At 45.8% G+C, this 576,716-nt stretch overlaps 1 protein-coding gene across 1 annotated transcript; it reads left to right on the forward strand.

Moving 5' to 3' along the window:
• Positions 1-396,386: 396,386 nt before the first annotated feature.
• Positions 396,387-398,649, forward strand: LOC109748146 (uncharacterized). Its single transcript, XM_020307189.3, has one exon. It carries the CDS (start codon positions 397,818-397,820, stop codon positions 398,370-398,372), a length of 555 nt encoding a protein of 184 aa, XP_020162778.1. The 5' UTR covers positions 396,387-397,817; the 3' UTR covers positions 398,373-398,649.
• Positions 398,650-576,716: the final 178,067 nt, after the last annotated feature.

Here is a 576,716-nt window from a genome sequence, read left to right on the forward strand (position 1 = left end):
CTCTCTGGCATGTTGAGCAGGGTACCAAGCAGACTCTCGCACACGTTCTTCGTGATGTGCATGACATCAAGGCTGTGAGGCACACGGTGGATCTTCCAGTACGGCAAGTCCCAGAAAACAGACCTCGTTTTCCATACCTTCAGCAGCGGCTCCGGCGCCTTTCGCTTCTTTCCCGGCTCTGGCGCCTTTTGCTTCTTTCCCGGCAGTGGGCAGTCTTTCCAATTTTTCAATAGCTCGTCTATTTCCTCGCTGCTCCTCGTACGCGGGCGTCCTCGGGGTTCGGTTTCACCATCGAATAGATCCTTGCGTTTTCTCCACGGGTCATCGTCGCGAAGCCACCTTCGATGTCCCATGAACACGGTTTTCGAAGACCCGGGATCTCTATCTAGCTGGCGATACGTTGTGTCATCCATGCACCTGACGCATCCAGAAAATCCGTGGACCACCTGCCCTGCGAGATATCCGTAACCGAGATAGTCGTGCACCGTCGTGAGCAGCGCGGCTCTCATAGGGAAATATTCTTTCTCTGCGGCGTCCCACGTATTGGCTGGCGTTTTCCACAGCGTGTCTAGCTCCTCTTTCAGCAGCCCCAGATATAGATTGATGTCGTTCCCTAGTTGTTTCGGTCCTTCGATTAGCATACTCATGTGAATGTACTTCCTCTTCATGCACAACCAGGGGGGAAGGTTGTACATCCACACAAACACAGGCCAGGTGCTATGTGTGCTTCTCTGGCTGCCAAACGGATTGACTCCATCGGTGCTCGCGCCCAGCACGATGTTCCTTGGATCGTTCCCAAATTCTAGGTCTTCGAAGTTCAACGCTTGCCACTGGCTCGCATCCTTAGGGTGACTCAGCATCTTGTCTTTTTTTATCTATCTCCGGATCATTTGCGTCATCTTCTCGCTTCTTCTCCTCCCTATCCGCGTGCCAACGCAGGAGCTTTGCAACCTTAGGGTCCGCGAAATACCGCTGCAGACGAGGAGTGATCGGAAAGTACCACACCACTTTTCGAGGAGCTTTCCTCCTCTTCTTGTATCGAGTGACGCCGCACACTGGACATATGGTAGACTCCGCGTGCTCGTCCCGATAAATGATGCAATTGTTCATGCACACATGGTATTTCACGTGCGGTAAATCCAGAGGACACACGATTTTCTTCGCCTCCTCCAAACTGGTCGGGCACTTGTTCCCCTTGGGAAGACGTTCGTGCCAGAATGACATGTTCTCGTCGAAGCATGCATGGTGACTGTGTACAGCATCACCGTCGTGATCATCTCCTGGGGATTCTTCGTCTTCTCGCCCGCCCGAGCCGCGGTGGTTGTCTTGCTGCCCTTCCTCATTTCTTGCCCGGCCCCCATGGACGACTTCGTAGTCATCTTCATCACCTTGCCACCGATAGCCATCCATGAAACCACGCAAGAGCAGGTGGTCCCGCACCTGCCAGGATTCCGGGTCCGCAATAAGGCTCTTCAGCTTGCATCTTCGACACGGACATCTTATCTCCGTCTCGTTCTTTTGAAGCATCTCGGCCTTCGCGGACCTCAAAAACCTATTCACGATGCCTTCGGTCATCATGCGGACCATGGTCGCCTGCGGGGTAGAGCAAAACGATATTTTAGAACCAAGAAAAAATTTGGCATGACTTTCCCTAAAAATAGGACCAAAAAGAATGCTTAATGCCAAAATTCTCGCCGAAACGGAAATGAATCAACATTCCGGCAAAATATTGGCAACTATTGCATTTCAAATACCGGTACACCTCCAAACACAAACACATATGCAACACCACAAACATATGCAACACCACGAACATACATAGATCTAGCTAGGCCATAAAAAGTGCATGTGCACATTGTTGTAGGGAGAACAACATAAATATAGCTTCCCCCCTTACTTACCTATCAAAACAAGGTAATTTAACCACTTAAATTGAATGAATCTATGGTGGAAATGAGGTGAAAAAGAGGAGGCACCCGAGACAAGGAGGAGGTGGAGAGAATGAAGTGGGGAGAAAGTGAGTGTGGGTAGGAGAGGCTGTCCAAAATATCTTGTTGCTGCCCACTTACTAATGGCGCACCAACTCTAGATGCGCCATTAGTATGTTTGTACAGGCGCAGTAGTAAAAAAAAACTTTTTATACTAATGGCGCACCCTGGGCCTGGTGCGCCATTACTAGTTACAACTAGTAATGGCGCACCGCGGGCAGGATGCGCCATTAGTATGTTTGGACAGGCGCACTAGTTAATTTTTTTTTGATACTAATGGCGCACCCTGGTCCAGGTGCGCCATTAGTAGTTTCAACTACTAATGGCGCACTGTCTCCGGATGCGCCATTAGTATGTTTGGACAGGCGCACTAGTTAAATTTTTTTTATACTAATGGCGCACCCCGGGACTGGTGCGCCATTAGTAGTTTCAACTACTAATGGCGCACTGTCTCTGGATGCACCATTAGTATGTTTGGACAGGCACACTAGTTAAATTTTTTTTCTTACATACTAATGGCGCACCCTGTGCATGGTGCGCCATTAGTAGTTTCAACTACTAATGGCGCACTTTGTCTGGATGCGCCATTAGTATGTTTGGACAGGCGCACTAGTTAATTTTTTTTTTGATACTAATGGCGCACCCTGGCCCAGGTGCGCCATTAGTAGTTTCATCTCTAATGGCGTGTCAGAAGGTGGTGCGCCATTAGTATATACTAATGGTGCACTGCTTGTGTGGTGCGCCATTAATGTCAATCCCATCTATAGCCCTTTTTCTAGTAGTGTAAAGCCTTCGAAGTCTTTGGAATTGTCAGCTTCCATGATCACAACACAACGATACTTGCCAAAGACAGCAACCATATCAAGATCGCAAAGCATTGAGACAGACATGAGGTTGTATCCTAAGGATTCGACAAGCATAACTTTGTCCATGTGTTGATCCTTTGAGATAGCAACCTTACCTAGACCCAATACCTGACTTTTTCCTTTGTCAGCGAAGATGATATGCTTCAGATGAGATGGAGCTAAGGGAGCATCCATCAATAGATTATTGTCACCAGTCATGTGATTTGTACATCCACTATCGAGGACCCACTCAGTGGCTTTGGGTTGATCATCCTGCAGATGAATTAGTGCAGCTTACGAACTCATATACTCCATCAGTGAAGAATATGACATCAATTCATCAGATCAATTTCATCAAGCAATAGAACAGATAAGCAGTATGAGGACGTGAGAAATGAAAGTTCATTTCTTCATGATTAGCCTGCGTCCTTTCAGGCAATTTCAGGTCTCCAGCAAATTCTTCAGATGTTTACGCATGTCTGGAGACCTGACCCTGCAGAAGAAATTAGTTCCTTTTCTTCACCACCCACATCTGAAGGGGTGGCAAAGAGTTCATCACTCTACGAGCTCCATACGAGAAAGGTGGCATAGAAGCCAGTCCATTTCGTTTCACATAAGAGGAGCTAGGATAAGCATATGAATAAGAAGAGAAATTCTTCGAGGACTTATGAACATAATGGTTAGAAGAATAATGCTCATATTCATAGCCCTTAGCTCTTCCCTGCGAAACAGAGTTGTTAGCACGATGATACTCATGTGAGTACTTTGATCCTTTTGAGGAATTTGATCCACGTGAGGAATTTGGTCCGTATGAGGACTTGGATCCATATGAAGAATTTGATCTGGGGTTCCTATTCTTCACAGGTGGTGTCATGAGGACATTCACCTGAAGACTTTCAAGGCACCTTTTGGGAACCCAGATTTTCTTCATAGGGGAACCGTTCCTGCAGTTAGTGCCAACATATGTAGCAAATACTTCACCATTCTGATTCTTGAACAGTTTATAGTTGGAGCCAAATGACTCATCAGAAGAATGATGAGATTCACATGTAAAGCCAGATAAATTGGATGTATCAACTGGAGGTCCCTTTGCAGGAACCCATGAGGTTTTGGGGTACTGCTCACGTTTCCAATATGTACCATCAGCATTGAGTTTCCTCTCAAAGGCAATACCCTCTTTCCTAGGGTTCATGTTGAGGATCTACTTTTTAAGCACATCACAAAGAGTCTGATGCCCTTTGAGGCTTTTGTACATGCCTGTCATGTACAATTCCCTCAGCCCTGCATCATCAGTGATACTAGCAATGTCCTCAGATGAGGAATTAGTAATAGCAGAGATAGTTGAAGAATTTGTAGCATTCGAAGCATTTGAACATTCAGGTGAAGAATTAGCACATTCATGTTCAATGCGTTTCAAACATGGAGGAACAAATTCTTCCTGAGATGCACCGATTTGTTGAGCAAGTAATGAATCACGCTCCTTCTGAAGATCTTCATAACTCACTCTTAGCTTTTCAAGATCTTGCTTTCTTTGAAGAAATTCATAAGAAAGCTTCTCAGATAAGAGAGTGTTATGATGACCTTGAAGGTTGTCAAACCTAGACTGAAGTCTCTGAAGATTTTCATTCAAGGTTTTAGTGCGATCCATTTCTTCACCCAACATGTCATCACTTTTGTCTAGCATGTTTTGAACCTTTTCAAAAGCCTTTTGTTGTTTCACAGCAATCTTAGCAAGTTTAGACTAGCTGGGCTTGAGGTTTTCATCAGATTCATTCTCACTTGATTCAGAGGAGGTATATTTGAGTACCTTGGCACCATTTTGTTGGGGAACGTAGCAGAAATTCAAAATTTTCTACGCATCACCAAGATCAATCTATGGAGTAATCTAGCAACGAGGGGAAGGGGAGTGCATCTACATACCCTTGTAGAGCGCGATGCGGAAGCGTTGCAAGAATGCGGATGAAGGAGTCGTACTCGTAGCGATTCAGATCGCGGTTGATTCCGATCTAAGCACCGAAGAACGGTGCCTCCGCGTTCAACACACGTGCAGCCCGGTGACGTCTCCCACGCCTTGATCCAGCAAGGAGAGAGGGAGAGGTTGGGGAAGACTCCATCCAGCAGCAGCACGACGGCGTGGTGGTGGTGGAGGAGCGTGGCAATCCTGCAGGGCTTCGCCAAGCACCGCGGGAGAGGAGGAGGACATGGAAGAGAGGAAGGGCTGCGCCAAGAAAAGAAGAACTTCGTGCGTTGGGCTGCCCCTTTGCCTCCACTATATATAGGGGGAGAGGGAGGGCTGCGCCCCCACCTAGGGTTCCCTCCCTAGGGGTGGCGGCAGCCCCAATCCCCATCTGGGGTGGCGGCCAAGTGGGGGGAGAGGGAGGCGCACCAGGCATGGGCCTTTAGGGCCCATCTGCCCTAGGGTTTGCCCAATCTTCTCTCTAGGCGCATGGGCCTTGGTGGGGAGGCGCCCCAGCCCAACCTAGGGGCTGGTCCCTTCTCACACTTGGCCCATGTATGCCTCCGGGGCCCGTGGCCCCTCCCGGTGGACCCCCGGACCCCTCCGGTGGTCCCGGTACACTACCGGTGATGCCCGGAACACTTCCGGTGGCCAAAACCATACTTCCTATATATAAATATTTACCTCCGGACCATTCCGGAACTCCTCGTGACATCCAGGATCTCATCCGGGACTCCGAACAACATTCGGTAACCACGTATATCTATTCCCTATAACCCAAGCGTCATCGAACCTTAAGTGTGTAGACCCTACGGGTTCGGGAACCATGCAGACATGACCGAGACGTTCTCTGGCCAATAACCAACAGCGGGATCTGGATACCCATGTTGGCTCCCACATGTTCCACGATGATCTCATCGGATGAACCACGATGTCGGGGATTCAATCAATCCCATATACAATTCCCTTTGTCAATCGGTATGCTACTTGCCCGAGATTCGATCGTCGGTATCCCGATACCTTGTTCAATCTCGTTACCGGCAAGTCTCTTTACTCGTTCCGTAACTCACATCATCCCGTGATCAACTCCTTGGTCACATTGTGCACATTATGATGATGTCCTACCGAGTGGGCCCAGAGATACCTCTCCGTTTACACGGAGTGACAAATCCCAGTCTCGATTCGTGCCAACCCAACAGACACTTTCGGAGATACCTGTAGTGCACCTTTATAGCCACCCAGTTACGTTGTGACGTTTGGTACACCCAAAGCATTCCTACGGTATCCGGGAGTTGCACAATCTCATGGTCTAAGGAAATGATACTTGACATTAGAAAAGCTCTGAGCAAACGAACTACACGATCTTGTGCTAGGCTTAGGATTGGGTCTTGTCCATCACATCATTCTCCTAATGATGTGATCCCGTTATCAACGACATCCAATGTCCATGGTCAGGAAACCGTAACCATCTATTGATCAACGAGCTAGTCAACTAGAGGCTTACTAGGGACATGGTGTTGTCTATGTATCCACACATGTATCTGAGTTTCCTATCAATACAATTCTAGCATGGATAATAAACGATTATCATGAACAAGGAAATATAATAATAACCAATTTATTATTGCCTCTAGGGAATATTTCCAACAGTCTCCCACTTGCACTAGAGTCAATAATCTAGTTCACATCACCATGTGATTAACACTCACAGGTCACATCACCATGTGACCAACATCCAAAGAGTTTACTAGAGTCAACAATCTAGTTCACATCACTATGTGATTACCACTCAATGAGTTCTGGTTTGATCATGTTATGCTTGTGAGAGAGGTTATTAGTCAACGGGTCTGAACCTTTCAGATCCGTGTGTGCTTTACGAATATCTATGTCATCTTGTGGATGCTACCACGTGCTACTTGGAGCCATTTCAAATAACTGCTCTACTATACGAATCCGGTCTACTACTCAGAGTCATCCGGATTAGTGTCAAAGTTCGCATCGACGTAACCCTTTACGACGAACTCCTTTTCACCTCCATAATCGAGAAAATTCCTTAGTCCACTAGACACTAAGGATAAGTTCGACCGCTGTCATGTGATCCATTCCCGGATCACTATTGTACCCCTTGACCAACTCATGGCAAGGCACACTTCATGTGCGGTACACATCATAGCATACTGTAGAGCCTACGTCTAAAGCATAGGGGACGACCTTCGTCCTTTCTCTCTCTTCTGCTGTGGTCAGGTCTTGAGTCTTACTCAATACTCACACCTTGCAAAACAGCCAAGAACTCCTTCTTTGCTGATCTATTTTGAACTCTTTCAAAATCATGTCAAGGTGTGCGTTCTTTGAAAGTATCATCAGGCGTCTTGATCTATCTCTATAGATCTTGATGCCCAATATGTAAGCAGCTTTATCCAGGTCTTCCTTTGAAAAACTCCTTTCAAACAACCCTTTATGCTTTCCAGAAATTTTACATCATTTCGGATCAACAATATGTCATTCACATATACTTATCAGAAATGTTGCAGCGCTCCCACTCACTTTATCGTAAATACAAGTTTCTAACAAACTTTGTATAAACCCAAAAACTTTGATCACTCCATCAAAGCGTATATTCTGACTCCGAGATGCTTGCTCTAGTCCACGGAAGGATCGCTGGAGCTAGCACACCTTTTAGCATCCTTAGGATCGACAAAACCTTTCTGATTGTATCACATACAACCTTTCCTTACGAAAACTGGTAAGGAAACTTGTTTTGACATCTATCTGCCAGATTTCATAAATGCAGCTAATGCTAACATGATTCCGACGGACTTAAGCATCGCTACAGATGGGAAAATCTCATCGTAGTCAACTCCTTGAACTTGTGGAAATACTCTTTGCCACAAGTCGAGCTTCATAGACGGTAACATTACCGTCCACGTCCGTCTTCTTCTCAAAGTTCCATTTATCTCGGATTTCATGGCTTCTAACCATTTGTCGGAATATGGGCCCACCATCGCTTCTCCATAGCTCGTAGGTTCAGTATTGTCCAACAACATGATATCTCAGACAGGATCACGTACCACTCTGAAGCAGCACACATCCTCGTTGTCCTACGAGGTTTGGTAGTGACTTGGTCCGAAGTTTCATGATCACTATCATAAGCTTCCACTTCAATTGGTGTAGGTGCCACAGGAACAACTTCCTGTGCCCTGCTACACACTAGTTGAAGTGACGGTTCAATGACCTTATCAAGTCTCCACCATCCTCCCACTCAATTCTTTCGAGAGAAACTTTTCCTCGAGAAAGGACCCGTTTCTAGAAGCAATTACTTTTGCTTCCAGATCTGAAAGAGGAGGTATACCCAACTGTTTTTGGGTATTATGTGAAGACGCATTTATCCGCTTTGGGTTCGAGCTTATCAGCCTGAAACTTTTTCACATAAGCATCGCAGCCCCAAACTTTTAAGAAACGACAACTTAGGTTTCCCTAAATGGTGTCGTCTCAACGGAATTGCGTGGTGCCCTTTTTAAAGTGAATGCGGTTGTCTCTAATGCCTAACCCATAAACGATAGTGGTAATTCGATAAGAGACATCATGGTATGCACCATATCCAATAGGGTGCAGTTATGATGTTCGGACACACCATCACACTATGGTGTTCCAGGCGGTATTAATTGTGAAACACTTTCCACAATGTCTTAATTGTGTGCCAAACTCGTAACTCAGATGCTCATCTCTATGATCATATCACAAACATTTTATCCTCTTGTCACGACGATCTTCAACTTCACTCTAAAATTACTTGAACCTTTCAATAATTCAGACTTGTGTTTCATCAAGTAAATACACTCAGCATCTACTCAAATCATCTGTGAAGTAAGAACATAACGATATCCACTGCATGCCTCAGCACTCATTGGACTGCATACATCAAAATGTATTACTTCCAATAAGTTGCTCTCTTGTTCCATCTTACTGAAAACGAGGCCTTTCAGTCATCTTGCCCATGTGGTATGATTTGCATGTCTCAAGTGATTCAAAATCAAGTGAGTCCAAATGATCCATCTGCATGGAGTTTCTTCATGCATATATACCAATAGACGTGGTTCACATGTCTCAATCTTTTCAAAAACGACTGAGTCCAAAGATCCATCTACATGGAGCTTCTTCATGCGTTCTATACCAATATGACTCAAATGGCAGCGCCACAAGTATGTGGAACTAGCATTACTATTTTATATCTTTTGGCACGAACATGTGTATCACTATGATCGAGATTCATTTTAGGTGCAAGACCATTGAAGGTATTATTCAAATAAACAGAGTAACCATTATTCTCCTTAAATGAATAACCGTATTGCGATAAACATAATCCAATCATGCTCAACGCAAACACCAAATCTCGATGGTAGAGGGAGCATGCGATGCTTGATCTCATCAACCTTGGAAACACATCCAACACATATCGTCATCTCACCTTTAGCTAGTCTCCCTTTATTCCGCAGCTTTTATTTTGAGTTACTAACACTTAGCAACCGAACCGGTATCTAATACCCTGGTGCTGCTAGGAGTACTAGTAAAGTACACATTCATATAACGTATATCCAATATACTTCTGTCGACCTTGCCTGCCTTCTCATCTACCAAGTATCTAGGGTAGTACTGCTTCAGTGACCGTTCCCCTCATTACAGAAGCACTTAGTCTCGGGTTTGGGTTCAACCTTGGGATTCTTCACTAGAGCAGCAAATGATTTGCTGTTTCATGAAGTATCCCTTTTGCCCTTGCCCTTCTAGAAACTAGTGGTTTTACTAACCATCAACAATTGATGCTCCTTCTTGATTTCTACTTTTGCGGTGTCAAACATCGCGAGTTGCTCAAGGATCATCATGTCTATCCCTGATATGTTATAGTTCATCATGAAGCTCTAATAGCTTGGTGGCAGTGACTAAGGAGAACCATCACTATCTCATCTGGAAGATTAACTCCCACTCGATTCAAGTGATTGTAGTACTCAGACAATCTGAGCACATGCTCAACGATTGAGCTTTTCTCCCTTAGTTTGCAGGCTTAAGAAACTTGTCAGAGGTCTGATACCTCTTGACGTGGGCACTAGTCCGAAATCCCAATTTCAGTCTTCGGAACATCTCATATGTTCTGCGACGTTTCAAAAAACCGTCTTTGGTGCCACAATTCTAAACCGTTAGCATTACTCACTGAACTATCACGTAGTCATCAAAACGTGTATGTTAGATGTTTCGCAACATCTGCAGACGACGCTGATGTTCAGCACACCGAGCGGTGCATTAAGGACATAAGCCTTCTGTGCAGCAATGAGGACAATCCTCAGTTTACGGACCCAGTCCGCATAATTGCTACTACCAACTTTCAACTAAATTTTCTCTAGGAACATATCTTAAACAGTAGAACTAAAGCGTATGACATAATTTGCAAAGACCTTTTGACTATGTTCATGATAATTAAGTTCATCTGATTAATGAACTCCCACTCAGATAGACATCCCTCTAGTCATCTAAGTGATACATGATCCGAGTCAAACTGGGCCGTGTCCGATCATCACGTGAAACGGACTAGTCATGATCGGTGAACATCTCCATGTTGACCGTATCTACTATACGACTCATGTTCGACCTTTCGGTCTCTTGTGTTCCGAGGCCATGTCTGTACATGCTAGGCTCGTCAAGTCAACCTAAGTGTTTCGCATGTGTTCCGAGGCCATGTCTGTACATGCTAGGCTCGTCAACACCCGTTGTATTCGAACGTTAGAATCTATCACACCCGATCATCACGTGGTGCTTCGAAACAACGAACCTTCGCAACGGTCCATAGTTAGGGGGAACACGTCTCTTGAAATTTTTAGTGAGGGATCATCTTATTTATGCTACCGTCGTTCTAAGCAAATAAGATGTAAACATGATAAACATCACATGCAATCAAATAGTGACATGATATGGCCAATATCATTTTGCTCCTTTGATCTCCATCTTCGGGGCACCATGATCATCTTTGTCACCGGCATGACACCATGATCTCCATCATCATGATCTCCATCATTGTGTCTTCATGAAGTTGTGACGCCAACGATTACTTCTACTTCTATGGCTAACGCGCTTAGCAATAAAGTAAAGTAATTTACATGGCGTTATTCAATGACACGCAGGTCATACAAAAATAAAGACAACTCCTATGGCTCCTGCCGGTTGTCATACTCATCGACATGCAAGTCGTGATTCCTATTACAAGAATATGATCAATCTCATACATCACATATATCATTCATCACATCTTCTGGCCATATCACATCACATAGCACATGCTGCAAAAACAAGTTAGACGTCCTCTAATTGTTGTTGCAAGTTTTTACGTGGCTTGTATAGGTTTCTAGCAAGAACGTTTCTTACCTACGTAAAACCACAACGTGATATGCCAATTTCTATTTACCCTTCATAAGGACCCTTTTCATCGAATCCGTTCCGACTAAAGTGGGAGAGACAGACACCCGCTAGCCACCTTATGCAACTAGTGCATGTCAGTCGGTGGAACCTATCTCACGTAAGCGTACGTGTAAGGTCGGTCCGGGCCGCTTCATCCCACAATGCCGCCAAAGCAAGATAAGACTAGTAGCGGCAAGAAGAATTGGCAACATCTACGCCCACAACTGCTTTGTGTTCTACTCGTGCATAGAAACTACGCATAGACCTAGCTCATGATGCCACTGTTGGGGAACGTAGCAGAAATTCAAAATTTTCTCCGCATCACCAAGATCAATCTATGGAGTAATCTAGCAACGAGGGGAAGGGGAGTGCATCTACATACCCTTGTAGATCGCGATGCGGAAGCGTTGCAAGAACGCGGATGAAGGAGTCGTACTCGTAGCGATTCAGATCGCGGTTGATTCCGATCTAAGCACCGAAGAACGGTGCCTCCGCGTTCAACACACGTGCAGCCCGGTGACGTCTCCCACGCCTTGATCCAGCAAGGAGAGAGGGAGAGGTTGGGAAAGACTCCGTCCAGCAGCAGCACGACGGCGTGGTGGTGGTGGAGGAGCGTGGCAATCCTGCAGGGCTTCGCCAAGCACCGCGGGAGAGGAGGAGGACATGGAAGAGAGGAAGGGTTGCGCCAAGAAAAGAAGAACTTCGTGCGTTGGGCTGCCCCTTTGCCTCCACTATATATAGGGGGAGAGGGAGGGCTGCGCCCCCACCTAGGGTTCCCTCCCTAGGGGTGGCGGCAGCCCCAATCCCCATCTGGGGTGGCGGCCAAGTGGGGGGAGAGGGAGGCGCACCAGGCATGGGCCTTTAGGGCCCATCTGCCCTAGGGTTTGCCCCCTCTTCTCTCTAGGTGCATGGGCCTTGGTGGGGAGGCGCCCCAGCCCACCTAGGGGCTGGTCCCTTCTCAAACATGGCCCATGTATGCCTCCGGGGCCCGTGGCCCCTCCCGGTGGACCTCCGGACCCCTCCGGTGGTCCCGGTACACTACCGGTGATGCCCGGAACACTTCCGGTGGCCAAAACCATACTTCCTATATATAAATATTTAACTCCGGACCATTCTGGAACTCCTCGTGACGTCCGGGATCTCATCCGGGACTCTGAACAACATTCAGTAACCACGTATATCTATTCCCTATAACCCAAGCGTCATCGAACCTTAAGTGTGTAGACCCTACGGGTTCGGGAACCATGCAGACATGACCGAGACGTTCTCCGGCCAATAACCAACAGCGGGATCTGGATACCCATGTTGGCTCCCACATGTTCCATGATGATCTCATCGGATGAACCACGATGTCGGGGATTTAATCAATCCCGTATACAATTCCCTTTGTCAATCGGTATGCTACTTGCCCGAGATTCGATCGTCGGTATCCCGATACCTTGTTCAATCTCGTTACCGGCAAGTCTCTTTACTCGTTCCGTAACTCACATCATCCCGTGATCAACTCCTTGGTCACATTGTGCACATTATGATGATGTCCTACCGAGTGGGCCCAAAGATACCTCTCCGTTTACACGGAGTGACAAATCCCAGTCTCGATTCGTGCCAACCCAACAGACACTTTCAGAGATACCTGTAGTGCACCTTTATAGCCACCCAGTTACGTTGTGACGTTTGGTACACCCAAAGCATTCCTACGGTATCCGGGAGTTGCACAATCTCATGGTCTAAGGAAATGATACTTGACATTAGAAAAGCTCTGAGCAAACGAACTACACGATCTTGTGCTAGGCTTAGGATTGGGTCTTGTCCATCACATCATTCTCCTAATGATGTGATCCCGTTATCATCGACATCCAATGTCCATGGTCAGGAAACCGTAACCATCTATTGATCAACGAGCTAGTCAACTAGAGGCTTACTAGGGACATGGTGTTGTCTATGTATCCACACATGTATCTGAGTTTCCTATCAATACAATTCTAGCATGGATAATAAACGGTTATCATGAACAAGGAAATATAATAATAACCAATTTATTATTGCCTCTAGGGCATATTTCCAACACCTTTGCCATGAAGCAATAGGTGGGAGGGTAGTGATCATTGCCTTCATCAGCCTTGTTGGTGAGCTCATTTTCTTCAGAGTTGAAGATAGTCTTGCTGTCGAATGCAGTAGTGAGGGCTAGGCTCGCCACACCGGACTCAGACTCCTCAGATGCCTCCTCTTCCTCATGTTCCTCAGATTCAGCCTCAGAGTCCATTTCCTTGCCAATGAATGCCCGAGCCTTCTTGGAGCTGCTTTTCTTGTGAGACGAAGACTTCGAGGATTTTGATGATGAAGATTTTGAGGATTTCTTCTTTTTCTTCGCATCATCAGAACTATAATCCTTGTATTTCTTCTTCTTTGATTCCTTTTCCCACTAAGGACAATCTTGAATGTAGTGTCCAGGTTTCTTGCATTTGTGGCAACGCCTCTTCTTGTAGTCACTGGATGAGGAATCATTGCTCCTTGAGGGTTTTCCAAAGCGACCACGTCTTGAGAACCTCTAGAATTTCTTCCCGAGCAGTGCTAGCTCATGGCTCAGTTCTTCAGGATCACCAAGGCTGCTACCAGAATCTTCATCTTCAGATTCAGAAACTGCCTTGGCCTTCAGTGCACGTGATCTGCCATAGCTCAAACCATAGAGATCTCTCTTCTCAGCAAGCTGGAACTCATGAGTATTTAGCCTCTCGAGGATATCAGCGGGATCAAGTGACTTGTAGTCAGCACGCTCTTGTATCATCAGTGCCAGAGTATCAAATGAGGAGTCAAGTGATCTCAGCAATTTCTTCACCACCTCATGGTCGGTGATGTCAGTGGCACCAAGTGCTTGAAGCTCATTTGAGATGTCAGTGAGGCGATCGAAGGTTTTTTGAACGTTTTCATTGTTGAGTCTTTTGAAACGGTTGAAGAGATTGTGAAGAACATCAACTCGAGAGTCACGCTGTGTTGAGACTCCTTCGTTGACCTTGGACAGCCTATCCCAGATAAGCTTAGCAGTTTCCAAAGCACTCACTCTTCCATACTGTCCTTAGCTCAGATGGCCACATATGATATTCTTCGCTTGAGAGTCGAGTTGCTTGAATCTCTTCACATCAGCAGCATTCAGAGAAGGTGTGACTGAGGGAACACCATTTTCCACAACATACCAGAGATCGTTATCAATTGCCTCAAGATGCATTCGCATCTTATTCTTCCAGTAGGGGTAGTCCGTTCCATCGAAGGTAGGACACCCAGCAGAGACCTTGATCATACCTATGGTCGACATAACTAAAACTAGGCGGTTAAACCAAAATCACACAGAACAAGGGAGTACCTTGCTCTGATACCAATTGAAAGTGCGTTATATCGACTAGAGGGGGGTGAATAGGCGATTTTTATGAATTCTTGACTGAGGAATTTGCGGGTGAGGAAATTCCTTAGCGAAGAACTACTAGCAGCGGAATAAGTACTCAAAAGTAAACATAACAGAACACAAGCATAGTCATCACGATGAAATGAAGAGAAGCACAGAGTACAGAAAGCGTAATCACAGGATAACACAGGATGAAGACAAACAGACTGAAGAAATTGAACTGAGGAAATTGAGAAAGTCTTCAGTCAAAGTCTTCAAACAGATATGAACAAGCACACAACAACTGTAATGAGGAAATGAAAGAGTTGAGGAAATGGAACCAGTAAGCTTGGTGAAGACAATGATTTGGTAGGCCAGTTCCAACTGCTGTCTCAGTTGTACATCTGGTTGGAGCGGCTAGGTATTTAAACCTGAGGACACATAGTCCTCACCGTATTCTCCTTGAGCTAAGGTCACACAGACCTCGCCCAATCACTCGTGGTAAGTCTTCAGGTGACTTCCGAACCTTCACAAACTCGGTCACTCGGCGATCCACAATTCCTCTTGGATGCTCTAGACCATGACGCCTAACCGTCTGGAAGAAGCACAGTCTTCAAAGGTAATAAGCGTCAGATCCATGCATGATCAATCTCTTCAGTGATGCTCAATCACTTTGGGTTTGTAGGTGTTTGGGTTTGGGTTTTCCGCACTTGATGATTTTCGCTCAAAGTCCTCGGAGGATGGGATGCTCTCAAATGACAAGTGTCAGTTTGTCACGGAGCAGCCAACAGCTAGTGGTTGTAGGGGGTGGCTATTTATAGCCTAGGGAGCAGCCCGACAAGATAAGACATAAATGCCCTTCAATGATATGACCGTTAGGTGGGTAGATATTTTGGGACAGCTGGCGCGTAGCACAGCAACGGTCAGAATTTCGAGTATCAAATACCTCAGGGCTATCATGTTCCTCACTGTGTAGGTAATCCGCACTGGCGAATTCCTAACTCCTTAGTCAGAACAAATTCCTCAGAGACCAGAAGACTTTCGTCTCTGTCACTGAAGAATATGACTGAACTGTATGAGATTTCCAATGGCTTCACTCGAAGGGATTGGTAGGTGTAGGATTTTGAGTTGAGCATCACATGTAAATTTTTCCTTAGTATTTCCTCGACCCCCTTTAACAGTACGGTGTTTCCTATGACTCAAGAAAGAGAAAATGAAACTACAAAAACAAAAGTCTTCACGCTTCATGTTCCTCAAATGAATTCCAAGTCTTCAAGGTCACACCAATTTCTTCACTTTCAAAGTCTTTAGAAAGTCTTCAGAAAACCAAAATCTTCAGTCGAAGATATTCATTTTTAGGGGCCGACTTTCTCTGTAAATATCAAACTCCTCATAGACTTATAGACCTATGTACACTCATAAACACATTAGTCCCTTAACCTATAAGTCTTCAATACACCAAAATCACTAAGGGGCACTAGATGCACTTACAACCATATCTAATAAAGTACGGTTACGACGTTCGGGCACACCTTACGCTGTGGTGTTCCAGGTGGCGTGAGTTGCGAAACTGTTTCACATTGTTTCAAATGAAGATCAAACTCATAACTCAAATATTCGCCTCCATGATCAGATCGTAGAAACTTTATTTTCTTGTTAGATGATTTTCCACTTCACTCTGAAATTCTTTGAACTTTTCAAATGTTTCAGACTTATGTTTCATCAAGTAGATATACCCATATCTGCTCAAATCATCTGTGAAGGTTAGAAAATAACGATACCTGCCGCGAGCCTCAACACTCATCGGACCACATACATCAGTATGTATTATTTCCAACATGTCCGTTGCTCGCTCCATTGTTCCGGAGAATGGAGGTTTAGTCATCTTGCCCATGAGGCTTGGTTCGCAAGCATCAAGTGATTCCAAAAGCCCATCAGCATGGAGTTTCTTCATGCGCTTTACACCAATATGACCTAAACGGCAGTGCCACAAAAAATGTTGCACTATCATTATCAACTTTGCATCTTTTGGAATCAATATTGTGAATATGTGTATCATTATGATCGAGATTCAGTAAACCATTTATATTAAGTGTATGACCATAGAAGGTTTTATTCATGTAAACAGAACAACAATTATTATTTGACTTAAATGAATAATCGTATTGAAATAAACATGATCCAATCATATTCATGCTCAACGCAAACACCAAATAACATTTATTTTGGTCCAGCACTAATCTCGAAGGTAGATGGAGTATGCGATGGTGATCTTATCAACCTTGGAATCATTTCCAACACATATTGTCACTTCGCCCATAACTAGTTTGTGTTCATTCTACAACTCCTGTTTTTAGTTACTACTCTTAGCAACTAAACCAGTATCAAATACTGAGGGGTTGCTATAAACACTAGTAAAGTACACATCAATAACATGTATTTCAAATATAATTTTGTTCACTTTGCCATCCTTCTTATCCGCCAAGTATCTAGGGCAGTTCCACTTCCAGTGACCATCTCCTTTGCAGTAGAAGCACTCAGTTCCAGGCTTGGGTCTAGCTTTGGGCTTCTTCATGGGAGCAGCAATTTGCTTGCTATTCTTCTTTGAAGTTCCTCTTTCTTTCCCTTTGCCGTTTTCTTGAAACTAATGGTCTTGTTAACCATCAACACTTGATGCTATTTCTTGATTTCTACCTTCGCCGATTTCAGCATCGCGAAGAGCTTGGGAATTACTTTCGTCATCCCTTTCATATTATAGTTCATCACTAAGTTCTAGTAACTTGGTGATAGTGACTAGAGAACTTTGTCAATTAATATCTTATCTGTAAGACTAACTCCCACTTGATTCAAGCAATTGTAGTACCCAGACAATCTGAGCACATGCTCACTGGTTGAGCTATTCTCCTCCATCTTGTAGGCAAAGTACTGTCAGAGGTCTCATACCTCTTGACACAGGCAAGAGTATGAAATACCAATTTCAACTCTTAGAACATCTTATATGCTCCGTGGCGTTCAAAACGTTTTTGAAGTCCCGGTTCTAAGCCGTAAAGCATGGTGCACTTAACTATTAAGTAGTCATCATACCGAGCTTTGTCAAACGTTCATAACATGTGCATCTGCTCCTGCAATAGGTCTGTCACCTAGCGGTGCATCAAGGACATAATTCTTCTATGCAGCAATGAGGATAATCCTCAGATCACGGACCAAGTCCGCATCATTGCTACTATCATCTTTCAAATTATTTTTCTCTAGGAACATATCAAAAATAAACTGGAAGCTACATTGCAAGTTATTGATCTACAACATAGATATGCAAATACTATCAGGACTAAGTTCATGATAAATTAAAGTTTAATTAATCATATTACTTAAGAACTCCCACTTAGATAGACATCCCTCGAGTTATCTAAATGATCACGTGATGCATATCAACTAAACCATGTCCGATCATCACGTGAGATGGAGCAACTTTCAATGGTGAACATCACTATGTTGATCATATCTACTATATGATTCATGCTCGACCTTTCGGTCACAGTGTTCCGAGGCCATATCTTCATATGCTAGGCTCGTCAAGTTTAACCCGAGTATTCTGCATGTGCAAAACTGCCTCGCACCAGTTGTATGTGAAAGTAGAGCTTATCACACCCAATCATCACGTGATGTCTCAGCACGAAGTACTGTAGCAACAGTGCATACTCAGGGAGAACACTTATACCTTGAAATTTAGTGAGGGATCATCTTATAATGCTACCGCCATACTAAGCAAAATAAGATGCATAAAGGATAAACATCACATGCAATCAAAATAAGTGATATGATATGGCCATCATCATCTTGTGGCTTTGATCTCCATCTCCAAAGCACCGTCATGATCACCATCGTCACCGGCTTGACACCTTGATCTCCATCGAAGCATCGTTTTTGTCTCACCAACTATTGCTTCTACGACTATCGCTACCGCTTAGTGATAAAGTAAAGCAATTACATGGCGATTGCGTTTCATACAATAAAGAGACAACCGTATGGCTCCTGCCAGTTGCCGATAACTGTTACAAAACATGATCATCTCATCAACAATTTATATATCATCCACTACTAGGGAAAACCCTATCAGTAGCGCGGGTATTTTGCCTATCAGTAGCGCGGGATGCCGCGCTACTGATAAGGTGCTACAACTAACATGTAGCAGTAGCGCGTGTCATCCAACGCTACTGCTATACATGGCTAGCAGTAGCGAGGTTTATTGCAGAGCGCTGCTGCTAATATCTGCAACGCTTTTTATTAGGAAGCGCTACTGGTATGGGAGCACTACTGCTAACTTTATCCCCCTCGCTACTGCTAGTTTTATTAGTTTCTGGTTTTTTCTGCATATTTGTTTTGTATTTGAACAGGCTTTATACAATAATCTTTAGCATATCATACACATACAAATGTAATCATAGCATATACATACAAATAGTCTCATCAAATCATGTCATCATCATAATCATCATCCAACACAAAGTGGTCTCTCCTCATCATCTCGAAAATAGCGATACAAGTCTCGATTACTTGCAACTACATCGTCATCCATCTAAACAATGATATACGCGAGAAGAGCTATCACTTTGAGTGAGAGCGAAACTATGCAGTACATGAGTTCGTATCCCTCTCTCGCATTAGCGTGAACCTAAACTAACTACTGGCTGTCGTTCAAAAACCGGAAACCGGTACACCTGGCCTGACATTCTGGCCACTCGTCGTATACTCCTGGCGTAGCACTTCTATGCCATCGATGATCTATACACCTGCATCGTCACATGAGTCGATGATATGCAACATATATAGTTGAGCAACAGAAAGAGACAGACTTGGCAAAAATAGAAGCAACATATCATAAGCATAAATAACAAAGTTCATCGTACCCAAAATGCCCTAACTAGAGTGATCTTCGCTAGTCGAGGAGGACGGTTTAATTACATCACAAATAAAGTTTCGTCGTGCATAACTCAAAGTTTCATCATACAGAAAGTATGGACTAAACGGCCACATTGTCATATGTCGACAATCACTCCAACATGTCGTGCCACCAATCCAAGTCAGGGAGATAGTCCCCGAGCTTAGTGAAAGGCTTCAGGTCGAGATGCTGTGCGGCTACGCATGTTCAGACGTCTTCCCGCGACATTTGTACTTCTTCATAGAACATCCCTGTTTTTTCGACGACCTCCTTCATGATGATTTGGGCAAGTTCGCGCTGGATGTGATAGAACTCAGCTCGAAGTTGATGATCCTTGATATCTCCTAAGTTCTTTGCCCATTGCAGAATATGGGCATCGCCGGATCTAGGTGACATGCAAAGTTTCTGGTGATCCCATCTGTACTCCAGCATGTGGTGTAGGACATAGAATCCATCATTAAGAGAATCACTCGGTTGCTGGATGCAGCAGAAGTCGGTCTTATGGCCGAAGGCGGGCCTGCCGTCCCTTTTCTTCTTATCCTTGACCTCTCCACCCCGTGCGCCGTAGTAAAACATAACACTGTCGAGAACAGACTTGATGTGGGTGTAATCCTTTTTGTTAATGTTCTTTGACGAGTCCAAGTAAAGAGCGTGGGAGTATCGGGGGTAGAGGATGATGAGGACGGCGCGCCCGCCGCTGCGCAAAATAAGTACACCTCAAATTAATTAGCCTCCACCATGCAAATGAATGATTGAAATCAAAGGAAGGATATCCGCGCGGATGACTTACAGGGGATGGTAAGGCACGAGAATCGCCTCCTTGTCCTTATTGGTGAGCATGAAATTGGCGATGTATTCCCTCGCGTAGTCACGATGCTCTACGCAGACTCCCAAGAAGCCCTCGTGCATGAAGTACGGGTCAGCGACACAGATATGAGGTATCTGCTCAACCCCAATGAGGTAGTTCATGTGCAAGGCATAAATGCGGACAAACGTAAAATCCAGCTTCTTCAAGTGAAATAAGTCGAAGATGTAATCGAATCGAAGGAAGAACTTCTCCGCGGGGAATGTGTCGACGTACGACAATTGCCGCGGCATGTGAACCACGTAGAGTGGGTATCCTGGATTTTTTGAGGCGATGAGGCCTTTCTCTATCCGCAACACATCATCATGAAGTCTCCTTAGATCGCCGAATCTGGCACCTAACGCTGCTTTAGGTAGGATTGGTTGACCGGGGATATGCCATTTTGCCGCACCGGGGATATCTATACGGTCTTGAACCCGAGGCTGCTGAGGCGGCTAGATCATAGAAGCAGCTTGGTTGCCTTTCCTCGCTCTCTTCCTAGGCTTCTTTGCTACCGGAAGGTCGTCTATAGTATGTTCAGCCTCTTGAGGCTGCAATTCAGGCACCGACTCATGACGCTCAAACCGTGAGTAGGCGCCAGTATTGAGATACTGCTGAGTGTCATCGTCATCATCATCCTCATCTATGGCGACGTCACCAGCGACTAATGGGGCCACTTCCTCACCCTTTCCGTTATCACCCAGCACGACAGCCGACGCTAATTGGGTAGGTGGGGTGTTGATGTTCATACCTAACTGCGTGCTCGTGGGTGTGCTCCCGGCCGCCTCGAGACGAAGCAGACTCTTTGGCCACAACAGGACCCACCCATTGCAATCACCAAGCCGCCGTGGGGTCTCGTCGTCATCCCCCTAGTACCAGAGGAGCCAAATTCTCGTGGCCCGGTTTGACACTGGCCACGGAAACCTTGAAGACGTCCGGGGGGTCGGCCAGCCGTGGAACAATGGTTCTTTCGGCTTCATTATCATCGCCTTCCCCACGTCCACCTTCTGGTCGCCGATGGTGTACAATATGGTGCACGGGGTTACGTCGGCCTGCAAAGACATGTCTGCGACGTGAGACATCAAAAAGGCAATGGAAACGGGAGATTATACATTGATTGAAGAGGGCCGGTGTGACAGATACCATGAGGACGTCGAGCTCAGCCAAAGACGAAGCACCGAAAAGCACGTCCGGTGCGGGAGCCGGTGCCGGAGCAGGTGCGGGAGTAGGTGCAGCTGCAGGTGCTGGTGCAACGCTAGTCGAGCTGCTCCCGAAGAAGTCAGCAATGGAAAAGTCCGCTGCATTTTTTTCTAGATTTTGCGTGCTCCAATTGAAAACGGCCGGAACCAAGAGAGTTGTCACGACCGGTTTTTCAATAAAATAATTATTGAGAGACCAATCCCTTTTATGGACCACCGAGGAAGAATTCATTCTCACTGGTAGACAATATCTTGGTCACAGAAGAAAAAATACCAGGAGTACTAAATATAATACAAGGTTGGGCAGAGACTGCCCAACAATTTATTACATGCACGCCGCTAAAACAATACGGCGGATAGGGTGGCAACTACTAACTCACGATAATAGCGGTGGTGGAAATATCACCGCGAAGCGAGTGATATGACTCCAGAAGACTACAGCTCTTCGAGCGTCGGAGTGAGGCTCGAGGAGACTTATTGCGGGTGGCGGAAGCGTATACAATACAAGTGACCAATATCCGGGATCGCGCAGGACTGACTGGGACTCCTCTAGGCATCGGACGCGCTATCAAACTCTTCATCCAAGAGATCGCCTTCGTCAACATCTGGCCAAATCAACAAGCCAGGTGAGTACTATGAAAGTACTCGCAAGACAGTTCGGACATAAGATATAACAAATGTAAACATGAAACATATGAAAAAGTTAACCAGTGCGATCAGACATAGAGATAATAAATACTGGGTGCCAAGCGAGGGTCTGAATGACGCCTCGAGCGGAAACTGCAGAATAGTAATACTGGTGCCAAACGAGTGTCTGAAAGACTCCTCGAGCGGAAAATGCGGAATAATAATACAGGTGCCAAACGAGTGTCTGAAAGACTCCTCGAGAGGAAAATGCAGAATAATAATGCGGGTGCCAAACGAGTGTCTGAAAGACTCCTCGAGAGGAAAATGCAGAATAATAATGCCACAGTCGGGCGTCGGGGCGACACCACATAAAGGGCTTATAACAGAAAATAAAGACAGTGCATGCCGCAGTCGGACGTCTGAGCGACGTCTCATAAAGGGCTTATATTGTAGCTCAATAATACAATAGTTCGGGAACATAATTTATCACAAGCATGAGACAAATATAACGTTAGTCCATCCACAGGAATAACAATAAATCTGAATTTACCACTGAGCTTGTTCACCGGGGACAAGTTTTTCACACGGATAGATATGGATATAATGTTTACACTACTTGATCATGGATGCGATGATTTGGAAAGAATTGACTCTGCAGAGTTTGTACTTAACCACAGCCAACGGATTTCATTAGTCACGGGGACTAGTTCCGTCTACGGTGTTTTGGAAGAAACACGTCTAACCAGTACACACCCAATTCAACCATCCGAAGCCAGGGATCACCCTCGGCAACGTTCAAGAAAAACCTTGAGACGGGGAGGCTACAACCTCGCGTAGCATGGGATCAAATTTCTATACGCGCGCTCTAAGGGGGTGCCCCCCCTCTCGGTCCCAACCGGAAACACCCATGCCCCCTGACCGGATGACTGGCTTTAATCCTGGGCCAAGGTACCATCATCCCGGCCTCTCTGTTTGGTGTGTACACGGAAAGAGGTTACCAACTTACTAAACCGCATCCTGGCAATGAGACATGTGGTAGCACGGAAAGGGGAAAGAACGGTAACGTGGCTCCAACCACGTTAACGTCGGAGGAAGTCAGATGACGCAAGGCTGGTATGCTACAACAGTACCACCTTGCTGCCCTTCATGTCACCACATGATTAGGCCATCTCTCATCAGAGATCATCGCAACTTTGGAACATGCGGGAAAAGAACGATAACGTAGCTCCAACCACGTTAACGTCGGAGAAAGTCGGATGACGCAAGGCTGGTATGCTACAACAGTACCACCTTGCTGCCCTTCATGTCACCACATGATTAGGCCATCTCTCATCAGAGATCATCGTGACTTTGGAACAACCGGGTCGTTGCCTTACAAGCAACGAGGTATTTACCGACACTCATATGCCACGCACAAACTCTCACGTGAACATGTAAAACACCTGTCATATCAAATGTTCAAAACATGCTTGCCTGGTTCGGAGAGTCGGAGTCTAGCTCGGCGAAGTTCGCGGCTCCGTCACCTCTTCCGGAACCTACGGCAATCACGAAACGGGTACTAACGTGAAAACCAATGGGTGCACAGAATCTTTTCCAAATATTTTTCAAATAAATCCCATAAAAAACTAGACAAAATTTGAAGATTGTCAGAAAAAGAATCACTCAAAAATTCCTTTTTATTAAAAAGTTATAAAGGTTTCTGTCCAGGGACTTATCTGTAATGAAACAGAAAAGTTCCAGGGTTTTAACCGAGAAAACAGAAAATGGTTCGATTGGGAATGCGCAAGCGCAACGGAGAAAACGTATTTGCCCGAAGGCATCAACATAAAACGGTTCGAGGTGGAATAAAACAGAGGCTGACACGCGGGGTCCACATGTCAGGTTTGAAAAGCTCGCCGGCGCCCGAAGACTGCGGTGGACGCCGGCGTCGAACCACGGCGAGTTAGGAGAAACGGAGGGTACCAAGAGCTTCAGCGTCCTCTTTCGCGTCGGTGGGTGGTGGACTCATCCAACGGGGAGCACCACGTCGACGGCGACACTTTCTCCGGCGGACGGCGGCTCGGGTGAGGATGGGGAACTCCGGTGGAGGGCTGCAAACTTCAAATTGAAGTGCGGGTTAGAAAGAGGGATGCATGGTGAAGCTACTGGTAAGAGAATGGAGGCGGAGGAGCACACACGGGGGCGAATCGGGCTGGATCCCGTGGCGGGTCGCGGCGGCCGGAGTCGAGGAAGGAGACCTCCTCGAGGCTCTACCAGTGGCTAGGGGTGCTCTAGGGGGAGTGCAGGGCTGGTGGGTGCTCGAGTTGAAGCTCGGGGCCTCTATTTATAGGCGGATCGACGGGGTGGCCGTGAACGGAGAATCTCCGGCGAGCAATTACGGCGGAGCAGTGGATTGGCAGGGGGTTTGAGCGGCCAGGCAGCATCAGTGGAGGTTACTGGAGTCGTTTTACAGCTAAACGGAGATGGTCTTGGCGTAATGGCGTCGGTCCATGGTGTGGTGACCGCACGGGCTCGACGGCGGCAGAGAGCGCGCTCCGCGCCCTGCGGTTCACGACGAGGGTGGTCAGCGCGTTCGGGGGAGTGGAAGGCCACGCAGCGAGCTTCGGTGGTTTGGGCGGCGCTGGGTGGCGTCGTCGGCGCCGTGTCTCCCGCTGGCGTCCGCAAAGCCGCCGCCGGCCTCGGTCACGGGCGGCGCACCTTCTGCTGCTCGTCGCCGACGCCCGCAAGGCGCCAGGTGTTCGTGCGGTGCAGGAACAAGGGGGAGGGGACGAGGAGCAAGGCGACGCAAAGGCACTGGCGAGATCGACGTCCTTCTCTGAAGAAAACGATAGCAGGCCACTGACTGAATCTCTGAACTTTCTGAACTTGACATGACCATGCACTGCAGGTGTTCGACAGAGAGATTTTGCAATGAGATGAATTTTTCTGGAGCTGTAACTTGGTGAGATGACCACTCAATGCACCCAGAGGCTGCCTGATTTTACTTGGAATTTTTGGAGAAGGTTTTGAATGAATTTCACCAAATTTGACAAATCTGGTCCAAACTTGCAGCAAGTGTAGTTTGAAAAATTTGAACTGAAGAGCAGTGGATCTTCATGGATCTTGGTTGAGGGTTCAAATGACTAGGGAGGAGAGTTGGTTTGGGGGCAAAAATCAAAACAGAAAATGGAGTTCCTTTGTAAATCTCCAAGTAGTAGGATAGAAGACAGAAACTTGTTTGAATAAGATTCAAATGGAAATGGTCACATGGGGAGGTCCAACTTGCTGGATTTGATGCAGATCAAGATCCAAAGGTGAGGGAGGGGTTAGGAGAGAGGATTTGCACTAAGGCCATGGCAAGAAGGAATTGTTGAAAGTGGCAAAGGAGTTTTCCAAAAGCCATAGTGCATTTCCAAAAAGATTTTTAAAAGTTGTTTTCCCCAAAAGAAAAACATTTGGTCTTGAGTCCAAATGAAAAGCAAGAACCCCCAAGACCAAAGACAGATCTTGGGTGAATCCAAATAAAACTTTTGCCATAAAAAAAATATTTGAGAGGGAGAGTTCTCTTAAAGGAAAAATTTAAATCACTCCCCTCAAGTCAAATAAAAAAATCTTTTGAAAAATCCAAATAAAAACTTGGGTGTCACAAGAGTAGACATATCTGCAACCATCTGTTTTGCGGCAGCTACCGCTGTTGCGACTGTCTTAGATAATTTCTTCTTAACCGCAATCTCAACATTCTTGTCGATGTTTTCTTCAGTTAACCTCAGTCTTTACTTTCTCTCCTCCGTGGTCTCATGGTAGTACTTCTTCCACGTGGCACCATCTCCGACACCGTGCACGCGTCCATACGACGGCCGAGTCTCCACCGGGAGTCCTTTCAATATGTTCAACACCCGGTTGAATGGAGTGTCCCACTTGGGCCTCGCCAACGCCTCAGACGGCGAGTCGCTTCCGGCCGCAATCCTGTGCAGCTCTCTCTACAAAAGGAACAAGGATCGTTTACAAATATGACTAACGTGCAGTCGAATTGATCAGAAACTAAAATTACCAGCAGTCTCATGAACTCCGTCGTGACCGGGTCCGTCTTGAAAACCTTCTTGACTGAGTCCCAATGGTGCCGTGCCCTGAGGACGTCACGCTCCTGCGTGACGGCGAAGTCCGCCAAGGGGTCTGGGATGCCCAGACTCTCGCGTTCTGCGTCCTCCTTGGCCCATATGGACCTCTTCCCGCCGTAACCACGGCTTCCGAGGTGGTGGCACCCCATGTTCCTCTGTTGAAGCCCTTCATGTACTTCGACTTTTTTTGGCAGCTTCGGCCTCGCAAACCGCCTTGAATATTTCAAAGTGCTCTTCCGTGATTGTCGGATTATCCTTTACAATCTCGGAGTAGGGTTCCTTTTTGTTGACGATCCGATGTTTCACCCTTGTTTTTCAAGCGGCCAACATGTCGCTAAACTTGGTCATGGCGTGTTTGTTTATCTTCTTCATTGCCGGGTCCTTATTTGGATCTTTATAATCCTTGTCATTCCGGCCCGGGAACAAGAATATCTGGTGCAGCTTCTTTAGGAGGGAGGGCCTCATATTATCTATCTTCTGTAGTTTCTCATCGTTGATGGTGGCGGTTGTCCGTACGATGCAGCCTATTTGATTGCCGTAGCACGATTGCACTTCCTCGGGCGCTATTGGCTCAAAAATGCCGTTGTCCATCTCCGTGACCACCAGTCTAGTAGTCATGAGCTGGTTTGGGCGCCGTGGCCTCTTTGCTTTCCGTTCTAGACCAGCTCCGCTAGTCTCGGCGCCGGTCTCAGTCTCATCACCGGTCTGCATGTCGGTATTAGTCCTCGGTGCGACAGGTGGGCCCAGCAACAACATTCGTTGATCGTCGGCAAGGCTCAAAAATTTGTCTGCCGCCAGGTAGACGTCGTTGCAATCACCAGAACCCTGTCCTTCATCGTTGCTAGCCATGTTTCCTACGGTTAAATCTAGTCAATTAATTCTAGACCTAATAAAATGAATAATGACATAAAAAGGCCTATGTTTTGCAGGAACATTGACTCCTTCCCGGTGCGACAAATCCTGGGCACTCGATATGTCCTAGTTTGTAGCACAAGTCATGCCGAAATTCACAGAAAATTTCAGCATGACCTTTGCTAAAAAGTGGACAAATCGAGCACCTGAAATTTGCCGGAACGGAAATGAATCAACATTCCGGCAAAACATAGGCCACTCGGCTTCATTCCCTGGAAACAGTGTTCAAATATCCATCTTCAACACCGCAGCACATGTCCAAATATACATGATCAACCACATGTCCAAATATACATGTCCAAATTTCACAAGCTAATTCAAAAACCAAGTGTAGAAGAAAATTCATTTAACTACTAATAGAACAAAATTCAGTTAACTTTAGTGCTCTATAATGATGAAAGGAAAAGAATTCAGTTAACTACTAATTTCATTCATTTAGGTTATTCATTTAACTTCACCTAATTAACCTACTGTACCACTACTACTAGCAGCACTACTAACCCAATTAACCTAGCAAAACCCTACTGCCCTAACTAAAAAACATCTAATTAACACCTACTAGTACCACTACTGCCCTAACCTAATTAACATCTACTAGTATCACTATATACTACAAGCAGCACTGCTACAACATTTTCTTCATTTTTTCTTTTAAAAAAACATCTATGAAAACAAAAACCCTAATTAAACCCTACTGCCCTAACTAACTTTTGCTGTAAACCAAATTTTTTGCTCTAAACTAATTTTTGCTCTAACATCTACTACTTAACATCTTTTGCTCAAACTAATTTTTTTGCTATAAACTAACTTTTGCTCTACTAATTTTGCTCTAAAATGCATAGAGAGAGAGAGGAGTGGTGGGGGGAGGGGTGGGGGGCTTACAGAGAGGGGAGAGACGGTGGCGGGGAGGTGCTCGGCGATGGAGGCAGGGGTGGGGAGGGCGGGCTCAGGCTCGGGCAACGGCGGTCCTGGGCGGGCTCGGGCGGCGGTGAGATCGAGGGCGGCCTCGGGTAGCGACGGTGAGGCTGAGGGCAGCCTTGGGCGGCGGCGGTGAGGATGAGGGCGGCCTCGGGGGGAGACGGTGCGGTTGCGGGCGTCCACGCTGGCTGGAGACGGCGACGAAGTGGGGCGACGGCGAATAGGGGAGACGGCGGCGAAGTGGGGCGAGGGATTTGGGGAATAAGTGGTGGCCGGGGGGAGGGAAACCGCTGGTTAAGTGAAACATAACGGTAGCGCGTTTCTGAAAACACGCTATAGCTAAGTTAGCTACAACGCGTTTTCAGAAACGCCCTACTGCTATGCCTTTCTCTTTTCCCCTTTTTTCATTTATTTTTCTTTACATTTTATTTTTTTCCTTTCTCCTTTTTCTATTTCTTTCATTTTCATTTACTTTTCTACTTGTTTTTCATTTCATTTTCATTAGCAGTAGCGCCTTACACCTAAACACGCTGCTACAACAATATTAGCGGTAGCGCTGTTTCTAAAAGACCGCTACTACTATGTGTAGCCTATCGGCTTAGCGGTGGGAATTTTAGTAGTAGCGCTTTTACCATGGGACGCACTACTGCTATATATGTATCTGCAGCACGGTTATTCTGCACGCGCGACTGCTGTGTAGCAGTAGCACGCTTTTTTAACAAGCGCTACTACTAAAGTTCTGTGTATAAGGTTTTCCCTAGTAGTGATGTCTTGACCATATCTCATCACAACAACCCCTGCAAAAACAAGTTAGACGTCCTCTACTTTGTTGTTGCAAGTTTTACGTGGCTGCTACAGGCTTAGCAAGAACCGTTCTTACCTACGCATCAAAACCACAACGATTTTTCATCAAGTGTGCTGTTTTAACCTTCAACAAAGACCGGGCGTAGTCAAACTCGATTCAACTAAATTTGGAGAAACAGACACCCACTAGCCACTTGTGTGTGAAGCATGACGGTAGAACCAGTCTCATGAACGCAGTCATGTAATGTCGGTCTGGGCCGCTTCATCCAATAATACCGCCCAATCAAAGTATGACATGCTGGTAAGCAGTATGACTATTATCGCCCACAACTCTTTTTGTTCTACTCGTGCATATAACATCTACGCATAAACCTGGCTCTGATACCACTGTTGGGGAACGTAGTATTGATATGTCCATTTTGCATCATGCTTTTATATCGATATTTATTGATTTATGGGTTGTTATTACACATTATGTCACAATACTTATGCCTATTCTCTCTTATTTTACAAGGTTTACATAAGGAGGGAGAATGCCGGCAGCTGGAATTCTGGGCTGGAAAAGGAGCAAATATTAGAGACCTATTCTGCACAACTCCAAAAGTCCTGAAACTCCACGAAATTTATTTTTGGAAATAATAAAAAATATTGAGTGGAAGAAATACGTCGGGGGGCCTCCACCCGGCCACGAGGGTGGGAGGCGCGCCCTACCCCCTGGGCGCGCCCCCTGCCTCATGGGCCCCCTGTTGGCCCTCCGGTGCCCATCTTCTGCTATATGAAGTCTTTCGTCCGAAGAAAAATCATAAGAAAGCTTTTGGGGATGAGACTCCGCCGCCACGAGGCGGAACCTTGGCGGAACCAATCTAGGGCTCCGGCAGAGCTGTTCTACCGGGGACACTTCCCTCCGGGAGGGGGAAACCATCGCCATCGTCATCACCAACGCTCCTCTCATCAGGAGAGGGAAATCTCCATCAACATCTTCACCAGCACCATCTCCTCTCAAACCCTAGTTCATCTCTTGTATCCAATTCTTGTCTCAGTCTGCGATTTGTACCTGTAGGTTGCTAGTAGTGTTGATTACTCCTTGTAGTTGATGCTAGTTGGTTTATTTGGTGGAAGATCATATGTTCAGATCCTTTATGCATATTAATACAACTCTGATTATGAACATGAATATGCTTTGTGAGTAGTTACGTTTGTTCCTGAGGACATGCGAGAAGTCTTGCTATTAGTAGTCATGAGAATTTGGTATTCGTTCGATATTTTGATGAGATGTATGTTGTCTATCCTCTAGTCGTGTTATGTGAACGTCGACTACATAACACTTCACCATTATTTGGGCCTAGAGGAAGGCATTGGGAAGTAATAAGTAGATGATGGGTTGCTAGAGTGACAGAAGCTTAAACCCTACTTTATGCGTTGCTTCGTAAGGGGCTGATTTGGATCCATATGTTTCATGCTATGGTTAGGTTTACCTTAATACTTTTGTTGTAGTTGCGGATGCTTGCAATAGAGGTTAATCATAAGTGGGATGCTTGTTCAAGTAAGGGCAGCACCCAAGCACCGGTCCACCCACATATCAAATTATCAAAGTACCGAACGCGAATCAAATGAACGTGATGAAAACTAGCTTGACGATAATTCCCATGTGTCCTCGGGAGCGCTTTTCTCTATATAAGAGTTTGTCCAGGCTTGTCCTTTGTTACAAAAAGGATTGGGCCACCTTGCTGCACTTTATTTACTTTTGTTACTTGTTGCTCGTTACAAATTATCTTATCACAAAACTATCTGTTACCTATAATTTCAGTGCTTGCAGAGAATACCTTGCTGAAAACCGCTTATCATTTCCTTCTGCTCCTCGTTGGGTTCGACACTCTTACTTATCGAAAGGACTACGATAGATCCCCTATACTTGTGGGTCATCAAGACTCTTTTCTGGCACCGTTGCCGGGGAGTGAAGCGCCTTTGGTAGGTGGAATTTGGTAAGGAAAAATTTATATAGTGTGCTGAAATTTACTGTCACTTGTTACTTTGGAAAGTAATCCTCTGAGGGGCTTGTTCCGGGTATCTTCACCCCGACCAGTAGAGAAAGAGTTGCTCCTCAACCTACTGAACCTACTGAAAATGAAAATGCCCACTTTCAGATTCCTTCGGGTATGTTAGAAAAACTGCTAGCTAATCCTTTTGCAGGAGACGGAACAAAGCATCCTGATGAGCACCTAATATATGTGGATGAAGTTTGTGGATTATTTAAGCTTGCAAGTATACCCGGTGATTATTTAAGTTTGTGGATGAAGTTTGTGGATTATTAAGAAGAAGATCTTCCCTTTATCTTTGAAGGGAGATGCATTGACATGGTATAGGCTATGTGATGATACGGGATCATGGAACTACAAACGATTGAAATTGGAATTTCATCAGAAATTTTATCCTATGCATCTTGTTCATCGTGGTCGCAATTATATATATAATTTTTGGCCTCACAAAGGAGAAAGCATCGCTCAAGCTTGGGGGAGGCTAAAATCAATGTTATATTCATGCCCCAATCATGAGCTCCCAAGAGAAATAATTATTCAAAAATTTTATGCTTGTCTTTCTGATAACAATCGCACCATGCTCGATACTTCTTGTGCTGGCTCTTTTATGATGAAGACTATTGAATTCAAATGGGATTTATTGGATAGAATTAAACGCAACTCTGAAGATTGGGATCTCGATGAAGGTAAGGAGTCAGGTATGACACCTAAGTTTGATTGTGTTAAATCTTTTATGGATACCGATGTTTTCCGTAAATTTAGCACTAAATATGGACTTGACTCTGAGATAGTAGCTTCTTTCTGTGAATCTTTTGCTGCTTATGTTGATCTCCCTAGGGAGAAGTGGTTTAAATATCATCCTCCCATAGAAGTAAAAGTAGCTGCACCTATTAAAGTTGAAGAAATGACTATCACTTATAATGATCCTATTGTTCCTACTTCTTATGTTGAGAAACCACCTTTCCGTGTTAGAATAAAGGATCATGCTAAAGCTTCAACTGTGGTTCGTAAAAGCAATATTAGAACTTATACACCTCCCGAGCAAATTAAAGTTGAACCGAATATTGCTATTGTTAAAGATCTCTTGTCTGATAATATTGATGGGCATGTTATTCATTTCCGTGATGAAACTGCTAGAATTGCCAAACCTTGTGCTAAAGATAAACATAGACCTGTGGTAGGCATGCCTGTTATTTCTGTTAAAATAGGAGATCATTGTTATCAAGGCTTATGTGATATGGGTGCCACTACTGGAATCAGCTAATTTGCCATCTGCCAGCTCTTTGCCGTCTGCTAGCTGACGGCAAAGAAGCTCTTTGCCATCAGCTACACATAGGCAGACGGCAAAGAAAAGGCTGACGGCAAAGAAGCTCTTTGCCATCAGCCAGCTCTTTGCCGTCTGCCCGCAGACGGCAAAGAATCTTTGCCGTCCGCTGGCAGACGGCAAAGAGTGTGGTGGCCCCCACCCCCCGCTCATTTGAAAAAATCTTAACGGCCCACCTCTTTGCCGTCCGCTAGCAGACGGCAAAGAGGCAAAAAGGCGGACGGCAAAGGCTGGCTGACGGCAAAGAGGGCACTTGACTAACGGCCGGTACCCCCCCGCCCGTTACTCACTTCGTCCTCGCCCTTCTCCTCCCACCCCGCCGCCGCCGCCCGCCGCCCCGTCGCCCCCGCCGCCCCGTTGCCCCACCGCCCCGGCTCCCCGCCGCCCCACCGCCCCGTCCCCCCGCCGCCCCGCGCCCCACCGCCGCCCCGGCCCACAGCCGCCCCGGCCCCCCGCCGCCCCGGCCCCCCGCCGCCCCGCGCCCCCCGCCGCCTCCTCCACCGCCCCGCCCCGGCCCCCCCGCCGCCCCGGCCCCCCGCCGCCTGGGCCCCCGCCGCCCCGCCTCCTCCCCCGCCCCGCCCCGGCCCCCCGCCACCCCGCCTCCTCCACCGCCCCGCCCCGGCCCCCCGTCGCCGGCCCCTCCCCGACCCGTCGCCGCCCCCCACAGTGAGCCCCTCCCATTTTTTTCTTTTGTTTTTTTTGTTTTTTTCTGTTTAGATAAGGTTTTTTAGTTTATGTTTTTTCAGTTTAGAATTAATTAGTTTAGGTTATTTAGTTTAATTAGTTTAGGTTTAATTAGTTTAAATAGTTTAGTTCTAATTAGTTTAGGTTTTTAGTTTAGGTTTAGGTTAAGTAGAAGGGGGGAGAAGAAGAAGGAGAAGAAGAAGAAGAAGAAGAAGAAGAAGAAGAAGAAGAAGAAGAAGAAGAGGAAGAGGAGGAGGAGGAGGAGGAGAAAGAAGAAGAAGAAGAAGAAGAAGAAGAAGAAGAAGAAGAAGAAGAAGAAGAAGAAGAAGAAGAAGAAGAAGAAGAGGAGGAGGAGGAGGAGGAGGAGGAGGAGGAGGAGGAGGAGGAGGAGAAAGAAGAAGAAGAAGAAGAAGAAGAAGAAGAGGAGGAGGAGGAGGAGGAGGAGAAAGAAGAAGAAGAAGAAGAAGAAGACGGGGGATGAGAAGAAGTAGAAGAATGAGAAGAAGTAGAAGTAGTAGAAGAATGAGAAGACCCCCTGACCCCCCAACCCCGACACCACACCCCGACACCCGACCCCGACTCCACCCCGACACCCGACCCCCTAATCCCCTGACCCCGACACGACACCCCGACCCCCCGACCCCCTAACCCCCTGACCCCGACACGACACCCCGACCCCGCGACCCCGAAACAGCACCCCGACCCCGACACGGCACCCCGACACCGACACGGCACCCCGACACCGACACGACACCCCGACCCCCGACACGACACCCCCGACACCCCGACCCCGAGACCCCGACCCCGACCCCGAGACCCCGACCCCGACCCCGACCCCGACCCCGACACCCCGACCCCGAGCCTGACCCGACACCCCGACCCCGACACCGACACGGCACCCCGACCCCGACCCGACACCCCGACCCCGAGATCCCGACCCCGACACGGCACCCCGAGACCGACACGACACCCCGACCCCCGACACCTCCCGAAAAGGTGTTCTTTGGCCTTCCAGAAGCCGACGGGGTCATATATTTGTGAATTATTAGTTAGGTCATATATCTTTCGATTTTGTTATGAAAAACATCATATATAATTGTGTTGATCGGGTAGTTTTAAATGTGCAGTTGTTTCATCGCTGCGAGGTTTGGTGTTCGACGACCTCGCCGTGCGTTTGACGAGCTCTGCCCCTTCGTTCGTGGGTGAGCACAAATGACATGTCCTCCTCCCCCATTAATTATTTGATCTATTCCGATGAAACTTGATAGCTAGATATATATGTGTCTTGAATCATCAGTATGCGTAACCAATATGTGTCTCCCGTTCGAAAGCGTCATAGTTATAAATATGCATGCATTTGCATATTGATAACCTTGATTCTTTCGAATTGTCCAACGCTATCCATGGACAGCCCGAGTATGTTTAGATTGGGTTCGTTTTCCCATATGCTTTGCTCCGGATCCGACGCATAAATTTCGTCAGTGCCTCCCCTGTTGTTCTCCGGGTACACATCCTCTCTGTTTATTGCAGAGACGTGTATCAGGAGAACAGCGGGGAGGTGCTGCCGAAATTTTGCGTAGGATCCGGGGCACAGCATGGGAAAATGAACCCAATCTAAACATACTCGGGTGGGATTAGGACCTATCATTACCTATTAGAGTGTAGGTTGCATGGACGTAATAAAATTGACAAAGTAGATCAACTGATGAATACATACATGGTGAATTATATATATATATTTGTTGTGTGTCTAGTAGCTCTGAAAGTCAAGATGAGTGATCGTGCGTGGATGTACACCGGTCACACTGGTCAGAACAAATGGAGCACTGAATGGTTCAAAACCAAGGGGTTTGTGCGAGCCGCATTTGAAAATGGCCAGAGGAAAACCTGGTGCCCCTGTTTACGGTGCGGCAATTGGGAAAAGAGGACAGACGCTGAAATGGGCAAACACCTACAGAAGAGTGGTTTTACGCCCGATTATACGGTGTGGTCATTTCATGGTGAGTCTGCCCAACGTGACCGAGCTGAGGTGGATCGTCGTCGCACCGACGAGCATGGTACCGGGATGGAAAACATGGTGCAAGACTTTGATGATGCTCGGGATTCGGAGGAGGAGATGGAGGAATCTGCAAAGGCCTTCAATGAAATGTTGGAGTCTTCAAAACGTCCGCTCCATGAGCACACTAAGCTTTGTCAGTTGGATGCCATCTCACAAGTAATGGCTCTGAAGGCTCAGTTCAACTTGGGCAGAGAATGCTACGATGCAATGATGACAGTATTTGGACGCTTTCTACCCAAAGGCCATGTAATGCCTGCAAACCTGTACCAGTCGGACAAAATCCTCCATGCACTGAAGATGCCCTATGATAAGATACATGCCTGTGAGAAAGGATGTGTCTTGTTTAGGCTTGACTATGCGGACTTGAACTATTGTCCCATTTGCAAGTCTTCCAGGTATGTTGTGGTAGACAACGGTATGGGTGAGAAGACACAGACCAAAATCCCCGTTAGTGTTCTTCGGTATATGCCAATCGTACCAAGACTTCAACGTCTTTTCATGGTCGAAGAGACGGCCAGACAGATGACATGGCACAAAACGGGCAAAAGAACCGAACTAGATGCAGATGGGAATCTGATGATTGTACACACATCGGATGGTGTTGCGTGGAAAAAGTTTGATGAATTACATGGTGACAAAGCGGCAGATCCGAGGCATCCTCGAGTCGGCATCAGCACGGATGGGTTCAGTGTGTTTGGTATGACGGCAGCCCAATACAGTTGTTGGCCCGTATTTGTCTTTCCACTCAATCTCCCCCCGGACAGATTATGCGAAAGAACATTTTCCTGACGTTGATAATTCCAGGGCCCAACTATCCGGGGAAAAATATGAATGTGTACATGCAACCGCTTAAGGACAAATTGCAAGAAGCCTGGGATAATGGGTTCAAGACATACGATGCCTATAGCAAACGGAACTTCATAATGCGTGTCTGGTACATGTACTCGACGCATGACTTGCCGGCGTATGCGCTATTCGTTGGCTGGTGTGTGCATGGAAGGTTCCCGTGCCCCACATGCAAGGGAGCTCTTGAGTTTCGTTGGCTTCAGGCCGGTCGCAAGTTTTCTTGCTTCGACATGCATAGACAGTTCCTGAATCCTCGCCATAAGTTCAGGAAAGACAAGAAGAACTTCATCAGAGGTAGAGTTGTCAAAAACTCTGCACCACATGCATTGACAGGCCAACAGACCCTGGATCAGTTAAACGCTCTCGAGCCAGATCCAGAGCGTCCAGGGTACTTCAAGGGGTATAATTCTAAGCACGCCTGGACTCACAAAACATGCTTATGGGATCTTCCTTACTTCAAAGACCTCCTTTGCCCACACAACATCGACGTGATGCACACTGAGAAGAATATCGCCGAGGCACTTTTTGGTACATTGTTCGGCATAGATGGGAAGTCAAAGGATAATACTAAGGCTAGAGTCGATCTGGAGGCGCTATGTGATAGGCCGTTACAAAACATGAAAGAACCGAAAGGAAAGCAGAACTGGACGAAGCCAAAGGCATGGTTCAATCTTGGAAGGCCAGCTATGAGGGAAATTATCTTGTGGGTGAAAATGCAGTTGATGTTCCCCGATGGGTTTGCAGCGAATCTACAGAGGGGAGCCAGTCTTGATAAATTGAAGATATTTGGTCTCAAGAGTCATGATTGGCACATATGGATTGAGCGGGTAATGCCGGTGATGTTGCGTGGCTTCATCCCTGAGGATGAATGGCTAGTACTGGCAGAACTCAGCTATTTCTTCCGTGTTCTTTGTGCGAAAGAACTATCGCCTGGCGTGCTAGAAGAAATGGAAGAGTTGGCGCCGGAGTTGATCTGCAAGTTAGAGAAGATCTTTCCACCGGGCTTCTTTAATCCAATGCAACATTTGATTTTGCATCTCCCGACCGAGGCAAGATTGGGGGGGCCCGTGCAAAATCGTTGGTGCTACCCAACTGAGAGGATGCAGAAGACGCTTCGACAAAAATGTAAAAATAAACGTAGAATTGAAGCATCGATGGCTGAGGCATTCATCACTGAGGAGGCGGCAAACTTCGTGACAGCACACTACAAAGCCAAAAATCGTCATTTGCATAATCCGAAGCCTCGGTACAATGCTGACGACCCTAAAAAGGGTGGATCCAACCTCAGCCTATTCAAAGGGAATCTCGCACCAGCCAGTGTTTCAAATCCAGTATCTTTGGATAACGAACAATGGCGGACCATTTCGTTGTATATCTTCAACAACCTGATAGAAGTGCGGCCGTACATCGAGTAAGTTCTCGGTACATAGTTTCGCAACTTCTATTTCCTTTGAACTGCTCTTATTCCTAGATATTTCATACAGTCGATACGTCGCCTTATTCTCGTATGGAGCGGTGCTCCAAAAGGATTCTGTCGAAGAGTATGAGCTTCTCACAAAGCAAGGAGGCGGCTATCCCGGTTTCATCTCTTGGTTCAAACAAACGGTAATTTCTATTAGACTTGTAGGCTAATTTGTAGGCGGCTATCCCGGTTTCATTCGCTAATTTGTGCGTAATGCAACAATCCTTTCATATTAAACTTGTAGGCTAATTCAGAGTCTATGGACGCCGAATTGAGACAAGTCGCTAATGGTTTTGACTATAAGGTCCGTTCATTTGACAAATACGACATCAACGGGTATCGCTTTCGTACCTATGGCAAAGAGCTATCTATGGCCGACCGAAAGTCTACAAATTGTTGTGTATCTGCTATCGGCGAAGGAGGTACTGAGTATTATGGGAGAGTTGAAGCAATTTATGAACTTCTATTCTATGGTGAAAACCCACCGAATGTCGTAGTCTTCAAATGTTATTGGTTTCAGCCGAAGGAGACTAGAAGGACTCATGAACATATAGGGCTAGTTGAAATCAACCAAAGCACCCATTTAGATGTTCCTGATGTCTATATTACGGCTCAACAGGCGACCCAAGTATTCTATCTACCGTGGGCCTGCCAAACTAATCCAAATCTGAAAGGTTGGGATGTCGTTTATGAAGTGCCGCCACGTGCTAGACTATCTCCCCCAAAGGAAGAGGATTATGAACCTCACATTAACCCAGACACATATGAAGGAGAATTCTTCCAAGAGACACGTCTTTCCAAAAAGCGTTTCAAGAACCGCTATACTTCACCCCAAAACATTGAAGTAGACAGCGACAGTGAATCCGACATCACCCCAGAGGAGGAACAAGAAGAGCCGGAACAAGAAGAGGTTACTGCTGCGGATGACCTGTCATTGCTTGACCGATTACGTCAAGGTGGCCTTGAACATGTTGATGCCACTGAACCCTATGAGCCCGTCATTGATTATAGTGATGATGATGATTATGCATTTATTGATGATACTGATCGAGATTATTAGTAGTGTCAGGTATTAAATTTTTTAATGTTGTACTTGATGATGATACACTTAAGTGATACACATATTATTATTCATGTCGGTCTTTTTTTTATGTTGTACTAATTTCGTTTACTGTTTGTCATGGCAGGTGTTGAAAGATGGTGGGCGCTGGTCGGGAGCGCGCCAAGGCCCCTTCTTCGTCGGCGCGTGGTCTGAGGTCTTCGATTCCAGACGTACCTCTCCGCCGAGCGTTGCTGGACAGTATGTCCACACCGCCGGGCCCTTCTTCGTCGACCGCGGTGCCCAGCAGGGGACGAGGTAGGAAGAGAGGAGGTGGGGCACGTGGTCGCGGGAGAGGAGGTAGGGTGACTGCTACGGCGCCTTCCTCGCCGCCACCCCCAGCTGTTTCACCCGAGCACGTGACTGCTAGGGTGGACTCGTCCGAGGAGGAGGCTACACGGACTCCGGTCCACGAGCCTCCGGTCCACGGGTCTTGGGCCCACGAGCCTCGGGTCGACTGGCCTTCGGCCCACGAGAGTTTGGCCCACGAGACCCCGGAGGAGCACACGTCCGGATGGGGTACCTGGCCGGATCAGCCCGAGGAGCCGAGTGGCCATGCTGATGATGGCGGGGGGCCGACTGATCTTGAGGAGGAGGGTGGCACCGTCTACCAGCGTGGTGCTACACGGCTCCCATCCGTGCCGGCGACCCGCGAGCAGAGGTGGTTGATCTTCCCTGATGGGGAGAGGTACGTAAGTGCATTTAATATTTTTGTACCTTCTGCATTCACGTTTCTTCAAATAACTAATGCGTTGGCCTTGTCATGCTGCAGGGGTTGGGACCACCATCATAGTGTCCGCCGGCCCAACTCCGTCCTTGGAGTTCTTTGCTGGCAAAACTTCCCGGGGTTTGTCACGTTGCCTGGTGAGGGTCGGCTTCCAGAGCTTGGGTTGAGCTGGGAGCACTACGTGGCTGCCCCGGCCCCGCCGGATGTCATTATCGACGGTGTCGTGTGCGACACGAGGGCAGACATGGTGATCAGGACGTTCTGGGTAATTTCTCCTTTACACATTTCAAAATCTTCAACTAGCTAGTTATTAATTGTACTAATCAATATTGTCTCATTTGATTGCAGACATTCTACAGGTGTGAGGAGGGATACGAGGAGGACAGCGCAAATGTTATCCAGAACGTCTGCAAGCGCCTACTCCAGAACTTACGGCACGAGGCTCGGGTGCAGGCTGTTCGAGACTACTACGCCTTGCGTGGTATCAAGAAGACCAAGCCGGCGTGCCGCGATAAGTTCCTAAGTAAGGAGCAGTACATGAAGGTAATTCTTAAGGCCTTCTACTTAACTTCCTTCATTTAGTAATTCTTAGCCGTAGCGCTCAAGTTTCTATTTGCTAACTTAGGCGCCTCCGAGATGGTGTGCGGATCGGATGGATTGTTGGGAGGTGTTGGTCGATGAGTGGTGCTCACAAGAATGGCTAGCCCTCCACAACCAGGCCAAGGACAAACGTGCCCAAATGGAAGGTGTGCCACACCATCAAGGCAGCTCCAACTTATATCAGTTCGGGCGCAACTGGGTATGTGGTTTGCTTCATGATTCATGCAATTCATTCATCATGCTAGCTTGAGCCCTTTAATTACTACTTTTCATTGTTTCTCTCTTTCAGGCACGCCACAATAAGGCGGATAAGGTGCCAGAGGTGTACGACCTGTATGCCATGGCCCACACTGGCTCTTTCAAGAAAGTCAAGGCTTTCTCTCAGTCTGACCTCGATGATGCAAACAACTTCACCAACATCTCCTCCCATAACAAGCTCGTGAGATATAGAGATGAGGGGAAGGCGAGGAAAGGGGAGGACTTTAACCCGAGCCAGGGACCCATTGATCCAGAGCTGGTGATGATATCTGGTGGTGGGAGGTCCCATGGCTCCATAGCCATTGGAGATGGACTTATCCGTTGTCCTAGCACTCTCCCGGAGATCAAGGCGCGCCAGTCGAGCTCCGCTCCTGAGATAAGGCCTCGTGAACGGCCAGTGCAACTCGCCATCAAGGTTAGTGATACGTACTCAGTTATCTTTCTCCATTACATTGTGTGCGCTTCCATCAATGATTACAAATGGTCATGTGAGTGGTGTTGCAGGCTGCTATACAGACTGAGAGAGATAGAACGGAGAAACTTCTGGCGGAGGTGGCGGAGAGGCAGCGGGAGATGGAGGAGAGGACGAGAAAGATGATGGAGGAGGAGAGGGCACGGAATGACATGCAGGCAAGGGCCATGTACGAGCTCCTTGTGGTAAGTTTCTTCTGCAGATTACTTGCTAGTCTTAACATTTGAGTCTCATTACTAACTAGTATGACTCTGTTCTGAAAACCAAATGTGCAGTCTGTGTGCGAGAAGTCCGGTCAGCCCGCTCCGCCGATGCCAGTGATTGCTCCTGGGAGCACGGTGAGTTTAGTTTGAATGGACATTACTTGGTAGTCTTAACATTTGTGTGTCGTAATGCTAACGAGACATTGGAAATGATCTTTGGTGCAGCTTAACTCCAGAAACGCATCGCACGATCCTTCTCCAGGTAGCGGCACTAGCCACCCCGCTCCTACACCTCCCTGATCACGGTAAGTTTCTCTAGTGTTTTGCTTAACAAATGCATAAAGACCTAGACTTAGCTTTATTTCCTCCAATATGCTTACCATAATGACCTAGAGTTAGCTTATTTTCCTCCAAAATGACCCATTTTACCTAGGTTAGCTTATAAATGATGCAGTTCATCCAAGTTAGCTCAAAAATGACCCATTTTACCTAGATTAGCTCCTAAATGATCCATTTTACCTACGTTAGCTTTAAAATGGCCCATTTCACCTAGGTTAACTCCAAAATGACCCATCTTACCTAGGTTATCTCATAAACGATCCATTTCAACTAATTTAGCTCATAAACGATCCATTTGACCTAAGTGAGCTAAAAAACGATCCATTTCACCTAAATTAGCTCTTAAATGATCCATTTCACCTAAGTTAGCTCAAAAAGATCCATTTCAACTAAATTAGCTCTAAAATGACCCATTTTATGTAGATGAGCTCCTAAATGATCCATTTTACCTACGTTAGCTTTAAAATGACCCATTTCACCTAGGTTAGCTCCAAAATGACCCATTTCACCTAGATTAGCTCCAAAATGACCCATTTCACCTGGGTTAGCTCCAAAATGACCCATTTCACCTTACTTAGCTCAAAAACGATGCCCTTCACCTTAGTTAGCTCATAAACGACCCATTTCAACTAAGTTAGCTCATAAATGATCCATTTCAACTAAGTTAGATCATAAACAACCCATTTCAACTTAGTTAGCTCATATATGATCCATTTCACCTAAGTTAGCTCATAAATGACATATACTTCTTGTTCTAGTCTTCTTCTTGTTCTAGTCACCTATTTCTAACTTTCTTATTTACCATTTTGCAGATTTCATTCACTTCATGGAAGCTAGCTTGCTATGATGGAGTGCTTGCTTTTCTTTGATGAAATTTTGCATTGTATCTAGCTTGTTATGATGGATGGAACTATGTGATATGGATCATTGCATCTAACTTGCTATGTTGATGAAACTTTGCATTGTAATATATATATGGATGGAACTATGTGTATGGATGGAACTTGCTTATGTATGAACAATGTGTATGGATGAAACTGATGTGATATGTGATATGAAACTTATGTGCTAGATATGTGATATGAAACTTATATATTTTTTGTGCAAATTGTGGGATTTAATAAAAAACAGAAAAAACAGACAATATGCAGGCTCTTTGCCGTCTGCCACCGATGGCAAAGAGCTTTTTGCCGTCCGCCGCGGACGGCAAAGAAGCCACGTGGCAGCCAACTGTGCTTCCTGGGAGCTGACCCATTTGGTCAGTTTGCCTACAGTGGCAGACGGCAAAGTCTTTGCCGTCCGTGGCAGACGGCAAAGAACCTGCACTTTGCCATCAGTGGCGGACGGCAAAGAACCTGCCATCTAGTGACGTGTAGATGACATCATAAGGCGGACGACAAAGACCAGAGAAATTTTGCCGTCCGCGGCGGACGGCAAAGGTCTGCCGTTAGCCACTTAATGGACTGGCAGTGCAATTATTGCCGTCCGCCCTCTTTGCCGTCCGCCGCAGACGGCAAAGAGCCTTTGCCGTCCGCCGCCAGGAAGCAGACGGCAAAGCAGCTGTTTACCGTAGCCTTCTTTGCCGGAGCCTTTTGCCGTCCGCGGCTGACGGCAAAGGTCTTTGCCGTCCGCCTGTCGAGCCTTTGCCGTCCGCCGTGGCAGACGACAAAGTAGCTGTTTCCTGTAGTGTGCTAGTGCTAGTGCAATACCTTTTGACTTATACAAAGAAATTATGCATGATATTGCGCTGCTGAGATAGAAGATATTGATGTCACAATTAAACTTGCCAGTAGAGATACTATTTCACCAATGGGAATTGTTAGAGATGTTGAAGTCTTGTGTGGGAAAACTAAATATCCTGCTGATTTTCTTGTTCTTGGCTCCCCACAAGATAGCTTTTGTCCCATTATTTTTGGTAGACCCTTCTTGAACACAGTTAGTGCTAGGATAGACTGCGAAAAGGATGTTGTTACTATTGGCTTGGGTGATATGTCTCATGAGTTTAATTTCTCTAAATTTAGTAGACAACACCGTGAAGAGGAATTGCCTAGTAAGGACGAAATTATTGGTCTTGCTTCTATTGCCGTACCTCCTAGTGATCCTTTAGAAGATTATTTGCTAGACCATGAAAATGATATGTTTATGAATGAAAGAAGGGAAATAGATGAAGTATTCTTTAAACAGGAACCTATCCTGAAACACAATTTTCCTGTTGAAATCCTAGGGGATCCTCCTCCACCCAAGGGTGATCCCGTGTTTGAGCTTAAACCGTTGCCTGATACTCTAAACTATGCTTATCTTGATGAGAAAAAGATATATCCTGTTATTATTAGTGCTAACCTTTCAGAGCATGAAGAAGAGAGATTATTGAAAACTCTGAAGAAGCACCGTGCTGCTATTGGATATACTCTTGATGATCTTAAGGGAATCAGTCCCACTCTATGTCAACATAAAATAAATTTGGAGAAAGATGCCAAACCAGTTCGTGATCATCAACGACGGCTGAATCCTAAAATGAAAGAAGTGGTAAGAAAGGAAATACTAAAGCTCCTTGAGGCAGGTATAATTTATCCCGTTGCTGATAGTCAGTGGGTAAGTCCTGTCCATTGTGTTCCTAAGAAGGGAGGTATTACTGTTGTTCCTAATGATAAAGATGAATTGATCCCGCAAAGAATTATTACAGGTTATAGGATGGTAATTGATTTCCGCAAATTAAATAAAGCTACTAAAAAGGATCATTACCCCTTACCTTTTATTGATCAAATGCTAGAAAGATTATCCAAACATACACATTTTTTCTTTCTAGATGGTTATTCTGGTTTCTCTCAAATACCTGTGCCAGCCGATGATCAATCAAAGACTACTTTTACTTGCCCTTTTGGTACTTTTGCTTATAGACGTATGCCTTTTGGTTTATGTAATGCGCCTGCTACCTTTCAAAGATGCATGATGGCTATATTCTCTGACTTTTGTGAAAAGATATGTGAGGTTTTCATGGACGATTTCTCCGTTTATGGATCCTCTTTTGATGATTGCTTGAGCAACCTTGATCGAGTTTTGCAGAGATGTGAAGAAACTAACCTTGTCTTGAATTGGGAAAAGTTCCACTTCATGGTTAATGAAGGTATTGTCTTGGGGCATAAGGTTTCTGAAAGAGGTATTGAAGTTGATAAAGCCAAGGTTGATGCTATTGAAAAGATGCCATGTCCCAAGGACATCAAAGGTATAAGAAGTTTCCTTGGTCACGCCGGTTTTTATAGGAGGTTCATTAAGGACTTCTAAAAAATTTCTCGGCCTCTGACTAATTTATTACAAAAAGATATATCATTTGTCTTTGATGATGATTGCATAGAAGAATTTGAAATACTTAAGAAAGCATTGATTTCTGCACCTATCGTTCAGCCACTTGATTGGAATTTACCCTTTGAAATTATGTGTGATGCTAGTGATTATGCTGTAGGTGCTGTTCTAGGGCAAAGAGTTGATAGGAAATTAAATGTTATCCAATATGCTAGCAAAACTCTAGACAATGCTCAAAGAAATTATGCTACTACTGAAAAAGAATTCATAGCAGTTGTATTTGCTTGTGATAAGTTCAGACCTTGTATTGTTGATTCTAAAGTAACTATTCACACTGACCATGCTGCTATTAAATATCTTATGGAAAAGAGAGATGCTAAACCTAGACTTATTAGATGGGTTCTCTTGCTACAAGAATTTGATTTGCATATTATTGATAGAAAGGGAGCTGAGAACCCCGTTGCAGACAACTTGTCTAGGTTAGAGAATGTTCTTGATGACCCACTACCTATTGATGATAGTTTTCCAGATGAACAATTAGCTGTCATAAATACTTCTCGTACTGCTCCATGGTATGCTGATTATGCCAATTACATTGTTGCTAAATTTATACCACCTAGTTTCACATACCAGCAAAAGAAAAAGTTTTTCTATGATTTGAGACATTACTTTTGGGATGGCCCACATCTTTATAAAGAAGGAGTAGACGGTGTTATTAGACGTTGTGTACCTGAGCATGAACAGGAGCAGATCCTACTCCTGTGTCACTCCAAGGCTTATGGAGGACACCACGCTGGAGACACAACTGCACATAAGGTATTGCTATCCGGTTTTTATTGGCCTACTCTCTTCAAGGATGCCCGTAAGTTTGTCTTGTGATGAATGTCAAAGAATTGGTAATATTAGTAGACGTCAAGAAATGCCTATGAATTATTCACTTGTTATTGAACCATTTGATGTTTGGGGCTTTGATTATATGGGACCTTTTCCTGCCTCTAATGGATACACACATATTTTAGTTGCTGTTGATTACGTTACTAGGTGGGTAGAAGCTATTCCAACTAGTAGTGCTGATCATAACACTTCTATTAAGATGCTCAAAGAAGTTATTTTTCCGAGGTTTGGAGTCCCTATATATTTAATGACTGATGGTGGTTCACACTTTATTCATGGTGCTTTCCGTAAAATGCTTGCTAAATATGATGTTAATCATAGAATTGCATCTCCCTATCACCCGCAGTCTAGTGGTCAAGTGGAATTGAGTAATAGAGAGCTCAAATTAATTTTGCAAAAGACTGTCAATAGATCTAGAAAGAATTGGTCCAAGAAACTTGATGATGCATTATGGGCCTACGGAACTTCATATAAAAATCCTATGGGTATGTCTCCGTATAAAATGGTTTATGGAAAAGCATGTCACTTACCTCTCGAACTAGAACATAAGGCTTATTGGGCTATTAAAGAGCTCAATTATGATTTCAAACTTGCCGGTGAGAAGAGGTTATTTGACATTAGCTCACTTGATGAATGGAGAACCCAAGCTTATGAGAATGCCAAGTTGTTTAAAGAAAAGGTTAAAAGATGGCATGACAAAAGAATACAAAAGTGTGAGTTTAATGTAGATGATTATGTATTGCTATACAACTCTCGTTTAAGATTTTTTGCAGGAAAACTTCTCTCTAAATGGGAAGGTCCCTACGTTATCGAGGAGTCTATCATTCCGGTGCCATAAAAATCAACAACTTCGAAGGCACAAATCCGAAGGTGGTGAACGGTCAAAGAATCAAACATTATATCTCAGGTAATCCCATAAATGTTGAAACCAATGTTCCTGAAACCGTAACCCCGGAGGAATACATAAGGGACACTTTCCGGAATGTTTCAGACTCCGAAAAGGAATAGGTATGTGGTACGGTAAGTAAACCGACTCCAAAATAGTTTTTATGGCAATATTTCTCCGTTTTGGAATATTTAGAAAAATAGAAAAATAAGAAGCAGTCCGGGAAGGACACGAGGGCTCCACGAGGGTGGAGGGCGCGCCCTACCCCCCCAGGGCGCGCCCCCTGCCTCGTGGGCACCTCGTGCGTTCTCCGGACTCCGTTTTCTTGCACGATACGTATTTTGGTCGGTAAAAATTCATTATATAATCTCCCGAATGTTTTGACTCCTGTATCACGCAATTGTCCTTTGTTCTTGTTTCGACCTGTTTTCTGTCAGGGTTGTCAAGGCCAGGCATCATGTCGCCCCCTCCTCCAACAATGGTGACAATGATGCTTGGCTATTGAAGATAGAGCTGAAGAGGGAAGAACCCGTGGAGATCAACAAGGATGAAGGGATCAAGAAGGCCACGGAGGACCAAGTTCCGGTAGCAGGAGACACCCTTCAACTTGATCACAATCTTCTTACCCCAACTGAGATCGAAGCTTTCGAGATGATTGAGTTAGCTCGTATACAAAACAAGTATCTCACACGTGAAAATATTTTATTGAAGGAGCATATTGTCGCACTCAAGGGCATTATTCGCAAGTTGGAGGATCTCTTACGCTCGATGTGCGATTACCCATCATCAACAACTCCACCTTCTTCACCAGCAAAGGAGACATAATCACATGGGTATGGGCACTCCCCTTGGTAACTGCCAAGCTAGGGGGAGATGCCCCGGTATCGTATCACCATCACACTCCTATTTTTACCGTTTTTCTTAGTTCGATCCTATTAGTAGTATCTTGATCTAGTAGAATAAAAGTTTTGGTATGATCTAGTTTTGAGTTTTGCTTTATGATCTCTCTTTGTAATCGAGTCCGTGAGCTATATATAATAAAGATTAGTGTTGAGTCAAGGGCTTGATTATCTTGCTATGATCTTGAGTGAATAAAAGAAAAGAGAAAAGAATAAAAAAAGAAACAAAGAGATCATATTGATCTTATGGAAAGTAATGACTTCACATAGAAAGAGTATGATGATTAAAAATTGTTGAGAGTTGACAAACATAGCTTTGGTCATCGTTGCAATTAATAGGAAGTAATAAAGAAAGAGAGTATTCACACATAAATATACTATCTTGGACATCTTTTATGATTGGGAGCACTCATTAAAATATGACATGCTAAAGAGTTGATGTTGGACAAGGAAGACAACGTAATGGGTTATGTTTTCTTATATCTGAGATAAAAGTATATTCTCATGGATCATCCAACATGTTGAGCTTGCCTTTCCCCCTCATGCTAGCCAAATTCTTTGCACCAAGTAGAGATACTACTTATGCTTCCAAAAACCCTTAAACCAGTTTTGCCATGAGAGTCCACCATACCTACCTATGGATTGAGTAAGATCCTTCAAGTAAGTTGTCATCGGTGCAAGCAATAAAAATTGCTCTCTAAATATGTATGATTGATTGGTGTGGAGGAAATAAGCTTTATACGATCTTGTGATGTGGAAGAAATAAAAGCGACAGACTGCATAATAAAGGTTCATATCACAAGTGGCAATATAAAGTGACGTTCTTTCGCATTAAGATTTCGTGCATCCAACCCTGAAAGCGCATAGCAACCTCTGCTTCCCTCTGCGAAGGGCCTATCTTTTATTATTATCTTCTACCTTATGCAAGAGTCATGGTGATCTTCACCTTTCCTTTTTACATTTTATCCTTTGGCAAGCACAGGATGTTGGAAAGATCCTGATATATATATCTAATTGGATGTGGGTTAGCATGAACTATTATTGTTGACATTACCCTTGAGGTAAAAGGTTGGGAGGCGAAACTATAAGCCCCTATCTTTCTCTGTGTCCGATTAAAACTCCGTAACCACAAGTATTGCGTGAGTGTTATCAATTATGAAAGACTAAATGATAGTTGAGTATGTGGACTTGCTAGAAAGCTCTGACATAGACTCTTTCTGATGTTATGATAAATTGCAATTGCTTCAATGACTGAGATTGTGAATGGATTATTACTTGAGCATAAGAAATCATATGACAATATCCTTATATGTTGCTGTTATGAGAATGATCATGATGCCCTCATGTCCGTATTTTATTTTATCGACACCTCTACCTCTAAACATGTGGACATATTTATCGTTATCGGCTTTCGCTTGAGGACAAGCGAGGTCTAAGCTTGGGGGAGTTGATACGTCCATTTTGCATCATGCTTTTATATCGATATTTATTGCATTATGGGCTGTTATTACACATTATGTCACAAGGTTTACTTTCGCTTATGCCTATTCTCTCTTATTTTACAAGGTTTACATAAGGAGGGAGAATGCCGGCAGCTGGAATTCTGGGCTGGAAAAGGAGCAAATATTAGAGACCTATTCTGCACAACTCCAAAAGTCCTGAAACTCCACGAAAGTTATTTTTGGAAATAATAAAAAATATTGAGTGGAAGAAATACGTCAGGGGGGCCTCCACCTGGCCACGAGGGTGGGGGGCGCGCCCCCTGCCTCATGGGCCCCCTGTTGGCCCTCCGGTGCCCATCTTCTGCTATATGAAGTCTTTCGTCCGAAGAAAAATCATAAGCAAGCTTTTGGGGACGAGACTCCGCCGCCACGAGGCGGAACTTTGGCGGAACCAATCTAGGGCTCCGGCAGAGCTGTTCTGCCGGGGACACTTCCCTCCGGGAGGGGGAAATCATCGCCATCGTCATCACCAACGCTCCTCTCATCGGGAGAGGGCAATATCCATCAACATCTTCACCAGCACCATCTCCTCTCAAACCCTAGTTCATCTCTTGTATCCAATTCTTGTCTCAGTCTGGGATTGGTACCTGTAGGTTGCTAGTAGTGTTGATTACTCCTTGTAGTTGATGCTAGTTGGTTTATTTGGTGGAAGGTCATATGTTCAGATCCTTTATGCATATTAATACTCCTCTGATTATGAACATGAATATGCTTTGTGAGTAGTTACGTTTGTTCCTGAGGACATGGGAGAAGTCTTGCTATTAGTAGTCATGTGAATTTGGTATTCGTTCGATATTTTGATGAGAAGTATGTTGTCTATCCTCTAGTGGTGTTATGTGAACGTCGACTACATAACACTTCACCATTATTTGGGCCTAGAGGAAGACATTGGGAAGTAATAAGTAGATGATGGGTTGCTAGAGTGACAGAAGCTTAAACCCTAGTTTATGCGTTGCTTCGTAAGGGGCTGATTTGGATCCATATGTTTCATGCTATGGTTAGGTTTACCTTAATACTTTTGTTGTAGTTGCGGATGCTTGCAATAGAGGTTAATCATAAGTGGGATGCTTGTTCAAGTAAGGGCAGCACCCAAGCACCGGTCCACCCACTTATCAAATTATCAAAGTATGGAACGCGAATCATATGAACGTGATGAAAACTAGCTTGACGATAATTCCCATGTGTCCTCGGGAGCGCTTTTCTCTATATAAGAGTTTGTCCAGGCTTGTCCTTTGTTACAAAAAGGATTGGGCCACCTTGCTGCAATTTATTTACTTTTGTTACTTTTTGCTCGTTACAAATTATCTTATCACAAAACTATCTATTACCTATAATTTCAGTGCTTGCAGAGAATACCTTGTTGAAAACCGCTTATCATTTCCTTCTGCTCCTCGTTGGGTTCGGCACTCTTACTTATCGAAAGGACTACGATAGATCCCCTATACTTGTGGGTCATCAAGTATTTCAAAATTTTCCTATGATCACGCAAGACCTATCTAGGAGAAGCATAGCAACGAGCGGGGAGTGTGTGTCCACGTACCCTCGTAGACCGAAAGCGAAAGCGTTTAGTAACGCGGTTGATGTAGTCGAACGTCTTCGCGATCCAACCGATCCAAGCACCGAACGTACGGCACCTCCGCGTTCTGCACATGTTCAGCTCGATGACGTCCCTCGAGCTCTTGATCCAGTTGAGGACGAGGGAGAGTTCCGTCAGCACGACGGCGTGGTGACGGTGATGATGAAGTTACCGGTGCAGGGCTTCGCCTAAGCACTACGACGGTACGACCGAGGTGTATAACTGTGGAGGGGGGCACCGCACACGGCTAAGAAAAATCTTGGAGTGCCTTTGGGGTGCCCCCCTGCCCACGTATATAAAGAACGGGGGAGGAGGAGGCCGGCCTAGGAGGGGCGCGCCTATAGGGGGAGTCCAACTAGGATTCCCAATCCTAGTTGGAGTCCCCTTCCTTTTCCAAGAGGGGAGAGAGGGAAGAAGTAGGAGAGGGAGAAGGAAAGAGGAGGGCGCCGCCGCCTCCCTAGTCCAATTCGGACCAGCCCATGGGGGGCGCGCGGCCTCCCCTTATGGCCCTTCTCTCCTTTCCACTAAGGCCCATGAAGGCCCAATACTTCCCCCGTCGAATTCCCGCAACTCTCCGGTACTCAGAAAAATACCCGAACCACTCAGAACCTTTCCAATATCCGAATATATCCTTCCAATATATCAATCTTTACGTCTCGACCATTTCGAGACTCCTCGTCATGTCCGCGATCTCATCTAGGACCCCGAACAACCTTCGGTACATCAAATCGCATAAACTCATAATACGAATCGTCATCGAACGTTAAGCGTGCGGACCCTACGGGTTCGAGAACTATGTAGACATGACCGAGACACATCTCCGGTCAATAACCAATAGCGGAACCTGGATTCTCATATTGGCTCCTACATATTCTACGAAGATCTTTATCGGTCAAACCGCACAACAACATACGTTGTTCCTTTTGTCATCGGTATGTTACTTGCCCGAGATTCGATTGTCGGTATCACCATACCTAGTTCAATCTCGTTACCGGCAAGTCTCTTTACTCGTTCCGTAATGCATCATCTCGCAACTAACTGATTAGTCACATTGCTTGCAAGGCTTATAGTGATGTGCATTACCGAGAGGGCCCAGAGATACCTCTCCAACAATCGGAGTGACAAATCCTAATCTCGATCTATGCCAACTCAACAAACACCATCGGAGACACCTGTAGAGCATCTTTATAATCACCCAGTTACGTTGTGACGTTTGATAGCACACTAAGTGTTCCTCCGGTATTCGGGAGTTGCATAATCTCATAGTCATATATAGGAACATGTGTAAGTCATGAAGAATGCAATAGCAATAAACTAAACGATCATAATGCTAAGCTAACGGATGGGTCTTGTCCATCACATCATTCTCTAATGATGTGATCCCGTTCATCAAATGACAACACATGTCTATGGTTAGGAAACTTAACCATCTTTGATTAACGAGCTAGTTCTAGTAGAGGCATACTAGGGACACTCTGTTTGTCTATGTATTCACACATGTACTAAGTTTCCGGTTAATACAATTCTAGCATGAATAATAAACATTTATCATGATATAAGGAAATAAATAATAACTTTATTATTGCCTCTAGGGCATATTTCCTTCAGAGAACACGTTCGACATGACCGTTTTGTTGGGATGTGTATGGACAGGTAAGGCGAAAGATGGTGCCATGAGTGGAGAGAAGATGTCAAATGGCGAGGTTATCAATTTTTTCCGTTATCGGTTTGAAGGTGAGCAATGGTGCGATGAAAGTGGGTGTTGACGTAAGCATAAAAGGAATGAAGAGTGGAGGCGACGTCGGATTTGCGGCGTAACAGAAAATTCCAAGTGAAGTGAGAAAAATCATCTAAAATCACAAGGTAATAAGATAAACCTGAATTACTAGGCACTGGAGATGTCCAAAAATCACAATGAATAGAATCAAAGGGAAAAGTAGCAATTGATGAAGATGAAGAAAACGACAGGCGAACGTGTTTTCCTATGCGGCAAGCATGACAAGTATGAGCCGCTGATTTATTACATGAAAAGGGAAAAGTGCTCAAAATTTTATGAAGAGCGTCGGCACCGGGATGACCAAGACGAGCGTGCCAAAGTGAAACGTCGGCATGAAGTGCAACCGGGCCGCCGCACGTAGAAGCACCGCATGGATAGAATCATCAGGAGAGTCACATCGGTGCAGAACCCTCTGGGAGCGAGCATCCTTGACAGAAAAACCGAGAGCGTCAAACTCAACAGTGACATGATTTTCACGAGTAAGAGTACGAACAGAACATAGGTTTTTGATTAAGGATGGTGAAACGAGCACATTATTGAGTGTTAAAGAAGAAGAAGGTAACGGGAGGGAGGACGAACCATGATGAGTGATGGGGAGAGAGCTCCCATCACCAACCATGATGCGAGAAGAGAAATGATAGGGGGAGGCACGAGAGAGGATACCGGGGCTAGAGGCCATGTGAGCAGCGGCACCGGTGTCCATGTACCAATCGCTGCCTCCGCTGTAGGTGCTCGGCGAGGGTGTAGCATGGAGAGCGGAGAGGAGCGCCGGGTCGTAGACCGGAGGGGTGCCACCATATGCGCCGTAGCCAGGAGGGCCGCCATACGCCAAGGGGCCGCCGTAGGCCGCATTGTTGCCGTATGCTGCGGGAACCGGCATGGTCAGCAGCGCCTGAGGAGGAGTCGGCCGTGGCCCAAGAATACCCGGAGCCGGTGGGCGGGGGACGGGCATAGAGTAGGCATGCACGACACCCGTCCAGGGATTGTACCCGAGAGCCAGGGCGGAGGAGGGGCAGCCACCGCGGGCGCGGGAGGGCGCGTCGCCATGTTGGAGTTGCGGCCCCGGCCCTCGCGACCCTTCTGCTTGCGGCCACCAGAGGGCGCGGGCGCGGCTGGCGGGGCGGGAGCAGGCGCGCGCGACCCTGGCAGGGTTGGAGGAGCACCATGGCCGGCGGCGAGGCCGACGTGAAGGGCGGCGTGGGTCGCATGCCGGGCAGAGTGGCGGAGGCGCTTCTCCTCCATACGAAGGTACGTGACCGCCTTCGCATACGTTGGCGTGACGAGGGAGAGGTTGGCGGCGGACTGGCCAAGGTCGGGGTGGAGGCCCCGAAGGAGGTTGGTGAGGAGGACAGAGTCGTCGATGGTCATGCCGACGTCGCGCAGCTCGTCGGCGAGAACCTTCAGCCGAGTGCAGTACTCATCGATCAAAAGATCGTTTTGCTGCATAGTGAAGAATTCCCCTTGGAGGAAGACACGACGTTGGAGCTGATTGTCGAGGAAGAGATCGCACAGCCGTGTCCACATGGCGTACGCCCAGGGGTCACGGGAGTTCACTATGTTGAAGAGACCTTAAGAGATGGTGAGGAAGAGCCACTTGACGATGCAGGCGTCCACGACAAGCCACTCGTTGTCGTCCTTCATCTCGCGGAAGTCGACGCTCCCATCAACGTGCTCAATGAGACGGTAGGAGCAGAACAAGAGGGCGAAGTAGGTGCGCCATGCATTGTAGGACGGCGAGTCGAGGTCGAGGATGATGGGCACATGATCCTTGATGTGGAGCTCATTGAGGCGATCCGAAGTGAACATGGCACCAGCGAAGGAACCGGTGTCGGAGGGGTCGGCCTTGGAGTGGGACATGGTGGGAGGGGAGCGCGGCGCAGTTAGGGTTTGGGAGGTGGTGGAGGGAGAAGACGGCAGCGGCATAAGGTGGCGGCTGCGTTGGAAGGGGAGGGAAGTGCGGCGGCTGCGAGGAGATGGCAGCGGCGATTAGGGTTTGGGAGGATGCGGCGGCGGCTGCGGGAGGGTAGCGGCGGCGGCGGTGTAGGGTTTGGTGAGTTGCAGTGGCGGCGGCGGCAGGAGAGAGGGCGCGGCGGCGACGGCCTAGGGTTGAGGGGGCGCGGCGGCGGCTACAGGGAGGTGCGGCGGCGGCGGTGCAGGGCGGAAGCGATGGAGATTGTAAGGTAAACTGTAGGATGCAACTTATTGTATTCTATGGGGTTGGTTACAATATATACACAGGATGTCTTGCGTGACAAGGAAACTAATCCTACCATACCTCTAGGAGTCAACTATACAAGGCTAGAGACGATAGGAATAGCAATACAAAATATGTCAGGTTCAACACGCATCACTACAAACACCAACATGTTACTCTTGACTTCCTCCTCTTCTTTGACCACTCCACACTATCTCCAAGAAAAAGGATGACGGCACATTCAATGCATCTCATACCATGGATAATGATGGAGTGGGAGACACAGGGGCTATTTGGATGATGCCCGCGTCCGCCTCGTCAAATCAGGGACGTGCCAATATTCTCACGAATGTTTCGCCTGCCCCTGTTTCACCCGTGCATGGGCGCATAATTGAACACAGCGACCAATTTCTTGGCATGGCTCCGATCATTGGGTCGAAACGATACCAATGCCACAAGTCAACGCCAAAATTTTGGCATGGCAACCACCGACCACGATCCAAACAGCCCCATACACACAATTCAGCAATATGCGCAAAAAAAAAAAAAAAAACACACAATTCAGCAACGGCATACCCACCTTGTAGCAAGCTGTGCCTCTGGCCACCACAAGTATTGAGATGCATCAATCGCCATCTTAGTATGGTCACGCAATGGGGAGAGGAGATTAAGCAACGAGGACGGTAGGAAATTGGGGAGAAGGATGGATTTGCCAACAATGGCAAGGGTGCATGATTCTATCCATGTCCGCAAAGTATGGAGGTGCTCTATCCAAAGCGCTTCACCTTTTCAGAAAAAAGAAGAGACAAGCACACATGAAGGCATTTCAAAAACCAAAATAGGTGAACATTCAGTTAAAAAAAAAGGAGCAGATTGATTCTCTCTTTTTTGTTTCTCCTTCTGTTTCATCTCCTCCCCCGATTCCCTACGGAACGGGAAACCCCCAGAGCCAGCACACATGCATGCATGCATGCACGCGCCCTAGATCCTCTTGGATCTGACGACGCCGAGCTCCAGTTCCCTGCGCTTGACCTTCACCAGGAGCCGGTGGTTCTCCAGCCGCGTCCTGTCGTTCTCCAGCCGCATGTTCTTCAGCTCCATCTCCTCCCTCAGATTCGCCTCGGCCCACTGCACGCGCTCCCGCTCCAGCTCCAGCATCGCGTCTTCGATCTCGATCTCCCGCTTCTTAATCTCCAGCTCCCGCTTCTTGCTGTCGAGCGAGTGCGCTCGGTGCGGATGCTGCTGCGGCGGCGAGCAGCTAACGCCGCCGGCGGTGGCGGGAAGAGGGTTGTCGAGGTCGCCGTCGTCCTGATGGGGCACCTTATTGATGTTGATGGCGAGATGCCTGCGCCGCTTCTGCTCGTTATCGCCGTCGCTGCCGTGGTCTTGAGCGTCGGCTACTACCTTTGCCTTGCCGGTGCTCTTGTTCGCTTGATGCCACGACGCCCCCTTGCTCCGGCCGCTGGGCCGCTCCTCGTGGTCGTCGCTCAGCGCCGAGCGCTTGATGCCAACGCCAGAGACGGGCGCCGTCGGATCTGCGGCCATAGGGAACATATTGTGACGGAACGGAACTGAGGTTTGCGAGTGGGTGCCTGAGGTTCTGGTGTGCCTGAGGATCTGGGTTGCCGGCAGTTAAATAGCACAAGGGGCTGGGTGCCCCTCACCTACTCCTCTGTTATTTCCTTCTTCATTTCAATCCTCAAATAGCAACCAGCCAAAACGTTTGAGCTAAGGATGGCCGAGACCGCAGCTTCTTTGGTTCCGTTTTACTAGCTAGCCTTCAATGCTTAGCTCATACCTGAGCTGGAATTAATTTGGTTTTACACCTGAATGGATGGCCGCGGAGGTCTGGAGGGCGCAGAGCAACACATCATGACAGACTGTTGCTGCTGCTGCTGCATGACGATTTATGTATCGATATATGTAATGCATTTCTGATATGTAAAACTGAAAAATTACATTAAATAAACAAAATCATGAAAAACACAAATTTGACGGACGACTGTAACATGTATAATATGCAAAACTACCTAAGAAAATTAAAAAAGTACGGAAGAGGCCAAACTGTATCCTAAATCAAAGAGTTGCCACCACAATCAGATAATGTGGGTGAGGAGGTGATCCGTCATTCTTTTTTTCGGATGATGCTGTGATGGTGCCGGAGGCAGGTGACCGGCTTTGGTGTCAAGCTCAGAGATGTTCTGCTATCATTTCAGTTTTGTCATGTCGGTCCTTACGTGACTTGTACTCTGTTCTTTATGATATGAATGAGACACGTATTACCATGCAAAAAAAAGAAGATAATCTGCTCTCTGATTTGATTAGATAAAAGAGGAAAAACAAGGACAATATATCTAAAGAGATATTGGTCATTGAGTGTTTCTACAAGAGGTAAACACAAGTGCAAACATGAATCTCACGTATACGCCAAATGTAACCTACACGTGCTTCCTTATTGCGAGTCACGACAAACACCGACATCTTACTCGGCCATTATCCTCTTTTTGGACCACTTCATACCATCCCGGACGAAACATGTGACGACATATTCAACGCCTCTCTTCCCATCGATAATGAAGGAGGAATCGGAGATGTGTAATGCGCCAATATGATTGGAACTACAAGCAATAAAAAATTGTATCCCGCACAATAAATCAAAGAGTTGTTTTCAATGCATTGCCCAACTACCAGCTTCCCAACCCCGAAGTTTAAAATATCGGCTCCAACTATCCCTCCTATTTTACAAGCACTTTATAACTTCAACACAACTGTGATAATGAAAATTCACCCTTTTCAACCAGTGTTTGCATTTCAAACATTAGACAGGAAATTTCTTCTTTCTTGCACGGCTATTTCCATGAAGGATTATACATCAGTTATGGATACAACAATCCACAAACCGGGAAATGAACATAGAGTAGCTCACATTTGAACAAAATATGTTTTCACCCGTGAATTATTGTTGAAGTATTGAACACACGTCTCAATGGTACACCAGCAAATAACCTCCCTTTCACTCCCCAAGTATACAAACTAGAAAATCCCAAACAGTATTAATCCAAAATGGTTTAATCCTTTTAGTGACATGGTGGCATCTTTTGTAGATGTGTAAGAATATGTGACATAGTTAACAAGTAATTAGTAAATTCTAAGTTTAGAAAATAAAATCGGAAAGTTTACAAACAAATATTGATAGTGTATAAATTTGTAAGGAAGATGAAAAGTAATCAAAATATTAAACATTTAAAAAATGGAAATATATTCTACATAAATCAAGAATATCCATGGAATGAAAAATATTATAGAAATTGATAAAATTCAACATTATTGTTTTTATTTGGCGTGATATCCTCAAACTTCATAGTCTTCTATATTTAATTTTTTTAAATATCTAATTATATGTTTATTTTTCCCTATATGCCAGCTAGACTACCATATGTAAGAAAACTACTCTAACATCATCGAAAACCACTTTGGCATGATACTATAATTAATTTGTCTGATTTTGGGCATTGGGTATAATTTCTCCAGTTTTAGAGGCGAATGGCCAAATTAGACTCGAAGTGAGTTAAAGTAGTGAAAATAGTTAATTTTCTTTTTAATCATGGAAGTAATGTTGTCATATTTTTCTAGATGCCCATGAACCAGTCAACCTACGACTTCCAACATCGAGATGCCTCACGTATTACATTGTCAATGTTATTTTTGCCTCATAGGCAACTTCATCAATCGACGTTGAGTCAAAACTATGAAGCTAGATTTAGCCTTCAATTATTGTGGGTATAGATTACAATTATATGGATCGAGCAAAGTTAAGATATTTTCTGTCATTTATTGTGCTATAGACTACATAAATGTAGATTGAGTAGATATTGGAATTTTATTGGGACCAGTTATCGCCATACATATTACAAATATGTAGATCAAGCAAATTTGAGAATTTTATTGCTACTAGTTATTGTGCCACGTATTACGAGTATGTAAATCAAACAGATTTAAGAATTTAATTTCCATCAGTTATTGTGGATATAGATTGCAAAGATGCAGATCGAGTAGATTTAGGAAATTTATTATCATCATTATTTTGGGTATAAATTACAAATATTTAGAACAAACATATTGAGGATTTATTATTAATCTTAAGTACTAAATATGATAAATGATATTGTTTTAAGTAGACTCTCATAGAGGCAGCTAGCAATGTCTACCCATCGTGTAAGAAAAACCAAAGGCCTGATGTTAACATGCAATATGTGGATACATAAATTGACAACGGGAGCAACAAATGATATGTCAAGTATGTAAAGACTCATTTTATAGAGCTGAAAACATATAAATCCATGCCAAAAGAACATGTTCATGCCAAAACAAGACAATTTTCAAAAAGTTAGAAACAATAGAATTCTCAAACAATATTAATTTTGCAGAGGTTTGCGTAGCAAAATAAAAATAATGAAAAATGTGAAAATTCAGAAAACTAGAAAGAAGGAAAAATATATTGTATATAAATAATGAAAATCAATAGAATATTCTTAATAGAAAATGAAAAATGGTCAATGTTTCGACGTGGTTATTTTGTAGTATTGATGATATCCTCTATTTTTCAAAAATTTCAAAATATTTTTAATTTTTACAAACTCAAAATTGTTTGTTTCTCATGTTTCTTCATTTTTGATGCTATAATTAGACTGCTATATGTAGGTAAATCTCTGCCACATTAGAGTATTTAGGAGAACTGCTGCCCCGTTAGAGTAATCTGCCTCGACGTAATCACGAAAGAGTGGTAATATGTGCAATTTTGAATGTTGAGCGTAATTTATCTTGTTTTGGAGGTGATAGGGCAAATTAGTGTGATGAATGTTAAAAACAAAAGATAAAAAATAGATTTACTTTAAGCCATGGGAGGGAGAGACAGATAGAGAGAGAGAATGATAGAATACTATAATAATATTAATTTTGTAGAAGTTTGCAAGAAATAGAAATGAAACAAACTTCAAAATTCAGAACACTAGAACAAATGATTTTTTTCTATAGGTATCATGAAAATCAATAGAATATTTTTTTAACAGAAAATGGAAAAGGTCAACGCTTCAACATGGTTGTTTTGTATTCTTAATGATATCCTCTACTTTCCAATAATCAATAAACATTAAGGTTATCCACTTAAGGGAAACTGAGTTGTAGATGGGCATGCAACTAAAATCAGGATGAATTACATGTGAAGAGTTGACGTGCAACTGAGCTGGCTACAAGTTCCGTGTTTAAAGCGGACATATAACTCTTGTTTCGATGCTCCAGCCCTAAAGCGTCTTGCTCTTCCAAGGTTAGATGTCACTCATCCGCGTTCGTTCGGTGCCGGAACAGCTCCACCACTACTGCCAGCCTACTCAGCCGGTGCTTCGTTGTGCTTGTTCGTCTCCGCGGACATTTCTCGGGATCCAATCACCAGGCTCGAGGAGATGCAAGATTCATCACGAATTGCCATGGTGATGGCATAGGTGAGCATGCAGGTGAAGGCCTCCCTTGAGCTCCTCTTGCGAGTCGCCCCGGAGGTCGACCTAGTAGGTGGGATGTGGCTGTGGGAGGCGGAAGGGGGGGAGTGATGGCACTATCCATCTCGGTGCCAACCTAGGAGATTATGCGATTTCACGGGGAAGCGGCAATGGTGTTCTTGGTCGCTATGATGGAAGCCATGGCATGTGAGGGAATCTGCTCTCCACGTATCCTGGAAATAGCGCGCCTGCTAGATTACCCACAGCCCCAGATCCTCATCAACTTCACTATTCGGTTTAGAAATGCTATGTTAGCAAATCTGCAAGCTCATTCGATGGGGTCCCCACATTGGGGGAATCGTCTTGGTCCCGTTAGTGGCATCACCAGGGTTGGTTTGGGTGATGGTCGTAGTCAGATGTTTCCCAAGACAACACCTTGAGTTGCACATATCGGTGAAAATCATACAAACACTACTGCAGGAATGCCTAGCAATGGCGGGTGCAAAAAGGCCAGCAGGGGCGGGCCAGGCTCCCAGACCCGCCTGCCACCGACCTTTCGCCATTGCTATAACCGCATCAATGGCGAGCTGTCGCCCGCCACCGGTAGATACTCGGCAGTGGCGGGCGCGCGCCGCTGCCCGCCACTGGTTGGTTTGGTATCTATGGCGGGCTTTTGTAGCGCCAGCCACTGAGTGTCAGTCACACAAATTTATATTTTCACAACGACGACAACATTTATGCTGCCATGGTTACATTTTTCATACAACACACATTAGAATACATTGATAATAATAAGAGAGGACGAAATATTGTTGAATACACTAAACACTTGTTCTAATCGTTGTCAATCCTGACTACAAATACCCCAACAAAATATTCATAGCTTGGTAGCAACCAACACATAGTACGCATAACATGACTGACTATACAAACACCCACCAGTTAATTAGTCCTGATAATGACAAAGGACTAGGAGCTACTCCTCTCTTTTAGGATAAATTCAAAAGAATAAGAATGCCCCTGCATCTCTGTGGTGGAGCACAGAGATCCACTGATCTCCAATTTCTGGTCTGCACTCATTCAATATTTGCTATGATTCATCAATTTTGAGGCGTCCATCTCGTGAGTTTGCAGTCGAGTAGGTGCCTTTGAAATTGGTCTTCTAATGGCAAATAATTGTCATCTCACCTTTCGCATCCATCATTGCAGGCACAACAACTCTTGGGAGCTTCTCTTGAAGATCAACATAGTAACATAGTAAGCAGTGTAGTTTATTTAAGATGGACTAGTGGCACAATAATAGTACAAAATCATACCATGAATTATTTATGAATGTTGGTATTGCTCAACTTGTGGACCAGCTCCGTAAGTGCCCTTAAACGACTCAACATCATGAACAGAGGAGACAAGATAATTCTTCTCCTCCCAAGTAAGCTCGGAGCCAGCAGTGTAATATGTCTCGTCTACTATATTTCATATTTTCCTTCGATATAGAAAATAAGATGTAGATTTTAATTAAAATGTTAAGTTAAGATGAATAACAGATATTAAAATTAGCAAGATAGATTACTTAACAAATTTGTTTAAGAAACTCACACGGAGGAAAAATAGGAATCATGTCTATTTCCACCGAAATGTCTTGATCAAAATGAGGAAAGGTGCATTGAAAGATGCCAATATCAAAGGTTATACTCACACTCTCCTCAAATCCGTAAGCCTTGCATAATCCTTTCCAATTTACACAATCAAAAAAATGTGTGATCCACTTCATTGTAGATCCTAGATTCGAGAACGAAACCATGTTACATCTTCAGGTAAATAGCCATTTCAGCAACGTCATCTTTGTCTTTGACATGCAGCTTCTCTAGAACAAAAAGCCTTGCATAGCAGGGGATGCACTAGTCAGATTGGAAAAAACCCAAAATTTACACGTTAAAACAAAAATCTTGAGACATGTTTAGTTAAGAAGGAAATATGTGCAAAAGTTACCGTATAATATGTGTAACCCTCTTTAAGCATTAGCGAGAAGTACCTATCATCCTCTAGATGAGGATCGTCGCACATACCCCCGTTGTCGCAACAGTAGGGGTACTCGGGGATGCCACCGAGCTCATCCTCATTCATTTGTTGTGTTCATAGATAGAAGATTAAAAATCAACAAAAAAAATTCATAACGGTAATATGTGCGATCACACATTACCAACACTGCCTTTGCCGTCGACTCGGCGAGGTCGGGCCACTGTATGCTGACCATGTTGGGGTTATGAATCAGGGGCACCCACTTTCTAGAAATTGAAGACAATATGAATCACAAACTAATGGAGTCGGCTCATATGTAAGCAAATTAAACATGCATATAGTAATCTTCATAGAAACATAAAAATTACGTTCAGAAGCATTGATCATAGCTAGAGATCACGTAAAGGCAGTGCAACACTAGTTCACAACATGAAATTAAGTTCAGCACCGTCATGACAACATGAAATTAAGTTCACACAGATCATATAGATCACATAAAGGAAGTGCAGCACTAGTTCACAAGCAAACGCTCCTCACAAGCATTGCTCAGCTCACAAGTAGACACGTCTTAGCTTCTCCATTTAATTCACATTAAAAAACTTGACATTTAGATAAACCACAATTTCATTGAAAGCAACTATATAACAAGATATAACAGTCGATGTGTTGTACGGAAAAATCGGCATGACCTTTTGCTAGTTTACCGGGGCGGAGGAGACGAACGCGGGGGGGGGGGGGGGGGGGGTTGAGGACGACGACATCAGACGTTGAGAGCGACAGTGACGGCGGGGACGTTTGAGGTGCCAGCGGATGGTGAGGACATTCGTTGCAGCGGCGAACGGCGAGGGCGATGGGGATGATGAGGACGATGGGGACGACGTCGACCTTGCAGGCGCCTGAGGGCGAGCGTGACAGTGGCGGTGTCGAAGGCTGCCACGATGATGGTGACGACGGCGACGGGTGAGAGAGACGAGGGTGAAAGATTTTTGAATAAGATGTGGGCGGCTGCGGGCGCGTGGGGCTTAGAAACCTAAACCATATGGTCTACGACCAATGACGGGTGCACCACAGCACCTGGCATGCTATTTTGAAGTGGCGGGTAGAGATAACTGCCTGCCATTGCTATTTTTGTAATTTTTGAACAACTACGGCGCGAGTTGCCGAAAGACATCTGTGGCAGGCTCTTCTTGCCCCTCGACATAGCTGTCTGATAGAGTTGTGGCGGGCAAATCGCGGCGCCTGCCACCAAAGGTTTTCACCAAGTAGGGATCTTGAAGACATGGCGGGTACGACGTAGTGCCCGCCACTGTTGTGACAAGAGGAGTGGCGGGTCCATTTTAGTACACGCCAGTGCTACTTCTCTAATGTAACAGTGGCAGGTGATATAGTGCGCCCGCCACTCATGTGAGTTCACCTAAGCCCTTTCCCAGTAGTGAAATACTGACGCTTATGCTGCAGCTTGTGACGATGGTGAGAGGAATGGAAATGCTACTAGAAAGGCAATGACACCAGCCTTTAAGGTGCCATGGACGCCATGAACTTCACATGCTGGAACTGCCGAGGGATAGGGAGGACCCTCAATAGTGACAAGATGCAATATCTTGCCTAGTGAAAACATAGCGCGCTATAGCATCGCTAATAGCATGCTATGGCATTCTGAGCAATGCCTCGCTAAATGAATTAGTGTACAATGCCTCTCTAATAGCACGCTATAGCATGCTAATAGCATAATGTCATCCACCAATGCCAAAGTATGCTTCAGATTTCAGAAACTCATAATTCTAGAATTAGTTCTCAGGATATAACTAATAGTTTCCTATCCATGATAGTTTTGTTTTTCCTGCGGAAGGCCAAGCTGGAGGCCTTTGGATCATGTGCATGGATGTCATCAAGTTACATATAATCCACTCGCGTCAGAATGTAGTCATAGCACCAGTTGTAAATACTAGTACTAGTTTTAGTTTCTCGTTGGTTTGCGTCTATGGTGATCCATATTATCGTAAGAACAAAGACTTATGGAAGTTAATTGAGCATTTTGTTGCTTCTCTAGGGATTTTAGTTTCTCATTGGGTTTGCGTCTATATTGTATGTGGATTTTAATGATATCATTAATTCCTTGCAGAAGAATAATAGTACTAGGTTGAACCATCATTGTATGACTTACAATCATGTTTAACCACGTGGGTTAACCGATATGGTTTATAATGGTCCTCCTTTTACTTGGTGCAACAAACATTTTACTTCCGCTCCTACTTATGAAAGTCTGGGCCACTTCTTTCTAATGTTGAATGGTGCAAAAAAATTCCTAATACCTCGGATAATTTGCCAATTTTTTACAGTGATCATGCACCCACTTTAACCATTTCTAAGCCTAGTATTGCTAAGACTAAAAGTTCCTTCAAATTTGTAAATTGGAGGCTTCTAGAATATGACTATCATGAAATGGCTAAGAATAGTTGGATCAATACTAATGATAAACCTTTCCATGTTAGAACATCCCTTCTTGCAGGTTCACTCAAGAGATGGAGTAAAATTAAGAGGCCTTCAAAACAACAACTGGATACTATTCACATCCAACTGTGAAATCTGCAGATTAAACCTATACATTTACAGGATCACAATGAGGAGGCTAGACTAATTGAGCTTTAAGATAAAATGATGATCAAACTAACATAATTTTACAGGTAGCGAGCTAAGAGACATTGGGCTATGAAAGGAGATAGGAATATAAGTAACTCTCATAAATCTATGCTCAAAAGGAGAAGGAAGAATATAATTAGTTCAATCCTTGATCAAAATAATAAATGTTGCAGAATCCTAAAGAGATAGCCGATTGTTTTATTAAGTCCTTTACAAATTTGTTCTCTTCTAGTAATCCCAACTGAAATAATCTTCCTTCTCCATTTAGTAATAGTGAAAATATGATGGATTGTCCTACCGTTCTAGATAAAGATGAAGTTTTACATGTACTTAAAGGAATGAATAGGAACACCGTCCTGGACGAGATGGGCTACCTTTCGAAATGGAAGTGGATAGGAGATGATATAACAAGACTTGTTCAAGATTTATACATAAGGGGTAATCTTCAGCCACTACTAAATAAAACTTTTATTACTCTCAATCCTAAGAAAGATAATGCCAAAACACCTCAAGAATTTAGGCCCACAAGTTTGTGTAATGTAGTCTATAAAGTCATTACTAAAACTTTAGACAATAAACTCAAAGATATACTTCCTGATCACATTCATGAGTCTCAACAAGCTTTTATTCAAGGTAGAAGAATTACTAGTAATATAACCATAGCTCGAGAAATCACTCACTCTTTTCTTCTTAACTCCTAGAAACATAAAGCTTTTATGCTCAAGATGGATTTAACAAAAGCCTTTCACATAGTTGAGTGGTGTTTTATCAGGAGGGCTTTACTACGTAAAGGGCTGCATGGTCTTTTTGTAAATTTAATCATGGAGTGCATCTCTTCTGCCACCTTTTTTGTTAACTTTAATGGTCAACCGTATGGGAACTTTAGGGGATCTTGACATGTCCCACAAGGTTGTCCTTTGTCGTTGTATCTTCTTATTCTCGTAGTTACTGAGTTGTCGCTTTCCATGCAAGAGGCTATAAATTCCAATCATTTGAGTAGTATTCAGTTAGGACGTAATTGTCCCCCTATTCACTCTCTGATGTCTGTTGACGATTTTATTGTAAATGGTAGGGTTGATAATGATGATGCTAATGTGGTAGAGCATCGATTATTAATAAATTTTGCGCGGTTTCTGGTCAACTCCTAATTGGAATAAAACTGCTATCCTTTTGACTAAGGGTACAGATGATAATCCAGAAAAATGAAGTAACAATATTTCCTTGCTCCCAATATGGATCTTAACACAACTCATCTTGGCCATCCTTTAATTCTTCCTGGGAAAAATAGACTTGCAGCCTACAGTTTTATCATTTATAATTCCAAACTAAGCTTAATTCATGTAAGGCTAACATGTTATCTCATGCAGGAAGACTCACTCTTATCAAATTTGTCTTTGCTTTTATCTGTGTTTATTATATGTCAAATGTCCTTTTAGAGATTTATATATGATGAATAAGTCCATGCTTACAAGGATGGCTTGGAGAATTATTAAGAACCCTGATTCTTCTCAAATCCAAGTACTTTCATAACTCTAATATTTGGAAACTCAATACTCACAATGGAAAGTCTGCTTTCTGCTCTTCTATTCTCAAAATTTTACCTTCCTTTCACAAGGCTAGTCAAACTCACATTGCTAATGTTAATTCCTAAATTTGGACTACTCCTTGATCCAAAGGTTTGGAAAATATTTATGATCATCTTAAGCATAATTTAAAAAGGCCTTGTCTAAAGGTGGTTAGCAATCTATGGAAACTTAATAGCAAAACCTAGGATGAAGATAAAACTAGCATATTCTTTGATGAGGTGTTTAAAAGCAATGTTTTAAATACTACTATCATTAATACTAGCATGGACGATTGATACGTCTCCAACGTATCTATAATTTTTGATTGTTCCATGCTATTATACATTCTGTTTTGGATGTTTAATGGGCTTTATTATACACTTTTAAATTATTTTTGGGACTAACCTACTAACCCAAGGCCCAGTGCAAATTGCTATTTTTTTTTGCCTATTTCAGTGTTTCGCAGAAAAGGAATATCAAACGGAATGAAACCTTCAGAAACGTGATTTTTGGAACAAACGTGATCCAGAGGACTTGGAGTGGACGTCAAGAAACAACCGAGGAGGCCACGAGGCAGGGAGGCGCGCCTGCCCCTGGGCGCGCCCCCACCCTCGTGGGCCCCTCATGGCTCCACCGACCTACTTCTTCCTCCTATATATACCTACGTACCCCAAAACCATCCAGGAGCACCACGAAACCCTATTTCCACCGCCGCAACCTTCTGTACCTGTGAGATCCCATCTTGGGGCCTTTTCCGGCGCTCCGCCGGAGGGGCCATCGATCACGGAGGGCTTCTACATCAACACCATAGCATCCCCGATGATGTGTGGGTAGTTTACCTCAGACCTTCGGGTCCATAGTTATTAGCTAGATGGCTTCTTCTCTCTCTTTGGATCTCAATACAAAGTTCTCCTCGATCTTCTTGGAGATCTATTCGATGTAACTCTTTTTGCGGTGTGTTTGTCGAGATCCGATGAATTATGGGTTTATGATCAAGATTATCTATGAACAATATTTGAATCTTCTCTGAATTCTTTTATGTATGATTGGTTATCTTTGCAAGTCTCTTCGAAATTATCAGTTTGGTTTGGCCTACTAGATTGATCTTTCTTGCAATGGGAGAAGTGCTTAGCTTTGGGTTCAATCTTGCGTTGCTCGATCCCGGTGACAGTAGGGGAAACGACACGTATTGTATTGTTGCCATCGAGGATAAATCATATTGCTTGAGTTTATCCCTACATCATGTCATCTTGCTTAATGCGTTACTCTATTCTTATGAACTTAATACTCTAGATGCATGCTGGATAGCAGTCGATGTGTGGAGTAATAGTAGTAGATCCAGGCAGGAGTCGGTCTACTTGTTGCGGACGTGATGCCTATATACATGATCATGCCTAGATATTCTCATAACTATGCTCAATTCTGTCAATTGCTCGACAGTAATTTATTCACCCACCGTGTACTACTTATGCTATCTTGAGAGAAGCCACTAGTGAAACCTATGGCCCACGGGTCTATTTTCCATCATATAAGTTTCCAATCTATTTTTACTTTGCAATCTTTATTTTTAATCTTTATCATAAAAATACCAAAAATATTATCATCTCTATCAGATCTCACTTTTGCAAGTGGCCGTGAAGGGATTGACAACCCCTTTATCGCGTTGGTTGCAAGGTTCTTCTTTGTTTGTGTAGGTACGAGGGACTTGCGTGTGGCCTCCTACTAGATTGATACCTTGGTTCTCAAAAACTGAGGGAAATACTTACGCTACTTTGCTGCATCACCCTTTCCTCTTCAAGGGAAAACGAACGCATGCTCAAGAGGTAAGCAAGAAGGATTTCTGGCGCCGTTGCCGGGGAGGCTTACGCAAAGTCAAGTCAAGATTTGATCTCCCGTCAACTAGCCAATTTCTGGCGCCGTTGCCGGGGAGTCTACGCACAAGTCAAGACATACCAAGTACCCATCACAAACTCTTCTCCCTCGCATTACATTATTTTCCATTTGCCTCTCGTTTTCCTCTCCCCCACTTCACCTTTGCTGTTTTATTCGCCCTTCTTCCGTTCGTCCTTTTGTTTGCTCGTGTTGCCATGTGCCTTCTATATGCTCGAACCTTCGTTTGCTGAAAATCTATTGATATGGATCCACTTAAAGTGTTCTACTTGGATCATCTTCGATCCTTATGCGCTCGTGCTCAAACCCCAACTAGCCTAGTTGATGGGAAATCTTTAGATGAGCATGCTCATTTTGTGCGTCACCTTTTGTCTGAAAAAGGGAGACTCTTATGGGATCAAATGAACAGATTGCTGTGTTATGCTTGGAATCTTTGTGAAATTTATGATTTTACTTGTTGCTCTAAGAACCCTAAAAAACACCTCCCCTACCTATGTGAGTTTAATGATAATGAAATCTTATCTTATGCAAAGGGTGTTCATAGTTACTACGATATCGAACAAATTGAAGAATTTGTTGCTTTTAAGGGTGCTTATGAAGTTGCTTCTTTGATTGAAAAGTATGATATTACTCTCTACGAATCTGAAAATTTAGACATACTTAAATATTGCTATGAAAACTATGCTCATAATGTCTATGTCAAAGAATTTATTGAAAGCACGACCGTTGCTTCTGAAGAAAATAATGATATGCATGAATCTATAGATAATTATGATTCTGATGATTTGATTGAAATATCCCTTGATGAACATGATGCTTGCTATTCTTGTGGCCATGATGCCAATATTTATGAAGATGAATTTGCTATAGTTCCTTATGTTAAACATGAGATCGTTGCTATTGCACCCATACTTGATAGTTCCTTCGATGAAAAGCATGATTGCAATGATGTTATTATGATTTCTCTTGATGTCAATTGTGCTAATAATATGCAAAACCCTAAGCTTGGGGATGCTAGTTTTGCTATGTCTACTACTTGTTGCAATGATCATGATTGGGGTGATTCTTCTTATGATCTTGAAAATTTATTTAAGCCCCATGATGAATATGAGATTGATAATAGTGTTTGCAATAATATTGAAAGTGGGTTTGGAAGAGTGTCAAATTTAGATCCCACATATTTTGAGAATATTCAATCTTATGGTATTTTTGATAAAAGTGGGTTTGGAGAGGTCATGACTTTAGTTAATGATATTCCCACTATTTTGGAAGAGTGTCAACTTTGCATACATGTGGATCGTGATAAGAATATGTTTTGTGATAGCTATATTGTTGAATTTTCTTATGATCCTACATGTAATTATTATGAGAGAGGAAAATATGGTTGTTGAAATTTTCATGTTACTAAATTACCTCTCGTTATGTTGAGATTGCTATTGTTTCTTTTCGCTTCCTTGCATATGCTAGTTTTTGCTTGCCTTGATAATTTGTTTGCTTATAAAATTCCTATGCATAGGAAGTATGTTAGACTTAAATGTGTTTGTCACATGTTTCATGATGCTTTCTTTGTGTTTGAATTATTATCTTTCGTGTGAGCATCGTTGAAATCTTATGCCTAGCTAGGGGCGTTAAACGATAGCGCTTGTTGGGAGGCAACCCAATTTTATTCTTGTTTCTTGCTGTTTGGTTCTGTTTAGTAATAAATAATTGATCTAGCCTCTGGTTAGATGTGGTTTTATGTTTTAATTGGTGTTTGTGCCAAGTAAAACCTATATGATCTTCTTGGATGATAGTTATTTGATCTTGCTGAAAAAGTCAGAAACTTTCTGCTCACGAAAACAATTTTTAAAAATCACCAGAAGGTGATAAAATACAGATTCCAATTGCAGTAGTTCAATAAACAAATTATCTAGGTCTTCCTATTTTGGTAGATTTTTCTGAGTTCCAGAAGTTTGCGTTAGATCCAGATTACTACACACTGTTCTGTTTTTGACAGATTCTGTTTTTCGTGTGTTGTTTGCTTATTTTGATGAATCTATGGCTAGTAATGGAGTTTATGAACCATAGAGAAGTTGGAATACAGTAGGTTTAACACCAATATAAATAAATAGTGAGTTCATTACAGTACCTCAAAGTGGTGTTTTGTTTTCTTTCGCTAACGGAGCTCCCAAGATTTTCTGTTAAGTTTTGTGTTGTGAAGTTTTCAAGTTTTGGGTAAAGATTTGATGGATTATGGAACAAGGAGTGGAAAGAGCCTAGGCTTGGGGATTCCCAAGGCACCCCGAGGTAAAATCGAAGGGCAACCAAAAAGCCTAAGCTTGGGGATGCCCCGGAAGGCATCCCCTCTTTCGTCTTCGTCCATCGGTAACTTTACTTGGAGCTATATATTTATTCACCACATGATATGTGTTTTGCTTGGAGCGTCTTGTATGATTTGAGTATTTGATTTTTAGTTTACCACAATCATCCTTGCTGTACACACCTTTTGAGAGAGACACACATGAATCGGAATTCATTAGAATACTCTATGTGTTTCACTTATATCTTTTGAGTTAGACAATTTTGCTTTAGTGCTTTGCTTATATCTTTTTAGAGCACGGCGGTGGTTTTATTTTATAGAAATAATTGATCTCTCATTCTTCACTTATATTATTTTGAGAGTCCTTTAGAACAGCATGGTAATTTGCTTTGGTTATAAAATTAGTCCTAATATGATAGGCATCCAAGATAAAGACTTTAAAGTGCAATGAATACTAAGAGAAGTTTGATAGTTGATAGTTGTTTTGAGATATAAAGGTGGTAATATTAGAGGTGTGCTAGTTGAGTAATTGTGAAATTGAGAAATACTTGTGTTGAAGTTTGCAAGTCCCGTAGCATGCACGTATGGTAAACGTTGTGTGACAAATTTGAAGCATGAGGTGTTCTTTGATTGCTTTCCTTATGAGTGGCGGTCGGGGACGAGCGATGGTCTTTTCCTACCAATCTATCCCCCTAGGAGCATGCGCGTAGTGCTTGGTTTTGATGACTTGTAGATTTTTGCAACAAGTATGTGAGTTCTTTATGACTAATGTTGAGTCCATGGATTATACGCACTCTCACCCTTCCATCATTGCTAGCCTCTTCGGTACCGTGCATTGCCCTTTCTCACCTTGAGAGTTGGTGCAAACTTCGCCGGTGCATCCAAACCCCGTGATATGATACGCTCTATCACACAAAGCCTCCTTATATCTTCCTCAAAACAGCCACCATACCAACCTATTATGGCATTTCCATAGCCATTCCGAGATATATTGTTGTCGGTGTACAAAAGTAGGGGCACCCCTTTGTACCCCTTTACTTGTGCACGGGCAGTCGGAGGCGCGCGCCATGGCCACACTAAGCAGAGCAGAGGAGGGAAGCCGGAGAGAAGCCAAAGCACAAGACGGCCAAGGCAACGCCAAGACCAAGAACACAAAGGACAGAAGGGCGAAGCAGATTTCCCCGACAAGACTCTTGCCGGGGCAACCTCGGCAGCCCCGGCAAGGGCCTTGCCGGGGCGGCACGCCCGACGCCAACAGAGTGAGCCATCCTTGAGCCCACGGGTTCCAACCAAACCAACTACATTGGAACTAGGGCTCGGGAGGCACCTCCGTGGTGGCATGCAGATCTTTGTCAAGACCATAGATATGTGAGATCAGATGAGAACCAGAAGACGGCGACCCTCGGCGGGATCCTTGCCGAGGAGATCCACAAGACCCCCAGCAAGCGCCTTGCCGGGGACGACTGCAACGCCACGGCGAGACCCTTGCCGGGCCCCCGGCAAGGCCCTTGCCGAGGGCGTCAGCGGGGCTACTGCCAGGCCCGCACCAGCCAAGACTCCACCGCCGTTCGCATGCAGCTGCCAGCCCAACCAGCTGGGCAGGCACCTACGTGGCGACGGGCGGCTTCCGAGCCAACTCGGCAAGCACCTGCGTGGTTGCATGCAGATCTTCGTGAAGACCCTACCACCACGCACCTCAGCTGCCTGCCTGCCTACATGGCGTCGCATGCATCGCTGGCCTGGGCGCGTGTCAAAGCAAGGCGAGGCGGCGACGGACGGGACGGGCCTCGTTCCCGCCCCCGATAAAGCTAAGGGACACCTATGCGTCTTGTCCTGTAACACGGGCGATAAGCTCGCACACTGTAGACCTTTCCACCTCCTGTGTGCCACTGTGGCAGCCCCTTTCGACTATAAAAGGAGGCCCATGGCGTACTGGAGGGGGATTCGGCTCTTTTGAACTACGCAGCCACCGTAGCTAGTTCGAGAGCTCAAGAACTCTATCAAATACACACCAAAGCAGGACTAGGGTATTACGCATCTTCGCGGCCCAAACCTGGGTAAAACGATCCTTGTTTTGACTGTTATTCCTGCTCTTCTCACAACCCCGCGCCCCGGCAACCGTAGTAGGGACTCTTGTGATCCCATAGGTGTCATTTTCCACCGATATCTTTGGCATGCCAGGTAGGGGGGCGCAGTTGTGAGAATCTGGTTTAGCAGCCGGCCTAGCAGTCTCTCGTGGCCGTGGCTTCCGGAGAAGAAGACGACCGAGAGGATGGCGCCGCCCGCATACGTGAAGGGCTCCAGTTCGGCGACAAGAAAGCTAAGTCATGCGAAACTTTAAGCAATTTCCTTTTTATATGTGAGGTTATTCCCCCCCCCCCCCCCCCCGCAATTGGCAACGCCCTTGTTCTGTTTCGAGTCCACTCAACAGCTCAAGCGGCTGCGTCGAGAGTGGCAGGGTAGCCTTCTGCAATTGGCAACGCTCTCGATTCTGACTCGAGTCAAGCTCGACAGTTCGGGCGGCCGCGCTAAGGGCGGTAAGGTGGTTCGCCCGGCAGCAAGCACACCCAGCAGGCCAGTGGGGATCCGTCCTCAAGACGCCGCCCTGAGTTTACGCGCCGGCGAGCCTACCCGGTTAACGTAGGGTGGACATACAAAGGAAAATCGAACAAGAAAATAACATGCGTTGTATCAAAAGTACTGCAGAGTCATATTACATCACTTGTTGCCATAGTTCTAACTAAAGATAAAAATCGTCTTGGTTGTGAACCTGCAGCAACGAAAAGAAACGGGGTGCCTAATCCGGCGCTGGCCCTCCACCCTCCGGATTCCGTCGATGCATCTTATGATGGGCTTGATACACTCCTTGATCGCTGCGATGTCCGCATCCTTCGGCAGGCTCTCCAGCGCAGCTTCGAAGTCGACGTCAGGATTCCAATGCGCCACCTTGGCGAGGACCTTGGTCATGGCACCCCAGTAGAGCCTCCGGGACTCATCGGCCAGAGAGGCCTCCCGGTTGGAGTGGAGCTGCTCCAGGGCCCCGAGGACACCCTCGAAGAACAGGGTCAGCTTGGCGTTGGTGGTCCCGCTGCGCTCTGGGGCGTACCTCACATTTGGCATCCCCATGGTAGCCAGCTGCGTGGTGATCCTGCCGGCGACGTCCTCGAGGCGGCTGATCTAGCGATTCTCGCCCTCCATGAAATCTTTGTGGCTGGCAGCTTCGTTCCTCCGCTGCAGCTTCTCGGCCTCCAGATCCTTGGCCAGGGTCTGCTCCCGAGCCTTGGCCTCTGAGAGCATCTCCTCAAGGCCCTCCAGCTTCAACTTCAGGTCTTTGATGTAGTTGTTGGCTTCGGAGAGCTCCCCGGCCCTGCTGACAGGCGCGCCTTGCGCCTCCGTCAGGGCGCCGTTGAGCGTGTCCCTCTCCTTGGACAGCTTCAGGGCCTGCCCCTTCAGCTCGTCCCGCTCCACCTCCAGCTCCTTCACCCTGCCGGCGTGAACCCGGGCCTGGGCATTGAGCGCCTCCCCATGCCTCTGCTCCAGCTCTTGGGTCCGCTGCACGACGAGCTTCTCCACCTCCTCATCCTTGCCACGGAGCATTGCGGCAAGCTTCTCCTCTCGCGCGGCAAGGTCTTCCCCATGGGAGTTCAGCGCGTCCTAGTGCTGGGTCCGAGCGGCCTCGGTTGCAGCGGCCAAGCTCTACGCCATCTCCTGGGCCTTCTCGATGTCGGCCAGCTTCATGGTGAGCTCCACGTCGTGCTTGGCCAGCTTGCCCTGGGCGGCCTTCAGCTCTTCACTAGCTTGTCGGAACCAAGTCTGCGCCTCGGCGACGCGCACCTTGAGGTCCGCCTCCGCCTTGTCCTCCATTGCCATCCTGGACTTGGCCTTGTCCAGGCGGGCGCGGTGGAGCGCCTGGAGCTTCCGGAAGTTGGCGCCCATGGCCTGGAGAAGCCGCTCCTCCTGAGAGCTGTCGCCACCGGCGGTCGGCTCATCGACGACCTCGAGCCTGGCGGCGGCAAGCACCTCTCCCTCGATGGGCGCCTTGGAGCTGGACGCCCCTGGAGGGTGGACGAAAAGGTCGTCACTCACCCTCAGATACCTGCCGGAGCCAGAGGCAGCTGAGGAGGAAGGCTGGTCATCGACCACCTCTGATACGTCTCCAACGCATCTATAATTTTTGATTGCTCCGTGCTATATTATCTTCGGTTTTGGACATTATTGGGCTTTATTATACACTTTTATATTATTTTTGGGACTAACCTATTAACCGGAGGCCCAGCCTAGAATTGCTGTTTTTTTGCCTATTTCAGAGTTTCGCAGAAAAAGAATATCAAACGGAGTCCAAACGGAATGAAACCTTCGGGAACGTGATTTTCGGAACGAACGTGATCCAGAGGACTTGGACCCTATGTCAAGAAAGCTACCATGAAGCCACGAGGTAGGGGGGCGCGCCCTCCACCCTCGTGGGCCCCACGTTGCTCCATCGACGTACTCCTTCCTCCTATATATACCTACGTATCCCCAAACTACCATATACGGAGAAAAAACCTAATTCCACCGCCGCAACCTTCTGTACCCGTGAGATCCCATCTTGGGGCCTGTTTCGGAGCTCCGCCGGAAGGGGCATCGATCATGGAGGGCCTCTACATCAACACCATAGCCTCTCCGATGAAGTGTGAGTAGTTTACCTCAGACCTTCGGGTCCATAGTTATTAGCTAGATGGCTTCCTCTCTCTTTTTGGATCTCAATACAATGTTCTCCCCCTCTCTCGTTGAGATCTATTTGATGTAATCTTCTTTTGCGGTGTGTTTGTTGAGACCGATGAATTGTGGGTTTATGATCAAGTTTATCTATGAACAATCTTTGAATCTTCTGAATTCTTTTATGTATGATTGGTTATCTTTGCAAGTCTCTTCGAATTATCAGTTTGGTTTGGCCTACTAGATTGATCTTTCTTGCAATGGGAGAAGTGCTTAGCTTTGGGTTCAATCTTGTGGTGTCCTTTCCCAGTGACAGTAGGGGCAGCAAGGCACGTATTGTATTGTTGCCATCGAGGATAACAAGATGGGGTTTATATCATATTGCATGAGTTTATCCCTCTACATCATGTCATCTTGCTTAAAGCGTTACTCTGTTCTTATGAACTTAATACTCTAGATGCATGCTGGATAGCGGTCGATGTGTGGAGTAATAGTAGTAGATGCAGGCAGGAGTCGGTCTACTTGTCTCGGACGTGATGCCTATATACATGATCATACCTAGATATTCTCATAACTATGCTCAATTCTGTCAATTGCTCAACAGTAATTTGTTCACCCACCGTAAATACTTATGGTCTCGAGAGAAGCCACTTGTGAAACCTATGGCCCCCGGGTCTATTTTCCATCATATTAATCTTCCAACACTTAGATATTTCCGTTGCCTTTTATTTTGCTTTGATTTTACTTTGCATCTTTATCACAAAAATACCAAAAATATTATCTTATCATATCTATCAGATCTCACTCTCGTAAGTGACCGTGTAGGGATTGACAACCCCTTATCGCGTTGGTTGCGAGGATTTATTTGTTTGTGTAGGTGCGAGGGACTCGTGTGTAGCCTCCTACTGGATTGATACATTGGTTCTCAAAAACTGAGGGAAATACTTACGCTACTTTGCTGCATCACCCTTTCCTCTTCAAAGGAAAACCAACGCAGTGCTCAAGAGGTAGCAAGAAGGATTACTGGCACCGTTGCCGGGGAGGTCTACGCAAAAGTCAACATACCCAGTACCCATCACAAACCCTTATCTCCCGCATTACATTATTTGCCATTTGCCTCTCGTTTTCCTCCCCCCCCCACTTCACCCTTGCCGTTTTATTCGCCGTTTTTTCGTTCATCTTTTCGTTTGCCTTGATGTCTTACTTGGCTCGTTTGCTCGAAATAGTTGAGTATTTATTCCTAAACAGAGAAGCTAAGATCTATGGATCCTCATCCGCTAGCCAATCTTTTTAAGAGATTCAATTATGATGAACCAATTCGTAGTGATTTGGGTGCACTAGATTATCTTTATAAGGTTTTGCTTGAAATCCGTGAATCTGAAAATTGTGATGAAGTGCTTTATGAAGTGATTCACGATAGATCTTTGAATAAAAAGCATGATTGCAATGATGCTATTATAAATTCTCTTAATGTCAATTGTGCTAATATTATGCAAAACCCTAAGCTTGGGGATGCTAGTTTTGCTATGTCTACTACTTGTTGCAATGATCATGATTGGGGTGATTCTTCTTATGATCTTGAAAATTTATTTAAGCCCCATGATCAATATGAGATTGATAATAGTGTTTGCAATAATATTTATAGTGGGTTTGGAAGAGTGTCAACTTTAGATCCCACATATTTGGAGTATGTTCAATCTTATGATATTTTTGATAAAAGTGGGTCTGGAGAGGTCATGACTTTAGTTAATGATAATCCCACTATTTTGGAAGAGTGTCAACTTCGCATGCATGTGGATCATGTTGAGAATATGTTATGTGATAGCTACTTTGTTGAATTTGCCTATGATCCTACATGTAATTATTATGAGAGAGGAAAATATGATTGTAGAAATTTTTATCTTACTAAATTACCTCTCGTCATGATGAGATTGCTATCGTCTCTTTGTTCTTCCTTACATATGCTAATTTTTGCTTGCTATGATTTGTTTGCTTATAAAATGCCTATGCGTAGGAAGTATGTTAGACTTAGATGTGTTTGTCATGTGTTTTATGATGCTCTTTTTGCGCTTCAATTCTTGTCTTTCATGTGAGCATCATTAAAATTATCCATGTCTAGCTAAAACGCTTTAAAGAAACGCGCTTGTTGGGAGACAACCCAATATTTATCCTTGCTGTTTAGCAATAAATTTTTATTCTAGCCTCTGGTTAGGTGTGTTTTTATGTTTTAATTAGTGTTTGTGCCAAGTTAAACCTATAGGATCTTCTTGGATGATAGTTATTTGATCTTGCAGAAAATTCCAGAAACTTTCTGTTCATGAAAATAATTGTTAAAAATCACCAGAACGTGATAAAATATTGATTCCAATTTCTGCTGATCAATAAACAAATTGTCTAGGTCGTCCTATTTTGGCTGATTTTTGGGAGCTCCAGAAGTTTGCGTTAGTTACAGATAACTACAGGCTGTTCTGTTTTTGACAGATTCTATTTTTCGTGTGTTGTTTGCTTATTTTGATGAATCTATGGCTAGTAAAATAGTTTATAAACCATAGAGAAGTTGGAATACAGTAGGTTTAACACCAATATAAATAAAGAATTAGTTCATTACAGTACCTTGAAGTGGTCTTTTGTTTTCTTTCGCTAACGGAGCTCACGAGATTTTCTGCTGAGTTTTGTCACTACAAAAAAAATACACTTCCGTGATGATACGTGTTTGTCACGGTAGGTCGCGTTTTTTGTCATGCATGTACATCCATGATTATGACAGAATCAAGATAGTCATACCTGTGCTGTCGTAGAAGTGTTCCATGACATTACCAAAATTATCATCACGGAAGTGTGCACTTCCATGACGATAAATCGCGCGTCACAGAAGTGCTTTTGTCAAGGGTGACCGACACGTGGCATCCACCGTAACGGAACGCCGTTAAGCTATCGGGCGGATTTTGGATCCGATAACCCGTTAACAGCCCCGACCAATGGCGATTTTCCACGTGTAAAATCATCATTCGCTGGAGGAAACACGTGTCAGCTCATCGTTGGGACAGATGTCATCCACTCATTGGACAGAAGGCGCCTATGATACGTCGACACGTGGCACGGCGCAACAGAGGCCCATTCCTGTGAAAAGGCCGGCCCGTTTGACTTGGTTAAAAGGTGGCAGGCCGGCCCATGGAAAGCCTGTTAACGGCCTGTTCGCATATAGCCCATTTACAGCCCGCTAACCCAAGGCCCGTTACGCCCTATCCGAATTAGGCCCAGTAGCGTCATCTGGGCCATCCAATAGGATTCCAGCCCGTTTTCACTTTTGGCCCATGTATGGCCCATGACGTCTTTCGGCCCATATGAGGCCCTATGTAACTCTTGGCCTATTAACGGCCCGTAGAAGGCCCGCTGTTTCTACGGCCCGTAGGAGGCCCAGTGTCACTACAGTAAATATTAGCCCATGGTTATTGTGGCCTAGTTTTAAAAAATAGGTTATTGCAGCCACTAGCAAACCGCGGAAAAAGAACTGCACTGACTACAAGCAAACAAATATACAAGACAACAAGGAAATAAATAAGCAAGCAACTTATGCTAGGCTATCACGGCTATTACACATATTACATCCACTGGGCATCAAAGTTCGCCACCAGTGCAAATATAGGGAACAAAGCAGCATATAAATGCTGCAGCAAAACAAGTCCAGAACTGAAACCACTTCAGAAGAGTTCAAGAAACAATATCCTGGGTACCCATAATGCTGGCAAGATGCTTAGCAAGCTTATTAACTTTCTCTTGTTTGGCGCTTAAATCCTCCAGCGCTTGTTGTTGCACAAGAAAGTACGCATCTGAATTCTGCAGGGACTTCCTCAGTCCTTCGGCTTCTTGCCGCAGCACAGCTGACTGATGCCTTTCAGCTTGTAGCTGAGACTGAAGAAGCCGAAGTGATTCAGGCAGCGAGTTCGTAGAGCTTGTGTCGGCGGTACTGGCCAGTAACTCGAACACTACATCGACGCAGGACTGTGGGGTTTTCTCACTGTCTACAAGATCGTTTTTATCACCTTTCTTGGAGACCAACAGGGTTGTCTCACTATCTTGAACCTTATCTGCATTACTTTCTCTACCATTGCATAGTGGGGTGCTCTTCTCCAATATTCTGTTTGCATACTACAAGAGAAACAAGCAGACACATCACATGTTTAGCTTGTAGTATACGAAACTCATTTTGGTAAACCGGTTCAGTAGTAAGGTGGACAGGATAACAGCATGAAACAAACATATATCTATGTACTATGGTCACTGTATTGTCCATATCATTCTAGTTTATGTTCCCTAATCAAGATAGAGACACAGTTCAACTCATATATTTTTAGGACACAGCAGCATAGACAGAATATAAGTGTGAGAAACTACACAGCATTGGCATCACTTGTAATGTGCATCACATGAGAACATAACTGTTTCTACAACTTAAACTAAAATCAACATAGAGCAAGAAGTTAGAACAGCAATCCAGTTAAAGAAATAGGTTTAAAACATACCTGTTGCATCACTGCAGTTTCAATTGGATCCTTCAAATTCGAAAGTAGTTGGTATGAGTAAATACAGTGATGCAACAGCAAAGGAGTATGGACCACAGCTACGGAATCTGACTTGAGAACAGTTGCTCTTCTGCTTTAAACGTGGAGTTTGGGTTAGCTGTGGTGGTGTTCGTGCTTTGGGCACTGCTGTAGCTTTACAAACTGCTCGTGTGGGGGTACTCTGTGGTGGACATGGTGCTTTGTCAACTATAAGTGGGTTACTATCCGCTGGGGTTGCGGTTAGATGGGTTGTAGCTGGTTCTCTGCCCAACGGTCCAAGTGTGCAATCTGGAAGAGTCTCGATTATGTGTGGTGGGGCTAGTTTGTGGGCCAGTACAACCATGGTTCTATCTGCATCGACGGGTAGCACTGTCTTTTGTGAAGAACGGGTTTTTGCTTCCTTAAATACTGCCATCACCCCCTCCAATTCGAATGGCTGATAAACAAGAAAAGAAATTGAACGTACAGACATTGTATGATAGACGGATGTGGTAATTCACATATATGTTGTCTAACCAAACAGGACAGCATGACACAATTTCACATATATGATGCCTAACTAAACAGGATAGTATGACACAGTTTCAGATATATGATGGATAACTTAACAGGATATAATGGCATAATTCAACATATGATGAGTACTTAAACAGGATGACATGAAAACACTATATGATGTCTTTCTAAAATAGGCTGGGATGAAATAATTCACATACATGTTGTCTAAGTATACAAGATGGCATGATATAATTGACATAATTGATTCATATACTAAGCAGCTGGCACTCGCATGTATGATCTCTAAACTAAGCAGATAGAATTCAATATTGTACATATGATGTCTAAACTAAGCAATGCAAGACACCATATGCATCATATGAGAAATATAAACATTGCAACTTAGAGCATACACCTCAGGTGGGATATAGGACTGGTCATCTGTCTCTGAATCCTCCTCTGAGGAGCTCCCTGTAACCATCGAGATATATGCTTCAACAGGTACCATTGCCTGCTCTGAAGACCTTGTTTTCACTCCAGATTTTTCCATAACCGGTTCAAATGGCTGATACACATGAAGAATAGTTCAATATACACAGATTGTCGACAAATGGAATACGTAATGAAAAAAAAGATGGCATGAGATAATTCACATATATGATGCCTGGCTCCATGGCGGTGCATAATTCAAATATATGATAACTAGCTGAAAAACATGGCATTGCATAATTCACATATCTGATATAGAAAGCAAACAGGAGGCATTCACACAAAGCATGTCTAATCTAAGCAGATGGCATGGCAATGCAAGACACATATGCATGATATGAGCAATATAATCCAGGCAAGTTAGAGCATGCACCTCGGGGGGGGGATACGACTGGTCATCTCTCTCTGAATCCTCCTCTGAGGAGCTATCTGTAACCAGCAAGAAATCTGCATCGACAGGTAGCACTGACTGCTCAGAAGACCTTGTTTTCACTCCAGATTTTCCCATGACCGACTCAAATGGCTGATGCACAGGAAGAGTAGATGAATGTATAAACATTGTTGACAAATGGAATACATTATGGAAAAAAAATATGGCACAATACAATTCACATATACGATGACTGGCTAAATAGGATGGCATTGCATGATTCACGTATATGATGCCTGGCTAAAGAAGATGGCATTGCATAATTCCCATATACTCCCTCCATTCCTAAATATTTGTCTTTTTAGAGATTTCAAATGGACTACCACATACGGATGTATATAGACATATTTTAGAGTGTAGATTCACTCATTTTGTTCCGTATGTAGTCACTTGTTGAAATCTCTAAAAAGACAAATATTTAGGAATGGTGGGAGTATGATATAGAAACCAAACAGGTGGTATTCACACAAAGCAAATCTAAACTAAGCTGATGACATATAAGATGTATAATGTAAGCAATGCAAGGCGCCATATGCATGATATGACCAACATCAGCATGCCAGGTTAGAGGAAACACCTCAGGTGGTAAACAGGCGTGGTCGGCTCCTTCTGAACCTCCATCTGAACAGTTATCTTCCTCTGGAATACAATCTGGAAATGCAGGAGGGGGGGGGGGCACTTCGCCCACCATGGAGCGGCATCTGCATGACATTATATTCGCATGCAACGGTCTTCTCTTTTTCTCAACATGTTCAGTACGATTGTGTACAATATCTGACATGCATAATAAAAAAAATAGTTAGATTTTGTAAGGCCTAAGGGGTACATGCAAAAATCAAGACTGATGGTAGCAAACGAGTGGATGGATCCAAAACTAATGATAGCAGGTAGATTATAGCTTCAGTTTAAAAAGATAGACAATGGATCATCTATTGTTTGTTGCCCACCCAACATGAACCACATAGAAGAAGCCAGATGAACCAGATAGTAGACAGATACTATTCGTTGCTGGCTCGATATGAGACCCATGGGCAATTCAAAACTCAAGATTGAACGAGAAAGTAGCAGGTAATAATAACCGATGTATAACGTAAGCAAACACGAAAGACTGCGACATCTCTTCCGGAACTGTGCAGTCCTCAGGTTCATCTGCTCAGTCGATGATGGTAATGTAGTTGGCGTGGCTGCCGGCAACGGGGAAGATGATCTAAGGCGGCGAAAGGAAGTCTGCAGGGGGGATCTCTGCTGCAGTGAACGCTTCTATCGATGGTGCACCTCAGGTGGGGTGGATGACGGCACGGCAGGAGCAGGACATAACACACAGAGTTTTCTTTGATGCCTATCTGAAAATGAAGTAAATCTGTAAGGGCTCCTTAGAATTGGAGGATTCTATTAACGCAGGGACAGGAAAAACACGGGAATAGGATAGGAATGCACGTGCAAAACAGAGCATTTGGAAACATAGGATTTCAGTCAACCTGGGTGTTTGGCTCACATGAATTGGAAGAACAGAGGAATGGAGAAACAAAGTGATGCGACGAGTGTAAAACCTCTTTGGCATAGCCTCGTGGACCTCAGCATCATTGGGTTGGACGTGGAGGATGGTGATGATGTTAGTGTGACTGTCGGAGGCGGGGAAGAAGATCCGAGGCCTCTGGAAACAGCGCCGAGGGTACTGCTCCGCTGTGATGGACGGTTCCGTCGTTGGAGCAGCTCCGCTAAGGTGTATGGCGATGAGGCTGAAGCATGACAAGACAGACAACGTTAATCTGAAGTGGGACTCTAATATCATCTGCAATAGATGATGTAAAATACATCACCAAAAAGTGCTAGATGTAAAACGCATCAGCCGCGCCACGGCCGCTCCGACAGATGCTGTAAGTACTGTTCACTCTGAACTTAACTGAAGAAAATGAACTTCACAGTCGAAACTGAATTTTACTGTCAAAACTGATTGAACTAGTAACAGAGCATTGAAATAGATGTTTAGAGCGTTCGAGCACTAGTAGCAGAGAAGCAGTGATCTAAATCAGCAGACGCTCGAGCAGGGAACGCACTAGCAGAGAGCAAGTCGTGCAGTAGCACCGCGAGCGAGTGCTAAAGCAGCAACTCCTGTAGCTGCCGGAGGTCGTGCAATAGCAGCAGCAGCGCAAGCAACAGCAAGAGCAGAGCAGCAGCACGAACGAAAGCAGGAGCAGTGCAGCAGCGCGACCGACAGCAAGAACAGAGCAGCAGCGCGAGCTAGAGCCGGAGCAGCTGCAACTAGTGCCGTTGTGGCAGTTGCCGCCGAGGAAGCAACGACATGGGGGAGAGACGGCGTGGATGATGTGGCCGGTGACGGCGCCGTCGATGGAGACACGCCAGGTCTGCTCGGTATCGAGCACCGGCAGCCCCGTGAGATCGAATAAAAGATAAAATGCAGCGGTGAGTGCAGAACCTCCTTGGTGGCGCCGAGTTGGCCTCGGCTTCATCGGAGGAATTGGTGAGGGTGCTGCGGTTCCGGTGGGGCAGGTCAAGACGGCGCTGTGGGGATTGAGGTGGCGCGATAGACGAGGTGAACGTCGGGCAGCTCCTTGGAGGTGGAGGACGGGGCGGCTGATCCGGCGGGACGACGAGATCGACAATGGATCCTCATCGGGTGCGGTGGATGAGGGACGGCGAGCTGTTGCGGTGGACGACGTAGTCGGGGAAGAGTCTCCGGCTGGGCGGCGGTCGGGAGGCTGACGGAGGAGCGTGGGGTTTCGCGGGGCGAAGGGGGAGGGGGAGCCAAGCTTAGGGACGCGGTTTTCCGAAATGTAGGGTAAGTTACCAGCATACCCCCACCGGTTTTGACACCGTGACGTGGAGCTTCATTTCCGGCTGAGGGGTAGAAGGGGGATTTCTCCTGTCTGGGCTGCGGGAGCGATTTCGGATGAGGAGGGAGTTCTCGCACGCGTCCAAATTTTGGGATAACAAGGCGCGGCGCGGGTTGAAGAAGCGGGAGTTTCAAAGCAGGTGAGATAGAAGATACTCGAGCTTGAAAATTTCGGGATAACAAGGTGTGGATTCCTTGTTCGGCAGAACAAACTTAACGTGTAAAAAAACAATTCATACAAGACACAAGAGAGTCATGTCCCCTTTTACTATATTGCTATAGATGCCACTGAAAAAACTACAAGAAAAATGTAAAAAAAAATCGGGAGAACAAGATTACCCTGCACAGTACCAAATCGATTCGCACTTCCCTCAACAACAACAAAAAGCAAATCAATTCCCACCAAAGAAAGAGTAATGTCCCTTTTTATATGATTACAGATGCCATGATCTGGAATTTCAATTTTTGAATCCACGTTATGTTGAATTCGAATATATCGTTAGGTGACCTTGCGGTTTATAATTGATGTAGTCGTACATTTTGATCTTCCATCATATATGAACATTTTACTCCACCATGTGAACATATATATTGTCGTCTACCATATGGACTAAATTTGAATTAATTTTCCTTATTTGAATACGATTGTTGTCAAGTTATGCAATAATTTAACTATTATCTTGATAACAAAAAACATACATATAGCAGTAATCATATTTCACTATGAACTACATGTACCATACGCTCTCCAATTCAAATATTTGTATCCATTTTATGTTGAATTCAAATCATAGTACATTATTGGTCTAGGTAGCGAGATGTTTGGGATAATCTAAACCCTGTTTCCATACGTATAATTTTTGGCTAAATTGGGACAAGTTTTGGTATAAGCCTCTTGCAAAACCGGAGATTCTCTCAACAAGCCTCGTAGTTCCGAGAGGGAATGTGTCACCTTTGTGTGCGAAACGATATACGCTGCCTCCCCCCTGATTTTATTTACAGAGGCAACATAGAACTATATGAGTGCCCTGTTAAATTTTGGAATTATTTCGGGTTCATTTGGCCGTTTTATACATTAATTGAGTTTCTGGACTTTTAATGTGCATAATCTAAATATGAATTGCATGCACATGCTCCGGTGCACCGAAGTGGGTTGAAAAATCACATGTGTGTCCTTGGTTGAATTTCTAGGTCCCATGGAAGAAATGAGAATGAAATTCAAACATCTGGGCGTCATGACTCGGCCGAGAACATCGAGAAACTTTGATTTTAAATTCATGTAAATGCAAAACTCGCCTGGAAATCATGAAACTTGGTATGGTGTCATGTCATGGCACTAACATGTTGTGGTAAAAAATTGGGCCGATTTGGAAGCTCGTGGTTCTAAGAGGGAACGTGCCACCTTTGAGTGTGAAACGATATACCCCGCCCCCCCTTGAGTTTCTTAACAAAGGCAACATAGAACTACATTAGTTCCCTGTTAAATTTTGGAATTATTCCGCGTTCGTTTGTCGTTTTTATACATTAATTGAGTTTCTGGTCATTTAATGTGCATAAGTCAAATTTGAACTACAAGCACATGCTCTCGTGCACCAAAGTTGGTTGAAAAATCACATTTGTGTCCTCGGGTGAATTTCTAGGTCCCATGCAAGAACTAAGAATAAAATTAAAACATCTGGGCATCGTGGCTCGGCCGAGAACATTGAGAAACTTGGTTTTAAAATTCTTGTAAATCCAAAACACGTCTGAAAATCATGAAACTTGGCATGGATGTCATGTCATGGTACTACCATGTTGTGGTAAAAAAATTGGCCGAATAGGAACAGATTTTGGTATAAGCTTCTTGCAAACCAAAGCTTCTCTCAAGAAGGCTCGTTGTTCTGAGAGGGAACGTGCCACCTTTGAGTGCGAAACGATATACGTTGTCCCCCTTGAGTTTATTTACAAAGGCAACATAGACCTACATGAGTGCCCTGTTAAATTTTGGAATTATTCTGGCTTTGTTTGGCCTTATTTACACATTAATTGAGTTTTTGGTCATTTAATGTGCATAATACAAATTTGAACTACAAGCACATGCTCCCGTGCACCAAAGTTGGTTGAAAAATCACATTTGTGTCCTCGGGTGAATTTCTACTCCCTCCTTCCATCTATATAGGTCCTAATGCGTTTTTCGAGGCTAACTTTGACCAAACGTTAGAGCAATAATATATGACATGCAACTTACACAAAGCATACCTTCAAATTTGTATGTCAAAGGAGCTTCCAATAATATAATTTTCATAGTATACATCTCATGTGCTATTAATCTTGTCAATAGTCAAAGGCTGTCTTGAAAAACACATTAGGCCCTATATAGATGGAAGGAGGGAGTAGGTCCGATGCAAAAAATGAGAATAAAATTCAAACATCTGGGCATCGTGGCTCGGTCGAGAACATTGAGAAACTTGGTTTTAAAATAATGAAACTTGGCATGGTGTCATGTCATGGTAGTACCATGCCGTGGTAAAAAAAATTGGCCAAATTGGAACAAATTTTGGTATAAGCTTCTTGCAAATCGGAGCTTCTCTCAAGAAGGCTCGTGGTTCTGGGAGGGAACGTGTCACCTTTGTGTGCATAATTCAAATTTGAAATACAAGCACATGTTCCAGTGCACCAAAGTTGGTTGAAAAATCACATGTGTATCCTCGGGTAAATTTCTAGGTTCCATGCAAGAAATGGGAATGAAATTCAAAATTCTGGGCGTCGTGGCTGGGTTGGAAACATTGAGAAACTTCGTTTTTAATTCCTGTAAATCCAAAACACGCATGAAAATAATGAAACTTGGCTTGGTGCCATGACATGGCACCAACATGCTGTGGTAAATTTGCAGTCAGATTTGCGAAGGCGCACACATTAACAATCAACAGTCATTTTGAAACAACTGCTGTCACGTTACAATCGGAAACACAAGTATTATTGAAACCGTGGGCGTTCTACTTACTAGTACCATTTACGTGCCGCCACACGTCCCCATTTTTTATTAGCTAGGAGGCGCCGGGCAGGGTAACTATTCGAGTACGAGAGGCGTGCGATCAGACCCCTGCGTGTGCTTATCGGGAGGAGAGCCCTTTGACCTCCATCTGCCGTCCACCTCTCTCCCAAGGTCTCCATTAATGGCGCCCGAGCCTTTGTTTAATGGCGTGGCTATGTCTCACTCGACTGAGATTTAAGAGAGAGAAAAGAAAATCTGAAAGCATGGATCTTGATGTAAGATCCAACGGACCTATATAGCATCTACTGCCACTTATAGCAAGACTGAAGAATATATAAGGACGATTAAATTTTTTTTTGATCAAAGAAGGGCTTGCCCCTTCCGATTTTCATTATTGAAAACCACCACAATTCACAAGAAGTTCAGCACAACTCCAGCCTAACGTGAAGGACTAAAAGCTACCAGATTGAAATCGCAACACCCCAAGAGGCCAACAAAGGCCAAACATCCGCGCTAGAACCCAACATTTCACAACCGACGACACAATCCACATCCTAAAAACGATTATTACATCAAAAGAAACCAGGAAACTGAAGGAAGCCCAACAGCAACTAGAAGAACAGCAACGCCAGGGTCGCCATAGCAAGAGTTTTCTTCATGCCAGCCTCACAACATTGATCTTCCACAGAAAGATAAGGACGATTAATTGTCTTACATAATTAGAAAGATAATTAAAAAATCCACATGCGGCTACGCCCGAAATACACAAGGGCAAAAGAAGAAGGAAGACAAGGATCTGGCTCGCTGATCTCTACTGTCTTGATGCGTTGCTGCAGGCCGCGGGAACTAGTCTCCGCGGCGAGCGGCGATGAGCTCTTTTGTGTCCTCAAGACGCTGCTTGAGAACATCCACGGATTCCTCCACCAGCCTTTGGCGCTCGTTGCGGAGCATGTCATTCTCGTCCATAAGTTTCTTGACGATGACGCCGGTCCTCTTTGACAAGGCACTGGTCTCCTCCTGCTGGTCTGCACTTCGGACGATCTTCTCCCTCAGCAGGTCGCGCTCGGCCCGGAGCCTCTCATTTCCCTCCCTTAGTTGCTGGATGACGCCGGTAGCCTGTTCAAACGAGGCTTTCATGTCATCCTGCAACCTCGCCCAGCCGGAGATCTGATCCATCTGGCTATGGACGATCGCATGCATGCGCCTGTAACAGTCGTCGCCTGCCCGCGAGAAATTTTCCCAGGCCGCCGAGGCGCGGCGGGACATCTCTGCTGCATTCGTGGCGTGGTGGGACATCTCTGCTGCTTCCGCGGCGCGGCCGGACCAGTCTGCTGCATCGACGGTGCGGCGGGACCTCTGCGCTGCTTCAGCGGCGTGGCGGGACCTCTGTGCTGCTACTTCCGCGCGGCGGGACATGTCGGCTGCTCTCGCAGCGAGGCGAGACATCTCTCGTGCTTCCGCTTCCATGCTCGCCTCTCCCTGGTGGCAATCGCTCGACCCAGAACTCACGCTGGCCATGGCAGACGCAAGGGAAGGATGATGAATGACTTGTTTGTTTTTGTGGATGAGGAGTTGAGGAGGAATGTGCAGTCATCTTGGCATACTAGTATTTATAACCGAGTACTAATACGCTCCTAAGTGGGAAACCGTTTAGGTTGTGATCGGTGTGAATAGGTTTGCAATTCAATATAGCGTGGTACTAATACGCTCCTAAGTGGGAAACCGTTTAGGTTGTGATCAGTGTGAACAGGTTTGCAATTCAATATAGCGTGGAGTAATTTGGAATGTGACGAGACGCAAGCTCAAAATTTATTGACGGTTCTAGTTTCGAAGTGCGGCACTATTCCCGAATGGAGTACTTCTTTTTCTACTCCCTCCTTTCCGGTTTTATAGGGCTTATCTCAAAATTTTAGTTTTTCCATTTTATAAGGCTCAATTTGGTTGTTCCCCAACACATGTTCAGATTCCAAGGTGCATTAAATCATTGCATGCAAGTATTAAGAGAAAATTGACCAATGCATGTACTTTATGCATGCATGCATTGCAATTAATGCATTGATAAACATAATTTTTTGAGAAAAACAAGAGCATTAATTAGGTGCTTTTGCAAACTACAAAAAATATTCCACCACTCACCATCTTGGTTGGTGAGATTTTTGAATTAAGCCCTATAAACCGGAAAGGAGGGAGTACTGCTGTGTACGTGCAATAACTGGCACCGTCGTATACATATCTTACGGTTAATGGGGCATTCGACAGGAATAGCCGCGTGGCGAGCTCTCACACACGCGTCTGTTTTTTCTCGAAAAGGAGGATGATGACCCCCGGCCTCTGCATCTCGGAGTCACACACGCATCTGTAGCTACGAATTGTAGTGTTCTCAACCATCCGATTGGCTCTATCATGGATGTACCTATATACTAAAACATGTCTAGATACATCTATATTTTGACAAATGGAAGGCATGTATTGTGGAACGGAGGGAGTGCTTGTCATCAAAATGGATAAAAAGGGACGTATCTAGAACTAAAATACGTCTACATACATCTCCTTTTATCCATTTTGATGACAAGTAGTACTTCTTACCCAAAGGAACTTTATATCCAACAGACACAAAATATCCGTTCGACTGTTGGAAATTACTGATCTGATGTCGAAGTAATTGCTGCATCGCCACCAAAACCCACCATTTCTTAAGCTAAAGTAGACCAAGGTAATCCCTATATTAGCATATTACTAAGATAAACAGAAGGCACTGTAGAAACATTTAGGACGTGAGCTTGTCAATCTGAATGTGGAGGGACACAAGCTTAGCCCCGGCCAGCAGCTTGGGCGGAACTGTCAAGAAGGTCAGCTCCAGCACGTTGACGTCGCCGGGATCCTTGTTGCTTGTCACCTCCATTTCCACCTTGACGGCGTCAGTCGTGCCTTTGGGCTCCCCCGGCGGGCCGTTCGCCCACAGCTTGGCCACGTAGTGCGGCAGTGGGGACGCCCCCGCTCTGATGCAGACGACCGACACGGCGATAGGCGCGCCGATGTCGAGCATGCCGCCGACCAAGAAAAACGCGCGGCGGTCCTCCTCCGCGAACAGCAAGAGCCGTGGCTCCGACAGTGGCACTTGCAGCTGGAGCACCTTGCCGTACTGGATCCTGTGCACGGGCATGGGATGCGCGGTGCTGATGTGGTGGTAGAGCGCCGGCGGCGGGCCTTCGTAGCCGCAGACGGGCACGGGGCATTTGCAGGGCGCGAGCGGACACACGCTCTGGTGATCGGCGAGCTTGTGGTAAGTGACGTAGAGCCCACAGCCTTCGTGCGGGCACTCCACCCTCACCGACGAAAGGACGGAGTCCACCGCCGTGTTCCGCACGCTGAAGCCACCACCGCGCTCGCACTTCTGGCACTGCCGCTGGTTCCCGGGGCACTCGACGTGGCAGTCCGCGCAGGCCAGGTGCCCTCCCTTGCACTGCAGAAATCAATCGAACATCACATCAATCAAGAAACCTGCACCTTGCTCAATCAGCCGAACGGACGAGGTGTATTCGAACCTCATACACTAGAGGCGTCAAGGGGCGGAGGCACAAGGGGCAGTGGAGCACGGTGAGGTCCATCGAGACCTTAGAGAGCTCCATCGTCGGGTCCTGTTCGGTCTGCATGATCTCGCCCTCCTCGTGCACAACCATCTCTCGACTTGGGCCGGGGTATTACAAAGCTTTACCGTCACATATTTTATACTACTTTAAGGTGCATTAAATCAACACATGCAAGTATCAAAAGGAGAGTCACGGCATGCATGCATGCGTTGTAATTAATGCATCGGTAAACGCAAATTATTGAAATATATCGAGTGCAGTGCTTTGATGTGTCGCGTCAACTCGTACATCAACGAGAAGTTTGATTATCCTCTCCCTCGCGGAGTTAACTGCACCTGCCTTTGGCTGTATGACAGGTTGGCCACACACCTGTCGGGCCCACCTGTCATACACGCAAAGGCATGAGCGTCCCTCCCTCGCCCATGAGCGTGGTGGCTGGCAAGACTAGGAGAAGCTTTCGCTACACGCTCTCCCTCCCGCACGCGGTGGACATGCAACAGTTCAATCGGTGTCAGATGGCCAGAAGCATACTGTAGTACTCCTCCAGTGCAGTAGTACTCCATCATTGTTCGACTTCCCGAAGAGGCGAAGAGCCAAGCGCAGCCCGGACGCTCGTGTGGGAGTTTCATGCGTAGAGTAGTCTAGGATAGCATGTACCGTGCCTGTAAGCTTAAAATCGTTGGGGTCGGCTCCATGCTATGTGGCTGTCTCGAAGTTTAAAAAAATTAAAATAGTCTTCTGGCCCTACCTAACACCCTGGTGATTGTAGTTTGCACGCTCATCTGGTCAAGACAGGAATATATATTTTAATTTGTTTTTTTCGAAAAGGGGGGACTCCCCGGCCTCTGCATCAGAACGATGCATACGGCCACATATATTTTAATTTGCGGTGGGTAAATGTTAGAGGTTGCAGCAAATATATTGTACACTGCGGGTCTTTCAGCCAAGTTTAGAGGCAAGCATGTGGGGCTAGTGCTATGATGTGTCGTGTCAACTCGTACAACGAGGAGAAGCTTGATTTTACTACACGCCTTCTCCCTCACCCATGCACGCGGTTGCTCGCAAACGAGGACAGGCTTTTGCTTAGTAGTACTTCTACAACAAGCTATCCGTCCCGCTCGCGGTGGACGGACATGCAGTAGTGGATTCGACACTGTAGAAGCAGTAGTACTAACATCATTGTTCATCTTCTCGAAGAGGCGAAGAGCCAAGCGCAAACCGAACGTTGCAGTTGCGAACATTGGAGCATGCATATAGCCAGGCTCTTGCATGAGACAAAATTGCTATGTGAGCCCACTATTGTACTAGTACGTACAACTACTTGCTAGTATAGCCCTGTAAACCAGAAAGGAGTATTTTCTCTTCTAGAGATTTCAACAAGTGACTAGACTACACCGAGACGGAGTACATATGGAGCAAAATGAGTGAATCTGCACCGTAAATAAATACGTACTAGTTCTATCATTTTCCTCTCCACTACTAGGAAAAGGCCTGCTAGTGGCGCACCTGTTTTGCCTACTAATGGCGCACTACAGGTGCGCCACTAGCATCACGCCATTAGAATTTTTTACTAATGGCGCACCACAGGTGCGCCATTAATATCTGGTATACTAATGGCGCACCAGGCAGTGCGCCATTAATACATCACACGGTGCGCCATTACTACCTGACTTAGTAATGGCACACCACATAGAAGTGCGCCATTACTAACATTTTTTTCAAAAAAAAATCAGATTTTTTTTTCAAATTTTGTTCAATATTTTTGTTTCGTTTTTTTCTTAATCTCGGGTCACTATGGCTTAATCTCGGGTCAATATGCTTAATCTCAAGTCAAATCACACTCCGTGGTCAAACTTCCTGACAGGTCACCCATCCTCACACTACTCCAGCCCAAGCACGCTTAACTTCAGAGTTCTATCCAACCCTAGCACCAGCTCACTTAACAGGCACTTGTTGATATATCTAGCATATCAATCGTATTAAACCTTGTTGATGTCTAGGTCTTTGTTCATGTTCATGAGTGTGATGAAATTTTGAAAAAATATTTCAAACTTCCGTTCATATTACGTCTCATATTTTGAACATTTTTTCCAAAAAAAATTAGAAACAATTTTTTCTGTTACTAGTGGCGCACCTAGCAAATGGTGCGCCACTAGTAAGTTTGAATTTTTTTTTCATTTTCCCCTTCTAGATCTTAAAAGCCCCGTATCTTTCGTTCTGTTAGGTTTTTGGGGAGTTTGAAGATGTTGAACATAGTTCCCCCGTTCAAATCGGATGTATCTTTTCGAGTAGATGATTTTTCATATAAAAAACTTTTTAATCCGAGTTCGTATGCAAAAGTTATGCCCATTTTACAAATTCCAGAGAGATTTTGCAAATAAAGTCGAAATTCATATTTGTAAATTTTCCCAACAACTAGACCACATATCACATGGCAAACTTATTTTATTTTATTTTTTTGACATTTCCATAATTTTCTTTTATTTTTTCTAAAACTGAAAAGGCGGTCCACCTGGGGGTGCATTCGGTGGAATTTTTGGGCAAAGTTAGTAATGGCGCACCGTGGGTGTGGTGCGCCATTACTAGTTTAACTAGTAATGGCGCACCACACCCACGGTGCGCCATTACTAACTTTGAAAAAAAATAAAAAAATATTTGTTAGTAGTGGCGCGCCGAGGGTGTGGTGCGCCATTACTAGTTTTGAAAAAAAATAAAAAAAAAATTTGTTAGTAGTGGCGCACCGAGGGTGTGGTGCGCCATTACTAGTTAAACTAGTAATGGCGCACTATCCCCTGGTGCGCCATTACTAGTTTTGAAAAAAAAATTGTTAGTAGTGGCGCACCGTGGATGTGGTGCGCCATTAGTATTTGGACACTAATGGCGTACCAGCACATGGTGCGCCATTAGTATATAGTAGTAGCGCACCACATGTGTGGTGCGCCATTACTGTCCATATTATCTATAGCCCTTTTCCTAGTAGTGCTCCGAGGTGCACAATATTGAGTATACTGACTAGTCTCCTTTTGACACGCATTTACTTTTTTTACACAGTACAGACGCAAGCGCTCATATACACGCGCATGCACTCACCCCTACGAACGCACACACGCACGACACTATCAACTTGAAATTTACGAAGTCACCATAGGCACCTCGTCGTCGACGGGTCCATAGGTGCTTGAATGCCAAGGAGGGAGAGGGTAGCGGTTCCAGAGACATTGAACGGTCAATGATGCATCCTCAATTACATGCAGAGAGAATTAATTGGAGAAGCAGAATAGAGCCAGCACGATGTGAATGCAACACAGTTTGGACTCTCATATAATAAAGGCACCCCACCACTCCAATCCATCTACTCCCAAGTCTCTGCGCAACACTGCTCACTCCAATCCAAGACCAAGTGACCAGAAGCCACAAGCACCTATGGAGGCGATGGACGCGAGCGGCAGTCGGCTGTGCCAAATCATCCGAGGCGCCGGCCTGCGGCCCCGCACCGCGCAGCATTTCCAGACGGTGCTGGCGACCGCAGGCATCGTAGCCCTCACCGACGCCGGCTTCGCCTCTCGCATGGACGACATGATGGTCAACTCCATCCGCAAGTTCACCGCCGTCAAGAAGCGCGCGGACGACCTTGCCGTACTGCTCCAGCCCACGCGCCGAGGCTCCTCATTGCCTGCCACCCTCATCGGCCTCCATGGTGACGAACTCTTTCAAGCCCTGGTGGCCCTGCAGGTGCCGGAGGTCGCGACGAAGAATGTGCACCTCGAGGGCGCGCTCGCCGCGCAGCGCCTCGCCATGCAAGAAACCGTCGACCTGCACATCCACGTCTACGAGGAAATCGTCTACATAGGCCACTACAAGGCAAGCGAGGACAGAAAGACGTTGGCCTTCTTTCAGCGGCTGGAATCTTTGGACGCCATTGTTCAGAAGCACGCGACCTGGCCACGAAAGCCACTGCTACTTAGGCGCCGTTCGGTGGGCCGGCGCCCTGAGTCGAGGAGGTGGACGTCGTCGATGGATGCATCTCTTCTTGCCTCCTGTAACCAGCACTGCATCGCCTCATGGCCTTAATGTTTTATTAGTATAGTACTCCCTCCGTTCCCAAATATAAGTCTTTTCTAAAGATTCCAGCAAGTGACTACTACATACGGAGCAAAATGAGTGAATCTACACTCCAAACTATGTCTACATACATCTGTATGCTATATTCCATTTGAAATAGTATCTAAAAAGGCTTATATTTATGAACGGAGGGAGTATATGGCATTTTTATTCCAGTCGTAACGTTTTCACTGTGAGGTGGGGCCGCAGTTGAGCAAACCCACCCCGCCCACCGGGCGTCGGCCGAGTTTAGAATTAGAAGAGAGAAACGAGGGAGGACAGCTAGCTATAGCACAGACGCTGTTGTTAGATGGGACTCGTGTTTATAGAATAGGAGTACTGAGCACTCGTGCCTCTTTTTTTTGAGGGAAAAATTAGTCGTATGTCTAGTACCACTAGTTGGGTGCGTGCAACCTATAGCTGTCATCACTTTAGGTCTCCTTTTCGAACCGCGGCTACGCTTCACAGTACATATTATTTCACGCATTTATCCTCCTATATGTACTCCTAGGCTATTTCCACGTGCTCCCATTCGCCTACATGTGGGACATAGAGCATCTGGGTCGTAGTGCATGCACGACTCGGAGCATATGCCGGGGTACTTTACATTTCAGACCTCACGAATTAAATGCAAACCCCCCACAGAAGAATAAACAAATAAATGAATTACTACATGAAACCGGATTATTTTCGTGGAAACCGGAGCACATTCATTAAATTTTGGACATAACACGTTTATAAAAAATGACCGGACCGAAACCAGTCTAAGGGCCTCTTTGATTTTTCCCGCAAAAAAAAGGGCCTCTTTGATTCGCAGGATACTGAAAACACAGGAATGGGGAAAGTATGATGGAGATGAACCGAGACGAGGAGAACTCTAACTCAGTTAGAGGTTAGAGTTAGATTCTAACCCTGAACTAACTCTAAACCAAAGAGGTGTATGGATGGCAGGGTTAGATTGACAATAAATGCTCTATCTCAATCATTTGACTACTTTAGACCCTATTTCCTGCCGGATTTGGAGGGTGCTTGGATACATTTTAGTTCCATGACTAAAAGTAGTGGGACTAAAACTTGCTAGCCTCACCCATGCTTGGATCCAAATACTAAAGAGACTAAAATCAAGTTAATGAGCATTTATTATCCTCCAAACCCTCCAATCCAGAACTCGCCTGTGTTAAAGGAGAGGAGTTAAATGAGGAGAGAGAGGACTAATCCACATTTTAGTAGGGGTACCCCTAACTAAAAATTTTTAGTCCCAAGACTAGTTTTAGCCCCTCTTTAGTGAGGGGTGCTTGGAACTTTAGCCTCTTAAAGAGACTATTTTTAGTCAGACTAAAATAAGTCCCTTGGATCCAAGCACCCTCTTGGTGTGGCCGGCTCTTTTGCGACCTCCTCCCACTCACAATTGACATAAACGAACCATCTATACAAATCAAGCATGCAAAACATGATAATTTTTACTTTGTCCATACAAATGAGATATCCCACTTAAACATACAAGTCGTCAATCAAGCTTCACAAAATAAAAAAACACTTCAGGAAACAAAAAAATGAGCTAACTCATCACGGAAGTCATTCACGATAGGGAGGGAGCCCGGAGCCCCTCACGCACCAAGGGAGGAGCTCGCCATCGTCGCACTGGAGGAAGGCTCTATAGAGCCCAAGCCCCGGGAACCCCTCCGACGCTGGCCCTTGCGAGTTGAGGTCGAGACCGGCATGGGTAGCAGGGCCGCTTGCCGCCGACTGGGAACTTAATCTTTGGGCCTCTAGAAATAATGCAAGCCTGTAACTAAAATACCTAGAAAGGTGAACTGAATCTTTGGGCCTCTAGAAATAATGCAAGCCTGAAACTGAAATACCTAGAAAGGTGAACTGAATCTTTGAGCCTCTAGAAATAATGCAAGCCTGAAAGTGAAATACCTAGAAAGGTGAACTGAATCTTTGGGCCTCTAGAAATAATGGAAGCCTGAAACTGAAATACCTAGAAAGGTGAACTGAATCTTTGGGCCTCTAGAAATAATGCAAGCCTGAAATTGAAATACCTAGAAAGGTGAACTGAATCTTTGGGCCTCTAGAAATAATGCAAGCCTGAAATTGAAATACCTAGAAAGGTGACCTGAATCTTTGGGCCTCTAGAAAGATTTATTACCTCCTCAAGCAGCATCAAACAATTCCATGCGTGCACCACAAATCTATACCAAGTTTGATCAGGATCTACTTTTCCAAATCAGAATTAGCGCTAGAGCAAGCAAGATCAATGATATGGCTGTGAGACAGAGAAGGAACGAACAAACTCACCCCTCTCGCGACCTCCCTGGTAGATGCGCCGCCGCCTCGCACGACAGAGGGAGAAAAACGACTGGTGAAGGGGGAGCGGGGCGACCTTCGAAGGCCGGAGGGAGAGGGCGGCCGGAGTAGGGCGGCAGAGGCCGGAAGGAGAGAGCGGCCGGAGGAGAGAGAGGGCAAGCGGCCCTATGGGGAACAGAGAGGAGTCATGCGAGAGGGGGGAGCGATCTGGTGCGGGCAGGGGCGATTTTTTAGTTCTCTTTTAGTGGGCCCGAGGATAACTAACCCAATTAGAACCTCTCCACCGGGCTAGTTTTTTTAGCTGGGTTAGAGCAAACTAGCTCAAACTAACCCCTCTTGTTTCGATAATTTGAGGCTATTTCAACCCAAACTAGCTCTAACTCAGGGATCCAAACAAAGAGGAGTGTTACTGTACATGCTACAGTGTGGACCGTAGCACATTGTTTTTTATGGCCATATCACCACATTGTTTTCTACTGCTGGTTCACTAGGCTACCGTGGTTCGCACTGCTGGTTCACTGGGCTGCCGTGGTTCGCACTCCTCCGACCTGAGTAGTACTCCCTCTGTTCCTAAATATAAGTCTTCGTAGATATTTCACTGTGGACCACATACGGATGTATATAGATGCATTTTATGTGTAGATTCACTCATTTTTCTCCGTATGTGGTCCATAGTGAAATCTCTCAAAAGACTTATATTTAGGAACAGAGGGAGTAGTATAGTACTAGTGTATACCGCATCATTCTTTGCTCCTTCTTACTACTCCGACATGTGGGAGAGCCAGCATCCGGGTCGACGTGTCATGCACCAGATTAGAGCGCGGAACGGAAGGGGGGCATCACCCCGGTCGGAGCACCAGTAATTCATGACTATAGTGAGTGGTCATATCACAAGTCTTTCCAGCAGTAACACGCCATCAAATCGCACAGCCCCAGTCGCTCACCCTCCTCGCCTCTCTGTCAAACCGCCTACCTGAAAACTGCTGCGCGAACTGCCCGGAAAAATCCCCGCCCTCAACTTTTAACTACGCGAAAATAGTTCGAGCTTGTTCGTTCTATATAAATACAGTACTTACTGTACGTTTATTCACCCGTGGGGTTGTTCAATGAATGGAGGGGCGGGGAGCACAAGTGAACAATACTGTAGTACTACTAGTAGTAAGTAGGAGTCGTACAGTAGTCACCTTAAATAGAGAGTTTCTTTTCTTTAATGCCACGTACACAAATTGAAACGCTTGTTGTGGAGAAAAAAGGATAATCACTCCACTATATATGGACGCAGGGGCCTGAGCGCTTGCTTTACTAGGGTTGCTCTCTTCATTCTCTCATCCTCTCCAGATATAAACAAGACAACGGTAGGGACATTTTCTCTCTGCTCACCGCTGGTCACAGATCCGGCCGGATCCCTTCGGCCGGTGTGTGTAGAGGACTAAAAGGTGCATCGTTCACGTGGTCATCGCCGCCGAGGGAGGAAACCCACAGCTGCCGGAGGGGCCCGATCCTCTGCCCGTGTCGTTCTCTCCGACACAGCGGCGGCTCGGGAGGTCCTCCGACCCTTCTTCCTCCCTGCCGTATTGTCCGCAGATCCGACCTGCCGCCGCCGACATCCCGGCGACCCTCAGGTATAAGTTCTTCGAAAGTGGCCTTGCTCTACTGCCCCAGCTCCCCACGTGTCTGCATGTGCATCTTTTTCTACTCACATCAGCTCTTCCAAAGCCACATAAATTTTTAGTATTATTAGAGGTAAAGCTACTTCATGCATTCAAATCTAGGGCTTTGTTCAAACAACGAAGAAAGGGGGGAAAGTTGTAGCATGAATCTAGGACTTGATTCAAAGAGGAAATAATATGGTGAAAGTAGTACAGACCGGATACCCAACTGGTCTCTTGGTTGAAAAGGGAAATAATGGGAAAACGCAGTACAAACTAGATAAGCAACAGATCTATTATTGGTTGAAAAAAGGATAGAATGTGGCGGCTGGTGGACAAGTCAACAGAGTATCTCGAGGATTAGATTTGCTGCCATCACATAGTAAAAGGTCTCCAGGATTAGATTTGCTGCCCTCACATAGTAAAAGGTCTCAGGATTAGATTTGCTGCCCTCACATAGTAAAAGGTCTCAGGATTAGATTTGCTGCCCTCACATAGTAAAAGGTCTCCAGGATTAGATTTGCTGCCCTCACATAGTAAAAGGTCTCCAGGATTAGATTTGCTGCCCTCACATAGTAAAAGGTCTCCAGGATTAGATTTGCTGCCCTCACATAGTACAAGGTCTCCAGGCTCCTGCCCTCACATAGCATGAACAAACTCGGCATCACCACTTTATGCCAGCTTGTAGGTACATTGTGCTGATGCGTCCACTGTCGCATGTCCTTATACCAACCTTTTACTGTTGTTAATGTAAGGGCGCATGTAAAATGAAGCGATCACACTGTTACCTTAGGGACATGTCTAACCAGTGTTATTGTTAATCTAATGCCTCCAGTGATAAGATGCAATTAAACTGTGTTACAAATGGCACTCCTGCTATTTTCCCCAGTATGATAAGTAAGTTGCTCCTTTACGCTGCTGAGTGTCCTGGTGTCCCCACGGTCCCATGCCCTTAAACCAACTCTTTAGCTGTTGTTGATTTACTGTGTCTCGTAAGAAGCAAGGCCACCATTAAAGTAATCCCATATTTGAGGAATCTCATTGTTGATCGTAATGCTTCTGGTAACATGAAGCATTGCTGACGTTTTAAAATTTCTACTGTCCTTGCATGATTGCCATGAACATAATTAAGATGCTTCTTTTCATTTTGTATATGTTTCGTATATTCTTATTGACCAGCAATTGTTTACTTTCTATCTTTTTGTGCAGATAGGGATATCCATTTCACCTTGTTGCTATTGTGACCTTTTGGTGAACTGCACAAAACACTTTTTTGGAATGAGTGTCTTGTGCAATTCAACTAAAATGTTACATGGGCAACATCTCTCAATTTTGGTGGAACTGCACAAAATGGTGATTGAAATTTCCAAAATCTCCGTCAAATTCTGCTGGTAATCTCGTGCAACATTTTATTAGCCTTTGCAAGATGAGCCGTAGCTGAATGATGCAATCTTTGCTTCATTTCAGGCGAACTGCAGAAAAAGTGGCATGAATTGAATCATCGAGTGGAGGTGCAGGTTGACTTCCACTAGTGCCAGTATTATAGTAATCATGCTGTTTATTATCTGCGCTGTGCAAACAGGAATACCCAACTACAGATGTTGTGACGGTCAAGAGCATTCGCCAAGTTCTTCGATTGTATGACATGGCTAGCCAAGATGGATTTAATCCCGATATTCACTTTATCAAAAGGCTCTAATGGGTTGGTTCTAAATCTTGCAAGCTAGGAATCAGTGAGATGTGTAGGCATCTTTGTTGTACTTATTATTTGAATCTTATTTGTTGGTTCTGAATCTTGCAAGCTGGGAATCAATGAGATGTGTAGGCATCTTTGTTGTACTTATTATTTGGATCTTATTTGTTGGTTCTGAATCTTGCAAGCTGGGAATCAATGAGATGTGTAGGCATCTTTGTTGTACTTATTATTTGGATCTTATTTGTTGGTTCTGAATCTTGCAAGCTGGGAAACACGGCATGATGATGCAGAGGACAACAACCATAACAAACAGTTCAAACTTGGTAGTATTATCTTTGTGAAAGTGCGACAAATGTGCTGATCGTGAGCGTCCTGAGAATAATAATTCTAATTGTTGTGCATGTTGATCCTGTGGCACTGATAGAACGAGCGAATGCATTGCTTGTTTTAAGTATAAATTTCTATTAAAGCTAATTAAATATAAGTAAAGTGACCACTAACTCCTGTTATTACAGTACCAATACAGACCCGCTCGTGAACCGACGTGTGGCCGAGGGTGCATCTTCTGCCGGGCGTGCAACGGACAAGGGAGGGGTAGTAACTGTTGTCGCCTGTACACACTCAGCTTACTATTGAATCCAGTTTCCCAAGAGCTGAAAAACGAACTGCTGCCGCCGCCTACACATCGTTCACTCGAAGAGACTCCAATGGCGATCCGAGGGGTGAGCCTGCTGGATATGGACTTCAGCAAGGAGTTCCCCTTTGAGTTTGCCGTTCAGTCCTATGGCTGCACCAAGTTGAATGTGATGTACACCAACGATACGGACACGGTGAAGCTCTGCCTCGCCTCAGTCCTATGGCTGCACCAGGTTCTGGAGCATTCGCCCGTTTCATCGGCAGCACCGACTGCACCTTCGCTACGGTGGAGAGAAGGAAGAACGCGACGATTCAGCCATCTGGTGCAACAAGCTTGTCGACAACCAGAAGCAATACAAGATCATCATCAACGGGCAGGAGAAGGACTCCGTGGTTGACCTCACTGAGACCATCATCGACCCCTGATATGCCAACATGAAAGAACACGACCTGAACACGTGGGAGGTACCTCTGAATCTAGCCTACATAACCTACGCGGCCAAGGACGCATACGCATGCTACGACATGTACAGGCAGATCTTGGACATGAGGGCGTGTCTGCTTCCCGTAATCGACGAGTACAAGGACAGCCGCAGCGTCATGATCAAGCGTGCCAGGAAGGTCTAGATGTTGTACTTTATCTGTTTATAAGCACCTTTATCATCTGAGTGTTTCATGCATTAGCCTATGTGTCGTAATTATCTGTTTTGTCCGAAATATTTCTTTTAAGAACCCATTAACCTGGTTGCTTTTTTTAGTGGCTATTTGCTTATGTATGTAAACTAGTTCACTTGTCCGTAAAAAAAACTAGTTCACTTGGCTGCCGTGCTTTGAATCTCCTTCCTCCCAACATATTCCCCTCCTCAGGTGGACCCAGCAGGTCTCTGAATTTTCTCCCACTTTCTTTTTCGATGTAAACTGAGTTTTCTCTCAGTACTTTCCCCTAGAACCAACTCAACTGTCCCATGTCTAGCCTAAAAAATAATAATACCCCACGTACTATTAACTCATCAAATTAAAATGATATTTTATTTCGTAAGTTGAAAGTTCTTACAAAATAATAATAATAATTGTTTATATATAACTTGGCAAGTTAACTCCTAGTGATTGCGTACTCGGCGCGGCGTGGTCAACATACGAGAGTCATCGGAAGAGGACTGTACGTGGAGAGCCTGACGGCTGGGACCCACGAGGTCCATGGTCGCACGCAAGGAAAGTTCCTCCTTATTACGCACTGTACATGCACTGTACGTGGGAAGGGCTTCTGTATTTCGCGAAAAAACGTTCCCCCCGCTGACAGGTCGGACCCACCAGCTATATCTTCGCACGCAAGGAAGTGCCTCCTTATTACGCACCAAAAAATGAATACCCCCTGCTAGCTGGGACCCACCATAGTGGGTGGCTGACTTGTGGGCCTACTAAGTTGACGAGGACGGAGGGCGTTGTCAACTTAGTCAATATGAACGATTCTAGCTCCAGTGACCGTACGCTGTCCATCCAACGGCCATAGTGCTTCTTCAACCTCTGGTCTTCTTGCTCCAGCCGCCCAAAGCAGCGCCGGTCGTGCTGCGTGCTCCTGCCTCTCGTGGCCGGCTGTGATGTCGCGGAGGCCTCACCGCCCCCTACTACTCCCACCGCTGGCCCAGGGTATCCCTCTACTCACCCACACCCCATGTTATTCTGCGGCGACGGCAGCCTCACGCCGCAGCCGAACCAGTGAACCCTCGTACTCCTCTCCGCGTGGGCATCCACTGCCGCATCTTCCCCGGCTCCGTGTCGTCCCCTTCCTAGGCCTCGCCGTCGTCCACCGCCTTGGTGCTCTCGGTGCGGCGTGGTCAATGTGGTCAACGACCGACTTCCATCGGAAGAGTACTGTACGTGGAGAGGCTGACAGCTGGGTCCATGACCACGGCCCAGTTTTTTTATGATTTGCCAAGTAAGTTGCTTTGTCAGGCCTGTTGGGCTCCTAATCTTTCAAGGCGAGGAGAGCTTCATTCAGCTGGCCGAGAAAATGGCCTATCAGTAATGAGAAATGGGCTGTACATTTTTAAAACACATCAAACCGGCAATTAGTTTCAAATATCTTTTTTTCATTTCGAGATTTTAAATTACATTAATTTTTATGCGTGGAGAATTTGTTGGATTTTATATTGATATACATTTATTTTTAAAATCAGTTTGAATGTGAGTCGAAATTTCGGGATTAAAAACAGTTCGGACCGCACCGAAATATGCAAAATTTCGTATAATTTTTTAACCGTGGCCACAATATGGGCTGTAATGCTAACAAAAAGAATATGGGCTCCAAAAAAAACCTTAAGAATTAGCAAATGGGCTGTAAATTATTAGAAATAATGGCAGATGGTTGTATGCTGTTTTCCACAGATTTGAGGTTTTCCTAAAAAAAGGTTGACGCACAAGTAGTGACTGTTGGATGTCCATCGAACGGCCGTCGTGCTTCTTCAATCTCTGCTCTTCCTGCTCCAGCCGCTCAAACAAGCGCCGGCGGGACTGCCTGCTCCCTCCTCCCCGCGGCCGGTGTGCTGCCGCGCAGGCCTCACCGCCCCACCGTTCTCCCATCGCTGGCCTAGCCATCCCTCTACTCACCCACACCTGCTGTTGTTCTCCGGCGACGGCAGACGAACTAGTAAACCCTCGTAAAGTCGTACTCCCCTCCACGTGGGAAACAACTGCCGAGTCTTCCCTGCCTCTGTGTCGTTCCCTTCCTAGGCCTCGCCGTCGTCCACCGCCCTGGTGCTCTCGGCGCGGCCTGGTCAACGTGGTCAACGACCGACATGCATCTGAAGTGGAATGTACGTGGAGAGGCCGACAGCTGGGTCCACGGCCGCACGCAAGGAAATGCCTCCTTATTACGCTCAAAATAATGATTCCTCCACCTGACATCAGGGACCCACCGAAAGGGCCTCTGTATTTCGCGAAAAAAATGTTACCGCCGCTGACAGCTCGGACCCACCAGCTATATCTTAGCACGCAAGGAAGTGCCTCCTTATTACGCACAAAAAAATGAATACTCCCCCTGTTAGCTGGGACCCAGTATAGTGGCAGGCTGACTTGTGGGCCTACTAAGTTGACGGGGACGGAGGGCTTTGTCAACTTAGTCAATATGCACGATTCTAGCTCCAGTGACCGTACGATGTCCATCCAACGGCCATAGTGCTTCTTCAACCTCTGGTCTTCTTGCTCCAGCTGCCCAAACCAGCGCTGGTCGTGCCTCGTGCTCCTGCCTCCCGTGGCCGGTTGCGATGCGGCGGAGGCCTCACCGCCCCTACTACTCCCACCACTGGCAGGCCATCCCTCCACTCACCCACACCCCTTGTTATTCTGCGGCACGGCAGCCTCACACCGCAGCGAACCAGTGAACCCCCGTACTCCTCCACGCGTGGGCATCCACTGCCGCGTCTTCCCCGGCTCCGTGTCATCCCCTTCCTAAGCCTCGCCGTCGTCCACCGCCCTGGTGCTCTCGGCGCGGCGTGGTCAACGTGGTCAAGGAACGACTTCCATCGGACGTGGACTGTACATGGAGAGGCTGACAGCTGGGTTAATGGCCGCAGCAAGGAAGTGCCTTCTTATTACGTGCAAAATAATTATTCCTCCACCTGACAGCTGGGACCCACCGGACGGGCCACCGTATTTTGCGAAAAAAACGTTTGCCCCTGAGTGCTGGGACCCACCAGCTACATCTTCGCACGCAAGGAAGTGCGTCCGGGCAAAAAAAACGATTCGCCGCCCTGACTGCTGGGACCCACCGGACGGGCCACCGTATTTCGCGAAAAAAACGTTTGCCCCTGAGTGCTGGGACCCACCAGCTACATCTTCGCACGCAAGGAAGTGCGTCCGGGCAAAAAAAACGATTCGCCGCCCTGACTGCTGGGACCCACCAGCTACATCTTCGCAGCCAAGGAAGTGCCTGACAGTCGGGACCCACCTGGTCAAAGCGTACGTACCGTTATCATTCTGGTCACGAACGTGTACGTACATATATACTGGTGGATGTAGAGGCGCGCACGTGTCGTAGTAGAGGCGCGTACTTGTCGTAGTAGAGGCGCGCACGTAGCATGTACACGTACGTACAGCGGCCAGGGTGCAAGAAAGAAAATACGGCCACGTATGTGTACATACGGGTGGGGTCTCGAATGCCTACTCGCGCATACGTATGGCCAGGGCTCGTGTACATGGCTGGGTCGGAACGGAGAAACAGCGTCGTCGCCGTGTTCATGGGGAGGCAACGGAATGCGTCGTGTTCATGGGGAGGCAACGGAATGCGTCGTGTTCATTGGGAGGCAACGGAACGCGTGGGAGCCAACCGGCTGGGTCAGAGCGGAATGCGTGGTCATGTTCATCGGGAGGGCTTGGACAGAACAGGCGATGGAAACGAGGCCTCGCGTACTGCACAACGGAGGAAACGGAGCTCCTACATTCGGAACGGGGTCCTGTTGATCGGGAGGGGTGTGGCGTACCGCAAAACGGAGGAAACGGACCTCCTATGGTCGAAACGGGGGTCCTGTTGATCGGGAGGGGTGTGGCGTACCGCAAAATGGAGGAAACAGACCTCCTACAGTCGAAACGGGGGTCCTGTTGATCGGGAGGGGTGTGGCGTACCGCAAAACGGACGAAACGGACCTCCTACGGTCGAAACGGGGGTCCTGCTGATCGGGAGGGGTGTGGCGTACCGCAAAACGGACGAAATGGACCTCCTACGTTCGAAACGGGGTCCTGTTCTTGGGAGGGGTGTGGCGTACCGCAAAACGGGACTCCACGGGATACTGTTCATCTCCACCGTCGACCTCCTCCAGCCTCCACGGGCTACCGTCGACCTCCTCTAGCCTCCACGGGCTCCTGTTCATCCAGCCTCCACCGTGCGCTACTCCACCGGCTACTGTTCAACCACCCCTCCACCGTCTACTGTTCATCCAGCCCTCCACACCACGGGGTCCTGTTCAACCACCCCTCCACGGGCACCCCTCCACCGTCTACTGTTCATCCAGCCCTCCACCACACCACGGGGTCCTGTTCATCCAGAGGCAACGCCACCGCTCACTGTTCATCCAAACCCCCCGCAATGCTCACTGTTCATCCCAGAGGCAGCATCGATCAGCTTCAGTTAGCAGCAGTAGCGAAGGAATTGCTCAATCAGGTTCAGTAAACAGCCATCGATCGATCGCTCGGGTTCAGTAACGCATAGCCTGCAGTGCAATCGCTCGGGTTCAGTTAGAGCCCAACGCCTCGCTCGGGTTCAGTTAGAGCCAACGCCTCGCACACACGCGCGTACGTGTACGAGAGAAACGCGCATCGCTCGGCCCCCGACCTCCCACCGTAACCGGGAACTCGCCGAAATTTTCCTCGCCCTCGCTTCTACCACGGTTTTTTCCGTCATGGACGGCCCAAAGAATGTCATGCAGCTGCGCCTCCGGCCCGCCCAGGAAGAAAAGCCCATTTTCTGTCATGATTTTTTGTCATAGAAGTAGGAGCCCACCACATCTATGATGATACCGGGTTTTTTCATAGTTATCGTCATAGAAGTGTCATATGTATGACAGAAAATAGTTCGTTCGGCCCAAAATGTCACGGATGTGTCTTTTTTTTGTAGTGTGTGTTGTGAAGTTTTCAAGATTTGGGTGAAAGATTTGATGGATTATGGAACAAGGAGTGGCAAGAGCATAAGCTTGGGGATGCCCATGGCACCGCCAAGATAATCTAAGGACACCTAAAAGTCAAAGCTTGGGGATGCCCTGGAAGGCATCCCCTCTTTCGTCTACTTCCATCGGTAACTTTACTTGGAGCTATATTTTTATTCACCACATGATATGTGTTTTGCTTGGAGCGTCTTGTATGATTTGAGTCTTTGCTTTTTAGTTTACCACAATCATCTTTGCTGTACACACCTTTTGAGAGAGACACACATGATTCGGAAATTATTAGAATACTCTATGTGCTTCACTTATATCTTTTGAGTTATATAGTTTTTGCTCTAGTACTTCACTTATATCTTTTAGAGCACGGTGGTGGATTTGTTTCATAGAAACTATTGATCTCTCATGCTTCACTTAGATTATTTTGGGAGTCTTAAATAGCATGGTAATTTGCTTTAAAAAATCCTAATATGCTAGGTATTCAAGGTTAATAAAAACTTTCTTATGCGTGCGTTGAATACTAAGAGAAGTTTGATGCTTGATGATTGTTTTGAGACATGGAGGTAGTAATATTAAAGTTGTGCTAGTTGAGTATTTGTGAATTTGAGAAATACTTGTGTTGAAGTTTGCAAGTCCCGTAGCATGCACGTATGGTAAACGTTATGTAACAAATTTGAAACATGAGGTGTTCTTTGATTGTCCTCCTTATGAGTGGCGGTCGGGGACGAGCGATGGTCTTTTCCTACAAATCTATCCCCCTAGGAGCATGCGCGTAGTGCTTGGTTTTTGATGACTTGTAGATTTTTGCAATAAGTATATGAGTTCTTTATGACTAATGTTGAGTCCATGGATTATACGCACTCTCTCCTTTCCACCATTGCTAGCCTCTTCAGTACCGTGCATTGCCCTTTCTCACATTGAGAGTTGGTGCAAACTTCGCCGGTGCATCCAAACCCCGTGATATGATACGCTCTTTCACACATAAACCTCCTTACATCTTCCTCAAAACAGCCACCATACCTACCTATTATGGCATTTCGATAGCCATTCCGAGATATATTGCCATGCAACTTTCCACCATTCCGTTTATCATGACACGTTCATCATTGTCATATTGCTTTGCATGATCATGTAGTTGATATAGTATTTGTGGCAAAGCCACCATTCATAATTCTTTCATACATGTCACTCTTGGTTCATTGCATATCCCGGTACACCGCCGGAGGCATTCATATAGAGTCATACTTTGTTCTAGTATCGAGTTGTAATCATTGAGTTGTAAGTAAATAGAAGTGTGATGATCATCATTTTCTAGAGCATTGTCCCAAGTGAGGAATAAAAAAAGAGAAAGGCCAAAAAAAGAGAAGGCCCAAAAAAGAAAAATGATAGAAAAAGAGAGAAGGGACAATGTTACTATCCTTTTACCACACTTGTGCTTCAAAGTAGCACCATGATCTTCATAATAAAGAGTCTCTTGTTTTGTCACTTTCATATACTAGTGGGAATTTTTCATTATAGAACTTGGCTTGTATATTCCAACAATGGGCCTCCTCAAGTGCCCTAGGTCTTCGTGAGCAAGCAAGTTGGATGCACACCCACTTAGTTTCTTTTGTTGAGCTTTCATACATTTATAGCTCTAGTGCATCCGCTGCATGGTAATCCCTACTCCTTGCATTAACATCAATCGATGGGCATCTCCATAGCTCATTGATTAGCCTCGTTGATGTGAGACTTTCTCCTTTTTTGTCTTCTCCACATAACCCCCATCATTATATTCTATTCCACCCATAGTGCTATATCCATGGCTCACGCTCATGTATTGCGTGAAAGTTGAAAAAGTTTGAGATTACTAAAGTATGAAACAATTTCTTGGCTTGTCATCGGGGTTGTGCATGATGAGAGCATTCTTGTGTGACGAAAATGGAGCATGACTAAACTATATGATTTGTAGGGATGAACTTTCTTTGGCCATGTTATTTTGCGAGGACATAATTGCTTAGTTAGTATGCTTGAAGTATTATTATTTTTATGTCAATATTGAACTTTTATCTTGAATCTTTTGGATCTGAATATTCATACCACAATTAAGAAGAATTACATTGAAACTATGCCAAGTAGCATTCCACATCGAAAATTCTGTTTTTATCATTTACCTACTCGAGGACGAGCATGAATTAAGCTTGGGGATGCTTGATACGTCCCCAACGTATCTATAATTTTTGATTGCTCCATGCTATATTATCTTCTGTTTTGGACATTATTGGGCTTTATTATACACTTTTATATTATTTTTGGGACTAACCTATTAACCGGAGGCCCAGCCCAGAATTGATGTTTTTTGCCTATATTAGAGTTTCGCAGAAAAAGAATATCAAACGGAGTCCAAACGGAATGAAACCTTCAGGACGTGATTTTTGGAACGAACGTGATCCAGAGGACTTGGACCCTACGTCAAGAAAGCTACCAGGAAGCCACGAGGTAGGGGGGCGCGCCCTCCACCCTCGTGGGCCCCACGTTGCTCCACCGACGTACTCCTTCCTCCTATATATACCTACGTACCCCCAAACTACCAGATACGGAGCCAAAAACCTAATTCCACCGCCGCAACCTTATGTACCTGTGAGATCCCATCTTGGGGCCTGTTCCGGAGCTCTGCCGGAGGGGGCATCGATCATGGAAGGCTTCTACATCAACACCATAGCCTCTCCGATGAAGTGTGAGTAGTTTACCTCAGACCTTCGGGTCCATAGTTATTAGGTAGATGCCTTCCTCTCTCTTTTTGGATCTCAAATACAATGTTCTCCCCCTCTCTTGTGGATATCTATTCGATGTAATCTTCTTTTGCGGTGTGTTTGTTGAGACCGATGAATTGTGGGTTTATGATCAAGTTTACCTATGAACAATATTTGAATCTTCTGAATTCTTTTATGTATGATTGGTTATCTTTGCAAGTCTCTTCGAATTATCAGTTTGGTTTGGCCTACTAGATTGATCTTTCTTGCAATGGGAGAAGTGCTTAGCTTTGGGTTCAGTCTTGCGGTGTCCTTTCCCAGTGTCAGTAGGGCAGCAAGGCACGTATTGTATTGTTGCCATCGAGGATAACAAGAAGGGGTTTATATCATATTGCATGAGTTTATCCCTCTACATCTTGTCATCTTGCTTAAAGTGTTACTCTGTTCTTATGAACTTAATACTCTAGATGCATGCTAGATAGCGGTCGATGTGTGGAGTAATAGTAGTAGATGCACGCAGGAGTTGGTCTAGTTGTCTCGGACGTGATGCTTATATACATGATCATACCTAGATATTCTCATAACTATGCTCAATTCTGTCAATTGCTCAACAGTAATTTGTTCACCCACCGTAAATACTTATGCTCTCGAGAGAAGCCACTAGTGAAACCTATGGCCCCCGGGTCTATTTTCCATCATATTAATCTTCCAACACTTAGATATTTCCGTTGCCTTTTATTTTGCTTTGATTTTACTTTGCATCTTTATCACAAAAATACCAAAAATATTATCTTATCATATCTATCAGATCTCACTCTCGTAAGTGACCGTGTAGGGATTGACAACCCCTTATCGCGTTGGTTGCGAGGATTTATTTGTTTGTGTAGGTGCGAGGGACTCGTGTGTAGCCTCCTACTGGATTGATACCTTGGTTCTCGAAAACTGAGGGAAATACTTACGCTACTTTTCTGCATCACCCTTTCCTCTTCAAGGGAAAACCAACGCAGTGCTCAAGAGGTAGCAACCTCCTCCTCGGCAGCGGCCTTGCGGGCCTCCTCGGCAGTGGCCTTGGCGGGCTCCCCGGTGGGCCCCTTGGCGGCGTCCTCAGCAGCGCCCTTGGCGGTCTCCTCAGCAGCAATCTTCTCGGCCTCCGCCGCGGTGTCCTTGGCGACATCCTCGATGACGGTGTCGACGTCCTCGGGGTCCACCGAGGGGAAATCTAGATACCGAGAAGGGGATGAGGCGAGGGCAAGATCAAGATTCAAAAAGAACAAAAAAAGAAGAACAGGGACGGAAGGCAAGTGCCTTACCCGTGCCGGGCTGGGAAGCGGAGGTTCCCTCCCCGCCAACATTTGGCGCTGAGGCAAAGCCACCAGCGCCCGAGTTCGTCTCCTCCTCCTCCATGTGCATGGGCTCGGGGCTCGGCGCCCTTGCCGGGGATGCCCCTCGGGGCGGCGTGGTCGATGGGGGCGGCGTGTTGGGGGTAGCCCTCTGTGGCTCCTCCTGCTACTGTCCCCCTCCTGCGATCGCGGCAAGGTTAGCACCAAGGGGCCCGTGCCCCCAACACACGTTGACGAGGGGCGAGTGATGGACTTACGCTAGGGAGTGTGCCGGGGGCTGCTGTCTGGACTGCTCAACACCACCAGCGGTGCGCCAGCAGCGCCTGCCGGGGGCTGGCCGCCCGCCGAAGCCTTGGCCCTCTTCACCCTCTGGGCCAGCGTCTCCGCGTCTCTGCAAAGATGAACACAAATCGAGATAAGTGGCACGGTCTGAGGGGGTGGAGATGACAGAAAGGAACAATACTTACTCATCCTCCACCTCCTCCTCTGCTGCTTTCCTCTTCCTCCTTGGTCTGGGGGACCCAAAGTCAAAGGTGACCCCTGCATCGTCGTCTGCCGGAGGAGGGGAAGCTGATGGAGTCCGAGGGTGTTTGGACGAAGAAGAGGCGGTCGCCCTCTTCTTCGCCACCGTGGCCTTCACCGACTTCTTCGCCGCCGCGGCCCTTGTCTGGCGCCCGGATCCCTCCTGGTCTTGCCACGGTTGAACGGCCCTGCCGGGCCGGTACCGGCTCGTCAGAGGTGGCCCGCCGCAGGACCCGCCCTCTCCCCGTGACCGGAGGATCGACAGCCTCAGCCTCCTCCGACGACGACTCGTCGACCATGTCCTCGACGAGAGGAGCCCGGTGCCGGCGCTGCTGGCCTCCCCAGCGGCCTCCGCCCACTGGGCGATCTCCGTCTCCTCCGCTTCTGCCGCGGCCTTGTCCTTCACGCCACCAGCGCTGCCGGCCTCCTCGGCAAGCTTCGCCTCCATCGCCCTGGCGGCGATGTAGTCTAGCTCCGCCTGGGTGGTGTCCTGGATCAGCCGCGGCTCGTCGGTGACGTACCCCTCATGTAAGGTGTTAAAGAACTCCTGCACTTGAATTTCCTCCGGCTCGACCCAGCTCGGGTCAAGGCCATGCGCGTTGAAGTCCGGCATCATGGTGATGCTGTCGGTCCGGCGCGAGTTGTTGATCAGCGGGACCACTCCTGCCGGCAGCTTGAACAAGGGCCCCTGGGCGACCTTGCCGGCCTTCGCGGCAGCCCTCGCGGCCTTGCCGGTCCGCTCGACCTCACCATCGCGGTTCACGTCGAGCTGGAAGAGGTGCTGGCAGAAGTGGGCGTGCCCCATCACCGTGAAGTTCTGGTCGAGGCCGGGGCGAAGCCTCATGATGTCGGCGGCGTTCGTGAAGAGCCAGGCCGGCCTCCCCTTGCTATGCAGTGGAGCGATACGGTGGCGGATGAAATCCGCCCCGATCATCTCAGGGGTGAGCCCGGCCTTGGTAAGGCGAAGGATCCTGGTGCTGGCGACAGCGAGCTTCGCATCGTCGGCGTCAATGTCGCTCCAGTCGCCCCGGCGAACCGGCGGCGCATCACGGACCCGGCAAAAGTTCGGCGGGCCCTTCTCTTCAATCCAGCACCACCGGCCTCGCCATTGTTCCCACCTCTCCTTCATGGAGCCCTCCGGGTATGCCCCCTTGGCCCGTGGGATCCAGGCGACACAACCGGAAATGGTGCCCCCTGGTTGGATCCGAGGGAAGAAGTAGTGGCGGAAGAGTGCCGTGTTGGGATGCACCCCGGCGAAGCCCTCGCAGAGGTGCGCGAAAAGAGCCATGCACACCACGGCATTAGGAGTAAAAATCCAAAAGGTGGAAGCCGTAGGTGTGCATGACATGATTGAGGAAATCGGAGAAGGGGGGACAGAGCCCGCAAGAGAAGTAGTCGACAAAGAAAGGGTACTGATTTGAGGCGGCCTCGGCGCAATTGGCGGGGATGACGCGCGTGGCTGGATGCCCCATCGTCTCTCCCCCCGTCTTCACCCCCCAAAGGGGTTTGAAGGCCTCCCGGAGCTTGAACACGTCGACCGTCGAGGGGAAGTAGGAGAGTTGCGTCCGCTGCGCCGCCAATGCACTCTCCGGCGGCTCCGTCGTTCCGGCGTCTTTGGCCACTCCCTTGCCCTTTGTGGATTTGGGCGCCATGGCGGCTGGCGGGAGCAAGAGATAGAAGACGGAGAAGACGCATCGGCGGCGAGCAAAGGCAAAAGCTCGAGAAGGAGGAAGAAAGGGGGCGGCGGCTCTGAGATTGGAGAAGACGCAGGAAAGGGGATAAAGTGAGCAGCGCGCCCGCGATTATTCCTTTTTACGGGGAAGGCACGGGCCGCCGCCTTTCCCATTAACTGCGATGTGACGCATGCGTGCGAGAACCGCCCCATGCATGCCGCCCACGTCACACACGACCCCCCACATCGCGCGTTCAACGCGGGTCGTGGGGAAGCGCAGCGGACGAAGAGTTACCGCAGTAAAAATCCGCCCCTCCTGCCCGCGCACCGTTTTGGGCCTGGCCCAACAACGTGTCGCGCTTAGGTGTGGCCCAGGCCCGGGGGCTCCTGTCAGTGTACAAAAGTACGGGCACCCCTTTGTACCCCTTTACTTGTGCACGGGCAGTCGGAGCCACGCGCCACGGCCACACTAAGCAGAGCAGAGGAGGGAAGCCGGAGAGAAGCCAAAGCACAAGATGGCCAAGGCAATGCCAAGACCATGAACACAAAGGATAGAAGGGCGAAGCAGGTTCCCCCGGCAAGACTCTTGCCGGGGCAACCTCGGTAGCCCCGGCAAGGGCCTTGCCGGGGCGGCACGCCTGATACCAATAGTGTGAGCCACCCTTGAGCCCACTGGTTCCCACCCAACCAACTACATTGGAACTAGGGCTTGGGAGGCACCTTCATGGTGGCATGCAGATCTTTGTCAAGACCATAGATATGTGAGATCAGATGAGAACCAGAAGGCGACCCTTGGCGGGATCCTTGCCGAGGAGATCCACAAGACCCCCGGCAAGCGCCTTGCCGGGGACGACTGCAACGCCACGGCGAGACCCTTGCCGAGGGCGTTAGCGGGGCTACTGCCAGGCCCGCACCAGCCAAGACTCCACCGCCGTTCGCATGCACCTGCCAGCCCAACCAGCTGGGCAGGCACCTACGTGGGGACGGGCGGCTTCCGAGCCAACTCGGCAAGAACATGCACGGTGGCATGCAGATCTTCGTGAAGACCCTACCACCGCGCCACCTCAGCTGCCTGCCTGCCTACATGGTGCTGCATGCATCGCTGTCCAGGGCGCGTGTCGAAGCAAGGCAAGGCAGTGACGGACGCGATGGGCCTCGTTCCCGCCCCCAATAAAGCTAAGGGACACCTAAGCTACGCATTAAATGCGTCTTGTCCTATAACACGGGCGATAAGCTCGCGCACTGTAGACCTTTCCACCTCCTGTGTGCCACTGTGGCAGCCCCTTTCGACTATAAAAGGAGGCCCATGGCGTACTGGAGGGGGATTTGGCTCTTTTGAACTACGCAGCCACCGTAGGTAGTTCGAGAGATCAAGAACTCTCTCAAATACACACCAAAGTAGGACTAGGGTATTACGCATCTTCGCGGCCCGAACCTGGGTAAAACAATCCTTGCGTACACTGTTAGTCCTGCTCTTCTCACAACCCCGCGCCCCGGCAACCGTAGTAGGGATTCTTGTGATCCCATAGGTGTCGTTTTCCACCGACAATTGCCATGCAACTTTCCACTATTCCGTTTATTATGACACGCATCATCATTGTCATATTGCCTTGCATGATCATGTAGATGACATCGTATTTGTGGCAAAGCCACCATGCTTAATTTTTCATACATGTCACTCTTGATTCATTGCATATCCCGGTTCACCCCCGGAGGCATTCACATAGAGTCATATTTTGTTCTAAGTATCGAGTTGTAATTCTTGAGTTGTAAGTAAATAGTGTGATGATCATCATTAGAGCATTGTCCCATGTGAGGAAAGGATGATGGAGACTATGATTCCCCCATAAGTCGGGATGAGACTCCGGACGAAAGAAAAAAAAAAAGAAAAAAAAGAGGCCAAAAAAAGAGAAGGCCCAAATAAAAAAAGAATAAAAAGAAAAAGAAAAAAATGAGAGAAAAAGAGAGAAGGGACAATGTTACTATCCTTTTTCCACACTTGTGCTTCAAAGTTGCACCATGATCTTCATGATAGAGAGTCTCTTATTTTGTCACTTTCATATACTAGTGGGAATTTTCATTATAGAACTTGGCTTGTATATTCCAATGATGGGCTTCCTCAAATGCCCTAGGTCTTCGTGAGCAAGCAAGTTGGATGCACACCCACTTAGTTTCTTTTGTTGAGCTTTCATATATTTATAGCTCTAGTGCATTCGTTGCATGGCAAACCCTACTCCTTGCATTGACATCAATCGGTGGGCATCTCCATAGCCCGTTGATTAGCCGCGTCAATGTGAGACTTTCTCCCTTTTTTGTCTCCTCACACAACCTCAATCATTATATTCTATTCCACCCATAGTGCTATGTCCATGGCTCGCGCTCATATATTGCGTAAAAGTTGAAAGAGTTTGAAAAGGCTAAGTATTAAACAATTTCTTGGCTTGTCATCGGGGTTGTCCATGATGAGAGCATTTTGTGTGACGAAAATGAAGCATGGCCAAACTATATGATTTTGTAGGGATAAGATTTCTTTGGCTATGTTATTTTGATAAGACATAATTGCTTGGTTAGCATGCTAGAAGTATTATTATTTTTATGTCAACATTAAACTTTTATCTTGAATCTTTCGGATCTGAATAATCATGCCACAATAAAGAAAATTACATTGAAGAATATGCTAGAAAGCATTCCACATCAAAAATTCTGTTTTTTTTATCATTTACCTACTCGAGGACGAGCAGGAATTAAGCTTGGGGATGCTTGATACCTCTCCAACGTATCTATAATTTTTGATTGTTCCATGCTATTATATATTCTATTTTGGATGTTTAATGGGCTTTATTATAAACTTTTATATTATTTTTGGGACTAACCTACTAACCCAAGGCCCAGTGCAAATTGTTGTTTTTTTGCCTATTTCAGTGTTTCACGGAAAAGGAATATCAAACGAAACCCAAACGGAATGAAACCTTCGGAAACGTGATTTTTGGAACGAACGTGATCCAGAGGACTTGGAGTGGACGTCAAGAAACAACCGAGGAGGCCACGAGGCATGGAGGCGCGCCTGCCCCCCCCCCCCCGGGCGCGCCCCCCACCCACGTGGGACCCTCGTGGCTCCACTGACCTACTTCTTCCTCCTATATATATACCTACGTACCCCGAAACCATCCAGGAGCACCACGAAACCCTATTTCCACCGCCGCAACCTTCTGTACCCGTGAGATCCCATCTTGGGGCCTTTTCCGGCGCTCAGCCGGAGGGGGCATCGATCACGGAGGGCTTCTACATCAACACCATAGCCTCCCCGATGATGTGTGGGTAGTGTACCACAGACCTTCGGGTCCATAGTTATTAGCCAGATGGCTTCTTATCTCTCTTTGGATCTCAATACAAAGTTCTCCTCGATCTTCTTGGAGATCTATTCGATGTAACTCTTTTTTTGGTGTGTTTGTCGAGATCCGATGAATTGTGGGTTTATGATCAAGATTATCTATGAACAATATTTGAATCTTCTCTGAATTCTTTTATGTATGATTGGTTATCTTTGCAAGTCTCTTCGAAATTATCAGTTTGGTTTGGCCTACTAGATTGATCTTTCTTGCAAATGGAGAAGTGCTTAGCTTTGGGTTCAATCTTGCATTGCTCGATCCCAGTGACAGTAGGGGAAACGACACGTATTGTATTCTTGCCATCGAGGATAAAAATATGGGGTTTATATCATATTGCTTGAGTTTATCCCTCTACATCATGCCATCTTGCTTAATGCATTACTCTGTTCTTATGAACTTAATACTCTGGATGCATGCCGGATAGCGGTCAATGTGTGGAGTAATAGTAGTAGATGAAGGCAGGAGTCGGTCTACTAGTTGCTGACGTGATGCCTATATACATGATCATTCCTAGATATTCTCATAACTATGCTCAATTCTATCAATTGCTCAACAGTAATTTGTTCACCCACCGTAATACTTATGCTATCTTGAGAGAAGCCACTAGTGAAACCTATGGCCCCCGGGTCTATTTTCCATCATATAAGTTTCCAATCTATTTTTACTTTGCAATCTTTACTTTTAATCTTTATCATAAAAATACCAAAAATATTATCATCTCTATCAGATCTCACTTTTGCAAGTGGTCGTGAAGGGATTGACAACCCCTTTATCGTGTTGGTTGCAAGGTTCTTATTTGTTTGTGTCGGTACGAGGGACTTGCGTGTGGCCTCCCACTGGATTGATACCTTGGTTCTCAAAAACTGAGGGAAATACTTACGCTACTTTGGTGCATCACCCTTTCCTCTTCAAGGGAAAACCAACGCATGCTCAAGAGGTAGCAACGATGTTTTATGTTGGACTCACACTCCTAATGTTATATGTACTACTAAACGTGCATATAAAGCTCTATTGCAGGAGGCTCAAGCTAGAAGTCAAGTTTCACATAATACTATCTCGAAGCCTGAAATCAATATCAGTAATCTGGTGTGGAAAATCAAGACTTCGGCTCCTAGAGTCTTAAGAAGGGCACTAGCTACATGACCGAGGGGATCCAGGTATTCATCTCATAATAAAAACGAATGTTGTAGAGGTGATGGTATTGAAATAGATCTACATATCTTTTTTCATTGCAATTTATCTAGAGCCATATGGTTTAAATTCGGTCTCAAGGTAAACGAGTTAAATCCTAATCTTTACTCCAGAAATGTGATACAGATGATCCTATCCTCTCACCCTGCTGAGTCAAACCCAGATATTATTTTGACATTGATGTGGAATATTGGGAAAGCTAGAAGTGAAATTCTTTTAACAAGATATGGAGTCCTTGATTAATTCCTTTAGTGATCCAGAAATGGAGTAGAAACTATTCTCACCTATTGCCCTAGAGGTGACCCTGAGTTATCGAACCCACGGGAGGAAGGCCCCCTTTAAGCTAGCATGTCTAGCAAGATTTCGTTAAAGAAACAATTCCAGCTTTCGACCGGATCAAAATAAAACAACCTTGAGTTGAACACTTATAATAAAAATAGGTACATGTATGAGGTCATAATGCTTACAACCATGTGTTTCTGCTAGGACCAAATACAATCTTAATTTGTGCACTGGAAGTCACCCATCGAGATGTGCTTGTTACGAACCGAAGTGGGGGATGTGTCCAAATTACATCTTGACCAGCACGCGTCCTGCATCAAGAATCAATTGTCCAACCAAAGGCCCTATCCGTCTCGCGGGGTTGCCTCGATAATTAAGGTTAAAATAATCAGATAAGAGCTTTGGGCGTTTAATGGCTACACCTCTTCAATCCCCAGATATAGGATTCGTGCTACCGTACTAAACCCTTCTGTCACTGGTGTTCATAATAACACTTCACAGTCTCCCTTCCCTTATCCTCTCCGTGGCTCGCCCTCTATGATCTGGGCTACTTGCAGGGATGAAGAACGCATACGAGGGAAGATACATCTATGGAAAAAATTTATTTCACACATATATGACATTAATTCAAAGTACTTCCATTGATCCCCACAACATAGAGGGCTATAAGGCTCTTGCTGAAGGAAATATGCCCTAGAGGCAATAATAAAGTTGTTATTTTATATTTCCTTATTCATGATAAAGGTTTATTACTCATGCTATAATTGTATTGATCGGAAACCTAGATACATGTGTGAATACATAAACAAACACCGTGTCCCTAGTGAGCCTCTACTTGACTAGCTCGTTGAACAAAGATGGTTAAGGTTTCCTAACCATAGACATGATTTGTCAATTGATAACGTGATCACATCATTAGGAGAATGATGTGATGGACAAGACCCATCCGTTAGCTTAGCATAATGATCGTTATGTTTTATTGCTATTGCTTTCTTCATGTCAAATACATATTCCTTCGACTATGAGATTATGCAACTCTCGGATACCGGAGGAATACCTTGTGTGCTATCAAACGTCACAACATAACTGGGTGATTATAAAGATGCTCTACAGGTATCTCCGAAGGTGTTTGTTGAGTTGGCATAAATCGAGATTAGGATTTGTCACTCCGAGTTTCAGAGAGGTATCTCTGGGCCCTCTCGGTAATACGCATCATAAGCTTGCAAGCAAACGACTAAGGAGTTAGTCACGAGATGATGTATTACAGAACGAGTAAAGAGACTTACCGGCAACAAGATTGAACTAGGTATGAAGATACGGACGATCGAATCTCGGGAAAGAAACATATTGATAAACAAACGGAAATATCTATGTTGTCATAACGATTCGACCGATAAAGATCTTCGCAGAATACGTAGGAGCCAATATGGGCATCCAGGTTCCGCTATTAGTTATTGACCGGAGAGGTGTCTCGGTCATGTCTACATAGTTCTCGAACCCGAAGGGTCCTCACGCTTAACGTTCGATGACGATATAGTATTATATGAGTTATGTGATCTGGTGACCGAATGTTGTTTGGAGTCCCGGATGAGATCACGGACATGATGAGGAGTCTCGAAATGGTCAAGAGGTAAAGATTGATATATAGGATGATGGTATTCGTGAAGGAAATATGCCCTAGAGGCACTAATAAAGTTGTTATTTATATTTCCTTATATCATGATAAATGTTTATTATTCATGCTAGAATTGTATTAACCGGAAACTTAGTACATGTGTGAATACATACACAAATAGAGTGTCCCTAGTATGCCTTTACTAGACTAGCTCGTTAATCAAAGTTGCTTAAGTTTCCTAGCCATAGACATGTGTTGTCATTTGATGAACGGGATCACATCATTAGAGAATGATGTGATGGACATGACCCATCCGTTAGCTTAGCACTATGATCATTTAGTTTATTGCTATTGCCTTCTCCATAACTTATACATGTTCCTATGACTATGAGATTATGCAACTCCCGAATACCGGAGGAACACTTATTGTGCTATCAAACGTCACAACGTAACTGGGAGATTATAAAGATGCTCTACAGGTGTCTCCGATGGTGTTTGTTGGGTTGGCGTAGATCAAGATTAGGATTTGTCACTCTGTGTTTCGGAGAGGCATCTCTGGGCCCTCTCGGTAATGCACATCACTATAAGCCTTGCAAGCAATGTGACTATTGAGTTAGTCACGAGATGATGCATTACGGAACGAGTAAAGAGACTTGCCAGTAACGAGATTGAACTAGGTATTGAGATACCGACGATCGAATCTCGGGCAAGTAACATACCGATGACAAAGGGAACAACGTATGTTGTTATGCGGTTTGACTGATAAAGATCTTCGTAGAATATGTGGGAGCCAATATGAGCATCCAGGTTCCGCTACTGGTTATTGACCGGAGACGTGTCTCGGTCATGTCTACATAGTTCTCGAACCCGTAGGGTCCGCACGCTTAACGTTCGATGACGATATAGTATTATATGAGTTATGTGATCTGGTGACCGAATGTTGTTCGGAGTCCCGGATGAGATCACGGACATGACGAGGAGTCTTGAAATGGTCAAGAGGTAAAGATTGATATATAGGACGATGGTATCCGTGAAGAAAATATGCCCTGGAGGTACTAATAAAGTTGTTATTAATATTTCCTTATATCATGATAAATGTTTATTGGGCCAATTCCATTTTTCCCCCTAACTTTGTCCCGACCTCATCTTTACCCCTAAATAAAAACAGTGCTCAACTTTGCCCCTCTTCCGTTAGGTGCGCTTATAGAAATGCCCTTCCGTACATTTTCCGTCCTGTCAAAGGCCTTTGACCGTTAGATTTTTCTACACGCACACTTAACGGTCAAAGGCCTTTGACTGGACGGAAAATGTTTGGAAGGGTATTTCTATAAGCGCACTTAACGGAAGAGGGGTAAAGTTGAGCACTGTTTTTATTTAGGGGTAAAGATGAGGTCAGGACAAAGTTAGGGGGGAAATGTAAATCTCCCATGTTTATTATTCATGCTAGAATTGTATTAACCGGAAACTTAGTACATGTGTGAATACATACACAAACAGAGTGTCCCTAGTATGCCTTTACTAGACTAGCTCGTTAATCAAAGATGGTTAAGTTTCCTAGCCATAGACATGTGTTGTCATTTGATGAACGGGATCACATCATTAGAGAATGATGTGATGGACATGACCCATCCGTTAGCTTAGCACTATGATCGTTTAGTTTATTGCTATTGCCTTCTTCATAACTTATACATGTTCCTATGACTATGAGATTATGCAACTCCCGAATACCGGAGGAACACTTAGTGTGCTATCAAACGTCACAACATAACTGGGTGATTATAAAGATGCTCTACAGGTGTCTCCGATGGTGTTTGTTGGGTTGGCGTAGATCAAGATTAGGATTTGTCACTCCGTGTTTCGGAGAGGCATCTCTGGGCCCTCTCGGTAATGCACATCACTATAAGCCTTGCAAGCAATGTGACTATTGAGTTAGTCACGAGATGATGCATTACGGAACGAGTAAAGAGACTTGCCAGTAACGAGATTGAACTAGGTATTGAGATACCGACGATCGAATCTCGGGCAAGTAACATACCGATGACAAAGGGAACAACGTATGTTGTTATGCGGTTTGACCGACAAAGATCTTCGTAGAATATGTGGGAGCCAATATGAGCATCCAGGTTCCGCTACTGGTTATTGACCGGAGACGTGTCTCGGTCATGTCTACATAGTTCTCGAACCCGTAGGGTCCGCACGCTTAACGTTCGATGACGATATAGTATTATATGAGTTATGTGATCTGGTGACCGAATGTTGTTCGGAGTCCCGGATGAGATCACGGACATGACGAGGAGTCTTGAAATGGTCAAGAGGTAAAGATTGATATATAGGACGATGGTATCCGTGAAGAAAATATGCCCTGGAGGTACTAATAAAGTTGTTATTAATATTTCCTTATATCATGATAAATGTTTATTGGGCCAATTCCATTTTTCCCCCTAACTTTGTCCCGACCTCATCTTTACCCCTAAATAAAAACAGTGCTCAACTTTGCCCCTCTTCCGTTAGGTGCGCTTATAGAAATGCCCTTCCGTACATTTTCCGTCCTGTCAAAGGCCTTTGACCGTTAGATTTTTCTACACGCGCACTTAAGGGTCAAAGGCCTTTGACTGGACGGAAAATGTTTGGAAGGGTATTTCTATAAGCGCACTTAACGGAAGAGGGGTAAAGTTGAGCACTGTTTTTATTTAGGGGTAAAGATGAGGTCAGGACAAAGTTAGGGGGGAAATGTAAATCTCCCATGTTTATTATTCATGCTAGAATTGTATTAACCGGAAACTTAGTACATGTGTGAATACATACACAAACAGAGTGTCCCTAGTATGCCTTTACTAGACTAGCTCGTTAATCAAAGATGGTTAAGTTTCCTAGCCATAGACATGTGTTGTCATTTGATGAACGGGATCACATCATTAGAGAATGATGTGATGGACATGACCCATCCGTTAGCTTAGCACTATGATCGTTTAGTTTATTGCTATTGCCTTCTTCATAACTTATACATGTTCCTATGACTATGAGATTATGCAACTCCCGAATACCGGAGGAACACTTAGTGTGCTATCAAACGTCACAACATAACTGGGTGATTATAAAGATGCTCTACAGGTGTCTCCGATGGTGTTTGTTGGGTTGGCGTAGATCAAGATTAGGATTTGTCACTCCGTGTTTCGGAGAGGCATCTCTGGGCCCTCTCGGTAATGCACATCACTATAAGCCTTGCAAGCAATGTGACTATTGAGTTAGTCACGAGATGATGCATTACGGAACGAGTAAAGAGACTTGCCAGTAACGAGATTGAACTAGGTATTGAGATACCGACGATCGAATCTCGGGCAAGTAACATACCGATGACAAAGGGAACAACGTATGTTGTTATGCGGTTTGACCGACAAAGATCTTCGTAGAATATGTGGGAGCCAATATGAGCATCCAGGTTCCGCTACTGGTTATTGACCGGAGACGTGTCTCGGTCATGTCTACATAGTTCTCGAACCCGTAGGGTCCGCACGCTTAACGTTCGATGACGATATAGTATTATATGAGTTATGTGATCTGGTGACCGAATGTTGTTCGGAGTCCCGGATGAGATCACGGACATGACGAGGAGTCTTGAAATGGTCAAGAGGTAAAGATTGATATATAGGACGATGGTATCCGTGAAGAAAATATGCCCTGGAGGTACTAATAAAGTTGTTATTAATATTTCCTTATATCATGATAAATGTTTATTGGGCCAATTCCATTTTTCCCCCTAACTTTGTCCCGACCTCATCTTTACCCCTAAATAAAAACAGTGCTCAACTTTGCCCCTCTTCCGTTAGGTGCGCTTATAGAAATGCCCTTCCGTACATTTTCCGTCCTGTCAAAGGCCTTTGACCGTTAGATTTTTCTACACGCGCACTTAACGGTCAAAGGCCTTTGACTGGACGGAAAATGTTTGGAAGGGTATTTCTATAAGCGCACTTAACGGAAGAGGGGTAAAGTTGAGCACTGTTTTTATTTAGGGGTAAAGATGAGGTCAGGACAAAGTTAGGGGGGAAATGTAAATCTCCCATGTTTATTATTCATGCTAGAATTGTATTAACCGGAAACTTAGTACATGTGTGAATACATACACAAACAGAGTGTCCCTAGTATGCCTTTACTAGACTAGCTCGTTAATCAAAGATGGTTAAGTTTCCTAGCCATAGACATGTGTTGTCATTTGATGAACGGGATCACATCATTAGAGAATGATGTGATGGACATGACCCATCCGTTAGCTTAGCACTATGATCGTTTAGTTTATTGCTATTGCCTTCTTCATAACTTATACATGTTCCTATGACTATGAGATTATGCAACTCCCGAATACCGGAGGAACACTTAGTGTGCTATCAAACGTCACAACATAACTGGGTGATTATAAAGATGCTCTACAGGTGTCTCCGATGGTGTTTGTTGGGTTGGCGTAGATCAAGATTAGGATTTGTCACTCCGTGTTTCGGAGAGGCATCTCTGGGCCCTCTCGGTAATGCACATCACTATAAGCCTTGCAAGCAATGTGACTATTGAGTTAGTCACGAGATGATGCATTACGGAACGAGTAAAGAGACTTGCCAGTAACGAGATTGAACTAGGTATTGAGATACCGACGATCGAATCTCGGGCAAGTAACATACCGATGACAAAGGGAACAACGTATGTTGTTATGCGGTTTGACCGACAAAGATCTTCGTAGAATATGTGGGAGCCAATATGAGCATCCAGGTTCCGCTACTGGTTATTGACCGGAGACGTGTCTCGGTCATGTCTACATAGTTCTCGAACCCGTAGGGTCCGCACGCTTAACGTTCGATGACGATATAGTATTATATGAGTTATGTGATCTGGTGACCGAATGTTGTTCGGAGTCCCGGATGAGATCACGGACATGACGAGGAGTCTTGAAATGGTCAAGAGGTAAAGATTGATATATAGGACGATGGTATCCGTGAAGAAAATATGCCCTGGAGGTACTAATAAAGTTGTTATTAATATTTCCTTATATCATGATAAATGTTTATTGGGCCAATTCCATTTTTCCCCCTAACTTTGTCCCGACCTCATCTTTACCCCTAAATAAAAACAGTGCTCAACTTTGCCCCTCTTCCGTTAGGTGCGCTTATAGAAATGCCCTTCCGTACATTTTCCGTCCTGTCAAAGGCCTTTGACCGTTAGATTTTTCTACACGCGCACTTAACGGTCAAAGGCCTTTGACTGGACGGAAAATGTTTGGAAGGGTATTTCTATAAGCGCACTTAACGGAAGAGGGGTAAAGTTGAGCACTGTTTTTATTTAGGGGTAAAGATGAGGTCAGGACAAAGTTAGGGGGGAAATGTAAATCTCCCATGTTTATTATTCATGCTAGAATTGTATTAACCGGAAACTTAGTACATGTGTGAATACATACACAAACAGAGTGTCCCTAGTATGCCTTTACTAGACTAGCTCGTTAATCAAAGATGGTTAAGTTTCCTAGCCATAGACATGTGTTGTCATTTGATGAACGGGATCACATCATTAGAGAATGATGTGATGGACATGACCCATCCGTTAGCTTAGCACTATGATCGTTTAGTTTATTGCTATTGCCTTCTTCATAACTTATACATGTTCCTATGACTATGAGATTATGCAACTCCCGAATACCGGAGGAACACTTAGTGTGCTATCAAACGTCACAACATAACTGGGTGATTATAAAGATGCTCTACAGGTGTCTCCGATGGTGTTTGTTGGGTTGGCGTAGATCAAGATTAGGATTTGTCACTCCGTGTTTCGGAGAGGCATCTCTGGGCCCTCTCGGTAATGCACATCACTATTAGCCTTGCAAACAATGTGACTAATGAGTTAGTCACGGGATGATGCATTACGGAACGAGTAAAGAGACTTGCCGGTAACGAGATTGAACTAGGTATTGAGATACCGACGATCGAATCTCGGGCAAGTAACATACCGATGACAAAGGGAACAACGTATGTTGTTATGCGGTTTGACCGATAAAGCTCTTCATAGAATATGTGGGAGCCAATATGAGCATCCAGGTTCCGCTACTGGTTATTGACCGGAGACGTGTCTAGGTCATGTCTACATAGTTCTCGAACCCGTAGGGTCCGCACGCTTAACGTTCGATGACGATATAGTATTATATGAGTTATGTGATCTGGTGACCGAATGTTGGTCGGAGTCCCGGATGAGATCACGGACATGATGAGGAGTCTCGAAATGGTCAAGAGGTAAAGATTGATATATAGGACGATGGTATTCGTGAAGGAAATATGCCCTGGAGGTACTAATAAAGTTGTTATTAATATTTCCTTATATCATGATAAATGTTTATTGGGCCAATTCCATTTTTCCCCCTAACTTTGTCCCGACCTCATCTTTACCCCTAAATAAAAATAGTGCTCAACTTTGCCCCTCTTCCGTTAGGTGCGCTTATAGAAATGCCCTTCCGTACATTTTCCGTCCAGTCAAAGGCCTTTGACCGTTAGATTTTTCTACACGCGCACTTAACGGTCAAAGGCCTTTGACTGGACGGAAAATGTATGGAAGGGTATTTCTATAAGCGCACTTAACGGAAGAGGGGTAAAGTTGAGCACTGTTTTTATTTAGGGGTAAAGATGAGGTCAGGACAAAGTTAGAGGGAAAATGTAAATCTCCTATGTTTATTATTCATGCTAGAATTGTATTAACCGGAACTTAGTACATGTGTGAATACATACACAAACAGAGTGTCCCTAGTATGCCTTTACTAGACTAGCTCGTTAATCAAAGATGGTTAAGTTTCCTAGCCATAGACATGTGTTTTCATTTGATGAACTGGATCACATCATTAGAGAATGATGTGATGGACATGACCCATCCGTTAGCTTAGCACTATGATCGTTTAGTTTATTGCTATTGCCGTCTTCATAACTTATACATGTTCCTATGACTATGAGATTATGCAACTCCCGAATACCGGAGGAACACTTATTGTGCTATCAAACGTCACAACGTAACTGGGAGATTATAAAGATGCTCTACAGGTGTCTCCGATGGTGTTTGTTGGGTTGGCGTAGATCAAGATTAGGATTTGTCACTCTGTGTTTCGGAGAGGCATCTCTGGGCCCTCTCGGTAATGCACATCACTATAAGCCTTGCAAGCAATGTGACTATTGAGTTAGTCACGGGATGATGCATTACGGAACGAGTAAAGAGACTTGCCAGTAACGAGATTGAACTAGGTATTGAGATACCGACGATCGAATCTCGGGCAAGTAACATACCGATGACAAAGGGAACAACGTATGTTGTTATGCGGTTTGACCGACAAAGATCTTCGTAGAATATGTGGGAGCCAATATGAGCATCCAGGTTCCGCTACTGGTTATTGACCGGAGACGTGTCTCGGTCATGTCTACATAGTTCTCGAACCCGTAGGGTCCGCACGCTTAACGTTCGATGACGATATAGTATTATATGAGTTATGTGATCTGGTGACCGAATGTTGTTCGGAGTCCCGGATGAGATCACGGACATGATGAGGAGTCTCGAAATGGTCAAGAGGTAAAGATTGATATATAGGACGATGGTATCCGTGAAGAAAATATGCCCTGGAGGTACTAATAAAGTTGTTATTAATATTTCCTTATATCATGATAAATGTTTATTGGGCCAATTCCATTTTTCCCCCTAACTTTGTCCCGACCTCATCTTTACCCCTAAATAAAAACAGTGCTCAACTTTGCCCCTCTTCCATTAGGTGCGCTTATAGAAATGCCCTTCCGTACATTTTCCGTCCTCTCAAAGGCCTTTGACCGTTAGATTTTTCTACACGCGCACTTAACGGTCAAAGGCCTTTGACTGGACGGAAAATGTTTGGAAGGGTATTTCTATAAGCGCACTTAACGGAAGAGGGGTAAAGTTGAGCACTGTTTTTATTTAGGGGTAAAGATGAGGTCAGGACAAAGTTAGGGGGAAAATGTAAATCTCCCATGTTTATTATTCATGCTAGAATTGTATTAACCGGAAACTTAGTACATGCGTGAATACATACACAAACAGAGTGTCCCTAGTATGCCTTTACTAGACTAGCTCGTTAATCAAAGATGGTTAAGTTTCCTAGCCATAGACATGTGTTGTCATTTGATGAACGGGATCACATCATTAGAGAATGATGTGGTGGACATGACCCATCCGTTAGCTTAGCACTATGATCGTTTAGTTTATTGCTATTGCCTTCTTCATAACTTATACATGTTCCTATGACTATGAGATTATGCAACTCCAGAATACCGGAGGAACACTTAGTGTGCTATCAAACGTCACAACGTAACTGGGTGATTATAAAGATGCTCTACAGGTGTCTCCGATGTTGTTTGTTGGGTTGGCGTAGATCAAGATTAGGATTTGTCACTCCGTGTTTCGGAGAGGCATCTCTGGGCCCTCTCGGTAATGCACATCACTATAAGCCTTGCAAGCAATGTGACTAATGAGTTAGTACGGGATGATGCATTACGGAACGAGTAAAGAGACTTGCCGGTAACAAGATTGAACTAGGTATTGAGATACCGTCGATCGAATCTCGGGCAAGTAACATATCGACGACAAATTGAACAACGCTACGTATGTTGTCATAACGCTTCGACCGATAAAGATATACATAGAATATGTGGGAGCCAATATGGGCATCCAGGTTCCGCTATTAGTTATTGACCGGAGAGGTGTCTCGGTCATGTCTACATAGTTCTCAAACCCAAAGGGTCCGCACGCTTAACGTTCGATGATGATATAGTATTATATGAGTTATGTGATCTGGTGACCGAATGTTGTTTGGAGTCCCGGATGAGATCACGGACATGATGAGGAGTCTCGAAATGGTCAAGAGGTAAAGATTGATATATAGGACGATGGTATTCGTGAAGGAAATATGCCCTAGAGGCACTAATAAAGTTGTTATTTATATTTCCTTATATCATGATAAATGTTTATTATTCATGCTAGACTTGTATTAACCGGAAATTAGTACATGTGTGAATACATACACAAACAGAGTGTCCCTAGTATGCCTTTACTAGACTAGCTCGTTAATCAAAGATGCTTAAGTTTCCTAGCCATAGACATGTGTTGTCATTTGATGAACGGGATCACATCATTAGAGAATGATGTGATGGACATGACCCATCCGTTAGCTTAGCACTATGATCGTTTAGTTTATTGATATTGCCTTCTTCATAACTTATACATGTTCCTATGACTATGAGATTATGCAACTCCCGAATACCGGAGGAACACTTAGTGTGCTATCAAACGTCACAACGTAACTGGGTGATTATAAAGATGCTCTACAGGTGTCTTCGATGGTGTTTGTTGGGTTGGCGTAGATCAAGATTAGGATTTGTCACTCCGTGTTTCGGAGAGGCATCTCTGGGCCCTCTCGGTAATGCACATCACTATAAGCCTCGCAAGCAATGTGACTAATGAGTTAGTCACGGGATGATGCATTACTGAACGAGTAAAGAGACTTGCCGGTAACGAGATTGAACTAGGTATTGAGATACCGACGATCGAATCTCGAGCAAGTAACATACCGATGACAAAGGGAACAACGTATGTTGTTATGCGGTTTGACCGATAAAGATCTTCGTAGAATATGTGGGAGCCAATATGAGCATTCAGGTTCCGCTACTGGTTATTGACCGGAGACGTGCCTCGGTCATGTCTACATAGTTCTCGAACCCGTAGGGTCCGCACGCTTAACGTTCGATGACGATATAGTATTATATGAGTTATGTGATCTGGTGACCGAATGTTGTTGGGAGTCCCGGATGAGATCATGGACATGATGAGGAGTCTCGAAATGGTCAAGAGATAAAGATTGATATATAGGACGATGGTATTCGTAAAGGAAATATGCCCTAGAGGCACTAATAAAGTTGTTATTTATATTTCCTTATATCATGATAAATGTTTATTATTCATGCTAGAATTGTATTAACCGGAAACAAAGTACATGTGTGAATACATACACCAACAGAGTGTCTCTAGTATGCCTTTACTAGACTAGCTCGTTATTCAAAGATGCTTAAGTTTCCTAGCCATAGACATGTGTTGTCATTTGATGAACGGGATCACATCATCAAGAGAGTGATGTGATGGACATGACCCATCCGTTAGCTTAGCACTATGATCGTTTAGTTTATTGCTATTGCCATCTTCATAACTTATACATGTTCCTATGACTATGAGATTATGCAACTCCCGAATACCGGAGGAACACTTAGTGTGCTATCAAACGTCACAACGTAACTGGGTGATTATAACGATGCTCTACAGGTGTCTCCGATGGTGTTTGTTGGGTTGGCGTAGATCAAGATTAGGATTTGTCACTCTGTGTTTCGGAGAGGCATCTCTGGGCCCTCTCGGTAATGCACATCACTATAAGCCTTGCAAGCAATGTGACTAATGAGTTAGTACGGGATGATGCATTACGGAACGAGTAAAGAGACTTGCCGGTAACAAGATTGCACTAGGTATTGAGATACCGACGATCGAATCTCGGGCAAGTAACATATCGATGACAAAGGGATCAACGCTACGTATGTTGTTATGCGGTTTGACCGATAAAGATATACATAGAATATGTGGGAGCCAATATGAGCATCCAGGTTCCGCTATTGGTTATTGACCGGAGACGTGTCTCGGTCTTGTCTACATAGTTCTCGAACCCGTAGGGTCCGCATGCTTAACGTTCGATGACGATATAGTATTATATGAGTTATGTGATCTGGTGACCGAATGTTGTTCGGAGTCCCGGAAGAGATCACGGACATGATGAGGAGTCTCGAAATGGTCAAGAGGTAAAGATTGATATATAGGACGATGGTATTCGTGAAGGAAATATGCCCTAGAGGCACAAATAAAGTTGTTATTTATATTTCCTTATATCATGATAAATGTTTATTATTCATGCTAGAATTGTATTAACCGGAAACAAAGTACATGTGTGAATACATACACCAACAGAGTGTCCCTAGTATGCCTTTACTAGACTAGCTCATTATTCAAAGATGCTTAAGTTTCCTAGCCATAGACATGTGTTGTCATTTGATGAACAGGATCACATCATCAAGAGAGTGATGTGATGGACATGACCCATCCGTTAGCTTAGCACTATGATCGTTTAGTTTATTGCTATTGCCTTCTTCATAACTTATACATGTTCCTATGACTATGAGATTATGCAACTCCCGAATACCGGAGGAACACTTAGTGTGCTATCAAACGTCACAACGTAACTGGGTGATTATAACGATGCTCTACAGGTGTCTCCGATGGTGTTTGTTGGGTTGGCGTAGATCAAGATTAGGATTTGTCACTCTGTGTTTCGGAGAGGCATCTCTGGGCCCTCTCGGTAATGCACATCACTATAAGCCTTGCAAGCAATGTGACTAATGAGTTAGTACGGGATGATGCATTACGGAACGAGTAAAGAGACTTGCCGGTAACAAGATTGCACTAGGTATTGCGATACCGACGATCGAATCTCGGGCAAGTAACATATCGATGACAATGGGAACAATGCTACGTATGTTGTTATGCGGTTTGACCGATAAAGAAATACATAGAATATGTGGGAGCCAATATGAGCATCCAGGTTCCGCTATTGGTTATTGACCGGAGACGTGTCTCGGTCATGTCTACATAGTTCTCGAACCCGTAGGGTCCGCACGCTTAACGTTCGATGACGATATAGTATTATATGAGTTATGTGATATGGTGACCGAATGTTGTTCGGAGTCCCGGAAGAGATCACGGACATGATGAGGAGTCTCGAAATGGTCAAGAGGTAAAGATTGATATATAGGACGATGGTATTCGTGAAGGAAATATGCCCTAGAGGCACTAATAAAGTTGTTATTTATATTTCCTTATATCATGATAAATGTTTATTATTCATGCTAGAATTGTATTAACCGGAAACTTAGTACATGTGTCAATACATACACAAACAGAGTGTCCCTAGTATGCCTTTACTAGACTAGCTCGTTAATCAAAGATGGTTAAGTTTCCTAGCCATAGACATGTGTTGTCATTTGATGAACGTGATCACATCATTAGAGAATGATGTGATGGACATGACCCGTCCGTTAGCTTAGCACTATGATCGTTTAGTTTATTGCTATTGCCTTCTTCATAACTTATACATGTTCCTATGACTATGAGATTATGCAACTCCCGAATACCGGAGGAACACTTAGTGTGCTATCAAACGTCACAACGTAACTGGGTGATTATAAAGATGCTCTACAGGTGTCTCCGATGGTGTTTGTTGGGTTGGCGTAGATCAAGATTAGGATTTGTCACTCCGTGTTTCGGAGAGGCATCTCTGGGCCCTATCGGTAATGCACATCACTATAAGCCTTGCAAGCAATGTGACTAATGAGTTAGTCATGGGATGATGCATTACGGAACGAGTAAAGAGACTTGCCGGTAACGAGATTGAACTAGGTATTGAGATACCGACGATCGAATCTCGAGCAAGTAACATACCGATGACAAAGGGAACAACGTATGTTGTTATGCGGTTTGACCGATAAAGATCTTCGTAGAATATGTGGGAGCCAATATGAGCATCCAGGTTCTGCTACTGGTTATTGACCGGAGACGTGTCTCGGTCATGTCTACATAGTTCTTGAACCCGTAGGGTCCGCACGCTTAACGTTCCATGACGATCGGTATTATGAGTTTCTGTGTTTTGATGTACCGAAGGTTGTTCGGAGTCCCGGATGTGATCACGGACATGACGAGGAGTCTCGAAATGGTCGAGATAAAGATCGATATGTTGGAAGGCTATGTTTGGACACCGGAATGGTTCCGGATGAGTTCGGGCATTTACCGGAGTACCGGGGGGTTACGGGAACCCCCTGGGGAGTCAATGGGCCTTATTGGGCCTTAGTGGAAGAGAGGAGGAAGCGGCCAAGGTGGGGGCGCGCCCCCCAAGCCAAATCCGAATTGGGAGGGGGGCCGGCCCCCCTTTCCTTCTCTCCCTCTCCCTCTTCCTTCTTCTCCTACTCCAACTAGGGAAGGGGGGAAACCTACTCCTACTGGGAGTAGGACTCCCCCCTTGGGCGCGCCATAGAGAGAGGGCCCGCCCTCCCCTCCTCCACTCCTTTATATACGGGGGAGGGGGCACCCCATAGATACACAAGTTGATTATTTAGCCGTGTGCGGTGCCCCCCTCCACATATTTCCACCTCGGTCATATCGTTGTAGTGCTTAGGCGAAGCCCTGCGTCGGTAACTTCATCAACACCGTCATCACGCCATCGTGCTGACAAAAATCTCCCTCAACCTCAGCTGGATCTAGAGTTCGTGGGACGTCACCGAGTTGAACGTGTGCAGATCGCAGAGGTGCCGTACGTTTGGTACTAGGATCGGTCGGATCGTGAAGACGTACGACTACATCAACCGCGTTGTCATAACACTTCCGCTTTCGGTCTACGAGGGTGCGTAGATAACACTCTCCCCTCTCGTTGCTATGCATCACATAGATAGATCTTGCGTGATCATAGGAAATTTTTTGAAATTACTGCGTTCCCCAATAGTGGTATCAAAGCCAGGACTATGCGTAGATGTTATATGCATGAGTAGAACACAAAGAGTTGTGGGAGATAATAGTCATACTGCTTACCAGCATGTCATACTTTGATTCGGCGGTATTGTTGGATGAAGCAGCTCAGACCGACATTACGCGTACGCTTACGCGAGACTGGTTCTACCGACGTGCTTCGCACACAGGTGGCTCGTGGGTGTATGTTTCTCCAACTTTAGTTGAATCGAGTGTGACTACGCCCGGTCCTTGTTGAAGGTTAAAACAGCAAACTTGACGAAAAATCGTTGTGGTTTTGATGCGTAGGTAATATCGGTTCTTGCTAAGCCCGTAGCAGCCACGTGAAATTTGCAACAACAATGTAGAGGATGTCTAACTTGTTTTTGCAGGGCTTGCTGTGATGTGATATGGTCAAGACGTGATGATATATAAATTGTTGTATGAGATGATCATGTTTTGTAACAGTTATCGGCAACTGGCAGGAGCCTTATTGTTGTCGCTTTATTGTATGAAATGCAATCGCCATGTAATTGCTTTACTTTATCACTAAGCGGTAGCGATAGTCGTAGAAGCAATAGTTGGCGAGACGACAGCGATGCTTCGATGGAGATCAAAGTGTCAAGCCGGTGACGATGGTGATCATGACGATGCTTTGGAGATGGAGATCAAAGGCACAAGATGATGATGGCCATGTCATATCACTTATTTGATTGCATGTGATGTTTATACTTTATGCATCTTATTTTGCTTAGTACGGCGGTAGAGTTATAAGATGATCTCTCACTAAATTTCAAGGTACAAGTGTTCTCCCTGAGTATGCACCGTTGCGATAGTTCGTCTGCCGAGACACCACATGATGATCGGGTGTGATAAGCTCTACGTTCACATACAACGGGTGCAAGCCAGTTTTACACACGCAGAATGCCCGGGTTAAACTTGACGAGCCTAGCATATGCAGATATGGCCTCGGAACACTGAGACCGAAAGGTCGAGCGTGAATCATATAGTCGATATGATCTACATAGTTATGCTCACCATAGAAAACTACTCCATCTCACGTGATGATCGGACATGGTTTAGTTGATATGGATCACGTGATCACTTAGATGATTAGAGGGATGTCTATCTAAGTGGGAGTTCTTAAGTAATATGATTAATTGAGCTTTAATTTATCATGAACTTAGTCCTAATAGTATTTGCATATCTATGTTGTAGATCAATTGCTTGCCATGTAGCTCCCCGTTTTTTTTTATATGTTCCTAGAGAAAAACTATGTTGAAAGATGATAGTAGCAATGATGCGGACTAGGTCCGTGATCTGAGGATTACCCTCATTGCTGCACAGAAGAATTCTGTCCTTGATGCACCACTAGGTGACAGACCTATTGCAGGAGCAGATGCAGATGTTATGAACGTTTGGAAAAGCTCGATATGATGACTACTTGATAGTTTAGTGCACCATGCTTTACGGCTTAGAACCGGGACTTCAAAAACATTTTGAATGCCACGGAGCATATAAGATGTTCCAAGAGCTGAAATTGGTATTTCAGACTCATATCCGAGTCGAGAGGTATGAGACCTCTAACAAGTACTTTGCCTACTAGATGAGGAGAATAGCTCAACAAGTGAGCATGTGCTCAGATTGTCTGAGTACTACAATCGCTTGAATCAAGTGGGAGTTAATCTACCAGATAAGATAGTGATTGACAGAGTTCTCTAGTCATTATCACCAAGTTACTAGAACTTCGTGATGAACTATAATATGTAAGGGATAAAGAAAACGATTCCCGAGCTCTTCGCGATGCTGAAATCAGCGAAGGTAGAAATCAAGAAAAGCATCAAGTGTTGATGGTTGACAAGACCACTAGTTTCAAGTAAAAGCGCAAGAAAAAGAAAGGGAACTTCAAGAAGAATGGCAAGAAAGTTGCCACTCCTATGAAGAAGCCCAAAGATTGACCCAAGCCTGAAATTGAGTGCTTCTACTGCAAAGGAAATGGTCACTGGAAGTGGAACTGCCCTAGATACTTGGCGGATAAGAAGGATGGCAAAGTGAACAAAGGTATATTTGATATACATGTTATTGATGTGTACTTTACTAGTATTTATAGCAACCCATCAGTACTTGATACTGGTTCAGTTGCTAAGAGTAGTAACTCAAAACGGCAGTTGCAAAATAAACAGAGACTAGTTAAGGGCGAGGTGATGATGTGAGTTGGAAGTGATTCCAAGGTTGATAAGATCACCATCGCACACTCCCTTTACCTTCGGTATTAGTATTGAACCTAAAATAAATGTTATTTGGTGTTTGCGTTGAGCATGAATATGATTGGATCATGTTTATTGCAATACGGTTATTCATTTAAAGTCAAAGAATAATTGTTGTTCTATTTACATGAATAAAACCATCTATGGTCATACACTCAATATCAATGGTTTACTGAATCTCGATCATAGTGATACACATATTCATAATATTGAAGCCAAAAGATGCAAAGTTAATAATGATAGTGCAACTTATATGTGGCACTGCCGTTTTGGTCATATTGGTGTAAAGCGCATGAAGAAACTCCATGCTGATGGACTTTTGGAATCACTTGATTATGAATCACTTGATGCTTGCGAACCATGCCTCATGGGCAAGATGACTAAGACTCTGTTCTCCGGAACAATGGAGCAAGCAACTGAGTTATTGGAAATAATACATACTGATGTATGCGGTCCGATGAGTGTTGAGGCTTACGGCGGGTATCGTTATTTTCTGACCTTCATAGATGATTTGAGCAGGTATGGGTATATCTGCTTGATGAAACATAAGTCTGAAACATTTGAAAAGTTCAAAGAATTTCAGAGTGAAGTGGAAAATCATCCTAACAAGAAAATAAGGTTTCTACGATATGATCGTGGAGGTGAATATTTGAGTTAAGAGTTTGGTCTTCATTTGAAACAATGTGGAATAGTTTCGCAACTCATGCCACCTGGAACACCACAGCGTAATGGCGTGTCCGAATGTCATAACCGTACTTTATTAGGTATGGTGCGATCTATGATGTCCCTTACCGATTTACCACTTGTTTTAGGGTTATGCATTAGAGACTGCTGCATTCACGTTAAATAGGGCACCATCTAAATCCGTTGAGACGACACCATATGAACTGTGGCTTGGCAAGAAACCCAAGTCGTCGTTTCTTAAAGTTTGGGGCTGCGATGCTTATGTGAAAAAGCTTCAACCTGATAAGCTCGAACCCAAATCGGAGAAATGTGTCTTCATAGGATACCCAAAGGAGACTGTTGGGTACACCTTCTATCACAGATCCGAAGGCAAGATATTCGTTGCTAAAAATGGATACTTTTCTAGAGAAGGAGTTTCTCTCAAAAGAAGTGAGTGGGAGGAAAGTAGAACTTGATGAGGTAATTGTACCTTCTCCCGAATTGGAAAGTAGTTCATCACAGAAATCAGTTCCAGTGATTCCTACACCAATTAATGAGGAAGCTAATGATGATGATCATGAAACTTCAGATCAAGTTACTACGGAACCTCGTAGGTCAACCAGAGTACGGTCCGCACTAGAGTGGTACGGTAATCCTGTTCTAGAAGACATGTTACTGGACCATGATGAACCTATGAACTATGAGGAAGCGATGATGAGCCCAGATTCGGCGAAATGGCTTGAGGCCATAAAATCTGAGATGGGATCCATGTATGAGAACAAAGTGAGGACTTTGGTTGACTTGCCCGATGATCGGCAAGCCATGGAGAATAAATGGATCTTCAAGAGGAAGACGGACGCTGATAGTAGTGTTACTATCTACAAAGCTCATATTGTCGCAAAAGGTTTTCGACAAGTTCAAGGTGTTGACTACAATGAGATTTTCTCACTCGTAGCGATGCTTAAGTCTGTCCGAATCATGTTAGCAATTGCCACGTTTTATGAAATCTGGCAAATGGATGTCAAAACTGCATTCCTTAATGGATTTCTTAAAGAATAGTTATATATGATGCAACAAGAAGTTTTTGTCAATCCTAAAGGTGCTAACAAAGTGTGCAAGCTCCAGCGATCCATCTATGTTCTGGTGCAAGCATCTCAGAGTTGGAATATACGCTGTGATAGTGTGATCAAAGCATATGGTTTTATACAGACTTTTTGAGAAGCCTGTATTTACAAGAAAGTGAGTGGGAGCACTACAACATTTCTGATAAGTATATGTGAATGACATATTGTTGATCGGAAATAATGTAGATTTTTTCTGGAAAGCATAAAGGAGTGTTTGAAATGAGTTTTTCAAAGAAAGACCTCGGTGAAGCTGCTTACGTATTGAGCATCAAGATCTATAGAGATAGAATAAGACGCTTGATAAGTTTTTTCAATGACTAGATACATTGACAAGATTTTGAAGTAGTTCAAAATGGAACAGTCAAAGAAGGAGTTCTTACATATGTTGCAAGGTGTGAAGTTGAGTAAAGACTCAAAACCCGACCACGACAGAAAATAGGAAGAGAATGATAATTCATTCCCTATGCCTCAGTCATAGGTTCTATGAAGTATGCTATGCTGTGTACAGACCTATTGTGAACCTCACCATGAGTTTGGCAAGAGGGTACAATAGTGATCCAGGAGTGGATCATTGGACAGCGGTCAAAATTATCTTAGTGGAATAAGGAGATATTTCTCGGTTATGGAGGTGATAAAGAGTTCGTCGTAAAGAGTTACGCCGATGCAAGCTTTGACACTGATCCGGATGACTCTAAGTCTCAATCCGGATACATATTGAAAGTGGGAGCAATTAGCTAGAGTAGCTCCATGCAGAGCATTGTAGACATAGAAATTTGCAAAATACACACGGCTCTGAATGTGACAGACCCATTGACTAAGCTTCTCTCACAAGCAAAACATGATAACACCTTAGTACTCTTTGGCTGTTAATCACATAGCGATGTGAACTAGATTCTTGACTCAAGTAAAACCCTTTGGGTATTAGTCACATGGCGATGTGAACTAATCACATGGTGATGTGAACTATTGGTGTTAAATCACATGGCGATGTGAACTAGATTATTGACTCTACTGCAAGTGGGAGACTGAAGGAAATATGCCCTAGAGGCAATAATAAAGTTGTTGTTTATAATTCCTTATATCATGATAAATGTTTATTATTCATGCTAGAATTGTATTAACCGGAAAATTAGTACATGTGTGAATACATAGACAAACAGAGTGTCCCTAGTATGCCTCTACTGGACTAGCTCGTTAATCAAAGATGGTTAAGTTTCCTAGCCATAGACATGTGTTGTCATTTGATGAACGGGATCACATCATTAGGGAATGATGTGATGGACATGACCCATCCATTAGCTTAGCACTATGATTGTTTAGTTTATTGCTATTGCTTTCTTCATAACTTATACATGTTCCTATGACTATGAGATTATGCAACTCCCGAATACCGGAGGAACACTTAGTGTGCTATCAAACGTCACAATGTAACTGGGTGATTATAAAGATGCTCTGCAGGTGTCTCTGATGGTGTTTGTTGGGCTGGCATAGATCAAGATTAGGATTTGTCACTCCGTGTTTCGGAGAGGTGTCTCTAGGCCCTCTCGGTAATGCACATCACTATAAGCCTTGCAAGCAATGTCAGTAATGAGTTAGTCACGGGATGATGCATTACGGAACGAGTAAAGAGACTTGCCGGTAACAAGATTGAACTAGGTATTGAGATACCGACGATCGAATCTCGGGCAAGTAACATACCGATGACAAAGGGAACAACGTATGTTGTTATGCGGTTTGACCGATAAAGATCTTCATAGAATATGTAGGAACCAATATGAGCATCCAGGTTCCGCTAGTGGTTATTGACTAGAGATGAGTCTCGGTCATGTCTACATAGTTCTCGAACCCGTATGGTCCGCACGCTTAACGTTCGATGACAATCGGTATTATGAGTTTATGTGTTTCGATGTACCGAAGGTTGTTCGGAGTCCCGGATGTGATCACGGACATGACGAGGAATCTCGAAATGGTCGAGACATAAAGATCGATATATTGGAAGGCTGTGTTTTGACACCAGAATGGTTCCGGATGAGTTCGGGCATCTACCGGAGTACGGGGGGTTACCGAAACCCCCCGGGGAGTCAATGGGCCTTATTTCGGCCAAGGTGGGGGCGCCCCCCCCCCCAGGCCCAATCCGAATTGGGAGGGGGGCCGGCCCCCCTTTCCTTCTCTCCCTCTCCCTCTTCCTTCTTCTCCTACTCCAACTAGGGAAGGGGGGAAACCTACTCCCACTGGGAGTAGGACTCCCCCCCTTGGGCGCGCCATAGAGAGGGCCGACCCTCCCCTCCTCCACTCCTTTATATACGGGGGAGGGGGCACCCCATAGACACACAAGTTGATTGTTTAGCCGTGTGCGGTGCCCCCCTCCACAGATTTCCACCTCGGTCATATTGTTGTAGTGCTTAGGCGAAGCCCTGCGTCGGTAACTTCATCAACACCGTCATCACGCTGTCGTGCTGACGAAACTCTCCCTCAACCCCAGCTGGATCTAGAGTTCGTGGGACGTCACCGAGCTGAACGTGCGCAGATCGCGGAGGTGCCATACGTTCGGTACTAGGATCGGTCGGATCGTAAAGACGTACGACTACATCAACCGCGTTGTCATAACGCTTCCGCTTTCGGTCTACGAGGGTACGTAGATAACACTCTCCCCTCAGGCTGCTATGCGTCACATAGATAGATCTTGCGTGATCGTAGAAATTTATTTGAAATTACTGCGTTCCCCAACAATTCGGACACCGGAAGTGTTTCGAGGGGGCGTACCGGGTACTTATCGGGTCACCGGAAGGGGTTCCGGGCACCCCCGACAAAATATATGGGCCTTATGGGCCAAGAGGGGAAACGCACCAGGCACAAGGGGCTGGTGCGCCCCCATATGGGCCGGCCTAGGAGGTGAAGGAAAGAGGGGAAGGGGAAGGGAAAGGGAGGAATAGGATTCTCCCTTCCTTCCCTCTCCCCCCTCTTTCCTTCCCCCTCCGACATATATGGCAGGGGGGCGCACGTCTTGGGAGGAGCCCAAGTAGGATTCAGTCCTACTTGGGGCGCCTCCTGGCCTCTCCCCTCCCCTCCCACCTATATATATATATATATATATATATATATATATATATATATATATATATATATACATCTGAGCTATTCTGCAACCCATTCCTGAATAAGCTATTCAGAAACCGTTCCTAACTGCACGAGAACAAACAGCTAACTGTGCGAACTATACTAGTTAACTGTCAGGCGGACTTTTTCTTGCATCGTTTTTTCGCACTGTTTTTGGGTCATAATTATTTAACCGCTAATCGGATTGATGCAACTGATATACTTTTGGACAGCTATTGAGAAGGAGCAAAAAACTTATTTTGGTCGTTTTCCCAAAATTGATCCGGTTTTTAACCAAAATTCAAAAAACTAAAAATCCATCAAATGAGTTTTCAATGTTTTTGTGAAAGGAATTTTCAAAGCTTTTGTCGGAATGATGCATATGATATACCGTTAGAAAGGTACCGATTAGCCCGAACTTTGGCATATATAACATGTTTTCGGATTTGCTACGGTTTAAGAGCAGTTTTCAAAAAACCAACAACATTTTTGACTTTTTTGCCCGAACTGCTACAGTACACACTAACTACTCGTGCGCAATAGCTAACTGACATATGCTGACAAGCTAACTGCTGGGACTGAAGAAAATTGTTTTTTTCTTCTATACTTTTATCGTCATGTCAAGCTAACTTTCGGGAGTGAAATAGCTAACTGCCAGGAATCGCAACAGTTAGCACCAAGTTAACAGTGGGACTGAAAATGTTTTTTTTGGTTGGGTCACACTAACTGCAGGTATGAAATACCTAACTGCACATGATGAGCAAGCTAACTGCAATGGCTGATAATACTTTTTTTGCTTCTTTTGTTTTTAATTCTTTTTTCTATTTTTTTCCCTGGTCAAGTTAACCGCCGGGACTGGAATAGCTAACTGTCGAGACTGCGATAGTTAACTGTCAGGATTGAAAATACTTTTTTTGTTTTTCTCGGTTCAAGCTAACGACCGGGAGTAAAATAGCTAACTGCCAGGGATTACGGCAGTTAACACCGAATTAACTGCCGGGATTAAAAATAGTTTTTTTACCTCATGCAAGCAGGTGCTTGGAAAACAAACTGAACCCTCTCGTTAGATTGCTATTTTTTGTACTCAGGCAAGCAGGGGCTTGGCAAAATCATAGTTGTGTACATCACTTAATTGTTTTGGACGCAAAGCCAGTCCCTGAAACTAACTGCTCCATGAAACTGAGCATTGGCAAACTGCGCATTGTGGATTGCGCCGCTGGCAGCAAGGGGGCAAGAGCTAATTGAGCAGTGGTCTTTGTTTCTTTTTTACATAACTATCAGTAAAGTAAACTACTCCTTGAAACTAAGCTAACTGTCAGGAATTGTGACAGTTAGCACCAAGTTAACTGTCGGGACTGAAAATGTTTTTCTTTTCTTTTTTGATTGGGTCACACTAACTGCGGGTATCAAATACCTAACTGCCCGGCGATGAGCAAGCTAACTCAAAGGGCTGATAACACTCTTTTTGCTTCTTTTGTTTTTTGTTCTTTTTATCTATTTTTTTACCTGGTCAAGTTAACCGTTGGGATTGAAATAGCTATCTGTCGTGGTTGTGGCAGTTAACACCAAGTTAACTGTGAGGATTAAAAAAAAATTCATTGTTTTTTTGCCCGGTTAAAGTTACCGCCGGGAGTGAAATAGTTAACTGCCGGGAATCGCGACAGTTAGCACCAAGTTAACTGCCGGGTTTAAAGATACTATTTTTTTTCTTTTTCATTCTTTTTCCTGGGTCACGCTAACTATTGGACTGATAGTGCTAACTGACGGGACTATGGCAGTTAACACCAAGTTAACTACCGGGACTGAAGGTATCAATTTTTTTCTTTTTTTCTTTTTTGCCTGGGTCACGCTGACTGCTGGGACTAAAATGGGTAACTACCCAAGACTGCTATAGTTAACATCGACTTAACTGCATGGACCAAAGGTACTAAATTTTTTGGCAAACTTTTTGTTTGCTTTTTTTTGCCTGAATAGCTGCGATCATCGTGGCTAACTGCTAGGGTAGTCGTAGTTAACTGCCACAATCGGGACGTCGAATTTGTTTTTCTTTCATCTTTCATATGATGAACATTTTTTTCCATTTGATCCATAGATTGGATCGGGTTCCACTATCATTCAGATAACGGAACACCAACAAAGAAAGCGCCCAGGCTCAAAAAGCAGTAAAAGATCCCTCCCTAAATGTTTTACCTCACTAGTTTATCATTTCTGTTATATTTTTTTATGAGCGGTACGACCATGGCTTCTCCTGAGTAAACTATTATAATAGGAAAAGTTAACTGCTACATCGGGACAAGTTAACTCCTGATGGATCCATACACAAAGTATACTTCTCGGACTAAAGCTCCACGCAAATTCCTCACATGCATGCACACACAGCTTGTATCAAAAATTCGCTGATGTTTTACTAAAACTGGAAGAAAGACATGAACGCATACAAGCTTTCAAAGTGAGAAGGTAACTGAAACCAGGGAAGTTAATTACTCTCTTTTTCCAGCTGATAATATCGACGAAAAGTTAGCTCTTCGCGACCTCCAGGAAGTTAACTGCATCTCCTCGAAGAGGAGCGTGGATGACCTTCCCATAGGCGACAACCTCCTCTGCTGTGTGTCACTCCACAACTGCTGAAAATAGGAAGCTAACTGAGCAGCGAACTAAATATAATAGGCCAAAATCAGGGTCGCGCAGGGGTGCACGATGTCAATGACGAGCGCCGGAGTTGGCTGGAGGTGTGGTCCTCACGTGGTAGCAAGGTTGGGGCTGAAGGACCATCTGTACTGCAAGGGTGAGCACCACCACACGCACTCCCGTGTCGCGCTCGAGCCGAGTCTTTAATCCCTGTCCTCCTCCTTCCATCGCACTACCATCTGACTGCAATAGACAAATACACACACATAGCTGCCGCAAAGTTGTAAGAGAGAAACCATCGCCTACTGCACTAAATAAAAAATCAAGCATCAGTTAACTTTGAAAAATAAGCAGTTAACAACAAAATTGTGCTAACTACAGAGGCCGTGCCGTGGTTGGGTGTGGCGATGCCATGCGGTGGCGCTTGGTTGGGTATGCCTTCCCTCAGTTAACTGCAGCAGGAATATGGAGGCGCGGTGAATGCCGAAGGGTACCTCGATTCCGTGCACCCCCGCCACGCTAGAAGTAGGTGGTCTGGATGTGACGGGTGGGGCTACCTGGCCGTTGGAGGTGGGGGAGGAGAGCATTTTGGTGGTATGGTGGCGTGCGGCGGGTCGCATCTCATCTGGCAGGGCCGCGTGGGCCGGCGACTACGAGCCAGTGCAGTCAGCGTGTGTGGTGCCGGGACGGAGCTGAGGTGGGTGCGGAGTTGGGGCAGGGACGCGCTGACTCGGTTGGAGACGGGGGCGTTCCACGGCGGGTGACGTCAGGGGCCGTGGTTTGTTGAAGAAGCAGGGCAGGAAGGGGGCGGTTAACTGCCAAGCACCTGGGGTGGATCCGTCACCAACGGGGAAGCGGGGACGTCGATGGCTAACTGCTGAGTGTCGGGAGGCTAACCTCCGAGCACCTAGGGTGAATCCGTTGGCCCTTGTGGTCCTCCTCCTCCTCGACGGGAAGCAGGATGACGATGGTGAGGCGTCGATGGGGTAGCCCATGGGCTGGATCCGTTCATTGTGGAGCAGAAAGGAGGTGAGCTCCTGGCAGCAGCCACCGCCATCGATCCAGAGCGCCCCCTTCCTCCAAATTTGTGCTTCTCGAGGAGCTTGCACTGGAGCACACGGCTAGCGTGGAGCGAAGACCCGCTACAGGCGACAACGTGTGGGGATTCCTGGCGGCGGTGGTGGGAGCCCGAGAGGCGCATGGCGGATGGAGGTAGATGGTCGAGAGGATTGGGGTAGGGACGCCGGGGTGGATGGGCGACGCGGCGGCGGGGCCCCAAATAGCGCGCGGCGCGCGGACGGAGGTAGATGGTCGGGAGGATTGGGGAAGGACGCCGAGGTGGAGAGGCGGCGCAACGGCGGGAGCCCAAGCAGCGCGCGTTGGCCAGAGGTAGAAGGTTGGACAGCAGTAGGGAAGGGACGCTAGGGTGGATGGACGGCGCGGTTGTGAGCCGGACCGGCGCGCGGCGGGCGGAGGTAGAAGGCCGGGAGGGAGCGGGGAGGAGGTTGCAGAATAAGGTATTTAGGAACTCTAGAGGGGGTTGCAGAATAGTCCCACCACACATATATATATATATATATATATATATATATATATATATATATATATATGGGCGCCTAGCACACACCAGATCAATTGTTAGCCGTGTGTGGCGCCCCCTTCACTGTTTACATCACCGGTCATATTTTCGTAGTGCTTAGGCGAAGACCTGCGGAGATCACTTCACCATCATCGTCACCATGCCATTGTGCTGACGGAACTCATCTACTACCTCGACGTCTTGGTGGATCAAGAAGGCGAGGAACGTCACCGAGCTGAACGTGTGCAGAACACGGAGGTGTCGTGCGTTCGGTACTTGATCAGTTGACGTAAGAAGAAGTTGGACTACATCAACCGCATTGTGAAACGCTTCCGCTTATGGTCTACGAGGGTACGTAGACACACTCTTTCCCTCGTTGCTATGCATCTCCATGGATAGATCATTGCGTGTGCGTACAATTTTTTTTTGTTTTCCATGCAACGATTCCCAACACTTTCCTCAACCCGTACCTTACCGAACTACTCACACATGGAGATCAAATCACACGAAGAACACATCATGTAGATTGATTGATTGGTAATATGTCTTACAATGAATGTTGTGTGTGATACATGATTACAAGTATGATCTAATTGAAGAAGAACTATGGTGGCAACGGTGGCTATGGAGATGGAAATGGCAGCGGCTTGGGTTGATGGAGATGGATGAGGATGACTCTGTTCTAGCTTCGCTCGCGGATCCTCTATTGACATTTCAGCGTTGACCCCTTTATAAAAGTTGTTTAGGTTGAAGAGAGGCCTCAGTTTTCATGCCATACGACCGCTCATGCGAGTGGTTGTAGTCGCATGGAAAGTCGTCTTTTGCTCTGTGGCTTCTGGTGCGCCTCCTCCAGATTTCTTAGGTCTCCTCCTTCACTCCTTTCCAAGTTCCCATTTGATTTCATCCATATGTAGCCCATTTCCTGTAGAAACACAATAAAGAGAGGATTTGTGGAATCATATGCATCCATTAGTAATTAGTGGCAAGATCGGAGCGAATATCTTGGTTTAATTGAAATATCACCAACCCATACTTTGGCTTTGCTATCCCTGCTTTTGCTCGAGTACCATTTCTTAAAGCAATTGGCAAGTCCTTTGAGTCAGATGAGCTTGCATTCTTGCCTGTTGCTCCCCCTGCATCTGTGTTGGCTGCTCCCCTACATCTGTGTTGGTTGCTCCCACTAGACATGCTGCTGTCATCTTGAATATACTTGAGGATTACTCTCCTCACTCACCTTCTTCCAACTATGACAAGCATCACCTTGCTTCCATGAATACACCTTTAGCTGCTCATCTTGCTCTGCCGTCCACCTTAGTACACAGCTGATCCGGGTGGGAGCACCGTATGCTTGACTCGGCACCCTAACGTGGCTTGAACTGCGTCGGTATTTCCCCAAAGAGGAAGGGATGATGCAGCACAGCGACGGTAAGTATTTCCCTCAGTGATGAGACCAAGGTTATCGAAACAGTAGGAGAACCACACAACACTGTGTAAACGGTACCTGCACAAAAAGAACAAATACTTGCAACCCGACGCGTAAGAGGGGTTGTCAATCCCTCCCGGGTAAAAGTTTGGTAAATAGGTAGGTGGATAGATGCAAATAGAACAACGACAAATAAAATTCAGCGAGGTATTTTTGGGTTTTTAATAATATAGATCTAAAAATAAAAGTTTCAAATAAAGGAAAAAGCAAATAGCAATGTAGATCTGAAAATATATGATAGGAAAATAGATTCGGGGGCCGTAGATTTCACTAGTGGCTTCTCTCGAGAAATAGCACATGGCGGGTAAACAAATTACTATTGAGCAATTGATAGAAAAGTGAATAGTTATGACGATATCCAAGACAATGATCATGTAGATAGGCATCACATCCAAGATTGGTAGACCGACTCCTGCCTGCATCTACTACTATTACTCCACACATCGACGGCTATCCAACATGCATCTAGTGTATTAAGTTCATCGAGAAATGGAGTAATGCAATAAGAGCGATGACATGATTTAGACAAGATCTATTCATGTAGGAATAGACCCCATCTTTTTATCCTTAATAGCAACGATACATGGGTGCTTTGCTACCCCTTCTGTCACTGGGAAAGGACACCGCAAGATCAAACCCATCACAGAGCACCTCTTCCCATTGCAAGATAAATAGATCAAGTTGGCCAAACAAAACCCAAATATCGGAGAAGAAATACGAGGCTGTAATAATCAAGTATGGATACTAAAGCAAAACAAATCTGATCATAAACTCACAATTCATCGGATCCCAACAAACACACCGCACAAAGTCATTACATCAAATAGATCTCCAAGAGAACTTTGTATTGAGAAACATAGAGAGAAAAAACCATCTAGCTACTGCCTACGGACCCGTAGGTCTGAAGTGAACTACTCACACATCATCGTAGAGGCACCAATGAGGATGATGTACCCCTCCGTGATGGTGTTAGATTGGATCTCGTGGTTTTGGAACTTGCGACTGCTGTAATTGTGTTTCGTCGGCTCCCCTAGGGTTTCTGGAATATTTGGGTATTTATAGGGTGAAGAGGCGGTGCGGGAGGCCATCGAGGTGGGCACAACCCACCTGGGCACGCCTGGGCCTCCAGGCGCGCCCTGGTGGGTTGTGCTCCCCTCGGAGCCCCTCTCTGGCACTTCTTTGGCCCAAATGGGTGTCTTCTAGTCCAGAAAAATTCTTCAAAAAGTTTCGCTGCGTTTGGACTCCGGTTGGTATTGTTTTTCTGCGAAGTAAAAAACAAGCAAAAAACATCAACTGGCACTGGGCACTATGTCAATAGGTTAGTCCCATAAAATGATAAAAGTTGCTACAAAATGATTGTGAAACATCCAAGAATGATAATATAACAGCAAGGAACAAAAAAAATTATAGATACGTTGGAGACGTATCACACCTCACCAGCCACAATCGGTCCTTCACTCTGTGGTGTTATCATTTTCTGGGGCTGATGCTCGCTTCGCTATACCGGAATATCACCCTCAATTGGTTGCTGCAGCACCAAATCGACACCAGAATCAGCACCGCCACCACTCTCCCCCTCTTGACCTGTCATACTAGACTGGGTATGGTCAAGACTTCCAAATAATCCACTAAGATCAGTTTTCTCACCATAAAATGGTTTGGATTCCCTGAAGGTGACATCCATGCTCACATAGCCCCCCCCACCCCAGTTCAGAAGGGCTCCAACACTTGTAGCCGCTCTTCTAGTGTCCACTGAAGATACACTTGACGGCCCTTGGATCCAACTTGCCCACAGATGGCCTAAGATCCCTGACAAAGCAGACGCAACCGAACAACTTGGGGGAACCACGAAATCATTCTTTCCTAGAAGTAACTCAGAAGGTGACTTCATACCAAGTACTCTCAGTGATGTGCGACCGATCCGGTGTGTCGCAGCCATCACAGGTTCACTCCACAAGAATTTTGGCACATTCATAGTAAACATCAGTGATCGAGCAACCTTCAGAATATGTCGACCCTTCCTTTCCGCCACTCCATTCCGAGGCGGAGTATCATCCCTTGCTTTGATAAGAAAGTCCCTAATACTTTGTTCACATACTCAGGGCCATTATCACTTCTTATCACTTGTACCGGAACATTGAAGTGATTTTTCACATAGGCACGGAGAGTATCGAAGCATTGGAAAGTTTCATCCTTGTGGCATGATACGTCCCCAATGTATCTAGAATTTTTTATTGTTTCATGCTATTACATTATCCATCTTGGATGTTTTATATGCACTATTATGCTATTTTTATCATTTTTTTGGGACTAACCTATTAACCTAGTGCCAGTTGATGCTTTTTCCTTGTTTTTGTCTTCTACAGAAAATCAATACCAAATGAAGTCCAAACGGAATGAAACAATTTGACAATTTTTCTCGGACAAGACACCCAGGAAGCTTCGGGAGGAGGCCAGAAGGCCCACGGGTGAGCCACAAGCTCACCAGGCATGCCCTAGGGGGGCACCTATGAGCTTGTGGGCCCCCATGGCTCTTCTAACCGTAATCTTCATTCTATAAATACCCAAATATTCCCCGAGGAGCAGATGGCACACCAAAAATACTTTTCCGCAGCCGCAAGTCTCTGACCTCATGAGATCCCATCTTGGGGCCTTTTCTGGTACTTTGTCGGAGGGGGATTCAATCACAGAGGGCCTCTACATCAACCTTGCCGCCCTTTCGATCATGTGTGAGTAGTTTACCACAGACCTACGGGTCCATATGTAGTAGCTAGATGGCTTCTTACTTCTCTTTAATCTTCAATACAATGTTATCCTCGATGTTCTTGGAGATCTAGTCGGTGCAATCTTCTTTTGCAGTGTGTTTGTTGAGATCCGATGAATGTGAGTTTATGATCAGATTATCTATGAATATTACTTGAGTCTTCTCTGAACTCTTTTTATGCATGATTAAGATAGCTTTGTATTTCTCTTCGATCTATTGATTTGGTTTGGCCAACTAGCTAGATTGATTTCTCTTGCAATGGGAGAGGTGCTCTGTGATGGGTTCAATCTTGTGGTCTCCTCACCCAGTGATAGAAGGGGTAGTGATGCACGTCTTTGTATAGTTGTCATTAAGGATACAAAGATGGGGTTTATTTCTTATTGATTGGATCTATCCCTCTACATCATGTCATCTTGCTTAAGGCGTTACTGCATTCTTGTTAACTTGAGACACTAGATGCATGCTGGATAGCGGTCGATGTGTGGAGTAATAGCAGTAGATGCAGGCAGGAGTCGGTCTACTTGTCACGGACGTGATGCCTATATTCATGATCATTGCCTTAGATATCATCATGATTATTCACTTTTCTATCAATTGCTCAACAGTAATTTGTTCACTCACCGTATGCGTTCTTTCAAGAGAGAAGCCAATAGTGAAAACTATGGCCCCCGGGTCTATCTTTATCATATTATTTTCATATCTTTAAAACCAAAAACCTAAAAATACCTCGGTGAGTTTTATTTACTTTTATTTGTTTTACATCTACCACTATCAGATCTCATCCTTGCAAGTAACCGTGAAGGATTGACAACCCCTTTATCGCGTTGGGTGCAAGTATTTGTTTATTTGTGCAGGTGCTACCATTGGAGACTTGTGTGTTTCTCCTACTAGATTGATACCTTGGTTCTTAACTAAGGGAAATACTTATCTCTACTTTGTTGCATCCCCCTTTCCTCTACAAGGGAAAAATCAACGCAAGCTCAAGAAGTAGCATGGCGCATCGGATAGATCCATGTCATACGTGTGTGGCAGTCAATAAAGGTCCAAAATACTTTGCACCCCTAACGGACACCACATGACTTGTCCAAAAATCTGAGTGAACAAGAATGAATGGGGATATATTCATGTATTTTGCAAACTAACACGCATAAGACGTCCCTTTCTCATGACGTCCTCGTGTGTTTTGCAAACTCACACGCATCACATTTCTGCTTGTTCTTTCTACTCCATGCATTACATCAGGAAAAAACTTGTACATTTTATCAAAGGATACATGCCCCATTCTGCAGTGATGTTTGCCACAAACTCTCTTTCTTCCACAATTGCCGCAAACACTCGGCTGCCCATCTGACCAAGCCCCTCACGGTCCAGTCCCCTACGCCTTATTCTAGTCCCCATCCTTCTTCCAGTCAGCCTGTCTCCAATCAAGCACATTTCTCTATCAACTGTTATCCTGCAGTCCACCTGGTCAATTAGAGCACTAAAAGACAACAGATTGACCGGGAAAGCTGGCACATGTAGGACTAAAGATAACTTAATATCAAGTGTACATTGAACTGTCCCAATGCCCTTAATAGGCCATAATATCTACTACGCAACTTTATTCTTGTAGACATGTGTTGGGCCTCCAAGCGCAGAGTTTTGTAGGACAGTAGCAATTTCCCTCAAGTGGGTGACCTAAGGTTTATCAATTCGTGAGAGGTGTAGGATGAAGATGGTCTCCTTCAAACGACCCTGCAACCAAATACAAGCAATCTCTTGTGTCCCCAACACACCCAATACAATGGCAAATTTTATAGGTGCACTAGTTTGGCGAAGAGATGGTGATAAAAGTGTAATATGGATAGTACATATTGGTTTTTGTAATCTGAAATTATAAAAACAGCAAGGTAACTAATAGTAAACAGGCACAAAAACGGTGTTGCAATGCTTAAAAACAAGGCCTAGGGTCCGTACTTTCGCTAGTGCAATCTCCCAACAGTGCTAACATAGTTGGATCATATGATTATCCCTCAAAGTACAACAAAGAATCACTCCCGAGTTCCTATTAGCGGAGAACAAAAGGTAGGAATTGTTTGTAGGGTGCGAAGCCACCTCAAAGCTATTCTTTCCGATCGATCTATTCAAGAGTTTGTACTAAAATAACACAAAGCTATTGTTTCCATTCGATCTACCCCAGAGTTCGTACTAGAATAACACCAAAACATATTCATATTCATAATACTCAATCCACACAAAGAACTATAAAGAGACCCCGCAGTTTCTACCGGAGAAAAACGTGCATCAACCCCTATGCATAGATTACCCCAATATCACGGCGGGAATCCGCGAGTTGAATGTCATAACATATATCAAGTGAATCAATAAGATAACCCAATTGTCACCTCAAGTATTCATACCGCAAGACATATATCATGTGTTCTCATCTCTGAATATTAAATCCGATATGAAAAAACTTCAAAGGGCAAAGATTCAATTCATCACAACAAGAGTATAGAGGGGAGAAACATCATATGATCCAACTATATTAACAAAGCCCATGATATAGATCAAGAGAGAGAGATAGATTAAACACATAGCTACTGGTACAAACCCACAGCCCCGAGGGTGGACTACTCCCTCCTCATCGTGGTGGTCGCCGGGATGATGAAGATGGCAATCGGAGATGATTCCCCCTTCCGGCAGGGTGCCGGAACGGGTCTAGATTGGTTTTCGGTGGCTACGGAGCTCTGCGGCGGCGGAATTTCTGATCTAGGTTAACCCCGAAGGGTTTCGGAATATTTGGGAATTTATAGTGCAAAGAGGGGGTGCGGGAGGCCACCGAGGTGGGCACAACTCACCTGGGCACGCCAGGGGGCCCTAGCACGCCCTGGTGGGATCTGCCCCCCTCGGGGCACCCCCAGGTGCTGCTCTGGCCCATCGGGAGTCTTCTGGTCCATAAAAAATCTCCAAAAAGTTTCGCGGTGTTTGGACTCCATTTGATATTGATTTCCTGCACTGTAAAAAACAAGCAAAAAAACAGCAACTGGCACTAGGCACTGGGTCAATAGGTTAGTCCCAAAAAATGATATAAAGTTGCTATAAAATGATTGTAAAACATCCTAGAATGATAAAATAACATCATGAATACTTCATAAATTATAGATACGTTGGAGACGTATCAGCATCCCCAAGCTTAATTTCTACTCGTCCTCGAGTACGTAAATGATAAAAGAAATAATTTATGAAGTGTGAATGCTAGCAAAGTGCATAAGTTTGATCAATGATAATTTCAATCACTTTTCCTAGCATCATAACAGCAATTCTTTCTCATAAAACTTCTCATGTCATAATGGCAACCAATTCACATGTTAAGGTTCAAACAATGAATTCTCTTGAAACTCAACAACCTATATTCTTAGTCACCAAGCAATTGCAATTCAACTTATTCAACAGAGTCTAAGTAAGAGCTCCACATACTCAACCATCATATAGTCTTCTATGATTGCTAACACTCACTGCATACACATGAGCAAAACGTTTCAACCGGACACCTAGAAAGATAGGGGCTTATAGTTTCGCCTCCCAACTTATTCACCTCAAGGGTGATGTCAACAATAATAACTCATGCTACCCATATTCAAATGGACATATGTGCCTAGATCTTTCCTCACGACATGATACTTGCCAAAGGAGAAAAATAAAAAGGAATAGAGAGAAAAACTTTGACTCTTGCATAAAAGTAAATACATAAAGTAAAAGATAGGCCCTTCGTAGAGGGAAGCAGACGTTGCCATGCGCTTATTTGTTTGTATTCTCAGCCCCTTAGTGCAAAAGAACGTCACGTTATATTGCCCCTTGTGATGGCAACCTTTATTATGCAGTCTATCGATTTTATTCTTTACCATCACAAGTTCGTACAACGCTCAATTTTCTCTTACACTAAATGATCTCACACTTTTAGAAGCAATTTTTATTGCCTTATTGCACCTATGACAACTTACTTGAAGATCTTGCTCAATCCTTAGGTAGGTATGGTGGACTCTTAAAGATAAGATTAGGGTTAAAGGGTTTTTGGATGCACAAGTAGTATCTCTACTTGGTGCGGAATTTTTGGCTAGCAAAGATAGGGGCAAGCACCACATGTTGAAGGATCTATGACAATATAACTTCTATGTGAATATGAACAAACATAAATCATTATGTTGTCTTCCTTGTCCAACGTCAACAATTTTGGCATATAATATTTTGTTGGAGGCTCACAATCACAAAAGATCTCCAAGATAGTGTATTTGGATGTGAAAGTTCTCTTCCTTCTACTAATCATTCGTGAATTGCTTGTATGACCAATATTGTGATTGTCAAGCCTCAAAAGATTCACTTTCTAAACCCAATGTGAAGCTACCACTAGGCATAATTTCAACTTCATGATATTCAATTCATTCAATGATTTACTCATAGGATATAAGTGAAGCACAAGAGTAAATGACAAACTACTCCAAAAAGATATAAGTGAAGATCATGCGAGTAGTTAAGTAAATAAATAGCTATGTGAGAACTCTCTCTTAGTTAAAAGTTTCAGATCTAAGTATTTTATTAAAACAGCAAGCAAAAACAAAATAAAATGACATTCCAAGAATAGCACACATCATGTGAAGAAGCAAAAATTTAGGTTCAACCGATACTAACCGAGAATTGTTGAAGAAGAAGGGTGGGATGCCTACCGGGGCATCCCCAAGCTTAGATGCTTGAGAATTCTTGGAATATTAACTTGGGGTGCCTTGGGCATCCCCAAGCTTGAGCTTTTGTGTCTCCTTAATTCCTCTCATATCACGGTTTTCCTAAATCTCAAAAACTTCATCCACATAAAACTCAACAAGAACTTGTGGCTTCTGGAACCTCTTCTGTTCTACTTAATGGAGTACCTGGGAAACAATTTGCTTCCAAGAAGGGGGTTAGGTAGGGTGACCCTCTTTCACCTCTTCTGTTTGCCATTGCTGCAGATCTGTTGCAGTCAGTTGTGAATGATATGCATCGTAAAGGGCTCTTACAGCTTCCTATTCCCTGCCATGATAAGGATTACCCAATTATCTAGTATGCTGATGACACCCTCATTATTTTGCCTGCTAAGGAATCTCAATTGCTTTCCTTGAAGAAAATGTTGCTTCTGTTCTCAAAGTCCACTGGGTTGCATGTCAACTATCATAAGTCATCTATGCTACCTATTAATGTGGATTCAGTGGAGATTGCTAGGCTGGCTGCAGTCTTTGGTTGTGTGGTTGGCACTCTTCCTTTTACTTATCTTGGGCTCCCTGTGGGAATTACCAAACCCAAGATCTTGGAATTAATGCCTCTGGTTGATAGTATGGAGAGGAAACTTTTTGTCAGCTCTTCTTTCCTTGCACATGGAGGAAGGCTGCAGTACTTGATCTCTGCCCTCTCTTCTGTGCCAATTTTTTTCCTGTGTAGCCTGGACTTGCCTCCTAGTATTTTAAAGCAGTTGGAGAGAATACAGATGCAGTGCCTTTGGAGGAAGTATGGGCAAGATTCTGGTCAGTCTCTGGCTGCTTGGGGTTTGGCTTGCCGGCCCAAAAACAAAGGTGGCTTGGGTATTTTGAATCTGAAGCTGCAGAATGAGGCTCTGCTTCTCAAACATGCTAGCAAATTTTACAATAAAGTTGATGTGCCCTGGGTCCAACTCATTTGGAATACTTACTACCATGGCAGAGTTCCTCATGCTACCATCATTTGTGGCTCCTTCTGGTGGAGGGATATATGCAAGTTAATGGATAAGTTCAGGATGGTCAGTGCAGTGTGTGTTAATAAGGGTGACAGTGTTTTGTTCTGGTCTGATTCTTGGTCCTCGGGGGACTCTAGTATCCCTCTTGAACAAAGGTTTGCCAGGCTTTTCTCATTTTCCATTGATCCTCTTATCTCTGCTGCTAAGGTTTTTGACTCGACTGAGCTCACTTCCTTATTTCATTTACCTCTCTCTGAGAGAGCTTTTGGAGACCTACAGTCTTTGCAAAACCTGCTTCTGCATTCAAAGCATAACCTTCAGTTGAATGATACGTGGGTATGGAAAGAGGATGGCAAGGGTTATTCTGCCAAGAAATACTACTCCTTCTTGCATAAGAACATTGTGTCCAACCCAATTTTATCTTGGATTTGGGCTAGTTGTTGCACTATGGATCGGCTGAACACTCAGGATATGCTGGAAAGAAGGCACTGGAATGTATCTGATTCAAACCTTTTTGTACTCTGTCCCACACACACCAAGGAGGATAGAGATCACCTATTCTTTCAATGTAACTTTAGTTGCAGGGTTTGGAATTATCTTCAAATCAATTGGATGGCTGGAGATGATATGATTGCCATTGCTTATCATGCTAGAAGGGATTTTGGCAAGCCTTCCTTCTCTGAAGTGGTTTTCCTGGCATGCTGGAACATCTGGAATGTTAGGAATGACAGGGTTTTCAGGAATATTAGGCCTTCTTTTCGTAGGTGGAGGTCTTCTTTTATTTTGGACATTTCCCTTTTGGTTCATAGGATTAAGCCTAAGTTCAAAGAGGAACTGCTTAGATGGATTTCCTTTTTGCCACCTTGAGGTTAGCTTGTTGTTTTTTCTCTTTTTCCTTTTTGGGTCTCTTGGACCTTGTAAGTTGTGTACATATGTAATCTTTTTATGGGAGGAATAAAATTGCTGTGGGGTCCATACCCTACAGTTTCAGGTCAAAAAAAACAAGAACTCGTGAGATAAGTTTGTATAAATCAATGCAAAAACCTTATCATTCTCTACTCTAGCAAATAAAAAAATTATTATTCAACATTGGATACTAAATGCCTCTGCATATTTAATACTCCTATCCTCAAATAGAATCATTAAACAAGCAAACATATGCAAACAATGCAAACATAACAGCAATCTGCCAAAACAGTACAGTCTGTAACGAATGCAAGATTCATCATACTTCCCTAACTCCAAAAATTCTGAAAATTTACCGCACTGTAGAAAATTTATCAGATCTTACTATGCAAAAAGTTTCAACATTTTATCATATTCTGACTTTTCTAGGGAATTTTTGCAACACCGATAAACTTTCTGTTTTCAAACAGCAACAAGTAGACTTGCAAAATAAGCATGGTAAAGGCTATCCTTGACATTTTTATTGAAAATAAAGATGCAAAATATTATTCTAAATAACAGAAAGCAAATCCTAACAAAATAAATTGACGCTCCAAGTAAAACATATATCATGTGACAAATAAAAATATAGCCTCAAGTAAGGTTACCGATATTGTTGGAGACGAAAGAGGGAATGCCTTCCGGGGCATCCCCAAGCTTAGTTGCTTGGATCTTCCTTGAATATTACCTTGGGGGTGCCTTGGGCATCCCCAAGGTTAGGGTCTTTTCACTCCTTATTCTCCTTATATTGACATCTCACCCAAAACTTGAAAACTTCAATCACACAAAACTTAACGGAACTTTGTGAGATAGGTTAGTATGATAAATAGCAAACCATTTCACTTTGGTACTGTCAAACACAAGATTCATAATTGTATCCACACAATGCCTACTGTATCATATCATTTCCACAATTTATATTGACCAATATAAGCCATAGAAACTAGAAAGCAAGCAAACTATGCATTGAAAACAGAATCTGTCAAAAATAGAACAGTCTTTAGCAATCTGTACTCCAACCATACTTCTGCTACTCAAAAACTTCTGAAAATTAGGAAAACGTAGAGAATTTCTATATCTATCACCTGTAAAAAATTCAGATCAAAATCACGTTCCAGTGAATTTTAAAATTTACTGGACTGAGCGCAAAAGTTTCTGTTTTTGCACAGATTCAAGTCAACTATCATCCACACTATCCCAAAGGCTTTACTTGGCACTTTATTGAAACAAAAACAATAAAAAACATGATTACTACAGTAGCATAATCATGTGAACACACAAAAACAGTAGGTAAAAGTGTTGGGTTGTCTCCCAACAAGCGCTTTTTTAATGCCTTTTAGCTAGGCATGATGATTTGAATGATGCTCGCATAGATAAGAATTGAAACATGAAGAGAGCATCATGAAACACATGTCAAACACATTTACATTTAACCCACTTCCTATGCATAGGGATTTTGTGAGCTAACAACTTATGGGAACAATAATCAACTAGCATAGGAAGGCAAAACAAGCATAACTTCAAAAAATTTAACACATCTACAAGCATAAGTTCCTCCCTCATAATAATTTTCAGTAGCATCATCAATGAATTCAACAATATAACTATCACATAAAGCATTCTTTTCATGATCCACAAGCATAGAAATTGTATTACTCTCCACATAATCAAATATATTCTCATGCATAGTAGTGGGAGCAAACTCAACAAAATAACTATCATGTGATTGGAAATTAAAATCATGATGACAAGTTTCATGGTTATCATTATTCAATATAGCATACATGTCATCACCATAATCATCATAGATAGGAACTTTGTTGTCATAATCAATTGAAACCTCTTCCAAAATAGTGGATTCATCACTAAATAAAGTCATGACCTCTCCAAATCCACTTTTTTCAATATTGTAACAAGACTCAACACCCTCCAAAATAGTGGGATCATTACCTAGATTTGACACTCTTACAAACCCACTTTCATCAATATAACCATCATAAATAGGAGGCATGCAATCATTATAACAAATTTGCACATCAAATCTTGGGGGACTAAAAATATCATCTTCATCAAATATAGCATCCCCAAGCTTATGGCCTTGCATATCGTTAGCATCATGGAATTTCAAAGAATTCATACTAACAACATTGCGATCATGCTCATCATTTATACCAAACATTCTATTGGATTCTTCTTCTATCAATTGAGCACAATTTTCCTTTCCATCATATTTTCACGAAATACATTATAAAGATGAGTAATATGATGCAACCTCAATTCCATTTTTTTTGTAGTTTTCTTTTTATAAACCAAACTAGTGATAAAACAAGAAACTAAAAGATTCAATGCAAGATCTAAAGATATACCTTCATGCACTCACCTCCCCGGCAACAGCGCCAGAAAAGAGCTTGATGTCTACTACGCAACTTTATTCTTGTAGAAATGTGTTGGGCCTCCAAGCGCAGAGTTTTGTAGGATAGTAGCAATTTCCCACAAGTGGATGACCTAAGGTTTATCAATCCGTGAGAGGTGTAGGATGAAGATGGTCTCCCTCAAACGACCCTGCAACCAAATACAAGAAATCTCTTGTGTCCCCAACACACCCAATACAATGGCAAATTGTATAGGTGCACTAGTTCGGCGAAGAGATGGTGATAAAAGTGTAATATGTATAGTAGATATTGGTTTTTGTAATCTGAAATTATAAAAACAGCAAGGTAACTAATAGTAAATGGGCACAAAAACGGTGTTGCAATGCTTAAAAACAAGGCCTAGGGTCCGTACTTTCGGTAGTGCAATCTCCCAACAGTGCTAACATAGTTGGATCATATGATTATGCCTCAAAGTACAGCAAAGAATCACTCCAGAGTTCCTATTAGCGGAGAACAAAAGGTAGGAATTGTTTGTAGGATCATATCATGTGTTCTCATATCTGAATATTCAATCCGATATGACAAAACTTCAAAGGGTAAAGATTCAATTCATCACAACAAGAGTATAGAGGGGAGAAACATCATATGATCCGACTATATTAACAAAGCCCATGATATAGATCACGAGAGAGAGAGAGAGAGAGAGAGAGATTAAACACGTAGCTACTGGTACAAACCCTCAGCCCCGAGGGTGGATGAGGGAGTCCTGGATGAAGGGGTCCTCGGGCGTCCGGCCTGTTATCCATGGGTCGGACTGATGGGCTACGAAGACATGAAGGCCGAAGACTGTACCCGTGTCCGGATTGGACTCTACTTGGCGTAGAAGGCAAGCTTGGCGAGTGAAGATTCCTTCTTATGTAACCGACTCCATGTAAACCCTAGATCCCCTCGGTGTCTATATAAACCAAAGGGGATAGTCCGGAAAGGATAGATATATTCATTACCATATACGCATAGGCTAGACTTCTAGGGTTAGGCCATTACGATCTCGTGGCAGATCAACTCTTTTAACACTCATATTCATCAAGATCAATCAAGCAGGAAGTATGGTATTACCTCCATAGAGAGGGCCCGAACCTGGGTAAACATCGTGTCCCCTGTCTCCTGTTACCATCGATCCTAGACGCACAGTTCGGGACCCCCTACCCGAGATCCGCCGGTTTTGCCACCGACATAGGGTAACGAAAGTACATAGTCACTGGGACTCAAACACTTCCTTCTCTATACCATCCAACTGGCGGTCTAACTTACAATCCTGTTGGGAATATTTGGCGGCCACCTCTACTTGGTCATACACTAAACTAACGGGAATTTCTTCCCCATTCGACCCTAGCGGTCCGACCCGAGCCATGTGATTAGGATCAAGCTTGGTATACTGAGTTTCCACCATGGCCCAAGCTTCTCGCGCACCCTCTCGACAGGCCGATATCTTCCATAATCGGATACGCCGCCGCGCTCCTTTGAACAGCTCTACAAGCTCTACCATACTTCCTGGAGGGGAGGCGGATGGCCATAAGGCCTTGGCAACACTCCGCATGGCCAGCCGAGCATGCTCGTGCACCCGCGACAGTCTTTGCAGTAGATCACCAGCTGATCCGGACACCTCCTCTTCAGGACGGCCCGTCAATATACCTGCAATCATAATTATATCAGTTCTATCTATCTCCGAACTACTTTAACAATAGTTCGGACACATACTGAATATGCCGCCCCGCAGCTTCTTGTTCTTCTTCACGGAATCGGCTAGCTGGGCCCGCACATCCTTCAGCTCTTCGCCTAGCTGGGTTTTGCAATCCTGGAGCTGGTTTTTCTCAACAATAGCCTGCTTCAGCACACGTTCGCCTGCAGCAGGTAGCCTCTTGGCTTCTTGTTCATGCTCTTGCGCGACTTCCAGCGCCTCTTTGAGTTCCTCTGACAATCATGTGATGATGTAGGTAGGACTGTTAGCATTAATGGCTTATGATTATATTTTCTCGATGGAGGGGAATATTACCAGGCGACGCCTTTTTGGACCTTTCCAGTTCGGGGGTAGCAGCATTTAGATGCGCCCGACACTGCTCCAGCTCTCGGGTTAGCAGGTTGTTCTTCTCTCTAAGAACCTGGTCATACAATGGTCCTCAAATCAGTTGTACCAACTGCTTTCAGTCCCGAGGCTACTGGCATATGGCCATCCTATTCGGACAAAGAAAACTTACCCGCACATCTGTTAAATGCTGCTTTGTGGCTCTACTAAGCCTGTTTCGAGCAGCTTGGATGAACGCATCAGCCAAGCTGAAGGCATCGAATGCCTCTTTCGAGAACTTAGGGTCTCGTAAAATAGCCATGCAGCGCCGATGATTCATGGCGCTCTCCACTTCCGAGTTGATAACGGACATATTCTCCGAACCCTCGGCCGAAGGACAGTCCGGCATTGTTCCCATATCTGCTCGCATCTCTCCGACGGGGTTTAAATCACGGGCGCCGGGAGTACGGCCGGCCGGACCCTCAGACTTAGTCCGGTGAACCTTTTTCCTGGTACCAGACAAACGTATAAGTTGCAGTTAGATGTGACTACTAAAGCACACCATCAAATCCTTACCTCTTTGGCGAGGGACCGGTCGTGTCTTCACCGACCTTCCTTTTAGAGGCCTTGCTCGGTGCTGGAGTCGCCCTCTTTGGAGCCGCTCCCGGAGTCGCGTGACGCGCTGAACGCCTCCCCTGTGTTGCACGATGCAGTGCGATGAGTGAGTCAGTGCGAGGAAGCTCTTTCGAGCGAGATTTTTTCTTGATAACTTAGGTGGGAAGCAGGAAGAAGACCAGGGTTATTGGCGATAATGGCCACTTCCGTGCCATCGTAGCTCGCCTGGTAAAACACCCCTTCCGCGAGTACCACGAATATATCCGGGTCTTCTTCAAACCCAGGATCCAGCTCCCGGTTGTGGTTCTCAGGCTGTGGGGCGGGGCTGTAAAACCCCTCGGAGATTTTTCGCCAATGCTGTTATAAGCAGATTAGAAATTTATCAAAGGTAATCTAGGAAGCAGAATAAGTAAAGCAGAAGGACTGAGGCTTACCCAACTGGGAGGATTATACATAGAATATCCATCCCTGCGATAGATGCGAAGAAATTCTTCCTCCTCCCCTTTGAACAGCTCGGCCAATATCTTGGCTAGGGCACCACAGCGGGAGGCATCGTCCTCTCCGTTGTAGTGCCACATTGGGATCCCTCTATACTGAAGCGGCTGAACTCCTCAGACTATGGAGGTCGCCATTACCTCAACCATTGTTAATCCGGACTGAGCGAGTGTCTTTATCTTGCCCAGGAGCCGACGAACCTCCGCACTGTCATCCTCTTCAAGACTCCGGGGGCGCCAACTGTGGTGTTTCTTTAGCGGAACGCTTGCAAATTCAGGGAGACCCTTTCGAACTGGGTCGGGAAGGGCAACGTCCTCGATGTAGAACCACTCGGAAGGCCACTATTTTGATGCCCTCCTTGGTGTGCCGGACAAGTATCCGGTATCGGCAATACTCCACACTTCGGCTCCGCCGCTTCAAATATTGAACCCTCATGGTTACGCGGGACAAGACAGAACAATTTTCTCCACAGTTCAAAGTGGGTTTCAACACCCAAAAATAACTCGCATAGAGCGACGTAACCTGTGATGTGCAGGATAGAGGCGGGAGTGAAGTTGTGCAGCTGAAGGCCATAATATTCCAGAAGCCCTTGATACGTCTCCAACGTATCTATAATTTTTGATTGCTCCATGCTATATTATCTTCTGTTTTGGACATTATTGGGCTTTATTATTCACTTTTATATTATTTTTGGGACTAACCTATTAACCGGAGGCCCAGCCCAGAATTGTTTTTTTTTTTGCCTATTTCAGAGTTTCGCAGAAAAAGAATATCAAACGGAGTCCAAACGGAATGAAATCTTCGGGAACGTGATTTTCGGAACGAACATGATCCAGGAGACTTGGACCCTACGTCAAGCAACCAGCAGGGAAGCCACAAGGTAGGGGGGCGCGCCTACCCCCCAGGCACGCCCTCCACCCTCGTGGGCCCCCTGTTGCTCCACCGACGTACTTCTTCCTCCTATATATACCTACGTACCCCCAAACGATCAGATACGGAGCCAAAAACCTAATTCCACCGCCGCAACCTTCTGTACCCACGAGATCCCATCTTGGGGCCTATTCCGGAGCTCCGCCGGAGGGGGCATCGATCACGGAGTGCTTCTACATCAACACCATAGCCTCTCCGATGAAGTGTGAGTAGTTTACCTTAGACCTTCGGGTCCATAGTTAGTAGATAGATGGCTTCCTCTCTCTTTTTGGATCTCAATACAATGTTCTCCCCCTCTCTCGTGGAGATCTATTCGATGTAATCTTGTTTTGCGGTGTGTTTGTTGAGACCGATGAATTGTGGGTTTATGATCAAGTTTATCTATGAATAATATTTGAATCTTCTCAGAATTCTTTTATGTATGATTTGTTATCTTTTCAAGTCTCTTCGAATTATCAGTTTGGTTTGGCCTACTAGATTGATCTTTCTTGCAATGGGAGAAGTGCTTAGCTTTGGGTTCAATCTTGCGGTGTCCTTTCCGAGTGATAGTAGGGGCAGCAAGGCACGTATTGTATTGTTGCCATCGAGGATAACAAGATGGGGTTTTTATCATATTGCATGAATTTATCCCTCTACATCATGTCATCTTGCTTAAAGCGTTACTCTGTTCTTATGAACTTAATACTCTAGATGCATGCTGGATAGCGGTCGATGTGTGGAGTAATAGTAGTAGATGCAGGCAGGAGTCGGTCTACTTGTCTCAGACATGATGCCTATATACATGATCATACCTAGATATTCTCATAACTATGCTCAATTCTGTCAATTGCTCAACAGTAATTTGTTCACCCACCGTAAAATACTTATGCTCTTGAGAGAAGCCTCTAGTGAAACCTATGGCCCCCAGGTCTATCTTCATCATATTAATCTTCCAACACTTCGTTATTTCCGTTGCTTTTTACTTTGCTTTTATTTTACTTTGCATCTTTATCATAAATATACCAAAAATATTATCTTATCATATCTATCAGATCTCACTCTCGTAAGTGACCGTGTAGGGATTGACAACCCCTTACCGCGTTGGTTGCGAGGATTTATTTGTTTTGTGTAGGTGCGAGGGACTCGCGCGTAGCCTCGTAATGGATTGATACCTTGGTTCTCAAAAACTGAGGGAAATACTTACGCTACTTTGCTGCATCACCCTTTCCTCTTCAAAGGAAAACCAATGCAGTGCTCAAGAGGTAGCAAGAAGGATTTCTGGCGCCGTTGCCGGGGAGGTCTACGCAAAAGCCAACATACCAAGTACCCATCACAAACCCTTATCTCCCGCATTACATTATTTGCCATTTGCCTCTCGTTTTCCTCTCCCCCACTTCACCCTTGCCGTTTTATTCGTCCTCTCTTTTCCGTTTGCCTCTTTTTGCTCGCCTCTTGTTTGCTCGTGTGTTGGGTTGCTTGCTTGTCACGATGGCTCAAGATAATACCAAATTATGTGACTTTACCAATACCAACAATAATGATTTCCTTAGCACTACGATTGCTCCTCTTACCGATACTGAATCTTGTGAAATCCATGCTGCTTTGTTGAATCTTGTCATGAAAGATCAATTCGCCGGCCTTCCTAGTGAAGATGCCGCTACTCATCTAAATAGCTTCGTTGATTTGTGTGATATGCAAAAGAAGAAATATGTAGATAATGATATTGTTAAACTGAAGCTATTTTCCTTTTTCGCTTAGAGATCGTGCTAAAGCTTGGTTTTCGTCTTTGCCTAAAAATAGTATTGATTCTTGGAATAAGTGCAAAGATGCTTTTATCTCTGAGTATTTTCATCCCGCTAAGATTATCTCTCTTAGAAACGATATTATGAATTTTAAGCAACTTGATCATGAACATGTTGCACAAGCTTGGGAGAGGATGAAATTAATGATACGTAATTGCCCTACACATGGTTTGAATTTGTGGATGATTATACAAAAATTTTATGCCGGATTGAATTTTGCTTCTAGAAATCTTTTAGATTCGGCCGCGGGAGGCACTTTTATGGAAATCACTTCAGGAGAAGCTAGTAAACTCCTAGATAATATTATGGTTAATTATTCTCAATGGCACACTGAAAGATCTACTAATAAAAAAGTGCATGCGATAGAAGAAATTAATGTTTTGAGTGGAAAGATGGATGAACTTATGAAATTATTTGCTACTAAGAGAGTTTTTTTCTGATCCTAATGATATGCCCTTGTCTACTTTGATTGAGAATAATAATGAATCTATGGATGTGAATTTTGTTGGTAGGAATAATTTTGGTAACAACGCGTATAGAGGAAACTTTAATCCTAGGCCTTATCCTAGCAATTCCTCTAATAATTATGGTAATTCCTACAACAATTCTCATGGAAATTTTAATAAGATGCCCTCTGAATTTGAGACTAGTGTTAAAGAGTTTATGAATTCGCAAAAGAATTTCAATGCTTTGCTTGAAGAAAAATTGCTTAAAGTTGATGAATTGCCTAGGAACGTTGATAGAATTTCTCTTGATGTTGATTCTTTGAAACTGAGATCTATTCCTCCTAAGCATGAAATCAATGAGTCTCTCAAAGCCATGAGAATTTCCATTGATGAGTGCAAGGAAAGAATCGCTAGGATGCGTGCTAAGAAAGATTGCTTTATGAAAGCGTGTTCTTCTAGTCCTTATGAAAACAAAGATGAAGATCTAAAAGTTATTGATGTGTCCCCTATTAAATCTTTTCTTTGCAATATGAATCTTGATAATGATGGGACTGAATATGATGCAAAATTCAGAGTTTTTAGATCTTGATGCTAAAATTGATAAAAGTGGGATTGAAGAGATCAAAACATTAGATGTTAATGAACCCACTATTTTGGATTTCAAGGAATTTAATTATGGTAATTGCTCTTTGATAGATTGTATTTCCTTGTTGCAATCCGTGCTAAATTCTCCTCATGCTTATAGTCAAAATAAAGCTTTTACCAAACATATCATTGATGCCTTGATGCAATCTTATGAAGAAAAGCTTGAGTTGGAAGTTTCTATCCCTAGAAAACTTTATGATGAGTGGGAACCTACTATTAAAATTAAGATTAAAGATCATGAATGCTATGCTTTGTGTGATTTGGGTGCTAGTGTTTCCACGATTCTAAAAACTTTGTGCGATTTGCTAGGTTTCCGTGATTTTGATGATTGCTCTTTAAACTTGCACCTTGCGGATTCCACTATTAATAAACCTATGGGAAGAATTAATGATGTTCTTATTGTTGCAAATAGGAACTATGTGCCCATAGATTTTATTGTTCTTGATATAGATTGCAATCCTTCATGTCCTATTATTCTTGGTAGACCTTTCCTTAGAACGATTGGTGCAATTATTGATATGAAGGAAGGGAATATTAGATTACAATTTCCATTAAATAAAGGCATGGAACACTTCCCTAGGAAGAAAATAAAATTACCATATGAATCTATTATGAGAGCCACTTATGGATTTCCTACCAAAGATGGCAATACCTAGATCTATCCTTCCTTTTATGCCTAGCTAGGGGCGTTAAACGATAGCGCTTGTTGGGAGGCAACCCAATTTTATTTTTAGTTTTTTGCTTTTTGCTTCTGTTTAGGAATAAATATTTGTTCTAGATTCTGGTTAGATGTGTTTTTATGTTTTAATTAGTGTTTGTGCCAAGTTAAACCTATAGGATCTTCTTGGATGATAGTTATTTGATCTTGCAGAAAATTTTCAGAAAATTTCTGTTCACGAAAACAATTTTTAAAAATCACCAGAACGTGATAAAATATTGATTCCAATTGCTGCTGATCAATAAAAAAAATTGTCTAGGTGGTCCTATTTTGGCTCTTTTTTTGGAGTTCCAGAAGTTTGCGCTAGTTACAGATTACTACAGACTGTTCTGTTTTTTGACAGATTCTGTTTTTCGTGTGTTGTTTGCTTATTTTGATGAATCTATGGCTAGTAAAAGAGTTTATAAACCATAGAGAAGTCGGAATACAGTAGGTTTAACACAAATATAAATAAATAATGAGTTCATTATAGTACCTTGAAGTGGTCTTTTGTTTTCTTTCGCTAACGGAGCTCACGAGATTTTCTGCTGAGTTTTGTGTTGTGAAGTTTTCAAGTTTTGGGTGAAAGATTTGTTGGATTATGGAACAAGGAGTGGCAAGAGCCTAAGCTTGGGGATGCCCATGGCACCCCCAAGATAATCTAAGGATACCAAAAAGCCAAAGCTTGGGGATGCCCCCGAAGGCATCCCCTCTTTCGTCTACTTCCATCGGTAACTTTACTTGGAGCTATATTTTTATTCACCACATGATATGTGTTTTGCTTGGAGCGTCTTGTATGATTTGAGTCTTTGCTTTTTAGTTTACCACAATCATCCTTGCTATACACACCTTTTGAGAGAGACACACATGATTCGAAAATTATTAGAATACTCTATGTGCTTCACTTATATCTTTTAAGTTATATAGTTTTTGCTCTAGTACTTCACTTATATCTTTTAGAGCATGGTGGTGATTTTGTTTTATAGAAACTATTGTTCTCTCATGCTTCACTTAGATTATTTTGAGAGTCCTACAAAACAGCATGGTAGTTTGCTTTAACAATAATAGGCATACAAGATTAGTAAAAGAAAAATTCTTATGAGTGTGTTGAATACTAAGAGAAGTTTGATGCTTGATAATTGTTTTGAGATATGAAGATGGTGATATTAGAGTCATGCTAGTTGAGTTGTTGTGAATTTGATAAATACTTGTGTTAAAGTTTGTGATTCCCGTAGCATGCACGTATGGTGAACTGTTATGTGATGAAGTCGGAGCATGATTTATTTATTGATTGTCTTCCTTATGAGTGGCGGTCGGGAACTAGCGATGGTCTTTTCCTACCAATCTATCCCCCTATGAGCATGCGCGTAATACTTTGCTTTGATAACTTGTAGATTTTTGCAATAAGTATATGAGTTCTTTATGACTAATGTTGAGTCCATGGATTACACTACTGGAATCAGGGATTTTGCCGTCTGCCAGTTCTTTGTCGTCCACTAGCAGACGGCAAAGAAGGTCTTTGCCATCAGCAACCAAAAAGCAGACGGCAAACAACTCGCAGACGGCAAAGAAGGTCTTTGCCATCTGTCACTTCTTTGCCGTCTGCTGGCTGACGGCAAAGAATCTTTGCCGTCAGCTGGCTGACGGCAAAGAGAGAGGTGGCCCCCACTAACGAACCGATTAGAAAAAACTTAACGGCCCCCCTCTTTGCCGTCTGCTAGCAAAGGCTTGGCGGACGGCAAAGGCTAACTAACCTAACCTAACTAACGGCCGATCGAGCCCCCCCCCCGCCCGTTACTCCTCTCTGTTTCTCTCCCTCTCTCCTCCCCGACGCCACGCCACCAGATCCACCCACCGCCACCCCCGCCCCCGCTTGCCCCGTCGCCCCACCACCCCTCCGTCCCCACCCCACCCGCCGACGCCCCGTCGCCCCACCATCCCGCCGCCCGGCGCCGCCCCCGCCGCCGCCCCCGCTTGCCCCGTCGCCCCACCACCCCGCCGCCCCCACCCCACCCACCGACGCCCCGTCGCTCCACCATCCCGGCGCGCCACCACGTCGCCGGCCCACCCGCCCCACTGCCCCGACCGTCCCATTGCCCCGGCGCGCCACCACATCGCCGACCCACCCGTCCCACTGCCTCAACCGTCCCATTGCTCCGGTGAGTTATTTTTTTCTTTTTTTTCTGTTTTTTCATTTTTTTTGCTGTTTAATTGTTAGTGATAGATTTAGTGCTAGATATGTGTTATATAGTGTTAGTGTTAGAAGAAAAGAAGTAGAAGAAAAAAGAATATGTAGAAGAAAAGAAGAAGAAGAAGTAGAAGAAGAAGAAAAGAAGAAAAGAAAAGAAGTAGAAAAAAGATGAAAAAGAAGAAGAAGAAAAGAAGTAGAAGAAGAAAAGAAGTAGAAGAAGAAGAAAGGAAGAAAAGAAAAGAAGTAGAAAAAAGATGAAAAAAGAAGAAGAAGAAAAGAAGTAGAAGAAGTAGAAGAAGAAGAAAAGAAGAAACGAAAAGAAGTAAAAGAAGTTGAAAAAAGATGAAAGAAGAAGAAGAAGAAGAAAGGAAAGAAGAAGAAGAGAAAGAAAGAAGAAGAAGGATAGAAGGAAACACCCCGACCCCCTGACCCCGACACCACACCCCGACACCCCGACCCCCTGACCCCGACACCCCGACCCCGACACCACACCCCGACACCCCGACCCCGACACCCGACCTCCTAACCCCGACACCCCGACCCCGACACCACACCCCGACACCCCGACCCCGACACGACACCCCGACACCCGACCCCCTGAACCCGACACCCCGACACCGACACCACACCCCGACCCCGACACGACACCCCGACCCCCTGACCCCGACCCCGACACCAGACCCCAACACCCCGACCCCGACACGACACCCCGACCCCGAAACAGCACCCCAACCCCGACACGGCACCTCGACAACGACACGACACCCCGACCCCCGACACCTCCCGAAAAGGTGCTCTTTGGCCTTCCAGAGGCCGACGGGGTCATATATTTGTGAATTATGAGTTAGGTCATATATTTTTCGATTTTGTTATGAAAAACATCATATATAATTGTGTTGATCGGGTAGATTTAAATGTGCAGTTGTTTCATCGCTGCGAGGTTTGGTGTTCGACGACCTCGCCGTGCGTTTGACGAGCTCTACCACCGCGGCCTCCCCACCGCTCCGGCGCCCCCTCCTCCACCCGGCCGCCCCGGCGCCCCTCTCCTCCACCACCGCGGCCGCCCCACCCCTTTGGCGCCCCCTCCTCCAACCGGTGAGACCTCTTGTATTAGTTTAGGTTTATTTTAGGTTTGGTTTAGTTTAGGTTTACTTTAGTTTAGGTTTAGAGCATAGATAGCCAGATTTCTCAACTCATTGGCATATAATGAATTATTATTGTTATATTATTAATAGATGATGGAACAAAAACTATTTCCCTTCAAAGTGAAAAATCTTTCAGTGAAGTAAATATTAGTGCACGAGTAAATTATACATTCTGATTTGCGGAAAGGCAAACTATACATTCTAATTTGCATACAAAGTAAATTGATTTTACGACACTACACCCTAGAGCCACCTAAAATATGGTGCAACTATGATTTGTTGCCACAAGTATTCCAATGTGATCACACCAGAAGGAACTTTAGGTTTAGTTTTGGTTAAGAAGAAAGAAGAAAGATGAAAAAAGAAGAAGATAAAGAGGAGAAAGAAGAAGTGTATTTTCCCCCTATTTTTACATTACTATGCTCTTTTTTTCAACATTTTCAGTTTTCTTTCACGTCTAAAGAAATCCCTAGTTTTGAAGGGTGCCAATTGCCATTGCCAACTAGCCTACCAAATTAACTAAGTGTTGTTGATGTTGTTGAGCACAAGTGCATTGCTTTTTTCTCTCAGTTTTCTTTCATGTCTAGAAACTTGGCTCTATGTTTATAGATATGCTTCTAGCTAGATACTAATTGGTCTCTTCTGCTGCTTATTAGAGATGGGGGGAGGCCATCACCGCAGGCTCCGCTCTGCCACACCGGAGTACGAGTTGGATGCTTTTGAGTTCTTCAGTATCATACTTGGGACTTCCTCCAAGAGGCAGGTATATAAAAGGATAGATCTCCCCTTCACCCATCTCATTATGATAACTCTGCTGTTTTCTACATCACTCCTTGTCCCAAACTGCAGAGGCTGCCTGACACTTTTATGAACATGCTGGGTGAAGATCCACCAAATAATGAGAAGCTGCAACAGGCCGGCAGCGGGTTTCGCAGGCTGTGGGACGTGGGGTTGGTGATCAAGGAGGGCAACATGTACCTGTGTCGTGGCTGGGAGAAGTTCTACCGTGCCTACAACCTGTGGCTGGGGTACTTCCTTCTCTTCAGGTACGACGACGACGCCACCATGCTCATCGTGAAGGTGTTCAACGCGACTATGTGTCGCATGCACTATGCTGAGGACGATGATGCCAGTACATTATGCCTCTTCTTATTCCTCTACATTTGGCTTTGTCTCGCATCCATTGTTAACAGTCATTAATTGTTGCATTTGGACAGGCAATGGGAGCAGCAGCAGCAACACTGGCTATAGCCAAAGCAGCAGCGATTCTGGCTGTAGCAAAAGCAACAGCGATTCTGGCTGTAGCAAAAGCAACAGCGATTCGGGCTGCAGCAAAGACAGAAGGAGGATGAACCGGACTGGAGTGGGGAAGAAGAGGAGCAGACTGGGCATCAGGCTGAGGATGACCTAGCGATGGTGGTGGCTGACCAAGGGCAAGAGATGGTGGTGGCGCACCATGGGCAAGAGATGGTGGTGGCTGAGGATGACCTAGCGATGGTCGTGCCTGTCCTGCCTGAAGATGGCCTCGCGATGGTGGTGGCGCCGGCGATCCCACAGCTAGGCGATATGACCACGCCAATTGTGGTAGAAGACTACATCCCACTGCCTCCACCGCCTCGCCGCTCTTGGCGCATCAGGCTGAGGAAGGAGAAGTAGAAGAACAATGAGAACTGAACTATGTCAGGTATGTCAGATCTCCAAAATGATCTATATATAGTTAGCTCTAATATGCTTAGTTACCTATGTTAGCTCTAATATGCTTAGTTACATATGTTAGCTCTAATATGCTAAGTTATCTCTACTATGCTTAGTTTCCTATAGGTTAGCTCCAAAATTACTTATGTTAGCACAAAATGACCAAGTTTACATAATAAGCTTATAGTCTTCTTCTTCTTCTTCTTCTCCAAAATGACATAAGTTAGCTATAAGTTAGCTCTAATATGCTTAGTTCACTCAAAGATGGCATAATTAGCTAGGTTGGTTCCATTTTACCTAAGTTGGCTCTAATATGCTAAGTTATCTCTACTATGCTTAGTTTCCTATAGCTTAGCTCCAAAATTACTTATGTTAGCACAAAATGACCAAGTTTACATAATAAGCTTATAGTCTTCTTCTTCTTCTCCAAAATGACATAAGTTAGCTATAAGTTAGCTCTAATATGCTTAGTTCACTCAAAGATGGCATAATTAGCTAGGTTGGCTCCATTTTACCTAAGTTGGCTCTAATATGCTAAGTTATCTCTAATATGCTTAGTTTCCTATAGGTTAACTCCAAAATTACTTATGTTAGCACAAAATGACCAAGTTTACATAATAAGCTTAATTATAGTCTTCTTCTTCTTCTTCTAGTATTCTTCTATTCTTCTTCTAGTATTCTTCTAGTCTTCTTCTTCTTCTCCTTCTTCATTTTCTTCTAGGTTAGCTCCATTTTACTTAAGTATGCTTACTTCTTATAGTCTTCTTCTTCATTTTCTTCTTCTTTTTCTAACATCTTGTTTATCATTTTGCAGATTTGATTTAATTCACGGAAGCTTGCATGGATGGAGTGCTTCTTTTCCATTTGTGCTTTTATAGATGGAGTGCTTGTTTGGATGAACTATGTTTCTTTTGTATCGATGAACTATGCATGTATGCTAGGATGACACTATTGTAATATGTATGGTTGGATGCATGTATGTGGAACTTGCTATGTATGGTTGATGGAACTATGCATGTGTGATGAAATTATATGTGTTGGATATCTCATATGTTTGCTGTGAACTTGCCATGTGAAAAATATATATGTATCATCTATTTTGCTGTGAAAATGGTAGGGTATAAGAAAAAACAGAAAAAATAGGCAATGCAGGCTCTTTGCCGTCTGCCACCGACGGCAACGGGCCCTTTGCCGTCCGCCGCGGACGGCAAAGAAGCCACATGGCAGCCACCTGTGCTTCCTGGCAGCTGACCCATTTGGTCAGTTTGCCTACAGTGGCAGACGGCAAAGGCTTGATGCTCTTTGCCGTCAGCCACGGACGGCAAACACTGCCGTTAGCCACCTAACGGACTAACATCACATTTATTGCCGTCGGCTTTCTTTGCCGTCAGCCGCTGATGGCAAAGGCCCCTTTGCCGTCCGCTTTAGAAAGCAGACGGCAAAGAAGCTCTTTACCGTAGCCTACTTTGCCGGAGCCTTTTGCCGTCCGCGGCAGACGGCAAAGGACTTTGCCGTCCGTCATCCTTTCCTTTGCCGTCTGCCGTGGCAGACGGCAAAGTAGCTGATTCCTGTAGTGTTATACGCACCTTCTTCCTTCCACCATTGCTAGCCTCTCTAATACCGCGCACTTTTCGCCAGTATCATACACCCACCATATACCTTCCTCAAAACAGCCACCATACCTACCTATCATGACATTTCCATAGCCATTCCGAGATATATTGACATGCAACTTACCACCGTTCCATTTACTATGACACGCTCCATCATTGTCATATTGCTTTGCATGATCATGTAGTTGACATTGTATTTGTGGCAAAGCCGCCGTTCATAATTCTTTCATACATGTGACTCTTGATTCATTGCATATCCCGGTACACCGCCGGAGGCATTCACATAGAGTCGTATTTTGTTCTAAGTATCGAGTTGTAATTGTTGAGTTGTAAGAAAATAAAAGTGTGATGATCATCATTTTTAGAGCATTGTCCCAAGTGAGGAAAGGATAATGGAGACTATGATTCCCCCACAAGTCGGGATGAGACTCCGGACGAAAAAAAGGCCATAAAAAAAAGAAGAAATGGCCCAAATAAAAAAATGATGAGAGAAAAAGAGAGAAGGGACAATGTTACTATCCTTTTACCACACTTGTGCTTCAAAGTAGCACCATGATCTTCATGATAGAGAGTCTCCTATGATATCACTTTCATATACTAGTGGGAATTTTTCATTACAGAACTTGGCTTGTATATTCCAATGATGGGCTTCCTCAAAATGCCCTAGGTCTTCGTGAGCAAGCGAGTTGGATGCACACCCACTTAGTTTCTTTTGTTGAGCTTTCATATACTTATAGCTCTAGTGCATCCGTTGCATGGCAATCCCTACTCACTCACATTGATATCTATTGATGGGCATTCCATAGCCCGTTGATACGCCTAGTTGATGTGAGACTATCTTCTCCTTTTTGTCTTCTCCACAACCACCATTCTATTCCACATATAGTGCTATGTCCATGGCTCACACTCATGTATTGCGTGAAGATTGAAAAAGTTTGAGAACGTCAAAAGTATGAAACAATTGCTTGGCTTGTCATCGGGGTTGTGCATGATTTAAATATTTTGTGTGGTGAAGATAGAGCATAGCCAGACTATATGATTTTGTAGGGATAACTTTCTTTGGCCATGTTATTTTGAGAAGACATAATTGCTTAGTTAGTATGCTTGAAGTATTATTATTTTTAAGTCAATATGAACTTTTGTCTTGAATCTTTCGGATCTGAATATTCATACCACAATTAAGAAGAATTACATTGAAATTATGCCAAGTAGCATTCCACATCAAAAATTATGTTTTTATCGTTTACCTACTCGAGGACGAGAAGGAATTAAGCTTGGGGATGCTTGATACGTCTCCAACGTATCTATAATTTTTTATTGCTCCATGCTATATTATCTTCTATTTTGGACATTATTGGGCTTTATTATTCACTTTTATATTATTTTTGGGACTAACCTATTAACCGGAGGCCCAGCCCAGAATTGCTGTTTTTTGCCTATTTCAGAGTTTCGCAGAAAAAGAATATCAAACGGAGTCCAAACGGAATGAAACCTTCGGGAACGTGATTTTCGGAACGAACATGATTCAGGAGACTTGGACCCTACGTCAAGCAACCAACAGGTAAGCCACGAGGTAGGGGGCGCGCCTACCCCTCCCAGGCGCGCCCTCCACCCTCGTGGGCCCCCTGTTGCTCCACCGACGTACTTCTTCCTCCTATATATACCTACGTACCCCCAAACGATCAGATACGGAGCCAAAAACCTAATTCCACTGGCGCAACCTTCTGTACCCACGAGATCCCATCTTGGAGCCTGTTCCGGAGCTCCGCCGGAGGGGGCATCGATCACGGAGGGCTTCTACATTAACACCATAGCCTCTCTGATAAAGTGTGAGTAGTTTACCTTAGACCTTCGGGTCCATAGTTAGTAGCTAGATGGCTTCCTCTCTCTTTTTGGATCTCAATACAATGTTTTCCCCCTCTCTCATGGAGATCTATTCGATGTAATCTTCTTTTGCGGTGTGTTTGTTGAGACCGATGAATTGTGGGTTTATGATCAAGTTTATCTATGAACAATATTTGAATCTTCTCTGAATTCTATTATGTATGATTGGTTATCTTTGAAAGTCTCTTCGAATTATCAGTTTGGTTTGGCCTACTAGATTGATCTTTCTTGCAATGGGAGAAGTGCTTAGCTTTGGGTTCAATCTTGGGGTGTCCTTTCCCAGTGACAGTAGGGACAGCAAGGCACATATTGTATTGTTGCCATCGAGGATAACAAGATGGGGTTTTTATCATATTGCATGAATTTATCCCTCTACATCATGTCATCTTGCTTAAAGCGTTACTCTGTTCTTATGAACTTAATACTCTAGATGCATGCTGGATAGCGGTCGATGTGTGAAGTAATAGTAGTAGATGCAGGCAGGAGTCGGTCTACTTGTCTCGGACGTGATGCCTATATACATGATCATACCTAGATATTCTCATAACTATGCTCAATTCTATCAATTGCTCAACAGTAATTTGTTCACCCACCGTAAAATACTTATGCTCTTGAGAGAAGCCACTAGTGAAACCTATGGTCACCGGGTCTATCTTCATCATATTAATCTTCCAACACTTAGTTATTTCCGTTGCTTTTTTACTTTGGTTTTATTTTACTTTGCATCTTTATCATAAAAATACCAAAAATATTATCTTATCATATCTATCAGATCTCACTCTCGTAAGTGACCATGTAGGGATTGACAACCCCTTATCGCGTTGGTTGCGAGGATTTATTTGTTTTGTGTAGGTGCGAGGGACTCGCGCATAGCCTCCTACTGGATTGATACCTTGGTTCTCAAAAACTGAGGGAAATACTTACGCTACTTTGCTGCATCACCCTTTCCTCTTCAAGGGAAAACCAACTCAGTGCTCAAGAGGTAGCAGCCCTCAGAGGAACGGATGGACTGGAAATCCGACGAATCTTAGCAGATAGGGGACGAAGCACACTCGCTCCCCCCGAATGGATTGGGGAAGTCCTCCGCCTGAGTCACGCCATTGAAGGAGGCCGACCCTGCTCGAACAGGGACCAGATCCGCGGGAGGAAGAAATCCCTGCGTTTGCAACTTTGCTAGTTGACTATGGGTCAGAGAACACTTCTCCCACTCGCTTCTCTTAGGGCTGGAGCGGGAGGAGGAGCTGGGAATGCTAGCCATGATGGAATGGTTTCTCCTGGCAGTCTCCGGGGATTTCATCGGCGCAGTGTAGCCTGGATCTAAGATCCAGTATCTTTAAATAGGCGCTCTGCCTTGCGTGGACGGGGTGTTATTCGCAAAAATACCCTGACTCTACGCATTCGCTCGACACGTGGAAGACGAAGTTATTAGCGCACAGGAGCCGAGGGGAGTGACATTGGATCAATGGCCGAATATACTGCTTGGAGAAGGAACCCGGCTTGCAACACCGAAGACAATTTGCACGCCGAACACCTCGTCGTTGAAGCCTGGTTCGGGGGCTACTTAGGGAGTCCTAGATTAAGGGGTCCTCGGGCATCCGGCCTGTTATCCATGGGCCGGACTGATGGGCTACGAAGACATGAAGGCCGAAGACTGTACCCGTGTCCGGATTGGACTCTACTTGGCGTGGAAGGCAAGCTAGGTGACCGAAGATTCCTTCTTATGTAACCGACTCCATGTAAACCCTAGATCCCCTCGGTGTCTATATAAACCGAAGGGGATAGTCCGGAAAGGACAGATATATTCATTACCATATACGCATAGGCTAGACTTCTAGGGTTAGGCCATTACGATCTCGTGGTAGATCAACTCTTGTAACACTCATATTCATCAAGATCAATCAAGCAGGAAGTAGGGTATTACCTCCATAGAGAGGGACCGAACCTGGGTAAACATCATGTCCCCCGTCTCCTGTTACCATCGATCCTAGACGCACAGTTCGGGACCCCCTACCCGAGATCCGCCGGTTTTGACAGCGACAGTGGACTACTCCCTCCTCATCGTGGTGGCCGCCGGGATGATGAAGATGGCCACCGGAGATGATTCTCCCCTCCGGGAGGGTGCCGAACGGGTCTAGATTGGTTTTCGGTGGCTACGGAGCCCTGTGGCGGTGGAACTTCTGATCCAGGTTAACCCTGAAGGGTTTCGGAATATTTGGGAATTTATAATGCAAAGAGGGGGTGCGGGAGGCCACCGAGGTGGGCACAACCCACCTGGGCGCGCCAGGGTCCCCTGGCGCGCCCTGGTGGGTTGTGCCCCCCTCGGGGCATCCCCAGGTGCTGCTTTGGCGCATCGGGAGTCTTCTGGTCCATAAAAAACCTCCAAAAAGTTTCGCGGTGTTTGGACTCCATTTGATATTGATTTCCTGCGATGTACTCCCTCCGTCCCAAAATAAGTGTCTCAACTTTGTACTAGCTCTAGTACAAATTTGTACTAAGCTCAAGACACTTATTTTGGGATGGAGGGAGTAAAAAACAAGCAAAAAAATAGCAACTGGCACTAGGCACTCGGCCAATAGGTTAGCCTCAAAAAATGATAATAAAGTTGCTATAAAATGATTGTAAAACATCCAAAAAGATAAAATAACAGCATAAATATTTCATAAATTATAGATACGTTGGAGACGTATCAGGCCACGAGGCCCCGTTGGCAGTACATGTCACATTACTTTGTGAGGAGTGAGCTGATCATATGAATCAAATTCCCTGAAGTCACCTGCAACATGTTTAGAAGCGCCAGAGTCTAGAACCCACTTTGGATCGGTCCTGTGAGCAGCAATTGTGGCCTTTTCAGTGCCATCTTCATTAATGTAGATAAAAATACGAACTTGTACTCACCTCAATGACCTCCGCCTCTTTGACATCCCTGATAATGGTTGTCGTGCTCCTCATGTGAGCCACCCTTGCCCATGTAGCATCAAAGGCCACTTCTGTGGATGCCAGATGTGCACGCAACACAACTTCCTCCTAGATGACGGCGAGCAGGGCATCCTCCAAGTCTCTGCTTGCCGAGGCACACACAGCTACATCTCCGCCCCTCTCAGCACTTCATCTCATACGTGCCTTCCTCCTTCCTCTACACCACACAAACAACCATCATCCGACGGCACTGACTCAATGACCCTGACCTCAACACCTATCATCTTCCTCCCTCAACTCTGTAAACAACAACAAGCAGCCTCCACAAGCTTCCTCTCGTCTGCAAACAACCACAACCGTACTAGCAGCCCTCACGTGCAAGCAGCAATAGTAAAAGATCAGCACCAGCCACCACACAACTGTCACCAACAACAGTAAGAGACCAAAACAACACCTTCTCCTCTAGCAGCAGCTCCAGCTCCCGGTCCCCTGCACACACAAACACATCAGCACAACTTTCTCTCTGATGCCCTTCTCCTGTTCTCCTCCTGCAGCACCACAGCCCGCGGAGACCAAACCGCTCCTCAGCTTCCTCCTCCTACCGCGCCGCACTAGCAGCTCCACCTCTCGCACACCCCCGCCGCTGCTCGCCTGAAGACTCGCGTCGCACGTGCACGCGTAAGACGTGCGCAGCTGCTGAATCCCCGCCGCCTCATCGACGCCCTTCTCCTCCGACCCTTCGCCGCCTCGCTGGCGACCTACCGACGTCCAGTACTGCCGCCCCAACTTGGTTCTGACACCTTGTTGGATTTGGAGGAGGAGCGTACCAGGAGCAGTAGCAGCAATGTCTCTCGTGTTGCTCCTCTCACTCAGCTCGACCCCCTTCATTCTCACTATGTCAGCCAGCCACATTGCTATATGGGCATGGGCCATATGGGCCACACATAGAACAATGTCATATGGCGTGTAATCAGAGTGGTCAGGAAGAATGGGATGCCTTGATAATTAAGCAATGTGCATTTGTGTAACGTGCTTTTTCACCATACAAGGCAGATTAGAAGAAAAGTGGATGGAGAGGATATCATGATATCTGTGGAAAGGTAATCATCTAGGGAGTCTAGTGATAGTGGGAAGACCAAAAACAGACCACACGACCTTTTTGCCTTCAAGGAAATTCTTTGGTAAATGCATTCATATTAATACACTATAGACTTGTTCCATCTACAAAAAAACTACTAAAGAACCGCAATTCTTCTACATCTAAATAGCTAGCACCTACTGAGTTACTTTAGAGCACATGCGGCTATGCCATCTCGCCATGATTGCCACCTCACCCGCATTTCGCTGTCGCAATTAATTAATTTCATGCATACATGCGTCGTACATACACAGTTTTCTCCTCCTTATATTGCAGGCATTTTTTCTAACCCACTTTTAACACTGAAGACACATATGATGCGATCAGATATATACAATCAACTCTCATGAAATATATTGCAATCAATTCTCGTAGCAACACGTCGGGTATCATCTAGTTAACATAACTTTTAAAAAGATATTAATGAGTTACTAATTTGTTTATGAAATAAACATTTTATCATGAGCAATTAATTGTCATAGTATACAAAAAGATCTTCATGAAAACATAGTAATGACATTAACTGAATATCTATACTGATATTGGTCAAAGAGACTTTCTAACACAAGAGAAAAACATGACATGTTCATATGCGTCAGATGTGTAGTTTTTTTTTACTGTGTGCCATGACAAATATAAACATGTTACTCCACCATGAAAAACAGTGAAGCATTCTAGCATGGCCAGAATCCCGTTTATGGAACTAATACGCCGTTTGCCACCAAAGAGAAATCTTCTCGTGACGTGGGCACTTCGAGCTTCACTAGCGTAGTGATGTAGGCAGAGCTAATAGAACCAAGAACTAGAACATCTTTATACATAACGGACACAAAGAGCAAACATGACGTGCACCTATGCGTCAGGTATGTGACGTGTGTGCGGTTTGTGATGCGTGATTGTGCATTGCATCACGACAAACACCGACATGTTACTCTGCCTTCCTCCTCTTTTTCGACCACTTCACACTATATCTCAAAGGGAAAGGATGATGACGCATTCAATGCCTCTCATACCATGGATAATGAAGGAGTGGGAGACACAGGGGCCGTTTGGTTGATACCCACGTCCGCCTCGCCAAACCAGGGGCGTGCCAATATTCTCGCGAAAGTATCGCCCGCCCCTGTTTTGCCCGTGCATGGGTGCATAATTGAACACATCGACTAATTTTTTGGTGTGGCTCCGATGATTGGGCTTCAATCCAAACGTTACCCTATGGCCTATGCCACATGTCAACACCAAAATTTTGGCATGGCAACCGCCGACCACGACCCAAACAGCCCCATACACACAATTCAGCAACGGCCAACCCACCTTGTCGCACGTTGTGCCTCTGGCTACCGCAAGGGTGGAGGTGCTCTACCTAAAGCGCTTCACCTTTTCGGAAAAAAAGAAGAGACAAGCACACATGAAGGCACTAATAGGTGAACATTCAGTAAAAAAAAGTAGATGCGCATTGATTCTCTTATTTGTTTCTCCTTCTGTTTCATCTCCTCCCCTACATGGAGCTAAAAAAAGGTGCACAATGAAGGCATGTTTTTTTTTCTTTTTCTGAAACACACTCTACGTTACATGACCTCTTATTTGTTTCTCCTTCTGTTTCATCTCCTTCCCTAATTTCCTGCGGCACGGTACACCCCCAGCTCCTCTTGGATCTGACGACGCTGAGCTCCAGTCCTCCAACCGCATCTTCTTCAGCTCCATTTCCTCCCTCAGGTTCGCGGCGGCCCACTTCACGCGCTGCCGCTCCAGCTCCAGCATCCTCACGCCGATCTCGATCTCCAGCGCCCGGTGCGGATGCTGCTGCGACGGCGAGCAGCTAACGCCGCCGGCGGTGGCGGGAAGAGGGCTGTCGAAGTCGCCGTCACCATCGTCGTCATGGGGCACCTTATTGGTGGCGACGATGAGATGTCTGCGCCGCCTCCGCTGGTTAGCGCCGTCGCTGCCGTGGTCTTGAGCGTTGGCTACTTCCTTTCCCTTGCCGTCGGTGCTCTTGTTCGCCTGATGCGACAACGCCCCCTTGCACTGGCCGCTCGGCCGCTCGTCGTGGTCGCCAGAGACGGGCGCCGTCGGATCTGCGGCCATGGGGAACATATTGTGACGGGACTGATGTTTGCGACTGGGTGCCTGAGGATGCCATGGGGTGCTGGCAGTTAAATAGCACGAGGGGCTGGGTGTCCCTCACCTACTCATTTGTTATTTTCTTCTTCATTTCACTCCTCAAATAGCAAGTAGCCAAAACTTCTGAGCTAAGTATGGCCGAGACAGCAGATTCTTTGGTTCCGTTTTACTAGCCTTCAATGTTTTGCTCATACCTGAGCAGGAATTAATTTGGTTTTACACATGAATGGATGGCCGTGGAGGTCTGGAGGGTGCAGAGCAATCAACAAAAGATGGGAAAAGTTCCAAAGGACACATCATGACAGACTGTTGCTGCTGCTGTTGCATGACGATTTATGTAAAGAAATTTAAAGAAAGCTGAGGATCGATATATGTAATGCATTTCTAATATGTAAAACGCAAATTTGACGGACGAATGCAACATGTATAGTATGCAAAAGTACATAACAAAATCAAAAAACTATGGAAGAGGCAAAACTGTATCCTAAATCAAAGAGTTGCCACCACAATCAGATAATGCGCTCTTTGATTCGATAAGAGAAAAGAGGAAAAACAAACACAGTATATCTATACAAATATTGGTCAACGAGTGTTTCTACAAGAGGTAAACACAAGTGACAAACATGAACCGCACGTATACGTCAAATGTAACATACGTGCGGTTTCTTATTGTGCATCGCAACAAACACCGACATCTTACTCGGACTTTCTTCGCTTTTTTGATCACTTCACACCATCATGGAGGAAACATATGACGACATATTCAACGTTAACACCTCTCTTCCCATCGATAATGAAGGAGAAACCGTAGATGTAGTGCGCCAATAGGATTGGAACTAACAAGCAGTAATAAGATATATGATTTTTTTATCTCACACAATAAATTAAAGAGTTGTCTTCAATGCCTTGCCCAACTACCAGCTTCCCAACCCTGAAGTTTAAAATATCATCTCCAACTATCCCTACTATTTTACAAGCACTTTATAACTTCAACACAAAACATAGTGTGATAATGAAAATTTACCCTTTTTAACCAGCGTTTGCCTTTCAAACATTAGAAATGAAATTTCTACTTTCTTGCACGGATATTTCCATGAAGGATTATACATCAGTTATGGATACAACAATCCACAAACCGTGAAATGAACCATAGAGTAGCTTACATTTGAACAAGATATGTTTTCACCCGTGAATTATTGTTGAAGTATTGAACACACATCTTAATGGTACACTAGCAATAACCCCCTTTCACACCCCCCCCCCCCCCCCGAGTATACAAACTAGAAAATCTCAAACAATATTAATCCAAAATGGTTTTCTCCTTTTAGTGACATGGTGGAATCTTTCGCAGATGTGCAAGGCTGGGCAACGTAGTCAACAAGTAAATAGTAAATTCTAAGTTTAGAAAATAAAATCCAAAAGTTTAGAAACAAATGTTGATATTGTATAAATTTTTAAGGAAGATGAAAAGCAATCAAAATATCTCTATATACTACTTAAAAAGAACATAAGATTCCATTTGACCTTTCTTCCCACCACCCCTTCGTCCAACCTTCCATGTATTTGATAATCAATCACCTTAATTTACTTCGCTTCTGAACCAATTTCACTTTAATTTACTTGCCAAACTTCTAATCCAAATATAAGGTAATTCACGATCAAAATTTGATGAACATTTATTTACACAATAACATTATTATTGATAGGTAAATCACAAGCTAACGTACTAGAAATATTTATATCTGTTGCAACGCACGGGCAATGTTCTAGTTAAACATATAAAAATGGAAAATATATTCTACATAAATCAAGAAAATCCTTATAGAAATCAATAAAATTCAACATTATTTTTTTATGTGGCGTGATATCCTCAAACTTCATAGTCTTCTATATTTTAAAATTTTAAAATATCTAATTCAATGTTTATTTTTTCCCTATCCGCCTGTTAGACTACCATATGTAATAACACCGCTCTAACATCATTGGAGACCATTTTGGCATGATACTAGAATTAATTTGTGCGATTTTGGGCGTTGGGTATAATTTGTCTAGTTTGAGAGGCGAACGGCCAAATTAGACTACAAGTGAGTTAAAGGAGTGAAAATAGTTATTTTTTAAAGCATGGAAGTAATGTTGTCATATTTTTTTGGTTGTCCATGAACTAGTCAACCTACGACTTCCAAGATCGAGATGCCTCACAGATTACAGTGTCAATATTATTTTTTTGCCTCATAGGCAACTTCATCAATCGACGCTGAGTCTAAACGATGAAGCTAGATTTAGCCTTCAATTATTGTGGGTATAGATTACAACCATATGGATTGAGCAAAGGTAAGATATTTCTCATCATTTATTGTGCTATAGACTACATAAATGTAGATTGAGAAGATATTGGAATTTTATTGCTATCAGTTATCGCGCTACATATTACAAATATGTAGATTAAGCAAATGCCAGAATTTTATTGCTACTAGTTATTGTGCTACGTATTACAAATATGTAGATTGAGCATATTTCAGAATTTTATTTCCATCAGTTATTGTGGATATAGATTACAAAGATGCAAATCAAGTAGATTTAGGAAATTTGTTATCATCATTATTTTGGTATAGATTACAGATATTTAGATCAAACATATTGAGGATTTATTGTCAATCTTAATTACTAAATATGATGAATGGTATTGTTTTAAATAGACTCTCATAGAGGCAGGTAGCAATGTCCACCCATCGTGTAAAAAAAATCGAAGGACTGATGTTAACATGCTATATGTGGCTACAAAAATTAACAACGAGAGCAAAAAATGATATGTCAAGTATGTAATGACTCATTTTAGTAGAGCTGAAAATTATAAATCCATGCACAAAAGAACATGTGCATGCTAAAACAAGATAATTTTCAGAAAATTAGAAACAATAGAATATTGAAACGATTTTAATTTTGCAGAAGCTTGCGAAGCAAAATAAAAATATAATGAAAAATGTCAAAATTCAGACAACTAGAAAGAAGGGGGAAATATATTCTATAGAAATAATGAAAATTGATAGAATTTTTTTTAATATAAAATGTAAAAAAAATCAATGTTTCGATGTGGTTGTTTTGTATTCTTAATGATATCCTATATTTTTCAAAAATTTCTAAATATTTTTAATATTCACAAACTTAAAATTGTTTGTTTCTTATTACGTTTCTTTGTTTTGTATGCTATTAGACCGCTATATGTGGGTAAATCGCTGCCACATTAGAGTATGTAGGAAAATCACTGCCAAATTAGAGTAAACTTCCTCGACGTACTCATCGAATGAGTGGTAATATATGTGATTTTGAATGTTGAGCATAATTTATCTTGTTTTAGATGTGATAGGGTAAATTTGAGTGGTGAAGTTAAAAATAAAAAGTAAAAATAGATTTTACTTTAAGCCAAGGGGAGAGAGATAGAGAGAGAGAGAACAATATAATACTAAAATAATATTAGTTTTGCAGAAGTTCGCAAGAAAAAAAAACTTCAAAATTTAGAACACTAGAAGAAACAATTTTTTCTATAGATATCATGAAAATCAATAGAATTTTTAATAGAAAATGCAAAAAAAAGTTGCATGTTTCAATGGGGTTGTTCTGTATTCTTAATGATATCCTCTGTATTCCAAAAATCAATTAACATTGAGGTCATCCACTTAAGGGAAACTGAGCGGGACAAATTACATTTTAAATGTAGACATGCAACTAGATTGATCGTGAGGCAAGTTGCATGTTTTTATATGGACATGCAACTAAATTCGGGACAAATTACATGTGAAGAGTGGACGTGCAACTGAACCGGACAAGTGTTGTGTTAAAAGTGGACATATAACTCTTGTTTGGATGCTCTCGCCCCAAAGCTTCTTGCTCTTCCAAGGCTAGATGCCGCTCATCCACGTTTGTTCGGTGCCGAAACAGCTCGACCGTTGTTGCCAGCCTACTCAACCGGTGCTTCGTCACACTCATTCATCTCTAGTTGACATTTCTTGGGATCCAATCGCCGGGCTCGAGGAGATGCAAGATCCATCACGAATTGTCGTGGTGATGGCACGGGGGAGCATGCAAGTGGAGGCCTCCCTTGAGCTCCTCTTGTGAGTCACCCTGGAGATCGACCTAGTAGTTGGGATGTGGCTATGGGAGGCGTGAGCAGGGGTGTTAGGTGCCGCTCCTTTTGGGACTGATGGCATTGTCCATCTCGGTGCCACCCCAGGAGATTATGTGATTCCTAGGGAAGCGACGATGGTGTTCTTGGTCTCTATGATGGAAGCCATGGCGTGGGAAGGAATCCGCTCCCCACGCATCCTTGAAGCAGCGCGCAAGCTAGATTACCCACAACCCCAGATCCTCATCAACTTCACTATTGGGTTTATAATACTATGTCAGCAAATCTGGGAGCTCACTCAATGGGGTATCCACACTAGGGGAATCGTCCTGCTCCGGTTAGTGGCATCACCATGATAGGTTTGGGTAATGGTGGTAGTCAGATGTTTACCTGGAAAACACCTTTTGATTCAGATATCGATGAAATCATACAAATATTGATGATGTAGATGACGGTGAGAGGAATGGCAATGCTACTGGAAAGGCAATGACGCTAGACTTTAAGGCACCACGGGCGCAATACTTCATATGCTGGAACTGTCGAGGGATAGGCAGGACCCTTGGTAGTAACAAGATGCAATATCTTGCCTAGTGAAAAAAAAACAGCTCGCTATAGCGTTTTGAGCAATGTCTCCCTAAATGAATTAGTGTACAATGCCTCGCTAATAGCATGTATTAAGGGCCTCGCTATTTTCTGATAGCATGCTATTTATTTCATATATTTTGCCAACCTAATTTCATCCACCAATGTCAATGTACGCTTCATATCAGAAACTCATAATTCTAGAATTAGTTCTCAAGATTTAACTAATAGATTTCCTATCCATGATAGTTTTGTTGTTCCTGCGGAAGGCCGAGCTGGAGGCCTTTGGATCATGTGGATGGATGACATCAAGTTAGATATAATCCAATCTCATCAGAATGTAGTCATAGGATCAGTTGTAAATACTAGTACTAGTTTTAGTTTCTCGTTGGTTTGCATCTATGGTGATCCGTATTATCGCAAGAACAAAGATTTATGGAAGTTAATCGAGTAGATTGTTGCTTCTTCTCGAGCAGTATGGGGGATTTTAGTGATATCCTTAATTCCCTGGAGAAGAATAATATTACTAGGTTGAAGTATCATTGTATGGCTTACAATCATGTTAAACCATGTGGGTTAATTGATATGGGTTATAATTGTCCTACTTTTACTTGGTGCAACAAATGTTTTACTTCTGCTCCTACTTATGGAAGACTGGACCATTGCTTTGCTAATGTTGAATGGTGCAAAGAATTTCCTAATACCTCAGTTTACAATTTGCCAATTTTTATAGTTATCATCCACCCATTTTAACAATTTCTAAGCTTAGTACTATTAATACTAAAAGTTCTTTCAAATTTAAAAATTGGTGGCTTATGGAATGTGGTGGTCATGAAATGGCTAAGAATAGTTGGATCAATACTAATGATAAACCTTTCCATGTTAGATCATCTCTTCTTGCAGATTCACTCAAGAGATGGAATAAAAGTAACATGCCTTTAAAATAACAACTGGATACTATTCACAACCAACTAGAAAGTTTGTAGATTAAACCTATACGTTTACAGGATCACAATGAGGAGGCTAGCCTAATTGAGATTTATGATAAAATGATGACCAAGCTAACGGAATTTTTAGGTAGCGAGCTAAGAAACATTGGTCTGAAAGGAAATAGGAATATAAGTTAATTTCATAACTTTGTGCTCAAAAGGAGAAGGAAGAATAGAATTAGTTCAATTCTTGATCAAAATGATAAAATGTTGCAGAATCCTGAAGAGATAGCCGATTGTTTTATTAAGTAATTTGCAAATTTGTTCTCTTCAAGTAATCCCTACTTAAATAATCTTCCTTATCAAGTTAGTAATAATGAAAATATGATGGATTGTCCTACTATTCCTGATAAAGATGAAGTTTTACATGTACTTCAAGGAATGAAGAGGAACACCGCCCCTAGACCAGATGGGGGCTGAATGTTGCCTTCTACCTTTCAGCATGGAAGTGGATAGGAGATGATATAACAAGACGTGTTCAGGATTTCTACATAAGGGTTATTCTTCATCCACAACTAAAATAAACTTGTATTACTCTCATTGCGGGTTTAATTCCCACTACCGGCTCCACACTCCTTCTTTATGATATATGCATGATATCTACATCATTCATTTGTATCTTGATTTTTTTGGTTTCCTGGAAGAGTTTTGTTCTAATAGTTTTTTATCGAAAGAAGACAAAAAATAAAATAAAGAATAAAATATAAAAGAAAAGCGTCTAGGAAAGATAATGCCAAAACTCCTTAAGAATTTAGGCCCATAAGCCTGTGTAATGTAGTCTATAAACTCATTGCCAAACCTTTAAACAATAGACTCAAAGATATGCTTCCTAATTACATGCATTCATGAGTCTCAGAAAGCTTTTATTCAAGGTATAAGAATTACTAACAATATAATTTAGCTAAAAAAATCACTCACTCTTTTCTTCTTAACTCCTGGAAACATCAAGCTTTATGCTCAAGATGGATTTAACCAAAGCCTTTGATAGAGTTAAGTGGTGTTTTATAAAGAGGGCTTTACTACGTAATGGGTTGCATGGTCATTTTGTAAATTTAATCATGGAGTGCATCTCTTCTGCCACCTTTTATATTAAAATTAATGGTCAACCATATGGTAGCTTTAGGGGATCCCAATGTATCCGACAAGGTTGTCCTTTATCGTTGTATCATTTTATTCTTGCAGTTAATGACTTGTCGTTTTCCATGGAGGAGGCTATAAATTTCAATCATTTGAGTAGTATTCATTTAGGACCTAATTGTCCCCCTATTCACTCTCTGATGTTTGCTGACGATCTTATTGTTTGTGGTAGGGCTGATAATGATGATGCTAATATGACATTCTCTATTATTAATGAATTTTGTGTGGTTTCTTGTCAACTCCTAATTGGAATAAATCTCCTATCCTTTTGAGTAAGCATACATATTTTAATCTAAAAAATTAAATTAAGAATATTTTTCCCTCTCCCAATATGGATTTTAACACAACTCATCTAGGTTATCCTTTAATTCTTCTTGGGTAAAATAGACCCGCGGCCTATAATTTTATTATTCACAAATTCAAAACTAAGCTTAAGGGCATGTTCGGTAGCTCGCCAGCTCCCGTAATTCCTTGAATCCCGCTTCTCATTTCCACTGCTAGCTTCCGATAGGAGCGCTAGCGATCAAAAATACGTTCGGCTCGTCCGCTCCAACTTCTAGTCGCTAGGCATGGTCTGACAACCCTTTCCAGTGGTATTCGGCCCTAGTGGGAGGTTTGGACAGGCCAAATAGAGGCCCAAGTAAGAGCAGCACTCAGCCACATGAGGCCCACTTTCCTAGTGGCTAGGAAAGGGAGCCAAAAGGCCATGCACTTATCATCCCAGTTCGCTGGGAGGCATCATTGTTGCCCCCTTTTTTCTACGTTTCTGAACTAAGGGCCTGTTCGGTAGCTTGCCAGCTCCCAGCTTCCACGAATCCATGAGCAGAGCTGGCCCGAACGACCCAACTCCAGGAAGCCTCCACAATCCATGAGCGGAGTTGACCCAATCATTGTAATCTGCACCTGCATCACTTGTGTGGTCTTCGGTCTCTTGTTTGTGTCACAAATGATCTTTTCGAGCCTCTTATTAACCTTTGGTGTAATAGGAGATGGAACTTGGGTATCCTCCAACAAATCAACATCTTCAATTTGCTCAAGATTGATGGCACTTGATATTAGAGTAGTAGAAGGAGGGGTGCCAAAACTCGGATTCCAATGATCCGAACCGTCACTTGTGATGTCTCCAAACATGAAGCGCAAGTTTTCTTCATTGCGAAGTCTATGAACTTGTAACAACCTGGAATGTCCTACAATACAACAAAGATAATATATTTTAACAACTAAGGAGAAGATATGGTATGCACAACGTAAGATTGAATTCACTATCTTTGCCTTGTTCCGCCACTCAGCATCTTGTTTCACAGTGTTGTGCTCAATGTCCCATCCTGCTCCCGTCTCCTTCAAATAAAGTTTCTTGAATACACTATAATCACTTCTGAGTTTTTCCCATTTGTTCTTCAATTGATTATACGTGTGCTCCAACCCTGTTCTTATTTTGAATTTTCTTCCCACTTCCTCATATGCATTGGCAGTCAAATGAGTATTTAGCCTAATTCCAGCTTTCACTTGCTCGGCAAATAACTCAGTGATAATCCTAGTATTTTTGATGGTCCATTCAGCAACCATATTTGACAATTCTATATAAAAGTTCATGTCACTTTTGTCTGTGCTAAAAAATATTGTACAAAAAGGTGTTGGTAATCGTAGCATAATTTAAAATTTTCCTACGCTCACCAAGATGCATCTATGGAGTCTACTAGCAACGAGGGGAAAGGAGTGCATCTACATACCCTTGTAGATCGCGAGCGGAAGCGTTCCAATGAACGTGGATGACGGAGTCGTACTCGCCGTGATCCAAATCACCGATGACCGAGTGCCGAACGGACGGCACCTCCGCGTTCAACACACGTACGGTGCAGCGACGTCTCCTCCTTCTTGATCCAGCAAGGGGGAAGGAGAGGTTGATGGAGATCCAGCAGCACGACGGCGTGGTGGTGGATGTAGCGGGTCTCCGGCAGGGCTTCGCCGAGCTTCTGCGAGAGAGAGAGAGGTGTTGCAGGGGAGGAGGGAGGCGGCCAAGGCTGTAGGTTGCTGCCCTCCCTCCCCCCTTTATATAGGCCCCTGGGGGGTGCGCCAGCCCTGGGAGATGGGATCTCCAAGGGGGGGGCGGCGGCCAAGGGGGGAAGGGGTTGCCTTGCCCCCCAAGGCAAGGGGGAAGCTCCCCCCCTAGGGTTCCCAACCCTAGGCGCATGGGGGGAGGCCCAAGGGGGGCGCCCCAGCCCACTAAGGGCTGGTTCCCTTCCACTTTCAGCCCACGGGGCCCTTCGGTACAGGTGGCCCCACCCGGTGGACCCCCGGGACCCTTCCGGTGGTCCCGGTACAATACCGGTAACCCCCGAAACTTTCCCGGTGGCCGAAACTTGACTTCCTATATATAATTCTTCACCTCCGGACCATTCCGGAACCTCTCGTGACGTCCGGGATCTCATCCGGGACTCCGAACAACTTTCGGGTTTCCGCATACATATATCTCTACAACCCTAGCGTCACCGAACCTTAAGTGTGTAGACCCTACGGGTTCGGGAGACATGCAGACATGACCGAGACGCCTCTCCGGTCAATAACCAACAGCGGGATCTGGATACCCATGTTGGCTCCCACATGTTCCACGATGATCTCATCGGATGAACCACGGTGTCGAGGATTCAATCAATCCGTATGCAATTCCCTTTGTCAATCGGTATGTTACTTGCCCGAGATTCGATCGTCGGTATCCCAATACCTTGTTCAATCTCGTTACCGGCAAGTCTCTTTACTCGTACCGCAATGCATGATCCCGTGACTAACACTTAGTCACATTGAGCTCATTATGATGATGCATTACCGAGTGGGCCCAGAGATACCTCTCCGTCACACGGAGTGACAAATCCCAGTCTCGATCCGTGCCAACCCAACAGACACTTTCGGAGATACCCGTAATGCACCTTTATAGTCACCCAGTTACGTTGTGACGTTTGGCACACCCAGAGCACTCTACGGTATCCGGGAGTTGCACGATCTCATGGTCTAAGGAAAAGATACTTGACATTGGAAAAGCTCTAGCAAACGAAACTACATGATCTTTTATGCTATGCTTAGGATTGGGTCTTGTCCATCACATCATTCTCCTAATGATGTGATCCCGTTATCAATGACATCCAATGTCCATAGTCAGGAAACCATGACTATCTGTTGATCAACGAGCTAGTCAACTAGAGGCTTACTAGGGACACGTTGTGGTCTATGTATTCACACATGTATTACGATTTCCGGACAATACAATTATAGCATGAATAATAGACAATTACCATGAACAAAGAAATATAATAATAACCATTTATTATTGCCTCTAGGGCATATTTCCAACAGTCTCCCACTTGCACTAGAGTCAATAATCTAGTTACATTGTGATGAATCGAACACCCATTGCGTCCTGGTGTTGATCATGTTTTGCCCTAGGGAGAGGTTTAGTCAACGGATCTGCTACATTCAGGTCCGTATGTACTTTACAAATATCTATGTCTCCATTTTGAACACTTTCACGAATGGAGTTGAAGCGACGCTTGATATGCCTGGTCTTCCTGTGAAACCTGGGCTCCTTCGCAAGGGCAATAGCTCCAGTGTTGTCACAGAAGAGAGTCATCGGGCCCGACGCATTGGGAATCACCCCTAGGTCGGTAATGAACTCCTTCATCCAGACTGCTTCCTGTGCTGCCTCCGAGGCTGCCATGTACTCCGCTTCACATGTAGATCCCGCCACGACGCTTTGCTTGCAACTGCACCAGCTTACTGCTCCTCCATTCAAAATATACATGTATCCGGTCTGTGACTTCGAGTCATCCAGATCTGTGTCGAAGCTAGCGTCGACGTAACCCTTTACGACGAGCTCTTCGTCACCTCCATAAACGAGAAACATATCCTTAGTCCTCTTCAGGTACTTCAGGATATTCTTGACCGCTGTCCAGTGTTCCTTGCCGGGATTACTTTGGTACCTTCCTACCAAACTTACGGCAAGGTTTACATCAGGTCTGGTACACAGCATGGCATACATAATAGACCCTATGGCCGAGGCATAGGGGATGACACTCATCTCTTCTATATCTTCTGCCGTGGTCGGGCATTGAGCCATGCTCAATTGCACACCTTGCAATACAGGCAAGAACCCCTTCTTGGACTGATCCATACTGAACTTCTTCAATATCTTGTCAAGGTATGTACTCTGTGAAAGACCAATGAGGCGTCTTGATCTATCTCTATAGATCTTGTTGCCTAATATATAAGCAGCTTCTCCAAGGTCCTTCATTGAAAAACACTTATTCAAATAGGCCTTTATACTTTCCAAGAATTCTATATCATTTCCCATCAATAGTATGTCATCCACATATAATATGAGAAATGCTACAGAGCTCCCACTCACTTTCTTGTAAACACAGGCTTCTCCATAAGTTTGTGTAAACCCAAACGCTTTGATCATCTCATCAAAGCGAATGTTCCAACTCCAAGATGCTTGCACCAGCCCATAGATTGAGCGCTGGAGCTTGCACACTTTGTTAGCATTCTTAGGATCGACAAAACCTTCCGGCTGCATCATATACAACTCTTCCTTAAGGAAGCCGTTAAGGAATGCCGTTTTGACGTCCATCTGCCATATCTCATAATCATAGTATGCGGCAATTGCTAACATGATTCGGACGGACTTCAGCTTCGCTACGGGTGAGAAAGTCTCATCGTAGTCAACCCCTTGAACTTGACGATAACCCTTAGCGACAAGTCGAGCTTTGTAGATGGTCACATTACCATCCGCGTCCGTCTTCTTCTTAAAGATCCATTTGTTTTCTATGGCTCGCCGCTCATCGGGCAAGTCAGTCAAAGTCCATACTTTGTTTTCATACATGGATTCTATCTCGGATATCATGGCTTCTAGCCATTTGTCGGAATCCGGGCCTGCCATCGCTTCTTCATAGTTCGAAGGTTCACCGTTGTCTAACAACATGATTTCCAGGACAGGGTTGCCGTACCACTCTGGTGCGGAACGTGTCCTTGTGGACCTACGAAGTTCAGTAACTTGATCCGAAGCTTCATGATCATCATCATTAACTTCCTCCCCAGTCGGTGTAGGCACCACAGGAACATTTTCCCGCGCTGCGCTACTTTCCGGTTCGGAAGGGGTGACTATCACCTCATCAAGTTCCACTTTCCTCCCACTCAATTCTTTCGAGAGAAACTCCTTCTCCAGAAAGGACCCGTTCTTGGCAACGAAGATCTTGCCCTCGGATCTGAGGTAGAAGGTATACCCAATAGTTTCCTTAGGGTATCCTATGAAGACGCATTTTTCCGACTTGGGTTCGAGCTTTTCAGGTTGAAGTTTCTTGACATAAGCATCGCATCCCCAAACTTTTAGAAACGACAGCTTAGGTTTCTTCCCAAACCATAATTCATACGGTGTCGTCTCAACGGATTTCGACGGAGCCCTATTTAAAGTGAATGCGGCAGTCTCTAAAGCATAGCCCCAAAATGAGAGCGGTAAATCGGTAAGAGACATCATAGATCGCACCATATCCAATAGAGTGCGATTACGACGTTCGGACACACCGTTTCTCTGAGGTGTTCCAGGCGGCGTGAGTTGTGAAACTATTCCACATTTCCTTAAGTGTGTACCAAATTCGTGACTTAAATATTCTCCACCATGATCTGATCGTAAGAATTTCATTTTCCTGTCACGTTGATTCTTGACTTCACTCTGAAATTCCTTGAACTTTTCAAAGGTTTCATACTTGTGTTTCATTAGGTAGACATACCCATATCTACTTAAATCATCAGTGAGAGTGAGAACATAACGATATCCTCCGCGAGCCTCAACACTCATTGGACCGCACACATCGGTATGTATGATTTCCAATAAGTTGGTTGCTCGCTCCATTGTTCCGGAGAACGGAGTCTTGGTCATCTTACCCATGAGGCATGGTTCGCACGTGTCAAATGATTCGTAATCAAGAGACTCCAAAAGTCCATCTGCATGGAGCTTCTTCATGCGCTTGACACCAATGTGACCAAGGCGGCAGTGCCACAAGTATGTGGGACTATCGTTATCAACTTTACATCTTTTGGTATTCACACTATGAACATGTGTAACATCACGTTCGAGATTCATCAAAAATAAACCATTGACCAGCGGGGAATGACCATAAAACATATCTCTCAAATAAATAGAACAACCATTATTCTCGGATTTAAATGAGTAGCCATCTCGAATTAAACGAGATCCAGACACAATGTTCATGCTCAAAGCTGGCACTAAATAACAATTATTGAGGTTTAAAACTAATCCCGTGGGTAGATGCAGAGGTAGCGTGCCGACGGCGATCACATCGACCTTGGAACCATTCCCGACGCGCATCGTCACCTCGTCCTTTGCCAGTCTCCGTTTATTCCGTAGTTCCTGCTTTGAGTTGCAAATATGAGCAACCGCACCGGTATCAAATACCCAGGAGCTACTACGAGTACTGGTAAGGTACACATCAATTACTTGTATATCACATATACCTTGGGTGTTGCCGGCCTTCTTCTTGTCCGCTAAATATTTGGGGCAGTTCCGTTTCCAGTGACCACTTCCCTTGCAATAAAAGCACTCAGTCCCGGGCTTGGGTCCATTCTTTGACTTCTTCCCGGTAACTGGTTTACCGGGCGCGGCAACTCCCTTGCCGTCCTTCTTGAAGTTCTTCTTACCCTTGCCCTTCTTGAACTTAGTGGTTTTATTCACCATCAACACTTGATGTTCTTTTCTGATCTCTACCTCAGCTGATTTCAGCATTGAATATACCTCAGGAATGGTCTTTTCCATCCCCTGCATATTGAAGTTCATCACAAAGCTCTTGTAGCTTGGTGGAAGCGACTGGAGGATTCTGTCAATGACCGCGTCATCCGGGAGATTGACTCCCAGCTGAGACAAGCGGTTATGCAACCCAGACATTCTGAGTATGTGCTCACTAACAGAACTGTTCTCCTCCATTTTACAGCTGAAGAACTTGTCGGAGACATCATATCTCTCGACCCGGGCATGAGCTTGAAAAACCAGTTTCAGCTCCTCGAACATCTCATATGCTCCATGTTTCTCAAAACGCTTTTGGAGACCCGGCTCTAAGCTGTAAAGCATGCCGCATTGAACGAGGGAGTAATCATCAGCACGTGATTGCCAAGCGTTCATAACGTCTTGGTTCTGTGGGATTGGTGCATCACCTAGCGGTGCTTCTAAGACATAATCTTTCTTGGCTACTATGAGGATGAGCCTCAGGTTCCGGACCCAGTCCGTATAGTTGCTGCCATCATCTTTCAGCTTGGTTTTCTCTAGGAACGCGTTGAAATTGAGGACAACGTTGGCCATTTGATCTACAAGACATAGTGTAAAGATTTTAGACTAAGTTCATGATAATTGAGTTCATCTAATCAAATTATTTAATGAACTCCCACTCAGATAGACATCCCTCTAGTCATCTAAGTGAAACATGATCCGAGTTTAACTAGGCCGTGTCCGATCATCACGTGAGACGGACTAGTCAAGATCGGTGAACATCTCCATGTTGATCGTATCTTCTATACGACTCATGCTCGACCTTTCGGTCCTCCGTGTTCCGAGGCCATGTCTGTACATGCTAGGCTCGTCAAGTCAACCTAAGTGTATTGCGTGTGTTCCGAGGCCATGTCTGTACATGCTAGGCTCGTCAACATCCGTTGTATTCGAACGTTAGAATCTATCACACCCGATCATCACGTGGTGCTTCGAAACAACGAACCTTCGCAACGGTGCACAGTTAGGGTGAACACTTTCTTGAAATTATTATAAGGGATCATCCTACTTGCTACCGTCGTTCTAAGCAAATAAGATGCAAAAACATGATAAACATCACATGCAATCAAATAGTGACATGATATGGCCAATATCATCATGCTCCTTTGATCTCCATCTTCGGGGCACCATGATCATCTTCGTCACCGGCATGACACCATGATCTCCATCATTGTGTCTTCATGAAGTCGTCACGCCAACGATTACTTCTACTTCTATGGCTAACGCGTTTAGCAACAAAGTAAAGTAATTTACATGGCGTTATTCAATGACACGCAGGTCATGCAAAATAATAAAGACAAATCCTATGGCTCCTGCCGGTTGTCATACTCATCGACATGCAAGTCGTGATTCCTATTACAAGAATATGATCAATCTCATACATCACATATATCATTCATCACATCTTCTGGCCATATCACATCACATAGCACTTGCTGCAAAAACAAGTTAGACGTCCTCTAATTGTTGTTGCAAGTTTTTACGTGGTTTGTAGGTTTCTAGCAAGAACGTTTTCTTACCTACGTATGACCACAACGTGATTTGCCAATTTCTATTTACCCTTCATAAGGACCCTTTTCATCGAATCCGTTCCGACTAAAGTAGGAGAGACAGACACCCGCTAGCCACCTTATGCAACTAGTGCATGTCAGTCGGTGGAACCTGTCTCACGTAAGCTTACGTGTAAGGTCGGTCCGGGCCGCTTCATCCTACAATACCGCCGAAACAAGAAACGACTAGTAGCGGCAAGAAGAATTGGCAACATCAACGCCCACAACTTCTTTGTGTTCTACTCGTGCATAGTAACTACGCATAGGCCTGGCTCATGATGCCACTGTTGGTAATCGTAGCATAATTTAAAATTTTCCTACGCTCACCAAGATGCATCTATGGAGTCTACTAGCAACGAGGGGAAAGGAGTGCATCTACATACCCTTGTAGATCGCGAGCGGAAGCGTTCCAATGAACGTGGATGACGGAGTCGTACTCGCCGTGATCCAAATCACCGATGACCGAGTGCCGAACGGACGGCACCTCCGCGTTCAACACACGTACGGTGCAGCGACGTCTCCTCCTTCTTGATCCAGCAAGGGGGAAGGAGAGGTTGATGGAGATCCAGCAGCACGACGGCGTGGTGGTGGATGTAGCGGGTCTCCGGCAGGGCTTCGCCGAGCTTCTGCGAGAGAGAGAGAGAGGTGTTGCAGGGGAGGAGGGAGGCGCCCAAGGCTGTAGGTTGCTGCCCTCCCTCCCCCCCTTTATATAGGCCCCTGGGGGGGTGCGCCAGCCCTGGGAGATGGGATCTCCAGGGGGCGGCGGCCAAGGGGGGAAGGGGTTGCCTTGCCCCCCAAGGCAAGAGGGAAGCTCCCCCCTAGGGTTCCCAACCCTAGGCGCATGGGGGGAGGCCCAAGGGGGGCGCCCCAGCCCACTAAGGGCTGGTTCCCTTCCACTTTCAGCCCACGGGGCCCTCCGGGACAGGTGGCCCCACCCGGTGGACCCCCGGGACCCTTCCGGTGGTCCCGGTACAATACCGGTAACCCCCGAAACTTTCCCGGTGGCCGAAACTTGACTTCCTATATATAATTCTTCACCTCCAGACCATTCCGGAACCTCTCGTGGTGTCCGGGATCTCATCCGGGACTCCGAACAACTTTCGGGTTTCCGCATACATATATCTCTACAACCCTAGCGTCACCGGACCTTAAGTGTGTAGACCCTACGGGTTCGGGAGACATGCAGACATGACCGAGACGCCTCTCCGGTCAATAACCAACAGCGGGATCTGGATACCCATGTTGGCTCCCACATGTTCCACGATGATCTCATCGGATGAACCACGGTGTCGATGATTCAATCAATCCGTATGCAATTCCCTTTGTCAATCGGTATGTTACTTGCCCGAGATTCGATCGTCGGTATCCCAATACCTTGTTCAATCTCGTTACCGGCAAGTCTCTTTACTCGTACCGCAATGCATGATCCCGTGACTAACGCCTTAGTCACATTGAGCTCATTATGATGATGCATTACCGAGTGGGCCCAGAGATACCTCTCCATCACACGGAGTGACAAATCCCAGTCTCGATCCGTGCCAACCCAACAGACACTTTTGGAGATACCCGTAATGCACCTTTATAGTCACCTAGTTACGTTGTGACGTTTGGCACACCCAAAGCACTCCTACGGTATCCGGGAGTTGCACGATCTCATGGTCTAAGGAAAAGATACTTGACATTGGAAAAGCTCTAGCAAACGAAACTACACGATCTTTTATGCTATGCTTAGGATTGGGTCTTGTCCATCACATCATTCTCCTAATGATGTGATCCCGTTATCAATGACATCCAATGTCCATAGTCAGGAAACCATGACTATCTGTTGATCAACGAGCTAGTCAACTAGAGGCTTACTAGGGACACGTTGTGGTCTATGTATTCACACATGTATTACGATTTCCGGACAATACAATTATAGCATGAATAATAGACAATTACCATGAACAAAGAAATATAATAATAACCATTTATTATTGCCTCTAGGGCATATTTCCAACAAAAGGTTGCATATTCATGTCACTTTTGTGTTGCGCTCAATTTAAAAAAAATCTATGTTGTACATGGACTATCATATTTATAAATCTGAACCAAATGGCTAAATCTGTAAGGCTTCACATGGACTATCTCATCTACAATTTTTTGGTAGCTCAAATCTATAAATCTGAACTACGATTAATCTACAAATGGTGTGAGACAGGACATCAAAAACTCAGAACTAAATAGCTGCATCTGGACATCCAAACATCTGAACAAAAGGGCCTATGACGTAAGCCAATTAAAATGAATGGAGAGGGATGGGGTTGCACATCTAGACTAGCTCACCTTGAGGTTCTGAAGTGGGGACGGCGGGGTAGAAGAGTAGTGTCGCCGGCGGCAAGGGTCGGCTGCTGGAAGGTTGAGGCGGCGGGGGAGAATGATGACTCGTAGTGTCACGGCTCGAGGACCAGACAATAGTCGGGGTGGTGACGAGGTCGCCGGACGAAGTTCACCGGCGACGAGAGATAGCGGCGTCGGGACGGTGTCGCTAGTGGCTAGGGTTGATGAGCGACGAGTGGCTGAAGACAGAGGATAATGGGGATCGGGATTATTTTGAGATTGTCCACCGAAAGAGGTAAGGGCACTTCGGGGTGGCATTTGATCATAAATAAGGCCAACTCCAGGAATCCCGATTTTGGTATCGACGAAATGGCCGCTCCAACTTTCTATACATGGATCCTGCTTCGATCTGGAAAGCCAGCTTCCTGGAGCCAGGCCATTCAGGCCAGCTCCGCTCACGGATTCGTGGAAGCTGGGAGCTGGCGAGCTACCGAAGATGCCCTAATTGTTAGAAGCCTAACAGGTTATCTCATGCAGGAAGACTCACTCTTCTCAATTTTTTCTTTGTTTCTATCCATGTTTATTATCTGCCAAATATGCTTTTAAACAAGTCCACTATTAACAAACTCACTTCTATTGTTAGGAAATTCTGCTGGACAGGTATGGATAATCGTAATGATTGATAACCTATTTGTTTTAGAGCTTCGGATGATATTTGTAAACCTATGCATAAAGGTGGGCTTGGCATAAGAGATTTATATATGATGAACAAGTCCATGCTTGCAAGGATGGCTTGGAGAATTATTAAGAACCCTGATTCCTTAATTACTAAAACTGTCAAATCCAAGTACTTCCATAACTCTACTATTTGGTCACTCAATACTCCTGTTCCAAAGTCTACTTTCTGGTCTTCTATTAATATTACCTTTCATTCACAAGGCTAATCAAACTCAGATTGCATGCTAATGGTAATTCCTGCATTTAGACTACTCCTTGGTGCAAAGGTTGGGAAAATATTTATGATCACCTTAAACCTAATTTAAATAGGCATTGTCCCAAGATGGTTAGCGATCTATGGAAACCTAATAGAAATCCTGGGATGGGGATAAAACTAGCACATTCTTTGATGAGGTTTCTAAAAAGCAATGGTTTAAATACTACTATCATTAATACTAGCATGGATGATGTTTTATGTTGGATTCGCACTCCTAATGTTGAATGTACTACTAAAAGTGCATGCATATAAACCTCTATTGGAGGAGGTTCAAGCTGGAAGTCAAGTTTGAAATAATACTATCTCGGAGCCTGTAATTAATATACTTAATCTAGTGTGGAAAATCAAGACTTTGGCTCCTAGGGTCAAGACTTTTGCTTGGAGAATATTAAGAAGGGCTCTGGCTACATGACTGAGGGGGTCCATGTATTCATCTCATATTAAAAAGAATGTTATAGAGGTGACAATTTTGAAATAGATCTACATCTCTTTTTTCATTGCAATTTCTCCAGAGCCATATAGTTTAAATTCGATCTCAAGGTAAACGAGTTAAATCCTAATCTTCACCCTACATATGTGATACAAATGATCCTATCCTCTCATCATGCTGAGTTAAACCTAGATATTATTTTTACATTGCTATGGAATATTTGGAAAGCTAGAAATGATATTCTTTTTATCAAGAAAATATGGAGTCTTATGCACGTAATCTATGCTACAAAAGCGATGTTAAATGCAGGAGTATTAGTAGAAAAGGAAGAGGTCAATACACAATTAATCAGTAATAATGTTTCTTCCTTTTTGGAGAAAAATTCCCAGACTCAAACTGCAGGTCCAACAATTTACACTGATGTTGCTCACAACCTAGACATGGATATGGATGACGCAGGGATTGTAATACTTCTGAAGGATGAGTTAATTAATCATACTATTTTTGTTCAAGCTTCTGCAAAAAACGTGTCCTTTGTTGTGCAGGTTGAAGCGCTTGGATTAGCTCTTGCAGCAAAAATAGTAAAAGCTTTGGGATGGAACTCTGCCACCTTTTTCTCCGAATGCAGGAACCTAGTTGAAGTGGTGAAGGAAAGGAACTTGTTGGAAAAGCCAGGGCATTCGAGAATCAGACCAGTTCTTGCGGAATTTCTTAATGACTCCTCTCAGCTAAGTTCATGCAGGATCAAGTGCGTTCCTAGAACAGGGAATGTCATTGCCCACTCACTAGCAAAGAAAGCTTATATACAGAGATCTTCTACAAGTTTTTCTGTCTTATATGCAAACAATCTGCCAATTGTAAGGCTAAACAAGCAGTGTAATCATGATGATTGTTGTACACTGTTTGGGTTGCTAATAAATAAAATCTAAAAGAGGGTTTTGTTTGCCAAAAAAAATCATGATGAAGAAATTGAGATGCCAGTGAGATGTTATTTACACGCTGTAGAGAAAGTCTTCCTCGCTGCTGCTCGATGGGTCAGCTTTTTTATGTTTTTTCGGTCGTCTTTTCTAGTGGTTTACTGTTTTAGAAAAACAATATCAGTTTTCTTCAGTTATAATTTTTAAAAACTGGTAAAAAGAGAAAAGACTCCATGATTTTGATAAAAGTTCGTTTTTTTAAATCACAAATAAAAAATGTTTCTGAATTTGAAAGAGTTTGTGAATTCATAAAAGGTCACCAACTCATAGAATAGATTGTATTAAAAAAATAGAAAATTCAAAAAAGTTAAAGAATAAAAAACATGAAAATTGGTTCACCAAATCGAAAATGGTGCAAGAATTGAAAAATTGTTTGCCATTTTTGAAAAAAATCATGGATTATTATTTTTCTTTTCCAAGAAAGTAATATGAAAGAAGGAAAAGATGAAAAAAGTAAATAAAAATAAAAAACAGCACAAAAAAAAGAAACTTGAGCAAAAGCTTCTAGAAGTTCACAAAACTGGCAGGAAGTTTTCACAAGCTTCCAATAGCCGCACGCGGCAAATAAATGCGGGAGCTCCTAGTCAGCGCCTTCGGCGCCCACGCTACCGTGCTGTTGGCCGGCCCAAAACGGGGGTTTGACTGAAAGGAATAAACTGGTAAAAATGGCATCGGCGACAGGATCCGAACCAGCGTCCTTTTGTTCGGCAGTAAATTGCGCTAAGCACCTGGCCAGTTAGCTAGATCTGATAGCTAACATCCTTTTCCTTCTTTTATTCATTCTTCTTTTCGTTTTTTGTTTTTCCATTTTTCGTTTTCTATTTCTTTTTTTCCCTTATATCATGATTATTTTTCTCAAATTAGTGAACTCTTCTCAAGTCGATGAAATTTATTCATTTTCCGATGAACTCTTTCCAAATTCGATAAAATTTGAAAAGAAGTTCATCGGATTTGGAAAAAGTTCATAAATTTTTCAAAAAAGTTCATCAGATTTGGAAAAAGTTCATTCGATTTAATAAAAAGTTACTCAAATTTGAAAAAAAGTTCATTGATTTAAAAAAAAGTTCATCAAACTTGAAAAGAGTTCATCGAATTTGTTAAAAAATTCATAAAAAATGGAAATAGTTCATCAAATATGAAAAAAAGTTCATCAAATTTGAAAAAGGTTCATCTATTTAAAAAAAAAACTTCATCAAACTTTAAAAAATTTATCGAATTTGATAAAAAATCAAAATAGGAAAAAGTTCATCAAATTAAAAAAAAGTTTATCCAATTTGAAAAATCTTCATCAAATTAGAAATAAGTTCATTGATTTTGAAAAAAGTTCAAAATTTGAAAACTTTTCATCGATTTTCATATAAAAAACGCAAAAATAGAGAACGATCAACTTAGAAAAAGAGAATTAAAAAATACGCATTTAAAAAGAACAAAAAAAGAAAACCCAACTACAAACCTCCCAGGCAGTGACCACGGACTGGGAAAAAACCCGGTTTTGGAAGCTTCTGGAAGCTTCCCAAAACAGGGGATTCCCGTGGCTGTAGAGAACAAAGAAAATAAAACGAGTTATATATCATTAGTATTTCAATGGCGTAATGGTTACTGTCATCGTAGAAGAAAGAATGATTCAACTCTAGATGGGCCGGCCCAGCGTGGGGGCGTTATTGGCGCCCGTTAGCAAATTGCCCTATAACTGGCGCCTGCAGCGCCTAATAGGGTTTGCCAATAAATGCACCTTGGCTGAAGGTGCCCTTCGCCAACGACACAGTCTGGGCCAGCCCACAGTCGGGTTTCGTTGTTTCTTCTCTTTTTCTCTCTCTCTTTTTTATTTTTTTCTTTTTCTTTTTTATTTGTGTTTCTATTTCTTTTCTTTCCTTTTATTTTAATTTTTCTTTTCTTTGTTTTCTTTCTCTCTCTTGTTTTGGGTATTATATAAAAGTGTGTGTATTACAAAAATGTTCATTGTATATTAAGAAAATGTTCATTATTTACTACCAAAAAGTTCATCATGCATTATAAAATTTTCATCAGATATTAAGATTTTTTTTTCAATTAACACTACAAATGTTCACCGTGTATTTATTTTCTTTCAGCGTATATATTAGAAAAATATTCAATATGTATTCACAAATTGTTCAACGTACATTACATAAATTTTCAATGCTATTAAAAAATCAATGTACTTACAAAGTGTTCAATGTGTATTCAAAATTTATTCAATGTACATTACATAATGTTTAATGCGTATTTGAAATTTGTTCAACGTATATATTCATATTTCCAAAATATTCGTAAATAAGAACCGAGCAAAAAAGTGAGCGCTGCATAAAGCGGGGCTACAATGTTTCTACATTCCGTTTTTTATGTTGCAAATTGGCTGGCCCAATTGAATGGCCCCTGTGCGAAACCAGAGCTTCTTGACGCACACGGGTGTCCTATACTTCCAAAACCGGGTACAAATTCGAACGTTATTGGGCCAACCCATTACTATCCTAACGATTGATAGGTGTGCACTTTGTAGGAAAATACATATTTCTGACATTATAAGCTATGATTAGGGTTTGCCACAATTTAACACTGAAGCCCAACATGCGTGAAAAAACAGCAGCCGAAAAGTGAACATGATACCCCAAAACAACAATGGCCCAATAACACAGGAGAACAGGCTATTGAGAAACAAGCACGCCGCACGAGCCAGTGCACAAAAAAAAATGTAATTTGTCTAGAAACACGAAAATACGAATCTTAAAGCTTTGATCGAACTGTGCTGGTGTTAGGTGAGAGATATCTAATTTTCATCTTGACGAGGATTAACAAATCTGACTTTTAATAATATCTAATAGACGGTGTCAATTCTCAGTTACTAGATGTAATAAAAAAGTTAATGCACTAGCATCATATCGATCTCAGCTTTCTTAGAGCATCTACAGCCGGACTTGGCAAATCCAGGCCCTCAAATGCCCGCGGACGCGCCTGGACGCGTCCGCGGACAGTGACCGGGCACTCTTCAAATCGCGCCGTCCACATCCGTGTCTCTCATATCCGAACCCTTACATCCATACTATAGCATGCAACATCGATCAAACTACGTAGATCAACTCCGGACATAGAAATTGATCAATAGTTCTCCAAAAGATCCACCAAAGGTCACACAAATGACGGACAACTATATACTCACTAGTGCAGAACCGGCCTTTATCACCGGTTCGTAAGGGCCTTTAGTGCCGGTTTTGCAACCGGCACTATAGAGTGGAGACTAAAGCCCCCCCCCCTTTAGTACCGGTTTGGCACGAACCGGCGCTAACGTGCCACCACGTGGCACGAGCCAGGCCCGGGTGCGTGTAGGACATTAGTACCGGTTGGTAACACCAACCGGTACTAAATGTTTGGGTGTGTTTTGGTTTTAATTTTTATTTTTCCTTTAGTTTTGTGTTTTCAATTTAATTTAGTGATTGTTTTACATTATAATGAGTTGTTAAATCATTAGGTGAAAGTACCGCAGATTAGTTTCGACTGGATGCATGTGGATCCTAGCTAAGTGATCAAGTATATGCCATATCCATATTACTTGATCACTTAGTGATCTTAAGTAATATGGATATGGCATATACTTGATCACTTAGTGATCTAAGTAATATGGATATGGCATATACTTGATCACTTAGCTAGGATCCATCCAGTTGAAACTAATATGCGGTTTCTTTCATAAATGATATAATAACTCATCATCATCATCATATTATAAGCGTTCATAACACCACAAAAGCAAATCACTCTTTGAGATTAAGTTCAGGACGAAGAACACGAACACGCATGAGAGGACAACAAGTACTAAGAGTATGATAACTAGCTAAATCACTCCTGCTGCTCTCTCTCAGGTAAAATAGCATAGAACATGTATAGCTCTCCTGATTCATCATATTGGAGCATGCAGATGAACTTGTCTCCTAATCGTGGGCTGCGGTTCTGATTGCTGCCCCCTAGTACTTCTCTGCGATCGTTAACAATTTTGCTCCAATCTTTCACTATTAAGCATTCATCGCTTTCAGAAATCCTGAATGCACCCATGTGCACTGTAGGATATCTTGGCCGTAAGCTAACAATTGACATGCGACCTTTAGTCTCGATCCACTGAGGCACAACTGTCATCAGGAGTCCCTGTTGAAGAACATCGTATAGTAATTAATATACTTAGCAATGAAAGTTTAGCTTAAAAAATAATGTATGCAAAAGATGCACTGAGGACTAATAGTAAAAATCTTACCATCTTTCCTAAATACATGTGACCGTAGTTCAATACGATCACTATTGGTCGCACGTTTTGAGTACTAAGATTTTCAAATTCAGGAAAATGATTTCTCTTAACAACATCAAGATCCTCAAGCCATGAAACATAATGACTTATCTCCTCGCAGTTTAGTTCAGCTCCGGGACAGTAGTAGGTCCTGTCTACCAAGCGCCGGACATGTTTGCTTGAATGGAAATAAGCTGTCAATAGAAATTAGTTGTGAACTATTTTTGAATAAATAATATCAAAGACATAAATATGGTTGAGAAACTCACATAATGGTAGAACTGGAGGCGTCTGCACATCGACCCAGATGTCTCTATAACCTTCAATATCATCTTCCGGACGAATATCAAAGGTGATAACCATATCAGGCTCAAATGCATAAGCCTTGCATAGTGCTTGCCAAGTTTCGCATTCAAAATAGGTGTACGTGTCTGCATTGTATAATTTGACGTTGAAAGTATAACCATGCTCGGTCTTCAGGTAAACTCTCTTTACCTCCATAGTTTCCATAGCACTGAAACCTATCTTATCCAAGACAAAAATTCTTGCATGGCAGGGGATGCCCTAGTAGAATAGTGAAAATTTAAAATTATAATTTAAAGCAAATGAAGCATATATAAGTCATGCTTAATTACGAAAAAAGACTTGTCGTTGTGACTTACTGTATCCACTTCAAAGGTCTCATCCAGCTTGATGCTGAAGCGCCTATCATCAACAAGGAAATTTCTGTCGCACAGGCCGTGCTGGTCTTCACAGAATTCGCACTTAATGAAATCTTTTTCGTCGTCAGACGACATTTCCTATGTTCATATAGGTGAAACATTAAACACTTACTAGTTCTATTAATTCAACTAATTCAACTAATTCAACTACTTCTATTAGTTCAACTAGTTCTATTAATTCAACTAATTCAATTAAGCATTTAACAAAAATAAACGTGTTATATTAATTTTCTTACTAAAATAAAGTAGCTAGTTCCATATAATAATATTTTAATTAGATCATCAAATCTCAGATATCTAAATTTTCTTACTAAAAATAAACTAGTTCTATTAATTCAACTAAGAATTTATTAAAAATAAACTAGTTCTATTAATTTTCTTACTAAAATATATAAAGTAGCTATATATATAGTAATATTTTAATTAGATCATCAAATCTCATATACCTAAATTTTCTTACTAAAAATAAACTAGTTCTACTAATTCAACTAGTTCAACTAAGCATTTACTAAAAATAAACTAGTTATATTAATTCAACTAGTTTAAATAATCTCATATACCTAAATTTTCTTACTAAAAATAAACTTGTTCTATTAATTTTCATACTAAAAATAAACTAGTTATATTAATTCAACTAGTTCAAATCTCATATATATACCTAATTAATATCTAGCTAATTCATCTAAAATTGACATTAATATTTAACATCTTTTCCATATAATTCATCTAACATTAACATTCTAACATTCTTATCTACGTAATTTATCTAACATTAATCTAAACAACAGAAAACAGAAAATAAGTAAAAACAATATGTGTGTGTGTGTGTGTATGTGTGTGTGTGTATGAGCGGGGGCCGGCGGCATACGGGCGGCGGCGCGAGACGGCGATGCGACGTGGACGGCGTGACGACGAGCGGCAGGCCGGGGGCGACGGCGCGATCGAGACGGCGACGTGGTACGGGGCGGCGGCGACGGGCGGCGGGGGCGACGGCGGTGACGGCGACGACGGGCGGTGAGGGCGACGGCGACGACGAGCGGCGGGGGCGACGGCGCGCGGCGGGGGCGGCGGCGATGTCGCGCGAAGTAGTTGGAGAAGAAGTGGTGGTCGATGAAACTGAATTTTTCGTAAGTGCCATATATATAGGAGGGGCCTTTAGTACCGGTTGGAGCCACCAACCAACCGGTACTAAAGTCCAATTTTCGCGAGGCCAAGGGGCGGGAAACTGCCCCTTTAGTACCGGTTCGTGGCTCCAACCGGTACTAAAGGGGCCCTCCTTTAGTACCGGTTGGAGCCACGACCCGGTACTAAAGGTGTGCGCTGGCGCAGGGGCGGTGCGGGCAAGTTTAGTCCCACCTCGCTAGCCGAGGGGCGCCCGCACCAGTTTAAAAGCGCCGGCGCGGCTGCTGTCTCGAACTCCTCTCTATAGCAGGCTTCTGGGCCTAACTCTGGTGCGCTGCCCGTTGAGCCTGCTGGCCCTTCTGGGCCTGTATTTGCAAACTCTAGGGTTGGCAGGCCCAGCGGGCAGCACCCCAAAATTTTTTATATAATTTTCTTCTATTTATTTCCGAGTAATTTTTTTTGCTGTATTTAGTTTCTTTGTGAATATAAAAAAATTATATAGTTTTTTTTCTTTTCTGCATTATTTATTTTCTTCTATTCATTTTGTAGTGATTTTCAATTTCACCATCATTTAGCTCTCTAAACAAATTGGTAAATGACTGAAAAACAGCAAATGATGTCAGAACATGTTGGAAATTGATGACGTCACTTTGAATGATGCATACTGAACGCAAAAATTGTCTGGAGTTCAAATAAGTTTAAAAAACATTAAAGTGCCCGTGTAACAGATGAGTTCTCGTCCGAAACCCTCATACTCCGAAAGAGATTGTCCAGTTTGTACACGAGGTGCGTCCAGTTTTCGCCGTGACCCTCTGTACTCTTTTGCACATGCTATGCGGGCGAAATGATGATACCATGCCAAGTTCCAACATTTTCAGAGTTTATTTTGTAGTGATTTTCAATTTCACCGTCATTTAGCTCCCTAAACAAATCGGTAAATGACTGAAAAACAGCAAATGATGTCAGAACGTGTTGGAAATTAATGACGTCGCTTTGAATGATGCATACTGAACGCAAAAATAGGCTGGAGTTCAAATAAGTTTAAAAAACATTGAAGTGCCCGTGTAACAGATGAGTTCTCGTCCGAAACCCTGATACTCCGAAAGAGATTGTCCAGTTTGTACACGAGGTGCGTCCAGTTTTCGCCGTGACTCTCTCTACTCTTTTGCACATGCTATGCGGGCGAAATGATGATACCATGCCAAGTTCCAACATTTTCAGAGTTCATTTTGTAGTGATTTTCAATTTCACCGTCATTTAGCTCTCTAAACAAATCGGTAAATGACTGAAAAACAGCAAATGATGTCAAAACGTGTTAGAAATTGATGACGTCGCTTTGAATGATGCATACTGAATGCAAAAATAGGCTGGAGTTCAAATAAGTTTAAAAAACATTGAAGTGCCCGTGTAACAGATGAGTTCTCGTCCGAAATCCTGACACTCCGAAAGAGATTGTCCAGTTTGTACACGAGGTGCGTCCAGTTTTCGCCGTGACCCTCTGTACTCTTTTGCACATGCTATGCGGGCGAAATGATGATACCACACCAAGTTCCAACATTTTCAGAGTTCATTTTGTAGTGATTTTCAATTTCACCGTCATTTAGCTGTCTAAACAAATCGGTAAATGACTGAAAAACAGCAAATGATGTCAGAACGTGTTGGAAATTGATGACGTCGCTTTGAATGATGCATACTGAATGCAAAAATAGGCTGGAGTTCAAATAAGTTTAAAAAACATTGAAGTGCCCGTGTAACGGATGAGTTCTCGTCCGAAACCCTCATACTCCGAAAGAGATTGTACAGTTTGTACACGAGGTGCGTCCAGTTTTCGCCGTGACCCTCTCTACTCTTTTGCACATGCTATGCGGGCAAAATGATGATACCATGCCAAGTTCCAACATTTTCGGAGTTCATTTTGTAGTGATTTTCAATTTCACTGTCATTTAGCTCTCTAAACAAATCGGTAAATGACTGAAAAACAGCAAATAATGTCAGAACGTGTTGGAAATTGATGACGTCGCTTTGAATGATGCATACTGAATGCAAAAATAGGCTGGAGTTCAAATAAGTTTAAAAAACATTGAAGTGCCCGTGTAACAGATGAGTTCTCGTCTGAAACCCTGATACTCCGAAAGAGATTGTCCAGTTTGTATACGAGGTGCGTCCAGTTTTCGCCGTGACCCTCTCTACTCTTTTGCACATGCTATGCGGGCAAAATGATGATACCATGCCAAGTTCCAACATTTTCAGAGTTCATTTTGTAGAGATTTTTAATTTCACCGTCATTTAGCTCTCTAAACAAATCGGTAAATGACTGAAAAACAGCAAATGATGTCAGAACATGTTGGAAATTGATGACGTCACTTTGAATGATGCATACTGAATGCAAAAATAGGCTGGAGTTCAAATAAGTTTAAAAAACATTGAAGTGCCCGTGTAACAGATGAGTTCTCGTCCGAAACCCTGATACTCCGAAAGAGATTGTCCAGTTTGTACACGAGGTGCGTCCAGTTTTCGCCGTGACCCTCTCTACTATTTTGCACATGCTATGCAGGCGAAATGATGATACCATGCCAAGTTCCAACATTTTTGGAGTTCATTTTGTAGTGATTTTCAATTTCACCGTCATTTAGCTCTCTAAACAAATCGGTAAATGACTGAAAAACAGCAAATGATGTCAGAACGTGTTGGAAATTGATGACGTCACTTTGAATGATGCATACTGAATGCAAAAATAGGCTGGAGTTCAAATGACTGAAAACAACAAATGATGTCAGAACGTGTTGGAAATTGATGACGTCGCTTTGAATGGTGTGTACGGAACGCAAAAAAGTCTGGAGTTGTAATAAGTTTAAAAAAATGAAGTGCCCATGTAACAGATGAGTTCTCGTCAGAAACCCTGATACTTCGAAAGAGATTGTCCAGTTTGTACACGAAGTGCGTCCAGTTTTTGGCGTAACACAAGAAGTCCGGAGTTGTAATAAGTTATTAAAGATAAAAAAGAGGCACAATGCTCGTTAATTAGCTTCAAGCCTTTCGGAATAGTGCAAACTGCACTGCACATAGCTCCGTGCAGTCTACACTATTCCTCAAGGCTTAAAGCTAAGCAACGTGCAGATGAGCATTGCGCCTCTCCTTCATCGTCTCTGCACTCAGGGCTTATAAACCGCTCCTAGTGCCTCTCTCTTCGCGAGGTGGGACTAAAAAACAGCTTACTAAGAAACTATAGTACCAGTTCATGGCACGAACCGGTACTAAAGGTGCCCGTGGGGCCCCAGCCTGACCACAGCCTGACGCAGCATCATTAGTACCGGTTCGTGACACGAACCGGTACAAAAGGTTGCTCACGAACCGGTACTAATGATCTCCGCCCGCCTAGCCGTTGGAACCGGCACTAATGGACACATTAGTGCCGGCTCAAAATCAAACCGGCACTAATGTGCTTCACATTTGACCCTTTTTCTACTAGTGACTACATCCAAAACTTGAAATTAAAATCAACTTCACCACTTCCGGGCCGGCCATTTCCCCTTCTGGTCGCCGGCGTGGCTGTACCCATCGTCAGCTGGTGGAGGATCGTCCGATTCATCGGAGGAGGAGCCGTCGTCGTCGGAGGAGGAGTCGACGATGATGAGGCCCTTGAGGCGCTGGGCGGCCCGGTCCTGCTGGCGCCTGAGCTTGGCCAGCCGAGCCGCCTCCTTTGCCTTCTCCACCGCCTCCAGCTCGGACTGCTCAATGACAAGCCGGAGAGCCTTGGCGTTCTTCAGGCGGAGCCGCCGAGCATCCGTCTTCACCGTCGTAAGCGACCGGCGGTAGACCCACACGAGGAGCCGCTGGTCCTCGTCAGGCTCTGCCGGTAATTCACTAGCGGTGGACAGAGCTCTCCACAGCCTCCGTCTCCCTTGCCCACTGCCTCTCACGGCGGACGGCGCGCGCCTCCGACTCCGGCTTGCGCGTTCGGGCCGGCGGGGCGGGCACAAGCATCGACCGCTGCCCATGAGGAGGAGCAGCAGCCGGCAGGGCGAAGGGACGGCATGGGGAAGCAGCAGCCGGCGGGGTGATGGGACGGTGTGGGGGAGGCGCCGATTGTGCTGGCCGCCTGTCGAAGCTGCCCATGGGCCGGGAGGGGCCAGCGCCGGCGTCCGAGATGCGCCGACGGGGAAGCGGCGGCGGCTGCAGCGAGGCTGGAGATCCGGAGCTGCCCTCGCTGTCCACCTTGGCCCGCTCCAAGGCGATGCGGAGGGCAAGCTCATACTCCGGATCCACCTCGTCGTCGGAGCGGCTTCCGAAGCTCGACATTGCGCCGAATTCGATCGGAATCAGTGAGGGAAGAGGAGAGGACGTGGCGAGAGAGGAGAGTGAGTGAGCTAGGGTTTCGGACCGATGAGGCCGATGGGGTTTTTTGTTGGACATCCGTGGGGTAGGTGGTGGCCCGGGCTTGTTACGCGGACGCGCCTGGACGTGCCCGGGCCACCCCATATCCGCCCCATATTTAGGCCGGATATGGATGGTGCCGGTCAGTCCGGACGTTTGAGACCCGTTTGAGATGTCTCCCTGGTCGAAAAAATCTGACCGGGTAGCTCGCCCGGACGTATGTGGCGGTTTTGAGAGGTCCGACTGTAGATGCTCTTACGAATTCTTGAAAATTCTGGATGCTTACACCGTCGTGCACACGGTCGGGTTCCACTGTTTCTTCTCTTCTTTTTTTTTTTTCTATTAGTGTTTCTATTTCTTTTATTTTATTTTATTTTTAATTTCCTTTCTCCTTTGTTTTCTTTCTCTATCTTTGTTTTGGGTATTATACAAAAGTGTATGTATTACACCCACAAAAAAAGTACGTGTATTACAAAAATGTTGATCATATATTCAGAAAATGTTCGTGGTATATTACCAAAAAGTTCATTCTATATTAAGAATTTTTCCAATGAATACTACAAATGTTCACCATGTATTTGATATTTTTCAGCGTATTCGAAAATTGTTCAACGTACATTACACAAATTTTCAATGCATATTCTGAAATTGTTCAACGTACATTGAAAAATGTTCAATGCGTATTTGAAATTTGTTCAACCTATACATTCATTTTTCCAAAATATTCGAAAATAAGAACCGTGCAAATAAGTGAGCGCTACAGTAAGTAGAGCTACAGTGCTTCTACATTTCGTTTTAGGTTGGACCGCAAATTGGCAGGCCCAGTTGAGGTACCCCTGTGCGAAACCAGAGCTTCTTGACGCACACGGGTGTCTTATAGGAACTCTTCCAAAACCGGGTACAAATTCAAACGTTATTGGGCCATCCCATTACTATCCTAGCGATTGATAGGTGTGCGCCATGTTGGAAAATACCTATTTATGACGTTATAAGCGTTTGCCAAAATTTAACACTGCAGCCCAACATGCGTGAAAAAACAACAGCCCAGAAATGAACATGATACCCCAAAACAACAACAGCCCAATAACACAGGAAAACAAGCTATTGAGAAACAAGCGCGCCGCATGAGCCAGTGCACACAAAAATGCGAATTTGTCTCAGAAAAAATCACAAAAATATGAATCTTAGAGCTTTGATCAAACCGTGCTGGTGTTAGATGAGAGATAACTAATTTTCATCTTGACAAGAATTAACAAATCTTGACAAGAATTAACAAACCGTGATGGTGTCAATTCTCAGTTACTGGATGTAATAAAAAAGTTAATGCACTAGCACTATACCGTCGTGCAGCAGCAGCAAGCTAGCAACAGTCTGTCACTGGCATGTCCTTTGGAACTTTCCATTTCTTGTCGATTGCACTGCATCGTCCATGGCCGTTCATTCTTGCAGAACCAGGAGTAGAAGGAGAAGGGAAACGTTCCACCTGTGCGTGACCCAAATATATTCCAGCTCATGTATGAACCGGCCATTAAAGGCTAATAAATCAGAACCAAAGAAGAGAGGTTTTGGTTGTTCAAGCTGGAACATAATGTAAGAACGTTTTTTATGGTGTCAAAAACGCTTTTACATTATGGGACGAAGAGAGTATTTAAGAACAAAAATGAGTGAGCAGCACCCAGCTGGCAGTTCGTCCCGAGCGCCTTGCCCCTTCTATTTAAGCGCCAGAACCCCAGAGCCTCAGGCATCCCTTGCAACGTCGCTTCTGTCACAACAAGTTTCCAATCACCGCAGATCGGATAGTGCCCGTTCCGTAGACAGATCCAACTCAGGCGTTGGCTACTTCCTTTCCCTTGCCGGTGCGCCGGCATGTGCAGCCCCCTTGCACTGGCAAGGGAAGGAAGTAGCCAACATCTTGGGCGGATCTAGAGCATGGGGGCCATGGCACCCACGACGAGTTTGCAATTTTTTCTTTACTACTATCCATTATACTCACTAGGTACAGTTGCAAGAAATCTTATACGAATGTGTTATATTATGCTCCCTCCGTCTTAAAATAAGTGCCTTAATTTTGTACTAACTTTAGTACAGAGTTGTACTAAGGTTGAGACACTTATTTTGGGACCGATGAGTGTTAAAAAAACATGCTAACCTTGATCTGTGTTGCCATGGAACAAAGCAACCATGTAAGCAAAAACCTGTATAACTCAAGTGCGAGATGCATTTAGTTTTAACTTTTGCATGTAAATCAGTTCTAATGTCTGGTTACTACAGATCTGCTTAACGCTGCAAGGCAGAAGGATTAGATGCAGATAATGGAAAACATCTGAAACCCTCGTATGACATTATACCTAGTACTGAACTGGCTTGCCGTTGTTTAATTGTGTTCATGAAGCAGCACTAGTGCAGGGATTACATCGCGCTGCTGGATGCAGTGCAGACCAAACCTTCTGGAACTCGTCAGCTCCCTGTAGTGCACAATCTAGAGGTACTAACTTTTTTTTCAGACGTTAGCGTTAGTCCGATTTTGGGGATTCTGTGATGAATTCAATCGGCCGTTGAATAGAATGGATTCGATCTGATAATGGGTTCTCAAAAAATAAATAAATGATTAATGGGTTACTTGTCTGCGTTGTGAGATTGGAATGACGGGAGGTATTCCAACGATGTTGGGGAGATGAACCGTGGCACCATCAGTCTTACATCGTTCCACCAGTTTCCAGCCTCACCAACAATGGCGGACGTCCGATCTGATTCAAGTTCTTTCGATGTGCCTCCTCCTCCGCTCTATTAGCTATTCAGCCATCGTGGATTGAAGTGTAGGCCTTGGGACTCGGATGCTGAGGAGATTCAGGAAGGGGACTGGCGAGAGGTTGTCACATTGATTTGGATCCATGTTCTCTTCGATGATTAGGACGAGATGCTAAGTTGTTTTTTCTTGGAATGTCTATTTTACATCCGCTTGAAAATGAATTCGCTTTCGGTCACTTTTTTCAGCCGACTAAAAGCATCTACATCCGGATTTTGCAAATCCGACCCCTCAAACGTCCGCGGACGCGCCCGGGCGGGTCCACGGACACTGACATAGCACTTCCTAAATTCACGCCTCCACACTCGCGTATCTCATATCCGGCTCCCTATATCCATACAAATTATAGTACGTAGATCACCGAACGATCAAAATCGACAGGCATATAAACCGATAGCAAACGGGCATAATCACATAAACATTATCAAATGGGCATAGATCACATAGTTCAACGATCCGACACATTCTAACTACATACTAGAACTAGATTATATAAAAAGGAGAGGGCGAGCTTGACGAAAAGGGGTTTTCCCGCTTTATATTATAAAGCAACCGCCAGAGCACAAAGTAACAAGGATCCACCGAACACTCACGACAACATCAAGTACACAAAAGTCTCACTGGGGGAGCAGCACAACAATCCCCAAAATAGAAAACAGCTAAGCGGCTAGTCCGGCTCCGGAGGGGGGCGACAGAAGCGGTGGAGAGAGTGGAGGTGCGAGTCTGGCGGCGGTGGAGGCAGGTCGGAGATCATCCTGTAGATGGCATTGCGATCATGCCGCTTGTTAAGCGGCCCCCAAAGCTGTAGAAAGCCACACATTTTGAAAATGGCGTTAGTCACACGAGAGGTGATGATGTGTTCAAAGGAGAGGCTGAGCTTCACCAGTTCCTCGCTGGCCCTTTGCCCTTCCGGGCGGCGGCGCTGTTGTAGGCGTCCGCAGCAGGAGGTGGGTCGACGTCGGAACCGTCGGAGTCGGACCGTCGGAGTAGGACGACGAGGAGGAGGAGATGACGATGTAGCCTTGCAAGCACCGGACGATACGGTCTTGCTTGCGCTTGAGCTTGGCCACCCTCACCGCCGCCTCCCGCTCGGATTGCTCAATGTCGAGCCAGAGCTGCTTGGCATTGATCCTCCAAAGCCGCTGGGCGTCTGTCTCAGCTGTTGTAAGTGAGCGACAGTACACCTATTGGAGAAGACGCTTCTCCTCATTGGGCACCGGCATCACGCGGCGGCGGCGGGCGGACTGCACAGTCTCGCGTCGGACCCGCCCCCATCTCCCTTGCCCTCTGCCTCTCGCGGCAGGTGATAACCCACAAGTATAGGGGATCAATTGTAGCCTCTTTTGATAAGTAAGAGTGTCGAACCCAACGAGGAGCTAAAGGTAGAACAAGTATTCCCTCAAGTTCTATCGACCACCGATACAACTCTACGCACGCTTGACGTTCGCTTTACCTAGAACAAGTAAGAAACTAGAAGTATTTTGTAGGTGTGATAGGATAGGTTTGTAAGAAAATAAAGAGCACGTAATAAAATCTAGGGGTTGTTTAGATAAAGGCACAACTAAGTTAGTTTTAGTAGAGAGATTTTGTCAACAAGAAAGTTATTTGTCCGTAGGCAATCGATAACAAGTACCGGTAATCATTCTTGTAATTTTATATGAGGGAGAGGCATGAGCTAACATACTTTCTCTACTTGGATCATATGCACTTATGATTGAACCCCTAACAAGCATCCACAACTACTAAAGATCATTAAGGTCGTGAAACCCAACAGTAGCATTAAGTATCAAGTCCTCTTTACTCTCATACGCCATAACCCACTTATCCGCGTTTGGGCTGCTGTCATCCCCCGCAACACTGACAATAAGTAAACCATGAACATATTGCAACACCCTATAGCAGGGGCCCCTCACGTTTGCGCGAGAACGGAGGGCACCGTAGGACAGCACCATAAATAAAATATACAATCATACCAACCAAGATCACGATTAACCCATAGGACAAAACGGATCTACTCAAACATCATAGGATAGCCATAAATCATTGGGAAATAATATATGGAGTTGAGAACCATGTTTAAGTAGAGATAACAGCGGGGGGAAGAGGTGTTACACCGCTGCATAGAGGGGGAGAGAGTTGGTGTTGATGGTAGCAAGATTGTTGATGTAGATCGTCGTCACGATCCTAGCCCCGGCGGCACTCCGGCGCCACCGGGAGAGAGGGGGAGAGAGCCCCCCTCCTTCTTCTTCTTCCTTGGCCTCCCTCCTAGATGGTAGGAGAGTTCCCCCTCTGGTCCATGGCCTCCATGGCCGCGGAGGGGTGGGATCCCCTCCGAGATTGGATCTCCCTCTCTGTTCTCTTCTGTTTCGCGTTCCCCAGATCTGGCCGAAAACCATTTCTTATATTCCCGGAGATCCCTAACTCTGATTGCGCTAAGATTTTAACACGATCTTTTTTACGATATAAGCTTCCTTGCACCCGAAGTAGAGCTCCAACCGACGTTCGAGGAGGGCACAACTCACCACGCCATGCCTGGCTTTGGGACCGCGCCCTGGTGGGTTGTGCCCAGCACGGGCCTCCGTTTGCGGTGATTCCAACTCCCAAAAATCACATATATTCCAAAATAATTCTCAGTGAAATTTTATTGCATTTGGACTTCGTTTGATACGGATACTCTGCGATACAAAAAACAGGAACTGGCACTGGGCACTGGATCAATAGGTTAGTTCAATAAATCATATAAAAAGTTGCCAAAAGTATGTAAAAGTTGTATAATATTGGCATGAAACAATAAAAAATTATAGATACGACGGAGCCGTATCAGCATCCCCAAGCTTAATTCCTGCTTGTCCTCGAGCAGGTAAATGATAAAAAAGATAATTTTTGATGTGGAATGCTACCTAACATAAACTTGATCAGATGTCTAATCATGGCATGAATATTAAGACATAAGTGATTCAAAGAAATAGTCTATAATTTGACATAAAGACGTCAATACTCAAGCATCCCAACAAACAATCATGTCTTTCAAAATATCAATGCTAAAGAAAGCTATCCCTACAAAATCATATAGTCTTGTCATGCTCTGTCTTCTTAACACAAAGTATTTATCATGCACAACCCTGATGACAAGCCGAGCAATTGGTTCATACTTTTTAACGCGCTTCAGCTTTTTCAACTCTCACACTATACATGAGCACAAGCCATGGATATAGCACTACGGGTGGAATAGAGTATGATGATAGGGGTAAACATAAAGAAGACAAAAAGTAAGAAAGTCTCACACCGATGCGGCTAACCAACGGGCTATGGAGATGCCCATCAATCGATATCAATGTGAGGAATAAGGATTGCCATGCAACGAATGCACTAAGAGCTATAAGTGTATGAAAGCTCAGTATGAAACTAAGTGGGTGTGCATCTAATCCTATAATGAAAAATTCCTACTAGTATATGAAAGTGACAATATAGGAGACTCTCCATATGAAAAAACATGGTGCTATTTTTAAGCACAAGTGTGATAAAGGATACTAACAATGCCCCTTCTCTCTTTGTTTATTTTTTCTTTTTCTTTTTTTTCTTTCTTTTTTTTTTCATTTTCATTTTTTATTTTTTTCTCTCATTGTCCGGAGTCTCATCCGACTTGTGGAGGAATCATAGTCTCCATCATCCTTTCCTCACTGGGGCACTGCTCTAAAAATGAATAATGATGATCATCACACTTCTATTTACTTATAACTCAAAAGAAATAAAAATTACAACTTGATGCCTATGACAAAATATGACTATATGAATGCCTCTGGCAATGTACCAGGATGTGCAATGATCTAGCGTAACATGTATGAAAAATGATGAACGGTGGCTGAGCCACAACTACTATGTCAGCTATATGATCATGCAAAGCAATATGACAATGAATGCTCAAGTCATCAAACGGAAGCGGTGGAAGTTGCATGGCAATATATCTCGGAATGGCCATGGAAAAGCCATAATAGGTAGGTATGGTGTCTGTTTTGAGGAAGATATAATAAGGCTTATGTGTGATAGAGCGTATCATATCACGGGGTTTGGATGCACCTGCAAAGTTTGCACCATGTCTCGATGCGAGAAAGGGCAATGCATGGTACCGTAGAGGCTAGCAAATTGTGAAAAGGTAAGAGTCCGTATAATCCATGGACTCACATTAGTCAAAAAGAACTCATATACTTATTGCAAAAGTTTACTAGCCCTCGAAGCGAAGTACTACTATGCATGCCCCTAGGGGGATAGATTGGTAGGAAAAGACCATCGCTCGTCCCCGACCGCCACTCATAAGGAAGGCAATCAATAATAAATCATGCTCCAACTTCATAGCATAACGAAATACTATACGTGCATGCTTCGGGAATCACAAACCTTAACACCAATATTCCTACTAAACACAACCATTTACTAGTACCTACCACATATTCCATCTCTATATCGCAAAACTATTGCAAGGAATCAAACATATCATATCCAGTGATCCATAAGTTTTATGTAAGATTTTATAACTAACCATGCAAATGACCAATTCCCATTGACTCTCTAAATAGATATAAGTGATGCATGAGAGTTTAATTCTTTCTACAAAAGATCATGCTCTAATAAATATAAGTGAAGCAAAAGAGCATTCTACAAACAACGGTTTTCTATGTGAAGAGAAACAGACAATCCAAACATCAAATGATATAAGTGAAGCACATGAAGCATTCTATAAGGCCATACTCAAACGATATAAGTGAAGTGCAATGAGCATTCTATAAATCAACCATGGACTATCTCATACCAACATGGTGCATAAAATAAAAATGAAAACTAAATGCAAAAGCCGCTCCAAGATTTTCACATATCATGTCAACGAAACGAAACCGAAAACATACCGATACTTGTTGAAGAAAGATGGGATGCCTTCCGGGGCATCCCCAAGCTTAGACACTTGAGTATCCTTGAATATTTACTTGGGGTGCCTTGGGCATCCCCAAGATTGACCTCTTGCCTCTCCTCCTTCTTCTCATATCGAAACCTCCTCGATCTTTGATCACTTCATCCACACAAAACTCAATAGAAAGTTCGGTAAGATCCGTTAGTATAATAAAGCAAATCACTACTCTAAGACTGTTGCAAACCAATTCATATTTTGTTTTTGCATTGTAGATACTGTAATATAACTTTTCCATGGCTTATACCACCGAAAAAAATCGATAGTTTCATCCAAACGAGCAAAACAATGCATCTAAAACAGAATATGTCTTAAACAGGACAGTCTGTAGTAATCTGAACATTCACCATACTTCTGGTACTCCAAATTTTTTGAAACAATTAGGAAAAATAAAAAATTTGTATATAAAGACAGTGCAAAAAGTTTCAGAACCGTTTGACGTTTTAGTAAAAAATGTAAAATCGCTCACTACAGCCAAAGTTTCTGTTTTGCACCGCACAAACCAACAAGCAATCTAATCATCCTAAAGGCAAACCTTGGCACATTATTTTTATAATAAAATGGAATTATACAAGGGGATAATTATTTTTTTTGAAAAGTTTCTGCAATTAAGATTCACAAAGTTTCCATGGGCATGAACAAAGTTCAAGGCATGCTCCCGCTTCCACGGTGCTCATCTATCTTACTTTCACTTTTCTTTTTGTGAAGTTTTAAGTTCCCCTCTATATTTTTTTGTTTTTAAACTTTATAAAAGCACTCAACAGAAATAAATGACTCTCTAAAACTTCCGAGTTGTCTCCCTGGCAGCGCTTTGTTTAAAGCCATTAAGCTAGGCACAAAGTGCTCAAGTAATGAATCCACCCGGATCCCAAGGTATATCAAAGCCAATGTTAATTAACAATGGTTTGGCATTTAGTAGTGAGCACAAAGCAACATATATCAAGCAATGATGAAGTCTAACTCTCTTCCTATGCATCGGCATGTCATACAAGAACAATTCATGAACATCAAGTAAAGGCCAATACATAGCATAAGCAGTTTCTTGCAATTTTTTCGTGTTGGAAACATAGAGTGGTGGAGATATAGTTACTCTCTCATAATAATTGCATGTAGGAGCAGCAAGCACATGCATATTATATTCATCAAAATCATCATGTGCAACGGTAAAAGGCAACCCATCAACGTAGTCCTTAATAAGTGCAAACTTCTCCGATATAGTGTAGTTTGGAGAATTCAAAAAGATAATAGGACTATCATGTGTGGGTGCAATAGCAACAATGCCATTATTAATATAAGGAAGTATAGCAAGTTCATCTCCATAAGCATAATTCATCTTGGCATCTTGGCCACAAGAATAGCAAGCATCAAGTTCATCAAAAAGGGATATTTCAAATGAATCAACGGGATCATAACAATTATCATAACATTCATCCTTCAGTAAGAACGAAGGGAAATTAAACAATGTATGAGTTGAAGAGTTACTCTCATTAGAAGGTGGGCATGGGTGATCAATCCGCTCTTCCTCCTTTTGTTCCTCGCTCTCCTCATCATCTTTTTCATCCAATGAGCTCACAGTTTCATCAATTCCTTCTTCCATAGACTCCTGCAAAATATCAGTCTTTTCTTGGACAACGGAGACTTTCTCAATAAATGCATCAATATCGGAATTGTATTTATAATTATCATAGCAATATATGAGGATAGCAAAATTTTCAGGTCTATAAACTGAATCATCAAAATATTCAAACTTTTCAAACAAAGATTCAATTTCATAAGCACCCTTAAAAGCAACAAATTCTTCTATTCGTTCCACATCATAGTAATCATATATACCTCTAGCATAAGAAGCCAAGGTTTCATTATCATTAAATTCACATGAAAAGGGAAGGTGTGGAACCTCAATCTTAGAGCAACAAGTATAATCATATCTCAAGCATAGATTCCAAGCATACCATTGCAACATTTCAATTTGATCCCATAAAAGTTTTCCCTTTTGAGTCAAGCGATAATCCCTAAAGTATTCGCGTTGATCCAACGTTACTCCCATTATCAAGTTGAATGGGGTTTTCTCAGGATTATCAAAGTAGTGCATAATATTTTTCACATAACGAGCATCGAGGGTTTTAGGAGGTTCCCCATCTCCATGAGTAGCAAGTACCACTAATTTTTTTGGTGTTTCGTGTTCCATATCCATAACTAAAGATAGAGAACAACTTAGAATAGGAAATAAAAACAACTTAGTGATAAAGCAAACAAGCACACACAAGAATATTCACCCCACGCTGTTGCTCCCCGGCAACGGCGCCAGAAAAAGGTCTTGATAACCAAGAAGTATAGGGATCAATTGTAGCCTCTTTTGATAAGTAAGAGTGCCGAACCCAACGAGGAGCTAAAGGTAGAACAAATATTTCCTCAAGTTCGATCGACCGCCGATACAACTCTACGCACGCTTGACGTTCGCTTTACCTAGAACAAGTAAGAAACTAGAAGTACTTTGTAGGTGTGATAGGATAGGTTTGCAGGAAAATAAAGAGAACGTAAATAAAATATAGGGGTTGTTTAGATAAAGATACAACTAAGTTAGTTTAAGTAGAGAGCTTTTGTCAACAAGAAAGTTATTTGTCCCTAGGTAATCGATAACAAGTACCGGTAATCATTCTTGTAATTTTATATGAGGGAGAGGCATGAGCTAACATACTTTCTCTACTTGGATCATATGCACTTATGATTGGACCCCTAGCAAGCATCGGCAACTACTAAAGATCATTAAGGTCATGAAACCCAACTATAGCATTAAGTATCAAGTCCTCTTTACTCCCATACGCCATAACCCACTTATCCGCGTTTGGGTGTCGGTGTCAAAACCGGCGGATCTCGGGTAGGGGGTCCCGAACTGTGCGTCTAAGGCGGATGGTAACAGGAGGTGGGGGACACGATGTTTACCGAGGTTCGGGCCCTCTCGATGGAGGTAATACCCTACTTCCTGCTTGATTGATCTTGATGATATGAGTATTACAAGAGTTGATCTACCACGAGATCGTAGAGGCTAAACCTAGAAGCTAGCCTATGGTATGATTGTTGTTGTCCTACGGACTAAACCCTCCGGTTTATATAGACACCGGAGGGGGCTAGGGTTACACAGAGTTGGTTACAAGGGAGGAGATCTACATATCCGTATTGCCAAGCTTGCCTTCCACGCCAAGGAGAGTCCCATCCGGACACGGGACGAAGTCTTCAATCTTGTATCTCCATAGTCCAACAGTCCGGCTAAAGTATATAGTCCGGCTGTCCGAGGACCCCCTAATCCAGGACTCCCTTAGTAGCCCCCGAACCAGGCTTCAATGACGATGAGTGCGGCGCGCAGATTGTCTTCGGCATTGCAAGGCGGGTTCTTCTCCAAATTCTGAGTACCTGTTGAGTAGTGTCCGGCTTCCCATAAATGTTTGCACTCCTTGGCTTCCGCGCCTAATAATGTCTATCTTCCACGTGTCGAGCGAATGCGAGAAGCCAGGGCATTTTTACATTTGCCACCCTAGCCATGCGAGTAAACTGTCTATTAAAGAGACGGGGATCCTTAGATCCAGATGACACCATCCTCCCATAGCGAGTATCCATCGGAGTGCGCCTGAAAAAATCCATTCCAACATGGCCGGCCATCGCAGCTCCTCCTCTCGCTCCCGTAGCCCTAAGCCCGGCGATTGGAAGAAGTGTTCCGTCCCTCACAACCAATTAGTAGAGTTGCAGACCCAGGGATCTCTCCCTCCAGCGTATATAGTCCCCGTTCGAGCCGGCTTGCCACCTACAATGGCGCGGAGCAAGCGGAGAGCTTCCCCAACCCATCCAGGGGGGAGCGGGTATGCCTTGTCCCTTACTTATTAAGGGGACTTGGATTTCCAATCCATCCGTTCCTCCGCGGGCTCCTGGAGTTCTACGGCCTCCAGTTGCATAACTTTACCCCCGCTTCCATATTACACATCGCTGGCTACGTCGCCCTTTGTGAACTGTTTCTGGGCTGCGAAGCTCATTTCGAGCTGTGGCAGAGGCTATTCTGCCTCGTGCCCCGTACACAGAAGGGGTCAATATATCAAGTGGGCGGAGCCGAAATATGGCACATCGCCGGGACCGGATACCTGTCCGGTACCCCAAAGAAGACGTCCGAAGACTGGCCTTCAGAGTGGTTTTATATGGAGGACGCCCCCCTTCCAGATCCTATTCGGATGGGCCTTCCTGAGTTCGATAATGCCCCTTTGAAGAAACGCCGCAGCTGGCGCCCTCGGAGCCCCCAGGAGGAAGATAACGCAGAAGTCCTTTACCTGATGGGCCGGATAGAGATGCTGGCCAAATCAGGATTGACAATAACCGGGGTTATGTCCATATGTATAATGTGGGGGGTGCAGCCACTTCAATATCGGGGACAACCCATGTGGCACTTCAATGGAGAAGACGATGCCACCCGCTGCGGTCGTAAAGGTCCGGACTCCGTCGCTGCCCTAGCGAAGATACTGTCCGATTTGTATAAAGGAGAAGAAGAGGAGTTCGCCTGTATTAAGCCACGGGATGGATTCTCCATGTACAACCCCCAAGCTGGGTGAGCTGCTACTTTCCACTCCAATCCTTTCTGCATTCTTTGTCATAAGTATTTACCTTGCTATTTCATAGCAGGAACTGCGAAAAGCTATGAGGGAGGTCCACAGCCCGTCTTCACAACCAGAGGACCCTGACCGGGCCCTCGACCCCGGACTCGAAGAAGATCCGGACACATTTGTGGAGCTCATCGACAGAACGTTCTATCAGTTGAGCTGCGACGGTACCTTGGTGGCCATCATAGCCGATTATCCTGGACTGCTCCCCGCATCGCATGTAAGTAAAATCGGAGCCCTAACTTCCAAGAAGGATCCCTTTTCTGCACTTCACCTACCGCACACATATGGTGCTTTACAGGGAAGGCCCTCGGGACGCCATGCCGAACCCGCAGTGACTCGCCAACAAGGGGCACCGAAGCCGGGTAGGCTTAAAGGGAAGGCAGTCAGGACTGAGATGCCGTCGTAGAGGTACGAAAGAGAACCCTGCTCCGTGGTGGTCGTCTTTGAAAAATAGCAACGCTCATGTTTCCTAGTAGGAAAAACGCTCGCCGGACTATATCCGGAGAGGTTGCCGGTCACGCCTCCACCAGTCGGGCTCCAGAGCCGGACATAGAGGCGGACGCTAACATGGGGCCAACGCCGGATGTTCCTCCTACAGAGGATGCGGATAGGCTATCCTCTACAAATTCTGAAGTGGAGAGCGCCATGAATCACAGGCGTCGCCGGGCCGTACTCCGTGACGCTTGTTTCTCCCAAGAGGCGTTCGATGCCTTCAACTCAGGAGACGCGTACATCCGAGCTGCTCAAAATGGTCTTGCCAGAGCCACGGACCAGTATGTAAAAGAAATACGGGTAAGGAAATCTAATAATTATGTATATCAGTAGCCCTTGAGACTTGAAACAGTTGGCACAACTGATTTAAGGATCATTGTTTGCATAGGTTCTTATGGAGAAGTATACCTAATTGTCTCTAGAGCTGGAGGAGTGCAAAGCCCAGCTTCAGGCCGCAGTTGCCGCGATGAAGGAGTCCGAGAAGGCCCCATCTGGTAACACTTGTTTTCAGTGCAAAGAATGTCATGTACCAGGTAGTATGCGGCATGCGTGCAAATCTAACAATAGATTATGTAGATGGTCCCGGAGTGAATCCGGATGAGCAACACGCTCAACGACAGCTAAAGGCTGGCGAGCGCGTGCTTACGCAAGTTAGGCGGGAGAAAAACAATCTCCAAGACGCCAAAACCCGGCTGAGCATTGAACTGAAAGATGTTCGGGCCCAGCTTGCTGACTCCGTAAAGGAGAATAAGCGGCTTCGACGCGGCATTTTCAGTAGGTGCTTGAACGAACTTTTAAAGAGTTTGGCGAAGAAGCCGGCTAACAGAGTTATGTCTGCAGGTATGCTGACGGGTCGTCCCGCGGAGGAGATGCCCGGGTCTGCGGGTGATCTTCTGCCAGAGCTCTCACAACTGCACGAACAAGTTCGGCAGGTGATGCAGGGTATTGCCCAAGCCTTGTGGCCATCCGACTCCCCGCCAGGAGACATGGGGGAGCTTATAGAGAAGCTCAAGGGAGCGCGGCGGCGCTTCTGATTATGGAAGATATGGGCCTGCCGACAAGGTGCGAGGGAAGCCTGGGCCATGGCGAAGACGCGATATACCAAGGCTGACCCGAACCACATGGCCGAGGTCGGACCTGTGGGGCCTGATGGGAAAGAGATCCCCGTCAGTTTGGTGTATGACCAAGTAGAATTAGCCGCGAAGTATTCCCAACAGGATTGTAGGTTAGACAGCCTGTTGGATGGTATAGAAGAAGAATTTAGTCAGTCTAAGTGACTGTGTACTTCAAATGACATATTTTGCCCCTAGCCGGATTATAAATCATTTGTCATGGCGGACCTTTTCGCTTCGACCTCCGGACCTGACAGTCCGGAGTGTATCCGAATACCCGCTCAGTTATGTAAAAACCGGGGTACGCGTGGAAACCAGGCGTAGGGGTCATAAGTGCTTGAACAGACAAGTACCCAACTAGCTATGTTATATTACATGGATAGTAAGAAACATCTTCCAGGGAGAATAGTTCCGTTAAGGGTTCCTTTCCCTGGGTACGCATGCATTAATGTGCATGTCCAAACTGCGAACAGAGACGCAGGATATAAACATCTGGGGGCATGTATTGCAATAAGTAAAAGTCATCTTTTGTTCACCGACCGAATATTCCCTTAAGAACGCTAGCTTTCGGCTTCACCTAGTCTGAGGTACACATCTAGCTGACCCGGCAGTAACAATCGCAGAGGTGCTCCCCTTATGCCCTAGCCGAATTAACGGGAACGTAGGGCATAAACACAAGAGCCAGGCAACCCAGCTTGGCCAAAACTTAAGTCATATCGATGCATATAATGGCGAAAAAGGTACATGTGGAAGAATAACACATGTGTGGGGCATAGAGCCCAGAAAATAGTTATATTAAGCTTCTATATTAGAAGCCCCCAGGTATAATGAGCGCGGCTAGCACGTCAAGATTGTGTAGTTAAGACACATCTTAGCCTTTTAAGGCCTTGAAGAAAAAAGGGGAAGAAAGAAAGAAAGAAAAGACAGATAACGCATATATAAAAAATTGACAGAGGTAAGGAGACGAACACCGAGTCCAGCGCTAGGCGTAGAACCTTCGGAGTCTGGCTGCGTTCCATGGGTTTGGCTCGAGTCGATTGTCCGATGCATCCCGCAGATGGTACGCTCCATCGGTCAGAACTTGGTCAATAACGAAGGGACCTTCCCATTTGGGCTTGAGCTTGTCCTTTTTCTTCTCTGGTAGGCGTAGAACGAGTTCGCCAACATTATAAGTTTTGGCCCATACTTCTCTGCTTTGATACCTTCGAGCCTGTTGCTGATAGAATGCGGAACAGGCTTTTGCCACGTCGCGCTCCTCTTCCAGGGCGTCCAAACTGTCCTGCCGATCAAGCTCGGCTTCTTTCTCTTCATACATGCGCACTCTAGGTGAGTCATGAATTATGTCGCAGGGCAATACCGCCTCTGCGCCGTACACCATAAAAACGGTGTGTATCCGATAGTGCGATTCGGCGTGGTCCACAGCCCCCATAGTACGGAGTCGAGCTCCTCTACCCAGTGCGTATCAGATTCCTTCAAGGATCGCACTAATCTGGGTTTAATGCCGCTCATGATAAGACCGTTTGCTCGTTCAACTTGACCGTTAGTTTGCGGGTGATAGACAGAAGCATAATCGAGCTTGATGCCCATGTTGCTGCACCAAAGTTTTACCTCGTCGGCTGTAAAGTTCGAGCCATTATCGGTGATGATGCTATGGGGGACGCCATAACGGTGTACAACCCCGGATATGAAGTCCATCACTGGTCTGGATTCGGCCGTTTTAACAGGTTTGGCTTCTATCCATTTGGTGAATTTGTCCACCATGACCAATAAGTATTTTTTCTTATGGCTTCCCCCTTTGAGGGGTCCGACCATATCAAGCCCCCAGACCGCAAAGGGCCAAGTAATGGGGATTGTTTGGAGAGCGGTAGGCGGCATATGGCTTTGGTTTGCAAAAAGCTGGCAACCGACGCAACGTTGAACGAGGTCCTATGCGTCTGCTCGGGCCGTCGGCCAGTAGAAACCTGTACGGAAGGCCTTACTTACAAGGGCCTGAGCTGCGGCATGGTGGCCGCCAAGTCCAGCATGAATTTCTGCCAAAAGTTGCCGCCCTTCCTCTTCGGAGATGCACCTTTGAAGGACCCCGGTAGCGCTTTTCTTATAAAGCTCTCCCTCGTGGACCTTGTAGGCTTTAGACCACCGCATAATGCACAGCGCCTCGTTTGGGTCCTCGGGTAGTTCCTGCCTAGGTAGGTAGGCCAGGAATGGTTCTGTCCATGGGGCGATGACAGCCATTATTACGTGGGCGGAAGGTGTTATTTCGGTGGCAAAGCCTCCGATTATGTCAGAGTGTTCGGTATCTGTTGTTGTGGCCGCGCCGGGTCCGTACTATTGTTACTGGTCTCCCCTTCCCATACCATAGATGGCTTAAACAGCCTTTCTGAGAAGATATTAGGTGGGACAGGGTCGCGCTTAGCGCCGATGCGGGCGAGGATATCCGCCGCCTGATTGTTTTCCCGGGCCACATGGTGGAATTCAAGCCCCTCGAACCGAGCTGACATTTTGAGGACGGCGTTGCGATAAGCCGCCATTTTTGGATCCTTGGCGTCGAATTCTCCATTTATTTGAGATATTGCGAGGTTCGAGTCCCCACGCACCTCCAGGCATTGAATACCCATGGATACTGCCATCCGGAGACCATGTAACAGGGCCTCATATTCTGCCGCGTTGTTGGATTCTGTGTATAGTATTTGGAGTACGTATTGGACTGTATCTCCAGTGGGGGACGTCAGGACGATGCCAGTCCCCAGACCAGCCAGCATTTTAGAGCCGTTAAAGTGCATAATCCAATTGGAGTACGCGCCGTACTCTTTAGGGAGTTCGGCTTCTGTCCATTCAGCGACGAAATCAGCCAGGACTTGTGACTTAATGGCTCGCTGTGGTTTGTATATTATGTCGAATGGGAGGAGCTCAATAGCCCATTTAGCAATCCGGCCTGTGGCCTCACGGTTGTTTATTATGTCGTTGAGTGGCACTTCAGAGGCCACCGTAATTGAACACTCTTGAAAGTAGTGTCGTAGTTTCCGGGATGCCATGAAGACCGCATATGCTATCTTTTGATAATGTGGGTACCGCGTACTCTTTAGGGAGTTCGGCTTCTGTCCATTCAGCGACGAAATCAGCCAGGACTTGTGACTTAATGGCTCGCTGTGGTTTGTATATTATGTCGAATGGGAGGAGCTCAATAGCCCATTTAGCAATCCGGCCTGTGGCCTCACGGTTGTTTATTATGTCGTTGAGTGGCACTTCAGAGGCCACCGTAATTGAACACTCTTGAAAGTAGTGTCGTAGTTTCCGGGATGCCATGAAGACCGCATATGCTATCTTTTGATAATGTGGGTACCGTGATTTGCATGGAGTGAGTATAGTGGATACATAGTATACTGGCTTTTGAAGCGGGAACTTATGTTCGTCCATCTCTCGTTCGACGACGAGCATTGCGCTTACAACTTGGTGTGTTGCCGCTATATATAGCAGCATTGGTTCACCGACGTTAGGTGCGGCCAAGATTGGGTTTGTGGCCAAAACGACCTTTATTTCTTCTAATCCGGCCGTGGCCGCATCCGTCCACTCGAAGTGTTCGGTGCGTCGCAGAAGGCGATAAAGAGGCAGTGCCTTTTCTCCTAATCGGGAGATGAAGCGGCTTAAGGCAGCCACGCATCCAGTTAGTTTCTGGATTTGCTTGAGGTCTGTTGGGATGGCCAACTGTGACAGAGCTCGGATTTTAACCTGATTTGCTTCGATTACTCTGTTGGAGACGATGAAGCCTAAGAGCTTTCCGGCGGGCACGCCGAAGACGCATATTTCCGGGTTGAGCTTAATGTCGTATGTTCGGAGATTGTCGAACATGAGCCTCAAGTCGTCTATTAAGGATTCGACGTGTCTGGTTTTAATGACCACATCGTCTACGTATGCCTCCACTATTTTGCCAATCCGTGTCCCCAAGCATGTCTGAATCATGCGTTGATAGGTTGCGCCGGCGTTTTTGTTCCCGAAAGGCATGGTGTTAAAACAGAAGGGGCCGTATGGAGTGATAAATGCCGTTGCGGCTTGATCGGACTCCGCCATCTTAATTTGATGGTATCCGGAGTATGCGTCGAGGAAACACAATGAGTCGTGTCCTGCGGTAGCATCGATAATTTGATCGATGCGAGGGAGGGGAAAGGGATCCTTTGGGCAAGCCTTATTAAGGTCCTTGAAGTCGACGCATAGGCGCCAGGATTTGTCCTTTTTTTGTACCGTCACCAGGTTTGCTAGCCAGTCCGGATGTTTTATTTCTCGAATGAATCCGGCCTCCAGTAACTTGGCTAGCTCCTCTCCCATGGCTTGTCGCTTAGGCTCAGAGAAGCGCGGAAGAGTTTGCCTGACCGGCTTGAATCCCTTTAGGATGTTAAGGCTATGCTCGGCCAGCCTGCGTGGGATTCCTGGCATGTCTGAAGGATGCCAGGCGAAGATGTCCCAATTCTCGCGCAAGAACTCCTGTAGTGCAGCGTCTACTATGGGGTTTAACTGTGCCCCGATGAATGTTGTTTTTGTAGGGTCCGTCTGATGGACTTGGAATTTGACTATTTCATCCGCTGGTTTAAAAGAGGTGGACTTGGATCTTTTGTCGAGTATCACGTCGTCCCTGTCCACTTTGGAGTGCAGCACAGCTAATTCCTCGGCCGCGAGGGCTTCGGATAACTCCTCGAGGGCCAGTGTGGCTGTTTTATTTTCAGCGCGGAGTTCTATGTCCGGATCACTAGCTAGAGTGATGATTCGATTGGGCCCGGGCATTTTGAGCTTCATGTACCCGTAATGGGGTATAGCTTGGAAGATCGTGAATGCCTCCCGCCCTAGAAGGGCGTGGTATCCGCTATTGAATGGGGCCACTTGGAAGGTGATTTCTTCGGACCTATAATTCTCCGGCGTGCCGAATACCACATCTAGTGTGATTTTGCCAGCACATCATGCCTCCCGACTAGGGATGATTCCTCTGAAGGTCGTGCTACTTTGCTCAATGCGGCTTCTGTCTATTTCCATTTTTCGGAGAGTCTCCTCATAGATGAGGTTTAATCCGCTGCCGCCTTCCATGAGCACTTTAGTAAGCCGGGAGCCATCCACAATTGCACTAAGGACCAAAGCGGCTGGTGCTCGGGCTCTTCGGAATTTAGGTTCGTCACTGGCATTGAAGGTGATAGCCGTATCACTCCATGGATTTATTGCTACTACTTGGCAGACTTCGGCAAGGCTGCGGAGTGCTCGCTTACGCCTATTATTTGAGGCGAAGGTCTTGAAGACTGGCAATACTGTATTATTGTTTTCCACGGGATGGTGCTCTGCGGTATTGTTGATGAGGATATCCTCACCGCTCTTGGCCACCTGCCGGAGTACCCAACATGCTCTAAGGCTGTGTGTTGGTATGGTATCCGCCGTACTGTGAATTTTGCATGGCCCGTTGAGCCATCCCTCCAATACGGTTCCATGCCCTGTAGTGGGCTTTTGTTTCTTTGTAATTGGATCGGGTGACTTATGAGAGTACACCCTTTTAGTTCGGACGGGGGTTTAGTGAGAGTCGGAGGATCCCAGAATTTTTTTTGGGTTTTCCAGGCGCTTTCCATCGCACGGTACTTCTGTACTATGGCCACCAAGTTAGCGAAGTGTGCTATGTCACGGCGACTTATGGCGTTGAGGATTCCCTTGTCCGTGCAATTTTTTGCAAAAGAATGCAATTGCGTCTTCCTCGCGACAGTCCTTGTCCTTGCTCAATACAAGGAGGAATCTGGCCCAATAGTGATGTACTGTCTCTTGGGGCTCTTGTCTAATGTGGGAAAAATCACTTATATCTGGGTGGGTGGGTAGATTTAGGTCCGAACCCTGACCCAATCTGAGACCCAGGAGCGGCGGAGTTTCCGATCTTGAAGGTTCGGGCTCCGGTTTGTTGCTCAATAGGTCTGGCCCGCTGTCTGATTCCAGGGTTAGAGCTTGGGCCATGTCCTCCCGTAGACGGGTATCCGGCTTAGAGAGCTCGGGAATCCGGACATAGCTTGTCCTCAAGATAGAGGAAGAATCGCTGCGTCGCTCCTCCACCACCGCTATCTGATGGGTGACCGGCGGAGAGTTAATCTCCCTTTGGTCGAGTTTAAGCCCGATCCGATCATAGTCCGTAGCGACTCCTAAGGCGGCGATGCGATCCAAGAGTTCGTTCAAAGAAGAGAGCTCCATTGGATCCATCTGCTCGGCGAATTCCGAGCTGACGTGGAGACTGTTTTTGATGACCCGAGAAGTCATCGTCGGCGCAGCGGCCGAACGGGCGGTCATGACGAAGCCGCCTAGTTGGAGAGTTTAGCCTAAAGCCAGGGCTCCCCCAGAGGTTATGTTGTCCTTGACAACGAGACGAGCCATCCAGCCTTATGATGACGACACAATGGAACTCTCAATGAAAGCACCAATGTCGGTGTCAAAACCGGCAGATCTCGGGTAGGGGGTCCCGAACTGTGCGTCTAAGGCGGATGGTAACAGGAGGCGGGGGACACGATGTTTACCCAGGTTCGGGCCCTCTCGATGGAGGTAATACCCTAGTTCCTGATTGATTGATCTTGATGATATGAGTATTACAAGAGTTGATCTACCACGAGATCGTAGAGGCTAAACCCTAGAAGCTAGCCTATGGTATGATTGTTGTTGTCCTACGGACTAAACCCTCCGGTTTATATAGACACCGGAGGGGGCTAGGGTTACACAGAGTCGGTTACAAGGGAGGAGATCTACATATCCGTATTGCCAAGCTTGCCTTCCACGCCAAGGAGAGTCCCATCCGGACACGGGACGAAGTCTTCAATCTTGTATCTCCATAGTCCAATAGTCCGGCTAAAGTATATAGTCCGGCTGTCCGAGGACCCCCTAATCCAGGACTCCCTCATTGGGCTGCTGTCATCCCCCGCAACACTGACAATAAGTAAACCATGAACATATTGCAACACCCTACAGCAGGGGCCCCTCATGTTTGCGCGAGAACGGAGGGCACCATAGGACAGCACCATAAATAAAATATACAATCATACCAACCAAGATCACGATTAACCCATAGGACAAAACGGATCTACTCAAACATCATAGGATAGCCATAAATCATTGGGAAATAATATATGGAGTTGAGAACCATGTTTAAGTAGAGATTACAGCGGGGGGAAGAGGTGTTACACCGCTGCATAGAGGGGGAGAGAGTTGGTGTTGATGGTAGCAAGATTGTTGATGTAGATCGTCGTCACGATCCTAGCCCTGGCGGCACTCAGGCGCCACCGGGAGAGAGGGGGAGAGAGCCCCCCTCCTTCTTCTTCTTCCTTGGCCTCCCTCCTAGATGGTAGGAGAGTTCCCCCTCTGGTCCATGGCCTCCATGGCCGCGGAGGGGTGGGAGCCCCTCCGAGATTGGATCTCCCTCTCTATTCTCTTCTGCTTCGCATTCCCCAGATCTGGCCGAAAACCGTTTCTTATATTCCCGGAGATCCGTAACTCCGATTGCGGTGATATTTTAACACGATTTTTTTTCCGGATATAAGCTTCCTTGCGCCCGAAGTAGAGCTCCGACCAACGTTCGAGGAGGGCACAACCCACCACACCATGCCTGGCTCCGGGATCACGCCCTGGTGGGTTGTGCCCTCCACGGGCCTCCGTTTGCGGTGATTCCAACTCCCAAAAATCACATATATTCCAAAATAATTCCCTGTGAAATTTTATTGCATTTGGACTTCGTTTGATATGGATACTCTGGGATACAAAATACAGGAATTGGCACTGGGCACTGGATCAATAGGTTAGTTCAATAAGTCATATAAAAAGTTTCCAAAAGTATGTAAAAGTTGTATAATATTGGCATGAAACAATCAAAAATTATAGATACGATGGAGACGTATCAGCAGGCGACGCGTGCCTCCAACCCTGTAGTCCGCATTTGCGGCGCCAGCGGAGCGGGCACTTGAACCCACCGCTGCCCGCGCGGACGAGCGGCCGGAGGTGGAGGAGGCCGTCGGGCAGGCGGAGTGACGACCCAAAAGTATAGGGGATCTCTCGTAGTCCTTTCGATAAGTAAGAGTGTCGAACCCAACGAGAAGCAGAAGGAAATGACAAGCGGTTTTCAGCAAGGTATTCTCTGCAAGCACTGAAATTATAGGTAACAGATAGTTTTGTGATAAGGTAATTTGTAACGGGCAACAAGTAACAAGTGTAAATAAAGTGCAGCAAGATGGCCCAATCCATTTTGTAGCAAAGGACAAGCCTGGACAAACTCTTATATAGAGAAAAGCGCTCCCGAGGACACATGGGAATTATCGTCAAGCTAGTTTTCATCACGCTCATATGATTCGCGTTCTGTACTTTGATAATTTGATATGTGGGTGGACCGGTGCTTGGGTGCTTTCCTTACTTGGACAAGCATCCCACTTATGATTAACCCCTATTGCAAGCATCCACAACTACAAAAGAAGTATTAAGGTAAACCTAACCATAGCATGAGACATATGGATCCAAATCAGCCCCTTACGAAGCAACACATAAACTAGGGTTTAAGCTTCTGTCACTCTAGCAACCCATCATCTACTCATTACTTCCCAATTCCTTCCTCTAGGCCCAAATAATGGTGAAGTGTCATGTAGTCGACGTTCACATAACACCACTAGAGGAGAGATAACATACATCTCATCAAAATATCGAACGAATACCAAATTCACATGACTACTAATAGCAAGACTTCTCCCATGTCCTCAGGAACAAACGTAACTACTCAAAAATCATATTCATATTCATAATCAGAGGGGTATTAATATGCATAATGGATCTGAACATATGATCTTCCACCAATTAAACCAACTAGCATCAATTGCAAGGAGTAATCAACACTACTAGCAACCCACAGGTACCAATCTGAGGCTTTGGGACAAAGATTGGATACAAGAGATGAACTAGGGTTTGAGAAGAGATGGTGCTGGTGAAGATGTTGATGAAGATTGACCCCCTCCCAATGAGAGGATCGTTGGTGATGATGATGGCGATGATTTCCCCCTCCCGGAGGGAAGTTTCCCCGGCAGAACAGCTCCGCCGGAGCCCTAGATTGGTTCCGCCTCGTGGCGGCGGAGTTTCGTCCTGAAAGCTTGCTTATGATTTTTTCTCGGACGAAAGACTTCATATAGCAGAAGATGGGCACCGGAGGGCCACTAGGGGGCGCACGAGGTAGGGGGCGCGCCCAGGGGGGTAGGGCGCGCCTCCCACCCTCGTGGCCAGGGTGTGGCCCCTCTGGTGTTTTCTCCGCTCAGTATTTTTTATTAATTTTCCAAAAATGACTTCCGTGAAGTTTCAGGACTTTTGGAGCTGTGCAGAATAGGTCTATAATATTTGCTCCTTTTCCAGCCCAGAATCCCAGCTGCCGGCATTCTCCCTCTTCATGTAAACCTTGTAAAATAAGAGAGAATAGGCATAAGTATTGTGACATAACGTGTAATAACAGCCCATAATGCGATAAATATCGATATAAAAGCATGATGCAAAATGGACGTATCAACTCCCCCAACCTTAGACCTCGCTTGTCCTCAAGCGGAAGCCGATAACAATAAATATGTCCACATGTTTAGAGATAGAGGTGTCGATAAAATAAAATACGGACATGAGGACATCATGATTATTCTTATAATAGCAACATATACGGATATTGTCATATGATTTCTTATGCTCAAGTAATAATCTATTCACAACGTCAAGTATGAATCAGAAACTTCATTGAGAACCAACAAACTATAATCTCAGTCATTGAGGCAATTGCAATTTATCATAACATCAGAAAGAGTCAATATAAGAGCTTTTCGGCAAGTACACATACTCAACTATCATTTAGTCTTTCACAATTGCTAACACTCATGCAATACTTGTGGTTACGGAGTTTTAATCGGACACAGAGAAAGATAGGGGCTTATAGTTTCACCTCCCAACCTTTTACCTCAAGGGTAATGTCAACAATAATAGTTCATGCCAACTTACATCCAATTGGATATATGTATCAGGATCTTTCCAACACAATGTGCTTGCCAAAGGATAAAATGTAAAAAGGAAAGGTGAAGATCACCATGACTCTTGCATAAGGTAAAAGATAAAAGTAAAAGATAGGCCCTTCACAGAGGGAAGCAGAGGTTGTCATGTGCTTTTGGTTGGATGCACGAAATCTTAATGCAAAAGAACGTCACTTTATATTGCCACTTGTGATGTGGACCTTTATTATGCAGTCCGTCGCTTTTATTTCTTCCACATCACTAGGTCGTATAAAGCTTATTTTCTCCACACTAATAAGTCATACATATTTAGAGAGCAATTTTTATTGCATGCAACATGACAACTTACTTGAAGTATCTTACTCAATCCATAGGTAGATATGGTGTACTCTCATGGCAAAACAGGGTTTAAGGGTATTGGAAGCACAAGTAGTGTCTCTACTTGGTGCAAAGAATTGGCTAGCATGAGGGAGAAAGGCAAGCTCGACATGTTGGATGATCCATGACAATATACTTTATTTCGGATATAAGAAAACATAACCCATTACGTTGTCTTCCTTGTCCAACATCAACTCTTTAGCATGTCATATTTTAGTGAGTGCTCACAATCATAAAAGATGTCCAAGATAGTATATTTATACGTGAAACCTCTCTTTCTTTATTACTTCCTATTAATTGCAACGATGACCAAAACTATGTTTGTCAACTCTCAACAACTTTTAATCATCATACTCTTTATATGTGCAGTCATTACTCTCCATAAGATCAATATGATCTCTTTGTTTCTTTTTATTCTATATTTTTCTTTTATTCACTCAAGATCATAGCAAGATAATCAAGCCCTTGACTCAACACTAATCTTTATTATATAGCTCACAGACTTGATTACATAGAGGGATCATAAAGGAAAATTCAAAACTCAAAGCTAAATCATACTAAAACTTTATTCTACTAGATCAGGATATTACCAAAATGATCGAACTAAGAAAAACGGTAAAGATAGGAGTATGATGGTGATACAATACTGGGGCACCTCCCCCAAGCTTGGCAGTTGCCAAGGGGAGTGCCCATACCCATGTGATTATGTCTCCTTCTTTGGGGGTGAAGATGTGATATTCTTGGCTATGATACCCCTCAGGATACGATTCTCCTCCTCGAGCTTGTTGACTTGCCGCTTAAGATCCATTATTTCCTTACGGAGCTTACCCGTGACGGCTAAAGCTCCTTGCACCCATGGATGCTGCATAGCTGCGGGAGAACAAGTAACACTCCTTTTCATATTTTCATAAGAGAGAAATTTAACATTGGAGGGGATGACCGAGTTTGGGATAGCTGAGCTCTGGAGTTCCCCTATCGTGAATCCTGCCCGGAAACGAGAAGTAACTTCTTGATCCTCCTCCATGGCATCTATCCTTTTCAAGTCAGCTTCCATCTCTTCCTCCGTTGAGGGTCGAAAGTGATAGGCCTCGCTGTTTTCCTCTGGGCCTGGTGTCGGATGAGACACCCGACAATCCCCGACCGACTCTTGAGAAGACATCTTGCTCTAATCCGCGGCAGAAACAACTCGAAACAAAAACAGAGGGTAATTGTGTGATACGGTGGTCAAAACCTTCGGGAGATTATATAATGAATTTTTACCGACCAAAAGAAGTATTGTGCAAGAAAATGGAGTCCGGAGAGCGCACGAGGTGCCCACGAGGTAGGGGGCGCGCCCAGGGGGGTAGGGCATGCCTCCCACCCTCGTGGAAGCCTCGTGTCCTTCCCGGACCGCTTCTTATTTTCCTATTTTCTTAAATATTCCAAAACGAAGAAAAATTGCCACTAGAACTATTTTGGAGTCGGTTTACTTACCGTACCATGTACCTATTCCTTTTCGGAGTCTGAAACGTTCTGGAAAGTGTCCCTTATGTATTCCTCCGGTGTTACGGTTTCAATAACATTAGTTTCAACATTTATAGGGTTACCTGAGATATAATGTTTGATTCTTTGACCGTTCACCACCTTCGGATTTGTGCCTTCAAAGTTGTTGATTTTTATGGCACCGAAACGATAGACCTCCTCGATAACGTAAGGACCTTCCCATTTAGAGAGAAGTTTTCCTGCAAAAAATCTTAAATGAGAGTTGAACAGCAACACATAATCACCTACATTAAACTCACGCTTTTGTATCCTTTTGTCATGCCATCTTTTAACTTTTTTTTAAAACAGTTTGGCATTCTCATAGGCTTGGGTTCTCCATTCATCAAGTGAGCTAATGTCAAATAGCCTCTTCTCACCGGCAAGTTTGAAATCATAATTGAGCTCTTTAATGGCCCAATATGCCTTATGTTCTAATTCGAGAGGTAAGTGACATGCTTTTCCATAAACCATTTTATACGGAGACATACCAATAGGATTTTTATATGCAGTTCTATAGGCCCATAATGCATCATCAAGTTTCTTGGACCAATTTTTTCTAGATCTATTAATAGTCTTTTGCAAAATTAATTTAAGCTCTCCATTACTCAATTCTACTTGACCACTAGACTGTGGGTGATATGGAGATGCAATTCTATGATTAACATCATACTTAGCAAGCATTTTACGGAAAGCACCATGAATAAAATGTGAACCACCATCAGTCATTAAGTATCTAGGGACTCCAAACCTCGGAAAAATAACTTCTTTCAACATTTTAATAGAGGTGTTATGATCAGCACTACTAGTTGGAATAGCTTCTACCCACTTAGTAACGTAATCAACATCAACTAAGATATGTGTATACCCATTAGAGGAAGGAAACGGTCCCATATAATCAAAGCCCCAAACATCGAATGGTTCAATAACAAGTGAATAATTCATAGGCATTTCCTGACGTCTACTAATATTACCAATCCTTTGACATTCATCACAAGATAAGACAAACTTACGAGCATCCTTGAAGAGAGTAGGCCAATAAAAACCGGATTGCAATACCTTATGCGCAGTTCTATCTCCAGTGTGGTGTCCTCCATAAGCTTCGGAGTGACACTTGCGTAGGATCTGTTCCTGTTCATGCTCAGGTATACAACGTCTAATAACACCATCTACTCCTTTATAAAGACGTGCGTCATCCCAAAAGTAATGCCTCAAATCATAAAAAAACTTGTTCTTTTACTGGTATGTGAAACTAGGTGGTATAAATTTAGCAACAATGTAATTAGCATAATCAGCATACCATGGAGCAGTACGAGAAGCATTTATGACATTTAGTTATTTATCAGGGAAGCTATCATCAATAGGTAGTGGGTCATCAAGAATATTCTCTAACCTAGACAAGTTGTCTGCAACGGGGTTCTCAGCTCCCTTTCTATCAATAATATGCAAATCAAATTCTTGTAGCAAGAGAACCCATCTAATAAGTCTAGGTTTAGCATCTTTCTTTTCCATAAGATATTTAATAGCAGCATGATCAGTGTGAATAGTTACTTTAGAATCAACAACATAAGGTCTGAACTTAACACAAGCAAATACAACTGCTATGAATTCTTTTTCAGTAGTAGCATAATTTCTCTGAGCATTGTCTAGAGTTTTACTAGCATATTGAATAACATTTAATTTCTTATCAACTCTTTGTCCTAGAACAGCACCTACGGCATAATCACTAGCATCACACATAATTTCAACGGGTAAATTCCAATCAGGTGGCTGAACAATAGGTGCAGAAATCAATGCTTTCTTAAGTATTTCAAATGCTTCTACACAATCATTATCAAAGACAAAAGGTATATCTTTTTGTAATAGATTAGTCAGAGGCCGAGAAATTTTTGAGAAGTCCTTAATGAACCTCCTATAAAAACTGGCATGACCAAGGAAACTTCTTATACCTTTGATGCCCTTGGGACACGGCATCTTTTCAATAGCATCAACTTTAGCTTTATCCACTTCAATACCTCTTTCAGAAATTTTATGCCCGAAGACAATACCTTCATTAACCATAAAGTGGCACTTTTCCCAGTTCAAGACAAGATTAGTTTCTTCACATCTCTGCAAAACTCGATCAAGGTTGCTCAAGCAATCATCAAAAGAGGATCCATAAACGGAGAAATCATCCATGAAAACCTGACAAATCTTTTAGCAAAAGTCAAAGAATATAGCCATCATGCATCTTTGAAAGGTAGCAGGTGCATTACATAAACCAAAAGGCATATGTCTATAAGCAAAGGTACCAAAAGGGCAAGTAAAAGTGGTCTTTGCTTGATCATTAGCTGACACAAGTATTTGAGAGAAACCAGAGTAACCATCTAGAAAGAAAAAATGTGTATGTTTGGATAATCTTTCTAGCATTTGATCAATGAAAGGCAAAGGGTAATGATCCTTTTTAGTAACTTTATTTAATTTGCGAAAATCAATTACCATCCTATAACCTGTAATAACTATTTGCGGGATCAATTCATCTTTATCATTAGGAACGACGGTAATACCTCCCTTCTTAGGGACACAATGGACAGGACTTACCCACTGACTATCAGCAACTGGATAAATTATACCTGCTTCAAGGAGCTTTAATATTTCCTTTCTTACCACTTCTTTCATCTTAGGATTTAACCGTCGTTGATGATCAATAACTGGTTTGGCGTCTTTCTCCAAATTTATTTTGTGTTGACATAGAGTGGGACTAATGCCCTTAAGATCATCAAGAGTATAACCAATAGCAGCACGGTGCTTCTTCAGAGTTTTCAATAATTTCTCTTCTTCATGCTTAGAAAGGTTAGCACTAATAATAAGAGGATATATCTTCTTTTCATCAAGATAAGCATATTTAAGAGTACCAGGTAATGGTTGAAGCTCAAACACAGGATCACCCTTGGGTGGAGGAGGATCCCATAGGATTTCAACAGGCAAGTTGTGTTTTAGAATAGGTCCCTGTTTAAAGAATGCTTCATATATTTCCCTTCTTGTATTCATAAACATATCATTTTCATGATCAAGCAAATATTGTTCTAAAGGATCATTAGGAGGCACGGCAATAGAAGCAAGACCAATAATTTCATCTTTACTAGGCAATTCTTCCTCACGGGGTTGTCTACTAAATTTAGCAAAATTAAACTCATGATACATATCACCCAAACCAATAGTAACAACATCCTTTTTGCAGTCTATCTTAGCATTACCAGTGTTCAAGAAGGGTCTACCAAATATAATGGGACAAAAGCTATCTTGTGGGGAACCAAGAACAAGAAAATCAGCAGGATATTTAACCTTCCCACACAAGACTTCAACATCTCTAACAATCCCAATCGGTGAAATAGTATCTCTATTGGCAAGTTTAATTGTAACATCTATATCTTCTATCTCAGCAGGTGCAATATCATGCATAATTTCTTTGTATAAGGTATGAGGCATTGCACTAGCACTAGCACCCATGTCACACAAGCCATGATAACAATGATCTCCTATTTTAACAGAAATAACAGGCATGCCTACCACAGGTCTATGTTTATCTTTAGCACCAGGTTTAGCAATTCTAGCAGTCTCATCATAGAAGTAAATAACATGCCCATCAATATTATCAGCCAAGAGATCTTTAACCATAGCAATATTAGGTTCAACTTTAACTTGCTCAGGGGGTTTGTATGTCCTAATATTACTTTTGTTGACTACAGTTGAAGCTTTAGCATGATCCTTTATTCTAACAGGGAAAGGTGGCTTCTCAACATAAGGAATAGGAACAATAGGATCATTATAAGTGATAGTCTTTTCTTCAACTTTAATAGGTGCAACTACTTTTACTTCTATGGGAGGATTATATTTAAACCACTTCTCCTTAGGGAGATCAACATGAGTAGCAAAGGATTCACAGAAAGAAGCTACTATCTCAGAGTCAAGTCCATATTTAGTGCTAAATTCACGGAAAGCATCGGTATCCATAAAAGAATTAACACAATCAAACTTAGGTGTTATACCTGACTCTTTACCTTCGTCGAGGTCCCAATCTTCAGAGTTGCGTTTAATTCTTTCAAATAAATCCCATTTGAATTCAATAGTCTTCATCATAAAAGAGCCAGTACAAGAAGTATCGAGCATGGAGCGATTATTGAGAGAAAGCCGAGCATAAAAATTTTGAATAATCATTTCTCCTGAGAGCTCATGATTGGGGCATGAATATAACATTGACTTAAGCCTCCCCCAAGCTTGAGCGATGCTTTCTCCTTTGCGAGGCCAAAAATTATATATATAATTACGGTCACGATGAACAAGATGCACAGGATAAAACTTCCGATGAAATTCCAATTTCAATCGTTTGTAGTTCCATGATCCCATATCATCACATAGCCTATACCATGTCAATGCCTCTCCCTTCAAAGATAAAGGGAAGACCTTCTTCTTGATAACATCATCGGGCATACCTGCAAGCTTAAATAATCCACAAACTTCATCGACATAGATTAGGTGTAAATCAGTTCCATCTCCTGCAAAAGGATTAGCTAGCAGTTTCTCTATCATACCCGAAGGAATTTCAAAGTAAACATTTTCAGTAGGTTCAGTAGGTTGAGGAGCAACTCTTTGCTCTACTGGTCGGGGTGAAGATACCCTGAACAAGCCCCTCAGAGGATTACTTTCCATAGTAACAAGTGACAGTAAATTTCAGCATACTATATAAATCTTTCCTTGCCAAATTCCACCTACCAAAGGCGCTTCACTCCCCGGCAACGGCGCCAGAAAAGAGTCTTGATGACCCACAAGTATAGGGATCTATCGTAGTCCTTTCGATAAGTAAGAGTGTCGAACCCAACGAGGAGCAGAAGGAAATGACAAGCGGTTTTCAGCAATGTATTCTCTGCAAGCACTGAAATTATAGGTAACAGATAGTTTTGTGATAAGGTAATTTCTAACGGGCAACAAGTGACGAGTGTAAATAAAGTGCAGCAAGATGGCCCAATCCTTTTTGTAGCAAAGGAAAAGCCTAGACAAACTCTTATATATAGAAAAGCGCTCCCGAGGACACATGGGAATTATCGTCAAGCTAGTTTTCATCACGCTCATATGATTTGCGTTCGGTAGTTTGATAATTTGATATGTGGGTGGACCGGTGCTTGGGTGCTGTCCTTACTTGGAGAAGAATCCCACTTATGATTAACCCCTATTGCAAGCATCCGCAACTACAAAAGAAGTATTAAGGTAAACCTAACCATAGCATGAAACATATGGATCCAAATCAGCCCCTTACGAAGCAACGCATAAACTAGGGTTTAAGCTTCTGTCACTCTAGCAACCCATCATCAACTTATTAGTTCCCAGTGCCTTCCTCTAGGCCCAAATAATGGTGAAGTGTCATGTAGTCGACGTTCACATAACACCACTAGAGGAGAGACAACATACATCTCATCAAAATATCGAACGAATACCAAATTCACATGACTACTAATAGCAAGACTTCTCCCATGTCCTCAGGAACAAATGTAACTACTCACAAATCATATTCATGTTCATAATCAGAGGGGTATTAATATGCATAATGGATCTGAACATATGATCTTCCACCAATTAAACCAACTAGCATCAGCTACAAGGAGTAATTAACACTACTAGCAACCCACAGGTACCAATCTGAGGCTTTGGGACAAAGATTGGATACAAGAAATGAACTAGGGTTTGAGAGGAGATGGTGCTGGTGAAGATGTTGATGGAGATTGACCCCCCCGATGAGAGGATCGTTGGTGATGACGCTGGCGATGATTTCCCCCTCCGGAGGGAAGTTTCCCTGGCAGAACTGCTCCACCGGAGCCCTAGATTGGTTCCGCCAAGGTTCCGCCTCGTGGCGGCGGAGTTTCGTCCCGAAAGCTTGCTTATGATTTTTTCTCGGACGAAAGACTTCATATAGCAGAAGATGGGCACCGGAAGGCCACCAGGGGGCCCACGAGGCAGGGGGGCGTGCCCAGGGGGTAGGGTGCGCCTCCCACCCTCGTGGCCAGGGTGTGGCCCCCCTCTGGTGTTTTCTCCGCTCAGTATTTTTTATTAGTTCCAAAAATGACTTCCGTGAAGTTTCAGGACTTTTGGAGCTGTGCAGAATAGGTCTCTAATATTTGCTCCTTTTCCAGCCCAGAATCCCACTTGCCGGCATTCTCCCTCTTCATGTAAACCTTGTAAAATAAAAGAGAATAGGCATAAGTATTGTGACATAACGTGTAATAACAGCCCATAATGCGATAACTATCGATATAAAAGCATGATGCAAAATGGACGTATCACGAAGCAGATTGGACAGTCCGCGCAGATCCTTGCGCGGGCCGGTGCCGGGGACGGCGCTACGGCGACGGTCGACAGGAGGCGTCACACCGGACCCGGAGCTGCCGCCCTGATGTCTACTACGCAACCTTCTTCTTGTAGACGTTGTTGGGCCTCCAAGTGCAGAGGTTTGTAGGACAGTAGCAAATTTCCCTCAAGTGGATGACCTAAGGTTTATCAATCCGTGGGAGGCGTAGGTTGAAGATGGTCTCTCTCAAACAACCCTGCAACCAAATAACAAAGAGTCTCTGGTGTCCCCAACACACCCAATACAATGGTAAGTTGTATAGGTGCACTAGTTCGGCGAAGAGATGGTGATACAAGTGCAATATGGATGGTAGATATAGGTTTTTGTAATCTGAAAATATAAAAACAGCAAGGTGGCAAGCGATAAAAGTGAGCGTAAATGGTATTGCAATGCTAGGAAACAAGGCCTAGGGTTCATACTTTCACTAGTGCAAGTTCTCTCAACAATAATAACATAACTGGATCATATAACTATCCCTCAACATGCAACAAAGAGTCACTCCAAAGTCACTAATAGCGAGAACAAACGAAGAGATTATGATAGGGTACGAAACCACCTCAAAGTTATTCTTTCTGCTCAATCTATTCAAGAGTCCGTAGTAAAATAACACGAAGCTATTCTTTCCGTTCAATCTATCATAGAGTTCATACTAGAATAACACCTTAAGACACAAATCCACCAAAACCCTAATGTCACCTAGATACTCCATTGTCACCTCAAGTATCCGTGGGTATGATTATACGATATGCGTCACACAATCTCAGATTCATCTATTCAACCAACACATAGAACCTCGAAGAGTGCCCCAAAGTTTCTAGCGGAGAGTCAAGACGAAAATGTGTGCCAACCGCTATGCATAGGTTCATGGGCAGAACCCTCAAGTTGATTACCAAAACATACATCAAGTGGATCACGTGATATCCCATTGTCACCAAAGATAAACACGGCAAGACATACATCAAGTGTTCTCAAATCCTTAAAGACTCAATCCGATAAGATAACTTCAATGGGAAACTCAATCCATTACAAGAGAGTAGAGGGGGAGAAACATCATAAGATCCAACTATAATAGCAAAGCTCGCAATACATAGAGATCATGCCAAATCAAGAACACCAGAGAGAGAGGGAGATCAAACACATAGCTACTGGTACATACCCTCAGCCCCGAGGGTGAACTACTCCCTCCTCGTCATGGACAACACCGGGATGATGAAGATGGCCACCGGTGAGGGATCCCCCCTCCGGCAGGGTGCCGGAACAGGGTCCCGATTGGTTTTTGGTGGCTTCAGAGGCTTGCGGCGGCGGAACTTTCGATCTATTCTATTCTCCGATGGTTTTAGGGTATATGGACATATATAGGCGAACAAAGTCGGACAGGGGAGCCACGAGGGGCCCACGAGGGTGGAGGGCGTGCCCAGGGGGTGGCGCGCCCCCTGCCTCGTGCCTTCCTCGTTGCTTCCCTTGCATACACTCTAAGTCTTCTGGATTGCTTCCGTTCGAAAAATAACTCTCCCGAAGGTTTCATTCCGTTTGGACTCCGTTTGATATTCCTTTTCTGCGAAACACTGAAACAAGGAGAAAAACAGAAAATGGCACTGGGCTCTGGGTTAATAAGTTAGTCCCAAAAATAATATAAAAGTGTTTAATAAAGCCCATAAACATCCAAAACAGATAATATAATAGCATGAATACTTCATAAATTATAGATACGTTGGAGACGTATCAGCATCCCCAATCTTAATTCCTGCTCGTCCTCGAGTAGGTAAATGATAAAAGAAATAATTTATGAAGTGTGAATGCTAGCAGGCGCACAAGTTTGATCAATGATAATTTCAATCACCTTTTCTAGCATCATCATATGTCGTAACAGTAGCTCAACTCATAAAACTTTTCATGATCAAGTAACAAGCTATTCACATGTTAAAGCATAGACCATCAACTTTCTTGAAAACTAACAAACTATGTTCTCAGTCATCAAACAATTGCAATTCATCTTATTTTCACGAAGGGTCTATGTAAGAGCTTTGATTTAGCAAATTCCACATACTCAACTATCATATAACCTTCCATGATTGCTACCACTCAAAGCATATTTTTAGAACAAATAGCATCCATCGAACATAGAGAAAGATAGGGGCTTAATGTTTCTCCTCCCAACTTATTTATCATATAGATAATTGTCAACAATAATATTCATGATCAAATATATTTGAATGGCCATATATGCTTAGATCTTTCTCCACCACATGATGCTTGCCAACTAAAAAGTAGGTTGGGATGAGAAGGAATACTACTGACTCTTGCATAAAAGTAAAAGATAGGCCCTTCACAGAGGGAAGCAGAGATTTGTAGAGGTGCTAGAGCTCGAAGCTAAAACAGAGATGAAAATAATTTTGAGAGGTATGCTTTCATTGTCAACATAACGACCAAGAGTTCCCAATATCTTCCATACTACATACATTATAGGCGGTTCCCAAACAGAAAGGTAAAGATTTTACTCCCCCTCCACCAACACTCACACTCCACGGCTTGTCCGAAACAACGGGTGCCGTCCAACTATCAACATTCCTGGGGGAGTATTGTTTAAATTATTTGCGAATTTATTTTTAATCTTTTGATCATAGGACTGGGCGTCCCAGTTACCAGCCATTTTCTCATGAATGATGAGCGGAGTCCACTCATCGTGAGAATAACCCACCTAGCATGGAAGATACTGACAGCCCCTAGTCGCTACATGAGCGATTCGGGCATACAAAACAGATTATTATTTGGCACATGCAAATTTACTTGGAACGGCAGGTAAATACCGCATATAGGTAGATATGGTGGACACTCATGGAAGAAACTTGGTTCAAGGAATTTGGATGCACAAGCAGTATTCCCGCTTAGTACAGATATTTTGGCTAGCAAAGGATTCTAAATAGCAAGCACCACATGTTAGAGGATCCATAACAATATAACTTCTATACAAATATACCCAAGCATAACTCATTATGTTGTCTTCCTTGTCCAACTTCAACTAATTTGCTCAGGTTTGAAAATAATTAATGGGGCTCACAATCATAGAAGATGTCCAAGATAGTATATTTATATGTGAAATCTCTCTTCCTTCAATATTCTTTCATGAATTGTTCAAGTGACCAATACAATGTTTGCTAACCTTCAAAAAATTTACCACCTCTACTTCTTATATGTGAAGGAATTACTCCCCATGGGAAAGGAATATGAAACATATATAATTTCAAATTTATGACATTCAAATCATTCAACCATTTACTCATAGGATATAAGTGAAGCACACGAGTAAATGACAAACTACTCCAAAAAGATATGAGTGAAGATCAATGAGTAGTTAAATAATTATGTAGCTATGTGAAGACTCTCTCTCATTTAAGAATTTCAGATCTTGGGGTATTATTCAAACAGCAAGCAAAACAAAATAAAATGACATGACGGTCCAAGCAAAACACATATCATGTGGTGAATAAAAATATAGCTCCAAGTAAAGTTACCGATGAACGAAGACAAAACAGGGGATGCCTTCCGGGGCATCCCCAAGCTTAGGCTCTTGGTTGTCCTTGAATATTACCTTGGCAAGGCATCCCCAAGCTTAGGCTCTTGCCGCTCCTTATTCCGTAGTCCATCTAATCTTTACCCAAGACTTGAAAACTTCACAACACAAAACTTAACAGAAAATCTCGTGAGCTCCGTTAGCGAAAGAAAACAAAACAACACTTCAAGGTACTGTAATGAACTCATTCTTTATTTGTATTGGTGTTAAATCGACTGTATTCCAACTTATCTATGGTTTATAAACTATTTTACTAGCCATAGATTCATCAAAATAAGCAAACAACACACGAAAAACAGAATCTGTCAAAAACAGAATAGTCTGTAGTAATCTGTAACTAACCCAAACTTCTGGAACTCAAAAAATTCTACCAAAATAGGACAACCTAGATAATTTGATTATTGATCTGCTGCAATAGGAATCAGTATTTTATCACGTTCTGGTGATTTTAAACAATTGTTTTCGTGAGCAGAAAGTTTCTGGAATTTTCAGCAAGATCAAATAACTATCATCGAAGAAGATCCTATAGGTCTTACTTGGTACAAACACTAATTAAAACATAAAACCACATCTAACCAGAGGCTAGATGTTTTATTTATTACTAAACAGAACCAAAAAGCAAGAAACTAAAATAAAATTGGGTTGCCTCCCAACAAGCGCTAACGTTTAACGCCCCTAGCTAGGCATGATGATTTCAATGATGCTCGCATAAAAGATAAGAATTGAAACATAAAGAGAGCATCGTGAAGAATATGACTAGCACATTTAAGTCTAACCCACTTCCTATGCATAGGGATTTTGTGAGCAAACAACTTATGGGAGCAATAATCAACTAGCATAGGAAGGCAAAACAAGCATAACTTCAAAACTTTAAGCACATAGAGAGGAAACTTGATATTATTGCAATTCCTACAAGCATATATTCCTCCCTCATAATAATTTTCAGTAGCATCATGAATGAATTCAACAATATAACCAGCACCTAAAGCATTCTTTTCATGATCTACTTGCATATAAATTTTATTACTCTCCACATAAGCAAAATTCTTCTCTTTCAGGATAGTGGGAGTATCATAAGAGACTTGAATACTATAAATTGTTTCCACATTAAAAGAGTAATGTTCAGAAAAAGGGTAATCATAATCATGACAAGTTTTATAAATATAATCATCACTACTCTTTATAGCATAAGTTTCATCACAATAATCATCATAAGTAGCAACTTTGTTCTCATCATAATCAATTGAAACCTCTTCCGAAATAGTGGATTCATCACTAAATAAAGTCATGACCTCTCCAAATCCACTTTCATAATTATCACAATAAGATTCAACATCCTCAAAAATAGTGGGATCACTACTTCCTAAAGTTGACACTCTTCCAAACCCACTTTCATCAATATAATCATCATAAGTAGGAGGCATGCTATCATCATTATAAATTTGCATATCAAAACTTGGGAGACTAAAAATATCATCTTCATTAAACGTAGCATCCCCAAGCTTGGGACAAACATTAATTGCAGCAAATATATTCTCAAAAACATCATCTTCATCAAACATAGCATCCCCAAGCTTGGGCCTTTTCATATCATAAGCATAATCACTCTCATCATTAATAGTATGGAGAGCACAATAGTATAGCAATTATCATCATCACGATGAGTAATAGGAGCAACATCATTTGGGGGAGATACCTTTATACATTTTTTCTCCATCTTTTCTTTTTCTTCTTCACATCATGTGTGGGTTGAATCCTCTTTTTGGGGCTCCTTATTAATGAGATTGGTTGAATAGAAAGCTCCTCCTCGTTACCTGATTCATCATAAGAAATAATAGGTGGATATTGGGAAGTCTCTTCCCTTTCATTAGTATTCTCTTCATCTTCTATTTTTTTTCTTTTCTTTATGTAATTGGCAATATAAGGATTTTCAATGCAATTCACCGCACAATACATATAAATTTCTTCTAGATCAATATCGAGGAATTTCTCGAGGTTATATTCTTGAATAAACTTAGTTTGACATTTCAATTCTTCATAACCCAAAAGCAGACTAATTTCATTACGATGTGCAAGGGAAATCAAGTCATCACAATTTTTGGACACGATTCGATCATGAAACAATTTGCATTTGATATTTAAATGACCATGTTCATTGCAAAGTTCGCAAGTATGGCTAAGATATTTTAAATTTTCAGCACTAACATTTAGCCTCTCTTGCAACCATTTAGTTTCTAAGTACTTGTGCCTCTTACAAAATCTATCTTCCCTTTTTGGTATGTATTCGCAAGCTCTATGCACTCCACAGAAATCGACATGCTTATAGGAAACATTTTCATCATGACTAGTGCAATCATCATTAGTACCATGGATATTCAAAGAGTTCATACTAACAACATTGAAATCATGCTCATCATTCAAAGATTTAGTGCCAAACATTTTATACACTTCTTCTTCTAGCACTTGAGCACAATTTTCTTTTCCATCATTCTCACGAAAGATATTAAAAAGATGAAGCGTATGAGGCAAACTCAATTCCATTTTTTTGTAGTTTTATTTTATAAACTAAACTAGTGATAAAACAAGAAACTAAAAGATTCGATTACAAGATCTAAAGATATACCTTTAAGCACTCACCTCCCCGGCAACGGCGCCAGAAACTGCTTGATGTCTACTACGCAACCTTCTTCTTGTAGACAGTAGCAAATTTCCCGTGTCCCCTATTCCTTGTTCTCTGTCCCGCAAATTCGATTTTAAAACAGGTCCAGACCCCCAACTTTTAACAGGTCCACATTCGAAACTATTCAAACACGCACAGATAACATCTGTAGTGCCCACTTACAAATGACTAAATTGAAACTAACAATACCACTAAGAATTATAGTGAAAAACACTAAAAATGCACTATAATTCCACTTCAGGGAAATTTGCTACTGTCTACAAGAAGAAGGTTGCTCAGTAGACATCAAGCAGTTTCTGGCGCCGTTGCCGGGGAGGTGAGTGCTTAAAGGTATATCTTTAGATCTTGTAATCGAATCTTTTAGTTTCTTGTTTTATCACTAGTTTAGTTTATAAAATAAAACTACAAAAAAAATGGAATTGAGTTTGCCTCATACGCTTCATCTTTTTAATATCTTTCGTGAGAATGATGGAAAAGAAAATTGTGCTCAAGTGCTAGAAGAAGAAGTGTATAAAATGTTTGGCACTAAATCTTTGAATGATGAGCATGATTGCAATGTTATTAGTATGGTATCTTTGAATATCCATAGTACTAATGATGATTGCACTAGTTATGATGAAAATATCTCTTATAAGCATGTCGATTTTTGTGGAGTGCATAGAGTTTGAAAGTACATACCAAATAGGGAAAATAGATTTTGCAAGAGGCATAAGTATTTGGAAACTAAATGGTTGCAAGAATGGCTAAAAGATAGTGCTGAAAATTTAAAATATCTTCACCATACTTGTGAACTTTGCAATGAACATGGTCATTTAAATATCAAATGCAAATTGTTTCATGATCGAATCATGTCCAAAAATTGTGATGACTTGATTTCCCTTGCACATCATAATGAACTTAGTTTGCTTTAGGGTTATGAAGAAATGAAATGTTCAACTGAGGGTATTCCAAAATTTAACCTTGAGAAATTCCTTGATATTGATCTAGAGGAAATTTATATGTATTATGCGGTGAATTGCATTGAAAATCCTTATATTGCCAATTACATAAAGAAAAGAAGACAAGTAGAGGATGAAGAGAATACTAATGAAAGGGAAGAGACTTCCCAATATCCTCCTATTATTTCTTATGATGAATCAGGTAACGAGGAGGAGCCTTCTATTCAACCAGTCTCATTAATAAGGAGCTCCAAAAAGAGGATTGAACCCACACATGATGTGAAGAAGAAAAAGAAAAGACGGAGAAGCAAAGGTAGAAAGGTATCTCTCCCAAATGATGTTGCTCCTATTACTCATTGTGATGATGATAATTGCTATACTATTGGTGCTATCCATACTATTAATGATGAGAGTGATTATGCTTATGATATGAAAAGGCCCAAGCTTCGGGATGCTATGTTTGATGAGAATGACATGTTTGAGAATATATTTGCTGCAATTAATGTTTGTCCCAAGCTTGTGGATGCTATGATTAATGAAGATGATATTTTTAGTCTCCCAAGTTTTGATATGCAAATTTATGATGATGATAGCATGCCTCCTACTTATGACGACTATATTGATGAAAGTGGGTTTGGAAGAGTGACAACTTTAGGAAGTAATGATCCCACTATTTTGGAGGATGTTGAATCTTATTGTGATAATTATGAAAGTGGATTTGGAGAGGTCATGACTTTATTTAGTAATGATTCCACTATCTTGGAAGAGGTTTCAATCGATTATGATGAGAACAAAGTTGCTACTTATGATGATTATTGTGATGACACTTATGCTATAAAAAGTAGTGATGATTATATTTATAAAACTTGTCATGATTATGATTACACTTTTTCTGAACATTACCCTTTTAATGTGGAAACAATTTATAGTATTCGAGTCTCTTATGATACTCCCACTATTCCGAAAGAGAAGAATTCTGCTTATGTGGAGAGTAACAAAATTTCTATGCTTGTGAATCATGAAAAGAATGCTTTAGGTGCTGGTTATATTGTTGAATTCATTCATGATGCTACCGAAAATTATTATGAGGGAGGAACATATGCTTGTAGGAATTGCAATAATATCAAGTTTCCTCTCTATGTGCTTAAAGTTTTAAAGTTATGCTTGTTTTGCCTTCCTATGCTAGTCGATTATTGTTCCCATAAGTTGTTTGCTCACAAAATCCCTATGCATAGGAAGTGGGTTAGACTTAAAAGTGCTAGTCATATTCTTCATGATGCTAGCTTTATGTTTCAATTCTTATCTTTTATGTGAGCATCATTGAAATCGTCATGCCTAGCTAGGGGCGTTAAACGTTAGCGCTTGTTGGGAGGCAACCCAACTTTATTTTTGTTTTTGTCTTTTTGCTCCTGTTTAGAAATAAATAATCTATCTAGCCTCTGGATAGATGTGGTTTTATGTTTTAATTAGTGTTTGTGCCAAGTTAAACCTATAGGATCTTCTTGGATAATAGTTATTTGATCTTGCTGAAAATTCAAGAAACTTTCTGTTCATGAAAACAATTGTTAAAAATTACCAGAACGTGATATGATACTGATTCCAATTGCAGAAGATCAATAGACAAATTATTTAGGTCTTCCTATTTTGGTATAATTTTTAGAGTTCCAGAAGTTTGCGTTAGTTACAGATTACTACAGACTGTTCTGTTTTTGACAGATTCTGTTTTTCGTGTGTTGTTTGCTTATTTTGATGAGTCTATGGCTAGTAAAAGAGTTTATAAACCATAGAGAAGATGGAATACAGTAAATTTAACACCAATATAAATAAAGAATGAGTTCAATACAGTACCTTGAAGTGGTGTTTTGTTTTCTTTCGCTAACGGAGCTTTCGAGTTTTCTGTTATGTTTTGTGTTGTGAAGTTTTCAAGTTTTGGGTAAAGATTTGATGGACTATGGAATAAGGAGTGGAAAGAGCCTAAGCTTGGGGATGCCCAAGGAACCCCAAGGTAATATTCAAGGATAACCAAGAGCCTAAGCTTGGGGATGCCCCGGAAGGCATCCCCTCTTTCGTCTTCGTTCATCGGTAACTTTACTTGGAGCTATATTTTTATTCACCACATGATATGTGTTTTGCTTGGAGCGTATTTTTTTTATTTTGTTTTGATTGCTGTTTGAATAAAGTATCAAGATCTGAAATTCTTAAAATGAGAGAGAGTCTTCACATAGCTACATAATTATTTAACTACTCATTAATCTTCACTTACATCTTTTTGAAGTAGTTTGTCATTTACTCGTGTACTTCACTTATATCCTATGAGTAAATGGTTGAATCAATTGAATATCATAAATCTGAAATTATATATGTTTCATATTCTTATCCCATGGGGAGTAATGACTTCACATATAAGAAGTAGAGGTGGTAAATTTATTGAAGGTTAGTAAACATTGTATTGGTCACTTGGACAATTCATGAAAGAATATTGAAGGAAGAGAGATTTCACATATAAATATACTATCTTGGAGATCTTTTGTAATTGTGAGCACTCATTAAAATATGACATGCTAAAAGGTTGATGTTGGACAAGGAAGACAATGTAATGGGTTATGTTTTCTTATATCTTAAATAAAGTATATTGTCATGGATCGCCCAACACGTTGAGCTTGCCTTTCCCCCTCATGCTAGCCAAATTATTTGCACCAAGCAGAGATACTACTTGTGCTTCGAAACATCCCTTATACTAGCATTGCCATGAGAGTCCACCATACCTACCTATGGATTGAGTAAGATCCTTCAAGTAAGTTGTCATCGGTGCATGCAATAAAAATTGCTCCCTAAATATGTATGATCTTTTAGTGTGGAGAAAATAAGCTTTATACGATCTTGTGATATGGAAGCAATAAAAGCGACCGACTGCATAATAAAGGTCCTTATCACAAGTGGCAATATAAAGTGACGTTCCCTCGCATTAAGATTTTGTGGATCCAACTATAAAAGCGCATGGCAACCTCTGCTTCCCTCTACGAAGGGCCTATCTTTTATTCTTGTCTTTTACCTTATGCACGAGTCATGGTGATCTTCACCTTTCCTTTTTATATTTTATCCTTTGGCAAGCACATTGTGTTGGAAAGATTCTGATATATATATCTAATTGGATGTAAGGCATCATGAACTATTATTGTTGACATTACCCTTGAGGTAAAAGGTTGGGAGGCGAATCTATAAGCCCCTATCTTTCTCTGTGTCTGATTAAAACTTTGAACCCATAAATATCGCGTGAGTGTTACCAATTGTGAAAGACTAAATGATAGTTGAGTATGTGGATTTTGCTAAATCAAAGCTCTGACATAGACTCTTCCTAAAAATAAGATGAATTGTAATTGTTTGATGACAAATAACACGATTTGTTAGTTTTCAAGAAAGTTTATGATCTATACTTTAACATGTGAATAGCTTATTACTTGATCATGAGAAGCTTTATGAGACGAGCTACTGTTATGATATATAAGCATGCTAGAAAAGGTGATTGAAATTATCATTGATCAAACTTGTGCACCTGCTAGCATTCACACTTCATAAATTATTTCTTTTATCATTTACCTACTTGAGGACGACCAGGAATTAAGCTTGGGGATGCTGATACGTCTCCAACGTATCTATAATTTATGAAGTATTCATGCTATTATGTTATCTGTTTCGGATGTTTGTGGGATTTATTAAACACTTTTATATTATTTTTGGGACTAACCTACTGACTCAGAGCCCAGTGCCAGTTTCTATTTTTTCCGTTGTTTCAGTGTTCCGCAGAAAAGGAATATCAATCGGAGTCCAAACGGAATGAAACCTTCGGGAGCGTGATTTTTGGAACGAACGTGATCCAGGAGACTTGGAGTTGAAGTCAAGGAAGCTTCGAGGTGGCCACGAGGCAGGGAGGCGCGCCTGCCACCCTAGGCGCGCCCCCACCCTCGTGGGCCCCTCGTGGCTCCCCTGACCGACTTATTTTGCCTATATATATCCATATACCCTAAAAACATCGGGGAACAGAATAGATCGGGAGTTCCGCCGCCACAAGCCTGTGTAGCCACCAAAAACCAATCGGGACCCTGTTCCGGCACCCTGCCGGAGGGGGAAACCCTCACCGGTGGCCATCTTCATCATCCCAGCGCCATGACGGGGAGGGAGTTGTTCACCCTCGGGGCTGAGGGTATGTACCAGTAGCTATGTGTTTGATCTCTCTCTCTCTCGTGTTCTTGAGGTGGTACGATCTTGATGTATCACGAGCTTTGCTATTATAGTTGGATCTTATGATGTTTCTCCCCCTCTACTCTCTTGTAATGGATTGAGTTTTCCCTTTGAAGGCATCTTATCGGATTGAGTCTTTAATGATTTGAGAACACTTGATGTATGTCTTGCCGTGCTTATCTATGGTGACAATGGGATATCACGTGATTCACTTGATGTATGTTTTGGTGATCAACTTGCGGGTTCCGTGACCTCGTGAACTTATGCATAGGGGTTGGCACACGTTTTCGTCTTGACTCTCCGGTAGAAACTTTGGGGCACTCTTTGAAGTACTTTGTGTTGGTTGAGTAGATGAATCTGAGATTGTGTGATGCATATCGTATAATCATACCCACGGATACTTGAGGTGACATTGGAGTATCTAGGTGACATTAAGGTTTTGGTTGATATGTGTCTTAAGGTGTTATTCTAGTATGAACTCCTGAATAGATTGATCCGAAAGAATAACTTTGAGGTGGTTTCATACCCTACAATAATCTCTTCGTTTGTTCTCCGCTATTAGTGGCTTTGGAGTGACTCTTTGTTGCATGTTGAGGGATAGTTATATGTTCCAATTATGTTATTATTGTTGAGAGAACTTGCACTAGTGAAAGTATGAACCCTAGGCCTTGTTTCCTAGCATTGCAATACCATTTACGCTCACCAAAAACCAATCGGGACCCTGTTCCGGCACCCTGCCGGAGGGGGGATCCCTCACCGGTGGCCATCTTCATCATCCCGGCGCTCTCCATGACGAGGAGGGAGTAGTTCACCCTCGGGGCTGAGGGTATGTACCAGTAGCTATGTGTTTGATCTCTCTCTCTCTCTCTCTCTCTCTCTCTCTCTCTCTCTCTCTCTCGTGTTCTTGGTTTGGCATGATCTTGATGTATCGCGAGCTTTCCTATTATAGTTGGATCTTATGATGTTTCTCCCCCTCTACTCTCTTGTAATGGATTGAGTTTTCCCTTTGAAGTTATCTTATCGGATTGAGTCTTTAACGATTTGAGAACACTTGATGTATGTCTTGCCGTGTTTATCTGTGGTGACAATGGGATATCACGTGATCCACTCGATGTATGTTTTGGTGATCAACTTGCGGGTTCTGCCCATGAACCTATGCATAGGGGTTGGCACACATTTTCGTCTTGACTCTCCGGTAGAAACTTTGGGGCACTCTGTGAGGTTCTATGTGTTGGTTGAATAGATGAATCTGAGATTGTGTGATGCATATCGTATAATCATACCCATGGATACTTGAGGTGACAATGGAGTATCTAGGTGACATTAGGGTTTTGGTTGATTTGTGTCTTAAGGTGTTATTCTAGTACGAACTCTATGATAGATCGAACGGAAAGAATAGTTACGTGTTATTTTACTACAGACTCTTGAATAGATTGATTAGAAAGGACAACTTTGAGGTGGTTTCGTACCCTACCATAATCTCTTTGTTTGTTCTCCGCTATTAGTGACTTTGGAGTGACTCTTTGTTGCATGTTGTGGGAGAGTTATATGATCCAACTATGTTATTATTGTTGAGAGAACTTGCACTAGTGAAAGTATGAACCCTAGGCCTTGTTTCCTAGCATTGCAATACCGTTTGTGCTCACTTTTATCATTAGTTACCTTGCTGTTTTTATATTTTCACATTACAAAAACCTATATCTACCATCCATATTGCACTTGTATCACCATCTCTTCACCGAACTAGTGCATCTATACAATTTACCATTGTATTGGGTGTGTTGGGGACACAAGAGAATCTTTGTTATTTGGTTGCAGGGTTGCTTGAGAGAGACCATCTTCATCCTACGCCTCGCATGGATTGATAAACCTTAGGTCATCCACTTGAGGGAAATTTGCTACTGTCCTACAAACCTCTGCACTTGGAGGCCCAACAACATCTACAAGAACTAGGTTGCGTAATACACATCAAGGAGAAACATAGGCATACTCGTGAGGACTGAATTAATAAGTATTAATCGGCCTCCATATGACATCAGCTTGCCCTTCCAGCAGCTGAGTTTCTTTTCAAATCGATCCTCAATGCACTTCCATTCTCTGTTGGTCAGCTTGCGGTGGTGGATTGGTATACCTAAATATGTGAAGGGTAAAACCCCCAACTCACACCCAAACAATTGTTTGTATGCCTCTTGGTCATCATTAGGTCTTCCAAAACAGAACAATTCGCTCTTATGGAAGTTAATCTTTAACCCGGTCAATTGTTCGAATAAGCATAACACCAGCTTCATGCTTCGCGCTTTTGCCAAGTCATGCTCCATGAAGATGATAGTATCATTAGCGTACTGTAGGATAGATACACCTCCGTCAACTAAGTGCGGAACGAGGCCACCTACCTGACCCGCATCCTTATCCCTTCCTATGAGAATTGTCAACATATCGACCACTATGTTGAATAGAATAGGTGACATCGGATCTCCTTGCCTCAGACCTTTGTGTGTTTGGAAGTAGTGACCTATGTCATCATTCACTTTAATCCCAACACTCCCTTTTTGCGTGAAAGATTCTACCTGGTGTCTCCAGGTCTGATCAAAACCTTTCATACACAGATCCTGTTGAAGGAAATGCCATTTGACCTTACCGTACGCTTTCTCAAAATCCACTTTGAAAACAACCCCATCTAGTTTTTTCGTGTGAATTTCATGGAGGATTTCATGTAGGACGACAACCCCTTCTAGGATGTTTCTGTCCGGCATGAAAGCCATCTGGGACGGTTGCACCACAGAATGTGCAATTTGCATGAGTCTATTGGTCCCGACTTTGGTGAAAATCTTGAAACTTACATTAAGAAGACATATAGGCCTGAACTGCTCAATACGAACGGCCTCTGTCTTCTTAGGCAGTAAGGTTATCGTTCCAAAATTTAGTTGAAACAACTGAAGCTGTCCAGAGAATAAATCATGGAACATCGCAAGCAAATCCCCTTTGATAATGGGCGAGCACTTTTTATAAAACTCCGCCAGAAAACCATCCGGCCCTGGAGCCTTATTGTTCTTCATTTGTGAAATGGCCTCAAACACCTCTTTCTCCATAAATGGGGCGGTCAAAATATCATTCTCATCCGCCGCAAGTTGAGGGACATCCTCAACCATGGACTCATCTAAGGATACGAAGTTATCCTCCGGAGGCCCAAACAACTGCTTGTAGTACTCTGTTATATAAACTTTTAGGTTTTCCTGTCCTAAAATTGTCCCCTCATCCTGCTCAAGCTGAAATATTCTCTTCTTTCGGTGTTTGCCATTTGCAATCATATGAAAGAATTGAGTGTTGTCATCCCCTTAGACTATTTTGTGAACCTTAGCTCGCAAAGCCCACTTCAATTCCTCCTCACGAAGGAGTTCTTTCAGTCTCAACTGCGCCTCCACTTTAGTCTCCAGCTCTGTGGTATCTAAAATGGTGGATTCCACTTTTAAATCTAGGGATTGAATGAGGCCAAGGAGCCTTTCCTTTTCAGCCTTATAAATCCCACGCATATGCTTAGCCCATCCACGAAGGAATCTTCGTAGATGCCTAATCTTATTCTGCCATCATTCAACAGGAGACTTCCCTCCTGAATCTTTAGCCCATTCTCTTGCTATCAGATCCAGGAACCATTCCCTTTCAAACCACGCTAATTCGAAAGAAAAAGAGTTCTTATTCTCCCACATTGGTGACCTCGCCAGAATCAACTAGCAACGGGGTGTGATCCGATATTGCGCGTGATAACGCTTGGACTGTTACCAGGGGAACTTCTGCTCCCATTCGATGCTAGCGAGGACACGGTCCAGCTTCTCAAATGTCGGCTTTGGCAACATATTAGCCCAAGTGAATTTCCTACCAGAAAGCTCTATCTATCTAAGATCCAGGATTTTGATTATGGTATTGAACATAAATGACCATCTGCCGTCAAAATTATCATTATTCTTTTCCCCCTCCTTCGAATAATGTTAAAATCGCCCCCAACGAGGATTGGGAGCTGCTCGCTACCACAAATACGGATCAGATCAGCCAAAAAATCAGGTTTGTGCTCTGGCTGCGCGGCACCATACACCACCACCAATGCCCAATTAAACCCATCGGCCTTTGATCCGACTCGGAATTTTACCGCAAAATCTCCCATGACCACACTCCGAACTTCCAACGACTCACATTTAACCCCAAGTAAGATCCCACTGGACCTTCCTCTTGGAGGTAGGCAATGCCAGTGGAAATCGACACCCCCCGATAAAGTACTAAGGAAATAGGGGGTAAAATTTTCCGTTCCAGTTTCGGAAAGGGCAATAAAATCCAACTGGTGCTCGATAGACGCATCCGCTAGAAACCTTCTTTTAGCCAAGTTTTTAAGACCTCTGCTATTCTAGAAAATGCCTCTCATATTTCATCATGGAATTTTGTTGATGTACGGATCCTAGCACTTCTATGCACAGCCGAAGCTGGATAAACCTTCCATTTCCACTTCCGCTTAGGCTTATTTTGATCCTACAACCGGGCTCTGTGGACCTAACATCAGGAATATCTACATGGATCGAGTCCCTACGGGAGGTGAGTCCCTAATCCTCCTCTGACTCACGAAGTGACGGGGCAAGGTCCGCACAAAAACTGTCAAGCACCCTGACTCCCAACGCATCAATGTCGAAATCGTTCATGGGTTTAACTGCTGCTAAGTTACGAATCATTTCCAAAGCGCGCTCCGCTTCAAGATCAAGAATATCATTAACTGATTTAGTGATTTCACTACCATTACTACCTAGTGAAACCCCTAATTGATTTGCGTTGTGAACAATCTCATCATTGGAAAAATGTAGAATTGAATTGGACGTGTTGACCGACATACCAGTAGTGACCTCAATGTCACGAAGCTTGGCCGCCCTCATAGCGCACCGTAGCTGCATGTCATCAACATCCGGCTGATCCTGAAGCCGACAGCTCATCCGTTGTCCTTCAGAAACAGGATCCGGTATCCGTCCAAAAGCGACGATCTCCTCCTGTGTGGCCCCGTTTGGGGTGGGGCCACCTGCCCAACCCCCAACAGAGCTCGACTGAACTGGGGCAGCCGATAGACCACCGAGAGACATCGAAACCTCTCATGGCAACGTCCGGTGACCGGATCCCGGAGACACCACAGGATCCCCACCAACCATAGGTGAGAGAAGTGGGAGTGGAGGCCACCTGCCTGCGCCCCCTCCTGACCTGGCCCCACCGCCAGAGTGAGGCGTGACCACCATTGGTCTTGCCACCCGAGGCGAAGCAGCAGCCGCGGACACCGCCGCAGCCGAGAACGCCTAGGGAGAAGCAGGGGCGGGTGTCGGTGTCAAAACCGGCGGATCTCGGGTAGGGGGTCCCGAATTGTGCGTCTAAGGCAGATGGTAACAGGAGGCGGGGGACACGATGTTTACCCAGGTTCGGGCCCTCTCGATGGAGGTAGTACCCTACTTCCTGCTTGATTGATCTTGATGATATGAGTATTACAAGTGTTGATCTACCACGAGATCATAGAGGCTAAACCCTACAAGCTAGCCTATGATTATGATTGTTGTTGTCCTACGGACTAAACCCTCCGGTTTATATAGACACCGGGGGGGGGGGGGGCTAGGGTTACACAGAGTCGGTTACAAAGGAGGAGATCTACATATCCGAATTGCCAAGCTTGCCTTCCACGCAAAGGAGAGACCCATCCGGACACGGGACAAAGTCTTCAATCTTGTATCTTCATAGTCCAACAGTTCGGCCAAAGTGTATAGTCCGGCTGTCCGAGTACCCCCTAATCCAAGACTCCCTCAGTAGCCCCTGAACCAGGCTTCAATGACGATGAGTCCGGCGCGCAAGTTGTCTTCGGCATTGCAAGGTGGGTTCTTCTCCAAATCCTGAGTACCTGTCGAGTAGTGTCCGGCTTCCCATGAATGTTGCACTCCTCGACTTCTGCGCCTAATAATGGCAATCTTCCACGTGTCGAGCGAATGCGAGAAGTCGGGGCATTTTTACACTTGCCACCCTAATCCTGTGAGCAAATAATTTATTTAAAGAGACAGGGATCCCCAGATCCAGATCACAGCGTCCTCCCACAGCGAGTATCCATCGGAGCGCGACCGGAAAAGCCCATCCCATCATGGCCGGCCATCGCAACTCCTCCTCTCGCTCCCGTAGCACTAAGCCGGGTAATTGGAAGAAGTGTTCTATCCCCCACAGCCAATTAGTAGAGTTACAGACCCAGGGGTTTCTCCCTCCAGCGTATATGGTCCCCGTCCGAGCCGGACTAGCCACTTACAATGGCGGGGAGCAAGCGGAGAGCTTTCCCAACCCATCCATGGGGGAACAGGTATGCCTTACCCCTTACTTATTAAGGGGACTTGGATTTCGAATCCATCCGTTCCTCAGCGGGCTCCTGGAGTTCTACGGCCTCCAGCTGCATAATTTTACTCCATCCTCCATATTACACATCGCGGGCTACGCCGCTCTTTGCGAGCTGTTTCTGGGCTGCGAAGCTCATTTCGAGTTATGGCAGAGGCTATTCTGCCTCGTACCCCGTACACAGGAGGGGTTAATATATCAAGTGGGCGGAGCTGAGATATGGCGCATCGCCGGGACCGGATACCTGTCCGGTACTCCGAAGAAGACATCCGAAGACTGGCCTTCGGAGTGGTTTTATATGGAGGACGTCCCCCTTCCGGACCCTATTCGGATGGGCCTTCTTGAGTTCAATAACGCCCCTTTGAAGAAACGCCGCAGTTGGCGCCCTCGGAGCCCCCAGGAGGAAGATAACAGAGAGGTCCCTTTCCTGATGGGCCGGATAAAAGCGCTGGCCAAATCAGGGTTGACCATAATTGAGGTCATGTCAATATGTATAATGCGGGGGCTGCAGCCACTTCAATATCGGGGACAACCCCATGTGGCATTTCCATGGAGAAGACGATGCCACCCGCTGCGGTCGTAAAGGTCCGTACTCCGCCGCTGCTCTAGCAAAAATACTGTCCGATTTGTACAAAGGAGAGGAAGAGGAGTTCATCCGCATTAAGCCACGGGATGGATTCTCCATGTACAACCCCCCAAACTGGGTGAGCTGCTACCTTTTACTCCAGACCTTCCCGCATCCTTCATCATAAATATTTACCTTGCTATTTCATAGCAGGAACTGTGAAAAGCTTTGAGGGAGATCCACAGCCCGTCTCCACAGCCAGAGGACCCTGACCGGGCCCTCGACCCCGGACTCGAAGAAGATCCGGACATATTTATGGAGCTCGTTGACAGGACGTTCTATTAGTTAAGCTGCGACGGTGCCTTGGTGGCCATCATAGCCGATTATCCTGGCCTGCTCCCTGCATCGCATGTAAGGAAAAATGGAGTCCTAACTTCCGAGAAGGATCCCTTCTTTGCACCTTACCCACCGCACACGTATTGCGTCTTACAGGGAAGGCCCTCGGGGCACCATGCCGAACCCGCGGTGTCTCATCAACAAGGGGCACCGAAGCCGGGTAGGCTTAAAAGGAAGGCAGTCAGGACTGAGACGCCGTCACAGAGGTATGAAAAAACCCTGCTCCGTGGTTGTCGTCTTTTAAATATAATAATGTCCGTGGTTCCTGGCAGAAAAAACGCTCGCCGGACCGTGTCCGGAGAGCCTGCCGGCCATGCCTCCACCTGCCGGACTCCAGAGCCGGACTTAGGGGAAGATGCTAACGTGGGGACAACACCGGATGTTCCTCCTACAGAGGATGCAGATAGGCTGTCCGCTACGAATTCTGAAGTGGAGAGCGCCATGAATCACAAGGGTCGCCGGGCCGTACTCCGCGACCCTGGTTTCTCCGAAGAGGCGTTCGATGCCTTCAACTCAGGGGACGCGTACATCCGAGCTGCTCAAAATGGTCTTGCCAGAGCCACGAACCAGTACGTAAAGGATATACGGGTAAGAAGATCTGATAATTATGTATATCAGTAGCCCCTGGGACTTGAAACAGTTGACACAACTGATTTAAGGATCATTACGTGCGCAGGTTCTTACGAAGAAGAATACCCAGTTGTCTCAAGAGCTGGAGGAGTGCAAAGCCCAGCTACGGCCCACAGTTGCCGCAATGAAGGAGTCCGAGAAGGCCCCATCTGGTAACACTTGTTTTTATCAAAAAGAATGAAATATGCCGGTGAGTATGCGGCATGCATGCAAATCTAACAATAGATTCTGCAGATGATCCCGGAGTGAATCCGGAGGTCGTGTGAGGTGATGAGCAACATGCTCAACGACAGCTAAAGGCTGGCGAGCGCGTGCTTACACAGGTTAGGCGGGAGAAAAATGATCTCCAAGATGCCAATACCCGGCTGGGCGTTGAACTGAAAGATGTTCGGGCCGAGCTTGCTGACTCCGTAAAGGAGAATAAGAGGCTTTGACGCGGCATTTTTAGTAAGTGCTTGAACGAACTTTTATAGAGTTCGGCGAAGAAACCGGCTAACAGAGTTATATCTGTAGGTATGCTGATGGGTCGTCCCGCAGAGGAGATGCCCGGGTCTGTGGGTGATCTTCTGCCAGAGCTCTCACAACTGCACGAACAAGTTCGGCAGGTGATGCAGGGCATTGCCCAGGCCTTGTGGCCATCCGCCTCCCTGCCAGGAAGCACAGGGGTGCTCGTAGAGATGCTCAAGGGAGCGCGGCGGCGCTTCCGATTATGGAAGATACCTGCCTGCCGACAAGGTGCAAGGGAAGCCTGGGCCATGGTGAAGACTCGATATACCAAGGCTGACCCGAACCATATGGCCGAAGTTGGACCTGTGGGGTCTGACGGGAAAGAGATCCCTGTCAGTTTGGTGTATGACCATGTGAAATTAGCCGCAAAGTATTCCCAACAGGATTGTAGGCTAGACAGCCTGTTGGATGGTATAGAAGAAGAATTTAGTCAGTCTAAGTGACTGTGTACTTCAAATGACATATTTTGTCCCTAGCCGGATTATAAATCATTTGTCATGGCGGACCTTTTCACTTCGACCTCCGGACCTGACAGTCCGGAGTGTATCCGAATACCCGCTCAGTTATGTAAAAACCGGGGTACGCGTGGAAACCAGGCGTAGGGGTCATAAGTGCTTGAACAGACAAGTACCCAACTAGCTATGTTATATTACATGGATAGTAAGAAACATCTTCCAGGGAGAATAGTTCCGTTAAGGGTTCCTTTCCCTGGGTACGCATGCATTAATGTGCATGTCCAAACTGCGAACAGAGACGCAGGATATAAACATCTGGGGGTATGTATTGCAATAAGTAAAAGTCATCTTTTGTTCACCGACCGAATATTCCCTTAAGAACGCTAGCTTTCGGCTTCACCTAGTCTGAGGTACACATCTGGCTGACCCGGCAGTAACAATCGCAGAGGTGCTCCCCTTATGCCCTAGCCGAATTAACGGGAACGTAGGGCATAAACACAAGAGCCAGGCAACCCAGCTTGGCCAAAACTTAAGTCATATCGATGCATATAATGGCGAAGAAAAGGTACATGTAGAAAAGTAACACGTGTGAGAGGGGCATAAAGCCCGGAGTATAATTATATTAAGCTTCTGTGTAAGAAGCCCCCAGGTATAATGAGCATGCACGGCGCGTCAAGATTGTGTAGTCAAGACACACTTTAAGCTTTTAAGGCCATGAAGAAAAAGGGAAGAAAGAAAGAAAGACAGATAGCGGATATATATGAAAAAAGGGTGGAGGTAAGGAGACGAACACAGAGTCCGGCACTAGGCGTAGAATCTTCGGAGTCTGGCCGCGTTCCATGGGTTTGGCTCGAGTCGATTGTCCGATGCATCACGCAGACGGTACGCCCTACCGGTGAGAACTTTATCAATGATGAAGGGACCTTCCCATTTGGGCTTGAGCTTGTCCTTTTTCTTCTCTGGTAGGTGTAGAACGAGTTCGCCAACGTTATAAGTTTTGACCCGTACTTCTCTGCTTTGATACCGTCGAGCCTGTTGCTGATAGAATGCGGAGCGGGCTTTTGCAACATCACGCTCCTCCTCCAGGGCATCTAAATTGTCCTGCCGATCCAAGCTCGGCTTCTTTCTCTTCGTACATGCGCACTCGAGGTGAGTCATGAATGATGTCGCAGGGTAGTACCGCCTCTGCGCCGTACACCATAAAAAACGGTGTGTATCTGGTAGTGCGATTCGGCGTGGTCCGCAGCCCCCATAGTACGGAGTCGAGCTCCTCAACCCAGTGCGTATCTGATTCCTTCAAGGATCGCACTAGTTCTGGGTTTAATGCTGCTCATAATAAGAGCATTTGCTCGTTCGACTTGACCATTTGTTTGGGGGTGATAGACGGAGGCATAATCGAGCTTAATGCCCATGTTGCGGCACCAAGTTTTTACCTCGTCAGCTGTGAAGTTCGAGCCATTATCGGTGATGATGCTGTGGGGGACGCCGTAACGGTGTACAACCCCGGATATGAAGTATATCACTGGTCCGGACTCGGCTGTTTTAACTGGTTTGGCTTCTATCCATTTGGTGAATTTATCCACCATGACCAATAGGTATTTTTTCTTATGGCTTCCCCCTTTAAGGGGTCCGACCATACCAAGCCCCCAGACCGCAAAGGGCCAAGTAATGGGGATTGTTCGGAGAGCAGTAGGTGGCAGATGGCTTTGGTTTGCAAAAAGCTGGCAACCGACGCAACGTTGGACGAGGTCCTGTGCGTCTGCTCGGGCCGTCGGCCAGTAAAAACCTGTACGGAAGGCCTTGCTTACAAGTGCCCGAGCTGCGGCATGGTGGCCACCGAGTCCAGCATGAATTTCCACCAAAAGTTGCCGTCCTTCCTCTTCGGAGATGCACCTTTGAAGTACTCCGGTAGAGCTTTTCTTATAAAGCTCTCCCTCGTGGACCTTGTAGGCTTTATATCACCGCACAATGCAACGTGCTTCGTTTGTGTCCTCAGGGAGTTCTTGCCTAGTTAGGTAGGCCAAGAAGGGTTCTGTCCACGGGGCGATGACATCCATAATCACGTGGGCCGAAGGTGTTATTTCGGTGGTAGAGCCGCCGATTACGTCAGAGTGTTCGGGATCGGGCGTTGTGGCCGGGTCCGGACTGTTGTTGCCGGTCTCCCCTTCCCACACCACGGATGGCTTAAACAGCCTTTCCAAGAAGATATTGGGTGGGACAGGGTCGCGCTTAGCGCCGATGCGGGCAAGGATATCCGCCGCTTGATTGTTTTCTCGGACCACATGGTGGAATTCGAGCCCCTCAAACCGAGCTGACATTTTGAGGACGGCGTTGCGGTAAGCCGCCATTTTTGGGTCCTTGGCATCAAAGTCTCCATTTATTTGAGATATTGCAAGGTTCGAATCCCCACGCACCTCTAGGCGTTGAATGCCCATGGAGACTGCCATCCGGAGACGATGCAACAAGGCCTCATATTCTGCTGCATTGTTGGAGTCTGTGTATAATATTTGGAGTACGTATTGGACTGTATCTCTGGTGGGGGAGGTCAGGACGATGCCTGCCCCCAGACCAGCCAGCATCTTAGAGCCGTCAAAGTGCATGATCCAATTGGAGTACGCGCCGTACTCTTTAGGGAGTTCGGCTTCTTTCCATTCGGCGACGAAATCAGCCAGTACTTGCGACTTAATGGCTCGCCGTGGTTTGTATGTTCTGTCGAACGGGAGGAGCTCAATAGCCCATTTAGCAATCCGGCCCGTGGCATCGCAGTTATTTATTATGTCGTTGAGTGGTACTTCAGAAGCCACCGTAATTGATCACTCTTGAAAGTAGTGTCGTAGTTTCCGGGATGCCATGAAGACCGCGTATGCTATCTTTTGATAATGTGGGTACCGTGATTTGCATGGAGTGAGGACAGTGGATACGTAGTATAACGGCTTTTGAAGCGGGAAGTTATGTCCATCCGTCTCTCGTTTGACGACGAGCACTGCGCTTACAACTTGGTGTGTTGCCGCTATATATAACAGCATTGGTTCGCCGATATTTGGCGTGGCCAAGATTGGGTTGCTGGCCAAGATGGCTTTTATTTCTTCCAATCCAGCCGTGGCCGCATCCGTCCATTCGAAGTGTTCGGTGCGTCGAAGAAGGCGATAAAGAGGTAGTGCCTTTTCTCCCAATCGGGAGATAAAGCGGCTTAAGGCAGCCACGCATCCAGTTAGTTTCTGGATTTGCTTGAGGTCTATTGGGATAGCCAACTGTGACAGAGCTCGGATTTTAGTCGGATTTGCTTCAATTCCTCTATTGGAAACGATGAAGCCCAAGAGCTTTCCGGCGGGCACGCCGAAAACGCATTTTTCCGAATTGAGCTTGATGTCATATGTTCGGAGATTGTCGAACGTGAGCCTCAAGTCGTCTATTAAGGATTCGACGTGTCTGGTTTTAATGACCACATCGTCTACGTATGCCTCCACTATTTTGCCGATTTGTGTTTCCAGGCATGTCTGAATCATGCATTGATAGGTTGCACCGGCATTTTTGAGCCCGAAAGGCATGGTGTTAAAACAGAAGGGGCCGTATGGAGTGATGAATGCCGTTGCGGCTTAATTGGACTCCGCCATCTTGATTTGATGGTATCCGGAGTATGCATTGAGGAAACACAACGAATCGTGTCCTGCGGTAGCGTCGATAATTTGAGCGATGCGGGGGAGGGGTAAGGGATCCTTGGGGCAAGCCTTGTTAAGGTCCTTGAAATCGACACTTAGGCGCCAGGATTTGTCCTTCTTTGGTACCATTACCAGGTTCGCTAGCCAGTACGGATGTTTTATTTCTCTAATGAATCCGGCCTCGAGTAAATTGGCTAGCTCCTCTCCCATGGCTTGTCGCTTAGGCTCTGAGAAACGCCGAAGAGTCTGCTTGACTGGCTTGTATCCCTTTAGAATGTTTAGGCTATGCTCGGCCAGCCTGCGTGGGATTCCTGGCATGTCTGAAGGATGCTAGGCGAAGATGTCCCAATTCTCGCGCAAGAACTCCCGCAGTGCGGCGTCTGTTGTGGGGTTCAGCTGTGCCCCGATGGATGCTGTTTTTGTAGGGTCCGTTGGGTGGACCTGGAATTTGACTATTTCACCCGCTGGTTTAAAAGAGGTGGACTTGGGTCTTTTGTCGAGTATCACGTCGTCCCTGTCCACTATGGAGCGCAGAGCAGTTAGTTCTTCGGCCGCAAGGGCTTCGGATAACGCCTCGAGGGCCAGTGCGGCGGTTTTATTTTCGGCGTGGAGTGCTATGTCCGGATCACTAGCTAGAGTGATCATTCCATTGGGCCCGGGCATCTTGAGCTTCATGTACCCGTAATGGGGTATAGCTTGGAAGATCGTGAATGTCTCCCGCCCTAAAAGGGCGTGGTATCCGCTACTGAACGGGGCCACTTGGAATGTGATTTATTCGGACCTATAATTCTCCGGCGTGCCGAATACCACATCTAGTGTGATTTTTCCCGCACATCGTGCCTCCCGACTAGGGATGATTCCTCTTAAGGTCGTGCTGCTCTGCTCAATGCGGCTCTTGTCTATTTCCATTTTGCTAAGAGTCTCCTCATAGATGAGGTTTAATCCGCTGCCACCGTCCATGAGCACTTTAGTAAGCCGGAAGTCGTCCACAATTGGACTAAGGACCAAAGCGGCTGGTGCTCGGACTGTTTGGAATTGAGGTTCGTCACTGGCATTGAAGGTTATGGCCGTATAGTTCCATGGATTTATTGCTGCAATGTGGCAGACTTTGGCGAGGCTGCGGAGTGCTCGCTTGCGCCTATTATTTGAGGCGAAAGTCTCGAAGACTGTCAATACTATATTGTTATTTTCCACGGGATGGTGCTCTGTGGTATTGTTGATGAGGAGATCCTCGCCGCTCTTGGCCACCTGCCGGAGTATCCAACATGCTCTAAGGCTGTGTGTTGGCATGGTATCCGGTGTACTATGAATTTTGCATGGCCCATTGAGCCATCCCTCCAATACAGTTCCGCGCCCTGTAGTGGGCTTTGGTTTCTTTGTAATTAGATCGGGTGACTTACGAGAGTACACCCTTTTAGTTTGGACGGGTGGTTTAGTGAGAGCCGGAGGATCCCAGAATTTTGTTTGGGTTTTCCAGGCGCTTTCCATCGCACAGTACTTCCGTACTATGGCCGCCAAGTCAGCGAAGTGTGCTATGTCACGGCAGCTTATGGCGTTGATGATGCCCTTGTCCGTGGAATTTATGCAAAATAATGAAATTGCGTCTTCCTCGCGACAGTCCTTGACCTTGCTCATTACAAGGAGGAATCTGCCCCAATAGTGATGTACTGTCTCTTGGGGCTCTTGTCTAATGTGGGAAAGATCACTTATGTCTGGGTGGGTGGGTAGATTTAGGTCCAAACCCTGACCCGATCTGTGACCCAGGGGCAGAGGAGTTTCCGAGCTTGGCAGTTCGGGCTTCGGGATGTTGCCCATTTTTTCTGGCCCGCTGTCCGATTCTAAGTTCGAAGCTTGGGCCATGTCCTCCCGTAGACGGGTATGCGGCTCGGAGAGCTCGGGAATCTAGACATAGTTCGTCCTCAAGATAGAGGAAGAATCGCTACGTTGCTCCTCCACCACCGCTATATGATGGGTTACCGGGGGAGAGTTAATCTCCCTTTGGTTAGGTTAAAGCCTGATCCGATCATAGTTCGTAGCGACTCCCAGGGCGGCGATGCGATCCAAGAGCTCGTTCAAGGAAGAGAGCTCCATTGGATCCATCTGCTCGGCAAATCCCGAGCCGACGTGGAGGCTGTTTTTGATGACCCGAGAAGTCATCGTCGGCGCGACGGCCGAACGGGCGGTCATGACGAAGCCGCCTAATCGGAGAGTTTGGCCTACAGCCAGGGCTCCTCCCGAGGTAATGTTGTCCTTGACAACAAGACGAGCCATCAAGCCTTATCGTGACGGCACAGTGGAACTGTCAATGAAAGCACCAATGTCGGTGTCAAAACCGGCGGATCTCGGGTAGGGGGTCCCGAACTGTGCGTCTAAGGCGGATGGTAACAGGAGGCGGGGGACACGATGTTTACCCAGGTTCGGGCCCTCTCGATGGAGGTAATACCCTACTTCCTCCTTGATTGATCTTGATGATATGAGTATTACAAGAGTTGATCTACCACGAGATCGTAGAGGCTAAACCCTAGAAGCTAGCCTATGAATATGATTGTTGTTGTCCTACGGACTAAACCCTCCGGTTTATATAGACACCGGGGGGCTAGGGTACACAGAGTCGGTTACAAAGGAGGAGATCTACATATCCGAATTGCCAAGCTTGCCTTCCACGCAAAGGAAAGTTCCATCCGGACAAGGGACGAAGTCTTCAATCTTGTATCTTCATAGTCCAACAGTTTGGCCAAAGTATATAGTCCGGCTATCCGAGTACCCCTAATCCAGGACTCCCTCAGCGGGGGCCTCCTGCCCGCGCCCCCTCCCGGTCCGGCCGCCGACGCCGAGCGCGCCAAAGGAGAGGCAGGAGCGAGGGCCTCCTGCCCGCGCCCCCCTCCCGGTCCAGCCGACGCCAAGTGCGCCAAGGGAGACGCAGGAGCGGGGGCCTCCTGCCCCCGCCCCCCTCCCAGTCCAGCCGACGCCAAGCGCGCCAAAGGAGAGGCAGGAGCGGGGGCCTCCTGCCCGCGCCGCCCACCCCGACCGGCCATCAAGGCCGAATACATCAAAGGAGAGGCAGGGCGGAGGCCTCCTGCCCGCACCCCCTCTCGGTCCGACCGCACCACCGGCCCACGGCACATCCACCTCTGCATCAGATCTCACCGGGCTCCTCGCTGGTGAAGGCTCCATCGAGGGTATCGCAGCAGCCTCATCATTCACAGATACCTCAGCAAAATCCAGGGGAGGGAGAGAGCGCTCAAGCAAATCATCACGCTCCACTCGATCGCTCCACAATCGAGGAGGAGCAAAGGCAGGCTCGAACGAACCAAAACGCAATGTGTTCATGGGTGCAGCCATCGAGGGTGAAGTCTCCTTCCCGGATGCCGGCCCATCGGAACCCGGGATGTTAGACGCCTCGTGACCACGTTCATCCTCTCGCACCTCCTTACATTATCAAATATGCTTTCTCTAACTAGTTTCTTGACAAATTACAGAGCGGACCATACTCTTATATCGAGCTACTACAGGTGCAAATGATGTACAAGGTATAAATGCATTGCATAGATCTCATATGCATCAGCTAATTGAAATAAACATTGTTCTGATATGCATCAGCTAATGAAATAGCATTGTTCTACTATGTGCACCAACAGTATGTGGAGCCTACGCCTGATATGCCAAACTACATGGAATGGTAGAGCACTGAGAAGAAAACTGAATTTAAGAATGCATAAACATCCAAACAACAACGAGGAAGAGAATGAAACATTAGGCAAACGAAACTTGCATAAACTGATTAGTGGGAACAGAACCTAGCAAATCAGCTGCAACAATTAAAGCAACGAATTGTGTTTTGCTTGCAGGCACAAAGAGATCCGAATATATTTGAAGCGGGTGCACAAGACCCATGGAATGTCATTCTATTTGACACAATGCAGCTCGATAAGGTACATACAAAAGTTAACAAAGAACATTGCATACATGACCAGAAAACACAAAAAATGAAAAATAAGATCATGTCTTTTGACTTGCTTACTGTTTTCTGGGTGATTGATTAGCAAGAACATCAACTAACATCCACATCATACACAGAGGAACGAATGATTGCACACCAAGAACCAGGACATGACCAACAGATTGACAACCTAAAGTCAGGAAAAGGACAAGAAGAGGAGGAATTCCTTAATGAAGATGACACTGAGAACTTCTTGGGAAATGAAGGAGAGGTTGGTAAAGAAGGGAACTTGAGGAACACTGACAACATTACAAAACCTGCTGTAGGAATGAAATTCAAGAGCAAAACCGTGGTGATAGAGAATACAGCGACCTGCCCTGCCCTGCCGAGGCCGCTATAAAAGCCGACCAGGGTGCCGTCGCTCGCAGCACCCTCGCCTCCCCCTGGCCTTCGTCGCTCCTCCCTCTCTCTCTCCCTTTGTCTTCGACGATGGCGCGCCCCAACCTGACCCTGGAGGATGCGAAGGAGCTCGCCCACTTCACCATCCCGGCCGTGCCCGGCGTGCGGCTACCGTCAGGGTGGCAGCTGAGCGTCGACGGGGTGCTAGTGGCGCCGGTGCCCGAGGTCGGCACTGATACGTCTCCGTCGTATCTATAATTTTTTATTGTTCCATGCCAATATTCTACAACTTTTACATACTTTTGTCAAGTTTTTATACTATTTTTGGGACTAACATATTGATCGAGTGCCTAGTGCCAGTTCCTGTTTATTGCATTTTTTTGTTTCGTAGAAAATCCATATCAAACGGAGTCCAAACGGGATAAAAACTGACGGAGATTATTTTTGGAATATTTGTGAATTTTGGGAAGTGGAATCAACGCCAGACGATGCCCGAGGGGCCCACGAGGGTGAGGGGCGCGCCCTGGGCCCTCGTGGCCACTCCATAAGGCGGTTGGTGCCCTTCTTTCGCCGCAAGAAATCCAATATCCGGATAATAATCGTGTCCAAATTTCAGCCCAATCGGAGTTACAGATCTCCAGGAATTTAAGAAACGGTGAAAGGGCAGAATCGGGGAGCGAAGAAACAGAATGAAACAGAGAGAGAAAGAGAGAGATCCAATCTCGGAGGGGCTCCAGCCCCTCCGCCGCCATGGAAGCCAAGGAACAGAGGGGAAACCCTTCTCCCATCTAGGGGGAAGGTCAAGGAAGAAGAATAAGAATAAGAAGGGGGGCTCTCTCCCCATCTCTCCCGGTGGCGCCGGAACGCAGTCGGGGCCATCATCGTCACCGCAATCTACACCAACAACTTCACGGCCGTCATCACCAACTCTTCCCCCCCTCTATGTAGTGGTGTAACCCCTCTTTTACCCACTGTAATCTCTACTTAAACATGGTGCTCAACGCTATATATTATTTCCCAATGATCCTATGATGTTTGAGTAGATCCGTTTTGTTCTATGGGTTAATTGATGATCGTGATTGGTTTGAGTTGCATGTTTTATTATTGGTACTGTCCTATAGTGCTCTCCGTGTCGCGCAAGCGTGAGGGATCCCCGCTGTAGGGTTTGCAATATGTTCATGATTTGCTTATGGTGGGTGGCGTGAGTGACAGAAGCACAGACCCGTGTAAGTAGGTTGTTTGCGTATTGGAGTAAAGAGGACTTGATGCCTTATAATGCTATGGTTTGGTTTTACCTTAATGATCTTTAGTAGTTGCGGATGCTTGCTAGAGTTCCAATCATAAGTGCATATGATCCAAGAAGAGAAAGTATGTTAGCTTATGCCTCTCCCTCATATAAAATTGCAATAATGGTTACCGCTCTAGTTATCGATTGCCTAGGGACCAATAACTCTCTTGTGACAAAAAGCTCTCTACTAAAACTAACTTAGTTGTTTCTTTATCTAAACAGCCCCTACTTTTTATTTACACGCTCTTTATTATCTTGCAAACCTATCCAACAACACCTACAAAGTACTTCTAGTTTCATACTTGTTCTAGGTAAAGCGAACGTTAAGCGTGCGTAGAGTTGTATCGATGGTCGATAGAACTTGTGGGAATATTTGTTCTACCTTTAGCTCCTCGTTGGTTTTGACACTCTTACTTATCGAAATAGGCTAGAATTGATCCCCTATACTTGTGGGTTATCAAGACCTTTTTCTGGCGCCGTTGCCGGGGAGCAATAGCATGGGGTGAATATTCTCGTGTGTGCTTGTTTGCTTTATCATTAAGTAGTTTTTATTTTATGTTCTAAGTTGTTTTCTATCTTTAGTTATGGGTAGGAAATGCAAAATACCAAAAAAATAGTTGTACCTACTAAACCAATGGTTGAAGAACCACCCAAAATCTATCATATTGCTGAAGCTTTCTACTTGGATCATCTTCGATCCCTACGTTCTCGTGCTGAAACCCCAACTAGCTTAGTTGAGGGAAAATCATTAGATGAGCATGCTTGTTATGTGTGACACCGCTTATCTCAAAAAGGGAAACTTTTACTGGATCAAATTCATCGTTTGCAATGATATTCTTGGAATTTATGTGAAATATATGATTTTACTTGTTGTTCTGAAGACCCTAAGAAACATCTTCCCTACCAATGTTTGTTTAGTGATAATGGAATCGTATCTTCGTATGCTAAGGGTGTTTATAATTACTATGATGTTCAACAAATTGAAGAATTTGTTGTTTTAAGGGTGCTTATGAAATTGCTTGTTTGATTGAAAAGTATGACGCTACTCTTTACAAATTTGAAATTTTTTCCATACTTAAATATTGTTATGATAATTATGCTTCTAATGCCTATGTTAAACCATGTATTGAGGACTCCTCCGCTGTCCAAGAAGAGACTAACATTTTGCAGGAGTCTATGGAAGAAAAATTGATGAAACTGTGAGCTCATTGGATGAAAGAGATGATGAGGAGAGCGAAGAACAAAAGGAGGAAGAGAGGATTAGCTACCCGTGCCCACCTTGTAATGAGAGTAACCCTCCAACTCATACATTGTTTAATGTCCCTTCGTTCTTACCGAAGGATGAATGCTATGATAATTGCTATGATCATGTTGATTCATTTGAAATATCCCTTTTTGATGAATTTGATGCTTGCCATTTTTGTGGCCAAGATGCCAATATGAGTTATGCTTATGGAGATGAACTTACTACTGTTCCTTATGTTAAACACGAAATTGTTGCTATTGCACCCACACATGATAGTCCTATTATCTTTTTGAATTCTCCAGACTACACTATATCGGAGAAGTTTGTGGTTATTAAGGATTATATTGTTGGATTGCCTTTTACCATTGCACATGATAATTTTGATGAATGTGATATGCATGTGCTTGCTGCTCCTACTTGCAATTATTACGAGAGAGGAACTACATCTCCACCTCTCTATGTTTCCAACACGATAAAATTGCAAGAAATTAATTATACTATGCATTGGTCTTTACTTTGTGTGCATGAATTGTTCTTTTATGACATGTCGATGCATAGGAAGAGAGTTAGACTTCGTCATTAAATGATATATGTTACTTTGTGCTCACTACTAAATTACAAATCATTGTTAATTAAAATTGGCTTTGATAGGGATCCGGGTGGATCCATTACTTGAGCACTTTATGCCTAGCTTAATGGCTTTAAAGAAAGCGCTGCGAGGGAGACAACCCGGAAGTTTGAGAGAGTCATTTATTTCTGTTGAGTGCTTTTATAAAGTTTAAAAACAAAAAAATATAGAGGGGAACCCAATACTTTTCAAAAAGGAAAGTGAAAGTGAGAGAGACAAGCATTGTTGAAGTGGGGGAGCTCCTTGAACTTTGTTCATGCTCACGGAAACTTTGTGAATCTTAATTACAGAAACTTTTCAACAAAAATAATTATCCCCTTGTACAATTCCATTGTATTATAAAAATAATGTGCCAAGATTTTCCTTTAGGACGTTTACATTGTTTGTTGGTTTGTGCGGTGCAAAACAGAAACATTGGCTGTAGTGCGCAATTTTACATATTTTACTGGAACATCAAACGGTTCAGAACCTTTTTGCACTTTATTTATATACAAAAATTTTATTTTTTCTAAATTGTTTCTGAATTTTTGGAGTACCAGAAGTATGGTGAATGTTCAGATTACTACAGACTGTCCTGTTTAAGACAGATTCTGTTTCTGATACATTGTTTTGCTTGTTTTGATGAAACTATTGATTTCTATTAGTGGATTAAGCCATGAAAAGGTTATATTAAAGTAGCTACAATGCAAAAACAAAATATGAATTGGTTTGCAACAGTACTTAGAGTAGTGATTTGCTTTATTATACTAAAGGATCTTACCGAACTTTCTGTTGAGTTTTGTGTGGATGAAGCGATCAAAGATCGAGGAGGTCTCGATGTGAGGAGATGGAGGAGAGGAAAGAGCTCAATATTAGGGATGACCAAGGCTCCCCAAGTAAATATTCAAGGAGACTCAAGTGTCTAATCTTGGGGATGCCCTGGAAGGCATCCCATCTTTCTTCAACAAGTATCGGTATGTTTTCGGTTTCGTTTCGTTCATGTGATATGTGCAAATATTGGAGCGTCTTTTGCATTTAGTTTCTCCCTTTTTCTTTGATGCACCATGCTGGTATGAGATAGTCCATGGTTGATTTATAGAATGCTCATTGCACTTCACTTATATCTTTTGATGTATGGCTTTATAGAATGCTTCATGTGCTTCACATATATCATTTGAAGGTCGGATTGCCTGTTTCCCTACATATAGAAAACCGCCATTTGTAGAATGCTCTTTTGCTTCACTTATATTTGTTAGAGTGTGGTCATATATTTTGTAGAAATAATTAAACTCTCTTTCTTCACTTATATCTATTTAGAGAGTTGACAGGAATTGGTCATTCACATGGTTAGTCATAAAATCCTACATAAAACTTGTAGATCACTGAATATGATATGTTTGATTCCTTGCAATAGTTTTGCGATATAAAGATGGTGATATTAGAGTCATGCTAGTGGGTAATTGGGGATTGTAGAAATAGTTGTGTTGAAGTCTGTGATTCCCATAGCATGCACGTATGGTGAACCGTTATGTAACGAAGTTGGAGCATGATTTATTTATTGATTGTCTTCCTTATGAGTGGCGGTCGGGGACGAGCGATGGTCTTTTCCTACCAATCTACCCCACTAGGAGCATGCGTTTAGTACTTTGTTTTGATGGCTTATAAATTTTTGCAATAAGTATGTGAGTTCTTTATGACTAATGTTCAGTCCATGGATTATACGCACTCTCACCCTTCCATAATTGCTAGCCTCTTCGGTACAGTGCATTGCCCTTTCTCACCTGGAGAGTTGGTGCAAACTTCGCCGGTGCATCCAAACCCCGTGATACGATACACTCTATCACACATAAGCCTCCTTATATCTTCCTCAAAACAGCCACCATACCTACCTATCATGGCATTTACATAGCCATTCCGAGATATATTGGCATGCGACTTCCATCATCTTCATATACATGGCTTGAGCATTCATTGTCATATTGCTTTGCATGATCGTAAGATAGCTAGCATGGTGTTTTCATAGCTTATCTGTTTTTTGATGTCATTGCTACGCTAGATCATCGCACATCCTGGTACACTGCCAGAGGCATTCATATAGAGTCATATTTTGTTCTAGTATCGAGTTGTAATATTGAGTTGTAAGTAAATAAAAGTGTGATGATCATCATTATTAGAGCATTGTCCCATGTGAGGAAAGGATGATGGAAGCTATGATTCCCTCACAAGTTGGGATGAGTTTCCGGACTTTACAAAAAAAGAGGCCAATGAAGCCCACAAAAAAAATAAAAGAGGCCAAAGAAGCCCACCAAAAAAAACAAAAAAATGAGAGAAAAAGAGAGAAGGGGCAATGCTACTATCCTTTTACCACACTTGTGCTTCAAAGTAGCACCATGTTCTTCATATAGAAAGTCTCTTGAGTTATCACTTTCATATAGTAGTGGGAATTTCCATTATAGAACTTGGCTTGTATATTCCGATGATGGGCTTCCTCAAATGCCCAAGGTCTTCATGAGCAAGCAAGTTGGATGCACACCCACTTAGTTTCCAGTTTGAGCTTTCATACACTTATAGCTCTTAGTGCATCTGTTGCATGGCAATCCCTACTCCTCACATTGACATCAATTGATGGGCATCTCCATAGCCCATTAATTTGCCTAGTTGATGTGAGACTTTCTCCCTTTTGGTCTTCTCCACACAACCTCCATCGTCATATTCTATTCCACCTATAGTGCTATATCCATGGCTCACGCTCATGTATTGCGTGAAAGTTGAAAAGGTTTGAGAACATCAAAAGTATGAAACAATTGCTTGGCTCCCATGGCCCACCTATAGTGCTATATCCATGGCTCCCGCCCCTCCGCCGCCATGGAAGCCAAGGACCAGAGGGGAAACCCTTCTCCCATCTAGGGGGAGGTCAAGGAAGAAGAATAAGAAGGGGGCTCTCTCTCCCCCTCTCTCCCGGTGGCGCCGGAACACCAACAACTTCACCGCCGTCATCACCAAATCTTCCCCCCTCTATGAAACAGTGTAACCCCTCTTTTACCTGCTATAATCTCTACTTAAACATGGTGCTCAATGCTATATATTATTTCCCAATGATGTATGGCTATCCTATGATGTTTGAGTAGATCCGCTTTGTCCTATGGGTTAATTGATGATCGTGATTGGTTTGAAGTGCATGTTTTATTATTGGTGTTGTCCTATGGTGCTCTCCGTGTCGGGCAAGCGTGAGGGATGCCCGCTGTAAGGTTTGCAATATGTTCATGATTTGCTTATGGTGGGTGGCGTGAGTGACAGAAGCACAGACCCGAGTAAGTAGGTTGTTTGCGTATGGGAGTAAAGAGGACTTGATGCCTTATAATGCTATGGTTGGGTTTTACCTTAATGATCTTTAGTAGTTTTTTTTGACTGGAAACTGTAGGGAGAACCCCCCACAACATTTAAGTTTTATTCAAAATAGATAATACAATGTACAAAGATTACAAGTGGTAATCAGAACATAAAAAAGAAAGAAGAAAGGGAACTAAGCTACTAGTAAAACAAAAAGAACCTCAAGGGGGTAAGAATGAAATCCACTTTAGCGGGTCCTCCTTGTATCTAGCCTTGACTTTGTGCTGCATGAGTGTAATATCATGGATAAATGCACTTCTCCATTTATTAAAGCACTGCCTCTCATGCCTGAACACTCTTGCATTCCTGATTATCCAGATGTTCCAGCAAGCAACAAAAACAACTTCAGTAAAAAAAGGCTGAGCAAAATCCTGTTTAGCTTGCATAACAATAGCACACACGTCATCCCCAGGTGACCATGTAATTTGCAGATAGTTCCATATACTCACACCGAAGTTACATTCAAAGAACGGGTGGTTTGTGGTCTCTCTAGTCCTCAAGGGACAAAGAAGGCAGTTAACCCCATCATTAAGATGCCAATGTCTTCTTTCCACCATATCCTTGGTATTGAGCCTGTCCAGGATTAACATCCAGGCAAACACTTTGATTTTCATTGTGCAGGAGGATTTCCATATCCAAAGAAGAAGAGGGTTAAAAGACATGTTAGAATGCATGAAAGAGTAGAACAGCTTGGGCTTGAATGCATTACATGTCCCCTGCCAGAACCAAGTGTCATTTTGCTCCACTTCTCTACTACAGGAGACCATACGATCTTGTACAGTCAAAAACTCCTGATATGCCTAAGCAGATAGAGGTAAATGGAACATATTAATCATATCCTGTGACTGGAAGGCCTCATAGACTATGATCCATGGATCTTTCACATAAGAGAAGAGCCTAGAGAACCTTAATTGCAAAGGTGCAACTGAATCCCCAATCTTCCACTTATCAGACCAAAACAGAGCAGAGTTCCCAGAGTTGACTTGAATCCAAGTTGTGTTCCTGTAATGATCCAACAACTTGCGGATATCCTTCCACCAAAAGGAAGCACAAATGTCAGTCCCCTAAGGAATAGAAGAGTGATACCATGTGTCCCAAATAAGAGAGACCCATGGTAGGTCAACTCTATTTTTAAATTTGTGCAAATGTTTGAGCAATAGAGCCATGTTCTGAACACCCAAATTCAAAATTCCCAGCCCACCTTTATTTTTAGGCCTACAAATGAGGTCCCAAGCTGCCAAGGATGGTGAAGGCTCATCCCTGTGCTTTCTCCATAGTCACTGCCTCTGAATTCTCTCCAATTGCTTTAATATTCCTGCAGGAGCAAGCAAGCTACCAAGATAAAAGATGGGCAAGGAAGACAGAGCAGAATTCAGGAAAGCCTTTCCCCTTGATTCAGAAAGGAAGAACTGGCTGTCATCCTTCTTTCCATACAGTCAAAAAGTGGCATAAAATGCACCATTTTAGGCCTGGTAGTACCAACAGGCAGGCCAAGATAAGTGAAGGGCATTTTACCCACTTGACAACCAAAAGCAGCAGCCAAACCAATGATAGAGTCCTCATCAACATTTATGGGCACCATAGAAGACTTGTGATAGTTGACAACTAACCCAGTTGATGTGGAAAACACTTGCAACATGTCTTTCAGAGCCAAAAGCTGATTTTTATCTGCAGGTAAGATGATTAGGGTATCATCAGCATATTGCACTATTGGATAGTCCTGATCATGGCATGGTATAGGCAGCTGTAAAATTCCCCTCCTGAACATATCATTTACCACTGACTGCAACAGATCAGCAGCAATAACAAAGAGTAAAGGTGAGAGACAGTCTCCTTGCCTAACCCCTTTCTTACAAAGAAACTGCCTACCAGGCACACCATTTAGAAGAACAGATGATGTCCCAGTAGAGAGCAACTGCTTGACCCAGGAAATCCATTTCTGATTGAAACCTTTGAACTTGAGGATCTACAAAATAGCTTCATGTTCAATTGAGTCAAAAGTCTTTTCAAAATCCAGTTTACGAATTATTATAGGCCTCTTGGATTGGTGACATTGATGCAAATACTCCAGAGACCAACCAATACAGTCTTGAATAGTCCTGCTCTTAATAAAACCATACTGATTCTTATGAATGCATGCCATGATGATCTTCTGGAACCTATTAGCAGCCATCTTAGATTAAAACTTAAGGCCCATCTCTATCAAAGAAATTGGCCTATAATCTCCAACCTCTTCAGGAGCCAGCTTCTTAGGGATCAAGGTGATATAGGAGCCATTAATATTTTCTAAATTTGCAGTTCCAGAAGGAAAAGACTCAGCCAACTCATAAAAGTCTTGACAGATAATGTGCTAGCACTTCTTAAAGAACAGTCCATTAAAACCATCAGGTCCAGGAGCTTTGTCAATGGGCATATGTTTGACTGTGTCATCCATTTCCTCCTTTGTGAAAGGCTCAGTAAGAAAATCCAACCCATCAACTGGTTTTAGCAAGTTACTGAGGTCAAAACCCATGACAATACTAGAAGAAACTCCCATTCTGTTCTTAAAACAATTCCAGATAATTCCCTCCATCTGAGAGTGTTGAGAAACCACTGACCCATCAGTATCTTTCAAAGATGCAATAGAGTTTCTTCTATGTCTCTCAGTGGCCATTGCATGAAAGAATTTTGTGTTCTCTCCTGCCAGTTTAATATACCTGATTGTACACCTTTTTTCCAATATACAAACTAAAGATGTAAAAGGTTTTCCACATGCAATTTTACCACCTTTCTGAAGTTGAATTCAGGTCTGAATAAAGGCCTTAGCTCCTCAAGACCATCAAGACACATTATGACCTCATTACATTTGGATATCAAAACTTTCAGCTTAGAAATATTCAGTTGCCACTTTTTAAGAGCTCCTCTTAAGCACTTAAATTTATCAGCAATCCTGGCAGTTATTTGAGATTTATTAGAGGGTTTCTGCCATGACTGTTGAACACATTCCATAAACCCCTCAAGCTCCACCCAATAATTTTCAAAACAAAATATTTTAGATTTGGGGATAGAGGTCTTCATTGTGACCACACATGGCACATGATCAGAAGCAGTTTTGGCCATGGGCAAAACTTCAGTCATAGGGTATGAAGTAATCCAATCAGCAGATGTGAAAAACAGTCCAACTCCTCTAATAATGGATTATCTTGCATATTAGATCATGTGTTAGATCGACCCTCAAGAGGCAGTTCCAGCAGTCCTAGGTGAGCAATGATTTCATTGAAAATAAAAATATCATTCAGATGCCCCCCAGGCAAATTCCTGTTATCAAGTGATCTTATGAAATTGAAATCACCCACCAGTAGCCAATTTCCCCCCAAAGGTATTTACAAATTATACAACCAACTGACAAAATTATCCCTGGCTTCCCCTTGACAAGGGCCATACACAGATATTAAGGACCATTTCTCATTATTCTGTTTGGAAATGAACTGAACTAGGATTGCAAATTGTTGTATCTCAATCACAGTGCCCCAGAGAACAGAGGAGTTCCAAACAACCAAAATTCCCCCAGAAGCTCCAACGGAGGGGGAGAAAGCAAAACTATCAAATCTTTTAGGGCAAAAAGATCTAATAGATCTAAAATCAAAAGAAGCACACTTGGTTTCTTGAAATCAAGCAATAGCACACTGACTCTCATCCAACTTCTGCCTGACAGCTCTTTGCCTTGCATCTGAATTCAATCCTCAAACATTCCAGCATAACACACTCCAGTTCTTACATGCATTACTCATTAAAACATATATCAGTAGAGAAAGAAGTCTGATGGCACTTACTGCCAGCAAATACAAAAGTAGCATAGGTCCAACATAACACAAATAAACCATTACAGGGCCCATGAAAAGACCATAACCCTGACAGTTGAAGACCAAAATAAAGCAGCTGCCACCCCCCACTAACTAAAAGGCTATTACAGATTTGCACCATTGTTAGGAGTAGCAGAGGGATCAGCCATAAGCTTCTCCATGGTAAGAAGATCATCTGCTATGCCAAGCTCATTTCAAATCTGCTGCAGTTTGCTAATCGGAGTTGGAGGTGGAAGATCATCAAGTTGTTCATCCTGCAGGTTGTCAGACACGGTTGCAGAGAAAGGCTTGGACTTGGGCTTCCTCTTCTTGGACTGCATGGGCAGCTCCTGAAAGACTGGCTTGAAACCATCTCTCTGTAGAGATCCTCTGGTACACCTCCTAACAGATGTCTCCACAATAGGAGTAGGCGCCAAGGTCTTCCTTGGCCTTCTGCTCTTTCTCTGTTCCTGTGGTGGTGTAGCATCAGACACTGTAGGAGAAACATGGTCAGACAGCATTACCTCTCTGTCAGAGGATTCTTCAGTCGATGGAAAGAGGGCCCTTGCCACAGGCCTATGCTCCTGTTCAGGTGCCTGATACGTCAGTCTTGGCACATCAAAAGCCAAATCCCAACTTCTCTTGGAAAGCACATTAGACTGAATAGGCAGCATGTCAATAGATCTGTTTAGCTGAAAACTAGCATCAGATTGCAGGAAAGTTTCAAAATTCCTTCTGAAAGCCAACTCTGGAGGCAGCTCAGGCCCAAAGAGAACTTTGTCTGCATCAAAAGTGGCAACAAAAGGCTCCTCAACAGCAGCAACTTCAACAGTGTTCTGAGCGGGAACAGGAGGTCTGTAGACCACTATGGCCCAATCTTCAGGGTTATAGGCAGGCTCCTCCACAACAGGTTGCTCCTCCATAACAGGTTGCTCAGCATTCTGCTCTACATCAAAAACCAGAACAAAATTTGGCTGAATGTTTTGCTCAACAGAGCCAGAGAAATCTTCAGAGAGATCTAGAACCATGGACTGTTGCTCAGCTTGGACATCATCTTGAACAATCTCATCTTCCTCACCCCAAATAGCATTGCTCCAGTTGTTGTCACCCATGTCTAGCTTCTCCGGAGGGGGAGGTGGCACATCATTCCAGCCCATAGCCGGGTAAGGGGGCAAGACGAAAGGAGGGAGCTCTGGAAAAGGCACACCAGGCAGAGGGTGCAGGTTTCCATTTATAGGCATCCAATCCTCGTCATGAGGCATTTGCTCAGCGAAGTTGGCACCCAGTATGTATATTGGTGCAGTCCATGACACTCGAGCCCCACCCCACGCAGCATAATCATGGAAAATCACATCCCGCGGAACAAGCGCATCTTCAGGAAAGGATGCAAACACAAGGGTTCTGACCAAATAAGGATCCTGACTATTCCAATGGTGAAACTTGCCAAAGGTATTGACTGCAGCTCTGATATTATCCGTGTTGCGCAGATCCAAAGGGATACCCAACATCATAATTAACCCTTGACGAAAACCCTGAGCTCGCGAAAACCCTCTCCCTCATCATGCTTCATAAAGCGAACAAAACGATCGTTTCCCAAGTGCTGAGGGGGCAGTTGGAGAAGAGAAAAACGCACCACCGGATCTCTAACTCTGAATAGACCGAACGCATTGATCCAGGGCTAGACAGAACGAACCTGATATCCATGGGCCTCCAGCCAGTCAGCCACTTCCTCACGAGCAGCTCCAATCTCGTTGGCCTCCGGTATTGGCATCACCTTTGCCAGCATATAGTCCTCATGGCGACGCACAATCAGAACATGCGGCGTGACAAACGTATGCGGCCAGCGCGCATCTCCAGCATCAATGATACGATGACTAGCTAGGACATACTGCATTGGGTCTAGTGGAAAGTTAGCCATGGTAGGCGGCAGCGATGGCGGCTCAGGGGGCGGAGGTGGTGTCACCGGTGGTGAGCCTAGAGGAGTCGAGGGGCCAAGGTGGATGGAATTGGGCGAAGAGGACGGTGCAATGAAAGCAGAGGAGTCCAAGTTTGGTAGATATCCTGTCAGAGAGATATTCCCGGCTTCTGTAGCTTGAACCTCGGAAACTGGAACGACAACGGGTTTGGATTTCCAAACTAACCCGAGACGCTGCGCAAAACGGGTGCAATCACGCCTCTACGACCGACCCGAGAACAACCCAAGCACTTTAAAGTTGATGTGCACGCAGAAGAAAAATGCCCTTGCTTAAAGCAAATCTGACACGTGACAATTTTATCTACCATATCATTAATCATTTGATCAAAAGAGGCCTCAGCTTGAGAAGAACGAGGCATAGATGGGCCGGGCAAGGATGGGCCTAAACTAGGCTGATTTGAAGATCCTGAATTCCCGCCCGAACCAGCCGGCGCAATATCCGAGCCATGACCCTCCAGAGATGAACGTTGTTGGATCACCGACGAGCTCACCGTGCCAAAAACAATCGGCGGTGAAGCCAAGGTCCAATTAAGGTTTTCTGGCGGTGGCGGATGAATAACCACACGCTCTCTATCAGGAAGCTCATAACCAGCACTTTCCGTGGCAGCAATGCAATCAGCAGACGCATGATATCTATACCCGTTGCATACATCATAATTTTGAAACGTAGCAAAAGATAAACGCTTCCGAACAGTGGATCCAGACTTAATGGCTGACTTAACAGGAGGATTATGCGTTGCAAGAAGTCCAAGGCCGCCCTACGTTTGGAGGGGCTAACCAAAACCCATTCAGCATCACTCTTTCTTCCAAATTTTGAACTCACGATACCAATTCGGACCCCCATTACCCCACAAATGAAAATAGCATTTGAATTGGGGGCAGGAATAGGATCTAGTATCAACAATGTGAAAACCAACATCCTTGCATGAAACATTAAAACTAAATACCTTGTCAGCAATGTATGAAACCCATAGATCAATGGCCGAACCACCCAACACAGATTCAAGAGCTGCGGCCACAGAATCCTCATTGAGCCTGAAATCATGCCTACTGAATGAAACCACGAGGGTGAAAGCCCCTCGATCAGCCTCAGGATGAACGGTGAGGCCAGAAGCCTTGTAGATCTCATCAGCAAAAACTCTACCCTTGGGGAAATCCAAGCCAAGGGTAGGTCCAGTCGAGGGATCCCTCTCCAAAGACATGAGGAGAGAGATCTTGGAGCGCCGAACAATATGAGTGGATTGGATCACCAAATTAGTGGTGAGAAGTGGAGATCGCCGGGGAGCTAGGGTTTAGGGGTGGGTGGGTGGAAGGGGCGCCATCTCAATAACCCATGATCTTTAGTAGTTGTGGATGCTTGCTAGAGTTCCAATCATAAGTGCGTATGATCCAAGAAGAGAAAGTATGTTAGCTTATGCCTCTCCCTCATATAAAATTGCAATAATGATTACCGGTCTAGTTATCGATTGCCTAGGGACAAATAACTCTCTTGTGACAAAAAGCTCTCTACTAAAACTAACTTAGTTGTTTCTTTATCTAAACAGCCCCTACTTTTTATTTACGCGCTCTTTATTATCTTGCAAACCTATCCAACAACACCTACAAAGTACTTCTAGTTTCATACTTGTTCTAGGTAAAGCGAACGTTAAGCGTGCGTAGAGTTGTATCAGTGGTCGATAGAACTTTAGGGAATATTTGTTCTACCTTAAGCTCCTCGTTGGGTTCGACACTCTTACTTATCGAAAGAGGCTACAATTGATCCCCTATACTTGTGGGTTATCAGGCACCCACCTGTTCGTGCGCGCTGTCGGCCTCTATCGCGCGCGGCTGTCGCCGGAGGAGCTCCAGGACCCCCAGTACGCCCCCAACAACCCAGCTAGGCGGACCGGCTCGCTGACGACCACGAGCAGTGCCTCCACGCCTACGCCGGCCCGTGGCCGCCCGTCAAGCACAACCGTACCCGGTGGCACCAGCTTTGGGACGGGCGCAGCTTCGAGGAGGTCGTCGCCCCGTACCGCGCGCAGGCGGCCACCGGCACCCTCCCCGCCCCGACGAGCGCCAGCTACGGGCTGTTCTGCTATGGCAAGGTGCAGTCCACCCGCGTGGTCCTCGACGCGCGCGCTCACCGTGCTGGCACAGGCGGTGACCGCGGCGACCGCGGCTCTGTCCGCCTCGGCAGCGGCGACCGCTGTTCTGTGGTGGCCCGAGGAGTGCCGAACGGCGCAGGGTCCAGTTGGAGCCGGAGCAGGAGCCAGAGCCGGCTCTGGTCGCCGAGTACAGGCGGCTGGCGGCGGAGGCCGATGACCTGGACGACATGTCGTGTTATCTGACGGCGATCCGGGAGTCGGAGAACGTGCCGATGCCGCCCCCGCTGGTCCAGGAGTACATGCAGCTCGCCCCGGTCGCCGTCCACCCGGAGGACCCGCCGGACTTCCTCGGGTACGAAACCGTGGTGGCGGACTCGATGGCTGCGCCGGCGGCGCCCCTGGTGGCCCTCGACGACAGCAGCAGCAGCAACGACGGCGACGGGCTTTGCGACAAGGCAGACTTCGACGGCGTCGAAGACGAGTAGTTTAGTTTAGTTTAGTTTCGGAATGTCGTTATGTTTTAATTATTTTTGTAATGTCATTTAGTTAAGTTTAATTTCTAGTATTATGTAAAATATTTTTGAAAAGAATGAAATATCGCTTGTTTGAATGGATGTCGCTAAATGATTGCTTAAATTGTTTGACCGTTATTTAAAATTGTCTTATTTTAAATAAGAATTGAAAAGTTGAAATGGCAAAAGATGAAAAAACACTAAAGATAGATTACATAAGAAATAAAATTTGAAAATTAGAAAAGTAAATAAAAAGGAAACCGAAGAAAAAAATTAAATAATATTCGAAAAAAACATCCCTCGGACGTGTAAAAATGTCTTTCAGCGTGGACAGACATACCATGCAACACTGATGCAGGTCATGATGTATCACTCCACAACGATTGTGGAGTGATAGAGTAGAACCTGCATAAGCATAGTGAGGTATGGCTGCCACGATAGAAGACTTGATGTTATATACGGATGCAGCTATTTAAACCCATATTCGTTGTCAAAACTAGCAATGTGGGACTAAAAATAGAGCACTCTGGGCGGTTGGCGCCCCTAGCGGCGCACAATTGGTGGCGCACATAGGAAGGCCCGCCCCACCATGGCCCGTGCGCGCCGTGGGCCACCGCACGCGCCTTTTATGGCTGGTATAGGCTAACATTGTTTTATAAATGATTTTAGTACCACATTGATTATGGAGAGTCATATGTAGTGGTTTAAATAGTCACATAAGATTGAAACGTCCAATTATTATTGCTTTATATTACATGTATACGGATCCAGATGGTTTAGGTGTTTCTCTGTATCAACAAGCAGAGACACACGTACATTGTCCCTTCTGAGTAAGTATACCCATGCTATGATGCAATAATTCTTTATTGTTTTCGTATACTTGTGAAATTGTGGGATAAAAACTGGAATGGGAGGATGCGTTGAAACGATCAGGGTATTAAATTTTCTGTCCGGGCTGAGTGGCGATGCTTTGCCGGCACTGCGGATTAGCTTTAATCATGAAATAAACAAACAATTGTTTTCGTAATATATAATTCACTATTTTAATTCAGTAGTACTATTATATACAAATGATGATGTCTTATTATACAAATTTATGAAAAAAATCAGATAAGATAACATTTAATATTGTCATGTCTACTTTATTTGATGTGATTTTACTGTCCGGCCAGCGGCGGCAGAGCGCTGCTCTGGCCGGACAAAACATTAATTGCGGTACGTGAGGAGGCCTCCGCACCCCTCCACCCCTCCTCTTAAACAATTCGAAAAAGCACCCCGCTGCTGCACACAGTGCTCCTCGCGGTCGCAATTCGTGGGAGCAGCGTCTCGCAGATCTGCAGCCGCGAAGCGCCGGCGAGCTAATAAGGCGGCGTCTCCCCAGCGACGTACCCGCAGCCCGTCTCTCTTCGCGCCCGCCTAGTTCTATTTCCTTCCAATCGCTGCCAGCTGTACATGGTTCCTCGTCCTTCCAATCGCTAATAACACCTCGCGGCTACCCGTAACCCCTAACCGACACATGTGGGTTCTACGACAACTACATGTGGACATGGACGTATGGCGGAGGTGCGGGGTACATCTTTTGGAATAAAACTGGAATGCCCGGATGCCTTGAGACGATCCGGGCATTAAATTTTCTGTCTGGGCTAAGCGGCGATGCTCTGCCGGCGCTACCCGGACGGTGTAAAGTCAAGTCATATAGATTAGACATGACATTTGACTATTCTGGAGCTGCGGATTGCTCTTCATATGATCCGAGCATTGCATTTGTAAATATCAACAAAAAACACATGATTAAAAAATCCTGTAGTGTGGACCGATTTACCTAAGAAGACTAATGTAAATTTTTGCTGTGACACTCCATGATTTTGGAGTGCTAGAGCATCACTTACAATAGCCTACTAAGGAAAGGCCGCCACACTAAAGGATTCAACATTGTACGTAGATGACGGTATTTAAACAGGTGAATAAGCGTGATCAGAAGCAATGTGGGACTAAACAATTAGCAGTTTGGGCGGTGGCCATCGTGGCTTTGCTACATGGTCCCTCCGGTGTGTGCCGCAAACGGCGCCCAAGTGGCCGCCGTGGATTGCCTTCATGGCCCTCCCGTGTGCGCGGCGCGTTGGCAGTTGAGAAAAAGGTAGAAAATCATTGGCAAACAAACAAATGTAGACCCTTTTTGTGTACTTTCATGGAGAAAATCGTATAAAATGAATGGAATGTCGAAACACGCCCAACTTTTGCATGCGCGTGTGAGTGACCTTCACCGGCCCCCACGCTAAATTTCAACGGAATCGGAGTACGAACGGACGCCGCGCCACGTCTGGAGACTGTTTTGTGTATTTTCACGGAGAAAATCGTAGTAAATGCATCGAGTGTCGAAACGCACCGATATTTTGGATGAGTGCTTGTGTTGCACACTGTAGCATGTGAAAAAATGGCGCCGTTTCATGACTTTGCGAAAGACAATACCTCGCAGCTGCCCGTCTCCCCTAACCGTACCTGTGGGTTGTATGGCAACTACATGTGGACATGGACGTACCGCACCCAACTTTTGCATGCGCGTGTGAGTGACCTCCACCGGCCTCCATGCCAAATTTCAACGGAATCGGAGTAGGAACAGACGTTGTGTCACGTCCGAGACCGTTTTTGTGTATTTTCATGGAGAAAATCGTAACAAATGCATCAAGTGTCGTAACGCACCGAAATTTTGCATGCATGCTTGTGTTGCACACCGTAGCATGTGAAAAAATGGTGCCATTTCATGACTTTGCGAAAGCGAACACCTCGTGGCTGCCCGTCCCCCTAACCGATACCTATGGACGTATCGTACCCAACTTTTGCATCCGCGTGTGAGTGACCTCTACCGGCCCCCATGCCAAATTTCAACGGAATCGGAGTACGAATGGACGTTGCACTACAAAAAAATACACTTCCGTGATGATACGTGTTTGTCACAGTAGGTCGCGTTTTTTGTCATGCATGTACATCCATGACAAATTTATGACAGAATCAAGATAGTCATACCTGTGCTGTCGTAGAAGTGTTCCATGACATTACCGAAATTATTATCACGGAAGTGTCCACTTCCATGACGATAAATCGCGCGTCACAGAAGTGCTTTCGTCAAGGGTGACCGACATGTGGCATCCACCGTAACGGAACACCGTTAAGTTATCGGGTCGGATTTTGGATCCGATAACCCGTTAACAGCCCTGACCAATGGGAAATTTCCACATGTAAAATTCTGATTGGCCGAAGGGAACACCTGTCAGCTCGTCAGTGGGCCAGATGTCGCCCGTCCATTGGAGGAGACATGCCTATGACACGTCGACACGTGGCTGGGCCCAACAGAGGCCCATATAGGTTAAAAAGGCCGGCCCAGTCAAAGGCCCGTAGAACTTAATCAGGTACTAGTGGGCCAGCCCAATAACGGCCTGCTTAATAAAGGCCCATTTATGGCCCGAAGCCAGATCTGGCCCGTTAATTGTTCGCCCAATATTTGGGCCCATTTACGGCCCGAAGCCAGATCTGGTCCGTTAATTGTTCGCCCAATATTTGGGCCCATTTGTGGCCCGAAGCCAGATCTGGCCCGTTAATTGTTCGCCGAATATTTGGGCCCAACTACAGCCCAGTGACTTTCGGCCTGTTAGAGGCCTGATGTAGACATGGGCCCATTTCAGCCCGGTGTGACTTTCGGCCTGGGAATGGCCCGTGCTGCCCATGGGCCATATATGGTCCGACGGGACATCGGGCCCACTAACGGCCCGTGCTAAAGGTGGCAACAGTTAAGCCCAACGTGACTTTGGGCCTGTTAAAGGCCTGTCGCGTAATTCGGCCCGTTGATGCATGTGCTAAGCTTTCGGCCTCTTAAAGGCCCATGATATCAGTGGGTCAACTAAGGCCCAAGATATGTTTCGGCCTGGTAATGGCCCGTGAGCTAACTGGGCCCAAAATGGCCCGGTCTACATTTCGGCCTGCTGAAGGCCCGTCGACGACTAGTGAAAATTGAGGCCCAACATGCATTTTGGCCTGCTAAAGGCCCGTGGTTTCATCTCGGCCGTAACAGGCCAGTACAATATTCAGCCAGTTAATGGCCCAACGCTACCTGGGCCAAACTAAGCGCTGGGTTGACAAAAGGCCCAACTAAAATATAGGCCGGTGTAAGCTTGGGCCTGGCGCAATGTGTGAAGGCCCCAATCATTCGGGCCCAAGAAAGACGCAGGCCGACCCAATTGTGGCCCGCTAAAAACCTGGCCTGTTAGAGTCGAATGTTTCGGTCTGGTCGACTACATCTGATTTTTTTTTCAGATAGCGAATGATGGCAGTAACTAGTAGGAATTAAGAACAAACCTACTCTATACAATAAACAAATTACGGCATAGTAACTAAGAATAAACCTACACTATACAATAAAGGATTTAAGGTATATTACATCCACTGGGCATCGAAGTTCGCCACCAGCGATCATAAAGCGCAACGAAGAAGCAGATAACAAAAACTGGGCACCATTGCAGCGTAACAAAATAATACTGAACCAAGACCACTTCCAAGACAGTTCAAGAAAGGTTAGCCTTGCGGGGGAACTGCTGCGCAAGCTGCTAAGCAAGGCTATGAGACCGGCCTAGCATGTCGGTCATAGCTTCCAGGTGTAGTTGTTTAGCGATGAGGTTCTCATTGGTGTTCTCCTCAATCTTTCTTAGAGATAGGACTTCAAGTCGAAGTTGAGTTGCAGAATGCCTTTCTGCTAGAACTTGGGACTGAAGAAGTCGAACTGATTCAGACAACGAATTCTGTGAGCTTGTCTGACTGTTAGTCTCAAGTAACTTGAACACTGCATCAAGACAAGACTTTGGGGGTGTCTCGCTATCTTCAAGATGTTTTGCCTTCTTTGTTGCAATATATGTTGGGTTTGTCTCACAGCCTTCAGCAGACTTGTGCATGCCATCAGGCATATCACCCTGAAACAAAGCAGAGAGATGATAGGTTTTGCACATGTATAAACAAAGATGATAACTGTTCTGTCAATTCTATCCAATATAAAATTAGAAAATAAAGAGTAAGTTCAAAATATCAATAGCATAATTTGGCATTGTTCATAATGCGGGGAGCTTCACCACACTACCGGATTACCATGTCAACATAACAAGCATAGATGAAGGGCAAAGAAAATCATTGTATCTATTTTGGATAATGTGCATGGCATGTTGTTCATATCGTCAGCCACATCAGTAAGATAAAACAGGAGATGACAAGGTGCAAACGTGGGTTGCTTCACCACACACTGGATTATAGATCCACAAAAACAAGCATACATATAGGGAGTTTTAAGTAATGTGCATGGTATGAATAAGGAATTTGGTTTTACAAGTAAAACTTAGAACTTACGGTTCTTACGAACATGCATTTTGGTAGAAACAGCAAACTAAACAGCAGTAAACGATAGGGAGTATGAGCAAATTAAACAGCAGTTGAGGATAAAGGCTTTAGAAGGACTGACTTACATTAACAGTTAACACCGGCTTTATAATGCCCTTCTCCATGTCAAGGAAAGGATAACTCAAGAATTTCAGCACAGAATCTTCTTCATAAGCATTGCCTGTACTCTACATTTTGTAGAGAGTAATTATAGATATGATAATACTGGAAGGGATAGAGGATAATGAAGATAAGATGCAGATTGATGCTACATAATCAACTACCAATCCCTGGAAGTACAAGCGTTACAGGACAAAATGTACTGACAAGAGCAATGGGCTACACTTCTGCACTGGCATTGTCTGTGTATTCTACTTGTTGGTAAAATTAAATATAGATCTGATCTTTTTTAGTAAATGGTGGGCGAGGGAGATAAGATGCAGAATGCTACAAAATGAACCAATCCCTCTTCCCATAATACAAGAGTGTTTTGAACACTGGTGTACTGTACAAAACGTTCTTATATTATGGGACGGAGGGAGTAGCTGTTAATGTAAGTACAGTGATAGACCACGTTCAGTCCTTACAAGAGGACTTCAAAGCTAAACCTCTTCAAAAGCATTGGGTTGATTTTAAATTTATGTAAGAGTCCATACGTATCTTATAATGTCCACCAAATGGACGATTACGAGGCTAACATGTGCAGTGATGCTACATAATCAAACAGCTATGAAAGTAAGTATGGTCATACAGGGCAAGAGGTACTCACAAGAGCAATGCAGTGGGCAGTATAGTTGTGAGATTCTGTCGTCCCTTGAGAATGAATGTTCTTTTGCTAACAGTTTTCGTACAAGTGAGACATTAAGGCAAATGCAGAAATGTAGTTCAAATTGTGATGTGATATCATAGACAATACCATACACTGCAGCCGAGACCAATGTGTAACAAGATTATTCCAGTCACCGTCGGATAAATGTAGCACCGGAGACTTTACAGAAATTTTTGCCATCGAAGTGCGCTTGCCTCAGGTAGGAACGATACTTCATCAACGAGTGCTTGAAAAGCGCAACCAACCCTTGCTCGTCATCACAATCCAGTTTGCTCCTCGCCTATTTAAAAGAATGAAATCTTGCGTCTTCTGTCAGCAGAAACATATGCAGTAATGACCATGAATAACATTAGTACATTACTTACGCGTAAGTTGCGGAGGAAGACTGGAAATTGTTCTGTGTCTGCAGTATAATCTTTCCATGAAGGAAAGATGCGCACAAAGTTCCTGACAACAACATAAGCTTCGTCTTCTAAACTAGGAAGAAATGGAACAGGGGTCCTATTTGCTGCAATTGGGGCTCTCTCTGGTTCAAAAAGGGATTTGGCAACTGGATTTGGTGTACTCTTTGCTGGAATGGGGGTTTTGCATCGTACAACTGGTGCTATGTCAACTGGCATAATCATACTGTTTGCTGCAGTTGGGGTCTGCTGAGTTGGGGCATCAGAAATGACCAGTGTAGTAGGGCTAGAGTCTGCTAGAGTTGGGGTATTTTGTGGATCAGGTGATATTGCAACTACACCTAATGGGCTATTTGATTTATCAGGTGCCACTACCTTTTCCAAATACTTTGCTTGTGCTCCTCCACGATCAGCAATCGCCCTCTTCCTTTTGAACGTCTGATACACAAGAACAACATTTGAATGGATAAATATGGTATGATGACAGATGGAATATGTACTGAAAATGGATAGGCAAGGCGTATTCACATACATGATGTGTAAACTAAGCTAATGGCAGTTCAACAAAGTAGAAGCAATGCAAAGCATCAGTTGCAAGATATGTGCGAGCAATGTAACTTTGGAAAGTTAGAGCAAGTACCTTGATGGGTGAATAAGATAGGGCATCTTCCTCTGACTCCTCCACTAGGGAGCTACATTGACTTAGGTCTCCCTCTAGCTTAGAATCACTGTTAGGATCATATTCTGAGCATGAATCTGTAGGTGGAGAGTGTTTGCATTGCATTGCATCCAGACTTGATTTCAGTCCCTTAATGCCAAGTTTGACAGCCATGGCATTGTTCTGCTTTATTCTTTTCATGCGCGCAAGCTCATAATCATTATGATGCTGTTCAAAATCTGAGATTCATGAAAACATAAAAAGTAGTCAGATTATCTATGGAATGCATTGCGGATTCAACTCGGAGAGTGTCTCCCTATAAACCCCTGCATATGCAAAGTTTACCTCCCCAACCGTGCTGACCAGACCACACACAGAAATACAAACCCCTTATGTCTCTATAACAGGCAGGCACACATTTCAAAACTAAAGTAGGAACATTAGAATCATATGAAATTCGTATTTGAACAAATAAACTAAGCAATTATGAGTGGCGTATTGTTTAGCTTCAAGGGTGGAGTGTTGGTAGTGTGACACAAAGAAAGTAGGCAGATTGTATTCATGTAAAAGATCGAAACCTATGTAAAAGCTGGAAATGACACTTTCTTTCTATACAATGCAGTGTTCGTTACCCACACATGATGGAAGAGATCACATAGAGAAATACTATTCACTCATGTCTACGGTTCCAGTATTTAGAAATAGGGTGGTCCACCCTAAAAGAATATTGACAACAAATATGACAAGGCAAGCATAGATGTAGTGAATCAATCATTTACTTGTGAGCTTACTAGGACAAGTATGCAGAATTGTAACTGCAGTAAGAGACCATCCAAAATCTGAATGAAGAAGTTTGTCTAGCACTTATTGTTTGCAAGTAATCGACGTGAATAATTGGATATTATATCGAATGAGTAAGAAAGACAAGTAAAATTGTCAACAAACCTGGCTTGCAGTAGTAATCTGGGTCAATGTCACTACGACCAACAATCCAAAATGACTAGTTTCTGTTCCGAGGGCCGGAATTTTGAAAAACCTGTGAACTTTAGAGGTACTAAAGATTACCGAAATACATCTGAACCATTAAGTGTAGGTAGCACTGAGCACACAACAAACCCTATTGACAGTCCTGCCTAATGAGTAATGAATCAATTATAAAATGGGTGATGAGGAGTGGCTGCTGAGTGTTGATGACGTATCTCAGGAACGGGTTGGCTTGGTGGACGCTGCACGCCTGAGCCCTAAACGGACTGGGAAGGTAGGCACGGCGGCACGCCCGGGCAGCGGTGACGCTGTTGGGCAAGCGGCTCCTGGCCTCCTGTTAGTCCGGCGTCTCCTCCTAGAGTCATGTCGTCCGGGGACGGCAAGTCGCCGACGAGGCAGGCGGCTGGGGGCGAGTAGAGATCGGAAGCGCGCAGCAGAACAGAGGGGAATCGGGGCCTGGGATGACCCAAAATCCCAGGGTGGGCCGGCCCACCGTGGGCACCCTGTAGAGATACACACCCGAGCGGCGAACATGCATTTTCGAAACTAATTTAGGAATATTTAGCTGACCAATTAAACAACTTTTTAATAATATCAGATTCGTATTTGAACAACTAAGCTTGTTTAGATTGATGGGTGGAGCAGTGTTATTATGACACGAAGCACGTATTCTGATCGTATAGTGATCATAAAAGGGGGAAACTCTAAGCATATTTTTGTTAGCAAAAGAGGGTTTCCCCTCCAATTTCTATTAAAGAAACCACCACGGAACCAACATGAATAATTAAACCCTAAGCATGATCAATTAAACTGTATTATGGCTGTGCCATGGCAGATTTGAAGCTGCAAACCGGAGAAATGATATTTAGCATCCATTGTTTGCTACGAACTAAGAACTAAATTCTAAGAGCTGAAAAGAAAGTAGAGTAACCAAGTTAAGATCTATTTTCTGGTTGAGATCAAAAAGTTGAGGAGATATGAAGTACCACCTCTCTTGCGGCGCCGTGTAGGCATCGGGGGTGCGATGGCTATCGGTGGCGTTGAAGCAGATCTACGACGGTAGACGGGTGCATCGGGGGACAAGTCCCGTTGCGGTGGAAGAGAAGGTCGTGTGAGTGGCCCCGACAAAGAGGACGACGGCACCGATGAAGCGAGAGGACGCGATGCAAGGCTATTGGTCCGTCGCCGTGGATGAGAAACGTCCATCTCTAGCAGTGGACGACGCGGTCTTGATAGGCGCTCCAACATGGTGGAGGACGGTGGAAATGGATGTGGTGGAGGACGGCGGCGATGGATGGGGTGGTGGACGGAGGCTGGTGTGGGGATGGGGTGTTCTAGCGCGGACGGTGTATGAGTGGGAAAATGGAGGGAGAGGTACGGGGAACCATGTTTTTGGGACGCGCCTGTCTGAAATATGGGAAAGTTACGAATTTAGCCCCCGTTTAAAATTTGGACGTCTCGTCGGTTGGGGATAGGACGGTAATCTCGCATCTCGCCAATATTTGCCCAGAGCGATTTCGGGCGAGGAGAGGGTGGTTGGCCCCCATGGTTGTCGCCCATGGTGTATGAATGGGGCTGACAGGTAGGGTGGTTGTTTCACGTCTGAGTGAAGTTACAAACCTGCCCCTATTAAAAATATTTGCCTACATCGATTTCGGCCGAGTCGAGTTTGTTTTGCCGCCCACCGTGTATGAATGGGGAATGGAGGGAGAAACAGAGGTCTTTCGGACGAGCTTGAATCAAATGAGTTTTGCCGCCCATGTTTGACGCCCACCGTGTCGGAATGGGCTCAGAGGCGGTCGTGTCACGTCTAATTGAAGTTACTAACCTACCCCTATTTAGAGCAGTGGAAATCGGGCCGATGGATTGTCCGTGTAACGGGTAGACAGTAATTTCCATCTCCCAAACACTTGGTTTCACGCAACTGATGTGGGAGTGGACATTTTGCTGCTTCTTTTGATTTTTGGGACAATAAGCATCCACATTTACCCTGGCAACTAAATTCGAATCCATTTTGTATTCCTATATGAATCTTTATAAATCATTCTATGTGTTTTTATATATCTTCAAAAGGACGACAAAGATGTATTCCACTATCATATATGAATATGGTTTACAAATGCCGATACTCAAATTCAGAAACTAGAATCCAGTTTAAGGTGAATTCGAATATTTGGAACACTTCATGTCCAACTCAAATGTCACACGCAACATAATGTGTACTCCCATTTAGATATGTACACAAGCGATGTTTCAAGATTCAAATACCGAGTCAATCAACCAAGAATGTACAGAACTAACACACATATAAACACTTATAGAGTATATGGATCAATAATATCAACTAACATACATAAGACAGGCCGCTGTACTTTTTTTTTGGCTACAACATCATCCTTTTTTCAGCTAGCATCTTGGCCCTTTCCGATGCGTGCCACTTATGGTCCATCTATACTACTACTATTGCTGAATGCACATTCATCCCGATTGGCATATTTGTAGGTCTGGCACAGCAATCCAAATGAAATGTCTCCGAGTCTTATCAATTAATACAGACATGTGCTCAAATAAAATTACAAACCAAAAAAAACAATTATTACATGATCTCTAAAACAAATGGTTTGAACAGACAACACAAAGGTTATTCAACTATGGAAAGAACATTTCACCTATGATTTACCAAGTAGGAATTTAATTTCCTTTTTTCCTTCAGGACCTTAACAATCTGGTCAGTCTCAGCTTGCTTCGTTTTGAAATCCACCAAATATTTAATGGTTGTCTTGTGTACTGCTTGTGATTGTGCTATTTGCTTCCTCAACATGTCAACTTCATCTCTAAGTGCAGAAGCAGAATCTCTTTCTACCACTAGTTTAGCCTCTAGAGCATCAGCAGTTGGCAATTCATAATGCACGATTGGGCCGGTGCCACTGCTGTGGGATGATGCAACGTCCATGGGGACCTCGCTCTTTGATCTTGGGCTAACTTGTTTTGCCATTAAAGTTCCGATTGGATTCAGAAAAGTTGAAGTTAGCAAAACATCTCAACTGGGAGTTATAACAGCAAACCAGTTAAACAAACAAGGAATTAAAGAGTTTCAATTGGATGCTGAAAAGTAGTTATTAACATCATTGTAACCCGCTGTTGCAGCAGCAAAGCAGTTAAACAAACAAGTAGATATTTAAGTTAAGGCAAACAGGTAATTCTTAACAGTAAGTATCAAACACATAGATAGGCGCAGTCTACAATATGATTAACAGGTTGTGCCATTATGTAATCAGTAGCAAACTAAATTAAGCCAAGCAACGTAATTGAACAATTTTGCAATAAGTGGCTAACTAAAATTCCGAGAAGCAGGTAACTGAACTTACGCTAGTTCTTTGTACAAGCACACTACAACTTCTTTTTCGCTTACAAGGTTGTACGAAGGAGTCCATGGCATCAATTGCTTGGATACGCAGTCCCAATACTTCTTTCTTCCCACACTGCACGGGTAAGTCGAATGGTTAATCTGGTAAGATGGTGCGTCCTTGATATGTTATATGAGGACGTGTAGTCAGACTAGTTGTAGCCAAACACATCACACCGGCTTTTACTGTATATTTCATGCTATTACTTTTGGCACATCGAGATCTAAGCAATCTACAATAGGATGAAAAGACTGGCATCCTTCACATTATTGGCGAACTCAATTCATAGAAACAAGCAATTCAACCATTCTGTGGGTAAATCAAAAGCGCCACTGGAATATTATTCACTATCCAATCATACACGCAAAAAGGGGCGACGCCACCATAGGGGCTGGTATGGACGGACGCCTCAGGTGGCTGGAAAGTGTGCACCTAGTTTGAGTCGTCCAGGTTGGCCCACGCTAGTTTTGTTCGTCCCAGCGCATGAGCAGGCAATGTAAAAAATGAAGAAAAATGTTTCAATTTGGATGGGCCAATAACATAAGTGCAAGGCAGGCCCTATAGCAGGCTCGTGGCCCAAACGAGCACCTCCCATATCGATCGACAGCAGGAAAAATCCCAATTCATTCGCTCCAGCCTCCAGTCTGGTTCGCTCCTAACCTAGCCGCCGCTGGACAGACCGACACAGCACTTCCTTGCGCCCTCGTTGGAGGGCGGTCGTCGGGCTTCAAGCGAACGGAAGGACAAGAAGATGAAGATCCAACCCTGGGTGTAGCCTGTGTGGGAGGCAGTGGCGGCAGCACAGGCATGGCATCGAGCTTTCGCAAACGGACAGTCGCAGCTTGCAAGAGTAGCATGCGCAATGAGCAGGTACATCACATCCCTGATTATATCTAATTCAACTCTTCAATTTCTGGCCAATAGTTAAACCTGACGGTGTTGTAAAACTGCTTGTATGTAGGGAATCTATGAGCAAATGAAACTAATTTCTACTTATTTTATAACTCCCCCAATCAATACTGAACTGACTGAATGTGATGTATCTAATCAAGTTTCCGGTGCAAACATACAAGCTCATGTTGTTATTGAGCCTAAAGTGTCTAATGAACAGACTGCTAATGAAGGATTTCATGCAAACATTTTACATGCTCCTGGTGATGAACATATAGTGTCTAATGAGGGATCTAATGCAAGCATTTTGCAAGCTCATTGAAGGATTTAGTGTCTAATGATGATCTACTATGTTGAGAGAGACAGAGATTTGCAGGCATTGATGACAAGCAAATTATAGTGCATTTTCATAGCTTGAGGAAACGTCGAGGCCATCTACCAGAAAGTCCCCGTATCATGACAACATAGCATAAATACTTTTCTAATCTGTTGTTTGAAACTATTGGCATACTTGTGCAGGATAGATATATTGATATGCAATTTGCGCACTGGTTATACGTGCAATTACACTTCGATATTTTTTGCCAGAGAACGAATAATTCAAGCAGGTACAGACCATGTTTGTAGTCCTTGTACACCATGTTGCATTTTGTGTTTTTTGGTGCTTGCATCATTTAGTGTTTATAATCTGAACTACTTTGGATCATTAGCTGGTTTTCAAAGTGCATGTAGCTTCACATTTCTCAAGTTATGTTGATTTCCGGAGTGCAAGTGCCTTCGTATTTTTTAAGTTAAATGTTCGCCCCTGGTAACTTGAATTCGTGGATCAGCCACTGCACACAAATCATACACGAATGCCAGTACGAATTAAATGAAATGCAGGGACTTACGCTAGCTCGTTGTACAGGCTCACTGCAGCTCTGCTTGCGCTTGGGATGTTCCATGTACAAGTCCATGTTACCACTTGCTTGGATGTGCAGGCCTTGTGCTCCTTGCATCCCCCTCTGCATTTTTGACACGGCAAATGGTTGATCAAATAAGAGGAATCGACCTTGATGTTGTACCTGAGGACAGATACTTACAAGGTTATACGGGTGTGCAGGATGTGTACCAGATCCCGTAGCGCCGTCATGCTTCGCTAAAAAATGGATTTTCTTGTTTCAGATGATATCTCCAGAATAAATAAGAGTTAAAGTCAGAGTTGCATAGGCGTGTAAGCTAAGAGAGCAGTGAAAGGATATCCAAACATCGTCGGAACAGTGCACAACGGAGTGATGTGTGGACACCTAGTTCGTGCCAGCGTTTGGGCATGCTCGCCTAGCTAGAGTGCGGGTCACTTCAGAGCCGTTGAGGGTGATGCGCTGGCGTTGGCTGGCCGCACACGGATGCAGATCTTGAGTGACAGCGGAGTGCTACGATGCGGTGGACGAGACCGTTGGTGAAGCCCCAACGACCTCGGGGGGCCGAGGAGCGATGATGTGCTCGGTGAAGTAGCCCCGGTGAGCTGGGAGACGACGTCGGTGAAGCGCACCTAATGCGGTGGAACTCGGTGTCTATGAGGCACGTCGGTTGCGGCAGCCGACGTTGTCGGTGGACCACCAGGTGCGGTGGACGAGGGCGTAGATGAGGTAGCTCCGGTGTGGTGGTGAAGCGCGACCGTCGTCTTCGTCTTCGTCGTCCGGCACAGAGGTGGGGAACGGTGGGCAAAGAGACGAGACGAGGGGTGATTCGAGGGTTGGCGGCGAATTAGGGATTTGAGCAATCTGGGCGCGGAAGGGGACGGTGGAGAAGAGAGATTTTGCAGGGCTGGAATTGGGGCCGCCAGATATTTCAATCCAAACGTGGAAGCGCGAACTTATATTGTCGTTGTCCTTTTTTTGGGGGGAGGGGGGTGGGTGGCTGGATGCTACGCGTCCGTCCGACACACGCGACCACCCCGACAGGACTATGCTTTGGTGCCTTAAGGCACCTGCCTTTGTGTCCATGACATGTGGGCCCAACAGGTGGCTGGCCCACATGTCAGTGACCCAAAGGCAGTTGCCTTTAAGGCACCGAAGCAGTGTCCACCCCGACACGACCCTGGTCTTCCTGGTGCGCCTACATTTGAGAATGCAAACGAATCTTCTTTCATTTGCGAACGAATTTGTATGTATTACCATGCCCATGTTTTCCATCCGTTCACTTTTGTAAGTCGTTTCAGACAACTTAAAATGAACTGTTTTGCACATTGTCTAAAATGTCTTCAAGGTCTTATAAAAGTGAACAGAGGGAGTACTATAGATTAATTAATAAGGAGTTATTTGAAAAAAAATCGAAACGGTACCCACGCTAACGTGGATTAGAGTGTGTGTCACGTAGTTAGTTATTTGAATTAGAGTGTGTGTCACGTAGTTAGTTATTTGAATTAGAGTGTGTGTCACGTAGCGATCTCCAATTCTAACGTGGATTTCGCATTTCACTGTATCCACGCTACTTTTTTAATACAAATTCATATGTATATGATGAACACCATGGTAGTGAGAAAACTTTTGGATGGATTCAAACATATGACCTACAAAATAGCACAACAAACCGAGTCAATTTCAACTTTTCGAAACTTAGTATGGCACGAATTCGAAATAATTACCCGTATGCCTGGTCCTCGGTTCAAATCTTACAATGTACACTGAATTGAAACATCGATATTAAGTCTCGTACTATGTACATTCAAATGTTGTTTTTAGCCCCCCCACCCCGCACAAACGCTACATACTTCCTGTATCGGTCAATCTTCCTCTCCTAACCACCTTAGGAAGCTATCGGTTTCCAACACACGTTCATTCTTTCTCTCCATGTTTCGACCTCTAAGTCTCTCAACTACACAACCCCTTTTTCCACTCTGTTACCAAATGTATTTACCTCACACACCCGCCATTGCACCCCATGCCGAGCTCTCTCTCTCCCCCCCTCTCCCTCTCACCCTCTCGCGCTAAATACATGCATTGCCTATCTAGCCCCCCAACCTCTCGTGCGCACGCACGCACGTTGTATATCTAGGTCACTCCCTCGAGACTGTCTCACTCTTTCTTCCGCACGGCAGGCCACACTCGCTCAATCTCGCTCTCTTTATCTGAGTCTCGTTTAACCTCATTTTCTTTCACACACAAATGATATATCTCCCTGTTCGGGCCTCGATCGACACACTCTATACTCTCTCACGCAGATTGTCTATCTAGATCAGTCCATCCAAGCCGCCGCCACTCTTTCGACCTCATGGTGGGCCACGCTCACTCAATCTCTCTCTCTCTCTCTCCGTATGTCTTGATTAACCTCGCTCTTTCTCGGACAAAAACGATATATCACCATGTTTGAGCCCAATTCGACCTATTCACATTGTATACTCTCTCACGCACATCGTCTATCTAGGTCACTCTCTCCAACCCATCTCACTCTTTCGATCGCACGGCGACCCTATGTGATCGGTTGACCTTGCTTCCTCCCACGCACAAAATATATCTACACGTCTATGACTGGATCATCTCTCAAGCTCTATCTTACAGCCCTCACCCTTGCCAAAAAGCTCAATCAGACAATATCTCTCTAGAGCATATATATTTGTTCAATGAATGTCGTACCACACTCACTTTGTCTCTCTATCTATATGTCTCTCGATTGACCTCGCTTTCTCACACCGTATCTTCCACGCGTTGAAGCTACTACCTCTCCATCCCTCGCAAAGCCAGAGCTATTTACATTGCGAGGGGCACTCCAACCTTGGATTAATTTGTGTAGGCATTTATTCCGGTCGGTTTAGATTATATTTTTGTAGCATTTGGCCCACAACTACTCCAAACACCGTTGCAACCCACGCAACTCCCCTAGTTGATTTCCCTCTGGCTCGGTCATCGCTCTTTCGCACGTCCTTTCTCGCCTTTAACGTCGCACCATGGTATTATTGAAAAAACTATGTTGTTCTCTTTAATTATTATAAATAAGCTACAAAACTACACACCGATAGTCCACTTGGAATGGAACAAATTTCGACCCACAAATTAAAGTGCTACAAACTACAAACCGAGGGGCCCACATGTCATGAAACAAATTTGGACCCATATACAAATTAAAAAAATAAAGGACGAGGATCGAACATGCGACCGGGCCTTCAAGCCGCACGTCAATAGGCAACATACATAGAATAGCAATGTTTGTTGTACCCCCTTTGTTCACATAATGTTTTTATATTACCACAGCCTAATTAATGGATAACATGTAATATTATTTTTAGTACTATTCACCTTCACTTACTGGTGGGTTCCATGTGTGCTCTCTCTCTCTCCTCCCCTTCTGCGTTTAGACGCACGGGCAAACAGGAAGAACTCGCGGGCGATGTTGCCGTTGACCATATCTGGACGCCTTCACAAGTCACGACACCAGTTTCACGTACTAGCAGCACTAGTCAGTGTGTACGTGCAATGCACGTTAATTTGGAAGTATATTAAGTGCATGCGGATATTAACTACTAGGATATTATTTGCGTGTTGTCATGTGATTAGCACTATTTTTGGCATGAAATTAACTGCACGCTAAACGTGTTGAGCGCTTGGCATTGAAGCAGTCTAGGTCGTTGGATGACAAGGAATACATGTGGCTTGATGACGTTTTATGTTTAATTTGATACGGCTCTAGCAGAACATTCAATCGATCAAACCATACATTTCGTTCAGTCTGACTCCGACTTTAAATTATACGACGATCGATATAAAATAAACGGAAATGATAAACATTTGGATTTTAAGCATGGCAATCCGAACGTTTTTCATGGCAAATTTAGATTACGCGGCGGCGGCGGGGGCGTCTCGCAGTGGGAAGCGGCTCCTCTGCCGTGCTCTGTGTATCGTCAGGCCACTGACCGACGGCGACGGCGGCGTATTGCGCCGTTGTTGGCGTACTCCTGGACGTTGGCCTAGCTTCAAGGAAGGCCAAAATGTTCTGGACTTCGGAGCGAGTGAACTGGCGGGAGGAGGCGACTGGCGTTGGTGCAAGGAAGCGGTCGACGGCGGCCATCCATGCCGCTGAGGGGGGCACTGGCACCCGCGCGGGGACAAGCACTGTCAACGGTGTGACAGAGACATTCGTGTGCACGGGCACCGGCACGGGCGCACACGTCAGTGCACGCGCAGGCGCATGCGCTGGCAGGTGCACGGGCACCGGCACGGGCGTGCGCGTCAGTGCACGCGCAGGCGCATGCGCTGGCAGGTGCACGGGCGCGTGAAAGTCGGCGGGGACCTCATGGAACTCCGTGGGATCAAGCTCGGTGACAATGTGCGGCTCCCAGCCCATCAATGCCACAGGGATGGGCGCTGGCATAGTCGGGGTGATGGGAGCCGGAACGGGAGCGGGGACAGGCGCGGCGTCTTCCCACAAGGCCAGTTCAAGCTCGTCCCAAAGCGCCTTATGTTCTTGAGACTCCGGCTGGGTGTCTTCCTCAGGAAACTGGAACACTAAGGGAAGACCATCGTGATGCGGCATGGCGTACGTTTAGGTCAGGCTAGTTGGAGGTAGACGACAGGAGAATCGGAGAGGAAGAGAGAGGATTGTAGCGATACTGGGTAGTGCGGGGTTGATTTTAAACTGCAGCGCCGGCGACATTAAAAGTGGGAGCAGTTGGGACGACGGTGGGCGGCGGAGCCTGGTCAAAGGGCTCGCCTCCCGGTGAGCCTGCACAGCGGTCTGCTCACACGCCTCCCTGACAGCCGGTGTAGCGGTCTGCTCGCACGCCTCCCGTCGACTCATACACTTGCTCGGACGGCACCTGCTGATGAGAAGCGGGGACTCGTGGCGGCACGTAAACGCCCACGGTTTCAATAGTGAAAGCGTTCGCCTTAACGTGACAAGTCTTTGTTCCAAAATACCTTGGCTCTTCATTTGTGCAACTTGTCATAAGCAGCTTGTCTCAAATTGAACAAAAAACTTACGAAGTAATATTTGTGCCATATCACGTGACCATGCTTAATTAGTTTCAAGAATTTATGCTCACTTTTGGATTTTCTAAAATTTAAGGTCCTGGATTCGAAACAATATCATAACATGCATCGTGCAATAAATTTTCAAGCCGTACATCTGTCATGTTGTATTTCTTAAGAAAGGATTTGGTCAAACATTTTGCTTAGTTAGACTTCAGACAAGTTATATATGCAGAGTAAAAGGATAATCCCTTCGTACCAGTGCATTGCCTGATATATTAACTCAAGTACTAGGCACGAACAAACGGGCTCAATTCTGTGCTCATCCTGGTGTAGTAGTAGTACTACTAGGCAATGGAGTTGACGGGTGACCTTGATGAGCGGCGACCGAGGGAATTGAACCGTGCTCGGCATGGTAGGTAACGTTGTCTAGTTACTAAAGCATTTGTTCATTGGTAGTCATTATGGCCGGGGACATGAGGGGAATTCCCTAGGGCTGGAATTCTGGCCGCCAGATATTTTGACTTGAAACGCCGAGGCTCGACTAGTTGGGGTTGCCTAATGTGCATACCACGCACGCCACCGAAGGACATGAGCCTGGTTTTTTTAGGATCAACACGAGCCAAGGTCTGGCTGGTAGCCGTTGGGTCCTACCATTCGAGAATACGAAAGGAACCTTTTAAATTGCCGAACGAATCTACGTGTATTAAAATACCCGTATTTTCCTTGCAAATACTAATCTCAACGTGGTAATTGATTTATGACGAGTTGTTGAATTAGAGTGAGTTTGTGATATAGTGATCTCAACGTGGATTTCACATTTCATGGTATCCCTAGTAAGTTTTCCAATGCAAATTCAAATTTAAAAGATGAACAATATGGAGGTGAGAAAACTTTGTATGTATCAGGCATATGACCACACACACACACACAGAGACACACACGCACGAACACAACAACAATCCAATAAGTATAGTGCATCTATTTTTCCAAACCATGCATGTATGACACGAATTCAAAAATACTCCTTCTATTCCTAAATATTAGTCTTTTAGAGAGTTCAACAAGTGACTACATACGGAGCAAAATGAGTTAATCTAGACTCTAAAATATGTCTATATACATCCGTATGTGCCAGTCCATTTGAAGCCTCTAAAAAGACTAATATTTAGGAATGAAGGGAGTAAAATGTAAGACATCCATGGTCCTCAGTTCAATATTTAAAATGAACATGAAACTGAAACATGAATATTAAGTCTAGTACTACAGTACATGCAAATGTTGTGTTTAGGCGGAGCTATGATTGTCGGGGGTCAACCCCTCGACCTTAGATAAAATTGTGGAGCTCTGTTTAGGGTTGTTTAGATTATATTTGTCCCCACCCTCCCAACCACCGATTGGTTGTGCACCCCCACCCCTCCTCCCCGGGAGAATATCATGTGCCCCCATACCTTAGATGCTATATGCCGATACGAGTTGCTTGGAGCTTGTAGATCTGAGATATAGCAGCTCACATTATGTGTCTTAATATTTTTGTAGGAAACCTTGATGAGTTTGAGAATTGCACACAATTTGTACAAAAACTACTTAGATGCCCTTTGATCCCATATCCAACGACCTCGAAGCTCGTATCACCGTAGCATCTAAGATGAAGGAGGACATCATATTCTCCTGTATGTAAGAATATCATGTGCTACCACACCTTAGATGCTTTGGTGATACAAGCTCTTCGGAGGCGTTGGATTTGTGACCCAACACCTCCTCGGTGGTTCGAATCGTTTTTTGCAGAAAAGCCCCAAAAGAGTTCGGCCACTGCTTACAAGCACAAAGACTGCTCAGATGCCATTGGATCTCAGATCAAACGACCTCCAAGCTCGTATCACCGTAGCATCCAAGCTGCGATAGCACCTTATGTTTTCTCGCACGGGAGAGTATGAGGTGCTCCCGCACTGTAGATTCTATGGTGATACGAGTTCACTGAGATCTAACGGCCCACAGTAGGAGGTTTGAATGTTTTTGCAATATACGGCTAATAGAGTTTGGGAAATGCGCAGAAAGTACAAGTACTACGCATGTGCCATCTGATCACTGATCATACGACTTAGATGCTCATATCACCGTAGCGGGTAATTAAGCTACGGGGAGCACCTAATATGAGCACCGGGAAGCCGTTGGATCGAAGATGCAGCGGCACACACAAGGCCTGAATGTTTTATTTGCAAAAAAAAAACCTTTGGAGAGTTTGAAAATTGCGCATAATTACAAAGACTACTCCCAAGCCATTGGATCTCACTTCCAACGGTGTAAAAACTCGTATCACCATAGTATCTAAGCTGCGGGGTGGATGTGATATTCTATGCCGCTGCCATTTTTGTTCGTAAACTTGCAAAATACATGTAACTCGTGTCGTTACTTGTCTAACCGCGCAAAGTGTTTGTTCAAAAAAACCATCCTACACTGAAATATCGGAACAACACACGGGGGTCCCACTTGTCATTAATCAAATTTGGAGCTAAAACTAACAAATCTGAAAGACGAGATTCGCTGGCAACCTGGACTACAAAGCGTAAGTCGATAGCCTGAAAAAACGAACGATTGTTGGCTTTGTCCCATAACTTGATTTTATACGGTACTTGCATTGAGTAGAGTAGAGGGAGTGCCTCGTCAACATGTGCATGACCGTTGTCTCACTTACTGGTGGGTCCCAGGTCTGTGATCTCAATCTCTCTTCTCTCCATCGTCTAACCTTTGCACGGGCACACACGAAGAGCGGCGCTAGCTTGCCGTGGTGTTATTACAACTAAAAAAAAGCTTGGAAAATAGAAGAATCGCCTAGAACAAGAGACGTTGTGGCTGGTCGAGACGGAGCTAACCACATCTATCCTCCGTGCCACGTTTGCATGATGAAGCTGTGTGGCTAGTGGGGCGTTTTCGACCGACTGGCTGGGTCCCGAGGTCGAACCATAGGTACTACCACTGGTAGGAAAAGGGGCTTTTACCCCGGTTTGTAAGGGCCTTTTGTCCCGGTTTTCGAACCGGGACTAAAGGGTCGTTACTAAAGCCCTAACCCTTTAGTCCCGGTTCTTACACGAACCGGGACAGAAGGTCCTCCACGTGGCCGCTGCTGCCAGCCCAGGCAGGGGGGCCTTTGGTCCCGGTTGGTGCCACCAACCGGGACCAATAGGCAGGGCCTTTTGTCCCGGTTGGTGTCACCAACCGGGACCAATAGGCATCCACGTGTCAGCATTTCAGGGGCTGGGGTTTTTGTTTTTTTGAAAGGGGGGGGGGGTTGGGGGTTAATTTAGGTGTTTCATATATTGTGTTAGCTAGCTAATTAATAGAGAGAAGTGTCCTCTCTTATCTCCGTGCTTGGTCGACGCTACGTACTATATACGTATGGAGAGGACTAGACACGCTAGCTAGTAATCAAATGAAGGAAACAGAAGATCGTCATGAACATATGCATACAGAGAGAAGTGATATCACCCACCTCTCCTTCTCCGAGAGATTGGTCGAACAACAAGTTCTCGTATATCTATCTGACACTACCGGCTACATATATACAATAATTATCTCTTACAATACAATCTCCTAATTAAATTGTAAGAACACAGGGTCCACATAGTATTCTCCGTTTTCAGCGATCACGTGGTCAAGGAAGAATGCCGCCAATTCCTCTTGAATTCCTCGCATGCGATCTGGTGCTAGGAGTTCATCCCGCTTCCGAAACATCTAATTTGAAGAAGGGGGTCAATACATATATATATATATATGAATAAATGAAACTCAACACAAATGATGGTAATAAAATAAAATTGTGAATATTATTGCTTACGCACTTCATATTGTTCTTCAGTGTAGCCCCGCTCACAGGTCATGTAGCGGATGGACTCGCAAACGTAGTATCCACAGTAATTATTCCCGGGTTCCTGCCACAACCACTTTACAAGAAATAGAGGTCAATCAAACTGATAAGCAAGCATGCTAAATGTTATTGATGAAACTAGCGCTTGAATCACTAGGAGATGCGCGGAACATGCTACTATAGTACTTACTTTCGGGTGTTTAAATTGCATCTTCTTCGGCAGTCCCGGAGCTTTTGTGGTGAATTTTCTCCAAACCCTGCCAGACAAAGAAAACAATTACTTGATATCAGGAAATGAACAAAGTTGCTGATATGGTGGATAATGATCGATTTAACTTACTTCTCGAGCATTTGAGTCATGTTCGCATAGTCCTGGGGATCTTTTCGTCTCGAGTCTAAGACAGTTACTACTCCCTACTCAAGCTTAATCTCTAGGAGAATATAGTGGAAGCTGCGCATGCATGCATAAGTCATCAATTACATTACCATAACCTGGACTAATAAGGGAAACCGAATATGCACAAGACAGTAACACTCACTTGAAGTTGTAAGGAAAGAGTATTATATCTTTGTTTTGATTTAATACCAACGATTGTAGCAAGTTGGCCTCGGCTTCTTTGGGATGTTTTTCAACCATATATGCATCTATGAGATTTGTGTTAATGAACCCAATATCACCGATTTGTCTTTTCTTCAATTCGGCGATCTTCAATCTACATAATATAGTGAGGATAATTATAAATACATGCAATGAAAGAGTTGACCTATATAGAGAGACTTAATGACAGAAGTAGTACTACTTACAGACAGTAGCAAGTGATCGTTGTTTTATCGAGGGCCTTTTGATTGTAAAACTGGAAGAAATCCTCAAATGGAACATTCAGCAGTTCAATTCCAACGAGGTCATGCTCTGGTTTAACTCTCAGCGTCAAAGTACTCGTCCCATCAGACTCTCTGCAGGTTTTCATGTACCAATCATGTAATCTTCGCATCATCGTTGTCAGAGATCTTTCATCTTTGACGAGAGGCTTCCCGTAATGGTATTTGTGTTCATCACCTCCATTATTTCATAATGTACATCGTCGGGCAGGTAATCTCCAAGATTGCTATAACCGGGCACCATCCTCGGATCATTAGCGACGATGTCTTTTGACACCTTGAGTGGGGGGCACGATTGGTTCGCTTGTTCGCCGAGCTGGGCAATTTTTTTCCCAGCTCGTCGTTCTTTTAACCTTTGATCACTGACAGTACTTCCCGACCGCTCCGCTTCGGCATATGTCTTTGCAAGAATGCGCTCATAGTTGCCTCTCGGCGGAGACTTTGGTGGTTTTGTCAGGGCAGCCAGAGTGCGCTTTGCTTTCACCGGATCTACCTTCTCCTCCGGAGGTGGATGTTTCTTTGCTTTCACCCCTTCAAAGAAGTTTTTCACTTCGGCTCGCACGATCTTCCTGGTTTCCTCCTCGGTCCTCTCGTATGGTAACTTCTCTGGAGTCTTCAGAGAAGGACCAAATCTGTATTGCCTCCCGCCTCTGGCAGCTATACTGCTAGATGCCGGCAGAGCAGACGGAGCGGCTGCGGCTGTCTTCTTTCCTTGCTTACGAGGCGGAGAAGAAGGACTACGACGCGCCAGAGCAGCCGCAGCAGCGGCAGGTCTCTTCCGGCCTTGCCGACGAGGCGGAGAAGGAGGAGGCTGGCTGCTCTGGCGCGCCGGTGCAGGCGGAGAAGGAGGCGGAGTGCCGCCACGTGCCGGAGAAGGAGGCTCGGTGCCCTGATCACTCGCCGGAGGAGGAGGCGGAGTGCCGCCACGCGCCGGAGAAGGAGGCTGAGTGCCCTGATCACTCGCCGGAGGAGGAGGCGGAGGAGGCGGACTGCCCTTACTCGCCGGAGCCGTCTAGTTCGGAAGGTTGATGAGCTCCTTCCACCATAGGCACGGAGTCTTCAGAGCTAAACCCAGCCGAGTCTCCCCTTCAACGGTAGGGTGGTCAAGCTGGAGGTCCTCAAATCCCTCCGTTATTTCATCCACCATCACCCTAGCATATCCTTCTGGAATCGGCCGGCAATGGTAGGTTGCGCCAGGTTCAGGAGGTAAAACAGAGCCAATAGCCGCCTTGAGTTTGAAGTTCTGCCATTTCGCCATAAGGTGGCAATGTTGAGACTCCATGATAGCATCCACGGGGTAGCTAGCAGGACCCGTCAAGACATGCTCCGGCTGAAGCAGCTCGGTGGAAGCCACGCTGCTTCTCCGCTGAGATGGCGGGGTAGCTTCGGGGGTAGTTTCGGCATGTCGATTGCTGTCTCGTTCCTCTAGCGCTTGAACCCTTTCGTGCAGCTTCTCAATTTGGGTCTGCTCCATTTTTTTCCTCCTCTCCTGGCTTTTGTAACCGCCTGCGTCCGGAAAACCAGCCTTCCACGGAACGGAGCCTGGCGTGCCTCGTGTCCGTCCAGGGTGCTCAGGATTCCCGAGGGCCATTGTGAGCTCGTCGTTCTCTCTGTCTGGAACGAACGTGCCTTCCTGCGCTGCATCGATATATTGCTGAATCTTCTTGACTGGTATTCTCAAAAGCTCGTTCGTCCAAACCCACCTCCCTGATACAGGGTCCAAGGTTCTGCCAGCCCCGAAGAACCAAGTCCAGCAACGGTCTTTCCAGTTCATTGTCTGTGGTTCGATCCCTTTTTCAAGCAGATCATTCTCAGCCTTGGCCCACTTAGGCCGGGCTTTGAGGTAGCCACCTGACCCTGTGCGATGGTGAAGCTTCTTCTTCGCAGCATTCTTCTTGTTTGTCGCTGACATCTTCTTACTCTTTTCCGATGTCTTGTGGGCCACAAATGCGGGCTAGTGATCTCTGATCTTCTCATACCGGCCGATGAATTCGGGTGTCTCTTCTTTGTCGACAAACATTTTCAGCTCATTCTTCCACCTCCTGAATAGGTCTGCCATCTTCTTAAGAGCATGAGACTTGATTAATTGCTCTTTAACTAGCTTCTCCGGATCCTCCTCTGGCGGTAGGGTGAAATTTGCCTTCAGCTCAGTCCAAAGATCATCTTTCTGCATATCATTAACATAAGACACCTCAGGGTCTTCCTTCTTAGGCTTATACCATTGGTGGATGCTGATCGGGATCTTGTCCCTAACTAGAACCCCGCACTGAGCAGCAAATGCATCCTTTGTCCGGATGGGTTCAATCGGTTAGCCGTCGCGCGCGATTGCTGTGATCTCAAACCTTTCATCCAAGTGCAACTTTCTCTTCGGGCCTCGTCTCTTTACCGCAGTTGTGCTCGATCCGGAGGGCTACAATAAAGAAGAAAGACGAGTGTTAATTAATATGTATACATACCAAAACAATGAATGCATCAATTAGCTAGTCAGCAAAGGCTTAACTAATATATTTACCTGGCCGGACTCTGTTCGGTCACCGGAGCCGTCACCACGGGCTCCTTGCACCAGCATTGGGTCACCGGAGCCATCATAATCATGTCTTTCCTCCTCCACTCTTCGATCACCGTAGCCTGCTTCTTCACCCTGTTCTTCCAGACCATCATTGTCGTTAAGATATGACAAGATATCACCTCCGGCTAAGATTATGTCCCCCAACACCTCTTCTGCTTGCTCGTCTCGTCCGTGCTCCATTGTTTCTGCAAATATTACAACATGGAAATTATTACACAAACATGACAGCAGGTGGTTAGTGCAAACGTAGACCTAGCTTATTCCGGGTTTGGGGTGGCCTCAACAACGCTTCAAGGGTAGGGGCGCGGCGGGAGGGGGTAGGAGACCGACATCGTTTTTTTCTATGGTTTGGGTGTGATCGAGAGTTTTGGTCGAGCGAGAGGGCCGGGGGGGTGCTCCCGTGGTATAAGTTATCACGGCCGAGAGGGGGTATAAATATCGACCGTCCATCATGTCGAAGTTATCTGGGAGGGAGTTATATATATCGACAACGACGACATAAATACATGGGAAAATAATGTTATCGGGGAGGGGGTATATCGACCCCCCCCCACGTGTTGAAGTTATCGGGAGGGGGTTATATCGACAACGACAATGAACGTACATGGGAAAATAATATTATCCGGGAGGGGGTATATCGACCCCCCCTCGTGTTGAAGTTATCGGGAGAGGGGTATATCGACGACGACAGACCCAATAAAACATAAGAAAACGAAGAAGAAACAAAAAGAGGAGAAGAAGAAAAGGAATAGAGGAGAAGATCAAAGAAAAAAAAGAAGAAAAATAAAGAGGAGAAGAAGAAAGGAATAGAGGAGAGAAGAAGAAAAAATAGAATTTTTTCTATTTTTTCTTCTTCTCTTCTATTCCTTTCTTCTTCTCCTCTTCTTTTTCTTCTTTTTTCCTCTTCTTATTTATTTCTCCTCTTCTTCCTCTCGTCTTCTTCTCCTTTCTTCCTCTTCTTATTTTCCTTTTTCCTCTCATTCATAAAAAAATGTTCAAATAGAAAATTTCGAAAAAAGTAAAGGTTTTGCCTAATGCATTGTTCATATGAATATACAAACATTTGCATATTCTACAATAATTAATATCACCAAAAAATCTATGAACAGAAAAAAATCCTAACTTTTCTAAAAATCTATCTTTTGCATATATACATGAACATATATATACACAGAGAACATATATACATACATATACACAGAGAAAATGCAAAAAAAGATCTAAAAAATGGACATATAAACAGATATACACACATACATATACTCATACATATACATATAATTAAGCATATAAATGTGCAGAAAAAACATGAAGGAATTAGGGGGCAGTGCCGGCCCTGTCCAAGGTGACGGCTGCGCGTCGGGGCAGGGGCAGAGGCGACGGCGGCGTGGTCGGGGCAGGGGTAGAGGCGTCGGCGGCGAAGGGCGGGGCAGGGCGACGGCGACGACGGGGACGGGCCGGGGCGGCGCTCGTCGGGGCAGGGGCACGGCTGACGGTGAGGGCGCGGGCAACGGCGATGGCGACGACGGGCACGGGCGACGGCGGGGGCGGCGGGCGGCGTCGGGGCAGCCTGGCGGCGTCGGGGCGTCGGGCGGCGTTGGGGCAGCCGCGCGGCGTCGACGTCGTCGGGGCGGCAACTGCTAGGTAACTCTGAAAATTTCCTAAGTGTGAACTTATATAGCAAAGCCTTTAGTCCCGGTTCATGGCACCAACCGGGACTAAAGGTAGGCATTAGTCCCGGTTGGTGCCACCAACCGGGACCAAAGCCCTCTTTTCAGCAGCGCAAAGGGCGGGAAGCGGCGGCCTTTGGTCCCGGTTGGTGGCACCAACCGGGACTAAAGGGGGGGCATTGGTCCCGGTTGGTGACACGAACAGGGACTAAAGGGGGGCATTGGTCCCGGTTGGTGCCACGAACCGGGACCAAAGCACCCCTTTAGTCCCGGTTGGTGGCACCAACCGGGACCAAAGGCCTCTTGCTGCCCGCGTCGAGGCCAAAAGTTTAGTCCCACCTCGCTAGCCGAGGGGGGCTCGGAGTGGTTTATAAGCCCCGCTGCGGCTGCTGTCTCGAACTCCTCTCTATAGCAGGCTTATGGGCCTAACTTTGGCGCGCTGCCCGTTGAGCCCTCTAGCCCTTCTGGCCCTGTATTTGCAAACCCGAGGGTTGGAGGGCCCAGCGGACAGCGCCCCAACAATTTTTTTTGCTGTATTTAGTTTTTTTGTTTTCTTTTTTGCTTTATTTATTTTGTTTTGTTTCTACTTACAACAAAAAACTTATTTATTTTATTTTGTTTTGTTTCTAATTACTTATTTATTTTACTTTATGATAATTCTTTTTGCTATTAAAGTTTCTATCAAAAAAAGTTCTTTATGAAAATTGTTTTTGCTGTATTTAGTTTTTTTCTTTTCTTTTTTGCTTTATTTATTTTGTTTTGTTTCTACTTACAACAAAAAACTTATTTATTTTCTTTTATTTTGTTTCTAATTACTTATTTATTTTACTTCATGATAATTCCTTTTGCTATTAAAGTTTCTATCAAAAAAAGTTCTTTATGAAAATTCTTTTTGCTTTTAATGATTTTGAATAGAAAATACTTCGATAATTTTAGTTGCATCAATTTTATATGATTTTAGTTTCAATCATACTAGAGGTTTCTTATAATGTTTTGAACAGAAAATACTTTGTTAATTTTAGTTTCATAAATTTTATTAAAGTTTGTTTTATTTTGTCGGAACACAAGAAGTCCGGACTTGTAATAAGTTATTAAATATAAAAAAGAGGCGCAATGCTCGTTGATTTGCTTCAAGCCTTTCGGAATAGTGTAGACTGCACTGCACGTAGCTCCATGCAGTCTACCTTATTCCTCAAGGCTTGAAGCTAAGCAACGTGAGCATTGCGCCTCTTCTTCATCGTCTCTGCACTCAGGGCTTATAAACCGCTCCTACTGCCTCTCAGCTAGCGAGGTGGGACTAAAAAACTTCTTAATAAGAAACTCTAGTACCGGTTCGTGCCACGAACCGGTACTAAAGGTGCTCGTGGGGCCACAGCCTCATTAGTACCGGTTCGTGGCACCAACCGGGACCAAAGGGTGGAATTGGTCCCGGTTCGTGCCACCAACCGGGACCAATGGCCTTGCACAGCGGCGTGGTGGTGGGAGTTTAGTCCCACCTCGCTAGCTGAGAGAGAGCCGCACCTGTTTATAAGGTGCGGTGCGCCTGAGGTGTCGAGCTTCTCTCTAAAGCAGGCTTACGGGCCTAACCTCTCTGTACATGCCTGTGGGCCTACTGGGCCTTCTGCGGGCCTGAATCCTGGCGCATGGATGGGTTTCTAATCGTATTCAGGCCGTGGTGGCCCAGTAGGTGGCATAATTTTTAATTTTTGGCCTGTTATTTTACATGCATTTACTAAATATTTTGAGCTATAAGACCCTAAAATTGAAAAGCATTTCAAATGAACTATGAAAAGGTTGAAAGTTGGCATGGTATCATCATTTCATCCACATAGCATGTGCAAGAAAGTTGAGAGGGTTACGGCAAAAACTATATGCACTTTGTGTACAAAACGGACAATGGTATCATACTCGTCTGTTACAAAGTTGGCATGGTATCATCATAATAGTTGCGGGAGAAAGTCTTCACTTTTTCTTCGCTTGTGTCATTTGCTTATTGCGCCGTAACCATGGATAATCTTCATCATTTATCAGGATGCTTGGGTCAGCCTTGACTTTGAAGGGAGGAATCTCATGAAACTTTTCATAATCTTCAGACATGTCTGTCTTGCCCTCCACTCCCACAATGTCCCTTTTTCTGAAAGAACTATGTGGCGCTTTGGATCATCGTATGATGTATTCGCTTCCTTATCTTTTCTTTTTCTTGGTCTGGTAGACATGTCCTTCACATAGATAACCTGTGCCACATCATTGGCTAGGACGAACGGTTCGTCAGTGTACCCAAGATTGTTCAGATTCACTGTTGTCATTCCGTACTGTGGGTCTACCTGTACCCCGCCTCCTGACAGATTGACCCATTTGCACTTAAACAAAGGGACCTTAAAATCATGTCCATAGTCAAGTTCCCATATGTCCATTATGTAACCATAATATGTGTCCTTTCCCCTCTCGGTTGCTGCATCAAAGCGGACACCGCTGTTTTGGTTGGTGCTCTTTTGATCTTGGGCGATTGTGTAAAATGTATTCCCATTTATCTCGTATCCTTTGTAAGTCAATACAGTCGAAGATGGTCCCCTTGACAACGAGTACAACTCATCACAAACAGTGGTGTCACCTCTGAGACGTGTTTCCAACCAACTGCTGAAAGTCCTGATGTGTTCACATGTAATCCAGTCGTCACACTGCTCCGGGTGTTTGGAGCGCAGACTATTCTTGTGTTCATCGACATACGGGGTCACCAAGGAAGAGTTCTGTAGAACTGTGTAGTGTGCTTGAGACCAAGAATATCCGTCCCTGCATATTATTGAGTCCCCTCCAAGCGTGCCTTTTCCAGTCAGTCTCCCCTCATACCGCGATTTAGGGAGACCTATCTTCTTAAGGCCAGGAATGAAGTCAACATAGAACCCAATGACATCCTCTGTTTGATGGCCCATGGAGATGCTTCCTTCTGGCCTAGCGTGGTTACGGACATATTTCTTTAGGACTCCCATGAACCTCTCAAAGGGGAACATATTGTGTAGAAATACGGGCCCTAGAATGACAATCTCGTCGACTAGATGAACTAGGACATGCGTCATGATATTGAAGAAGGATGGTGGGAACACCAGCTCGAAACTGACAAGACATTGCGCCACATCACTCCTTAGCCTTGGTATGATTTCTGGATCGATCACCTTCTGAGAGATTGCATTGAGGAATGCACATAGCTTCACAATTCCTAATCGGTCGTTTTCCGGTAGAAGCCCCCTCAATGCAACCGGAAGCAGTTGCGTCATAATCACGTGGCAGTCATGAGACTTTAGGTTCTGGAACTTTTTCTCTGGCATATTTATTATTCCCTTTATATTCGACAAGAAGCCAGTCGGGACCTTCATACTGAGCAGGCATTCAAAAAAGATTTCTTTCTCTTCTTTCGTAAGTTAGCTAGCAGGATCTTCATACTGCTTCGGAGGCATGCGTCTTTTTCGTGCAAACGTTGCAGGTCCTCCCGTGCCTCACGTGTATCTTTTGTCTTCCCATACACGCCCAAGAAGCCTAGCAGGTTCACGCAAAGGTTCTTCGTCACGTGCATCACGTTGATTGAAGAGCGGACCTCTAGCTCTTTCCAGTAGGGTAGGTCCCAAAATATAGATTTCTTCTTCCACATGGGTGCGTGTCCCTCGGCGTCATTCGGAACAGCTAGTCCGCCGGGACCCTTTCCAAAGATTACGTGTAAATCATTGACCATAGCAAGTACGTGATCACCGGTAGGGTAGGTCCCAAAATATAGATTTCTTCTTCCACATGGGTGCGTGTCCCTCGGCGTCATTCGGAACAGCTAGTCCGCCGGGACCCTTTCCAAAGATTACGTGTAAATCATTGACCATAGCAAGTACATGATCACCGGTACGCATGGCGGGCTTCTTCCAGTGATCTGCCTCGCATTTGAAATGCTTGCCTTTCTTTCGACATTGATGGTTGGTCGGAAGAAATCGATGATGGCCCAGGTACACATTCTTCCTGCATTTGTCCAGGTATATACTTTCAGTGTCATCTAAACAGTGCGTGCATGCGTGGTATCCCTTGTATGTCTGTCCTGAAAGGTTACTGAGAGCGGGCCAATCGTTGATGGTTACAAAGAGCAACGCGTGCAGGTTAAATTCCTCATGTTTGTGCTCATCCCACGTACGTACACCATTTCCATTCCAAAGCTGTAAAAGAGACACGGGCCAGGTGCTGTGATTGCTGCTCTGCTCCCCGAAAGGATTAATGCCATCCACGCTTAAACCAAACCATACGTTCCTTGGGTCAGCTGCAAACTCAGCCCAGTACTTTCTCTCGATTTTTCTCCACTGCGACCCGCCAGCGGGTGCTCTCAACTTCCCGTCTTTCTTACGGTCCTCACTGTGCCATCGCATCAACTTGGCATGCTCTTCGTTTCTAAACAGACGTTTCAACCGTGGTATTATAGGAGCATACCACATCACCTTCGCAGGAACCCTCTTCCTGGGGGGTCGCCGTCAACATCACCAGGGTCATCTCGTCTGATCTTATACCGCAATGCACCGCATACCGGGCATGCGTTCAGATCCTTGTACGCACCGCGGTAGAGGATGCAGTCATTAGGGCATGCATGTATCTTCTGCACCTCCAATCCTAGAGGGCATACGACCTTCTTTGCTGTGTATGTACTGTCGGGCAATTCGTTATCCTTTGGAAGCTTCTTCTTCAATATTTTCAATAGGTTCTCAAATCCTTTGTCAGGCACAACATTCTCTGCCTTCCACTGCAGCAATTCCAGTACGGTACCGAGCTTTGTGTTGCAATCTTCGCAATTGGGGTACAACCCTTTTTTGTGATCCTCTAACATGCGATCGAACTTCAGCTTCTCCTTTTGACTTTCGCATTGCGTCCTTGCATCGACAATGACCCGGCGGAGATCATCATCATCGGGCACTGGTTCCTCTTGATCTTCAGCAGCTTCCCCCCTTGCAGCATCATTGGGCACATCGTCTGGTTCCTCTTGATCTTCAGCAGCTTCCCCCGTTGCAGCATCACCGTATTCAGGGGGCACATGGTAGTCATCGTCCTCTTCTTCTTCGCCGTCTTCCATCATAACCCCTATTTCTCCGTGCCTCGTCCAAACATTATAGTGTGGCATGAAACCCTTGTAAAGTAGGTGGGTGTGAAGGATTTTCCGGTCAGAGTAAGACTTCGTATTCCCACATATAGGGCATGGACAACACATAAAACCATTCTGCTTGTTTGCCTCAGCCACTTCGAGAAAATCATGCACGCCCTTAATGTACTCGGAGGTGTGTCTGTCACCGTACATCCATTGCCGGTTCATCTGCGTGCATTATATATAATTAAGTGTGTCAAAAACCATTACAGAACATCATGAATAGATAATTAAGTGACCAAATTAATAGAAGTTCATCATCACATTAAAACCAAAGTACATACATAGTTCTCATCTAACAACATATATATAGCTCTCCAAAGCATCTAATTAATTAAACCATACATTGAAACTATGTAAAACATTTCAATGCAAAAACAAATGCGATCATAATCGCAACCAAGGTAACAATTGATCCAACGGCATAATGATACCAAGCCTCGGTATGAATGGCATATTTTCTAATCTTTCTATTCTTCAAGCGCATTGCATCCATCTTGATCTTGTGATCATCGACGACATCCGCAACATGCAACTCCAATATCATCTTCTCCTCCTCAATTTTTTTATTTTTTCCTTCAAGTAATTGTTTTCTTCTTCAACTAAATTTAACCTCTCGACAATAGGGTCGGTTAGAATTTCCGGTTCAACCACCTGTTGGAAATATGCCCTAGAGGCAATAATAAATTGGTTATTATTATATTTCCTTGTTCATAATAATCTTTTATTATCCATGCTAGAATTGTATTGATAGGAAACTCAGATACATGTGTGGATACATAGACAACACCATGTCCCTAGTAAGCCTCTAGTTGACTAGCTCGTTGATCAATAGATGGTTACGGTTTCCTGACCATGGATATTGGATGTCGTTGATAACGGGATCACATCATTAGGAGAATGATGTGATGGACAAGACCCAATCCTAAGCCTAGCACAAGATCGTGTAGTTCGTTTGCTAAGAGCTTTTCTAATGTCAAGTATCATTTCCTTAGACCATGAGATTGTGCAACTCCCGGATACCGTAGGAATGCTTTGGGTGTACCAAACGTCACAACGTAACTGGGTGGCCATAAAGGTGCACTACAGGTATCTCCGAAAGTGTCTGTTGGGTTGGCACGAATCGAGACTGGGATTTGTCACTCCGTGTAAACGGAGAGGTATCTCTGGGCCCACTCGGTAGGACATCATCATAATGTGCACAATGTGACCAAGGAGTTGATCACGGGATGATGTGTTACGGAACGAGTAAAGAGACTTGCCGGTAACAAGATTGAACAAGGTATCGGGATACTGACGATCGAATCTCGGGCAAGTATCATACCGATAGACAAAGGGAATTGTATACGTGATTGATTGAATCCTCGACATCGTGGTTCATCCGATGAGATCATCGAGGAGCATGTGGGAGCCAACATGGGTATCCAGATCCCGCTGTTGGTTATTGACCGGAGAGTCATCTCGGTCATGTCTGCATGTCTCCCGAACCCGTAGGGTCTACACACTTAAGGTTCGGTGACGCTAGGGTTATAGAGATATTAGTATGCGGTAACTGGAAAGTTGTTCGGAGTCCCGGATGAGATCCCGGACGTCACGAGGAGTTCTGGAATGGTCCGGAGGTAAAGATTTATATATGGGAAGTCTTATTTTGGTCGCCGGAAAAGTTTCGCACTTTATCGGTATTGTACCGGGAGTGCCGAAAGGGGTCCGGGGGTCCACCAGCCCCGGGGGGCCACATGGGCTGTAGGGGGTGCGCCTTGGCCTATATGGGCCAAGGGCACCAGCCCCAAGAGGCCCATGCGCCAAGAGATAAGGAAAAGGGAGAGTCCTAAATCGGGAAGGCACCTCTGAGGTGCCTTGGGGAGGAAGGACTCCTCCCTGGCCGCACCCTTCCTTGAAGGAAGGGACAAGGCTGCGCCCCCTCTCCCTTGGCCCTATATATAGTGGGGGGGAGGGAGGGCAGCAATACCTAAGCCCTGGCGCCTCCCTCTCCCTCCCGTGACACATCTCCCTCCTCCCGCAGCGCTTGGCGAAGCCCTGTTGGAATCCCGCTACTTCCACCACCACGCCGTCGTGCTGCTGGATCTCCATCAACCTCTCCTCCCCCCTTGCTGGATCAAGAAGGAGGAGACTTCCCTGCTCCGTATGTGTGTTGAACGCGGAGGTGCCGTCCGTTCGGCGCTAGGATCATCGGTGATTTGGATCACGACGAGTACGACTCCATCAACCCCGTTCTCTTGAACGCTTCCGCTCGCGATCTACAAGGGTATGTAGATGCACTCCTCTCTCTCGTTGCTAGATGACTCCATAGATTGATCTTGGTGATGCGTAGAAAATTTTGAATTTCTGCTACGTTACCCAACACCACCTCCTAGATAAATAAAATCTATGTCACGTTGGTCGGTATATTTGTCATAAACAATAAATGAACCAAATAGTTATAAAAATATAATATATATATATACCACATCCGAATGATAGACAGGACGAGGGCCGACGGGGGCGGATACCAAAACCATCGCACTTTGTAATAAGAAGGAATAATAAAAGTAACAAAATTAGACAAGTAACTATCTAAAGTAAGAATTTTTTCCTTTCAGAAAGAAGATAAGAACAAGAGGCTCACCACGGTGGTGCTAGCGACGAGATCGGCGCGGGCGATCGACGGCGGTGAAGACGGAGACGGGACGTGACGGACCGCTAAACCTAGACAAATCTCGGGGAAAATGGAGCTCGGAGGTCGAGTTTCGAGAGGAGAAAGATTAACTAGTGTGGCTCAGACATTTCATCGAACACCTCATGTGCATAGGAGGTGAGCTAGAGCACCCAAATGCCGTCCCCTCGCCGGCCAGAAAAAACAGAGCACTATGGAGTGCTCTGCTGTGGCGATGGGGTATATATAGGGAACTCTTTGGTCCCGGTTCGTGGCACCAACCGGGACTAAAGGCCTTTGGTCCCGGTTGGTGCCACGAACCGGGACCAATGCCCCCTTTAGTCCCGGTTGGTGGCACCAACCGGGACCAAAGGCCTTGTGCTGCCCCGCGTCAAAAGTTTAGTCCCACCTCGCTAGTTGAGAGGGTTCGAGAGTGGTTTATAAGCGCTGCTGCGCCCACCCTCTCGAGCTCCTCTCAACTGCACGCTTTCGGGCCTAACCGTTCTCTTTGCCTGTGGGGCCTACTGGGCCTTCTGCGGGCCCGAATCCTGGCCCACGGACGGGTTTCAAGTCGTATTCAGGCCGTGGTGGCCCAGTAGGTGGCATAATTTTTTTTCTCTTTTTTTGTTTTCTCTTTTGCTTTATTTGTTTTGTTTTGTTTCTACTTACAACAAAAAACTTATTTATTTTATTTCTAATTACTTATGTATTTTACTTTAATTATTTTATTTTTATTTATTTTACTGCTGCTTTTTGTATTTAATTTATTAAGGTTTATTTATTTTAGTTACTACAGTTTATTTTATTTTACTTTATTAAGGTTTATTTATTTTATTAAGGTTTATTTATTTTCTTTACTATAAAAAAATGAACATAGATGCGCTTATAGAGGAAATTCAACCTAAATTCATAATAAATTTCTATGAAATTTACTGTGAATTTAGGTCAAATTCCCTGTATAAGGGCATCTATTTTCACTTTAAGAGGAGCTCAACAAGGCAGAGAGGGACGGGCTTATAAACTGGTGTGAGCGCCCTTCGGTTGGCCAGGTGGGACTAAACACTGGCCGCAACTAGGACCAGCCCTTTAGTCCTGGTTTGTGGTACGAACCGGGACTAAAGGGTGGTGGGCTAGGAGCGTGGCCCATTGGTCCCGGTTTGTCCCACCAACCGGGACCAAAGGGTCCGGACGAACCGGGACCAATGCCCCCACGATGCCCGGCAGGCCCCTGGCCGCACGAACCGGGACTAATGTGAATATTGCCCTGTGACCAAAGCCTAGTTTTCTACTAGTGTACGTCTGATACAGTATATTTTTACACGCACATTTTTCCTTCGTGCCGAGACATGGCACACCCTACCGCGCGGTTTCGGGGTCCTCCCGGGTGGTGCGTGCATATATTCTTCCTGGCGTGGGACGCCCTACCGCGCGTTTTCTGGGTCCTCCTCGGTCGTAGCACCGAAGCAAGTAAATGAGTCGTCAAATCACGAAAGACCACCTTTCCCGCCGAGTACATCAGTGAAGCACGGTGGCTAGCTAGTTGGGCTAGTTCGACCGATTAGCTAGGCCGCCGCCACATTTATTTTTTCACCCCTTTTTTTATCTACTTGCCGGCAGGTAAATTTAAATATCCACCGCGGCGTTGCTCTGGTGTTTGGGTGCGGCAGGATTTTTAATGTTTCGATTGACGGGAGCAGGCGTGGCAGGATTTTTAATTTTTTGATTGACAGGAGCAGGCGCGGCAGCAATTAGTCACGATGACTCCGCCTGTAAAAACCCACTACTCCCTGATGTGAGAAGTCGTCGACTGGTGTTTTACCGTGGTGAAAACCAAAAGATTCCCCGCTCCCTCCGCCTTCCCGTAGATTACATTGCCTTTCAGCTGTTTTGCCCCCTTTGCTTCCTCTCCCCATTGCTTCTACCTGGTGCCATGGCGGCGTAGCAGATCACGGGGTCCGAGGTGAGGCGCCTGACACAGGAGCTCCATGCCAAGGATGAGGAGCTCAGGGCCAAGGACGTGGAGCTCCGTGAGCTCAAGGAGGAGAGGAGTGCCATGCTCCTCTGTTATGTGCGGGAGTTCACGGAGCTTCAAAAGCGGCAGACGTCCACCACAAAGATGCTCGAGGCGTCGGCGGCGTTGCTGCAGAAAGCAGGAGATACGATAGGCCGTCAGGGGAGCTGGCTGGAGCGCGAGCGGGCCGATCGTGACGAGGTCCAGGATCGCCTCAGCCACTTCGTGAACCAAGTTGCCATTCACGTGTTGCGGCTGCGCGATGCCTACCGTCGTGCCAGTGCGATGATGCCAGCCGTCGGGCTAAACCCGTTCGACCACCCGGTCGACTTCAACGAGTTGCGGCTTCCTGACCCGGTCGACTTCAAAAAGTACCATTGAAGTATATTATAGATAGACACTACTTCAGGAACGCTCTCAGGGCCGCCGGCCACTGACCTCACCCTGCTGCTATAACCGCACCAGTGGCAGGCGCCCGCCCTCCATTAATCATGTGCTAGCTTTGGCGGGCGGCTGCGTGCGCCTAGGGCTGGGCGTTCAGTTTACCCGAACCGTTCGGATCGGTTCCTCGGTCTATTTCAAATTTCGGTTTTGCCAAAATGTTGACCGATCGGTCAGTAGAAAATAAGCTAACCGAAGATTAGCTGCACCGAAATTTCGGTTCGGTCGTCGGTTCTACCGAACACCACCAAGATATATTAAAATAGCAGACGTAATCGCTGTCTCCATTCTGAATGTACAGTACCCGTACTAGCAGCAGGAACCTCCATAGTTTATTCTGGTGTATAGTGTGTGTAGCTCTGCGTACTACTCTACCTACTAGTACTAGTAAAGGCTAGCGTCCATGGGGCTACTCCCTCCTATTGATTATTGATTGTCCCGAAGCAAAACATTACTACGTAAAATTACTAGTAGTACTACTATACCGTGTGTAGCGACCAGACCTCAAACAGTCTGTGCTCTGTGCTTTAGTGTCATCCCTGGATCAGTAATGCTGACACGCACAGTACAAATGGAGTATTTATAACAGAGTAGCAATCACACACTTATTACAACGAGTATCTCAAAAGAGCAATAAGTATGACAAATATGGCTTAAGGCCATCTAAAACGATAACAGCGGAAGACTTGGAAGATAAGTGAGTCCATCAACTCCAACGGCATCACTGAGTATAAGACCACGACCTAAGGCACCTTACTCGTCGTCTGAAAAGTCTGCAACATGAAACGTTGCAGCCCGAAAACGGGTCAGCACATGGAATATGCTGGCAATGTAACACATAGAGAGTAATGAACAGAATAATTCTATACTACATGCATATATGGCTGGTAGAAGGCTCTATGGTTACAGTTTTTGCGAAAAGCCAATTTTTCCCTACTGCAAAAGAATAAATTTTATTTAACGATCATGGTGGTTGTTAAACATTGAGAATGGTTGACAGCATTCTCAATCCCAATTAAGTATCATCATCAAAACCCAACAAAATTAATTAAACTAACATGGTGAGATTCACATGATAATCCAAGTACTAGATACTCAAGATGTCCATAACCGGGGACACGGCTAACCATGATTAGTTTATACACTCTGCAGAGGTTTGCGCACTTTTCCCCACAAGACTCGATCGCCTCCGCTTGATTCTCACACTACATGATGTTTGAGAAACGGATGACCGAGACACAGTCTTCTATAAACAATAACTCTTTACTCCGGGTGGACAGTTACACCTACTTTCCCCTACATCTGCTAGCCCACCTCTTCAAGAGATCATGTAACCTACTCAACTATGCTAGAGCCCATAATAGCTTGTGGCTGCACACGGAAGTTTCTAGCATGAATAATCTCATGATCCCTTTGAGCCTGGGTGGCGGTCCTTAGAAAAACAGGCAACACTGGATTCCCCAGGTGCCTCAATCCACCCAGATGTGTGTTTTAGTTGCCACCTTAAGTAAACCATTAATTAACAATCTCACATCTGTCATGGATACACTCACCCAATCCACGTCTACTGGCATACAATAGCAATATAAGCAAACGTAGAAGTAACTCCCAAAGGTTTGATATTAAAACAGGGCAATAGGTACTACCTCATCTACTTCCCGATTCCCACAGTTTAAATCAGATCCTAACCATGCAATGTTTGAGGGTTGATCTAATGCAATAAAATTGGGTAGTAAAGAGGTATGATCAAAGTGTTACTTGCCTTGCCTATGATCCGTGAAACTTAGAGATTCGAAGTACCAAGCGGCGCACTCCGGGTACTCTATCGCAAACAAACAAGCATACAATAAGCACTCATCTAATGCACAGGTAAAACTCAAATAAAGATCTAACCAGAAAGTTCAACTTAAGAACTCCGGTTTGCAAAAAGAATCAAATCAAACGAAGCAACGAAAGTCAAACGGCGAAAGAAACAAGCTTCGTTTACTAATCTGGATCTAAGTCAAATTTTACAGTAGCAAAAACTTGTTTGAGTAGGTTAAACGGAAAGAGAATTTCGAGACGAAACTCTAGGCGCTTGAATCGCCTGATTCCGATAAACGAGCGAAAAGATAAACTAAAACGAAAATCAGATCAGAAATCACGATCTGGAATAATCACGGAAAATCCGAGAAAAATAAAACTGACGAACAGTTAAATGAACGGACGTTCGTTAACTGCGACTAACCGGCGAACACGTTCGTTAAAACGAATGGATCGGCGAACGTTCACTAACTAACTAAACCAAAAAAATAAACCGATCTAATAGGAATAAAACCTAGGGTTTCGGAAAAAAAAATAAACCGAAGCGGTTTAAAAAAAACCGGCACGGCGGCGGCGGCTTCGGTTATACCTCGGCGAGGTATTCCGGAGGGCGGGACGGGGCTCCGGCGAGGTCTTCGGGGTGCGGCGGGGCTCGGGGAGGCGAGGGGCGACGTCGAGGGGCGGCGTGCGGCGGCGTTCGGGGCTCCGGGCGGCGGCTCCTCTCGGCGGCGGGGTCGGGCGGCTCGGCTCCGGCTCCTGCGGCTTCCGCGTCGGGACGGGGTGAGGTGAGGGAGAGGGGCGGCGGGGCGGCGTATTTATGGGAGGGGGAGGGGGTGGGGTGCCGTGGGGGAGGGGGCAAGGGGAAAATGCCAAAACAAATTTTCACCAAATAATTAGAACGAGATGAACATTTTCTTGGCCCAAAATGCAGTTTTGAAAACGTGCAATTTTTCTAATACAAATAAAATTGCAAATAAAATCCGAATAAAATCAAATATTTGATTTTAATATTTTTCCTCCAATATTTCAATTAATTTGGAGAAGTCATATTTTCTCCTCTCATATATTTTAAGATGAAATATTTTTCAGAGAGAAAGATAAATTAAAACCAAAAATCCTCGTTTCATTATTTGATAAAAATCAAATATGAAAACCGTGAAAAATCCCCAACTCTCTCCGAGGGTCCTTGAGTTGCTTAGGGTTTTCGAGGATTTGCCAAAATGCAATAAAATATGCTATGCAATGATGATCTAATGTATAACATTCCAAATTGAAAATTTGGGATGTTACAAACCTACCCCCTTAAGATGAATCTCGCCCTCGAGATTCGGGTTGGCTAGAAAATAGGTGAAAGTGGTCCTTCCGTAGATCTTCCTCTCGCTCCCAGGTGGCTTCGTCCTCGGTATGGTGACTCCACTGAACTTTGCAAAACTTGATAACCTTGCTGCGGGTGACTCGGCTGGCATACTCAAGAATCTTAACTGGTTTCTCCTCATAGGTCAAGTCACTATCCAGCTGAATCGCTTCCAGTGGCACTGTATCTCTCAGTGGAATCTCAGCCATCTCTGCGTGGCACTTGTTCAACTGGGAAACATGAAATACATCATGAACTCCTGACAATCCTTCAGGCAATTCCATCTTGTAAGCAACTTCTCCCATACGCTCCAAAATTTTGTATGGTCCTACAAAACGTGGCGCTAACTTTCCCTTAACTCCAAAGCGCTTAACTCCTCGAAGTGGTGATACTCATAGGTAAACTCTGTCTTCGACTTCGTAAACTGTCTCCTTGCGTTTAGAATCCGCATAACTCTTCTGCCTGGACTGGGCTACCTTGAGCCTATCGCGAATCAATTTCACCTTCTGTTCTGATTCCTTAATCAAGTCTGGTCCAAACAATTGGCGGTCTCCAACTTCGTTCCACAACAAGGGTGTTCTACACCTCCTTCCGTACAAAGCTTCGAAAGGGGCCATCTTCAAACTGGATTGATAACTGTTGTTGTAAGAAAACTCTGCATACGGCAAATTGTCATCCCAACTAGATCCATAATCTAGCGCACAAGCTCTCAGCATATCTTCCAAAATCTGATTGACTCTCTCGGTCTGTCCGTCTGTCTGTGGATGAAAGGCTGTACTGAACTCTAGCCTGGTACCCAAAGTTTCATGTAACTGATTCCAAAACTTTGAAGTAAAGTGGGTTCCTCTATCTGATACAATGGTCCTCGGAACTCCATGCAAACATACGATCCTGGTCATGTATATCTTTGCCAACTTAGCACTGGTGTAAGTAGTCTTCACTCGGATGAAATGAGCTACTTTCGTCAAACGATCGACTACAACCCATATCGAGTCATAGCCTGAACGAGTCCTGGGCAATCCCGTGATAAAATCCATGCCTAGTTTATCCCACTTCCATTCGGGTATCGGCAATGGCTGTAGCAATCCTGCTGGCTTCTGATGCTCTGCCTTCACTCTCTGACATACATCACAAACTGCTACATACTCCGCAATATCCTTCTTCATTCCGGTCCACCAGAAAGTATCCCTCAAATCCAAATACATCTTGGTATTTCCTGGGTGAATCGAATGCGGTGAATCATGGGCCTCTTGCAAGATCAACTTCCTGATCTCCGGATCATTGGGCACATAAACGCGGTCCTCAAACCATAAGGTATCGTGCTCATCCTCACGAAATCCCTTGGCTTTTCCTTTACTCATTCTTTCCTTTATTTCTGCAATCTCCTTGTCTGTCTTCTGAGCTTCTCCGATCTTTTCCATCAAGGTAGACTGAATCTCCAACGTTGCTACATAGCCTCTCGGAACTATTTTCAAACGTAGTTCGCGAAGATCCTCGGCTAACTCGTGGGGTAACTCTCCTGTCATGAGGGTGTTAACATGGCTCTTGCGGCTCAACGCATCAGCTACTACGTTAGCCTTCCCTGGGTGATAATGCAATCTCATATCATAATCCTTAATGAGCTCCAACCATCTCCTTTGCCTGAGATTCAACTCCTTCTACGTGAAAATGTACTTCAAACTCTTGTGATCCGTGTACACCTCACAATGGTTTCCGATGAGAAAATGTCTCCATGTCTTCAACGCATGCACTACGGCTGCTAACTCCAAATCATGCGTGGCATAATTCTTCTCATGGGGTTTAAGTTGTCGTGAAGCATATGAAACAACTCTTCCCTCCTGCATTAGCATTGCTCCAAGTCCTCGACGTGAAGCATCACAATATACTTCATAATCCTTGCGTTGATCTAGCAGAATCAACACTGGTGATGTAACCAAACGTTTCTTCAACTCTTGGAAACTAGCTTCACATTCCTCAGTCCAATTGAACTTGGTGTCCTTCTTTAACAGCTCTGTCATGGGCATACCAATCCTCGAGAAATTCTCAATGAACCTCCGGTAGTATCCTGCAAGTCCAAGAAAACTCCGGATCTCTCCAACTGGCGTGGGTGATTACCAGCTTGTTACTGTGTCAACTTTGGTGGGGTCTACTGCTATTCCTTCTCCGGATATAACGTGTCCGAGGAATCCAACTTCCTTCAGCCAAAACTCACATTTGCTGAACTTGGCGTACAACTGATGTTCTCTGAGCTTCTCAAGTACCAAACGAAAATGTTCCTTATGCTCCTCTTCGTTCTTTGAGTAGAACAAAATGTCATCAATGAACACTACGACGAACTTATCCAAAAACTCCATAAACACTTTGTTCATCAGGTTCATGAAATAGGCAGGTGCGTTAGTCAGACCAAATGACATAACGGTATACTCATATAGCCCATACCTGGTGGTAAAAGCCGTCTTAGGTATATCCTGCTTTCGAATCTTTAACTGATGGTATCCTGATCGTAGATCAATCTTGGAAAATACCTTAGCTCCTTGTAATCGGTCAAACAAATCATTGATCATCGGCAGTGGGTACTTATTTTTGATGGTCACTTCATTCAATCCATGATAATCAACAACCATCCTCAATGATCCATCTTTCTTCTCCACTAGAAGTACGGGTGATCCCCAAGGTGAAGAACTTGGGCGAATATAGCCTTTATCCAGTAACTCCTTAATCTGCTTCTTAATTTCCTCCAAATCCTTAGCGGGCATCCTGTACGGTCTCTTAGATATTGGCCCTGTGCCTGGCAAAAGTTCAATAAAAAACTCAATGTCTCTATCCGGTGGCATGCCTGGCAACTCCTCTGGAAATACATCAGGGAAATCCTTCACCACTGGTACTTCCTATTGTACAACACCTGATAAGGAATTTACTTGAGTCCTCTTCGGCACATGCCGGGATACATACTTAATCCTTCTTCCTTCTGGGGTGGTAAGCAAAATCGTCTTACTGGCGCAATCGATGTTTCCTCCATACATCGATAGCCAATCCATACCCAATATTACGTCCAAACCTTGCGACTCCAAAACTATTAGGTCTGAGGGGAAAACATGCCTACCTATGGCCAATGGCATCTGAAAACATCCTTGGCTTGCCATATACTCTGCTCCTGGCGAGGTTACTAACATAGGTGTTCTGAGATCTTTGGTGGGCAACTTAAACTTATCCACAAATCCCCTTGATATGTATGAATGTGATGCACCAGTATCAAAAAGAACGATTGCAGTAAATGACTTAACCAAAAACTTACCTATTACTGAATCAGGCTGTGCTTCCACCTCCTCCACGTAAACGTGGTTCACTTGTCCTTTATTGAAAGGGTTAGGCTTCTTCCCAGAGCTTCCATTGCCATTTCCATTCTTAGCTTCCGGGCATTCAGTTCCATAATGTCCAGTCTTCTGGCACTTGAAACAAGTAACGTGGCTTAGATCCCTCTTGGCTGTGGTAGATGGGTTATTACGGTTCTGCCCGTTGCTTCCTCCATTCCCATTACCATTCTTGGGTCCACTATGGTTGTGCGAACCTCCTCCATGGGTATGCTGAAAAGGTCCTCCCGAATTTGGGGTAAAATGTGGCTTCTGGTGAGCTCTAGAATTGTACTTCTCTTGTCCATACTTCCTCTTGCGGCTTTCAATCTACTGCTGCTTCGCTTCAATCATGAGAGCTCTATCTACCAACTACTGGTAGTTGTTGAAGGTTGCTACCATCAGCTGCATGCTCAGCTCATCATTCAGTCCTTCCAGAAACTTCTCCTGCTTGGCTGCATCTGTAGCAACGTCATCTGGAGCATAACGTGCCAACTTACTAAAGTCCTCCACATACTGGCCTACGATGCGTCCTCCTTGGCATAGGTTGCGAAACTCACGCTTCTTCATAGCCATAGCTCCTGCTGAAACATGGGCAGTACGGAAAGCTTGCTGAAACTGGTCCCATGTGACAGTGTCAATAGGGTGTGTGGCTGTGTAATTCTCCCACCATGATGTTGCGGGTTCATCAAGCTGACGTGCGGCAAAACGCACTCTCTCCGCATCTGTGCATCCTGCAGTGGTCAACTCCCTTCCAACTTTGCGGAGCCAATCATCTGCAACAATCGGCTCAGTGCTGCTGGAAACCACCGGCGGATTTAGCCTCAAGAAACGATCTAAGTGATCAACAGGTGGTGGTGGTGGGTTGTTGTTGTTGTTGCCTTGGTTCTGTACTAACACTTGCATCAGGGCATTCTGCTACTGAATCAACTGAGTGATCTCCGGTGGGAAAACAAATCCGGTGTCGCGTCTCGGAGGCATCTGATAGGTTTAGAAAAGATGAGAATTTAGAATAGAATGAGGTCTAGAGGGAAAACACTACCCATATGCTCATGAGACAAACACAATCAATATCACTCAATCAATTCAAACAAGGCATACAGTCGATCTAACTATCGTTACAAAGTGCTCGGACTATACTATATGCATGGGGGAAATACTACTACTGATTATGGTGGTCCACTAGATATTTTTATCGGTCGAAGACTCCATGATATCTGCTCCAGCTTCATCAACAAAATCATCTTCACTGGGGTCCGAGTCGGTGTCGTCGATGATGATGTAGTTATTCGGGCAAGCGCAATCATCATCATCTCCTCCTGGTGCTGGGTCTCCCATGAATACTCCGATCTTCTTTATCAGGTCGTCATTCTTCTCCAACAACGTGGCGATCTCCTCCTCATATCCATCACGCGTAGACTTGAGTTCTTCCTCCAACTCCATGATCTTGGTCAATGCCTTCTTCAGATCTATCATGTCTGCGCACATCTGGTTCTCCTGGCGTCGAATGTGTTGGTTTTGCTCCTGGATGAAAGCTGCAATTGATCCATCCTTCTTGGTGCTGATCATCTCCCATTGCTCATCTCGGCGTCCACAAATCTGATAAATAGTATCCTTAAGCTCCCTGTGGTAGACTTCTCCAATGTGTCCCATAGTGATGTGGGCTGCCATGCTCTTCCCTAAACTCCAGGTTGGTGCATCAAAGGAAAACTCTATAGGCTCAGTGACTGGCGTAAACGTCCTTCCTGGAACTTGAACTTGAATCTTCCAGCGCTCCTCTTCGGGTAGTGTGGCGTTGTAGGTCCCGGTGAAGCTTGGTATTCCGATGTTCAGGTACTTAGTGACTTCCTTCAAGTGTCGTCCAAAATGTGTATCTTCATCCGGTTGCATGAACTTGTTCCTTGCATCCGCCATTCCTAAAAGAGTAGAAAGTGGAGAGGAGTCAGAAATGAGAAGAGAGTAGTGTTCTAGGGTTTAAGCTTAGTGGTCGTGTCCTACAGTCAGCGTGTGCTTTGATACCACCTTTGTAGCGACCAGACCTCAAACAGTCTGTGCTCTGTGCTTTAGTATCATCCCTGACACGCACAGTACAAATGGAGGATTTATAACAGAGTAGCAATCACACACTTATTACAACGAGTATCTCAAAAGAGAAATAAGTATGACAAATATGGCTTAAGGCCATCTAAAACGATAACAGCGGAAGACTTGGAAGATAAGTGAGTCCATCAACTCCAACGGCATCACTGAGTATAAGACCACGACCTAAGGCACCTTACTCGTCGTCTGAAAAGTCTACAACATGAAACGTTGCAGCCCGAAAACGGGTCAGCACATGGAATATGCTGGTAATGTAACACATAGAGAGTAATGAACAGAGTAATTCTATACTACATGCATATATGGCTGGTAGAAGGCTCTATGGTTACAGTTTTTGTGAAAAGCCAATTTTTCCCTACTGCAAAGGAATAAATTTTATTTAACTATCATGGTGGTTGTTAAACATTGAGAATGGTTGACAGCATTCTCAATCCCAATTAAGTATCATCATCAAAACCCACCAAAATTAATTAAAGTAATATGGTGAGATTCACATGATAATCCAAGTACTAGATACTCAAGATGTCCATAACCAGGGACACGGCTAACCATGATTAGTTTATACACTCTGCAGAGGTTTGCACACTTTTCCCCACAAGACTCGATCGCCTCCGCTTGATTCTCGCACTACATGATGTTTGAGAAACGGATGACCGAGACACAATCTTCTATAAACAATAACTCTTTACTCCGGGTGGACAGTTACACCTACTTTCCCCTACATCTGCTAGCCCACCTCTTCAAGAGATCATGTAACCTACTCAACTATGCTAGAGCCCATAATAGCTTGTGGCTGCACACGGAAGTTTCTAGCATGAATAATCTCATGATCCCTTTGAGCCTGGGTGGCGGTCCTTAGAAAAACAGGCAACACTGGATTCCCCAGGTGCCTCAATCCACCCAGATGTGTGTTTTAGTTGCCACCTTAAGTAAACCATTAATTAACAATCTCACATCTGTCATGGATAGACTAACCCAATCCACGTCTACTGGCATAGCATAGCAATATAAGCAAACGTAGAAGTAACTCCCAAAGGTTTGATATTAAAACAGGGCAATAGGTACTACCTCATCTACTTCCCGATTCCCACAGTTTAAATCAGATCCTAACCATGCAATGTTTGAGGGTTGATCTAATGCAATAAAACTGGGTGGTAAAGAGGTATGATCAAAGTGTTGCTTGCCTTGCTGATGATCCGTGAAACTTAGAGATTCGAAGTAGCAAGCGACGCACTCCGGGTACTCTATCGCAAACAAACAAGCATACAATAAGCACTCATCTAATGCACAGGTAAAACTCAAATAATGATCTAACCAGAAAGTTCAACTTAAGAACTCCGGTTTGCAAAAAGAATCAAATCAAACGAAGCAACGAAAGTCAAACGGCGAAAGAAACAAGCTTCGTTTACTAATCTGGATCTAAGTCAAAGTTTACAGTAGCAAAAACTTGTTCGAGTAGGTTAAACGGAAAGAGAATTTCGAGATGAAACTCTAGGCGCTTGAATCTCCTGATTCCGATAAACGAGCGAAAAGATAAACTAAAACGAAAATCAGATCAGAAATCGCGATCTGGAATAATCACGGAAAATCCGAGAAAAATAAAACTGACGAACAGTTAAACGAACGGACGTTCGTTAACTGCGAGTAACCGGCGAACATGTTCGTTAAAACGAATGGATCGGCGAACGTTCACTAACTAACTAAACCAAAAAAAAATAAACTGATCTAATAGGAATAAAACCTAGGGTTTCGGAAAAAGAAATAAACCGACGCGGTTTTAAAAAAAACCGGCACGGCGGCAGCGGCTTCGGTTATACCTCGGCGAGGTATTCCGGCGGGCGGGACGGGGCACCGGCGGGGTCTTCGTGGTGCGGCGAGGGGCGGCGGGGCTCGCGGAGGCGAGGGGCGACGTCGAGGGGCGGCGGGCAGCGGCGTTCGGGGCTCCGGGCGGCGGCGTTTGGGGCTCCGGGCGGCGGCTCCTCTCGGCGGCGTGGTCGGGCGGCTCGGCTCCGGCTCCTGCGGCTTCAGCATCGGGACGGGGTGAGGTGAGGGAGAGGGGCGGCGGGGCGGCGTATTTATGGGAGGGGGAGGGGGTGGGGTGCCGTGGGGTTGGGGGCAAGGGGCGGCGGCGACGAGCGGGACTCGGGCGGCGGTGGTCTCCAGGTCGGGGACGGCTCGGGCGGTGGGCTGGGCCGCTCGGCTGGGCTTCGGCCCAGTCGGGCGCTCGTGATCTTTTTTTTAAATTCCGCCGAACCTAAAAAAATCCTAGAAAAATAAATAAATATCCAAAAATGCCAAAACAAATTTTCACCGTCTAATTAAAATAATGAGAACGAGATGAACATTTTCTTGGCCCAAAATGCAGTTTTGAAAACGTGCAATTTTTCTAATGCAAATAAAATTGCAAATAAAATCCGAATAAAATCAAATATTTGATTTTAATATTTTTCCTCCAATATTTCAATTATTTTGGAGAACTCATATTTTCTCCTCTCATATATTTTAATATGAAATATTTTTCGGAGAGAAAAATAAATTAAAACCAAAAATCCTCGTTTCATTATTTGATAAAAATCAAATATGAAAACTGCGAAAAATCCCCAACTCTCTCCGAGGGTCCTTGAGTTGCTTAGGATTTTCGAGGATTTGCCAAAATGCAATAAAATATGCTATGCAATGATGATCTAATGTATAACATTCCAAATTGAAAGTTTGGGATGTTACACCGTGAGAAGCTACTTTGTTACACAAAATTTATAGCGATTATGGCTCACCGTGTCAGGTACTCTACTCATGTTCACCTCTTTCCGATGCGACGTGGGACTTGTGCCAAAAGCACTTGAGTAGCAACAGGCGGGACCTTTGTGTTTACTCGGTTCTCTGTCCATTCGGGTATCCGAGGGCTAAAACCGAATACACCGGACTAAGTTCGGTTTTCATCGAATGCAAACCAAACGTACAACCGAGGTTCTTGGTTTCGGTGAATTCGGCTTCGGTGCCAGTTAGTTCGGTTCGGGACATCGGTTTTCGGGTTATATGCCCAGCCCTAACTGTAGCACAAAGCGTGTGGGTGGGTTTGGTTGCATTCTCATCTCAATATAGTTGTTTCCTCTTCGTGTATTTTTGTCAACCTACTAGTGTGGACTCATGCACCCTTCATGCACTCTGCCAAACACCCAAAAGTGGGTCGAGAAGGGAACTTTTGCTCCCATCCCGTGCACCCTTCATACACCCTGCCTAACACTATTCGTGCTTCATATGGTTCATGTTTCGTGGAGTACTGTAGCACCGTACTCTCTGTGCGCTGTGGACCTAGTTCTGTTAACATTGATCTCACCGTTCATTCTCGACCGGACAGTCGAAAAAGTGGTACTATGTTACATATAGGAGTAGTTGACATGCGCACAACATCATTTGTTATCGTCATATCTTACTACACTAGCAACAAGATTGTTTAGTACTGACGTATGAACCACTGCACATGCCTAGTAGTAGGAGCACTGTGTATGTTCAAGTGGCTGCCGTGTTTCGCACTCCTCCGTCGTAAGAGTGGAAACGCTTGCTGTAATCATTTTTTTTTCAGAAAAATAGTGGACATGCTCTACCGTGCGGATCCTCCTCCAGCCATGCAGTAAATTACTGACTTTCGCCGACGTGTGGGACAGCCAGCACCTGGGTCCACCAGCCATGCACTAAATTACTCCATAGTAGAGTGATGGTAGACTACCCCGATCGAACCGCCGCAGTAATGCCCAATGAGCCGTCAAATCACAAAACCCCCTCCTTTCCAGCAGTAAGTTGGACGGACGAAGCAACCATCATTTCACTCTTCTCTCTCAGCTTCCTCTCTTGAAGAAAACCCCCACTCGCTTCGCTTCTCCCTCATCTCGTTCCTCCTTTCACTCTTCTCTCTCAGCTTCCTCTCTTGGATGGACGCCAGACCACCGGCCGACGTGATGTCTATGGCTGTGGCCAAAACCGTCGAGGCTCATGGTACGAAGAAGCACAAGCACCCCGCCGAGACTACCGCAGACAAGCTCAAAGCCATCGCCCTGTCCAAGCCTCCCTCTCCGGGATCCCTCATTAAGCAAGTCCAGGTAATGTCTCTTGTTGACGATCTTTTCCTCGATCTTGATCGTGTTTTTTCGTCTAACACGCAGTACTACTACTGGTAGTACAACTTTCTGGGTGATCTTGCATGTGATTTTAGTGTGCCAAATGACGGTTCTAAATTCCTCTTTTGACCAAAACATGCGAGAGGTTGACACTGATTTCTTATAGATTACTTTCAACTACTCCCTCTGTCCCAAATTTCTTGTCTTAGATTTGTCTAGATACGGATGTATCTAATACTAAAATGTGACTTGATACATCCGTATCTAGACAAATCTAAGACAAGAATTTTGGAACAGAGGGAGTACTTTATGAACACCAATGCTACCTTTTAAGAAGGTATATTTGCCTCAGTAACTTGTGTTATGGATATTGCATGTAATCCCTCTGCTCTCATGCCTTTGAAGACATGTTCTAGTGTCTTTGTTCACTCATTTCTGTGCGTATATGTAGTCATATATGGAGTATAATATCAAAAATCATCTTATATTTCTGAACGGAGGTAGTAATAAAATATGGTTTCTGTTTGAATTAGAACCAGGTCCGTGGTGGAGATGAAGTTCTCAAAGTCATGCCGTGTGAACTGGAAGACCTGATGATGAGTTCTAATGCTGAACTATCCAGCTGCTGTGTCCTTGTCGCCACGTGTCCTGAACTAGTGTTTTCCTGTAGCATTGTTGTCAGGCGTGTTCTCGAGGTTGTACTTGACCACAACAATTTCCTGGCTGTGCCTTCGATTACGAAGGGTGTGGTTCTTGTAAAGCTTCCCAACAAATCTAATGCGGCCTGTCTTCATCATCATATTTATGAGTGGAAAGACCACTCTCTTAGGTTCTCCAAGGTTGACAATATGGTGATGGTGCATGTAGACATCTCACACGAAGTCCATGGCCTAGTCAGTTATGCGGGGTTCATCCCATAGGTCGGTGGCAGGAAATAGTCTGCAGAGTTTAGTTAGTGCAACTTTGCTTGTCTGTAGTAAGTACTATTGTTCAGTACCTGATTTGTGTTTGTGAACCCTGTATTGTTTATTAGTACCGCCGCTTTTGGTGTGTGAACTGTCTATGTTAATGTCTATGTTAATGTCTGTCCACTCAATTCAGTCTGTATATTTTGAAGTATCCCGATCATTTTTTTGTGAGGACGGTTTATCAATTATGGTTACACTCCAATATCTGTATACATTGCAGGGTTTATCGCACCCACCAGGATTTCCAGTCCCATGGATGTTCGGTCCATACGATTTGTCACGACCTTTGGACTGTCCTGCATGTGGGAGTAGGCGGGGCCCCTGCATGCCACGCGTAGTTGAACGATCAATCTTCTGTTTAGTACTACAACATAGTGATTTCCTGGTAAGGATTCACTCGTGTCACATCAAGTAAATCTTATTGATTTACTGTCTAAATCTTATTGATTTAATGTCATGATTTTTTCTTTTCCTGCAATTTTACGATGCAGGTTTTGCCATGTGACATTCATCATAGAATAAACCGTTTGGTTTGCTCTATGATGGCTATTTTTGAAGGTTTCACTTCTTATGTCGTGTTAGTAATGAAGGCACTGTCCATCACTTATATTACTGGAAAAAATTGGATCAGTCTGTTGTCTGAGTACAAGCTGAATCCCTATGATGAACTGCAGTTTGGTTTAACAAAAACGCCACAATTAGTCCTTCTCGCGTTTAAAAGAAATGAAGAAAAAAATGGATCACGGTCACGGATCCTAGTCAAGTTAGAAAGTTGATCATAGCAGAGCAGACACGATCGCCGCTGTCTCGCACAGATCGAGCACCAGCAGTTGCTCTAGCACTGACAGCGGCAGCAGCTCAGTCTGATCCAGCTGAGGATTGGGCACCGACCGCGTCAGCGGATCAGTCTGATCTACCGGAGGATCGGGCATCGACACCGGCACCTGCTCCGACACTAGCACCAGCTCTACAAGGAGCACCATCTCCGGCAGCAGCAGTGGCTTCGGCACCTGCACCAACACTTGCACTTGCATCTGCTCCGGCCCGTGCAGTTGCACCGGCAACAGACTGGGCTGCAGTTCGCACTTCATATACCAAAGTCCTTACAAAAACCGACATGTCCACCTTCTTGGTAAGCATTGGCCGCCCAAGTGCTTCGTTCTTTTTTCTTTTCATGTTGTTTCACATGATTCACTGTGTTGATCTAACTGTTTGGGTATGTCTTCTTGTTTGCAAACAGAGAATTCCTAGAGCAACGAGGGAGTCGTTCAACAATCCGGGCGACCGCGGCCAAGTTTCTCTTACCATGCGCAGCCTTGGTGTGAATGAACCTGCTCAATATACCGTAAGTACAAAGGATGGTCGCATGATGATTGATGCTAAAGGATGGTCAAGGTTCAAATCTAAATCATATCTTGTGGTAGGGGATGATGTCAAAATCGAACTTTCTTGGCAAGGAGAGCTGGTCCAAATCAACTTTGAAATTCTTCAGTAGCAGCACGCAACTGCCGAACTGATCTATCCTCCAAGAGATTTTGATGTAATAATCTGGCATGGTGAAACAAGTGTCCTGTGTGTATACGTAGTACGACAGTATTATTTATCACATGGTATATCGTTGATAGAATTGCAACTCTGATTGCTGGTTAGGAACTGTCGTTCGATTTCATTCCAACAGCTGTCGTGCTTTATTCAATTTTGTGTATTCGCCTTGCGACAGCATCTAAAACCAGCGCCGTACCGATCGCTTGCAATATGAAAAGCGCTGAGGTAGAACACATGGGCCCCCAAACATGCAGGGTCGACCTGCGGCCCAAAGTCCAGAACCGTGAGCCTATCTGAGTATTATATTCTCATCTGAACCCCCATAAAAAAATCTGAACCCCCATAATGCCCGTGCGTTGCAGAGGGAGTATATTTCTCGGTAAGGTGAGCCTATGATATAAAAGATTTGTATATTTCTTTACAGAGGGAGTATCTCTCTGTCAAAAAATATATTTATGTGTAACTAGTTACTCATGTCTTTCGCTGATATGTGGGGCAACCGGCAACGGGGTCCACATGCCATATGCACAAGTTAGAGTGCACAACTTCACGGTAGACACACCCCGGTCTTAGCGCCGCAGTAATGCCCAATGAGCCGTCAAATCACAACCCCCCTCTCCAGCTTTAGCAGTAAGCTGGACGGACGAAGTGGCAATATTTCACTGGGCCTGAATCCCCTTCTCCCTCGTCTTCTTGTTCAGAGAAAACCCCCTCTCGGCGATTGCATAGGGTTTTCTCATGGAGAACCAGGTACGAATTCTTCATCCATCCCCGATAAATCCAAGTCCCTTGGTCGCATGTAATCCTAGGATGGCAGCCGCCGCCGTTCATGCATTTTTCTTCGTACTGAATCTAGTGTGTTTCATTTGCGGTGCCCAAAGTGCGAGTACCCTACAGGTTTCTGCGCCCTCGGCGAGACGCCACATTTGTTCCTTCTCATCCTAACACAGCATTTTGAAACGCGCACAGTATGTTCCTAGAATCCTCTTTTCTATCCGGGAGGGTGGGGGTTTTTTGAACATGCTGTGTTCTCATATTATTTTTCCTGCGATGTATTATTTGCTCTGCCAGAACACATGTACTCAAGATGCTCGGCCTTGCCATAACTGAATACACTAGTTTAATGGTCACAGTAAAGACAAGCCATGGATATAAGTTCCGAGTTGGGTTCATGAACCAGGAAGATCGCTGCTTTTTTATGGCCTAACTTGGATAAACTTTCTCAAGTGTTACGGACTGAAAGTTGGCGCACGAATGTTGATGGAAATAGCAGAACCTGGTCTCATCTTCACTGCGATCTTCCACCCCGACGTCGTTCCAATTGTTCATCCATGTTAGTTTTGTATCTGGTTCTTGCTTGTTGCCTCGATTACTTCTTAATCCACCTATTCTGTCTAACTAATCACAATTTAACTTTAGAAGTAGCAACGAATCTCTCATGAAGATGCTACTTCTAACTAATATTTTCTTGTAATTGGTGGCACATGTAGGTTTTTTCAGAGTTAAGCAGTCTGCTCGTTTGTTACTCTGTAATAACTCGGCTGTTACTAATGGCACTGAAGTTGACTGGATCGACATCCACAAGTTCCTACACTTTATTGACCGTCTTGAGGTCCTTGTGGGGCGTTTCAATGGTGGAAGGCCACGTGGGATATGTGTGCCACTGCTGCACTCATTGAACAGGTCCAACTGTGTCGAGAAGCTTATGGTACGAGCTGTTTTCTGTTATATATGTTGTTCATAAACTATTGCTTATACACAGTTTTACAGCTGTGATCTTCTTGAAATAGGAACTGCCGAGTTCTATTGTTCCTATACAGATGCCTGACCATGGTCGAGTCAGACTTGCGCTTGGTCACAACATGATGTTTATGTCGACCTACTCAATTCCCCTTGGAGGTGAAAAGATACTTATTCATGGGTGGTCTCAAATAATGAAGGCCCGTCCATCTTGGAGAATAGGACAGAAGATTATGTTCATGCTTTTCCATGGCTCTAAAGCGAATATCCTGTTTATTGACCATGTTGCGAGATGAAGCCGCTTTCAGAAGGTTGTGGATGCATGGGGTGGCGCCTGGGCCTTGTCCTGGGGCTTGGCGGCCTCACCCTTGGTTAACTGTAGGCAAAGTAGCACTGTTCGAGGCGTGCTTTGTACGGTTGAACCTGTATAAGTACTCATACTGCTTTCAGCTTTGGTTGTTAAGTGCCCCTGCTGGTTTCAGTTAAGGTTGTTAAGTACTCATGCTGCTTTTACAGTCTGTCGTGTTTCTTCAGTCCTGTCTTCCTCCAGCCGCCAAAACCAAACCAGCGTCGGCGGGGCCGCCTGCTTCCGCCTCCCACGGCTGGCTGCGCCTCAGCGCACGCATCGCCGCCCCACCGTCTCCTAAATCGTTAACGCCGACGTCCTCCACGCGCTTTGGTGCGCTCGCCGCGGTGCCGCCCTCTCGCGTTGTCAACATCGTCAACAAACAACAGGAATCGGCAGAAGTACGTGGAGAGGATGACAGTAGGGGCCCACCATGTCAGCATATGGAAAAATAAAATGCTTCCTCCTAGTGTTTTCCTAACATCTGGGACCCACGACATTGTGAGCGTATATAGTCAATAGACAAGAGAACAACACAAGATCGGCTGACACCTGGGACGTAGCTACTCGAGCAGTATTTTTTCTTGTTTGGTATTGTTGAGACGGAGCAGGGTTTGAACTGGGTTGTGGCCCGTCTAGCCCAGGCTTATATTTTATGTTCACCATGTGACCAGCCCAGCTATTTTTTCTTTGTGAAAATGAGCCCAGTTTATTTTTTCTGAAGAATACCCAATCCAGTCCTACTTATTTTTCTACGCCCTGATGGGCTGCAACTCTTTCAAGATGCCTGCAAATCTTGAAAGTAATATGAAATGGGTTGTAAATATAAAAACAGATGACAAATTGGCAATTATTTATAATTTCTGAATTTTTTCACATTTTCATATTCCTATTTCACCGGGCATTAACCTAATTTAAATATATCTTCAAAGTACTTTAAATCTGGCTCGACATTTCGGTATTAAAAATAGTTTGGAACCCACAGAAATATGCGAAATTGGCCCTGGCCCACCAAAAAAATGACTGCAATAAATTGCATAAGAAGTTGCCATGAGCTATATATAAATTATTAAAAAAAAGAGGGAGTGGTCTGACTTGTGGGCCTGTTTAGTTGACGCGTATGCAAGATTTTTTTAGTTATTATATATGTCAACAAACGATTCTAGCAGACGTAACCGTTGGATGTCAATCCAACGACCGTCGTGTTTCTTCAATCTCTGATCTTCTTGCTCCAGCCGCCAAAGCAGCGTCGGCGGGACCGCCTACTCCCGCCTCCCGTGGCCGGTTGTGCTGCCGTGCAGGCCTCAGCGCCCCCTACTACTCCCACAGCTGGCCAGGGCATCCCTCTGCTCACCCACACCCCCTGTTATTCTGCGGCGACGGCAGCCTCACACCGCAGCCGAACCGGTGAACCCTCGTACTCCTCTTCGCGCGGGCTTCCACTGCCGCGTCTTCCCCGGCTCCGCGTCCTCCCCTTCCTAGGCCTCGCCGTCGTCCACCGCCGTGGTGCTCTCGGCGCGGCGTGGTCAATGTGGTCAACGACCGACTTCCATCGGAAGAGTACTGTACGTGGAGAGGCTGACAGCTGGGTCCACGGCAGCCGCAAGGAAGTGCCTCCTTATTACGCGGAAAATAATTATTCCTCCACCTAACAGCAGGGACCCACCGGACGGGCCACCAGTATTTCGCAAAAAAAATGTTTCCCCCTGACTGCTGGGACCCACAGGACGGGCCACCGTATGTCGCGAAAAAACGTTCCCCCCGCTGTCAGCTCGGACCCACCGGAAGTGCCTCCTTATTACGCAGAAAAAAATGAATACCCCCTGCTAGCTGGGACCCACCTTGGTGGGAGGCTGACTTGTGGGCCTACTAAGTTGACTCGGACGGAGGCCTTTGTCAACTTTAGTCAATATATGAACAATTCTAGCTCCAGTGACCGTACGATGTCCATCCAACGGCCGTAGTGCTTCTTCAACCTCTGGTTTTCTTGCTCCAGCCGCCCAAAGCAGCGCCGGTCGTGCCGCCTGCTCCTGCCGCCCGTGGCCAGCTGTCATGCCGCGGAGGCCACACCGCCGCCTACTACTCCCACCGCTGGCTAGGCCATCCCTCTACGCACCCACACCCCCCTGTTATTCTGCGGCGACGGCAGCCTCAAACAGCAGCCGAACGAGTGAACCCTCATACTCCTCTATGCGTGGGCATCCACTGCCGCGTCTTCCCCGGCTCCGCGTCGTCCCCTTCCTAGGCCTCGCCGTCGTCCACTGCCCTGGTGCTCTAGGCACGGCGTGGTCAACGTGGTCAAGGAATGGCTTCCATCGGACGTGGACTGTACGTGGAGAGGCTGACAGCTGGGTCCACGGCCGCAGCAAGGAAGTGCCTCCTTATTACGCGCAAAATAATTATTCCTCCACCTGACAGCGGGGACCCACCGGACGGGCCACCGTATTTCGCGAAAAAAAACATTTCCCCCTGACTGCTGGGACCCGCCAGCTTCATCTTCGCATGCAAGGAAGTGCGTCCGAAAAAAACGATTCGCCCCCCTGACTGCTGGGGCCCACCAGCTACATCTTCGCACGCAATGAAGTGCGTCCGAAAAAAAAACAATTCGCCCCCCTGACTGCTGGGACCCACCAGCTACATCTTCCCACGCAAGGAAGTGCATCCGGGCAAAAAAACAAAACGATTCCCCCCTGACTGTTGGGACCCAACAGCTACACCTTCGCACGCAAGGAAGGGCGTCCGGGCAAAAAAAACAAAACGATTCGCCCCCCTGACTGCTGGGACCCACCAGCTACATCTTCGCAGGCAAGGAAGTGCCTGACAGTCGGGACCCACCTGGTCGAAGCGTACATAACATTGTCATTCTGCTCGCGAACGTGTACGTACATATATACTGGTCGATGTAGAGGCGCACACGTGTCGTAGTAGAGGCGCGTACGTGTCGTAGTAAAGGCGCGCACGTAGCATGTTCACGTACGTACAACGGCCAGGGTGCAAGAAAGAAAATACGGCCACGTACGTACATACGGGCAGGGTCTCGAACGCCTACTCGCGCATACGTACGGCCAGGGCTCGTGTACATGGCTGGGTCGGAACGGAGAAACAGCGTCGTCGTCGTGTTCATCGGGAGGCAACGGAATGCGTCGTGTTCATGGGGAGGCAACGGAATGCGTCGTGTTCATCGGGAGGCAACGGAACGCGTGGGAGCCAACCGGCTGGGTCGGAACAGAATGCGTAGTCGTGTTCATCGGGAGGGCTTGGACGGAACAGGCGATGGAAACGAGGCCTGGCATACCGCAAAACGGAGGAAATGGCCTTGTGTTCGAGCGGCCATGTTCGAAACGGGATCCTGTTCATCGGGAGGGGTCTGGCGTACCGCAAAACGGAGGAAACGGACCTCCTACGGTCGAAACGGGGGTCTTGTTGATTGGGAGGGGTGTGGCATACCGCAAAACGGAGGAAACGGACTTGTGTTGGAGCGCTACGGTCAAAACGGGGGTCCTGTTCATCGGGAGGGGTGTGGTGTACCGCAAAACGGGACTCCACGGGATACTGTTCATCGCCACCGCTGACCTCCTCCAGCCTCCACGGGCTACCGTCGACCTCCTCCAGCCTCCACGGGCTACCGCCGACCTCCTCCAGCCTCCACGGGCTTTTGTTCATCCAGCCTCCACCGCGCGCTACTCCACCGGCTACTGTTCAACCACCCCTCCACGGGCACCCCACCACCGTCTACTGTTCATCCAGCCCTCCACACCACGGGGTCCTGTTCAACCACCCCTCCACGGGCACCCCTCCACCGTCTACTGTTCATCCAGCCCTCCACACCACGGGGTCCTGTTCATCCAGAGGCAACGCCACCGCTCACCACTACTAGAAAAAGGCTTACTAGTGGCGCACCAGTTTTGCCTACTAATGGCGCACTACTGGTGCGCCACTAGCATCACGCCACTAGTAATTTTTACTAATGGCGCACCGCTGGTGCGCCATTAGTATCTGGTACTCTAATGGCGCACCGAGCAGTGCGCCATTAGTATAGGCCACGGTGCGCCATTAGTATGCCTCCCAGGGGGCCATATATACCCATGTGCTTTGCCATACTAATGGCGCACTACAGTGTGATGCGCCATTAGTATCCTTCGGCATACTAATGGCGCACTGCTGGGTGATGCGCCATTAGTAACCTCTGGCATACTAATGGCGCACTGCTCTGGGATGCGCCATTAGTATCCTTTGGCATACTAATGGCACACGTTGGCGTGATGCGCCATTAGTATGTATATTAGGGATTATTATTTTTTCTTTTCTGATTTTTGCACAGATTACAAAATATATTATTGGACAGAAAATAAGCAGCAGGACACAGCAACAGCAAATTCATCAAATACAATAGAAGATTAGTCTCCGAATACAATTCATCATATTAGTCTCTGAATTCATAAGACCGAACGAAGATAGAACATTACAAGTCTCGAGACCGCGAGTAGCGAGTTTGTCTTCACATTACAAGTCGATATCGATCATCTAAACTACCATCACATAGAAGAGAGATGAGGTCATCACGATGAGCATCATCGCGATGAAACTAGTCTTCATCCGGTTCCTCCAACGCTCCCTCCTCTCTCCCGCTAGATAGCGCGCGTATCTAGATTCCGCCTCCGCCCTAGTGGTGTACCCTTTGTAACTGTTACCACTGAAACGGTGAACCTGTCTCCGACACTCCTCCCAGTCGTCGTAGACTCCGGGAACCTTACCCTTGTACACGACATACGACGGCATCTCTATGCACAAGCCAAACAATAGACAATACATAAGCAATATATAAGTATGCAACAAAAGGAACGGAAGAGAAAAGCAAGACATCCATAGCACGATTCATGGTCCTACTAACAAATAGCATCGATTACATCTAAGTTGAACGACTGTCCAAACCAAAGAGACATACAAGTTCACTACAGTTTAATTACAACATGAGCTAATGAATGTTTCAGAACTACACATAGCATCACAACTTTCGACTCGACTCATGGGACCGGAGCGTGGATGAAGCCGCCGTCTGTCGTGATGGTCATGAAGTCGCGGGCGTTGTCAGCCTGCATTTGTAGCGTTGTGTCTATCTCGCTGTTGGATGGTTGAAAATTTGAGGTAGAACTGCCCCGAGGTACGAAGGACATCTTGATGGATGATTTCTGCAAACTCCGACTGGATGCGAAAGAATTCTTGTCGGATGTCCGCGTCCTGGATTGCCGCCAAGCTTGCGGCCCAATCTTTGAGATTATTTGGTAGCAGAAGGTGATTATGGTCCCGCACGATCGCCCGCATGTGACGGAGGGCGTAGTAGGCATCCTTCTGACCGCCAGGCGGCTGCTTGACGCAGGGGAACGTCGTATTGTGGGTGAACACGTGCCTGCCGTACCTACGAACTGGCCTCTTAAAGGTGCCTCCAGATGCGGCGTAGCCGGGGAGAGCATCATCAAGAACTTTCTTGATATTTGTGTAGTCTATCTTGGAGTCACGGTCCGGGTCGAGATACGTGGCCATGGAATATTTCGGGCTTAAGAGGATGAGTGTGCAATGTGTGTCACTGCACAGAACACGGAATGTTAGAAAAAAAAGAACGATCGAAATCTAAGAAATCATATGTTACGGGGCGGTTAGGAGATGACTTACTCAGGAAAGTAAGGCACGAGGAAGTTATCCTTATCTGGGTTTGCCAGAATGACGCCTTCGAGGTGTGAACTCGCGACTTGCCGGTCCCCAGTGCTGCCCAAGATCTTGGCACGCATGTAGAAGGGGTCGACTATCACAATGTCCGGGGTCTTGTCTCTAATGATCTGCATCTCCATACTCAGCGAAAACAGCCGAACGAAGGTGTAGTGCAGCGGATGAAGGTTAAGCATAGCAAAGATGTCATCAAATCGCAGGACGATCGTACCCCCGACGGCGCTATCCACAAAGCCCTCGACCTCTGGCACCTTGGCCACGAAACCGGGTATGCCACATCATTCTCTCTGAGACGCCGCTTCTCCAAAGAAAGAACACTGTCATGCAGACTCCGCATAGCACCGGTTGCAGCATTGAGCATATTTGTCGGTAGCATCGGCCTACCCACCACATGCACCCTCCTCAAGATATCCTTAGGTGAAGGTGGTCCGTCCTGAGCACGGATCGTACTCGGTGCCGGTTGGCTCGCACTGGCGCCCTTGTTAGTCTTTCGTTTCCGTCCCTTCTTCTTGATCTGCTGTAATGGGATCGAGTTCTGCTCACAGACCGCCTTCTTGAGCGTGTTGGGGCTGATAATATTTGGCACCTCAGCTATCTGAGGCTCGGTGAAGGCGGCAGCTGGAGGCGTCTCCTGAGAACTGAACGCCAGACGACGCATGTTGCAATTGGGTTTCTCCGCCGTACCAGCTAGATCGCGGTCGTCTTTTTGAGGGTTGGGTTCTTGAGAAGGAGGCCCGCAGAACTCGTCACCGTACCCATGCTCGGCAAAGTACTTATCGACGTTGGTAAATGTACCATCGTCGTTGTCGTCGTCGTCCGGATCCTGTGCCATATGCATGTTTGGATCCTGTGCCATAGGGATTTCCGGCAGGTCCGGTAGCGTTGCGGCGTTCTTGCCATGGCTTGGCGCTGGCACGACTGGCGGTCTTGTCTGTCGGGTGGTGTCCCCCGCCCCCAAACGAATCTGGCTCTTCGGCCAAAGCAGGGGCCAGCTTACACAGGCGCTGAGGGTCATCACATTATCTTCATCGGCCCCAGCGGGTCGAATCGGAGGTAACAACTCGTCGCAGCCTGGCAGTACCCGAACCAGTTCAACCCTATAGAAGGTGGGTGGTATCGGATTACCGTGGAACACGCGGTTGCCCGGTTGAACGATTCTGCCCTTGGCGACATCGACCAACTCGCCGCCCACGAAGTGCAGGAGAGTGCAAGGAACATCGGTGGCGCCCTGCGAAAACATGTAGGGCGTCAGGGATGCCCAGTCAAAGGGAAGGAGATGAAGTCATCGGCCGAGAGGCTTAGTTACCGTGATGCCGTCGATCTCGGCTAATGTCGAGGCACCGCCAACGGCCGGCGTGCGCGTGCAACTGACGGAGGGGCCGCTTGCTGGCGAGGTGCCGGCCGGCGTACACCCAGGTGCATTAAGCTCCAATGCCCGTGCCAGCGCCGGAGACACGAATACCGCCTCCGCCGGAGACACCAATGGCGCTGCCTATGCATTGTGCGAGTTGCTAGCCGTGAAGCTGGGAACCGGGGAGGCCCCTGTTGGCCGCCCACAATCCACGTCGTCAGCCCCTGAATCAAGGTAGGCACAATGGCGGTGAGCGTCGTTCCCAGTTGTCGTTGCACTTGCTCTTGGACAATCTCCGGAATCCGCGCCACTTGTGCCTTGAGTTCTTGAACCTCGTGCGACTGGCTTTCCGAGCTGGTCTTTTTCTCCTTTCGCCCACCAGCGGTATAGTATGACGACCATTTTGTGGACAAGCCTTTGCCGGCCACACGACCAGCTGACGACGGCTTACTAAGCTTATCCTTGTTTTTCATTACGTTCAACGCCCTATTTAAAGGGGTGTCAAAAGGGGAGCTCTGAGATGACCCCGCGCTACTGCTTTCAGCCTCCTGCGGAAGGAATGTGAACCATTTAGAAATTTGGCTTCATTAACTAGAATGCAACCATATATGTAGCTAATTACGCGGGGGTGTATTCCTTACCAGAACTTTCTCAAGCGCCTTGGTCTTCGGATCCGTGGTAAGCTCCTTTGTTACCGGGTCCTCCTTGTACCGGGCCCTGACAAAGTTCCTGGTCTGCTTGTCAGGGAATTTCTCGATGCGGGGCGGTAGGCCTTGCTCGGCACGCTCCGCGTCCTCCTTGTCCCATATAGGCTCCGCCACTCTATAACCGCCGGGACCGAGTTGGTGGACCCCTAAGTTCAACTGCCACATTTCTTTCCCCCACTGACTTGATTCGGAGGTTGCGCTGCTCTCGCACTTGATCTTGAACTCCTTGTAGTCATCTTCGCTCATCAAAGGATATTTCGCCTTGATCTTCTCATAACTATCACCTTTTTCAATCATTGCCTTCACCGTGCTTCTCCATGTAGACAGGGCCGTGCTCATCCTCGTGAGGGCGGCACTGTTCACTTTATTCCCTGAGAGGCGTGTGTTTGCAAACTCATTGGGGAACTTGTATCGTTCGTGCAGCTTCGTGAAGAGGAGGCAGCGCAAATTCCCTCGGTCCTTATGCCTTAGGTTCTCGGTGTTGATCGAGACGGTGCTCCGGAGAATGCACCCGAGCTGAACCGAGTACCCCTTGACTACATGTTTGGGCGCCGTTGGATGCCCGTCGGAGTTCACTTCAGTAAATTCCTCCTTGACGGTGCCGAGCATGTTCGGGCGCCGGTCCTTCCGTTGCCTCTTCGGTTGGCTGCCATCTGTGCGTGCGCCGCCATCATCAGTGGTGGCATCCTCGGCGGCACCATCAGTGGTGTCATCCCCGACCCCACTAGGGCTTGTGTAGTCAGGATCGGTGTCTTCCGCGGCATCGTCCCGATAGCGGTGAGGTTCTTCCTCCATCTCCTGGGACAGCTCCCAGAATTGCATGCCGCCCGAACCGCCGGCCTCATCGTTGTGGGCCATGTTTCGCTCTAAATAGGAAAAAAGTTTGGTCAAAAAGTTGGTTATTGTCAAGGAACAAGATCATGGTCTCATCATTTAGGGTTTGTCGACACCGAGGCATCCTAAAAGCTAATCTTTTATCATTTAGGGTTTGTCGACGCCGAGGCACCCTAAAAGCCTAAGTGTACATCATTTAGGTTCTCATCGACACCGAGGCACCCTATAGAAGCCAAGGTTTCATCATTTAGGGTTTGTCGACGCCGAGGCACCCTAAATGCTAAGTTAAGTTTTCATCATTTAGGGTTTATCGATGCCGAGGCACCCTAGGTTGGGGCTAATCACTTGGCACTAATCAGTTGGCTCTATTGCCACCTATGTTGGGTTTATCATCTAGGGTTTATCGATGCTAAGGAGAATTCTAAGTTGGGCGTAATCACTTGGCTCTATTGCCACCTATGGTTTAATGCAGCAAGAATGGCCTGGCAGTTGATCCTACTTAACTAAGTACTAAGATACCCCGGCCCATGCATTAGTCGCAAGTACCCCATATGTCCTATTTTTAGCAAAGTCATGCTAAATCTCATAGGGAAAATTTCAGCATGACCTTTGCTGAAAATAGGACATATGGAGTACCCGAATTTGCCGGAACGGAAGTTAATCGACATTCCAGCAAACTCAAGGGCCTCTCGGGGTACCTGCAAATTCATCACGACACAATGGTCGGAGACAAAACATGATGGGCAGGCCAAATACTCATGTCACAAGTAATTCAGAGGCATCACAATAAAGCAACACCCTGCACTAGCCTAAAAACAAGTGAAGTTTCACCCATATAAGAACAACTTTATAAAATATGAGAAGTTGCTAAATTTTTTGTATCCTTCATACACACTGGAGTACAATGCTTTATAATGTTCCATCATCATTACAGAAATCCAAGAAACACATGGTCTTGAGGATATTCTTTATGACTGATTGTTTCAGTTTTACATGCAGATTTTGACCAAAAAACACATGGTCTTTTTAACAGTTTTCAGTTTGGACAGAATACTGAAAACTACAGTTTGGACAGAATTCCTAACACTTTGGTCTTCTAGTTACAAAACAAAACTGACATAATTCTAGATGCCATAACTGAATTTTCCTTTGGCATTTAAAAACTGACATAATTTGGATAATTCTAGACCAACTGGCCTCTGTGAATGTCTAGTTCATTTTCCAACATATGAGATGAAGGTCTAAGTGCTCAGCTACTTGATAGTGTTATAGGATATGATATAAATGAAAATTAATTTTAAGACAGAAAAATAATAATTTCGGTGACCCCTGCCAATACAACTAAAGAATATGACAAGAAAATAACTAGAGTATAAGTTGGCAGTAATTTTGCTAAAAAAATTTGCATACAAACTAAAGAATATGACAAGAAAATAACAATATACACTTTTTGCTAAATTTGGAGTTACTTCCTATAACAGTGATGATGACAGAGTAGTGTAAAGTATATTCCCCTAGCAGTATGTTCCATCTTGTAAAAGAAAAGGAAAAAAAATGTTTTCTAGGCATAAAAAAGAGACCTTTTACAGTACAACAAGTTATTTTGGACCGTTTATTTTTTTGATCTAGTGACCCAGATTTGCTAATACTACACCAACAATTGTTTTCTAGGCTAATACTACATCAAGCAAGCAGAGTGTTGAATGATGGTGACAGAGCTCTAGAGTTCACATGACACTTCCATTAGTTCATAGCAGTAGCACAGAGGAAGGAGGAAGGAGGAGAGGTACCTGGTCGCCGGAGGGGTCGGGGTCGGGGTCGGGGCCGCGGTCGAAGGAGAGCAGGGGCCGGTGGCGGAGGACGACAGGGGCAGGAAGGATGGGCGCGTCGGGGCCGCGCTCGCCGGCTGCTGCAGGGGCCGGAGGATGCCCTCGCTCGTCGGAGGGAGGAGGAGAGGAGAGGAGCGGGCGGCGCGCGCTCGGCCGATCCCGTTCGGGGGGCGCGGGGGCGGCGGGGGTGGAGTCCCGCGGGGGTCGGGGCGGCGACGTTGAGGCAGCGCAAGAGCACAGCGGCGGATGGCGTGCAGGCGCGGCGGACGGAGGGGGCGGAGCAAGGGGGCGGCGGCGTACGGTTGGGGTCGAGGAGTGGGGGATCTGGCGAGCGAGGGAGGGAGGGAGGCGACAGTGCGAGGCCAGGGAACAAGTATGTCTATTCTAATGGCGCACCTCCCCCTGGTGCGCCATAAGTACGTCAACTCTAATGGCGCACCTCCCCCTGGTGCGCCATTAGAATTTGGTTTTACTTACTAGACCGACTGGTCAGGTTATATCCCACCTAACCCTATCTCCATCAGAACACACCCACTAGCCCGACTGTTCAGCACGCAGCACACACACTAGGAGGTCCTGGGTTCGATTCCCAGGCTCCCCAATTTTTATTTTTATGCATTTAAAATGCTGTTTGATATTTATTTGTGTTTAAATATGTTCAAACTTGTTTAAATCATAACAGTAATAATTTTTTATGCTTTTTTTTTGCAAATTTAGTTGCATTCATTTGTTACGGTGGAGTGGGCCTGGGAGGGTGCGGGGGGTCGTCGGCGACGGCCGGTGGAGCGGGGGAGTGTGCGGTGGGTCGTCGGCGACGGTGGAGTGGGGGAGGGTGCGGGCCGGGGGTCGGCGGCGGCGGCCGGTGGAGCGGGGGAGGGTGCGGGGGGTCGGCTACAATCGAGAAATACAATCGCGTGTCCATGAAATTTAAAAACATTCATGAGTTCAAAAAGTGCCCATGAAATACAATCGAGAAATGAAGGCTACAATTTAAATACAATCGATCTTAGCTAGCTAGCTATCTGTTCACAATCTTCTTGCCCTTATTTTTCGCAAATGGAGTTCTTCTCTTGAACGGACGTCCTTTAGGTAGGGTGGTCCTGCTTCTTCTTGTGGTGTATGCTAATACTTCATCGTCGTCGTCATGTTCCATCTTCGGGTCGCCGTACTTGTCGAAGTCTTGCTCATTGGCGACTCCATCCATTCCGATGATCTTCCTTTTGCCTCTCCTCACGACAACACGACTGGGCTTGATGGGTCGGTAATGAAGAAGCATTGGTCCACTTGGGAAGCCAGTACCCATGGCTCATTTTTCGCGGTGACGTTCGCGCCTGCGGTCTTGGATTTGGCTTCGGGTATAACCATGGTGGTGAAATACCGGTCTTCTTTTATGACGCTCTTGGCCCATCTGACACGGAACATCGGGACCTTCTCTCCAGCGTAGCTCAGCTCCCAGATCTCCTCGATCCTTCCGTAGTATCTATCCTTGTCGTTACCGGTGTAGGATTCCATCGTTACACCGAAGTTCTGATAACCATCGCTCTTCATGTCCTTGTCCTCGGTGTAGAATGTGTAGCCGTTGATATCGTACGCCTCATACGTCACCAGGTTGTGCTCGGCGCCCTGTGACAAGGCGAATATGAGTTGTTCTTCCGCGGAAGAATCCTCATGTAAAGGGTACGACAGAAGCTTCTGCTTGAACCAACGCGTGAAACATGAGTTGTGCTCTTTGATTATATCTCCGTCTGTCCTCTGTTGGCCTCGGTCATTGTACGTCTTCTCAATAAACGCTTTGTGCTCTACCACCCAAGGATCGACCACGTCTATGTGTTGTAGCGCGACTAGGTTTGCTCTTTCAAAGTCGGCGAGTCGACCATCGAAGTCGACATGCATTTCACGGTGACCCCATCCAGCGAGCCTGCCGAGGTGCCTGTTGACGGGCAGACCAACGGGGTTCTCGATGCCTAGATAATTCGTGCAGTAGGAGATGCACTCTTCGGTCAGAAAGCCCCTGGCTATGCTTCCCTCTGGACGTGACATGTTGCGAACGTATCCTTTGATGACACCATTCATCCTTTCGAACGGCATCGTGATGTGCAGGAACGTCGGCCCGAGTTGGATGATATCCTCCACGATATGGACCAGCAGATGCACCATAACGTCGAAGAATGCGGGAGGGAAGTACATCTGAAGCTCGCATAGTATCACCACGATCTCTTCAAGTAGGCTTCTGAGTTGCCTCACGCCAACCGACTTCCGAGAGATGACGTCGAAAAAGTTGCATAGGCCAAATAGCGTTTCACGGACGTGCGCGTCCATGATCCCACGGATTGCAACTGGAAGTATCTGCGTCATCAGCACGTGACAGTCGTGAGACTTCATCCCGCTGAACTTCTGCTTCACTGAGTCTAGGTATCTGCTTATCTTCTCCGCGTAACCGTAAGGAAGTTTTACTCCTACGAGGCAGGTGAAAAACTGATCGATCTCCTCCTGACTTAGAGTGAAGCACGCGGGAGGGAAGTCATTTCCGGTCTTCTTGGCCTTTTTGCCTTTGCAACGACTTTCCGTGTCCTGCTTCGCCTCATCATCATCATCATCATTAGCGTGAAGCTCCTCCCTGATGCCCATTGATTTCAAGTCTGCCCTTGCTTTCGGCCCATCTTTGGTCCTCTCTGGCATGTTGAGCAGGGTACCAAGCAGACTCTCGCACACGTTCTTCGTGATATGCATGACATCAAGGCTGTGAGGCACACGGTGGATCTTCCAGTACGGCAAGTCCCAGAAAACAGACCTCGTTTTCCATACCTTCAGCAGTGGCTCTGGGGCCTTTCGCTTCTTTCCCGGCTCTGGCGCCTTTTGCTTCTTTCCCGGCAGTGGGCAATCTTTCCAATTTTTCAACAGCCCGTCTATTTCCTCGCCGCTCCTCGTACGCGGGCATCTTCGGGGTTCGGTTTCACCATCGAACAGATCCTTGCGTTTCCTCCACGGGTCATCGTCGCGAAGCCACCTTCGATGTCCCATGAACACGGTTTTCGAAGACCCAGGATCTCTATCTAGCTGGCGATACGTTGTGTCATCCATGCACCTGACACATCTAGAAAATTCGTGGACCACCTGCCCCGCGAGATATCCGAAACCGAGATAGTCGTGCACTGTCGTGAGGAGTGCGGCTCTCATAGGGAAATATTCTTTCTCTGCGGCGTCCCACGTATTGGCTGGCATTTTCCACAGCGTGTCTAGCTCCTCTTCCAGCAGCCCCAGATACAGATTGATGTCGTTCCCTGGTTGTTTTGGCCCTTCAATTAGCATACTCATGTGAATGTACTTCCTCTTCATGCACAACCAGGGGGGGAGGTTGTACATCCACACAAACACAGGCCAGGTGCTATGTGTGCTTCTCTGGCTGACAAACGGATTGACTCCATCGGTGCTCGCGCCCAGCACGATGTTCCTTGGATCGTTCCCAAATTCTGGTTGTTCGAAGTTCAACGCTTGCCACTGGCTCCCATCCTTAGGGTGACTCAGCATCTTGTCTTTTTTATTTATCTCCGGATCATTTGCGTCATCTTCTCGCTTCTTCTCCTCCCTATCCGCGTGCCAACGCAGGAGCTTTGCTACCTTAGGGTCCGCGAAATACCGCTGCAGACGAGGAGTGATCGGAAAGTACCACACCACTTTTCGAGGAGCTTTGTTCCTCTTCTTGTATCGAGTGACGCCGCACACCGGACATATGGTAGACTCCGTGTGCTCGTCCCGATAAATGATGCAATTGTTCATGCACACATGGTATTTCATGTGCGATAAATCCAGAGGACACATGATTTTCTTCGCCTCCTCGAAACTGGTCGGGCACTTGTTCCCCTTGGGAAGACGTTCGTGCCAGAATGACATGTTCTCGTTGAAGCATGCGTCGGTCATTTTGTGCTTTACCTTCATCTCCAGAGCCATGAGCGTTACTTTCAGGCGGGTATCCTCGGGCCTGCATCCTTCATACAATGGAGTAACCGCGTCTATCTCCAGTTGATCCAGCTTGGCTTTCTCTCGGGCGGCAGCTCTTGCGTTATCCGTCTGCTTGAGAAGCAGCTCTTGAATATGAGGGTCCTGCACCCAGCCCATCGATGGTCCATCGTCGTCTGCTCCGCCGGCATCTTCATCTTCATGATCATGCCCTTCGTCTGCTACCGCATCTTCCTCATCATCATGTCCGGCATCTTCTACATGATGACTGTGTACAGCATCACCGTCGTGATCATGTCCTGGAGATTCTTCGTCTTCTCGCCCGCCCAAGCCGCGGTGGTTGTCTTGCTGCCCATCCTCATTTCTTGCCCGACCCCCATGGACGACTTCATAGTCATCTTCATCACCTTGCCACCGATAGCCATCCATGAAACCACGCAAGAGCAGGTGGTCCCGCACCTGCCCGGAATCCGGGTCCGCAATAAGGCTCTTCAGCTTGCATCTTCGACACGGACATCTTATCTCCGTCTCGTTCTTTTCAAGCATCTCGGCCTTCGCGGAGCTCAACAACCTATTCACGATGCCTTCGGTCATCGTGCGGACCATGGTCACCTGCGGGGTAGTGCAAAACGATATTTTAGAACCAAGAAAAAATTTGGCATGACTTTCCCTAAAAATAGGACCAAAAAGAATGCATAGTGCCAAAATTCTCGCCGAAACGGAAATGAATCAACATTCCGGCAAAATATTGGCAACTATCGCATTTCAAATACCGGTACCTGCAAACACAAACATATATGCAACACCACAAACATATGCAACACCACAAACATACATAGATCTAGCTAGGACATAAAAAGTGCATGTGCACGTTGTTGGAGGGAGAACAACATAAAGATAGCTTCCCCCTTACTTACCTATCAAAAAAAGGGGCTTTAACCACGTAATTTGGATGAATTTATGGTGCAAATGAGGTGAGGAGGAGGAGGCAGCCGAGACAAGCTTGGAGGAGGGAGGAGAGAATGAAGTGGGGAAAGTGAGTGGGTAGGTGTGGCTGTCCAAAATATCTAGCTCGTCCCAGGTTACTAATGGCGCACCACCACACAATGCGCCATTAGCAACCCTGGTTACTAATGGCGCACCTGCTGGTGGTGCGCCATTAGTAGTTTTGCAAAAAAACACTAATGGCGCACGGGGAGCAGTGCGCCATTACTAGCTTAAACTAGTAATGGCGCACTGCACCAGGTGCGCCATTAGTAGTTTTGCAAAAAAGTAAAAAATAAAAAAAATATTTTAGTGGCGCACTATGTTGCTGGTGCGCCATTACTAGTTACAACTAGTAATGGCGCACTATGTCCTGGTGCGCCATTAGTATGTCTGGCAAAATAAAAATAAAATTTGTTACTAATGGCGCACCGTTTGTCTGGTGCGCCATTAGTGTCTTTCACACTAATGGCGCACCAGCACATGGTGCGCCATTGCTATATAGCAATGGCGCACCACATGTCTGGTGCGCCATTAGTGGCCATTCCATCTATAGCCCTTTTCCTAGTAGTGCACTGTTCATCCAACCCCAGCCCCCCCCCCCCCCCCCCCGCAACGCTCACTGTTCATCCAATCGATCAGCTTCAGTTAGCAGCAGTAGTGAAGGAATTGCTCGATCGGGTTCAGTTAATAGCCATCGATCGATCGCTCGGCTTCAGTAACGCGTAGCCTGCAGTGCAATCGCTCGGGTTCAGTTAGAGCCCAACGCCTCGCTCGGGTTCAGTTAGAGCCAACGCCTCGAACACACGCGCGTACGTGTACGAGAGAAACGCGCATCGCTCGGCCCCCGACCTCCCACCATAACCGGGAACTCCCCGAAATTTTCCTCCCCCTCGCTTCTACCACGGTTTTTTCCATCATGGACGGCCCAAAGAATGTCATGCAGCTGCATCTCCGGCCCGCCCAGGACGAAAATCCCATTTTCGGTGATGATTTTTTGTCATAGAAGTAGGAGCCCACCACATCTATGATGATACCGGGTTTTGTCACAATTATCGTCATAGAAGTGTCATATGTATGACAGAAAAAAAATTCGTTCGACCCAAAATGTCACGGATGTGTCTTTTTTTTATAGTGTTGCATCACGTCCGGAGACCGTTTTGTGTATTTTCACGGAGAAAATCATAGTAAATGCATCGAGTTTTGAAACACATCGAATTTTGCATCCGTGCTTGTGTTACACAGTGTAGCATGTGAAAAAATGGTGCCGTTTCATGACTTTGCCAAAGAGAACACCTCGTGGCTGCACGTCCCCCCTAACTGATACCTTTGGGTTGTACGGCAACTTCATGTGGACATGGACGTATCGTACCCAACTTTTGCATGCGCGTGTGAGTGACCTCCACCGCCCCCACGCCAAATTTCAACGGAATCAGAGTACAAACGGATGTTGCGTCACGTCCTGAGACCGTTTTTGTGTATTTTCACGAAGAAAATCATACTAAATGCATCGAGTGTCGAAACGCATCGAAATTTTGCATGCGTGCTTGTGTTGCACACTGTAGCATGTGAAAAACAAATGGCGTCGTTTCATGACTTTGCGAAAGAGAACACCTCGTGGCTGGCCGGCCCCCCTAACCGATACCTGTGGGTTGTACGGCAACCACATGTGGACATGGACATACCGTACCCAACTTTTGCATGCGCGTGTGATTGACCTCCACTAGCCCCCACGCCAAATTTCAACGGAATCGGAGTACGAACGGATGTTGCGTCACGTCCAGAGACCGTTTTTGTGTATTTTCATGGAGAAAATCGTAGTAAATGCATCGACTGTCGAAACGCATCGAAATTTTGCATGCGTGCTTGTGTTGCACACTGTAGCATGTGAAAAACAAATGGCGCCATTTCATGACTTTGCGAAAGAGAACACCTCATGGATGCTTGTCCCCCCTAACCGATACATGTGGGTTGTACGGCAACTACATGTGGACATGGACGTACCATACCCAACTTTTGCATGTGCGTGTGAGTGACCTCCACCGGCCCCACGCCAAATTTCAACAAAATCGGAGTACGAACAGACGCTACGTAACGTTCGGAGACCGTTTTTGTGTATTTCATGAAGAAAATTATAGTAAATGCATCGTGTGTCGAAACGCATTGAAATTTTGCATGCGTGCTTGCATTGGACATTGTAGCATGAGAAAAAATGGCGCTGTTTCATGACTTTGCAAAAGACAACACCTCGTGGCTGCCCACTTTTACGTATTTTCACGTAGATAATCATAAGTGTGGGGCGGTCAATGCCCTGCTGGTGGGGCTGAATGGCATCGCGAGGGTGGGCGGTATCTGACCGACCCAGTCGGCGCCCAAGCCATTTTTTTCCTTTTTGTCGCCATATACCGCCACGCACGGCGAAACCCTACCCCCACTCGCCCCTCGTACGCCGCCCCATGGCCTTCGTTGCCCTACCCCCACTCGCCCCATGTACGATCATCGCCGTGCACCGCCTCACAGTTGCCGCAAAGCGGGTGCGTCCGATTGCCGTCAACGTCGTACGTCACCGCGCTTGGTGTCAGGACGCCCAATAGCCGTGGGCGCATCTTGCCAACATACGGCTGCCCACTTTCCCTCTGTCACAACCACTGCTCGCCGGCTGTCGCCCGGTTCAAGGTGACATTTTCCCACCCCGTACAGTTTCTGCTAGTGGCCTAGTATTGCATAGTTATATATATTAATGGGCAAAAAAATGACATGCAATATGGACATCGATGGTGTGATTCCATGTTCCATAAAGAAGTGGATAAGTCTCGTTCAGAGATTAACAACCGCTCAGCGATTTAGGTTCTACGAAACAACCTTGCAAGAGATGTTGGTCATTCCATCGGTACAAATGATAGTTTTTTCTACATTTTATGATTCAAGGTTTTAACACAAGCAGTAAAAAAATTCATGATACCAGAAGAAACTGGCAGTAAAGGTCTTATTTCACTTCGACCAGACGATGTGTTTTCAATATTTGGGTTTAAGAATGAAGTTGTGGATGTTTTTGGAGTTCTTGCCATGGAAGGAAAAACATTAATAAGAAAATTCCTATTCAATACGTTCACAAAAAAAGGTCAGATATTAATAGATGACTTGATCCAAAAAATTGTGAGGAATAAATCCGTCGACGATGAGTTTCTTCGGATGGTTGTTCTTGTTTTGTTGGGTTCTATTATTGCACCGATGTTGGATGTTTCCATATCAAAGGAGTACTACGCATTGGTGCATGACGTGAGGCGGATCAACACGTTGAACTTGAACACGTTCACTTTATGAACTTGTTGACCGAGATCGGTAAAGTTATGCAGGACGGGCGTGTGAGGCATTGGCCATGTGGCAACCTAGCCCTAATCCAGGTATGGTATTAATTAATGCTATTTAATATTCCTTCATGTTATGCGTTTGTAATTTATTTTGTCATTTGTTTTGTAGTGCTTATATTGGGAGAAGGTGCAGCCAACCACCGGCCCCAAATATGACACATTGTCATTGCAAAGTCCCCTAATGAAAAATTGGACAAAATCTAGAGCAGAGAAACGAGACAAGTACGACCTGGACAATGGTCGTGGTCATGGATTGGTAATATTCTAATGTATATTTAACTATATGTTGATGGTCCATTCAAATGGTTATGTACTCATTATTGCATTAAATACTGACTTTGCAGATAGATGACTGCATTACGAACGAGTATAGAATGAAAAAACTTGCAGATCAACATGCTGAAAGCAGTAAGAAACCTAGTAGCCGAAAGTCATCCGTCATGGGAAAGATAAAAGTGGATACTATGTCTGAGGTCCCCGCTAACCTAAAGCCTTTTATGGACCGGATTATGAATGATATGATGGAAATTCATAGGAATTGGTTCGTATGCCGGAGTTATGCGCACTTGTGACAATTGGGCAATTCTGGTATGCACTCTATTAAATTCGTGAACTTGACGAAAAGTTATAACAAGTTATTGCAGCAATTTTTAGAGAAAATGAAGAAAACAGGTGTGCGGTACAAACCAGGGACAATGGCAGAGGAGGAAGAAAATCTGTTTGGACAGAATAGTGAATCCACGTATAAAAACAAGTATCCTGATAAAGAATTTCCGTACGATGACATACAGACCTAATGGCCCAAATGGCAGTGGGAATTATGATTTGAATTCTGAAGGAGGGGATTCGTTCAAACTCGGTACTGGTCACTTGAGTAGCTATAAGGGTGACAAGGATGATCCTATAGATGTCCTAGAGCAGTCGGGAAAAAGAGAGGCATCATCTTTAAGAACAGATGAAATTGAATCAACGAGATGGGAAGTGGAACCAAAAGAGCAAGAAGTGTCACAGGGCATGTCAGATGATAATAGCGAGATAGAAGAGAAGAAGGAGGAGATTCTAGGGAAGCGAAGGCGGACTGTGTCAAAGTACCAGAAATCTCCTTATATTCAAAAGACTCTGAAAAACATGCGAAACGTTCCGCGAAAGTGAGTAAGTTAAACACGGTATGAATATTTCTTTCATAATTATATATTCGAAAAATTTACCATAACTTTATTGACTTGTGTTGTAGAACTATTTAATGAAACAAGCCCTCAGTTTGATCATTCTGTGGATGATGTGGTGCGTGCGGCTGTGCAGTACATGAAAGCATACGAGCACTCACCAAAACATAAGAACCATGAAATATTCAACAATGGTAAAGATGAAGGACTATCTGCGGCAAGAGCTTGCCAGATAATTAACCATGCATAGTTATCCGGTGATGTATGTACTTAAATTGTCATGGTTATTTCTATGTGTTAAATATAATGCATCCATGTTAAATTTACTCATCTATTTCAGGTAATAGACGCATATGCGACGTACATTTCGGATTCAGGTATCGCGAAGGACAGGTATCTTGTACCTACACATAGGTCTTACTGGTTACTGGCACATGCAAATGAACCTCTCAACAGATGCATGACAGATTATTTTGCAAAACCTAAGGTACCTTTTGCAATGCAGAATTGTTTTTACATGACTAGCATATGTGAAAGACGAGCTTACTAACAATATTTGAATTGTCAAACAGCTTATTTTTCTCTAAATAAGGATAATAACCATTGGATTACATGTGTTATGCACACTGTAAAGAAAGAGTTTCAACTTCTTGATTCATTGATGGGGGAAGAAATTTCTAAAGCTACCACGAAACACGTTGAAAATTTTGTAAGTTTTGTAATCATGTGTGTACAATTAAGCCTATCTTTTGTTTACCGTATGTACTTAACGTGTTTGTATCATTAGTTTTTTATTTTCAGAGAGAACAACTTGCAGGAGATATCCAAGATGCAAATGGTAGTGCAATTATGTTGTTCCCGGATGTGTCCGCATGGCCTATAGCCCCGTACGATATGCCTCAACAAGAAGATGGGTGAGTTACATGTTGCATGTGCTTTTGAAATACATTAATTGATTCAGTGCTGTCGTACGTAACATGCTTCGAAAATTGCACATGTTGTTTTCGAGCACAGGAACTCATGTGGGCTGTTCCTCCTTCGCTATTTTCAATACTGGGACGGAGAAAAATTTAGAAGCGTTTTTTCTCAGGTGGGTACATTTTGCGTATGAAAAAATATTACATCATACTATATGTAAGTGTTGAAATTAAAATCATATTCATTGTTTTTCAGGAACCTATTGATAGTTTGAGAGAAAGAATGATAGTTGGAATTATTTTTTCAACATAAAATAAGCTTACACAGGTGAAGAACAAAGTTATTCGACTTGCAAAGAAGAAAAAGAAATAAAAATCTCACGCCAGAGTACTACGCGGGCTTCAAATTTATTTGAATGCTTATGAAACATGATTGAATATTGTGTGTGGATGTTTTTTATTTTTATGTGAGTTATAAACATTTTTCACACGTCAAGATTAAGTCTGGTGACTGATTTATTTAACGTACATTCTAAACATTTGTAATTTACAAATTTATTTTACATTTTGCATTGAATGAGCGTTCACGCGAATGTACGAATTTGGAGCTTTAAAATACCGTGTTGTGATCGTGTTCTTCGAGTTGGAACGTCGGGATCCCGTGTCGGATATACTGTCAGCGGCAGAACATCCCGTGTCCCGTTGAACCGAATCAGGGCTGTGTCAGGAGGCGAGCGTCGCTCGCGCCGCATGTAGCGTGCTCGCCTGGAGATGGCCCGCGACTCTGGTTGGCCCACCTGGCGGTCAGCGAGAGGAGGCGATCGTCGCCCGCACCGCGCGACATGTGTTCGCCTGGTGATGGCCCACGATCTGGTTGGCCCACCTGGCGGTCAGCGAGATGAGGCGAGCGTCGCCCGTGCCGCGTGTCACGTGTTCGCCTCATGGGGCTGAACCTGCGCCACTTTCTTGCCACAAGATGGCCCGCAGGGGGCCGCGTCATCTGGCGAGCCGGCCCGCACCGTGCATCGCACCCGGGTTGGAGTTTGCGCCCTCGAGGTGGATTCGCCCCTGCCCACCTGCGCCCCCTGCGCCAGAGGGCACTACAGCCTTGGATCGCCATCTGCGGCGGTACCTGAATCATCTGTTGGGAAACGTAGTAATTTCAAAAATTTCCTACGCACACGCAAGATTATGGTGATGCATAGCAACGAGAGGGGAGAGTGTTATCCACGTACCCCCATAGACCGTAAGCGGAAGCGTTATGAGAACGTGGTTGATGTAGTTGTACGTCTTCACGATCCAACCGATCCAAGTACCGAACGCACGGCACCTCCGAGTTCAGCACACGTTCAGTTCGGTGACGTCCCACGAACTCCGATCCAGCAGAGCTTCGAGGGAGAGTTCCGTCAGCATGAGGGCATGATGACGGTGATGATGATAATACCGACGCAGGGCTTCGCCTAAGCACCGCTACGATATGACCGAGGTGGATTATGGTGGAGGGGGGCACCGCACACGGCTAAAAGATCAACTGATCAACTTGTGTGTCCATGGGCTGCCCCCCTCCCCCGTATATAAAGGAGTGGAGGAGGGGGAGGGCCGCCCCTCTACTATGGCGCGCCCTAGGGAGTCCTACTCCCACCGGGAGTAGGATTCCCCCCCGCCTTCCATGTAATAGGAGTAGTAGAGAACGAAAGGGAAAAGAGAGGAGAAGGAAGGAGGGTGCGCCACCCTCCCCCTAGTCCAATTCGGACTAGGCCTTGGGGGGTGTGCAGCCTCCCCTCTCTCTTTCCCCTAAAGCCCAATAAGGCCCATATACTCCCCGGCGAATTCCCGTAACTCTTCGGTACTCCGATAAATACCCGAATCACTTGGAACCTTTCCGATGTCCGAATATAGTCGTCCAATATATCGATCTTTACGTCTCGACCATTTCGAGACTCCTCTTCATGTCCCCGATCTCATCCGGGACTCCGAACTACGTTCGGTACATCAAAACACATAAACTCATAATACCGATCGTCACCGAACGTTAAGCGTGAGGACCCTACGGGTTCGAGAACTATGTAGACATGACTGAGACTCGTCTCTGGTCAATAACCAATAGCGGAACCTGGATGCTCATATTGGCTCCCACATATTCTACTAAGATCTTTATCGGTCAAACCGCATAACAACATACGTTGTTCCCTTTGTCATCGGTATGCTACTTGCCCAAGATTCGATCGTCGGTATCTCAATACCTAGTTCAATCTCGTTACCGGCAAGTCTATTTACTCGTTCCGTAATGCATCATCCCGCAACAAACTCATTAGTCACATTGCTTGCAAGGCTTATAGTGATGTGCATTACCGAGATGGGCCCAGAGATACCTCTCTGATACTCGGAGTGACAAATCCTAATCTCGATCTATGCCAACCCAACAAACACCTTCGGAGACACCTGTAGAGCATCTTTATAATCACCCAGTTACGTTGTGACGTTTGATAGCACACAAGGTGTTCCTCCGGTATTCGGGAGTTGCATAATCTCATAGTCATAGGAACATGTATAAGTCATGACGAAAGCAATAGCAACATACTAAACGATCAAATGCTAAGCTAACGGAATGGGTCAAGTCAATCACATCATTCTCTAATGATGTGATCTCGTTAATCAAATGACAACTCATGTCTATGGCTTGGAAACTTAACCATCTTTGATTCAACGAGCTAGCCAAGTAGAGGCATACTAGTGACACTCTGTTTGTCTATGTATTCACACGTGTATCAAGTTTCTGGTTAATACAATTCTAGCATGAATAATAAACATTTATCATGAAATAAGGAAATAAAAAATAACTTTATTATTGCCTCTAGGGCATATTTCCTTCAGTCTCCCACTTGCAATAGAGTCAATAATCTAGTTCACATCGCCATGTGATTTAACACTAATAGTTCACATCACCATGTGACTAACACCCATAGTTCACATCGTCATGTGACCAACACCCAAAGGGTTTACTAGAGTCAATAATCTAGTTCACATTGCTATGTGATTAACACCAAAAGAGTACTAAGATGTGATCATGTTTTGCTTGTGAGAGAAGTTTAGTCAACGGGGCTGCCACGTTCAGATCCGTATGTATTTTGCAAATTTCTATGTCAACAATGCTCTGCACAGAGCTACTCTAGCTAATTGCTCCCACTTTCAATATGCATCCAGATTGGGACTTAGAGTCATCTGGATCAGTGTCAAAACTTGCATCGACGTAACCCTTTACGACGAACCTTTTGTCACCTCCATAATCGAGAAACATATCCTTATTCAACTAAGGATAATTTTGACCGCTGTCCAGTGATCTACTCCTAGATCACTATTGTACTCCCTTGCCAAACTCAGTGTAGGGTATAAAATAGGTCTGGTACACAGCATGACATACTTTATAGAACCTATGGCTGAGGCATAGGGAATGACTTTCATTCTCTCTCTCCATCTTCTGTTGTGGTCGGGCTTTGAGTCTTACTCAACTTCACACCCTAAAAACTTGCAACACGGGCAAGAACTCCTTCTTTGACTATTCCATTTTGAACTACTTCAAAATTTTGTCAAGGTATGTACTCATTGAAAAAACTTATCGAGCGTCTTGATCTATCTCTATAGATCTTGATGCCCAATATGTAAGCAGCTTCACCGAGGTCTTTCTTTGAAAAACTCCTTTCAAATACTCCTTTATGCTTTCCAGAAAATTCTATTATTTCGATCAACAATATGTCATTCACATATACTTATCAGAAATGTTGTAGGGCTCCCACTCACTTTCTTGTAAATACAGGCTTCACCGCGGTCTGTATAAAACTATATGCCTTGATCAACTCATCAAAGCGTATATTCCAACTCCGAGATGCTTGCACCAGTCCATAGATGGATTGCTGGAGCTTGCACATTTTGTTAGCACCTTTAGGATCGACAAAACCTTCTGGTTGCATCATATACAACTCTTCTTTAAGAAATCCATTAAGGAATATAGTTTTGACATCCGTTTGCCATATTTCATAAAATGTGGCAATTTGCTAACATGATTCGGACAGACTTAAGCATCGCTACGAGTGAGAAAATCTCATCGTAGTCAACACCTTGAACTTTGTCAAAAACCTTTTTCGACAAGTCTAGCTTTGTAGATAGTAACACTACTATCAGCGTCCGTCTTCCTCTTGAAGATCCATTTATTTTCTATGGCTTGCCGATCATCGGGCAAATCAACCAAAGTCCACACTTTGTTCTCATACATGGATCCCATCTCAGATTTCATGGCCTCAAGCCATTTTGCGGAATCTGGGCTCATCATCGCTTCCTCATAGTTCGTAGGTTCGTCATGGTCTAGTAACATGACCTCTAGAATAGGATTACCGTACCACTCTGGTGCGGATCTTACTCTGGTTGACCTATGAGGTTCAGTAGTAACTTGATCTGAAGTTACATGATCATCATGATTAGCATCCTCACTAATTGTTGTAGGAGTCACAGGAATGGATTTCTGTGATGAACTACTTTCCAATAAGGGAGCAGGTATAGTTACCTCATCAAGTTCTACTTTCCTCTCACTCACTCCTTTCGAGAGAAACTCCTTCTCTAGAAAGGATCCATTCTTAGCAACGAATGTATTGCCTTCGGATCTGTGATAGAAGGTGTACCCAACTGTCTCCTTTGGGTATCCTATGAAGACACATTTCTACGATTTGGGTTAGAGCTTCTCAGGATGAAACTTTTTCACATAAGCATCGCAACCCCAAATTTTAAGAAACGAGAACTTTGGTTTCTTGCCAAACCACAGTTCATATGTTGTCATCTCCACGGATTTAGATGGTGCCCTATTTAATGTGAATGTAGCTGTCTCTAATGCATAACCCCAAAACGATAGTGGTAGATCGGTAAGAGACATCATAGATCGAACCATATCTAATAAAGTACGGTTACGATGTTCGGACACACCATTACACTATGGTGTTCCAGGTGGCGTGAGTAGTGAAACTATTTCACATTGTTTTAACTCAAGGCCAAACTCGTAACTCAAATATTTTAACTCTGCGATCATATCGTAGAAACTTTTATTTTCTTGTTATGATGATTCTCCACTTCACTCTGAAATTCTTTGAACTTTTGAAATGTTTCAGACTTGTGTTTCATCAAGTAGATATACCCATATCTGCTCAAATCATCTGTGAACGTCAGAAAAATAACGATACTTGCCGCGAGCCTTAACACTCATCAGACCGCATACATCAGTATGTATTATTTCCAATAAGTCAGTTGCTTGCTCCATTGTTCCGGAGAACGGAGTCTTAGTCATCTTGCCCATGAAGCATGGTTCACAAGCATCAAGTGGTTCCAAAAGTCCATCAGCATGGAGTTTCTTCATGCGCTTTACACCAATATGACCTAAACCAATCTAGACCCGTTTCGGCACCCTATCAGAGGGGGGAATCCCGCCGCCGCAAGCCTCTGTAGCCACCGATGGGGAGTTCCGCCGCCGCAAGCCTCTGTAGCCACCGAAAACCAATCTAGACCCATTTCGGCACCCTATCAGAGGGGGGAATCCCTCTCCGGTGGTCATCTTCATCATCCCGGCGCTCTCCATGACGAGGAGGGAGCAGTTCTCTCCTCCACCATGCCCTCCACCACCGAGCCCTCCACCGCCGAGCCTTCCACCACCGTGCCCTCCACCACCAAGCCCTTCCTCGCCGTCGATCATGGTGATCTCTAAGAGGTTCTCATGGATGGTCTATTGCACTGGGATTTTAATCCTGGCCTTGCAGTGGCTGAACAGGTTCGTCGTCGCTTCAAATCCACGGTTCATTTCTCTCCCTCTGCATATACTAAGGAATTCTTCTTGGTGGTCACTTTCTCCTCTGCCTCGTTCAAGCTCTCCGTTTCCTCGGTTAGTCTTGCGCTTCAATGCTGCATTGGTGGAATTGCGGATGGTTTCAATGTGGTTCATCTACATGATCGTGCCTATCGGTTTTCTGTGGCTTCGAATAAAGTTGGTCATTTCATTTATGGGCGTTGAGACCGCATCTGGCCGGATTTCATATGTCATTTCAATCTTTTTGGCCCTCAGCATCATTTCTGGTTGATGGTTGATCACAATTTCGATGGAGAGTTGGGTATTCCGTTGGCTCTTTCTCGTAGCCCTATCGCAGTCAGGACCAATCTAGATTTCCTACGTAATTCTGAGGCACCTATTGGTCATCAATCTTCTGAATTGCTTAAGTTTGGTTTGATTCAAGTTCTTGATCATGATGTTCATCCCGATCAGCCAAATATGGAAAGTGCTACGGAGAACACATATATGGATGTCTCCGCTGATAAAGGGATTATTTTTGGTCAATTTGCTCCGGTGACATCACAGGATATTTTGCCAATCAAGAAATTTGTGGGTATTAATTGTCCTTCCTAGTGTTGGGATTTGATTCCAGATAACACCCTTTATGATATTCTTGATTTTTGGCAAGCCAAGTATGAGAATGATGATATTATGGCAGCTTTGAATTTAGTGTCAGTGCCTAATCGGAAATATGTTATTGCCCGTTTGGGGCTATGCCATATTTGTTCTAGACTGGGCCACATCGCTGCTGATGGTAAGTTGCAGCTACGTAATTCTGTGAATTACTCTGGGAAGGTTCCTTCAGGCAGCATGAAAAATGTTGATACGCGCCGAGCTAGATGTGATTTGTGCAATAGTGTTTCTCATATTGTTGCCTGCTGCCCGTCTAAAATAATCTGTATACGTTGTGGGTTGCTGGGCCACCTGGGCCGCCATTGTGGAGCGGATAGCGCCTTATATCTCCGCTGGCAAGTTTCCTGCCAGGCCCACAAGCCGCGAGCGAGTATATCGAGGAGTCCCAAACCTTCCTTGGTCACACAGATTTGGGTACCCAAAAACAGGACTACTGGGGATTCTGTGCTACAGAAAGGTACTCTCTCGCCGTCTCCTCCGCTTCCGGCTCTTTCTCATTCGTCGAGTCTGCCACCCATCGCCCTATCATTGCAACCCCCCTGCTCCTCCACCCCTGACCGTCCCCAAGCTGCACACTGGGGTGGCAATGGCGAACTTCCCTGCCGTGCCTTTCTGTTTTGTGCCGGAGGGAGCTGCGCTCGAGCGGGGGCCGGACCACCGGCTGCAGAGGAACACCATAGTCGTGGATGACCCTCTGTTGAGCCACGATAGGTATGCTATTTTCACTGTTACCCCCGCAATTCCGGATCATCGCAAGGAGTTAGTGCTGCAAGATGTACTCAATATTCTTCGAGATGATTTTCATCTGAATATCCCCGATGCTTTTGTTTATCCGAATGGAGTTGGCATGGTTGCTTTTGAAGATGATTTTATCCGGGATCAGTATATTCGACAGAGCCCTCACCAACTGGATCCTGTGGATGAAAGCATGACATTTTCTCTTGTTCCGCATGATGAAGGGGCAAATATGCGGTTGTGTCCATTTCATTATGTGGCCTGGATACTATTTCTTGCTTTCCCCATGGACTATCAAACAGATCATTATATCAATAAAGCAGTATCCTGTTTTGGCAAACTTGAGCTTTTGCACAGACCTGGGCAGAGCAAAGGGAGAGTGTTGGTGCGTGCCATCGTCAGCGATATTGCTTTGGTTCCACATAGTCTGATTGTTAGGAGGTCCAGTCACCTGCCAGGGATGGGGCGCTCATGGTCGGTGCCAGTTTATATATTGAATGGTCATGACACGCTGCCTGGATTAGTTGGTAATGAGGATGCCCCCCCGCCTATGAATGCTTCGCCACACCCATACGAGCTGCCGTTCCTGTCTGCAGCTCAGCAGTGGCAACTTGACCATCAGCAATGGATTCAACAGCAGGTAGATGAAGCTTGGGCTCAGGGGCTTCCGCAGCAGCAGCATGAACAGTTGCAAGAAAATGGCTGGGGAGCTTGGCCTGTTGTACCACCCCCGTACCGAGGCTTTAGTTTCAGAACATATTTTCAGTACACTGGTAACTCTCTGATGGATGGCGTGGAGCATGACAGTAATTTTTCTGATGATCCGCAGGATGAATGGTCTATGTACTCAGATATTTCTGAGGCAGCAGATAACTTTGTGCGTGGTGTTGACACCCCAGGGATGCAGTTTGTCCGTGCTTCTGGCTCTGAGAGGTCTGTGGTTGTTGACCCTTTTGCTGCTCTGCTTGACATCTTTGGTCTCATTTACGCCGGTATTTGGACTCCTAGGCTCTGCAATGATAGCTCTCCACCCAGCTCTTTTGGTGCCTTTCAGTTCCCTATCAATCCGCTCAACTTGTTTGCGATTGTGGGCAATGCTATGGTTCATACCTAGACTCAACGCTGCAATGATCTCATGAGGGAGGACTGTATCTGGGCCAGACTCCCAAAAGCTCTCTTTTTGGAGAGTGGGACCTACACTATCTGCATTTCTGTTGAGCCTGCTGGGTCGGAGTATGTTCCACCTCCTGCGCTTTCTGGGATTGGGAGCAGTGGGACTGTTGGTTTGGTTTCTGCTGGAGATGCGGACAGTGGGTCTAACCGTTTTGGCAAAATGATTCTGGAGGAATCTGGTCATGTGGACACCACCCAACTACATCGCAGTACTCGCTCCACCCGTTATGATGGGTTTCGTGTCCCTCAGCCTTCTGATCTCAAAAGAGGAATGTCCAAGGTGAAACCTCGGAAAACTCCGGTTGTCACTCGCAACTTGTCTGCTACGGCCCCGTCTGGTCTTCCTGTTATTTTGGATGTCAGTTTGGAGTCTGTCCCTGCTCCTACACCAATCTCAGTTCTACAGGAGATTGGCATTGTCAGATGTGGAGTGTCGCCTGAAGATCTCACTACTGAGAAGCTGATGGTCGCTCCGTCAGCTTCACCCCCTCCCAATGATGCCGCAAACTAGGAGGTGGAATATCCTTTGCTGGAATGTTCGTGGGCTTAACGCGGACAAAAAACACCTTGCTATTCGTAATGCTATTGATATTAGTGGTTGTGATGTCTTATGTTTGCAAGAAACTAAGCGTGAGAACTTCGATAGGGCTTTTGTTAAAACTATTTGTCCCAAGCGACTTGATATGTTTGCTTTTATTCCCTCTAATGCGGCATCGGGTGGTCTGTTTACTGCTTGGAATTCGTCTGTTTTCTCTGGTATGGTTTTCCTTGAGGAGTCGTTTGCCCTTGGAACTAAATTCACTTCTTTACACTCCAATGTTGTATGGACTCTAATCAATGTTTATGGCCCATGTGATGGCATTGATCGCTCTACCTTTACGGCGTGGCTGTTCAGTATGAACATTCCAGTCTCTGAAGATTGGATCTTGGCAGGCAATTTTAATTACTGTCGAGCACGTGATAACAGAAGTAGGCCGGGTGGCAACGCCAATGATATGTTGATCTTCAATGATTTTATCCGCACCCAGTCCTTAGTGGAGCTCCCCATCAAGGGTAGGACGTACACGTGGAGTAATATGCAGAACGACCCTTTGCTGGTGCAGTTGGATTGGTTTTTCTCCACGGTGCACTGGACTTCTTCATATCCTAATACCACTGTCTCGCCCTTGGGTAAACCTGTCTCAGATCACGTCCCCTGCGTCATTGGCATAGATTAGTGTATCCCTAAGAGCAAAGTGTTTCGTTTCGAAAACTACTGGATACATCTTTCAGGGTTTCATGACACTGTGCAACGCTCTTGGAATCAACCCTGTTATGCGGCTAACTCCGCGGCTCTGATCTGTAGAAAACTGAAGAAGCTGCGTTACGCCTTAAAATCCTGGAGCAAGAAACTCTCAAGATTATCCATTCTCATTGATAATTCCAATGCGACTCTTCTGAATTTGGATACGTTAGAGGATAAACGACCTCTTACTACTCCAGAAACCAACTTCAGAATTATTCTCAAAGCGCACCTCCTCAAGTTACTGGAGTATAAACGCATGTATTGGCAGAAAAGATGTCCAATCTGGAGATTTCAAGTTGGGGATGGTAACACGAAATACTTTCATGCAGTGGCCACAGAGAGATATCGTAAGAACTCAATATCCACACTTAAACTTGATGATGGTACGCTGATTGAGGACCACATAGGTAAGGCGTCCTTGCTGTTTTCCTCCTATAAACAGCGTCTCGGCTCCTCTGACCCCCCAAACATGCGCTTTGACTTACATCACATCATTAAGAAAGTGGAGGGCCTTGATGATCTGACAGTTCCTTTCACCACTGATGAAATTGATCTAGTGGTCAAAGAGATGCCATTGGATAGAGCACCAGGGCCAGATGGATTTAACGGTTGCTTCATGAAGTCATGTTGGAATATTATAAAACAGGACTTTTATCAGCTTGTCATGGATTTCTATGAGGGGGGCCTAGACCTCGACAGCATTAATACTGGGTTCATTAATTTGATTCCTAAATGCCACTCCCCGGAAACAGTCAATGATTACCGCCCAATCACATTCTAAACTGTTGACTGAAGATCATTACCAAATTGCTTGCGAATCGTCTTCAGAGGGTCATCTTGCGCATTATCCATACAAACCAATTTGGGTTCCTCAAGAGCAGATCGATTCAGGACTACTTAGCTTGGGCGTTCGAGTACACTCATCAGTGTCAGGCATCGGGGAGAAAGGTCTTGCTGCTAAAACTAGACTTCGCCAAAGCGTTTGACACAATCGAGCATGCCCCTATGATAGAGATCATGAGAGCGATGGGGTTTAATGAGAAGTGGCTAAACTGGATTGCTTGTCTCTTTCAGTCAGGAAAATCTCCGGTCCTTCTTAATGGCACACCAGGAAGGCAGTTCATTTGCAAACGGGGAGTACGTCAAGGGGATCCTCTTTCACCGCTCATATTTGTCCTAGCGGCTGACCTGTTGCAATCTACAATCAACCATGCTTTCCGTGAGGACATACTTCAGAAACCAATCCCGTCAGCTGAGACAGACTACCCGGTAATCCAGTATGCGGATGATACGATTGTCTTTCTTCCAGCTGTGAAAGAGCAGGTTGAGGCTCTGAAAACACTCCTGGTAGACTATGCCGCGTCCATTGGGTTACGACTCAATTTTCAGAAATCAACCCTGATTCCGATTAATGTTACGCACGCGGAGGCACTGGATTTTGCGGACATGTTTGGTTGTGTTGTGGGGAAAATGCCATTCACCTATTTAGGGCTCCCGCTTGGGACTACTAAACCCACAATAATGGATTTCATGCCTCTTGTGACTTCCGTTGAGAGAAGAGTTTCTATGGCTGCTAACCTGCTAGACTATGGCTCGAAACTCACCTATGTTAATTCGGTGGTGTCACCGCTTATGGTATATGCCATGTGTTCACTCAGAATCCCTCCTAAGATAGTGGAACACCTGGATAAAATTCGTAGGCATTGCTTCTGGAGCAGGAAGACGGAGGATGGGACAAAAAGCACCTCTCTTGCCTCTTGGGAGCTCGTCTGCCGCCCCAAGGCTGTAGGGGGACTTGGGATTGTGGACCTTAAACTTCAGAATCAAGGCCTTTTGCTCAAACAGTTATACAAGTTTTACAATAAACTAGATGTGCCATGGGTGAACCTGATATGGAGTGCATACTACTCAGTCGTTGTACTGCATGCCTCGGAACCATGTGGCTCATTCTGGTGGTGGGATCTCATGCAGTTATCAGATATCTTCAGAGGAGTGACTAAGATCACATTTGGGGACGGTAGTACAGCCTTGTTCTGGAACGATCTTTGGAATGATCAACCACTGGAGACCGCATGCCCGAGGGCGTTTTCATTTGCGAGAGAAGAGGATGTGTCAATACAGACTTTGCTGAGATCTAGCACCATTGGAGAAGCTTTTCACATACCATTCTCTCCTCAGGCAAGAGCAGAAGTTGAAGAGGTTCAGGCATTAACTGTGGGGATCAATCCTGACAGTGACACAAATGACAAATGGTGTTGTGTCTGGGATGCTAGAGAGCTCGGAGCTTTCAAATCAAGTGACTACTATAAGTTCTGCTTTAAAGATGTCATTGTGGATGCAGTTTTTCCTTGGATCTGGAAATCCAAATGCACGAACAAATGGAAAGTTTTTGCTTGGCCACTGTTTGCTGACCGTCTGAATACTTGAAACATGTTGAGGAGGAGGCAATATAAACTGGAGGGTGATGTGTACACCTGTCTGCTTTGTGACACGCCCCAGGAGGAAACAGTGACCCACCTATTCTTCCAATGCCCATTTGCAACTGAATGTTGGACTGCGATTGGAATGCACTGGCATGATTTCCAATGCAGGCTGGATCTCATCCATGAGGGAAGAAGATCCTGGGGTGGTCCATTATTCATGGAAATCTTCATCATAGCAGCTTGGGGGGTGTGGAAAGAGAGAAATAATAAACATTTTAGAAATGTGATGCCATCAATGGAATCCCGGAGAGGCAGATTCAAAAATGATATGTCCATGATGGTACACCGCACCAGAAACTCTCTCCACCCCTTCATCAGAGGATTGGTGGGCGCTCTCTGATCTCCACCACCCCCTAGTTTGCTTCTTTTTAGTAGGTTTTGGTACCTCTTTGCTCTAACTAGTTTGTATTGTACTACTCATCTGTATACCTTGTAACAATGGGGCCACACCTCCCCTGATCCTGGTGTTGCATTAATTTAAAAGTCAGTAGGAGCCTCTCCTACTTTCAGAGTTTTCAAAAAAAATGACCTAAACGGCAGTGCCACAAATAAGTTGCACTATCATTATTAACTTTGCATCTTTTGGCTTCAATATTATGAATATGTGTATCACTACGATCGAGATCCAACAAAACATTTTTATTGGGTGTATGACCATAGAAGGTTTTATTCATGTAAACAGAACAACAATTATTCTCTAACTTAAATGAACAACCGTATTACAATAAACATGATCCAATCATATTCATGCTCAACGCAAACACCAAATAACATTTATTTTAGGTTCAACACTAATCCCGAAAGTATAGGGAGTGTGCGATGATGATCATGTCAATCTTGGAACCACTTCCGACACACATCGTCACTTCACCCTTAACTAGTCTCTGTTCATTCTGCAACTCCCGTTTCGAGTTACTAATCTTAGCAACTGAACTAGTATCAAATACTGAGGGGTTGCTATAAACACTAGTAAAGTACACATCAATAACATGTATATCCAATATACCTTTGTTCACTTTGCCGTCCTTCTTATCCGCCAAGTATCTAGGGCAGTTCCACTTCTAGTGACCATTTCCTTTGCAGTAGAAGCACTTAGTCTCAGGCTTATGTTCCAGACATGGGCTTCTTCACTTGAGCAGCAACTTGCTTTCCGTTCTTCTTGAAGTTTCCCTTCTTCCCTTTTGCCCTTTTCTTGAAACTAGTGGTCTTGTCAACCATCAACACTTGATGCTTTTCTTGATTTCTACCTTCGTTGATTTTAGCATCACGAAGAGCTTGGGAATTGTTTCCGTTATCCCTTGCATATTATAGTTCATCATGAAGTTCTGGTAACTTGGTGATAGTGACTAGAGAACTCTGTCAATCACTATCTTATCAGGAAGATTAACTCCCACTTGATTCAAGTGATTGTTGTACTCAGACATTCTGAGCACATGCTCACTAGCTGAGAAATTCTCTTCCATCTTGTAGGCAAAGTACATGTCTAAGGTCTCATACCTTTCGATATGGGCATGAGTCTAAAATACTAATTTGAACTCTTGGAACATCTCATATGCTCTATGGCGTTCAAAACATCTTTGAAGCCCCGATTCTTAGCCGTAAAGCATGGTGCACTAAACTATCAAGTAGTCATCATACCGAGCTTTGCCAAACATTCATAACGTCTGCATATCCTCCTGCAATAGGTCCATCACCTAGCGGTGCATCAAGGACATAATTCTTCTGTGCAGCAATGAGGATAATCCTCAGATCATGGAGCAAGTCCGCATCATTGCTACTAAAGTCTTTCAACATAGTTTTTCTCTAGGAACATATCAAAATAAACGGGGAGCAACATCGCGAGCTATTGATCAACAACATAGATATGCTAATACTACCAGGACTACGTTCATGATAAATTAAAGTTCAATTAATCATATTACTTAAGAACTCCCACTTAGATAGACATCCCTTTAATCATCTAAGTGATCACGTGACCATATCAACTAAACCATGTCCGATCATCACGTGAGATGGAGTAGTTTTCAATGGTGAACATCACTATGTTGATCATATCTTCTATATGATTCACGCTCGAGCTTTCGGTCTCCAGTGTTCCGAGGCCATATCTGCATATGCTAGGCTCGTCAAGTTTAACCCGAGTATTTCTGCGTGTGCAAAACTGGCTTGCACCCGTTGTATATGAACATAGAGCTTATCACACCCGATCATCACGTGGTGTCTCGGCACGACGAACTTTGGCAACGGTGCATACTCAGGGAGAACACTTGTACCTTGAAATTTAGTGAGAGATCATCTTATAATGCTACCGTCGATCTAAGCAAAATAAGATGCATAAAAGATAAACATCACATGCAATCAATATAAGTGATATGATATGGCCATCATCATCTTGTGCCTTTGATCTCCATCTCCAAAGCACCGTCATGATCACCATCATCACCGGCGCGACACCTTGATCTCCATCGTAGCATCGTTGTCGTCTCGCCAACTATTGCTTCTACGACTATCGCTACCGCTTAGTGATAAAGTAAACAATTACAGGGCGATTGCATGGCATACAATAAAGCGACAACCATATGGCTCCTGCCAGTTGCCGATAACTCCGTTACAAAACATGATCATCTCATACAATAAAATATAGCATCATGCCTTGACCATATAACATCACAACATGCCCTGCAAAAACAAGTTAGACGTCCTCTACTTTGTTGTTGCAAGTTTTACGTGGCTGCTATGGGCTGAGCAAGAACCGTTCTTACCTACGCATCAAAACCACAACGATATTTCGTCAAGTTAGTGTTGTTTTAACCTTCAACAAGGACCGGGCGTAGTCACACTCGGTTCAACTAAAGTTGGAGAAACTGACACCCGCCAGCCACCTGTGTGCAAAGCACGTCGGTAGAACCAGTCTCGCGTAAGCGTACACGTAATGTTGGTCCGGGCCGCTTCATCCAACAATACCGCCAAACCAAAGTATGACATGCTGGTAAGCAGTATGACTTGTATCGCCCACAACTCACTTGTGTTCTACTCGTGCATATAACATCTATGCATAAACCTGGCTCGGATGCCACTGTTGGGGAACGTAGTAATTTCAAAAATTTCCTACGCACACGCAAGATCATGGTGATGCATAGCAACAAGAGGGGAGAGTGTTGTCCACGTACCCTCGTAGACCGTAAGCGGAAGCGTTATGAGAATGTGGTTGATGTAGTCGTACGTCTTCACGATCCGATCGATCCAAGTACCGAACGCACGGCACCTCCAAGTTCAGCCCATGTTCAGTTCGGTGACGTCCCATGAACTCTGATCCAGCAGAGCTTCGAGGGAGAGTTCCGTCAGCACGAGGGCGTGATGACGGTGATGATGATGCTACCGACGCAGGGCTTCACCTAAGCACCGCTACGATATGACCGAGGTGGATTATGATGGAGGGGGGCACCGCACACGGCTAAAAGATCAACTGATCAACTTGTGTGTCCATGGGGTGCCCCCCTCCCCCGTATATAAAGGAGTGGAGGAGGGGGAGGGCCGGCTCTCTACTATGGCGCGCCCCGGGGAGTCCTACTCCCACCGGGAGTAGGATTCCCCCCTTCCATGTAATAGGAGTAGGAGAGAAGGAAAGGGAAAAGAGAAGAGAAGGAAGGAGGGGGCGCCGCCCCTCCCCCTAGTCCAATTCGGACTAGGCCTTGGGGGCGCGCAGCCTCCCCTCTCTCTTTCCCCTAAAGCCCAATAAGGCCCATATACTCCCCGGCGAATTCCCGTAACTCTCCGGTACTCCGATAAATACCCGAATCACTCGGAACCTTTCCGATGTCCGAATATAGTCGTCCAATATATCGATCTTTACGTCTCGACCATTTCGAGACTCCTCGTCATGTCCCTGATCTCATCCAGGACACCGTACTACCTTCGGTACATCAAAACACATAAACTCATAATACCGATCGTCATCGAACGTTAAGCGTGCGGACCCTACGGGTTCGAGAACTATGTAGACATGACCGAGACTCGTCTCCGATCAATAACCAATAGCGGAACCTGGATGCTCATATTGGCTCCCACATATTCTACAAAGATCTTTGTCGGTCAAACCGCATAACTACATACGTTGTTCCCTTTGTCATCGGTATGTTACTTGCCCGAGATTCGATCGTCGGTATCTCAATACCTAGTTCAATCTCGTTACCGGCAAGTCTCTTTACTCGTTCTGTAATGCATCATCCCGCAACAAACTCATTAGTCATATTGCTTGCAAGGCTTATAGTGATGTGCATTACCGAGATGGGCCCAGAGATACCTCTCCGATACTCGGAGTGACAAATCCTAATCTCGATCTATGCCAACCCAACAAACACCTTCGGAGACACCTGTAGAGCATCTTTATAATCACCTATTTACGTTGTGACATTTGATAGCACACAAGGTGTTCCTCCGGTATTCGGGAGTTGCATAATCTCATAGTCATAGGAACATGTATAAGTCATGAAGAAAGCAATAGCAACATACTAAACGATCAAATGCTAAGCTAACGGAATGGGTCAAGTCAATCACATCATTCTCTAATGATGTGATCCCGTTAATAAAATGACAACTCATGTCTATGGCTAGGAAACTTAACCATCTTTGATTCAACAAGCTAGTCAAGTAGAGGCATACTAGTGACACTCTGTTTGTCTATGTATTCACACGTGTATCAAGTTTTCGGTAATACAATTCTAGCATGAATAAGAAACATTTATTATGAAATAAGGAAATAAATAATAACTTTATTATTGTGTCTAGGGCATATTTCCTTCATCATCATCTTGTCTTGCGCCATTTTCGTCCTGTTCTTAAACGCCCCCTTACGCCTGCTGGCGCCACTGACGGCCCAGCGGCTGTTATTTAAAAAAATTGAAGCAACCGGCGGCCGTAAAACGCCTCCGATCACCCAACATGATCTATACATCAAATCATATATTCTAAACAAAAAATGTATATATCGCATATCATATTAAAAACAATGACGATAGTGCCAACAAATATATATTCTAAAGTAAAAAAATGTGCATATCGCATATCGTATTAAAAACAACGACTATAGTGCCAACAAATATGACATAAGTAAACACCTATTACAAGTCTCCCGTAGCGATGTGCCGGAAACAAATTTATAAGTAGAATTCTTTATTACAACCAAATAAATCATCAATTCTATTGAAGAACTTGTTCCACTTATTCAAACAATCCATGCTATCATCATGCCATGTTCCTGCATAGAAAGATCATAATATATGTCAAAAATTCGTAAACAATAAACTAAACAACAAAAGTACGTTAAAGAAACGTATACACATACTTAGGATTCGTAGGACAATTGTTCTTGAAATGACCTTTTGTTCTGCATAAACTGCATAGGCGTTCAGGAGGTTTCTCATTGAAACCTTCAGGTCTACCTTTTTAGTCACGCCAGGTTCCTTACCACGGCATTTGTTATTCTGCCCTTTGGGTGCTCCTTTCGTAGTGACTTTCTGTGGATCACCAACAAAAACATGATCTCGATCCGGCAAAAAAGCATCGTCATGCGCAACCCTATGCTGTCTCACATAATCTTTCTCCTCAACGTCCTTGTTTGCTATTACATCCTCTAGAGCAGCCTTCAGTTTGTCAAATAGAAATGGTCTATGACATGTCGCATGAGATGCTTCTGCAGACAAAATAGTCAACTCACTGTACTTAGTTCTCTCCTCAGTACCTGCCCATCCCCATGCAAAGAGATCGCTAGTGCGCTTCACGGGCAGTCCACCTTTAGCATTCTTGGTGAATCTTCGCAGCACTAAGCACTTAGGTAAGTCCTTCACGTTCAACCTGGCCAAAACATAAAGAACATGCTTGCATAGGAGACCTTTACGATTCATACTATCACAACAACACTTCATTGTTTCTTCTGAGTTAGTAGGTGTATAGTCCACTTTGAATCTCAGTTGGCTGTTATTTTTCCATGCCACTATGAATCCCTGACTGACGGCTCCACTAAGTCTATCTATGATCTCAAGATCCGCTGCCTTCTTCATTTCTTGCTGCAAGAGGTAAAAGTTCACCGTAGTGTAGTCACAGGCAGCGGCTTTCTCAATGTATTTGAACTCGTTAAGTACTACTACTCGGAGTGTCTGTGTGTCCATGCATTCGTCGTACGACTCGTTTTCACGGAGCCGAACAATGTAGTTCTCATAATGAACAACCATATCAACAATTGTCATACCAGAGTCAAGATGCACAAGAGTTCAGACTTTCTCTCCTCTGGTTACTATGCATACCAAGGAAGAACCCACTGATACGTCTCCAAAGTATCTATAATTTATGAAGTATTCATGCTATTATATTAACCTTCTAGGATGTTTTATATGCATTTATATGCTATTTTATATGTTTTTGGGACTAACCTATTAACCTAGAGCCCAGTGCCAGTTTCTGTTTTTTCCTTGTTTTTGAGTTTTACAGAAAATGAATACCTAACGGAGTCCAATTGACGTGCCAATTTTTGATGACTTTTTCTGGAACAAAAGAAGCCCCCGGAGTAAAAGAGTTGGGCCAGGAGAGTCCCGGGCTGCCCACGAGGGTGGGGGCGCGCCCACCCCCTGGGCGTGGGCCCCTGCCTCGTGGACAACCCGGAGACCCCCCTGATGTGAGACCTATGCCAAAAAATCATATAAATACTGAAAGCTCCAGAAAACAGAAGAGATCGGGAGTTCCGCCGCAACAAGCCTCTGTAGCCACCAAAAACCAATCGGGACCATGTTCGGGCACCCTGCCGGAGGGGGGATCCCTCACCGGTGGCCATCTTCATCATCCCGGCGCTCTCCATGATGAGGAGGGAGTAGTTCACCCTCGGGGCTGGGGGTATGTACCAGTAGCTATGTGTTTGATCTCTCTCTCTCTCTCTCGTGTTCTTGATTCGGCACGATCTTGATGTATCGCGAGCTTTGCTATTATAGTTGGATCTTATGATGTTTCTCCCCCTCTACTCTCTTGTAATGGATTGAGTTTTCCCTTTGAAGTTATCTTATCGGATTGAGTCTTTAAGGATTTGAGAACACTTGATGTATGTCTTGCCGTGTTTATCTGTGGTGATAATGGGATATCACGTGATCCACTTGATGTATGTTTTGGTGATCAACTTGCGGGTTCCGCCCATGAACCTATGCATAGGGGTTGGCAGACATTTTCGTCTTGACTCTCCGGTAGAAACTTTGGGCACTCTTTGAAGTACTTTGTGTTGGTTGAATAGATGAATATGAGATTGTGTCATGCATATCGTATAATCATGCCCACGGATACATGAGGTGACATTGGAGTTGTTGGAAATATGCCCTAGAGGCAATAATAAATGGTTATTATTATATTTCATTGTTCATGATAATTGTCTATTGTTCATGCTATCATTGTGTTATCCGGAAATCGTAATACATGTGTGAATACATAGACCATAACGTGTCCCTAGTAAGCCTCTAGTTGACTAGCTCGTTGATCAACAGATAGTCATGGTTTCCTGACTATGGACATTGTATGTCCTTGATAACGGGATCACATCATTAGGAGAATGATGTGATGGACAAGACCCAATCCTAAGCATAGCGCAAAGATCGTGTAGTTCGTTTGCTAGAGCTTTTCCAATGTCAAGTATCTTTTCCTTAGACCATGAGATCGTGTAATTCCCGGATGCCGTAGGAGTGCTTTGGGTGTGCCAAACGTCACAACGTAACTGGGTGACTATAAAGGTGCACTACGGGTATCTCCGAAAGTATCTGTTGGGTTGGCACGGATCGAGACTGGGATTTGTCACTCCGTATGACGGAGAGGTATCTCTGGGCCCACTCGGTAATGCATCATCATAATGAGCTCAATGTGTCTAAGGAGTTAGTCATGGGATCATGCATTACGGTATGAGTAAAGTGACTTGCCGGTAACGAGATTGAACAAGGTATTGGGATACCGATGATCGAATCTCGGGCAAGTAAGATACTGATTGACAAAGGGAATTGTATACGTGATTGATTGAATCCTCGACATCGTGGTTCATCCGATGAGATCATTGTGGAACATGTGGGAGCCAACATGGGTATCCAGATCCCGCTGTTGGTTATTGACCGGAGAGGCGTCTCGGTCATGTCTGCATGTCTCCCGAACCCGTAGGGTCTACACACTTAAGGTTCGGTGACGCTAGGGTTGTAGAGATATTAGTATGCGGAAACCCGAAAGTTGTTCGGAGTCCCGGATGAGATCTTGGATGTCACGAGGAGTTCCGGAATGGTCCGGAGGTGAAGAATTATATATAGGAAGTCCAGTTTCGGCCACCGGGAAAGTTTCGGGGGTTATCGGTATTGTACCGGGACCACCGGAAGGGTCCCGGGGGTCCACCGGATGGGGCCACCTATCCCGGAGGGCCCCATGGGCTGAAGTGGGAAGGGAACCAGCCCTTAGTGGGCTTGGGCGCACCCCTTGGGCCTCCCCCTGCGCCTAGGGTTGGAAACCCTAGGGGTGGGGGCGCCCCACTTGCCTTGGGGGGCAAGCTTCCCCCCTGGCCGCCGCCCCACCCCTTGTAGATGGGATCCAGGGCCGGCGCCCCCCTCCCAGGGGGCCTATATATAGTGGGGGGAGGGAGGGCAGCAGCACCATAGCCCCTAGCGCCTCCCTCTCCGCCTGCAACACCTCTCCCTCTCGCAGAAGCTTGGCGAAGCCCTGCCGAGATCCCCGCTACTTCCACCACCACGCCGTCGTGCTGCTGGATCTCCATCAACCTCTCCTTCCCCCTTGCTGGATCAAGAAGGAGGAGACGTCGCTGCTCCGTACGTGTGTTGAACGCGGAGGTGCCGTCCGTTCGGCACTCGGTCATCGGTGATTTGGATCACGGCGAGTACGACTCCATCAACCCCGTTCACTTGAACGCTTCCGCTCGCGGTCTACAAGGGTATGTAGCTGCACTTCTTTCCCCTCGTTGCTAGTATACTCCATAGATGGATCTTGGTGATGCGTAGGAAATTTTAAAATTCTGCTACGATTCCCAACAGTGGTATCAGAGCCAGGCCTATGCGTAGTTACTATGCACGAGTAGAACACAAAGCAGTTGTGGGCGTAGATGTTGTCAATTTTTCTTGCCACTACTAATCTTATCTTGTTTCGGCGGTATTGTGGGATGAAGCGGACTGGACCGACCTTACACGTACGCTTACGTGAGACAGGTTCCATCGACTGACATGCACTAGTTGCATAAGGTGGCTAGCGGGTGTCTGTCTCTCCCACTTTAGTCGGAACGGATTCGATGAAAAGGGTCCTTATGAAGGGTAAATAGAAATTGGCATATCACGTTGTGGTTTTACGTAGGTAAGAAACGTTCTTGCTAGAAACCTATAGAAGCCACGTAAAAAACTTGCAACAACAATTAGAGGACGTCTAACTTGTTTTTGCAGCATGTGCCTTGTGATGTGATATGGCCAGAAGATGTGATGAATGATATATGTGATGTATGAGATTGATCATATTCTTGTAATAGGAATCACGACTTGCATGTCGATGAGTATGACAACCGGCAGGAGCCATAGGAGTTGTCTTTATTATTTTGTATGACCTGCGTGTCATTGAATAATGCCATGTAAATTACTTTACTTTATTGCTAAACGGGTTAGCCATAGAAGTAGAAGTAATCGTTGGCGTGACAACTTCATGAAGACACGATGATGGAGATCATGGTGTCATGCCGGTGACGAAGATGATCATGGCGCCCTGAAGATGGAGATCAAAGGAGCAAAATGATATTGGCCATATCATGTCACTATTTGATTGCATGTGATGTTTATCATGTTTTGCATCTTATTTGCTTAGAACGACGGTAGTAAGTAAGATGATCCCTTATAATAATTTCAAGAAAGTGTTCCCCCTAACTGTGCACCGTTGCGAAGGTTCGTTGTTTCGAAGCACCACGTGATGATCGGGTGTGATAGATTCTAACGTTCGCATACAACGGGTGTTGACGAGCCTAGCATGTACAGACATGGCCTCGGAACACACGCAATACACTTAGGTTGACTTGACGAGCCTAGCATGTACAGACATGGCCTCGGAACACGGAAGACCGAAAGGTCGAGCATGAGTCGTATAGAAGATACGATCAACATGGAGATGTTCACCGATCTTGACTAGTCCGTCTCACGTGATGATCGGACACGGCCTAGTTAACTCGGATCATGTTTCACTTAGAGGACTAGAGGGATGTCTATCTGAGTGGGAGTTCATTGAATAATTTGATTAGATGAACTTAATTATCATGAACTTAGTCTAAAATCTTTACAATATGTCTTGTAGATCAAATGGCCCACGTTGTCCTCAACTTCAACGCGTTCCTAGAGAAAACCAAGCTGAAAGATGATGGCAGCAACTATACGGACTGGGTCCGGAACCTGAGGATCATCCTCATAGCTGCCAAGAAAGATTATGTCCTAGAAGCACCGCTAGGTGAAGCACCCATCCCAGAGAACCAAGACGTTATGAACGCTTGGCAATCATGTGCTGATGATTACTCCCTCGTTCAATGCGGCATGCTTTACAGCTTAGAACCGGGGCTCCAAAAGCGTTTTGAGAAACATGGAGCATATGAGATGTTCGAAGAGCTGAAAATGGTTTTCCAAGCTCATGCCCGGGTCGAGAGATATGAAGTCTCCGACAAGTTCTTCAGCTGTAAAATGGAGGAAAATAGTTCTGTTAGTGAGCACATACTCAGAATGTCTGGGTTACACAACCGCTTGTCTCAGCTGGGAGTTAATCTCCCGGATGACGCGGTCATTGACAGAATCCTTCAGTCGCATCCACCGAGCTACAAGAGCTTTGTGATGAACTTCAATATGATGGAAAAGACCATTCCTGAGGTATATTCAATGCTGAAATCAGCGGAGGTGGAGATCAGAAAGGAACATCAAGTGTTGATGGTGAATAAAACCACTAAGTTCAAGAAGGGCAAGGGTAAGAAGAACTTCAAGAAGGACGGCAAGGGAGTTGCCGCGCCCGGTAAGCCAGTTGCCGGGAAGAAGTCAAAGAATGGACCCAAGCCTGAGACTGAGTGCTTTTATTGCAAGGGAAGTGGTCACTGGAAGCGGAACTGCCCCAAATACTTAGCGGACAAGAAGGCCGGCAACACCAAAGGTATATGTGATATACATGTAATTGATGTGTACCTTACCAGTACTCGTAGTAGCTCCTGGGTATTTGATACCGGTGCGGTTGCTCATATTTGTAACTCAAAACAGGAGCTGCGGAATAAGCGGAGACTAGCGAAGGACGAGGTGACGATGCGCGTCGGGAATGGTTCCAAGGTCGATGTGATCGCCGTCGGCACGCTGCCTCTGCATTTACCTACGGGATTAGTTTTAAACCTCAATAATTGTTATTTAGTGCCAGCTTTGAGCATGAACATTGTATCTGGATCTCGTTTAATTCGAGATGGCTACTCATTTAAATCCGAGAATAATGGTTGTTGTATTTATATGAGAGATATGTTTTATGGTCATGCCCCGCTGGTCAATGGTTTATTCTTGATGAATCTCGAACGTGATGTTACACATATTCATAGTGTGAATACCAAAAGATGTAAAGTTGATAACGATAGTCCCACATACTTGTGGCACTGCCGCCTTGGTCACATTGGTGTCAAGCGCATGAAGAAGCTCCATGCAGATGGACTTTTGGAGTCTCTTGATTACGAATCATTTGACACGTGCGAACCATGCCTCATGGGTAAGATGACCAAGACTCCGTTCTGCGGAACAATGGAGCGAGCAACCAATTTATTGGAAATCATACATACCGATGTGTGCGGTCCAATGAGTGTTGAGGCTCGCGGAGGATATCGTTATGTTCTCACTCTCACTGATGACTTAAGTAGATATGGGTATGTCTACCTAATGAAACACAAGTCTGAAACCTTTGAAAAGTTCAAGGAATTTCAGAGTGAGGTTGAGAATCAACATGACAGGAAAATTAAGTTCGTACGATCAGATCGTGGTGGAGAATATTTAAGTCACGAATTTGGTACGCACTTAAAGAAATGTGGAATCGTTTCACAACTCACGCCGCCTGGAACACCTCAGCGAAATGGTGTGTCTGAACGTCATAATCGCACTCTATTGGATATGGTGCGGTCTATGATGTCTCTTACCGATCTACCGCTCTCATTTTGGGGCTATGCTTTAGAGACTGCCGCATTCACTTTAAATAGGGCTCCGTCAAAATCCGTTGAGACGACGCCATATGAATTATGGTTTGGGAAGAAACCTAAGCTGTCGTTTCTAAAAGTTTGGGGATGCGATGCTTATGTCAAGAAACTTCAACCTGAAAAGCTTGAACCCAAGTCGGAAAAATGCGTCTTCATAGGATACCCTAAGGAAACCATTGGGTATACCTTCTACCTCAGATCCGAAGGCAAAATCTTTGTTGCCAAGAACGGGTCCTTTCTGGAGAAAGAGTTTCTCTCGAAGGAAGTAAATGGGAGGAAAGTGGAACTTGATGAGGTGATAGTCACCCCTTCCGAACCGGAAAGTAGCGCAGCGCGGGAAGATATTCCTGTGGTGCCTACACCGACTGGGGAGGAAGTTAATGATGATGATCATGAAGCTTCGGATCAAGTTACTGCTGAACTTCGAAGGTCCACAAGGACACGTTCCGCACCAGAATGGTACGGCAACCCTATCCTGGAAATCATGTTGTTAGACAACGGTGAACCTTCGAACTATGAAGAAGCGATGGCGGGCCCGGATTCCGACAAATGGCTAGAAGCCATGAAATCCGAGATAGGATCCATGTATGAAAACGAAGTATGGACTTTGACTGACTTGCCCGATGATCGACGAGCCATAGAAAATAAATGGATCTTTAAGAAGAAGACAGACGTGGATGGTAATGTGACCATCTATAAGGCTCGACTTGTCGCTAAGGGTTATCGACAAGTTCAAGGGGTTGACTACGATGAGACTTTCTCACCCGTAGCGAAGCTGAAGTCCGTCCGAATCATGTTAGCAATTGCCGCATTCTATGATTATGAGATATGGCAAATGGACGTCAAAACGGCATTCCTTGACGGCTTCCTTAAGGAAGAATTGTATATGATGCAGCCAGAAGGTTTTGTCGATCCTAAGAATGCTAACAAAGTATGCAAGCTCCAGCGCTCAATCTATGGGCTGGTGCAAGCATCTCGGAGTTGGAACATTCGCTTTGATGAGATGATCAAAGCGTTTGGGTTTACACAGACTTACGGAGAAGCCTGTGTTTACAAGAAAGTGAGTGGGAGCTCTGTAGCATTTCTCATATTATATGTGGATGACATACTATTGATGGGGAATGATATAGAATTCTTGGAAAGTATAAAGGCCTATTTGAATAAGTGTTTTTCAATGAAGGACCTTGGAGAAGCTGCTTATATATTAGGCATCAAGATCTATAGAGATAGATCAAGACGCCTCATTGGTCTTTCACAGAGTACGTACCTTGACAAGATATTGAAGAAGTTCAATATGGATCAGTCCAAGAAGGGGTTCTTGCCTGTATTGCAAGGTGTGCAATTGAGCACGGCTCAATGCCCGACCACGGCAGAAGATAGAGAAAAGATGAGTGTCATCCCCTATGCCTCGGCCATAGGGTCTATTATGTATGCCATGCTGTGTACCAGACCTGATGTAAACCTTGCCGTAAGTTTGGTAGGAAGGTACCAAAGTAATCCCGACATGGAACACTGGACAGCGGTCAAGAATATCCTGAAGTACCTGAAGAGGACTAAGGATATGTTTCTCATTTATGGAGGTGACGAAGAGCTCGTCGTAAAGGGTTACGTCGACGCTAGCTTCGACACAGATCTGGATGACTCGAAGTCACAAACCGGATACATGTATATTTTGAATGGAGGGGCAGTAAGCTAGTGTAGTTGCAAGCAAATCGTCGTGGCGGGATCTACATGTGAAGCGGAGTACATGGCGGCCTCAGAGGCAGCACAGGAAGCAGTCTGGATAAAGGAGTTCATTACCGACCTAGGGGTGATTCCCAATGCGTCGGGCCCAATGACTCTCTTCTGTGACAACACTGGAGCTATTGCCCTTGCCAAGGAGCCCAGGTTTCACAGGAAGACCAGGCATATCAAGCGTCACTTCAACTCCATTCGTGAAAGTGTTCAGAATGGAGACATAGATATTTGTAAAGTACATACGGACCTGAATGTAGCAGATCCGTTGACTAAACCTCTCCCTAGAGCAAAACATGATCAACACCAGAACGCTATGGGTGTTCGATTCATCACAATGTAACTAGATTATTGACTCTAGTGCAAGTGGGAGACTATTGGAAATATGCCCTAGAGGCAATAATAAATGGTTATTATTATATTTCTTTGTTCATGATAATTGTCTATTGTTCATGCTATAATTGTGTTATCCGGAAATCGTAATACATGTGTGAATACATAGACCATAACGTATCCCTAGTAAGCCTCTAGTTGACTAGCTCGTTGATCAATAGATAGTCATGGTTTCCTGACTATGGACATTGGATGTCATTGATAACGGGATCACATCATTAGGAGAATGATGTGATGGACAAGACCCAATCCTAAGCACAGCGCAAAGATCGTGTAGTTCGTTTGCTAGAGCTTTTCCAATGTCAAGTATCTTTTCCTTAGACCATGAGATCGTGTAACTCCCGGATGCCGTAGGAGTGCTTTGGGTGTGCCAAACGTCACAACGTAACTGGGTGACTATAAAGGTGCACTACGGGTATCTCCGAAAGTATCTGTTGGGTTGGCACGGATCGAGACTGGGATTTGTCACTCCGTATGACGGAGAGGTATCTCTGGGCCCACTCGGTAATGCATCATCATAATGAGCTCAATGTGTCTAAGGAGTTAGTCATGGGATCATGCATTACGGTACGAGTAAAGTGACTTGCCGGTAACGAGATTGAACAAGGTATTGGGATACCGACGATCGAATCTCGGGCAAGTAACATACTGATTGACAAATGGAATTGTATACGGGATTGATTGAATCCTCGACATCGTGGTTCATCCGATGAGATCATCGTGGAACATGTGGGAGCCAACATGGGTATCCAGATCCCGCTGTTGGTTATTGACCGGAGAGGCGTCTCGGTCATGTCTGCATGTCTCCCGAACCCGTAGGGTCTACACACTTAAGGTTCGGTGACGCTAGGGTTGTAGTGATATTAGTATGCAGAAACCCGAAAGTTGTTTGGAGTCCCGGATGAGATCCCGAACGTCACGAGGAGTTCCGGAATGGTCCGGAGGTGAAGAATTATATATAGGAAGTCCAGTTTCGGCCACCGGGAAAGTTTCGGGGGTTATCGGTATTGTACCGGGACCACCGGAAGGGTCCCGGGGGTCCACCGGATGGGGCCACCTATCCCGGAGGGCCCCATGGGCTGAAGTGGGAAGGGAACCAGCCCTTAGTGGGCTGGGGCGCCCCCCTTGGGCCTCCCCCTGCGCCTAGGGTTGGAAACCCTAGGGGTGGGGGGCGCCCCACTTGCCTTGGGGGGCAAGCTTCCCCCCTGCCGCCGCCCCCCCTTGTAGATGGGATCCAGGGCCGGCGCCCCCCTCCCAGGGGGCCTATATATAGTGGGGGGGAGGGAGGGCAGCAGCACCACAGCCCCTGGCGCCTCCCTCTCCCCCTGCAACACCTCTCCCTCTCGCAGAAGCTTGGCGAAGCCCTGCCGACATCCCCGCTACTTCCACCACCACGCCGTCGTGCTGCTGGATCTCCATCAACCTCTCCTTCCCCCTTGCTGGATCAAGAAGGAGGAGACGTCGCTGCTCCGTACGTGTGTGGAACGCGGAGGTGCCGTCCGTTCGGCACTCGGTCATCGGTGATTTGGATCACGGCGAGTACGACTCCATCAACCCCGTTCACTTGAACGCTTCCGCTCGCGGTCTACAAGGGTATGTAGATGCACTTCTTTCCCCTTGTTGCTAGTATACTCCATAGATGGATCTTGGTGATGCGTAGGAAATTTTAAAATTCTGCTACGATTCCCAACAGGAGTATCTAGGTGACATTAGGGTTTTCGTTGATATGTGTCTTAAGGTCTTATTCTAGTACGAACTCTTGAATAGATCGATCCGAAAGAATAACTTTGAGGTGGTTTCGTACCCTACAATAATCTCTTCGTTTGTTCTCCGCTATTAGTGGCTTTGGAGTGACTCTTTGTTGCATGTTGAGGGATAGTTATATGATCCAATTATGTTATTATTGTTGAGAGAACTTGCACTAGCGAAAGTATGAACCCTAGGCCTTGTTTCAAAGCATTGCAATATCGTTTGTGCTCACATTTATCATTAGTTACCTTGCTGTTTTTATATTTTCAGATTACAAAAACCTATATCTACCATCCATATTGCACTTGTATCACCATCTCTTCGCCGAACTAGTGCACCTATACAATTTACTATTGTATTGGGTGTGTTGGGGACACAAGAGACTCTTTGTTATTTGGTTGCAGGGTTGCTTGAGAGTGACCATCTTCATCCTACGCCTCCCACGGATTGATAAACCTTAGGTCATCCACTTGAGGGAAATTTGCTACAGTCCTACAAACCTCTGCACTTGGAGGCCCAACAACGTCTACAAGAAGAAGGTTGTGTAGTAGACATCAAGCTCTTTTCTGGCGCCGTTGCCGGGGAGGCTAGGTAAGCGGCACTCACACCCCATCAACTAAGCTCTTTTCTGGCGTCGTTGCCGGGGAGGTGAGTGCTTGAAGGTATATCTTTAGATCTTGCAATCGAATCTTTTAGTTTCTTGTTTTATCACTAGTTTAGTCTATAAAGGAAAACTAAAAAAAAAGGAATTGAGGGTGCCTCATATGCTGCATCTTTTTAATGTCTTCCATGAAAATAAGGATTCCGATAATTGTGCTCAATTGCTAGAGGAAGAATGCATTAAAATGTTTGGCACAAAATCTTTGAATGATGAGCATGATTGCAATGTTGTTAGTATGAATTCTTTGAATACCCATGATGCTAATGATATGCAAAGCCACAAGCTTGGGGAAGCTATGTTTGATGAAGATGATATTTTTTGTCCCCCAAGCTTTGATGAGCAAATTTACTATGATGAAAGCATGCCTCCTATCTATGATGATTATGGTGATGACACGTATGCTATAAAGAATAAAGATAACCATGAAACTTGTCATCATGATTTTAATTTTCAATTGGATTATGCTTCACATGATAGTTATTTTGTTGAGTTTGCTCCCACTACTATTGGTGAGAATAAATTTGCTTATGTGGAGAGTAGTAAAAATTATATGCTTGTAGATCATGAAAAGAATGCTTTATGTGATAGTTATATTGTTGAATTCATTCATGATGCTACTGAAAATTATTATGAGGGAGGAACATATGCTTGTAGGAATTGCAATAATATCAAGTTTCCTCTCTATGTGCTTAAAGTTTTAAAGTTATGCTTGTTTTACCTTCCTATGCTAGTTGATTATGGTTCCCATAAGTTGTTTGCTCACAAAATCCATATGCATAGGAAGTGGGTTAGACTTAAATGTGCTAGTCATATTCTTCATGATGCTCTCTTTATGTTTCAACTCTTATCTTTTATGCGAGCATCATTGAAATCATCATGCCTAGCTAGGGGCGTTAAACGTTAGCGCTTGTTGGGAGGCAACCCAATTTTTATTTTTGTTCTTTCTTTTTGGTTCTGTTTAGTAATAAATATTTCATCTAGCCTCTGGTTAGATGTGGTTTTATGTTTTAATTAGTGTTTGTGCCAAGTAAGACCTATAGGATCTTCTTGGATGATAATTAGTTGATCTTGCTGAAAATTCCAGAAACTTTCTGTTCACGAAAACAATTGTTTAAAATCACCAGAACATGATAAAAATACTGATTCCAATTGCAGCAGATCAATAATCAAATTATCTAGGTCTTCCTATTTTGGTATATTTTTCTGAGTTCCAAAAGTTTTTGTTAGTTATAGATTACTACAGACTGTTCTGTTTTTGACAGATTCTGTTTTTCGTGTGTTGTTTCCTTATTTTGATGAATCTATGGCTAGTAAAATAGTTTATAAACCATAGCGAAGTTGGAATATAGTAGATTTAACACCAATACAAATAAATAATGAGTTCATTATAGTACCTTGAAGTGGTGTTTTGTTTTCTTTCGCTAACGGAGCTCACGAGATTTTCTGTTAAGTTTTGTGTTGTGAAGTTTTCAAGTTTTGGGTAAAGATTCGATGGACTATGGAATAAGGAGTGGCAAGAGCCTAAGCTTGGGGATGCCCAAGGAAATCCAAGGTAATATTCAAGGACAACCAAGAGCCTAAGCATGGGGATGCCCCGGAAGGCATTCCCTCTTTCGTCTTCGTTCATCGGTAACTTTACTTGGAGTTATATTTTTATTCACCACATAATATGTGTTTTGCTTGGAGCGTCAATTTATTTTTTTAGGATTTGCTTGATTTTATTTAGAATAATTTTTTGCATCTGTATTTTCAATAAAAATGTCAAGCATAGCCTTTACCATACTTATTTTCAATAACATGTTGCTGTTTCAAAACAGAAAGTTTACCGCTGTTGCGAAAATTCCCTAGAAAAGTCAGAATGTGATAAAATGTTGAAACCTTTTGCATATTAAGCTATGATAAGTTTACTACAGTGGGAATTTTCTTTAATAATTTTTGGAGCTAGGGAAGTATGGGTCTTGCTGCATTCTTTACAGACTGTCCTGTTTAGGCAGATTGCTGTTATGTCTGCATTGTTCGCATATGTTTGCTCCTTTAATGATTCTATTTGAGGATAGGACTATTAAATATGCAGGGCATTTAGTATGCAATGTTGAATAATAATTTTAGTTATTTGCTACAGTAGAGTATGATAAGGTTTTTGCATCGGTTTATACTAACTTATCTCACAAGTCCTTGTTGAGTTTTGTGTGGATGAAGCTTTTGAGATTTAGGGAGACCGTGATATGAGAGGAATCAAGGAGACACAAAAGCTCAAGATTGGGGATGCCCAAGGCACCCCAATATAGTATTTCAAGAAGTCTCAACCGTCTAAGCTTGGGGATGCCCCGGTTGGCATCCCACCTTTCTTCTTCGACAACTATCGGTTAGTATCGGTTGATCCTAAGTTTTTGCTTCTTCACATGATGAGTGCTATCCTTGAAATGTTGTTTTATTTTGTTTTGCTTGCTGTTTGAATAATATCCCAAGATCTGAAATTCTTAAATGAGAGAGAGTCTTCACAAAGCTACATAATTATTTAACTACTCATTAATCTTCACTTATATCTTTTTGGAGTAGTTTGTCATTTACTCGTGTGCTTCACTTATATCCTATGATTAAATAGTTGAATGATTTGAATATCATAAATCTGAAATTATATATGTTTCATATGCCCTTCCCATGGGGAGTAATGCCTTCACATAGAAGAAGTAGAGGTGGTAAATTTATTGAAGGTTAGCAAACATTGTATTGGTCACTTGAACAATTCATGAAAGAATATTGAAGGAAGAGAGATTTCACATATAAATATACTATCTTGGACATCTGCTATGATTGTGAGCCCCATTAATTATTTTCAAACCTGAGCAAATTATTTTCAAAAAGCATTAGAATTGCATCATATTGTGAAATGTAATATTGAAATAAGATAAATAACAGTAAGAAATAATAATGCAAATTGGGCGTATCGGCCGCCAGCCGGCCATGACTAACGTCGCCGCCACACGCACCACACGTTGATGCAGATCTCTTGTCGCACAGCCAGCCCCAACCACCCTTCCTCGCGTAGACCGGACAACCTCCTCGCTGCTAAACAACGCTGGTCTGCTTTCGCGCTGAGTAGAGCTCGATATTCACCTCCTAACCACTGTGTCGCTGGGTAATTTCTAATTATCTTTAGAGTAGTGGATTCTTGTTATCCATCGATTGAACTGAGCATGATTAATGCATTTAATTATCAATTCATATGTGGAAGTACAAGATACAGATTTTTTTCTTCTTGGTGAATCAGAGGGTTGTTTGTACCTAATGCGTATTTTTTTTGATAAGTGCATTTTACTTTAAGAAGATCACTGAAATAAGACATAATAAGGTAGATATTAGTTTCTTGCGAGTAACTTGTTTGTTAATATATAAGATAATAATTCAATGAGAACAAAAGGTACCGAGTAGCCAATAATGCCTAAAAAGTTTGTAACCTTCATTAGCCTAGCCCACCCAACTTTTCTGTGAAGCTCCACCACTGATTAAGAGTCATTTATTATTGAACTATGTCGTGCATTCTTATTGAAATCCTACATTTTATGGGCTATATATGTCATTTAAATAAAATGCGACTTCCTCCGTCCCATAATATACTAGTGTCAAAAACGCTCTTATATTATAAGATGAAGGGAGTATTTGAAATATAGCACGCCACAAAGCCGATACTTTTGGTGGGGATCTGGAACACCCTGCGGTCGGGCGGCGGCCGGATGGTGGGAGTCATGGACTCATGGGCGGGGCTCATGACTCAGGTGTTGGTCGGTGACCATGGCCGTGTGGGCGACATGAGATCTGGTGGTTGGCGTGCTATACCCATGGTGCGGCAGATGATGTTGGCCGCACCCAGGTCGGAGGAGGAGCATGTGTGCCGGGGTGAAAACCTCGTCTGTCTCTGGCTAGACCGATGATGGCGGCGTCTGTGGGTGTCGTCCCCCTTATTGAAGGCTTCGTCGCGGTTGCTCTTTTTCCTCCGTGGTGCTCTAGGTGAAAACCTTGATCCTTTGGATCGGGCGGTGGCGGCACTCTAGCGTCGTGCCCTTCATGAAGGTACCATCGTCAAGCTCATGGTACATGGGCGCTCAGACTCGTCTCTTCGCAGTGCTTGTCCACGACTGAGAGCTTCATCGTCTCCATAGTCATGCTTATTGTCCTTTTTTTCACTCGGAGTTGTATGGAGTGGTGTGTCTGAACCGAAACACCTTTGTATCTTACCTCGGTTGTGTGTGGCGTCGTGTTGTATGGATCGTTCGTATGGTTGTTGTTGCTTTATATATAAAGCGGGGCGAAAGCCTTTTGCAATATAGCATGTATAGCATTTGCAGTAGGCCCCGCTATTTCGCCTTACCATGGTATTTTTTTCGTTGGTATTGCCCCATCTGTCATGGAACTATTTGAATTTGTTGGCCTTTTCTTCGAACCACTCACTTTGTAATCCGGTGAAAGTACACCCAAACTAAAAGTCAGCTTGGGTAAATTGCTTTCCAATATTATGGAGATCCTTTAATGAAATACTGGGAACAGAGGAGAGACAGTAAATTTCTTTGATCGACCCAGCATTCTGGAGACTGATGTTCCCCTTGAGGATTTAGAGCACCCTTTCAGTAAAGAGAAAATTGATTCAATCGTAAAGGAAATGCCCTCAGATAAAGCCCCAGGACCAGATGGATTTAATGGGAATTTTATCAAAGCTTGTTTGGATATCCTTGCTGGAGATTTCTATGAACTTATTGAAGATTTTTATCATGGTAGAATCAATCTTCAATCAATCAACAACTCTTTCATCCCCCTCATTCCAAAAAGACACAATCCTATGTCTCCTAATGATTTAAAGCATATTTCTCTACTGAATTGCACAGTCAAAATTATCACCAAGCTTCTGGCCAATAGACTTCGAAAGGTGATTCTGAAGACTGTCCAGACTAATCAATATGGTTTTCTCAAATCAAGATCAATACAAGATTGCTTAGCTTGGGCTTCTGAATTCGTCCATCAGTGCAAACAATCAAAAATAGAGCTCATCATCCTAAAGCTTGATTTTGAAAAGGCTTTTGATCTTATTGAACACAATGCCATAATTAACATTCTGAAAGCTAGAGGCTTTGGAAAGAGATGGATAATGTGGATTAAAATGCTCCTGGATTTTGGATCTTCAGTGGTTTACTGAATGGCATTCTTGGTAAACAATTTCAATGCAAAAAATGGGTTAGACAAGATGATCCTCTATCTCCTTTGTTGTTTGTGTTGGCAGCTGATCTAATTCAAACAGTGCTAAACAAGACAATGCAAGCTAATATCATTCAAGCCCCTATTCCCTGTCAGACAAACCCATACTTCCCAGTCATCCAATATGCAAATGATACAGTGATGATTTTGCCTGCAGTGCCTAGTCAGATCAGACAAATCAACAACCTTTTGAAGCACTATGCTGCTCAGGCTGGGTTAAAATTTAATTATGGAAAATATGTGGTGATTCCTCTTAATGTGAACCCTCAAAATCTGGCTACAATACTTAATGATCTAGGATGTAAATAAGGAAGTTTTCCTTTTACTTATTTGGGTCTGCCTCTGAGTGACCACAGACCAAAACTAGAAGATCTCAATCCCATATGCCAACAAATTGAAAGAAGGTTGAGTGGCTACTCCAGCCTACTTTCTTATGATGGTAAGCTACTCCTAACTAAATTTGTGTTCTCTGCACTGCCTATTTTCTTCATGAGTACTTTGGCTCTTCCTGGAAGCACCATCGAGCAAATAAACAAATATTTGAGGCATTTCTTTTGGACAAAATTTGGCGAAGAACAACAGGGCCCAGCTCTTATTTCCTGAAAGAAGGTATGCCAGCCAAAGGGTCAGGGGGGATTAGGAATTCTGGATAATGCTTTCCATAACAAGCCACTCCCGATGAAGAATCTACACAAGTTTTTCAACAAAGATGATCTGCCATGGGTTAAATTAATCTGGAGCACTTATTATAATACACAGCTTCCAGGGCACAAGATGGAAGGCTCCAGCTGGTGGAAGAGCCATTTAAAGCTCGTTCCACTGTTCAAAGAAAATTACAAAGGTACAATGGGCAATGGACAAACCATCATATTATGGCATGACAAGTGGCTTGATACTACTCTTATCAGCAAATTCCCGGAATTGCATTCCTTTGTTAAAAATGATTTACAGACAGCAGCCACATGGATCTTAGAAGGAAACCCACATCAACTTCTCCACACTCCACTCTCAGAACTAGCATACAGGCAACCGAATGATCTCCAAGGACTAGTGAACATGCATTGGAGTGATCAAAGAAGGGATGAATGGAAGGGCTCTGGGCAAGGTCAACACTACTCTTCAATCAAAATGTATAAAGCTATCTGGCCCAAGAATGAAGGCAATTTCCTGTTCAAATGGATCTGGAAGACTTCTAATAGACTTAGGCATAAGATTTTCTTCTGGCTTCTACTCCATGATAGAGTCAACACCAGAAATTTGCTGAGGAGGAAACATATGCATCTGGACAACTATAATTGTGCCTACTGTAATAAGCAATCCGAAGAAACCTTGAGACATCTTTTCTGGGATTGTACCTTTGCACAAGAATGCTGGGAGTGCATTGTTCCAAACAGCAAACTAGGAATATCAAGCTTGGATGAGATCATGATACTGCACGTTGCACTTCCAAAAGAATTTGCTCTGGATATTATCATACAGGGATGCTGGAGAATTTGGACTCTGAGAAATGGAAAAATCTTTAGACAAGAGGTGCCTATAATTAACTGCTGGAAATATTGGATCAAAGAAGACTTGGCCCTATTGCAACATAGAATCAAAGCAAAGTTTTTGGAAAGTTTCAGGAAATGGAATGCTACATAGATGTTTGTGGAGGATAAATTAGATTTTTCATAACGTTATCATGTTCCCGAGGCTAGGAATTGGAGAAGTACTCCCTCTGCAAACTAATACAAGAGCGTTCAGATCACTAAAGTAGTTATCCAAACGCTCTTATATTAGTTTACGGAGGGAGTAGTTCTTAGTGTTTTATTTTTCTTTTCTTTGTAAATATTTTGTATTCTTGGAGTTAATTAATGGAAAAGTACCGTAGAACAGTTCTACGGTTTCGGCTTAAAAAATCTGTGCAGTATCGTTTACCATGGTAAGCTAGCAATTGCTAATGCATGGTCGGCGCCTGAAACTTGACCATAATTCAAAGTTTAATCCTATTTCGGGCGCCACGCAGCTACGGGCGGGCGGCTGCCGCGCTGTACTTCTCGAGCTCTCACACGCAGATCGACTATATATATTTCCCCACCGCCCGGGCGGAACACCTTCGCTGCCACAGCAAACAAAGACAGCCTGTGAAGCAGCCACACATACAAGCAAACGTTAGTGTGAGCATGCCTACTCTGAACGGCGGGGGCGGGTCCTGCTCACAGGGCGTCGTGGTGTCCCTCGTGTCGGCGCTCGTCTTCTGCGTCCTCGTCGCCACCGTCAGCGCCTGGAAGGCGTTCGCGTTCACAGGCCTGGCGCTGGCCGCCTTGGTCGCCCTCGAGTGCCTCGCGCCCGACAGTTGGCGCGACGGGCGGATGGGCGGCGCGGGCGCCGCCGCCGCCGAGGGCGTGGCTTGGGCCGCATCCCGGCTCGGCGGGCTCGGGAAGGCCGGGATCGAGTCGCTGCCCACGTTCGCGTACGCATCCCGTCGCCCCGTGGCCGGTGGCGACCTCGAGTGCGGGGGCGCCCAGGCCCAGACGTGCTCCGTGTGCCTGGAAGATCTCGGCGACGGCGAGATGGTGCGGCAGCTGCCGACGTGCAAGCACCTCTTCCATGTCGGGTGCATTGACATGTGGCTGCACTCGCACACCACTTGCCCTCTCTGCCGTTGCGACCTCTCGCCACAGCGGACGTGTAACGGCAAGGTGACAGCTGTAGGGATCGAACCGCCTGTTGCTTAGCCCCGTATACAGACAGGACAGTTTTGTGAACGTCAAATAAAGTTTGTTTAGGGCTCGTGTTTCAGGCTGCCCGCCGGTGGTAGGTGGTACTACTAACATGTTTTGTCCTGTTCATAAGTAGTGACAGATCCGACTCTTGAAATATAAGATGAGCCTTGCGCCGTCTAACAATTTCGGAGACTTTTAAGGGGTCATGTTGGTTAATTGACTAGGTGGTCAGAAGTTTAGTAACACCACAGATTTGAACGAAGAGTTGGACATGAGGGTGTCTCTTTCATATGCCTTGAGAAGAGAAGTGGTTACCACCCGCTCCTCCGATGCCAATCTCGCGCGTGTTGTGTTTCGTGAATGAGTCAAGTTGAGCTCAGACCTATGTCACTCGTGCGCTTACGATTAATATTTGCTGGTCAGGACTGGAGAGTCCTCAACAAATGAGCCACGGTATTAGACGTCACCTCACCTATATATTGGAGGCGTCGGCCAACACTAGCCTCCACGTGCACTGCCCACCATCGTTCCAATCCCTGTTGTTGTCTCCTATGCGACTGCTCGTCGCCGTTCGTCTATGTCCACTACATCATCTATGCCCGCGTGACCTCCGTCACCATCATGTCCATCGCCACGGAAGTCAACCGACTTGTTGCTGAGAAGGCCACTGCTGACAAGAAGTGTCACACCACGAGACCGACGTTCCACATGCCTTCCATTTATTTTTGTTGTTCCGTGTGTTTCATTTGTTTGTTGCATTCATCATCGCATCATTCACATTGCATTGGCACTACGTGTCATCTTCCTTTTCAAAACTTGCATTCATTCGCCGCTTCTCCCCGTTGCCCTCTGTTGGGGATATAACCCCGTGGTATACCGCCCTTATAGGGCCGGGTCAGATCATTGGCGACTTATGAAGCTGGGCCTCAGATATGCCAAGACGATCAAGACACAGGACCAGAAGGGGCAGCCCACAAGATGGGCCGGCTTACGGCCCGAAGTCAGAAGGCGGCCCAGAGGTGTAAGCCGCCATATGATGACTTATCTTATAAGGCAAGGCGACTTAGAGTAGGGTTCAGTCAAGGATCGTAACCCGACCCGGACTCTTGTAAGCTGGAGGTCTCGATATAAAGGCGAGTCCCTGGCACAGAATAGGACAGGTTACAATCAATCGATAGCTAGGTCAAGCGAATCCGCTCCCTTGTAATCGATACTCAAGTAATAAGCAACAAGAGCAGGAGTAGGCTTTTGCCTCCACCGTGAGGGGCCGAACCTGGGTAACTCATGTCTCTCATCCCGCTCAACCCTGACAAGTTAATCACCGTTGCCATGGCCTCGCGTTTAAGTCCTTTCACTAGGACATCTGTCGTGACAAAACCACGACAGTTGGCGCCCACCGTGGGGCCAGCGCACGGTGGTCTCGAGTTCTTGAAGGGATCTTTCCCAGGGATCGAGGGATACGCCTTTGGCAGGATGACCAAGAGTCGCCGCGGCAAGCTCTACATCGACGACGCTGGCTGGGGTCCCGAGGCCGACTCAATCAAGTACGGGTACCGGGTCCCCTTCGGCGGAATCCACGTCTTCATTGGCAAGATTGAAGGATCTGAGCCTGAGCCGGACATCTGCGCCGACCTCATTGAGCCGGCTCGGCGTGTGCAACCCGCCCGGGTCCAAGCCGACCGGAAGCACGTCTTCGTTGGTTTCACGCAAGGCGCGGAACTGGCGGAAAATTCTGTGTCTGGAGGGGAGACTCTCATCTACTCAGCTGATGAGTCCTCAACTGGTGAGACGGAGTCAATCTACCAGCTTCAAGACAGCGGGCTTGGGGGATGTTCCGATGGCGACATAATTCCGGACCCCTACGAGCCGCCATCTTTATGGCTGGGACGGCGCTGGTTCTCAATTCTTCAACGGCTACAGCTGTAACATCTGATTCGCCTACTATAGCGGCCGACTCAGCCAGGCCGCTAGCTCAGGTACTATCTGACCTCATGGGCACTTTGACGCCCCTGCTAGCGACGGAAGCCACCGCTGCAAATCAAGCGGAGCGCAATGCGGAGATTGCGAAAATTCGCAAGCAGATGACCAAGACCCAGGAGGATATCAATGCTGAGAACATCCAGATGGCTGCGCTGAAAGCTCAGTTGATGCAGAAGCGGAACGCCTGAAGGCAGAGGCTTGGCCTCTAAATCTGGACCAGAACGCATCTAATGCAATGTTCCGGAGAAGACACGAGAGTCGTTTACCATTGGTGTATGAACTGACGGGCCTATTTGACACGCCCGGAGCAGGGCTGAGTACTCCAGACCCACGGGTCATCCCTCGGTCAAACCCGGATGTGCTAGGGAACCGAGCGGCGACTCAACCCCGTTAGCCTGAGCAGATACGTAGGGAAGAACCAGGTCTTAACCCGCCCCCTGTTCAAACGCCGCCATAGTGTTTTGTGACACCGCCTGGGCATTTTTCCAACCCGGTGGATAACAAGGTAGCGGCGGCAACCCGGCTTGCAGCAATTCCTATCACTGGCGAATCACCAGCCGCGATGGAGACTCGGAATGCAGTTGAGCTCCTGCAAACAGCCATCGCGCAACAGGCTAACTATTCGTACAGTCGTGATCGTGTGCACTCAACTCCCCTTCCGAGCCGTAGTTACAGCCTGCGTATTGAGTCGCCCGCAGTCTCCAGCAGCGAGCGACGTCGTAACCCGCCCCATGTTGAACCGCCTCTTAATCCAAGGACTAAGGCTCAAGCGGTTGTGAATTGGGGGGGGGGCGCCGAGAGGCAGAGGCAGCAAACCAGGGGGCTTATGAGCCGCCCCCTGTGGTTCCCTCAGCTTCGATAGGAGCCCGGTTAAGTGCTAGAAGCATTGGAGTGCCGTGTTTAGTGCCGGCTTTACGTAATGAGCGCATGCCTAAGGATTTCAAAGGTCCCCGTAAGATACCCAATTACACAGAAGATCAGGAGCCTGCGGGTTGGATCGAGAGTTATGAGCTAGCCATGGATATGTTGGATGTTAGCGACGCAATGTGTGCCAAGTACTTCACCATGATGTTGGAAGGGCCGGCTCGCACATGGATGAAAAGCCTGCCTCCTAATTCTGTCAACTCATGGGCGGAGTTAAAGGTGCGTTTTATCAAAAACTTCCAAGGAACATGCAAGCAGCCAATGGCGATTATTGATTTGGATTATTGTATGCAACGTGAAGATGAGTCGGCCCAGCATTGGGTCCGGCGAGTATCCGCTATTATCCACTCATCGGATAACATTGCGGCGGCACAAACTGTTCTGATTTTAGAGAAGAGCTGTCATTTCTTGCCCCTTAAGCAGAAGCTCGGGCAGCTCAAGCGCAAGTGCCAGGACATGGGTGACCTCATGGGTGTTGTCACCAAATACGTGGATTCTGATAATACAAAGGACCCTAGTTCTGATGATGATAAGTCTAACGAGGGCAAGAAGAACGGCGGTGCTAAGGGCCAACAGCAGAACGTGGCAGGACACAATGTTAATAACCAGGGTAATGGTGGTAAGCGCAGACACCCCGAGGGCGGGTCAGATCTGGTAGCTAACACGAACACTGGGTATAAAAATCAACATTAGAATTGCAATGGCAAGCAACCCTTCAATGAAGGGAGATCTAGGAATCTTGAGGAAATGCTCAATGCTCCTTCTCTGAAGCACAATTATCCTAATAAAATTGTCACATCATGCTTGGATGGATTGTTATGTCATGCAAGATTTTAAAAACCAATCTTTTCAACATTGTGGTAATGATAATGGGCCGCCTGGCGGGTCAGGTTCAGGTGGCTTCCTAGGAGCCGGCTTTGGCGGAGGCGGCTCAAATTCCGGGTATCAGAACCAAGGAAATTATGGGGATCATAACCAACAGTCTTGTCAGGGCAATCAGCAGAATCACCAGTCTTGGTATCATAGTAATCCTAATAATTTAAATAGTGGCCAATATCATGTCTTCACTACAAGCATCCGCAAGCGTGATTAGAAAGTTCATAAACGGGCGATTCACATAGTAGAGCCGGCTGTTCCACAGTATTTAAGATGGTCAGAGCACACAATAACGTGGAGCAGGGCAGATCACCCGCCCCGGGTTGATAACCCGGGTCACCTAGCCCTTGTAGTGGCCCCCAGGTGGGTGGTTATAAATTCACCAAAGTGCTTATGGATGGTGGTAGAAACACCAGTATCTTGTATTATCGCACTTTCCGATGGATGAATCTCACAGAGAAAGATCTTAAGCCGTCATCTGTAGTCTTTCATGGCGTGGTGCCTGACAAGTCGGCTTATCCTGTTGGGAAGATTGCTTTGGAGGTAGTCTTTGGTGATGAATACAACTACAGTGCAGAGACTTTGTGGTTTGAGGTGGTCAAAATTAAGAGTCCATACCATGCCTTGTTTGGACGGCCGACTTACGCTCGATTTATGTCCCACCCTTGTTATATCTACTTACAGCTTAAGATGCCACGGCCAAAAGGGACAATTACGGTTCATGGTAATCGGAAAGTCGCTTTGGAGTGTGAAGAAGGTAATGCTGCTTATGTAGAGGCGGCTTGTGCTACTAAGGAGCTCAAATTCTATAAGGACAATGTTGACCCGGCTGACGTGACGCCCCTGAAGAAGCCCACTACTGAACATGACCCTCTGCTGAAGTTTAAGTCGGCTGATGATACAAAGCAAGTTGATTTTGTCCCTAGCGACTCTTCCCAGCAGTTCACTGTGGGTGCTGGGATGTATCCCAAATAGGAAATCACGTCATCAAGTTCATCCGTGTGAATCGGGACATCTTTGCATGGAAACCTTCTAACATGCCGGGTGTACCGAGAGAATTCGCTGAGCACCACCTTAATGTGGATCCCAAAGTTAAGCCGGTCAAACAGTTCCTTCGTTGTTTTAATGAAGAGCGACGTAAAGCTATTGGAGAAAAGGTAGCGCAGCTCTTGGCGGCCGGGTTTATCATTGAAGTTTTTACCCTGAGTGGTCGGCTAACCCTGTGCTCGTGCTTAAGAAAAATAGCACATGACCTATGTGTATTGATTACACAGACCTCAACAAGGCCTGTCTGGTTGATCCGTTTGCTCTCCCCTATAACGACCAGATTATTGATGCAATGGTGGGTTGTGAGAGTCTATGCTTCCTGGACGCTTATTCCGGTTATCATCAGATCAAGATGGCAGTTGAGGACCAAGAAAAAACAACTTTTGTCACACCCTTTGGAGCTTTTTTGCTATGTTTCTATGCCTATTGGGCTCAAGAGTGCCCAGGCGACTTACCAGCGTTGTGTTTAGAATTGTTTCCCTGGACAGATCGAGTGTAATGTTCATGCTTATGTGGATGACATTGTGGTTAAATCAATGAAGAAGGAGACCTTGCTAGATGATCTGAAGGAAACTTTTGATAATCTCCGGGCTTATAAGATGATGCTTAACCCGGCCAAGTGTGTTTTTGGTGTGCCTGGAGGAAAATTGCTAGCTTTTCTAGTTTCAGAGCGGGGCATCGAAGCTAACCCAGAGAAGATCAAGGACGTCACCTCCTTATCTAAGCCGGCCTGTATCAATGATGTTCAGCGCCTGGCGAGTCGTATTACAGCCTTGAGCCGGTTTATAAGCCTCCTGGGTGAGAAGGCAATTCCTTTGTACCAGATGATGAAAAAGACTGATCACTTTGTCTGGAGTGATGCTGCTAATGAGGCTTTGAGGTGCTTAAGAAGTAGCTGGCTGAGCCGCCCGTCTTGGCTACTCCGATTGAAAAAGAGTCTATGCTCCTGTACGTGGCGGCTATTAATAAAGCCGTTAGTGTGGCAGTTGTCATGGAGCGCAAGGAGGCAGGAAATGAATACCCAGTCCAATGGCCGGTTTATTATGTCAGCGAAGTTTTAACAGAGTCCAAGAAGAGATACCCATACTAGCAGAAACTAGTGTTTGGGGTTTTCATGGTGAGTCACAAGTTGAAGCATTATTTCCTTGGACATCCAATCACAGTTGTCAGTTTAGCCCCTTTGGGAGATATCGTACAAAATAGAGAACACTACAAAAAAAATACACTTCTGTGATGATACGTGTTTGTCATAGTAGGTCACGTTTTCTGTCATGCATGTACATCCATGACAAATTTATGACAGAATCAAGATAGTCATACCTGTGCTGTCGTAGAAGTGTTCCATGACATTACCAAAATTATCATCACGGAAGTGTTCACTTCCATGACGATAAATGCCGCGTCATGGAAGTGCTTTCGTCAAGGGTGACCGACACGTGGCATCCACCGTAACAGGTCGACGTTAAGCTATCGGGTCCGGTTTTGGATCCGATAACCCGCTAACAGCCCTGACCAATGACAATTTTCCACGTGTAAAATTCTCATTGGTCGACGGAACCACGTGCCCGCTCCGCGTTGGCATAGGTGTCACTCATCCAATGGGCGAGATGCGCCTATGATATGTTGACACGTGGACCGGCCCAAAAGTGGCCCATAAATATTAAATGGGCTGGCCCAACTAAAGGCCCACAGGATTTTGCGTATCACAATGGGTCGTCCCAGCTAAAGGCCCACGAGATTTCGCCAACCATATGGGCCGGCCCAGCTAAAGGCCACGATATTTCGCCGACCATAATGGGTCAGCCCAGCTAAAGGCCCACAAGATTTTGAGGACACTAATGGGCCGGCCCGTTAACAGGCTGACATGTTTTGGGCCAAATGCCGGCCCATATTTGATCCAGTCCATTAACAGCCTGCCACGTTCCGGGCCCAATAAAGGCCCATATGAGATCCCGCCCGTTAAAAGCCTACCACGTTTTTGTTGGGGAACGTAGCAGAAATTCAAAATTTTCTACGCATCACCAAGATCAATCTATGGAGTAATCTAGCAACGAGGGGAAGAAGAGTGCATCTACATACCCTTGTAGATCGCGAGCGGAAGCGTTCAAGAGAACGGGGTTGATGGAGTCGTACTCGTCGTGATCCAAATCACCGATGATCCTAGCGCCGAACGGACGGCACCTCCGCGTTCAACACACGTACGGAGCAGCGACGTCTCCTCCTTCTTGATCCAGCAAGGGGGGAGGAGAGGTTGATGGAGATCCAGCAGCACGATGGCGTGGTGGTGGAAGGAGCGGGATCCCGGCAGGGCTTCGCCAAGCGCAAGCGGGGAGGAAGAGGTGTCACGGGAGGGAGAGGGAGGCGCCAGGGCTTAGGTATTGCTGCCCTCCCTTCCCCCCACTATATATAGGGCCAAGGGAGAGGGGGGGCGCAGCCTTGGCCCTTCCTCCAAGGAAGGGTGTGGCCAGGGAGGAGTCCATCCTCCCCAAGGCACCTGAGAGGTGCCTTCCCCCTTTAGGACTCTTCCTTTCCCTTATCTCTTGGCGCATGGGCCTCTTGGGGCTGGTTCCCTTGGCCCATATAGGCCAAGGCGCACACCCCACAGCCCATGTGGCCCCCCCGGGGCTGGTGGACCCCCTTGGTGGACCCCCGGACCCCTTTCGGCACTCCCGGTACAATACCGATAAAGTGCGAAACTTTTCCGGCGACCAAAATAAGACTTCCCATATATAAATCTTTACCTCCGGACCATTCCGGAACTCCTCGTGATGTTCGGGATCTCATCCGGGACTCCGAACAACTTTCGGGTTACCGCATACTAATATCTCTATAACCCTAGCGTCACCGAACCTTAAGTGTGTAGACCCTACGGGTTCGGGAGACATGCAGACATGACCGAGACGACTCTCCGGTCAATAACCAACAGTGGGATCTGGATACCCATGTTGGCTCCCACATGCTCCTTGATGATCTCATCGGATGAACCACAATGTCGGGGATTCAATCAATCCCGTATGCAATTCCCTTTATCCATCGGTATGTTACTTGCCCGAGATTCGATCGTCGGTATCCCTATACCTTGTTCAATCTTGTTACTGGCAAGTCTCTTTACTCGTTCCGTAACTCACATCATCCCGTGATCAACTCCTTGGTCACATTGTGCACATTATGATGATGTCCTACCGAGTGGGCCCAGAGATACCTCTCCGTTTACACGGAGTGACAAATCCTAGTCTCGATTCGTGCCAACCCAACAGACCCTTTCGGAGATACCTGTAGTGCACCTTTATAGTCACCCAGTTACGTTGTGACGTTTGGTACACCCAAAGCATTCCTATGGTATCCGGGAGTTGCACAATCTCATGGTCTAAGGAAGTGATACTTGACATTAGAAAAGCTCTGAGCAAACGAACTACACGATCTTGTGCTAGGCTTAGGATTGGGTCTCGTCCATCACATCATTCTCCTAATGATGTGATCCCGTTATCAACGACATCCAATGTCCATGGTCAGGAAACCGTAACCATCTATTGATCAACGAGCTAGTCAACTAGAGGCTTACTAGGGACATGGTGTTGTCTATGTATCCACACATGTATCTGAGTTTCCTATCAATACAATTTTAGCATGGATAATAAACGATTATCATGAACAAGGAAATATAATAATAACCTATTTATTATTGCCTCTAGGGCATATTTCCAACAGTCTCCCACTTGCACTAGAGTCAATAATCTAGTTCACATCACCATGTGATTAACACTGACAGGTCACATCACCATGTGACCAACATCCAAAGAGTTTACTAGAGTCAACAATCTAGTTCACATCTGTGATTAACACTCAATGAGTTCTGGTTTGATCATGTTATGCTTGTGAGAGAGGTTATTAGTCAACGGGTCTGAACCTTTCAGATTCGTGTGTGCTTTACGAATATCTATGTCATCTTGTGGATGCTACCACGCGCTATTTGGAGCCATTTCAAATAATTGCTCTACTATACAAATCTGGTTTACTACTCAGAGTCATCCGGATTAGTGTCAAAGTTCGCATCGATGTAACCCTTTACGACGAACTCCTTTTCACCTCCATAATTGAGAAAACTCCTTAGTCTACTAGATACTAAGGATAAGTTCGACCGCTGTCATGTGATCCATACCGGATCACTATTGTACCCCTTGACCAACTCATGGCAAGGCACACTTCATGTGCGGTACACAGCATAGCATACTGTAGAGCCTACGTCTGAAGCATAGGGGACGACCTTCGTCCTTTCTCTTTCTTCTGCTGTGGTCAGGTCTTGAGTCTTACTCAATACTCACACCTTGTAACACAGCCAAGAACTCCTTCTTTGCTGATCTATTTTGAACTCTTTCAAAATCATGTGAAGGTGTGCGTTCTTTGAAAGTATCATCGGGCGTCTTGATCTATCTCTATAGATCTTGATGCCCAATATGTAAGCAGCTTTATCCAGGTCTTCCTTTGAAAAAACTCCTTTCAAACAACCCTTTATGCTTTCCAGAAATTCTACATCATTTCGGATCAACAATATGTCATTCACATATACTTATCAGAAATGTTGTAGCGCTCCCACTCACTTTATTGTAAATACAAGTCTCTAACAAACTTTGTATAAACACAAAAACTTTGATCACTCCATCAAAGCGTATATTCTGACTCCGAGATGCTTGCTCTAGTCCACGGAAGGATCGCTGGACCTAGCATACCTTTTAGCATCCTTAGGATCGACAAAACCTTTCTGATTGTATCACATACAACCTTTCCTTACGAAAACTGGTAAGGAAACATGTTTTGACATCCATCTGCCAGATTTCATAAATGCAGCTAATGCTAACATGATTCCGACGGACTTAAGCATCGCTACGGATGAGAAAATCTCATCGTAGTCAACTCCTTGAACTTGTGAAAATACTCTTTGCCACAAGTCGAGCTTCATAGACGGTAACATTACCGTCCATGTCCGTGTTCTTCTTAAAGATCCATTTATCTCAATGGCTTGCCGATCATCGGGCAAGTTCACCAAAGTCCATGCTTTGTTCTGATACATGGATCCTATCTCGGATTTCATGGCTTCTAACCATTTGTCGGAATATGGGCCCACCATCGCTTCTCCATAGCTCGTAGGTTCAGTATTGTCTAAAAACATGATATTTAAGACAGGATTACCGTACCACTCAGGAGTAGTACATATCCTTGTCGACCTACGAGGTTTGGTAGTGACTTCATCCGAAGTTTCATGATCACTATCATAAGCTTCCAGTTCAATTGGTGTAGGTGCCACAGGAACAACTTCCTGTGCCCTACTACACACTAGTTGAAGTGACGGTTCAATAACCTTATCAAGTCTCCACCATCCTCCCACTCAATTCTTTCGAGAGAAACTTTTCCTCGAGAAAGGACTCGTTTCTAGAAGCAATTACTTTTGCTTCCAGATCTGAAATAGGAGGTATACCCAACTGTTTTGGGTATTCTATGAAGATGCATTTATCCGCTTTGGGTTCGAGCTTATCAGCCTGAAACTTTTTCATAAGCATCGCAGCCCCAAACTTTTAAGAAACGACAACTTAGGTTTATCTAAACGGTCTCGTCTCAACGGAATTATGTGGTGCCCTATTTAAAGTGAATGCGGTTATCTCTAATGCCTAACCCATAAACGATAGTTGTAATTCGATAAGAGACATCATGGTATGCACCATATCCAATAGGGTGCAGTTATGATGTTCGGACACACCATCACACTATGGTGCTCCAAGCGGTATTAGTCGTGAAACAATTTCCACAATTTCTTAATTGTGTGCCAAACTTGTAACTCAGATATTTATCTTTGTGATCATATCACAGACATTTTATCCTCTTGTCACGACGATCTTCAACTTCACTCTGAAATTACTTGAACCTTTCAATAATTCAGACTTGTGTTTCATCAAGTAAATACACTCAGCATCTACTCAAATCATCTGTGAAGTAAGAACATAACGATATCCACTGCATGCCTCAGCACTCATTGGACTGCATACATCAAAATGTATTACTTCCTATAAGTTGCTCTCTTGTTCCATCTTACTGAAAACGAGGCCTTTCAGTCATCTTGCCCATGTGGTATGATTTGCATGTCTCAAGTGATTCAAAATCAAGTGAGTCCAAACGATCCATCTGCATGGAGTTTCTTCATGCATATATACCAATAGACATGGTTCGCATGTCTCAATCTTTTCAAAAACGACTGAGTCCAAAGATCCATCTACATGGAGCTTCTTCATGCGTTCTATACCAATATGACTCAAATGGCAGTGCCACAAGTATGTGGTACTATCATTACTATTTTATATCTTTTGGCACGAACATGTGTATCACTGCGATCGAGATTCATTTTAGGTGCAAGACCATTGAAGGTATTATTCAAATAAACAGAGTAACCATTATTCTCCTTAAATGAATAACCGTATAGAGATAAACATAATCCAATCATGTTTATGCTCAACGCAAACACCAATCTCGATGGTAGAGGGAGCATGCGATGCTTGATCACATCAACCTTGGAAACACTTCCAACACACATCGTCATCTCACCTTTAGCTAGTCTCCATTTATTCCGTAGCTTTTATTTCGAGTTACTAACACTTAGCAACCGAACCGGTATCTAATACCCTGGTGCTGCTAGGAGTACTAGTAAAGTACACATTCATACAATGTATATCCAATATACTTCTGTCGACCTTGCCTGCCTTCTCATCTACCAAGTATCTAGGGTAGTTCTGCTTCAGTGACCGTTCCCCTCATTACAGAAGCACTTAGTCTCGGGTTTGGGTTCAACCTTGGGATTCTTCACTAGAGCAGCAAATGATTTGCTGTTTCATGAAGTATCCCTTTTGCCTTTGCCCTTCTAGAAACTAGTGGTTTTACTAACCATCAACAATTGATGCTCCTATTTGATTTCTATTTTCACGGTGTCAAACATCGCGAATAGCTCAAGGATCATCATCTATCCCTGATATGTTATAGTTCATCACGAAGCTCTAATAGCTTGGTGGCAGTGACTATGGAGAACCATCACTATCTCATCTGGAAGATTAACTCCCACTCGATTCAAGTGATTGTAGTACTCAGACAATCTGAGCACATGCTCAACGATTGAGCTTTTCTCCCTTAGTCTGCAGGCTTAAGAAACTTGTCAGAGGTCTCATACCTCTTGACGTGGGCAGTAGTCTGAAATCCCAATATCAGTCTTCGGAACATCTCATATGTTCTGCGACGTTTCAAAACGTCTTTGGTGCCATAATTCTAAACCGTTAGCATTATGCACTGAACTATCACGTAGTCATCAAAACGTGTATGTCACATGTTCCGCAACATCTACAGACGACGCTGAGGTTCAGCACACTGAGCGGTGCATTAAGGACATAAGCCTTCTGTGCAGCAATGAGGACAATCCACAGTTTACGGACCCAGTCCGCATAATTGCTACTATCAACTTTCAACTAAATTTTCTCTAGGAACATATCTTAAACAGTAGAACTAAAGCGTAAGCTATGACATAATTTGCAAAGACCTTTTGACTATGTTCATGATAATTAAGTTCATCTGATTAATGAACTCCCACTCAGATAGACATCCCTCTAGTCATCTAAGTGATACATGATCCGAGTCAAACTAGGCCGTGTCCGATCATCACGTGAGACGGACTAGTCATCATCGGTGAACATCTCCATGTTGATCACATCTACTATACGACTCATGTTCGACCTTTCGATCTCTTGTGTTCCGAGGCCATGTCTATACATGATAGGCTCGTCAAGTCAACCTAAGTGTTTCGCATGTGTTCCGAGGCCATGTCTGTACATGCTAGGCTCGTCAACACCCGTTGTATTCGAACGTTAGAATCTATCACACCCGATCATCACGTGGTGCTTCGAAACAACGAACCTTCGCAACGGTGCACAGTTAGGGGGAACACGTCTCTTGAAATTTTAGTGAGGGATCATCTTATTTATGCTACCGTCGTTCTAAGCAAATAAGATGTAAACATGATAAACATCACATGCATATCATAAAGTGACGTGATATGGCCAATATCATCTTGCGCCTTTGATCTCCATCTTCGAGGCGCGGCATGATCACCTTCGTCACCGGCATGACACCATGATCTCCATCATCATGATCTCCATCATTGTGTCTTCATGAAGTTGTCTTGCCAACTATTACTTCTACCACTATGGCTAACGGTTAGCAATAAAGTAAAGTAATTACATGGCGTTTTCATTGACACGCAGGTCATACAAAAAATAAAGACAACTCCTATGGCTCCTGCCGGTTGTCATACTCATCGACATGCAAGTCGTGATTCCTATTACAAGAATATGATCAATCTCATACATCACATATATCATTCATCACATCTTCTGGCCATATCACATCACATAGCACATGCTGCAAAAACAAGTTAGACGTCCTCTAATTGTTGTTTGCAAGTTTTTACGTGGCTTGTATAGGTTTCTAGCAAGAACGTTTCTTACCTACGTAAAAGCACAACGTGATATGCCAATTTCTATTTACCCTTCATAAGGACCCTTTTCATCGAATCCGTTCCGACTAAAGTGGGAGAGACAGACACCCGCTAGCCACCTTATGCAACTAGTGCATGTCAGTCGGTGGAACCTGTCTCACGTAAGCGTACGTGTAAGGTCGGTCCGGGCCGCTTCATCCCACAATGCCGCCGAAACAAGATAAGACTAGTAGCGGCAAGAAGAATTGGCAACATCTACGCCGACAACTACTTTGTGTTCTACTCGTGCATAGAAACTACGCATACACCTAGCTCATGATGCCACTGTTGGGGAACGTAGCAGAAATTCAAAATTTTCTACGCATCACCAAGATCAATCTATGGAGTAATCTAGCAACGAGGGTAAGGGGAGTGCATCTACATACCCTTGTAGATCGCGAGCGGAAGCGTTCAAGAGAACGGGGTTGATGGACTCGTACTCGTCGTGATCCAAATCACCGATGATCCTAGCGCCGAACGGACGGCACCTCCGCGTTCAACACACGTACGGAGCAGCGACGTCTCCTCCTTCTTAATCCAGCAAGGGGGGAGGAGAGGTTGATGGAGATCCAGCAGCACGACGGCGTGGTGGTGGAAGGAGCGGGATCCCGGCAGGGCTTCGCCAAGCGCAATCGGGGAGGAAGAGGTGTCACGGGAGGGAGAGGGAGGCGCCAGGGCTTAGGTATTGCTGCCCTCCCTTCCCCCCCACTATATATAGGGCCAAGGGAGAGGGGGGGCGCAGCCTTGGCCCTTCCTCCAAGGAAGGGTGCGGCCAGGGAGGAGTCCATCCTCCCCAAGGCACCTCAGAGGTGCCTTCCCCCTTTAGGACTCTTCCTTTCCCTTATCTCTTGGCGCATGGGCCTCTTGGGGCTGGTTCCCTTGGCCCATATAGGCCAAGGCGCACACCCCACAGCCCATGTGGCCCCCCCGGGGCTGGTGGACCCCCTTGGTGGACCCCCGGACCCCTTTCGGCACTCCCGGTACAATACCGATAAAGTGCGAAACTTTTCCGGCGACCAAAATAAGACTTCCCATATATAAATCTTTACCTCCGGACCATTCCGGAACTCCTCGTGACGTCCGGGATCTCATCCGGTACTCCGAACAACTTTTGGGTTAACGCATACTAATATCTCTATAACCCTAGCGTCACCGAACCTTAAGTGTGTAGACCCTACGGGTTCGGGAGACATGCAGACATGACCGAGACGACTCTCCGGTCAATAACCAACAGCGGGATCTGGATACCCATGTTGGCTCCCACATGCTCCTCGATGATCTCATCGGATGAACCACGATGTCGGGGATTCAATCAATCCCGTATGCAATTCCCTTTGTCCATCGGTATGTTACTTGCCCGAGATTCGATCGTCGGTATCCCTATACCTTGTTCAATCTCGTTACTGGCAAGTCTCTTTACTCGTTCCGTAACTCACATCATCCCGTGATCAACTCCTTGGTCACATTGTGCACATTATGATGATGTCCTACCGAGTGGGCCCAGAGATACCTCTCCGTTTACACGGAGTGACAAATCCCAGTCTCGATTCGTGCCAACCCAACAGACCCTTTCGGAGATACCTGTAGTGCACCTTTATAGTCACCCAGTTACGTTGTGACGTTTGGTACACCCAAAGCATTCCTACGGTATCCGGGACTTGCACAATCTCATGGTCTAAGGAAGTGATACTTGACATTAGAAAAGCTCTGAGCAAACGAACTACACGATCTTGTGCTAGGCTTAGGATTGGGTCTCGTCCATCACATCATTCTCCTAATGATGTGATCCCGTTATCAACGACATCCAATGTCCATGGTCAGGAAACCATAACCATCTATTGATCAACGAGCTAGTCAACTAGAGGCTTACTAGGGACATGGTGTTGTCTATGTATCCACACATGTATCTGAGTTTCCTATCAATACAATTTTAGCATGGATAATAAACGATTATCATGAACAAGGAAATATAATAATAACCTATTTATTATTGCCTCTAGGGCATATTTCCAACAGTTTTAGGCCAAATTAGGCCCAGATCAGATCCGGCCCTTTAAGAGGCTTTGGGCTAAATTATGGCCCATATCAGATTTGGCCCGTCAACTGGATGCTATGCTTTTGGGCCCACTTGCTAAAGGCCCACTTAGTAATTCGGCCTGATATTAGTTTCAACCTGTTAAAGGCATGTTTAACATTTTGGCCCTATATTTATTTCGGCCTGTTAAAGGCCCGTCATATAGTTGGGCCTAACTTCAGCCCAGTTTGCATCCGGCCTGCTCACAACCGATAATCTGATTGGGCCAAACAAGGACCGAGACAATTTTGGCCTGTTAACGGCCCGTGATGTGATTGGCACAATCATGGGCTGGGGTCTATTTCGGCCTGCTGCCGGCCCGTGAGCTGTTTGGCACGTTTCAGGCCCAACCCACTTTTCAGCCTCCTAAAAGCCCATTGAGTTTTCTTGCGAAAATAGGGTTGGCGGTTTACTCGGCCTATTAGAGGCCCAAATCTACTACTGGGCCAGTTTACATTTAGGCCTGTTAAAGGACCAATTATGTAGTGATTTGCATGCCGGCCTGATTATGTACCGTAATTTTATGGTTTGTCCGGTTTACTACGAAGACAGGATATATATACACTAAAATAACTGCAGCATCGTGAATAAGAGAAAAGCTAGACTATACAATAAAGAAATTACAGCATATTACATCCACTGGGCATCAAAGTTCACCAGTATGATAATAAAGCAGAAGCAGACAGCAGATTACATACACTGGGCATCAAAGATTGCCACCAGTGCAAATAAACACGCCAACAAAATAATATACGAAACCGACAGCACTTCAATAGAGTTCAAGAAAGGTTAGCCCTGCTCGGGAGCTACAGTGCAAGCAGTTGAGCAAGCTGACGAGACTGCGCTTGTTTGATACTTATATCCTCCTCACTCTGAAAGATAAACAAGCAGACAGATGACAGGTTTTGCACATATAAGTATCAGTGCTGACAATTCATCACATTTCTTACTGACGAATAAAGTGACACAGTTTAAAATAGCATTAACACAATATGTTATTGTTCAGGTTAAGACATGGCAGGAAATGACATTGTGAAGGAGTTGGCAGCTTCACGACACCACTGGATTACAGATCATGAACTCATAAGTATGAATGGTTAGTGTGTTGTAAATTTATCCCATTTCAGATTGGCAAATAAAGAGACGGTTTAAATAATAGTAGAATGATATGACATTGTTCATAGTTATGACATTGCAGAATATGACATTGTGCTATAGTGGGTAGGTTCACCACACCACTGGATTACGGATCAAGAACAGAAGCATACATGCAGTGCAAAAGAAGATCACTTGCTCTGTATAGTTTAATTTGCATGGTATGGAGAATTAACTTGGTTGTATAACTGAAAACTTAAATTGAGAAGGTCAAACTTTCGTTTATGAACTACATAATAAACTTTAAACATGCAATTTGATGCAAACACCAAAAATAAGCAGCTATTGCAGTCATGCCTAACCAAATGTACACAACAAAGTTTGAAGGCTTGAGAAGGACAAACTTACATTATTGGTGAAGACAGGCTCTATAAAGCCCTTGTCCATGCTGATGGGGGGGGGATTCAAGAAGTTTACCACAGAATCTTCTTCATAAGCATTGCCTTTATTCTACATTTTGTTAAGAGTAAATATAGATGTGATAATATAAGAAAAAATGGAGAATATTTAAGATAAGATGAAGAGTGATGCTACATGACCAAGTAGCTATAAATGTAAGTACAACTATACAGGCAAAAGGTACAGCCAAGAGCAATGCAGAGCTAAACTTCTTCAGGACCATAGGTGTTATCCAACCTTATGGTAAGAGTAAATATAGATCTGATTCGTGGAAAATGGAGGGCAAAGGAAAATAAGCTGCAGAGTGATGGTACATGAACAACTACCTGTCAATATAAGTACACTGATAAAGGACAGCAGGTACTTACAAGAACAATGAAAAGCTAAAAAAAATTCATTGGCATTGGATATATTCTACACTAATGTAACCATCCATACAGATCAGATAATTTGGAGCGAACAATTGATAAGCAAGCTATCATGCATACTGCTGTCACATAATGAACCAGGTATGAATGCAAGTACAGTGATACAGGACAACAGGTACTAACAAGAGGAAAGCAGCGGGCAGCATATTTGCGATATCCTATCATTCTTTTCAAACCGGAATTCTTCTTCAAGCTGATTTCCTTGTTAAAAAGATACGTAAGGCACATGCGAAAAAGTAGAAGTTCAAATTGTCATGTGATATCATAGACAGTGCCTCATCCTGGGAACGAGACTAGTGCATAACAAGGTTTTTCCATTCAATGTCTTCTAAATTTAGCACAGGAGACTTCACCGGAAATTCATTTATAGACTTGCCATCAAAGTGTGGTTTCCTCAGGTAACACTGATACTGCTGCAATGCTTCCTTGAAAAGCGCAAGCAAGATTTGCTCGTCACGACTATCCAGATTGACCCTCACCTACTTACAACAATGTAATTTAAATCATTGATGTGTTCAATCAGCAGAAAACAGGAAAATAATCACCATGAATAATAGCACTTACACGTAAGTGGGACAGGAAGATGTGAAATGGTGTTTGTCTTCACTATAATCTTCCCATGATGGGAATATATGCACGTAGTCCCTAACAACATTGAAAGCATTGTCTTCAAAACTAGGAATAACTGGAATGGGGTTCCAATCTGTAGGAATTGGCCGTCTCTGCAGTTGGGATAGGTCTTTGGCCGGTGGACTTGCTGTACTTTTTGCTGGAGTGGGATTTTTCTGTGGTACGGCTAGTGCTATGGAAACTGCAATCGGCATACCTTTTGCTGGAGTGCATGTCCTGTGTGGTGGGCTAGTGGTGTGGCCAGTGAAGCATGGGTAAAGTCTGCTGAAGTCGGTCCTACGTTTTGTGTCACTGGTTGTACAGCCAATATAAGTGGGGTACTGTCTGATTTCTCCGGCACCACCACATTTTTCAAGGACTTTGCTGGTGCTCCTTCAGGTTCGGCAATCACCCTCTTGCCTTTTGATGTCTGATGCACAAGAACAGCATTTGAGTGGAAACACATGGTATGATGACAGATGGAATATGTATTGATAATGGATGGGCATGGCATCTTGACATATATGATGAGTAAAATAAGCAGATGGCGGTGCAACAAAGTAGAAGAAATGCAAGACAACATATGCAAGATACGCGCAATCAATAAAACCTTGCCAAATTAGAGCAGGCACCTTGATGGGTGAAGAGGACAGGCCATCTGGCTTTGACTCCTCGAGGTTAGAATAGTCATTAGGATCATATTCTGAACAAGAATCTACGGGTGGGGAGCGTATGAGTCTCATTGCATCCAGAATGGCACTCAATGCCTTGGTGCCCATTTTGTAAGTCGTTGCAGTGTTCCACAATATTCTTATGATGCGCGGATTCTGATATTCACTGTAATTACGTATAATATCTGAGAACCATGAAAACATAAATAGTAGTGATATTATCTTTGTAATGCAGAGGATTTTCTAATGTAGGGGCACCCTTGTAAACCCTTGTGTGCTATCACTGGATTCTGATGAGAGAGCTCATGTGTGCTGTAATATGGTGCGTGCATTAATATAATCTGGCACAAGTACACAAAAAATAGGTTCCAGAAGTAAGGATAGTTGGCAGATGATAGGTTCATAATATACTGTATAGAGAGTTTATTGCTGAACCATGATAACAAGAGCACATAGCAACTTGGCAGATCGTAGTGTACATAAATGGGGTACACCATAACCACGATATATAAATCGGGAAAGTGGAACTCGCTGGAAAATACGGTGTTGTATTGCCGCTACTAATTGAAAGCCTATCGATCACGGGCAGGCCAGCACTATCAGCTGTTGACTGTAGATGTCCCTGCTCCCCTTCCAGACAATGAACATACTGTACGTACTAAATATAGAATAACAAAAGAGGAACATGTTAAAGAACAAAAGAGGAAGCATATTCTTGAGGTTCCGTTGCATTGCATACAATGTTGGTTGCCCACTCATGATGAATCACAGCGCCCAAAGAAATGCAATTCCATGCTGTCTCTCTATATGTGGCCACATGCATTTGGAAAATAAAGTGGGAGCATTACCTGACCAATTAAGTGTGTGTCTATTAACTAATATCAGTATCATATCACAATTCGTATTTGAAGAAGTAAGCTTTGGACTTATGATTGGTGTGTTGTTTAGCTTCAAGACTGGACTGCTGCTAGTGCGACACATAGCAGCTACACAGATCATAGTGTAGAGATAATGGGAAAACCATAAGCATCAGTAGTAAAATCAGCAAAGTGGAACTTGCTAGAATATATGTGCTAGTATTGCCGGTACGACTAGAAAGGCTTCGGATACCAGCTCTCTTCAACTGAAGGTGCGGTACTGTTAATATCAGTGTAACTCTCAAAGGCGACATAGCTCCCCGCATTTCCTTGCTAATCTTATAGGATTCAAGTGGGCAGGCCACTACAAATCCTATCCCTATGTTTACAAAATCCTATGAATCAAAGAGGCCCGAAGAGTTCAAAGTGTCCATGACAACCGACCGTATAGACCTCTACACTACAAATGTCCCTGCTCATCTTCACTACAAGGAACATACTGTACTACTATTATAAGTCTTTGTAGAGATTTCCACTATGGATCACATACAGATGTATACAGATACATTTTAGAGTGTAGATTCACTCATTTTGCTCCATATGTAGTCCATGGTGGAATCTATACAAAGACTTGTATTAAGGAACGGAGAGAGTACTTATTAAAGAAGAACGGAAGAGGAACATGCTAAAGAAGAGCAAGCAGATTTTGGATAATAAAATGTTCTTTGCGCAGTGCCCATACATGATGAAGCAGAGCGCATTAAGAATGCAACTCCCTGCTGTCTCTCTATATGTGGTGCACGTGCTTTTTGAAAGTAAAGTAGGAGCATTAGCTGACCAATTAAACATTATCTGTTTTAGTAATATCAGCATCATATCAGATTCGTATTTGAGCAACAAGTTTGGAATTATGAGTGGCACGTTGTTTAGCTTGATGGATTCAGGAGCAGTGCTAAGTAGGTACGATGATGGTACTGAATATAAAGGCATGTCTACATGCAAGTCGTGTGACTTTTGTCATTTGGGTCAGTCGACCATTTCAGCCGGTTGGATGAAGATCCTACGTCTCCTAACCCTTCTTCTTCCTTGTCCCTGACTCTTCCCATACAGAATACCGCACGGGCCGCCGGCCGAACCACCGGCCCCGACCCCGCCGTCCCCTGAACCGCCCCCACCGCCTGTGTTCCTCCGCCACCCCCACCTCTACCCCCGCCCCCACCCGCGTCGAGTTTTCTTCATTCAGCGAGGCCCCACCACCGCCCCCCACAACCACCGTCCCCACACGAGCCCCTTCCTTCACACCGGCGAACTCCGGGGAGCTCTGAAAAATCGACTGACCCAATTTTGAAATTTAGTCTACTGTCATTTAACTAGTGTGGAATATAAAAGGGGAAAACCATAAGCATTGCGAGTATAGTGTTGAGCGTGCCATGGCGGATCTGAAGGTGCAAACCGGACAAAGGCAACTCCGCAACCAATGTTTGCTTTCAACTAGCAAGTAAGTGATGGACAAGAAATTAGAGTAAAGCAGTGGCGATCTATTTTCTTGCTGCGATAAATAAGTTGAGCAGATATGAAAGAGTACGGCCTCTGGTGTGCCGCCGTGTATGCATCTGCTGAGAATTTGACGGTGCTGCGGTAGCGGTGGCTGTCGGCGGCGTGGAAGCAGATCTAGGAGGGTAGACGGTGGCGGCGGGGCGCGGTGGACGAGACGGTCGTAGGAGCGGCGCCGGGAAGGTGGACGATGACGGGGATGAAGCGAGAGGACGGGATGCAAGGATCCTGGTCCGAAGCCGTGGATGAGAGAGGTCGATCTCTTGTAATGGACGATGGCGTCGGGGTATCAGCTCTGGCATGGTGGAGGAGGATAGCGGTGGATGGGGTGGCGGACGGAGGAGGCTAGGGTGGAGAGGCTGTTTTGGCGCCCACGGAGTACGAATGGGGAAATGGTGGGAGAGAGGAAGGGGGAACCATGTCTTCAGGGCGCGCTTGTCCCAAATGCGAGGAAATTTACAAACTTAGCCCCCGTTTGAAATTTCCTACACCACAGCAATATTAGTCGGTTGGGGATAGGACGGTAATCTCGCATACACCGAATATTTTCCGATGAGAGTTTCTTTTTGGCGTCCACCGTGTATGAATCAGGGAGGGAGTCGATTTCGGCTGAGGAGACACTGTGTTTTGGCGCCCACCATGTACGAATCCGGGTGAGAGGTGGTTATGTCACATTTGAGTGAAATTACAAACCTACCCCTATCGAAACCTATAGAAATCGAGCCGATAGGCTTGGCGTGTCAGGGATAGGCAGTAATTTCCATCTCGCGGATTTTGGTTTCGGGCGGTTACTGTGACTTTCCCCGCTTCGTTCAAATTTTTGCAGAGCAAGAGTGCACGTTTACCGTGCCAACTCAATTCGAATCCAGTTTGTATTCTATTTTTGTTCGGGCAGGATCCATTTGTGATTGGAATAAAATTCTATATACATCATTTTTTATATATACTTTCAAAAGCGCAACAAAGAATTCTGGTCCTTTATATGTATATAATATGATTTACAAATACAATGATCTCAAAATCATAAGGTTGAATTCAAAAAAAAAACCAAATTATGTTCGACTAAAATGTATGGATTAGTAATATCTACATATTAAATAACATAGATGTGCGTGAGTTCATATGAGTATGCATGTTTGATAGATCAATTTTGGTTCGAGTATGAATTACATGTATCATCATCTCGAATTCAAATATTTGAATTCCTTTTATGTTGACTCCTTTCACGCCCATCTCTCTGGCATGCTCCTTCATGTAGCTATCATTCTCTTTTCTCCAGAACACCCGCACGCTCAGTTCATGTTTCTCCTATCTTTGCAAACATGGTCTCTCGACGTCTTCCTTGAGAAGTGTCACACTCTCTCTATCATTATACATTACATGGTTTTCATTATCTCTCACGTCTCTACCGTTCTCTGGTATCACTAGGTACCTAAGCTTTCTTTTTGACTGCCACACACACAGTCTCACTCGTCTTTCACTTTGTCTTTCTCTCTATGCGGTTCTCTCACACACCCTATATGTCTCTAGATATGACTCATACCACTAAAATTACTCTCTCCTGCAGACACAACATTTGTTGCGGTCTCCTTTCCGTCTCCATCCCAGTTATAAACTGACATTATTCATTTGTTTACCAATCAGACAAACTCCCCCCCTCCCCGCTCTCTCTCTCTCACAAACACACAACTCCTGCTTCCACTCCACTCCCCTTCCCGACTATCGTCTCTCTCTCTCTCTCACACGAAACTCTCGCTTTCGCACCCCCGACTCGTATTTCTCTCACATCATTGATCGACTAGCCTCCAGATAGGTTTATACACCCGCACACTCGTGCTTCCACTATCGCGTACATGTCTCTCTCGCGCTCCCTGTATCTATGTAGATTTTTCGTCCCTTCTTGAGACACGCCCGCTCGGTCGTGCAAACACACACTATCGCCTCATTTTAAGCTGATACCTCTCGCACACACACTCTTTGTGTCTTTGTCACACATGCACTCCGTCCTCCTCCTCTCTCCCTCTCTCACACACACAACACACACACACATGGGCTTTTTGCAACAAGTAGCAAGATGCCCATGCGTTGCACGGAACATCAAGATGCATTTGTATGAGTAGTTTATCTTGTGGGAGAAAAGGATGAACAAGGGAAGGCCTTATTTCCAAATGTGGAGAGGGGTGTGGGTATCTTTTTGCAAAATTGCCATAGTTTCCTTCCTATCCGTCAGATATAAATCGGACGGCCTATATTGTAGGATGGCAGGCACACCATCATCACCAACTCTGTTTTTATCTCTACTTATAAAAAGCATAGTCGGTGATGATGGTGTGCCTGCCATCCTGCAACATAGGCCGTCCGATCTGTATCCAACGGATAGGAAGAAAACTATGGCAATTTACCCGCACTCCTCTCCACATTTGCAGATAAGGCCTTCCCTCGTTCATCCTTTTCTCCCACCAGATCTTGATGTTCCGTGCAACGCATGGGGATCTTGCTAGTAAGAATAGAAATTAGAGATATACCACTTCTCGAATCTTGAAACCAACAACATTCCTCCCTTATCTCATCAAAACCGCCAAAGGAATATATTTTGAGTGAAACATAAGATATTTTTAGTGATACACATATTTCAAAACTAGACTTTTTTTATCAAATCGGTGAATATGTATTAATCTACTTTGATCGTGTGGCAACGCATTGGCACATTGCTAGTAGTTATTACTACTATATATTTTTTTGGACATCAGACAAACAGTGGAGTACATATACGAAGAGAAGAGGCGCACGCACGCAGTCGGTCTCTCGCTGTCTCGCACACATGAGAGTTACGTAAAGACAACATTAACAAATAAACCCTAAAACCCTGGGTGCACGATTGCTGCATGCGCGGGTACCGGGTATGTGGTGGAGCGCACATTTGTAGGAATAGTTAGCTCGCATGATAATTTGATCCGTAGGAGTTGATGGTCGGGACCACAGGTGAACGACCTAGAGGCGGTGGCTCGCCAGTTGCCACAGATCGAGTAGCCACTTTTAAAATATCATTTTTTAGCGGGGTAAGAGTTCCGATTTTCAAGGGCGCGTTATAAGTACTTCAATAGTTTTTAGAACGATTGGTATGGAGCGAAAATGGAATTCATAACTACTACCTCCTTGGCGTATGGTTGTATGAGTTTATGTTGCGAGATGTTGAACCTGGTAGTTCTAGGGCAAATATTATGGTTTGGATGTTGGTTTTCAGTAATGAAAATCGGAAGGGGGAAACCCTTCTTTGACCAAAAAAAAGTAATACCTCTGTCCTTGTTTACTAGTCCCCATCGTATTTTGGGTCAAAGTTTGTCCACGAATTTTACTTGTAAAATGTGAATGGAAAACGAGATTTTGTTATACCCAAACAAAAAAGGACTGGAGGGAGTGATTGCTCTGACACAGACGCAACCTCTCATAGCGCAGGCATTGAATCGGCGCGCCGGCCAAGAGGGCCCCACTAGCTGCAGGCCAGGCTAAACACGCCTCCTCGCCACATGCAACCGGCTTCAGACTGCCCCGCCTGCCTCAATCGAATCCGCGCGTGTGCCGGCAACACGTCCTTCCGCGAGCCAGCTGGCATTTTAGAACACAACGTCGGCTGGCTCTTCTCGTCCGCTCGCTATTTAAATGAGGCCAGACGCCTGGCAAGAACCGCACCACACCGCTGCTCCCCATATCCTCCTTGCACCATTTTCTCCACACTCTCATAGCATCTGGTGATCAGGAAGACGAGTTCTCCGGCATAAAAGCCGGCGGGGTGCCCTGACAAGCCAGGCAACTCGCTGCCCCACCTCCCTCCCCGCCCCAGGCTGTCAGTTTGATGGGTGAGGCTGCAGGTGGGCAAGCGGAGGAGCAAGCCGCCGCTCCAAGCTGGCCCCTGGTGCATGAACTCGACGCTCCAAGCCTGCTCGCAGAGGAGTGGCCAGTTCCTGCACGCCGGCACATGGGGACCACGGCGTCCAGTGCACCGTGGTTGGCCGCGCCATCCGACGCAAACGTTGGCGGAACCGCGGCATGCTGGCGGAGGTGGCCAACAGGTTTGCGGCCATTGCCGACACCGAGGAATAGTAGACCATGGGAGCCGCCGCCGCTCTGAACCCATGAATGCTACGACCACCGCGTCGCCGACATAGACACCCGGTGTGTTGCCCGGTTTGGCTCAAAACATCGCGGCTGGCATTAGAAATTATACCTGCTTCCAGAAGTTATTCATGATTAGTCAAAGAATGATCAAAATATAATTAATTACGCATGGTCTTGACTTGTTGTGCTCGCACAGGTAGTAGGAACTAGAGGTTTTTCTTTATTTATAACTCTCGTCACATTTTTTTGTCTTTGAAGTGAATCATGGTTGTGGACATTATCTATGAATGTGCAGATATCTGTGAACATGCGTTTGATGTGGAAGTTGAACTTGGAATGTTGGGCTTGTGCGTGAACTATACCATGTCCAATGCTTCGTCTGTTATTGTTTGGAAAGTAATTGCTGTTATTACATGACCCGAAAATAATTTATTTTGTGCCACATCAGTAGATGCACGGACATCACAATAGGCATGCTGACTGGATAAACATTTGAACCTAGCTATTATGAAGGAAAATTTGTATTGACAACAGTTCTAGATAGCAGGAGACGCCTAGCCTGCTCTGCCTCTGCTAGCTTCTTTCTGGCTTCTTCCATCTCTTCTTTGGCTTGGGTGAAGAGAGCATCTGGTTGCTCTTTTCGCTTCTTCAGGAACTCAGCTACATTATCAAGGGCTGCTGCATGCTTTATTTCAGCCTTTACTAGAGCCACGAGGACACGAACAGTTGACGACTCCACCTGGCTTGTGTGTAATCCAGCATCATCTGGGAATTTGCACCTTGTGTCTAATCCAGCATCATTAGGGAACTGGCACCTTGTGTGTAATCCAGCCTCATTTTGGAAACATGATCTCGAGGTTGGCCATACTTCCCTCCTCGGAGGAACTACATCCTGACATGAAGTTACTTCTTTTTTAGATCAATACTCAGAGCAACCCAGATCCTTTTAGTAGAAGCCAGATAAACAGGACTCAGAGAAGTGAATTCAAAAGGAAAAATATAAAAACAGACTACAAGGTGAGAACACCCACTTCCTACATCAAGCTAAAAACGAAAGCACTAGGACGATTAAGACTCTTCTTATTACACATCGAAGAACACGAGGCTAAGAGAAACATAAACTACAACATATACACATCGAAGAACACGAGGCTAAACGAAAGTAATTGAAAGGGTGTTACTTACCAAAGCTCGTTTTACAGGTTCGGTGCAGCTCCTCTTTAACTTGTCATGCTCCTTGAAGATGTCCCCAATATCCCGTGTTTGGTATTCATTGCTCCTCTGCATGTTCGCACTCATGGTTTTAAAATCTCAACATGGCAAGAAAAATATACTAGTAATACTCACGCATCTTGTGGGAAACATTAAAGAATTCGTCTGCCATGTTAGAGCATCTCCAACAGAAGCGCAACGCACGGCGCTTTAAAAAGCGTTTACAGTGCTGAGATCGAGAAGTAGAGATAGAGAGTAGAGACTAGAGAGTAGAGACATAAATAGTTCTCAGCATAGATAGATAAAAAATTAGATAGTCAACTACTCCTCGTCGTCCGACTCCTCCTCAGTGATGTCCTCCTCCGACGTCTCATTGTAGGCTTGAAGATACCGATCGTCGTCGGATTCCCAGGGCGACGCTGCTCCTAGCCTCATGTTGAATTGAGCATGAGATTTCCGCGTACGCTTGTCCTCGCGATAGGCGGCTTGCTCCGCCCTCCTCTTCTCCCTCTCCGCCCAACTTTGCGCGTAGAACTCGCGCTCGTTGATGATGTCTTGCGGGAAGCGTTGGCGCCACAGCGCCATGGCTTCCTCATCCATCTTGGCGATGCCGAGACGGTGCTCCCGCCTCCGGTTATCGCGACGATCCTCGTCGGTGATAAGCCGTGGCAAAGGCGCGAGCTCCTGCGCCCGCTCCCGCGTCGGCATGTTGGGGAAGTTTAATGTTCTATGAGGCCACCGGAGGCGCCATGCCACCGCGTCATACGCCCGGGTGGCCTTGTTGGCGGTGTCAAAATTGCCGAGGCCGAGGCGCATCCCGCGGAACCGGATCTCGGCGGAGAAGCCGCCGGAGGGGCGCGCGCGGACGCCGCAGTATCCCCAAGTTTCCTGGCGATGTTGCGGCATGGTGGCGCGGCGGCGGCAGGCGAAAAAGAGCGGGGAGAGAGCAGTGGCGAGGCGCAGAGCAGGAAGAGAGTGGTGGCGAGGCACAGAGCGGGGAGAGAGCGGTGGCCAGGCACAGAGCGGTGGGAGGGTGTTGGATTTTATAAAGCGCGCCGGACGCCGCGCGCCAAAACTAGCGCGCACCCGGCCGCTTTTTCCCGCGCGCGCAATCCTTTCCCGACGTCCCTGCTATCTCTACTCTCTTCTCTACAGTTCTTTTTATTTTATATTTAATATTTATCTCTACTCTCTTCTCTACTGTTATATTTATTTTATATTTAATATTTATCTCTACTTCTCTACTCTCTACTCTTTTTTTCTACTTTTTTCTTTTAAAAAACAGACTTGGTGATGATGGTGTGCCTGCCATCCTGCAATATAGGCCGTCCGATTTATATCCAACGGATAGGAAGGAAACTATGGCAATTTTGCAGAAAGATACCCACACCCCTCTCCATATTTGCAAATAAGGCCTTCCCTCGTTCATCCTTTTCTCCTACAAGATAAACTACTCATACAAATGCCTCTTGATGTTCTGTGCAACGCATGGGCATCTTGCTAGTTCTAAAAAACTTTCCATTATTTGCCACACTACTAGTTGCAGATGAAGAACCTACCCAAGCACAGCGCGACACAGGAGCGACGCAGAATTACAAGCTGATATTCTGTTGGACAATGGAGGCTATAACCAATTACTTTTATGCGAACAATAGCAACCAGGAAATTTGAAGGGTAGGTATGAACAAAATTGGAACTGCATGTGTACTGTTAAGTGATTCAATACACACATTACCAATCGAGGAGGAGAACGATGGTCGCGGCGGCCTCTGTGCATCATGGTCGGCAATGGGAGTCAGTTCATTGTCCATGATGGTGGTGCTTCTGTGCTTGGCGTCGGCTTCCGGGAAGGAGATCCGAGACCGTGGAAGACAGTGCGGGGAAGATGCTCCGTGTACGACGACGATGGTAGACCGGCTCCAGTGCGGCGTACGAGGTCGTCAATGAGGCAGATGCGCTGCGGTGGACGAGTGCGCCGATGGAGAAGGGGAGGAGCACAAAGGCTGCGGTGCCGTGGAGAAGTCTATTTTGGTGTGGGGATAGAAAATGGGGAGTATTCAGGTGTACTACTCTGGGTGCCGGGGTGGGGTTGGCTGGGTAGGGTGAACCTGAAGTTACGAAAACATGCCCCTACCAAGTATAATCCGTAGACCTATTCTGAAGGTTATGATGATAACTTCGCACTGCTCGAATCAGGGTGGCGGGAGATTTTCCTGCGTACCTCAAAATTTTGTGACACTAAACTCCCTGTGTGGCGTGTTGGGTGATTGGGCTAAGCAACTAGCGAGTAGTACTAGTAACTACTAGTACTCCCTCCGATTTTATTAACTGCATATTAGGTTTGACTGAAGTCAAACTTCCTAAAGTTTGACCAAGTTTAAAGAAAAATATAAACATTTACCATAACAAATATGCATGATGTGAAAGTACACTCAATAATGAATCTAATGGCATTTATTTGTTATTGTATATGTTAATTGTTTTGTTATAAACTTTCTGAGAGTTTACAAAACTTGACTTTGACCAATGCTAATACGCGGACTTAAATAAAAACAGAGGGAGTACACATTTGTTTTCTTAGTTTGTAGTGAATTAATCATTTGTTGTAATTGTGAAATAAATATATTAGGCTACGGACTTCGAATGTAATGGTCTATACAATTCAATAGTTACAATCACTGTTGAATTCCAAGATGTATATGAGGTCTATAGTACTTCACAATATGCTCAAACTCACATAATCCCAATCAAATGAGAATCTAAAGGCATTTCATAGTTATTACTTTGTAGGATGCAACAAAACCAACCATAACTCTACATCATCCATTATAAAAGCACCATTTTGAACACATCCCAATGTGTGAATGAAACGTGTAGAGAGAGCTTGGGAAGATGGAGCAGATAGGGCGGTAAAGATTGTGTGTTTGTGTACAAGAGATTAGGAGACAAACCTAACGAGAGAGAGAGAGAGAGAGAGGAAGAAGTTAGGTCTGTGAGATAGATGGAGACATGTAATATACGTGAGATGTGTGTGCATCCGGACTCTGTAGACGTGGAAGGAGAAGTGACAACAAGTTTGATGAGAGAGCTCGAAGAAACATGAGCGAGGGGGGAAGGATCTCATGGGTTGAGGGATTGATAATTTTGTGCGGGAGAGAGAAGGATTGGTAATTTTGTGCGGGAGAGAGGGGGGGGGTAGGAGTCAGTCAGCCGTCGTCACATCATCCTGCTTCCAAATGGCCCCGCGTTCTTTAGTGCAGTGTGGTCGCCATCTTCGATCTCCTCGATGCTTTCTTTCAAGGTTGAGGTGTTGTGCATGCTGGGGTGCAGAGAAGCACAAGCGAGAGTAGTCGCCATATAGCCTTGGATGGGGATGAATTGTGTGCTCGGGTGAGGGGGAGTGTGTGTGCGGTGTGTGTGTGTGTCAGCTATTGAGAGAAATCAAACCTATGGAGAGAAATGTCTGTGTATGTGACGGAAAGCTACATGCTAAATAGGGTTTTCATGAAGAGATTGTGCGTGCGAGATAGAGAGCGATGTGCCGGCCTTGAGGTGGGCAGGGGCCGGGTGAGGGTGCCAAAATGTGTGCGTTGATGCATGTGTTACATGCGATCCTGTGAGGGACGGACGAATCGAGAGAGATGGTTGTTGTGTTACGGATGCTCCTCTCTCTCTCTCACACACACACACACAAGTACAAATAGAAGACCGTTCTCTCATGTATACACAACGTATTGGCATCTGTCTATGTCTCACTCATGCATGATCATTTGCACATTCACACCTCTCTATGTCTCTATCACACGCACACCGTCTCCACATTGCCCTTCCGCCACAATACACATACGAACACATACACACGTTCTCTCTCAGTCACACACACAAAATCAGTATTAAAAGAAAACTAGGGCGCACCTAAAACGTCCAAATCCAAATAAACACAAACTGGAGCTAAATTCAAATATATGGAAATATTGTAGCGTCAAGAACTTTTCCAGGAAAAAAGTTGAGTAATATTCGAGGATTGTTTTCACACACACAAAAAGGTTCGGTTGATGTCCTTCAAGCGCGACACGGTGACGCACCGTTTGATCGACCGCGCGGCTGCGGGTCACGCGCTTGCATAGGATTCCGTATCGTGGCTATGGTAACTAATATAAGCGCTGCCTCAGTCTAATGTTTACGTGTACTAGTACAGTTTTCTTTTAAGTTTGACCAACCCTATATAAAACTAAACTAAGCTCCCATACGCGCACGCATCAATATGCCGCCGCCGTTGCGCATGCCGACGCCCGCCTGCTCCGGCTAACCATTTCTCGCCTATCACCGCTGTGTCGCCGCCATCCCTGTACCATGAAGCCGAAGGCTCGCCCGCTCATGTCGTCTCCAGTCCCTCCTCGCGATGCCGCCGCGCTGCCAAGCATGCGAGCAGCTGATGGAGCTGCGTCTATGCACGTAGTGTACGAAGAGGAGGACGAGCGCGTGCTCCAGCACGCCAGCGAGGAGGAACTAGCGTGTCATTGTCGTCTCCGCCCGTGCGGAGGAGGCGCGCATGGTGGCTGTGACGGCGGAAGCCGGTCGCGCCCGCGCCGAGCCCGCAAACCGGGTGCGGACGCAGAATCTACCTTCGAGACCTTGAATGCCACGTGGATCCTGCAATTTGAAGGAGCAATTTGGGTCAGTCGACTCTTGTGAGTCGTTGGATGCAACATGGATGGCTAGAAGGGCTTCTTCAACCTCCGAAATTGATGCATTGTTCATCTTCTCAGCCCGCCGCACGCCTAACCGCATGCCGCCGCCGCCCCGCTCTCCCCTGAACCGCCAGCCACCGCCATGCTCCCCCCACCCCCGCCATCGGTTTAACCCCGGGCACGATCCATTTTTTCTGGCAAACTGCATTCCACACCCAACACTCATAAGATAGATCATGGGCACCCTGCCACCCTAATATAGATACTGGGGTAGCTTCTCTGCCGTCTTCTTCCTTTGCTCCGTCGAACTTCTTTCACAAATCGACTGACCCAAATTATTCTACCAGTACGAACGTATCAAGTACAATAGGAACACGAAGATACGAGCAGTAGTACCAACTGCAAGAGAACAGTAGTAATACATAGTACTAGTACTACTGTACGTACTAAAGAGTTCAAATAACGAGAAAGAACATAAAGTTCAAATAACGAGATAGAACATAAACATAGTTCTGCTGGGGGCTTAGCACAACACACCCCTAAAATAAAACTAAGCAACTAGTCCGCTTGACACTGTAGTAGAACCAGCATGAGCGACGGCACTGCCACCTTACTCGGAGTCCGAGTCCACGTCCTCGACTTCGTCCTCGTCCCTCTTCCTCTTCCTCTTCGCCGCCGCTTCTTCATCCAACCCTTGTAGATATTTAAACAAAGGTAGGCATCCATTGCTGCGTACAGGATGTGATCTTCATCTATTGTCTTCGACTCCCATGCATGATGAAACTCATGGTGAGGTTTCTTCAGTTTAGCGTACGAAGGATCAATCATGGCTGCTACCAGGGTCAGCATTGAAGGCTGACAGGAGGACACCAGGCTTGCCTTCTGGAGATCGAAGGGCTGGCCTACAACGAGGCCTATCTGACCCAGGACATCGCTGTCGTTCCTAAAGTCTACAGTAACGAATTTCTCTCTTTCGTCCTTGAGGAAGTTCTTAAAATCCTGGCACTCAACGTCGGCATGGCATATGTGGTAGACTAAGCACACGTTATGTACGCAAACCTGGATCACGGCGGGCTTCTTCTTCTCTGCCTCCTTTAGAATCTTCTCGCTTTCCAGGACTGTGGTGTACTCAAAATCTAGCCCAGCGACCCAGTCATCCTTTGAACTCTTGAACATGCGCAGGAAGCGAGCAAGGCATGCTTTCACCATCGTGGATCCACGGGTGTGGATGACGATGAACTCATCGCCGGTGATAGCTCTAACATGGTACTCAGCGGCGACCATGGAGATTTGGGAGGCCATGGATTTTGGTGGAGGTTAGGAGAAGTTGAACTGGTGTAATGTGAAAGGACGGGACGACTAGGAGCGAACTATTGTAAGGTAGAAGACGGGGACGAGTAGGGCGTGCGAACGGCGTGGGGTTGTTGGCTTGCCGGTGGATAAACGGCTGCAAGCCCCCAAAGAATTCTTGAGTACTTCGGGACCCACTAGATGTCATGTCTACTAGACCCATATCGTAGGCCTGACGGTATAGCTTCTGCCTGTTCGCACGCCATGCCGGCACGTGGATGTAACTTCACTTAATTTCCTCAACCGTCGCGCCTCTCACGACCTTCTCCTCCCTCGCGCGGTCGTGCCCTTTGAGACTTCGACCGGCTATAAATGAACAATTTTTTTGCCTACTCCGCATGCATGATACTCCCTCTGGTCCTTTTTACTTCCGTCAACCGTTTGCAAAGATTTTGACCAAATTTATACTAAAAATATCAATATCTACAATACTGATTATAATAAGTATTAAAACTATGTTTTATAATGAGTATAAAAATATTGATTTGACATTGTGAATGTTGATGTACATTTTTCTATAAGTTTGGTCAAAGTAGAGGTACATTGACTTCAGAGAAAACTTAAATGCACAATGCAGACTAGTTCCTCCGTCTAGGTGCGTGCCATGTCCTATCTAGTCATCACAATAAGGTTAGCTATTAGAGTACCACTACCTCCCTTCTAGTTTAAATGGCTCGATTAAAAAATTTCACCTACTCTTACCAAGATAGAGGCGGTGGAATAGTTCTTGTAGTGGTTTCTAGAGTCTGGACTCCATCTTCAGGAACATTCGCCGCTGCCGGCAAGAATGCAACGAGATGAACCAGAAAGGAAATGAGGCTGGAAAGAGTAGTTCCATATTTTATAGAGTGCAGAGGTGGGTAAATACATGCTATACAGTACCTCCGATGGCAAGGCCATGTCTCTATGCACACACATCTCAGCCGTTTGTTCCAGGTAGATCGAATGGCTCACGTTGTCCGGAGGCAGACATACCATCACCACCAACTGAGATTTTTATAAGAGTGTTCATGCATGCATCTGGTGTAATTAATGCATCGGTTTACACAAATTTTTGAGAAAAAAGAGTACAAATTAAGTACTTTTGCAAACTACAGAATTAATTCCACCATTCATCATCTACCTTGGTTGAAGAGATTTTCAAATTAAGCCCTATAAACCGGAAAGGAGGGAGTACCACATTACCACCACTATGGCCAGCCTTAATCATCGCATGCACTAATTTAGTGCACCTGGAAATCTGAACGCCTGCTTGACTATCCTTCTCCCTCCAGCAGTCCCACCACTCCACCCCGTGTGGAAAAAATCTGCATGCATGACTCTCCTCTCCCGCGCTCGTCCAATCCGTTGTGACCAGCAATATTTCCACCCCTTCCCTCACCCATAATTTACTCCAACAAATATGCCCACGTAGCTGCTTCAGTTACTTAACTATAGGTGCATTGGGTCACTGACGTGTGGGCCCAACAGGCATCTGGCCCACATGTCAGTGATGCAACTGGACCTGCAGTTAAGTCAGTGAAGCTCAATCCATATATTACGTAGGTGTGCCATTGCCCGCTATAAATAATGCGCCTCCCACGACATTCGGAAGAACGCTCACGTTCATCGCTATCTCCTCCCCCTCCCTCTCACGTCGACCACCATGGCATCCCCCTCCCAAGCCCTAGGCGCCCCTCGCTGCACCACATGGACGGTCACGCGTCGCCGTTTCGTTCCTCGCCGCCACTAGTCGAGGAGGACGCGTCGCCGTTCCGTTCCTCGCTGCCACTAGTTGAGGAGGATGCGTCGGCGTTTTACTCCTCGCCACGACACGTCGAGGTGGACGCGTCGGCGCTCCCAATCTCGCCAGCATGTGCGTCGGAGGACGCGTCGGCTCCCCGCTATGAGGAGAATGCCGCACCGCCCGCCGAGCCCCCCAGCCTTGAGGAGCTTCGGAAAGAAATGGATGTCGCCTTGTGGGATGCTTTGGCTCCGGAAGAGCGCACAAAAATAGAGGCAGAGAAGAAGGCCGAGGAAGAGAAGCGTGCCGCGGGGCAAGCTGCCTGGCAGGCCTATGTCACGTCCGAGAGAACCAGGTAATTGGCTCTTTGGCAGAAGGCTCGTGCAAGGGCCGTGAGGGTGGCGGAGGACGCCCGTGCCAAAGCCCTAAGTGCAGCTGGGCCCAAGCGCCTCATCTACACTTGGCGGTACATGGACCGGGTGCACGTTCCAACGAGGAGGAGTACTGTTGGCGCCGGATCACCACACCGGTGAGATCGCGCTCGCCTGCCGGCAAGCCGCCAATCAGCACCTCGCGAGTTGCGAGGCCGAGGAAGAGGCATTGTGTCGGCGCGGGGGGAAACGGCCGCACACAAGGGCACTCGTGGCGCGCCGCAAGAGATCCTGCGAGCGTCGTGGCTTTTATTAGGAATATAATTTAGTTTCGTAAGGCGATCTCATTAGTTTTTGTACACAAATGATAAATCATGAACGTTCGAGAATTATTAACGTCTTTAATTAGGTATGTAAAAGGAAAAGTCTGGAAACCTTGTGTATCCGTACGCATTTTGCAAGTACGTGCATATGTCACTTGCACTAACATTTTATCAGTTAAGTCTTCGGTCAAAATTTTGCACAAATTACAATGGTGAGGAATAAACCAGGACGGAGGTACTACTAGTACTACCTCTGTCCTGGTTTATTGGTCCCCAGTGTATATTGTGTCAAATTTTGACTATAGATTGAACTAACAAAACATTCGTGCATGTTACCAAAAATTATATCATTGAAAACTATGTTGAAATACAAATCCAACGATATAATTTTTTTGACATGCATTAACATCTTGTTAGCTAAATATTTGGTCAAAATTTGGCACGAACTACAAAGGTGACCTATAAACCAGGACGGAGGTAGTAGTAGTTTAGAAGCCCAAATAAATGAGTGAGGCGCCTTAATGTTACTCTCCACTGTGACTAGTCTTATGGGAAAAGCTGGGGAAGAGACGACTTATTTTTTAAGCTGCCAAAACAACTGGTCCTAGGAGTGGTAGCTATGGATACTAGGGATCGAGTGTGCGAGATGAACCGGAGAAAGTAAATGCAGAGAGATGAAATGCAAAAAAGACGGAGGGATGTGATGGTTGCTTGTCCGTTTATTTTACCAGGCCACTTATTACTGGGAGTGGTTGGGTTTTGTGATATGACGGCTTTACTGCCGCACCACGAGCAAGGTGAGACTCGCGTGCAGCGCCGCCCTCTACACTAGTACTACATCGGTCGTGGTTTATTAGTCCCCCATTGAATTAGATTGAAGATTTAACTGACAAAATGTTAGTGCATGTCAACAAAAACTATATCGTTGGATTCGTATTTGAACATAGTTTTCAATGATATAATTTTAGGTGACATGCATCAGCATTTATCGTACTATATATAATGTTAGTTCAATTTTTGTTCGTACTAATCTATAGTAAGGTGCTCGTGCGTTGCACGGAACAGTGAAGCATTGATCGGGGAGTTCTTTATTTTGACAAAGGATGTGGGGTTCATCTCATGTGTAACGGGTATCGATAGGTTTCTTCGGATATGATTTCATCTCTAGAGCTCACAAACATCCAGGTGAAATAGATAAAAAAGTATCTTTTGCAAACAAAAGCGTTCAACTGTTCAACCTGCATCCAAAACTTGTGAAGAAATAACACTTATTGTGCTTTGCAAGAAATGATCTTTAAGAATTAGTTTTTGAGTATCGATTGTTATACATGTTCGCTACAGATGACATGGAACTTTCTTATAGTCAACAGTTGGTATACTATTAAGTATTAACCATGATCTTATACACCTAGACGGAGGGATTAAATCAGGATGACTTGGAAGGGGGCACAGGAGATGTAAGAAATGGTTCATCATAAGTCTTTCACCAGTACTGTAGTAAAAATATCATACATGGAAGATTCTAGACTAAACCATAAATGGATACACTTTTATTCATGCGCGATACAACAATAGAGCAAGATCATGCATGGAAGTCTCCACATGCTTAGACAGCGGATTAGATTGAGCGAAGACTAATTATCAACATTTAACTTGGTAATGCATATGTCCAGGTGAACCTCCTTTGAGTCCCCGTGCACCACGTTGGGGGCCAAATCATACCAAGCGTCTTCCGTATCCACATCAGTGGGAAGGTCCCAGCTCGACATAGTCCTAGTCAGCTTGATGTAGCCAGTGTCGCCGCCCACGTACCTCTGAGGGGTAGTAACAGTGAGCACGAACCCGTACATCAGGCTCGTGTCAGTGTCAGCGTCAGCGGCATCGCCCCTGACGCACACTACAGAGATGAGGCGGCGGCCTGCGCGGGCCTCGCCAGTGCCCACGATCAAGAGGAAGACGCTGCCGTCCACCTCCGAGACTAGCAGGCGACGGTGATCCTCCAGCGACTCCGGCACGGTGAACGGGTAACACGTCTCGTACTTGATGTTCTCCGCCAAGGGCCAGTAGTGATCGCCGCACGCCTGTGTGAGGTGATGCACGATGTCCGCCGGCGAGCCCCAAAACGGCATCGGGCACTCATAGCTGTAGACGAAGGGATCCTTGGAGGCATTGACCAGGCCGTCCATGAAACGGGAGTGGCTGTAGGGGACGTTGCGCTAGTTGAATATATGAGCAAGTTACTACGAGATTTAGTCCGAATAAGCACAAAATAAATCATGACGGCTATAACAGAGATTAAACTAATCATGTGGACTAGCATAGTAGATGAACAAATTGAATCTAGGACATAGACTAGAAACATGAATTCTACCACGATTTCGAACAGGAAGGACAGAAACACATATGGTGCAATGGGAGCAGCACCGTTGGCGTTGAGGTTGTCGCCCATGTCATTGAGGAAGAGGTTGCCGAGGTCGGGGGAGAAGTCGTCGTCGCTGCCAGCAGTCGCGAGAGTGCGCTCCCCAAATTTCAACAGCGCCCGCCGAATGGAGCGCAGGAGGGAGTGGCTGTAGGGGACGTTGCCGCCGCCGAATGGAGCGCAGCAGTAGCACACGAAGCAGTAGATGGTGCTCCTCCCTAGTCTCTATCTCTACTCTTATCTCTATATGTACTACTCTTCTTCCTTTTTTATAATATACTAGTAGCTGTCAAATCGAATAGTACGGTGCCGCCCGCTGCACGCCCTGCTGAACATGCCTCCTTGCCTCCATTAAACCCCTCCGTTAAACCCGCATGCAAACCGAGAAACCTACTCCGACCCGCGGGAGGAAATTTGCCGGTTGCCGTTGGAGAATAATAGAGTCACGTCCAATCCATTTGAGTTAATTGCGTGTATGATTCTCCCTCTATAAAAAGTTAATTGCATCCTTAATCTTTTATTCTAAGTACTATGTGGGTTCCACTTTCAGTACAGTGTACATTACTTGCAGGCTGGCTACAGATTCATATAGAAAGTTAGAAATAAACGATTCCATCCTTAATCTTGTATTCTAAGTACTGTGTGGGTTCCACTCCCAGTACAGTTGTGAAAGAAGTATATATTAAAAAAGCTATAGTTTAGGACATAATTCGAACTCAGGCCATCGAGCTGCAAGGATCCGGCCCGGACCAGTACACCAGGTGTTCATTGCGGACGATTCAAGGGATAAACCCTTATAGCAATGAGCCCGTCCGTTGCAACGGATCCAAAGTAGAATAATACATATTCACAGATTTGAAAGAAAACAGTTTAGTTTTGATATGCATATCACTAAAAATATCTTATGCTTCACTCCAAATATATTCTTTGGGCTCTTTTGATGAGGTAAGGGAGGAATGTGGTTGGTTTCAAGATACTAAGGGGTTTTGTGTAAACTGGAGCATAGAAGTGGGAATTGTTGCAAAAGGCCACAACTTACATCACAGCCGTTAGATGCAGATCTAATGGTCAGAAATGGCGGATGTCATAGACACCATCATCACCAACTGAGTCTTTTATAGGAGTACTAGCAAGATGCCCGTGCGTTGCACGGAACATCAAGAAGCATTTATATGAGTAGTTTATCTTGTGGGAGATAAGGATGAACGAGGGAAGGCCTTATCTGCAAATGTGATGAGGGGTGTGGGTATCTTTCTGCAAAATTGCCATAGTTTCCTTCCTATCCGTCAGATATAGATCGAACGACCTATATTGCAGGATGGTAGGCACACCATCATCACCAACTCTGTTTTTATAAGAGTAGAGATAAGTATAAGCAATACTAGCATTTATACGAGCTGTTTATCTCGTGGGAGACGAAGATGAACGAGGGAAGTCCTTATCTGCAAATGTGGAGAGGGGTGCGGGTATCTTTTTGCAAAATTGTCATAGTTTGATTTCTATCCGTCAGATATAGATCGGACGGTCCATATTGCAGAATGGCAGGCACACCATCATCACCAACTCGGTTTTTTATACGAGTAGAGATAGGAGTAGGAGTAGAGAAAAAACCAAGTTAGTGATGATGGTGTGCCTGCCATCTTATAGTATAGACCGTCCGATCTATATCTGACGGATAGAAAGCAAACTATGACAATTTTACAAAAGATACTCGCACCTCTCTCCACATTTACAGATAAGGCCTTGCCTCATTCATCCTTATCTCCCACAACCTCATTGCCGAGCAATTAAGAAAGGAAGTCTCTAGAACAATCTGGCATGATGGCCGCTGCCGGCGCTGTCCATCCCCATGCCTCCGCCCAGTCCGACCACCAGTCACCACTACGCCCACTCCTCCTCACCTTATCTATCATCTTTCTCAAGATATCATTTTTTCAATGAAATGGTCGAGATACCATGTTTTTGATAAAATTCTCGTGATATCATTAGTTTTTACACATGGGATTACTCCTGCATGGGTCAATCACAACAGGTGGTTTGTAAATAAATGCATCTTGATGTTCCGTGCAATGCATGTGCATCTTTCTAGTTTTTTTCATATAATTCCAAACACCACGTAGACACGGTCTTTGACCATTTTACAACTATGTTAGTATCATTGTTAGTGGTCAGCCGGTGCAAGTTATAGTCCCGGGTGTTTTAACCTTTTTTAGTAATGATATCTGGCGATTGTTCGTCACGAGCTCAATCATGGCGAATCCCACGTAACCGTCAGATTTCCATCCGACGGTGGCCTGTTTTTAAGCCATAGTATTTGACAAAAACAGCACCCTCACACACGTACTGTAACTGCGTCGCGGGCGTTTGCAACTGCCATGTCTGCCAGCGATCGTTCGCTGGGGATTGGAGTTAGCACCGATGGTGGTTCGTAGTCGTTCCACGCTCGGGATTGAAGTTTGTAACTATTTTAGATTAGAATATACTAATCCTCTGGTGCTAGTAGTAGAGCAGAGTCCTACTCCACTACTACTCTCGTCAAGCAAGTTAGGGCATAGTAGGTACTGTAGGGAGTACCAGTACTGTGATCACTCAAGCAAGTTTTCTGGCATCGATATGACCCTATACTGCTGGTATGTGTCTCGTAAGTCAACCGGCGTGCTGTAGTCATCATCACCTATCCACTTCCCGCAGCACATATTCGCTTCTCCATCCTTGTCCGCACATAATCGTCCAATCTTCCATCCCCGCTAAGGCGCCTCGCCCCCTCTTCCGAAACCCAAGCACTAATAATGGCAGAACCGAGTAGCGTCCGCCGAAAGAGTGGCTGGAATTCGCTCCCCACAGAGGTAATCAAGCTCATTGTTTTGCGTGTGGACAATCTCAGTACCATGCCGCTCGCCGCGTGCTCGTCGGGGCTGTACCATTTACTCAAAGCCCTCAGGCCTGAGTGTCGTGGTGGGCGCACGACAGATGCCAAGGGATGGCTAAAGAGAGGAGGAGGCTCGAGGGCGCTGGTGGACTCCAGAGGCGAGGTTGGCATGAGCGGGCGCGGGACGCCGGACATACCCAGGTTCGGGGCTCTTAGGAGAGATAATACCCCTAGTCCTGCCGAGTGTAGTTGGATGATCGATAGTACAATGTTGCTCCTGGGGTTGTCTGGAGGAGGAAGGAAGCTGGCCAAGGCTTGGGCTGCTCCTTCTCTCCGGTGTTGCTGTTTTGTGGCTAGTCCTATGCTTACTTGCTTTTCTCTCGTATGTGTTTTCTGCTTGCCCTCTCGCTCGCCCCCCCGAATGATCGTGGGCTCCCGGGGGGTTTTATAGTCCACCCCCCACGGGTACAATGGTAATGTTACAAGTCGGTGGGTCCGTATTGTCGGTGTCCGAGGACCCGGGCTAGGTCCCGCTGAGGGCTTGTGGTTCGCCAGGTTCCCCTAGGTGCGGGCCCCGCAAGCCTAGGGGGACTGTGTGCCGTCTTGTCGATCGTCAGGGCGTGGTCGAGTCGAGTCGCGTACAGTGCTCTCCGTCAGGTTGCCGCTTGCTGTCGTCAGCGGTGAGGGCGGGGGCACTGTAGCCACGCCGGCCCTGGTCAGCGGGTAGGTGAGGGGCATTGTTGCCACGTTCCTGCTGACCAGAGGCATGGGCGGGGCACTGTTGCCTCGGTCATCGTTGATTGAAGTCTCGTCCCCATCATACGGCTTGGATGCGACGGGACTTGACCCGCGGCTGGATTGCGTAGCACGCCATGGGTGGCGCTGGCTTGTTGAGGAGGCTTTGGCCGTGCCGGGTTCGGCTGTCTTGCGCTAGTTGTTGAGGCCGAGTCGACGTGTCTTGCCGGGTCGGCTAGTCTGGCCGGCTTGCGGGGCTTGGCCGGGTCGAGCGACCCGGCCAAGCGCGTGCCGGTATTGAGGGGCGGTGCCAGCCCCGTTGTTTTTTGAAGAGGATCCGGGTTCCGTTGCCTGCCCGGGGTCCATCCCCCCGACAGTAGTCCCCCAAGCAGTGAAGGTCCGCCGTCTTCGGATGAGTGGGCCTTCGCAGTTTCCCCCTTAAGCAAGGTGGATTCTTCGAGCGCCGGGTCCGGCAACACCCACTGTGTTCCGGTTTTCTCGGAAACCAGATCGTGGCATCCTGGCCGTGGCGGGGACCGATAAGTCCACCGAATCTTGGGGCAATCCCTCGAGCTTTGCGCAGGCGCCACGTGGTGCCCGGAAGTCGGAGGGGCCTGACAGGCCACGCGCGTGACGGGACTGGGCGACGGGCTGGGGCCCACCGCCACGCGCCCTCAGCCCAAGCGCGCGGATTTATTGCCGCGTCCGGGGGGCGGTTGCTCTTCCCCGGTCAATTACTGCTCGTGTACGTGCACACTTATTGCGGGGTAGTGGAACGGGCGCGTGCAGACGATCCCACTTCCCCACTTCCACACATTCAAACCGAGGGTTATAAATCGGGGGGCAGGGGGGCGGCGGACATTATTCTCGCTCGCGCCCTCCTGTCCCATTGCTCTCGCTCCGCTCTTTGCAACTGACGCACTGCGGCGCCCGCTGCTCCGAGCAGAACTCCTTCGCCGTCCATCTTCCTTCTTCTTGCTTTGATCATGTAGCTGCCATCGGGCTCCTGGATGGGTTCGAATGTCACCTCCGAGGACATCACCCAACTCCGGGCGACGCGGCGCCTGCCGCGGGAGACGGACGTTGGCGTCTGCCTTCCGCACGGCAAGCAGAGGCCTCGGCCCGAGGGGTAGGAGCGCGTGGTCTTCCTCATGCACTTCGAGCGCGGGTTCGGGCTGCCGGCGAGCACCTTCTTCCGCGCGTTCCTGGAGTTCTTCAGGCTCCAGCCGCATCATCTTGGCGCCGGCGCCATCGTCCAGCTCTCCGGCTTCGTCACCCTCAGCGAGGGGTACCTGGGGGTCGAGCCTACGATCGACCTCTGGGCGCGCTTCTTCTCCTTGAAGTAGCAGGGCCCGTCGGCCGGCGAGTTCGCCGATTGCGGCGCCGCCGTCATCTCGAAGCTGTCGGGGGCGGATTTCCCCAAGATCCCGCTGGAGGATTCTGCCAAGAAGTGCCAGAACTCCTTCTTCTACGTCCGCAACCTTGGTGCGGATCGCATCAACCTTCCGGCCTTCGCCATCGCACCGCCGCGGGCGAAGACGAACTGGGGCTACTCGCCCAGGCGCTCATCGCAGGAGATCGTCAATCTTTGCGAGCGGGTGACGGTGATGAGGACGCAGGAGGGGCTCACCGGCACCGACCTCCTCGCCGCGTTCATCATGCACCGGGTCCTTCCGCTTCAGGGGCGCTCCTGCCTTATCGGCGAAATGGTCGGCCTTCAAGACCCCAATCGCATGGGGTCGACGCGGCTGTCCGCGGAGCAGATCGTGCGCACCGTGAATGACATCTACAAGGCCAACCTTGGGGAGGACTGGCGGTTCGGCAAGCCGCCGTATAGCCAGTCGAACCCGACGCCGCAGGTGAGTGTCTGGTCTTCTTACTTTGCTGTCGCGCACCTTCTCATCCGTCCTGACGCGACACGGGGTTACTTCTGAACGCGATTCGGCATCCTTACGCCCGGGCCCCGTCGCAGGTGGCGCTGGCGGCTCATGGCGGGGAGGAGGAGGCCGAGTCCGACGCCGGCGCTGGGCGTCGCGCGGGTAAGTCTCATGTTTTTTTTCATGTGTCTTGAATTGCTGACCGCGGCACGGAACGGTCGGTGCTGACGCCAGTTGTCGGTGTAGTGGCGTTGGGCGGGGGAGGCGGCGACGCGGGCGGAGCCGGGTCCTCGCACGGGGCGGCGCCGAGCCGCCTACATGGGAAAGACAACGTCGCGCCACGACCCCGGGCCCCGAAGCGCACGGCGGACCCGGCTGGGGCCGGGAGGCCGGCCAAGAGGAAGCGTGGCGGCGGGCACGGGAGGCCAACCCCGGTCCCGGTCTTGGCGGGGTAAGCTTCATCTCTCGTTTGCGCTCAGATTTTTTTTCTTGAGCTAGTCTAGTTTCTTTTCTGTCTTCTTCTCCAGGTCGCCAATCGCGCTGGCGAGGGCGGCGGCGGAAGCCGTGACCGCCGAAGGGGCCGCGTTCCGCAGGAGTCGGTCCGACCTCTCCAACCAGGCCGAGGTGGAGGGACGGGCCGACTCGGACCTCGGCCTGGATCCGAACGACGCCGAAGCCTTGGCCTGGCGGGACAGGAACCGGGCCGAGGCGGAGCTGGAGGCGGCGTCGGTCCATGCTTGGACCGACGCGGCGGCGGCATGGGCGCGAGCCGGCGCGGAGCCGGCCTGGCGCGAGATGCCGGAGGGCACGCTGGTGGCGGCGACGGCCTTTGAGCCGTCGTCGGTGAGGGAGCGCGGCCGTGGAGGCCGGGCTGAGGTGGTGATCCCCGACCGGGAGGTCGTGGAGGTGGCGGATTACACCCCGCCGCGGGCCGACGTCGTCGAGCGAGCGGGGACTAATGGTGGTGGAGGCGACATCATTTTGGAAGAGACGCTGCGGGCGGCGGTGTCAGAGGCGTCGCCGGTTTTGGAGGAGGCACCGCGGCCGGCGGTGCCGGAGGCCACCCCGGCAGCTAGGCCGGAGACGGCGACGTAGGGCGTCCCGGTCTCCGGGTCAGAGACGGCGACCCAGGGCGTCCCGGCGTCCGGGTCGTCGTCGGCGCTGGGAGGGGCGTCGGAGGAGGTGCTGGCCGCGTCGCGAGCGGCCAGCGGGGAGTACGCCTTGGTGCCCCGGCAGGGAGGGCGCCGAGCTGCCGTGCCGCAGCCGGCGCGGAGCGGGGGCATCATTGTCTTCGGACCTCAGACCCAGGAGGAGGCGGCGCTGGACGCCGTCAGTCGCCGCCTATGAGGCCGGACGGAACGGCTCGAGGCCTTTGCCCAGGCCGAGGTGGAGCGGACGCGCGATCTGGAGCGCGCCGTTCTGGTAAGTCTTCTTGTAATTTCTTCTTTGTGGGGGGCGCCAGCGCACCCACTGGGTGTAGGGCTCGAGGTTCGGGCCAACTACGTAGTAGTTGGGTCGAATCTTTAGAGTGTTGGCCTTGTTCTTATTTCTGCTTTCTCTAGCATCTCGACGCCTTCCGGGTCGCCGCCTACAATCGTCTCCTGGGCAAGCACCGGGAGCTCATGGAGCAGCTTGCCAGCAAGGAGGAGGAGCTCCGCGTCGCCGCAGGTATTCTTGTGCTCTTTCCTGGTGGGGGCGCGCTAGCGCACCCACTGGGTGTAGCCCCCGAGATTCGGGCCAACTGTGTAACAGTTGGGCCAAATCTTAAGTCTTGCTTTTTTCTTATACTGAGTCCTTCTTTTTCGCAGCCGAGGTGCTGTCCTGGCGGACTCGTCTGCTCCGGGCCGGTCATCACTACGACCGTCTCGTTGCCGACACCGGCCGTCTTGGCGTCGAGGCGGCGCAGGCGAGGGCGGAGGCGGCCCCGGCTCGGCGGTCTCTCGACGAGGCCAACCGGCTGCATGAGCAGCTGGCGGGTCACAAGAGCCGCCTCGAGGCTGAGGTGGAGCTCCTTAAGGCGGAAGCCGCCAAGGTGGCAGAGGCGCAGCAGGCCCTGGTGGAGGTGGACCAGCAGCGCGGCCAGCTGGCCGACGACAAGGGCCGACTCCAAGCGGAGGTGGATCGCCTGCGGGGGCAGGTCTCCACGGCTGAGGGGGCCCGTCAGGACGAGGCCCGTCGCCGCGAGGCGGCAGAGAAGGCGGCCGAAGACAAGGACGCCGAGCTGAAGGCGGCCCTTGCCAAGGCGGCCGATCTGGAGAAGGCGCTCGAGGAGCGCGACCGCGCCATCGAGCGGGAGCGGCGTGGTACGTTGCTTGAGGTGCAGCACCTGGAAGAGTCCTTCTCCAGTAAGTGATTTTTCTTGTCGTTTGCCGAGTCGGGATCCGGCCTTTCTTCCTTGTTGTTCATCTTCTAACTCGCTTCTTCCTTTGCGGCAGGGGCCTTCTTGGAGACACAACGGCTGTTGGAGGAAGCTGTCCACTATCAGCGCGACCCGACCGGCGTCGTTGGGTCCGGGACGGATCCGCGGGTGGCCTGGACCTTCCCGGAGATCATCGCCGCCGCTGAGGCCCGCCTGCAGGTCCTGGGAACGCAGTTGGGGAGGCTGTCCCAGGCCGGCACCGCAATGACGGCGGCCCTATGGCCGGACTCCGTCCAACCGAGCAGGTTCTCGCGCCTGGCGCGTTGGTTGGAGATGGGGCCAGACCGGCTTGGCGAGTGGCGCGTCTCCGCCGCTCGTGCCGGTGCTGAGATGGTGCTCTGGTTCACACTGTCCTGGCATCCGGACCTGCAGCTGGCCGCGTTGATGGGGCAGCGGGCCGGTTCGGAGCAGCTCTTGCAGGAGCAAGCCGGCCGGATCGCCTCCCAGGCCAGCTACATCGCCGAGTTCATCTTCCACGACGAGTTCCATCCGGAGCGGACGGAAGACAGCAGGGCCACGGACGGCGACGACTACGGCTTGCTCCTCCACGATCCGGAGGGGAGCTCGGAGGAGACGGGCGTCTACCGCGACGCGGGTGCGGAGGAGGACACCGGCGCCTCGCTGGACCAGGAGGCCGCCAGGGGAGAGCCGTCGACGTCGCGACGCGGCTTTGGAGATGCCTGAGACACTTTGTGTAAAATCTGTTAAATAGCAGGTCCACCCACCCACTGGGGGTTTTAGGGTGTAATGGGGCCGTGGGCCTTTTCTTAAATACTTGTGTAGATGTCGTGGGTGCTTTTGCTTTTTGCCTTCCGTTTTCTTGACCGATTTCATGCGCTTTTCCTTTCTCAAAACTCCCCCCGCGAGTCAGACGGCCGAGCCTCCGGTCCGTGACAAGGAGTCCGGTTCTTTGTGAGGAGCGCGCAGGACTTGGGTCCCTCGAAACATTGAGCGCGAGCGAAACACCCACTGGGCCAGTTGGAGGCAATCCGGCAAAGCCGGTTGGCGAGCAGCTGGTCGTGCGGCTGTTCATTTGATGAATGGTGGGCCGGGTTGATCGACCCGGCAGCCTTTGACTTAATGTATGAAGCGTAAAGGAGCTTTGGCCCGTTGTGCTTGCCAGCCGACAGCCAAAGCTGGATCCGTGGCTTTAGGGCGAAGTGGGGGACCGAGGCATCCTAACTTTATCAGGAATCACCAAGTAAGGCGGCGGGGCGGCGACCGAGCCGGCCAGCCCCCGAGCCCCCGGGTCGAGCGAGTTGGACCGGTAGCCGGGTTCAGTGGTATAGTGATGCAAGAAAATAGGGACACAACAAATTGGTCGACAAAAGGCAGCCCCCGAGTCTCGTTCGGGGACCCCATGGTTTCATGCGCTTACAAAAGGCGATGATACATACGCTCGTGCGGCTAACTGTAAAACGGGCCGAGGAGTTCCGCGTTCCACGGTCGGGTCGTTTCTTCACCGGCGGTGTCCTTCTTGCGCTTCCTTGACTTGCGTGCGTCGATGAGGTAGTAGGCGTTGCGGTCGCGCAAGGCCCTGCTCACGATGAATGGGCCCTCCCATGGAGGGGACAGCTTGTGCTGGCCTGCTTGCTCTTGGATGAGTCAGAGGACGAGGTCACCCTTGCGGAACGCAAGGGGCTTGATCTTCTTGCTGTGGTAGTGCCTCAGGCCTTGCTGTTAGATGGCCGAGCGACTGAGCGCCAGGAGGCGTGCTTCTTCGAGTAGTTCGACGCCATCTTCGCGGGCTTCTCTAGCTTCGGCTTCAGTGTACATCGCGACGCGCGGCGAGTCGAACTCGACGTCGGTCGGGATGACAGCTTCGGCTCCGTAGACGAGGAAGAACGGGGTGAACCAGGTCGACCTATTTGGCGTGGTGCGTAGACTCCAGAGAACGGCTGGCAACTGGTCAAGCCAGCTGCCGGGTGAACGGATGAGTGGCTCGACGAGTCGCGGCTTGACGCCGGACAGGATGAGTCCATTGGCCCGCTCGACCTGCCCGTTGGACTGTGGATGCGCAACGGAGGCCAGGTCGAGGCGGATGCCGGAGACGGAGCAGTATTGCTCGAGCGCGACCTTGGCGAAGTTGGTGCCGTTGTCGGTGACGATGTTGTTCGGCATGCCGTAGCACACCGCTATGTTCTTGATGAACCAGACGGCTGTTGGCCCGTCAGGTTTCTTGATTGGTCTTGCCTCGATCCACTTGGCGAATTTGTCCACTGCCACCAGCAAGTGCGTCATGCCACCTCGAGCGGTTTTGAAGGGTCCCACCATGTCGAGTCCCCAGACCGCGAAGGGCCAGGCGATCGGTATGGTGCGGAGTGCTGACGCCGGCTGGTGGCTGCGTTTGCTGAAGCACTGCCAGCCCTCACACTTGAGGACGAGCGACTCGGCATCTTGGAGGGCCGTGGGCCAGTAGAAACCGTGGCAGAACGCCTTGGCCACCAGGGATCGTGATGCGGCGTGGTGCCCACACTAGCCCTGATTTATGTCGACGAGGATGTCGATGCCCCGTTCCTGCTTGACGCAACGCTGGAACACGCCGGTGGAGCTGCGCTTGACGAGCTCGTTGTTGATGATGCTGTAGGCGGACGCCCGGCGCTGCACTTGCCGAGCTTCGGTCTCGTCCGTGCGGAGAACCCCGTTCTCCAAAAATTCTGATATTGGGAGGGCCCAAGATGGAGCCGTAACCACGGCGAAGACGGCCACCAGGGTGGGTTCCGAGTCGGCAGCCCCCGTGCCGGGTTGAGCAGCCCCCGGGTCAGGGATGGCGACGGCCGAGTCCGGGGCGATGGTGGCCGGGTCGAGCTGAGCAGCCCCTAGGTCGGGTTCAGCAGTCCCCTGGCCGGGTTGAGGTGCGTCCGGGTCGTCTGGAACATGGATGGACTCGGAGTCTGGCGATGGCTTGATGGACGGCTTGCGCAGGTGCTCGAGGGAGACGCCGGATGGGATGGCTTGTTGTGAGGATCGTGTCGGCTGCTTTGTTCTCCGCGCGCGGGACGTGGAGGAACTCGCAGCCCTCAAAGGATCCGGACAGCTTCTGGACGAGGAAGCGGTAGCTTGCCATGTTGGAGTCGCGGGCGTCCCATTCGCCGAAGCACTGCTGGACCACCAGGTCCGAGTCGCCGTAGCACAGGATGCGTCGGATGCCGAGTTCCTTGGCAAGCCGAAGGCCGTGCACAAGGGCTTCGTACTCGGCGACTTTGTTGGAGGCGGCGAAGTTGATCTGGAGTGCGTAGCGGAGCCGGTCGCCCTTCGGGGACGACAGTACAATGCCGACCCGCAAGCCAAGTCGCATCTTGGACCCGTCGAAGTGCATGTGCCAATGCGTCGAGTCGGGAGGTGGCGGCAAGTACTGGGTCTCGGTCCAGTCGACCAGAAAGTCGGCCAGGGCTTGAGACTTGATCGCGGTGCGGGGCTCGTAGAGTATAGTGTGGCCGGCTAGCTGGATCGCCCACTTGGCAACCCGGCCAGAGGCATCCCGACACCCGATGATTTCTCCGATAGGCGCCGTGCTGACCACGGTGACAACGTGCTCTTGGAAATACTTCTTCAGCTTCTTGGCGGTGAAGTACACGCCGTAACACATCTTCTGGTAGTGCGGGTAGTTCTGCTTGGAGATGGAGAGCACCTCGCTCAGGTAGTAGACTGGGCGCTGGACGGCTTGGATCATGCCCTTCTCTGGTCGCTCGACCACCAGCACCGTGCTGACCGCCCGCGAGGTCGCGGCTATGTAGAGCAACAGCGGCTCCTTGTCGGTCGGCGCGGCCAGGACTGGTGCGGTGGAGAGCATGCGCTTGAGGTCTTGGAACGCCTCGTCTGCCTTGCCGTTCCATTCGAACGGGCTCGTCTTCTTCATCAGCTGGTATAGGGGTAGCGCCCTCTCGCCCAGCCGGCTTAGAAACCGGCTGACCCAGGCCAAGCATCCGGTGAACTTCTGGACATCGCGCAGCCGAGCCGGCTTGCGCATGCGCTCGATGGCCTTGATCTTCTCCGGGTTCACCTCAATGCCGCGTTCCGAGACGAGGAAGCCGAGTAGCTTTCCGGCCGGGACGCCGAAGACGCATTTTTCCGGGTTAAGCTTGACCTTGTATTCGGGGAGGTTGGCGAATGTTTCCTTCAAATCATCGAGGAGCGTGAGGTGCTGCTTGGTCTTCACCATGATGTCGTCCACGTATACGTGGATATTGCGGCCGAGTTGTGGCAGCAGGCATTTCTGCATGCAGCGCTGGAAGGTGGCGTCGACGTTCTTCAAGCCGAACGACATGGTGATGTAGCAATACGCCCCAAAGGGCGTGATGAAGGACGTCTTCAGGACATCGGCCGGGTCCAGCTTGATCTGGTGGTAGCCGGAGTAAGCGTCCAGGAAGGACAGGAGATCACACCCGGCGGTCGAGTCGATGACTTGGTCGATCCGCGGGAGGGCGAACGGATCCTTGGGACGGGCCTTGTTGAGGCTGGTGTAGTCGATACACATGCGCCAGGTCTTGTTCTTCTTCAGGACGAGGACTGGATTGGCCAGCCACTCGGGGTGAAACACTTCCATTATGAAGCAGGCCGCCAAAAGCTTGGCGACCTCTTCACCAATGGTTCTTCTCTTCTCTTCGGAAAATCGTCGTAGAGGTTGACGGACAGGCTTGGCGTCCTTGCGGACATGAAGTTTGTGCTTGGCGTACTTCCTCGGGATACCTGGCATGTCCTTGGGGGTCCATGCGAAGATATCCCGATTCTCACGGAGGAAGTCGACGAGCTCGCCTTCCTATTTGCTGTCGAGGCGGGCGCCTATGAAAACGTACTTGCTGCAGCTGGGGTCTTCTGGGTTGAGCTTCACTTTCTTGGTCTCCTTGGAGGGCTTGAAGGCGGCCTCGTCGGCCAGGTCCGGGGTCGGGATCGACGCGGCGGAGGCCTCGCCTGCCAGGGCGACGATCCGGTCGAGCTGGCGCCGCTCCTCGGCAATGACCAGTGACTCGGCCAACTTGGCGCCGTCTCGGGCGCACTCCAGGGTCTTGCGGTAATCGCCGGTGATGGTGATGAGGCCCTTGGGACCCAGCATCTTCATCTTCAGGTACGCGTAGTGGGGAACCGCCATGAACTTGGCGAGCGCGGGCCGGCCCAGCAACGCGTGATACGCGCTGGACAGATGCACCACCTCGAACCAGATCGGTTCGCGCCGGAAGTGGCTGCTGTCACCGAACAAGACATCTAGCTGGACCCGGCCAATGGGGGAGCAGGAGAGGCCGGGCACGATGCCGTGGAAGATCGTTTGGGTTGGCTCCAGGTCCTCGGCCTTGAGGCCGAGCTTGGTCATCGTGTCGCGGTAGATGATGTTGATGCTGCTGCCGCCGTCGATGAGGACTCAGGAGAACTTGCATGTGCGCCGCGCGACGACGGTGGGGTTGAGGACGAGGGCGTAACCACCCGGGCTCGGCATGACTGCCGGGTGATCCTCCCGGGTCCAGGTGATCGGGCGATCCGACTATTGCATGAACTCCGGCTTGGCCGGGACGACGGTGTTCACCTCCTGCCGAAGGAGGCGCTCGCTGCGCTTGTCGTCGCCGAGGCTGGTGAAGACGATATAGGCCGCGTTCTGGTCCGGGTAGGCGTCGTCGTGCATCGCGCCGCCAGCTGGAGGCGGCGGTGGAGGAGGAGGTGGCTGTCCCACGCCTGGAGCCGGAGCCGGAGGGGGCGGGACGTCGCCCCTCATGATGCGCTTGGTGATGGCACACTACCGAAGCGTGTGCGTGGAGGGTCTTGCGCCGTTGTGGTGCTTGCAGGCGGTGTCGAGCATCTGCTCGAAGCTCATGGCGGGTTGCCATGCCGTCTTGCCGGTTTGCCGGCGTTTCGCCGCCGAGTCCGCCGCGGGCTCGGTGGCCGCGACGAGCCGGTTGTCGTGACGCAGCGCCGGCTGGTCGGCCTTGCGCTTGTTGTTCTGGTGATGCTGCTGCCGGCTGCTTTCGCCGGCCGGCTTCGGAGGGGGAACCGGCTTCGCCTTGCCGGCTTCATCCAGCGCCACCTGGATCTTCATGGCGGAGTCGGCGTTGGCGTACTTGTCCGTCGTCACCATGAGAGCGGCCATTGTGGCCGACTCGGAGCGTAAGAGCTTATGCTTGAGGAGGGTGCCGTCTCAGCACCCGCTGACGAAGTACTGGATCGCCTGGACTTCAAGGACGCCCTCGCAGCTGTTCCGGAGTTCGGTCCAGCGTGCGAGGTACTCGCGACCGGTCTCCGTAGGCCCTTGCACGCACATGGCGAGCTGGCTAGGGCGGCCGGGTCGCTTGTAGGTCCCCGTGAAGTTGCGGACGAAAGCTTCCTCGAAGTCCACCCACGTGTTGATGCTGCCCATCGGCAGGCTGTTCAACCACGTGCGGGCCGACCCTTGGAGCATTAGCAGTGCGTAGCGCACGGCGAGACGACGATTGGCACCGGGGATGCCAATGGTCGTGGTGTAGTCGGTGAGCCAATCTTCTGGCTTCACCGTCCCTTTGTACTTGGGGGTTTCGCGGGGGAGCATGAATCCTTTGGGGAAGGGCTCCTCCCGGATTCGCGGGCCGAAGCACGCCGGCCCGATAGCGCCGCTCTCCTCCACCTCCAGGGAGCGAGCGAGCTGATCGAGGCGGTGGCGAGCGCCGGCGTCGTCGATGGCGCGCGGGCCGAGTCGACTTGCGCCCAGGCCACGGGGGGCCGGGTCGGTTAGAGCCGGATGCCGGCCATGCTGGCCGGGTCCGCGCTGGATCTCTAGAACGGGCTCGTCGCCCAAACCGCCGGCGGCTGTAGCGGCCGGGTCGCGCCGAGTCCGGGCTCGGCCAGAGTGCGCCTCGCCGGGTGGCGAGGAAGCGGTGTGCAGAAGTTCACCGGGCCCGCCAAGGCGGGCGGAGCCGGATCCCGCCGGCTTGGCGAGCTGGTTGAGGCGGTCCTGCTGGGTGTTGGCGACGTGGAGGAGTTCACGCATCCGCCCGATGCGCTCTTTCAGCTCCTCACCCGCGAGCTGGTCCAGGCCGGCTGCGGCGGCCTGGGCAGCGCGCATGTTCTTCACTGGGGTCTCGTAGACGGTTGGGACGGCGCCGAGGGCCCGGCCAATCGCTCCTCCCCGGGAACACACATCGGCGACCCGGCTTGGCTCGGCCGCGGCGGGCGTGAATCCGTAGGCGGCATCGCGCTCCAGCTGAGCGGCGTCCAGGCGACGCTGAGTGGCGGCGAGCATCTTGGACAGGTCCAGCATCTGCTGGCGCCTTTCCTCGAGCTAGGTTCGGGCCTCCCCGACGTTGGTGGCGTCGACATCGGTGCCGATGGGGATGCGGAGGCTCTGCATCGTGGCGCGCAACGGATCGGACGGCTCGATCCGATCCGCTGCAGCCCTAGCTTCGGCAGCCTTCCTCGTCTTGCTTGACGAGGAGGAGGCGCCGTCGCCGGTGACGAAGACCTCCACATGGACGTCCATTGCCCCGGCGGAAACGCCGCCGCCGAGGGAGAGGGGAGAGTCGGAGTAGCTGAGCACCTCGCTAGGGTACTCGTCGGCCGCGAACGCATCGTAGATGCGCAGCATGGCGAAGGAGGCGACAAGCGCGCTGACGACGTCATCCGCCAGCGCGACGAACTCGTCGGTGTAGGAGAAGGGCCCCATCTGAAGCATGCTCCCAGCCAGCTCCTCGAGCTGCCCCAAGGTGGGCGCCAACTGTCGTGGTGGGCGCACGGCAGATGCCAAGGGATGGCTAAAGAGAGGAGGAGGCTCAAGGGCGCTGGTGGACTCCAGAGGCGAGGTTGGCATGAGCGGGCGCGGGACGCCGGACATACCCAGGTTCGGGGCTCTTCGGAGAGATAATACCCCTAGTCCTGCCGAGTGTAGTTGGATGATCGATAGTACAATGTTGCTCCTGGAGCTGTACGGAGGAGGAAGGAAGCTGGCCAAGGCTTGGGCTGCTCCTTCTTTCCGATGTTGCTGTTTTGTGGCTAGTCCTATGCTTACTTGCTTTATCTCGTATGTGTTTTCTGCTTGCCCTCTCGCTCGCCCCCCCGAATGATCGTCGGCTCCCGGGGGGTTTTATAGTCCAACCCCCCGGGGGTACAATGGTAATGTTACAAGTCGGTGTCCGGGGACCCGGGCTGGGTCCCGCTGAGGGCTTGTGGTTCGCCGGGTTCCCGTGGTGCGGGCCCCGCAAGCCTAGGGGGTTGTGCACCGTCTTGTCGATCGTCAGGGCGTGGCCGAGTCGAGTCGCGTACAGTGCTCTCTGTAAGGTTGCCGCTTGCTGTCGTCAGCGGTGAGGGCGGGGGCACTGTAGCCACGCCGGCCCTGGTCAGCGGGTAGGTGAGGGGCACTGTTGCCACGTTCCTGCTGACCAGAGGCATGGGCGGGGCACTGTTGCCTCGGTCATCGTTGATTGAAGTCTCGTCCCCATCATACGGCCTGGATTCGACGGGAGTTGACCCGCGGCTGGATTGCGTAGCACGCCATGGGTGGCGCTGCCTTGTTGAGGAGGCTTTGGCCGTGCCGGGTTCGGCTGTCTTGCGCTAGTTGTTGAGGCCGAGTCGACGTGTCCTGCCAGGTCAGCTAGTCTGGCCGGCTTGCGGGGCTTGGCCGGTATTGAGGGGCGGTGCCAGCCCTGTTGTTTTTTGAAGAGGGTCCAGGTTCCGTTGCCTGCTCGGGGTCCATCCCCCCGACACTGAGCTTTTTAAGCCAGCTCCTTGCTTGCTGACGCCGCCTGATCTTCAAAAACAGCATGTCACGCAGCATAACGATCGTAGGGTGGCGAGCATCAACCCTCTTGACTGCGATCCGATCCCCGTCACCCTCAACTACATTAACGGTATGTACTGGGTCGGCATGAACATGTCTTGGATGGTGCTCGTCGACGGTGGCGGCACCTCGATACTCACGGAGGTCTACACCCAGCGATTGATCCCCCTTCCTTCGATTAACAATACACTGCTTTGGCACCACGGCCCAGAATACTCGGAATCTTACGGTAGCCAACATGATACCAAGTTTGATTTGCTCAAGGTTGTAATGTGCCAACTTCCCACAAGATCTGCGAATTATAAAGACTTCAGGCTAATTGCGTTCTTCAACCATGGTCTCGCCTATCTGACAGGTCACTCCCGTAAGTGGATAAATCTGCACGTCCATCGCAGGATCATACATCCTCCATGGTTCTCTGATGCCATTGAACACGGGCTTCATTTACGCTGTCGACTCCTTCTATGGCTGGACGTATTGCTGACCTACTCCAGTCATCGCTACAAACGGCTGTTACAGCAGTATGTTACTTTCCTATGATATCATGATGGCTTGCTTATATTACTGTCAACATTTACTGAAAAATATTCATGCTCATAACATGCTGTTCTTAAGATTCATTACATTAAGAGCCCTTTTTTATTTGACTCCAACTTGATATGATGTTGTAGGCCGCCTGGTGTCCCTACCCTTCCTAATCCCAGAACCTTTCAAAGAAAAGCGGCATGGCAGTTGCAGGTGGTTCCTGGCTCGATCAGATGACGGCAAACGATTGATGATTGTTCGCACGTGCCGGATGTGTTGTTTCATGGAATACAATCACAGTCACTGCAAGGTCTTTGAGCAGGATCCCAGCTTCCCTGGGTCTTCAGGAATTTTTGATTGGAGGCTGGTAAGTAGCCTTGGTACACGCTCTCTGTTTCTCGTACTGAATTATCCGATTAACCAGGAGATAACCGACGGCAAGGATCATGATGGCAGCGCGGTTTCATTCATCAGGCAAAACTGTGTGTACACAATGTACCATGCGTCCCTGCATGCACCATACCCTGATATGCGCCACCATGCTCTGCAACCCAAAGTAGGAGAGAGGGTCGCAAGTTTCCCCCGTCAGGCACCCATCTGGTTCAAGCCGTCAGCCAATCTCCATAGCTTAATAAATAGTAACGTCTAACTGAGCCAGTTAGTTAGATGCATACACTTGGTGTAGTAGGATCTTTATTTAGTTTGATGCGTACACTTGTTCTTGTTTGGTTGCCCTTTTGTAATGATGGTTGATGTTTGGTTTGGAAGGGAGAGTTGCGTCTTTACTTTTCTGGCCTGCTTACTGCTTCTGTTGCACCCCCAGCCCTGGTTGCTGCTGCTGCTGTTTTCAATGTACAATTAGTAGTATATTTCCTCTGTTGGTTGAATAAATGTGTTGTTAGAACGACAAACACAATGTTTTGGAAGTCGTTGCACGGTCCAATCCTTTAGTGCCCTGTACAGTACGTAGCGCATACTATTTTTCGTATGGAACACATTTTCCACTTGTTGATAACATGCAACCCACTGATGAAGGCACACTAGAGGAGCGCATAATTAACTGGAAGGGAGGCTCTCACATGAATCCGGCCCAGGTACATGCTCATGGTCCCCTAAACATAAATAAGTAAATAAATAAAGCTAAATGCTCATGCACCAGTTCTTTAAATTCATGATTTAACTGGAGGATATTATTTCCTATGATAGTGTCGTTACATTCAGTCGATATAATTCATAGGCAAAGATAGCGACCAGTCTTCTTTCCCCCACCATTTTCTTCCTACAACTAGCGGACCCATGCAAATCGTAGTCAACGTCGTAAATAGTTCCGGTCCATTTTTATTTTTAATAAGAATGTCCAACCCAGCCTAGCACATTGGCGACATCACTTTATCCTCCGCCATGGTGTGCTCGCCATGGCGCCGCCGTCCGGCCCTGTCAACATAGTGAATCAGGAGAGGACTGTAGATGTGAGTATGACAGTACGGACCCACCAAGTCCACTACCGAACACAAGCAAAGCGCCTCTTTTACTACTCAGATGCACCCATCGTTTTTTTACTCTAATCCACCCTGCTGATATCTGGGACCCACATCATTTTCAACGTATAGTCAATTAACGACAAAATTGCACAATTTTTTTGAGGATTTGTTCGGAGGAGCAGGCTATAAACTGGGTTGTGCGGTCTCTGTGGCCCGTCTAACAACATGACCAGCCCAGCAGTCTTTTCTTTGGGAAAATAGGTAGGCCACTATTTATTTTTGAAGAATACCCAAGCTAGGCCTATTTGTTTTCTCCGACTTACTAGGCTGCAAATCTTTCAAGACGAGGAGGGATGCATTCCGGCCTGGCCAAAGAGTTTGGTCAGTATCTATTAAAAGTAAATGGGAAAATTATTTTCTTTTTTTGCTTTTGTTCTTCACTGATATTTTATACTTCATTGGATTTTAACATGACCTAGTACTAATTTATTTTTAAATTTGTTTTAGTATGGCTAATTATTTTTGTATTAGGAATATTTTGTTCTCCAGAAAAAATTGCGAATTTTCAAAATTTCGCACATTTTTAGTTCAATTTTTTAACCCTGGTACTGACCAGAAAATGGGCAGCAATTCTAAAATGGAAAATGGGCTGCAATAAATTCCATGTGAATTAGAAAATGAGTAAAAATTATAAAAATAATAGCAAATGGGCTGTACACGCCACAAATTTCGAGGCTAACTTGTTTACACAAGGCTTTGTTAGTCAACACACGATTCTAGCAGCAGTGACTATTGGATGTCCATCCAACAGCCGACGTGCTTCTTCAATCTCTGATCTTCCTACTCCAGCCGCCTAAACCAGCGCCCGCGGGACTGCCTGCTCCCTCCTCTTGTGGCCCGTTGTCATGCCGCGCAGGCTTCACCGGCCCACCCTACTCCCTCCGCTGGCCTGGCCGCACGCAATCAACTGCCTCCTTATTACGTGAAAATAATAATTCCTCCCACTGGTATCTGGGGTGCACCGGTTCGGAGGCTGACCTGTGTGCCTACTAATTTGACGCGTATGCAGGGCTTTGTCAACTTAGTCAACAAACGATTCTAGCAGTAGTGACCGTTGGATTTGAATCGAACGGTCCTGTTGTTTCTTCAATCGCTGCTCTTGTTGCACCATCCGCCTAAACCAGCGCCGACGAGACCGCCTGCTCCTGCCTCCAGTGGCCGGCTGTGCTGCCGTTGAGGCCTCACCGCCCCCTACTACTCCCACTGCTGGCCAGTCCCTACAGCGATGGAAGGCTCACACCAAAGGCGAACCGGTGAACCCTCGTACTCCTCTCCGCGTGGGCTTCCACTGCCGCGTCTTCCCTGGCTCCATGTCGTCCCCTTCCTAGGCCTCGCTGTTGTCCACCGCCCTGGTGCTCTCACCGCGGCGTGGTCAACGTGGACAAGGAACGACTTCCATCAGAAGAGTACTGTACATCGAGAGGCTGACAACTCGGTCCACGGCCGCAGCAAGGAAGTGCCTCCTTATTACGCAGAAAATAATGATTCCTCCACCTTACAGTAGGGACCGACCGGACGGGCCACCGTATTTCACAAAAAAACGTTTCCCCCTGATTGCTGGGACCCACCAGCTACATCTTCACACGCAAGGAAGTGCATCCATATTACGGGCAAAAAAAAAACGTTTCCCCCCTGACTGCTGGGACCCACCAGCTACATCTTCGCACGCAAGGAAGTGCCTGACAGTCGGGACCCACCCGGTCGAAGCGTACGCAGCGTTGTCATTCTGGTCGCGAACGTGTACGTATATACGGGTCGATCGGTCTGTCTGCAGGATGCAGCGATGAACCGTGCCCGTGTAAGGAAGGGCACGTGTCGTAGTAGAGGCGTGCACGTAGCTTGTAACGTAGTCCCGTTAATATCGTGCACATGTACGTACAGCGGCCAGGGTGCAAGAAAGTAAATACGGCCACGTACGTACATACGGGCGGGGTCTCGAACGCCTACTCGCCCATATGTACGGCAAGGGCTCGTGTACATGGGTGGGTCGGAACGGAGAAACTGCGTCGTCGTCGTGTTCATGGGGAGGCAACGCAACGCGTGCTGTTCATCGGGAGGCAACACAACGCGTGCTGTTCATCGGGAGCCAACCGGCTTGGACGGAACAGCCGATGGAAACAAGGCCTGGCGTACCGTAGACCAGAGGAAACGGCCTTGTGTTCGACCGGCCACGGTCGAAACGGGATCCTATTCATCGGGAGGGGTCTGGCGTACCGCAAAACGGAGGAAACGGACTTCCTACGGTTGAAACGGGGTCCTGTTGATCGGGAGGGGTGTGGCGTACCGCAAAATGGAGGAAACAGACTTGTGTTGGAGCGCTACGGTCGAAACGAGGGTCCTGTTCATCGGGAGGGGTGTGGCCTACTGCAAAACGGGACTCCATGGGATACTGTTCATCTCCACCGTCGACTGCCTCCACGAGCTACTGTTCATCCACCGTCGACCTCCTCCAGCCTCCACCTGTGACTGTTCATCCACGGGCTCCTGTTCATCTAGCCTCCACCGCACGCTCCTCCACCGGCTATTGTTCAACCAGCCCTCTCCACGGGGTCATGTTCAACCACCCCTCCACGGGCTACTGTTCAACCAGCCCTCCACCAGCCACTGTTCAACCAGCCCTCCTTGGGGTCCTGTTCATCCAGCCCTCCATGGGGTCCTGTTCATCCACCGGCTCGATCGATCGGGGTCCTGTTCATCCAGCGGCAACGGCCTCTACTACGACGTGGTCCTGTTCATCCAACCCCCGCCGGGAACTGTTCATCCAAACCACCCAATAATGCTCACTGTTCATCGAAAGGCAGCATCGATCGGCTTCAGTTAGCAGCATTAGCGAAGGAATCACTCAGGTTCAGTTAACAGCAAGGGATCGATCAATCGCTCGGGTTCAGTAACGCGTAGCCTGCAGTGCAATCGCTCGGGTTCAGTTAGAGCCCAACGCCTCGCTCGGGTTCAGTTAGAGCATAATGCCTCGCACACACGCGTGTACGTACGAGAGAAACGCGCATCACTCAGCCCCCGACCACCCACCATAACCGGGAACTCCCCCGATATTTTCCTCGCCCTCGCTTCTACCACGGTTTTCTCCATCATGGATGGCCCAAAGAATGTCATGCAGCTGCGTCTCCGGCCTGCCCAGGACGAAAAGCCCATTTTCTGTCATGATTTTTTGTCATAGAAGTAGGAGCCCACCACATCTATGATGATACCGGGTTTTGTCACAATTATCATCATAGAAGTGTCATAAGCATGACATAATTTTTTTTGTTCGGGCCCAAATGTCATGGATGTGTCTTTTTTGGTAGTGGAAGCTACTGGCTGGGTGGCTAAGTGGGCAATTGAACTCGGGCCACATCATCTTATATATGTGCCCAGGACAACCATCAAGTCTCAGGCTTTGGTGATTTTCATTAATGATTGGACAGAGCTGCAAGCACCTAAGAAGAAGCTGAATAACACATACTGGACGATACATTTTGATGGTTCCAGGCAATTGGAAGGCTCAGGGGCTGGAGTTATTTTGTCTTCCCCGCGAGGTGACAAGTTCTACTATGTTTTAAGGCTAATGTTTCCTTGTTCGAATAACACAGCTAAGTACGAGGCTTTGCTACATGGGCTCCCCATGGCCAAGGAAATGAACTTGAGTCGGGTTAGGTTTTTCGGCGACTCAGACCTCATTGCACAGCAGGTTTCAGGGAAGTTGGATTCTAAAGACCTCCTCATGGCGGCTTATTGTCAGGCAATCACCAACATCGCTGGTCACTTTAAAGGTTATCAAGTGGACCACATCGACCAACAGCAGAATGAGGCGGCTGATGCTTTAACTCGGCTTCTATCTTAGCGTAAGCCGGTTTCCCCTAATGTGTTCCTAGATGTGCTGCATAACCCGTCTATCAGGTTACCTTCAGAGGAAGACCTCGCTATTCCTGACCCGGAGGGGCGGCTGGTGGCGGCTTTACGTGCTATTCCAGACTAGACTCTGCCTTATTTGAATTATTTATCGAGAGGCAGTTACCAGACGATGAGCTCTTGGCACGACAAATCATCCAACGATCTAAATCCATGACAATCGTCAATGGCGAGTTACATAGGTGCAGCGTAACTGACGTGTTTCAATGCTATGTTTCCCCTGAGGAAGGCCTTGATATGCTCCAAGAAATTCATGCCGGGGACTGTGGTCATCATGCCGGGTCAAGATCGCTAGTGGCTAAAGCTTTCAGACATGGGTTTTTCTGGTTGAGGGCTCATGCTGATGCTGAAGATATTGTGAGAAAGTGTCATGGTTGCCAGAAATTTGCAAGATAGGCTCATGTGCCGGCTCAAGAGTTGTGGATGATGGCGCTCCCACCCACCCATCCCTAAACCCTAGCCCGCTGGCGATCTTCACACTCCTCCAGTGACTTGGTGATTGGCCCCGATCATCTTCTTCGGCGTCCTCTGATCTTTTCTCCCATACCCTTTGTTATGGGTTCTTCTTGTGGATCTACTCTTGGCTTGGATTTCTCCAAGGGTAGAGTTCTTGCTGATGAGATCTACAATGCCTTGGGTGTTGGAAATATGCCCTACAGGCAATAATAAATTGGTTATTATTATATTTCCTAGTTCATGATAATCGTTTATTATCCATGCTAGAATTGTATTGATAGGAAACTCAGATACATGTGTGGATACATAGACAACACCATGTCCCTAGTAAGCCTCTAGTTGACTAGCTCGTTGATCAATAGATGGTTACGGTTTCTTGACCATGGACATTGGATGTCGCTGATAACGGGATCACATCATTAGGAGAATGATGTGATGGACAAGACCCAATCCTAAGCCTAGCACAAGATCGTGTAGTTCGTTTGCTCAGAGCTTTTCTAATGTCAAGTATCATTTCCTTAGACCATGAGATTGTGCAACTCCCGGATACCGTAGGAGTGCTTTGGGTGTACCAAACGTCACAACGTAACTGGGTGGCTATAAAGGTGCACTAGAGGTATCTCCGAAAGTGTCTGTTGGGTTGGCACGAATCGAGACTGGGATTTGTCACTCCGTGTAAACGGATAGGTATCTCTGGGCCCACTCGGTAGGACATCATCATAATGTGCACAATGTGACCAAGGAGTTGATCACGGGATGATGTGTTACGGAACGAGTAAAGAGACTTGCCGGTAACGAGATTGAACAAGGTATCGGGATGCCGACGATCGAATCTTGGGCAAGTAACATACCGATAGACAAAGGGAATTGTATACGGGATTGATTGAATCCCCGACATCATGGTTCATCCGATGAGATCATCGTGGAACATGTGGGAGCCAACATGGGTATCCAGATCCCGCTGTTGGTTATTGACCGGAGAGAACGTCTCGGTCATGTCTGCATGGTTCCCGAACCCATAGGGTCTACACACTTAAGGTTCGATGACGCTAGGGTTATAGGGAATAGATATACGTGGTTACCGAATGTTGTTCGGAGTCCCGGATGAGATCCCGGATGTCACGAGGAGTTCCGGAATGGTCCGGAGGTAAAGATTTATATATGGGAAGTCCTGTTTTGGTCACCGGAAAAGTTTCGGGTGCTATCGGTAATGTACCGGGACCACCGGGAGGGTCCCGGGGGTCCACCAGGTGGGGCCTCCGGCCCCAGAGGGCTGCGTGGGCCAAGTGTGGGAAGGGACCAGCCCCCAGGTGGGCTGGTGCGCCTCCCACAAGGGGCCCAGGGCGCAGGAAGGGGGGGAAGGGGGAAATCCTAGGCTCAGATGGGCCTTAGGCCCATCTAGTGGGGCGCCCCCCTCTCTCTCTCCCCCCTTGGCCGCCCCCAAGTACCATCTAGGGTTGGCCGCACCTCTTGGGGGTGGGAACCCTAGATGGGGGCGCACCCCCTCCCCCTCCCCTATATATATTGGGGGTTTTGGGGCTGCCATACACACGAGAACACCTCTCTCTTGGCGCAGCCCTACCCCTCTCCCTTCTCCTCTCCCGCGGTGCTTGGCGAAGCCCTGCAGGATTGCCACGCTCCTCCACCACCACCACGCCGTCGTGCTGCTGCTAGACGGAGTCTTCCCCAACCACTCCCTCTCTCCTTGCTGGATCAAGGCGTGTGAGACGTCACCGGGTTGCACGTGTGTTGAACACGGAGGCACCGTTCTTCAGTGCTTAGATCGGAACCAACCGCGATCTGAATCGCTACGAGTACGACTCCTTCATCCACGTTCTTGCAACGCTTCCGCATCGCGATCTACAATGGTATGTAGATGCACTCCCCTTCCCCTCGTTGCTAGATTACTCCATAGATTGATCTTGGTGATGCGTAGAAAATTTTGAATTTCTGCTACGTAACCCAATAGTGGCATCATGAGCTAGGTCTATGCGTAGTTTCTATGCACGAGTAGAACACAAAGCAGTTGTGGGCGTAGATGTTGCCAATTCTTCTTGCCGCTACTAGTCTTATCTTGTTTCGGCGGTATTGTGGGATGAAGCGGCCCGGACCGACCTTACACGTACGCTTACGTGAGACAGGTTCCACCGACTGACATGCACTAGTTGCATAAGGTGGCTAGCGGGTGTCTGTCTCTCCCACTTTAGTCGGAACGGATTCGATGAAAAGGGTCCTTATGAAGGGTAAATAGAAATTGGCATATCACGTTGTGGTCTTACGTAGGTAAGAAACGTTCTTGCTAGAAACCTATACAAGCCACGTAAAAACTTGCAACAACAATTAGAGGACGTCTAACTTGTTTTTGCAGCATGTGCCTTGTGATGTGATATGGCCTGAAGATGTGATGAATGATATATGTGATGTATGAGATTGATCATATTCTTGTAATAGGAACCACGACTTGCATGTTGATGAGTATGACAACCGGCAGGATCCATAGGAGTTGTCTTAATTTATTGTATGACCTGCGTGTCAATGAAAACGCCATGTAATTACTTTACTTTATTGCTAACCGTTAGCCATAGTAGTAGAAGTAATAGTTGGCGAGACAACTTCAAGAAGACACGATGATGGAGATCATGATGATGGAGATCATGGTGTCATGCCGGTGACAAAGGTGATCATGCCGCGCCTCGAAGATGGAGATCAAAAGGCGCAAGATGATATTGGCCATATCATGTCACTTTATGATTTGCATGTGATGTTTGTCATGTTTACATCTTATTTGCTTAGAACGACGGTAGCATAAATAAGATGATCCCTCACTAAAATTTCAAGAGAAGTGTTCCCCCTAACTGTGCACCGTTGCGAAGGTTCGTTGTTTTGAAGCACCACGTGATGATCGGGTGTGATAGATTCTAACGTTCGAATACAACGGGTGTTGACAAGCCTAGCTTGTACAGACATGGCCACGGAACACATGCGAAACACTTAGGTTGACTTGACGAGCCTAGCATGTACAGACATGGCCTCGGAACACAAGAGACCGAAAGGTCGAACATGAGTCGTATAGTAGATACGATCAACATGGAGATGTTCACCGATAATGACTAGTCCGTCTCACGTGATGATCGGACACGGCCTAGTTTGACTCGGATCATGTATCACTTAGATGACTAGAGGGATGTCTATCTGAGTGGGAGTTCATTAAATGATCAGATGAACTTCATTATCATGAACATAGTCAAAAGGACTTTGCAAATTATGTCATAGCTTGCGCTTTGGTTCTACTGTTTAAGATATGTTCCTAGAGAAAATTTAGTTGAAAGTTGATAGTAGCAATTATGCGGACTGGGTCCGTGAACTGAGGATTGTCCTCATTGCTGCACAGAAGGCTTATGTCCTTAATGCACCGCTCGGTGTGCCGAACCTCAGCTTCGTCTATCGATGTTGCGAAACATCTGACATACACTTTTTTGATGACTACGTGATAGTTCAGTGCGTAATGCTAACGGTTTAGAATTGTGGCACCAAAGACGTTTTGAAATGTCGCAGAACATATGAGATGTTCCGAAGACTGAAATTGGGATTTCAGACTAGTGCCCACGTCAAGAGGTATGAGACCTCTGACAAGTTTCTTAAGCCTGCAAACTAAGGGAGAAAAGCTCAATCGTTGAGCATGTGCTCAGATTATCTGAGTACTACAATCACTTGAATCGAGTGGGAGTTAATCTTCGAGATGAGATAGTGATGGTTCTCCATAGTCACTGCCATCAAGCTATTAGAGCTTCGTGATGAACTATAACATATCAGGGATAGACATGATGATCCTTGAGCAACTCGCGATGTTTGACACCACGAAAGTAGAAATCAAGAAGGAGCATCAATTGTTGATGGTTAGTAAAACCACTAGTTTCTAGAAGGGCAAGGGCAAAAGGGATACCTCATGAAATAGCAAATCATTTGCTACTCTAGTGGAGAATCCCAAGGTTGAACCCAAACCCGAGACTAAGTGCTTCTGCAAATGAGGGGAACGGTCACTGAAGCAGAGCTACCCTAGATACTTGGTAGATGAGAAGGCAGGCAAGGTCGACAGAAGTATATTGGATATAGATTATATGAATGTGTACTTTACTAGTACTCCTAGCAGCACCAGGGTATTAGATACCGGTTCGGTTGCTAAGTGTTAGTAACTCGAAATAAAAGTTGCAGAATAAACGGAGACTAGCTAAAGGTGAGATGACGATAAGTGTTGGAAGTGTTTCCAAGGTTGATGTGATCAAGCATCGCATGCTCCCTCTACCATCGAGATTTGGTGTTTGCGTTGAGCATAAACATGATTGGATTGTGTTTATCGCAATACGGATATTCATTTAAGGAGAATAATGGTTACTCTGTTTATTTGAATAATACCTTCAATGGTCTTGCACCTAAAATGAATCTCGATCGTAGTGATACACATGTTCATGCCAAAAGTAATGATAGTACCACATACTTGTGGCACTGCTATTTGAGTCATATTGGGATAAAACGCATGAAGAAGCTCCACGTAGATGGATCTTTGGACTCACTCATTTTTTTGAAAAGATTGAGACATGCGAACCATGTCTATTGGTATATATATGCATGAAGAAACTCCATGCAGATGGATCGTTCGGACTCACTTGATTTTGAATCACTTGAGACATGCAAATCATACCACATGGGCAAGATGACTGAAAAGCCTCGTTTTCAGTAAGATGGAACAAGAGAGCAACTTGTTGGAAGTAATACATTTTGATGTATGCAGTCCAATGAGTGCTGAGGCATGCAGTGGATATCGTTATGTTCTTACTTCACAGATGATTTGAGTAGATGCTGAGAATATTTACTTGATGAAACACAAGTCTGAATTATTGAAAGGTTCAAGTAATTTCAGAGTGAAGTTGAAAGATCGTCGTGACAAGAGGATAAAATGTCTATGATATGATCATAGAGATATCTGAGTTACGAATTTGGCACACAATTAAGACATTGTGGAAAGTGTTTCACAATTAATACCGCCTGGAACACCACAGTGTGATGGTGTGTCCGAACATCATAACTGCACCCTATTGGATATGGTGCATACCATGATGTCTCTTATCGAATTACCACTATCGTTCATGGGTTAGGCATTAGAGACAACCGCATTCACTTTAAATAGGGCACCGCGCAATTCCGTTGAGACGACACCGTTTAGAGAAACCTAAGTTGTCGTTTCTTAAAAGTTTGGGGCTGCGATGCTTATGTGAAAAAGTTTCAGGCTGATAAGCTCGAACCCAAAGCGGATAAATGCATCTTCATAGAATACCCAAAACAGTTGGGTATACCTCCTGTTTCAGATCTTGAAGCAAAAGTAATTGCTTCTAGAAACGGTTCCTTTCTCGAGGAAAAGTTTCTCTCGAAAGAATTGAGCAGGAGGATGGTGGAGACTTGATAAGGTTATTGAACCGTCACTTCAACTAGTGTGTAGCAGGGCACAAGAAGTTGTTCCTGTGGCACCTACACCAATTGAAGTGGAAGCTCATGATAGTGATCATGAAACTTCGGATCAAGTCACTACCAAACCTCGTAGGACGACGAGGATGCGTACTGCTTTAGAGGGGTACGTGATCCTGTCTTGGAAGTCATGTTGCTAGATAACAATGAACCTACGAGCTATGGAGAAGCGATGGTGGGCCCATATTCCGACGAATGGCTCGAGGCCATAAAATTCGAGAGAGGATCCATGTACTTGATGGTCGTAAGGCTGTTGGGTGCAGATGGATTTAAAAGGAAGACAGACAATAATGGTAAGTGTCACCATTAAGAAAGCTCGGCTTGTCGTTAAGATGTTTTCCGACAAGTTCAAGGAGTTGACTACGATGAGACTTTCTCACTCATAGCGATTCTAAGAGTCTGTTGGAATTGTATTAGCAGTCTTGCAGATAGGATGTCAAAACATTGTTTCCTCGAAGATTTTCTTGAGGAAAGGTTGTATGTGATACAACCAGAAGGTTTTTGTCAATCCTGAAAGATGCTAACAAGTGTGCAAAGCTCCAGCAATCCTTCTAAGGACTGGAGTAAGCATCTCGGAGTTGGAATGTACGCTTTGATGAGATGATCAAAGATTTTGGGTTTATACAAAGTTTATGAGAAACTTGTATTTCCAAAGAAGTGAGTGGGAGCACTACAACATTTCTGATAAGTATATGTGAATGACATATTGTTGATCCGAAATGGTCTAAAATTTCTGGAAAGCATAAAGGGTTGTTTGAAAGGAGTTTTTCAAAGGAAGACCTAGATAAAGCTGCTTAGATATTGGGCATCAAGATCTATAGAGATAGATCAAGACACCTGATGATACTTTCAAAGAACGCACACCTTGACATGATTTTGAAAGAGTTCAAAATAGATCAGCAAAGAAGGAGTTCTTGGCTGTGTTACAAGGTGTGAGTATTGAGTAAGACTCAAGACCTGACCACAGCAGAAGAGAGAGAAAGGACGAAGGTCGTCCCCTATGCTTTAGACGTAGCCTCTACAGTATGCTATGCTGTGTACCGCACATGAAGTGTGCCTTGCCATGAATTGGTCAAGGGGTACAATAGTGATCCGGGAATGGATCACGTGACAGCGGTCGAACTTATCCTTAGTATCTAGTGGACTAAGGAATTTTCTCGATTATGGAGGTGAAAATGAGTTCGTCGTAAAGAGTTACGTCGATGCGAACTTTGACACTAATCCGGTTGACTCTGAGTAGTAAACCGGATTCGTATAGTAGAGCAGTTATTTGAAATGGCTCCAAATAGCGCGTGGTAGCATCCACAAGATGACATAGATATTCATAAAGCACACACGGATTTGAAAGGTTCAGACCCGTTGACTAATAACCTCTCTCACATGCATAACACGATCAAACCAGAACTCATTGAGTGTTAATCACATAGTGATGTGAACTAGATTGTTGACTCTAGTAAACTCTTTAGATGTTGGTCACATGGTGATGTGACCTGTGAGTGTTAATCACATGGTGATGTGAACTAGATTATTGACTCTAGTGCAAGGGGGAGACTATTGGAAATATGCCCTAGAGGCAATAATAAATTGGTTATTACTATATTTCCTAGTTCATGATAATCCTTTATTATCCATGCTAGAATTGTATTGATAGGAATCTCAGATACATGTGTGGATACATGGACAACACCATGTCCCTAGTAAGCCTCTAGTTGACTAGCTCGTTGATCAATAGATGGTTACGGTTTCCTGACCATGGACATTGGATGTCGTTGATAACAGGATCACATCATTAGGAGAATGATGTGATGGACAAGACCCAATCCTAAGCCTAGCACAAGATCGTGTAGTTCGTTTGCTCAGAGCTTTTCTAATGTCAAGTATCATTTCCTTAGACCATGAGATTGTGCAACTCCCAGATACCGTAGGAGTGCTTTGGGTGTACCAAACGTCACAACGTAACTAGGTGGCTATAAAGGTGCACTACAGGTATCTCCGAAAGTGTCTGTTGGGTTGGCACGAATCGAGACTGGGATTTTTCACTCCGTGTAAACGGAGAGGTATCTCTGGGCCCACTCGGTAGGACATCATCATAATGTGCACAATGTGACCAAGGAGTTGATCACGGGATGATGTGTTACGGAACGAGTAAAGAGACTTGCCGGTAACGAGATTGAACAAGGTATCGGGATGCCGATGATCGAATCTCGGGCAAGTAACATACCGATAGACAAAGGGAATTGTATACGGGATTGATTGAATCCCTGACATCGTGGTTCATCCGATGAGATCATCGTGGAACATGTGGGAGCCAACATGGGTATCCAGATCCCACTGTTGGTTATTGACGGGAGAACATCTCGGTCATGTCTGCATGGTTCCCGAACCCGTAGGGTCTACACACTTAAGGTTCGATGACGCTAGGGTTATAGGGAATAGATATACGTGGTTACCGAATGTTGTTCGGAGTCCTGGATGAGATCCCGGACGTCACGAGGAGTTCCGGAATGGTCCGGAGGTAAAGATTTATATATGGGATGTCCTGTTTTGGTCACCGGAAAAGTTTCGGGTGCTATCGGTAATGTACCGGGACCACCGGGAGGGTCCCGGGGGTCCACCAGGTGGGGCCACCGGCCCCAGAGGGCTGCGTGGGCCAAGTGTGGGAAGGGACCAGCCCCTAGGTGGGCTGGTGCGCCTCCCACAAGGGGCCCAGGGCGCAGGAAGGGGGGAAGGGGGAAACCCTAGGCTCAGATGGGCCTTAGGCCCATCTAGTGGGGCGCCCCCCTCTCTCTCCCCCCTTGGCCGCCCCCCAAGTCCCATCTAGGGCTGGCCGCACCCCTTGGGGGGGGGGGAACCCTAGATGGGGGCGCACCCCCTCCCCCTCCCCTATATATATTGGGGGTTTTGGGGCTGCCATACACACGAGAACACCTCTCTCTTGGCGCAGCCCTACCCCTCTCCCTTCTCCTCTCCCGCGGTGCTTGGCGAAGCCCTGCAGGATTGCCACGCTCCTCCACCACCACCACGCCATCGTGCTGCTGCTGGACGGAGTCTTCCCCAACCTCTCCCTCTCTCCTTGCTGGATCAAGGCGTGGGAGACGTCACCGGGCTGCACGTGTGTTGAACGCGGAGGCACCGTTCTTCGGTGCTTAGATCGGAACCAACCGCGATCTGAATCGCTACGAGTACGACTCCTTCATCCGTGTTCTTGCAACGCTTCCGCATCGCGATCTACAATGGTATGTAGATGCACTCCCCTTCCCCTCGTTGCTAGATTACTCCATAGATTGATCTTGGTGATGCGTAGAAAATTTTGAATTTCTGCTACGTGACCCAACATTGGGCCTCACAGTTCATCCTATGGAGAATATGGGATCTTTCACCCTAGTGGATTCATTCAGTAGGCATGATTTTCGCCCCGCGGAAGATTCTGTGGCCACAGATCTTGAATCTACGTTGGGACTTCTGCCATTGATTTCTTGGTCTCAACCATTGGTGATAGGGTATTCAGTTTTAATGTTTCTTGTAAGGATGTTGGATTTCACAACGTGGACACACGATCTTTCTCCTGCCCTCAATTCAAATGCTATTTTTATCTATGGGGCAATGGGGGAAAAATTGGGTTCGTGAGTTCAAAATTTGGAAGGACTGTGATGTAGAGTGGATTTTAGTTAGCCCTTCCAAGCGCAGGGCAGCTTTGGGTCTCTTAGCTATGCATAATCCTCCTGCCAAGTCAGCTCTTAAATCTGGTCCTTCTGTTCGTAAGAAATTATCTTTTGCTACATTTCAAAACTACAATGTTTGCAAAGGCAATCGTTATCATGCTTCGGCTGAATGCATCACCGCCACTGAGTTTGCTGGTTATCATATTCCTGTCACGGAACGTGTGGTTATTCATCCACCTCAGCCCATTGATCTACAATGGACAGTAGCTTCGCCTCTGATCGTCTTTGGATCGGTGGACTCGTCGATGATTCAACAGCGCTGTAATCTACATGATCTCCGAGGTCATTCTCCTGTTTCTTCGGAACGTACCGTGCATGGGACGTGTGATCCTTCTTTGAATTGTCATGCTGGCCCCTCTGCTCCTAGGCCCATTTTTCCTATTACGGATCGCTCAAATGTTCTGATTGGGCCGAGTCCAGCTATCTCTCCTCAGGAAGTTCCAGAATCTCAGGATGCTCACATTGCTTTTGAATCAATGATTGATAATATGGTTGAGGAAATATTGACTTGCCCAAAGTGTTCTTTATCTAGTCATTTTGAAAAGTATTGCCCCCTCAATATCGTGTGTTTGGCATGCTCACCTGTGGGCCACAGTAAGCGGGATTGTGAAAAGATTGCAACTGAACAGGGTTTATTTCTGAGGCCAAAATATTAGTCGGCTCCTCCGGTTCCCAATACCGGTCTCATGTCTACCTCCACCTCCTCTGTCAGGGCCGTCCCGTCTAGTCCATGAACCTCTCCACCCAAAAACCCTACAACTAGCCCTTTGATGATATAGTTATTAGTATGACGCGCCCAGCAGGGGCCGGGTTATACTTATGACGACTCATGAAGCCCACGACGACTCCTGGAGATGGCGGGTTAGTTAAGGGCCCAAGGCCCAAAGGGTGACTTAAGGCCCATAGCGATAAACCGCCATATGTGTGTAACTTGTATTATAAGGCAAGAATAACTAGTCACTGAGCCGAACACTATTTATAAGCCGGTCGGGACTCTGTAAGCTGCAGGGCGTCAACCCTGTATATAAGGGGACGACCCAGCGGTGGCTTAGGGCAAGTAACATCAAATCGAGAGCTAGGTCAAGCGGACTCGCTCCATGGTTATCGAGACATACGCAATCCCACTCAAAACTGGATCGTAGGCTTTTACCTTCACCGTAAGGGGCCGAACCAGTAGAAACCTTGTGTCCTTTGTCCCGATTAACCCCTTCTTGCTTCCTAGTTGCGATGGCTCCACGACTAAGTCCTTTCACTAGGACATCTGCCGTGACAATTCCACGACAGTTGGCGCCCACCGTGGGGCCAGCGCACGGTGGATTTGAGTTCTTGAAGGGCAGCTTCGAAGGGCTCAAGGGATACGCTGTGGGCCGGATGACCAAGAATCGTCGCGGCAAGCTCTACATCGACGACGCAGGCCGGGGCCACGACGCCGGCTCAGTTGAGTACGGGTACCGGGTCCCCTTCGGCGGAATTCACGTCTTCATCGGCCGGATCGGCGAGCCGGGCCCTGAGCCGGACATCTGCACCGACATCGTCGAGACGGCTCAGCGTGCGAGATCCGCCCGGGCTCCGCCCGCCATGAAGCGTGCCTTCGTGGGATGCATCCATGGAGGGGAACTTCCTGAAGGATCCATGTCTGACGGTGAGACGGCCATCTATTCGGACGGTGAGTCGTCCATGGGTCAGACGGATTCATTGTATCAATTGCAAGATGGCGGGCTTGGGGGCTGCTCCGATGGCAGCAGTATTCCGGACCCCTTTGAGCCGCCGAACAGAGTAGGGATCTTCATGGCTGGCACTCAACCCGGTCAAAACTCTACGGCTGCGGCAACAATAACTTCTGGGTCAGCGGTAGCCGGGGCAGGAGGCCCTGTGCGCCCGCCGGCTCAGGTGCTGATAGATCTCATGGAGAGGCTGACAACCATGTTAACAGCCACGGTTAATCCGGCAGATCAGGCTGAACATGATGCAGAAGTGACACGGTTACGTGAGGAAGTAACACGAGCCAAAGAAAACCTAGCAGCTGAGGACACCAGATTGGCCACAGAGCGGGCGGCTTTGGATGCTCTTGCTCTGCAGCTTCAATCAGAAGTGTTCCAGCTTACGATGGATTTAAATGCATCGAACGAGGTCATGAGGAGAAGGCACCAAAAGTCCCAATCCCGTCTGCTTTCAATTTATGATCCTAGAAACCTCTTCCGTACACCCGGTGCAGGCCCCAGTAATCCGCCGGAGGTAAACCCGGCTGCGACGCCCGGAGCTGGGATGCCGGTTCAACCACAGGTGATGGAACCTCCTCGAGTGAACACAGCTCCGCCTCAATATGTACCAACACCACCGGGTCATTATTCTAACCCGTTGGAGAACAGGATCGCTGCGGCGGCACCATTGGCGGCTCTCCCGACGGAGGGCGACTCTCCGACGGCGATTGAAACATGAAGGGTCAGAGAACTTCTTCAGATGGCTCTGGCACAGCAGGAGGCATATTCTTACAGTCGAGACAGGATTCATTCGACCCCTCGCCCAAGCCGGAGCCCGAGTTATAGCAGGCATATGGACTCGGCGGCGGTTTCAAGCAACGCCCGGCGCCGCGACCTACCGTGCGGACGTGACCCGGCGCGTGATGGAGCCCCTAACTTGGTTGATCAGGACAAGATACGCCAAGTGGCTGAGCGGGCGGCTCAGCAGGCGATTGAGCAGGCGGCTCAGTGGGCGGCTTACCAGTCTTTTCCGGTTTATCCGACGACTTCCATTGAGGCAGGCACGACCACGAGAACGGGAGGTGTCCCTTGCTTAGTACCAGCACTGCGTAATGAGCGTTTGCCCAAGGATTTTAAGGGGCCTCAAAAGGTGCCTAACTATACGGCTGACTTACAGTCCGGGGCGTAGATTGAAAGTTATGAGATGGCCATGGAGTTGCCACTATAGGAAACAACTACTTTGCCGTCTGCCACGGTGGATGGCAAAGGCTCGAAAGGCGGACGGCAAAGACCTTTGCCGTCAGCCGCGGACGGCAAAAGGCTCTGGCAAAGAAGGCTACGGTAAACAGCTGCTTTGCCGTCTGCTTCCTGGCGGTGGACGGCAAAGGTTCTTTGCCGTCTGCGGCGGACGGCAAAGAGGGCGGACGGCAATAATTGCGCTGTCAGTCCGTTAAGTGGCTAACGGCAGACCTTTGCCGTCCGCCGCTGACGGCAAAATTTCTCTGGTCTTTGCCGTCTGCCACTGATGGCAAAGTGCAGGTTCTTTGCCGTCTGCCACAGAGGGCAAAGTGAAGGTTCTTTGCCGTCTGCCACAGATGGCAAAGTCTTTGCCGTCTGCCACTGTAGGCAAATTGACCAAATGGGTCAGCTCCCAGGAAGCACAGTTGGCTGCCACGTGGCTTCTTTGCCGTCTGCCACAGACGGCAAAGAGCTCTTTGCCGTCAGTGGCAGACGGCAAAGAGCCTGCATATTGGCTGTTTTTTCTGTTTTTTATTAAATCCCACAATTTGCACAGAAAATATATATGACATATATAGATATATTTCCATATCACATATCCAGCACATAAGTTTCATATCACATATCACATCTGTTTCATCCATACACATTGTTCATACATAAGCAAGTTCCATCCATACACATTGTTCCATCCATATATATATTATAATGCCAAGTTTCATCAAGATAGCAAGTTCCATCATAGCAAGCTAGATACAATGCAAAGTTTCATCAAAGGAAAAGCAAGCACTCCATCATAGCAAGCTAGCTTCCATGAAGTGAATGAAATCTGCAAAATGGTAAATAAGAAAGTTAGAAATAGGTGACTAGAACAAGAAGAAGACTAGAACAAGAAGTATATGTCATTTATGAGCTAACTTAGGTGAAATGGATCATATATGAGCTAACTAAGTTGAAATGGGTTGTTTATGAGCTAACTTAGTTGAAATGGATCATTTATGAGCTAACTTAGTTGAAATGGGTCGTTTATGAGCTAACTAAGGTGAAGGGCATCATTTTTGAGCTAAGTAAGGTGAAATGTGTCATTTTGGAGCTAACCTAGGTGAAATGGGTCATTTTGGAGCTAACCTAGGTCAAATGGGTCATTTTGGAGCTAACCTAGGTGAAATGGGTCATTTTAAAGCTAACGTAGGTAAAATGGATCATTTAGGAGCTCATCTACGTAAAATGGGTCATTTTAGAGCTAATTTAGTTGAAATGGATCTTTTTGAGCTAACTTAGGTGAAATGGATCATTTAAGAGCTAATTTAGGTGAAATGGATCGTTTTTTAGCTCACTTAGGTCAAATGGATCGTTTATGAGCTAAATTAGTTGAAATGGATCGTTTATGAGATAACCTAGGTAAGATGGGTCATTTTGGAGTTAACCTAGGTGAAATGGGCCATTTTAAAGCTAACGTAGGTAAAATGGATCATTTAGGAGCTAATCTAGGTAAAATGGGTCATTTTTGAGCTAACTTGGATGAACTGCATCATTTATAAGCTAACCTAGGTAAAATGGGTCATTTTGGAGGAAAATAAGCTAACTCTAGGTCATTATGGTAAGCATATTGGAGGAAATAAAGCTAAGTCTAGGTCTTTATGCATTTGTTAAGCAAAACACTAGAGAAACTTACCGTGATCAGGGAGGTGTAGGAGCGGGGTGGCTAGTGCCGCTACCTGGAGAAGGATCGTGCGATGCGTTTCTGGAGTTAAGCTGCACCAAAGATCATTTCCAATGTCTCGTTAGCATTACGACACTCAAATGTTAAGACTACCAAGTAATGTCCATTCAAACTAAACTCACCGTGCTCCCAGGAGCAATCACTGGCATCGGCGGAGCGGGCTGACCGGACTTCTCGCACACAGACTGCACATTTGGTTTTCAGAACAGAGTCATACTAGTTAGTAATGAGACTCAAATGTTAAGACTAGCAAGTAATCTGCAGAAGAAACTTACCACAAGGAGCTCGTACATGGCCCTTGCCTGCATGTCATTCCGTGCCCTCTCCTCCTCCATCATCTTTCTCGTCCTCTCCTCCATCTCCCGCTGCCTCTCCGCCGCCTCCGCCAAAAGTTTCTCCATTCTATCTCTCTCAGTCTGTATAGCATCCTGCAACACCACTCACATGACCATTTGTAATCATTGATGGAAGCGCACACAATGTAATGGAGAAAGATAACTGAGTACGTATCACTAACCTTGATGGCGAGTTGCACTGGCCGTTCACGAGGCCTTATCTCAGGAGCGGAGCTCGACTGGCGCGCCTTGATCTCCGGGAGAGTGCTAGGACAACGGATAAGTCCATCTCCAATGGCTATGGAGCCATGGGACCTCCCGCCACCAGATATCATCACCAGCTCTGGATCAATGGGATCCTGGCTCGGGTTAAAGTCCTCCCCTTTCCTCGCCTTCCCCTCATCTCTATATCTCACGAGCTTGTTGTGGGAGGAGATGTTGGTGAAGTTGTTTGCATCATCGAGGTCAGACTGAGAGAAAGCATTGACTTTCTTGAAAGAGCCAGTGTGGGCCATGGCATACAGGTCGTACACCTCTGGCACCTTACCCGCCTTATTGTAGCGTGCCTGAAAGAGAGAAACAATGAAAATTAGTAATTAAAGGGCTCAAGCTAGCATGATGAATGAATTGCATGAATCATGAAGCAAACCACATACCCAGGTGCGCCCGAACTGATATAAGTTGGAGCTGCCTTGATGGTGTGGCACACCTTCCATTTGGGCACGTTTGTCCTTGGCCTGGTTGTGGAGGGCTAGCCATTCTTGTGAGCACCACTCATCGACCAACACCTCCCAACAATCCATCCGATCCGCACACCATCTCGGAGGCGCCTAAGTTAGCAAATAGAAACTTGAGCGCTACGGCTAAGAATTACTAAATGAAGGAACTTAAGTAGAAGGCCTTAAGAATTACCTTCATGTACTGCTCCTTACTCAGGAACTTATCGCGGCACGCCGGCTTGGTCTTCTTGATACCATGCAAGGCGTAGTAGTCTCGAACAGCCTGCACCCGAGCCTCGTGCCGTAAGTTCTGGAGTAGGCGCTTGTAGACGTTCTGGATAACATTTGCGCTGTCCTCCTCGTATCCCTCCTCACACCTGTAGAATGTCTGCAATCAAATGACACAATATTGATTAGTACAATTAATAACTAGCTAGTTGAAGATTTTGAAATGTGTAAAGGAGAAATTACCCAGAACGTCCTGATCACCATGTCTGCCCTCGTGTCGCACACGACACCGTCGATAATGACATCCGGCGGGGCCGGGGCAGCCACGTAGTGCTCCCAGCTCAACCCAAGCTCTGGAAGCCGACCCTCACCAGGCAACGTGACAAACCCCGGGAAGTTTTGCCGGCAAAGAACTCCAAGGACGGAGTTGGGCCGGCGGACACTATGATGGTGGTCCCAACCCCTGCAGCATGACAAGGCCAACGCATTAGTTATTTGAAGAAACGTGAATGCAGAAGGTACAAAAATATTAAATGCACTTACGTACCTCTCCCCATCAGGGAAGATCAACCACCTCTGCTCGCGGGTCGCCGGCACGGACGGGAGCCGTGTAGCACCACGCTGGTAGATGGTGCCACCCTCCTCCTCAAGATCAGTCGGCTCCCCGCCATCATCAGCATGGCCACTCGGCTCCTCGGGCTGATCCGGCCAGGTACCCCATCCGGACGTGTGCTCCTCCGGGGTCTCGTGGGCCGAACTCTCGTGGGCCGAAGGCCAGTCGACCCGAGGCTCGCGGGCCCAAGACCCGTGGACCGGAGGCTCGTGGACCGGAGTCCGTGTAGCCTCCTCCTCGGACGAGTCCACCCTAGCAGTCACGTGCTCGGGTGAAACAGCTAGGGGTGGCGGCGAGGAAGGCGCCGTAGCAGTCACCCTACCTCCTCTCCCGCGACCACGTGTCCCACCTCCTCTCTTCCTATCTCGTCCCGTGCTGGGCACCGCGGTCGACGAAGAAGGGCCCGGCGGTGTGGACATACTGTCCAGCAACGCTCGGCGGAGAGGTACGTCTGGAATCGAAGACTTCAGACCATGCGCCGACGAAGAAGGGGCCTTGGCGCGCTCCCGACCAGCGCCCACCATCTTTCAACACCTGCCATGACAAACAGTAAACGAAATTAGTACAACATAAAAAAAGACCGACATGAATAATAATATGTGTATCACTTAAGTGTATCATCATCAAGTACAACATTAAAAAATTTAATACCTGACACTACTAATAATCTCGATCAGTATCATCAATAAATGCATAATCATCATCATAAATAATAAATGACGGGCTCATAGGGTTCAGTGGCATCAACATGTGCAAGGCCACCTTGACGTAATCGGTCAAGCAATGATAGGTCATCCGCAGCAGTAACCTCTTCTTGTTCCGGCTCTTCTTGTTCCTCCTCTGGGGTGATGTCGGATTCACTGTCGCTGTCTACTTCAATGTTTTGGGGTGAAGTATAGTGGTTCTTGAAACGCTTTTTGGAAAGACGTGTCTCTTGGAAGAATTCTCCTTCATATGTGTCTGGGTTAATGTGAGGTTCATAATCCTCTTCCTTTGGGGGAGATAGTCTAGCACGTGGCGGCACTTCATAAACGACATCCCAACCTTTCAGATTTGGATTAGTTTGGCAGGCCCACGGTAGATAGAATACTTGGGTCGCCTGTTGAGCCGTAATATAGACATCAGGAACATCTAAATGGGTGCTTTGGTTGATTTCAACTAGCCCTATATGTTCATGAGTCCTTCTAGTCTCCTTCGGCTGAAACCAATAACATTTGAAGACTACGACATTCGGTGGGTTTTCACCATAGAATAGAAGTTCATAAATTGCTTCAACTCTCCCATAATACTCGGTACCTCCTTCGCCGATAGCAGATACACAACAATTTGTATACTTTTGGTCGGCCATAGATAGCTCTTTGCCATAGGTACGAAAGCGATACCCGTTGATGTCGTATTTGTCAAATGAACGGACCTTATAGTCAAAACCATTAGCGACTTGTCTCAATTCAGCGTCCATAGACTCTGAATTAGCCTACAAGTTTAATATGAAAGGATTGTTGCATTACGCACAAATTAGCGAATGAAACCGGGATAGCCGCCTACAAATTAGCCTACAAGTCTAATAGAAATTACCGTTTGTTTGAACCAAGAGATGAAACCGGGATAGCCGCCTCCTTGCTTTGCGAGAAGCTCATACTCTTCGACAGAATCCTTTTGGATCACCGCTCCATACGAGAATAAGGCGACGTATCGACTGTATGAAATATCCAGGAATAAGAGCAGTTCAAAGGAAATAGAAGTTGCGAAACTATGTACCGAGAACTTACTCGATGTACGGCCGCACTTCTATCAGGTTGTTGAAGATATACAACGAAATGGTCTGCCATTGTTCGTTATCCAAAGATACTGGATTTGAAACACTGGCTGGTGCGAGATTCCCTTTGAATAGGCTGAGGTTGGATCCACCCTTTTTAGGGTCGTCAGCATTGTACCGAGGCTTCGGATTATGCAAATGACGATTTTTGGCTTCATAGTGTGCTGTGACGAAGTTTGCCGCCTCCTCAGTGATGAATGCCTCAGCCATCGATGCTTCAATTCTACGTTTATTTTTACATTTTTGTCGAAGCGTCTTCTGCATCCTCTCAGTTGGGTAGCACCAACGATTTTGCACGGGCCCCCCCAATCTTGCCTCGGTCGGGAGATGCAAAATCAAATGTTGCATTGGATTAAAGAAGCCCGGTGGAAAGATCTTCTCTAACTTGCAGATCAACTCCGGCGCCAACTCTTCCATTTCTTCTAGCACGCCAGGCGATAGTTCTTTCGCACAAAGAACACGGAAGAAATAGCTGAGTTCTGCCAGTACTAGCCATTCATCCTCAGGGATGAAGCCACGCAACATCACCGGCATTACCCGCTCAATCCATATGTGCCAATCATGACTCTTGAGACCAAATATCTTCAATTTATCAAGACTGGCTCCCCTCTGTAGATTCGCTGCTTACCCATCGGGGAACATCAACTGCATTTTCACCCACAAGATAATTTCCCTCATAGCTGGCCTTCCAAGATTGAACCATGCCTTTGGCTTCGTCCAGTTCTGCTTTCCTTTCGGTTCTTTCATGTTTTGTAACGGCCTATCACATAGCGCCTCCAGATCGACTCTAGCCTTAGTATTATCCTTTGACTTCCCATCTATGCCAAACAATGTACCAAAAAGTGCCTCGGCGATATTCTTCTCAGTGTGCATCACGTCGATGTTGTGTGGGCAAAGGAGGTCTTTGAAGTAAGGCAGATCCCATAAGCATGTTTTGTGAGTCCAGGCGTGCTTAGAATTATACCCCTTGAAGTACCCTGGACGCTCTGGATCTGGCTCGAGAGCGTTTAACTGATCCAGGGTCTGTTGGCCTGTCAATGCATGTGGTGCAGAGTTTTTGACAACTCTACCTCTCATGAAGTTCTTCTTGTCATTCCTGAACTTATGGCGAGGATTCAGGAACTGTCTATGCATGTCGAAGCAAGAAAACTTGCGACCGGCCTGAAGCCAACGAAACTCAAGAGCTCCCTTGCATGTGGGGCACGGGAACCTTCCATGCACACACCAGCCAACGAATAGCGCATACGCCGGCAAGTCATGCGTCGAGTACATGTACCAGACACGCATTATGAAGTTCCGTTTGCTATAGGCATTGTATGTATTGAACCCATTATCCCAGGCTTCTTGCAATTCGTCCTTAAGCAGTTGCATGTACACATTCATATTTTTCCCTGGATAGTTGGGCCCTGGAATTATCAACGTCAGGAAAATGTTCTTTCTTTGCATAATCTGTCCGGGGGGGAGATTGAGTGGAAAGACAAATACGGGCCAACAACTGTATTGGGCTGCCGTCATACCAAACACACTGAACCCATCCGTGCTGATGCCGACTCGAGGATGCCTCGGATCTGCCGCTTTGTCACCATGTAATTCATCAAACTTTTTCCACGCAACACCATCCGATGTGTGTACAATCATCAGATTCCCATCTGCATCTAGTTCGGTTCTTTTGCCCGTTTTGTGCCATGTCATCTGTCTGGCCGTCTCTTCGACCATGAAAAGACGTTGAAGTCTTGGTACGATTGGCATATACCGAAGAACACTAACGGGGATTTTGGTCTGTGTCTTCTCACCCATACCGTTGTCTACCACAACATACCTGGAAGACTTGCAAATGGGACAATAGTTCAAGTCCGCATAGTCAAGCCTAAACAAGACACATCCTTTCTCACAGGCATGTATCTTATCATAGGGCATCTTCAGTGCACGGAGGATTTTGTCCGACTGGTACAGGTTTGCAGGCATTACATGGCCTTTGGGTAGAAAGCGTCCAAATACTGTCATCATTGCATCGTAGCATTCTCTGCCCAAGTTGAACTGAGCCTTCAGAGCCATTACTTGTGAGATGGCATCCAACTGACAAAGCTCAGTGTGCTCATGGAGCGGACGTTTTGAAGACTCCAACATTTCATTGAAGGCCTTTGCAGATTCCTCCATCTCCTCGTCCGAATCCCGAGCATCATCAAAGTCTTGCACCATGTTTTCCATCCCGGTACCATGCTCGTCGGTGCGACGACGATCCACCTCAGCTCGGTCACGTTGGGCAGACTCACCATGAAATGTCCACACCGTATAATCGGGCGTAAAACCACTCTTCTGCAGGTGTTTGCCCATTTCAGCCTCTGTCCTCTTTTCCCAATTGCCGCACCGTAAACAGGGGCACTAGGTTTTCCTCTGGCCATTTGCAAATGCGGCTCGCACAAACCCCTTGGTTTTTGTGAACCATTTAGTGCTCCATTTGTTCTGACCAGTGTGACCGGTGTACATCCACGCACGATCACTCATCTTGACTTTCAGAGCTACTAGACACACAACAAATATATATATATATATAATTCAACATGTATGTATTCATCAGTTGATCTACTTTGTCAATTTTATTACGTCCATGCAACCTACACTCTAATAGGTAATGATAGGTCCTAATCCCACCCGAGTATGTTTAGATTGGGTTCATTTTCCCATGCTATGCACCGGATCCTACGCAAAATTTCGGCAGCACCTCCCCGCTGTTCTCCTGATACACATCTCTGCAATAAACAGAGAGGATGTGTACCCGAAGAACAACAGGGGAGGCACTGACGAAATTTATGCGTCGGATCCGGAGCAAAGCATATGGGAAAACGAACCCAATCTAAACATACTCAGGCTGTCCATGGATAGCGTTGGACAATTCGAAAGAATCAAGGTTATAAATATGCAAATGCATGCATATTTATAACTATGACGCTTTCGAACGGGAGACACATATTGGTTACGCATACTGATGATTCAAGACACATATATATCTAGCTATCAAGTTTCATCGGAATAGATCAAATAATTAATGGGGGAGGAGGACATGTCATTTGTGCTCACCCACGAACGAAGGGGCAGAGCTCGTCAAACGCACGGCGAGGTCGTCGAACACCAAACCTCGCAGCGATGAAACAACTGCACATTTAAAACTACCCGATCAACACAATTATATATGATGTTTTTCATAACAAAATCGAAAGATATATGACCTAACTAATAATTCACATATATATGACCCCGTCGGCTTCTGGAAGGCCAAAGAACACCTTTTCGGGAGGTGTCGGGGGTCGGGGTGTCGTGTCGGTCTCGGGGTGTCGTGTCGGGGTCGGGGTCTCGAGGTCGGGGTGTCGGGTCAGGGTGCCGGGTCGGGGTCGGGGTGCCGTGTCGGTGTCGGGGTCGGGGTGTCGGGTCAGGCCCGGGGTCGGGGTGTCGGGGTCGGGGTCGGGGTCGGGGTCGGGGTCGGGGTCTCGGGGTCGGGGTGTCGGGGTGTCGGGGGTGCCGTGTCGGGGGTCGGGGTGCCGTGTCGGTGTCGGGGTGCCGTGTCGGTGTCGGGGTGCCGTGTCGGGGTCGGGGTGCTGTTTCGGGGTCGGGGGGTCGGTGTGTCGTGTCGGGGTCAGGGGGTCGGGGGGTCGGGGTGTCGTGTCGGGGTCAGGGGGTTAGGGGGTCGGGTGTCGGGGTGGAGTCGGGGTCGGGTGTGGGGGTGTGGTGTCGGGGTTGGGGGGTCAGGGGGTCAGGGGGTCTTCTCATTCTTCTACTACTTCTACTTCTTCTCATTCTTCTACTTCTTCTCATCCCCCGTCTTCTTCTTCTTCTTTCTCCTCCTCCTCCTCCTCCTCTTCTTCTTCTTCTTCTTCTTCTTCTTCTTCTTCTTCTTCTTCTTCTTCTTCTTCTTCTTCTTCTTCTTCTTCTTCTTCTTTCTCCTCCTCCTCCTCCTCCTCCTCTTCTTCTTCTTCTTCTTCTTCTTCTTCTTCTTCTTCTTTCTCCTCCTCCTCCTCCTCCTCCTCTTCTTCTTCTTCTTCTTCTTCTTCTTCTTCTTCTTCTTCTTCTCCCCCTTCTACTTAACCTAAACCTAAACTAAAAACCTAAACTAATTAAAACTAAACTATTTAAACTAATTAAACCTAAACTAATTAAACTAAATAACCTAAACTAATTAATTCTAAACTGAAAAAACTTAAACTAAAAAACCTTATCTAAACAGAAAAGAAAAACAAAAAAACAGAAAAAAATGGGAGGGGCTCACTGTGGGGGGCGGCGACGGGTCGGGGAGGGGCTGACGACGGGGGGCCGGGACGGGGCAGTGGAGGAGGCGGGGCGGCGGGGGGCCGGGGCGGCGGGGGGGCGGGGCGGGGCGGTGGAGGAGGCGGGGCGGCGGGGGGCCGGGGCGGCGGGGGGGGGGCGGGCGGCGGGGGGCCGGGGCGGGGCGGTGGAGGAGGCGGCCTGGGGCGGCCTGGGGTGGCGGGGGGCGGCGGGGGGCCATGGCGGCGGGGGGCCGGGGCGGCGGTGGGGCGCGGGGCGGTGGGGGGCCGGGGCGGGGGGGCGACGGGGCGGTGGGGCGGCGGGGGCGACGGGGCGGCGGCGTGCGGCGGGCGGCGGCGGGGGGGTGGGAGGAGAAGGGCGAGGAGGAAGTGAGTAACGGGCGGGGGGGTACCTGCCGTTAGTAAAGTGCCCTCTTTGCCGTCCGCCTTTTTGCCTCTTTGCCGTCTGCTAGCGGACGGCAAAGAGGTGGGCCGTTAAGATTTTTTCAAACGAGCGGGGGGTGGGGGCCACCACACTCTTTGCCGTCTGCCAGCGGACGGCAAAGTTTCTTTGCCGTCTGCTGGCAGATGGCAAAGAGCTGGCAGATGGCAAAGAGCTTCTTTGCCGTCTGCCTTTTCTTTGCCGTCTGCTTCTGGGTAGCTGATGGCAAAGAGCTTCTTTGCCGTCAGCTAGCAGACGGCAAAGAGCTGGCAGATGGCAAATTAGCTGATTCCAGTAGTGTGCTGGAGGTCAGTGACGTGGCAATGGCCAAGTACTTCACTATGATGCTGGATGGAACGGCCCGCACTTGGTTAAATGGACTGCCACCTAATTCCATTGGTTCCTGGGCCGAGTTAAAAGCCCGGTTTATTCAGAACTTCAAGGACACATGCAAGCAGCCCATGTCGATGTGGACTTGACTAATTGTAAACAAGAGGAAGGTGAGTCCACGACCCATTGGGTGCGCCGGGTGAAGGAAATAATACATTCATCTGATAAGATGGATGCCATCTCTGCAGTCTTAATGTTGGAGAAAAATTGCCGTTTTGAACCTCTCAAGTAGAAGCTGGGGCGGCTCAAACGCGATTGCAATGACATGGGCCAGCTAATGGCAGCTCTAGTCAAATACGCCGACTCTGATAGTACCAAGGATCCCGCGTCTGATGAAGAGAAGACAGGGAAGGGAAAGAAGAACGACAACGCTAAGGGTCTTCAGCATAACCCGACGAGTCAGGGAGGTAATGATAAACGTAAGGCTGACGGTAGCTCAGAGTTTGTGGCTAATGCACAGGGTAATAATCAGCGACGTAACGGGAGGCCACCTCCTCAGTCTGGCGGGTCAGGTCCCACCCTTGAGCAATTGTTAAATGAGCCCTGTCCAAGACACGGCACGCGGGAGAAGCCAGCCACGCACCTGTGGAAAGACTGTACGATCATGAGGGCTTTCAAGAATTCTGACATGTTTGACGGCAGTCATGGACCCGGCGGCGGTTCAGGCGGCGACGGTTTTCATGGCCCGGGTGGCGGCTCAAATTCCAACTTCCAAGGTCCTCAAGGCAACCAAGGTAGTTATAATCTGCAGTCTGGCCAAGCAGGTCAGCAGCAGCAGCAATCCGGGTATCAGAGTAACCCTAAGCAGCTGAATAGTGGGCAATATCATGTGTTCACCACCAGTTTGTGCAAAAGGGACCAAAAACTTCATAAGAGGGTTGTGAACACTGTTGAGCCGGCGGTCCCTCATTATCTGAGATGGTCTGAGCAGCCTATTATATGGAGTAGGGAGGATCACCCTCCCCGGGTTGACAATCCGGGTCACTTGGTCTTAGTGGTGGCACCTCAAGTTGGTGGATACAAATTCACAAAAGTGCTCATGGATGGAGGCAGCAGCATCAACATCCTCTATTATGAGACCTTTCGTCGCATGGGATTGACTGATAAAAATCTCAAGACGTCCAACACTGTTTTTCATGGAGTAGTGCCCGGTAAGTCGGCGTACCTAGTGGGTAGGATTGAGCTGGAAGTAGCCTTTTGGGATGAGCATGATTCCAGGGCTGAGAAGTTAACCTTTGAGGTGGTCAAAATGCGGAGCCCATATCACACACTGTTTGGGCGGCCGGCTTATGCAAAGTTCATGGCACGACCGTGTTATGTTTACCTGCAGCTCAAGATGTCGGGTCACAAGGGCACCATCACAGTGCATGGGAGTCGGAAGATAGCTTTGGAATGCGAGGAAGGCGACGCTACTTATGTTGAATCTGTTTGTGCAACAGAGGAGTTGAAGTTCTATAAGGACAATGTTGACCCGGCGGACATGACGTCTTTGAAGAAGCCAACCACGGAACACGAGCCGGTAACGAAATTTAAGTCGGCCGATGACACTAAGCTTGTTGATTTTGTTCCAGGCGATTCATCTAAGTAGTTCAGTATCAGTGCCAATCTGGATCCCAAATAGGAAAGCGCGCTCATCGAGATCATCCGTGAGAACTGGGACATCTTTGCATGGACACCTTCTGACATGCCGGGTGTATCGAGAGAACTCGCTGAGCACACTCTTAATATTGATCCAAAATTTAAGCCAGTCAGGCAGTTTCTTCGGCGGTTTAATGAGGAGAGGCGTAAAGCTATTGGTGAGGAGGTGCCTTGCTCTTGGCGACCGGGTTTATTGTTGAGGTTTTTCACCCAGAGTGGTTGGCTAACCCGGTGCTTGTATGCAAGAAGAATGACACCTGGCGTATGTGTGTGGACTACACGGATTTAAACAAAGCATGCCCGGCTGATCCTTTCGCTCTCCCTCGTATTGATCAAATCATTGATGCTATGGTGGGTTGTGAGCGTTTGATCTTTTTGGATGCTTATTCTGGTTATCATCAGATCAAGATGGCAGTTAAGGACCAGGAGAAGACGGCATTCATTACTCCGTTTGGAGCCTTCTGCTATGTATCTATGCCTTTTGGGCTTAAAAGTGCCCAGGCGACTTATCCGCGATGTGTGCAGAACTGTCTCCACAATCAGATTGGGCGTAATGTTCATGCTTCTGTGGATGATATCATGGTGAAGTCCAGACAGAAGGAGACCTTGATAGATGATCTGAAGGAAACCTTTGATAATCTCCGGGTCTACAAGATGATGCTTAACCCGGCCAAATGCATTTTTGGAGTGCCAGCAGGCAAGCTTTTGGGTTTTCTGGTTTCTAACAGGGGCATTGAGGCTAACCCGGAGAAGATCAAGGCAATTACCTCTTTGGCTAAACCGGCATGTATCAATGATGTTCAGCGTCTGGCGGGTCGTATTGCTGCCTTGAGCCGGTTCATAAGCTGGTTAGGTGGGAAGGCCATACCACTGTATCAGATGATGAAGAAGACGGACGACTTTGTCTGGAGTGATGCTGCTAACGCTGCCTTTGAAGATTTGAAGAGACAGTTAGCTGAGCCGCCGGTCCTTGCTGCTCCCATTGATAAGGAGCCCTTATTGCTCTATGTGGCTGCTAACACACGTGCCGTCAGTGTTGCCATTGTAGTAGAGCGCAAGGAGGCTGGCAAGGAACATCCGGTTCAACGGCCGGTTTACTACATCAGTGAGGTGCTTATTGAGTCCAAGCAAAGATATCCACATTGGCAGAAGCTTGTTTATGGGGTGTTCATGGCAAGCCGGAAGCTTAAGCAATACTTCCAGAGTCACCCCATCACTTTGGTTAGTTCTGCTCCTTTGGGAGATATCATTCAAAATAGAGAATCCACAGGGCGAGTTGCCAAGTGGGCCATTGAACTTGGGCCTCATGGCTTAAAATATGTACCATGAACTGCTATTAAGTCTCAAGCACTGGTGGACTTCATCAACGATTGAATGGAGATGCATATGCCTGAAGAAAAGCCGGACAACACATATTAGACTATTCATTTTGATGGGTCCAGGCAATTGGAAGGCTCGGGGGCTGGAGTTGTCTTAGCTTCCCCTCGAGGTGAAAAATTTTGGTACGTGCTCCGGTTGATGTTTCCCTGTACTAACAATGCAGCTGAGTATGAGGCCTTGCTCCATGGTCTTCGGATGGCTAAGGAGATGAACTTAAGCCGGGTAAGGTGCTTTGGCGACTCAGATTTGGTGGCTCAACAAGTATCAGGCAAGTGGGATTCTAAGGATCCTCTCATGGCGGCCTATCACCGTGAAGTTGATGCCATTGCTGGACACTTCAAGGGTTACCAGGTGGAAAAAATTGATCGCAGAAAGAACGAGGCAGCCGATGCTTTAAGCCAACTGGGATCTCAGCGTAAGCCGGTGCCACCTAACACTTTTTTGGATGTTTTGCATAACCCTTCTGTCAAGTTGCCTACAGAGGAAGACTTGGCTGTTCCTGACCCGGAAGCACAACTGGTGGCGGCTCTTCACGTTATCCCAAATTGGACAGTGCCGTATTTGGCTTACATGACCCGGGGCGAGTTGCCTGAGGACGAAACCTTGGCTAGACAGATAACCCGGCGGTCTAAGTCAATGACGATTGTTCATGGGGAGTTACATCATCGCAGTGTCACTGGAGCGTTTCAGCGTTGTGTCTCTCCTGAGGAAGGTCAAGAAATTCTTCGTGAGATTCATGAAGGAGATTGTGGCCATCATGCCGGTTCAAAATGCCTCGTGGCCAAGGCTTTTCGTCATGGATTTTATTGGATGATGGCTCATGCTGACGTGGAAGATCTAGTCAGTAAATGTGACGGTTGTCAGAAATACTCACGGCGGGCTCATGTACCGGCTCAGGAATTGAGGATGATTCCAATTACTTGGCCGTTTGCGGTCTGGGGACTTGACATGGTTGGGCCTTTCAAAAGGTCCAAAGATAAAAAGACCCACCTCTTGGTGGCGGTTGACAAATTCACAAAGTGGGTTGAGGCCGAACCAGTCAGTAAGTGTGATGCAGCCACGGCGGTTCAATTAATGAAAAAGGTGATTTTTCGTTTTGGTTTTCCACACAACATTATAACTGACAATGGTACCAATCTGTCCAAGGGTGCCATGGAGGAGTTCTGTCAACGTGAGCATATCCGGCTTGATGTTTCATCAGTAGCTCACCCCCAATCCAATGGGCAAGCTGAGAGAGCCAATCAGGAAATCTTGAAAGGCATCAGGCCCTGGCTTATGGTTCCTTTGCAACGGACGCCAGGTTGTTGGGTAGAAGAGTTACCTTCTGTGATATGCAGCATCAATACTACCCCCAACAGGTCTACGGGTTACACGCCTTTCTTCCTGGTTTATGGCCCAGAGGCGGTTCTACCTAGTGACATCCGTCATGACTCACCCCGCGTGGCGGCTGTAACACCCCGGATGTAACTTTCCATATTTGTAACTCCAACTCTTGCCATTTTCGGCTAGGTGTTATGATATTCCCTTCGTGGTCGGGTTTTTGTCTTTCGTTTTGCTTTTTGTCATCATGTGCATTGCATTTGCATACGTGTTCGTCTCATGCATCCGAGCATTTTCCCCGTTGTCCGTTTTACAATCCGGCACTCCCACCTCCTCCGGCGCACCCCTTTTGTTTTCGTTTCGTGAGCGGGTGTTGAACGTTCTCGGAATGGACCGAGTCTTGTCAAGTGGCCTTGGTATACCACCGGTAGACCACCGGTCAAGTTTCGTTCCATTTGGAGGTCGTTTGGTACTCCAACGGTTAACCGGGTAACCGCAAAGTCCTTTTATGTGTTGCAGCAAAACCCCCCCTCCAAACAGCCCAAAACTCCTCTAAGTCATCTTCATGCTCTAGGTCGTTCGATCACGATCGTGTGGGCGAAAACCGCACTCCATTTGGAGTTTCCTAGCTGCCCCTAGCTATATATATGCATCCCTCCCGAAATACGTTCGCAGTCCAAACCCTAGCCATCTCCCTCTCCGTGGCCGGACGCGTCCGCCGCCGCCGGACGTTTCTCCACCGCAGCGCCCGGCCAATCCCGTGCTGCCACGTGGCCGAGCCCGCCGCCCATACGCCGCGCGCGCCCGCCTGCCCGCCGCGGGCCCTCCCGTGCCCCGACCCGGGCCGCGCCCCGCGCGCCTCCCCGCCGCCGCCCTCGCGCCCTCGCCGCCGCCGTCGCCGCGCCACCGCGTCGGCTCCACCCCGCGCCGCCGCCTCCTCCTCTGCCATCCGCCGGCGCCGCCTCTTCCCCGCCGCCCGAGGCCTCCCTCCGCGGCCGCCGCCGCACGCCTCGCCTCCACCCACGAATCCACCGCCCTTCGCCGCCCGTCGCCGCCCGGCGCCTCCTCCTCCGCCGCCGCGCCCGGCCCCGCCTTCTTCCTCCCCTTCGACCGGCTCCTTCCTCGCCGCCTCCTCTTTCCCCTCCGTCGCCGGCCGCCATCTCCGGCAGCAACCCCGGCAACTCCACCGGCCCGATCCGATCTGAGAAAACCACAAGGTTGACTTTTCTCCTCTCCCCGAAATCCTAAGTCCTTTGTATTTTACAATATCTTGCTATGTTCAGTGCATCATAACACTCTGCATATCGCTTCGTTTCGTGCGTATAATATATCAAAATGTTCGTCTCGTGATGCTCTTCGTTTTGTTCCATTGCACCATGTTCATTTGAGCACATCTTGATGCCCAAATATCTGGTGCAAGAGTGCTAGTTGCTGTGATCTGCTGTTACTTATCAGAACATGAGGATTTGTTATTTTTGTTGCTTTTAATCTGTGCATCTTATGGGCATGAGCTCTATATGTGTTTTGATGTATGCCATGCCATCCTTACATAGGTGTATGCGATGTATTTTTGTGATCTCTGTGGTGACCAGCACAAGCATGCAAACTAGGCCTCGTGATGTTTCTGATTTCAGGGACTTGGTGATTTCTTCAAGTCTTTGTCTGCTGTTATTTTGTTGCTATGTAAACTTGATGCTACAGAGAGATCCATGCATATTTTGGAGATGTTCAGTAAGGATGTTTTGTAGCTATTGTTGTCATTGATCCATTCATGCTCTCGTTTGCAATTATGGAGTGACATAGCATGACTCAATCTTACTCTACTTTTGCTATAAAATATTTCTGGCAGATTGTTTACGTGTTATTCAATATTGCCAAGCTTGTTGTAGTAGTTTCATACATTGTATGTATTTGATCTTGCCATGGATAGCTTCATAAACATTCCATCTTGCTGTAGGTATGCTTGTTTTGTCATGCATTGCTTTTTGGTGAGTGCATCAAGCTCACCAAGATGCCTTCATATTATTGTTTCTGCCATGCTCTGTTTTCTGCCAAGTCTGAAAACTGTTAACGAAACTTGCTATGTTTACATGGTTGCCATCATATCTTCTGGACCTTTTTGGCTTATGGTCAGTAAGGGACTTTTGTTACATGCATTTGTTAGAATACTTCCATGCCTTGTTTTGCCATGTTAAGTTCCTGTAGCATGTTGATTTCGTGCTCTGAACATTGCTACCTGATGCTGTTTCAGTCATGTCCAGTAATTTCACCAAGTCTGTGAACCTGTTATCTTTTGCACTTTTGCCATGCTTGTTTGAGCTTGTTATGTTGTGATCTAGCCGTAGCTCAGTGTTCATCTTTTGTCAAGCATCTCCTGTAGATTACTGCCATATGCTTTGTTGCTATGTTGGAGTGCTGTAGCATAGTTTCTTGATGTATTCTAAGTGCTATCTTGCTGTTTATCGCAGATTCGTGTCGTTCTTGTTTTGCTTGCCATTTGCAAACCGTGCATCCGTTTCCGGTGATCTTTATATCGATTTCGACCAAAATCATCTCATCTTTCCAGTGGCATGCTTGGTTTTCCAAGTTACTGCCTTGTTCATCATTTTCCTTCCGGAGCACGCATATGCCTTGTTCATCATTTTCCTTCATGTATTGCATCATGTTGCTTGTGCATTTTCCGTGATTGATTGTGGTTCCGTTGCTTGTGTTCTTGTTTTGAGTAGAGCCGGGAGACGAGTTCGTGAACGAGGAACCTGTTGAGTACGCTTACGAGGATCAAGCTTTCGACAACTCTGAGAACCTTGCAAGCAAGATGACCATACCCTCGAAATCACTTCTATCTTTGCTTTGCTAGTTGTTCGTTCTATTGCCATGCTGCGCTACCTACCACTTGTTATATCATGCCTCCCATATTGCCATGTTAGCCTCTAACCATCCTTTTCCTAGCAAACCGTTGTTTGGCTAAGTTACCGCTTTTGCTCAGCCCTTCTTATAGCGTTGCTAGTTGCAGGTGAAGTTGAATTTGGTTCCATGTTGGAACATGGATATGTTGGGATATCACAATATCTCTTATTTAATTAATGCATCTATATATTTGGTAAAGGGTGGAAGGCTCGGCCTTATGCCTGGTGTTTTGTTCCACTCTTGCCCCCCTAGTTTCCGTCATACCGGGATTATGTTCCTTGAGTTTGCGTTCCTTACGCGGTTGGGTGATTTATGGGACCCCCTTGACAGTTCGCCTTGAATAAAACTCCTCCAGCAAGGCCCAACCTTGGTTTTACCATTTGCCACCTAAGCCTTTTCCCCCGGGTTTTCGCGAGCCCGAGGGTCATCTTTATTTAAACCCCCGGGCCAGTGTTCCTCTGAGTCCTGGTCCAAACTAGAGCCACTTGCAGCGCCACCTTGGGGAAACTCGAGGATTGGTTTTAGTTGTACGTAGTGTTCATCCGGTGTGCCCTGAGAACGAGATATGTGCAGCTCCTATCGGGATTTGTCGGCACATTCGGGCGGCTTTGCTGGTCTTGTTTTACCATTGTCGAAATGTCTTGTAAACCGGGATTCCTAGACTGATCGGGTCTTTCCGGGAGAAGGTTTATCCTTCGTTGACCGTGAGAGCTTATGATGGGCTAAGTTGGGACACCTCTGCAGGGTATTATCTTTCGAAAGCCGTGCCCGCGGTTATGAGGCAGATGGGAATTTGTTAATGTCCCGTTGTAGAGAACTTGTCACTTGACTTAAATAAAATACATCAACTGTGTGTGTAGCCGTGATGGTCTCGTCTCGGCGGAGTCCGGGAAGTGAACACGGTTTGAGTTATGCATGAACGTAAGTAGTTTTAGGATCACTTCTTGATCATTTCTAGCTTCGCGACCGTTGCGTTGCTTCTCTTCTCGCTCTCATTTGCGTATGTTAGCCACCATATATGCTTAGTGCCTGCTGCAGCTCCACGTCATTACACCATCCTTTCCTATTAGCTTAAATAGTCTTGATCTCGCGGGTGTGAGATTGCTGAGTCCTCGTGACTCACAGATTCTACCAAAACATTTGCAGGTACCGATGATGCTAGTGCAGTTGATGAGATCGACCTCAAGTGGGAATTCGACGAGGAACGTGGTCGTTACTATGTGTCTTTTCCTGATGATCAGTAGTGGAGCCCAGTTGGGACGATCGGGGATCTAGCATTTGGGGTTATCTTATTTTCATTTGGATGTTGACCGTAGTCGGTCTATGTGTGTATTTTGGATGATGTATGAATTATATTTATGTATTGTGTGAAGTGGCGATTGTAAGCCAACTCTCGTTATCCCATTCTTGTTCATTACATGGGATTGTGTGAAGATGACCCTTCTTGCGACAAAACCACAATGCGGTTATGCCTCTAAGTCGTGCCTCGACACATGGGAGATATAGCCGCATCGTGGGCGTTACAAGTTGGTAATCAGAGCCATCCCCGACTTAGGAGCCCCCTGCTTGATCGAATCGCTGGCGTTGTTGAGTCTAGAACAAAAATGTTTTCAGTCTTAGGATTATATATATCGGAGAGTAGGATTCTTTTTACTCCTCAGTCCCTTCGTCGCTCTGGTGAGGTCTCCTGACGTAGAAGTTTTGACTCTTCTCTCCTCAAATTTCACTAAAAAAAATTTAGGATCACGCGGGTATCTTAGAATCGTTCCGATGGTTTTGTGATGAGAACATTGTTCTTGGTGCCTCCTGACATTTAGGGGTTGTGGCAGTGTCCCGGGGAATTGAGCTCCGAAGTGTTGTCGTCACAATTTTATCGTTGCAGTTCTGGAATACCTGAGTTTCGCCGACATCGAACTCTCTTTTATGCAGTTGTTGGTGAGATCACCTCGACGCCACCCAGTACTGGGGCAGGAGTTCGGGAGTATTGCCATAACTCATATAACGGATGTTTTTCGAAGGTTGAGGTACACGATTTCCGAAGGTTTCTGTCACGACCGGTTTTTCAATAAAATAATTATTGAGAGACCAATCCCTTTTACGGACCAGTAAGGAAGAATTCCTTCCCAGTGGTAGACAATATCTTGGTCACAGAAGAAAAATACCAGGAGTACTGAGATATAATACAAGGTTGAGCGGAGACTGCCCAACAATTTATTACATGCACGCCGATAAAACAAGACGGCGGATTGGGTGGCATAACTACTAACTCACGATAATCACGGTGGTGGAAATATCACCGCGAAGCGAGTGAATTGACTCCTGAAGACTACAGCTCTCCGAGCGTCGAAGTGAGGCTCGAGGAGACTTATTGCGGGTGGCAGAAGCGTATATAATACAAGTGACCAATATCCGGGATCGCGCAGGACTGACTAGGACTCCTCTAGGCGTCGGACGCGCTATCAAACTCTTCATCCAAGAGATCGCCTTCGTCAACATCTGGCCAAATCAACAAGCCAGGTGAGTACTATGAAAGTACTCGCAAGACAGTTTGGACATAAGATATAACAAATGTAAACATGAAGCGTATAAACAAGTTAACCAATGCGTTCAGACATAGAGATAGTACAAACTGGGTGCCAAACGAGGGTCCGAATGACTCCTCGAGAGGAAACTGCAAGAATAATAATACGGGTGCCAAACGAGTGACTGAATGACTCCTCGAGAGGAAACTGCAGAATAATAATGTTGGTGCCAAACGAGTGTCTGAATGACTCCTCGGGAGGAAACTGCAGAATAATAATGTTGGTGCCAAACGAGTGTCTGAATGACTCCTCGAGAGGAAACTACAAGAGTAATGATGCCACAGTCGGGCGTCGGGGCGACACCACATAAAGGGCTTATAACAGAAAATAAAGGCAATGCGTGCCACAGTCGGACGTCTGAGCGACATCACATAAAGGGCTTATATTTAAAGTAAGAAACAAAAAACACGCCACAGTCGGACGTCTGAGCGACGTCACATAAAGGGCTTATATTGTAGCTCAATAATTCAGTAGCTCGAGAGTATAAATTATTACAAGTACGAGACAAATATAAGGTTAGTCCATCCACAGAAAGAATAATTAAACTGGGTTTACCACTTGAGGTTGTTCACCGGGGACAAGTTTTCCACGCGGATAGATATGGATATATTGATTTCACTACTTGATCATGGATACGATGACTTGGAAGAATTTGACTCTGCAGAGTTTGTACTTAACCACAGCCAACGGATTTCAGTAGTCACGGGGACTAGTTCCGTTTACGGTGTTTTGGAAGAAACACGTCTAACCAGTACACACCCTTTCAATCTTCCGAAGCCAGGGATCACCCTCGGCAACGTTCAAGAAAAACCTTGAGATGGGGAGGCTACAACCTCGCGTAGCATGGGATCAAATTTCTATACGCGCGTTCTAAGGGGGTGCCCCCCTCTCGGTCCCAACCGGAAACACCCATGCCCCCTGACCGGATGACTGGCTTTAATCCTGGGCCAAGGTACCATCATCCCGGCCCCTCTGTTTGGTGTGTACACGGAAGGAGGTTACCAACTTACTAAACCGCATCCTGGCAAAAGAAAACATGTGGTAGCACGGAAGGGAAAAGAACGATAACGTGGCTCCGTCCACGTTAACGTCGGGATTTGTCGGATGACGCAAGGCTGGTATGCTATAACAGTACCACCTTGCTGCCCTTCATGTCACCACATGATTAGGCCATCTCTCACCAGAGATCATCGCAACTTTGGAACATACGGGTAGTTGCCTCGCAAGCAACGGGGAACTCAACGATACTCATATGCCACGCACAAACTTTCACGCAAACATGCAAAACACCTATCATATCAAAGGTTCAAACATGCTTGCCTGGTTCGGAGAAGTCGGAGTCTAGCTCGGCGAAGTTCGCGGCATCATCACCTCTTCCGGAACCTACGGCAATACGAAAACGGGTACTAACGTGAAAACCAACGCGTGCACAGAAACGTCTCCAAAAAATTTCCAAATAAATCCCATAAAAAACTAGACAAAATTTTAAGACTGTCAAAAAAAGAATCACTCAAAAATCTCTTTTTATTAAAAATTTATAGAGGTTTCTGTCCAGGGACCCATCTGTAATGAAACAGAAAAGTTCTAGGGTTTTAACTGAGAAAACAGAAAACGGTTCGATTGGAAATGCGCAAGCTCAAGAGGGAAAGCGTATTTGCCCGAAGGAGCCAACAGAAAACGTTTCGCGTGGGGAAACAGAAGAGAGGCTGACAGGGGGGTCCCACATGTCAGGTTTAAAAAGCTCGCCAGCGCCCGAAGACTGCGGTGGACGCCGGCGTCGAACCACAGCGAGTCAGGAAGATCGGAGGGTACCAAGAGCTTTAGCGTGTTCTTCCGCGTCAGTGGGTGGTGGACTCGACCAACGGGGAGCACCACGTCGACGGCGACACTTTCTCCGGCGGGCGGCGGCTCGGGTGATGGTGGAGAACTCCAGTGAAGGGCTGCAAACTTCGAATTGAAGCGCGGGTCAGAAGGAGGGATGCATAGTGAAGCTACTGGCAAGAGATGGGAGGCAGAGGCGCACGCACGGGAGCGAATCGAGCTAGATCCCGTGGCGTGTCGCGGCGGCCGGAGTCGAGGAAGGAGACCTCCTCGGGGCTCTTCCAGTGGCTAGGCGTGCTCTAGGTGGAGTGCAGGGATGGTGTGGGTTCGAGTTGAAGCTCGGGGCCTCTATTTATAGGCGGATCGACGGGGTGGCCGTGAAAGGAGAATCTCCGGTGAGCAATTACGGCGATGCAGTGGATTGGCAGGAGGTTTGAGTGGCCAGGCAGCATCAGTGGAGGTTACTGGTGTCGTTCCCCCGCTAATCTCGGTTGGTCTTGGCGTAACGGCGCCGGCCCACGGTGGGGTGGCCGCACGGGCACGACGGCGGTAGAGAGCGCGATCCGCGCCCTGTGGTTCACGACGAGAGTGGCAGCGCGTTCGGGGGAGTGGAAGGCCACGCGGCGCGCTCCGGTGGCTTGGGCGGCGCTGGGTGGCGCCGTCGGCGCTGCGCCTCTCTCTGGCGGCCGCAAAGCCGCCGCTGGCGTCGGTCACGGGGCGGCGCACCTTCTGCTGCTCGTCGCCAACGTCCGCAAGGTGCCAGACGCTCGTGCGGTGCAGAGGACAAGGGGGAGGGGACAGGGAACACGGTGACACAGCGGCACTGGCGAGATCGACGTCGGGTTCTGAAGAAAACGACAGTGCACTGAAATGTTCTCTAAACTTTACTGAACCTGATTTTGACAATGCACTGCAGGTGTTCGACGGAATGATTTGGCAATGAGAAAAAATTTCCTGGGGCTGGGACTTGCTGAGGTGACCACTCAATGCACCGAGGGGCTGCCTGATTTTACTTGGAATTTTATGAGAAAGATTTGAATGAATTTCACCAAATTTGACAAATCTGGTCCAAACTTGCAGGAAGTGTAGTTTGAAAATTTTGAACTGAAGGCCAGTGGATCTTCATGGATCTTGGTTGAGGGTCCAAAGGACTAGGGAGGGGAGTTGGTTTGGGGGCAAAAATCAAAACAGAAAGTGGAGTTCCTTTGTAAATCACCAATGGCTAGAATAGAGACAGAAATTTATTTGATAAGATTTAAATGGAAAAATAATCATATGGGGAGGTTCAACTTGCTGGATTTGATGCAAATCACGATCCAAAGGTGAGGGGAGGTTTAGGAGAGTGGATTTGCACTAAGGCCATGGCAAGAGAGAAATGTTGAAAGTGGCAAAGGATTTATCCAAAAGCCATAGTGCATTTTCAAAGAGATTTTCAAAAGGCATTTTTCTCAAGTGAAAAGTATTTTGTCTTGAGTTCAAATAAAAAGGCAAGGACCTCCAAGACCAAAAGCAATTCATGGGTGAATCCAAATAAAACTCTTGTCATGAGAAAAATATTTGAAAGGGAGGGTCCTTTGAAGAAATTTTTTAATTCACCTCCCTCAAGTCAAATAAAATCTTTTGAAAAATCCAAATGAAATTTGGGTGTCACAACACCTACCCCCTTAGGAAAAATCTCGTCCTCGAGATTTCTGCTGATCCTCAAATAGATATGGATATTCTTCCTGAAGAAAATCTTCCCTTTCCCATGTGGCTTCATCCTCAGTGTGGTTGCTCCACTGAACTCTGAAAAACTTTGTCGTTTTCTGACGGGTCCTCCGTTCAGACTCTTCTAAAATCTTTACTGGCCTCTCTCTGTAGGTGGGGTCTGGTTGCACATCAATGCTTTCATGGGGTACATGCTTCTCCGGGTTACTCACACATTTTCTCAATTGTGAGACGTGGAATACGTCATGGACGTCTGATAGCTCCTTGGGTAGGTCTAGTTGGTAGGCTACCGTGCCTCTTCGTGCCTTTACACAAAATGGTCCAATAAAGCTTGGGGCTAGCTTCCCCTTAATTTTGAACCGTTGTAGACCCCTCATAGGAGATACTCGGAGGTATACGGAATCACTGGGTTCAAAGCTGACCTCACGATGCTTCTGATCATAGTAGCTCTTTTGTCGGCTCTGCGCTGTCTTCAGTCTGTCCCTGATCTGCTTAACTTTCTCCTCGGCCTCTTTAAGCATGTCTGGGCTGAAGATACGGCTGTCACCTGTTTCTGACCAATTCAGTGGGGTACGACACCTCCGTCCGTACAATGCTTCAAAGGGTGCCATTTGCAAGCTGGCTTGGTAACTGTTGTTGTAAGCAAATTCGGCATACGGTAGACTCTCTTCCCAACTGGATCCATAGGTGAGCACACAGGCTCTTAGCATATCTTCTAGGATTTGGTTTACACGTTCCGTTTGTCCATCAGTCTGAGGGTGGTACGTTGTACTGAAAGCTAGTTGCGTGCCCAGAGCTTGTTGTAGGTGATCCCAAAATTTGGAGACAAATTGTGTGCCTCGGTCGGATATTATAGTCTTTGGGACTCCATGCAAACAAACTATACGGGAGAGATAAAGTTTGGCCAGTCTTTGTGTGGAGTAGGTAGTCTTCACGGGAATGAAATGAGCAACCTTGGTTAGTCGGTCTGTGATGACCCATATGGCGTCATTTCCGCGTTGTGATCGGGGTAACCCGACAATGAAGTCCATTCCTATTTCATCCCATTTCCACTCCGGTATCCTGTTTGGCTGGAGTAGCCCTGCTGGCTTTTGATGCTCGGCCTTGATGCGCTGACATGAATCGCAACAAGCAATAAATGTGGCTATATCTCTTTTCATACCGTGCCACCAAAATCTTTCCTGAATGTCCTTGTACATTTTGGTTCCTCCAGGATGGATCGAGTATGGGGCGGTGTGGCTTTCGGTTAAGATTTGTTGCTTGAGTTCCTCAATGTTAGGTACGCAAAGCCTGTCTCCGTACCATAATGTTCCTTCACTGTCTGTGACGAACTCTGAAGCCTTACCAAGGTCCATTTTATTCTTTATACCTTCGATGCTGGGATGTCCCTGTTGAGCCTTCTTAGTTTGTTCCACCAGGGTGGGTTGTATCTCCAGATTTGATACGGTGCCCTCAGAGACTAACATCATGTTGAGCCTAGCGAACTCTTGCTGAAACTCAGGCCTCATGTTTTGCGGACCATCATTGTCCGGGCTGGGGTTTCGACTAAGGGCATCGGCCACTACATTTGCTTTCCCCGGATGGTAGTGAATACCGACACCATAGTCCTTGACCAGTTCCAACCAGCGTCGTTGGCGTAAATTTAGCTCCGGCTGTGTGAAAATATATTTGAGGCTCTTATGGTCTGTATATATTTTACAGCGATTCCCCAACAGGAAGTGCCTCCACTCCTTAAGTGCATGTATAACTGCTGCTAGCTCCAAGTCATGTGTTGGGTAATTTTCCTCATGTTTTCGCAGCTACCTGGAGGCATATGCGACAACTTTGCCATCCTGCATTAGTACACATCCGAGACCTTTTCGGGATGCGCCACAATACACTTCAAAACTCTTGTGTATGTCTGGCACAGTTAAGACTGGTGCGGTTGTCAGCTTCTTCTTGAGTTCTTGGAAGCTTTTCTCGCATGCTTCCGTCCATACAAATTTCTTGTCTTTCTTGAGCAACTGTGTTATGGGTTTTGCCACAGTGGAGAATCCTTCAATAAATCTTCTGTAATATTCGGCCATTCCTAGGAAACTCCGCACATCTGTAATGTTGGCGGGCGGCTTCCAGTCAAGTATGGCTTTGACTTTTTCTGGGTCTACGGCCACGCCTTCTTGGTTCAATATATGGCCTAAGAAACCAACTTGTCTTAGCCAAAATTCGCACTTGCTAAATTTGGCGTACAACTGATGTTTCCTCAATTCTCCCAAAACAATTCGGAGATGCTCAGCATGCTCTTCTGGTGTCCTTGAGTATACCAGAATATCGTCGATGAATACCACAACAAACTTGTCCATGAATTTCATGAACACCTTGTTCATGAGGTGGACGAAATATGCGGGGGCGTTTGTTAGACCAAAAGGCATCACTGTGAACTCATATAATCCGTATCTGGAAGTGAATGCTGTCTTGGGGATATCTTCTGTCCGTACTTTCAGTTGATGATATCCCGATCTCAAATCAATTTTTGAGAATACCTTGGCTTGTGCGAGCTGGTCAAACAAATCATTTATCCGTGGCATCGGATATTTGTTTTTGATGGTGACCATATTGAGGGCTCGATAGTCTATACACAGTCTCAGTGTCCCATCCTTTTTCTTGGCGAACAACACTGGCGAACCCCAAGGTGAGGAGCTGGCTCGAATAAATCCTTTATCCAATAATTCCTTTATTTGCTTCTTCAACTCCACCAATTCTAAGGGTGCCATTCTATAAGGCTTCTTATAGATGGGAGTGGTGCCAGGTGCTAGTTCGATGCTGAACTCTATCTCAGTGTCCCATCCTTTTTCTTGGCGAACAACACTGGCGAACCCCAAGGTGAGGAGCTGGCTCGAATAAATCCTTTGTCCAATAATTCCTTTATTTGCTTCTTCAACTCCACCAATTCTAAGGGTGCCATTCTATAAGGCTTCTTATAGATGGGAGTGGTGCCAGGTGCTAGTTCGATGCTGAACTCTATCTCTCGGTCTGGTGGCATGCCTGGCAGTTCTTCGGGGAACACATCAGGAAACTCGCATACCACTGGAACTTTTCTCAGTTCAGAAATGTCCACTTTGTTCAGTTTTGGTTGCTGTGACCGTGGTCTTTCTTGAGCTGTAACCTTTATTGTCTTGCCACGATGGTGGGTGAGAATCACGGTCCGATTGAAACAGTCAATGAATCCTTTGTTGGTGGTCAACCAGTCCATTCCTAAAATGACATCCAGTCCTTTACTCTCCAACACGATGAGATTTGCTTGGAAATGTAGTCCTTCGAACTCAATGACCACTCCTTGGCAGTAACCCTGAGAGATTTGCTTATTTCAAGGGGACTTGATGATCATAGATTTTTCCAAGGGAAGTATCGGAAAATCATGTTGTAAAACAAAACTCTTCGAAACGAACGAATGGGAAGCTCCAGAATCAAACAAAACCGTGGCAGGTACTGTGTTGACAGGGAACGTACCGAGCACGATGTCTGGGGCATTCTGCGCCTCTTCCCTGGTCACATGGTTCAGGTGACCCTTCTTGTGGTTGTTGTTGGGATTGAAATTGTTGCGCTTGGGGGCTGGATTGTTTCCACCATTGTTTGGCTTGGGGGCCGCGTTCCTCGGCTTTGGGCATTGTTTAGCATAGTGCCCTTCTTCCCCACAAGCATAGCATGTGACCCCTGGACGGTACGTGAACTCTTTGTCCCTGGCATGAAACTGCCTGACGGGCCTTGGATCGGTAGTCGTGGATCTCCTTGCTTCTGTCCTTGGAACTTCAGTCTTGCTTCGGTTGTTGCGAGCAAGAGTCGTCTTGTCCCTCGTTCGCTTAAGGATATCTTCCAGACTACGGCGCTCATTCTCCAAGGTAATGGCCTTGTCCACCAGAGTTTTAAAGTCCGGAAAGGTGTGTACAATCAGTTGGCATCTTAGTGCTGGTGCCAGGCCGTCCAGGAATTTTTCCATCTTCTTGTTTTCTATCATGTGCTCGTCGTAGGCATAACGAGATAGCTGGGTAAACTGACCATTGTATTCTGTCACTGACATGCCTCTCTGCTTCAGGTCATCAAACTCTCTCTTCTTGATCTTTATGATGCTCGTGGGGATGTGTGCCCCACGGAAGCCTTCCTTGAACTCTTCCCAGGTGATGTTGTGTTCACTGGGATGCATGTGTAGGAAGTTTTCCCACCATGCTGCAGCTGCTCCAGTGAGGTAGTGTGGTGCATAAAGCACCTTCTCATGATCTGAACACTGAGCAATAATTAGTTTCCTTTCAATGTCACGAAGCCAATCATCAGCTTCCAGCGGCCTATCGGTGTGAGCAAAAGTTGAGGGGCGAGTCTTCTGTAACTCAGATAACTTGGAATGTGGTTGATAGGGTTCACGGTGGTTCCCCATATTGATGACATGGTTCATCATCTCTTGGTGCTGTTGCTGGCTTTGTTCGAAGAGACGGCAGACTTGAGACAGGGCTGCTTCGCTGTCCTGTTGACTGGACGGACCCTGAGTGAAATTGTTGCTAGTCTGTGTCCCATAAACCTCTTCTGGCTGATTTGGCATGGAGCGAGTCCACGGACGAGACATTTTTCCAGTCTGGGGTATTATTTTGCAAAACCCATGAGAAAACAGTGTAGCACAAGGAAAACTTTGCAAAGGCAACAATTTAAAAGACCTCAAGGTTTTTAAGGAAAACGTAAGCGGTTTTGCATGCAGAAAAGACTGCTTAACAAAAATCTTACACGCGAAATACAAACACACGATACAACACTCAGGATGCGCGTACACATTCCTGACATGTTATTTAGACTAGCGTACTCCTCCGGAAGGCAGCAAACACACCAATACAAACTAGCGTACAGAGAAAACACATCATACAAGCAGACATAACGCGCGGCTACTCGGCGCTCTCAGTCGGAGATGGTGAAGATTTCCTTCCCCTTGCCGATGGCAAGACTCAGCGGTCCAGGAGAATCAACCTCCACCTCCTCTCTAGCTGGCTCCTGGCGCGTAACGCTGCGCTGCGGTGATGGCGCGGGAGCGACAGGTGGTAGAGCGGGTGCGGCAGGCGGTGCAGCTCTGACTGGAGTAGGAGCGATGACTCGGTCGAACTCCTCAATGGTAGGCAGACGGCGAGCGGTGGCCAAAATGGCCGGTGCATAAGAGGCTGAAGACGAGACGAAAGTCAGAGGCGGTGCCGTGTGGAGAAGCTCCTTCCTGCTGGCAGGACCGCCCCGGACTAAGTCCATGCGGGCAGCCACAAGATCGTCTATGAGGTTGTCGAAAGACTCCTCCAGAGCCTTGAGATACTCCACAACCATCTCGATGGCTTCATCTCTCTCTCCCCGATGGCAGGCGAATGCATAGTGACTGGTGTATGGCACATGGCATGGGAGGTAGCGGTAGCGACGAGTCTTCATCGTAGGAAGGATGTCCCGAAGACGAGCTATCGCCTCACGGGCAGCCATCTGCATGGCATGCCTCTCCGTAGGCATGGCCCTTCCCACAAAACAGAAGTGGCGAGCTGCAGAACGTCCTCCCTTGAATTGCACCACAGCTTGGTGCATAGACACGTCGTCGCTGAGCTTGTGCTGATAGAGCGTGAACTCCGGGCGGGCTGCTGGCCCGATCGCGAGCTTGGTGATGGAGACGAGGAGCTTGACAAACCCCTCGGGCACGTTCGTGAACACTCGATTCTCACAGCTACTACCAGCCATCTACAAAAGTAGGCAAAAATTCTGAGTAGTCATGTCATAAATTTATGATGACCAACAGAAAATAGCTACAATTTGAAAAATGCTGAAAAAGCACAAAAGACGCTAATAACCGATTAGCGATCGCACCTAGTGGCTTCCTACAGTCAGCCTGGCTCTGGTACCAAGCTTGTCACGACCGGTTTTTCAATAAAATAATTATTGAGAGACCAATCCCTTTTACGGACCAGTAAGGAAGAATTCCTTCCCACTGGTAGACAATATCTTGGTCACAGAAGAAAAATACCAGGAGTACTGAGATATAATACAAGGTTGAGCAGAGACTGCCCAACAATTTATTACATGCACTCGGATAAAACAAGACGGCGGATAGGGTGGCATAACTACTAACTCACGATAATCACGGTGGTGGAAATATCACCGCGAAGCGAGTGAATTGACTCCTGAAGACTACAGCTCTCCGAGCGTCGAAGTGAGGCTCGAGGAGACTTATTGCGGGTGGCGGAAGCGTATATAATACAAGTGACCAATATCCGGGATCGCGCAGGACTGACTGGGACTCCTCTAGGCGTGGGACGCGCTATCAAACTCTTCATCCAAGAGATCGCCTTCGTCAACATCTGGCCAAATCAACAAGCCAGGTGAGTACTATGAAAGTACTCGCAAGACAGTTTGGACATAAGATATAACCAATGTAAACATGAAGCATATAAACAAGTTAACCAATGCGTTCAGACATAGAGATAGTACAAACTGGGTGCCAAACGAGGGTCTGAATGACTCCTCGAGAGGAAACTGCAAGAATAATAATACGGGTGCCAAACGAGTGTCTGAATGACTCCTCGAGAGGAAACTGCAGAATAATAATGCTGGTGCCAAACGAGTGTCTGAATGACTCCTCGAGAGGAAACTGCAGAATAATAATGCTGGTGCCAAAGAGTGTCTGAATGACTCCTCGAGAGGAAACTGCAAGAGTAATGATGCCACAGTCGGGCGTCGGGGCGACACCACATAAAGGGCTTATAACAGAAAATAAAGGCAATGCGTGCCACAGTTGGACGTCTGAGCGACATCACATAAAGGGCTTATATTTAAAGTAAGAAACAAAAAACACGCCACAGTCGGACATCTGAGCGACGTCACATAAAGGGCTTATATTGTAGCTCAATAATTCAGTAGCTCGAGAGTATAAATTATTACAAGTACGAGACAAATATAAGGTTAGTCCATCCACAGAAAGAATAATTAAACTGGGTTTACCACTTGAGCTTGTTCACCGGGGACAAGTTTTCCACGCGGATAGATATGGATATATTGATTTCACTACTTGATCATGGATACGATGACTTGGAAGAATTTGACTCTGCAGAGTTTGTACTTAACCACAGCCAACGGATTTCAGTAGTCACGGGGACTAGTTCCGTTTACGGTGTTTTGGAAGAAACACGTCTAACCAGTACACACCCTTTCAATCTTCCGAAGCCAGGGATCACCCTCGGCAACGTTCAAGAAAAACCTTGAGATGGGGAGGCTACAACCTCGCGTAGCATGGGATCAAATTTCTATACGCGCGTTCTAAGGGGGTGCCCCCCTCTCGGTCCCAACCGGAAACACCCATGCCCCCTGACCGGATGACTGGCTTTAATCCTGGGCCAAGGTACCATCATCCCGGCCCCTCTGTTTGGTGTGTACACGGAAGGAGGTTACCAACTTACTAAACCGCATCCTGGCAAAAGAAAACATGTGGTAGCACGGAAGGGAAAAGAACGATAACGTGGCTCCGTCCACGTTAACGTCGGGATTTGTCGGATGACGCAAGGCTGGTATGCTATAACAGTACCACCTTGCTGCCCTTCATGTCACCACATGATTAGGCCATCTCTCACCAGAGATCATCGCAACTTTGGAACATACGGGTAGTTGCCTCGCAAGCAACGGGGAACTCAACGATACTCATATGCCACGCACAAACTTTCACGCAAACATGCAAAACACCTATCATATCAAAGGTTCAAACATGCTTGCCTGGTTCGGAGAAGTCGGAGTCTAGCTCGGCGAAGTTCGCGGCTTCGTCACCTCTTCCGGAACCTACGGCAATACGAAAACGGGTACTAACGTGAAAACCAACGCGTGCACAGAAACGTCTCCAAAAATTTTCCAAATAAATCCCATAAAAAACTAGACAAAATTTTAAGACTGTCAGAAAAAGAATCACTCAAAAATCTCTTTTTATTAAAAAATTATAGAGGTTTCTGTCTAGGGACCCATCTGTAATGAAACAGAAAAGTTCCAGGGTTTTAACTGAGAAAACAGAAAACGGTTCCATTGGAAATGCGCAAGCTCAAGAGGGAAAGCGTATTTGCCCGAAGGCGCCAACTGAAAATGTTTCGCGTGGGGAAACAGAAGAGAGGCTGACAGGGGGGGTCCCACATGTCAGGTTTAAAAAGCTCGCCGGCGGCCAAAGACTGCGGTGGACGCCGGCGTTGAACCACGGCGAGTCAGGAAGATCGGAGGGTACCAAGAGCTTCAGCGTGTTCTTCCGCGTCGGTGGGTGGTGGACTCGACCAACGGGGAGCACCACGTCGACGGCGACACTTTCTCCGGCGGGCGGCGGCTCGGGTGATGGTGGAGAACTCCGGTGAAGAGCTGCAAACTTCGAATTGAAGCGCGGGTCAGAAGGAGGGATGCATAGTGAAGCTACTGGCAAGAGATGGGAGGCAGAGGTGCACGCATGGGAGCGAATCGAGCTGGATCCCGTGGCGTGTCGCGGCGGCCGGAGTCGAGGAAGGAGACCTCCTCGGGGCTCTTCCAGTGGCTAGGTGTGCTCTAGGTGGAGTGCAGGGATGGTGTGGGTTCGAGTTGAAGCTCGGGGCCTCTATTTATAGGCGGATCGACGGGGTGGCCGTGAACGGAGAATCTCCGGCGAGCAATTACGGCGATGCAGTGGATTGGCAGGAGGTTTGAGTGGCCAGGCAGCATCAGTGGAGGTTACTGGTGTCGTTCCCCCGCTAATCTCGGTTGGTCTTGGCGTAACGGCGCCGGTCCACGGTGGGGTGGCCGCACGGGCACGACGGCGGTAGAGAGCGCGCTCCGCGCCCTGTGGTTCATGACGAGAGTGGCAGCGCGTTCGGGGGAGCGGAAGGCCACGCGGCGCGCTCCGGTGGCTTGGGCGGCGCTGGGTGGCGCCGTCGGCGCTGCGCCTCTCTCTGGTGGCCGCAAAGCCGCCGCTGGCGTCGGTCACGGGCGGCGCACCTTCTGCTGCTCGTCGCCGACATCCGCAAGGTGCCAGACGCTCGTGCGGTGCAGAGGACAAGGGGGAGGGGACAGGGAACACGGCGACACAGCGGCACTGGCGAGATCGACGTCGGGTTCTGAAGAAAACGACAGTGCACTGAAATGTTCAATGAACTTTACTGAACCTGATTTTGACAATGCACTGCAGGTGTTTGACAGAATGATTTGGCAATGAGAAAAAATTTCCTGGGGCTGGGACTTGGTGAGGTGACCACTCAATGCACCCAGGGGCTGCCTGATTTTACTTGGAATTTTTGGAGAAAGATTTGAATGAATTTCACCAAATTTGACAAATCTGGTCCAAACTTGCAGCAAGTGTAGTTTGAAAATTTTGAACTGAAGGCCAGTGGATCTTCATGGATCTTGGTTGAGGGTCCAAAGGACTAGGGAGGGGAGTTGGTTTGGGGGCAAAAATCAAAACAGAAAGTGGAGTTCCTTTGTAAATCACCAATGGCTAGAATAGAAGACAGAAATTTATTTGATAAGATTTAAATGGAAAAATAATCATATGGGGAGGTTCAACTTGCTGGATTTGATGCAAATCATGATCCAAAGGTGAGGGGAGGTTTAGGAGAGTGGATTTGCACTAAGGCCATGGCAAGATAGAAATGTTGAAAGTGGCAAAGGATTTATCCAAAAGCCATAGTGCATTTTCAAAGAGATTTTCAAAAGGCATTTTTCTCAAGTGAAAAGTATTTTGTCTTGAGTTCAAATAAAAAGGCAAGGACCTCCAAGACCAAAAGCAAGTCTTGTGTGAATCCAAATAAAACTCTTTTCATGAGAAAAAAATTTGAAAGGGAGGGTCCTTTGAAGAAATTTTTTAATTCACCTCCCTCAAGTCAAATAAAATCTTTTGAAAAATCCAAATGAAATTTGGGTGTCACAGTTTCTTGGTTATGTGTTGACAGATGGATACAGCTGGATCTAGGGATTGCTAGTTTGGGTGATATATTTTGTGTCCCATGTATCCCCAACACCAGATTGCATAACCAGATAGTTTCGGGAGTTTATAAGTGGGAATTCAAGTAGCTCTTAGGATATCTTTCCGACAGACGCATGATATGAGATTGGGGTTCGACGTCTAGTGGTCCGCCTTTCACGATTGGTTTGACAGTGGTCTCGTAGTGTCTTAAAGAGTCCTTGGCTATGCCGACTCGGGGACGCTTCGTATGTCATGTGCACTGCCTTGTACATGATGGTGCTGTACGGTCGAGCCCGTGTGGGCCCCACCACAAAAACTTCGGACGAAGTCTCTATCATATGTTTGTTCCGGCTTATTCTGCAAGCCAATACTTTGTTTTGTTTTGAATTGTGGTATTCGAGCTGCTTCGAAATCAAATGTTGATTTCATACCTTTTTCTAAGTGGCTTCTCACCTTATTGGAAGTGTGATGATTTACTATGGAATTCATTCGTTCATCCTCGTTCGAATGTTTATTGTGAAGACTATATGTTGCAATTTCTATCCATTGATTCTACTTGTCTATTTGTCTATCAAGATGCTAACGGATGTCACCCTCTTCAGGATGGCTCCGCCAACGCGTCAGAATCCGGAACGCAATGATGGGAGTCAAGCGAACCCTCCGCCACCACCTCCGCCTCCGGAGGCATGGCAAGCTATCATTGCAGCCACCAACGCCAATGCTCAGATGATTCTGCAACCCTTGCAAGAACGCACCCAAGGGCAAGGCAGTCAAGGAAATCAAGGCCAAGGCAACAATCAGTCTCACTTCGCTACCCTCAACCAGTTTCTCACAAATCAGCCGAAGTCTTTCAGCTACTGTGCCGAGGCCACAGATGCCGATGATTGGCTCGTGGACATCAACAAGCATTTTGAATGTAGCAATGTCAGGCCTGAGGACTTTGTCAAGTTCGCTTCTTTTCAGCTCAAGGACCAAGCTGCTGATTGGTATCAACAATACAAAGATTCCAGAGGAGGTCGTGTGATCACTTGGTCTGACTTCTGTCGGGAGTTCAAAGCGCACCACATTCCACAAAGTGTTGTTGAGAGCAAGCGTGAGGAGTTCCGCAATCTCAAGCAAGGCAACATGTCTGTGTATCAATTCAACATCCAGTTTCAGAAACTTGCTCGCTTCGCTAAACAAGACGTTCCTGATGAAAAGAGCATGATCTATCACTTCAGAGGTGGCCTTAGAGAGGATCTGCAGTTAGCTCTCGTTCTTGTTGAGCCTACTCAGTTTGATCAATTCTATAACATGGCACTGAAGCAAGAGGCTGCTCAGCTCAAGTGTGAGGCTTCTAAGAAGAGAGTCAGGGACGCAGTTCAGTCTTCTTCTTCCTCACTTGTAGCTGCTAAGCAACAGAAGTTCTGGTTGCCTCCTCCTCCGTTTCGTCAGCCTTACCAGCAGAAGAACAAAGGTGGCCATGGATCTTCCCACTCTTCCAACTCTGGCTATCAGAACAAGTCTCAGAATCAAGCTCCAAAGTCAAATACGGCTTATCATCGTCCACTCTCAGAGGTGACTTGCAACAAGTGTCAGCAGAAAGGTCACTATGCTAACAAGTGCTTCAACCAAAGGCGCCTTCCGCCTCCTCCTCCTGTGAGATCTTCCAGCAATGCAGTGGTCAAGCATAATCCCAAGTCTGCAAAGGTGAACATGATGAATGCAGCTCAAGCGGAGGAATCTACTGATGTGATAATGGGTAATCTCTCAGTTAATGATATTCCTGCAAAAGTTCTTTTTGATACTGGTGCATCTCTTTCTTTCATTTCGAGACCTTTTGTTACCAAGCATGAGTTTGTGACGGAAAAGATTCCTACCCCGTTGAAGATTGTGTCTCCGGGCAAGCAAATGACATCTAATAATTGTGTCCCGGATGTTTCTATCAAGATGGGGAACTATAAATTTCTGTCTTCTCCAATTGTTCTTGGTGACTCGGATATTGATCTAATTCTCGGGATGGACTGGCTTTCTAAGCACGAGGCTCAACTTGATTGTGCTGCCAGGGAAATTCAATTGACACACTCTTCTGAGGATGTGATTATTTTTGCCGCTCGTGATGAAACCATTCGGTTATTTTCTCTCAATGAGAAGGGCGAATTGAATGCCATCTCTCAAATTCCAGTCGTTTGTGAGTATCAAGATGTCTTTCCAGAAGAGCTTCCGGGTATGCCTCCTCACCGGCCAGTTGAGTTCGTTATCGATCTTGAGCCCGGCACTGAACCCGTTTGCAAGCGTCCTTACAAGCGTGGACCCAAAGGAGCTGAAGGAATTGAAGAAACAGCTCGATGAACAAGAGCGTCTGGGTTTGATCAGACCGAGTTCATCTCCATGGGGTTGTGGTGTTCTTTTTGTCCAGAAGAAGGATGGCACGGACCGGCTTTGTATCGACTACCGTCCATTGAACAAGAAGACAATCAAGAACAAGTATCCACTTCCCAACATCAATGAGCTATTCGAGCAACTCAAAGGTGCTAAAGTATTCTCCAAGCTTGATCTTCGTATGGGTTATCATCAGATTCGCATTCGTGAAGAAGATATTCCCAAGACAGCATTCAGAACAAGCTTTGGTTCTTATGAATATACTGTCATGTCTTTCGGCCTTGTCAATGCTCCTCCAACATTCTCTCGGATGATGAATTTCATCTTCAACCCCTATACCAATGAATTCATCCTGGTGTTCTCGATGATATCTTGGTCTTCTCCAAGAATACGAAGGATCATGCCAAACATTTGCGATTGGTGCTCGAAAAGCTCAGAGAGTATCAATTCTATGCGAAGTTCTCCAAATGTGAGTTTTGGCTCGATGAAGTTCTTTACCTTGGTCACATCATCTCTGCCAAGGGCATCGCTGTTAATCCCGAGAAGGTATCCGCAATTGTGAATTGGGAACCTCCTCAGAATGTCAAGCAGCTCCGCAGTTTTCTTGGTCTCGTTGAGAATTTCTCTAAGATTGCAAAGCCTCTTTCCAACCTCCTCCAGAAGCATGTGAAGTATGTCTGGTCTCCTGAGTGTGACATTGCTTTCAACACTCTCAAATAGAAACTCGTCACAGCTCCTGTCTTAACTCCTCCTGACGAATCCAAGCCATTTGAAGTTTTCTGTGATGCTTCTCTTCAAGGTCTCGGTGTTGTGTTAATGCAAGAGAAGAAAGTTGTGGCCTATACCTCTCGTCAGTTGAAGCCCAATGAAAAGAACTACCCCACTCACGATCTTGAGTTGGCGGCAGTTGTCCATGCATTAATAACATGGAGACATCTCTTGTTGGGAACAAAAGTGGACATATTCACCGATCACAAGAGTCTCAAGTACATCTTCACTCAGCCCAACCTCAATCTTAGGCAGACTCGATGGGTCGAAATGATTCAAGAGTACAATCCGAGTATTGAATATACTCCAGGCAAAGCCAATGTCATTGCAGATGCTTTGAGCAGGAAGGCTTATTGCAACAGCTTAATTCTCAAGCCATTCCAACCGGATCTTTGTGTAGCTTTCCGCAAGCTGAATCTCCAAGTTGTTCCTCAAGGCTTTCTTGCCAACCTCATAGCCTCTCCTACTTTGGAAGATCAAATTCGTGAGGCACAACTCCTGGATACCATGGTGAAGAAGGTGAAATGTGGTATCGACAAGGGTCTTTCCAAATACAAGTGCTATCGCATTGGTGACAGAGACACTTTGTTCTTCGAGGACCGGATTGTGGTTCCTAAAGGTGATCTAAAGAAAGTCATAATGAACGAGGCGCACAATTCTCTTCTTTCCATTCATCCTGGAAGTACGAAGATGTACCATGACCTCAAGCAGTCGTATTGGTGGACTCGAATGAAGCGAGAAATCGCTCAATTCGTGAATGAATGTGATGTCTGTCGAAGAGTGAAAGTAGAACACCAACGACCAGCTGGTCTCCTCCAACCTCTTGCTATCCCAGAATGGAAGTTTGATCATATTGAAATGGACTTCGTGACTGGATTTCCCAAGTCCAAGCGCGGAAATGATGCTATCTTCGTTGTCATCGACAAGCTTTCTAAAGTGGCTCATTTCCTTCCAATCAAAGAATCTATCACAACAGCTCAGTTGGCAGAGCTTTACACCTCCAGGATTGTCTCCTTGCACAACATTCCACAATTGATTTCTTCAGATCGTGGAAGCATCTTTACTTCTAAGTTCTGGGACTCCTTCCAGAAGGCTATGGGCACCAACATTCGCTTCAGCACAGCTTTCCATCCTCAAACTAGTGGCCAAGTCGAGCGAGTCAATCAAATTCTTGAAGATATGCTCAGGGCTTGTGTCATTTCCTTTGGCATGAAATGGGAAGATTGTCTTCCATATGCCGAATTCTCCTACAACAACAGCTTCCAAGCGAGTTCGGGCAAGGCCCCATTCGAGATTCTCTATGGCAGAAAGTGTCGTACTCCTCTCAATTGGTCAGAGACTGATGAACGCCAACTTCTTGGCAATGACTTAATCACAGAGGCTGAAGAAATGTGTAAAGTCATCCGTGATAATCTCAAAGCCGCGCAATCGCGCCAGAAGAGTTACTATGATAGTAAGCACCGTGATGTGGCTTTCGAGATCGGAGACCATGTCTACCTCCACGTCTCTCCAATGAAAGGCACTCGTCGCTTCGGTATCAAAGGGAAGCTTGCCCCTAGATACCTGGGACCTTTCAAGATCATCGGCAAAAGAGGCGACCTCGCCTATCAACTTGAGCTTCCTTCCAACTTCGTGAATGTGCACGATGTGTTCCACGTGTCACAGCTTCGCAAGTGCTTCAGGACTCCGGAGCGCACCATCAACTTCGAAGAGATTGACATCCAAGAAGATCTGTCTTACCATGAGCACCCCGTTGCTATTCTTGAAGAAACTGAGCGCAAGACTCGCAACAAGTCAATCAAATTCCTGAAAGTGAAATGGTCGCACCATTTCGACCGGGAAGCCACCTGGGAATGTGAGGACCACCTCCGTTCCGAATATCCAGAGTTCTTTCAGTCCTAGATCTCGGGACGAGATCCTCTCGTAGTGGTGGAGTGTTGTAACACCCCGGATGTAACTTTCCATATTTGTAACTCCAACTCTTGCCATTTTCGGCTAGGTGTTATGATATTCCCTTCGTGGTCGGGTTTTTGTCTTTCGTTTTGCTTTTTGTTCATGTCATGCATCTCATATCATGTCATCATGTGCATTGCATTTGCATACGTGTTCGTCTCATGCATCCGAGCATTTTCCCCGTTGTCCGTTTTGCAATCCGGCACTCCCACCTCCTCCGGCGCACCCCTTTTGTTTTCGTTTCGTGAGCGGGTGTTGAACGTTCTCGGAATGGACCGAGTCTTGTCAAGTGGCCTTGGTATAACACCGGTAGACCACCGGTCAAGTTTCGTTCCATTTGGAGGTCGTTTGGTACTGCAACGGTTAACCGGGTAACCGCAAAGTCCTTTTGTGTGTTGCAGCAAAACCCCCCTCCAAACAGCCCAAAACTCCTGTAAGTCATCTCCATGCTCTAGGTCGTTCGATCACGATCGTGTGGGTGAAAACCGCACTCTATTTGGAGTCTCCTAGCTCCCCCTAGCTATATATATGCATCCCTCCCGAAATAAGTTCGCAATCCAAACCCTAGCCATCTCCCTCTCCTCGGCCGGACGCGTCCGCCGCCGCCGGACGTTTCTCCACCGCCGCGCCCGGCCAATCCCGTGCTGCCACGTGGCCGAGCCCGCCGCCCGTACGCCGCGCGCGCCCGCCGGTGCGCCGAAGCCCGCCGCGGGCCCTCCCGTGCCCCGACCCGGGCCGCGCCCCGCCGCCCTCGCGTCCTCGCCGCCGCGCCACCGCGTCGGCTCCCCCCCGCGCCGCCGCCTCCTCCTCCGCCGTCCGCCGGTGCCGCCTCTTCCCCGCCGCCCGACGCCTCCTCCCTCCGCGGCCGCCGCCGCGCGCCTCGCCTCCACCCGCGGATCCGCCGCCCTTCGCAGCCGTCACCGCCGCGGCACGCCGCCGCTGCCCGACCCGGCGCCCCGCCGCCCGGCGCCTCCTCCTCTGCCGCCGCGCCCGGCCCCGCCTTCTTCCTCCCCTCTGACCGGCTCCTTCCTCGCCGCCTCCTCTTTCCCCTCCGTCCCCGGCCGCCATCTCCGGCAGCAACCCCGGGAACTCCACCGGCCCGATCCGATCTGAGAAAGCCACAAGGTTGACTTTTCTCCTCTCCCCGAAATACTAAGTCCTTTGCATTTTACAATATCTTGCTATGTTCAGTGCATCATAACTCTCTGCATATAGCTTCGTTTCTTGCGTGTAATATATAGAAATGTTCGCCTCGTGATGCTCTTCATTTTGTTCCATTGCACCATGTTCATTTGAGCCCATCTTGATGCCCAAATCTCTGGTGCAAGAGTGCTAGTTGCTGTGATCTGCTGTTACTTATCAGAACTTGAGGATTTGTTTTTTCTGTTGCTTTTAATCTGTGCATCTTATGGGCATGAGCTCTACATGTGTTTTGATATATGCCATGCCATATTTACATAGGTGTATGCCATGTATTTTTGTGATCTCTGTGGTGACCAGCACAAGCATGCAAACTAGGCCTCGTGATGTTTCTGATTTCAGGGACTGATTTCTCCAAGTCTTTGTCTGCTGTTATTTTGTTGCCATGTAAACTTGATGCTACAGAGAGATCCATGCATATTTTGGAGATGTTCAGTAAGGATGTTTTGTAGATATTGTTGTCATTGATCCATTCCTGCCCTTTTTTGCAATTATGGGGTGCCATAGTATGACTCAATCTTGCTCTACTTTTGCTATAAAATATTTCTGGCAGATTGTTTACGTGTTATTCCATTTTGCCAAGCTTGTTGTAGTTGTTTCATACATTCTATGCATTTGATCTTGCCATGGATAACTTCATAAACATGCCGTCTTGCTGTAAGTATGCTCGTTTTGTCATGTATTGCTTTGTGGTGAGTGCATCAAGCTCACCAAGATGCCTTCCTATTATTGTTTCTGCCATGCTCTGTTTTCTGCTAAGTCTGAAAACTGTTAACGAAACTTGCTATGTTTACATGGTTGCCATCATATCTTCTGGACCTTTTTGGCTTATGGTCAGTAAGGGACTTTTGTTACATGCATTTGTTAGAATACTTCCATGCCTTGTTTTGCCATGTTAAGTTCCTGTAGCATGTTGATTTCGTGCTCTGAACATTGCTACCTGATGCTGTTTCAGTCATGTCCAGTAATTTCACCAAGTCTGTGAACCTGTTATCTTTTGCACTTTTGCCATGCTTGTTTGAGCTTGTTATGTTGTGATCTATCCGTAGCTCAGTGTTCATCTTTTGTCAAGCATCTCCTGTAGATTACTGCCATATGCTTTGTTGCTATGTTGGAGTGCCGTAGCATAGTTTCTTGATGTATTCTAAGTGCTATCTTGCTGTTTATCGCAGCTTCGTGTCGTTCTTGTTTTGCTTGCCATTTGCAAACCGTGCATCCGTTTCCGGTGATCTTTATATCGATTTCAACCGAAATCATCTCATCTTTCCAGTGGCATGCTTGGTTTGCCAAGTTACTGCCTTGTTCATCATTTTCCTTCCGGAGCACGCATATGCCTTGTTCATCATTTTCCTTCATGTATTGCATCATGTTGCTTGTGCATTTTCCGTGATTGATTGTGGTTCCGTTGCTTGTGTTCTTGTTTTGGGTAGAGACGGGAGACGAGTTCGTGAACGAGGAACCTGTTGAGTACGCTTACGAGGATCAAGCTTTCGACAACTCTGAGAACCTTGCAAGCAAGATGACCATACCCTCGAAATCACTTCTATCTTTGCTTTGCTAGTTGTTCGTTCTATTGCCATGCTGCGCTACCTACCACTTGTTATATCATGCCTCCCGTATTTCCATGTCAGCCTCTAACCATCCTTTTCCTAGCAAACCGTTGTTTGCCTAAGTTGCCGCTTCTGCTCAGCCCTTCTTATAGCGTTGCTAGTTGCAGGTGAAGTTGAAGTTGGTTCCATGTTGGAACATGGATATGTTGGGATATCACAATATCTCTTATTTAATTAATGCATCTATATATTTGGTAAAGGGTGGAAGGCTCGGCCTTATGCCTGGTGTTTTGTTCCACTCTTGCCCCCCTAGTTTCCGTCATACCGGGATTATGTTCCTTGAGTTTGCGTTCCTTACGCGGTTGGGTGATTTATGGGACCCCCTTGATAGTTCGCCTTGAATAAAACTCCTCCAGCAAAGGCCCAACCTTGGTTTTACCATTTGCCACCTAAGCCTTTTCCCTCGGGTTTTCGCGAGCCCGAGGGTCATCTTTATTTAAACCCCCGGGCCAGTGTTCCTCTGAGTGCTGGTCCAAACTAGAGCCACTTGCAGCGCCACCTTGGGGAAACTCGAGGATTGGTTTTAGTTGTACGCAGTGTTCATCCGGTGTGCCCTGAGAATGAGATATGTGCAGCTCCTATCGGGATTTGTCGGCACATTCGGGCGGCTTTGCTGGTCTTGTTTTACCAATGTCGAAATGTCTTGTAAACCGGGATTCCGAGACTGATCGGGTCTTTCCGGGAGAAGGTTTATCCTTCGTTGACCGTGAGAGCTTATGATGGGCTAAGTTGGGACACCCCTGCAGGGTATTATCTTTCGAAAGCCGTGCCCGCGGTTAATGTCCGGTTGTAGAGAACTTGTCACTTGACTTAAATAAAATACATCATCCGTGTGTGTAGCCGTGATGGTCTCTTCTCGGCGGAGTCCGGGAAGTGAACACGGTTTGAGTTATGCATGAACGTAAGTAGTTTCAGGATCACTTCTTGATCATTTCTAGCTTCGCGACCATTGCGTTGCTTCTCTTCTCGCTCTCATTTGCGTATGTTAGCCACCATATATGCTTAGTGCCTGCTGCAGCTCCACCTCATTACACCATCCTTTCCTATTAGCTTAAATAGTCTTGATCTCGCGGGTGTGAGATTGCTGAGTCCTCGTGACTCACAGATTCTACCAAAACAGTTGTAGGTGCCGACGATGCCAGTGCAGTTGATGAGATTGACCTCAAGTGGGAATTCGACGAGGAACGTGGTCGTTACTATGTGTGTTTTCCTGATGATCAGTAGTGGAGCCCAGTTGGGACGATCGGGGATCTAGCATTTTGGGTTATCTTATTTTCATTTGGATTTTGACCGTAGTCGGTCTATGTGTGTATTTTGGATGATGTATGAATTATATTTATGTATTGTGTGAAGTGGCGATTGTAAGCCAACTCTCGTTATCCCATTCTTGTTCATTACATGGGATTTTGTGAAGATGACCCTTCTTGCGACAAAACCATAATGCGGTTATGCCTCTAAGTCGTGCCTCGACACGTGGGAGATATAGCCGCATCGTGGGTGTTACAACGGCTTACGTTGAAGCTACTAATGAACAAGCCCGTCAGGATGCACTTGACCTGTTAGATGAGAAGCGCGATTTAGCAGCAACCCGCTCGGTGATTTACCAACAGGACTTGCGCCGTTATCACAGCCACCAGGTTAAATCCAGAACCTTTGAAGAAGGTGACTTGGTGCTCCGGCTCATCCAGGATCAGTCTGATGCGCACAAGCTATCCCCGCCTTGGGAAGGACCCTTTGTGGTCAGCAAGAACTTGAACAACGGGTCATACTACCTTATCGATGTTCAAGAGCACAAAGACTCACGTAAGTCGGAGGAGGAGACCCACCGGCCGTGGAATATTGCTCATCTTCGGCCTTACTACACTTAAGCCCCAGGCTCTCATGATGTACATATTTTGACGATGTATATATTATGATAAGTAATAAAGCAGGACCTCTGTCCTTTTCATCCTCCATGATCATATGTCTTTATTATTATGTCTTTAAAACGACCAACAGAGGGCTGATCATATTTGAATCTGGCTTTTCTTTTGATCCGGCTCATGATCGTATTGGAACCTAGCTGTTAAAACATCGTGATCACTAGGGGGCTTCCTGTTCAAACATAGGTTGTATTCAAACCAAAGAGAACATAGCTGTCGGTACCCTTTTTATCGGCACACTGCCAAACTCACTAGGGGGCTTCTTGATCGTATCCGAATCACAGCTCAACCCCTTTGGGTCCGACGTTGGTCGTATTCGAATCAACGTCGTTAAAAAACTCTCAAGGTCATTAGGGGGCTTCCTGTTCAAACATAGGTCGTATTCGAACCAAACAGAACATAGCTGTCGGTACCCTCTTGATCGGCGCAACGCCAAAGCCACTGGGGGCTACATGATCGTATTCGAATCCTAGCTTAACCCCTTTAGAATGGTTTACTGATCGTATTCGAATCAGAAGCCTGGAAATTCTTCTTGTTTGCCTTAAGATTTTTTGAACACACTCTTTGATTTTGTCTTGAGATTTTTTCTTGATTCAGACCTAAGTATAAGTGTGGTGTAAAGCTAACTCATCTTGGGTTTTGGGACAATAAGTCGCCAGCAGACAACAAGCATCATGTATTTAGAAGTCAGCCGCTTCTAAAGATTGGGTTACCACCCTTCCTGTTCGGGTCACATAAACCGGCAGTACAAGTCAAAGGATCACAGGTATGATATTATAGTTGTATTTTAAAAGCTGTAATTCATCACAGGCTTATCTATGACTATTTTTCATATTCTGGATTTTATGTAAGATATATGACCCGCCTTGCGACAAACCGCCAAGGGTCTCGTGATTTATTTCTGTATGCAGGACAGTTCAAATTTTTTCTTAAGCATAAGGAAAACATATGATAAGTATAATACGGGTGAATATAACATGGCGGCTTAAACAGTGTTGAGCACCAAACACATGCACGATGGCACGACAAAACCAAGTTTCTTTCTACCCTATTACATGACTCCCCGAGTCCAAATGATTAACATTGTTTTTTCAGCAAAACATAAATATGAGCTGCCCGACGGATCAATTGTGTTGTTGGCCTGAAGCTTCCGGATCATCCCTTTCCGCTCCTCCATCTTGTTCCCTATCCTGGAAGGTTGATGATGACCAGTCAATGCCATTCAAAGCTTCAAATTCAGCTTCGTCATCAATTAATCCGGCCGGATCAACTTCAGGGGCGAAGGTATGCTTATGAATTGGAGGGATCAGACTGATCACTTCATAATGCGGCGTTGGAATCCTCCGATTTTCAGCGTCATAACCCGGATGATACTTAGTAAGATCCGTGTCATCAGCAATCAGGGTGGCCACAGGGCATATTTCCTTAACACAAGTGGTGAAGTCCTCCTGTCCAAAAGGTGTGCCGTCCTCCTTTAGGCTTGGATACCCAATGGCGATGTCGGCCGGGTCTAGCTCCGGCAGCCACGCCTTGGCCCGGCTTAAGGCAGCTATGGCTCCGGCTCTCGCAGAAGATCACCTTAATTCATTAAACCGCTGAGGTAGCACAGCAAGCCGCTTTAATACATCCGACAGGAGGGTGGGAACTTCATTCGACAGGGCCACTTCGGCTAAGGCACGCTGAGACCCGGTGTAGAGTTGCTCCACCAGCGTATAAACTGCCTTCAGCTTTATCATCATGCTTTGGTTAAGATTGGAACTCCTGGGGACTGCATTGCAATGTCAAGTGAGCTGATGACAATATTATGCTTATTTGAAAGATTCAAATATTTAACACTTGTAAGGTGACTTACCAAAGACTGGTGAGACCATTTGAGATATATGGCGCTTTACGCCGGATAATTCGGCAGTTGCTTCTGCAAGAGCCCCCTCTGCCTTCTCAGCCCGGTTGATCAAGGCGATCTTTTCATCAGCCCAGGCCTTCTTCTCCATTTCAAAGCCTTTTTTTAGTTTTTCTTGTTCAGGTACGCTGAACTCGAATTTGGAGTTGGCTTTTTGGGTTTCAATCTCCCGTGCTTCCAGGCGATTCTTCAAGTCAGATATTTCCGATTCAAATTGACTATTGGTGGCCTGTACAATACCGGGTCAAAATCAAGATTATCATGATGCATTATTAAGTCCCAAGCATTTTGCAAGCAAAGATACTTGGCACTTGGGGGCTAATGTATACTGAAGAATTTTGCTTACAGTGGCGGTTCATGACACTAAGTCCCAAGCACTTTGCAAGCAAAGATACTTGGCACTTGGGGGACTAATGCATATTGCTGTTACAAGTAATTTTTTGATTCAAACATGATAAGGACCGGTTCAAACATGCTGCTTAAGCCGGCCCTTGGGGGCTACAGGATAAGCCGGATTTCTTACATATATTACTAAACTGGTTTTTAAGTCTACATCATATTTCATCATAAGCAATAGACTTGGGGGCTGGCATAGTAAGGATAATTAAGTACAGAGAAAGGATTGTACCTCAAATTCCTGGTGCATGTGTTTCACCATGTCAATTCCTATGTCACGGCTGCTGTGTACTTGGCTCATATAGCTAGAAAAGATTTCTCCAATACTCATGTGAGTATAATCAGCAACATCAAGCCTAGTTCTTCGACGTTCCAGAAGTTCCTCCTTGGCAGAACACTTGGCCAGCGCAGTTGGCCTCCCCGGCTCAACAAAGCCGGTCTTGGTGATTTCGACATCAAGATCTTGAGGATCATCCGTCTTGGCTGGGCTAGGGAATTCCGGGTTTTCAGAACCATCAACGGCTTGTTTGACCGGGTCAGTAGTGGGCGTTGGTATATCATGGGCTGGCTCAGGTGGCGGCTCATGAGTGGAGGCTTCAGGCGCGGCCGTTCCAAGTTCTGGCTCATTTAAGATCGGCTCTTCGGCCGGCATGTTCTTCTTTGCCCTTTTGCTGGGCTTTGCTTGTCCGCTGCGTAAGATCAAAAGGTCAGTACAAATACAACAAATTGAAATGAACACAGGTTCAGCAGGTTATCATTACCCTGGAGCGGTTTTAAAAGCCGGCAAATTGGACTGCATTGACTCATCGGAGGAAGGTGAAGTTTCCTGATAATTTGAGTCAGAAGAATTGAGTGGTTGACGAGTGAGACCCGCCAAAGGATAAAAGGGATATAAATTGAAGGTGACCTCGTTCTGATGCTTTTTTGGTGCATTGGGTAAGGCGGAGGAGAGTTCCACATCTTTGCTGGTCCGGGTCTGCCTCCGGCTCTCATGCATCTATTGCTTCAAAAGAAATTGAGGACCTTGGTAAGCTAAAGGATGTGAAAGTCTTACTTTCCGTGTTAATCTTCGGACTTTCGGTCTTGGCAAAGGCTCGGAGTCGGAGGAAATAATAGTTACCTCTTCAACCACTGCATGACTCGCTCCTGTATCCTCCTGATGATAATCAGTGTCAATAAGATAGTTAAAAAAGGAGCCTAGAGAATCAAGAGCTACCTATGACTTAGAGGTGTCCTCTAGTCGAAGCAACTCTGAGGCGCTGGGTTTATTTCCTTTCTTCTTGGAGGCGGCTTTCCTGGCGGCTTTCTTAGCTTTTCTGGCCCTCTTTGCAGCTTCATGATCATATTTGGCCTTCCAAAATTCATCAGTGGCCTGTGAATTTCAATAAGAGTTTTTGAGTAAAGGTAAAACCTCAAAGGTGAGAGTAAAATGCTTAAATTAGTAGCTTACCGCTGGAGCCGGGTTAGTTTTGCAGAAAGGACTTAAACCTACTTTGCCACAATCTATCAGGATCTCATTCAGCAGTGACTTTGTCATATCATCAATGGCGTCGTCAGGTAAATCGTTAGGGCTGTGCCGCAGAGGATCATTCTTCTGGCCTGTGTAGTCACACATCAAACCAGGGTGGCGACTCAATGGAATAACCCGCCAGGCAAGCCAAACCCGGACCAAATCAATGCCATTTAAGCCATTCCCCAAAAGAGCCTTGACTTTACTCATGGTGGGGGCAAGTTTCTGGCATTCAGCAGGAGACAACTTATCTGGTAGAGGATGAGTGGACTCAAGGCGCAGGGCGCGAAAGCCGGGTAGAGGGTTCTCACCAGCCAAATAAGTATCTTGACAATAGAACCATGTCTGGTTCCAGTGTTTGGGGTGACTCGGTGGATCGGCATACGGAAAAATGCAGTATCTTCGTCGCTGGATTGAGATCCCACCAAGTTGGCACATTCATTCTGGCGGTTCAAATAAAATAATTCTTTGAAGAGCAGCAAGTTGGGTTCTACTCCAAGGTACACCTCATGGAACACTTGGAAATTGCAAATATTAGATACAGAGTTGGGCTCGATATCTTGAGGTTGGAGGTCAAAAAAGTGTAGGACATCTCTAAAAAACTTTGAGCCAGGTGGAGAAAAGCTCTGGTTCATGTGATCAGTAAAGACGATGGCTTCCCCTTCTTTGGGTTGAGGCTTTTCCTCTGTTGGATCAGGTGCACAGTAGGACATGACTTCCTGCTTTGGCAGATAGCCAGTCTTTACAAAATCATTAAGTGTGCTATCTGTGACGATGGATTTGACCCAGTTGCATGTAACGGGTGCTTTGGGTGCCTTGGGAGGCATTGTGAAGATAGAAGCCTAAGACGGAGTAAAATTCCTGGTTCAAATTTAAGCCCGATAGAAATATTTCAATGCATATTCTAAATGGCGGCTTACAAAGGGGCCTAATGGCATATGGCTAATTATGTCAGATTATTTAAGCCGGCATGAGCAGTTAAATTATTTGAGCCACCATGTGTGGTTGAGGTTATCTATTGAGCATTGCAATTTAAAGCCGGTGGTGTGAGCCACCATGGCTAGGTGGATCTATCAAGGTACAGCCATTGACTAAGTGTTATAAAAACAGGTTTCACAGATTGCAATCATTATTTTGGATCAACGGATGTTCAGAAAAGGAAAAATATTCCAGACCTAAAAACTAGTACAGGGGAGTCCATCAGTTCTAAAAAGGCCTTTGTACAAGAAAAGGGGATCTACTAGCATCTGAAATGGATGCGAAGCAGCTTCTGCATGAGTTTTATACTTCTTTTAGATCAAAAGAGGGTGCGGTGGAGAAACCACGAAGAATCCGTGATGAACAGCGAAGAACACAGAAGAACTCGCAAACCCTATTGTGGATCTAAGGTGCGGAAAAGCAGAGACTTACGGATGCAGATCTACTGCGGAGGGTCGCCGCCGTTCTCTGGACAAGCTCAGGTTGATGCAGCGGCCGGGGTCGAGGAAGACGAAGCGCGCTGCGGCGGTGGTGGAGGTCGAGCAGCAGTAGGGTCGCGAGAGGAAGAAGACGATGGAAAGGGGGAGAATGAAGAAAGACCAGTCGTGCCTATTTATAAGGAAAAGACTGATAAGTGGGCACGAAAAACGAGGAGGCCGAAAATTATGGATATCCAGTTTGTCAGGACGCCTCGATTCTAGGGATGGTTATTAAAGATAAGGATCCGTTGAGATATATTGGATAAAGTATGAATTAATGACAGATGACATCATGGAAGGTTATTACGAATCCAGAAGATGACGTCATGGCGGGTTACAAACTCTCGCGCAGGTGGAAAGCAGAAGATTTTTTCTAAGTGTTGAAGATTGACATGAACCAGTTCAAATCAATCTGGAGCCTAATGTTGGGGATATAGTTATTAGTATGACCCGCCCAGGAGGGTCCGGGTTATACTTATGATGACTCATGAAGCCCACGACGACTCCTGGAGATGGCTTGTTAGTTAAGGGCCCAAGGCCCAAAGGGTGACTTAAGGCCCGTAGAGATAAACCGCCATATGTGTGTAACTTGTATTATAAGGCAAGAATAACTAGTCACCGAGCCAGACACTGTTTATAAGCCGGCCGGGTCTCTGTAAGCCGCAGGCCGTCAACCCGTGTATATAAGCGGGCGACCCAGCGGCGGCTTAGGGCATGTAACATCAAATCGAGAGCAAGGTCAAGCGGACTCACTCCCTGGTTATCGAGACATACGCAATCCCACTCAAAACTGGATCGTAGGCTTTTACCTTCACCGTAAGGGGCCGAACCAGTATAAACCTCGTGTCCTTTGTCCCGATTAACCCCTTCTTGCTTCCTAGTTGCGATGGCTCCATGACTAAGTCCTTTCACTAGGACATCTGCCGTGATAATTCCACGACAGATAATATGGTTGAGGAAATATTGACTTGCCCAAAGTGTTCTTTATCTGGTCATTTTGAAAAGTATTGCCCCCTCAATATCATGTGTTTGGCATGCTCACGTGTGGGCCATAGTAAGCGGGATTGTGAAAAGATTGCAACTGAACAGGGTTTATTTCTGAGGCCAAAATATTAGCCGGCTCCTCCGGTTCCCAATACCGGTCTCGTGTCTACCGCCACCTCCTCTGTCAGGGCCGTCCCGTCTAGTCCATTAACCTCTCCACCAAAAAACCCTGCAACCAGCCCTCCGGCGACTCCTCCACCACCATCTTCTTCTCCGGCATCGGCTTGATGTCAACTGGGCTTGATGTCAATTACCATAATTCTTCTACTGGGCTTGATGTCAATTACCATATATCTTCTATGGTCCCAATTAATGTTTCCCAGGAGGAAACTGAGAGATTAGCCTCCATTTTTGGTTGTCAATTGGGAAAGATGCCTTTTACATATTTGGGATTGCCTGTGGGAACTACCAGACCTACAATTTCTGATTTGTTGCCTCTGGTAACTTGCATGGAGAGGAGAATGACAGTTAGTTCATCTTTTCTAGGTCAGGGGGCAGACTGCAATATCTTAACTCTGCTTTATCATCCTTGCCAATTTTCTTTCTTTGTAGTTTGTTCATCCCTGCTGGTATTCTGAAGCAACTACAGAGAATTCAAAGGCAATGTCTGTGGAGGAAAAACAGGCAAGAACCTGCTCCATCTTTGGCTGCTTGGGATTTGATTTGTAGACCCAAGAAGAAATGAGGGCTTGGCATCCTTGAACTTGGTTTTCAAAATGTGGCTTTCCTCTTGAAACATGTCAACAAGTTCCTCAACAAAGCTGATATTCCCTGGGTCCAACTCATTTGGAATTCTTATTACCATGAGCTTGTACCTCAAGGAACAACACCATGTGGGTCTTTTTGGTGGAAGGATATTCTTAAACTGCTAGATTAATTCAGAGAAGTCTCTTGGGTTGATGTCAATGAAGGTGATACTGCTCTTTTTTGGGAGGACAAATGGCAGGTTGGTAATTCTATTTTGCCTCTGCAACACAGATTCCCAAGGTTGTTTTCCTATGCCAAAGATACTCTAGTTTTAGTGAAGGATGGTTTCAATAATCCAAACCTGCTGTCATGGTTTCACTTGCCTCTTTCTGGGCAAGCCCATCGAGAGCTTCAGGTCATGCAAAATCTGCTATAGAGTCATGAGAGAAATCCTGAGTTAAATGATGTCTGGTCCTGGCATGGTTCTAATAAACCATACACTCCTAAGCAGTTTTACATTTCCAGGTTTACCAACCATACCTTCAATCCTCTGCTGCTATGGATTTGGAAATGTTGCTGCACCATGAAAATAAAAGTTTTGGCCCGGATGCTCATTATGGATAGACTCAACACCAGGCATTGGCGTATTGATAAAGGAGTTAATTGTGTGCTCTGCCCCCACACACACCAGGGAAGATAGAGATCATCTCTTTTTCAATTGCAACTTCAGCCAGAGGGTCTGGAACTTCTTGCGGATTGATTGGGAGGCTGGTAATGACATGGGTCAGGTTACCCTTAATGCTAAGAGGAATTTTGTGCATCCTTTCTTTGCTGAGGTGGTCTTCACAGCTTGCTGGAACATTTGGATCATCAGAAATGGGAAAGTCTTTAGAAAAGAAAGGCCTAGTTTTAACATATTGAGAGGGGCTTTTGTTCATGATATGTACCTGCTTTCTCATAGGATTAAGGTGAGACATACAGAGGACTTGGTTAGATGGGTCTCCTTTCTCCCTCCATAATTGTACTTTTCTCTCTTTGTAGTTGTGCATAGTTAGATCTTTCTTTCTTTGGTTGCTCCTGGTAGCCCTTGTAATATTTGTACTCCTTTATTTAATAAAAGGCTGTGAGGGTTTTCCCTACAGTGTTGAGTCAAAAAAAAGAGTTGTGGATGATCCGAATAATTTGCCGTTTGCGGTCTGGGGGCTTGATATGGTTGGACCCTTTAAGAGATCTAAGGACAAGAAAACTCACATACTGGTTGCAGTTGATAAATTTACCAAGTGGGTTGAAGCAGAGCCAGTGAGTAACTGTGAGGCTGTGATTGTTGGTGTCAAAACCGACATATCTTGGGTAGGGGGGCCAAGCTGTGAGTCTAAGGATCGATGGTAACGAGAGACAGTAGGGACACGATGTTTACCCAGGTTCAAGCCCTCTTAAAGGAGGTAAAACCCTACGTCCCGCTTGATTGTATTCGATGAGTATAGGGGTTACAAGAGTTGATCTACCTCGAGATCGTAATGGCCAAACCCTAGCTGTCTAGCCTATGATTATTTTGATGGCTTATACAGACTAAACCCTCCAATTTATATACACACCGGTGGGGCCTAGGGTTGTACATAGTCGGTTTGCAGAAGAAGGAAATAGTACATCCGGACACCAAACTTGCCGTCCACGCATATAGGAGTCCTACCCGGACACGGGGGATAGTCTTTTGTTTTATCTTCACGGCCCATTAGTCTGGCGCATATCGAATAGACCAGACACCCGAGGACCCCCTAATTCAGGACTCCCTCAGTAGCCCCCAAAACTTGCCTTCAATGACGATGTAGTCTCCGGCTTATGTCTTCGGCTTTGCAAGGCGGGTTCTTCAAAATACTCCTGATTGGCAACAGTCCGGTTTTGATTCTTCATGCTCTGCCTTTATGATTCCTTCCTATCATCGCCTCGATTTCCATGTGCTAAGAGAATGCGAGCGGTCAATAATAATCTTTTACAAATAAGCCCCTTATCATGCAAGGGTGGCGTCTATATAAGGAGGTCAGATCCCCACATGCCATCCACATCGCGCAAAGATCATCAGAGCCAGCCACGAAAAACTTCAAATCATGGCCGACACTCCTAGCTCTTCTTCGCGTCCTCATGGCCCTCAAGCAGGTGATTGGCAAAGTTGCTCAGTGTCTCACATCCAGCTGAATTGACTTCAGACGCAGGGGTATCTCCCTCCCGCAGATCTAGTCTCCGTGTGGGTAGGATTGGCCTCGATTGGCAATGATGTGCTAGCAGAGAATTTCCCTAACCCCAACAAGGAGGAGAGGGTGTGCTTTGTGTCGTTTCTTCTGAGGGGCTTAGGATTCCCGATCCACCCCTTCCTCATAGGTCTATTGGAATTCTACGGGATCCAGCTGCACAACCTCACACCAGGTTCCATCTTGCATATTTCAAGTTTTGTTGCTCTCTGTGAACTTTTCTTAGGCTGCGAGGCTCATTTTGAACTATGGAGAAAGTTCTTTTGCCTCGTCCCTCGTCATCAAGGGGGTTCTATATTTGAAGTGAGCGGCGCCGAAGTATGGTGCATAGCCGGATCATGTTTCCTCGTCAGAACTCCCAAAAAGGGATCCGAGGAATGGAGTTCGAATGGTTTTATATCGAAGATCTTCCCCTTCCGGACCCAGTCCGACTTGGACTTTCCAAATTCTCCAGTGCTCCTTTGAAGAAATGCTTCAATTGGTGACCCCCGGAGCCCCAAGCAAGAAGATAGTGTGGAAGTATAGAGGTTGGTCACCAAAGTCAGGTTACTTGGCCATTCCGGACTCTCGATAATCGAAGTCATGGACATCGCGATAAAGCGATGCACCTAGCCCCTCCAGTCTAGAGTGACCCCTTTATGGTGTTACAACGGAGAGGACGACACATCTCGTTATAAGTGCAGGGGCCCGATACCCCAGCCGCTCTGGCCGCCAGTCTGGCAGATCTATATAAGGGAGACAAAGAAGAATTCACCCTTTTAAATTATCAGGAAGGTTTTTCCATGTACAACCCCATCAAATGGGTAAGTTTTTGATTACCAGCATTGCCATACCCCATTATCGAGGTGCGCTAATCAAATTGTTCTTGGTCATCTTAAAACAGACATGGAGGAAGGTGGTCGAAAATATTCATTGCCCTTACCCACAGCCTGAGGACCATGTTCGCAACAAAGACCTCGGCTTCCGCGAGGATCCGGATATATTTATAGAATTTGATGATGGAGTCTTTTATCAAGCGAGCTTTGACGGCTCGGAAGTGTCTATTGTAGCCGACTACCCCGATATTCTCCCTTTCTCCATTGTAAGTACTCGGAAATCGTCCTTAAAAAAGGAGCCCTCCACTTGCATCTCACCTATCACACTGAATCGTGCTTCATAGGATCGGCGCTCAGCGAGCCGCACTCCATCGAGGGCGGCCTCTAGGAAGGCAGCATCTAGGCAAGGAGAGCCTTCAAAACGAAAGGAAACCGGGAGCGTCGTCGAGCCTCCTCCTTCATCGAAGAGGTATGACCTTTAATATGTGCCTAGGCAAAAGACCAGATTGTCATATTTCTCCTCCCATCTTATTCCAGGAGGGGCACATGGTGAACCGTGTCCAAATGCCCAATTAGCCGATCATCAGCTAATCCGGCTCCGGACTCATCAACCAAGACGAGAGCCAATACAGATGCAGCGCCAAAGCATCCACCTCTTGAGGATTCGGATGACGTATCCGTCACAAATTCCGTAGTGGAGAGCGTGATGAATCATCGACGACTAAAAGAGATCATGTGTCCTCCAGTTTTTTATTGAGCATGAATTTACTGCCCTCAGCACCATGGATGCTTATATCCGAGCCGCCCGTGACAGGCTTGCTGGAGTTGCTAACCTGTTTTCAAATGATATACATGTAATGGTTTGTGTAAATTGAATAGATATATGCCAGTAGCCCCCGAGACTTGAAGTAGTTAGACTAACCGATTTAAGGATCGTTATGACCACATGTTCTTAAAGATAGGAACAACGCGCTATCCCAGGAGCTTGAAACGAGCCGGACAAAGCTAAATGCCGCCACCACAGAGCTAGAGGAAATGAAGAAAGTCACGATGACTAGTGATCAAAAGAGCAAACTGGAGGAGGAAAAGGATAGGCAAACCGAAGAGATAAAGAGCTTAAAGGCTCAGTTATCGGTCGCACAAAAAGAGAATAAAATGTCGAAATGCGGCGTATTCGGTATGACCTTTGAACCATCCCGGGGACTCATGTTATCCCGTAATTCAGAGTGATATAATGCTGGTCTTGCAGGTCTGTTAACCGGGCGTCGCAAAGAAGAAGTGTCCGGATTCCGAGGCGACGTTCTAAAAGAGCTGTCCGGAGTACATGAGCGGGCCCAGAAAGCCATGAAGAGTATGGCCAAAGCCTTATGGCCATCTGATGCCCCTCCAGAAACTACGGAGGAGTTGGCGAATCTGTTCAAAGGTGCCCGACACCACTTTGAGCTATGGAAGGTGTCAGCATGCCGGGAAGGTGCACGAGAGGCCTGGGCGATGGTGAAAACATGCTACACCGGGCTCGATCCGAATTGTATGGCTCGAGTTGGACCTCAGGGACTGGACGGAAAAGCGATTCCCGTGAATTTGGTATATGACCAAGTGATGATAGCTGCGAAATATTAGCAAGAAGACTGTAGCTTAAATAGTTTTATAGATGGCATAGGTAAACAGTAGGCGTTCGATTCGATGTATCAATATACTTTACCATTGAACTTATCTCCAGCCGAATATGTAAAAATTTGTCATCGCAGGCTTTCGGCTTCGACCTTCGAACCAAGAAGTTGGAGTGTTTTCGGATACCATGTTTGAATGTAATAAACATTCATTATGTCCGGAAACTAGGCAATCCGGTCATATTGCTCAAGTAGACAAAATTTGTTTGGGGAGTTACGTTATATTACTATTTAACGCAAGAAACATCTTCTAGGGAAAATAGTTCCGTTAAGGATTCCTTTCCTTGGGTCGGCAAGCTTAATTATACATGCCCAACTTTTATCCGAATTACGGGCAGCCTATCCCGTATTTGTTAGAAGAATTACATAAACATGAACAATCTGTCGTTGCTTTCCGACCAATTATTCCCTTAAGAATGCTAGCTTTTGGCTTCACCCGTCTGAGGTACAGATCAGATTACCCGGTTGTAACAATCACAGAGGTACTCCCTTTACACCCTAGCCGAACAATCGGGAACGTAGGGTATAAACATAGGAACGAGGCAACCTAGTCTTGGCAAAAACTTAAGTCATAGAGGTGCATATAATGGCAAAAGATGTATAGACCAAATGACGTAAACAATGGAAGCAACAAGCTTTTAGTAATAAGCTTCGTCAAAGAAGCCCCCAGTTATAGTGGGGTGTATACATTTAAATATGTGTACCCCTAACAGTTCGGTAGATCCAAACACATCCTAGGATATTAAAAAAATAGAGGAGAAAAAGGAACCTAGTCAAAAATAATAATAATCATAAGGTGCTACCGAACTATCCGTAGAATCGTCGGAGACGAGCAGCATTCCATGGATTCGGCTCAAGGCGATTATCCGATGCATTACGAAGGCGATAGGCTCCTCCTATGAGAATTTCATCGACAATGAAGGTGCCCTCCCATCGTGGTTTGAGCTTATTCTTTTTCTTCTCTGGGAGACGCAAGACAAGATCGCCAACATTATATGTCCTGGCCCACACTTCTCTGCTTTGGTATCGCGTGGCCCGTTGTTGGTAAAACGCGGAACAAGCTTGTGCGATATCGCGCTCCTCTTCGAGGCCGTCTAGGTCATCCTGCCGAACGAGCTCGGCTTCTCTCTCTTCATACATGCGCACTCGAGGTGAGTCATGAATAATGTCGCAGGGCAGGACAGCTTCTGCGTCGTACACCATGAAGAAAGGTGTGTATCTGGTTGTTCGGTGAGGTGTAGTTTGCAGCCCCCGGAGCACGGAATCGAGTTCCTCAACCCAGTGCTTGTCTGATTCTCGTAGGGAGTGTACCAGTCGGGGTTTAATGCCGCTCATAATCAGGCCATTGGTCCGTTCAACCTGACCGTTTGTTTGAGGATGGTAGACGGATGCGTAGTCGAGCTTAATGCCCAATTTAGCACACTAGTTTTTTACCTCATCGGCCGTAAAGTTGGAGCTATTATCAGTGATGATGCTGTGTGGGACACCGTAGCCGTGTACTACGCCGGATATAAAATCAATCACTAGTCCTGCTTCAGCCGTGCTTACTGGTTTGGCCTCTATCCACTTGGTGAATTTGTCCACTATAACCAGTAAATATTTCTTTTTATGGCTTCCCCCTTTAAGGGGTCCGACCATATCGAGCCCCCAGACCGCAAAGGGCCAAGTGATGGGGATTGTTCTTAATGCGGTGGGAGGGATGTGACTTTGATTGGCGAAAAGCTGACAACCAACACAATGTTGGACAAGGGCTTGTGCGTCTGCTCGGGGTGTTGGCCAGAAAAAGCCTGCCCAGAAGGCCTTGATTACGAGGGCCCGAGATGCGGCGTGACGGTCGCCCAGACCAGCATGTATTTCATCCAAGAGTTGCCATCCCTCCTCTTTGGAGATGCACCTTTGGAGAACTCCGGTAGTGCTTTTCTTGTACAACTCCCCTTTGTGAGATCTGTAGGCTTTAGAACGCCGAATTATGTGTTGGGCCTCATTTTGATCATCAGGAAGCTCCTGCATATTAAGGTAGGCCAGGAAGGGTTCAGTCCATGGAGCAATACCTGCCATGATCTCATGAGCAGAGGGTGTTATTTCAGTATCCGAACCCCGATCATATCTGTATTGTGTTCGGTTGCCGGGGGCGTGATCAGGTCCGTACTGGCGTCTCTACTCTCATCCTGCCATACCACGGATGGCTTGAAGAGACTTTCCACAAAGGTATTAGGCGGGATGGGATCGTGCTTGGCGCCCATTCGAGCGAGTATGTCAACTGCCTGGTTACTGTCTCGAGCGACGTGATGAAATTCAAGCCCCTCGAGCCGAGACGATATTTTTAAAACGGCATTCCGATATGCCGCCATCTTTGGATCCTTTGCATCGAACTCTCCATTTACCTGAGATATCGCGAGGTTTGAGTCGCCGCGCACCTATAGGTGTTGTATACCCATGGAGATAGCCATGCGGGTACCATGTAGAAGTGCCTCGTATTCGGCTACATTATTGGAGTCTGTATACATGATTTGCAATATGTAGCCGATTGTGTCCCCCGTAGGGGATGTCAAAATGACGCCGGCCCCCAGTCCGGCTAGCATTTTAGAGCCATCAAAGTACATTATCCAGTTGGAGTAGGAACTGTACTCTTTACGGAGTTCCGCTTCCATCCATTTTGCAACAAAGTCGGCAACACCTGAGATTTAATAGCTCGGCGAGGCTTGTATGTTATCTTGAACGGTAGGAGTTCGATGGCCCATTTAGCTATGCGGACGGTGGCGTCCCTGTTATTTATAATGTTGTTGAGTGGTACCTCAGATGCCACCGTGATCGAACACTCTCGAAAATAGTGCCGGAGTTTTCAGGATGCCATAAAGACCGCGTAAGCTATCTTTTGGTAATGGGGGTATCAGGATTTGCATGGTGTAAGGACCTCCGATACGTAATAGACTATATTTTGGATGGGGAATTTATGTCCCTCGTCCCCTCGCTCGACGACGACTACGCGCTCACTACCTGGTGAGTCGTGGAGATGTAAAGCAACATAGGCTCACCAACACCTAGGGCGGCTAGGATTGGGTTGCCTGCTAATAAGGTTTTGATTTCTTCCAATCTGGCGGTGGTCGCTTTTATCCATTCAAACATGTCGGTGCGTCTAAGCAGTCTATAAAGTGGTAATGCTTTCTCCCCTAATCTGGAGATGAAGCAGCTCAAAGACGCTACGCACCCTGCTAGCTTTTGGACCTGCTTTAGGCCTGTTGGTGTAGCCAATTGTGACAAAGCTCGGATTTTAGCTGGGTTTCTTCTATGGGAGACGATGAACCCTAGCAGCTTTCCGGCTGGAATGCCGAAGACACATTTTTCCTGATTGAGCCGTATGTCGTATGTTCGGAGGTTGTCAAATGTGAGGCGGAGATCATCCACCAATTATTCCACGTGTTTAGTCTTGATGACTACATCGTCCACATATGCTTCAACTGTCTTGCCAATTTGTTTTTCCAAGCATGTTTGAATCATGCGTTGGTAAGTAGCACCAGCGTTTTTAAGCCCAAAAGGCATAGTGTTGAAACAGAAAGGTCCGTACGGGGTAATGAACGTTGTTGCGGCCTGGTCAGACTCCTTCATTTTAATCTGATGGTATCTGGAGTAAGCATCGAGGAAACACAGTGAGTCGTGTCTTGCGGTTGCATCGATGATTTGGTTAATGCGGGGAAACGAAAAAGGGTCTTTAGGGCAAGGCTTATTGAGGTCTTTGAAATCGACACAAGGACGCCAAGACTTATCCTTCTTCGGCACCATGACCAAGTTGGCTAGCCAATCTGGGTGTTTGATTTCCCTGATGAACCCGGCCTGAAGGACTTTGGCTAGCTCCTCTCCCATAGCTTGTCGTTTGGGTTTAGAAAATCGCCGCAACGTTTGCTTGACTGGATTGAATCCTTTGATTATATTGAGGCTGTGTTTGGCCAGTCTGCGTGGGATCCCGAGCATGTCCGAAGGGTGCCAGGCAAAAATATCCCAATTTTCACGTAGGAATACGCATAAGGCGGCATCTACCGTTGGATCCAGCTATGCTCCGATGGATGTTGTTTATTAGGATCCGTCGGGTGCACTTGAAATTTGACTATTTCATCGGCTGGCTTGAAACAGGTGGATTTAGGTCTCTTGTCGAGAATCACATCATCCTTGTCCACCGTAGATTGTAGGGTGGTTAGTTCTTCGGCCACAAAGGCTTCGGATAGTGACTCAAGAGCCAAGGATCCTGTTTTGTTTTCGGCCCGGAGTGCTTTATCCGGATTACTCGTAACTGTGATTATAACGTTGGGCCCTGGCATTTTAAGCTTCATGTACCCATAATGGGGTATGGCTTGGAAGCCTGAGAAAGCTTCCCGCCCTAGAAGGGCGTGATATCCACTATTGAAGGGAACAACATGGAAGAGCAACTCTTTGGACCTGTAATTTTCAGGCGTGCTGAATACTACATCATGTTTGATTTTCCCTGAACATCGTGCTTCTTGACTGGGGATGATGCCTCGAAAGGTGGTATTACTTTGCTCGATGCGTGCTCTATCAATCTGCATTTTGTCGAGCATGTCCTCGTAAATGAGGTTTAGCCCACTGCCGCCGTCCATGAGCACTTTGGTAAGTCGAAAGCCGTCCACAATGGGGTTTAGTACTAAGGCGGCAGGTGCTCGGACTGATCGGGCCCTTGGTTCGTCGTCAGCGGTAAAGGTTATTGTTGCGTCGCTCCATGGGCTCGTTGCGGCTATTTGGTGGACTTTGGCGAGTTCGCGAAGTACCCTCTTACGCCGATTATTTGAAGAGACAGTCTCGAAGACCGTAAGGACGTTGAAATCGTCATTCTCCAGAGAGTGCTTGTCTGGAGTGGCGGTGGTGAGGATGGCCTCCCCACCTTTTGCTACTTGCCGGAGTACCCAACATTCTCGAAGGATCTTAGTTGAGTCTGTGCTTGGCGTCGCATGTATCGGACAGGGCTTGTCAAGAAGTTCGTCAAGAACGGACCTGTATCCTGAAAAATGTTTGTTTTTCTTGCCGACGTTGTGAGGATGTATCCGTTTTGCCCGAGCCGCGCACTGCATAAAGGCAGCAGGTTCTAATTGGGTTTTCTGGGCCTTCCATGTGCTTTCCATCGCACGGTACTTCCGTACCATGTGCGATAGTTCCGCGAAAGTTTGTATGCGATGGCGGTCGAGGGCATTCCGAATTCCCTCGTCGGTACAATTGCGATGAAAGACCAGGACTGCATCATCGTCGCAATAATCTTTAATCTTGTTTTTAACAAGTAGGAACCTTGCCCAATAGTGATGGACCGTTTCCTGAGGTTGCTGTCGTACATGCATCATGTCATATATGTATGGAGGGCCTGAATTACTTGGAGAGTATGGATTGTGGTGGGTGGGTGGGCTAAAACTCGAATCCCGTCCCACAATTGTGTTCGGAGCTTGTAAAATCTCCGAGGTCACTAGTTCGGTTCCAGGAAGATCCAAGTGCTCCCCAGACTCCATGTCCGACCCTAAGTTCTGGCGGCGCGGAGTCCCACCCATAGGAAGGGTATCTGACTCAAGGGATTCGGAGATCCGAACATAGCTGGTCCTTAATTTAGGAGAAGAAGTGTTTTTGGCTCGTTCCTCAACGACCGCTACTAGGTGAGTGATCGGTGGGAGATTGATTTCCCTCGGGTCGGGTTTAAGCCCGATCCGATCATAGGCCGTTGAAAGCCCCAAGGCGGCGATGTGATCTAGCAGCTCGTTTAAGGACGAGATATCCGCCGGATACATCTTTTTGGAGTATTCAAGACCAATGCAGGGGTGGTGTTTGGCGGCCTCGGGGGATGCTGTCGGCTTGATGGCCACGCGGGCACCCATGGTGAAACCGCCGCGCTGGAGGACCTATCCTGAAGTCAAGCTCCTTCCAGAGGTGATATTGTCATTAATGGCAAGGCGAGCCATAGATCGCTTTTCGTGACTACACAACGAAGCTCTCAATGAAAGCACCATTGTCGGTGTCAAGACCGGCAGATCTCGGGTAGGGGGGCCCAAGCTGTGAGTCTAAGGATCGATGGTAACGAGAGACAATAGGGACATGATGTTTACCCAGGTTTGGGCAAAGGAGGTAAAACCCTACGTCCTGCTTCATTGTATTCGATGAGTATTGGGGTTACAAGAGTTGATCTACCTAGATATCACAAACCCTAGCTGTCTAGCCTATGATTATTCTGATGGCCTCTACGGACTAAACCCTCCGGTTTATATACACACTGGTGGGGCCTAGGGTTGTATAAAGTCGGTTTCCAGAAGAAGGAAATAGTACATCCGGACACCAAACTTGTTGTCCACGCATATAGGAGTCCTACCCGTACACAGGGGATAGTCTTCTGTTTTATCTTCACGGCCCATCAGTCCGACCCATATCGAATAGACCAGACACCCGAGGAGCCCCTAATCCAGGACTCCCTCAGCGAGTCCTGTTCAGTTTGTGAAAAGGTTGATCTTCCGTTTTGGTTATCCTGATAGTATCATCACTAATAACGGAACAAATTTATCTAAGGGTGCTATGAAAGAGTTCTATCAGCGAGAGCATATATATCCGGCTTGATGTGTCATCAGTGGCTCATCCACAGTCTAATGGCCAAGCTGAGCATGCTAACCAGGAGATACTAAAGGGGATAAAACCCCGGCTCATGGTGCCTTTGGAGCGTGCTCCAGATTGTTGGGTTGAAAAGCTTCCTGCAGTCCTTCGGGGCATTAGGACTACCCCTAACAGATCAATAGGCTACACGCCCTTCTTCATGGTCTACGCCGCAGAGGCGGTTCTTCCAAGTGATATTCGTCAGGACTCGCCTAGGGCGGCGGCTTATGTTGAAGCAGATAGTGAAAAGGCGCGTCAAGATGCCCTGAATGCTCTGGAAGAAGAACGTGATCTTGCGGCGGCTTGCTCGGTGATTTACCAACAAGACCTGTATCACTATCATAGCTGCAGAGTTCAAAGACGGACATTCCAGTAAGGCGACTTAGTGCTCTGTTTGATTCAGGACCATCCATGCATGCATAAGCTTTCCCCTCCTTGGGAAGGACCTTTTGTGGTTAACAAGAACCTTAACAACGGGTCATATTATCTCATCGGCATACGTGAGCACATCAAGTCACGTACCTCTGAGGAGGAGACCAACCGGCCGTGGAAAATTGTTCATCTTCGGCCTGATACGTCTCCAACGTATCTATAATTTTTGATTGTTCCATGCTGTTATATTATCATTCTTGGATGTTTTACAATCATTTTATAGCTACTTTATATCATTTTTCTAGACTAACCTATTGACATACTGCCCAGTGCCAGTTGTAGTTTTTTGCTTGTTTTTACTTCACAGAAAATCAATACCAAACGGAGTCCAAACGCAGCGAAACTTTTTGATGATTTTTTCTGGACCAGAAGACACCTGTTGGGCCAAATAAGTACTAGAGGGGGCTCCGAGGGGAGCACAACCCACCTTGGCGCGCCTGGGGGCCTAGGCGCGCCACCATCTCTTTGCTCTATGAATACCCCAATATTCCATAAATCCTAGGGGAGTCAATGAAAAACAATTCCATCCGCCGCAAGTTCCAGTAACCACAGATCCAATCTAGACACCATTACAGAGGGGTTCATCATCCTCATTGGTGCCTCTCCAATGATGCGTGAGTAGTTCATTGTAGACCTACGGGTCCGTAGTTAGTAGCTAGATGGCTTCCTCTCTCTCTTTTGATTCTCAATACAATGGTCTCTTGGAGATCTATTTGATGTAACTCTTTTTGCGGTGTGTTTGTTGGGATCCGATGAACTTTGAGTTTATGATCAGATCTATGTTTTATCCATGAATGTTATTTGAGTCTTTTGATCTCTTATATGCGTGATTACTTATAGCCTCGTATTTCTTCTTCGAATCTTTTGTTTAGTTAGGCCAACTAGATCGATTTTTCTTGCCATGGGAAGAGGTGCTTTGTGATGGGTTCGATCTTACGGTGCTCAATCCCAGTAAAAGAAGGGGAAATAACATGTACGTATCATTGCTATTAAGGGTAACAAGATGGGGTATATTCCTACATGAATAGATCTTGTCTACATCATGTCATCGTTGTTATTGCATTACTCCGTTTCTCCATGAACTTAATACACTAGATGCATGCTGGATAGCGGTCGATGTGTGGAGTAGTAGTAGTAGATGCAGGCAGGAGTCAGTCTACTAATCTTGGACATGATGCCTATATAATGATCATTGCCTTGATATCATCATAATTATTTGAAGTTCTATCAATTGCCCAACAGTAATTTTTTTACCCATCATATGCTATTTTCCTCTAGAGAAGCCACTAGTCAAATCTATGGCCCCCGGGTCTATTTTCTCATCATATATTTTTAGGTCTATTTTGCTATTTTCCTTTTTCTTTATTTGCAACTCTTATTTTCAGATCTATTTTATCAAAAACCCAAAAATACCTCACTGAATTTTATTTGCATCTATCAATCTATTATAATTTTAACCCATCCACTTGACAATTTCTGGCACCGTTACCCGAAAGGGATTGACAACCCGTCGGGTTGCAAGTATTTGTTCTTTGTGTGAAGGTACCATTTACGTAGTGTTGCGTGGTTCTCCTACTGGTTCGATAACCTTGGTCTCATCACTGAGGGAAATACCTACCGTTGATGTGCTGCATCATCCCTTCCTACTTGGGGAAATACCAACGTAGTTCAAGCCGCATCAAAAGGAATTTCTGGCACCATTGCCGGGGAGACATCATCAACACCTATCAGGTTCCTAATCAAAAATCTCATCTCATTGCAATTTACATTATTTGCCATTTTCCTCTCGTTTTCACCTCCCCCACTTCACAAAAATTTTCCGTTTTATTCGCCCTCTTTTTCGTTTGCCTTTTTCTCGTCAGATCTCATGTTTGCTTGTGTTGCCATGTGCCTTATATTTGCTTGCATCTTACCTTGCTAAAAATTTATGGATATGGATCCTCATCCACTTGCTAATCTTTTCAAAAGATCCAATTACGATGAACCAATTGCTAGAAATTGAGTTCACTAGATTATCTTTACGAAGTTTTGGTTGAGCTTTATGAATCTGAAAATTGTGATGAAGTGTTAAACGAAGGAATTTATAAAGTGATTCATGATAGCTCCTTGAATGAAAAGCAAGATTGCAATGATGTTATTACAAATTCTATTAATGTCAATTGTGCTAATAATATGCAAAGCCCCAAGCTTGCGGATGCTAATATTGTTGTGTCCACTACTTATTTCAATGATCATGATTGGGGTGATAATGATTGTTATGATCTTGAAAATTTATTTAAACCTCATGATGAACATGCTTGCGATAATATTAAAAGTGGGTTTCGAAGAGTGTCAACTTTAGCTAAAAATAAGCCCACATATTTGGATAGTGTTCAATCTTATGAAATGTTTCGATAAAAGTGGGCTTGGAGAGGTCATGGCTTTATTTGATGATAATTCCACTATTTTGGAAGAGTGTCAACTTTGCATGCACGTGGATCATGAAGAGAATATTTTATGTGATAGTTATATTGTTGAATTTGATTATGATCCTACATGTAATTATTATGAGAGAGGAAAATATGGTTGTAGAAATTTTCATGTTACTAAATTACCTCTCGTTATGATGATATCGTCAATGTTTTATTCCTCTTCTTTGCATCTGTTAGATGTTTCTTGTATGGATAATTTGTTTGCTTATAAAATTCCTATGCATAGGAAGTATGTTAGACTTAAATGTGTTTGCCACATGTTGCATGATGCTCTCTTTATGCTTCAATTCTTGTGTTTCATCTGAGCATCAATAAAATTTTATGCCTACCTAGGGGCATAAAACGATAGCGCTTGTTGGGAGGCAACCCAATCTTTATATTTTTGATTTTTGTTTTCTTGTTGTTTTGCAATAAATATATAATTATTCCTCTGTTATGATTGTGTTTTTTATGTTTTAATTAGTGTTTGTGCCAAGCAAAGCCTTTGGGATCATGTTAGGTGATAGTTGATTTGATCTTGTTGAAAAACAGAAACTTTTGCGCTCAGAAGAATAATTTTCATAAATCACAAAAACGTGGTTTTTCTCTGAATTTTTTTACACAAGATTGATATAAAAATTTCCCGCGTTGTCGTAATTTCCAAATTTTTTGAGTTACAGAAGTATACGAAGTTCCCTAATTACTACAAACTGTTGTGTTTTTTGACAAATTCTGTTTTCTTTGCGTTGTGTGCTTTTTTCGATGAATCTATGGTTTGTATTGGAGGGTATAAGCTATAGTAAAGTTGGAATACAGTAGATATGATGAAAAAATAAAATATGAATGGGTTTTCAATAGTACTTAGAGTAGTGATTTGCTTTGTTATACTAACGGATCGCACAAAGGTTTTGTTGAGTCTTGTGTGATTGAAGTTTTCAAGTTTTGGGTGAGATCACGATGGATGTAGGAATAAGGAGTAAGAAGAACCTAAGCTTGGGGATGCCCCATGGCATCCCAAGCTATTATCTAAAAGAGAATCAAGCAACTAAGCTTGGGGATGCACAAGTGGCATCCCCTCTTTCTTCTAACGACCATCGGTATTTTACTTGGAGCTATATTTTTATTCGTCACATATCATGAGTTCTGCTTGGAGCGTCTTGTATTATATGAGTCTTTGCTTGTTTTGCTTTTTATTTTGTGTCATCTATCCTTGCTGGACACACCTATTTGAGAGAGCCAAAATTAAGCTATGACTTGTTAGAATTGCTCTCTATGCTTCACTTAAATCTTTATGAGCTATGGAATTGCTCTAGTGCTTCATTTATATCTTTTTGAGCACGGTGTGCTTTAGTATTTTTGAAGAAATGCTCTCATGATTCACTTAGATTTATATGAGAGTTAGTAATTTTTTTAAGAAATTCTCTCTTGCTTCACTTAAATTATTTTGAGAGAAGAACTTTTGTATGCTCATGTTCTCCACTTAGATTTGTTTGAGCCATCAAAAGCAACATATGAAATTAGTCCCAAAGTGAGAGATATTCAAGAGGGATATAATAAAAACTTTCATGAAGATCATTGGACAAAATAAACTTGATTCTTTGTAATTGTTTTGTGATATGATGATATAATATGTGAGTCATGTTGATGAGTAATTTTTGCTTTAGTAAGAATATTGGTGTTAAGGTTTGTGATTCCCTATGCAAGCACGAAAGTCAATAGTTATGCAATGAAATTACATCCTACTTATGGTGCATTATTTGGTGTTAGTTATGCTTAATGCTCGCTTATGAGATTTTCCGTTTCTTGGTTGGATGCTTGTCAATCTTTTGCTATCCTTCACTTGCACTAAGTATGATCACTACTTGTGCATCCAAAATCCTTAAACCCAGTTTTGCCATATGAGTCCACTATACCTGCCTATATGCGGTATTTTCATGCCGTTCTAAGCAAATTTGTATGTGCCATCACTAATTTCAAAATAAATTTCCTTTTTCTGTGCTCGTACCACTCATGAAAAGGTAGGGGGTGGCTGATATTTTTCCATGCTAGATGTGTTATTCTGAAGATGAGTGTTTATTCACTTGTCATTGCACGGGAGTGTAGCAAAGGTATTAGGGATGCCCAGTACCGAAATTAAAAATGAATTTACTTTATGTTGTCAAATAAGAAATTCCTTGGAAAGTGTTGGTATGGACGACACCCATGGATTCGGCTAGCCGTGGAACGTGAAAGTATGGTGGAAAAAGGAATAAACTTTATTTTCTTTTTGGGAACCGCCTATGATATATCTAGCATGGAAAGTATTGGGAACTACTCGATCATTTTCGTTGACAGGAAAAGCATGCCACCCAAAATGTCTTATCTCTATCTTCTTCGCTTTGAGCTCTGGCAGCTCTACAAATCCCTACTTCCCTCTGTTAAGGGCCTTTCTATTTAATTTATTCAATTTTATTTTTATTTTGAGTCTCCATCTTCTCTTATAAAGCACCAACTAAGGGGCACTATCATCGTACTTGAGCATTGGGTGTAGCTAATATGCGAGTGTGTTTCATGAATGGATCAATGATTGAGCATAATGGGCTAGGGATAACTTACTTTAGTATTGATATTTTGAACGGCATGGTTGCTTGTTGATATGCTTGAGTATTGAAATCTTCATGTCAAAACTAGACTATTGCTTTGAATCATATAAAATTCCAAATGTCCATGCTACAAAGAAAAGAACATGTGATGAACATGTTAGGCAACATCCAAATCAAAAATTCTGTTTTTATCATTTACCTACTCGAGGACGAGCAGGAATTACGCTCGGGTATGCTGATACGTCTCCAACGTATCTATTATTTTTTATTGTTCCATGTTGTTATACTATCATTCTTGGATGTCTTACAATCATTTTGTAGCAGCTTTATATCATTTCTTGGGACTAACCTATTGACATAGTGCCCAGTGCCAGTTGCCGTTTTCTGCTTGTTTTTTACTTCGCGGAAAATCAATACCAAACGGAGTCCAAACGCAGTGAACTTTTTGGTGATTTTTTCTAGACCAGAAGACACCTGTTGGGCCAAAGAAGTACCAGAGGGGGGCTCCGAGGGGAGCACAACCCACCTGGGCGCGCCTGGGGGCCCAGGCACGCCCTGGTGGGTTGTGCCCACCTCGGTCGCCTCCCACACCGCCTCTTTGCTCTATGAATACCCCAATATTCCAGAAACCCTAGGGGAGTCGACAAAAAACAATTCCAGCCGCTGCAAGTTCCAGAAACCACAGATCCAATCTAGGCACCATCACAGAGGGGTTCATCGTCCTCATTGGTGCCTCTCCGATGATGCGTGAGTAGTTCATTGTATACCTACGGGTCCGTAGTTAGTAGCTAGATGGATTCCTCTCTCTCTTTTGATTCTCAATACAATGATCTCTTGGAGATCTATTTGATGTAACTCTTTTTGTGGTGTGTTTGTTGGGATCCGATGAACTTTGAGTTTATGATCATATCTATGTTTTTATCCATGAAAGTTATTTGAGTCTTTTGATCTCTTATATGCATGATTACTTGCCTACAACACTTTGAAGATGCCAGGGCCGATAGGCGTCATTTCTATTCCGTCGAACAAGAAGGACGCGCTCATGTGCGTAGATCAGATGTACCGGGAGGCAGTCACTGCCGAGGCTGTGGAAGTTACTGCTCCCGCCAAGGAAAATAAGTGAAAGAAGTGAACTACCAAGGGCTCCGGTGGGGAATCCCGGAAATGCACCCCTTCGGAGAGTGTTGCGCCCATTGATGACTTGCCAGAGAGTCCAAATAGCAAGAGATCCAAGGATACCGCACTGCAGGGCTAGCTAGCGCTGATGGTACCTTTACTATCAGTGCCACCCTTGATGACAAATAGGAAAGCACGCTCGTTACCTTTCCGCGGGCGAATGTTGATGTGTTTGCATGGCAACCATCTGACATCCCCGGTGTTCCCAGGGAGGTAATCGAGCACCACCATGCTATCTGTCCACATGCCAGGCCCGTCAAGCAGAAGGTCCGAAAGCAAGCTTTGGAGTGGCAGCAATTCATTGCCGAGGAGATCAAGAAACATGAGGCAGCTAGTCTGGTCAGAGGAGTACGACATCCAACTTTGTTAGCAAATAATGTGGTACTCCGCAAGGCTAATGGGAAATGTAGGCTTTGCATTGACTTTACGGATCTGAACTAGGCATGCCCGAAGACCCATTTCCCTTGCCACGCATCGACCAGATTGTGGATTCCACCTCCTGGTGTGACCTGCTTTCTTTTCTGAATGCTTACTCCAGGTACCACCAGATCTTTATGTGCAAGGAGGACGAAGAGAAGACTACATTCATAACTCCATGCGGCATGTACTGTTTCGTACGGATGCCCTTCGGGTCGAAGAGTGCCGGGTGCACTTTTGCAAGGGCTGTCCAGATTGTCTTTGAACCCCAGCTGCACAGGAACATTGAAGCTTACATGGATGATATTGTGGTCCATACCAAGGACAGATCAACCCTCATCTAGGATTTGGAAGAAACCTTTGCTAATCTGCGCAAGATCAACTTGAAGCTGAACTCGGAGAAGTGTGTGTTTGGCATACCTTCCAGCAAGCTACTTTCCTTCTTTGTGTCCCATCAAGGGATAGAGGCCAACCCCGACAAGATCAAGGCTATCGAGCAGATCCAAGCACCTTGGACAATGAAGGACGTGAGGCGTTTCACGGGATGTGTTGCCGCGCTAAGCAGGTTCATTTCCAAGTCTGCCGAGCGTGCCTTACCATTTTTCAAAATCTTGAAGAAGGCAGGACCTATGAAGTGGACCTCGGAGGCGGATGTTGCGCTCCAAGATTTGAAGATCTATCTTTCCTCTGTGCCCACTTTGGTCGCTCCCAAACCAGAAGAGTTGTTGCTGCTGTACTTAGTAGTAATGAATCAAGTGGTCAGGGCAGCACTACTGGCGCAGCGGGAAGTGGATGAAGCGGCAGCCACAGCTACCGCACCCTGTGGAGAGAAAAGAGAGCCTGTCCCGGCAAGGTCAGATGCAGTTCAAGACAAGGAAGAGCATGGCAGTGGACACAGTCCAAGGTCACAGCAAGGAAGAAAGTGGTGCAGTGCCCAATGTACTTCGTCAGCTCCCTGATGTAGGGGGCTAGGTCAAGGTACTCTGGTGTGCAAAAGTTGATTTTTGGCCTGGTCATGGCCTCAAGAAAAGTGCAGCATTACTTCCAAGCCCATGAGATCACGGTTGTCACCCGCTTCCCTTTGCAACGCATACTCAGAAACCCCGAGGCCACCGGCAGGATAGTGGAGTGGGCCTTGGGGTTGTCCAGCTTTGATCTAAAGTTTGAGAGCACATCAACCATTGAGAGTAGAGCAGTAGCAGAGTTCATTGTAGAGTGGACACCAACCCCTGATGAAGAAGTGTTGGGAATAATTATCCCCGGCAAGGAAGCACCCCAAGAATGGATTATGTATTTCGATGGTGCATTCTCCCTACAAGGTGCAGGGGCTGGCGTGCTTCTCGTTGCTCCCACTAAGGAGCACCTTAAGTACGTCGTCTAGATGCATTTTCCCTGGGAGGAGGCCACCAACAATACTGCAGAGTATGAAGGACTCCTTGTCAGGCTTAGGATTGCAACAGAACCGGGAATCAGTAAACTGATCATCCGCGGAGATTCACCACTTACGGTTAGACAAGTCAACAAGGATTACCAAAGCCCATTGATGGAGGCATACGTCGAGGAAGTGAGGAAGTTGGAGGAGCGCTTTGACAGGTTGCAAACAGAGCACGTGCCCCGTGCGGAAAACAGCATTGCTGATCATCTGTCAAAGTGCGCTGCGCAGAAGCTCCCCGTGGAACCAGGAACTTTTGTTCTCCATCTGACTCAGCCCTTCGTATCCCTAGCAACAATGGCTAGAAAGAGGAGGAAGCTGGACTCCGGCAAGCCTCTCCAGACAGAGATTCCCAAAGCCCCTGGCAGAGAGCTTGACGGGAACAGCTTCCCTTCGATCGGTGAACTGCACCCTCCCGCCAGACCACTGGCCCCTATGCTCGAGGAGCACGCTCCCACGAACGAGGAGGTGCCGCTTGTCCTCCTTACCGAGCCCCTGGCTCCAACTTGGACGTGACACATAGTCCATTTCCTCCAAACTGGAGAACTTCCCCAAGAGCAAGAAGAAGCTGAAAGAGTAGCCCGGAGGGCCAGCACGTATGAGTTTGTCTATGACGCACTATACAGAAGAAGACCCAATGGTGTGAAATTGAAGTGCATTTGCCGGGAAGAAGGAAATGAACTACTGGTTGAGATACACAAAGGCATGTGCGGCTCCCATAGTGGATCAAGGGCTCCAGTTGGAAAAGCCTTCCGGCAAGGATTTTACTGGCCCACAGCCCTCCAAGATGACATCGAGCTAGTCACCAAGTGTGAAGCCTACCAGTTCCATTCCAAGAATATCCACCTCCCTGCCCAAGCTCTTCAGACAATCCCTTTGTCATGGCCATTTTCGGTCTGGAGGCTCGACATCTTTGTCCCTTTCCCCCGAGCTGCCGGGGGCTTTGAATTCTTGTTCGTTGCAATCGACAAGTTTACAAAGTGGCCGGAAGTAGAGCCTATGAGAAAGGTGAGTGCGCTGTCAGCTGTCAAGTTCTTGAAAGGATTGGTATGCAGTTTCGGGGTCCCTGTCCGGATCATCACCGACAATGGCACCTAGTTCATGAGTCGCGCCTTCATGCAATACGTTCACGCCCTCGGAATCAAGATCTCATTTGCCTCCGTGGCCCGTCCCAGGAGCAACGGACAAGCTGAGAGGGCGAACGCTGAAGTGCCGCGAGGCCTCAAGACAAGAACATTTGACAAGCTGCAGAAGCACGGCAGGCAGTGGATCGATGAGCTGCCGGTGGTTCTCTGGTCCCTCAGAACGACACCAAATTGAGCTACCGGATAGACTCCCTTCTCCCTAGTCTATGGGCAGAAGAAGTTAACCCCACGGAACTCATTTACGGGTCACCTCGAGTGCTTGCCTATGATGAAGTGGCGCAAGAACAGCACCGGCTGACGATGCTGTGCTACTTGTGGAGAACCGACATAGGGCTGCTACGCGTGCTGCACGCTACCAGCAAGCCCTGTGTCGCTATCACAGCCGCAGGGTTCATCCTCGGAGTTTTGAGGAAGGCAACCTTATCCTTAGGCGCATTCAGTCCGCCAAGGGTATAAACAAGTTGACGCCAAAGTGGAAAGGCCCTTACCGGGTAGCACGAGTCACCAGACCTGGCGCAGTCCATCTAGAGACCTGAGATGGCATTCAGTTGCAAACCTCATGGAACATTGAGCATCTCCGCAAGTTCTACAGGTAAGGCGCGGCTGCCCGGGCCCTGCCCGGCAGCCACCCTTTTGTACAGGCCTTGCCGACGTTGCATGTAACCCCTTGTAGAAAGCCAGGCGCAGACCCTGAGCAACAGAGAAATAAATAAAGGGCTGGGGGCCCCCGACAAATTGCATGCATGCATAATCATATCATGAGCATGGCACGTTCATGTAGATAAGATCGCATCTGGCATCATTCTCATCCGCACTAAGCTGCAGGGCTCTTACCGAGGACTTGTTCCCGAAGGAGAAAAGAGAAGACAAGCCTACATCGCGATCCCCCGCAAGCCAAACTGATAAGTACTTTTCTTACCCATACGTGTTCTGTAAGTAGAGACTTGTGCATACGAAAACCTCACCACTTTCAAAACTTAGGTGCTCCCATCCTTTGAACGTTGCTTCGGTCTGGATGATTGTAGTGGCCTTTGGCGAGAAATCTTGGCGGGGGGCTGGTACCTCTTTTTGATTTGTGCCCGGCAGCCTAGCTCCATGGCAACAAACTGAGGGTACCGGCAGGATAACATGCCGGGAAAAACTTGTTTACTTGAAAGTATAGAGGCATTTCACCTCGGCATGGACATGTTACATGCATAAGTACCCGGCGAGGATTGTCTTTTTCATTAATATGCTGATTAACAAGTACAGATCTTACAGAACGCAAACATGGGTAACGAAGATTACATGATTTAAAGTAAAGTTTGGCCAGTGCCTACATATTTTAGATCAAAAAAAGAAAAGTGCCTCATGATGCCCTTCCTAGGCACTGAGGTGCGAGGGGAAGAGGGCGAAAGGAGCGCCTGGGGAGAAGCCCAGTCTAGCCCCGTCAGGCCCCTGGGTAAGGAGCCTAGCGGGGATGGGAGGGCGCGGACGAAGGTGATGCTGAAGAGATCAGTGGGGATGACCCACCAGCCGCCACCACCAAGGCCAGCAGAACATGGCAGGGCGAACGAAGCTGCAGCCCGTGAGGAAGCCTGCTGGGGCCCATCTGGAAGGCTACTAGGGGAGCCAGGGGCACCACTCCCACCTCTACGTCCAACTCCGCGGCAGATCGCCCTGCCGGGAAAAGTGTGCATGTCAAGATAATGGTGCCGCCGCCTGATGGTGACGGTGCGGCTGGTGTTCAACCGAAGTCGGAGTCATCATCCTCCCGGTCGACGCTGTCGTCATCGCCGTCACTGCCCTCCTCTTCGCTATCGCTCGAGGAAGAGCTTTCGTCGTTAGTTCAGCTCTCCGGCAGCACCCTAAGCAAGCAACGGAGCACCCAAAGACCTTGCGGAGAGCAGATCCGCCTCCTTTAATTTAAAGCGGAGGACGTGACCCTCCGACAAGCTATGGACGTGAGCAAAAGTCTTCCAGCCGTGTCGAAAGAACATGACATGCGAGGCGGGGAAATCCACATCCACCACGCATACCACCATTCCTGCAACCCCTCATGTGCAGCCTCAACGCGCGCGCTGCTGTTCAAGCTCCATCGCCCTCGCGAATGGAGTGGGGAGATGAAGGCGGCCGGGCGGAGGCTTATACCACCTAATGATGAACTCCAGAGGTTGGTCTCCAACATGGCCTTCCACTGGGGGGCGGTGGGGGCGCAATCAGAGCACCACCCCGCCCTCCTTCGCCCCGGGCACCACAACGACCACGACCTCGTCCCCTCCCACTTCCTCTCATGGCGGGGTCCGCCCCCACGTCTACAAAGGGAGGAGGGAGACACTGTTGAGCAGAAGTTCTCGTTGCCACCACTGGAGCAGCACCGCGTCCTCGACCTCTTGCCATGGTGAGCAAGGATTGCTACTGGAATAGAAGGAGAAGGGTGTGTGGAAAAACATCTCGCCCCACGTCCCCTTTTATAGACAAGCGGGGCGAGGGGCTAGGTCTTTTCCATGAAGGTGGCCACACTGTTTGACTAGTCCGGCTCCCCTCGCCATTAACGGCTCGAAGAATCAAGCCCGACCCTGTGCACCAATCCGCGACGTCTGACTTTCTACCACGGCGCTCATTCCCGTGACCTCCGCATCTGCCACCAACTTTGCACAATGCATGCAATACACGTAGTGGAGGCACTCAGGGCGGGGAGGGTAATTGGGTGGTGGTTACCTCCCCGTGAACATGGGACGTGGGTACCCCACGAATCACGGCCCATTATCTCTCCCACTACAGTCGACGTTACGTGATGCACGGGAGAACTGGATACTGATCTGGGCTCAGATTAATGAAGAAGCAAAGAAGATCTCAAAGGACAGGCAACTGCTACCCCGAGGACACCTGGCAGCACGTTCGGGCCAGACCCGGGGGCTCCTGTCGGTGCAACAAACCTTGGGTCTGTTTCCCAGACTGTGCACAGGCCTAAGAAAGCAAGGTTGCAATATCCAAGACAAGATCGAGCTGAGAAGATAGCTCTTTGGAAGGTCAAAAGGCCGATCAGGAAGGCCAAGTCAAGCCGAAGGAAGCAAGGCACCACTAAGGAAAAGTCTCCCTTGCGAGGCAGGCAAGCCTGGCGGGGTCGAGGTTGCCCCGAAGACGAATCCTCAACACTACCCCGACAAGCTTGCCGAGGAAGCCAAAGGGCGGACCACCCCACCAAGGCTCCACCGCTCCACCTCACAGCGATGCAAGTCATCAATCGATGCGGTGTCAACCAAGTGACTAGGTGGCTGTTTTCCGACACATGGCAGCCACTTCTAGTGGAAATCACCTCCAAATGACACATGTCCAGAAACGTGTCACACGAACAGGCAAAAAGGTGGCAGAACGGCCCGACAAGGCTTGCCGGGCACCCTGTGATGTGACACTAAGCGGCACATTTAATGCGCCCTGACCTATCTGCAGAGTTAGGTATGATAGCACTGTTCGCTATCTAATCAGTACACAATGACTTATTTGCCATTGTGGTGACCCCTTGATCTATAAAAGGAGCCCATAGCAACCATAGAAAGGATTTGGACCCCTGTACGCTTGCTCGCGCGTAGCTGCTCTCAACCACGGCGACCCTTGCCGGGCTAGAGCACAGGGTCTCCACCATATTCCACAATCAATCCACCAAAGCAGGAGTAGGGTTTACGCCTCGTGGCGGCCCGAACCATGCTAAAAACTGCCCGCGTGACTGTTGTCGTGTTGTGTTGTGCCCTTCGCTCTTTGTGCAATTTGCTCACCCCCCTTGTCGAACCACAAGGGGCTGATGGTCCCATAGGTGGTCGTGGATTTCCCACGGCAACATTGCATGTGAAACTTGGTGATGTTGTGTAATGGAGTAGCTAGCTATATGCATCTATGCATGGTGTAACTAAGTTATGAAGCCATATGATGTTGTACTCTGATTTGTTTCAATTATGAAATCTTGGTTGTCGTAATACAAAAATGAAATATATTGTGTGTTTAATATGAAATGTCATTTTGATTACGAAATGGATTAAAAATAATAGGCCAATTAGCCTGCCTATTGGGTTTTTCTATTGCAAACGTTTACTGAGACAACACCGTGGGCGATGACCTTAGACAACCCACATAGTTTTTAGGAAATAAACATTTTGGGTCAATGAACAATCATGGACGACTTCCTCTGGACAACTGTTTGTGTTAAGCGAGCTTGTACAAAGATTTTTCACATAAAAAGTGTGTGTGATGGACAGCCTATGATACACAGCTTCTTCTAGGCACCATGCGTGATGCATTTATTAAGGAAAACAATAAAATTGTAAATATCTTCTGCAATGGCAACGCTATCACAGACGATGTGACGTGGAAAATTGTGTTTGATGTACATACGAATGGTAAGGACTGTCTAGGATTCTTTGTGTGGGATGTACATACGAACGGAAACGTATGTCTGGGATTCACTGTGTGGGATGTACATACGAACGGAAATGATTAGGCATGTATAATTGTCTGTGATGGCTCGCCGATCGCAAACGTGCTCTTTTTGCCCCGAGTATGTGACCGGAGTACCTATCGCCGGCAGTTTATGGGTCGCGGGGATGGACCCCCCCTCTCACACACACAAGCAAGCCGACGGTTTAAAACTCTGTCATGGAAAGGGGGTAAAAACTATTTGTATAGCACGTCATTGCACGAGTGATTCACTTCTATACAAAACAAAGCTTATAATTCCTCATTGTTTTCTTTTATTTTTATTTTACTTTTATTTAGTATATCTATCACTACCAGATTTAATACTTGCAATGGGCAAGAACAAGGGGAGTTACGCCCCCTTGCCTTGTTGCGATGCAAGCATTTATCTGTATGTCCACAGGTATTGTTAAATTTGTGTGTGTCGTCTTCTATTGGTTTGACAATCTTGGTTCTTCACCGGGGGAAATACTATCTGCTAATATATTATATCACCCTTGTTCTTCGGGGTACCCCAACACAATCATGAGTAGTAGAGGCCATCACGACACGCCAGATGGAAATGGACGGCTACGAGGGCACTATCATGCACGGAATGACGCGCAGGGTGTACCTCGCGGGCGTGACCGCCGCTGCCCAATGACAATGGACCCGGGAGCACCCTATGGTCCACCCGTCATGGACCCTTCAGCCGGGTCGCCCGGGCGCAAGCCGTCTATGCAGATCGGATGGCTCGCATCATCCCCAAAAGGCTGCCGCGGCAAGCTCTCGCTGTCAATACCCCAAGGCATTCTTAAACAGATTGAAAGGATCGAACGTCAGTGTCTTTGGAGAGGCAATTCAAATGCCCCATGTCAGTCGTTGGTTGCTTGGGATTTGATCTGCAGACGAAGTAAATATGGCAGCCTTGGAATTTTTCATTTGGGTAGTCAAAATGAAGCTCTTCTCCTCAAGCATCTCTTTAAATTCTTTAACAAATTGGATGTGCCTTGGGTAAACCTTATATGGGATTCATACTATCATTCCTCGGCTCCACAAGTTTCTTAGAGTTCTGGATCTTTGTGTCGGCGAGATGTGCTCAAGCTATACGAAAAATTTTGTAAGTTGGCAATACCACAGGTACACGCGGGTGACACTGTGGTTTTCTGGCTTGATCATTGGAAATTTGATGACAGATCCCTTACTTTAAAGGATTATTTCCCACGGCTGCACTCTTTTGTTATTGATGGTATGATCACTTTCAAGGACTTCTTTGACTTACCAACCATGGTTGAAAACTTCCACCTCCCATTATCCTCGAAAGCCTATCTGGAGCTTGCTCAGCTCCAATCATCTTAGAACCACATGGCAAGGATATTTGGAACTGGCCATCTAAATCAGGGGATTTTCAGTCTAAGATTTACTATGAGTTCACCTTCTCCTATATGGTGTCTGACCCTATTTTCAAGTGGATATGGAAATGCTCCTGCACCCTTTGGTGAAAGTTTTAGGCTGGTTACTGTTGATGGATCAACTAAATACAAGGGATATGATGCAGCAAAGACACTGGAATATTCAGGATGACACTTGTGTTCTCTGCCACTCACTCACCCATGAAGATAGAGTCCACCCTTTCTTCATATGTAACTTCAGTCAGCGGGTATGGAACTACCTTGGTATTTCCTAGAAGGCACTACAAAACCAGTCGACCTTCATGGTGTCCTCGGCTACCAAAATGGAGTTTGATAAACCTTTTTTCTCCGCGGTGGTTTTCATTGCAACCTGGAATATTTGGACACAAAGGAATGGGAAGATCTTCATAAATGAGACACCTAGTTTCATATCCTGGAGAAGGAATTCTGTACATTACCTTTCTCTCTTAACTCATAGGATCAAATGTAAATATAGAGATAGCCTGTTAGCTTGGATAGCCTCTCTTCCTTAGGTAGTCTTGTAAGTATTCCTTCCCTCATTACTTTTGTACTTTTGACACTTTTATTTTTCTGAATAAAGAGCTGTGAGGCTAGCCTTGCAGTACATAGTCAAAAAATGAATGGCTAGGAGGGCACTCTCACCCACGAGGAGCCCATGAAGGCATGTAGTCTAACATCCTTTATAGGAGTAATTTGCACATACTATTAACTATAATCCATTTGCAAGTAATTTGCACATTTGTGGTACCAGGGAGGAGGATGAATATCATGTTGTGATCACATGCACTAAGAGAAGGGCGTTAAGAAATGCCATGAAGGAGGCATTGGATCTGCCGGCCGGGAAAGCCTTTTGGTACACTGGTACGGACTGGCTGCAAGTATTACTGGACTTGTGTCAAAGGAAATGCATGCTAAACTGAAGCTTTTACTCTGGAGATGTTGGCACCTAAGAGAGGATTGCTTGCATAATGATGGCAGAGAATCAATCATGAATCATGGGATCAGTATAGTTCCTGTTGCGGTAAGAGGAAGAAATGAAATCCTCATCTCTGTCGAACGAATCTGACACCGAAAAGTGTGTGGGAGTCATGGCCACCTAGCAAGCCCATTTGGCAGTGTCCCAGATCTTGCACTTGTAGTCCCTAATTAGAGGAACAGTAAAATTAAACTCTGATGCAGCTTTCTGTGCAAGTACGGGGATCTGTACAGCGGGAGCAGTCACAAGAGACAGTAAAGGACATGTTCTCATATCCTCCCTCTGCTTCTTTTTAGTTTGCATATAAGAGTTGGTCAAAGTCAAACTTTGTAAAGTTTGACTAGCTTTGTAGGAAAAGATATCAATATTCACACTATGAAATCAATATTATTAGATCCATGATAAAATTAATTTTGATAATATATGACGTCAGTATTGTAGATGTTGATATTTTTTATATAAATTTAGTCAAACTTTGTAAAGTTTGACTTTGACCAAATCTTATATGCAGACTAAAAAGAAACGGAGGGAGTCTGTCTGGCAGAATCTGGCGGCAAGCGATAGTGCAGAGGAGGCCGAAGCATGTGCATCTATTGTTAGTCTAGAATCCCTGGCAAAAATCTACAAGTGTCCCGTTGCTTTGGAGATGAACTATCAGGTGATTGTGAAGGAATTAACGGCGGAAGACAGAACCTGATCAGCTTGCTATGGCCTGATTGCAGATATTAAGAACTACCTGGCAGGCTTCTCGGAGCTCGGTGTCAACAGTGTGAAGAGAGCATGCAACAATCTTGCTCAGGTGTTGCCAGGAGAGACCAGACATATTGGAGACAAGGAGATGATAGAAGACGTCCCATCTAGCTTTCAATCTATTATCATCTCTGAATGTAATGGTCGCATTTGAGTAGGCTTCCCTACTTTAATTCTCAAAATAATAATATAATCCCAAAATATGCCCGATTTTACCTAGTTCTAGTCTATACCCACAATAAATAATGACAATAAATTTCGTAAATCTTCTCGATCTACATCTTTGTTATCTGTATCCACAATAAATAATGGCAATAAATTTTCTAAATCGATCTACATCTCTGCAATCTATATCCACATTAATTATTTGTTATAAATTAGAAATCTGCTCATTTACTTATTTGTAAGATGTAGCACTATCTCACGGCATTAAAATTGCAACATATGGTCAATTTTCTCTTTGTAATCTGCCCCACAATAATTGATGGCAAATAAATGGCCAAGATATGCTTGGTACATATCTTTGTAATCAGTATCCTCAATAACCTATGGCATTAATCAAGATTTAAAGATATGTATTGAGCATAAATCTGTACCCACAATAATATGTACCCAAAACGTACCCACATAATTCCAAAATATGCTCGGTCAACATTTTGGATTTAAACTTTGAGATTTCTAGTTTGTATAGTTGGGGAGTAAAGGTGGGTGATTGGTCAATTTTTACTATCGAGACCTGATTTCAATACTTGGACGATAATTCGACGGGGAAACCAGATTATGCTCAGATGTAAGAAACTCTATAGTTCACTATGTTGTTGCTGAAGTATTCCATGTATAACTTATACATAATTCACTTTAGAAAAAAAAAGTTTCATAACCAATGTTAAAATGGCAAGCATTTGTTGAAAAGGTTGAATTATCATTGTCAAACTATATTTTCTGCTGGTGTTAGAAAGTGTTTTTACAATACTAAGGATAGCTGGAAGATCTTTAAACTTGGAGGCTTTGGGTGGCGATTGGGGAAATACATTGAATATAACTCATTAGTTTACCATATATGATACAAACTGTCATATATGAAAAAAAATCAAGTTCCAATCCGGTTGATTATTACAACATTGGTTGCTCCTTCATTATAGATGACAAGGGAGACTTTGAATGTGTTATCATACGTTTCATCGGGATGGTGTGATGTAGACCAACTAAACGGGGAAGTTAGAGTAAGATATCAGTGTTAGTGGCAATGCACAATAAAAAACATGCACACATGACATTTTACGTATACATGTGAGTCATGTTTATTCTTGTGCTCATGATGTAGAAACTCTATTCAACCAACATCACACTATCTGATCATTTGACAATTCTTTGATGTAGTATGCATGACACAAATTTTCACACTCCTTTTTGCCGGTTTGAGTGTTCTGGATGCCCATTACATCCACAGTCTTTCCCATAGATTTTAAAATGTTGTTTTGCATATTACATATGTTAGGATTCATTGCATATATGTTCTTGTAACTTTCATTTTCTTAATCAAATTTCTGCAATTTTACATGTTAGAAAATTCAATATATTTATCCATAGCTTTCTTGCAAATTCTTGAAAAACTTTGAGAAGAAGCAGCAATGGCAATTTGCCATGTCCTTTGGAAGTTCACATATCTTTTTAATTGCTTTGAATCCTCCATGACCATCCGTTCTTGCAAACCAAAGAGAAGGAGAAGGGAAATGTACCACGTGTGTGGCCTGAGCCAAATATATTCCAGCTCAAGTATGAGCCAAACATTAAAGGCTAATAAACTGAGCGAATGGAGGTTTTTGGTTGCTAACTGAGGAGTGAAATGAAGAGCAAGAGAACAAAGGAGTGAGGTGAGGGGTACCCACCCCCATCTATTTAACTGCTAGCATACCATAGCCTTAGGCACCCATTAGCCCTTGCAACCTCAATTTCATCACAACACATTCTGACCACCACAGATCCGATGGCCCCCGTCTCTGCCATTGGCATCAAGCGCTCTACACCAAGCGACCATGACGAGCATCCTAGCGTCTGGTGCAAGGGGGCATCATCGCACCAGGCACACCAGAGCACTTTGAAGGGAAAGCAAGTAGCCGACCCTGAAGACTATGGTGGCGATGAAGCTAACGAGCGGAAGCAGCGCCGGCGTCTTGCCATCGACATCAACGAGGTGCCCCAGAATGAAGACGACGACCTCGGCAACCTTCTTCATGTTGGGGACCCCGCTGCAGGTGGTAGGTTCTCCCAGCCGCCACACTGGCTGCTCTCACTCGTGAACAAGAAGCAAGCACAAGAGGACAAGATACTAGAGCTTGCAGAGCAGCGCTTGAACTGGGCCACAAAGGAGCTGATGGAGGAAATGGAGCTGAAGAAGATGCGGCTGGAGAATGAGAAGATGCGACTGGAGAACATCCGGCTCATGGTGCAGATCAAGCGCAAGGAGTTTGAGCTCACTGTTGCCAAGCCAAAAAGGATCTAGGGTGTGTGCATGCATCCGGGTTGTTTTCCAGTAAGCTGGAAATCAGAGGGGAGATGAAACAAAAGGAGGAACAAATAAGAGGCTTCAAGAAAGATTCCTATTTCTGCTACATATGAAATAAATGTGCTACATATTTTGATTTTTGACATGCTTTCATGTGTAAATGTCTCCATTCATTATCTTTCTTTATTTATGAAAATGGATATTAAGCGCTTTCGGTAGAGAACCTCCGTACTTTGCAGAGCTCGTTGAGACAACCAAAGGAGGAGGCTTTCATGGATAGAATCATCTCACTCTTGCCAAACCCAACCTTCACCCCCTTCTTTCTACTCGTAGTCATTGCTTAATACCTCTCCACATTCCTTGACCATACTAAGCTGAGGCATTTGATGACTCTCCATACTTGTGGTGGCCAGAGGCAGAGACTGCCACAATGTCTGTTGGTGGTTGATGAATTTTTTGTATGTCTCCAGCTCCTTTATCCATGGCATCAGAGGCGTTGAATGTGTCATGTTCCATTTCCTCTGAGATAGTGTGGACTGGTCAAAGATCACCAGGAAGACAGAGTAAGATGTTGGTTTATGTCATCTTTGTCGTGATGCACAATCCAAAATCGCACACACGTCAAATTTGAGACATATGTGTGCATCATATTTGTCTTTTGTGTTCACTATGTAGAAAACATCTTTGACTAGTATGATATACATTTTTTTCTCATATGTCTTGTCTGTTCACAAAGGTAGTAACACAGACACGCATCATCTAATTATTGTGGGATCTCATTATTCTTTACTACTTTGATACATCATGGTACGTCGATTTCATTCTTGTACCTATTAGCCCCTCACGCATGGTTGCACATGTGAGGCTTGAAATTCCTATGCAATAAGAAAGAACCCCCTTTGTCGCCACACTTCCTAGTAGTAGTGTCATTGAGTGGAATCATGCCCATGGTCGGAGGCTTCACGATAGAATGTTTATTTTCATTAGTAAATTGGCAAGGAGCTAGTTGGCTTCCATGTGAGTCACTGATACAAACTTTTATTCGTACTTCATCTGTCACCAGAAGACAATAAATGTTTCTCTAGACAGGAAAATGCAAGATGCAAATTTCTAGCAATGCCATGACAGGAAGTTGGGAACCAAGACCACCCTTTGTTATCCGTCACTAGCATCACACAATGTAGAACCTACTACAAAATCTGACGATATTGACAATTAGAGCTTGAAGTTGGTGGGTGTCATCATATATAGCTAGGCAAGGGCCCAATTCAATGCACGGGTATTCAATTGAATACTCATTATTTTTTCCAAAAGTTATGTATTTATAGTACATACATGTATATGTATGGAAATTTTTACACATGATGAAAGATTATACAAGCTTTGGGCCCAGTCATTAGCCAACCCACTCCTAATTCTCTAGCTCCCTTCTCCAACATGGCCCAATGGCCCAATTTTCATTCACCTAGTCATGTAGTTCCATTCCAATTAAAATTTTCATGAAGTACTACAACCGTTGCTGCAATCGCACACAACCTTGATCAATTAATCCCATGATCTAGCACCTTCCAGAGTCCTTCAAAGCAAGAAAGCTCTTTGTGCAGATGCATGAGGCAGGGGCTTTGCGGGAAGCATCGACACACAAATGCAAAAATTGTTGAGATTGTGCCTGATTGTCGAGCTCGTACATCGGTCGACACATCGATCTTTTCAAGTAAGTTTTTTTATTTTCCTCAAGTGGATGTGATTTCATAATGGCCTGCTTGATTAATTGTTGGATGGGTGTCTATGATTGATTTCTATGGAGGTGTCTAGTACCGATTTCTATGTTTCCTCCTTTTCATTTTTATCTCTAGAAGTTTTAGATGCTACTCCATATATACTTTGTGATTACATAATTGTATTGGGGTGACCTTCGGGTTATAAAGGATCTTGGGTGGAGCTTCACCTCTAGTGCCTACTCCAAAATTTTCATTATTTCCTTTCGCTCTATCAAGAATTATGATTTCCTAAGTTTGCATAATTTGAAAGATTTGTGTTTGAATCGTATTGTAATTTTTACCAAGTCCTTTAATATCATTCATAGTTCTTTCCATGGTTTTAGACATGTTTGCAATTCTAGAAGAATTTTCAAAAAATTCTCTCCTCGTCTCAAGGTTAAAATGGTGTTGTTTCACAAGAAACTTATCTAGTTCATTGATACAGCTCCAACGTATCTATAATTTATGAAGTATTCATCCCATGTTTACAACAATTTTATATGGTTTTGGTATGATTTGAATGGAACTAACCCAGATTGATGTTGTTTTCAGTAGAACTACCATGGTGTCATTCTTTGTGCAGAATTAAAAGTTCTCAGAATGGGCTGGAAATTTAGGTGATTTTTTATGGACCAGAAGAGACCCACAAAGAACCAGAGCTGGGCCAGAAGAGCCATGAGGGCATGAAAATCCTGGGGGCGCCCCCTAGGGCACGCCCCATGGGCGTGTCGCTGCCTCGTGGACCCCCTTCATTTGAGAATAAATATCCAAACCCCCAAAAATAACCCTAGATGAGAAGTTCCGATGCTGCAAGCCTCTGTATCCACGAGAACTCAATCGGGGCCCTGTTCCGGCACCCTTCCGGAGGGGGAAATCATCACCGGAGGCCATCTTCATCATGTCGACAGCCGCCATGATGAGGAGGGAGTTGTTCACCCTCGGGGTTGAGGGTATGTACTAGTAGCTATGTGTTTGATCTCTCTCCCTCATGTTCTTGATTTGGCACGATCTTGATGTACCGCTCTCTTTGTTAATATAGTTGGATCATATGGTGTTTCTCCATCTCCATCTCCCTCGGGAATTGAGTTTTTACCTTTGAGGTTTCACTATTATCGAATGAATAGTTTTGTGGATTTGAGAACACTTGATGTTTGTCTTGCATATGGTGACAATGGGGTGTTCTATTGATTCACTTGATATATGTTTTGGCACTCAACTCGCGGATTCCCGAGGTGACATTGGGATAATCTATGCATAGGGGTTGATGCACGTTTTTTCCTCCTTTCTCCATTAGAAATCTTGGGGCACTCTTTGTAGTTGTTTGTGTTGGATTGAATATTATGAATCTGAAGTTGTTTGATGCATATCAAATAATCAACCCGGATACTTGTGGTGACATTGGAGTATCTAGGTGACATTAGAGTTGGTTGATGCATATCATATGGTGTTATTTTAGAACGAACTCTATGGTTGTTTGTGACACTTATAGGAATTGCTCAATAGATTGATCGGAAAGGATAACTCGAGGTCGTTTCGTACCCTACAACAATTTCATCTTATGTTCTCTGCTAGATAAGAACTTTGGAGTGATTCTTCGTCACACATTGAGGGATTGTTAAATGATTTAATTATGTTACCACAGTTGAGAGATTGCATTAGCGAAAGTATGAACCCTAGGCCTTGTTTCTAAGCATTGCAATACCATTTGTGCTCACTTTTGTTACTTGTTACCTTGCTATTTTTATATTTTTAGATTAAAAAACCTATATCTACTATCCATACTACACTTGTATCACCATCTCTTTGCCGAACGAGTGCACATATACAATTTGCTATTTTATTGGTTGTGTTGGGGACACAAGAGATTTCTTGTATTTGATTACAGGGTTGTTTGAGAGAGACCATCTTCATCCTACACCTCCCACGAATTGATAAACCTTAGGTCATCCACTTGAGGGAAATTTGCTACTGTCCTACAAACCTCTGCGCTTGGAGGCCCAACACGAGTCTACAAGAATAAGTTGTGTAGTAGACATCAAGCTCTTTTTTGGCGCCGTTGCGGGGGAGGTGAGTGCTTGAAGGTATATCTTTACATCTTGCCATTGAATCTTTTAGTTTCTTGTTTTATAACTAGTTTGGTTTACAAAAGAAAACTATAAAAAAATGGAATTGAGGTTGCCTTATATTATTCATCTTTATAATGTATTTCTTGAAAATGATGGATCAAAAAATTGTGCTCAATAGTTAGAAGAAAAATTCAATTAAATGTTTGGCATAAAATCTTTGAATGATAAGCATGATTGCAATGTTGCTAGTATGAATTCTTTGAAGATCCATGATGCTAATGATATGCAAAGCCATAAGCTTGGGGATGCTATTTTTGATGAAGATGGTATTTTTTAGTCCCCCAAGTTTTGATGAGAAAATTTAATGTGATGATAGCATGCCTCCTATTTATGATGATTATATTCATGAAAGTGGGTTTGGAAGAGTGTCAACTTTAGATAATAATTATCCCACTATTTTGGGGGTGTTGAATCTTATTATAATGATAAAAGTGGATTTTGAGTGATCATGACTTTATTTAGTAATGATTCCACTATTTTGGAAGATGTTCTAATTGATTATGATGAGAGAAAAGTTGCTATCTACGATGATTATTGTGATGACACTTATGACATAAAGAATAATGATAACCATGGAACTTGTCATCATAATTTTGTTAGGTTTGCTCCCACTACTATTCACAAGATTAATTTTGCTTATGTGGAGAGTAATAAAATTTATATGCTTGTAGATCATGAAAAGAATGATTTGTATGATAGCTATATTATTCAATTCATTCATGATTCTACTGAAAATTATTATGAGAGAGGAACACGTGTTTTTAAATATCTCAATAATGTCAAGTTCCCTATCTATGTGTTGAATGTTTTGAAGTCATGCTTGTTTTGCTTTCCTATGCTAGTTGATTCTTGCTCACATAAGTTGTTTGGTCACAAAATCTCATGGATAGTAAGTCTGTTGGGCTTAAATGTGCTTTCCAAGTGATTCATGATCTTCTCTTTGTCGTTCAATTCTTTACTTTTATGCGAGCATCATTGAAATCATCATGCCTAGCTAAAAAGGCATTAAAGAAAAAGCGCTTGTTGGGAGACAAAACCAATACTTGCACTTACTATTTTTGTGTGTTCACATGATTAAGCTACTGTAGTAATCATGTTTTATCGCTTTTTTTCAAAAAAGTGCCAAGTAAAGCCTTTGGGATGGTGTGGATGATAGTTGACTTGATTCTGTGCAAAAACAGAAACTTTTGCGCTCATTCCAGAAAAATCTAAAAATCACTGGAACGTGCTTTTGATCTGAAATTTTACATATGATTGATATACAAATTCTCTATGTTTTCCTAATTTCTTAGAATTTTTAGAGTTGCAGAAGTATGGTCATTGTTCAATTCATTACAGGATGCTCTGTTTTCATAGATTCTGGTTTCAATGCATTGATTGGTTGTTTCATAGTTTCTATGGCTTATATTGGTCAATATAAATTGTGGAAATGATAAAGTACAGTAGGCATTGTGTGAAAACAATTATGAATCACCAATGTGAATGATTTGTCTTTATTATACTAACCTATCTCATGACGTTTTGTGTGATTGAAGTTTTCATGTTTTGGGTGAGATAGCGATATGAGGAGAATAAGGAGCGGCAAGACCCTAAGCATGGGGATTCCCAAGGCACCCCAAGGTAAAATTAAAGGAAGACCCAAGCGACTAAGCTTGGAGATGCCCCGGAAGGCATCCCCTCTTTCGCCTTCAACATTATTGGTAACCTTACTTGGAGCTATATTTTTATTCGTCACATGATATGTGTTTTCATTGGAGCGCCATTTTTATTTTTTTGAGATTTGATTTACGTTATTTAGAATAATTTTTTGTATCTTTTATTTCAATAAAAGTGTCAAGGATAGCCTTCATCATGCTTAGTTTGCAAGTATATGAGTTGTTGTTACAAAACAGAAAGTTGCACGCTATTGTGTGAATTCCGTAGAAATGTCAGGATGTGGTAAAATGTTGAAATTTTCAAAAATAAGCTATCATAAATTTTCTACAGTGTGGTAAATTTTCAGAATATTTTGACTTAAATAAGTATGGATCCTTCTTCATCCTTTAGAGACTGTCCCGTTTAGACAAATTGCTGTTATGATTGCATTGTTTGCATATGTTTGCTTGTTTAATGATTCTATTTGAGAATATGAGTATTAAATATGTAGAGGCATTTAGTATGAAATGTTAAATTATAATTTTAGTAATTTGTTACAGTAGAGAGTGATAAGGTTTTGCCTTGATTTATACTAACTTATCTCACGAGTTCTTGTTAAGTTTTATGTGGATGAAGTTCTTGAGATTTAAGGAAAACGTGATATGAGAGGAACTAAGAAGACACAAGAGCTCAAGCTTGGGGATGACCAAGGCATCCCAAGATAATATGTCAGGAAGTCTCAAGCACCTATGCTTGGGGATGCCCTGGTAGGCATCCCACCTTTCTTCATCAACAATTATCGGTTAGTTTCGGTTGAGCCTAAGTTTTGCTTCTTCACATGAGTTGTGCTATTCTTGGTGTGTCCTTTTATTTTCATTTTGTTTACTTTTTTGAATAAAATACTTAATATCGGAAGTTTTTAAATGATAGAGAGTCCTCACATAGCTACCTATTTACTTAACTACTCATTGATCTTCCTTATATCTTTTTGGAGTAGTTTTTCATTTACTCCCGTTCTTCACTTATATCTTAAGAGTAAATTGTTGAATGAGTTTAATATCATAAAGTTGAAATTATATGTGCTTCATATGCTTGTATCATGTCGAGTAGTAGTTTCACATTGGGTTTAGAAAATAAAATCTATTGAAGTTTGACAATCACTATATTAATTAGTCATACAAGCGATTCATGAATGATTAGTATAAGGAAGAGAACTTTAACATACAAATATATTATCTTGGACATCTTTTATGATTGTGAATACCCATTAATTATTTTCAAACTTGAGAAAATTAGTTGAAGTTGGACAAGGAAGACAATGTAATGTGTTATGTTTGGGTATATTTGTATAGAAGTTATATTGTTATGGATCATCCAACATGTGGTACTTGCTTAGGATCTTTTGCTAGCCAAAAATTCATACTAAGTAGAGATACTACTTGTGCATCGAAAAACCCTTAAACCAAGTCTCTTGCCATGATTGTCCACCATATCTACCTATGGATTGAATAAGATCCATCAAGTAAGTTGTCATCGGTGCAAAAAGCAATAAAAATTGCTCCTAAAATATGTATGATCTTTTATTGCAAGGGAAATAAGTGTTGTACGAACTTGTGATGGTAAAGAAATAAAAGTGACGTAGTGCATAATAAAGGTTGCTATCACAAGGGGCAATATAACGTGATGTTCCTTTGCATTAAGAGCTTGCACATCCAAATAATAAAAAGTGCACGACAACCTCTAGTTCCCTCTGCGAAGGGCCTATCTTTCACTTTAATGTATTTACTTTCATGCAAGAATCAAATAGTATTCCTTCTTATTTCAACCTCAATTATTCTCTAGTTGGCAAGCATCATGTGGTGGGGAAAGATCCAGGCACATATGGACATTCAAATATATGTGATCATGAATTATTATTATTAACAGTTATCTTTGTGATAAATGAGTTTCCCCTATTTTTCTCTATGTTCGATGGATGCTATTTGTTCTAAAAATATGCTTTGAGTACTAGCACCCACAGAAGACTATATGATAATTGAGTATGTGGAGCTCTTACTTAGACTTTGTTGAATAAGCTGAATTGCAATTGTTTGGTGACTAAGAACATAGGTTGTTAAGTTTCAAGAGAATGCATCGTTTGAACCATACCATGTGAATTGGTTGCTACTTTATCATGATCAATTTTATAAGAAAGAGTTGGTGTTATGATGATAGGAAAAGTGATTGAAATTATCATTGATCAGACTTATTAACTATGCTAGCATTCACACTTCATAAATTATTTATTTTATCATTTACCTACTCGAGGACGAGCAGGAATTCAGCTTGGGGATGCTGATACGTCGCCAACGTATCTATAACTTATGAAGTAGTCATGCCACGCTTACAACAATTTTATATGGTTTTGGTATGATTTGAAAGGAACTAACCCGAACTGACGTTGTTTTCAGCAGAACTACCATGGTGTCGCTTCTTGTGCAGAAATATAAGTTCTCAGATGAGCTGAAAGTTTACGGTGATTTTTATGGACCAGAAGAGACCCACGGAGCACCAGAGCTGGGCCAGAAGAGCCACGAGGGCACGACAAGCCTGGGGGGCGCCCCCCTAGGGCGCGCCCTACGGGATTCTCCATGCCTCATGGACCTCCTTGATGTGAGACCAATGCCAAAAATTCCTATAAATACCCAAACCCCCAGAAATAACCCTAGATGAGAAGTTCCTCCGCTGCAAGCCTCTGTATCCACAAAACCTCAATCGGGACCCTGTTGCGGCACCCTATCGGAGGGGAAAATCATCACCGAAGGCCATGTTCATCATCCCGGTGGCCACCATGATGAGGAGGGAGTAGTTCACCCTCGAGGCTAAGGGTATGTACTAGTAGCTATGTGTTTGATCTCTCTCTCTCTCGCTCGTGTTCCTGATTTGGCACGATCTTGATGTACCGCGAGCTTTGTTAATGTAGTTGGATCATATGGTGTTTCTCCCTCTCTATCTTGTTGTGATGAATTGAGTTTTTAGCTTGGAGGTTTCACTATTATCGGATAAAATAGTTTTATGGATTTGAGAACACTTGATGTATGTCTTGCATATGGATACACTACAAAACAAATACACTTCTGTGATGATACATGTTTGTTACAGTAGGTCACATTTTCTGTCATGCATGTACATCCATGACGATTTTATGACAGAATCAAGATAGTCGTACCTGTGCTGTCATAGAAGTGTTCCATGACATTACCAAAATTATCATCACGGAAGTGTCCAATTCCATGACGATAAATCACGCGTCATAGAAGTGCTTTCGTCAAGGGTGACCGACACGTGGCATCCACCGTGGGGTCACCGTTAAGCTATCGGGTCCGGTTTTGGATCCGATAACCCGTTAACAGCCCGGACAAATGGGGATTTTCCACGTGTAAAATTCTCAATGGCCAGAAGAACCACGTGTCGGCTCACCGTTGGGAAAGATGTCATCCACCCATTGGACCGGAGGCGCCTATGATACGTCAACACGTGGCACCAACCAACAGAGGCCTATTCCGGTGAAAATGCTAGCCGTTTGACTTGGTCAAAAGGTAGCGAGCCGGCCCATGGAAAGCCTGTTAACGACATGTTCGCATATAGCCCATTTACAGCCGCTAACTCACGGCCCGTTATGGCCTATCCAAGTTAGGCCTAGTAGCGTCATCTAGGGTGTCCAATATGATTCCAGCCCATTGTAACTTCCGGCCCATGTATGGCCAATGACGTCTTTCGGCCCATATGAGGCCCTTTGTAACTCTTGGCCCATTAATAGCTCATGGTGAAACTGGTCCGTAATGAGTAGTGTATCGCTTTATACCCATTAATGGCCCATTATTCCATTGGGCCTTTTCCAGCCCGTGTTATCTTTCGGCCTTCTCAGGGCCCATTCTTTCCTTGGCTCATTTCCAGCATTCGGTTACTTACGGCCCGTTACTGGCCTTTTCTGCTTGTGGGACAAATTCGGCCCGTGGTTACAGTCGGCCCATTTGTGGCCCGTTAATCCATTGGGCCGTTTTCATAGCGTTATCAAATACAGTCGATTAACGACAGCCCGTTATGGTCGGCCCATGAACGGATGATTCCAACTCTAGCCCATTTACTGCCCATACTGCAGTCCGTTATTGGCCCATGTTTGGCCAATCTATCATACGGCCCGTAGAAGGCCCATTGTTTCTATGGCCCGTAGAAGGCCCATTGTTTCTACGGCCCGTAGGAGGCCCATGGTCACTGCAGTAAACACTACTAGAAAAAGGGCTATAGATGGGATTGACACTAATGGCGCACGAGACAAGCGGTGCGCCATTAGTATATACTAATGGCGCACCACCTTCTGATACGCCATTAGAGTTGAAACTACTAATGGCGCACCTGGCCCAGGGTGCGCCATTAGTATCAAAAAAAAATTTAACTAGTGCGCCTGTCCAAACATACTAATGGCGCATCCAGACACAGTGCGCCATTACTAGTTGTAACTAGTAATGGCGCACCTGCCGGAAAGTGCGCCACTAATGTTGTTTTTTCTATTATATTTTTATTCCCTTTGTTGCAAAACTACTAATGGCGCACTTTTCCACCGTGCGCCATTACTAGTTTAAACTAGTAATGGCGCACCGTGGAACAGTGCGCCATTAGTATGTTTTTTTTTTGCAAAACTACTAATGGCGCACCACCAGAAGGTGCGCCATTAGTAACCTGGATTACTAATGGCGCATTTAGAGTTGGTGCGCCATTAGTAAGTGGGCAGCAACAAGATATTTTGGACAGCCTCTCCTACCCACACTCACTTTCTCCCCACTTCATTCTCTCCACCTCCTCCTTGTCTCGGGTGCCTCCTCTTTTTCACCTCATTTCCACCATAGATTCATTCAATTTAAGTGGTTAAATTACCTTGTTTTGATAGGTAAGTAAGGGGGGAAGCTATATTTATGTTGTTCTCCCTACAACAATGTGCACATGCACTTTTTATGGCCTAGCTAGATCTATGTATGTTCGTGGTGTTGCATATGTTTGTGGTATTGCATATGTGTTTGTGTTTGGAGGTGTACCGGTATTTGAAATGCGATAGTTGCCAATATTTTGCCGGAATGTTGATTCATTTCCGTTTCGGCGAGAATTTTGGCATTAAGCATTCTTTTTGGTCCTATTTTTAGGGAAAGTCATGCCAAATTTTTTCTTGGTTCTAAAATATCGTTTTGCTCTACCCCGCAGGCGACCATGGTCCGCATGATGACCGAAGGCATCGTGAATAGGTTTTTGAGGTCCGCGAAGGCCGAGATGCTTCAAAAGAACGAGACGGAGATAAGATGTCCGTGTCGAAGATGCAAGCTGAAGAGCCTTATTGCGGACCCGGAATGCGGGCAGGTGCGGGACCACCTGCTCTTGCGTGGTTTCATGGATGGCTATCGGTGGCAAGGTGATGAAGATGACTACGAAGTCGTCCATGGGGGGCGGGCAAGAAATGAGGAAGGGCAGCAAGACAACCACCGCGGCTCGGGCGGGCGAGAAGACGAAGAATCCCCAGGAGATGATCACGACGATGATGCTGTACACAGTCATCATGTGGAAGATGCAGGACATGATGATGAGGAAGATGCCGGAGCAGACGACGGGCATGATCATGAAGATGATAATGCCGACGGAGCAGACGACGCTGGACCATCGATGGGCTGGGTGCAGGACCCTCATATTCAAGAGCTGCTTCTCAAGCAGACGGATAACGCAAGAGCTGCCGCCCGAGAGAAAGCCAAGATGGATCAACTTGAGTTAGACGCGGTTACTCCATTGTATGAAGGATGCAGGCCCGAGGATACCCGCCTGAAAGTAACGCTCATGGCTCTGGAGATGAAGGTAAAACACAAAATGACCGACGCATGCTTCGACGAGAACATGTCATTCTGGCACGAACGTCTTCCCAAGGGGAACAAGTGCCCGACCAGTTTGGAGGAGGCGAAGAAAATCGTGTGTCCTCTGGATTTACCGCACGTGAAATACCATGTGTGCATGAACAATTGCATCATTTATCGGGACGAGCACGCGGAGTCTACCATATGTCCGGTGTGCGGTGTCACTCGATACAAGAAGAGGAAGAAAGCTCCTCGAAAAGTGGTGTGGTACTTTCCGATCACTCCTCGTCTGCAGCGGTATTTCGCGGACCCTAAGGTAGCAAAGCTCCTGCGTTGGCACGCGGATAGGGAGGAGAAGAAGCGAGAAGATGACGCAAATGATCCAGAGATAGATAAAAAGACAAGATGCTGAGTCACCCTAAGGATGCGAGCCAGTGGCAAGCGTTGAACTTCGAAGACCTAGAATTTGGGAACGATCCAAGGAACATCGTGCTGGGCGCGAGCACCGATGGAGTCAATCCGTTTGGCAGCCAGAGAAGCACACATAGCACCTGGCCTGTGTTTGTGTGGATGTACAACCTTCCCCCCTGGTTGTGCATGAAGAGGAAGTACATTCACATGAGTATGCTAATTGAAGGACCGAAACAACCAGGGAACGACATCAATCTGTATCTGGGGCTGCTGAAAGAGGAGCTTGACACGCTGTGGAAAACGCCAGCCAATACGTGGGACGCCGCAGAGAAAGAATATTTCCCTATGAGAGCCGCGCTGCTCACGACGGTGCACGACTATCTCGGTTACGGATATGTCGCGGGGCAGGTGGTCCACGGATTTTCTGGATGCGTCAGGTGCATGGATGACACAACGTATCGCCAGCTAGATAGAGATCCCGGGTCTTCGAAAACCGTGTTCATGGGACATCGAAGGTGGCTTCGCGACGATGACCCGTGGAGAAAACGCAAGGATCTATTCGATGGTGAAACTGAACCCCGAGGACGCCCGCGTACGAGGAGCGGCGAGGAAATAGACGAGCTGTTGAAAAATTGGAAAGACTGCCCACTGCCGGGAAAGAAGCAAAAGGCGCCAGAGCCGGGAAAGAAGCGAAAGGCGCCAGAGCCGCTGCTGAAGGTATGGAAAACGAGGTCTGTTTTCTGGGACTTGCCGTACTGGAAGATCCACCGTGTGCCTCACAGCCTTGATGTCATGCATATCACGAAGAACGTGTGCGAGAGTCTGCTTGGTACCCTGCTCAACATGCCAGAGAGGACCAAAGATGGGCCGAAAGCAAGGGCAGACTTGAAATCAATGGGCATCAGGCAGGAGCTTCACGCTATATATGATTATGATGATGATGATGATGATGAGGCGAAGAAGGACATGGAAAGTCGTCGCAAAGGCAAAAAGGCCAAGAAGACCGGAAATGACTACCCTCCCGCGTGCTTCACTCTAAGTCAGGAGGAGATCGAGCAGTTTTTCACCTGCCTCGTAGGAGTAAAACTTCCTTACGGTTACGCGGGGATGATAAGCAGATACCTAGACCTAGCGAAGCTGAAGTTCAGCGGGATGAAGTCTCACGACTGTCACGTGCTGATGACGCAGATACTTCCAGTTGCAATCCGTGGGATCATGGACGCGCACGTCCGTGAAACGCTATTTGGCCTATGCAACTTTTTCGACGTCATCTCTCGGAAGTCTGTTGGCGTGAGGCAACTCAGAAGGCTACAGGAAGAGATCGTGGTGATACTATGCGAGCTTGAGATGTACTTCCCGCCCGCATTCTTCGACGTTATGGTGCATCTGCTGGTCCATATCGTGGACGATATCTTCCAACTCGGGCCGACGTTCCTGCACAGCATGATGCCGTTCGAAAGGATGAATGGTGTCATCAAAGGATACGTTCGCAACATGTCACGTCCAGAGGGAAGCATAGCCAGGGGCTTTCTGACCGAAGAGTGCATCTCCTACTGCACGAATTATCTAGGCATCGAGAACCCCGTTGGTCTGCCCGTCAACAGGCACCTCGGCAGGCTCGCTGGATGGGGTCACCGTGAGGGTCACCGCGAAATGCATGTCGACTTCGAGGGTCGACTCGCCGACTTTGAAAGAGCAAACCTAGTCGCGCTACAACACATAGATGTGGTCGATCCTTGGGTGGTAGAGCACAAAACCTTTATTAAGAAGACGTACAATGACCGAGGCCAACAGAGGACGGACGGAGATATACTCAAAGAGCACAACTCATGTTTCACGCGTTGGTTCAAGCAGAAGCTTCTGTCGTACCCTTTACATGAGGATTCTTCCGCGGAAGAACAACTCATATTCGCCTTGTCACAGGGCGCCGAGCACAACCTGATGACCTATGAGGCGTACGATATCAACGGCTACACATTCTACACCGAGGCCAAGGACATGAAGAGCGATGGTTATCAGAACTCCGGGGTAACGATGGAATCCTACACCGGTAACGACAAGGACAGATACTACGGAAGGATCGAGGAGATCTGGGAGCTGAGCTACGCTGGAGAGAAGGTCCCGATGTTCCGTGTCAGATGGGCCAAGAGCGTCCTAAAAGAAGACCGGTATTTCACCACCATGGTTATACCCGAAGCCAAATCCAAGACCGCAGGCGCAAACGTCACCGCGAAAAATGAGCCATGGGTACTGGCTTCCCAAGTGGACCAATGCTTCTTCATTACCGACCCGTCAAAGCCCAGTCGTGTTGTCGTGAGGAGAGGCAAAAGGAAGATCATCAGAATGGATGGAGTAGCCAATGAGCAAGACTTCGACAAGTACGGCGACCCGAGAATCGAATATGACGACGATGATGAAGTAGCAGCATACACCACAAGAAGAAGCAGGACCACCCTACCTAAAGGACGTCCGTTCCACAGATGAACTCCATTTGCGAAAAAGAAGGGCAAGAAGATTGTGAACAGATAGCTAGCTAAGATCGATTGTATTTAAATCGTAGCCTTCATTTCTCGATTGTATTTCATGGGCACTTTTTGAACTATCATGAATATTTTTAAATTTCATGGACACTCGATCTCGATCCCCCTCCATCTCGATCGCTATCCCACCTCGCCAGATCCGGTCCCCCTCGCCGCCGAGCACCCCCCGGTCCACCGGCCCCCCGCACCCCGCGCACCCTCCCCCGCTCCACCGGCATTACTGTTTGATGATATTTTTTAAAAAAAATTATTACTGTCTTATAAAAAAATATTACTGTTATGATTTAAACAAGTTTGAACATATTTAAACACAAATAAATATCAAACAGCATTTTAAATGCATAAAAAAAATTGTGGAGCCTGGGAATCGAACCCAGGACCTCCTGGTGTGAGAACTGGCTGCTGACCAGTCAAGCTAGTAGAGGGAACTTGGTGTGGATCAGGTCAGGTGGAAGATAACCTGTTGGCTCGAGCAGAAATCAAAAAAAAATACTAATGGCGCGGCGCACCGAGGGGTGGTGCGCCATTAGTATTGTGCCCTCGCCCTCGATCCCCTTCCCCTCTCCTCTCCCCGGCCCAAACCTATCCCCTCTCTCTCCCTCGCCCTCGCCCTCGCCCTCGATCCCCTTCCCCTCTCCTCTCCCGACGCCGCTGCCCCGCCGCCTCGACGCCGCCCCGTCGTCCTCGTCTCCGCCCCGACACCCCGACGCCGCGACGCCGCCCTCTCCTCTCCCGACGCCGCCGCCCCGCCGCCCCGTCGTCCTCGTCTCCTCGGCGCCGCTCTCCTCGTCTCCTCGGAGCACCCCCACCACCCGGACCTCGTCGCCTCCCGGACCTCGTCGCACCACCACCACCCGGACCTCGTCGCCTCCCGGACCTCGTCGTCCCGTCCACACCACCGCCCCCGTGAGCTCCACCACCACCCGGACTTGTCTATTGCTTCATGTTCATTATGACAATTGCTAATTCTTGTTTGATTTAGTAGCGTCTCATTTCTTGTGCTCATGGGAAAACTAAGAAAGCTCAGGAACATAATTGTGTTTCTTGTCTTGTTTGTTTCGGTTGCCTTTTAAAGAGAATGGGGTTAGCAAGAGAAATCAGCTTGTACACTATGAGTAGCTTATGCATGAGTCCTGATGGAATCACTATAAACACCAGGTCATTATAATTGTTTTCGAGGAGTAGTTTTGATGGTCAAGATCAGCATAAAGGAATACAACTTTATATCTGGTTTACCTTGGATTGTTTTACCTTGAGAAAATGCATTCCACTCAAAGACAGCCCATTTTGTACACTTTTTCGTTTGATAGATCTAAGGAGGCAGAAAAGTTCTCTTTTAGTCATCTTTATTGCAGTCAATGTCTCCACCACTCTGATATCCTCAGTATCATGGTTGTGCTCTGAATCTCCAAGCAAATCATATTGGTTGTGATGATTGACTGAAACATAAGAAGTTTTCAGGTGGTTGCATTGTTTCTTGCTTCCAACACCCGTAGTTTCTTTCTTTGTTTAGTTGGAAGTTTGTTATACTGATAGAGTGTGCACAGGGAGTAAACGAATTCCTGCAAAACGAATTTTGTATGAGTTTTTTAGATCTGAATTCATTTATGTTCATGTGCGTCTGTCTGGCTGTGTATCCCAACTTGTGTTGATGCTCTGAACTAGGTTTTCACTAAAAGAATTCAAAACTAAGACATGTTCTTAAACTGAAGCAGTATTTGTATCACAGAAAAAGTTCTAAAGCTGTTGAACCTTACCTTATGTATCACAAAAAAAGGCAAGGAACATCATGAACAACTCTCCATGACTTAATTTTCCTATATGCATTGGCCTGTACAGCAGGTTCACTTTTCCTATATGCATTGGCCAGTACAGCAGGTTCACTTTTCAAAACAAATTAGAGCAGACCTCATACACCCAAGAAAACCTGAAAAAAAATGAAGTTCAACCCCTCACTTTTCCTATATGCATTGGCCTGTACAGTTGGATTTGTTTCTGATTTTAGTGTTTTCAGTCTATTTTTCTATTTCTGCTTTAACATAACGGAATAACTAATGGTGGCTGCCTAATGATGACAGACTAAGTTTCTGATTTATTTTGTTATAGAAGTGTAGATTCATTGGTAGCAATTGTTTTCAGTGTCTCATGTTGCTTGTAGTGTTTTGTCCAAAATGTTGAATGATGTGTGATGTCTATATTTTGTCCAATTATACATTTTGTAACCTGTGCAAAAAACAGAAAATTAAAAAATAAAAAAAACCTAATATTCATACTAATGGCGCATCACATCATAGTGCGCCATTAGTATGCCAAAGGATACTAATGGCGCATCACTAAACAGTGCGCCATTAGTATGCCGAAGTTACTAATGGCGCATCCTGTTGTTGTGCACCATTAGTATGCCAAAGCACCTGGGTATAGATGGCCCCCTGGGAGGCATACTAATGGCGCACTGTTCTATATACTAATGGCGCATCTGGGGTGCGCCATTAGTATACCAGATACTAATGGCGCATCATTGGTGCGCCATTAGTAAAATATACTAATGGCGTGGCACTAATGGCGCACCACTAATGCGCCATTAATGGCCAAATTAGGTGCGCCATTAGTAGGCCTTTTCCTAGTAGTGAAATATGTGGCCCATGGTTATTGTGGCCTAGTTTTAAAAAATAGGTTAGTGTAGCCACTAGCAAACCGCAGAAAAAGAACTGCACTGGCTACAAGCAAACAAATAAACAAGACAACAAGGAAATAAATAAGCAATCAACTTATGCTAGGCTATCACGGCTATTACACATATTACATCCACTGGGCATCAAAGTTCACCACCAGTGCAAATATAGGGAACAAAGCAGCATATCACATACACTGGTTGTCAAAGTTGGCGACCAGTGCAAATAAACGCCGCAGCAAAACAAGTACAGAACTGAAACCACTTCAGAAGAGCTCAAGAAACAATATCCTGGGTACCCATAATGCTGGCAAGATGCTTAGCAAGCTTATTAACTTTCCCTTGTTTGGCGCTTAAATCCTCCAGCGCTTGCTGTTGCACCAGAAAGTATGCATCTGAATTCTGCAGGGACTTCCTCGGTCCTTCGGCTTCTTGCTACAGCACAGTTGACTGATGCCTTTCAGCTTGTAGCTGAGACTGGAGAAGCCGAAGTGATTGAGGCAGCGAGTTCGAAGAGCTTGTCCCAACGGTACTGGCCAATAACTCGAACACTACATCAACGCGGGATTGTGGGGTTGTCTCAATGTCTACAAGATCATTTTTATCATGTTTCTTGGAGGCCAACATGGTTGTCTCACTATCTTGAACCTTATCTACTTACTTTCTCTACCATTGCATAGTGGGGTGCTCTTCTCCAATATTCTGTTCGCATTCTACAAGAGAAACAAGCAGACACATCACAGGTTTAGCATGTAGTATACGAAACTCATTTTGGTAAACCGGTCCAGTAGTAAGGTGGACAGGATAACAGCATGAAACAAACATATATCTATGTACTATGGTCACTGTATTGTCCATATCATTCTATTTTATGTTGCCAAATCAAGAAAGAGACACAATTCAAATCATATATTTTTAAGACATAGCAGCATAGACAGAATATAAGTGTGAGAAACTACACAGCACTAGCAACACTTGTAATGTGCATCATATGAGAACATAACTGTTTATACAACTGAAACTGAAATCAACATAGAGCAAGAAGTTAGAATAGCAATCCAATTAAAGAAATAGGTTTAAAACATACATGTTGCGCCATTGGAGTTTCAATTGGATCCTTCAAATTCGAAAGTAGTTGGTATGAGTAAATATAGTGATGCAACAGAAAAGGAGTATGGACAATAGCTACAGAATCTGACCTGAGAACAGTTGCTCTTCTGCTTTAAACATGGAGTTTGGGTTGCTGTGGTGGTCTTCGTGCTTTGGGCACTGCAATTGCTTTACAAACTGCTTGTGTGGGGGTACTCTGTGGTGGACATGGTGTTGTGTCGACTAGAAGTGGGTTACTATCCACTGGGGTTGGGGTTTGATGGGGGCTAGTTCGTGGGCCAGTACAAGCATGGTTCTATCTGCATCGACGGGTAGCACCGTCTTTGTGAAGAACGGGTTTTTGCTTCCTTAGATACTACCATCACCCCCTCCAATTCAAATGGATGATAAACAAGAAAATAAATTGAATGTATAGACATTGTATGATAGACAGATGTGGTAATTCACATATATGTTGTCTAACCAAACAGGATATCATGAGACAATTTCACATATATGATAACTAACTAAACATGATAGCATGACACAGTTTCAGATATATAATGGATAACTTAACAGGATATAATGGCATAATTCAACATATGATAGTATCTAAATAGGATGACATGACAAAACTATATGATGTATTTCTAAAATAGGTTGGGATGAAATAATTCACATACATGTTGTCTAAGTATACAGGATGGCATTATATAATTGTCATAATTGATTCATATACTAAGCAGCTGGCACTCGCATGTATGATCTCTAAACTAAGCAGATGGAATTGAATATTGTGCATATGATGTCTAAACTAAGCAATGCAAGACACCATATGCATGATATGAGAAATATAAACATTGCAAATTAGAGCATACACCTCAGGTGGGATATAGGACTGATCATCTGTCTCTGAATCCTCCTCTGAGGAGCTACCTATAACCATCGAGATATATGCTTCAACAGGTACCATTGCCTGCTCTAAAGACCTTGTTTTCACTCCTGATTTTTCCATAACCAGCTCAAATGGCTGATACACATGAAGAGTAATTCAATATACACAAATTGTCGACAAATAGAATACGTAATGAAAAAAAGGATGGCATGAGATAATTCACATATATGATGCCTGGCTACATGGCGGTGCATAATTCACATATATGATAACTGGCTAAAAAACATGGCATTGCATAATTCACATATCAGATATACAAAGCAAATAGGAGGCATTCACACAAAGCATGTCTAATCTAAGCAGATGGCATGGCAATGCAAGACACCATATGCATGATATGAGCAATATAACCCTGCCAAGTTAGAGCATGCACCTCGGGGGGGGGGGGATATGACTGGTCATCTGTCTCTGAATCCTCCTCTGAGGAGCTATGTGTAACCAGCAAGAAATCTGCATCGACCAGTAGCACCGGCTGCTCAGAAGACTTTGTTTTCACTCCAGATTTTCCCATGACTGACTCAAATGGCTGATGCACAGGAAGAGTAGATGAATGTATAAACATTGTTGACAAATGGAATACATTATGAGAAAAAATATGGCACGATACAATTCACATATACGATGACTGGCTAAACAGGATGGCATTGCATGATTCACGTATATGAAGCCTGGCTAAAGAAGATAGCATTGCATAATTCCCATATACTCCCTCTGTTCCTAAATATTTGTATTTTTAGAGATTTCAAATGGACTACCACATACGGATGTATATAGACATATTTTAGAGTTTTGATTCACTCATTTTGCTCTGTAAGTAGTCACTTGATAAATCTCTAAAAAGATAAATATTTAGGAACGGTGGGAGTATGATATAGAAACCAAATAGGTGGCATTCAGACAAAAAAATCTAAACTAAACTAATGACATATAAGATGTATAATGTAAGCAATGCGAGGCTCCATATGCATGATATGACCAACATCAGCATGCCACGTTAGAGCAAGCACCTCAAGGGGTAAATAGGAGTGGTGGGATCCCTCTGAATCCCCCTCTGAACAGTTATCTTCCTCTGGAATACAATCTCTAATGGCGGGAGGGGGGCCCCACTTCGCCCACCATGGAGTGGCGTCTGCATGACATTATATTCCCATGCAACGGTCTTCTCTTTTTCTCTATATGTTCAGTACGATTGTGTACAATAACTGACATGCATAATAAAAAAACATAGTTAGATTATGTAAGGCCTAAGGGGTGCATGCAGAAATCAAGACTGATGGTAGCAAACGAGTGGATAGATCCAAAAATAATGATAGTAGGTAGATTATAACTTCAGTTTAAAAAGATAGACGATGGATCATCTACTGTTTGTTGCCCACCCAACATGAACCACATAAAAGACCCTAGATGAACCAGATAGTAGACATATACTATTCGTTGCTGCGTCGATATTTGCCCCACATGCATTTTGTTTGAACAATAGTTTGGACCTGACTCAGAGTCTAAGAGGTGAACAGGACGATAGTCTAAGAGGTGAACAGGACGATAAAGTAGCAGGTAATAATAACCGATGTATAACATAAGCAGACATGAAAGAGTGCGACCTTTCTTCCGGAACTGTGTAGTCCTCAGGTTCATCTGCTCAGTCGATGATGGTAATGTAGTTGCCGTGGCTGTCGGCAATAGGGCAGATGATCTGAGGCAGCGAAAGGAAGTTTGTAGGGGGAATCTCTTCTAGAGTGAACGCTTCTGTCGATGGTGAAACTCAGGTGGGGTTGAGGACGGCGCGGCAGGAGCAGGACATAACACATAGAGTTTTCTTTGACACCCATCTGAAAATAAAGTAAATCTGTAAGGGCTCCTTAGAATTGGACGATTCTATAAACACGGCGACAGGAAAAATGCAGGAATAGGATAGGAATGTACGTGCAAAATAGAGCATTTGCAAACATAGGATTTCTGTCAACCTGGGTGTTTGGTTCACATGAATTGGAAGAACACAGGAATGGAGAAACATAGTCAAATTAAAGTCAAACCATGTGAAAATGAAAAAAATAAGAATCTTATTATGCCAGTAATGCAATTAGTCCTGTTTTTCATGCATATTAATTTGAAAAGGACGTCCAAGTGGATATTAAAATTCCTACGTTTTTTCTTTGGAAGAGACACCAAAGGAAAAAAATCATCCAGTTTTGCTTTGCTCCATTTCTTCTAACCAAATGCACGAATAGTAGTACCATAGTAAAGTTTCCAATTCCTATGTTTTCCTTCACTTTCTCTTTGAACCAGAGGCGGTTCTAGTAGGCAGTCTTCAACAGGCTGCAGTCTGCCCTTGAAATATTTTGTAAGTTTAGATTTGGTCCACATTAGTATCATATAATGGCTATCTTGCCAAATCTATTAAAATTGTCGCTCAAATACCCATCCAACGATCTAATTTTTGCTAACCTGCACTAACATTTTGTCAGTTAAACCTTTGGTCAAAATTTAACACAAATTACAAAGGGGACCAATAAACCAAGATGGAGGTAGATTCCATCAACCGAACTGATTGCATCCATATCCCACGGTTAGACATAAGTAAACATAGATTAAACATACTCAGCCATAGATAATAAGCGTGCACATACACAAGCATAGTTCAACCATAAGTACATAGTTCAACCATCATTAAGCATACTCAAGCGTACATAGTTCGATCTCGCATCTCATCTCACATGCCGGCACGATCCTGAAGTTTCTCCAGATACTCGGTGTACGCGCCATGCACCACCCTGCGAGAATACTTCTGCTTGAAGGAACCAATGGCCAGTCCTCTTGCATGCGCCAGAACACTTAGATACGCGTCATGAAGCTTGTGGTTGCAAAATGGGCATCGATAGCCGCCGTTCCAGGTCCTAATACGCCTGTTATGCATTCCCGCATAAAGCTCCCTCGGGATTTGCCTCTTGTACCTCCTCTGGCCATCTTCATCCTCGCTGTCCACATTGTCAGACAGCACCTATACAAATAGTAAAAGAAATTTGGCATCAAATCAATTATTACATGCTGTGAAATATGATTAGGAATTTATGGCTATTTATTTATACATATCTAGAGATTATGGTTTGATTTTAAGCACAGTCGTCTATGTACAGACAAATTTTGAAGAAAATAATGGCACAAACATATGTAGGTCATTCAAAATCAATTGTCAAGTCCTGGCTAGAAATTATTAGCACGAACACTAACCCTAGTCAGATTACTGGCAGAAATCATTTAAACAGATGAAACAACTATTCACTTATCACTTGTACCATTCAAACAATCAATACACTACATGGATCTAACAGAACTTACTCAGATTTCATGGATTTGGGGAACATAACCATAGGATTTCTATTCCAAAAAGGGGGAGGCAGGAGTAACCAGAGAAACCCTATGATCTATTTGACACATAAATGGGTATAGATGACTAACCAGCTGTCCGTCGTCATCGGAATCGTCGCCAGAGTGGTCGTCGGAGTCGTCGCCGGGGTCGTCAACAGAGTCGGTGTGGAACTCCGCCTCTGGCTGTGGAAGCTCGACACCGTCGAAGATGTCACGGTGCAGCGATAACTCACCGGCGGTGACGGCAACCTCTGTCTCCATCTCCACGCCGTGCTCAGATGCTTTAGTAGCCCCGGCATCGCCACTCCCTCCGATGGGGCGCTTGGGCGGCATCCTCATACACTGATGGCTTTGAGGACTGAGAGCGGCGTTGAGGATGCAAGCGGAGAGAGAGGATTGTGTGTGTGGCGAGGATGGGGGGCACGGTCGCTCGGGCGCACCATTAATATGCAGTAGTGGGAGTTGTGGGAGAGAGGCGGGCGGCGGTCAAACCGATTGCTCGCCTCCCAGTGAGACTGCGCACCGGACTACCGGCATGCCTATCAAAGTTTCACACAGCTACTCGCACGCCTCCCGATGACACTACGTAGCGAGAACGCCTTCGTCAATTCACACACCTGCACGCACGCCTCCCGGTCTACCTGTGCGGCGGACTGCTCGCATGCGTCCCGTCAACTCACGCCTGCTCGCACGGCACACGGGTCGCGCGGCGGCACGTATATTGTTTTTCTATTTGGATGATTAATGCTACCGCTTCATCGCTTAATCGAAGCATGGCACATACCCATTGTTGGTCTAACGCTCACGGTTTGAATAAATAATCCGTTTGGGATATTGGTTCCCAATTATTAATAATCTACGTTTGTAATTAGATAAAGATTACATCAAAACTGTTCTCAAATTTGACAAAAAAAGTACAATGCCACTTTGTATTGGTGTCCATATGACAACACGATAGGTTCCATGAACTTCAAATAAGTTTTGGATGTACTAGAATTTAAAAATCAAGATTCTCAATGTTTGAAATTTGTTGCACGGGGAGTAAACATGCACCCAGTGAGACGCATGTGTTTTTACAATCCGTTTAGGTGCACTGTCACGTCTGCATGTAGCTGAAATTTAATTTTTGCACATTATACCCATAGAAAATCAATCAATTAATGTACTAAAAGGTCTTAATGATCTCTGTTTTTTTTCAAAATTAAAACGTCCCTCCTTTGGTAACATATGTTCACCGCGGGATAATTAATTTGACATGCATCGTAGTTGCGGTGGATTCGCGGTGTGTGTGTGGGTGTGTGCGTCTGGGGGTGGCGGGTGGTTTGCAATACACTATGAGTTGTGAGCCACCGTGTGGGTTGGCCTTTTTGTTAGGCAGGCCGGTGCCACATCAGAGTCGTGAATTCGTAATTTAAAACATTACACAACCCTTTCATGCATACATGTTTTTACCACATGCAGTCGATGGTTGTCCTACACGACACTCGATACTCGCGTGTGACGCTTTTTCTGTGGGCCCGCAAGGTCGTCATCCATCACTTTGACAAACAGCCGACAGTGAGGTTAATTTGACCAGCAAGGTAGAATCTTTTTTGTTTGTGTTATGGTGGTATATAGTACGCGTCGAAGACGTCGGAGGGGACTAGC

The sequence above is a fragment of the Aegilops tauschii genome, chromosome 6 (genome assembly GCF_002575655.3).
Source record: "Aegilops tauschii subsp. strangulata cultivar AL8/78 chromosome 6, Aet v6.0, whole genome shotgun sequence".
Taxonomy (NCBI): domain Eukaryota; kingdom Viridiplantae; phylum Streptophyta; class Magnoliopsida; order Poales; family Poaceae; genus Aegilops; species Aegilops tauschii.

Excerpts from the sequence above, each read along its gene's own strand:
- LOC109748146 (XM_020307189.3), top strand. The coding sequence starts at position 397,818 with ATGCCTACTCTGAACGGCGGGGGCGGGTCCTGCTCACAGGGCGTCGTG.